This window comes from Zeugodacus cucurbitae, chromosome 6 (assembly GCF_028554725.1).
Source record: "Zeugodacus cucurbitae isolate PBARC_wt_2022May chromosome 6, idZeuCucr1.2, whole genome shotgun sequence".
Taxonomy (NCBI): domain Eukaryota; kingdom Metazoa; phylum Arthropoda; class Insecta; order Diptera; family Tephritidae; genus Zeugodacus; species Zeugodacus cucurbitae.
This window is the reverse complement of record NC_071671.1, coordinates 1,458,443-1,890,000: the sequence shown is the minus strand read 5'-3', so window position 1 is coordinate 1,890,000 and position 431,558 is coordinate 1,458,443. Positions and strand designations below refer to the sequence as shown.

General features: G+C 38.3%; 33 protein-coding genes and 1 pseudogene across 43 annotated transcripts in view; 15 read left to right on the top strand and 19 right to left on the bottom strand.

The window, feature by feature from the left end:
- Nucleotides 1-5,442, top strand: part of LOC105215610 (alkyldihydroxyacetonephosphate synthase) — a 6,048-nt gene extending 606 nt beyond the window's left edge. For 2 of the 5 annotated variants that reach the window (XM_054233559.1, XM_054233561.1), the window contains exons 2-6: nucleotides 2,114-2,548; nucleotides 2,623-2,709; nucleotides 3,069-4,257; nucleotides 4,324-4,428; nucleotides 4,598-5,442. In XM_054233559.1, the coding sequence (XP_054089534.1) occupies nucleotides 2,343-2,548; nucleotides 2,623-2,709; nucleotides 3,069-4,257; nucleotides 4,324-4,428; nucleotides 4,598-5,005 (1,995 nt within the window). In that variant the 5' untranslated portion in view covers nucleotides 2,114-2,342 and the 3' untranslated portion in view covers nucleotides 5,006-5,442. Of the gene's footprint in view, nucleotides 1-1,391; nucleotides 2,049-2,110; nucleotides 2,549-2,622; nucleotides 2,710-3,068; nucleotides 4,258-4,323; nucleotides 4,429-4,597 lie in introns of those variants that run through there. The other 3 variants (XM_054233558.1, XM_054233560.1, XM_054233562.1) reach the window with 2 other exon arrangements.
- Nucleotides 5,443-11,819: 6,377 nt separating this feature from the next.
- Nucleotides 11,820-65,750, top strand: LOC105219708 (uncharacterized). 4 transcript variants are annotated; one of them, XM_054233553.1, is made up of 12 exons: nucleotides 11,820-12,074; nucleotides 17,614-19,232; nucleotides 43,802-43,848; nucleotides 53,148-53,422; nucleotides 54,848-55,490; nucleotides 59,500-59,972; nucleotides 60,033-61,561; nucleotides 62,581-63,243; nucleotides 63,313-63,559; nucleotides 63,626-63,838; nucleotides 64,014-64,214; nucleotides 64,285-65,750. In XM_054233553.1, coding segments are annotated over exons 2-12 (4,452 nt in total). In that variant the 5' UTR covers nucleotides 11,820-12,074; nucleotides 17,614-19,230; the 3' UTR covers nucleotides 64,444-65,750. The 4 variants fall into 4 exon arrangements, with proteins under 4 accessions (XP_054089528.1, XP_054089529.1, XP_011194305.2 ...); XM_054233554.1 differs by lacking the exon at nucleotides 11,820-12,074 and adding an exon at nucleotides 12,452-12,589; XM_011196003.3 differs by lacking the exons at nucleotides 11,820-12,074; nucleotides 17,614-19,232 and adding an exon at nucleotides 40,035-41,462.
- Nucleotides 25,378-26,857, bottom strand: LOC128919769 (uncharacterized). Its single transcript, XM_054233555.1, has 4 exons — nucleotides 26,135-26,857; nucleotides 25,914-26,065; nucleotides 25,675-25,858; nucleotides 25,378-25,615 (listed from the first exon to the last, which is right to left on the bottom strand). The coding sequence occupies exons 1-4, from the start codon at nucleotides 26,195-26,197 to the stop codon at nucleotides 25,403-25,405; spliced, it is 612 nt and encodes a 203-aa protein (XP_054089530.1). The 5' UTR covers nucleotides 26,198-26,857; the 3' UTR covers nucleotides 25,378-25,402.
- Nucleotides 26,573-27,869, bottom strand: LOC114804386 (uncharacterized; annotated as a pseudogene).
- On the bottom strand, nucleotides 65,676-70,201 carry LOC105219722 (probable cytochrome P450 6a13). Its single transcript, XM_029045271.2, has 2 exons — nucleotides 67,714-70,201; nucleotides 65,676-66,761 (listed from the first exon to the last, which is right to left on the bottom strand). The coding sequence occupies exons 1-2, from the start codon at nucleotides 68,774-68,776 to the stop codon at nucleotides 66,229-66,231; spliced, it is 1,596 nt and encodes a 531-aa protein (XP_028901104.2). The 5' UTR covers nucleotides 68,777-70,201; the 3' UTR covers nucleotides 65,676-66,228.
- Nucleotides 70,202-74,431: 4,230 nt separating this feature from the next.
- Nucleotides 74,432-78,429, bottom strand: LOC114804986 (probable cytochrome P450 317a1). The gene is made up of 2 exons (XM_029045270.2): nucleotides 75,302-78,429; nucleotides 74,432-75,245 (listed from the first exon to the last, which is right to left on the bottom strand). Exons 1-2 carry the CDS (start codon nucleotides 76,452-76,454, stop codon nucleotides 74,818-74,820), a joined length of 1,581 nt encoding a protein of 526 aa, XP_028901103.2. The 5' UTR covers nucleotides 76,455-78,429; the 3' UTR covers nucleotides 74,432-74,817.
- Nucleotides 78,430-79,055: 626 nt separating this feature from the next.
- Nucleotides 79,056-84,584, top strand: LOC105219710 (cytochrome P450 6a9). The gene is made up of 2 exons (XM_011196007.3): nucleotides 79,056-81,575; nucleotides 81,641-84,584. The coding sequence occupies exons 1-2, from the start codon at nucleotides 80,477-80,479 to the stop codon at nucleotides 82,054-82,056; spliced, it is 1,515 nt and encodes a 504-aa protein (XP_011194309.2). The 5' UTR covers nucleotides 79,056-80,476; the 3' UTR covers nucleotides 82,057-84,584.
- Nucleotides 84,453-86,558, top strand: LOC105219711 (cytochrome P450 6a2). The gene is made up of 2 exons (XM_011196008.3): nucleotides 84,453-85,626; nucleotides 85,685-86,558. The coding sequence occupies exons 1-2, from the start codon at nucleotides 84,453-84,455 to the stop codon at nucleotides 86,098-86,100; spliced, it is 1,590 nt and encodes a 529-aa protein (XP_011194310.3). The 3' UTR covers nucleotides 86,101-86,558.
- Nucleotides 86,559-88,024: 1,466 nt separating this feature from the next.
- On the top strand, nucleotides 88,025-90,100 carry LOC105219712 (probable cytochrome P450 6a21). The gene is made up of 2 exons (XM_011196010.3): nucleotides 88,025-89,369; nucleotides 89,437-90,100. Exons 1-2 carry the CDS (start codon nucleotides 88,274-88,276, stop codon nucleotides 89,853-89,855), a joined length of 1,515 nt encoding a protein of 504 aa, XP_011194312.2. The 5' UTR covers nucleotides 88,025-88,273; the 3' UTR covers nucleotides 89,856-90,100.
- Nucleotides 90,101-90,249: 149 nt separating this feature from the next.
- LOC105219715 (uncharacterized) lies at nucleotides 90,250-95,131 on the top strand. The gene is made up of 4 exons (XM_011196013.3): nucleotides 90,250-91,421; nucleotides 91,489-91,910; nucleotides 93,405-94,539; nucleotides 94,601-95,131. Exons 1-4 carry the CDS (start codon nucleotides 90,323-90,325, stop codon nucleotides 95,017-95,019), a joined length of 3,075 nt encoding a protein of 1,024 aa, XP_011194315.2. The 5' UTR covers nucleotides 90,250-90,322; the 3' UTR covers nucleotides 95,020-95,131.
- Nucleotides 95,132-95,696: 565 nt separating this feature from the next.
- Nucleotides 95,697-97,541, top strand: LOC105219714 (cytochrome P450 6a9). Its single transcript, XM_011196012.3, has 2 exons — nucleotides 95,697-96,912; nucleotides 96,979-97,541. The coding sequence occupies exons 1-2, from the start codon at nucleotides 95,817-95,819 to the stop codon at nucleotides 97,395-97,397; spliced, it is 1,515 nt and encodes a 504-aa protein (XP_011194314.2). The 5' UTR covers nucleotides 95,697-95,816; the 3' UTR covers nucleotides 97,398-97,541.
- A 6,593-nt stretch (nucleotides 97,542-104,134) lies between these two features.
- On the top strand, nucleotides 104,135-106,123 carry LOC105219716 (cytochrome P450 6a9-like). Its single transcript, XM_011196014.3, has 2 exons — nucleotides 104,135-105,407; nucleotides 105,469-106,123. Exons 1-2 carry the CDS (start codon nucleotides 104,312-104,314, stop codon nucleotides 105,897-105,899), a joined length of 1,527 nt encoding a protein of 508 aa, XP_011194316.2. The 5' UTR covers nucleotides 104,135-104,311; the 3' UTR covers nucleotides 105,900-106,123.
- LOC105219723 (uncharacterized) lies at nucleotides 105,903-109,916 on the bottom strand. Its single transcript, XM_054235103.1, has 5 exons — nucleotides 108,800-109,916; nucleotides 108,299-108,733; nucleotides 106,679-107,902; nucleotides 106,154-106,617; nucleotides 105,903-106,082 (listed from the first exon to the last, which is right to left on the bottom strand). The coding sequence occupies exons 1-4, from the start codon at nucleotides 109,887-109,889 to the stop codon at nucleotides 106,199-106,201; spliced, it is 3,168 nt and encodes a 1,055-aa protein (XP_054091078.1). The 5' UTR covers nucleotides 109,890-109,916; the 3' UTR covers nucleotides 105,903-106,082; nucleotides 106,154-106,198.
- A 957-nt stretch (nucleotides 109,917-110,873) lies between these two features.
- Nucleotides 110,874-112,675, bottom strand: LOC105219717 (probable cytochrome P450 6a23). The gene is made up of 2 exons (XM_011196015.3): nucleotides 111,492-112,675; nucleotides 110,874-111,432 (listed from the first exon to the last, which is right to left on the bottom strand). Exons 1-2 carry the CDS (start codon nucleotides 112,564-112,566, stop codon nucleotides 111,011-111,013), a joined length of 1,497 nt encoding a protein of 498 aa, XP_011194317.2. The 5' UTR covers nucleotides 112,567-112,675; the 3' UTR covers nucleotides 110,874-111,010.
- Nucleotides 112,676-113,963: 1,288 nt separating this feature from the next.
- On the bottom strand, nucleotides 113,964-120,867 carry LOC105219869 (uncharacterized). The gene is made up of 6 exons (XM_029045380.2): nucleotides 119,695-120,867; nucleotides 119,226-119,638; nucleotides 116,866-117,976; nucleotides 116,389-116,807; nucleotides 114,685-115,897; nucleotides 113,964-114,621 (listed from the first exon to the last, which is right to left on the bottom strand). Exons 1-6 carry the CDS (start codon nucleotides 120,767-120,769, stop codon nucleotides 114,194-114,196), a joined length of 4,659 nt encoding a protein of 1,552 aa, XP_028901213.2. The 5' UTR covers nucleotides 120,770-120,867; the 3' UTR covers nucleotides 113,964-114,193.
- Nucleotides 116,307-118,143, bottom strand: LOC105219719 (probable cytochrome P450 6a14). Its single transcript, XM_011196018.2, has 2 exons — nucleotides 116,866-118,143; nucleotides 116,307-116,807 (listed from the first exon to the last, which is right to left on the bottom strand). Exons 1-2 carry the CDS (start codon nucleotides 117,974-117,976, stop codon nucleotides 116,377-116,379), a joined length of 1,542 nt encoding a protein of 513 aa, XP_011194320.2. The 5' UTR covers nucleotides 117,977-118,143; the 3' UTR covers nucleotides 116,307-116,376.
- Nucleotides 120,868-127,324: 6,457 nt separating the features above from the next.
- Nucleotides 127,325-129,218, bottom strand: LOC105219867 (probable cytochrome P450 6a13). The gene is made up of 2 exons (XM_011196215.3): nucleotides 127,929-129,218; nucleotides 127,325-127,870 (listed from the first exon to the last, which is right to left on the bottom strand). Exons 1-2 carry the CDS (start codon nucleotides 128,992-128,994, stop codon nucleotides 127,467-127,469), a joined length of 1,470 nt encoding a protein of 489 aa, XP_011194517.2. The 5' UTR covers nucleotides 128,995-129,218; the 3' UTR covers nucleotides 127,325-127,466.
- Nucleotides 129,219-154,353: 25,135 nt separating this feature from the next.
- On the top strand, nucleotides 154,354-346,854 carry LOC105213483 (metabotropic glutamate receptor 2). Of its 2 annotated transcripts, XM_054233137.1 has the most exons (19): nucleotides 154,354-154,453; nucleotides 191,964-191,998; nucleotides 237,012-241,865; nucleotides 321,704-321,846; nucleotides 326,070-326,240; nucleotides 327,062-327,206; nucleotides 334,573-334,715; nucleotides 337,047-337,155; nucleotides 337,272-337,440; nucleotides 337,570-337,676; nucleotides 339,219-339,368; nucleotides 340,260-340,393; nucleotides 341,475-341,665; nucleotides 342,335-342,469; nucleotides 342,652-342,814; nucleotides 343,247-343,460; nucleotides 343,871-344,022; nucleotides 345,708-345,891; nucleotides 346,026-346,854. In XM_054233137.1, the coding sequence occupies exons 3-19, from the start codon at nucleotides 237,299-237,301 to the stop codon at nucleotides 346,532-346,534; spliced, it is 7,386 nt and encodes a 2,461-aa protein (XP_054089112.1). In that variant the 5' UTR covers nucleotides 154,354-154,453; nucleotides 191,964-191,998; nucleotides 237,012-237,298; the 3' UTR covers nucleotides 346,535-346,854. The 2 variants fall into 2 exon arrangements, with proteins under 2 accessions (XP_054089112.1, XP_054089113.1); XM_054233138.1 differs by lacking the exons at nucleotides 154,354-154,453; nucleotides 191,964-191,998; nucleotides 237,012-241,865 and adding exons at nucleotides 249,338-249,452; nucleotides 314,034-316,398.
- On the bottom strand, nucleotides 307,208-309,531 carry LOC105219793 (maltase A2-like). The gene is made up of 6 exons (XM_011196946.3): nucleotides 309,000-309,531; nucleotides 308,554-308,930; nucleotides 308,179-308,485; nucleotides 307,804-308,120; nucleotides 307,616-307,744; nucleotides 307,208-307,550 (listed from the first exon to the last, which is right to left on the bottom strand). The coding sequence occupies exons 1-6, from the start codon at nucleotides 309,498-309,500 to the stop codon at nucleotides 307,478-307,480; spliced, it is 1,704 nt and encodes a 567-aa protein (XP_011195248.2). The 5' UTR covers nucleotides 309,501-309,531; the 3' UTR covers nucleotides 307,208-307,477.
- Nucleotides 346,855-349,244: 2,390 nt separating the features above from the next.
- LOC105213339 (maltase A1) lies at nucleotides 349,245-351,604 on the bottom strand. Its single transcript, XM_011186072.3, has 7 exons — nucleotides 351,027-351,604; nucleotides 350,384-350,962; nucleotides 350,214-350,321; nucleotides 350,010-350,157; nucleotides 349,744-349,942; nucleotides 349,534-349,680; nucleotides 349,245-349,436 (listed from the first exon to the last, which is right to left on the bottom strand). The coding sequence occupies exons 1-7, from the start codon at nucleotides 351,591-351,593 to the stop codon at nucleotides 349,364-349,366; spliced, it is 1,821 nt and encodes a 606-aa protein (XP_011184374.2). The 5' UTR covers nucleotides 351,594-351,604; the 3' UTR covers nucleotides 349,245-349,363.
- Nucleotides 351,605-356,951: 5,347 nt separating this feature from the next.
- LOC105213338 (maltase A3) lies at nucleotides 356,952-359,460 on the bottom strand. Its single transcript, XM_011186071.3, has 6 exons — nucleotides 358,722-359,460; nucleotides 358,063-358,656; nucleotides 357,896-358,003; nucleotides 357,425-357,774; nucleotides 357,225-357,365; nucleotides 356,952-357,167 (listed from the first exon to the last, which is right to left on the bottom strand). Exons 1-6 carry the CDS (start codon nucleotides 359,310-359,312, stop codon nucleotides 357,101-357,103), a joined length of 1,851 nt encoding a protein of 616 aa, XP_011184373.2. The 5' UTR covers nucleotides 359,313-359,460; the 3' UTR covers nucleotides 356,952-357,100.
- Nucleotides 359,461-359,625: 165 nt separating this feature from the next.
- LOC105213337 (maltase A3) lies at nucleotides 359,626-362,093 on the bottom strand. The gene is made up of 6 exons (XM_011186070.3): nucleotides 361,855-362,093; nucleotides 361,307-361,767; nucleotides 360,791-361,243; nucleotides 360,279-360,730; nucleotides 360,058-360,201; nucleotides 359,626-359,985 (listed from the first exon to the last, which is right to left on the bottom strand). Exons 1-6 carry the CDS (start codon nucleotides 362,081-362,083, stop codon nucleotides 359,859-359,861), a joined length of 1,866 nt encoding a protein of 621 aa, XP_011184372.2. The 5' UTR covers nucleotides 362,084-362,093; the 3' UTR covers nucleotides 359,626-359,858.
- Nucleotides 362,048-364,991, bottom strand: LOC105213336 (maltase A2). The gene is made up of 5 exons (XM_011186069.3): nucleotides 364,463-364,991; nucleotides 364,025-364,401; nucleotides 363,660-363,966; nucleotides 363,146-363,591; nucleotides 362,048-363,083 (listed from the first exon to the last, which is right to left on the bottom strand). The coding sequence occupies exons 1-5, from the start codon at nucleotides 364,979-364,981 to the stop codon at nucleotides 363,011-363,013; spliced, it is 1,722 nt and encodes a 573-aa protein (XP_011184371.2). The 5' UTR covers nucleotides 364,982-364,991; the 3' UTR covers nucleotides 362,048-363,010.
- Nucleotides 364,992-366,652: 1,661 nt separating this feature from the next.
- On the top strand, nucleotides 366,653-368,842 carry LOC105213335 (maltase A3). Its single transcript, XM_011186067.3, has 6 exons — nucleotides 366,653-366,856; nucleotides 366,914-367,368; nucleotides 367,432-367,884; nucleotides 367,952-368,403; nucleotides 368,474-368,617; nucleotides 368,676-368,842. The coding sequence occupies exons 1-6, from the start codon at nucleotides 366,700-366,702 to the stop codon at nucleotides 368,740-368,742; spliced, it is 1,728 nt and encodes a 575-aa protein (XP_011184369.2). The 5' UTR covers nucleotides 366,653-366,699; the 3' UTR covers nucleotides 368,743-368,842.
- A 445-nt stretch (nucleotides 368,843-369,287) lies between these two features.
- LOC105213334 (maltase A2) lies at nucleotides 369,288-371,462 on the bottom strand. Its single transcript, XM_011186066.3, has 5 exons — nucleotides 370,554-371,462; nucleotides 370,190-370,496; nucleotides 369,812-370,128; nucleotides 369,621-369,749; nucleotides 369,288-369,556 (listed from the first exon to the last, which is right to left on the bottom strand). The coding sequence occupies exons 1-5, from the start codon at nucleotides 371,429-371,431 to the stop codon at nucleotides 369,475-369,477; spliced, it is 1,713 nt and encodes a 570-aa protein (XP_011184368.2). The 5' UTR covers nucleotides 371,432-371,462; the 3' UTR covers nucleotides 369,288-369,474.
- A 656-nt stretch (nucleotides 371,463-372,118) lies between these two features.
- Nucleotides 372,119-374,538, bottom strand: LOC105213340 (maltase A1). The gene is made up of 5 exons (XM_011186073.3): nucleotides 374,341-374,538; nucleotides 373,240-374,279; nucleotides 372,836-373,179; nucleotides 372,634-372,777; nucleotides 372,119-372,564 (listed from the first exon to the last, which is right to left on the bottom strand). Exons 1-5 carry the CDS (start codon nucleotides 374,489-374,491, stop codon nucleotides 372,489-372,491), a joined length of 1,755 nt encoding a protein of 584 aa, XP_011184375.2. The 5' UTR covers nucleotides 374,492-374,538; the 3' UTR covers nucleotides 372,119-372,488.
- Nucleotides 374,539-375,744: 1,206 nt separating this feature from the next.
- Nucleotides 375,745-378,164, top strand: LOC105213345 (maltase A1). The gene is made up of 6 exons (XM_011186079.3): nucleotides 375,745-376,008; nucleotides 376,077-377,113; nucleotides 377,176-377,323; nucleotides 377,467-377,662; nucleotides 377,728-377,868; nucleotides 377,937-378,164. The coding sequence occupies exons 1-6, from the start codon at nucleotides 375,849-375,851 to the stop codon at nucleotides 378,001-378,003; spliced, it is 1,749 nt and encodes a 582-aa protein (XP_011184381.2). The 5' UTR covers nucleotides 375,745-375,848; the 3' UTR covers nucleotides 378,004-378,164.
- Nucleotides 376,778-405,631, bottom strand: LOC105213484 (uncharacterized). Its single transcript, XM_054235098.1, has 19 exons — nucleotides 405,258-405,631; nucleotides 394,652-394,761; nucleotides 394,304-394,583; nucleotides 394,169-394,238; nucleotides 393,967-394,093; nucleotides 393,725-393,901; nucleotides 393,432-393,672; nucleotides 393,160-393,333; nucleotides 392,890-393,104; nucleotides 385,110-385,278; nucleotides 380,026-380,135; nucleotides 379,688-379,967; nucleotides 379,559-379,628; nucleotides 379,369-379,495; nucleotides 379,130-379,309; nucleotides 379,001-379,069; nucleotides 378,771-378,942; nucleotides 378,531-378,707; nucleotides 376,778-378,477 (listed from the first exon to the last, which is right to left on the bottom strand). Exons 1-19 carry the CDS (start codon nucleotides 405,415-405,417, stop codon nucleotides 378,233-378,235), a joined length of 3,153 nt encoding a protein of 1,050 aa, XP_054091073.1. The 5' UTR covers nucleotides 405,418-405,631; the 3' UTR covers nucleotides 376,778-378,232.
- On the top strand, nucleotides 386,321-392,824 carry LOC105213344 (probable cytochrome P450 4ad1). The gene is made up of 9 exons (XM_011186078.3): nucleotides 386,321-386,636; nucleotides 388,987-389,096; nucleotides 389,419-389,713; nucleotides 389,794-389,863; nucleotides 390,103-390,229; nucleotides 391,241-391,417; nucleotides 391,668-391,926; nucleotides 392,061-392,249; nucleotides 392,482-392,824. The coding sequence occupies exons 1-9, from the start codon at nucleotides 386,471-386,473 to the stop codon at nucleotides 392,706-392,708; spliced, it is 1,620 nt and encodes a 539-aa protein (XP_011184380.2). The 5' UTR covers nucleotides 386,321-386,470; the 3' UTR covers nucleotides 392,709-392,824.
- LOC105213343 (larval cuticle protein 2) lies at nucleotides 395,181-396,110 on the bottom strand. Its single transcript, XM_011186077.3, has 2 exons — nucleotides 395,950-396,110; nucleotides 395,181-395,882 (listed from the first exon to the last, which is right to left on the bottom strand). Exons 1-2 carry the CDS (start codon nucleotides 395,959-395,961, stop codon nucleotides 395,319-395,321), a joined length of 576 nt encoding a protein of 191 aa, XP_011184379.2. The 5' UTR covers nucleotides 395,962-396,110; the 3' UTR covers nucleotides 395,181-395,318.
- Nucleotides 397,994-398,845, top strand: LOC105213342 (larval cuticle protein 2-like). The gene is made up of 2 exons (XM_011186076.2): nucleotides 397,994-398,149; nucleotides 398,243-398,845. The coding sequence occupies exons 1-2, from the start codon at nucleotides 398,138-398,140 to the stop codon at nucleotides 398,600-398,602; spliced, it is 372 nt and encodes a 123-aa protein (XP_011184378.2). The 5' UTR covers nucleotides 397,994-398,137; the 3' UTR covers nucleotides 398,603-398,845.
- Nucleotides 401,117-401,980, top strand: LOC105213341 (larval cuticle protein 2-like). The gene is made up of 2 exons (XM_011186074.2): nucleotides 401,117-401,275; nucleotides 401,369-401,980. Exons 1-2 carry the CDS (start codon nucleotides 401,264-401,266, stop codon nucleotides 401,726-401,728), a joined length of 372 nt encoding a protein of 123 aa, XP_011184376.2. The 5' UTR covers nucleotides 401,117-401,263; the 3' UTR covers nucleotides 401,729-401,980.
- A 4,936-nt stretch (nucleotides 405,632-410,567) lies between the features above and the next one.
- LOC105213346 (uncharacterized) lies at nucleotides 410,568-411,586 on the top strand. Its single transcript, XM_011186080.3, has 3 exons — nucleotides 410,568-410,787; nucleotides 410,864-411,191; nucleotides 411,362-411,586. Exons 1-3 carry the CDS (start codon nucleotides 410,602-410,604, stop codon nucleotides 411,457-411,459), a joined length of 612 nt encoding a protein of 203 aa, XP_011184382.2. The 5' UTR covers nucleotides 410,568-410,601; the 3' UTR covers nucleotides 411,460-411,586.
- A 97-nt stretch (nucleotides 411,587-411,683) lies between these two features.
- Nucleotides 411,684-430,261, bottom strand: LOC105213347 (COP9 signalosome complex subunit 7). Of its 3 annotated transcripts, none has more exons than XM_011186082.3 (5): nucleotides 429,945-430,259; nucleotides 429,624-429,876; nucleotides 413,174-413,394; nucleotides 412,834-412,975; nucleotides 411,684-411,965 (listed from the first exon to the last, which is right to left on the bottom strand). In XM_011186082.3, the coding sequence occupies exons 1-5, from the start codon at nucleotides 430,137-430,139 to the stop codon at nucleotides 411,877-411,879; spliced, it is 900 nt and encodes a 299-aa protein (XP_011184384.1). In that variant the 5' UTR covers nucleotides 430,140-430,259; the 3' UTR covers nucleotides 411,684-411,876. The 3 variants fall into 3 exon arrangements, with proteins under 3 accessions (XP_011184384.1, XP_011184385.1, XP_011184383.1); XM_011186083.3 differs by having other exon boundaries at nucleotides 411,684-411,962; XM_011186081.3 differs by lacking the exon at nucleotides 411,684-411,965 and having other exon boundaries at nucleotides 412,154-412,975; nucleotides 429,945-430,261.
- Nucleotides 430,262-431,558: the final 1,297 nt, after the last annotated feature.

The following is a 431,558-nucleotide window of genomic DNA, read 5'->3' as shown; positions in this document are numbered from 1 at the left end:
AAGTGTTCTCTAATCGTATTTAATAAATCAAAAAATCATTTACTTCTGCAATAATCTTAATTAATAGTTTAAATACCTTGGTAAAATATCATATTTATAAGGTCGTCACATTGAAATTCTCTGTTCTAACGAGAGTACTGTTCAACAGTCATATCTCCCAAAGAAATACCAAAAAAATTATATTATCTTCAATCACTTTGAACAGCTGTAAGCTTAACCATGCTTTCTCGCCTCAAAATCAGGTCAAAGCACAAGAAAATTTTACTTATTAACGAGTTCAAAAACAACTCTAATTACTGCCTTAACACCTGCACAATTTGTATGGATTCCCACAACGGCGCGCCTTGTCTTATCTAAACCGTATCATGCGATATCAGTACTTTATGAGCTCCAATTTTATTTTAAGTAAATGACTTGTTTTCTTATCTGCTCTCTTGAGTGATTTTTCGAAGAGCACAGAGTACCCTTTTTTGTGCCAATTTTCCATTATTATATCATGCATGGCTATTTAGCCGGTAACCACCAGCTTTTATACGCATATTTTCCACCCCCGCGTGGAAATAGTGAAACGCTTTGGCGCGTCTTCTCTGCGAGAGCGTAAAAATTTGCGCCACTTGCCAAGCCAAGCGCCAACTGGCCATGTGGTTGTTTATTATCAGCAGCGCGCACATGGTGTTGTCATTGCTGGATTTCTGTGGGGGTAAAGTAATACACAGTTTTAATACATAAAATGTGAGTGCTTAAGAGTGGATATGAGTCATATCTAATCGCCAATGTGCTCACGCAACTAGTGCATATAAGAAATAGTATATAGCGCGTTTTGTGTGGGGTATTCTCACAACTAGCACTTAAATTTTAATTTTTATGTTTAAAATTTTATGACTTTTCTCTTTTCAACTATTACGGCGTTCTTCAAGTTTCCTGTGACTTGAAAGCGCATAAAGCCGGTATGTGTTATCACTAATCTCTGCATTATAAGGAGTGTTCAGTTTCATGATTTCATGCTCGTGACGCATTCCAGCGCATATTGCTCATTTCTAACTGTAATCAAGTCTCACATATATGGAAATTATATGCTATTTTTTTGTTGAATTTATTATATCGTAAATTGTCATAATAATCTAATCGAACGATTGCATATCAATTGATTGCTTTTTTATATTAAACAATGATATGCATTTAAAAAAAAGCTGATGGACTTTGAGCACTGCGGAACTTTGTACAATGTATGTTTAATAATTTATTATGAATAAAATAACTAAAAATGTATTATTATGAGTGACCATAATTAAATAATCAAGGCATAAATAATTTGAAAATAATTATTTTAATATTATTAATTGTTAAACTATCAACAATTAAGTAAAATAGTTTCAGTCTTTTTGACTCAAGCTTCTAAAAAAGTGCTTTTAAGTTTAAGCTTTAAGCTTTTAAATAAATACAAGTTAAATAAATTTTCAAAATATTTAAATTAATTCAGTATAACTTAAAAATACTAAAAGGCAATATCTCGCCGCAAACCGAGGGCTTGGCTTTTGAACTCAAATATATAAACATTTCAAATGTCTATATTTACATACACACACATACCCAGCAGCGACTGCGTGATATACTGAAGTGCGAAATTGGGGCACACAGCTGTGCAAAAAATTAAAAAAAAAATAACAAGAGTATAATTTCAATTTGCATTAGCCAGCATTTAGTCATAAAGCGTGCGCTCTCACGCATTTCACAGCGCTGACGCTCCAATTGAGCGCTTTTATGCTTAGCGACTGAGTGCCACCGTGCACCGGCTATGCTTAGAATCACTCAAAGCGTTCATATTGTACGGCAGGGAGGCTCATTGCCTCCCTTGTATGCTTTGCCCACGAAAGCGCCGCTGCACACCCCTGAAAGGCCACTCACTAGAGCGCAACTAGAGTTTTTAGTTAGTTGAACGGCAGGCGACAACGTGTGTGCTCAACGGCATAACTGAATGGCAAGGCAAACTGAAGGCAGACGATTTTTGAAAACAAAGTGCAGAAGTTGAATGAAAATTTGTGCAAAACGTGAAATTACTAAATAAAATATTAAGCAAATTGTTTATTACTATTCATATATTCATTGAAAGCAGGAGGAAACGCGTGAAATTCGCGGACAGCAAGACTATTTGGCGACAAGTTGAAAAAAATCGATTTTTTGAGTGTGAGCTTGTTGTGGACGGCGGCGGCGCTCATTAAAAATACATATACACAAACAAGTAGAAGTGGCTGAACAGTAGAAACGCCCGCGTAGACAAGTCTATTGCATTTCATTAGCGATTTTTTTGGAAAGTATAACAGAACCTGATTTATTATTGCCAAATGATGAGTACCAAAGATGTGCGCTTCAACCCGTTGCCTCAAGCTGCAGCCACCAGCTGCGAGCGTCACAGCGCCGTTGAGTGCCGAAACAACAACTGCAGCGGCAAAGCTAGCGACGCCAACCGCCAGCCGGGCGCTGCGCCCGCCAGCGTGCTGCTGGATGAGCGCTTCTCGCAGCAGGTGCAGGGTGTGTACCCTCAAAGGCGGTGAGTACGCAGGAATCTTGTGCTTTGGTGAATTCTTGAATTAAAAATAAATTTCTTTATGGTTTCCGGTGCAGTCAGGACGTGCTGAAGTGGTACGGCTGGGGCTACAAAGATTCACAGTTCTATGTGGACAATGGCATCATCGGCTTCAAGGGTGACAAGTATGTAATGAATCTCTTGGCACATGTGCTAACACATTTGTTTGTGCTTTTACTTAGTGCACATAATGACTTTATTGTTTGTTGGTATGTATGTATGTATGTTTGTATGAAAGTGAGTTGTTTATGCTGAAACTAGTATTAGTCAGCGTTTAGTGGCTTCGATTGTAAGCGTTGTGTCAATTTGGCGGCAATATTGCTTATTTCCTGTGACGTTTCGCTAATTTAGCGTAACGAATGAATCACTGAGCGTTCATGGAAGTAGACAACAAGCTAAAAACATACATATGTACATACAACAAGAACAACTATAAAACTTACAAATCGCGTAAAAAGTTTCTAACTCTTCTCCTTTCCAACAGATACCCACTTGAAGGCTGCCTGCTGCCCTACTTCACCGATTGGGTTTACGGTAAATTCGATTTGCGCATCAGTGACAAAATACCGTATCCGAAAATGCCTACCGAATTTCCGGCACCCACCACGAATGCGCCATTCTTGCGTGAACTCGAAGGGACAAAGCTGACGAGCTCGCAGTCTGGCGAGGATCGGCTTATACGTTGTCATGGCCAGACGCTGCACGACATCTACTATCTGTGGCGCAATGAATTCAAACGCATACCCGATATCGTCGTGTGGCCACAGAGTCACGCGGATGTGGTGCAGCTTGTGACGCTCGCAAATCGCCACAATGTCGTGGTGATACCGTATGGCGGTGGCACCTCGGTGTCTGGTTCAATTACGTGTCCGCAAGCGGAGGAACGCATGATCTGCGTGTTGGATACGTCACAGATGAATCGCCTGCTGTGGCTGAATAAAGCCAATTTGACGGTGTGCTTCGAGGCGGGCATTGTGGGACAGGATTTGGAGCGCGAATTGCGGAAGCTCGGCTTGACGGTGGGTCACGAACCGGATAGTTATGAGTTCTCAACACTCGGCGGTTGGGTGGCGACACGCGCCTCCGGCATGAAGAAGAACGTCTATGGCAATATTGAGGATTTGGTGGTGCGTGTGCGCATGGTGACCGCGTCTGGCGAGGTGTTGGAACGTGAGTGTATGGCGCCGCGTGTGTCATGCGGTCCCGATTTCAACCATGTTATAATGGGCTCCGAGGGCACACTTGGCGTTGTCACTGAGGTGGTATTGAAAGTGCGTCCACTGCCCGCCGTGAAACGTTATGGCTCGCTGGTGTTCCCCGATTTCGAGCGTGGTGTGCAGTTTATGCGCGAAGTGGCGCGGCGTCGTTGCCAACCAGCATCAGTGCGGCTAATGGATAACGAACAATTCGTGATGGGACAAACGCTGAAGCCGGTAAGAGGCTGGTTGGCTAGCTTGGTTGATGCATTGAAGAAAACCTACATTACGACTTGGAAGGGACTCGATTTAACGAAGATGTGTGCGGCCACATTGTTATTCGAGGGTAACGAGGAGGATGTGCGCAGAGAGGAGGCGCTCATTTATGAGATTGCCAAACAGTTTAAAGGATTTCCGGCAGGTGGTGAGAACGGCGAACGTGGCTACATACTGACATTTGTCATTGCCTACATAAGGGTGAGTGCGAGAAAAAAAGGAAATTCAATCTCATTTATGATTATGTTTATTTCTACTCCGCTGCAGGATTTCGCATTGAACCAAGAAATCGTCGCAGAGTCTTTTGAGACGTCAGTGCCATGGGATCGCTGCAGTGCGTTGTGTCGGAATGTGAAGCGACGCGTGGAAGCGGTGAGTTGCATGCCACTTGTGTAATAGTTTTTTGTTTAATAATGGGGAGAGTATTGAAATTTATTGTTTTCACACGATACTCAGCGTGAAACTTCCTGTTTTGTCTTAGCTCTCTAAATGTTTACTAAGTGATCGACAAGCCCTAACTCTCTCTCTCTCTCTCTTACAGGAATGTCACAAGCGCGGCATTAAAAACTTCATTATCTCCAGTCGCGTAACGCAGACCTATGACGCCGGCGCTTGCGTTTATTTCTACCTCGGCTTCAGGCACACCGGCATTGCCGATCCTGTCGACACCTTCGAACAAATTGAGACGAGCGCGCGCGACGAGATACTCGCTTCGGGCGGTTCGCTGTCGCATCATCACGGTGTTGGTAAAATCCGCAGCAAATGGTATGAGAAAACCGTTTCGAAATCCGGCAGTGCGCTGTATCTGGCGGCGAAAAGACAACTCGACCCGAATAATATCTTCGCCGCAGGCAATTTACTCACCGAGGAGCAGTGGCGGGAGGAGAGCAAAAAGCAGGCGCATCAAACCACCGTTGAGTCCAGTTCCATAGTTAAGGCGAAACTATAAAGTTCGAAGAAAAAAACCAAATAAAACCACTGATAAGAGACACTAGTTTTATGTTGTAGAGAAGTGTAGTGGAATTAATTAAAAAAATTTTTGCCATTTTTTTTACTTTTATAAGTATTAACGCTAGTTTAATTCGATTATTGTTGTACAAGAAACTTAATTTGCTTACTTAATTATTTAATGTTTTGCTTAAGGACTATGCTGTTACAAAGGGGTAATTTTCTAATTCAAAATGTATGGTTCATATTTATTACACTAGTTTACACAAACTATTTTTTACTACTTCTATTTGCTTGCATATGGTACCTCGGTGTATGCAGGGTTTAAAAAGGTGTTTGAAGTTTTGTAGTACAGAAAAAATAAAAAATGTCATGATATAAACAATAAATCGCATGATAGAAATCATGAAAATGTCATGCTATAAAAATTAAAATTAATTATTATTTTTAATAATAAAAAAAAAAAAAAAATTACATAAATATATATAGCTACAACAACACATTGGCAACCACATACCATTGCCAAGCACGTCACGCCAAAAGTCAATCGAAAATGCGAGTAAAGCGCTGCATGACTGCGTTCTATAGCAGAGGGGAGTTCTCAAAACAAATATGCAACCGCAAAACGAATTGCGAATATGCTCTACCCCAAATGCCAGACCGCCAACGCCACCGCAACAAGCGAATGCCACATCAATCAGCGTTGTTCGAGCTGAAAGAATTTATTGCTAAGTACTTTTTATCGCTGAAATAGACACGCGTGTATACTTCTTGACACATCGGTCCCTGAGTCTGCTCTGATTTCTGATTTCTGCAGTTAGTGAACCAGTTATTCACGAATTCACGACTGTAGAGTGCCAACTGCAGCTGCAACATGTTGTGTCTTGTTGTTGTTGCTGGTGTTTGCGGTTGCGCAGCCGGTTGAAGGTGGCGCAGTGACGCGCTCAAATGAAACATCGCCAAGCAATTCCATGCTTCGCGTTCATATGTCAAAATGTCAACTTCGTTAGCGCATAACAACGCATTAACGCTTCGTGCTATGGCGCATAATCTGAAATGTCAATGCAGGAACTGTGCGCCGCTAATGGCAACGAAGCGCTGGAGCATGCGCTGCCAATAGATATCAACACGTACACCCATACATATATGTATATAGGCGCATAGTGGCAGCTATGAACTGGTGACAGCCATTTGACTGCAATGTGCGTGATAGCAGCTTGCAACGCCAAGCTCCGAGCTGGAAGTGGTGTTGCTGGAGACGTTGCACGCGAGTGTCACTGTGTTGCACATGCAACCAAGCGCTGCATGCGCGTTAGATTGGCTTGTGGATAGGCTAATGAATGAATGTTGTCTTCAATTTAGATGTTGTTGTTGTAGTTGTAAATGATGATTTATTTAATAAAACGTTGCAAATGTGTTGATGTATTGACAGTTATGTGTATGAAGTGATAATTAAGAACGCTTCCCAGGAGGCTTAGGATTTATTATTAGGTTGGACAGGAAAAGGTGGTAATCACTTGGCGCTATGTCCGGCCTATATGGTGGATGCGATAAAACCTCCCATCCGAAATCCCTTTGCTTCTGACGAGTCATCAATGAAGTGTGTGGTCTGATGTTGTCCTGGTGGTACATTACGCCCTTCCTGTTGGCCAATTCTGGACACTTCTGGTCGATAGTCTGCTTCAAGCAGTTCAGTTGTTCGCAGTAGATGGTAGAATTAAGTGTTTGGTCATATGGGAGCAGCTCATAGTGGATGATTCCCTTCCAAAACTCACAGCAAAACCTTCCTGGCCGTCAATCCCGGCTTGGCCACCGCTTGGGACAATTCACCGGCCTTCAACCACGACCGTTTTCGCTTGATATTGTCGTATAACTGTTTTTGTAGGTTATGTCAAGACCTTTCAAAGATGTACATACTATACTAATCTTAAAAAATATCCAAAATCAACAAATGTATAGAATTCCTCCAACACCTTCTTTCTTTAAATAAAAAATAAAAGAATTTTTACCGAAACAACCCGAAGAGAGATTCTACGAGTATCGCTGGGTTCCATTCTGCCCCTGTTTTCTGAAAATAATACTCCATTGTCAATCTGGCGTATCCGTAAAGCTTAAATACTTAAGCACTTACACACAAACACACGCGGTACGAACACTTACGAGTATGCCGTTCTTTCACCACTCTCTTGCGTGCAACATGTTGCGTTGTGTCACCCATTTCACCAGATTAATGTCTGCGCAATTGCTCTTTCACCTGAACACAAGCAAGCAGCGAAGCTAAAGGAGAAGGAAGTGCAATGAAGTGCGAGAAATGCAACAGAATCTGCCGAAAATCGCTGGTGCAAAGCGCATCCGCAGCAACAGTAACAATCAATTGCGTTGGCAACAACACAAGTCGAAAGCAATGTCTTGTTAACTCAGCTAACGACTTGGGCAAACAACAATCACAACAACAACAACAAGCCATCGCTTCCACTAAAGACTCTACTCAGCGAATGTCTGCTGCCACATTTCGTTTGTAAGACGCCTCTATGCTACTGCATGGCAATTATAAACGCCGCCAAAAAAGTCGAAAAAAATCGCCGAAATATAAAAATATGCGCGAAAATAATGGTTAGTTACTGCTGATAGTGATAATAAAGAAAACGATTCGCGTGTCGCGGCCGCACGCTTCCACTTCATTGTGCCTCACGCGAGTGTATGTTGTGTGCGCTTGTGTATTTACAGTTTGACTGTCGAACGTCGAGCGTCGTATATCGAGTGGCGGCAACTTGACCTACACTCACGCGGCGGGTTAATTGCCGCTACATTCGTAAACTATCACTGCCACAACGCGCTGGCTGCGGCAAAATGTGCGAAATTCTTGCGGCTTCCTGTTTCTGCAAAATAACAACAACAACATAGCGCTTCATTCGCATTGTTCGCGTTGGTGGTTAAATGAAATTGCGCTTGCCGATCTGCGTTCAAACGCGCGCTTCTTTATATCTCATATATGATATGTGTATGTTTGCCCGTATGAGTGTGTGTGCCTTAAGTTTTGTTGCTGCGCTTTTTCAACATTTTCTGCAATAAAATTTTAACAAATTGCCAATTCGTGTCTTTGTTATAAACTCGCATATGCCAGTGTTGCTGCAGAAGCCAGCCGCCAGCAGCGACGACAGCGCCGCGCCACACAAATTGTTGTGGGCGTAACGGCATGGCTGGCGTTCGAATACTTGTTCGAACAAAGCGATGCGCGCATCTCGTATGTTTTTGGTTATCGTTTGGCTGGCTTTGCCTTTGTTAGAGTCGAGCTTATGCTCTTATTTGGCCGCCAGACGCGCTTAGAACGTGTAGTTCTGAGAAAATTTGTACAGAGACATAGTCGAAGATTCTTTAATGACTACCAAAGACTCTGTCTGACTACCAAAGATATAGATGCATATGTTAAGAAATATGCTACTCATGCATTTTTATGATTTTAAAAATCGTGAACTCTTAATTTGTTTCAGTTGAATTAGAACTTAGAGGGGTATAGAGTATAGAGAGTGACTCAAGTGATTTGTATGAAGCTAAGAGCAATCGTTTTCGAGAGGAAAATGTTGGGCAAGATTTATGGTCCTCAGAACATTGGCAACGGCGAATACCATAGATGATGGAACGATGAGCTATACGAGTTATACGACGACATTGACATAGTTCAGCGAATAAAAAGACAAAGGCTCCGCTGGCTAGGTCATGTTGTCTGAATGGACGAAAACACTCCAGCTGCAGTATCCGTCGTATGAAGCCGAAGGCCTCTACTCCGTTGAAGGGACCAGATGGAAAGCGTCCTGGTTACGCTTGAGATCTCCAACTGGCGCCGAACTGCGAGGGAAAGAGAGGAGTGGCGCGCTATCATCAATTCGGCTATAACCGGCTAAACGGTTTCCACGCCAATCACATACATACCAGAGCAATCATTAGCTTCGATATGACTATTATTTTAGAAGCATACTAGAACAGATTATGGAAATTATCAAAATACTGTTTTTTTATTGGAAAGAGAGCTAAGAGTGTTTTCCAACAGAAATCAGAATTCACGACCAGAGCTTGTTACAATTTTTTTTAATTGCCGGCATTTTCTTCGGATTAATATGGCTAATTTTTATTTATTCACAAATTCATAGGGTCTGGGGTTAGCTCATCTTCTTAATAATGTCATGAAACTTGTGATCTTAGTTAGGATTCTTAATCCTAAACCTAAGTATCCAAATCGAACGTGATCTTCGTCGATCTTACATGTAATTTCTTGGAAGAATTTTTTTAAACTCCTCGAACTCGTGTAAATATTTACCCAAACAATTTACACCTAATCTTAATTTTCTTGGATTTTCTTAATTTCCAACAACTTAATCCTTTTTTTACTTGCACTGAGGCGCATGTCTCAGTAAATATTGTTTCCCTCACCCGTTGCATTAATCTACAATGGTTATTTACAAAACGTGGACCACCAAAAGCGCAGAAATGGAGCAACTGTTTGAGCACTCTGCGACTGACAACACGACTGATTTATGAACTTAAGTAGTTTGCTTGACTGGACTTGGCGCGCACCTACACGTCACCTACGGGCGAACTGAACATGAACAAAAACAAATAAAAAAAAAAAAAAACAAAAACAACAACACATAAATATACGCGCACAAAACAAACAAAGCAATCAAGAAACCAGCACAAAATGCTGATGTATCCTTATCATCGCGCATTTGTATGCGCTGCATCCTTTCACTTTGCGCTAAGCAAACAGAAATGTGAAACACGGTAAAATAAATACACAACCACAACAACAACAACAACACACACTCTTCTCATATAAGAGTGGTAGAGCAAAAGTTTGGCAGCGATTTCGAAGAACAAAATGTTGGCGTCAGCAACAACAGCAACAAGAAGAAGTGAGTAGTTTATGTGGTTGTAAATTTAAATTGCCCCCAAGTAGTGCTGCGCATGCGTCTGGCAGCAAAGCGCTGGTCAGCATTACGAGAACGTTGCCGAGTTGAAGGCACAAAAAATAATAATAACAAACAAGCAATGAAATTACAGTTTATATCCATATATATATACCTATAAAGAAAAAATTAAAAACAAAACGCCTGCATGCCTTTAATTGAACCCTTTGCTTGAACTCTTTGCTGGTGCCCCGCATGCGCCCCTGCCATGGACAGAGTATTGCATTACGCTGCATATCTCTGCACACAGCTGCCACAAATGCCGCATATGGCATGAAAAATTGAGAAGAAGAAGAAGGGAAAAAAAAACTACGCATGAAGGCGTTCAGCTAAATGGGCACGTACTGCACCTTATGCCCCGCTACGGGTCAGAATTCCGCCAGACACCACTTTCAGATTTGTAGTCACCTTTTAACTGCCTCGTAGTTTGTGATATCTTTTCTGAATGGCTTCGGCGGTTAGACTGCTGATGGACGACGTCTGCGTGCACAGCCACTGATGACCTTCTCACCGCGGGCGTACATCGCCCTGTGGCGTAATTGGAAGGGAAACCACGTAGCGCGTACCTGTGTCTGCAGCTACTATGCTGGCAGCATCAATGCTGGCGAGGAAAATGAAGATTTTCCCAATTTCTTTAATTAGTTGCGCTCGGGGGCTCTTTAGGTGCAATGCGTTTACTTCTAAAGGAATTACGTGCAATTAAAAAAGACACGTATTTAGCGTAGAAAATGCGTTTTAAAATACATTTATTTATCACTGTCGTCGATTTCCCTGCCTTACACAACTAAAAAGCAACTTTGTATATACAAATGTTGCTAGCAACATTGTATCCCGCAACATTTGCCAATTGGCTAAAAGAGAGCGCGGGAGCGTGTTTTTTGTGAGACGCCGTTGGTTGTGTAGGTGCATAAAAGTAGATTTTAGTAGTAGAACAACAACAACAACAAAAACGTCAAAAAAAGTCAAGAACAAATATGCACGTACTTGCCGTGTTAACCTGCTAAGAGCTGTTGTGTATTTAAATACCTGGAAATAAAATTGAAATAATTGTTATTCTCTTGATATTATATATTTACAGTAAGTTCTATCTTTTTTATTTAAATTAAATGTATTCGTAATAGTTTTTAAATATTCTAGGTGTGTTCAAAAAATAACGGGAATTTTATTATTTCCAATTTCCAAAATATTTTATTTTTTTATTATGTTGATAACTGTCTGTTATAGCCGCTAATGTTAAACGTGTTTTTATGAGCTTTTGGAGATTTTCGTTTGTTGAAACCTCACACTTCGTTGCTTATTCGTGAATTGGGTCAATAACAATACTGTTACGTTACCCCAGTCTCCATATTTGCTAGACATGACTCAGTGTGACTTTTTCATATTTCCACAAATAGGTTCTCTTTATTTTAAAAATTTAAATTTTTTATAAAGGGTGTCAGTTTACAAGAAAAAAAAGAAGGTTACAACCTTCAAATAAATATTTTTTTTATTAAAAAAAAAAGAAAATTCCCGTTAGTTTTTGAACGTACGTTTTATAGATCATCTCTATATCGAGACGTCTATATAATCATATTTCTCAAATATTAATAAATTTAAAAATAAAATATTGACAGTCAACAGAGGGTTAATAAGTCACCTTCACCACCACTACCGCCACTTTAGGCCAAAAGCAACAAGCGTCTTAGCTATTAGGCGCCTAAACACCGACTTGCATACATACATGCATACATTCGTTTGGGCATGTACGCGTACATTCATTCATGTGTGCCGGAGCAAGTGTGCAAAAATACAAGCTGTGAGTCGGTGAGACTTTTGTTTACCTTAGCGAGGGGGCACGTTCGTTGCTTCAGTCATTGATGAGCCGTCGACGAATGTTGCACGTCTCGCGCAGTGAACATTCAGCAGCGTCGGAGTTAAACGAATAAGTGATTGACTATAACCGTACAACATACATACATACATACTAACTGTATAAATGTATGCGTAAAGTGTTTATAGACAGTGCTAAGTAGTGAAGTGAAGTGTATAGAATTGTGTTTGTTGTTGTTCTGCTGCAATGCTGTGCGGTGGGTGCATTTGAACTTGGCGTCAAGAGTAGTGACAAAGGTGAAATTGATTTTTTTGAATTTTTTTTAATTTTTGTTGTTGTTGGCGCTAGTAGTATAAACAAAAGTTTGACAAAAAAGAGAAGATTTATTAGTTCTTCCAAATTTTCGCATGTTTCCAATTCTAATTCTAATTATGCATCGCTTCGTTTGATCTCTTTTGTTATTCTCTACTGTTGTTGTTATTGTCATTTATCGCCGCTCTCCGACTGTGACAGCTGCTTTGGCAAGCGTGCTGCTTCTGTTATTGTATATCTTGGCATTGCATCTCAGCTGCCGCTGCCATTTACAATAACAACGACAACAATAACAGCAACTGGTTGGAGTTGAAGGTGGCAGCTGTTGCATGCACCGGTGTTTTGTGCCGCCACAAACAGTCTGACTGCAGTCGTTGCGCTTGCAACAGCGTTAGTGAGCGTTGTGAACGGAAAATGTAACGGAAAATTGTGGAGTGTCTAATTTAATGAAAATTTGTGTGTAATAATTGCGTGTGTTTAAATTATTGATTTATGAAAGGTGAATGAAATTTGTGAATTTTTTTAGTTGATGCGAGTTTCAAAATATATTTAATAAAAAAAAAATATTTTGAAAATAAATTTTTTTGAAAATTTGAGAATTTAGTAAATGATTTTTCGTGCTCTGTGAATTAAAAAATAATATTTTAATATTGATAAAAAAGCCAATTTTCAACAAAAAACATTAATTTGCTAAAATTAACTATGAAACTAATACAAAAAAAAATTATAAAAAAAAATTGAAAATATTTTTTAAACTTAAATTTTTAAGTTTTAATTAAAATGTTTTATTTTTAATACAAATAAATTTATTACAATACAAATTTGAGAATTTAGTAATCATTTATTTAATAAAAATTAATTTATTACAAAATTTTTAATAATTCTAAATTCCGATTTTGTTGCCTATAACACTTATAAAAATTTTAATGAATATTAAAAAATGCTAAGCAATTTTTAAAAATATAATTGCATGAATAAATATTTATTAATATTTTTTAATGTATCTTGGCCTTGCGATTTTTAATTGAATAAAATTGTCGCAGAATTATGATTTTGTGGAATTCTTAAAATCAAAAACCCGCATACGAAGCTGTGAAAAATATCGTAATAAAATGAATTTTTAATGTGCATTTTTTGTTGTTGCACGCAACGCACGCCTTTTAGGCTGTGGGAAAAATATTTTTTCGAGACATTTCGGCGCAGTTTCTGTTTATTTTAACTTTTTTTCTCGACAAACCCATTTAGAGGCAGGTGCTTTAACTAATGAGCTCGGTGCCCGCAAATGAACAGTTGTCATTACATTTTTTTTATACAAACATACAAACATACATATGTGTGCGAGTGCAGTTTGTGGGGTTGAGAGTTTTTCATGCCATAGATTTTCCAGTCAACTACTTGTACTAACTAGTGTTGCTGTTGTTGTTGTGACACTTAAAATGCATTTTAAACGCAGTCAGCTTAGACTAATGAACATGTTTAAGTGAAATAAAACCGAAAAAAATCAAATGTTGCTAACATAAAAAATCAGAATTGTTGTTGTTTTTGTAGTAGTTTAGTTCTATATATTTATACCCTGAACAGGGTATATTAAGTTTGTCACGAAGTTTGTAACACCTAGAAGGAAGCGTCGGAGGCCCTATAAACTATGTATGTACATATATGTATAAATGATCAGTATGTTGAACTGAGTCGATTTAGCTATGTCCGTCTGTCTGTCTGTCTGTCTGCATATATACGAACTAGTCCTTCAGTTTTTAAGATATCGTTTTGAAATTTTGCAGATGTTATTTTCTCTTCAAGAAGCTGCTCATTTGTCGGAACTGCCGATATCGGAACACTATATCATATAGCTGCCATACAAACTGAACGATCGGAATAAAGGGCTTGTATGGAAAACTTCCGCATTTTACTACATATCTTTACGAAATTTGGTGTGAGTTATTGTTCATAGAAATAATTTAATCTCCGAAAGAATTGTTCAGATCGGTTCACTATAGCATATAGCTGCCATACAAACTGAACGATCGGAATCAATGGCTTGTATGGAAAATTTTCGCATTTGACGTGGTATCTTCACGAAATTTGACATGGATTACTGTTTAAGGTATTAATATAATCTCCGAAGAAATTGTTCAGATCGGTTAACTATATAACCTTAATGTTTCTAGCAAACAACCAGGCTAAAAAGAATTAGTAAAATTTTTTTTTTTTTTACTTACTTTTTCTTACGTCTTTAGATTTGCTTAAACACAAAGTTACTAACAGAAATGCACCTGTGAAGGATATATGTATATTCGGTACAGCCGAAGTTAACGTTTTTTCTTGTTTTGTTTTGTATTTGATATTTTTTTTATATTAACATAAATTTAGTGTAAATAAATAAGAATTCAAAAACTTTATTATTATGTTTTGAATCAAAATTTGATTTAAAAATTTTGCAATTTTCTACTTAGGCAGTTTTTGCGCTCAGTGTTAGCTACTTGCTTACTTTTCGGTTAATACTGTAATATTTCACATTTTAGACGTTTATTGACTTTACATTTATAATTTTTGCGGTTTTTTTTTCATTTTTTTTGTTCTTGCTTTTGTTGCTTGTTTTCTTTTAATTCTTATTGATTCAATTGAATCAGTTTACTTTGGATTACAAACATTTTCGCTAATTAGTTTCTGTGGTTTCAGCTGCTAATCTTGTTTCTCTGTGTATACAACAATGCTACAGTTTGTTATTGTTGCTTTTAATTAGATAAAAATAGGCAAACTATGTTAGGTAAATATGTATCTACACATATATACCTCTGATTGTGTCATTGTACAGTTAACCGCTTCGCCGTTATAGATTAAAAGCCACTTGACTCGCCTAACTACGAAACCTTGGCAACACATATGCAAAAAGACTGAAGACTGTGCGACAAAGAACTTCAAGGTCATTTGGGAAAAAAACTGATTTTTTATTATTTTAACGTTTATAATTATGAATGTCTATATGTTTAACTGTTAATCTTTGAATATGACATGTTCATATTTACGCGCTTAACTGTGCGTAACGGTAGTTGTATTTTGAAAGCTATAGTGCTAGTTGAAATATGTGATTGATGAACCTTTCTGAGTTTAGTTTTATATACTAGAGCAAGCTTTCTGATTTTCATATTATCCGATATTGTTTTTAATCTTATATATTTCAAATGTTTTTCAAAAGCATGCGCAAATCGGTGCATCAAGAAATTCTCACATCTCTGTTATATTTCACTATGTTTGCTGAAATCAAAGCGTGAGCTCGCTTAGTAATTAACACTAATATGCAAGTAAAATATAAATAAATATAATAAAATAAAAACAGTTTCTGTGATTATATGGATACTCTTGCTAAATATAAACATTCAAAAAATAAATAATAATAAAATAAATTTTCATTATATTGAGGTGGACTATGCCATAAGATATTTAGTTAGTAACAATACCGTATACGTACTGCGCATATTAACATTAATATATTTATGCATAAATTAATTTTTTAATTTTTAATGCAAAAAACATCGCTTCTTCTCAATAAGGAAATTTCCATTTGATTTTGGGCATTATCAAGTACCAAATAGGAGTAAGTTTCTAATTTATTGCTGCAATTTTGTTTATTTTTGAATGAGAAGGCTTCAGTTGCAAACAAATTAGGATATTCTTTCAGAAAAATAACTGTATAACTGAACTGTCCAAAAAAAGAAAAAACGTTAACTTCGACTGTACCGAAGCTAATATAGCCTTCACAGTTGCATTTCTTTTAGTAACTTTGTGTTTAAGCAAATCTAAAGACGTAAGAAAAAGTAAGTAAAAAAATAAAACATTTTAATAATTCTTTTTAGCCGGGTTGTTTGCTAGAAACATTAAGGTTATATTGTTAACCGATCTGAACAATTTCTTCGGAGATTAAACAGCAATCCATGTCAAATTTCGTGAAGATACCACGTCAAATGCGAAAATTTTCCATACAAGCCATTGATTTCGATCGTTCGGTTTGTATGGCAGCTATATGCTATAGTGAACCGATCTGAACAATTTTTTCGGAGATTAAATTATTTCTATGAACAATAACTGACACCAAATATCGTGAAGATATGTAGTAGAATGAGGAAGTTTTCCATACAAGCCCTAGATTCCGATCGTTCAGTTTGTATGGCAGCTATATGATATAGTGGTCCGATATCGGCAGTTCCGACAAATGAGCAGCTTCTTGAAGTGAAAATGACATCTGCAAAATTTCAAAACGATATCTTAAAAACTGAAGGACTAGTTCGTATATATACAGACAGACGGACAGACAGACGGACGGACATGGCTAAATCGACTCAGTACAACATACTGATAATTTATATATATACTTTATAGGGCCTGCGACGCTTCCTTCTGGGTGTTACAAACTTCGTGACAAACTTAATATACCCTGTTCAGGGTATAAAAATCAGTATAGACTGAGAGGAACAAATACGTAAATTCGGTCATTTAATAGAAAAAGAGAAGTCAGAGAGACAATTATTCCAAAAAAAGTATAGCGATTCATAAGACCTGTCAAAAACCAAGGCAAAGTGCGAGTTCCTTGAATCACTGTTGACTACTCTCCTCAATCTCATTCGCCAACTATTATAGAAACAGCTTAACAATTTTTGAAAATAAGATTCCAACGGGAGTGCCGTTAATCATGTCGCCTCTGTTGATGATATCAGCATTAAGTCATGCCATAGACAGAGATAATATCTTCTCTATATAATAATATCTTCTCTATATTAAATAAAGACGTGAGGTGAATGAGTCTTGGAGCTAACGTGAGAAAGACGAACTGTTATCTGTTAGAAGGCCGATCATAACTCTTCTCCTGTAATAAATCGGCATTTGGGATGTACGAAAAGGAAAGTGAATCTCTTTTCTGTGATTCGAGGATCAACGACTGGTTCATCTAGATGGACTCGGATATGGACTTCACTAAGAAAACAAGAACCCATGATCTCATTAACATTTCGTAACACGAAAGTAATAATCTCACAATAAAAATTCATTGATTTTTATGACCTTCGTTTCTGAACTGTTAGGGCTTGTATTTCCCTTGGCCTTACGCTTAGGTTTATCGAGTATGAAAATGTATGACATTCAAAAAGAGTTCTACTTCTAGATCAACTTGAATTAGTACTTCCTAATATTTTTTTCATTTTTTGCCAATCTGCTGAGCTTAAGTTACTAAGTTCCCACATGGAATGAACAATTGTTAATCGAAACAAATCTCTAATCACTTTCATTTGAAAGCTCAATTATTATGCCGGGCAGGCGTTGTTGCTAGCAACATGCATAAATTAACGTGCCACAGCGATCATGTAAACAATTGAACACTTTGCTACAACATAGCTAGCTACAACAAAAACAAACAACCAACCAACAGCAACTAACAAAACACTGCAATTGAATTGCAAAATCTTAAAGGCGACCTTTATGTCGAGTTGAGTAAACAAAAACAAACAAAAAACACTTTATTTCTATTTACAGCACAACAACAAAACGAACAACATTAGCAAGCGACAGCAACAAACAGTGAGACAACACGCCAACACAAACAAAGCAATGCAAGGCAACAACAACAACAACAACAACATAGTGTTGCCAACAGCCAACTAATTAACATGCAACGAGTGTGAGCAACGTGCGCGAATACAACAACAACAACAAAAACAAAAAAGAGGCGAAGAGAAGACAACAACAACAAACGGCAGGCATACATTTTGCAGATCGTTAACAGCCGTTGGCGGAAAAAGTTGCAGTGAGTCAATGTGCGCGAAATAAATACAAGCATTGCAAGCAACAAACAACAACAACAACATTGTTTCATAGGAAAGACAGCATTTTTTGATACGAACCAAAGCGATGTTTGTACGCAGCCAAGCAGCAGAATGCGCCACGATAAAACGTCAATGCACAATGAACTGTGAGCTGTGAGCGCGGAACGTGCAACGTGCAACATGCGGCAAGCGATCAAGGATTGGCAAACACAGAAACTATCTGCAACAAGGAATCAACAACAACAACAATCTATACAACGAATTTCATTAGCGGCCTGCGCCGAGTGACAACATTAACACCAACGTTTGCAACAACAACGACAAATACAAACAACAAAGAGGAAAGCAATTTTGTATTGGATATTGCCACTGTGACTGCACCCTTTCACAGAGTGAGTCTCCGGCCGAATTGACAGCCGTTGATAGACGTCGTTTTGCCGCCGGGCGTACATAAGCACAACGCCAACAACAACAAGAACAACAGTGCAACACAGTTGGTATACCAATCCAATCCTCTGAGTGGCGCATTTATCCCAGCATTTTTTTGGAATCCCAACTGTGGCAAACGCGAAAATTTGCGCTGTGTTGGCACTAAATATATACAATTTATTTATATTTATTGTGTATTGTTGCCTCGTTGCTGTTGCAATTTGCAGTGCAGTGCTTGCCTGCAACGTTCCATCCCAACCATCGCTCCGTTGGTGCTAATTAAGCTGCGGCGAATTTTTGTTTATGTCGCTGGTGATATTTTTTGCAGATGTTGCTGATTGCTGGCAATTAAAGCGGCGGAAAATTGAAATAACAAGCTAATTGAAAAATATATACGCGCAAGTGGAAAGAAATAAGTAGATATCAGCAACAAAGTCAAGTGGCTGGGAGAATATTGAATTTTACTGTGAAAAGTGTGCGACAGTGGTGGCGAAAGTGTTATAAAGTAAAGAATATAAAAAAAAAATAATTACCGTTATTTTTAAAAATAAAATAGTTAATTAAGTAGTTATTGACAACGCCGTGGCTGGCAGTTAAACGAATAAATAAAAAAATAAAACAAAGAGCACGCGGTCCGACGGCACAAAAGAGCAGCTGTGAACGCAGTTAATAATTGTACAACAAAAACAACAAATATTAAGTGAACTGCACGTCTGCCGCTCGTCTACTACAACAACGGCAGCAACAAAAAGCAGCAAACGCACACAGCAACAGCAATAGCAACACGGCAACAGTGTTAGCAACATCAGCAGCAGTTTCAGCAACATTGTTTCCATTGAAACAATAGTGAAACGTTAACTTTGCGGCAACAACAAACAGCATAAACGTTACAACAGACATGTGAGTACAACAAAAACAAGCAAAACTAACACTTGCAATTAACAAATATTGATTTGAACGCAGAAATATTTATGTATCCATTCATTATTACCACAAACATACAACATTTTCCAAGCAACATAAAATCTCACAAGCAACATTGCTGTTTCCTAAATTGTTTATATTGTTGTATCTACAGCATATGTTAACTGTTAGTGTCTACAATAGACGCGCTTATTCCTAGCAAACGCTTCGTTTAGTTATCGGCAACATTTCTTGGCGCTTTCTCAACAACTTGCCAATTTCGTACATTGTCCGTAGAAATGCGGACCGGCATTGTTGGTGCGCGTACATACGGTAGTTGTTGTTCGGTTATTACAACCCGCACAACTATCCAATGCATCCATCTAACGCCACAAATGTGAAATGTCGTCTTTTGGTCATCTGCGCTCGCTTAGTGGTCGTCCTTCTTGCTTTCTCACTTCCACACACAGCGGCCTTTCATTTCATTTACCACTCTGGCAACGCAGCCAGTCAGGCAGTCCAATGCAGTATGGACCATGTTTGCAGCCTTGCCTGGCCTGGTATTTAGGTCATTCGTGCAATGTGACAATGCCCGTCCAGTGTGGAGTGTGGAGTGTGCAGTGATCCAGTGCGGTGTGAACTCCAGCGCTGTTTGAGAAGAGTTCAGCCATTGTCTAGCGTTAGATAATACTCATTTGCTGTGATTTTGCACTTAAATAGTTAGATAATATTGAGTTTGTAGAAGACATTCTATAATTAATAAAGAATGCTAAAAATATGTAGAAAAAGTTGACTTCCGGTAAAAATTCTCCACTTCATTATTATTTTAATTGCATTTTGTTTTGAATTTTTTTTTGAATATCATTATCCCACTATCACTTCACAACCTGGTTGTAAATTATATGAGATTATTGGAAAATCACTACTCTGTATTGCGAAGACCGCCCACATACCGCGAGCATTTATGACAAGGCGTGCCGGCGAAGGGGGGGTATTTGGGGTTTTATGCACATTTTCTATAAAATATTCGGAATTTATTGGCTGGTAGCTGGAAGCAAATGTTCAGTATATAAGTCCGAGAATCAAAATATATAATTTATTAACCATTTTGTGTCACTTTCTATAACAACTTGCCTTTTCTCATAACTTCGTCGACTAAAAACTGCTTCAAGAAGATATCATGAGATCGCTCGAATGGGTTAGCACTTCCTTATCTCTTTAGTGATTATGATGGAAACAGTTTTAGATAAACTTGTTGAGAACCACAACTTGCTGTTCTAAAAAATATAAAATTATACTTTTTCGAAAGGGTTCGGAAATATATACCTACCATCTGCTTTCTTAATGTAAATATGCGCTTAATTCTACCATCTACTGCGAACAATTGGACCGCTTGAAGCAGGCGATCGGCCAGTAGCGTCCAGAATTGGCCAACAGGAAGGGTGTAGTGTTCCACCAGGACAACGCCAGATCACACACTTCATTGATGACTCGTCAGAAGTTACGGGAGCTCGGATGGGAGGTTTTATCGCATCCACCACATAGCCCGGACATAGCGCCAAGTGATTACCAGCTGTTCCTGTCCATGGCGAACGCCCTTGGTGGTGTAGAGTTGAACTCAAAAGAGGCTTGTGAAAAGTGGCTGTCCGAGTTCTTCGCAAATAAGGAGGGGTGCTTCTAACGGGTGATTTTTTTTGAGGTTAGGATTTTCATGCATTAGTATTTGACAGATCACGTGGGATTTCAGACATGGTGTCAAAGAGAAAGATGCTCAGTATGCTTTGACATTTCATCATGAATAGACTTACTAACGAGCAACGCTTGCAAATCATTGAATTTTATTACCAAAATCAGTGTTCGGTTCGAAATGTGTTTCGCGCTTTACGTCCGATTTATGGTCTACATAATCGACCAAGTGAGCAAACAATTAATGCGATTGTGACCAAGTTTCGCACTCAGTTTACTTTATTGGACATTAAACCAACCACACGAATGCGTACAGTGCGTACAGAAGAGAATATTGCGTCTGTTTCTGAGAGTGTGGCTGAAGACCGTGAAATGTCGATTCGTCGCCGTTCGCAGCAATTGGGTTTGTGTTATTCGACCACATGGAAGATTTTACGCAAAGATCTTGGTGTAAAACCGTATAAAATACAGCTCGTGCAAGAACTGAAGCCGAACGATCTGCCACAACGTCGAATTTTCAGTGAATGGGCCCTAGAAAAGTTGGCAGAAAATCCGCTTTTTTATCGACAAATTTTGTTCAGCGATGAGGCTCATTTCTGGTTGAATGGCTACGTAAATAAGCAAAATTGCCGCATTTGGGGTGAAGAGCAACCAGAAGCCGTTCAAGAACTGCCCATGCATCCCGAAAAATGCACTGTTTGGTGTGGTTTGTACGCTGGTGGAATCATTGGACCGTATTTTTTCAAAGATGCTGTTGGACGCAACGTTACGGTGAATGGCGATCGCTATCGTTCGATGCTAACAAACTTTTTGTTGCCAAAAATGGAAGAACTGAACTTGGTTGACATGTGGTTTCAACAAGATGGCGCTACATGCCACACAGCTCGCGATTCTATGGCCATTTTGAGGGAAAACTTCGGAGAACAATTCATCTCAAGAAATGGACCCGTAAGTTGGCCACCAAGATCATGCGATTTAACGCCTTTAGACTATTTTTTGTGGGGCTACGTCAAGTCTAAAGTCTACAGAAATAAGCCAGCAACTATTCCAGCTTTGGAAGACAACATTTCCGAAGAAATTCGGGCTATTCCGGCCGAAATGCTCGAAAAAGTTGCCCAAAATTGGACTTTCCGAATGGACCACCTAAGACGCAGCCGCGGTCAACATTTAAATGAAATTATCTTCAAAAAGTAAATGTCATGAACCAATCTAACGTTTCAAATAAAGAACCGATGAGATTTTGCAAATTTTTAAAGTTATCAAGCTCTTAAAAAATCACCCTTTACGAGGGGGGCATTATGAAGTTGCCGTCTAGATGGAAACAGATTATCGCATGAAACGCCGTATATTTGAACTAAATCCGATCACTGTAAGACTTTTTATAAACCATTGAATAAAGAACAAAAATTCAAATTAAAATTTTCAAGCCGTACCCCCGAAAAGAATTTGCCGGCTACGCACCTGCTGTATTTACTTAACCGACTCGGGTGATTAAACTAAATATTATGCGCGGCATGTGCCAAATAAACGCCTCTTGAGGCTGAGTTCAACCGTACTAGCTTTTAGATTTAATTAAAGGTTGTCAGCGAGCAAAAGAGAAACAGTGTGGGGCTATAGTAGGCGAGAATATGTATATATTGGCTGTGAAGGAGTTGATAAACTAAATTATAATCTATAGTTTAGATTCGTGTATATGAATAATATCGCTTGTACATAAATATAAATTGCTTGTATAGGCGTGCTTTAGAGCATTGCCACCAACAACAAAATTCAGCCACAAATAATTATAGCTCAAGCTCTTTACTAATTATAGCTTTTATAAAAATCGATAAGTCTGTCCAGGTATGTATTTATGCATGTACTTCTGTATGACCAACGGCAATATTTTGCATGTTTGGGTCAAATTATTCGGCCGCTTTGATGTGCAGGCCGTTGATTTGGACGCACGCAATGCAATTGCAGAGAGGAAGTGAAATGCGCCAGCATGCAAACCTACCGCAGCCTACTGCAAGGCTCTTCCAACACTCTCTGCAATAATGATGCACACGATCTACCGATCGTTGGCTGCGCTCGTCACTGGTCGATCGCCTCACACTTCGCCGACCGCCCATTTGTGTGGCAGCCGCCAGCTGTTGGGTTCCCGTCAGCGCCTCGTTACTACTGTTGTTGTTTTTGTTTTTATTGTTTTTTTTGTCAGTTACTGCTTTTGGTTAGTTGTTGGCAATTTTTGTTGCTGTTGCTGTTGTTGTCGTTTAACATCACAGCCGGCAATTACGCGTATTAGCTGGAATTTCAATTTTGCCTTGTTTCGGCGACGGCTGTGGCATTTATCGTTGCCGTTTGCTGTCTCTAATGACGCTTGATTATGCGCTTGTCGACTCTGTTGTGTGCAATTTGTCGACGCTGTTGTTGTTGTGTTTGTTGGTAGCATATAGTTTGAGCAATGTGAAATCTAAAGACAAAACTTTGCAACCCACATAACCGACTTTTTGGCAGTCGCAGTCGAACGATTTTGATCAAAATAAGCGCTGAAGAATATGACAGATTTTTCAAACTAAAATATAAATAAAATAATAATAATAAAATACCCGCTAAGCTTGCTTGATTTAAATATTAGTTTTTAATAGATTTCCGATAAGAGTAAAGAAATAAAAAAAAAATCATCAATGCAGTGACTTTTGAAACCAATCGACTTTCGTGCGATTTTCCCATTTCTCCAGCTCTTTAAAGCCAAACCACACAAATAACTGAAAAATCATGGCGTTCGAGGTGTAAAAGACAAATTTAATGAGATAATCACCAGTGGGAAGTGGCAGCAACAAGTTGTTATGCGACGGCCTGAAACGCTCGACTATGAACTCGCCCTGAAAGAATAGTGAAAAAATTTAATATATAAGTGGGGCTTAAGTCCACAGTAGCTAGATGTTACAACCTACATCATAAGGACATGTGTGATTGGCGTTGGTGAACTTCTCGATCAGTTTGAATAATATATCGAAGTACACAGCGTTCTTACGCGTTTTCAGAAATTCACAAACATCAAAAGTCTTATTGATAAAGAACAGCTGATAGCTGTTGTACTTGCGCAGCAGTTCAGCATGTAACTGTAAATAGTGATACTACATATTTTGGAGATATAATGACAAATTAATGCTCATATTGAGTTACATTGCAATTGTCAACTTGTCCGTGTATCTGCACGCGCACCGTCGCCTCGGTGACGTCCCGCTTCACCGCCTTCAGGCGACACACATTCAGACGTAGCAACTTTTTATCGATAACATTACACTCCATTTTGGTCATTTTGAAGAAAACCGCATGCTTTATGTGTTGTTGTTGTTGGGAGAGTATAAAGGAAAATAATGATAAAATTTTAAATTTTATTCTATATTCCTTCCCACAAAAATATTTTCACTTACATTTTCGCAGAAAAATGCTTGCAAAACTAAAATTACGAAAATATTGCGACTTCTAAACGACATGTTGTTCGTGGTTTCAAGCGAAAATCGTGTTTGATATGCTCACATTGCTCAGAAACATAATCGAATCGAATTAATGAGCTTTTAATAGTAAAACATTTTTAGTTTACAAACTAATTTTCATTATTCATATAAATAAATGCTTATTGATTCAAATCAGAATATAATTGGTTGGTCTAAAAATGGTATAGTAATGCCTATAGTCAATTGATCAACCGTAAATGCGGAGATATGACGAGCGAGTACAGTACTCCCCGCTTAATTGCACCACAAAAAATTGTGTTTAGCTTTAGAAGGCTTTACAGTCTTCAGACTGGCTTGGAATAGGTCATAGTATTTCCGAAAGTATCTTTAATTTTTTTTGGAAATACATACGGAGTTTCAAAATGTTTGCGCGAGACAATTTACTCAAGCAAAGTACTGTTACATAACTTTTTTGGGATATATGTGTCCGGCCTAAATGTTTGCTTGACCACGGATCTTGAAATGGTACACTTGGTTAACTCCACGAAAAAAGTCGAAATGGAAGTTCAAACGGGAGATCTTCATATTTCCGTTCGTTTTCCAATAGATGTCTCTGGGGTCAAGCAATGGTCGATTAAAACGATTTTTTTTTATATCGATCTTGGACATTTGTGTCAACATTAACCCAACAAAATATTTGTAGAGATCTGTTTGCGTCCCAAACTTATTCTCAACTGAAAATGTCACTTTTTGAGTCGAATTCTCGACGTTTGCCATTCCAAGAAAAGTGCGGCTGAGGCTCATCGACATTTGTAACCGTTTTTATACAAAAAAGCCTTAAATTTACAAAAAAACGGCGGAAGCAAAGTTGTAGACCTTCATGACACCTTAAGAAACATGTCATAGATCTCGATTAGTATCTTTATTTCCCAAATAAGGAAATTTAATACAATCAGTCTGTGTACAATTTATGCTTCAGCCAAAAGAAGAACAATTTATTATGAACGATATAATATATATTTTTATTTCTCAAAGCATTTAAGCATTAACATTGTGTTTTGGATTTTTGGGGGACCCAGCTTCGCTGCCAACTTCCCATGTTTCCAGTTCTTTGAAGCCAAACCATACATATAAATGTACCATCAAAGTATTCATGTTATGAAAGCCAAACTTAATCAGGTAGTCACCGGTGGGAATCGGTAGAATTAAATTATTATGCAACGGCCTAAAACGATCGATGATTAATGCGTCCTGAAAAAAGAAGAGGCACTGAAAAGTGCAAGACACGTTGAAGCCACATCGAAACTCACCTCATACGGACATGTGTGATTCGCATTCGTATACTTCTGTATCAATTTGAAGAGTATGTCCAAGTAGACGGCATTTTTACGGGTTTTCAGAAACTCGCAGGCGTCAAAGGTGCGATTGATGAAGAATGGTTGGTAGGTGTTGTATTTACGCAACAGCTCAACGTGCAGCTTGAAATATGAAAAACTTGAAAAATATATGCATTTAAAGTATATTTAAAGCCCAGCGATTGCATATTTACATTGCAAGTATACACGGTTTTTTCAATTGAAAATGTATGGTGGCCTCGGTAATATCGCGTTTGACCGCCTTCAAACGACAAGCACTCACGCGCACCAAGTCCTCATTCACATCGCGACATTCCAGTTTGGACATTTTGAAGAAAGCACCATGCTAGTTAATAAACGAAGGCGTAGTTATTAACTCAAGACAAAGTTCCGATTTATATACATATTCACTTACACTATTCTTCAAAATCACTGGTATTATTAGAAGCCATAAATATGTTCGATTAATCTTAACCATGATTTCGGTGTCTGATTGGAAGTCTACTGAATGAATTTAAAATTCGGGAAGTGAAAAAGGCGTGTATTTATAGGTAGAGCTGAGCTCAAATCAGACGAAACGGAAAATTTCAATTTCGATTATTACAATTATACGAAGGATGTAAATGAGCATGAAAACAGTTAATGAATTTATAATTGATTTTATCTTACTTATTAATTTTCATAATAATTACAGTTAAATTCAGAATTAATTACAGTGGAACTTCCATAACTCGAACCTCTATAACTCGAAGATCTCCATAACTCGAACTTTTGTATTGGCAAGAAAAGGCAACTTTCATACAAATTTCCTTTGAATTTAGCCAACAAAAGTTGAATTGCAATATATTTCCATTTATTCAACTTTAAACATGTAGGTGAACATTGAAGAAATCAGTATAAAAACTATAACTGCATCACTTTTCCTTTTTCGAAAAATTTTTCGTTTTTAAAATGTCGTTTTCACGTTAACTAAACCACACCTTCAAATAGCCCATTAAACTTTTGGGCACCTAGAACCCAAACAAGATCAAGTAGTCAGCAGATGATATGGGGAGAATTAAATTATCATGCTCGGGCTTAAAGCGATTTATGAAGATCTCATTCTAAAGCAAAAGAAAACTTAAATAAAAATATAAGAAAATCAGTGTCTCGATGTGCTCACCTCATAGGGACACGAGTGATTGGTATTCGAATATTTCTCTATTAATTTGTACAAGATTCTCAGTGGCGATTTCTGCGGGTTACTAAAGAAATCACATGCATCGGCCGTGCCGTTTAAGATAAACGGTTTATAAGTGTTGTACTTTCGTAGCAAATTCAAATTTGTGCAGAAATATTACAGAGGAATTATTGAAATACAGTTTCACATTCGATAAGTGCTTGTATCTGATTCAAGCGCTGCAGTAAACGGAATTTGATAGTCGCCTAGACAACATCACGGCCCACAGCTTTCAAGCGACAAATCTCGGCCTTAGCAATGCTGTCATTCATATCCGTGCAGGCGATGTTCGTCATTTTGAAGAAAGCCTGTGTCTTTATGTGAAAAAAAGAGTACTCAAAAGAAACTAGTATGTAGACTTCTTAAAAGAGATGAGTTCTTAAAAGAGATCGTACCTCTATGTTGAATAAAAGCACAGCGAATATGAAAAGTTCCTGGCGGTTGCAACGTATTTCCGAATCTATTTTTGCGCGTATTTGCACCAGGCGCTACTCGATTATGGACTCCAAAGTCAAAATGTTAGTTATTTATTAAATTTTCATTATTTAAATGCAATCGTTTTGGTACTCGGAATGACGAGTTAAGTATTTCTCAAAATAATTGTTTTTAATTATCCATACGAGTGAAATTTGATCAGTTAGTCGAGTCGTGGCTTGAATACAAAGATGGTAGATGAGATGAGGTCGAGTTAGAAAATCTAGTAGAAAGTGGGAAGGAGTAAGTAAAGAGATTGCGTTTAGAAGAAATGCCCAGAAAATTTACTCAGTTTATTTGTACAATATTTGATAGTTTAATTAGTTCAACAATTTCGCATAGAAAACAGAATTTGTATCCAATTAGAAGGTAAAAAATAGTTCTTTTAAGCCTTACTGATTTTTAGCTGTTTCCAACGTGTTTATCGAGTCAACTTTTGAGAATAGAATAGAATTGAACTTTAATATATAAAATGCATTATTTAACGAAAAAAATATCCAAAAAATATTTGTGGAAAATTTCCGAAAATTAAAAATTAATAATGCTCTATTTCGGGAGTGCAAATGTCGATTTGATTTGATTATGGTGAGCTCATACACTTGCAATTACAAATAATTTGCTTTTGCATATTTTTGGGTTCTATTTTTTAATAATTTTTAACCTCAATGTCCATGGTCCACCTGCGCAAGAGCGCTGGACATGCAGACTACGCATGAGCTCGTCAAACGCTGGTCAACTACCAGTACTTGTGCAGTGGCGAGGTCCTTTTGGCCCTCTGTGGAGCGTAAGCGGTCCTTTCAACTGCTTTCTCTGGGCAAGGTCCATCTCAGCGCAATCATGGGTGTACTTACAGGACATTGTCCAATGGGTACCCATGTGGTGAGACTTGAGATCGTGGCAGATGCAAGTTGCCAAAGCTGTATGGAGGAAGGCGAGGTGGAATCATCTAAGCATTTCCTTCTTCATTGTCCAGCTTTTGCCAGACTAAGGTCGAAACACCTCGGAAGGCCCTTTTCCGGCGATCCTAGCGAATTGGCTAGAATCGATATTAGCCATCTTAAGAAATTTGTAACGGATTCCAAGCGTTTTGCTGAATCTTAAAGGTCTTTGATCCACATGGAGTTTTATAGGTACCACAAAGGACAGCGCCAGGCTGTCTAAGTGAGATCTTCTGTTTCTGAAGAGATCTGCCTACAAACCTAACCTAACCTCAAAAAAGTAAAAAAAAAAAAATTTTTCAAGTTTTGGCTTTGTTACTCAACTTTTTTTCACATACACATATTTAAATAATGATTTCTTACATGCCTCTGTTCAACAAGGCATCGGTTAATCCGCGGCTTACAAGCTTCACCTGAACTGTTGCTGTACCGCTGCAGTGGCTGACAGCCAAGACGATAAATCAGCAGCTTTAATTCGACGTTGAAACTATTTGTGCACGGTTGCATGTGTGTTTTACACCTGACCACTGTCCGGCTGTGACTTTGTGGCACTGTGGCTGGGCCTTAAGGCAGGTATGATTTATTAATTCGACTTTGTACGCACTTCTCCGCTTTTTTCACGCTTTTTTGTATGCGCGTTTTTGACCCGAATATTTTTCGAGATGATTTTAATAGCTTTTGACAGGTTCAACTGCTTTTTCGGTAGTGATGTGGGCTTCAAAATGCACTTCCGTTAGTACACAGTTAACGTTTTCACGGGCGTAGGTAGTTGGGAAGTTGTTGAAGTGTATTTAAGCATTCATGCTGGAGAAAGTTGTTTACTAGTTTGTATTATAAATAAAACCTTACTTAAATATAGCATTTATGAGGGTTAAACAAGTTCAAAGAATTTCATTTGTTACTACAATAGATTGCTTACTACAGATTGACTACATTCCGACATCATTACTGTCGTCATTAAAATAGCAAATTTTACTATTTAGTGAATTCTTAAAATATATTCGACATCTATTCTATATACATATACTTGAGCGCAGTAAACTTTTTGCGCCTTATTCAAATCGCTATGAATCTGGTTGTCAACACTAGAAAAAGCGCAAAATTTAAACGCGTAAAAAATAGTAAAAATTCTAGCCACTCGATTATGCAAATGCGCACATAAAAAATCATAAATATTGATATTGGCGAATGGCGATATTCCAAAGTCATTGAATTTGAAATCGCGCTAAAAATGGCGTACGCCACACCAAAAGTGACCCAACCAGCCGACGCGGCAGACCGTACGAGCTTTGAGCGCTGACAAGTCGCGTTGTGGGATGATGTAACAGTTTTGGAATGTTTTTTATAATTTTTTTTGTTGTATCCAACGAGCAAGCGCGCTGGACAGGTGTTCTGAAAAAACGCGCAGGCGTTGCAATAAATTAAGCAAATTAAAAGTGCTGTTTTCGCAAACTCGTTGTTTCTTCAAGCAAAATTGAAAGTTTTATTGCGCGAACTTGCTGCCATAAAAATTTGATTGTCAAGAATTTAAATGAAAAATTTTGAGTTTTGTTTTTTTTTTTGAAAATTTGCTGAGATTACTTCGCATTGCGATTTCCTATTGTTTGTATTACAACAAAGCGCTTGTAACAAGAGACGAATGCCTTAAACCGGCTCTCAAACGCGCCGAACTATTTTGATGAATGTCCGTTGCACAAGTGTGAAGTTGTCAAGGCTTAAGTAAACTACATGAAAAGCGATTTAAACAATTTCATTGTAAGACGCGGCGAAAAAATTACAAATCTGTAAATAAAACAACAACAGCAACAATGCGTCAATGTCGCATTGGTCAACTGTCAAAGGCATGCGGTCAAGCGGCACTAAACGCAAAAAACAACTGGTTGGAGGGATTATGCGCCGGCGCTTTATGCTTTAACGACATTGTACTTTGTAAGCGTTGAAACCCAATGAAAATTTGTGGAACAAAAATTAATATTTGACATAAATTTAAATGTTTCATTTATCATACATAAATTAAGCAACCACTGGAATATGTGGTTTCTAAGACTTAATAATTACTAAAGGGTGATTTTTTAAGAGCTTGATAACTTTTAAAAAAAAAAAAACGCATAAAATTTGCAAAATCTCATCGGTTCTTTATTTGAAACGTTAGATTGGTTCATGACATTTACTTTTTGAAGATAATTTCATTTAAATGTTGACCGCGGCTGCGTCTTAGGTGGTCCATTCGGAAAGTCCAATTTTGGGCAACTTTTTCGAGCATTTCGGCCGGAATAGCCCGAATTTCTTCGGAAATGTTGTCTTCCAAAGCTGGAATAGTTGCTGGCTTATTTCTGTAGACTTTAGACTTGACGTAGCCCCACAAAAAATAGTCTAAAGGCGTTAAATCGCATGATCTTGGTGGCCAACTTACGGGTCCATTTCTTGAGATGAATTGTTCTCCGAAGTTTTCCCTCAAAATGGCCATAGAATCGCAAGCTGTGTGGCATGTAGCGCCATCTTGTTGAAACCACATGTCAACCAAGTTCAGTTCTTCCATTTTTGGCAACAAAAAGTTTGTTAGCATCGAACGATAGCGATCGCCATTCACCGTAACGTTGCGTCCAACAGCATCTTTGAAAAAATACGGTCCAATGATTCCACCAGCGTACAAACCACACCAAACAGTGCATTTTTCGGGATGCATGGGCAGTTCTTGAACGGCTTCTGGTTGCTCTTCACCCCAAATGCGGCAATTTTGCTTATTTACGTAGCCATTCAACCAGAAATGAGCCTCATCGCTGAACAAAATTTGTCGATAAAAAAGCGGAACACCGAACACTGATTTTGGTAATAAAATTCAATGATTTGCAAGCGTTGCTCGTTAGTAAGTCTATTCATGATGAAATGTCAAAGCATACTGAGCATCTTTCTCTTTGACACCATGTCTGAAATCCCACGTGATCTGTCAAATACTAATGCATGAAAATCCTAACCTCAAAAAAATCACCCGTTATAATCGCATTGACAAGCCGTTATTAACAGAAAATAAAATAAAAATAAGTAAGATAAGTAAGCTAAGCTCAAACTATTCTACAACATATGAAGAATATAATTTTCCTCCAAATCAATTATCTGACAGCTTGGCTTTTTCTGACAATCAATTAGTTGCGCGCAATCAATTAAGCACTCGAAGACTCTGCAAAAAAGTTTATGGAAGGTGGAACTTAATTGTTTTTTTCTTTTCCAATACAAAAGTAAATGACCGCCAGTCATTACGGTGGACGCAAGTTGTGCTCGCGTCCAAGCATGGCTTGTGGCTTAAACCTTTTTTGTTTGAAAATTTATTTTCTTTTGTTTGAAAAGTCATTAATCTAATGAGAATTAATATGCGGAGATCATTTCGCGAAAGCAAAAAACAACCAGGCGAGTAAGCAACTTATGAGGAAGAAATTTAGACCATTAAGAATCTAAAGACTAAATATACTACTATTTCCAGTTTATATATGAATACCTTACAAAAAGCGAAAAAGAGTGCTGAGAAGCAACTCGTATTCACTCATTGTTAAAAAAAAAAACACAAAACAGCGAGTAAAAGAATGTTGTCGAATAAACGGAAACAGTTTTTTATTTTTTATTTTGCAATGGTTGTTCGTCAAAGCTTAGCTCATTTTTGTATTTGGCCAAACATCAGCACAAATACTTGAACTTTTACGCCTAACCTATTTTGAATTTGTTAAAATTCATTAACACCACAGTGTTTGTGTTGTTTGTATGTACTTAAGCTCAGCTTAGCCCCAGTTGGCAGTATGTATTGTAATTGCAATGCAAAGCATAACTATTTAGTTTTGCGTACGTGTCTAAAATGTTTAGCATTTGAATGAGTTTTGTAGAATAACAATACAAAACTTGAGCGCATGCGTTCAGTCCTAGGTTATAAATATATCGCATGCTATAATTTCAAACGTTTTTACAAACTTATGTTCTCTTTCTGGTATTCATGCTTTATCAGCAATTGAAATTACATTAAAAAAGGCCAGATGATGGAAAAAATTTTAGATTTCGTGCGAGACATCAGTCATTCAGCGCCAATTCAGCTAAGTCACTTCATCGAAATATTTCGCATCTCAACTTTTCACTGCTCTGTTGTCAGTTCCGTCAAAAAACCATAAAATTTACATTAGAAGAACTCCAACTCCATGGCATGCTCTCGCTAATTTATTCAGTTTGCGAGTTCCTCAATTTTATTTTCGAAAAAAAAATGCAAGTAATGCCCATTACCACACCACTTGAGTACTCATTAAAAAGCTCTTATGTTATTTTTACGGTTAGCGCGATAGGCGTTTGAAGACGTGGTGCGTCATGTACCGTTTTGTAGACAAGAGCGCAACGAAAAGCGTTTAAATTCACGCAATTGTGCGTTACATTAATCGTATTGCGTTTACGAGCGCAGCGAGATAGCATGAGTGCCACGGCCGCGAAGATGCTATAACGGATGCCATTAAGCGAAATATAGTTATAGCGGAAAAACTTAATAAGACACGATAGCCGCATAAGCCGTTGGCAATAAAAAGTGTGTTGGAGCAGTAAAATCAGAGATGTCCTACAATTTGGCTGATTGAAAAGCTCGTTAGCCGTTAGTCGGTTCAAGATAGTGTCTAGTTAATGGCATGGTAATCAGCAAATTGCATTACACCAATATGTAGGGTTGCATTTGCACTGACATTGAAATGTGCTGAAAAGCTGTAATTCTGGCGATCGAGGTGAATTGCAATAAAAAGTATGTTAATGGAATTATAATCTTAACTTTTTTACAAGAGAGCTGTGTGCAAAAATGCGATGTTTTCGCTGAATAATAATTTATGCACATTCTCAGCATTCTCAATATAAACATTGCATTGTTCATTGAATTAGAGGTATCTAATGCTAAGACAAACCGCCTGTCGATCGCTCAGCTGCTGAATTGTTGGTTGCAGTTTGCATGTCAAACTGTGAATGCTCTTGTCCACTTATCCCACAATCAGCAATTGTCTAACTACTTAGCTGACTCGTCTGTCAGTCTGTAGATACCCCTGTATTGCTGCAAGAGTTGCACTTGCACCGATCATTCTCATTAACGTGAATTCAATGCTTCAATGATGCTCGATGACAGGCGTTCGCTATAGAGTTACGTAGCTCGCGTTATTTCAGCTTGCTTGACAAAATTTTCTGCAAGTATAGAAGATTTTTGCATAATTTGAATAATAAACATTGTGCTTACAATATATTTTACTTCTTGAGCGCAAAATGTTGTAAGGTAATTTAATTAAATGCTAATAAAACACTTAAAAATTAATGCGCTGACAAAATTTTTAAACAATATTAATTATAATTTATATTATTCTATTTTATATGAAAAGCTCAAGTAATATTCATGTGATTAGAAATATGTGGTATTTAGTACTTAAAAATTCTTTTAAAATTAGTGCTAAAGTGTTTACTGAGAACAATGAATACAATATAAACTTTCGTAAGCCATTCAACAGCTATTCAGCGCTTTTGTCGAACGCTAATAAATCGGCTACGCTGCAGCGAATACATCAAATAACTAAAGTCATCAGCTGAACACGTTTTTTGCGGTGAACTTCTTTCGCGGAATCGAGCGCTGATGACGCCACTTCTGCTGCTGAATACACTCATAAAACAATGAAAACCAATTTAATAACAAAGCGACGGAAACTGCGCATGCGCATCGCCAATTGTAGCACGATTAGCGCGGCGACCGTGTAACGCCGCAAGGGATCAATGGGAATCATTTGTATATATAAAGGTAATTGCAGCAAGAGTGTGAGCGGCAGATCGGTAGATAATAGTCAGCGCTGAGATGAATTGCCGTTTGGGTAAAATGCTGAATCAAGCAATTTACGTTCGATGTCGGAGGAAAGCGTTCAGTACAGTAGTCACTCGTATAGTGATCCGCAAATATAAAATTCCATAGCTGTAACCGAAAATGGTACGGTTATCAATTGCTCGAGATCACACCGTTCAGCGCCTTGTTCGTCACATTTTTCACACCAATTACTCGCATTGGCATTTCATTATTTTTGCACTTTAACGACGTCAGCGGGCATCAAATATCCCGCTGTGTGTGCCACATAAATTCCTTAAGCCAATTGGACAATAAATTTCAAATAATTTACAACAATTTTGCCAAGAAAACAACAAAAAAAATACAAATTTAGCAAACATAAAAACCGTCTTAGCCTTGGTCGCATGTGCACACCCAAACATTAACATATCTGCGTTTTTACAGTTTTTTTACTACAAGCAACATGCAACCCATCGCATGACTACGCCGGTGTGACAGCCAGCGGCAACATTTGCCTCATTTGTCTTATGATCAATTTGTAGACGTTGTTTTATGCGAAATGTGCGGCAATCATATTTAACCATTTAAGCCACAAATATATTGGGTAGAAAATTTATCGCATGCTATAAAATATATAATCGCATGCGATATTTGTAATTTGCATGCTATATTATTTTTTACGCCGTTAAATTGTGGTGGCAGGCGAAAATTTGACATTATTTATGTGGCGTAAGCAGTTATGTGGCATGAGTTGACATTAGCGTTGGCGTTGATCTATGGGCGAAAGTAATCGCAACGAGTAGAAGATGTCTTGTTGCATTGTTGGCATTTCGTGCTGCGATTCGCTTAAGGCAAGGCGTAAAAAATGTTTAAAGTTGAAAATGTGTACGTTTTTATAGTCAAGGACATTAATTTGAGAGTTAAGAAAAAGTAAAAATAATCTTTAGGTGTTAATGGTACGAAAAATTAGTGGCTGAATAGCGCTGGATTATATTTTTCTCTTATAATTGCGCTGAATTGTATTTTTATCTTACTATAAACAGCCGCAGCTGCAAAATATAGGCGCTGAATTGAGCTGAATGCGTTGTTTTTAAATTAAAGCTCGAAGTTCTTTTTGTTTTTTATAAGAAAAAGGTTGCTGAATGGTGTTTAAGTGCGCTGAATAATTAAAATCAACTTTTGATTAAAAATCTATTACATTAACTTGTAAATCCATTTGTTAATGTCATACTTTCAATTGCGCTTTCAACTATTTCTTCAACAAGTTGGCGCCAAGTCGGTTGGTTGTAAAAGTAGCTATATTTTATTAGCTTACATGCAATTATCTGGGAACCAGCATTAACAACACCAACAATGTCAGCCTTGAAATCCAACGCAGAATCACTCTTGCCAACAGGTGCTACTTTGGACTGAGTAGGCAATTGAAAAGTAAAGTCCTCTCTCGACGAACCAAAATCAAACTCTATAAGTCGCTCATTATTCCCGTCCTGATGTATGGCGCTGAAGCGTGGACGATGACAACATCCGATGAGACGACTCTTGGGGTTTTCGAGAGAAAGGTTTTGCGCAAGATTTTTGGTCCTCTAAACATTGGCAACGGCGAATACCGCAGGCGATGGAACGATGAGCTGTACGATTTATACGACGACATTGACATAGTTCAGCGAATAAAAAGACAGCGGCTACGCTGGCTAGGTCATGTTGTACGGATGGAAGAAAACACTCCAGCTCTGAAAGTATTCGATGCAGTACCCGCTGGAGGAAGCCGCGGAAGAGGACGACCTCCACTCCGGTGGAAAGACCAAGTGCAAAGTGACCTGGCTTCACTTGGTGTTTCCAATTGGCGCCAAAAAGCAAAAAGGAGGAATGAGTGGCGCGCTCTGGTGGATTCGGCTATAATCGCTTAAAGCGGTTCCTACGCCAAATATATATATATATATATACATGCAATTCCACTTAACAAATCATGCATTGCAACAACAAGTGTGATGCAATTGCTTTTGTTTTTGTAGCCCTTACACGCATGCTAATCATTAATAAAATAGACACAAACGTCAATTGATTGATTTGTGAACTTAATATGCTAAGTGCGTAGGCATGATGTATTCACTCTCATTATTGCTAACAAATTGTAAAGAGAGAAGCAAAACAAAAGTGCTGAGAAAACTTGAAAATTATAAACCATTACAAATTGTTTGGCTAAAATACACTGTGAGAAATTGCTGAAACTTTACGGAAAACTTTAATCTATAAAATCTAGTTAGTAAAGCTGGAGACAACGAGAGTTGCACTCTCTCTCTCTCTTCTATTTTCGCTTACACTGCAAGCAGCAGCTGTTTGCTCATGATTTTGAGATTTGCTTAAAACTCATCAGCTGTTTCTCCGCGCTGTGTATTTTTTGCAATCGTGTACTTAAATCTCTAAGCATGATCAGCAAAGATTTCGTCACTCCCCTCATAAGTTACCGACATGTTTTTCGTGTTTTAAGCTGGGGTGAAGGCGAGGCAGTCACTAGCATTTGAAACTGTTACAAGCTCGACAGTTGCTGTCATAAATGTCAACAAGTGTAAGCTGTAATGTGTAAATAGAGGGTTAAAGCAACTATTCGAGGGCGCTTTACAATAAATTGTCAACCAGCACGAGTGCTTTGCATATTAATGTAATGACATAACTTCATCGAATCACCAGCTAATGAGCTTGGCGTCCGGTTATCTTCGTTTTAAGCTGTTAAAGCCGCTTAAAGTTCTAAAAATAACACATTACTTTGCAGTTATGTTTTGGTAAATAACACATTGGGTTTTTTTGTTTTTTTTTTCTGGGAACTCATTGATCTTTTGTGAAGCCGCAAAATTAAAATTCAAGCGCAATGCTCGTAAATTAACGTTTTAAATAAATTAAGCTAAGCTAGTTTGTATGGTTGATGTTTAAGATCCATCTGCTTTAGTTTCTTCAGTATTTGTTGAACCAAAAACTTGCTGATTTGTGAGTATCTCTATATGTGGTTTCGGTTTTGTTATCAAATTGTTGTATTTATAATATTAACAGAAACTGGCTTTGTCAAACATTCTTTGAATAATAACGAGTTTTATATGAGAAAATCGGAGTCAGAAAGTGTGCATGTACAATTGGAAGACTTTCTAAAGAATTATTTTAATGATAAGGACGCAAGCCTGATTTATAGACATTTTGAACAGTGTTTCTTAAGAGTAAATGGATTTTCTTTATGAGTTTCAAAATTGTTCTATAACGAGATTGCCTTTTTAATTTTTTCCTTAAATCGACAACTGAAGTCAAGTAATGATAATCGACGATTCAATAAATTGATCTAACTCTAAGCTACTCTTAAATACCATGAGATCATTAAATATTGAACGTGGCATCACACCATGCTCTTTTAACCTTTAACCTTTCACTTATCTCTATTTATTTCTAATGACACTTTTACGGCGCTCAAATGTTTTTATTCTTTCACTGTATAAGCTGCAGTAAAATCAAATCGAACAAATATTTCAATGACAGGTCTTGTCACACTTTAATTAGACCAACGCTGATAACTTTGTGCTGATAATACTTGAATGAGAGCAAACATTATTTTAAATGTTGTAATAAGTAATATAATTGATGAGCTCACGTAGATTAAATATCAAGTGCGAAAAATAGTTTAAAAATATCTAAGAGTACTTCTAAACAAATATAAACAACTCCACCCTTTCCTCCATTTGCTTCCGGTCCAAAAAAAGTTCTCATGTTTGCTCCGAAAACCGCTGACATCTGTCAAATTATCAACCTGTCAAGTGAGAAGTGTCAATACGCGCCGCGTAGCGCTAAACCATCTCCAGGCATAGAACACCTCAGCGCTGATTGACATCTCCGACACTTTGTGAGTTGTAAATTTGAGCTTTTCCGGCTGCACTTCACACCTTTCGTGCCGCGCTCTTTTTTATTATTATTTTCGCTCGTTTTTTATTTATTTCCGTCGCGTTGTAAGCGTCGTGTGCTGCAATCTTATCGCAGTGACACCTATTTCCTTCACCTACACTAAAGAATTATTTCACTTTAATTTCATTCTTGAGTATTCTCAGTTTTTATGACATTTTTAATGACCTGACACCACTGTGCATGGCACAGCTTCAAATGTGACGGTGTCATGTTTGCGTTTGAAAATCAAAATCGGCGGGTGGAGGGGAAGTAAATATGTTTTTAATATGTATTTATAGATACTTGAGGTTTATGTCTTGCTATTATTATTATTGTTTTTGCTTTTGTTTTTGTTTTGTAAGTTTAACAAGCTGAATGAAATCAAAAATTATTCTCGGAGGTGTTTTCAAATTCCTTACGTGTCTCGTGTTGTTGTTGTTGTGTGTTTGTGTTGCCTCATTTTGATTTTCGTTTTGGTTTTGTTGTGTTTCGTTGATGTTCTTCAAATTGTTGACATAAAAGACAATAAATGATGAGTGCTTGTTTGGGGTTAGAAGTCATTGACGATGCTGTTGATGATGATGACATGCTTGATAATAGCTCTCGATGTTGTTGTGGTTGAAAAGTTTTGAAGTAATTGCTTCATAATGGATTGCGTGACTCAAGAAATCCAAATCATCTCAAGGAAAAGAGTGTGTGTTTGAGGTGTATGAAAGCTTCGACAGAGATTTGCATGTTTATGCACCCCCTTAGACGTGTATATGTGCATGTATTAGTGTAAACTTGACACCTTAAGAGCTGATCTCATGATAGAACTTACCGTTATCTTTGATGCAAGAAGAAGTTGAGTTGGCAATTCTGAAAACGTGTGTTTTTTTTGGTTGAACAGTGAGCTCTTAGCAGGCTTAATTCATTTGAAATATGAAAAAAAAATCTGATATACACCTACGAGATATTAGACCCAAATCTGAGGGAAAAATCTAAAAAATCAGCAATAAAACGCGAGCAAGTCAAAGTAAATGCAGCTGGCACAACAACAAATGAACTGTATAAAAATAGTATAAAAACCATTTACAAAAACAAAAACAAAACTTAATGCTTGTAGTTACATCGGGGCACATAGGCGCTTACAAGACGAAGCCAAACGCGTGTATGTATGTATACCTTGGTATATATGTTCTTATTGACTTTAGGCACAAAGCTTATCGGTTAAATGGCGGGTTGAAAATTATAACAATACACACAACGCAACAACTAAACTAACAACAAATACGAGCACTTTGAACGTTTTATAAACACATAAAAGTCTACATTTGTATGCATGTGTGTGTGTTTATGTGAAGAAATATACTCAGTTTAGTAGACGCTTGGGAGTTGAGGTTGCCGCTGCGGTTGACTTTTGCGACTATTTCTGCTGTTTATATTTTGTTTTTGTTTTTGCCGAGCGCTTTAATAGGCATTAAGTGTAGTGTTTATAAAATTTTCGTAAACTGAGCTGGAGCTGGAGCTGCAGCGCAAGCGCTTGTCGCCATTGTGAAACTGGTTTTGTGTTTGTATGAAATGCCTGACGAGAGCGCTGGCAGCGTCACTATTGCCTTGGCTGAGCCCAATAATTCTCAGCTCAGCTGTTTCTGCGCAAAGTTTTTGCTTCCTACTTGTTTTGTCTTGCCTGCCTGCCTGCCTGCCAGTAAATCAGAAAGCATTATTAATTAACGTATCGTATTTACATTTCTCAACACACCTCGACACACAGAGATATGTACAGTCTTTGCTACATAGCTATCTAAGCGTATTTGTTTACTGCTTGGCTCAGCGCTGAACGCTTTTGTTTTCAACCGTCGCTGCCTGCTTTCTGCTGACTCGACTGTCTGCTGGCTGCTGCCTGCCTGCTGGTGGGCTTGTGAGGCTCCAAAGCGTACGCGCGCCAGTCAGTTTGGTGGCAGCAGTGATTTCTTGCGGTTCAGCGCAAACTCATCAACTCTCAAAGATCAAAGCGCTTCGGTATAAAGCAAATAAAAGCAGGAAATAAAAATAAGCAGAATAGTGGCAAGAAAAATAGCCAGCATGAAGGCTAAGAAATGCAGCGCGAAATGATCTATGTGCGTCGCGTGCAACAGTCAGCAGTCTGTAGCTTCATCAACGCGGTGGCGCCGGTGATCGCGGTGATCTTCTAGGTAGACTAGCGCGCCGTCAGTCGAGATGCGTCACTGAGTTAGTCAGCCGCATAAGTTGAGATCTTTCAGTTTGCTGCGGTGCTTGCGGTTCGGTGTTGTGTGCGGTGTCGAACGCCAGTCAGCGCGGCCAATTCAGTCTGATTTGAACGCATTTGGCGTGCGGTTGGTGTACGAGTATTCGAAGAGGTGATCGATCGTTCGTTGGCGTTCGCTAGGTGAAGGCGCGTGTGTGCAATAGTGGCGCTAGGCGCATACTTATTGGAAAAAGTGTACCCACCTTTCAAGTGTTGAGTGAAGTGACGGGGGTTTGTGGAAAAGTAAATAAATAAAAATGAGTTTACATTTTAAGTGAATAAAGTGCAAATTGTGTGTGATTGTGGAAACGTTTTAGCACGTGAAGCTAATGCAAAGCTCGCTAAAAGCCAGCCAACAAATATGCTAATGAATGTTGCTTTTGTGTGTGAAGACTATTTCATTGCGAAAGTGTTTAGTGTGTATAAAGTGCGAAAGTGATTTAAATTAAATTAAAATCTTGTGGTACAGTGTACAAGAGTGTGCGGAGTTCATACGGAATTATATAGAGAAGTGGTACAAGAGTGAAGAGTAAATGTAAAAGTATGGAATTTCCATTTAAAAGTGCTCCAAAAAGTTGCTTTTAAAATTCATTACGTACAAATAACAACAAAGCAAATACAAATAAAAATATTGCACAATATTTTCACACTCCACTATCAATATTGACCAACTGTTTGTTATCAGCAAATTAATTTCCTTAGCAATCTAAGTGTTGTAAACACTAAATTTATGACTAAAGTAAAGCCAATATGCATTCGAAATAACAACAATAAAAATTTAGAAAAAAATCAGTGATTTCAAGTCGCCAATCACTGGCGCCTAATTAAAGTTTTGTAGCGAAAAATTAATAAAAAAAATTTGTTGTCGAACAAACTGTTCGAAAGCGTTTTTCTGCAATCTTCTGTCTGTTATTCTTATCAATTGGCTGCAATAATGAGCGTCACCAGCGCGAATCAATTAAATGGTGTCAGCCGTGTGTCACCGGTGATTTTATCGCCAGCGTCGTGTGACACTAACGCAGCGTCAGCAGACAACACAGCGCAGTGGGAACAGAATTTCGAGGCGAAAATAAAAGATTTATCACCCAGCGAACAGGAGGCCGTCAGGCGCTTTTGGAGGTATGACAAGTAGCAATTTCCATTAAGTCGTTTAGTAATGCGTGGGTGTTAAAAAGAATGTTTGTGTTAGAGTTCCATAGAAGTGGCTGTTCGCAATAAAATTCAAAAAACAAAAAAAATAAATTATAAATTATAAAAAAAAATTATTATAATTATGTAAGAGTAAGTAAGTGAGTAGTGTAGCTAATGCGCTTAATTCGCTTTTGATGTAAGCAGATTTGCGCTTGTAGCGTCTATCTATAATCACAAAATTATTGCTTTTTTTCAAAGAAACAAAAGTTCAGCCAAAGTTCAGTTCCAGTGGAAACCTATCTCAATGGGATTAAGTTGTTGTAGTAGCATATCCGCAAGCGTTTCTAATTTGAAAACACGACTAGCTGTCACAATAATCAATCCAATTAACCTTATTGCGTTAAGCCGACTTAACTTTAAGATTGTAAAAAAAAAAATAATAAATGAAGTTATCTGGCGCAATTGTGGGGTGGACTAACTCGATTTACGATAACTTGCAAAAAATAATAATTTCTTTTTGCTAATTTGAACTTCGTCAATATTTTAATTTTTTTTATAAGTTTTTTTTTTAAGTTTATTTTTGAAAAATAAGTCATTTTTTATATTTGAAAATCGTTCGATTTCTATTGAAAGTGTAAGTCGAGTTAAGTTGTTCTTTGAAATTTATTATTTTAGAAATTTTGTTCCTCAATTAAACTTATACATCTGTTTAGTATAAATAATCTTTTTCCGAAATCTCTAAGTGTTATTATTTCCATTTCCACACAAACTTTTTCTTTATTAAAATATTCTTTTGTTTTTCCTCTGCTTCGTCCAAAAAATCACATTGAACCATTAAAATTTAATTATGACGCACACGCCTCTTGTCAAAAACAACGGTATTTACATATCAAAGCCTTACTCTTGCTTGGAAAACTATTTTCCAGACAATCCAAATTAATTATGAAGCACTTCCGAAAAGCGGAAAATCCAACATTTGAAAGGGTGTAATGCCACAAATGACTTTTAGAACGAAATGAAAAATGGAAAGTAGCTGTAAAGTGTCGGATGCTCTAATGTAAAAATAAAACAAAATAAGAATGAAGACAACACACCAGGAATTATAATGGAATGAAAGGGCGCAACCTAAGAATAGTGCAGAGGAAAGTGATGAGACTCTATAGTGGAGAAGCATTGTTTTGATTTTGTTATTGGCGAAGAGCTTTTTGAAACTGTGTATAAAAAATTATATCAAAAGATTTTCAAAGAATTAAGAGATTTGTTTTGAGATAAGATTGCTATGAAGAACTAACTGTCCAATCTATATTACAGTGGTTCAAATTTCAAACAAGTCTATGATAAATTTTATTAAGAAGACTTGTTTCCAAATCTCTATATTTTATTTATTTTATTAAACACATAAAATATCAGCCATTCGAGGTGTGTTCAAAAAGTAACGGGAATTTTCGAAATTTCATTTTTGAAAACATGGAAAATTAAATCGTGCTCCAAGTGCATGTACATCAACATAGTAAAATATAAAAAAAAAAAATTTCCCGTTATTTTTTGAACACACCTCGGTCATATACATATATCATATAGTCATGCTATAAGACTTTTTACTGTTTGATAAAAAAAACTTCTCTAATAAAAAGTAGTATTTATATCATAATTCTACGCATCTCTCAGCGACTTCACTTGTTTCGACATCCAATTTATCTCCACCACAATGCAGCCGACTGCCAAGTAGATGGTGGCTGCATATAAATTTTTGAATAAATATTTTCACTTTTCACGCCAACTTCGACAGCCATAAATCAGCACGTCTATAAATTATGTTATTTTCATAATATTTTCCTGCACAAAAGGCCAAAGGAAGCAGGCATAAAGCCAGCGGGCAACAAGCGTGCAGCAGCCGTGGCAGCATTCTGGGCGCCTGTTATGCTTAATTTAATGACAGCGCACATTCAAGATAATGCCAAGCGGCGGGCTGTGTGGTGAGGCAGTCAAAGTCTATATGATTAAAGCGCGCTCCATGGCGACACTTTTGTTGTTTGTGTTTGTGTTTATTTGTCTGTCGCTGGTTGGCATTTCACATTTCTTTGCCACATCCAATGCAATTAATTATGAAAATCTGTTGCATCTGTTGATGATGCATGTTGCGCTGCCGTTGAATGATGCGTGAAATGTTGCGCGCCAATTCCAAGTGGTTTAGTCTCATTTTTCTGGATCATATAGTGCCACTCGTTATGTGAGCATCGCATAATTGTATCATTCACTTGTTTATTAGCATTCGGAAAGTTGTTTATTTTAATAATTGGATTTTTATAAATTTTTTCTCGTTGCAGGTCGGTGGTGATGCGCAATGCACCGCGTCTTTTCGGCGAAGAAAATGGTGAGTGAAATGTTGTGGTGAAAATAATGATTTGGATTTATGGAAATATATATATTATATGTATGCTTATGTCTGATTCTGAAATTCTTCATGGATATGTCCTTTCAATTCATAAATGAGTCAAGAAAATAAGTGAAAAAGTTCTTTCTTTGATATTCTAATAAAAATATTTTCTCAGTCCAATGAAGGGACTTGTTTGTGAATTCTTTGCCAAAGAAAAAACTGTAACGATACCCTAGCCTCCATATTCACTAGACATGGCGCAGTGTGATTCTTTCTTGTATCCAAAAAATTAAGTGGACCTCAAAAGGGTCGGCGTTTTACAAGCATACATGAAGCCAATGAAAGAGTCAAAGGCTATGCCAAAAATCGAGTTTGAGAACTGTTTCGACGATTGGAAGAAGCATTGGTATGAGCGCATAATATCGATTCGGGACTATTTTCGAACAATTTCCCAAAATTCCGGTTATTTTTTGAACATACCTATTTGTGGAAGAAAGAAGTCAATGGAGGAGAAGTGTAGTCAGCCTTTTCACGGATGGATCGAAGCTAAGGGGAAAGGTGGGAGGGGGAGTTTTCTGCAGAAACCTCTCTATCAATACCAGCTTTAGGCTACCTGACCACTGTAGTGTCTTCCAAGCAGAGGTCGCTGCGATCAAAGTAGCAGTGGACGCACTGCTCCGTATGGCGACCTCTTTTAGAGAGGTATGTATTCACTCAGACAGCAGAGCGGCAATACTGGCATTGGAATCGATGACAGTACGCTCTGGGCTAGTTAAGGAGTGTCTTAGATCCTTATCAATAGCTTCCAGCTATTTTGCTATCCAACTAGTGTGGGTACCCGGTCACCGCGGGATCGTTGGTAACTGTATAGCGGACAAGCTTGCAAGGGAGTGTGTCCTAGCTACATTGCTCGTCAAACGCTGGTCAACTACCAGTACTTGTGCACTGGCGAGGTCCTTTTGGCCCTCTGTGGAGCGTAAGTGGTTCTTTCAACTCCTTTCTCTGGGCAAGGTCCATCTCAGCGCGATCATTGGTGTACTTACTGGACATTGTCCAATGGGTACCCATGCGGTGAGACTTGGGATCGTAGCAGATGCAAGTTGCCAAAGCTGTATGGAGGAAGGCGAGATGGAATCATCTAAGCACTTCCTTCTTCATTGTCCAGCTTTTGCCAGACTAAGGTTGAAACACCTCGGAAGGCGCTTTTTCGGCGATCCTAGTGAATTGGCTAGAATCGATATTAGCCGTCTTAAGAAATTTGTAACGGATTCCAAGCGTTTTGCTGAATCTTAAAGGTCTTTGATCCACATGGAGTTTTATTGGTACCACAAAGGACAGCGCCAGGCTGTCTAAGTGAGCTCTTCTGTTTTTGCAGAGATCTGCCCACAAATCTAACCTAACCTATTTGTGTCTTATGCGATATACGGTGGTAAACGTACTCGTACAGCCATGCTTTATTTAACGTATCTACTTTAAATACAAAATTCATACTAGATGTTTGTTGAATATAGAAAATATGCTAGAACATCATTAGTCATCAATAAACAAGCTTTTTGTACAAGCATATGTTTCTTACCAAAGAGTTATCTCATAATTCATTTATTTCTGCTGATTTATGAATAATATTGTTTCTTATTTAAACACGAACACTCGATAGACTTCACAAAGTAATCATTACACAGAACAAGTAAACAACAACAACTATACATGAGGAATGAAACAATGTCTGATCTTGAAGTGATCTTGATTGCATTATACGAGTATACACAAAAAAGCAACGAATGAGCTATTTCAATGATGATGCTTTAATTGCTTTGACGTGCACATTCGATGAGCTCACGGCGTTGATTTTAAGAAGAGTTAGGTAGACAGCGGTAGTCAACATAAAGAGCGGGGTTCTTAACTGCTGAGTAATTTCTGAAGCGGAATTGCTTTCAAAAGCGCGTTTTAAATATATTTTTAATACATTTTAAATATAAATATCTGCTAGAAATTAATAAAAATCAATACACCTGCCCGTGTCATAATTGCCCTTGAAGTATTATATTTCAAAGTAATTGCTACTTTGCAGCTTAAGTGGCCAACAACAAAAGTCATATATATTTATTGGTGGATATTATTTATATGAATCGTTATTTTATCAATGAAGGTCAGACAAATCAAAAGATAGCATATAAGTAGAGTAAAAGGTAAATAATGATAAATTGCTTGTAAATGCGTTGGCGTCGTCGAAATTCGGACTCTATTGGAGACATGAATGAGAAATTGAATTTAACTGCTGTTTGGGTAACAAATTTCATGAATGAAGTCACCAAAAGTTAATACACAAAAAATATTATAATTTTTATTACATATTTATGCTGACTAAATAAACAAATTTGTATTCAGCAAGTAACTGGTTTTCGTTGGAAATTGAAAAAAAAAAACAATTTAAATTTAAATTTTTTTTTTTGAATTATTTTGAATTTTTTGTTGGAATTTTTTTTTTAATTGAAGCAGCGTCATTTGACTAATACACCTACTAGTCATTTTTCAAATTGGCTATTTTTGGTTGCGTTGTATTCGAATGCGTTTGTAGACGAGTGTAGGTGGACTTGCAGTGAATTGCATGCGATTTGTTGCTGCAAACAATTTGGTTGATTGAAATCATAATCTGGTTTTGAATGACACAACATTTCGGTAGAAAAAACTGCCCACAAATTTATGAATTAATATTTTCTACCGCGCCAATTTTCTTAATTTCGACAACTAACTGCAGTGTCTCAGTGTCTCTAAAAAAGCTGAATCTAAACAGATTTTTTTCTCAAACAACAATTTGCGCGCTTGCAATCACTCTAGTGTACGTACTTTATCATTTTGGCTTGAAATCAGCGGATTGCGCAACTATTTCATTCATATTCAGCAACTGCTCATTTTCCGCCATGCCCCACACACATCCGGTCGGTCGCATGTCGCCAGCAACTTGCTTTGCTATTTTTGCTACTACTACTTACAGCAATCACAACAACAGGCAACAACAGTTAATTAAATAGTGCTATTAACCTTTTTCGTGTTGGTGTGGGCGCTAAAGTAATTACGCATACAAAATGATTTATTTATTGCATACCCAAAGTGGCAACGCTGTAACTCATCATCAGCGTTGATTTTGAGATTTTTTCTCACTTGAAAATTAAAATTTTTGTGGAAAAAAATGCTGACTTTTATTGCGCAAGTGCACAACTTTGTTGCTACTAGCGGCAATTAAACGTCTCAATTTACACATTTCGTGCGCGCGTAAAAATGGCAACTCACTCGCGATTTTTTCCAAGCGTTTTTCCTTTGGCGCGCTTGCCACCTCCAGCGCGGCTGCTGCAACGGAAATTGCGGCCATAAATTTTACGTCATCAATTTTTGGTTTGGTTATATGGCTTTTATGCGTTTTGATACATGTTTTTTTTTGGCCATGTGAGCGCAATATGTTTGAGATTTCTGATTTTGTTGTTGTTTTCATTAATATTAGTTTTTTGTCTCTTATTTGCTAAGGTGTTTTCGCCGCAGTCGCTTGCTTTGCCGCTTTTGGTAGCACGGCTGCATTTGCGCTGCGTGGGTTGTTATGCTGTTGCAACATAGTTGGCGCTTGTGAAAAAAATAAAAATAAAAAAAATTTAAGAATTGTTTTTAGCAAAAAAAAAGTATATAATTTTTTAACAACAAAAAATATTTTTTTTTTAACAACAAAAAATATTTTTTTTTTTTAGTTTTTTTTATTTATTTTATTTTTATATTTTTTTATATATTTTTCGGGTGTTTGCGTGGCTCATTGTTTGTTGCAGCTGCTTGTCATTTTGTATATATTTTTTTGCTAACAAAACATTAACATATACTCTGTCTCAGCTTTCCTAACCTATTTTGGTGTTGCGGTGGAGCAATTTGCCAAACGTTTTGCTGCCATTTATGCCGAACACGCAGTTTTGAAACTTGAATGTCATAAATTTCTTGAATTTAATGCCTATATGCCATATTTCGCCAGCAGTGATGCCATATTTTTTTCTAACTGTTTAATTTTTTATTTTTTTTATTGTTCACATTGTTCCATAGAGTGCTTTCATGTGGGTGTTATACGGGGTGTGTTCAAAAAATAACGGGAATTTTCGTTTTTTGAAAAAAAACATTTTTCGTCTACATTATTGTTGTTGACTTAAAAATGGTCTCCAATTGATATGAAAGCACTTCTTTCAATCATCGAAACGGTTCTCAAACTCTATTTTTGGGACAGTATTTTCAGGCTCTTTCAGCGATTTCTCGTAAGCTTTAAAACGAAGGTTCTCTTTGCTTTTGAAAATAGTAAAAAGTCTCACAGCAAATTATTTCTTGCTATTATGTCTATGGCATCGTTACAGTATTGTTTCTGGCCATCAAGTCCCGAACAAGCAACGAAGTCTTTAACAGACAAAGTAAACAGTGGAGATTCTCGCTATTTTTTGAACACACCAAGATCCATATTGTAGCTCGGGTTCACCGAAATGTTGTTGTTGTTTACAGATTTGGAAACCTAACTGGATTAGATTATTACGAATTTGAAGCATTCCTGGCGCTTCTATTAGTTTGAGGTTAGATTTTTTTAGAAAAAACTTCTAGAATCTATGAATAGTTGCTGTAGGGTACTTTAAAGCACTTGAATTTCACAATTCATGATAAATTAAGATCTTTGCTTCTATATTTAGTGAAGCGCCTCTCAGTTTGGTATTTTTGGAAGTTAGCTTCAAAATATATCTCCGTTATTTCACCAACATATTAGCTAATATGTATTAAGTAATAACATAAATGATACTTGCGTCATAAAACCCAATAAAAAACTCGACTCAGAGTGCCGTTAGCCATATACATACATATATATGTGCAGCAAACCCCACGGGTACGCAACGTACAACTTAATTTATACTTTAAAACCAAAAAGCCGGCGATATTGAGATCAAAAAGAAAATAATAACAGCACAATTAAAGCTGAGAGACCAAATAAAAACGAGTGAAATACGAGCGCGTAATTTCAACACAGCAAAAATTAACAACAAAAAGTAAATAACCGCAAACTGCAAACAAAGTGCAACGTGCAAGGCAGCAACGAGCGATCTGCTCACGTACCGCCACTCATACTTGTCCATAAGCACGAATGTAAACAAGCGTCGAAATCAATACAAATTAACAACAACACCTAGAGCAAAGTACGTTGTCCACGTCGAAAACGGTTTGCGGCCAAAAGTGAGTGACGTTCTTGCTGTCCATCGATCATAATTCCATATGGAAGGCTAAGAGTCGCAAAAACCAAGTCAATGTGGCCACTGTTGCATTTTGTAAGCGCATATTTGCGCTGCGCATGCGCGCATGTGTAACTGTGTATGTGTGTTTCAGTGCGCACGTGTGCATATGTGTGTCAAATTTAATGACTAAATTATTTGTGGAGGTGGCGTGGCACAGAAAATCAGGTAACGAAGCAACAAGGCGCAGCGAAAGAAGCGAGAAAACGAGACGCCTGCGCGTTGAGCGGTGCGCTACCAAGCGTGCAACGGACATACAGATATACAAAACGATGAATAAAAGCGCAAGAGTAAATGATAATAATTGGTATAAAAAATGTCAATTGGGCGCATGCGTGACGCTTGGCAAGCATTTAGTCTCAGTCTCAGGGCGCGTCAAACGGAAGAAGAAGCTGAACTGAGCAAGTCACTTACAACGTGACAATGAGGAAAAGCTGCTGCTTGCATTAAAAATGACATAAATAACAGTAACACTAACAACAAAAAATGATGCAGCCGAAATTCCGCCAGAAATGGGCATTGTGGATCGTTGGCAGCAATCAACGGCTGGTGGCGCGTTGCTTGCGCTGCTTGTAGGCGGATTGCGGTGGCCAGTGCATGAGGGCACTCAACAGCAGTACAAACAACACAACAACAACATCAAAAAAGGTATAATAGCTGCTGACGCTTACAAAGCACGTTTTTACTGTAACAACAGCAGCAACCAAGCAACCCTGCGCCGCGCGGCCTTTCGCCAGCAATGTATGAATGCTCGTTGCAGTCGCGGTTGCCCCAACGGCAGCAGTAAAGTAAAAAAAGCGACAAAGCATTTAATGTTAATAAGACCCAGCAGCCGAAAGTGGCTGCGGACGGACAGCCAGCGCTTTCTGCGTGTCTTTAATGAAGTCGAAATTCGCGGATTAAAAATGCGAAGCACGTTGCCACCTTCACTTGCAATTTTCTTTTACAATTTCAGATTTTTTTATTATGTTTTTGTGCTGCAACAACACGCTTTTCGTTTTGCACATTGAACACTGACGGCGCTAACTGACGTGTAGAGGCTATGCGTGTTGCGGCTGTCGTTCACTTTCTCACATTTTCGTGGAGGCGTTGAATCACTTGTATGCATTAATGCCGTTAATTTAAATTTATTTACTTTTTTTTCAATATAAAAATACATTTTTTGTTGTAAATTGAATTATTTTTTATAAAAAATGTCTTCTGGAAAGCTGTAACTTCCAGTAACTGTTTCCATTATTATGACCACAGCTGTATGTTTAGTACTCAGCATGCGATCTCTTACGTTATCGCGCGCTCATTTACACTTAAACTGATAAAAACCTATCAGCCTATTTAGATAAAAGCAAACGCTGCTTATCAGAGTCTTTTACGCTTCGCTTTTACTTATCAGATTCGCTTCATGCTTCCGCGAGTCGCCCGAAAGGGGGCCATCACTCTTGAACTATTAACTCATTCTATAAACAGAGATTACGCGGTAATGAAGGTATGCATTTCTTCAAAAAGTATAAAAACACAGATAAACAATTTGATATTTTGACTGAAATGTGGAGTTCAATTGGCTTTCGGCGCGAGTAATATGTCGGTGGTGCGGCGGTTTAGTGCGCTTTTTCGGGCAATTTAACGATGAAAACTAAAAATTCGTATAAATGAGAGTTTAAACAGTTCAATGTGTGTTCCAAAGTGTTTTGAGTTATAAAATTGGATTGAACCTCGTGGAATTCCTAATTTATTTTTCGAGAGTCGCGCGTCTCTTCAAATCCTATTTTCTGTGCGTAATCCAAGTGTTCGCCATGTTTCTGAGTGCAGTGCTGCTGCTGTGGGTTGGCCTGTGGCATTTTAGCCAACGCGCGACAGTAGATGACAGGACAATAAGCGCAACGCAGCGCGTACAACGCAAGCAATTGAAGAGCTTCAAAGAGCTGGCAAGTAAGAACAACAAACTGTGAAGATCATGCAGCATAAAGAGTTCTTGGCTTTGCAGTAAAAAATATTTTTAATAAATTTTATTGGCTCATAATACCCTAACTTTGACGGCTGCGCCACCAAAAAAGGGCTAGCTAATGGCAGGTGTGGCACAATAAAAACTTTGTGCTGTCGAGGCTTGGTTGTGTATTTTTTCAAGCGCTTTGTGGTGTGCCTTCAAGTCAAGCGCAAGATTTACGACCGTGAATAAGTGGCCAATTCTTTTGGCTCGTTTGCTTAGTTATGCCTGATTGCGCGATTCGACAACCAGATATTTTATTATTTGTTTGCTCGTTGCTTTGTTGCTTTGTTCTACGATCTGCGCTTGAATGTATCTCTTGCACTAAATCACCTTCAAATTATTCCAAGAATCGCTTACAGTTCATTTTAGTCGTCATGTTGCGGCTGAACTTGTGTACGCAGCGCTGAGCGCCGTGTCTCGAATTTCAAACTTGACCTTGAAAATGACATATACAAATGAGCGATATAATAATAACTCTTTATTGTATCTCTACTTCATGTTTTTATTGTCTGTTGATCTTGCATTTTTGCACACATCTTCGTCTAACGATCGCCATTAAGCGGCGTGTGCAGTCGTTCGCTGTGCTTCATGTGTGGTTGGTCGGGCACTGCGGGCGGCGAGTTGTCTTGTCTAATTTGTGTTACTCTATCTCGCATGCTCTCAGTTTCATAGTGGTTTTCTTTTCTATTTCATTGCTAAACTTTCTGCTAATTCTAGACTCCATAATATTCTGATCGCTGCAAATCATAGCTAAGTCTGGTTTCAAGAGACATGCAAGTTAGCAATGTACTAAAAAAATTTACGGATGGATTGGAAAAGCATAATGCCTTCGGTGTGATTCTCAAAAGTTTCTATTGTTCTCATCAAATCTTGCTACTTCCTGATAGTCCGGTTCCGCTTCCAAGGCCTATTTAACAGTTTATATAGTATATAGCATTTGTCATATAATTGGTATATGTAGCAATTATATGACAAATGCTATATACTATATAAACTGTTAAATAGGCCTTGGAAGCGGAACCTTCTACATATACCAATTATATGACAAATGCTATATACTATATAAACTGTTAAATAGGCCTTGGAAGCGGAATCTTCTGTCTTCTTCGTCGTTTTAGAATTGGAGAGCATATTAGTGGCAAGAAAAGAAGTTGAATAACGATTTATTAACTCAGACGATCTTATCGATATGGCTTTAGGACCACTGTCATCGTACGAGTATCTACCATAATTAAGAAGATGAAAGAGTTGCGACTACCAACATAGATCCTCTTCAATACGAATAGCTGCGGCGTATAAATATTTTTAAGGACCACCCAGTAGAGAAATCCAAGAAATCACAAAATTACGAAAGTCATGTGGTTTTATGAGAATTAGGTTGAACTGTTTCCGTTCCGTACAATTTTTTAATTGGTTTTTTACTATTTACCGCTTGAAATAGCTTTTTTGTTTGGACCATGAGTGTCTTGAGTAATGAACACCCTGTGTGGTTGCAAAAATTGCCACTTAGGCGTGCGCACGCTCAGTTCAAGATGCCGCGTCAAGCAGCTATTAATACAGCCAAATTCCCCTATATCCGCTAGCGCATGCCAACACCAGCGCGTCCCCTTCAACAAAATATTTACCTATTGTGAACGTGCTTTGTGGGAGTTTGCCTGCGAGGTAATATCTTTGAATGAATACGAGTACACTGGAGCCGCTCGAGCTTGCCTAGCGTGTGTTTTTTGAGATTATTGAGTATCATAAAAAATGTAAAATCTGCAGTTTTGCCCGCCTAGTCGTCATTTATGCCGCCTTTTGCATCCAAGCGTCTTTCTTATATTTATTAGTAAAGTGTTCGCGCTCGCTTGGCAGCAGTTTTTGTTATTATAACTTACTATCTATCGCCAACACGACTACCCATAAACCATTTACGTATTTATTTTTATGAGCACATTTCCATTTGATTGCTTATTTTTTTCATTTGCTTTTTCTTTAACTAAACGATACCTTCTTTTGCTTATCTCTCTTTGCTGTAGGTCGTCTGCCGGCACAATTGTATGCCGGCAATCCGGCTGTGGCGTCTGCTGCTGCCGCGGCGAATGTGCGCAACTGCAATTGCTGTCCGTACGGTTACCACATCGATTTGGATTTTGTGCGCTACTGTGAATCGCTAGCCAATGCCAGGCCATCGGAGGAGGAGTTGCAGCGGCGCAGTCGGCGGCGCTCGCGCAAATCGATGGAATTCATGCTGGGCCTGGACGCAATGTTCGAGCAATGGGATGCCGCCGCACGGGTGCAGGCAGTGCCAGAGGTGAGTGAGTGGCAACAGTGAGATGTGTTTGTGTGCCGTTGTTTATGGTTGCATGTCATAAACGATAAGCGCTGTGGCGCGCAAACGAATTGAATGGCGGCGTTTCCAAAGTCAAATTGCAAAGTCGAGGCATTTAATTGACTTTTGCGCGCCTGTTGGCGCAAACGGCAGTCTTGCAATCTAATGCCTTTGTTGGTTTTGTGTATATATTTATTTGGCTGCATGCAAAGCTTTAAGAATGTACAGTGGATACGCGTTCGTCGGAGACTGCCTGCTATGATTAATAGTTTATGTTGGGTTAAAGGCTGACTTTGAAAATTTATTTCAATGCCGGGTTAGAGGGCAAAGCAGCGATTTTTCAATAAATATACCAGCTTTAATGGCGCTATTATGGATATTGGCAGATTGAGTTGCTGACTCAGTGGGATACCTGAAAGAAAACGGCTTGCATTCGCAAGATTTTGAGTTAAAAGTTTATAGATTTGAACGAACGCTAGTAATGTAAAGATGGGGACCTTTTCATTTCACAAATGAATGAATCTCTTTTATTATACATATTTTAGAAGTGACTAAAACATTTTTAAATAATTTTATTAACTGACTGAGAATTATAGATAAGAGCACGAAACGAAAGAAATTGTAAACAATTACGGTGATACCTATACGTTGGTTAAATATCACCCCCTCTCTCGCTATCTCTTTCAATTGAGATCTCTTTGTGGCATTGGATAGTGGTCCAAATTATTGGTGTAATGGAAATCTAGACCTTGTAAATAAGAAAAAAATATATTATGAGTCCCTACGCTGTCATCATATAAAATAATGGCTTCCTGTCTTTAATTGAGTTCTTTCCAGATGATTTCTGTAAAAATTATTCCATTATACCAAAGATAATTGCACCACAAGTGCCACTTAAAAACATAAACAAACAATAACAATTTCAGCTGCATGTTGAAGAAGGGGCGTCAGTTATGAGCTCAAGGAGCGAATGACAATTTTACTCCTCTTTGAGTCATAAATACAAACTTTGATGTTCGAAACAAAATAAAATCCATTACAGCAACGCGAAGCTATTTAAAAATTCATAAAGAAGGGCGAAAAGCAAAGCGAATTGCAAGTGTCACGTTCGTGAAGGGGGGCATAATAATGACGTTGAATTTCTCGAGTGCTCTGACACGTGGCCGACATCAAAGAGCGTCGCGCAAATTATTCGCAGCGCAACAAAAAAAGTAAAAGTAGCAAAGAGCGTATGAAATTGAAAGTGAAATTGAAAAGGCGCTACAAAGCGAAAAGTTAATTGAAAATAGGCGAAACGGGCAAACATTCATCGTTGCTAAACATAAAAATTACATGATAAAATACTGAACATATATTTTATCATATCGCATAATCCATAAAACTTATCTACAACCATTTATTTTGCAGGCGCCGCACGAAAGTGACTCACCTGATTCGCCACGCCTGCTGCCGCCACCCATACCACCAGCGCCCACGTCCGCGTCACACGCCACATTCTGCACATCTACACCGCGTCCGCGCTCCTCCTCGGTACCGCGCTACACATACGACAGCAGCAGCAGCGCGCCGCGCGCGGAATCACCCTATGGCACAGCCTCATCGACGTGTTCTTCGGTGCGCGGTGCAGAGAGTGACGCGCCCTACAGCATACTACGTCAGCGACACAAGGAGCATCAATCAAGACGTGATGCGCCCGAAACGCGCGCCTTCCTGCGCGATGCGCTCGACGAGGTGTGCAGCGACTTTGAGCGCACGCTGGAGCGCACGTCGTTGCGCCGCAAGAAAGCGGTAAGCTGTAACGAGCGCGATGGCAGTTTTAGTGGCGGTGGCGGAGGCAATGCGGGTGCGTTGAATGGTCAATTATACGGTTATGGCGTAGCGAGCGATCGCAATAACAATCACCAGCCGACATATGCAATGAAGACGGATTTGCCACCGGCGAAATTGGGCAACGCGAGTTGGCTACGCGACAATTTCACGCGCAATGGCTACAGCTGTAATGGCAAGCGTTTGTGCTATGGCTGGGAGCGGCCCGCCGAACTGCAAGTTGGTGAGTATGATTTGTACGGTTTTTGCTTAGAACGCGACACTTAATACCGAAAACAATATATGCAGGTCTAGGTATTTCGACGCGTCATTTTTCTGACACATGCGTCTACTTTCGCAAATATTTGAATGCGTTTAAGTGCCATTTATCGTCAAATAGCCTAGCAAATCATTGGTGACAGACACACCTCGATCGTTTCAGTTGCATGTCTCGCGCTTGTCGGCACCAATGGATCGTGTCTACATTGAATTATTTGCCCTAGGCCATAAAATGCCGAATTTTTGCAAATTTATTCTATGATGTCCGTCCGAGTTTGTCTTATGCAAATTCTCGCTTTTTGTGAATGCAAAATGTCTGCCAAAATGTAGGTCGCCTGAGGTTGGACACGAGCGCGTATTGTATTTAAATCAAATAAAGTTATTTTTAATTTTTTTTGTTTAGTTTCTGAGTGACTTTGTCGCTGACTCATATCGTTAGTTGAATGTAGACGCGTGAGAATTTAAATTTAATAGAAGTCGAAATATATATTTATAATATATTTTAGTAGACCTTATGGGCGAATTCAGCTGAGAGCGGCGTTGATTTCCTTCAAGTCCAAAGTTTTCCGAACCAAAAATAGTAATGGTAATGATTCTTTATAGTTTTGCTTATGGAAAGGTGGCAACCAACGTCTTAATCACAGAATAAGAGGTTAAAAAGAGAAGTAATACAAATGCCTAGTCAATTTACAGCGCATCTACCTTGGCGTCAGATGTATGCCGTCACGCAAAGCGTTACGTCTATGACGTATCTTTATAGGCATCTTCACAGATTTTGTGTGTGATTCATCAGCGCAAGTGTCGAGATCACACGCGCAAGCATTAGACTACATACTTACAAATTTAGTGGGCCGGTAAATACACAAGTGCTTGTGGCTTGCCGAGAAAACGACAACTAAGTGGTTGAGACAAAATAAAAAAAGCTTTGAGACAGATTAGAATGTTTACAATGTATGAGTGGTCTTTGAGCACCAGAAATCAGAAAAAAATATAAATCAGTAAATTAGAAAGCGGCTTAATCGTCTACAATGTTAGGTCTATAACCAAGTAAGCTTCCCAACTCGCTAAAAACACTCATCGCTCTCGTTTACTCACAATGTGTACTAATTTATATAGATTGTAACGGTAAACAGCTGCTCAGAATGTATGTAAACAATGTACGGTTAAAGCATATGATTTATGAGCTTTCGGTACGCGGTAGTATTATATATTATATCTCGCTTATCAGCGTTATAAGAGATAATGGCAGACGAGCACTCTCGGCTAAAGTACAACACCTGCAATAAAGTTTATCTCGAACATTATCTTTCAGACAAAAATCAATAATATTATTTATAACATTTTATAGCGCCTATTATATATTTGTAGTCAGCCGATTACTCTATACTTCATAGTAATCTTCCACGCTTAAAGCGCTGCAGTTGCGAGGAACTCACTCGCTATTTTGCACTTCATTTACAATCTTCTTTACTCAGATCTCTTTGCGGCCTCAATGAGTAGTCTACCGAAAATTTACAAGCCGCTCGTCATTTCGCGCATCTTCCGCCGATGCTGAAGCTTTTGAAAGACGCCGCATAATCAGCAGCGAAGAAAGCCAGCGCAATTAGCCGTCCAACAGTCTCTGGTGGGCGCTCGGGCGGTCGAAAACGCAAGCGTGTAGCGAGGAGTGTACAAGAAAGTAGTGAATTCAACAGTTTTTTTTCTAGAAAAAAACTGCATAAAATAGTATTTTGTGTCAGAGTTCAACAGGCAATTAAAATCACTAATCAAGGCTAATGGCAATTGTACAAAGTAATTGAAATAATTGCGGCGCTTTACAGTGATTTTTTTTCTACTTTTTCTGCTTTTATATGCAAAATATCGCGCCGATAAAAGCAATTAAGTCAACAACAAAAGCAATCGATAATAGAGGAATCGCATGGGAGTTGCGAAAGCGAGCGGATCATGTGGAAAATTGTGCAAAAAAATAAAAAAAAAAACAAAAAATAAATAAATTAAAGTGGCTTTAGTAGCAAAATCGGTTGCGTGAATGTGTGTGTTTAAGCTCAGTTAGTAAAAGCCGGTAATTAAATTTTCAAATGAAAGCCGCTAAATTGCGGCAGACAGCCAATGCAGATAATAGAAAGCGAGAACGGAGCGTGGTTTGGGCGTGGGTGTGGGTGGAGAATGAAAAAAGTAGCAAACAGAAAGTGAATTTAGTAAAAATTGCAAAAAAAAGTATAAAACTTCAAAAAAAAATATGTCCAAAAAAATTTTAAATAAAATTCCAAAAAAAAAAATTTTAAAAATAAATATAAAAATTTAAAATAATTTTTTCTTACAAATGAGTTCATTAAAATCGCTAGTTTGACTTTTTACTAAAAAATAATAATAATTTCTCTATGCCCACTAGGAGAAATCCTCAAAAGAGTTATATAAAACACTACTCCGTTAACAGTTACACCCCATATGATATTGCTCTACGCCTTACCGTTTCGTTCTCTCACCTTTCAAAAAGCTAGTAATTGCAGTCACTATTATTTTTTACTGTGTAATTGTTTCAGTTACACTTTTCACAGTCATAAATAATAACAACGAATTATCTGCTCTGTAATTATGGCAAATTATCAGTGATCGCTTGACGTCAGTCGCATGTTGTTATTTTTGTGATTTGAACTACGAACTCTGAATTGTCAGCGCTTTGTTAATGCCTTTTCTTAAGTTCTATGCAATGTGCAGTGAAAACGTTATATTTCAAAAATGTTCGCCAATGCCAGTAAAGTGAATCGTCGTAAGGATAGTAAATCGCCGCTTAACAGTAACGAAAACACTGTTGCCAAGTCGAAATCGAGATTTAAAGGCATGAAAAGCTGGTGGAATGATTGTATGTTATTTGAAGTATTTTTCCTTTTTTTTATTAATAACTATATCAATACCTTTCTATATAAATTTGAACATCCCTAATGTTAATATACACATTTTTTATATTTGAAAAGAATCTGATTTTAACAGTGTTAGTTTTCATGCAAAGAACTAATTTAACATTTCGCTCCTACTGACTACACTAAACCTGTAATTCTCAACCACATTGTTTTGTGGGATAGTTCTATGTTCCTGTAAATATGATTGCTCTCCAAACAATTAAGGAACTTACAAGTTTTGGACGGCTTTCGAGAAGCTAACTTCTGTGAATATAAATTTCTTTTAAGATCGCCGCTTACTTAATCTTGTTCTTAATAGTAAACTAAGAGGTTCTATATTTAACAACACTTCCAAACCTTTCGTTTCGCACTGCAATTTGATAGAAATACAATAAATTAACATTTCAAATCAGGTACGAGCAAATCCGTAATAACAATTTGTGAGTAATGACATTTGTCAAATACCATCCACTGCACCACTCCTCAGCCCCCCAGCTACAACGCGAGCTCAGCGGTAACGCGCGACATTTGCGATAACAGCAAATAAATCGAAAAACCAATGACAATGAAAAAAAGTTGACAACCTGAACAAGCCAAACTGGCTTTAGGTCTTTGTTAGCGTTAAAGTTAACGTTGCCGCTGACGACCTGCTGCTGACTTTGTTTTATTTATAAATTATTGCATAAGTTCGAGATTTAGCTAAACCCAAACCAAACAAAAAGCGATACCAATAATGAAGGCAATAACAGTTTAGTTGTCGGAAGAGAAATAACAGCGAGCGGCAAGGTAGTAAATAACTGCAATTTGCCAAAAATATATAACGCTTAAAGCGTCAAGACAAAACCCCCACTTAACTGGGCTTTCAACGGCGCTGAATGGCAGCGCGCTCATCAGTTGTTTACGGAGCGCGCTAATGGAACGTTTGCGCATCAAAATTATTTTAGTCAAACCGAATGATAAGCGAAAATGTTAGTTGTTAGCCTTGAGTTGAAGCTATAGGAATTCGCGCTAATAGCGCTAAGCCTTTAACATGTTTTTTTATTTAACAAAATTGAACCTTTTAAACTATTACAGATTCCTGTGTAGCTGGCAATAAGTCGCCACGTACGCAGCGCTACCTGGCCAAGGCCGCTGCCGCGTTGCCCGTGCATCAGAAGCTCTCACCCGCCGAGCAGCAATATGAGTCATATGTGCAGGCGACAGTAGCGGCGAATGCCAAATCGCCGGTGGAACAGTTGGTGCCGCCACCACCGCCGCCGCGCCGACATGTGCCACAGCCACGTCAGCTGTTGAGTCCCAACAATGGCGAAGCGGAACTTACAGACACAGATGAGATCGACCAAAAGCCGTTGCAATCAGATAACGCAGCACCGGTGAGTGAACTCACAGCTCCAGTGTCTGTTGTCTTGCCCACATCCACGAATGGCGCGGAAACCAGCGCTGCGGCTGACGCGCAAACGCTGTTTATCATACGTGAGCAGATGGCTTTGAGTTTGAAACGTATGAAAGATCTGGAGGAGCAAGTCAAATCGATACCGGAACTTCAAGTGAGTCTATAGTTCTTTGATTTTTCATTGGCTTTTTATAATATTTTTTGTTGCTTACAGAATGAACTGACGCAACTGCGCGATGAAAAACAGCGTCTGCAACAGTCACTGCAGCGTAAGGAAGATGAGCTGCAGCGCGCACGCGAACCGCCGCGCCCCTCGTCTTCACCGAGCCCAGTCACAAGCACGAAAAATGGTTCACCTGTACAGTTTACGCCACAACGCATTAGCCCGGTTTCACTGGAAAGCTTGGGTTCCCGATTGCGCGCCAACTCCAGCAGCTCAGAGCGCCAACTGCGCACACCGACCTCATTTAAGCGCGATGTGGGTACCATGTGCGGACTGCATACTAAGAGAGACATCGGCGTCGGCAGTCCAGTGCACATGGTTCGCAGCGTTGGTACGAGCCCGGTACAGCAGTTAAACAGCATCACCGAAACACTTTACTCGCAGTGGGAACTGGAAGAGCATACTCAATTGGCAATAACGCGTTACGAGGAAGAACGCGCGCTGCAGCAACTGAAGAAGATGACGCACGCCGGCACACAAGTGCAAGCGTCACGTAGTGTTGAAAGGGGTGCACAAACAACAGCAGAGCCAAAAGTGCTAAAGAGTTCAGTGAGCGTGATGGTGAGCCCGGCAACGCGAGATGCTTACGTGAATTGTGGTCCTGAAATGCGTACCACAGCTTGCTCTGAGGATAACATACTGGATCCGTTGTGTGACAAATGTAATATTGTGAAGCGAAGCATTGCCTGTAGCACCGAAGACCCGGGCTTCATTAAAGTAAAGTCAGTATCATTGAAGCTACTCGATTCACCTGAATTTCTGCGTAGCAAGACATTCTCATTGGGCGAACATGATCGACTCGGGCGTATACGAAAGACCACAGGCACGCAATACACGCCAGTCTCGGTGAATAGTGCCGGCTGCCAAACCGCAACCACATACGTACACGCAGTCGGTGTACAGTGCATGCCCGAACAACGACACGCCGGCGTGCAAAGTGAGGTGGTGTGCGACACCCGACATACAGACACACGCGATTTAATACAGCTCTGTACCACACAAACCAGCACCGAAGAGTATATACCGCCGCCACCTATTGTCGTCGAGGCGCCACCCAAAAAGGAAGAAAAACCCGCGCCACCAAAACCAATAACGCGTTCAACTGCCAGCAATACCGACGCGCCACGCACTGTGGATTACGGTATAAATACCTTACCTCCTGCGCCCATACGTCATACCGCAGCTAACACAGATGCAGTGCGAAAACGTGACATCGGTTGCGGCGATGTTGTCAAACCACACATTTCGATTGCCTGCGCAGATAATTACTGTGATTCCTGCAAGGATGCGATTAAAAATTTGGCAAAAGACTTCTCGAAAGTGCTGGCGCCACAATCGCCACCATCACCAAAGCTACGCCCAGCGGCACCAATACGCAGTGCTTCTATGGACTCACGTATTCCACTACGTAAAAACGTGCCACCCAGTCCCAGTCCAGTGCGACGCACTTTTCAACGGCAGAACACATATACCATAACAACAACGCCGGAAAAATTGGCGACAACAAAGCCAACACAGAGGTGAGTAGATGCAGTGTGGTATATTTAGGGGTTTGCTACTTCACTAATACTTACTCAACACCACTTAGCAAATACACACACTTTTGGATGCGTTGCTGTGGTGGATTTGTGGTGAATAAATAAATTTATTTTGTTATATTACCACTTCATTACCCTGACCTGCTCCACTAACCTTTTGCTCCACTATAATTCAAGTGTCGCTATTTGTATATGGTGGCATTACAGCAGCCAAATATTTATTTTGTTATCTGACCGACGCATGCGCCTTGCGAAGTACGCTCTTAATGTATAAAAAAATGAAGCTTGCACTGTAGTGCGTTCTTTAGATTTACTGCTCGAATATGTTTTCGGAAAATAAAATAGGTGTTAATACTATACTTCTTCTACTACTCTTTAAGCGAGTTTCTGTAATAAAAAAGTGATAAGAACTGGGGTTGTTCTGAAAATGCCTAAACGTTCCTTAAAAGCATAAGCAATCCTCAGATTCCTCCATTTTGTACCACTGTGCGGTGTTTACGCTCGCTTACGCTGCAATGACCTTCAGTGCAATTTTCTCTCCCGAAATTTTTCCCAGCGATTTCAGTCAAATTCAAGTGATGGACCCGCAGTTCGCGGTTGCTACGCTTTAATAGCACCACACTCACGCATTCGCGGACGCGGTCTCGCGTGCTTAGCTTCTTTGGATTATTTTGCTTCTTCAGCAGCATTCTCAGTTATTGTATTTGGTGTGTGTAAATCTTTTATTGCGGTGTTTTTCGCACGAGTTGAAACTCTTTGCTTTGGTTTCCATTGGTTTCGCTTGTCAATTATTGTTAGTGTATAAAGATTTAAAGTGTTTAACTAAATTCCGAGAAGCAGGACGCGGAGGCCCATAAATGTTTTCTGGCCTCAGCAGCTTCACTTGCTATCCGCTGATAGTGAGTGGCTGTTCGGCGCTGCTACTGACGTACGTGAACTTCAGAGCGGTATTGCTTACCTAAGAATATTAAGTAATAAGCTGTTTCCATCTGTCTTTTTAGTTCGTTGCACGAGAAACCGCCATCAGTTGCCCACTTTCTGCCACCGGAGTCAGCCAGTGAAACGCAGAGTTTCATTACAGAGCCCAAAACTACCGCGCCTAACGTCGGTGCCAAGGTTACGCCGCCTAAAGCGAACCCCTCTTTAACCGCTCCTTCCTCAGCCGCAAATTCACGCCGAACATCTGATGCCAGTCAAAAGAATGCTGAAACGCTTGACGATAGCAAAGACGATGAGACTGCACCACTGCAACCCAGTCTCGACGGTCTAATTGTGCGTGAAGAGAAACGTGTGAGTGTCAGCTGGTCTCGCGATGCATCACCAGCGCCGCTTAAAGATGGCGCTTCACCTTATCGCTCCTTGGAGAGCTCCTTCAATGAGAAGCTCAGAGATGCCACATTGGAAACTGCAGCGACAGTGTTGGCTGAGGAGTGTGAGGAAAAGGAGGACGCTGGAACGGAAGTTGATATGTCAAAGGGCGCACGTCGCAAGACGACAACCACAACGAAATCTAGTCATATCTCAAGAAGACAACTGGGTAGCGTCGACAAGACAGTAACAACGAAGAATGAGCCGCAGACAGAACAGACCGAAGTGCAGGAACGTCCACCATCGAAGGCGTTGCTGCAAAAGTTGGCAATGGTTGAGGCGGAGCCACGACAAAAGTGTGTTTTTCAAACTAAATTGTATTTGATAAAATAAGCCTCTTATTAAACTGCTTGCTACGGTTACAGATTTGTTCCGCCTGATGAGATGCTGAACGCTTTGAAGACCATCAACAATTCGCTGTTAAAGAAAATCGACGCAAAGTCGCTGTCGGCGGCTAGCTTGAAGTCATCCAAATTGGTGATCCAACAGGAATGGTTCCGGATCTCGAGCACCGAGAAAGCGAATCCACACGAAGTAGAAGACTACTTGGATTGCTTCGAGGAGATGTCGGTGTCGCTGTTGGAGTACTGTGTTAATATGGTGGATGCTAATGTAAGTCTACTTCATTATGAGCTGATCTCGAAATTCATTGAATCATATGTGCCTTTTGCTTTCCAGGGCAACACAGCAATGCATTATGCGGTCTCGCATGGCAATTTTGACGTCGTATCCATATTACTCGATTCAAAGGTTTGCAATGTAAATCAAATGAATAACGCTGGATACACTTGTGTGATGCTCGTCTCATTGGCAAAGCTGAAAAACGCTGCGCATCGCACAGTCGTACAACGACTGTTCCAGATGGCCGATGTCAATATACGAGCCAAAAAGGTAGGTAATGGCCCAGTCAATATCACACACATGGGACCAAAAGAAGAACTCATATTTGATTTTTGATTTTATATGATGCATGCTTTCTCATTTTAACCCTTCGAAATTCGGCTAAAAAAATAATAATTAATATTTCCCTCGAAAACACTTTCCTACCTTCCTTCCACATCCACAGCACTGCCAGACCGCATTGATACTGGCTGTTTCCCATGGTAACAAAGAGATGGCGGAGCTGCTGCTGGCCGCCGGCGCGGACATCAACATACAGGACGAGGACGGTAGCACAGCGCTGATGTGTGCCGCCGACAATGGACGCACGGACCTGGTGAAGCATTTGTTGTCACAGCCTGACTGCGATTCGCTTTTAACGGATGTGGTGCGTGTGTTTTGTCTTTCATATGTTGACTTTGATTTAATAATACTTTTATACGCTCGTTCCACGGCAGGATGGCGCTACGGCTTTCAAAATCGCCTGGCAGGCTGGACATCGCGACCTCGGCTTGCTGCTGTACGTGCACGAGCAAATGCTGCGCAGCAAGCAGCCAAATCGCGGCGAGGCCACACGTGTCTCGCTGGAGTTACCGCGCGGCCCGAAGCCTACTTAATGAGCGAATGAGTTTTTGAAGCGGGGTGTGATTTAATTGACGCAAAAGTTTTAACTTTTAAACAAAATTATTGCAAAACATTGAAAACGATGCCAGCCACAAAAAAAAAATTAACGAACAAATTAGAATGTTTTTTCTTAAAATTAGTAGATTTTGCTATTAGATGGCACTGTATTTGAAATATATATCACTTAGTCTGGCACTTAGTCAGCGTGCTGGCGACAAATGAAATTACTTAGTTATACTAATTAAGTTAAGTTAAAAATTCTCGAAGAATTGTGCGACGTTTTATGAGAGATTTTATAAAAGCTTTTGAAAAGACACAGCAACATATCAATTGTTAAAGCCAATTTTTGACGCGCACTCACTAACATTCCACACAAATTTTTGTAGAGAAATGTGCAAGAGAAGAAAATATTTGAATCTTCAAAGAAACGAAAACGAAATTGATGACATGCTAATATTGGAAACAAAGAAATAATGTTGGTACTAAAGCTAACAAACAAGAGAAATCACAAATCAATTAATATTCAAAGAATTCTAAAAATACATTTCTACAAAAGAAAGCACTAATCTTAAAATTAAATAAACTAATGAAATGATAATGCAGCAGATTAATTATTTATAATAAATATTATAATTTATGCAATAAGTTGAAAATAAATAAGTTTAATTTTTATCTCTGATTTATTAACCTTTAAGTGACCAGTGTTAATTTTTCGAAAATCAAAATTTTGAAAAAAAAATATTTTTTTTTGCACATTTATTACTTAAAACTCTCACTCACTCGTTAAAAAAAAAATTACTCAAAATAATATTAACGGTATTTCACCTAGAGTTAGCAGAAAACATAATATTTATATTGCACAGTGAGTCCAAACTGTTAAAAATAGCCATATCAACTAAGTGACAATGAACAACCAATTTGTATAGCAAACTTTGAAAACGCAAAACACTTTTTAACAAAGCACATAACAATCGTATTCGCTAATTATAACAGCACAAGAGTCAATTTTCAAAAGTAAATAAGGGTTAAACAAATCTAAAAACTAAAAAACAAAAAAGTAGCAGCTTTTTCTTTGAAACTAAGCACGCGTTTGAATATATACAACTACAAATACATATTTATACATACATATATATACCACTTTAAAAATTAAGTAATATTATATAATATATACTTACTTGCAGTTTTTAAAATCAAAAATTATATAGATAAACATGCGCAAATGTTAATTTGTGTATGAGAAACGATGTTTTTAAAATAAAAAATCAAAAAAATTTATTTGAAAAATACAAATATAAAATTACGGTTTTTTTCTGAATAAAATATTTATAAAAACAATAAAATATGCGTAAGTATATTGATATAACGGTAAAAAATATATGCATATGCAGTGTCAATATATATGGTAATGCAAAAAAAACTTGTATTTGGTAAGCGGTTCGGAAGCACCGTTAAACTATTTGGTCGCACTAAAGCAGGAGACTAACTAAGCGAGTGCACAGGACTCGTAACTATACTACTAAGTTTAGGTACATTATGTGCTTGGACAGTTATTTCCAACTACGATTTCGTCTTCCGACTTGGTAAAATATCTAACTTGTATAATAATTTCGCTTACAATTTTCACAACCTACACATAACCGGTCTGAAACAATTCTCATCATCACAATCTCTTTATGAAGCAGTCTCTTACGACGCAAACTCAAACTGTGACTGTCATCAGCACCACATTTTAAAATTAACCAATTCACAACCGAAATATTACACTTCCAATAGTACTATTTATTTCTCTCGCCATCTGCGTATTCATACTCACGGCGCACTCTAATGCTTGAGGCAAAGTTTTCCAACTCTACATCAACACCCTTTCCCACATGATCTACGTATTTCTGCTCAACCAAGCGCTCACACTTGAGCTCTACTTTTCCCTTCGGCGCACGTAGCAGTATCGTTTTATCGTACACGATCGGTATGGGCGTAGTCTGTGCCACACTAAAATGATATTTACGTAACAGCATTACCAAACCGATGAGCACTTGCATGCGCCCGAAGCGTAGACCAATGCAATTGCGTGGCCCATCGCCGAAGGGCAGGAATGTCATCGGGTGTCGTTCCTCCATGGCTTCGGGTGTGAAACGCAACGGATCGAATTTCTCTGGTTCTGGATAGTAGCGTGGATCGTGTTGTATCGCTTCGGATGGTATGAGTACCGTGGTGTTGGCTTTGATGACATAGTTAGTTCCCGGTACTTTGTAGTCTTCATAAGCGACGCGCTTCAATGCGGGCGCAATTGGATGTTTGCGTAGGGTTTCTGCGATTGAATGGAAAATTTGGTATGATTATTTGGTGATCAAAATAATTTGATACTATACTGGTTGAAGCATTATAAGTATTCTAATAGTGTTCTCTTTGGTCTCTGGGTTTCCAGAGAATATGAGAGGTCAAAGTATCTTAGCATAGACTGTGATGAATCGTTTACGAGATGTTTTTTTGTTTTTTCGGGATATATAATGTAAAGTCTAAGACTTTCCTTCGATAATAATATATTCGAAGGGATGAAGGATCTACCAAATGCCTCAAAAGGGAGAAGAAACAAGTAAAACAAAATCTGGGAAGTAGAACAGCTTTTGCTACTCAGTCAATGTGTGAAATATTCTCAGCGATCTTGAGTCAGTGACTTAATAACTTAGTTTGTATTTTAATTACAAAAGCAATTTTGCAAGTTTCTAGTTTATTTATTTGCACTTCATTTAACGAGTAAATATTTAATTTGACGAGTATTGTTAACAAATATATTTAATTTGTCCATGAGTACACTTGCAATTTGTGGCAAAATTTTCAGCATGACTGAACACTTAGCTAAATTACACTCAAGGTCTCAGCAAAAGCGAAAACTGGGCTTCTAATTGCCTTTGTTCATGCGCATACGAGTCTAACAGCCTGTTAAGAGGCTCTAATTTGCGATTCATAACAACAAATATTGCTTGTTAGTACAGGTTTTGCAAAACACGACTTGATATTTTTCTTGAGAATGATGCAATGTGCTATAAAAATGCTCTAAATCATTAATTGTAGCCATAAAAACATTAATGTCTTTCGACTGGTCACTTTATGGCTTAAAAGGCATTAATTGCCATATTTTCAACAATTTTACGAACTTCGAGATTTCACTTTATCTTAGTACACATTCCTTAATTTAGCATATTTTTCTTTCCACACTTTATTCTCCTCTTTTCATTAAACTAATTCCTCTTCGCACTTACCTTTGAGCGCCTGATCCAAGTAGGTCATCTGCTTGAGGCACTCATAGGTGAGCACATCATCATGGTCCTGCATCACCTGTACGATTTCTTCGCGCACTAACTCCTGTATGTCCTCGTTCACCGCCAGTTCCCACAGACAATTTGTCATTGTCGTCGAGGTGGTCTCATAGCCCGCAATGATGAAGACAAACACCTGCGCTGCAATCTCTTCCATCGTGAGCGATTCTGTCTTAATCAGATCGATCATAATTTGCAAGAAGTCTTGCCGCACGATGCCATGCTCCTCACGGTAGGCTATATTGTCGCGCACAACTTTGATGTAGAAATCTGTGACCACTTTCGGTGTGTTGGTCCAGTGCAAAAATTTGGCAAGCTGTGGCAGACGTTGGCTAATCAAATCGCGCGTTACACTGTACTCCTCGAAGAACTTAACGGTGATCAGACGGAAGTCCTCAAGCGGATTGTGCAGACTATCACACTCAATGCCCAGTGTGGAGCTCGCTATCACATCGGTGGTATAACAGGCGGACAGATCTTTCACATCGATTACGCCTTCGGCGGATATGCGCCGATCCACAACCCCCGACAACTGCTCGGCCACTTTTATGAGCGTGGGATACATGAACTTCATTTTACCCGTTGTGAAGGATGGCGTGAGCTTGGCGCGCAGACGCTTCCAGTAAGGGCCATCGATTGCAGCTAGATTACCCATCAGCGGATCGTCGCGCAGATTGTGGTAAAGGCCGCGATAACTGAAGTTGGCAAAGTCCTTAATCAACACATGCTTGATGAGCTCCAAATCGAGTAATATGATTAGGGGATCGCTGAGCATGAACATGCCCGCTAAGGGCGCGCCCGATTCGCGAAAACGCTGATAGACTTCATTAGGTATATCGATGGCATGGCAGTCGGTGCCAATGCGACCACGGCCGTAAAAAAAGTACAGAAACGGTTTGAGCAGCGGTATGCCCTGTGCCTCCCAGTATTGTTGTTTGCGATGCAAATGTACGCACAAAAGCGCCAGGATGATGGACGAAAGCAACAAAATTGTGAGCGGATCCATGTTGAAGTGACGTGCGGCGGTAGCTTTGCAAAATATCGACTACTACGTATATTCGGCAGTGGAAGCAGCGGTATTGGACCGCTTCGCTGTGAACTGCTCGACTGACTGACTTTGCACTGACTGCAGCCGTTTGACCAACCTGGTTAGCTGGCTATCGCATTTGCGGTTTGGCTGGCAGCTTGACTGACGCGTTGTTGCTTAAGCGTTTTTGTCATGTTCGTCGTAGCTGGCAGCTGAGCTTGATTTGGTGCGGCGGGAAACCGCAGTTGCCGGTGTGGCTTTGTTATTAACCGAATATTAGAGGAAGAAGAAGAATAGCCGCTGTGACGACGGCGGCAATTAACGCGCTGATCTGAAGGAATGCAGAAAAAACGGAAAACACACAAAAAATGAATACAAATAAATACGGAAAAATATAGAAGTTGCACGAATTACACACACGCTCTTCTGCGTCTTCTGCGATGACGGCACAAACGCGACGACCGCTGAGGGCCGCTAAAATATTGTGGCTATTACGACGCACCCGGCTATTGGCGTTGACGAGCGTCCCCTGAAAGTGAAAGTGATGTTGGTGTGGTCGCTAATTATTTCATTGTTGTTATTGCAGTTGTTGTCCAACGCATCGTTATCGCATCTGAAGCATATTAACACGGACGCACCATTGTACATATTTGGCTTTTTATTGTCTTACCTTTTTTATACCTTAATACACTCTTCATTGTTGTTGTTGCCGCTGCGGCATTGTATAAGTCTATTTAGTGTCTTGGAATGTCTACATTTGCAAGTTAAATTACCCTGCGCACGACAACTAATCTAAATAGTTCCACATCTGCTGGTCCGCGGTTTGCTCTGCTCACTTGTGTGCGGCTGGGCGCTTTGAATGCGTGCAGATGCTGGAAAAACGGGTCCGCCGGTGCTGGGGACCCACGCGCAAACAACTTCGCGGTGTTTTGAAATTCAATTAACAGCTCTAGAAAATGACAGACGTTGTACCCATGGACGAATGAAAACGATAGTGCTGCGCGCCAACCGCGGCGTTGTTGACGACGCGCGCGAAAAGCGCAAAATAAAATTTGTAAAAACAGAGTTATGAAGTTATCGTTGAAATTAATAAAAAGGAGAGAAGCATAAAGGTTGGGTTGTATAGCTGGGCTATAAATAAACAATATTGAATAAGTTCGGCAAATTAACTGTTTAAATAAAAGACTACAATGCATTTAAATTAAAATCGAAGCAAATATGTGGTGTCTTTTGTGGCTGGCTTTTGGAGCAAAGTCGGCAAGTATTCAAATTGAAAATTGTAAACAAAACTGGCTGGGTAAAATAGGTGACCCAATTCATATGAGAAAAAGCGCTGAAGCGCCAGCTGACTATATGCGGCCTTCGTGACCATAACGCGCTTTGTGTACGAAACGCGCAGCTCAGATTGATTGGAATTATAAACGAGTTCTTAAAGCGATCTCAAGTCAAGTTTCTCAAATTGAGACTGCAGTGAAATAAATGCAGTGATTTAGTATTCATTTCGAACTCTTCGAGACCACCCTTATCTATTTCCCAACATCAACTTACTCACGAGACAATATTCGAACAGTTTGTCTTCTACCCACTTATGCAAAATGAACTGCAAATCATTGCGATTTGATTATATAATTCACTGTATATATATTCACACAACAACAACAGACATTGCTGTAAGCTTTTTCGCAGTTGATTTTCAGCAGCACTCTGTTACGGCGCTGTTGATCCACTTAATTTGCATATTGACGTTAAATTGGCAACTCATAACAAAATTTGCTGTGAAACATTCAGCAAGAAAGAGACCTCGCCCTACGCCTAACGGAACACACTGTGGAACACTCGAATGCCTCTTTACAAAATTAGTATTATAATTTATTTATATTGTTCATTTATTTGATATTCACTTCGCCGCCTCGCACTTTCATTGTTTGCTTTTCATCTCACTATTTAATTGCTCGCGGACATCAAAGGGCGCATCGACGCAATCTGTCAACCGCATCTACGCACAACGGCCACCGACTGAACTTTCACCGAGTTCCGCCCTTCACACTGTTATGCGGTGAGTTGAAGAAGACGTGCGAAAAAAGTTTTGGTGTGCGTGTACTCGGTGTGTACGCTGGGTCGTGGCGAACGTTAGTGTATAGCGAAAGATTTGGGAACTTGAAGTCAGCATCGTTAACGGTTCGTATGATATTAGACCGTTTTCAAACGGATCTCGTCCAATATGCTATGTGATTCTTCAACTCAAAAAAATATAACTTTTATGTACAATTACCACTTATTTATCTCAATTATCAGTTCACAATTCCTGGCCACAGACACAATCTTCGAAAGTCTCTAAACTAACTCTGAAAAGAGGTCTAGGTATCCGGAACGAATTAATATTCATATACGCTATTGGATTTCACAATCTTTAAAAATTCGTATACTGCCTTTGATTTTTCGATCAATCATACCCAAAAATTTAACGCGTTTTGGAAGGTCTATTTATCTGTTACGACAAAATTCATATCCGGTCAAGGGCTCTAACCACAACCGCATGTCTTCCTAGAAATTTAAATTTAAATTTGAAAGTTTTTGAAGGATTTGTGTTTACTTTATTTTGACTTTAGTTGGTTAGTTAGTTGAGGACCGGTGGTTACGAACACTATGAGAATCAAAATAAGACTGATTACCATTGTAATGCAGCTGTTGCAAAAATGTATTTCTTTGCCGGCGCTTTAGATCTTGTTTTATGTTGGCGCACAGTGTGTTGAGCCCGAAAAAGCTGTGGAATAAATTGTAGTCCAAAATAATACTCACTTTTGTCAGTTGATTGAGGTCAAATTAAATTCTCTTCTAGCTTCGCTGGCCATCTTTAACCTGATATATGCTATATGAGGCGTCATTTGAAGTGTCAATTGAGGAACCTATAAATTCCCAAAACATATCTTTATATATTTTTTATTAACAAGTAATTTAAGGCTTCGTCTCGAATGAATATATATTGAGTTCTCTCTAAATTCGAAAAATTTCTGTAAGCTCTTTGTGTGTAATAATCTATGTCGGAATCGGAATATAAGTTGGATCTAGCCCCGTGGGGTAGTGGTAAGCTCAAAGTACTAGGACTAATCAAGGTCTGAATCCATGCGAGAGTTTGGCTTCGGCGAAATATGTTTCGGACTCATATCGAGCGCGGTTCAAGTTGAAACGAGTTCTCAAAGAAACCTCTAAACAACTTTTTGTTTGAAAGTCTCCCAAATTTTGCTTCAACTTCAGCAGTTTTTGAAGTGATTTCAATGAAATAAGTTCAATTGGAAGACTCAAATACCACTTTTATTTTTTTAAGTCTTTTCATATCTCACGAAGTAGTTTTCGAACATTTTGTTCTCTGTTCGAAAAAACGAAACTTAGAATCAGAATAGATAGTCTCAACGTACCAGCGCTACTCAAGGTCTCTGCCAAAAAGTTTTCGGCTACGACCCACTGTATTTCGGCACTGCTTCGGGAAACGTTTCACTGCGTTCATTGGCAGAGTTGCTTGGCTTGTTATGTTACGCTTCGCTGCGGCCGCAGATATCGCTTACCAAGGCTGCATGGGTAGAATTAGTTTGCGGAATGAAAGCCGCGCACTTCGGCGGTGGCTGCAACGCTTGAATGAAGTCACTAAAAGGTGCAATTTGCCGATAAAAAAATTATTTATTACGTGCGCTCGTATTGTTATTGTAATGCGGTTTATTACGTGTGCGCTGGTTGTTGTACTACATTGTAGATGAAATAAGAAAACAATGTTTGACATATGTACATACATATGTTTGCACTGAGTGTGAGTGTACATCCGAGTATAGAGCAATTAAATTTGGTCATAAACCATTTGTGTTTGGTGTATTTATAAAGCTTTGCTGACATTAATTTATACAACAGACAATAAAATAAAGTCAATAAAGAGTAAAACTAATAAGCCACTAGACTGCAATTGCTGTTGTTGTTGCTGCTGCTGGTGAAGACGGTGGCCGTTGGCTATTTGACTTTTAGCTCGAATGCATCAACAGATTAATTGCTGTCGGTTATTGCCGGCATCCGAACGTTATGACTTTCTTTCGAGCAGCAAACATAGACACTCGCTTCGTTGACCCGCTCGCTTAGCGCTGCTTGTTAAGTTAGAGCTCACGCTCAAGTTGTCTAGCTGTCAGCTGTCTAATCCATCAGCTGAGCGAATGAAAGTTGTTGTTATGCGGTTTCTTGCGTGTTGCTGTTGTTGTACATATTTATGCGTGCATCGCAAATATTTTACACCGTTATATTCATACAAATGCTATTGTTGTTAGTGCGTTGTCGTGGAGGCGTGCACTGCTTTGTATATGCCGCACCGCCGCGTGCTCGCTTTGTAGTTTGTACCTGCAAATGAGTGGAGTCACCTTGACCACTTGTGAACCCCATCATCATCACTTAATTAAAACGAGCGCAATTAGTAATTTATTCGTAATTTAATTGCAATGTTTGCGTTTTGAAAGTGAAATGTTAGACTCTGGTTATTCAATGGCAAGTTAAATATTTCCTAAGCGATCTCTGAAATTTTGCGTGGATAGCAGTTTATATTTGTTCCCACAATTATCAACTGAACTAAATGAATTGTTGGCAGCTATATGAGCTGTGTTCAAAAAATAACGGGAATTTTCATTTTTTTTGAAAAAAGTATTTATTCATTCGTCTACATTAATAATGACGGCCTCCTAGATAGTCTCCAAACGATATTATGCATTTATGTCAGCGTTTCGTTCAATCGTCGACACACTCGATTTTTGGGATATGATGACCCTTGACCCTTTAAAGTTCTTTTTATTTTTGGAAATATGAACAAGTCACATGGATCGGATATTTGGCAAATATGGAACCTGGGCTGTGTTACGGTATTGTTTTTGACCAAGAATTCACGAACATTCAACGAAGTGTGAGCTTTTAACAAACGAAAAGCTGAAAGCTCATAAAAACAACTAGAACCTTACCGGTTGTTACAGACAAATTAAGTAATAAATACAGCTGAAATTGTTATCATATTCATAAGGGGCAAAAAAAATGTCTACAAATGGAAATTTCAAAATTCCCGTTATTTTTTGAACATACCTCGTTTTTTGCGCAATTTTTTGTCTTTGTTATTATTTGTGGGGTTGATGCTGACAAATTGGTGCCGTCCATCAACTGGTAAAAATTATGCAACAAAACAAAAAAAACTTCTCTATTATGATTTAAGCTCCATAGAAGTTATTATATTGTGATATATACAGGGTGTTGCATATTCAAGAAAAATATTTTACAAAATTAACTGTAAATTTAAATAAAATAGGGTTGCTTTATTTGAAGAGTTCAGTATTACTTGCGCAAATCTTTGCACGATCACTTCAGAATCTGAAGCTGATAAGCTCTATCTTAGCGAACATTCGGCTATGGATTAGCTTTTATGGTCCGATAACAGTATGTTTGTGGAATGAAAGCTTTTGCCCTCCGTTTAGCTATCTAAGTGTGGATTATAACTATAACCTCTAAAAAGCATGTTCTGACCAGATCAAGAATTAGGTTTTGCAAAACGATAATTATTTTCCCAAACTATTGAGGCAATTTCTTAATGATAAAGATATGAATAAGTAATCTGAAGACCGATTTCACAATATTATTTTTTAATTTCTTCATTTATTAACATTTCTCACTAACATTGTTAACGCTATGTCTTCGTTGTTATTGTAACTGATATACAAACTGTTTCTACACTTATAGCTAGGTCAATACTGCACGGCAGTGAAGAGGTCACTGCGCTTAACTAGACTCCTAGATTTTGTTGTTTCACAATAACAAATGTTTACTTTTCTAAAAAAGCATTTCAAATAAAAATAAGTTAATAATATATTACACTGCTGGGCCCATTTAAGCGTAGAGTCGTGTGGTGTTTTTTACATTTCAAGATTTTCACATAACAAAAATATACATAAATAAATATTTACAATAGTCACCCTGTAAAAACCTAAAATACCCATATACCCGAAATACAGCTAGATAACCACTTCCGCCTCCCTGCCCTCGGGTTGTTCATTGAGCGGGTCCACACGCAATCTAATCACATTCTGTGGCTTGACCATCAAACGCGTACGATCCACACTGAAACTGTAACGCGTGATCAACTGTGCCAGCAGTAGACGCATCATAAGCTGCGCAAAGTGCAGACCAATGCAGCTGCGTGGACCCTCGCCGAAGCCCAGCCACATGCAGAGGTCGCGTCGTTTATTGTCTGTGCGACCAAAGCGTTCCGGTTTGAATATAAACGGATCGGGATAATATTCAGCGTCGCTGTGTATGGCATGTGTCGGCACGATGATGAACATATTTTTGGGGAGCACATATTTGTTGTTGTTCGGTACCGGGAAATCGGTGAGTGTGCGTCGTATCAGATAAGGTACAACCGGATGCAGGCGTATGGTCTCTGTAAAACAGAGAAGAAATGAGTTTCATGTTCGATTTACTTAGCAGGTAACTCACCTGATATAACTTGACCCAGAAACTTCAGTTCACGTATGCAATCGTAGGAAAGCTCATTGTTGTGCCGTTGCAAGGCTTCTTCCACCTCGTCACGCAACTGCTGCTGTATGGGTTCGTTTAGAGCCAACTCATACAGAACATATGTGATGGTGTGTGTGGTTGGGCGTAAGCCCGCCTTCAGAAAGGAGATCGCATGCGCCGCCAACTCATCCATTAAGTGCTCCTTGAGCTCCTTCATTGTTTGATCTTGCACTTCGTGCGTACTCAACTCCTGCTGCATTAAGTTAACCAGCAGCTGCAGATAGTCTTTCTTAACGGCACCGCTCTGTTCGCGTTCCGTGACCACCTCAGTGATGAGCCCCGTGAAATAGTCTTCCACCTCTTTGGAAGTGGTGCGCAGCTTGAGTTTCTTACCCAAACGCGGGTAGCGACGTAGAAACGCATTCGCAAATTCGCTGTGACGTGATGTCGTATTCTCCAGATGAGTCATGTCGTCGAATACATTGAGCGGATATTTCTGTTGGCGTTGCGCGTTTAAATCGAATACACAAGCAGCCAAAGTGGCCAACACATAGCGCCGTATTTGTGTACGTATCTCAATGTAGCCGCTGTGTGCGCGCTCAGCTAGCACCAGCTGATCGAAGCCATTCAGCCACTCTGCGCACGACTCGCGCAAACCGTCGTATAGGTGGCGCATTTCATCTTTGGCGAAGATCGGCTCCAGTCGCAAACGCATCTCTTTCCACTCCGCACCGCGACGACTATACAGATCGGCTGAGAGCGGATCGTGCTTGCTGTTGTGGTAGATGCCGCGATCGTTGAAATTCGAGAAGTTCTTGATCAGTATCTGCATAATCAAGTCGCGGTCGAGTATAAGGGCGCGCGGCTGCATGAGATGGTAGTAACCGCAAAATGGGCTTTGGCCCTTAAAATTCCGATACAGTGCATCGTAGTGCTCCAGCTCCTCCCATTCGAGTGTGGGGCGCAGACCGAACAAGCGCTGCAGTATCTCGAATTCCGGTGCGGGCGGTTCGTAGGGCACCTGATGCCAACGCCAGTAGTTGCGCTTGTAGCAGATGTAGAGGAGTGGCGTAATCACGAAAATGACGAGCACAGCCAGTACAACACCAACAATTAACCAAACCCACCACATTTTTTGTTATTTTTTGTGTTATTTTTCCGGTTTTTTTGTTTTTATTTTGTGAACACCGTGGAATTTCAGCTGATTTTTTGCCCTTTTCAAGGCCACATTGGCAATGTAGACACTGGGGAAGTAACCGAACGACCGAATAACGCGCTAATTTAGTTAAGATACATACGTTTTTCGCTATCTGGTTACACACAGGCACAACAACACACGCCCCACCACCGCCGGCACCTGCGTTTCTCGCTATTATTAATCAAGTACAAAACACTTGACGGTCGGTAAGTATTTTTCGCTGCCGCTCAACGCGCGTTTCAATCGCTTACTAAGCGTTTCGATTACTTCAGTACTTTAGTGACTCGTACTCCGCCGCGCGGCGCGGCACGGCTCTCACGTTACGCTACGCTTTTCCAGCGGCGTCAATTGTGGAGCTTTTTCCGTGCGCCCAGTGCTCGCCGCATTCGCTTTATAACATTTTTATTATCGTCATTATCGGTGAGCGATTTTTTAATAGCTTTCTTTACACGCGCTGCGGTCGCGGTGCGGTCGGTGTCTCGAAAGGTGTTCTGTTGTGAGTGCGCGTCGACAGAGCGTACTACGATTATTTGAAATTTTCATTGCGTCACACAATACGTTGTTACTCCGTATAGGAGCGCTTAGAATTGAAATCTCCGCCGCGTCGCTAATTCACAATAAATTAAGAGCGCTCAATACTGGGCAAGTTTCCACTTTTGGTTTTAACGAAAATGCAGTAAACCGTAAACGCGAAGCAGTGACACTGTGCTGTGCTCTCGGTCAACAACGGAACAACGTTAGCACTTCCTTTAATGCATATAAGTAGATTGTCGCATTGCAATAAATTCTCATATCGCGCAGCATCCGCTCCAATGTCGGTTGGCCGTCGCGCTGCATTGTGCGCACTAAACTAGTCAATAACCATCACGCTGGCGTACACCTTGAACGCGCTTTGTTTCGATTGATATTTGCAAACAAATGCAATTTATTTCTATATATATTTCGATTGCGCGCATTTGTTGTTGTTTAGGCCATCATTCAAACGACGCGCCGATAATTTAATTTATTGTCAGCGCTTTGACTCGAGTCAGAGGAGCGTGTGACTAAGCGTGCGTGGGCGTTGATAGACAGGTACGAGTATATGGTATGGCAGTGAGCGCAGATTATATAAAGTTGTCTGTACTTGTTTGGAATTGTGTCACGAAAATCTCTGTGCGCTGTGTGTGTTTGTTTGTGTAGCTCATTTGTGGCGTTAACTTACTTATGTATACATATATTTATTGGTTAAATAAATATTATTTTTTGATTTTTTGTCAGATAATGCTTATAAATACTTAATTGGTGTGGTTAGGGCGCAGATAATAAGTAATCAGTATGCAATAAAAAAACAACTATAAAGGTGATAATTCGGTTAGCTAACAAATTTATACCCCATGCTTGTATATATGTACATATATATTTGTATATACATATATAAACATCATGATAAGTTCAATGTGTGCCTACATATGTTAGTTCGCGCTTAAATAACTCACATGCGCTATCTTATCAAAGGTTGAAGCGATAAAAATGAAAGTAAATCAGCCCTCTCAACTTCGAGATAAAAACTACACAGATTTTGTTTTTGTTACTAAAGTACTTGTGTCAAGTTTTAAATGAGCTTTACGGATACTTAGTTATCTAATAAAAGCGCTTGGGTGCTTCAGGCACTCTTGTTTTGTTACGACAAGCATATAAAGCTTCCTAACAGTTCACACTTCTAACCAATCAAGGGAACTAGAGTTTTATCGAAACATGCGATCTAAGTAAAGGAGTTTCCAGAAAATTTAATTTTAAGTCTCCAATGGTGCTCACTAAGCCTTCAGTTTGGCACCGAATAAAATCTAACAAAACCTCAAAGACCCTTTTATTTTTAGGTCTTTCCTAGCTAAAACCTCATTAATGCTTTCAACAGTTCCTTCCGATGTCCTTTTTTATCAAAAAATTATATAAATATTGGGAATATTAAGTCAGAGAACATTTGTAGCTGGAGCTGCTGGTGTTCCGTTATCTCTTTCTATTATTATATGTATACCAAACCAAATTTTTGTTCTAAGTTGGGAGAACTATCTACAGACTGTTTAACTAGAAAAAACTCCTAAAAACTTCCTCTTTTCCTTTATCAAAATCCCGAAATGTTCTGTATACTTTCGGGATTGTGTTTCTAGCTTGAAAGAAGTGCACTTGGAATTAGTTTGTAGTCACTGTTTATCAATTCGCATGCGATACAAATCGCTTCTAATTGAGAGTGGAGGTGCATACCTTGTTCGAGTATCTTGAATTGTTTTGATTTGTAGTTAATTTTGAAGTGAGTTGAATGACAAATGCATTTTTAATAAAAATAAAATTAATAAAATTTTTAATAATAACAATAACAAGAAATTTAATAATAAATAAATGTTTTAGATGTCTTTAATAGGTCTCAAAAAAAATTGAAATAAAAAAAAAAAAATAATAAAAAAACATTTGTTTTACTTTAAATTCGATTTAACTTGAATTTTAGCATTTCACTTGAAATTTCGCATTTCAAATTATTGTGTTTTCTCTGAAAACATGCATAAATGTCCAATGTCGCGTAGAACATAAATTAAATGATTGCCCAGTAAACATAAATATGCTAGATTACTGGCAAGAGTTTCGAAAGTACTTATTACTTTGTTAAATGAATTTTAAATTTCATCTTAATAAAGTTACTTGAGCGAAGGTAAAGAATTGGAGAATATTTGTAATTGCTATATTATTTCAGCACACTCTTGTTGTTCAGCAGAGTCATGCGTGTATTGTATCTGTAGAAATACTATATATCTAACGGCGGCGCTTGATTACTTATGATCGATTGTAATTGATCGGTTACAGCGAACGCATAAAAATAATATTATTTAATGTTGCCTAGAAAATAAACCAAATTGTGGGGTTTTTTTTTAGAAATTCATTGCCAATCATGCCACATACCTAACTACATATGGTTATGAGTTCTTTGTACACTTGTCTGTTAAGAGATAACGTATAAGTTCCCAGCGAGTAAAAAGTCCATCTGATTTATATTACACACAACTTTATATACTAACTTACGCTGAGTTTTTTATATTTTAAACCGAGCCGCTTGCTGATTCCCGCTCATAAAATACCAGAGTACTGTTTAAACTGTGAAACATGTGAGTATTTATTTTGTGAATAAGAGCAATTAATGGAAAAAGGTTATATATTATATTTGCAAGCAAATAAAGTCAGTGCAAACATAAAACATTCTGAAGAATAATATGAAGGAGCACGGAACCCAGACGACACATTTAACTGACTTGAAAAATAAGGTTATTCAAGTGAAGTTAAGAAGGGATGTTTAATTCAATATTCCATAGAGAGTAAAAGTCTCTCTCGTAAATGAGAGAGCAACAAAAGTCACATATAACTCGTAAGAAAGCATAGTATAAGTAAGATTTGCGCTTGGGAGTCGTACAAGACTATCTTATCGCCACTCTCTTGTTTAAATGCTGGACTTAAGTTTCTAAAGAGAAAAGTCACCGCTTTCTACATGTTTACAAATGTCAGCTGTGAGCGCAAAGTACCGCATGAACCACGCTCATCCCATTTGGTGGCCGACGCAATATGTTTGCTGGGTTGTCGTGAATTCTTTGTAAATATTTTGACTTGTCCATTACTCAACGGCCTTATCTACAGTACGATATAAATTTCTGTATGCCCACAGCCTATTTATGTTTATAAATAACTTAACCGATTTTTCATAGTCAGTCGTAAGTCAGTTGAGTGTAAACACTTCAGCTCCGCAATCGACGTACTCATTTCGCATTTCGCACTTTGCATTGGTTTGCAAATTCCCAGAATTTCCCATTCTGTCGTTACGCTTGCACACACTCGTATATACGGGGCTCTCTTAGTTATTGTTATTACTAAATACATTTTCACTCGTAAAACGCTTTGCTATTGATCAGTTGTTCGATAGCCGGTGAAGTAAAAGAATGTCTGTGTTTGCAATTTTAGTGGGCGCGCTGTTGGCGTTGCTCTCTTTTATTTACTATTTGCTGCAGCGGCGCATGAATTATTGGCGCTACCGCGGCATACCGCACGATCCGCCACACTTTTTCGCCGGCAACCTGAAGGGTCTGTTGAAAACGCGAGGTTTCGCGGAAATTCTAAGCGAAATATACACGCATCACCGCGGTTCGGGTCCCTTCTGTGGCTACTATTTATTTCAACGCCCCGCTGTTTTGGTGTTGGACCGAGCGCTCATCAAGAGCATACTCATCAAGGACTTCAGTAATTTTGCCGATCGCGGCATTTTCTATAATGAAAAAGATGATCCGCTCACCGGTCATCTCTTTCGCTTGGATGGCCAGCAGTGGCGTGGGTTGCGTAATAAGCTGACGCCCACTTTCACTTCGGGGAAAATGAAATTCATGTTCCCCACCATATTGAAGGTGGCCGATCAGCTGATGGTCGCTGTGGAGAAGCGCATCGCCTGCGATGAGCATGTGTGGGATTGGAAGGAGATGATGGCCTGTTTCACCACCGATGTGATCGGCAATTGCGCGTTTGGTATTGAATGCAATAGTCTCCAAGATCCCAACGCCGAGTTTCGTGTTATGGGGCGCAAGATAATCGGATCACGTCGTCATGGGCCGATCGTGAATGCCTTCATTAATAGTTTTCCGAATGTGGCGCGACGTCTGCGTATGGCTATCATGCCGCAGGAGATTACCGACTTCTTTTTGCGCATTGTGCGTGAGAACGTCGAATATCGTGAGCGTAATGATGTGCACAGCAATGACTTTATGAGCATACTGATGGACCTCAATAAGGGTAAGCACTTGAAGAGTGCAGATGATCAATTGCGTGCGTTGAGTGTGAGCCAGATGACAGCACAGGCGTTTGTGTTTTTCGTCGCCGGCTTCGAGACCTCGGCCACAACTTTGGCATTTGCGCTGTACGAATTGGCACTGCAAACCGATTTACAAGAACGTTTGCGCACAGAAATCGAGGAGACCATTCAGAAATATAATAATGAGTTCACGTACGAGTGCATGGAGGACATGCCGTATATGAAACAGGTGCTCTCCGGTGAGTAAACTATGCGTATTTATGCAAGAAATGTGAATTGACTTTGTATCTTTCCTTTATTGCAGAGACTCAGCGAAAATATCCGATTGCGCCGAATTTGATGCGTCAAGCGGCTGCTGATTACGTAGTGCCGGGTCATCCCAAATATGTGATCAAGAAGGGCATGATGGTCACCATACCCACAATCGGCATACATTACGACCCAGAGATTTATCCGGAACCCGATAAATTTAATCCAGAACGTTTCAGCGTAGAAGCGGTGAAGTTGCGTGACTCCGTCGATTGGCTGCCCTTCGGCGATGGTCCGCGCAATTGCATCGGCATGCGTTTTGGCCAAATGCAGATGCGCGTCGGCTTGTCGTACTTACTGCGTCGGTATAAGTTCACGCCTTGCGAAAAGACGCAAATTCCGATGGTTTTCCAGAAATCTTTCGCGCTATTCCCGCAAGGTGGTATACACCTGAAGATTGAGCGCGTATAAATGCGCTGTCATGCATGGATATGCTGTTATATATAAGCTCACATAAGTACTTATGTTATTCCATAAACATATATACATACTTACATTTAGACTTACATCCGTACATGTATGTTGTACGTGCGCTTTACTGTTGTAACGGTAATTAATTTCAATTCCGTTAATTAAATTCTCATTTCAGCTAGTCAAAACGCCATCTGTTCTACAAGCTTTTAATAAATAGTTGTTTAAAATAATTCTTTTACTATCACCTCTATTTTGTCTAACTCCCAAGGTGAAAGAAAACTTATCGCGGGTTTGTTGACTTGGCGCTCAGGGTAACCCGCCTATTGTTTTTTGAACTACTACATGCCATACTAATTGTATGCTAATTTAATTTTTTGCAAAATAGTGTTTTGTTTGTGTGTTATAAACAATGAAATTGCGTTCTCTGCCTTTTAAGTTGTCGCTCAAACGGACCGAGTTCATCCGACTTGTGTGTAATTTGAAAGTCTAATTGGCGTACGCTTATACAGGGTGAGGAGGAGATTTACGGAAACTGTTTTTTTTTGTTTTTGGTTCACTTATGACTTTAAATTTAATAGAATTGCAAATGAGCATTGGTACTGTCATCCAAGTCATTAACCGCATATAACTCTCTGAATTCAAGTTAGTGAGACATGTCATATGAATGGCGTGTGTCTCGGTCAGTGCAAAAGTATTCAGAAATTCCCGAAACATCAAGAGATGGTTCTTAAGATGTGGTCAAAGTGCTCGCGTTACCCGTAGGTTAATAAGGTCAACGAGGTCCAAAATGTTACAGAAGACAATTTCGGAACAAGCGTTAAAAAATCATGGAATGAAATGGTTCTCTAGCTAAATGATGCTTTGACAATCATCTCCACCCTAGCCTTGTATTCATTAGTTCAAAAATTAGACAACACGTTCCAACACACTTAGAACGCATTTCAATATCTATTCATATCTTCATCCAAGAGCAAGTGCGGCTGCACCCAAACACCCGCTGTGCTATGCAAACCAATATTTTAGTTTTGCGCCCGCAAAATAAAAATAGCCACACGAAAGCCATACTTACGACCACTTCTATAGATGAATTATCGCCTGTTTATGCATAGCATACTACATATACTTATTTGGAAAACAAACAGAGTAGCACAGATCTTTGTTTGAATGCGAGACGCGTACAAGTGAGCCGCCACTGGCGCTCCCGTGCTGATAATAAAGCCGCTTTATTAAACAAGTTTTGTGTCGGCAGTAATTTCACCACAGCGCACTGATTAGCCGTCATTTCGCAGAATAATAACAACGTCGCGTTAAATAGTTTATTCAATATCAGAAATGTAGTCGCATTATTTTCCGAATCTATAACTGGAATTTTACAAATCGGACAAAGAGCATATTTACATAGAATCGTTTATAAACAACCAGCAATCAGTTGTAAGCGCGAAGATTAGTGGGCCGAACCGCCTTAGGAGGCGGTGATTGTAAAAATACAGAAGGACGTCAATTATTAGTGTGCTCTGGAAGAAGGCGGAGTGGAGACATACCGATTTTAGATCATATCTTCGGTGAAACCGGCCTTGTCAATGGATTTTTGATAGGTACATTGGTCAATAGACTTCTGATCTATAGCTGGAAGTTTTCGACATCACGAGGAACTGATATTTCAATTCTTCTAGTAGAGTCCCACTGATCTCCAACGTGGGATCAGCTTCGATGTCTATCTTAACCTAATCTATGTACAACTAACTGACAACATTTTTACTTACTTGTTCTATAAGAATTACCAAAAATAAAAACTAATACATAGAAATTTCTTTAGGTTGGTGTTAGGAGTTTTTATTCTTTTATTTTTCAGGTTTACTAATATATCACTCCTTATCGGTCGGTAATAATTTATTTATTATTTATTTATTACTAATAAACTACGTCGTTTTGCCTGTTCGTCTACTCAAATGGACCTCCCACTGCGCTACTAATTGTAATAGTATTAGTAAAAAAAATTATTTATATGGAATCAACAGATGTTAGGCCAAGTTTCTCCTATAATTACGGACCCCTATGATACCTTTAATGAACCGGCCGCTAATACGATCGCTGCACATTGGCTTCCACTATCTGTTTGTTAGTACTTAATGGAAGAAATAAATGCGCTCTATTCCTCTTGATGCGCTCAGGTTGCGAACTCACATACAGCTGGGTGCTAGTCACACACGAACCCACTCGTCTGCCGCGACTGTTGACCGCCATTTACGTATCTAATAAAAATGCTAGACAGCTGTCGGACATCAGCCACGAGCGGACGCGTGTTTGTTTACGTCGGAGCGTGCCTTCTAGTCGACGCTATATAAGCGCGCTACGCCACTCGAGGCGCTATTAGTGCTCGGTTTCAGTTTGTAATGTATACAACTACTTTAAGTTACACGCTCACTTGGAAGATGGCCGTATTTACATTCTACGTTTTAAATTTCACATTTACGCTGACATTTGTGCTTTTTTCAAGCGTCGTCGCTCTACTATCGGCCATCACATATATATTCTGGCGGCGCATGAACTACTGGCAGGAGCGCGGCATACCACACGACAAGCCCAGCTACTTGTATGGCAGTTTTCGTGGTATGACCAAGCTGTACGGCTTCTCGGAGATCTTACGTTCAATGTACCAGCGTTACAAGGGCACAGGTCCCTTTTGTGGCTATTATTTTTTCCAACGTCCCGCTGTGATGGTTTTGGATACAGAGCTTGTGAGAAACGTGCTGATTAAGGACTTCTCAAACTTCAGTGATCGTGGTCTATTCCACAATGAGAAGGACGATCCATTAACGGGTCATTTGTTTTTCGTCGATGGTCAAAAATGGCATTTGTTGCATGGTAAACTCTCATCAACGTTTACCGAGTGCAAAGTGCGAGGCATGTTTCCGTCTGTGCGCGATAAGGCAGAGCAAATGGTCAGCACACTCGATCAGCTGATGCAGCGCAATGCCAATGTAGAAGTCAAGGAACTGATGGGGCGCTACACAACCGATGTGATTGGTAAATGCGCGTTGGGTATAGAATGCAACAGTCTGACGAATCCTAACGCTGAGTGTCGCGCAATTGGGCGTCGCATATTCACCGATCGTCGTCACGGGCTTCTGGTATCTGGTCTCATTCAAGGGTTCCCGCAATTGGCGCAAAAACTACATATGGGTACCATACATCCGGACATAGAGAAGTTCTTCATGCGGTTGGTGCGCGAGAATGTGGAGTATCGTGAGAAGTACAACGTGCATGGCAATGACTTGATGGAACTGCTGATGGAGTTGAATAAGAACGGAAAATTCAGGTATGATAAAAATGATGAATTTAAGGGTCTGACTGTGGAGGAGATGACAGCGCAAGCGTTTTTCTTCTTTGCTGCAGGTTCCGAAAAGTCATCATCGACGCTCTCCTTTGCGCTATATGAGCTGGCTATGCAACCCGAGCTACAGGAACGGCTACGCTGTGAAATCAACGAGACGTTGTGTCAACACGACAACGAAATCACATTTGAGTCGCTGAACGAGATGGCATATATGAAGCAGGTGATAGCAGGTACGTATTTGCTATTATTGTATTATTAGCCATATATGTGACTGTGTGCCTTTAACAGAAACGTTACGTAAGTACCCGATATTACCGCATCTGGCGCGTCAAGCTTTGCACGATTACGTCGTACCGGGGCATCTAAACTACGTTATACCGGCTGGCACGTTAGTCACGATACCCGTGGTTGGCATACATTATGACCCCGAAATCTATCCAGATCCCGAAACTTTCGATCCGGAACGCTTCACGCCGGAGATGATAAAGGCACGTGACAAGATCGAGTGGCTGCCCTTCGGCGATGGGCCGCGCAAGTGTATTGGCTTTCGTTTCGGTCATATGGAAATGCGCGTGGCGCTGACATACTTACTGCGCAATTTTCGCTTTTCTCTGAGCGCACAAACCGAGGTGCCAGTGCGGATCAGCAAATCGTTTTCGACCATACCAAGAAACGGTATCTTTTTGAAAGTGGAACGCATTTAATGCGTAATGTTAGTTTTAAGCATTTTCATAGTTATTAGTATCTAAGTTAACCGGAAAACGTCTTTGGAAAAGTAGTTTTATATTTTTCTTGAAAACGTTTTTTAACCAAAATAAGTTTATTTACCATGAACTTAATGACAATTTCCTAATACCTGTGCGAGGTAATTATGCTTGTGTATTATATACACTTTTACAAATTTAGAGTCTGTGTACTGTAACAGTACAAAATGTTAACTGTAAATGTGATATTATGGCTTCCCAAAGTATTGGGGAAAGTATTCTTTTTTGCTTTTATTAAATCCGCGACTGCCAGTGTGTTTGTGCATTCTCAAGATTTTGAGGTTTCTTTCGGTTATTGAACCCTCAATCTCTTAGACACAAATTCGTATTTGGATTTGGATTTTAATGAAGTTTTTTGTTAAATATAAACTTTTTGGTTGATCAACAAAGTATTTAAATTCTTAAAAGTTTTAATATTTTATTATTATAATGTTTGAAAAGAGATAATAAAGTTACATTATTTTACTAAACATTTCTGAAGCCTTTATTTTTTATTAGAAAATATTTTAAATATTTGTTTGGGTTCTAGCAAAGGCTTGTCTTGGCTCCTACGTTACTGTTGACAGTAATAACTTCGAAGTCGTAGATAATTTCATATACCTTTCATCAACAACACGAACAATGTCACTTGACTTGAACTTGAACTCTACAATTCGCTTATCATTCCCGTGCTGCTTTATGGTGCAGAAGAAGAAGAATAATAAAAAGACAGCGGTTACGCTGGCTAGGTCATGTTATCTGAATGGACGAAAACACTCCAGCTCTGAAAATTCTGGATGCAGTACCCGCCGGAGGAAGCCGAGGAAGGGGAAGGCCTCCACTCCGTTGGAGGGACTAAGTGGGGAACGACTTGCTTACACTTGGGATCTCCATCTGGCGCCGAACTGCGAAGGAAAGAGAGAAGTGGCGCACTATCATCGATTCTGCTATAACCGGCTAAACGGTTGCAACGCCAATCACATACATACAAAGGCTTGTGTGCTTTGTGAGAGAGAGAGCGAGAAAATCGTTTGAATAAGAATCTCTCACGAATTTTAATGTGTACATATGGCAGCTTAAGCTTAAAGCTTCCACTGTTATCCAGCTATGAATTCTTTAGTACGACATTATTGCTCTTAACTGAGGAATCTCTCCCATCTTCTATAGCTTATCGAACCAGTTTTAAATCGTCTATAACTAGAGGGTCGAAGTTCGAATTAATAACATGAAGTTTTGACTCAGTTTCGCAGAAATATCTGCCCTAATAGCATATCCATATTATACGGTTCTTTTTGTACAAGCTGGTCGATCCTTTCCGCCTCTATTATATCAAAGCTTTGAGTACTTATTGGACAAAGTATACGTCAAGTTTTAAGTTCTATGAATATAAATGATTTATTGGTGGTCACGAAACCTTTTTGGGACCCTCTTTCTTCATAGATTAGAAGTATCCTGATATTTATTGCTGTAGCTAGAGTAGAAATGCATTGGTTTTGTTCTACGGCAACCAAGGGGTTCGAGGGTATTCTATCTTGTTATGGTGAGTGGATTAAGTCTAAAAGTAGTTTAAATGTGACTTCTCCTGTTGGGCATCGTTTCCAACTCCGTCTAAGGGTCTTTCAGTATTTCCATCAGCTGTTTTCATGATGGTCTTCTTAATTTTTCTTTCAAAACGTTCTTCTTAAGTGTGGTCCATACCAGAAAAACATAATTTTTATTACAGTGAAAAGAGACAGTGAATGGCAAAAATACCGCAAGCTGCAATGTTGCAGCGTGGGAATTCGCTGCCTTCAACTTGACTCAGAAATTTTATTACTTAATGCAAAAGCAAATTACATTAGAATATTATTTGTACAAACAAGTGAAATAATCTTATCACGCACATTTGCACATAGTTCGTAGGCACACTTGAGTGTAAAACTGCTATGTCATTTGAGTGGATACACTTTATACCTCCATGCAGATAATTATTGCTGTTGGTGGTCTGTATTAGTCATCTTGTTTACTACTGAAAAGTTACTATAAATGTTGCAGTTACGGAGTAATTATCAACAGTTCGAGTTCTAAGTTGCGCTCGCATAGACAATTGTGTATTTAAAACGGTAGATAGTCTACAACTCGAGAGATCGGAGTTATGGCGGTAACAGAAATTCTATTGAGCATTATTTTGGCGGCAGTTGCTGCGCTCATTTATATAACACAACGGAACCTAACTTATTGGCAGCGCAGAGGCATACCTTGTGATACACCCCACTGGATTCATGGTAATCTACAGGGTGTCACAAAGACACAAAGTATTGCCGAAGCCTTTACGAAAGTCTACAAACGTTACGTCGGGTCGGGCCCCTTTTGTGGACTTTATTTTCTGCAAAAGCCTTCGGTTCTGGTGCTCACACCGGAGTTGACCAAACAGGTGTTAATTAAAGACTTTGGCAAATTCACCGATCGTGGCCTCTATATCAATGAGAAGGATGATCCGCTCAGTGGACATTTGTTTCTATTACAAAGTCATAAATGGCGCGTAATGCGCAACAAACTCACGCCCACCTTCACCTCTGGCCAAATGAAGTTCATGTTCCCCACTGTGGTTTCGGTGGCTGAACAATTCGTCGATACCATAAATACCGAACTGGCAAAGAGTAACGAAATAGAGATCAAGGATTTTATGGCACGTTTCACCACCGATGTGATTGGGTCGTGTGCTTTTGGCATTGAGTGCAATAGTCTCAAGAACCCGGATGCTATTTTCCGTGAAATGGGACGTCGTATTTTTACCGATCGTCGGCATTCAAGTTTCGTGAATGCAATGATAACTGCGGCGCCGTCTGTGGCACGCAAATTGCATGTGCGCATGATACCGGACGATATAACGGATTTCTTTCTGAATATTGTACGTGAAGCTGTTGATTATAGGAAGAAGAAAGATGTGCAGCGTAATGACTTCTTGAACATACTGATGGAGCTAAATAAAGGTAAATTAAAGTTCGATGATAGCGCCGATGAGAAGGGGCTTACGCTGGAGGAGATGGCCGCGCAAGCGTTCGTGTTCTTTGTTGGTGGTTTTGAGACCTCATCCACTACTCTCTCATTTTTACTATATGAGTTGGCTGTCAATCCAGACATACAACAGCGTTTGCGTGAAGAAATATTTGAGGCGGTTGAGAGTCATGGTGGCAAGGTCACTTATGAATGTGTGAACTCGATGACTTATCTGAAACAGGTTATATCAGGTGAGTAATGCCAAATTGAGGAATTCATATATGCCATTGCAATATAAGTTTTCTTCGTTTGTTTTAGAAACTCTCCGCAAATATCCAGTACTACCACATTTGCAGCGCAAGGCTATAGCCGATTATGTTGTGCCTGGACATCCCCAGTATGTGATCGAAAAAGGTACCATCGTATATATACCAGTTATGGGAATACAACATGATCCCGAGATTTACCCGGAACCAGAAAAATTTCTACCGGAACGTTTTGCAGCGGAGGAAATGCAGGCGCGTGACTCCATCACTTGGCTGCCCTTCGGTGATGGTCCGCGCAATTGCATCGGCCTGCGTTTTGGTCAAATGCAGATACGCGTCGCACTGACTTATTTGTTGCGAAATTTTGAATTTGGTACTTGTTCACAGACAGATATTCCGTTGGTACTAGATCGCAAGCAATTCATAACCACTGCCAAAGGTGGCATCCATCTCAAAGTACAAGCGATTTGAGTAATATATTTTAGCTTAATGTGTATATTTTTAAATGAGACTGCATTAAATCCATAATTGTTATTTAGAAACATAAATTTCAATAAAAAATTGTCTCAAAGAATCTGCGCACAATCGGTATTTTGCATTTGAAACCGACTGATATGCTTCGAAACTTGTATTTAAAAGCTTCATAGCTTTGAAGAAGGGACTTGATTAGATATTAATCTATGTCTACAAATTGCCGGCAGCATCAAACTAGTAATCAGCTCGCTGTCTGCCTAATAACCCTCTCTCAATCTCTCTTTTTATGGAGGCGAACTCCGAGCGTCTGTAATTATATGTGAGAAAATAAGTAAGTACTTAGCATACGCTACAAAGCTTTTTGATAATTTACACCTTGACTGGCTGAAACTACAAGTTTATCGTGTCAGTTCACCATTTGAGTTAGACAGTGGAGCACGCGTACGATTAGTACACTCGCAGAAATGGCAGTAACGCAATTTCTTTTACTCACAGTCTTGGGACTTGTGAGTTACTTTGTCTACTGGTTTCGAAAGCGCATGAATTATTGGCAGGATCTTGGCATAGCATGCGATAAGCCCGACTATCTGCTTGGCAATTTGTTGGGTATGCGCACGCCGCGCTCATTTGCGGATATAGCACGTGCCACATACAGCAAATTCAAAGGCACTGGATCTTTTTGTGGCTTCTATTGGTTTCAACGTCCAGCTGTCTTTGTACTGGAGAAGAGTCTTGCTAAAGCTATACTCATCAAGGAGTTCAATAAGTTCACTGATCGCGGCTTCTATACGAATCCAGATGATGATCCACTGTCCGGACATCTCTTTTCATTGGACGGCCATAAGTGGCGTGCCATGCGCACTAAACTCTCGCCGACGTTCACTTCCGGTAAAATGAAGCAAATGTTTCCGACTGTTACCAGAGTGGCTGCCGAGCTCGTGCATGTGTATAACGAAGCAGTGAACGGTGGTTCGACAATGGAAGTGCGCGATTCTCTTGGACGCTACACCACCGACGTGATCGGCTCGTGCGCTTTTGGCATCGACTGCAACAGCTTGAAGAATCCCAACGATCCTTTCCGTCAGATGGGCAGACGTGTGTTCACAGACCAGCGTCATGGATCTCTAGGGTTGGCTTTAATTATACTTTTTCCGAAATTGTCGCGTCGTCTACATATCAAAATGACACCCGATCACATTACCGACTTCTATATGCGTATTGTACGTGAAAATATTGCCTACCGCGAGGCGAATAACATCAAACGTCATGACTTTTTCGATATGTTGTTGGACCTGAAAAATAATAAAATGATGAAATCAGAGGACGGTCAAGCGATGACGAATATAACTGTTGAAGAGCTGGCGGCGCAGGCATTTGTATTCATGGTCGCTGGATTTGAGACCTCATCGACCACGATGGGCTTTGCGCTCTACGAGTTGGCACAGCGTGAAGACTTACAAGAACGTGCGCGACAGGAAGTCAATGAAGTGCTAGCGCGACATAACGGTGAATTCACTTATGAGTGTATGAACGAAATGGTCTACTTGAATCAAGTGATATCAGGTGAGTGCGCACTAATTCAGTTTAATGCAATTGGTTTAACTAAACAAGCACAATTTTATCTTAATAGAAACTTTAAGGAAGCACACCATAGTGCCCATGCTTACACGCGAATGCCTAGAGGACTATCAAGTGCCAGATCAACCAAAATACAAAATCAAAAAGGGCACTTTTGTGATAATCCCAGCTGTGGGCATACACTACGACGAGGATTACTATCCCAATCCGGAAGAGTTCAATCCCGATCACTTCACACCGGAGAAAGTGGCGCAGCGCGATTCCATTGAGTGGCTGCCGTTCGGCGATGGTCCACGCAATTGCGTCGGTCTACGTTTTGGTCTCATGCAGACACGCGTTGGTCTCGCTTACTTGTTGAAGAGCTTCAAGTTCAGTGTAAGCGAAAAGACACAGATACCCATCAAATACAGCAAAGAATCTTTTGTATCGATGGCTGAGGGCGATATTTTCTTGAACGTTGAAAAGGTGGCTGCTTGAGCCGGTAGAAATTCTTATGTTGTAAATATATTAAGCTTAGTGAAATACTAATTATATTTGTGTGCTTTAGACCTTGTAAATAACGTTAATTTGTAATAAACAGATGCAGTGGCAATTGTCTCGTGAAAATGCGACGCTTGTTGTTGATATTTAATTTATAAGCTTTGAGAAAACTAGTTTATTGTTCGCATTGCCGCCCACTGCAGCTACTAAAACCTGAAAGCAATATTTTGCAAGCTTTGAGAACGGTGTTTGTTGCTGGTAGAAATGTTGCTTAGCTGAGAGATTCTAGCAACATTGCGCTCTCCTCATGTACTATAAATAAAATACTTGAAATTATGATAGATTAAGGCGCCATCAGTTGTTTGCCGGTAAATCGTACAGTTCATGTAAACTTATAAAACACCCACAAACTTTATCATCGAATTTCACAGGTTTTGCACTTATTTCACACCTGTTGAAATCGCTTGCAGTGTTTCATGCGTGATTTCGAATTATAAAAGGAAATTTGATTAGCAGCGTTTGCTAGAGGACGATAAGATAATGATATCTGCATAATTCTAACATACTAAAGTACAATTTCAAAAGCTTTTATTACTATGCGAACCCGTTGAGAAATCTAGTAAGCACAGCTAAGCTCAAGTTCATTGCTATGTTAGACTAGATTATTTGAAAGAGAAATTGGATAAAGATCACGAAAACAAGATCTAACCTTAACGACCTAATCTTGTCCAAAGTAGTTATTTGCTGCTACAGAACTTGTACAAGAGATTAAGATCATTGTAGAGTACTAGAGGTTATCTCGGAATTGATCTATATCAAGAGTGTGTGGAAAGTTTCATTAATGAAATGCGAGCTTTTACTAATTCAATCGTATAATTTCAAGGTTATTGTATTCTATCATTATTGCTCTAAAGATAATACCCTGAGTAACTGCAATAATATTTCTTATAAGAATATTAAGACTTCGCTGCAATTAGTTAGAGTCTAATATCGAAGCAACCGCTTAGATATTTCATTAGCTTTGCTGTAGCTTTCATTAAACTTTTTGCTGAGTAATGCTGACGGTTCCACTTGGGAGCCTAGGATAATTTGATAAGAATCATTATACTTATAAATACCAAAATAGAAATAAAGTAAAGTAGTAAAGTGATCAATAACTTAAACCTTTGTGAGCGTAAATAGATAACTGTTAAAGAGACCGTTGCCTATTGCTGTTGTTATTGTCATTTGTGTTCTCACTAATAAATATTCTCAAATGGCTTGTGTTTACTGATGTCTACAACGTTAGAGAACAGGTGGACCCAGAGAATAGTATTCAAAGCAATTTAATTTAATAGAAAAAATGTACAATTACTCACGCACACTATTCACTTAAAGCTCGTGCTAGTCACTCTTTTCAAGCAGCGTCAAGAATTTTGATATTCTAGTTTAGTATTCGGAACGCTGTGATATCAAACGCTCGAACTGCTTGTCGCTGATTGCTGAAAATTAGTTCTTTACTTTGTCGCACAGCTTAATTTAGTGATAATGTCCGTCACGCAATTCCTGCTGGCCACGCTGCTTGGACTGCTGGGCTATGCGTTCTACTGGCTGCGTCAGCGCTTCATGTATTGGGAGGTGCGCGGCATTGCCTATGAGAAGCCCAATTATTTACTCGGCAATTTGAATGGCGTGCGCACGACGCGTTCGTTTGTGGAGATATGGCTGAGCACGTACAATAAATTCAAGGGGACTGGTCCGTTTTGTGGTTTCTTCTGGTTCCAACGCCCATCGGCCTTCATCTTGGACACGAAATTGGCAAAAGCTATACTGATTAAGGATTTTAATAATTTCGTTGATCGCGGTTTCTATTCAAATCCGGAGGATGATCCGCTGACTGGACAACTCTTCCTCCTGGACGGCCACAGATGGCGTGCGATGCGTAATAAGCTATCGCCCACCTTCACATCCGGTAAGATGAAGTATATGTTCCCAACTGTGTGTCGCGTGGGTGAGGAGTTTGTGCAGGTTGTGTCGGAAGCTATTAAGCAGGAGCCCGTTTTGGAGATACGTGATTATCTAGCGCGTTTCACCACTGACGTCATCGGCACTTGCGCGTTTGGCATTGAAGTGAATAGTTTGAAGAACCCCAGCGATGAATTCCGGCAGATGGGCAAGCGCGTCTTCACTGATTTGCGCTATGGACAAATCGGTTTGGCGTTGCTGAATAGCTTCCCGCAATTCTGTCGAAAGATGCATTTAAAAAGCACACCCGATCACATCACCGACTTCTATTTGCGCATTGTGCGCGAGAATATCGCCTACCGTGAGAAGAACAACATCAGACGCAATGATTTCTTTGACATGTTGTTGGATTTGAAGAACAACAAGCTGTTAAAGTCGGAGGATGGTCAAGACTTGAGCATCACCGTAGAGGAATTAGCTGCCCAAGCGTTTGTTTTTCTGATTGCCGGCTTCGAGACCTCGTCGACCACCATGGGTTTCGCATTGTACGAACTGGCGCAGCACGAAGATATACAACAGCGTGTGCGTGACGAGGTCGTGGAAACGCTGGAGAAACACAACAGCGACTTCACGTATGAGTGCATGAAGGAAATGGTCTACCTGGACCAAGTGATATCCGGTAAGTTCATTTCCAAAAAACTCTAAAATAAATATTTAACAGTTTTTATTTATTTGCAAAGAGACGTTGCGCCTCTACACCGTGCTACCCGTGTTGAATCGTGAGTGCATGGAGGAGTACCCAGTGCCGGGTTATCCGAAATTTGTCATCGCTAAGGGTATGCAAGTTGTTATACCGGCTGCTGCCTATCACCGTGATGCTGACATTTATCCCAATCCCGACGCTTTCAACCCGGATAACTTTTCACCCGAGAAGGTTGCGCAGCGTGATGGTGTTGAGTGGCTGCCCTTCGGCGAGGGCCCACGTAATTGCATTGGCATGCGGTTCGGTCAAATGCAAGCCCGTATTGGCTTGGCTCTGCTCTTAAAGAACTTCAAGTTTTCGGTGTGTGCGAAGACACCAATTCCGATGACTTATGACAAGATCAACTTTCTAGTGCAGTCCGAGCATGGCATTTGTCTGCAGGTAGAAAAAGTTTGAGTGGGATGCTACAATCTTAAAAGAAATTTATAAAAAGTATTGAAAATTTATATTTTTGTTGGATATTGTTAAAAACACTTTGTTGGATAATAAAGGGATTAAGTATTCGCAATTTTTTAGTTCCTAATTTCTTTAGTCTAACAGGTAGGACTGATATGCTGATGTATGTTACACAATAGCTAGTGGAACGTACTGGACGATTTCTGGACCAAAATACTTTTTTGTGAGCAACGAAAAAATTTCGTAATTTCTACGTTTGGACCTACCTTCAATTTATATGAGAGGTGACATACTTAAATCTTCTAGTCATCCCAACCATTTTGGTATGCGATATCTATCTAGCCATCTCTATCTATCTTTCTCTAAAACTATCCCATTTCCACATGCTCTCAAAAGAGGTTTTCAGTGCCATCTAACGGAAAAGCTCTAGCTGGTTCAATCAATTTCATGTTGATCTTTTAGACGTTTAGTTTGTATACTTTTAGGAATGGCAAAATAGATCGTTCAAATTGTGCCGTTATCTATTGCGTTATCGGTATAAGCATATCAGAATTTCTGTACTTTACCTCTTCTAAAACTAACTAAAATTTTTTTATGACTGAAGAGGCAAAATGCTTACTCACACCACATATGTGCTCAGACACCGTGAAGTCTCAGCAACTCGTTTAAATAGCCGCATACCGCTGGCATTATTCAGTAGTTAGTTTAAATTTGTCAGCGGCACATTGTTCGGACGTGGTCTAGTATAAAATCGAAATAGTATAACTTCGTGTTTGGAATCACAAAGCATAACCGAAATGATTACGCTATCAATACTGTTAGCCCTAGTGTTGGGCCTGATAGGCTACATAGCCTATTCCATGCGCCAAAGTTTAAGCTATTGGCAGCAATTAGGAATACCATGCGAAGAACCAGATTCCAAAAGTGGCAATATAACCGGTTTGGGCAGTACCCGCAGCTTTGCTGACATTTGGTTACACACATATAAGAAATTCAAAGGCACCGGACCTTTTTGTGGATTCTATTGGGGACGTGGTGCCAATGTCTTTGTCCTAACACCAGAGTTGGCCAAGTTGGTGTTAATAAAAGATTTTAATAAATTCACAGATCGTGGATTCTACACCAATGTTAAGCACGATCCGCTGTCTGGACAACTCTTCTTGCTGGATGGTCATAAATGGCGCAGCATGCGCTCAAAGCTTTCGCCAACATTCACCTCCGGCAAAATGAAGTTGATGTATCCGGTGATTGTGCGCGTCGGTGAGGAACTGGCAAATATGTTTGCGAAAATGCAAAAGGAGGATCCAGTGATTGAGGTGAAAGAGCTGTTGGCACGCTTCACTACCGATGTGATTGGTACGTGTGCTTTCGGCATTGAGTGCAACAGCTTGAAGGATCCCAATTCGGAGTTCCGTGTAATGGGTCGCAAGGCCCTAACCGATGTGCGCTTTGGACCGTATGCGCGCTTTTTCGTCAACACATTCCCCAACTTGGCAAGATTTCTGCGCGTAAAGATGGTTCCCGATCACATTACTGATTTCTATATGCGCATTGTGCGCGAGAATATCGAATATCGTGAAAAGAATAACATCCGACGTAATGACTTCTTCGATATGTTGTTGGATTTGAAGAATAACAAGTTGATGAAATCCGAAGATGGTCAGAGTATGAGCATCACTGTAGAGGAATTGGCAGCGCAGGCGTACGTGTTCCTGATTGCCGGTTTTGAAACTTCATCGACCACACTGTCCTTTGCGCTCTACGAATTGGCGCAACATCAGGATGTGCAAGACCGCGCACGCCAGGAAATCAACGAAGTGCTCGAGCGCTATGACGGACAGTTCACCTACGAGTGTATGAGCGAAATGGTATACTTGAACCAAATCATATCGGGTAAGTTCAAACACCTCTATACTAGTGTTTTGAAGAAATGCTGAATATTTTGCTCTCTAATTGCAGAGACCTTACGTTTGTATACGGTGCTGCCAGTGTTGAATCGCAAGAGCTTGGTAGACTACCCGGTGCCCGGGCATCCGAAGTATATGATTAAGAAGAATATGAAGGTACTGATACCTGTGGGCGCTATGCATCGCGATCCAGATCTATATCCCAACCCAGATGACTTCAACCCCGATAATTTCGCACCGGAGAAGGTGGCCAAACGCGACTGCATTGAGTTCTTAGCCTTCGGCGAGGGTCCACGCAACTGCATTGGCATGCGCTTCGGACAGATGCAAGTGCGTGTCGGTTTGGCGTATTTGCTGAAGAACTTCAAGTTTAGCGTGTGCGACAAAACACCCATACCGATGCAATACAATTTAGCTAGCTACCTCGTCAGTTCCAAATCTGGCATTTACCTGCGTGTGGACAAAGTTTGATTGTTTTAGATTTAGATTTAAGTATTGCCTTGGCTACCTCAATTGACTCACCTTTTGAGAAAATATATTTTTATTATATAAATGTCTATGTATTTATAACAGTGATTGGAAATAATAAACCGTGTGGAATTAGCGGAGAAGAAAGCACCGTCTTTGGTTTAAGAATCGCCTATATTTACAATCGCAACTAGCTCTGGAGTAGATCTAGAAATGTATCGATGAATCAAATTACTGTTGTGGGATTTTTTTTAACTCAAGTGAGACCCGAGGGGGTTGTGATTTAATAGTCTTCCTACTTTCCGGAAGACACAAGACGGTGTTTTAATTTGAGTTCTGAGTCACCTTATTGGACGGTTTGTTTTGGAACGCTTATGGAACAAGTTATCCAGGGGGAAACCAAACAAAAAGAGTTGTCATGCTTTTGGGAGTACGTGATCTCACTCGCAGGACTAAAAGATATTGAATATGAGTATCTATAGTGTTGTGTAAGGTCAAGTATCTCTTGTGAGAGCATATAGGCAGAAAGTGCAAGTAATTTCTTCAGCGTTAATCTCACATTACAATATCTCACCCAAATAATAAACAATATGTCACAACTGCGATACTAAAGATATCAACGAATAAATGGTCACCATTGCTTTGACAAAAATTACGCTAAAAGAGATTAAAGCGCATAAAAATGGCTCGCTTACTCAAAAATAAATAATAATAATAAATAAAAATGAAATTACCTAAAATATTTCGTATCATTTCCGCAAATCACCTGGTAGAAATTACAAATCATCAACTCACGAAAAGCACCGTTATTGTTGAAGTAATTATTTGTCATTTTTGATTAAATAGTCCAGCCACTTAGAACGCTGATAAGCCGATAAGCGCGCGCGGCGTATACTCGTAACGGCACATAGTACAACAACATACAACACTCAGAGCAAACAGGTGTGAAATTAAAAAAAAGTACTTTGGTGTTTTATAAAAATTTGAAAATCATGTAGGCTTAACCCTTGTGAACGTTCACCTTTAGAAATGATTCAGCTGAAGACCCCACCATATGCGTGATATGGCATCTTTTTTATAAGAAGATTTTTAGGTAATCAATAATTTTTAGAACAATTTCTATATGATTTAACGATGGGTTCCGTTATCTTTGAGAGTACTACATAAAGCGTATAAATTTTAGCAGAAGCAGTCGGCATATCCGAATTATGAGATGTTGGAACACGTTAATGTATGTGATTGGCGTTGCAACCGTTTAGCCGGTTATAGCCGAATCGACGATAGTGCGCCACCTGTCTCTCTCCTTTGCAGTTCGGCGCCAGTTGGAGATCCCAAGTGTAACCAGGTCGCTCTCCACCTGGTCCCTCCAACGGAGTGGAGGCCTTCCCCTTCCTCGGCTTCCTCCGGCGGGTACTGCATCGAACACTTTCAGGGCTGGAGTGTTTTCGTCCATTCGGACAACATGACCTAGCCAGCGTAGCCGCTGTCTTTTTATTCGCTGAACTATGTCAATGTCGTCGTATAACTCGTACAGCTCATCGTTCCATCGTCTGCGGTATTCGCCGTTGCCAATGTTCTGAGGACCATAAATCTTGCGCAAAATTTTCCTCTCGAAAACTCCTAGTGTCGTCTCATCTGATGTTGACATCGTCCAAGCTTCTGCACCGTAAAGCAGGACGGGAATGATAAGTGACTTGTAGAGCTTGATTTTGGTTCGTCGAGAGAGGACTTTACTGTTCAATTGCCTACTCAGTCCAAAGTAGCACCTGTTGGCAAGAGTTATTCTGCGCTGGATTTCGAGGCTGACATTGTTCGTGTTGTTGATGCTGGTTCCCAGGTATACGAAATTATCTACGACCTCGAAGTTATGACTGTCAACAGTGACGTGGGAGCCAAGACGCGAATGCGCCGACTGTTTGTTTGATGACAGGAGATATTTCGTCTTGTCCTCATTCACCTCCAGACCCATTCGCTTCGCCTCCTTATCCATGCGGGAAAAAGCAGAACAAACGGCGCGGTTGTTGCTTCCGATGATATCAATATCATCGGCGTACGCCAAAAGCTGTACACTCTTGTAGAAGATTGTACCTTCTCGGTTTAGCTTTGCAGCTCTTATAATTTTTTCCAGCATCAGGTTAAAGAAGTCGCACGATAGTGAGTCACCTTGTCTGAAACCTCGTTTGGTATCGAACGGCTCGGAGAGGTCCTTCCCAATCATGACGGAGCTTTTGGTGTTGCTCAACGTCAATTTACACAGCCGTATTAGTTTTGCGGGGATACCAAATTCAGACATCGCGGCGTAAAGGCAACTCCTTTTCGTGCTGTCGAAAGCAGCTTTAAAATCGACAAAAAGGTGGTGTGTGTCGATCCTCTTTTCTCGGGTCTTTTCCAAGATTTGGCGCATGGTGAATATCTGGTCAGTTGTCGATTTTCCAGGTCTAAAGCCACACTGATAAGGTCCAATCAGTTTGTTGACGGTGGGCTTTAGTCTTTCACACAATACGCTCGATAGAACCTTGTATGCGATATTTAGGAGGCTGATCCCACGGTAATTGGCGCAGTTTGTGGGATCTCCCTTTTTATGGATTGGGCAGAGCACACTGAGATTCCAATCGTCAGGCATGCTTTCTTCCGACCATATTCTGCAAAGAAGCTGATGCATGCACCTTATCAGTTCTTCGCCGCCGTATTTGAATAGTTCTGCCGGTAATCTATCGGCCCCCGCTGCTTTGTTGTTCTTCAAGCGGGTAATTGCTATTCGAATTTCTTCATGGTCGGGTAATGGAACATCTGTTCCATCGTCATCGATTGGGGGATCGGGTTCGCCATCTCCTGGTGTTGTACTCTCACTGCCATTCAGCAGGTCGGAGAAGTGTTCCCTCCATAATCCCAGTATGCCCTGGACATCGGTTACCAGATTACCACCTTGGTCTCTACATGAGGATGCTCCGGTCTTGAAACCTTCGTTAAGTCGCTTCATTTTTTCATAAAATTTTCGAGCATTCCCTCTGTCTGCCAGCTTCTCAAGCTCTTCGTACTCACGCATTTCGGCCTCTTTCTTTTTTGTCTGCAAATGCGTCTCGCTTCCCTCTTCAGCTCTCGGTATCTATCCCATCCCGCACGTGTTGTGGTCGTTTGCAATGTTGCGAGGTAGGCAGTCTGTTTTCTCTCCGCTGCCAGACGGCACTCCTCATCGTACCAGCTTGTTTTTTGTCGTTGCCGAAAACCAATTGTTTCGGCTGCAGCGGTACGCAGTGAGTTTGAGATGCCGTTCCACAGTTCCCTTATACCGAGATGCTGATGAGTGCTCTCAGAGAGCAGGAGTGCAAGTCGAGTAGAGTATTTCGTGGCTGTCTGTTGCGATTGCAGCTTTTCGACGTCGAACCTTCCTTGTGTTTGTTGACGGGCATTCTTTGCTGCACAGAGGCGGGTGCGTATCTTCGCTGCGACCAGATAATGGTCCGAGTCTATATTTGGTCCTCGGAGCGTACGCACGTCTAAAACACAGGAGACATGTCTTCCGTCTATCACAACGTGATCGATTTGGTTCCGCGTGTTTCGATCAGGAGACAGCCAAGTAGCTTGATGTATTTTCTTATGCTGGAATCTGGTACTACAGACGACCATATTTCGGGCCCCAGCGAAGTCGATCAGCCTCAGGCCGTTTGGCGATGTTTCGTCATGGAGGCTGAATTTTCCGACTGTTGTGCCAAAGACACCTTCTTTACCCACCCTGGCGTTAAAATCACCAAGCACGACTTTTACATCGTGGCGGGGGCAGCGCTCATAGGTGCGTTCTAGGCGCTCATAGAAAGCATCTTTGGTCACATCGTCCTTCTCTTCCGTTGGGGCGTGGGCGCAAATCAGCGATATGTTGAAGAACCTCGCTTTGATGCGGATTGTGGCTAGACGTTCATCCACCGGGGTGAATGCCAGGACTCTGCGACGGAGTCTCTCTCCCACCACAAATCCAACACCAAATTTGCGCTCCTTTATATGGCCGCTGTAGTAGATGTCACAAGGACCCACCTTCTTCCGTCCTTGTCCCGTCCATCGCACTTCTTGGATGGCGGTGATGTCAGCCTTAAGTCGTATGAGGACATCAACCAGCTGGGCAGAGGCACCTTCCCAATTAAGGGTCCGGACATTCCAGGTGCATGCCCTTATATCATTATCCTTAAAACGTTTGCAGGGGTCGTCATCAAAAGGGGGGTGTCTCATCCGAGGCTTTCGTAGATTTTTCATTGGGGGGTGTTTTTATGTGGTGGGTCCCAAACCCTACGCACAACCGCATAAGCGGGCTTCGCCTTCTCACTTTAGCTCGCCTTCAAACGGATGTCTGTTGGCTACCCAGAGGATACTTGGTCTAAAACCGGAAGTCGTGAGCTGCTTGAACCATGTGGAGAAGAATCGTTTCTGGCCACTCCCAAGTGAGTGACAATCAAAAACTTTCCTCACTTGCGTGAACTTCTACACATGATCCATCCTCTAACACGTTAATGCCTACTCAAAATCTATAAGATCGGCTGAGTGTGCTCTAGATTAGTCTGTATTTAGGTCGAACAATTATATATAAAAGGTTTTTCAAAAAATACGCTACAAAAGTAGATCGATAGACGACGCCATATTTTTTCCGCACTTTTGACATTTCTCTTCAGTAAGGTTGACATTTAATCATTGAAAGATTTACGATTTTTCAAACTATAAGTTTCTTCGGTCTCGAATCAATTCACATACTCAACGAGTTCCATTGCTTTATTATAAAGGTACGATGTTAAGGGTTAAGTGAATATGAGTTGAGAATTTTACCGCTTTTATCAGCATATTTATCAGGTTTTACTAAACTTATGACGGAATATATATGACTATGTGTATGTGGAGGACAAATCTTCAGAGTTAAATATATCAAATATAATATACATGGTACTTAATATGAAAACAACGCCAATGACTGTGAAAATCATGTCGGATAGGAATTTTGCAACTCATGTCACATATTACAATAATAGTAGTGCTCTTCCGGTGATTCCCTCACGTTCTGATGGTTTCGATTGGTGTTAATAGTGACTGTCTGAGAGATATTATATATAAAAATCCATTCGTACCTGGAACAAAAAAGATAAACTTAGAGTTCGGCTTTTGTTAATTTTTGAATTGAATTAAGTTTAACTCGGTGGACTGTTTGATTTATGTTTTAGGGTTTTGTCTAGTACAAAGGAGTGTGTTTGAAGACTTCAAATAATTAGTCAGTCTACTCTCTGCGTTCCTAGGGCAGTTTTGTTCCATTGTGACTAGGGAATATTGTTTGAGATATAATTGAGGATTTGTTATGTTCCCCACAAACTACAGTTTGTTGACCATTTGGCTTAATTTAAGGGTTGTAAGTGGGTATTGTCTTAAACTCGTTGGTAAGTGTTTTAAAATACTTCTCTACTTCGGTTATGATTTCTCATACGTTACTTTGTTACACTCAGTTTTGTTAGCTCTTCGAATAGCGTGTTTAATTAATATCGGCTCAAACGAAATATAGCTCAAATCTAACTAAGGAATGTCACATCCTGTACGCGCTCTCGTGTAGGTTGTGACTCAATAGGCCCTTGCTGAGATTATATTTCAATGAAGGCTGTTGATAATAAAAGATCTTGCGAGATTAAAGTGATCTATATTACGTATAATAAGTGTGGATGAATACTTATTCATTTATCTACCGCAGTGTATTTGGTATTCTGCTAAGAAAATAACCGCGAGCATAGTTTTTTGATTCAGAATAAACAAAGTTTTGCTTAACGAGAGAACGAAAGCGTTAAGTTTTCTACATAAGACTACTTTTAACTTTTTATTATTTTAAGATTTTTTTAATCCGTTTCCATGTACAACAACAGTGTAATTAAAAAAAGATAAACAATTATATAGTAATAAAGATTACGCATTATGCAAGAGCGAGAGTCGCACATAAATTAAAAATTCTTCTCTAGAGATAACCAGTTTTACTCTTTTTAGCTGGTCCGTTGGATTATTATGGTTGCCGGTAATGTGTAAGAAGAGTACTTTCAGCAACACAAGATATCTCTATGGCATTTTTTCTCTGGGTTCTATATATGTGTGTATGTGTATTCGAATGGAGGAGCTTAAAAGTATTTTTGGCACACAAATTTTGGTAAATTGCGCATTGATTTAAATTTTTGCACAAAGTTTGAGAGTGTAAACAAACATACATATGTGTAGATATTGATACGCCAACGGGAGCGTATTCAACGCATGACGGTTAATATTAAATTTCTTAAGGGGCGCTTGATGCAAAATTAAAAACTATCCAGATTAATGAAATATGCTTTGTTTTCACTGTTAAGTTAACGGTTTATTAAATTTTAAGCAATATATTAATTACTTTCGAACAAGTTCGAAGGAAAGTAGTTTTGAACCAGCAACAATTAGCTTAAAATAATGGAATGCGGTGAAATAATCATTAACCCATGGTAACCCAACTGGAAAGGCAAGTAATAAACTAATTAATGAAATTTGAGGTTATATAAGTAATGAAAAGTTAGGTTCTGGTATGAACCATTTAACTTGTGGTTATGTTTGAGGTATTGAATAATATCTAAGAAAAATTATATGCTCTTCCCAAATTTTCGTAACGGGTACAAATGCACAAAAATACGAAATTCATTCAGTCCACTTATATTTAAAAAATCATGTAATTATGATTACAGCGTCGGCTACTGAAGAAAGTTTATAAAAGCGATTGCAAGTGCATGCAGCGCCCAGTTACAAAGAAGAAGTGCAGATTGCCTGCACAGGATGCACTGACCACTCGCGTAAAGAGCGAAAAACGCCGAAAAATTCCGGCAAAATAAAACACGCGCAGTGACGCATTTCAAACACAACAACAGAAGTCTTTATTTACTCCATTCACGATGTCAATGACCGCCGTATTGCTGACGCTCATCCTCACGCTGTTTGTCGCGCTGTGTGCTTTTATGCAGCGCCGCTTGAGCTACTGGCGCAGACACGGCATAGCACATGACAAGCCCAACTGGCTGCTAGGCAATTTGGCGGGCATACAGCGTACCGTGAGCTTCGCCGATATCAGTCGCAATATCTACTTGAAGTACAAGGGCACGGGCCCATTCTGCGGCTTCTATTTCTTTCTGCGCCCAGCGGTGGTGCTCTTGGATGTGGATTTGATCAAAAATGTGCTGATAAAAGACTTTGTGAACTTCGCCGATCGCGGCATGTTCAACAATGAGCGCGACGATCCGCTGACCGGTCACCTCTTCCTTTTGGATGGGCACAAGTGGCGCAGCTTGCGTGGTAAACTCTCGTCGACTTTTTCGTCGGGCAAAATGAAATTCATGTTCCCCACCATCGTAGAGGTGACACACAATTTGGTCGATGTGTTGGGCGAACAGCTGCGTGTGGACAATGTCGTCGAGTTGAAGGAGATCTTGGCGCGTTTCACCACCGATGTTATTGGTAAAGTGGCTTTCGGCATTGCCTGTAATTCGTTGCGTGATCCAGAGGCGGAATTTCGCATTATGGGACGACGTTCATTTAGCGAAGAGCGCCACGGCCCAGTGGTGAGTGGTTTCCTTCACAGCTTTCCGAATTTGGCGCGCCGCTTGCGCATGCGTTCGATAAATGATGACATTAGCGATTTCTTTATGCGCATTGTGCGCGAAACTGTGGAGTACCGCGAGCAGAACAACATCAAATGCAATGATTTCATGAGCATTCTAATTGATTTGCGAAACGATAAGAAACTGCGCGGTGAGCACGGCGAGGAGAAATGCCTCACAATGGCGGAGATGGCCGCGCAGACATTTGTCTTTTTCATAGCCGGTTTCGAGACCTCCTCAACCACAATGTCTTTCGCATTGTACGAAATGGCCCTACAGCCACAGTTACAGGAACGTTTACGGCGCGAGGTGCTGCACACATTTGCGAAGCACAATAATGAGTTCACCTACGAGTGTCTGCAAGAAATGCAGTACATGGATCAGGTGGTAGCTGGTATGTTTACAAATTTACTTAGCCTTGCTTTTTCTTTCTAATTTAACAAATCCTTTTAAAGAAACCCTGCGGAAATACACCGTTGTACCACAGTTAAACCGACAAGCTTTGAGCGATTACCCGGTGCCGGGCCATCCGAATTATGTTATTAAGAAGGGCATGACGGTGCTCATACCCTCGGTGGGTGTACACTACGACCCCGATATCTATCCAAACCCAGATCATTGGGATCCAGATCGTTTTACGCCGGAAAAGCGTCAGCTGCGTGAGACTGTTGAGTGGCTGCCCTTTGGTGAGGGTCCGCGGAATTGTATTGGCCAGCGCTTCGGACGCATGCAGATTCGAATCGGCTTGGCGCATTTGTTGCGCAAATATCGGTTCAAGGTATGCCACAAAACGGAGACACCTTTAAAGATGAATGTCAAGTCATTTCTGGTCAATACACTTAACGGTATATACTTGAGAGTAGAAGAATTGGAGACAAAAAATTGATATGAATTAAACAAGTTATTATTATGAGTAACAATACTAAGCACGTATTTCATTTTTTAGAGAAACAAATATCATGAACATATTATGTCTTGCACAAATTCTCAGCAATAAATCGAATTTCAGATACTTTATAGGACTTCGGCGTACTTTGTAAAATATGGTTCTAAATACTTTAAAGCTTATCTGAAATAAAGATTGAGAAATTGAGTCCTTTTTCCATACTATATTACGAGTATTTTACAAACTTTACCCACCTTCGGTTAAAGTTGGGCTTTTATCTTAATTCTCATGCTTTCATCTTAGCTTAAACGCTCCGCATGTAAATACAATCCACTTTGTGGTTTGAGTAGCAAACTCGCTTCATCATATACCATCGGAGTGGGAGTGCGAGAGCAGGCTGAAAATTTATATTTGCTCAGCAGTGATATGAGACCAATTCGGATTAACACCTGACCAAAACGCATGCCTATGCAGTTGCGTGGGCCTTCACCGAAGGGTAACCAAGCCATCGAATGGCGACGGGCTATCTTTTCAGTTTCAAAACGTTCTGGCTTGAATTTCTCCGGCTCTGGGAAGATCTCCGGATCATGCTGTATGGCTTCAATGGGTATGAGTACCTTAGTGCCAGCATATATAACAGAACCCGCTACTGCGGTCTCGTAATCCTCATTCGAAACGCGTTCGATATAGGGGTTAATCGGATATTTGCGTAAGGTTTCTGTGAAGGAAAAAACTTGCTAGAAATCTCGATGTATGTTTGGTATATAACTCTACTTTACCTGCAATCACCATATCCAGATACTGCATTTCGTTAAGTGACTCCGCAGTGAGTTTGCCTTCTTGCTTTTCGAGAGTCTCCGTAATTTCTTGCCGCAATTTGGTTTGTACCTTCTGATTGAGCGCCAATTCGTAAAGCGCGAAAGTCAAAGTTGCGGATGAGGTTTCATAGCCGGCGCTGAAGAACAAAGCGGAGTTAGCTATAATCTCGTCAAGAGTTAATCTCTGTCCGTCTTCCTGAGTGTTCTTCAGCTCGATCAGTGCGCTCATCAGATCATCACGTTTACTCTTATTCTCCTCGCGTTGTACTATCGAACCGCCCACTAAGCGGTAATAGAAATCACGTACTTCTTGTAGTGTCTGACGTAAGTGACAGCGTTGTGCCAGCTTTGGCAGGCATTGCATCAAAGCAATTGCCACAGCGCTGCGTTGGCTTGAAGCGATACGCTGTGTGACCGTGCGGAATTCGGTATCTGGAGATGCGAGACTATTGCACTCCAAACCTAGTATACCGTTGGCTATAACATCTGTGGTGTAGCGTTCCAACAGGTCATGCACATCCAGTTCATCATCAGCACTTTGTAGTTTCGCAAATGTTTGCGTTAATTGATCCCCTACTTTGGAGACGATCGGTATGAGGGAGTGTGTTTTACCTGTCGTGAAGAGAGGCGTTAGTTTTCTGCGCAAGGCGCGCCACGCATCCCCTTCCAAACTAAAGAGATTCTCCGAAAATGCATCATCACGTTTATTATGGTACAAACCACGACCATCGAATTTCTGAAAATCTCGTATGAGTATACTGCGTGCCAAATCCAAATCCGTCACTAGAGCCACTGGATTGATGAGCAAATAGAAACCACAAAACGGACCGTCGCTATGCTTATACTTATCGTAAGTTTCACGTAACGTCACGGCGAGTTGGCGCGTGATGGCAAGACTTTGTAGATTTCCAAGTATAAAAGCCGGCTGATCGTGTGCTACACCGCGACGGCTCCAATAGACCATACGCGAGCGTAGCATACCAACAATCATTGTGAAGAGGCCCAAGAGCGCATAGAGCGCAATTACGATACCGTAGGCCAACATAGCGGTGGAGTGCGGCTGAGTTGAGCGACGCGGCAATATACAACAGCTAGCCGGCGGCGGACGAAGAGTTACGGCGTGGTGCGAACGTACGAAAGGCCGCGATAGAACTGAAGGCGGGAGCAGTTCGATATGAGTGGAATTTCATATCAATACCCCAGTAGTGAGAGACAGCAGCGCTCCGGTGATGGAATATCCATTTGAGAGAACGGTAAATGAGAGAGTGTTATCAGATAGGTTGTGTGGAGAGTCAGACCTACTTTTTTGTAAACTTAAATACACATGTACCGGCCTTCATACGCATGTTAAATGTGATTTGATTAGATTAGCACTTTCGACTACTAAAGAAAAGCGGAATCTACAGTAGGTTAACGAAATATTGAGCATTGAGTTAGAATACAAAAACTATTAGATAGATATATTCATATTGGCTTACTAATACAGTATATTTGAAAGCAAAAATAGTATATATTACATATCTAATATATCACTTAAGTAATCACTCTTTCACCTAAAGTTTAACTAATTTGCTCATTCACGTCTAATCGGTTGGGCGCCCTCTACTCTGTCCACTCTGAGTTGAATGCCGTTCGCTGGTGAGACCAAACACGACACTTTTGCCAACGGACAGGGTATTTCGGTTTCGGCGGCGACACTAAATCGAAAATGACGCAGCAAATAAATGAGACCAATGCTGGTCTGCATTCTGCCGAAGCGCATGCCGATACAGTTGCGTGGACCCTCGCCGAAAGGCAGCCAAGTGCAAGCGGGTCGGCGTTGAATTTCTTCAGCAGTGAAACGGGCTGGCTCGAAGCGCTCGGGATCCGGATAATACTGCGGGTCATAATGTATGGCTATGGTGGGTATAATGACCAGAGTGCCTTTTTCAATATAATATTTGGGGTCGCCAGTGTCGTAGTGTGCCTGTGCCTTGCGCATCAGATTCGGCACGATCGGGTACATGCGTAGCGTTTCTACAAGTGCATAGATACACAGCTGAGCTCAATTTAGAGAATATATATTTAAGTGTGGGAACTTACCACATATTACTTGATGCAGATACCTCATCTGCTTAACACACTCGTATGTGAGCTGTTCATTGTTGGCAGCCAGCACCTCGTTGATATCGCGTCTCAGTTGCTCCTGTATATCGGGATGCTGCGCCAGCAGGTAGAGTGCAAAACTCATTGTTGTGGCTGAGGTCTCGAATCCCGCCAAAAATATCAAAAAAGTCTGTGCGGCTATTTCGTTTACACTCAGTCCCTCAATACGTTTGCCGTCCGCATCCTCGCGTTCCCGCATATCGATTAGTAAGTCCAGAAAATCATTACGACGCAGCTTCGAGTTTTTACGGTACTCAAGCGTGTCTTCCACGAGCTTGATGTAAAAGTCGTGCACATGCTGTGATATGATGCGCATACCCAGAAAGCGTGCAATGCGCGGAAAGCTAAAGATCAACCCCTCGACGAGTTTGTTGTGACGCCGCCGATGCACAAAACTATTCGTGACCAATACGAAGTCAGGTGTCTCCGCATTCAGGCTGTTGCACTCGATCCCGAAAGCACAAGTGCCGATCGTATCGGTGGTGTAACGCCCGGTAAGATCGGATATAGGCAGCACTTTGCCGTGACCCATCGCATCACCATCACCTATGCGGGTGTAAAATGTTTCGGCGAAACGCTCACCCACCGCATTGACCATATGAAACATGTTCTTCATTTTGCCCGAGGTGAAGGTCGGTGTGAGTTTGGCGCGCAAACGTTTCCAACCATCGACTTCGGCAAAGAACATATTACCCGAAAGCGGATCATCGTGCGCATTATTGTAGAGTCCACGATCCGAGAAGTAGTTGAAGTCCTTCACGAGTATCTTTTTCACCAACTCCAAGTCCACTATAAGCGCCGAATTGGCGGCGAGCAAAAAGAAACCCGCAAACGGGCCAGTGCCCTTGAACTGCTGGTAGGACTCACGCAGAATCTGCACCACATGCTTGGTGGTCATAGACATGAGTACAATGGGCTTGCTGTGCGGTATGCCGCGTCGCCGCCAATAGCTCTGCTGACGCAGAAACCAAATCGTAATTAGCAATGCGATGCCAATGAGCAGACCGAGCAGCACTGACACGTCCATCGTTGGTTCTTGTAATGAGCACAGTGAAAACAGTTTTGAAAGTGCATTGTGTCTTAAATACCACCAATGTGGTGAGGCTGCAGACGCCAAAAGAAGCCAAAATATTGAAGTTGGACGGTTAAAAGCGAATAATTACAAAATTATAAATATCACATATTTGTGCGTTAAACGTGCCGGCCAAAAAAGTCCTACACACACAGCACTTTGGTTATTCGAAAAAATAGAAGAAGCAAAGCGTACGGTTACAAGGTAATGCTTTTAAGTGCAGCTGTACGCAAATGTTGGCCAGATTTTGTGGAGAAATAAATGCGCTCTTCATACTTCACACTCAGTTGTGTGCGCGCTTTGCTGCGAGAGGAGAGTTAAAAAATGTGTTAGCAGTTTTAAAATTCGCATGCGAGATTTTGTCACAAATAAAAGTCGCATGCGATATTTTTTTATGGAGGTAGCTTTGGTGACATTTGCGCCGTTTGCTTTGACTTTAATTAAAAAGAAAAAAAAATTATTTCAAAAACAAGTTTTTGTTGTGCCGAAAATGAAAAAAATAGCAAAGTCATCGCAGTAACTTTAATTTTTATGAACCGGTTTATAATTTTATGGCACCAATTATATATTACTCATTCACAAACAGGCAAATTTACATATAAACACCGGCTAGCAAACAATTTGGTGGCGAGTTGGCGCTACACAGAATATTAATTTCCACACAAATTAGATTTGGTCTCATGAAATACTATTTGTTTTCGACGCAATTGCAGATGTTTGAAATGGAAGAGCATACGACACGCCCTCTTTTTTTTAGAGAAAATAAATAAAAAAATTAATGCGAAACATATTATTATAGAAGTAGCTACAAGTGACTCATGCCTAATTAGTAGCTGGTTTAGTTCGCTTTAGTTAATTAGCAGTTATTCAAATATAATTAACAGTTGTTTTACTGATTTTGCTCCAGAAATTGTTTTCAAAAAAATTTTGAACACGCAATTATCAGAAAAATTAAGAATTTATTAAGAAATCTTATTGTAAAAATATATACATATACATATATTAAAGACAACTCTGCCGATGCGCGACGATTACTCAGCAGTTTTTGTATAATGACTCAGCACTTTTGCTTCCAATTACTCTTCGATCTGCTCTACCTTCAAGTGTATGCCATGCTCTGCGGATAAGAGCACATTCTCTTTGTTGTAAGTCAGTACAGCTGGTGTCTGCGGTGCGAAGGAGAATCTGAAATGCTTGATCAGCAATGCCAGACCGATTAAAGCCTGCATTTTGCCGAAGCGCAAGCCGATGCAATTGCGCGGTCCATCGCCGAATGGTATCCAAGTGCAGGCGGGTCGTTTCTTGATTTCCTCCTCCGTAAAACGCTCGGGATCGAATTTCTCTGGATCCGGATAGTATTCGGGGTCGTGATGTATGCCATAGCTGAGTATGAGCACACGCGAGTTCTTCTCGATGAGATAGTGTGGATCGCCGGTGTCATAGTCTGCTTTGGCGACGCGTTCAACCCACGGTAAAACGGGGTACTTTCGTAGAGTTTCTAAGGCACAAATTAAAATATTAATGTATTAAGAGAGTTTCTTATTAAAAAGAACTTACCCGATAAAACTTGTTCCAGATATTTCATCTGCTGTATGGCCTCGTAAGTGCACTCGTTGTTGTGCTGTGCTAACGTCGTGTTGATCTCCTGCCGCAATCTATTCTGTACATCCTGATTTCTGGCCAATTCATAGAGCGCGAAGCCCATAGTGGTTGATGAGGTCTCGAAGCCCGCTAGGAAGAATATATAAGCTTGCGCTGCAATCTCCTCCACCGACAAGCCATCCTTTTCGCCCTCTTTGTTTTTCATTTCCAACAGAATATTCATGAAATCATTGCGTTTCACCTGATTCTGTTCTCTATATTCGACTGTTTTCCGCACTATGCCCGTATAAAAGTCCTGCACTTCTTTGGTTAGGGAGACCAGATTCAGTTTACGCGCCAAACGCGGATAACTCTCCATGAATGTGTCGACTAGAATGCTATGTCTGCGCTCAATTAGCGCCTTGCGACCCATACGCACGAACTCAGCATCGGGATTGCGCAAACTGTTGCATTCCAGACCAAAAGCGCACGAGCCGATAACATCGGCTGTGTAGCGCGCTTGCAGTTCGGTGATCTCCAGTATATGATTAGCCGCATTTTTAGACTTCTCACCCATAACTTGTATTAGCTCCTGCGCCACTTTGACGACTGCGGGAAACATGAGCTTCATTTTGCCAGAGGTGAATGTGGGCGAGAGTTTTTTACGCAACACATTCCACTTGGGACCATCCAATTGGAAGAGATTACCCGTGAGTGGATCCTCGATTTCATTGTGAAAAACGCCGCGATCTTGAAAATTCTGAAAATCCTTAATTAGTACCTTCTTCACCAACTCCAGATCCAGCACGAAAACAGCCGGTTCTAAGAGAAAGTAGATGCCACAAAACGGTCCCGTGCCCTTAAATTTTGTATAGATGGGCGCCATTATTTCTGAAAACGACTTCGTACGACGCCACTCCTTGAGTGCGCCCAAAGGAAAGCTGGGCGGATCATGCGGCACGCCACGCCTTTGCCAATACGATTGCTGATAGCGCAACAAGTAAATGATCAGCGTGATCACGATCGCCAACAAAGCGATAATTGTGCTCATTTTGGTGAAGTCTTAATAACAAATCTTTGTAGACAACGGCTTTTGCTTGTTTCTTCTTCTCTTGTGTGTTCACGCTTTGAATGCTGTTGGTTTACTAAATTTTGAATTTTGAAATTCATCTAAGGCAAGCTACTGTGTATTATTTAGTGCGTGTACTTCTTTGCAAAGCTTTGAGCTTTTGAGCACGATTTCGCGTGCTACATTTGTTTCTTTTCCGGCAAAGCTGTTCAAGTTGAAGGTTGTTGCCAATGTCAGTGGCCTATTTAAAACGGGAGAAGATAAAATTTCGATGATAACCACTTTTATTTTCGTACTAGAGAAATTGTTGTACTACTATTTAAAAAAAGCTTAAGGAGCTATACCAGTGTAACCCATTAAAAAATAGGCGATTTTCGTGAATTTTTTTTTAAGAAATTACTCGATTGAATGTTTCGAAGTTTTTTGAACATAATAAGGTATATTTTCAGGTAAGTTTTAAGATTTTTTTTTTTACAAAAATATTGAAAAACAACGGAGTTATGTGCTGTTTTCGGAGGTGCCAAAAAAAGTACCCCAACTGCTGACATGATTCCGGCCGAATGAGTGGCTGAAACAAAGAAATTCGAAAAGGGTATTAATGTTGAAGATTTTTCCTATACAATGACCTACGATATTTGAAAATATCAAAAATTAACAAAATGGCGTAGTAATTTATTGAAAATACTCCAAAAAGCTTTTGCGCTTGCAAAAGCTCATCACATATTATGATATCATTTTTAATGAAAGGAGTAGATGAGTAAAGTAAGCAGTAAATACTAGTTTGATCTTCTAACTTCCCACAAGTGGCGTACCGAGGGCATGCTACAAAGCTTTTTCGAATAGAGAATAGTAAACAGCAACAAACAACCTACTCTATGCATCTATATTAAATATAATTTTGAGTATTTTTTGTTGTGTGTTGTGAAATAATATGAATATGAAGCAAATATTTATGTTGATGAACTGAAAGTGCTAAGCTTTTAATTTAAATTTGTGTTCGTAGCTCTCTTTCAATAAATATAAACAACACAACCGGCGAACCGGAGCATTATTTTAGACAAATGTAGTTTATTTATAGAGCGCTTTGTAGAAATCAGTAAACAAATTTAATTGTTTGTGGAGAGAGCACATATATCGAGATAAGAATGTTTGAAAGCGAGCGAGTGCAACATACATCGGAATAGATACTCGTACATTTATGGTATTTGCTTATATGTATTCCTAAAGTTCCATATTTGTCTCTGCGTTCAAAGCGAATTCACTTGTGTATTAATAATGAAAGCCATTAATTACAAGTGTTGTAATTTTTCATTGTCAATAAAAGACTATAATTTACTCTTTGAATATAAAATATAATACACACACATACACGGAAGCGAAACAATTAATGACAAAACGTTTTTATTGTAAATTTATGGAGTACAGATAATTATAGGGTTTCAAGTGTAACAGGGTGGTGCGAATATTAGTAGGAGAGGGGAAAAGATTAAAAAACATATTTACATATAGAGAGACATTAAACACGCAAATGAATAAATTATTTATGTAAGGCAATTAAAGCAATAACAAAGCAATAGCCTTGATTATGTTGTTGTACATAAGAGCACTCCTACATCGTTTTCTCCAAATTCTCCACGGTCAAGTGTATGCCACCGTCAGCGGCGATGAGGAAATTCTTCTTTAAATACACCATCGGGTTGAGTGTGCGTGCCGAAGGCTTGAAGCGAAAGTGGCGCAGCAATTGTACAACGCCAATGGCGGTCTGCAATTCGCCGAAGCGCATGCCGATGCAATTACGCGGACCATCGCCGAAAGGCAAGTAGGCGAACGGGTGGCGCTGTGCAATGGCTTCGGGTGCAAAGCGTTCAGGATCGAATTTTTCGGGATCCGGATAGATTGCGGGGTCGTGGTGTATGGCGTCGACGGGTATGAAGATGCGCATGCCGCGCTCTAGCAGCCAGTCGGTGTTGGGTACGCTGTAGTCAGCGACGGCTAAGCGCGTTAGATGCGGTATGACGGGGTGTTTGCGCAGGGTTTCTGTGGTGAGAAATTAAAGAAATGTAAAAAAATAATATTAAAAATACTAAACACTTCACTCACCTGATATCACTTTCTTCAAGTAAGTCATTTCCTTTATGGTCTCATATGTTACTTGGCCATCCGCTTTCTGCAGCACGCTGCATATTTCTTCACGCAATTTCTCTTGTACTTCTTGATTCAAAGCTAATTCATATAAGCAGAAAGACATCACCGTGGATGAGGTTTCGAAGCCAGCCAAATAGAATACCAGCGCTTGCGCTGCGACCTGTTCGATGTTCAAACCATTCGTTAGATCGTCTTCTTTGATGTCTGTTTCCTTGAGGCGATCGCGTTGCGCTTTCATTTCCAGCATCATGTCCATGAAGTCGTTACGACTTACGCCATTCTTTTCTCTGTACGCCACGGTCTCACGTACTACACCCATAAAGAACTCGGTGACGTCATCGGGAAAGTTCTTCAAGCGCAATTGTCGCGCGCGCTGTGGATCGGTGAACATGAAGGCCTGTACAAGTAGCGAGTGACGTGGCTTTTCGACAATATCCCTACCCATGCGCCGGAACATCGCTTGCGGATCCTTCAAGCTATTGCACTCAATGCCGAAAGCAACCTCACCAATTACATCGGTTGTGTAACGTGCACAGAGCTCTTTCATTTCCACAGTGCCGCCGATGTTCATAATGCGCTGACATGCGCCCACAATGCGTTCACCCACCGACACCATGGTGGGGAACATGAAACGTATCTTGCCGGTGGTGAAGGCGGGCGATAGCTTATGACGCAGTACGCGCCACTGCTCGCCATCCAAGAACAGCAAATTGCCAGTGAGCGGATCATCGCGTACATTGTGAAAGAGTCCGCGATCGGTGAAGTAGTTGAAGTCTTTGACCAAAATTTGTTTAATCAGATCGAGGTCTATGATGTAGGCGACGCGCTTGAAGAATGTGTAGGCGCCAAATAGGGGCGTTTGACCCATGAAACGATTGTAGAAACGTATGTTGATATCTTTCCAGTGATACTTGGTGCCGATGCCGCTCATATTGCCGAGAAAGTATTGCGGTGTCTCATGTGGTACTCCGCGTCGCTCCCAGTAGCTGTAGTGGTGTCGTAGTTTCAAATAAAGCGTGCCCACAACAACGGCGAGCAGTGCGCAGAGCACGGCAATGGCCATTTTGATGTCTATTACTTTCACAAATTTATTATTTATGTTCTCTATATATGTGCTGCGATTATCCAAGCGTTTGGTTTCACTGCCAACAAATGACACGTCAAAGTTCTAGTTTCAACTGCACTCAGCGACCGACCGCTTGCAACTGACTTTGCAAATGCGTTTTTGTGCAATAAATAAAATTGAATTCTCTTGAAAACACTTTGAGAGCGGATTTCTTACAGCTAACGCTCAAGGAATGTGCGAAATTTCAAAAGCTTTCCCCGCCACAACAATTTGCGGTTTTGCTTATCAAAGAGCTTATTGACAGCTGTAAATATTATTTATTTTCATATTTGAAGAAATGTAAACTAAAATGCCAAGTTTGTATTTTTATAGTGCTTAAAATATAAAATATAATTGATTATTCTCTTTCTAGTTTGTGCTTGCGGTATTTCGTTCGTTCAAACGCTGCTTACAATTCTCAAACAGCTTATAAAAATTTCGATGACTCCTACCCAAGATGAAGTAAAAAAAATTGATGTTTCAGTACTCATTTATTAAAAAAAACGCAAATGCAACACTTGTGTTAAATTAAAATATTATCCTCAATGGCTCACGGCGTCCACAGGCTCCACTCGCAAGTGTATGCCACTGGCTGGAGTGATTTGAAAAATGCGCTCGATGAATTGCAGTGGGGTCTGGGTGCTAGGGGTTTTACTAAATTTAAAGTGTCTTAGTAAATTGATGAGTCCTATTTTGGCTTGCATTTTGCCAAAGCGCAGACCAATACAGGCGCGTGGGCCGATGCCGAAAGGCATATAGGCTGCTGCATGGCGTGCACGACTCAACGCTGGCTCGAAGCGGTCCGGATTGAATTTATCTGGCTCCGGATAAAGTTCGGCGTCATGTTGAATAGCGTGTGCGGGTAATACCACAAGGCAGCCTTTTTCAATGACTTCATTAGTATTGGGCACTAAGTAGTCCTCTTTGGCTTTGCGCACGAGATATGGCACGACAGGGTACTTGCGTAGTGTTTCTAAATTATCAAAAAGAAGTTTAATAAAGTATAGTGCCCAACTGACAACACTACTCACCATCCACTGCTTGATCGAGATATTGCATTTCGTTCAGCGCCTCGTAAGTGAGTTCATTATTGTGCGCGTTTAGCACGCGCTCGATTTCAGCACGCACTTTCTCTTGTATTGGCACGTTCAAGGCGAGTTCATAAAGACATAACGACATGGTTGTTGATGAGGTATCGAAACCCGCCACAAAGAAGACGAAAGCCTGTGATACCATTTGGTTGAGTGTCAAACCTTGCGAGAGATCAATACCATCGCTGTTCAAGGCCAAACGCTCATCCTCGGCCTTTAAGCCGATCAACAAGTCCATGAAATCGTTGCGTTTGATATGCTCACGCTGTCGTAGTTCGACAGTCTGACGCACCACATCTATATAGAACTGTATGATGTGATCGGGAAAGAACTTCAGACGCATACGACGCGCCCAATCCGGATTCATCAACATGAAAGTCTGCACCAGTTGCGAGTGACGCGGCTCGGTAAACACGGCATGACCGCGACGCCTAAATTCAGCTTGTGGATCCAGCAGACTGTTGCACTCAATACCGAAGGCACAAGTGCCAATGACATCAGTAGTGTAGCGCGCGCAAAGCTCCTTCAATTCGACCTCTTGCTGTTGTGGGCTCTCCGCGATCGCTTTGTGGCAAGCGGCCACCAATTCATGACCCACTTTCACCACAGTGGGGAACATGAATTTCATATTGCCCGAAGAGAAGACGGGTGTGAGTATATTACGCATGGCACGCCACTGTGCTCCCTCGAGACGAAAAAGATGACCAGTCAGTGGATCATCACGCGGATTCGAGAAAACGCCACGATCTTGAAAATTCGAAAACTTGCTTATACAAATATCCTTAATCACATCCAAATCGAGAATGAGCGCAGCGCGCGTGAAGAAGATGTACATGCCGACAAAGGCGCGTTGCTTCTTGAACGCTTCATAAAGACTCTGGTTAAAGTGTCGTAGCTGCACTTGACCGCCGGCAGCGCGCTCTATATTACCCACCACATAACGTGGCGTCACTTGTGGCACGCCACGCCGTTGCCAGTATGTGTAGTGGCGTTGCAGTGCGATCACAATGAGCGCGAGTGCTGCGATGAGGAGCGCCAGAAGCACGAACATCTTGGATTTATTTATTGAATTATTTAATATGAATTAGATTTTCAATGCGCACTGAACTTCGCTTAAAACGTTCAAGAAAGCAATGTTGTCTACGGAGAAATCAATGTTCACACTATTGCCGCAGACTAATCTCACTGACTAGACAACCTGAAATGCAGTGCATTAAATATTTTTTTTTGCCGGCAACTGAAACGTATCTAACATAAGCAAATAGTAGTTTATAAATAAGAAAGAAGCAGAATAACAAAAGCTCGCAAATGCGCCAGGCACCATCGATCTTATCTATTCAATAATACTATGCTCTCTCTGTACACAAAAACCCAATAACTAATCTTACTTGTTTTTAACATGCGAAGAAGTATGTGACGTCCTCTCCTCTGTAACTTATTCTCTCTTGTTATGTTTTTGTGTAAAATTAAAACTCGGTATTGGATTATTAATTATTAAGTGTTTTCTTAAATAAATTCTCTACCAAATCGTTTCATTTATAAAACCTTAACATTTGAACTTATCACCTTTTATATGTAAATTGGCATATGTTCTATTTTAGAATTAGGCAGCGCTGTTTGAGTGCGCAAGTTGTTTGGTTGAGCTTTCGTCAAATGGTGAAATAAAGTTATCTCTTCAGTATCTGCTCTCTGTTGCTGATGATACAGAGAGTATAGGGTGATGCACTTGGTGCTCAATAACTGAGAGGTATCCATTATGCTTGATATTTTATGTTATATCTTTGAGTCTATATAAAGAGTGAATCAAATTTAAATAGCTGGAGAGAGAGAGCGAGAGAGAGAGTACAGAGTAGCATTTCACAACACTTAATAGTTCTTTAATAACTTCTTCTTTTTCTAACTAATATTGTGAGCTACTTAACTTATTATTGGATTCGATATAAAAAAAGAAAAAAAAAAACACACTGAGTGATTTTGACTAGCAATCATATCAGTTTAAGTGTCGATATACTCTATGAAAACGAGGCTGCCTTGCTCTCAGATAACCAGTGATCGCTATCTGTACCTCTAATAGCAATTAGATGAGACTGGAAAGTTTTGAGTATTTTAGAACTTCAATATTTTTTTATTTATAATGTCTAACTATGCTTTGCCATAAGAACGGAATGAGTCAGCAAAATCGAAAAATATATTCATACATATGTTTATCAACATTTTATTTTGAGAATTCATTATTATAAAATATAGTATGAAGAACAATAAAATATGTGATAGCCTAGTGTGGCCCCCGTCCACTTTCATATGCGCTCCACGCGCAATTTTATGCCATTGACAGGTTGTAGTATGATTTTATCCACATGGAAGCGCAAGTGCTCTTCGGTTTCCTCACAAGCTGAGAACTTGAAGTGGCGCAGCAAATATGTGAGTCCAACGAACACCTGCATTTTGCCGAAACGTAGACCGATGCAATTGCGTGGACCATCGCCAAAAGGCAGCCAAGTGCAAGCTGGACGTTTCTTTATTTCTGCTTCCGTAAACCGTTCTGGATCGAACTCTTCTGGATTTGGATAGTATTCGGGATCATTTTGTAGCTCATAAATGGGTATAATAACCATTGTGTCCTTTTCGATGGTGTAGCGCGTATCTGCGATTTTATAATTTGTATCGGCTTCACGTATCAAATGGCCGACAATTGGAAATTTGCGTAAGGTTTCTAAAAATCGATACATAAATTTAAGTTCAGTGTTATATATGGACAGAGTCACTCACCTGAGAATACTTGTTCCAGATAGCGCATATCTTGCATGGACTCATAGCTGTATTCGTTGTTGTGTCGCTCTAGCACCGTATTGATCTCGTCACGCAGGCGATTCTGTATATCCTGGCGTTTGGCCAGTTCATAAAGCACATAACCCATTGTGGTTGAGGAGGTCTCAAATCCAGCTATGAGGAAAACGAATACTTGCGCAGCAATTTCATTAACAGTGAGTCCGCCATCGTTGCCGCCCTTGCTCTTTAATTCCAGCAATACATCCATTAGGTCGTTGCGCTTCACATCATTCTTCTCACGATAATCGATTGTCTCACGCACGATTCCCATATAGAAGTCGTGCACTTCCTGTGTCGTTTGTCGCATACGCAGCGTACGCGCCAACTTCGGCGCTGCTTCTATGAAGGTGTCTAGGAGAATGCCATGTCGCCGTTCGGTATTCGCCTTCTTTCCCATCACGACGAAGTCCGCTTGCGGATTGCGTAAACTATTGCACTCGATGCCAAAGGCGCAAACGCCGATGATGTCGGCTGTGAAGCGCGATAGCAAATCAGTGATCTCAATAACGCCACCAGCAGCAGTCGCACGCTTTTCTTCTAAAACCTTCTTTAATTCCTCAGCCACTTTGACCATTGCTGGATGCATTAATTTCATTTTACTGGAGCTGAAGGCCGCAGAGAGTTTCTGGCGCAATTCACGCCACTTGGTTCCCTCCAGCGCGAAGAGATGTCCCGTGAGTGGATCATCTTTGACATTGCAAAACACACCGCGATCACGGAAATGATTAAAATCTTTGATGAGTACTTTCTTCACCAGATCGGGTTCGATTATCAATGCGACTGGACTAAAAGCCATGAACATGCCGGCGAAGGGCGCGGTGCCCTTGAATTTCTTGTAGATCGGTGTTAGTATTTCAAAGAAACCTTTTGTGTGCCGCCATTCCTTAAAATCACCCAAAGGAAAGCTCGGCGCTTCATGTGGTACACCACGCCGCTTCCAGTAGCTGTGCTTGTACTTGAGAAAGACTATCAGCAGTACAGCGCTAAGCACCAGCAAACTCAGGAACATGCTCATTTTTCACAATAAAACTTTGAAGTACACGTAAACGCTATCTGAACCAGAACTGAAAATATTTTGAGGTACACGCGCCTTATTTATACGCTGTGTCTGAGTTTGCATTCTAATTGTTGCCTAAATAGAATCAACAAGTCTTCTTATCACTTACAGAGATAATTTTGAATTGCAATAATATATTATTCAATTTGCTTTCTGTTGTAATCACTTAAGTGACTGATACAAATTTACTATTTTATTATTATTGAAAAGTAGCCAAGCGAATTCATTAATTAGTAGAGTCGAATTGCATATAATTCATTAGATCGCTGATATGCGTAATTGTTATCGCTGACCCTTTAATCGCAATTTCATAACAGCTCTCTCTCTCTCTTTGTACCTCTAAGGGTAGGCACACAGCGGGGATCAGTGTACATCTTTTTTTATTGCTTATCTTATTAATTTATCTCTCATCAAATATTAGCTAATTTACTCTACATTATGGGGAATTATTCACATACCGGATTCCCTTATCTTTACTTTCGTTGACTTTTGTAAAAAACTCCATAGTTATAGTTTGACCTCGTGTAATCCTAACTAGACTTAAACTCTCACAATATATACAACCAGATCGCCGTGGACCAATAGATTGACCTCACAAAATTACCCGTTTCAATTTTAAACAACTTTAAGGTGGCTTACATCTTTAGATATAGAAAAATTTAACCTCAATTGACCCATAAAAATTTATATAAACCTTACCTCACAGAACTCGTCATGATATAAAACACGTGACCCGCCAAAACGTAAACAAACCAAAATGGATGTCACGTGACTGTCCAAAATGTAAATAAACATTATGTCACCCATCCCCACAAAATGTAAACAAACCCGGCCTAAGGTCATTGACCTGTTTGTTTACATTATGGTCGAGGTCAATGATCTTTGGCAGGGTTTGTTTACATTTTGGGCTTAGGTCAATGACTTTTGGTCGGGTTTTGTTGACATTTTGGTCGAGGTCAATGACCTTTGGTCGAGTTTGTTTACCTTTTGGGCTGAGGTCAATGACATTTGGTCGGGTTTGTTTACATTTTGGTCGAGGTCAATGACCTTTGACAGGGGTCTGTTTGTATGGATGCCAGGTTTGTTCATAATTTGCGAAGTTACGTGAAATACAATTGCTTCTGACGATTTTTTTTTGGCGGATTGGTGACCTTTGTATTGGAGTTGTGCCGTTTTAAAAGCAAGCAAGTAATCGTTTACTACATTTGTTATATTTATTTCCAAAGCCACAGCAATTTTCTTGGCAGCACACCAAGATTAAGCAGATTATAGGAATTCTTATATATTCTTAGTATACTGCTGTGTGTGCCAACATGATACTGCGTAATAATAACAATAACGCCAGAGGTATGTGTGTGGCTTTGGCGCGTCAATGTGTTAAATTACGTTAGAAAGTAAAATGGTTTCGATTTCATTTGGCATGAGAATATGCTTTTATTTGAGGGAAGCTTATGGAAAGTAGAATGTATAAGGATTTTCGAATTAATAATGATGTAATGTCAGTAAAATCCGGGTTGAAAAAAAATGTCGGATATTATAGAATGCGTCTCTCAAATTTAAGTAACCGAACTGATAAGTACTGCAAGTACTGTAAGTACTCTCAGCAATATTTTCTTTTGAAACTTTCCAAATAGCTTTTCTTTAGTTTACTGGCTGTTCTAGTACGATGGTAGCATAGAAATTGAGTGCTGGGGAAAGGTGTACTTCAATTGTATTTAATTTTTTTTTGCCGCAGTGCCGATGTATGAATCTCTGGACAAAGTAATTATTGAAGAGCAGATTGCCGCACGCACTGGCAACAACTGGTGCAAATAGTGACAAAAAGCTCGAACAAAGCGAACAAAAAATTATTAATCAAATGTTGATATTTCAGTCCATAGTGAAACAATTAAATTGTATAGACACAAGTGGAGTCCATATGGGTGGTTGGAGAAGGCTCAAGTGATTGAAAAAGAAATTGATTAATGTAAACATGATACAGCAATTATAGCTGTGGAGAAGTACGTGACATTCTAACTTGAAATCCATATTTTTTTATTAATGAAGATGACCGAAGAAAGGAGTACACAGAGACGTTCAAAAGTAAAACGTAAAAACGAAAATCGGCTTACAGTTTCAATGTTTTTTGATTACAAAAATCACTATTTGGTACCCAATGTAGAGGAACTTGTAAAACTAATTAATTTAAAGTAAAAATGCTTGCTTCCCTCACTTACCACGACTCAAATGTCAGTGCAACATTTCCTACCAAAACTGAAAACTTTCTGTGTTTGCTTTTTGACTTACGCCGAAAAATAATTACATTTGCCATCACTTTCACTTGCATGTAACTCATACGCCCCGTTGCTCACTAATGAGTTCCACATTTATATGGGCCACAGCCAGCACACAGCTAGCGTGTGTGCGCGCGTTTAAATCTGCAACGGTAAACAACGCACGCACAAAATTAAATACAAACACAAATAAATAATGGCGAGAGCGAACGGCGACCAAAGCAAAAGGCAAAATTTAATTTACACACGTACCGCACAGTGTGTTTATGTGGTCTGTGTCAGTTGAGAATAAAATCTTTTTTTGCTTTTTTCCACAGCTGTTCAGCTGAACTTTGTGGCAGCTCCGGGTGCTTATACCGAACGCCAACTGGCGGCGAAGTGACCTCGCAACACAAAAAATAAAAATAAGAGACAGAAAAAATTCCGAGAAATTAACATAGCCGCCGCAGACACATACGCAAAGTGCTCGGTGGAAAGATGCTCTTCACCAGCAATAACAACAACAACACCAACAGCGTGGTGAAATTATATTGGTGCATAAAATAAGTGCGCTTTCGCTGGAGTGGTCAGCAAATCACCACATACATCTGGCTAGGTGTGTGTGTGTTTGGGTTGTGTGAGGATGAAAGGATGGAGTGCAGCTGAATGCCGGTGACCTGAAGGGAGTGTAACGAACGTGCCAAGTGGACAGCAGGATATATAGTGTGCAAGCTGCGATGTGCTGCTGTCTCTGTGGTTTTCAGTGACGCGTTTTTAGCTATAAGTGTTGGTTTAAAATGAAATTTTACATTTTCATTGCAAATTCTGCGAAATTGGTGGTTATATGAAATTATGTAGCGTGGTACTTGGCTGGGTTTTCCTCATATTTTTACTATGAAATAACAAATGACCGACAAATGTGGTTATCATGCATTTAAATAGAACCTTTGCTTTGTTAATGAGTTTTACGAATAGTCTTTTTAATGGTAGAAATGCGCTTGCAGCCTGTCGAAATGCGAATACTATTCGAACAACTTTGTTACAGAAATTGAATTCTGATCCTGAATATATTAGGTTGGCAAATATCCCTTCCGCTTTTTTGCTCTGTATTCTATGCTTCCAGCGTTACAGTGATCGGATTTAGTTCAAATATGCGCCGTTTCGTTCGATAATATGTTTCCATCTAGACGGCAACTTCATAATACCCCCTCGTAGAAGCCCCCTAACTTATTTGAGAAGAACTCGGACAGCCACTTTTCACAAGTCTCTTTTGAGTTCAACTCTACATCCCAAAGGCGTTCGCGATAAAATCTCCCATGCGAGCTCCTGTAGCTTCTGACGAGTCATCAACGAAGTGTGTGGTCTGGCGTTGTCCTGGTAGAACACTACACCCTTCTTGTTGGCCAATTCTGAACGCTTCTGGTCGATCGTCTGCTTCAAGCGGTCCAGTTGTTCGCAGTAGATGGTAGCATTAAGCGTGTGGCCATGTGGGAGCAGCTCATAGTGTATGATTCCCTTCCAATCCCACCAAACACACAACAAACTTCTTGGCCGTCAATTCCGGCTTGGCCACTGTTTGGAACAATTCACCGGCCTTTGACCACAACCGTTTTCGCTTGATATTGTCGTATGTGATCAATTTTTCGTCGCCAGTCACCATCTGCTTCAAAAATGGGTCAAGTTCGTCCCGTTTCAGCAGCATATCGCAGGCGTTGATTCGGTCTTAAAGATTTTTTTGCGTCAAATCATGCGGCACCCAATCATCGATCTTTTCTGTGTATCCAGCCTTCTGCAGATGGTTTAAAATGGTTTGGTGACTAACTTCCACTCTTGGGCGATGTCACGAGATGCCACATGCCGGTCTAACTCGATGTTTTCTCAGATTTGATGGGTATTCGTCATCACAGGTCTTCCGTCGGCTGGCTTATCCATAGTGTCGTTTTCACACGCTCTGAATCGTTGAAATCATTCCTCCGCAGTTCGAAGTTATAGAGTACCATCCCCCAAAGCACCATCAATCTCACGGAACATTTCTCTAGCGGATTTGCCTTTAACGAAGGAAAACTCTAAAATAGCGCGAATTTCGGCGTGAGTGAACTCCATGTTTACACGTCTATAACTGTTGAACGCAATATCCAAACTAATCATGCATAACGTCGTTTTGTGGGTTATGTCAAGACCTTTCAAAGATGTATAGTATTGCTAGATACGAGCTCTGTAGCGCTTTATACATAGCCGCGAAATTCAAAAGATCAATAATATGCAGTTGACATCTAACACCACTTCACGGCGGTCGCCCTATTATTTTTGCAATATTTATTTTCCCCCACAGCGTACTGCACCCTCCAACGTTCTCTCGTTATTTGATGCCCTCGCTTATTTATGTATTTTAATTTTGTTCTATCGCTATTACAGCTTCATTTAATATCTAAACAATGTATTTGCAAAATAATTCAATATTCTGTATTTTATTTTATTTGATCTATATTGATTGAGTGCGCAAAATGCATAATCAGTTTCCATGTGGCTACACAAAATCAAATAAATATGAGTTTGTAAATGATTTGTCGGAGCTCGCATGTCTATTGGCTGCAATTTATATATATCTAACTGAATTTTATTAAAATATTTAGTGCGTGTGAGGGATTAAAAGTCATGCATATAATTTACTATAATTTCCATAAATATTTGTCCACAGTGTGTGGCATTTGTAAAATTAATCTATTTCAAACTGGTATTTGCACTTGTTATAAATAATAATATAAATGACCATTTGTTACTCGACTAAAATTGGAAAATTAATAAGTGAATGTATGAAAAGCACTGGATTTTCCCAAATGAGTACAAATATGATAAATATGAACTTCAAATTATATTAAATTGACAAAACAGGAATCATTTATGCTTTATCCAAAAATGTTGATTTCATTGAACTGAATTTCACTTTCATATTTCACCTCCAACTCCTACCACTTAATCAACTTAGTAGTACATGCTTAGTTACCCACACTTGACAAACTCGCTTTCCAATTTTCTGATTTTCAATTACAATTGTTTTCTCCCTCACTCCATTTTGTTGAACATTTTGTAGTTGCGAGCCGCCATTTCCTGCGCGCGACAATCGCAGCTCGTCTGTCAACGATATTGTTTATTGAATGCAAAGCTTACCTGTGGCGTCGCGGTGTCGCTTTAAAGTCATCGTCATCATTAATCAATGCGAATCTGTACCGAAGCAAGCGCCATTTGTCAGCGCACACACTCACGCACGCGGCTGTTGCTTTTGTTGGCGCGACTCACTCGTTGGGGGAGCGGCGGTGCGACCTCGGTTGTTGCTGCGAATTGCAAATTGACAAGTATCGCTTGTTTCGGTTGGTATGTGACGTTATGTGGCAAGTGGCATGTAGCAAGTGGCAAGTAGTATGTGTGGCACGTAAATCCAATCCGCCTTACACATCAGTTGTTTGCCGCAATTGCGTGAGTGTGAATAAATTCCGTTATGTGGCGCATACTTTTCACCGTTAAATTATGGATTGCTGGACGGGTTGTGGTTGCAAGCATTTTTTTCGATATTTTGTGGCATTAAATTTGCGCGAAATCTGAATGGAAATTTCATGTTAAATAAATTGGAAAAGTTCGTGAAACCTTAAAGCGCAATTTTTAATGAAAACACCTTACATTGCTGAGCATGGCGTGTTACTAGATGCTTGTGCCATACCAAATTGCTTTAGGCTTATTTATAGGCTCACATAAATGAAGACACGTGGGTGCGATTGCATTCAAAATTTTGTAAGCAACTCAAAATTATTTATAGCTCACTTAGTTGGCAAATACAAAGATATCTAAATTTAACTGAAAGCCTTCAGCTGCCGCTAAGTGTTAAAAAATGTTCAAGTTTCTTCTGAAATAATCTCAAAATCAACAAACAGAACAAAAATGAAACAGAATGCTAGTAGCGTTGTGATAAACTTTATGCTGAACTTTAAAGCTGAGCTTTTAAGCTCACGTGAGCTTCTTTTTCAAATTTGAAGTAAACTTGGTTTCACAAAGAATTTTAAAATTAACTATAAAGAAAACTTTCAAGCAAAAGTTAGAAGAAGAGTTGAAGAGGGTTCAAGAAGAGAGCAGTAAGTGCGCTCAAAGAGAGTCTTGAGTTTAGAATATATTTATTCTGTTTTTACGCTAACTTTTCACTCTTTCAAATGAATATATAAAAATCTAAACAGAATTATGTCATTTCTCCAAAAATATAAGTTTGTCCATATATTACAAAAACAAGAAAATAATGTACTCCGAAAGCATAGCGCTATCTCATACTATTCTCCAAATATTTAAAGCTTTATTAGTAAACATTGCTTAAATTAAATTAATAAATATATATACACATATGTATCTTAAACAGCTGTCTAGATTCTTTGCAGCTTCACTAGAGTGCCGCTAATACTCTCATCAACTCGAACTTCAATCGGATTCTCCTTCTCCTCGCTGGGCGCTATTTTGTGACAGCGCAACAGCGTTACAAGCGCCACTTTAATGAGCATCTTGCTCAAGCGCTTGCCCAAACAGTTGCGCGGTCCGTCGTCGAATGACAAATATGCGCATGCGTGACGTGCCATCACTGCGTCGGCATCGAAGCGCGATGGATCGAACTGCTCGGGGTCGGGATAAATGTTTTGATCGTGATGTATGGCATACACCGGCACCAATACACAAGTACCGCGCTCGATTATATACGCGCTGTTCGGTACCCGGTACGCTCTAAGAGTACGACGCATGAGCAACTCGGTCGCAGGGTGTTTACGCAAAGTTTCTGAAATGAAAGTAATCTATAATTTCTTTACTGGTATTATAAGTATAATTAGACGCACCCGCCACCACTTGATCCAAATAGTGCATGTGTCCCATTGCTTCATAGCTAAACTGTTGCTCATAAGACTGCATCACACCCACAATTTCCTGCCTTAACTCGCGCTGCACTTCTTCATTAGCCGCTAGTTCGCGTAGAGAGTGCATTAATGTCAGCGCGGCATTCGCAAATCCAGTTAGGAGTGTGCCAACTGAACGTGTGACCAAATGCATTGCTTGCAACTCATAACCGATTTGGTTGAGTTCACTGCGTTCATCTTCGTCATCCGCCAGCATATCGGCTATTAATTGCAAAATATTATTGCTGCTTACTTTATCCGCCCTTCGTCCCATCCTTGCTTTACGTACGAGCTCTTCCAGTTGTGAATATTTCTGTGGCGCAGCTTGCGCATGTGTACATTTCATACAGTCCACCGCCGCCAGCGTCCTCTTAGCGCTGTCAGTGATCCGTCTCTCGCACTCACGTTCCAACAGCTCATTGATGCGCAAGCGTAATGCCGCCGCCGGCTCAGTTGCGTCATCCTGCTCAATGCCAAAAACACAATATATCAAAGCGTTTGCGGCGAAGCGTGTACAGAGCGTTTTCAAGTCTATCGTGACGCATTCGCTTTGTGATTTGCCTTCCAAACACTCAGCAGCCTTAATGACGCTTGGAAAGATTTGAGCCATCTTCGCTGACCAGAAGCAGGGCGTCAACTTCTTGCGCATCGCCTGCCATTTGGTGTTATCAGGCGAGTGGAGCAGATCATTTTCGTGCAAATCTCCACCCAAACGATCGCTGAAGCTTGTAAAGTCATCGATCAGCACACGCTTGACTAGATCCAAGTCCAGTATGACTATTGCGGGCGTGCTTCGCAAAAATATACCGACAATCGGCGTACTTGCCTTGTAGCTTTCGTAGGCGCTTTGGATTAGGTGTCTTGTTTGCTGCTTGCAGTTCATCAAAGTAGATTTTATATGCGGTATACCGCGTCTCTCGAAGTAAGTGACTTTATAGCGGTAGTATGTGTACAGCAGCGAGATTGGTATGATAATACCGGAAATTGCAAATGCGTAATGCCAAGCCATGTTTCTATTATGAATATTAAATTACACTCTGCTTTATTATTTCCTTAAATTTTTGTATCACTTCACCCACCAATGCCAGATTTTAACTAAGCAACAACCAATATTTGACTTGTATTTGACTGGATTGTTATTATTATTTCGATTGTTTTCAACTTTCGTTGTCTTATGAGCTAATAGATGGCTAATTTATGAGCTCAGTTAGAAACATTTGATAGAACAAGTGTTGTTATGAGTGCGAAGCTTTACTTATAAAGAAAGAGTAATCTTAAGAGAAAGGGAGAGAGAAATATTAATATTACTTAGACGTTCGCGTTTTATGTGTGACAAAAAGTTATCGATTATTTATAGCTTAAATGTGTTTAGCGATTAACGATAAATTGTGGAATTTTATATACAAAAGAGAAGGAAGTTTTAAAGGCAATCGACTGCCCGGAGTTAGGTATAATGCAACCATTCAAACTACCGGTCCACTGCAGTATATTTCAAGCGGAGGTGTTTGCAATTGGAAAAGCCGCTGAGCTATCCTTAAGCGCACCAACAGGATACTTTAAAGTAAACATATACGTAGACAGTCAGGCGACATTCAAGGCAATATCATCCTTCAGCATATCGGCCAAAAGTGTCTTAAGTGGTAGGACAGCAATGGATGATGTCGCCAGAAATAGGCGACTTCAATTCTTCTAGGTGCCAGGCCACAAGAGCATAGAAGATAACGAGATAGTAGACGAGATTGCCAAACGAGGCGTAAAACTGTCATCCGAAAATATGATGAACGTTGATAGACCTATACATTGTCTATATGATGATCTAGACAGAAACTTGGTAAAAAAGTTCAAAGCGTGCTGGAAGAATATACCGGGATGCAAAACCGCAAAAGTTATGTGCAAGGCGGTAGATAAGAAGTATACGAAATTTCTATTGGCGCTCGATAGAAGCAAATGTAGGAATATGATCGGCATACTCACTAGTCACGGTCTTGTGGCGGCGTACGCCTACAAGATGGGGCTGATAGATCGTGAAGACTGCAGGAAATGTCAAGAGCAAGGCACCAGAGAAACAATAGAGCACCTCTTCTGTGAATGTCCTGCATTATCAAGACAACGGCTTCAGCATTTGGGGGCTGCACATTACGTTAATCTGGAAGAGATTTCGTTGGTAAAGCCACAAAGCCTTTTGAAATTCGCAACAAGCGCTGGCATCGTAAAGGACGATTACTCTTCATTAACCAAGTGTCGGCACTCCATCTGGTTTCACAAAGGACCAAAACTGGTTTATGTGTGGCGTTGTAGCCTGCCAGAGTAACCTAACCTAACCTAAAGACAATATTTCAGATCTTTAGAACATAAAGTTCTTGAATAAAAATAATTTTAAGTGCTTTACTATATCTACAATCTAAAATCGGTTACTTGGAATAAGTTCCTTAAGAATTTGTCAGCGGAATTCGAAATAGAAATTTAGGAAGACAGCTGGTTGTGCTATTTGGTACATGTCTTTCCTCGCACAATATTTTAAATTTCCACTACGAAGGACACGCTCATAAGCTATCTACTTACTTGAAATGAAGTCATATATGATGCAACTTTTTGCTGCTATTAATTCGCTTTTATTTTCACCTGTTATGCGCTACACAAGCCACATTCCTCATAAGATTTAAATTTATGGTGGCATTACTCACGTTGCACTTGAGGAACTTAATAAACCAAAAGTGCAGCAAAACTTACGAAATGATGAATTACAAAGTTGCCAAATGAAATACCAATGCTCTTCAGCGGCTGCATTGCAGCAGTCGTGCGGAACTAGTGAGTCGAAATGATGGACTTATGAAAAGCGCAACTTTAAATGGTTAAATATATTAGCGACATCAAAAGGAGATAGACTACGCCGTTACAGAGCGCGACTATTTATAATTGCATAATAATTATTTTACTGCAATCAGCTTTGACGGGTAGTGGGCCGCGCTTCTGCAAGCTGTAAAGCTATACAAGCAGATATCATGCGATAAATGAAGCAGTTTATGGCTGGAGATAACTTATGAGCTTTCTATATGCTTTTTAGGGTTTCTTATAACAAAGAAGGATAATTGTATACAATTTAATTATAGACCTGTGTTTCGAACCAAACTTTGCACGTTAAACAACAGCGAACCAAGAGTGTCTGATGCGCTCCTGTGGATTTCTGCGCGTCGCAGGAAATTTAAGCTCTTCAGTAAGTGATAATTTGCGCTCATAAAGGCTTCACTTCATTGAAGGAAGCACTACAGCTCAACAGCTCTACATCTCATCAACAACACATATACAGTTAAAGCCCACACACATGCAGCTGCCGGCGTGTTCTTATGCATACGCACTTACCTCAGTGTACTTTACGTTCGCCACAAAGTGTCATTTTGCCAGCATATCATCACCATCTCGCGTGCGTGGAGAACTTTTCGGCAATTAGTTAAGCTCAATGCGCGCAGCCATTTGACGTTCAACGCAAATTACGCAGTTATGCATATATGATTATGTGCGCATATAGGAGTATATATTCACGTATGTGGGTGAGCTATAAAAGTGTGTCTATTATGTGATATGGGTGCTCGGTGCTTCAGCAGCGCTTCAACACTTACTTGAAGCACTTTTATGGCGGCGAAAGAGACAAAGACACCATAACAATAACAAATATGCGCACATGCATATATCCAAATTACAAAAGCGTAATTGTGCAGACATCAGCAATTAGACAGTTTATAAAGCACAATAAGCGCCAGGCAAAGCACACAGCTCTACAGAATGACTCTACATGTGTGCTAGTGTGTTGTTGAGTGCTTGTGTGTGTGTTGGTGTGCGTGTGTATTCTGTGAAAAATGCTCTGCTAGCTTAGACTTGTAGATTTATATATTTTGTTTGTATGTACTGTATATGAGTTCACTTCCGCTTAATCAAGTGCCCGTTCATTTTACTTATTCAGTTGCTCATTCTGTTGCTGCAAATTCATTGAAGAACAAAAGCTCAGCTCTGGCATGTGTATTCATGAATATGTGTGTGTGTATCCTAATGTAGTGTCTAGTGTATTTACGTTTTTGTTAGACAGATTTTCATTTCAGTTTGTTTGCCTTTGACTATGGATTTCATGCGAAAGTATGGAGACAAATGATTATTACTTTCTTTATAGTTGTTTTGTTGTATTGCAGTATACGAAAAAGAAGTAAGTCGTTGAGTAGTTGATTTCAGGAAATTTTTAAACCGAGGCTAGTATTACGAAATTACTTGGTGGAAGCAGTCTCTTAACGAAAAGACTATTGATTAGAGATTTAGCATTTGTACAAGTCCAAACATTAATATTTTGAGGTTAGAAATTAGTTCATAAAAGTCAATGAATAGGTCACAGTTGGATTTGAAATATTAATATTTATATTTGTCGACTGTATTTTAACATAATTCCGAAAGTGAAAATCATATAACGATCAAAGCTTTACTCGTGAATGCTCTACATCTTTATTTATCTAGCAATCGATTACGTTAACTATTTAAATCATTAAATTCAAATATTTCTAACCAAAAACTGCTACAGACCTAACCTTGCTTTTCGCGTCATTTCTATTTTCTATTTTCCTTCCACCAAAGTCATTACCACCACTGTCTTGAGAAAATTAGAGATATTAAGTGAACCGTTATAAACAAACATGTTAATTATCTACTTCCTTTGTGGTTTGCGTCTTTCATCATCTTCATTTGAACGCTGTTTCTGTGCCACAGTGTCTACTACGATGACAGGCAACATGTAAGCATTCACCGAGGGAACGTCTGCGGTGCGTTGGAAGCCTTCAAGCAAGTGTGAGTACTTTGTGTGTGTAAATATAGCCAGTAGAGAATATTTTTTAAAGAGAAAAAAATTTAAAACTAAAGAAAGAAGTTTTCGGTACAATTTGGTTCGTCAAAACTAGTTCGGAACTATTCCAGTACTGGTCCTACTAAACTCCTGTATATATATATATATATATATATATATATATATATATATATATATATTATATATATATATATATATATATATATATATATATATTTGGTGCAGGAACCGCTCACCCGATTATAGCTGAATCCACCAGAGCGCGCCATTCATTTTTTCTTCTTGATTTCTGGCGTCAATTGGAGTGTTTTCTTCCACTCGGACAACATGATCTAGCCAGCGAAGCCGCTGTCTTTTTATTCGCTGAACTATGTCAATGTCGTCGTATAAATCGTACAGCTCATCATTCCATCGTCTGCGGTATTCGCCGTTGCCATTGTTCTGAGGATCATAAATCTTCCGCAAAACCTTTCTCGCGAAAACCCCAAGAGTCGTCTCAACGGATGTTGTCATTGTCCACGCTTCTGCACCATAAAGCAGGACGGGAATGATGAGTGACTTTTAGAGTTTGATTTTGGTTCGTCGAGAGAGGACTTTACTTTCCAATTGCCTACTCAGTGCAAAGTAGCGCTTGTTGGCAAGAATGATTCTGCGTTGGATTTCGAGGCTGACATTGTTGGTGTTGTTAAGGCTGGTTCCCAAGTAGACGAAATTCTCTACGACTTCAAAGTTATGACTGTCAATAGTGACGTGGGAGCCAAGACTGTTTGTATGATGACAGGATATATTTCGTCTTGTCCTTATTTACCACCAGACCCATACGCTTCGCTCCTTATCCAGTTGGTTGTTGCTTCCGATGATATCAATATCATCGGCATACGCCATATACTGCTGTAATAGAAAGATAATATAATATTAATGAAATAATCTCTTCAGGGTCATATATACGGAGCAAAATTCATTTCAGCTTTTTTTCTGCCATCGCACTACAAAAATAAATCGTCTATATAAGCATATACTTACTTTTACTTCCCCTCGGACATGGACATGCTTTAACACACGTAAAAAAGTGTGTGTGTGTGTGTGTGTCCTTTTTTTTATTATTTTTGCCTTTCATTTAGCCACACTCATGGCTATCAGTTGTTTTGTTTGTTTATACATAAGATTGATTGTTTATTTGTTTATCTATGAACTTAGCTTTGCAAATGAAAACAACGAAAACAATGGTTGTTATTGTTGTTTTTGTGGGAATACATTTCACAGCAAATAGAAAAGCATAAAATTAGGGATGAAAAATAGTAAAAAAAAATATTACTTTTTTTGCGTTTTTTTTTTGTTGCAGCAAAGCAGCCCGTCTCACATTCCGTATGGTTGCGCAACAGCTTGCAAATTTACCGTTATTTGACATTTTTAGCACTTTAAATTGCTCTCGTTTCATTGTGCTGCATAATCTCTGTGTGTGTGTACCATTTTATGCTTTTCCTAATTTTTTTGTCATTTCTGCCCACGGGTGTCAAATTGGATGTGTCGTGTAGGGCAGCAATTGTATTGGTTTAGGCTGTGACAAGCGCAAGCCTGTTGAATGGATTAGCGTTGAAATATTTTGACACAATAACGACATTTTTGCTTTGCTTTGCCTTTTTGTTGGCTAACTGTTGTGTGGGCGTTGCATGATTTAAATGCGTTACAAGAAATTTCGGGGATTTAACTGATGTACGAGTAAGCTTATGAAATAAGTACGTGATATGATATGAAATGCGTTGAATTGTTGTGGCATTAATGCTGAGTTAAAATATGTTTCTATGAATTTGAGCTGCGCAATATCTATTTTAAAATGAAGTGAGGGAGATGTGGCGGTTATAGCAATCTCAGTTGATCTTTATATATATTGGTTGGCAAATATATCCTTTCCGCCTTTTTGCCTTTTGAATTTTGCGGCTATGCAAAAGGCGCTACAGAGCTCGTATCTAGCAATACTATACATCTTTGAAAGGTCTTGACATAACCTACGAAACGACGCTTTGCTTGATTAGTTTGGATATTGCGTTCAACTGTTATAGACGTGTAAACATGGAGTTCACTAACAACGAAATTCGCGCTATTTTAAAGTTTTCCTTCGTTAAGGGAAAATCCACTAGAGGAACATTCCGTGAGATTAATGGTGTTTTGGGAGATTGTACTCTATAACTTCGAACCGCGGAGGAATCGTTTCGACGATTCAAAGCGGGTGAAAACGACACCATGGATAAGCCAGTCGGCGGAAGACCTGTGACGTTAAAATCATGGAAAACAGCGAGTTAGACCGGAATGTGGCATCTCGTGAGGAGCCCAGGAGGTGGGAGTTAGTCACCTAACCATTTTAAACCATCTGCAGAAGGCTGGATATACAAAAAATATTGATGATTGGGTGTCGCATGATTTGACGCAAAAAATCCTCTAGACCGAATCAACGCCTGCGAAACGGAACGAACTCGACCCATTTTTGAAGCGGATGGTAACTGGCGACGAAAAATGGATCACATACAACAATATCAAGCGAAAACGGTCGTGTTCGAAGGCCGGTGAATCGTCCCAAACTGTGGCCAAGCCGGGATTGACTGCCAGGTAGGTTTTGCTGTGTGTTTGGTGGGATTGGAAGGGTATCATCCATTATGAGCTGCTCTCATATGGCCAGACGCTTAATGCTATCATCTACTGCGAACAACTGGACCGCGTGAAGCAGGCGACCGACCAGAAACGTCCAGATTTGGCCAACAGGAAGAGTGTGGTTTTCCACCAGGACAACACCAGACCACAAACTTTGTTGATGGCTCGTCAGAAGCTGCATGAGCTCGCATGGGAGGTTTTATCACATCCATTATATAGCCCGAACATAGCGCCAAGGGATTACCACCTGTTCCTGTCCATGGCGAACGCCATTGGTGGTGTAAAATTGAACTCAAAATAGGCTTGTGAAAAGTGTATGTCCGAGTTCTTCGCAAATAAGGAGGGGGGATTCTACGAGAGTGGTATTTTGAAGTTGCCGTCTAGATGGAAACAGATTATCGAACGAAACGGCGCATATTTGAACTAAATCCGATCACTGCAACACTGTTTAAAAAGCATTGAATAAAGAGAAAAAAAAACGGAAGGGAGATATTTGCCAACCATTAAAAAAATTTAGAGTGACCTTTGAATGTAGGAATAATATTGTAACTCGGTGTATGTATCTTTTTAAGTGACATACTTTCAAAATTTTCCACATACCGATACAAAGAAACCTCCATTAAATTATTGTGCTCTTCCAGACAGCAGTCCTTTTCAATATTTTCCAACATAATTAAATGTTAATTGGCTTAATTTGATATAAAATTATTTTAAAAACACCACTGTATGCATATTCACACATTTTCGCCACATTTCAACGCTGAAATTTTCGCTGCAGGTATGCACGTGTGTGTATGCGGCGAAGCGGAAAGCGTGTCGCCGCTTCACATATTGCGGTTACCGCTCTTCTTGTTATTACAACCTTTTAAGTGGTTGCCAACTGTCACAGTCTGTCATTTGACGCATTAATTAAATTCGCGTATTGTCTGATCATGGCATTATCATGCGATTGCTAACTGTTTTCAGCGCATACTGGCGCTGTCACTAAATAAACGAGTGAACCGAAATGAGTGGTGAATGGAAAACAGAAAATTGGCAGTCAGAGCATGAGGTGAAGAGAGAAGTTTAATAGGTTGCAAAATGCTGCTATTATAATTTAAAGGTGAGCCATATTTTGTGAGAGAAAAAATTTGGAAAGTATTTAATTGTTTAATTGCGTGAATTTTTTAAATTTTTCAAAAACTATAAATACATATTTTCCACTTAAATTGCCTCAATAATCGCGGGAAATATTCTGCGCATATTAAACCTCTATATATATTTATACTATTTACTCTCATTGCTATTATTACTCGCATATATTTCTTTATTTGATATCGCGACTTGTTAGCGCGAAGCCTGAATTTCATCTTTAAGCGCCGTAAAGCTTAGCGTAGAATTGCGCATTCGCTGTCACGTACTTATTTTCGCTTTCAATGCATTGTATTTGCAAACGTATGGTATACAACTGCTTTGTATATATAAAGAGTATATTCATCTATTTGTTTGTGTCTTCATTTCAGTGGAACAAAATTATAAATGCACTCATATGCATACTTGTTTGTTGGAGCGCAAAATGCGTCGCGTAAATGTTGACTATGCGCTTCCATTTTCACTCTCAAACGTTTGTCACGTTCCAATGTTTTTTGCATAACTGTAAATTTGCTGTTGTTGTTGTTTCATTGTTAATATGCATTGCGTTTTAATGCCTGACTTTTGCATTTGCTGCTCCAACGGCAGCGGCGGCACCCTTAGGCCACGTCGGTGTGCTCATTGTCTATGCAAGCGCTGTGTGGCTCATCAACACTAGATTTCTGCGAAAGTGCTGCATACTTATGGGCGCAGGCACATAAGACTACTGTGTGTGTGTGCAAATAATTCTGTCTAAGTTATATGTCTGCTTGCGTGAAGGCATAAATACGCACGATCATTGTTCATTAGTGTGGCTTTCGTTTTGTATGCGCCGCACAAAGCGCTGATATCTACTTGTACTTTGTCTGGCTGAAGTAATACCAAAGTCGAATACAGACTTTTGTTAGTTCGTATACGCCTAAATGTATGTTGTACGTATTTTATACATTAATTTATGCATGCCTTGGTACCCATAGTTGCTTCTTACTGCGTTAGATAATTATATTTCTACATTTGACTCTTGAAATTGTGCGCACTTATGAATATTGGTAATATTATATTTTTCCTTTCCCTGCTGTTGAGAATTTGTACTATTATATTTTAAGTAAAATTATTTTGTTCGGATTTTTGTTGTAATTATTCGTTTACATTATGAACGTTCCTATCGAATAGTAATCAATTAGAAACTTTTGCCGTTCAATTTCAAATATTGCAAATTGATGCCACTTCTAAATGTATGCTTTCACTTAACAACTATGTATGCAAATTATCACACATACGCCATGTGGCCACCCATACAATTAATTTAAAGGTAGAAAATAGGTATGTGTATATGTATTGAGAATAATTATGCTCCAATTGAAGAGTAATTATTGAAATTTTTAGTGTTTTATACTCTTTCAAACGAATTTCTAGCTCAGTTGGGTTAGTGGCTTCAAGAGATTTCGGAAGGAGGTTAGAGGAATGGAAATTTGCTGCTTGTCTTATTTTGTATTCAAATTGATAAAGCAGGAATATGTTCTCTAAGCATTTTGTAATATATACTTCTCGCAACAAAAAGTTGCTAAGAGAGTATTATAGTTTTGGTCACATAACGGTTGTTTGTAAGTCATAAAAATAAACGAGTTAGATATAGGGTTATATATACCAAAGTGATCAGGGTGAAGAGTGGAGTTTAAATCCGAATGTCTGTCTGTCCGTCCGTCCGTCTGTGCAAGCTGTAACTTGAGTAAAAATTAAGATAGCTTGATGAAACTTGGCACACTTATTTCTTGGCACCATAGGAAGGTTGCCTTCGAGCAAAATCGGACCACTGCCACGCCCACAAAATGGCGAAAACCGAAAACACATAAAGTGCCATAACTAAGCCATAAATAAAGCTATGGAAATAAAATTTAGTATGAAGGATCGCACTATGAGGGGGCATATGTGGATGTAATTTTTTTGGGGAAGTGGGCGTGGCCCCGCCCCTAAATCGGGTTTTTGCATATATCTCGCAAACCAATAAAGCTATATAAACCAAACTTTCTGCAGTCGTTTTTTTTTAACCATTTCCTTATACATTCCAAAAATGACAGAAATCGGATAATAACCACGCCCACCTCCCATATAAATGTTAAATTGAAAATTACTAAAAGTGGGTTAACTCACTAACGAAAAACGTCAGAAACACTAAATTTCACATAAGGAATGGCAGATGGAAGCTGCACTCAGATTTTTTTACAAAATGGAAAATGGGCGTGGCGTCGCCCACTTATGGGTCAAAAACCATATCTCAGGAACTACTCGACCGATTTCAATGAAACTTGGTTTGTAATAGTTTCCTTAGATTCTAATGATATGTTGTGAAAATGGGCCAAATCGCTTCACAACCACGCCTACTTTCTATATACCAGAACTTTGAAGACAATCTGAATCGTTTACTTTTCAATATATAAAGTAAGCACTAGTAAAGATATCGATGCAGAACTTTGCACAAATACTACCTTTATAGTGTGGCAGTCCCATTCTAAAAATCGCCGAAATCGGACCATAGGTTTTCAAGGCCCCATTAATCGAACATGAGGACCTCGGTGCTTCTAACCTAATATTATAGTTTCCAACTTTCAATGGACTTTATACAATATATATGACGAATATGTGGGTCAAATTGTATTTTATATAATATAAATAAATTGCGAGAGTATAAAATGTTCGGTTACACTCGAACTTAGCCCTTCCTTACTTGTTTTATACTATTTTGTTCTAGATATCTGTGCTTTTTACATCTCCAAATCGACAAACGCCTAAATGTATGCTTTATTATTGAAGCATTGAAAATTTCTATTGCCACACTATCCTATAAAATAAGAGGCAGGGAAGATTATACATACTCATAATTACTGTTTAAACTCACCTCACTGTAAAAAATATTATAAAGCAAATCATAGTTCTAGCTTATAATCTAGTATCCATTGTACAAAATTAGCCTTAAAAACAGGAAAAGGCTAAACTAAGCATGAAAATAATATAACACACAACAATATTAACGGTAATGCGATGCTAATTAAGGCTTTTACTCCTCAACTCGCCTGGGAAGTAAAAATCTCCAATCAGGTGAAAGCAATGCGCTGCTAATGAACGCTGATTATCACCGAAAATAAACTAAATTTCGAGCAAAAAAGCCGAAAACCGGCCGTACACATGCGAACGGCGCATTATTGCCAATAAGGATGTAATAACATTATTGAGAGCGCCACTCAAGTGTCCCGTAATTAACTGGTATAAATGCGCAAATTCTTCTTCTTATTATAATAATAATATTACATTCACGCTTGATGGCGTAATTAGTGACAATACGAGTATAAAACGAATTCATATTTGTGGAAAAAGTAATGGTAAAGGCACACGCGCGCAAAAAAGCAAATAAAGAAAAATAAATATGTGTGGCAAGGCTTTCGGCACGTAACGCTCACCGTTAGAATAACAACTCTTTGGCAGTGCTGCGCTGCAGCGGGTGCTGGGCGGCGTGCCAAAAACGACAATCGACAATTTGGCAACGAGTAACCTTTTTCCTTTGACAGCTGAAAGCTGACAGCTTCCGGCAAGTCACAGCCGTGCAGCGTTGCTCGCTCAGCCCGCAAATTCCCTGTCAATTAACGCTAATCTATGTGTGTGTGCGTGGGTGTGTGTAACTACGTGCTAATATGCAGCGTCGCATGCGTATTGTCATGGTTTTGTTGTTGTTGTAGTGTTGCTGCTTCAACGCCCGTGCGCTCTGTCAGGCGAGTAAGTCATTAGCTCCAGTGCCAACATGTGGCATGTGCGTGTCAGCCCGTTGAATGCCGTTGGCAAATACCAAACTGTTATGCATCAGCAAATTGTTATGTTACTAAATTTCAGTTCGGTACGTATCCGTCACTAGTCACGTCAGCGCACAGGAAAAAGTGTCGAAATCATTGCGTTTGTGTTGTGTTGTGTTGCGTTTCAATCAATGTGCTGCGTTGATAGTTGTTGACATGACATGATTGCTAACACATTTTTGACTAGTCACATAACGGTATTGTCGCAAATACACTGTTCGGCTGTCAATTCTTTCACACCTTCCAGCTCAACGCTACGCCTCTCTATCTCTCGATGTGTGTGCGTGGAGAAAGGTAAATCATCGAAGCATGACGCGACAGGAATTTGACTCCGTTGCTGCGTCAGCAATCGGCGCACGATGAAAAATAGTTTGATGTACTCGTTTAAATAAATTGAATATCATTGCTTGGAGATGAGTGCTCACACACACATACACACTAAGACCCTTATGAGCGCTGAACGACACGCGCTTCGTGCTTTTTGCATTATTAGTAGTTGTTGTTGTTGTTGACATGGCATTGCCAGAAGGGAGTTGAGGGCTTAAAAGTATTGCAAAAACAAAAATAAAACAGAAGTTGGAATTAGAGATTGATTCGAACGCAATATTTGCACAAAAAATAGTTTAGCTGAAGCATACTTGTTTGTATAGAGTTAAGCATGATAGTTTCTTCAAACCAAGATTTGTATAAGCTTTCTTCATTCGAGTGACTGTCAAATCCAGCCACAAATGAAACAGAATTATAAACTCCTAGCCGGCTTCGCACGGGTTTAAACAGACATTTCAAATGTTATAAATTTTTACACACGCCCCAATGAGCTAAATTTTGATTACGATTTTTGGAGTCCGATGAAGATAGAGGAATAAAACTTTACACCAATATCGATAACGATTACAGGAAACGGAAGTCTCATAAACGGTAATAAATTTTTTTTCGGTTTCTCCATATCCGGGTCCGGCACATCATTCCCATAACAGGTTCCAGTTGGCTCATTCTGTTTCCGGATACCCCACTTCCAGTTCCAGTGAACAATATTCAGCCACCCCATTTCCGGTTCCGGCAAATATCGTTATCAGTTTTCGGATGCCCCATTTCCGGTTCCGGAAACCCATGTGCGGTTACCCAATTTCCTGTTCCATCGTACATATCCGGTTACCCTATATCAGGTGCCAGCAACATATTTATCCATGTGCGGTTTCGGATGCCTCATTTCCGGTTCCGGTAACATCATCTCCGGTTGCCCCATGGAGTCAATGACCCCACCTTGATCACGTGACGACATTTCCAGATCACGTGATGTTTTTGTTTACAGTTCAATCCACCTTGATCACGTAATGTCAATTCGAGGTCACGTGATATTTTTGTTTACATTTTTGAATGAGGTCAATGACCCCACTTTGATCACGTGATGTCAATTCAAAGTCACGTGATATTTTTGTTTACAGGTCATTGACCCCGCCCAGATCACGTGATGTCACTTCAAGGTCACGTGATATATTTGTTTACATTTTTGAGTGAGGTCTTTGGTTTCTGATGTCTTTCCCTCGGATTATGAAGTGAGCTGGTATTTTTCTAATATTTTGACGATTTTCAGTTTCAGATTAAGATTCTTCGGAGTCTTTTTGTTACCCTCACCTGGGAACTATTTGAATAAAGTTTAGATTCTAGCAATAAATATAGGCTATGTTACTCGAGGTGAACGTAGCTTTCGATGGTGAACGAATTTTTGAAATCGGCACAGTAGTTTTTGAGTTACAGTCAGTCAATCAGTCATTACAAACATACATACAAATCTTTACTCCCTATATTAGTAGTATAGATTTTACGTTACAAACTGATTTATTAGCCGTTTGACTTATCTCCATCATCCTGTGCTGATTGAACCCACACAACGCGTGATGAAAAATGCAAACTATCACTTTGGTAATGGTACGAGTTATGGCCGATGATTTTTTACAGCATTCCGCTGGCGACCGCAGCCACCAAATTGCAACATTTTTGCGGCGATTTTCAATTTTCCACACATTAATCAGTAATCAGGGGGCGTGTGTGGGTGTAAGTATGAAACTCCTTTTTAAACCGTTACACACACACACACACACATGTTGCGGCTGACTCGCCGAAACGCATTATTGACTACGTTCAGCATGAAGGCCTCAACCATCGATGTGGAGAACACACCCATAAACACCCTTCAATGGAATGATTGATTGGCGCGCTTAATACTGGAAGGTACAAGTAGCATATAGACATACTCACAACAACTATGCGTTGTTGTCGAGCTCAAATTGCGGTTTCTGGACAATGCATTGATTAAGTGGTGGGCGGGGTCAAAGTGGAGCAGTGAGTGAGTTATAATGTACGCTTATTATCGGCACCAAAAAGCCGCTGCTGCGGTTTTCAGCCATTGCTCTGTTGGGGACAACGCTGCGTTGCAACGCTTTGTCTTCATGCGAGACAGCGGCAATTGCACATGAATGCCAAATGTGCGAACTATGCTCATGGTTAATTATGTTGCATGCGAGCTGGCGCATACATGGCAGCCAAAATAAATCCACTGCTTTCACTGTTCAATTACGCGCAATAAACTGCACTCAAAGTCAGGCGTGTTCATTAGTTAATGTAGTTGAGGGTTTAATGCGGCGTTGCGTATACGACATGGTGTCCCACAATCGGTTGTGTTTGAGGGGAGTTTAAGGCAAATAATTTGTGATGCAATTCGTTGTTTCAATTAAGGCTGAATTATGTGTGCAAACATATTAAATATTACAAAATATCTTGGGAACTCTTTAACATTGAATAATCTACACAAATACTTGCGATTTATTTGGATGGAAATATCAAAGATCTTAATAATGAAGTAATACAAAATGTTGAAGTATAATACAATTGGTGTAAAATATTAAAATTCCTTGCTTCTCGCATTACTATTTAACGCTTTAATTGGAACTCGAACGCTTACAAAGGCAACCCAATTAAAATAGCTGCGGGCGACAATACAATTTCCCAACCTTCGAAGGGTATATGTAGTGCTGCACACTCGGGTATACACTCGTTTCAGCAGCCGTTTGTGACTCAAAGCGATTTGCATTCTTTTGAGCTTTGTTGTCCAAATGCAAAATTCATTTGGTATAATGAAACTGTACTAAATAATGCGATTGTGGCTTACACTTTGTGGTTTTGGCTTTAAGCATTTGTATAATGCAAATAACTGTTGGTTGCCTCAATGATCTGGCAGAGAATCGCATTAATAGCAGTTACTGTATATAATCAAGTTAACTTTATAGTTGTGGAAATATTTTTTGTATATGTATATAGTTTTTTTTCTTAATAAAGCAGTGATAATAATTAAAATTGCATCAAATGAAGGGTAAAGCTTTGCCTAACTTTAAACTAATATTCAAATTCAGGTAAGTTGAGTGCAGCTAGAAAATGGGGAAAGTGGCGGCTTTATGGCGCAAAGGAATCTATCTCATTTTGGTAGCATCTCTTTATGAAACCAATGCTTGTTTTTATACTATCGCAACAAATTTGCTAAGAGAGTATAATAGTTTTGTTTACATAACGCTTGTTTGTAACACATAAAACTAAAAGAGTTAGATATATAGTCATACCAAAGTGATCAAGGTGACGAGTAGATTTGAAATCCGGATGTGTGTCCGTCCGTACGTCTGTCCGTCTGTGCAAGCTGTAACTTGAGTAAATTAAATTAAGATATATTGACGAAACTTGGTTAGGTAAGTATTCGTTGGGACCGTGACAGAGCGAAATCGGTCCACTTCCACGCCCACAAAATGGCGAAAACCGAAAACACATAAAGTGTCATAACTAAGCCATAAATAAAGTTATAAAAGTAAAATTTGGTACAAAGGATCGCACTAGGAGGGGGCATATTTGGATGTCATTTTTTTGGGAAGGGTGCGGGGCCATACCCACAAATAGGTTTTTTTGTATATATATTGCAAACCAGTAAAGCTATATAAACCAAACTTTCTGCAGTCGTTTTTCTTACGTAACTCATCATACACCACGAAAATAGTGGAACTCGGATAATAACCACGCCCACCTCCCATGCAAAGTTTATGTTGAAAATTACTAAAAGTGCGCTAAATCAGTGCACAACCATGACTACTTTCCTTATAGTGTAATAAAACTTTACACAACTACTGAATGTGATCAGTATCAAATCATAGCTTGTGAAACAAAATTTGAAATCAGACTATAACTTTTCGATGCTCGGATATCGCATATGTAGAATTCAGTGTCTTAGGGTAATTTTTCTCCGAAAATATCGGTAAATTTCTCAGATATCTTAATTTAATTTAGAGGGAATCTTTTTCTTCTAATAGTCTCTGTACCAAAAATGGTTAAAATGGGTTCTTAACTTCCCCTAACGCCCATATACCTAATTATAGGTTTTTCAAAAATACGATGGACTTAATAGTGAAATCGGTTCGGGAATTACCTCAGCCCTTATATACTATATATGATGATTTTCGTTACTCTATTGGAGTTTATGCCGAATAAATGGGTGTTATACTAATAAAATGAAATAAATAAATTGCGAGAGTATAAAATGTTCGGTTGCAACCGAGCTTACCCCTTCCTTACTTGTTTTCAGATTAATTTATTCATAGAGCATCAAGAAATTCGACATGCCAGTTGAGAAACCGTTAAAGTAGATACAAGTGACCTTTTCAAATGGAAAAGCCGTTTATATCTTCGCATAAATGCAAAATTCAAATTATACTTAATTGTTCTGCCAAATATAAATATAACTGCATACATATACATATATACATTCATATGTGCCGCTTTCATACGCATTCAAAGATTTTCCATATTAGTGACTATGTTGATTACATTGGTTAGACAAATTAATTACAAGCGATTAGTACAAAGTGTATTTGCAAAACATTTCCCTTGGCAATTTGAAAAGGAATGCTAAAGTGTCTATAAATGTTGCTGCAAATGAAGGCATATGAAATGAGAAAAGTTTATGCGAATAAACAGGCATTAAAGCAAGTGGAATTGTGGAATTTGAATGACATACAGACTTGTGTATTACTTGAACATGGTTTATAAAGTATCAAGTGATGATTTGTTGCAAATATAAGAATTTTGTTTACGGAAAAATTTTATTAAAAATATTTAGATATCTTATAACAAGTGGCTTTCATCTCGTTTTAGATGCTTAATTTATTTAATAAAAATTTATTTTTATTGAAATTTTTAAAAATATGATGATATATACATATATTAAGCGTAAAAGATTGATAAGATAGCTTTCAAGAATACGCCAGTCCAAGAGTTTGACAATTTCTATATCACCAATATTTCAAATATTTCTATTATTAAAAGTTTTTAATATTTTTTTTGAAAATAAAAGACGGATGGAAAGCGAATGTGATAATAAAGGCACATTAAAGCGGAAACAAATTCAATATATAATATGTATCCTCCAAGTAAGCCCATTTCTCACTTTGCCTATATATTCAAGTCAATAAGACAATATTGATCATTTCAACTTAAGATAGAACTCTGAAGCTGCCTCTGCTAAACTGAAAAAAAAACTAACACAAAAGTGCCTACGTCTTGAAAAATTAAAGTACTCTCCCCACAGATTTGCTGAAGAAGCGCCACACTGTAAACGCTACATGAGATTGCTGTGCTGTGTATTATTTATGTTGTTGTCGGCGCCGCTTAGTGACCCATCAAAATAGCTAATAAACTTAGGATATACACAGAGTAAGAGAGAGAGTGTGAGACAGCGAGCGCTGTCTACGCCGGAAGTGTTTAGGACAAGCAGAAGCAGTAGAAGAAGCAGTAAAAGTAGTAGTAGAGGAAGTGCTTGCTGTCAATGGCCTTACCAATTGATAAAGCAGGCACTTTAAATTTTATAGCGCATTATTTACAATCAGCGTTGATTTGTTGCCACTAAACTGTGCGCGATTTTGGCGAGCATGTGATTTATTTCTGGGGCTAGTGACAAAATGCTGGAAATTGCACTCAAGTGGATTAGGCGTTAAGTAGCTGAGAGTATTAGTCGAGAATTGTGTGCTGCGGTTGTAAATCTTTGGGCGAAAGTTTTGATTTGTTTGCGGCATTAAATAAAATGCGGAATATTTTATTGGTATTTTTAGGCGGACGAATCGCTTTGTTGCAAGTTGGTCTTGAATGAAAATATTCCATATATTTTAAATTTTTATTAAAGTAATCAATAATTTGATGTCTCATTAATGCACTTTTAATATAGATATACATCTAATTTTATATGTAAAAGTATTGCTGCCTTAGCTATTTTCTGTAAAATGAGTTTTGAAAGCTTCTTGGCAATAATAGTACCCAGCATATAAGCACTCACTCTGGCTTGTGCAAAAATTTATCAGAGCAATGCATTCAAAAGCTTACTTCACTTGTAATCCGTATGTAATGGAAATGTATGAAATGGTTTTCATTCGTTGTAAGTCGTATACTATATATATATGCTGCTTGTGACCTACCCCTCTACTCTACAGTCTCAGTAACAACGAAGCTCTCATGTGTGCCCTCATGTATGTATTTGACTTAGTGCTGTTGCAACACTGATTTTTAAATGCCATTCTACGTGTGTGAAAGTGGAATTTCATTTGCACATAACTTTTTTAATATTTTCACCAAAGCATAGCGGTTACTCACTATCAGTGTGCTACCAGCGTCTAAACTATGTGCTTTCACTCCAAACTTTATTGTCAAAGCTGAGTTTTTCTTAGTGGAAATCTCAATGTCAAATGAAGCAAATGAAATGTAAATGTCTGCGGTAAATTTATGATGGTCGACGTTCAACGTTCAATGTTCGCTTCGTTACCACCGAGAATATTTTACCACACATAGTTATGAAGGAAAAGAAGTGGCAAGTAAAGGTTACAAAAATTAGTGAAAATTGCATAGAAACTGCAACAGCAAGCAAGCATGAGGACGTGTTCAAACGTTATTTATTGTCTTGTGTGCCATCAAGCATGAACATGAGGTAGAAAGTGAAGCTTTTTTTGCTAAATTAATTGCCAGTAAAAGTTTTCATTTATCGTGTGTGTGTGTGTGCGTGTGTTTGGTACTAACGGCTGAAATATCAATTAAGTTGGAGCGCTAGTGTTCATACATAATCATATTTTAAACATATTTCAATTAAAAAGCATTTTACTATAAAATAATGAAAAATGTGCTTTGTTGGTAAACATTGGTTGTATGGCTTGAAGGTTGAATTAATTGAAAAAGTTACGGCGTTCAAAAGGAGCTACAGGTTGTTAGATTCATACAATTTACGAGAATTGAAACGAGCAAAAGGATATCAAGAAATAAAACACTAAAGTTTGAGCGACAATTTAAGCAAATTAAAGGCGACCCCTTTTGGTGGACTTCTCCAATATTGGCTAGCAGAGCATTACGATTTCATAAAATTACGCTGTATATGAAAAAATTACATAATGACCACTTTCAATTCAGATGCCTACATTCAGGAGCATTGTAAAATTATATTAAATCAGCTGTTAGTAAAACGACAGCGTCTCATTTACACCACTTAAACAATAAAATATAATAGAAATCATATTTCGCTCATCGTAACTCTTCTGTAAACGTTGCCTACATTTTGGCGCAATACAAAAATATGAAATATTTTTTTATATTTCATAAAAAACTAAGCGGTAAATAGCTGTTATGCAACCAAATTGCATTCAAAAATATTTGTACAAATTAAATTTATAATTTTCTACAAATTTTTCCGACTTAAGCTCGACGAAACTGTCACAAAATTTACGATTGCCAATTACACTACATTTTGGCGCTGATGAACGTTAATGAGCTACAATTACGCATTAATTGCTTTCACATATAAAATTTTCAGCCATAAACACGCCATCTGCACAGAATCCATCTTTAAATTTTATTGCTCCACACTTAATCAAGCGGCATATTGATTTCCGCCAATATGTTGCTGTTGGTCTGACATGTGTCCGATCAGTCTATGGTTTTATGTCGGATTAAAAAGTCCATTAACAGTTGAGCGCTGTTGAAAACAACTGACAGACAACAATAAAAACAAACAGTCCAGTTGAACTATGAAAACAATGTTGAAAAAAAACTTCGCAGTTGTGGCATTTTTTCAGCCACCTTCGACCACACCGCGCTGGCAAATTCGGCGCGCACTCCATTTACTCTCACATTCACGTTGTCAATTGGGTGCAAAAACAATAACCTTAGGTGGATATCAACTGATGGCATGGCAAACTGAACTTGACACGCGCTTAGTTATGGCAAATGCCAAAATACAACACAACAACAAAAACAGACGTACACTAAGTGCTACGGCAATGAAAGCTTCGCTTTAGTATTTGTATATGTATGCGTGTGTGCAGTTGACGCAAAGCAGCTGTATATTGCCGCCGCCGTCGCGTGTACAGAGTGTTGCGCCGCGAGTGAAAGCTGAACAGGGTACGCTGTTGGTCACGTAGGCGTCGCAACAAAAGCGTAACAGCGCTTTTCGCATTGTTGTTGTTGCTATTATTGCCCACGGTGTGCTGTGCGCTGTGCGAATGTCTGCGTTTTATTATTGTTGTGCGCGCTTGTAATCCCCTAACAAATGCGCTTTGTAACGCGACACGACAGATTCCTGTAGAAAACGTTAGCTCCACCAGCCACAACAAACCCAGCAAAGAGCGCGCCGCGGTGCGAAGGAAGCGCTGAATAGAAGCGCGACTACGCGTCTATGAAGTGCTGTGTATAATCAATGGATGCAGTGAGGGCGCGCTGTGCGTTAAAACCTCCGCTATGATTGAACGCGTTGCATGCGTTGAAAAGGTCAAAGGGCGAACGCGCGCGCGCTGAATGTTGAACACCAAAAATACAACTGTGATTTGGTGCAGAGTAAATGTTGACTGATTAATGGGATTATTGGCAGGGTTTCGTCAAAAGGGATAACAAACCAAAAAATGTGATTTGATTAAACTTTAACGAGACAAACGCGCCGACCAAACAGCGGCTGGTGGGCAGCGCTTACGCTGAGCCCGCCGATTGATGCATTATCGCGCTGAATTGCTCGGCGACTGGAAAGGAAGCATCAATCGTCGAAGTATTTAATGGGATTTCAATGCTTGTACGTATTTCTGTGGGTTAGTGTTGTTGTTGCGCGCCCGCAGCTGTTGTTATATCAAATTGAAATAAACAAACATAGCAAGCAAGTGAGCAAACAAACAACTTCGGCAAAACAGTTAACACTGACTGGCTGACGGAAATGGAAGTAGCAACGCAAGGCAGGCGCGTGGAGACACTCACAGCCGCACGCGGCCATTAAGTGAAGTGGAAAATTGTGCGTTGCCACCAACAACAACAGCAAATACGCGCGCCGCCTAATGCCTTGTTAGCGCAGTTATTACTGCTGTTATTTGATGTTATCACCAGTAAGCAAGCAAGCGAGTCGGGACATTGTTGGCATTTGTAAGCAAACAAAGTACTGGAGATTTAGGATATTGGACAGAGTGCGTAGGAAGCAGCTGGTTTGACGGAATGTGCTGGCGAGGCGGAATGCGCGCACTTAAGTGATTGCCGTAAATTTTTAATATGCTTTCGCGAAAGTGTTGCGGATATGAGTAGGGCATGAAGGGGTGTTGACAAGCGTCTGCTGGAGTTAGAGAATGTGCAGATAAGAAATTGTAGGGAATATCGCAAAAAAGTGAAGCTTAAAGTGAGTTGGTAATGCATATGTTTTTTGTAAGCGTTTACTTATATATAAAGTTGGCAAATATCTCTCTTTCGCCTTTTTGTTTTTTGAATTTCGCGGCTATGTGTAAATCACTACAGAGCTCGTATCTGGCAATACTATACATCTTTGAAAGGACTTGACATAACCTACAAAACGATACTATGCATGACTAGTTTGGATATGCGTTCAACAGTTATAGACGTGTAAACATGGAGTACACTAACGCCGAAATTCGTGCTATTTTAAAGTTTTCTTTAGTTAACCCAGAGAAGCGTTCTGTGAGATTAATGGTGCTTTGGGGGATGGTACTCTATAACTTCGAACTGCGGAGGAATGTTTTCGACGACTCAGAGCCCAGGAGATGGGAGTAAGTTACCAAACCATTTTTAATCATCTGCAGAAGGCTGGATACACAAAAAAGATTGATGGTTGGGTTGGACCAAATCAACGCCTGCGATTTGCTGCTGAAGCGGAACGAACTCGACCCATTTTTGAAGCGGATGGTGACTGTCGACGAAAAATGGATCACTTACGACAATATCCAGCGTAAACGGACATGTTCGAATGCCGGTGCATCGTCCCAAAGAATGGCCAAGCCGGGTTTGACGACCAGGAAGGTTTCCCAGAAGGGTGTAGTGTTCCACCAGGACCTCGCCAGACTACACACTTCGTTGATGACTCGTCAGAAGATACGGGAGCTCGGATGGTAGGTTTTAGCCCGGACATAACGTCAAGTGATTACTACCTTTTCCTGTCCATGGCGAACGCCCTTGGTGGTGTAAAGTTGAACTAAAATGGGGCTTGTGAAAAGTGGCTGTCCGAGTTCTTCTCAAATAAGGAGGGGGGCTTCCACGAGAGGAGAATTATGAAGTTGCCGTCTGGATGGAAACAGATTATCGAACGAAACGGCGCATATTTGAACTAAATCCGATCGCTGTAACACTTTTTATAAAGCATTCAATAAACGATCTTAAAGCTTAACTACTTTTTGAGCGGAAAGGCACTTCTTAATGCCTTTAAAGTCATCCTTGCATAATTCCATACACATTCATAATAAATTTTCTTCGTGCATTTAAATTACCGCACCTTACGCGTATTATTATTAATAATTCATCAAAGACAGAAAAAAAGAAACCTTCTCAGCGCATTCAGTTGAATGTCCTTCGTCAGCAGGACGGTCTCCACTTTCCGCACTGCTGCTCGCCAGTACCGTTGCAATTAATTATTTCTCTCACACACAACACGTTGCGCTGCTGCAATCACTTACTTGCCGTTAAGTAAAAACCAATGCGGTGCATAAAGGAAAAATATGACTTTTTAATTGGCGCCGGCATGCAGGCATTCGCTCGCAATCACGCTGCCGCCGGGCGCTGCGTTGGCATGCACAGTGCATAAACAAGCGCGCGCGCATTCTCGTATATATAATTATAAATTTATATGCTTGCACTTGAGCGCATTACATTTATGGGCTTGACCTCATGCGGTGTCTGCGGCTTGGCTTACAAACGCAACTGAAGCAACGCTTTCTTTGCCAGTCCACCGGTCGGCTGGGGGCATAATTCTCAAGTTGAATATTTTCATGCAATAAATTATGCAGCTTGCCGTTGCTTGCCGAATGTTGTAAATGAATTTCAGTTTTTTAAACGCATTATATGTGACCATAAATAAATTATTGCGACAAGGTGGCTTGTATGCGCTTTGATGGGTGGAGAGTGTGGGCCTTGTGGCTTTTAGTGTCACTTTTACTTTGCCTTTATGTGTTGCTGATTCTTTTAATTATAACTAGGAAGAGCGAATCACTTGCTTTTGAGAAAGGGCACTTGACATTCATCAAAGGCTGTGAACATATTTTTAATTTTTAAAAAATTTTGAAAATAATTTATATAAATCTTATTTACAATATTTAGTCTTGAAATCTGCACAATTACACCTTAAATTTTCTCAAATGTCGCCTATTTACAGGCGTTCTCACACTTTATTGCCAACATTACGTTAAAATTTCAATCTCCAATAATTTACAATTAAATAAAGCTCAACATTTGCCAGCACTTCAACGACACAAATTCCATTTAAGCAATTGTATAAATACCAACGACACGACTAAGGCGCACGAGTTAAGGAAATGCCCGCGCATAACAGTGCATAAGGAACGTAATGCGATTGTAATGATTTTACGTGAAGCTCATTGCGGCGCATGCACCACAGCAGCTGGCGAATTGCACCGACGACCTTCGTCTTCGTCTCTGCGCTGTCCATAATTTCCGCAATAATTCCACCGCAGAAAATGTATGCGAATTGCAGTAAGAGTTGTGCTGCGGTTGCAATCCTCATCTTCCTTCTTATGCAGAGTAATTCAGAAACTGTTGTGGCGGTGAATTCTCCAAAGGATTTTGGCAAGCAACGCATTGCTGATTCAAATGCATTGTGTTTAGCTAATATTTTATGGAATTGTTGTTGTTGTTTGTAATACGTATATAATGGAAAGAACATATTTCTAAAAATTCACAATAATTTTATGGTAAAATATTCAAAATTATATTTTTTTTAAATTCGCTTGCAGAGTAGTTGTTTTGTTGTTTCATCTGCCTATGAAGATTTTTTAACACTCACCTTTCACTTTCATTTAACATTTACATACATAGTATTATAAGTGAAAGTCTTCAATATTCTGTTAAATTAACAGCGCACGTGCTTCATGCTGTTAAAATTTCCCTTGCGCTGCTGACACAACATGCCATTCGTGCAACATAACCCAACATTTACTCTCCACAACGCTCACTTACTTTCACTAAGAGCACACTCACGCTCTCCACACTGTTACAGCTAACAGTAGTAGCCTCTGTTAACTGCTTTCGCTGGCAAGACACAGCCTCCAACGCCATGTAAACAGCTTGTAGCAGCCTTGCTACAGACGCGTTGGCTGCAGTGTGCGCGCTTACAGCATCCTGTCGTCGCTTACACCTCAACACAATCAGTGCTTATCGGTCTTCCGGCGCAATCGGACGCGTGAAGCGGGAAAAAACCGAATCATAACCGAGTGTTTATAAAGTACTCATTAACTCACTCAGTGTGTGTGTGTGTGAAAAGTTGGCTTGATGGTGCTATTTCAACCGTTTACGTGTGTGTGTTTGTATTTATCAAATGTACGTGTGTTTCACCTGTTGTTGTGAGCCCGTTGCAGACGATTTCATTATAAACGCCGCAGCATTTGATCGCCTGAATTATTGTTTGATGCTCGCGTTGGTTGCTCATACGACGTGGCGTCGTCGCTGTTGGCAATAAATTTTTGGCGATATTTCCGCTAAACGCGTCGCGTACGCCGCGCGCGTTGTTTACGTCGCCGTTATACGTTGGATAAGCATATGGATTTATATAGTGTGTTCGATCGTTTGTAAAAAGTTGTTAAAGTTGGTTGACTTTCGCGTTGGCGTTGCGTCGGCGTCGGCGTCGGTTGGTTGACACATTGTAATTTAGTGACTTTCACTTTGTGCATAAATACTACACACCTTTCGGCGATTGTCGTACTATTATGGAGCCATAAAACCATTGCGTTGGCAGCTTAAAGGATTACTGCAATAGATGACTTCCGATTAATAATTTACTCCTACCAGCAGCAATTACAAGTCTAAAGCATAATGATTCATTAAATAAAAAATACTGAGATTTAAAATTAATTTTAGTGAAGTTTTCAAAGTGTAAAAATAATATAAATTAAAGAGATAAGTTAATAAAATACAAATAAATAATACGTTAGAATTAAAATTAAGTAAAGTAAGCCAAATAAAAATAAATTCACAATTAGTCATATAAAAAAAAAAAATTATTAAAGAAATCTAACAAGGTTTCTCAAGGTAAAATCAAAGAATTAAAATTCTTACATAGTTAAATGATAGTTAATAAATAGTAAAAAATCCATTTGTTTAAACGAAGCTATATTAAATATAATCCGACTAAACTAGCGTATAATGACTTACGCCTTTTTATGAACACTTTAGCTGATATCTGTAGTAAAAATTATTCAAAAAATGTGCTCTAAAACAAGTTTGTTGTTAAATAAAATGTTCAACCGTTAATTACAAATATTTTTAAGAATAATCTACCACTAATATTCTGCGCAAATGTTAAGTGATTTCATAAAAAAAAATGTTCATTAATATAAAAAATTAAAAAGTTAAAAATTTAAAAATTTAATAATTAAAAAGTTGAATGAAGTGATTAAGTGAAATTAGTTAAAATCCTAGTGAAAAATAGTATAATTATTATCAATACTACGAAGGATTTGGAAAAATATTCGGTGAGTATCATCATTTATGTGATTGAGAAATAGAGTTATAAAATTAAAGATCAATATATGTAATTACTCGCCAATTGTGAAATATATGAAAAATGTTGCCTACATTTTGGCGCAATGTTAAAATACTATTCTATTAAAAAACTCAGCTCAGAAATCTCAGGCAAAATGTTTGCTTAACTTTATTAAGCCTGAAAATGCTTGTCGAACTGTCAAACTGTTGAGCTTGCTGGATTCTGCGTTCTCAAGTATAAATAGTTAGTCATGATCTCCGTAAACATGCCCATGGTAGCTCTATTAATATGGAGGAGTATATATTTAATCTTTTTTCTCAGGCAATCGACCTACTTTTCTATTCTTTCTCTACTGAATTTCGAAATAATTTACTTACTTAAGACCACAAGTTTTAGCTAAAACCTCACATATCTATCAGAATTTACAAAACACATTTGTATTTCCCTGTGTATGCCCCTTTAGAATAACTGCATTAACCTTTGCTGTGTTTGCTTTCCAAGTAAAATAGCTTGCTCTTCCTAAATATTCCAACTAATGTCTAATTCTGTGGATTACAAGTAATCTATTTACAACTGCATTAGTTAACTGTAACACAATGCTAATTAATTTGTATACACAACAATAACAACAACAACTGAAAATTGTAATTAATTAAATTCCGAGTAAACCAGTATAAAGCAACCGAACAAGTGCTCGTGTTGTGGAAATGCACTCGCTGCCAGCTGAAATAGAAACAGCAATTAATTATTGAGCCATAGCAAATCGCTGGCCTTTTGCTTCAATTCGTAGAGTGCAGTGCATTTGTAGATGAGAGCATTTTCCAACATTTACTCCTACAGTATTTGCACAAAACAATTTCGGCAACGTATAGAGGCCGGAGGCAGGCGCTGCAGAGGAGCGGCCATTAAATAAAAATGCAAGGGCAATGACTAGGCAGTCCGAGCACAATTCGAGTAAATAATTAAAATTAGTTAGTTGTCGGGAGTAGAAATGTTGCAGCAACATAAACATTTCAATTAAGACTCATCACGAGCTGCAAACAACGGCAAACGCAAAGCGCAACTGGGCGAATGAGAGGGGGAAGAGAAAAACAGACAAAATGTAAAAATAAAATGTTGTTTGAGTAGATTAAAAACCGTTCAATGTTTAGGCAAGCGTTCATAATGGCATGCCATTTAGAATGTTGAGCGAGACGTTAACGAGTTCATTTAGTCATCTGAAATGGCTAACTGAGATGAAATTGATTTTTCGCTGCCTCTTGTGGCCTTGGTTGGCCTTTTTTTTGGCCTTTGCGAGGTATATAAACAAACAAAAGTGGTTTATTTAGTAATGGAAACATTTTAAGTAATCAGAGGACGGTCACTTTGTGGGTTGTTCGGTGAGCGCTTGATATATGCTAATGGCTTCAATGTTTACATTAGCTCAAGGGTAACTTTTATATATTTATTAGAGCAATCCAATTTATACTAGTTTAAACCAATTTCGTTATAAATCGGCGTAAAGTTTTTATATATTTAGTAGTGCTGAAAATATGAGGAATACTTTTTATACGAGTGTATACCAATTTTGGTATAAATCCGTGTAATGTTTTCATATATTTATTAGAGTTGAAGACACTAGAAATGTTTTTTCGACGAGTTTAGACCAATTTTGGTATAAATCAGGGTAAAGTTTTCATATATTTATTGGAGTTCAAGAGACTAGCAAATTTTTTTAGACGGGTTTAGACCAATTTTAGTATAGATCTAATTTAATAAATGATATCATTAAGTGCCGATATATGCGAAGTAATTTCTCTAAAAACGTGAGCAGTAAGCCTTTACCTCTAACTCTCCTTCAAATCCAAACAATTGCAAACACTGCTGAAAAGCGCGCCACCGCTCACCGCTAAGAGCGTACAGTCTATCAGTCAATGTCGCTGAATTTGTGCTCAACAAAACTATCTCACAGTCTGAAGGCTGACAAGTTTACTTGTTTGCACAGCGCATTTGCCACGAGTGAAAAATTAATGACAGCAGCGCCTGCGGAGGAAAGAGTGAAAAATGAGTGAAATCGCCGGCAATCATTTTGGCCACTTTAATGGGTCAAAAACGGGCGGGCTTGTGGGCGATTAAGCTCCACATTATTGCAGAGAAGTGTGAGTAAATCTCCTTACTCCTCCCTGGGGAATAGCCGCGCCACTTCTTTTATGCCTTTAAATTGCTCGCTCACCGACGCTCAAAGTGTTGAAGCTACCGTGCAGTTTGTATTATGTAATGCCACGAGCGTGTAATTAACGTGGGAATACGAGCAGCTAGAGTTGTAAGCTGCGCGGGTTGTTGCTGCAAATGAGAAGTGTGAAATATTAATTTATGTTTGTACCTTTGAATGCTTGAAATCTTGAAATTTTCCGCTTTCAGAAATTGTTTGCGCAAAGTTGAAGCGCCGCAGTGATGTTGGCAAAATGTTGCACGACATAATATTGAAACAAAGGCGCTTATTGTGCTTACAGTTAAAGCGCTTACTCGCCACTGCTATTATTAAAAAATGCCCAGTTAATTTAGAAATAATAATATTTTTATTAAATTTAATGTGAAAATTTATTGAAAGTATTTATTATTATAAGCACTTATATTATAATTATAATTTTTTTATATGAAAATTAATGTTAATATTTGCTAGCTTTACCTCATTTATTACTATTTGATATTTCGACATTTTTCGACTTCATTGAAACTTCTAGCTTTCGAAACTGCCAGTTGCCATGCTTCCAGCATATGCTAACTAATTTTTGATCGATTAAAATTGCTGTTGATTTACTGTTGTTGCACTTTTCACACGCTTAGTGGCTGTTTGGTGAAGTTTGCTTTTAGTTTTGTTTTGAGTTCGAAGCTTTTTCAATTAAAATTGCGTGCAACAACATGTGTTTCGGATAACTTTTACTAATGTTGTGGTGACGATAGTAATTAGTTTCGGAGTATGTGTGTGTTGAAGTATATGGAAAAATCAACAGTTGAGTTAATTAAAAACAAGTAAGCGGTGTGATGGGTTTAGTTTGCAAATTTTAATCGAAACTCTGACAGCTTTTAAAGCTCTCTGGTTGAAATTAAAATAAAAATATTTTTTAGAATGTTGATAGATGGTGTTAAGTTTAGAAAAATCGGCTTGGAAAAAGGCAAACACTTCTTTTGATCTCACGAAAAATGCTGCCAAACACCAGTTCGAATGATTTTCCTTAAACAAAACTCCAAGCTCGAAGCTTTAGAGGAGAGCTTTGAGCTTTAATGTTTATTTAAGCAGAATAATCGAAGAAATTAAAGTGAAAGAGACATTTTGACGCCTTTAATGTTGTTGTTGCTGCACATTCTCGACTTTAACTGTAATATTTTACCGTTATTGCTTTAAATGTTTGCACTCAAGTACGATTTTTTCGTATAAATCACCACCTTTGACCTTCCCGCACAGCGCATTGCAACAAATACGGCTAGCGGTATTTAGTCAAGGTGCGACATTACACATTTCAAAGACTGTTTGAATTATTCTGCATAATTTTTCACGCATATCTTGATGTCTATTTGCGTAAAAACACACAAAGGTATTTGGCGGTTAACGAGAGTAGCTATTGCTCAAAGCGTAAGCGCAACAGCATATAAAGGAATAAAAGCATAATACACACACAAGTAAGAACAAGTAACAAGTGTAACAAAAGCAAACGGAAATGCCACCAGCGTCGAGTTGGCAAACAATGCCCGCAACAAGTGTACTGGTGTGGCGGTGGACGGAGGGAGCTATAAAATGAAAAACTGTGGCATTCTAATTTAAATTTACAATGCCAACAGGTACGCACAATTCACGCGGGAACAAAACAATAAATTGTGGAAATATGCCGATAAAGACACGCACACAAATACTCACAGGCAGAGAGAAGCAGAGGAAGAGGCAGTCGTAGAGGCGGCGGCTGTGACTCACGCACTTTTGTAATCTAAAATATATGGCAGTGTAGTAGTATGCCCACATAAATTGCTCCGGCATCAAGATGTCTGTGCCTGAATGCGTAGCGGGTTTAACTGTGAATTGTTGTTATAGCGATTGCTGGGCTGGAGAGAAAAAAATTCTTAGAGCTTCAGTGGAAATGTGGGCTTTTGGGCGGTCAACACCTGTGGCGAAATGTGGCGCTAGTTCTGGGAGTGAGAGCAAGGTGTTTTGTTATTATTATTAACTAGTTGAATGCGGTATAAAAATATGGTTAGACTCAAAGATTTTTTTGTTTTTTTTTTTTGCTGTTACTTTAGCGCTTTAGAAATATGCGCATGTGTCTGATTGTTTCAACGCAGCTCAACCATTAACCTCACTTAGCCTAGGCTACGCTGTACTGTGGCGCTGTTTATTGTTACATAAATTTTTTCAGCGCGGTTTGCCATAAGGCTTTGCGCTATTTTCTAGCTATCTTTATAGCCTTGCGTTCATTCTCGATCACATTTCACCAACACCAGCGACTGGTATGACTCACTTTTAGCTTTGGTCCATTGTGGTTTTGCTCTGTGTTGGCACGTGTTACTGTTGTTGTTTTTTGGTGTGTTGTGGCATATCGCACTAGCAACCAACAGTCTCTGACATTTATCACATTTAAGGTGCTCTTAATTAGCAATTTAACATCTGCACTTAGTTAGGCGCCACAATACACAAGTCGTTGCTGTCTGCACTGCAGCCATGTAGCCAACCGCAAAGCGGCGTCGGTGGTCAGCGTTACACTCTCACACTCTCTATGTCTCTCGCGTATGTGTGGGCGCTCATAGTTAATAGCCTAAAATGTGTATGCAGGGAATTTTGCACATTAAATACTTTAAGTGCGGAACAGACATAAATTGCGGCGAACGTAAAGCAGACATGCAAAGCGAACCGCTGGACATTAGTGGTTTTGTATGCCACTGTTGGTGTGTGCCAGCGGGTTTAGCGATGAGTAAGCGTATCTGAGAGAATGGAAATGCTGATAATAATTAAAATTACTATATTACAAAAATATATTTATATATATATAAGTTCTTGCTACTCCTATAGGGAGCATAGGCCCCTAATATATATTTAACCGTACGTCATTAGCTGGTCAATAATATTTTATTTTTCAATATTTATTGGTGCAATTTGGCATAAAAAATATTTTTAATAATATTAAATAAAAAAATATTAAACTCCGAATCTATGTATTTGCTGCTAAACAAACCTTCTCTTATGAAATATAACACAAATAATCGAAAATATAAAGCAAGAAAGTACTCTAGTTCACATTTTTGATATTAGCTCAGATTTTTCCTACTGGGTGTGTCAAATAACGGAAATGTTGTGCGTGTTTACGAGCAAATAGCTGCTATGACAGTTATATTCTAGCGAAAAGTGGCGACAATATCGAGACTGGCATGAAAAGTCATAATTGTGCAGCTAATATGCAAATATATATATATGGTTATATGGTTACGTATACGCAGTGGCACACATAAAAAACTGCCCAAAATGAATACAAATAAACAAGTATGTGTGCCTGTCGCTGTATACTATTGCATAACACAGTATTTTGCAAATTTATTTTGTAGAAAATAACCGCCTACGCATGTGTATGAAACCAGCTAAGCCGCTGGCTTTTAGTAAATCTAATGTAACAAAGTAAGTACAAATTTGATTACGTTACTTCAAATGTATTTGCACTAGTCTCTTTGAGTACATGTATCTGTATCCATTTAAAATATTGCAAAAATATTGTTGTTGTTTTTATCCAAGCATTCTGTAACAAATAGTGTTATCATGTCCAGATAGTTTTTGCTTGTCACATGCACACTTGCTTAGTCCTTGGTTGCCTTTGTGTGCATTTGACATTTGTAAGGTAATCAAATTCATTAATAATATACACACGCATAAAACTATAGAAAACACTAACAGCAGCCAGCAGCTTGCTTGTGAGTAGTAGGTGGAAAAGGAAAACGAACAACAGAAACAGAAATGTGAAACTTACACGCACAGAGCATGGCTTTCTAAGTAAACGAATGTGGTTGGCAAAGTGAGTGCGGCAGCGGAGGGAGGCTGGTTGTAAGTGACCATATTCCACATATGGGAATTATGAAGTGCATTATGTTGGCAATCTGTCAATGGCTGACCTATATATGTTACTCTTTTATAGAGGAGCAAGGCTCTTTTGCCTTCTGCTCTTTGTATGTACGGCGGCAATGATGTTAAATCAATTTGCTAGCGAACGTAAATGCTGTGATACGCAGCCTTCATAAGGAAATGTTGCATTTTGCAGAAACTTTTATGTGAATATGACTAGAAAAATACTGAAAAAATAAAATAAAGAAATTCCACTTTGGACATAACTTAAATTAAATAAAGTTTATTTAGCAAATTGTAGCGATTTATCAACAGAAAAGGGTTAAAATTAACGTACGAGGTGCTATATTCAAAAAATTACGGGAATTTTCGTTTTCAAACTAGTCCTCATTTTTTGTCAGTGCTTCTTCCAATCATCGAAACACTTCTTAAACACGACTATTAAGCTTCACAGACAAAAAAAAACTCCTTACTTTAAGTAAAAGAGAACTAAGCTGTGTCACAGGGGTCAGCAAGGGGCACTTACCTCTAAGAGGCCACCTGCAGAGACTTGGCATAGTAGAACCGGTTGAATGCAGGGCGTGCGCGGAAGATGACGAGACACTAGAGCATTATCTCTGCGAATGCCCGGCCTTCTGTCGGTTAAGAAGAGATACCTTCCAAGGCTCCCATTACTCTAATCTGAGAGAAATTGGGCAGCAGGAATGGCATAAACTCAGAACCTTCGTTAAATCGACCGTGTTGTTAAATTGGTCAGGCTCTCTTCACCTCCCTTTTCAACCAACCAAGCAACCATTAAGCTTCACAGGTGAATCATATGGAAATGACTGAAAAAATGGTAATTCAACTTCTGTAAAACTATTCAACCTATTCTAGACTATAATTACATACAGAATGTGCTCTTTTATTTAAAATCTTCCTAAGTGATGCCTGCATACAAACACACTCCTATGCTGCCTGAAAATACACCAAAATGCAGCCTTTCATTATTGCTTTTACGCATCACTTCCACACGGCCATCAGGTGCTGAGCGCCCGAATCACCGACCATGAATGCCCTCAATGCACAAGGAAATTGGTTTGAAATGAAATTGATTCATGCAAAACAGTTACGTGTTACAGTGCGTGAGTGGCTTTTGTCAAACACACCAACACAAATTCACACCAGTTTGCAGGTCGCAACCGTTGAATGGGTTGAAATTGAGTTTTTTGCTCAACAGAGACATTCGAGTAGGCCTGTGAGCACCATTCTTCCATTTTGTTGTTGTTTACACCGTTAGCTGTGCGCTCGAGCAGTTAAGAATGTGCAGGCAGCATAGTGATTGCTTGGCATTCCATTGACAAAGACCATTGGCGCTGAGTTCATTGCTGGGCGACAATTAAAATTCGGCAAAGTTTTCTACGCCGCCTGGGGACGATATGGCACACAAACACATTCAAAGCAATTGCGTAGGCAGCCACTGGCATTAATGCAAGCGCACATGTGCCTACTAAATATGTCGAGTAATTTTTCCGATAATTATACTTTATTAAAGGTGACACGTAAAAGCTTGCGCCGACAAAAACGAACGCCAATGACCTGAGTGCCGCATGCAGGAATTTGGGGATTATGTTTCAACTTAATTAGTGACAAATGCCGAGCGCCGTCCCAGCTCAGGTTTATCATACTAATTACACGTGCTCGGCTTAAATGGCTGTGCTGCGCACTAGTAGTTGTTGATGTGTGTGTCTGTTGGAGATTTGCAAATGCTTGCAAATCCCGTCAAAAGCTCTTGCTAATGCTTGAATAGCAGATATTTCCGTGCTGGTATATTTCTAAATGAGTTTAGCTGCACAAGTAGTAAACATAAGACCGCTGAGGGATCGCTGTATTTAGGGCTTTAAAGTCTCATATTTCACGTTAGAATTTTAACGATTTTGTATAATATGTGCAATCCCGAAAAGTTGTTGTCGCCATTAGAAAATATACACAAACAGCTGCAGGGACTATGTGTTACATTTAACTATTGCGTTAAAGCGACCTACATGTGGTATGAGTAATGCGTCTGCTTTGTGGGAAAAAGGTGTCAAATGGGAATAATCATAATATAAATGTATGTGTATACTTGTGTGTATTTCTATATCTGTAGCAGTTGGTATTTGCATTTGGTTGTGTTCATGCGATAAGCAACCGATGCAAATTAGTTGACCCTAAGTTTGTTAGTTTGTTGGGCACATGTTGATAGGAGCTGGGGCTCAAACATCTTTGCAAAGTGTCGCTAAGGGACTAACTTTCATTTAAGTATTAGTGCCAGACTGTGTGTGGGCTTTGAAATTTGTAAATGTGTACGCTATGCACGAAAATTTACGGCAATAATGTCAATAGAAGAGCAGCTAGCGACGATACGTTACTTGTGTAAAATATAAATTATTATTAAATATGCGCTAGGGAGATGAGCAGCTTTCAAAAGATATTTAAAAATTTCAAAAAAACAAGAAAAAACGTTCGGCTGTACCGAAGCTAATATACCCTTCACAGGTGCATTTCTTTTAGTAACTATGTGTTTAAGCAAATTTAGCCGGGTTGTTTGCTAGAAACATTAAGGTTATATTGTTAACCGATCTGAACAATTTCTTCGGAGATTATATTATTACCTTAAGCCGTAATCCATGTCAAATTTCGTGAAGATACCACGTCAAATGCGAAAATTTTCCATACAAGCCATTGATTCCGATCGTTCGGTTTGTATGGCAGCTATATGCTATAGTGAACCGATCTGAACAATTTTTTCGGAGATTAAATTATTTCTATGAGCAATAACTTACACCAAATTTCGTGAAGATATGTAGTAAAATGCGGAAGTTTTCCATACAAACCATTGATTCCGATCGTTCAGTTTGTATGGCAGCTATGTGATATAGTGGTCCAGTTCCACTTTTAAAGCAAACATTGATTGCTCAGATGCTTAAATCTATAATATAAAAATAAATAATAATTTTTGGGAATTTAAAATTTATTATAAGCCACTACTTGTTATAGTTGAGTGATATTATTGAAATATAATTGCTTTCATGCTCAGATATTCTATGAATGCTAAACATTATTTTCATAATGTATTTAAATACCCGCAAGCCAAAGCTATTTACTACGGCTTAAAATTGCTCATGCGTGTCAGCGGGCGGTCAGAATTGAGTGCCGTTTCCAAATAACCTTTAATTACAATATATAGTATTTGTAATAATTCTGGCAAAATTAAATAATAAAGCCCTCTCTATACATGTGCGTAATTGAAAAAAATAATCACACATATGCATTTATCAATGAAAATCATAACAAAATTGTATTTTTTTCTAATTTTGTTATCAATTAAATGCACTAACAAAATATTATTGCATGGAAAGCAAGGTTCAGCTTGCCTGTTGGCTAAAAATGCATTACAAAATAAATGTGCATGTGTGTGTGTGCATATGTGCCGGCAAAGCAAAATAAAAGCGTTTAATTAAATAAATAATAATTTGTTTTATATTGCTTTCAACAAAATTTCTATGTATTATGCGCCCGTTGGGCTACGTGGCGTATGCGCAACATTTTCAATGTCACTGCACTCGAATTTCACATTTATTTGCATATGCAATGTATGTCAACAGCATTACAAATTACTGGAGTATAGTATATATATAGCTACTTATTTTAGCATAAATTATGATTTGCGTTCAAATAAATCACATTCAGCTTCCTAATAATGCAAAAACAATGTCAAATTTTTCATTTTGTTTTCTAGCTAAACTTATTAAGAGAAAAAATTAGTCGTAAATATAATATGATATTGATTTATTTTATATAAAATGTAACTAAATAAATGAACAATCTATTTTTATACTCTCGCAACAAAAGTTGCTAAGAGAGTATTATAGTTTTGTTCACATAACGGTTGTTTGTAACACCCAAAACTAAACGAATTAGATATAGGGTTATATATACCAAAATGATCAGGATGATGAGTAAAGTTCAAATCTGGATGTCTGTCTGTCTGTAAAAATTGAGATATCTTCATGAAACTTGGAAGACGTATTTCTTGGCACCATATAAAAATTAAGTTCGAAGATGAGCGTAATGGGACCACTGCCACGCCCACCAAATGGCAATAAACGAAAACATATAAAGAGCTATAACTAAGCCATAAATTAAGCTATTGAAATAAAATTTGGTATGAAAGATCGCACTAAGAATGGGCATATGCGGATGTTATTTTTTTGGGAAAGTGTGCGTGGCCCCTCCCCTGCTAAGTTTGTACATATCTCATAAACTACTTCTGCTATATCATGGATACTTTATAGAGTCGTTTCTTTTAGGTACTACCTTATACAGTCCAAAAATGGAGGAGATCGGGTTATAACCATGCCCACCTCCCATAAAAAGGATATGTTGAAAACTACTAAAAATGCTTTCATTCAGTAAGGAAAACCAACAGAAACCTTAAATTTCATTATAAAGATGGTACAAGTTAAGAGTTAACCCCATAAGGGTTAATCCCGACCTATTATTGCACTCTCTATAGTGTCAGCTGAGTGCATTCTTGCACTGAAGTTCATGTGAAATTACTCAATATGCGTACGTGCGTAGCGTTAGCCGACTGGCCAGGATAGCAACACACAACAACACCTGCATAGTTCGGTTTTCCCGCCAAAACCTGCAGCTTGGAATTTTGTTGCTAACCTTTTCTTCGTGGAGCAAGCAGTAACTATAAGCTTATTAAGTTAAGTCGTTTAACTAAGGTATTCATTCAGAAGGAATCAATAAAGCGATTAACATCGCTGTGAAAGTAAAAAAAGGCATTTTTACTAACTTACACAAGTGCTGCAGTCAAAGTGGTATATAGAATTTTAAATGGGCATGTTTCCGCACACTTATGGGTCAAAAACCATATCTCCCAAACTACTCGACAAATTTCAATGATATTCGGTTCATAATATCTTACTAGCTTTCCAATGATATGTTGTGAAAATAGTCCAAATCGGTTAACAATCACGCCTACTTCCCATATACCAGCACTTTGAAGTCGATCTGAATCGTTTACTTTACAATATATAAAGTAAGCACTAGTGAAGATATTGGAACAGAGTTTTGCATAAATACTGTAATTATAGTGTGGCATCGCCCTTCTAAAAATCGTCGAAATCGGTCCATAAGTTTTCAAGACCCTATATATCGAATATGAGGACTTCAGTGCTTCTAACAATTTTTTTTTTATCGATAATATAGATAAGTCTTTCAGATATTTTGAAGAAATTCAGGGGGAATATGTTTTTTTTTAATAATATGTCTCCGTGCCAAAAATGTGTGAAATCGGGTTATAACTTCCCCTATCTTCCATATACTTAATATTAGGGTTTTCAAACTTTCAATGGACTTTAGACCATATATCTATATGCCGAATAAGAATAAATTGTTTGTTATATTAATAAAATTAAATAAATAAATTGCGAGAGTATAAAATGTTCAGTGACACCCGAACTTAGCCCTTCCTTACTGGTTTTTTAGTTCAGTTTGGCTTTTTTTATAGTTTATGTATTCTGTATGACATATATAAATATGGTTTAATCTATGAATTAAACAATTAGCCTTAGCATATCTCAAATGAAATTAGCATACTAAATACATCACAAACACGAAGCAAAAAAATAATATCCGAATATTTTATTTTTACCATTTTATTTTACTTTTTTAGCAAATTTAATTAGTCATAAAATTTCTATGCGCCTTCATAAAATATGCACCAACTGCTTCCACTTAGGGCAATTGCCATTAATTTTATATATTTTTATTAATACTTGGATTTTCGCATTTATTATTTAATTTTTTGAAGAATTTTTTTATTTTAATTGTGTTAATATGGCATTAGTCATTAATTTATTATTGAAAAGCAATAAAACCAGCTGTTAAAATAATTAATGTTTGCTTTGCATACAAAATAAATGCACACTTAAGTGTTAGTTGCCTGCTAATTAAATGATTATTGCGTAATCCGATACATTAAATATTTAAAATAAATGCCATCGATAAGCTATTCACTTTAATTTATATTCACAAATAATACGAGTAAACAATACTCGCAATAATCGATTGTTCGTAGAAATTCGTATTTTATTGCTTTAACAGGAAATGGCATGTGTGAGAAGTGTATGCTGCGCTATGCCATTCCAGGAATAATAGCTCTCTTACCACAAAAGCTCTGCAGAGCTTTCATGTAGTCGGTGAAAGCACATGAAATACATGAAAGCTCTTGTGAAAGCTCCTCTCAAGACTTCGCTTATAATTAGTACTTAGTGCATTAAAATCATGCGGCGCTTGTTCTAATTAATGAATACAACGCAGGTGAGAGCATATTGAATGCAATGTTAAAACTAAGAAATTGCTTTAGTTTACTCAAAAGGATTTTTTTCCTTACAAAAATGTTTAATTAAAAAATGCAAATGCGGGAATGCAATAATACGAGTATGAATACTTAAAATATACAATGGCTGGTCCATTTAATTTCCATGTTGGTGGATATTTCTTTGCTGTGCAGACGCGCAAGAGCTTTCGCAAGCAGAAAATGAGAGATTTGCATGCGGCTTAATGCAAAGTTTAACCTTTAGTTCTCTGCTGCTTTGAGGTCTCATTTTCCTCTTAATATATTCACTTGTTAGTCATGCAATTTTGAACTCTTTAAATCTATTTCACGTATTTAAATTGAGTTGCAGTGGACTCAGTGCTGCAATTTTAAGATTTAATCTCTAGCTCTCTTTGCGCTTCTGCATAATTTCTTCGTTTTTAGGTTCATTTAAAATAAAATATTTAAAGCATCTCTCTTACCGCTTTAAATACAGCTACCACTTTGACTTTAGTAAAATAAAAAAAAATTATATACTGCTACTATTATTAAATTAAGTAAAATACGCCAAAAACTGTTCGTAGCAATCCAAAAATATATCTACTCCTTAGCATTTTCCATACACTCAACCACTTGCCTCACCATTTAAGTAAGTAAAGCGCCCGCAAAAAGTTTAAAGCCAAGCCAGCATACTAGAGACTCTCACGCCTCGTTGCAAGCACGTCTCTGGCGAGGTGGTGCGAGAGGCAAACATGTTATTTATAGTCAACACACACATTATACTTGCCGGTGACACTTTAGTGATCTCGGAAGAACAGCCGTTACGTACGAGTATACGCTGCTGTTTTGCATGTTACACATTCTATTTTCATGTTGCAGCATTCACAAAGTGGCAACATGCTTTAGTAAGTTGTAGTTGCTAGTTGTGGCACAGAGATTTTAATAATCTGCTGTCAGTGGCAGCGTCTCTCATGTAGCGCATGTGGCATGGCGAAATTGATATAGTCAGTGTGTCGAAAAAGTGCTAAGCAAGTTCATCAAATGGGGCTAACCTAAAGCGAGTGCATAGCCGGAAGGAGCTAGAAGGCTGGAGAGATAAATTTGACTGACATAATAGGCGTTAGCAGGCACATGCACACATAATCGCATAACTTTGATGTTGCAAGAGTAGTTGCGGAGTGTTGGAAGATTTGCATGCGCTACGACAAGTGTGGAAGACTTTGGTCAGCTTGATTTTTGATCTAAAAATGTCAGCAAGTGTTATAGTTTTATGTCAAATTTATCATACTTGGATTGCTGTCATTGTCATTCCTTTCGAATTAGACATAATTCTTCAACATAAGGCAACCAAGCTTGGAATCTGAAGAGATACAAATCGGTTACTTTAATCCCAGCGCGGCAAGGAATGTGACTTTTGTGGAACAGTCGCCGAATTTAGTCTTGAACCGAATTGCTACCGACAGAACTTAAACGTTGGCGCCTCCACTTTAATGTCGTACCACACCGGATCATCCCTGCCACTTACTAAAGTGGTATTTTCTTATAAATGCATGTTTTGCCAAGGTTTTTTGTATTTTTTTTTGAAAGTAGTCTCGTGTCGTGTAGCGCTATGAGCATGCCAAGAGCTTGCCGTGCCGCAAACACACAAATAATATAGTCTACTTTGCGGCTGACGGCGTAATTTGCTATGCAGCGCATGGCTGTCGCGCGCAACAGAAATGCAAATGTGCAAACTGCAGGCAAAGTGAAGTGGCAAGCATTTTTCCCAGCCAAGGCGACTAAATGAAACGGAAACAGTGAAGGAGTAAAGTAAACGTGATTGTGACAGCTGTCAATTTGGCTGACTGCCTGACAGTCAGACGCTGCTTGCGTGACAATGACGCGAGCGACGATGCTATCTTGAGCGTTTTCTTGCTGAAAGTAAGTTGCTGTAATAATATTGCAACTGACAACTGTATTACAATTAAAGCTTTAATTAAGGCGTAAAAGTGCAACAAAATTTCGGCGAAGAAAAGTTCGCTGCTCTTGTTCGTAAACTTTTGCGCTTGTCGCTTAATAAATTCAGTTAAAATTAAAACTGCGAGCTGTCTGGCTGTCTTGTTGGCTTACTTGTGCGCTGTGCGTTATCATGATTACATTATTTGGAAAGTATGCCATAACTTTGCTATTTTTTTGTGCTCGCCCATGCGGCAGGCGGCCGACAGTCACAGCTGTAATAATATTTGTGTGTGTGTGTGCATTTGTTTGGGTACAAGTTGAGCGGCAAACTTTTGCGTTACACAGTAATTTTCTGCCAACAAATGGTGACATCAAGCATTGAAATTATTTTTTATTTTATTTTATGAAATTTTAAATGCCACATTGGCAAATTTAATAACTTTTATCTTAATTTTTTTGTTCGTGAATTAAAAATGTCACCATTACTGCTTACGTGTGATTTTTTTGTTATTTAACTAAATAATAAAATAGAGTAGATCAATCGATTTGCAGCCTTTGAAGTCCTAAATACATAAATATGGTGTGTGTTCAAAAAATAACGGGAATTTTTAAAAACAAAAAAATTTTATTTGTATAAAATAATGTTGCCGTCTTCTAAATAGTCCCCATGCTATATTAAACACTTATGCCTAGGCTACTTCCAATCGTCGATACACTACTCAAACTTGATTTATGGGCTATCCTTTGACTCTTTCAGCGATTTCTCGTACGCTTTTCACACGACGACAATTTTTATGCACAATTTGAGTCTCCAATGCAACGAAATTTTAAATTTTTAAATTCCCGTTATTTTTTGAACACTCCTTATACGTACACATATGTCTTAAGCAACAAGTCTACCATATAAATAAAGCGAAATTGACTTTCCATTTCCATTTCAATGCAAACCCATGTTCCATTAGTTAGCGGAGCTCAAACGCCAGCATATATTTCATGAAAAAAGCGCGTTTGTAACGCATTTTATTCCGCTTTGTGTTTGTGTTGCTTCGCTGCTGGCACAAAAGTTCAAAAGTGTGTACAAAAAGCCATAAAATTGCACTGGTTCATTTCAGCGCAGCGCCTGTGCATTAATTATTTATACTGTTATTTTATTTATGTGTAGCGTTACCCGCCGGGCTACATTGTCATTGGAGCAGATCCCCTGTGGCAAACGAGTGAGCAGCGGTGGTTGTGAGTATGGTGTGTGTCTACGTGATTGTATGCGTATCTCTTTCTCACTGTGGCTGTACGTGTGCGTGCGTGAGTATGCGTGTGCGTTGCGGTCTTTTAAATGTAAAATTATTTATTATCCAAAATCGCAATTAAGTGCAGTTTCAACATTTGGCTTTTGCAGTAAGTTCAAGGTTTTCGGGTGTAAAAGTTACGACGAGAGTCAGTTTAAAATTAAAACATGAAATATTCGGTCTGTAAAGTTGATAATGAAACCGAGTTCAGGAAAAGTTCAAAAAAGTCATTCATTTATATGTGAGCCAAGGAACTGAAATTTTCTGAAATTTTTATATAATTTTCTGAAAAATAAAATAAAAAAATATTACAAAACCTATAAGTTTAATATTAATTTTTTATTACAAAAATATATTACATATATATCCATGATATAAAAACTGAACTGTAAATTAATTTTAAAAATCTTTTCATTCACCATATTCGCCGCTTATCCGTTCTCTGTCACTTCTCTATTGTGCGCTTTCCATTCATCAACATTTCACTGTATACAAGTTAGCGCGCCGCAGTCCTAGGAAATCATTTCAAATGCAAATCATTTGTTGCACACAACACCAACAACAACAACACCAGCGAATAGTAATTACTGTCACTCACGCCTTCTCATTAAATACGCAGACAGTCGCGCATAGAGCCTTAATCCATTGGAACAGTAAAATAATAGAACAATAGTTAACCGCTAAGCGCGTTTCTTTGAAAGGAACAGTGTGGTTCGAAAGCAGTGGAGAATTGCAAATAAATACGAAATGAGGAAATAATTGAGCTAAAGTGGAATAAGTAGAAGAGAATGAGTGGAATTAAGCAGAGTTATTTAAGCAGAACAAAGTGCATAGACAAAGGAAAAAAAGATAATTTATTTGCATAAGACGATGTGCTGTAAATACTGTATATAAGTATTATAGAATGGAACAATATCTACTTTGGATGAAGAGTTAAATTATAGCTTCACGAAATCTTTAGCCGCATAGATGTAAAATGGAAAATATGTTTTTCATTATTTCTCCCCCTTAAACGCCTAATATAATACTTTAAATTGAGCAAAAAGCGAGTTATAGTAATAGCCTTTTCACACAGCCAAATTAATTGATCAATTAAAATTTTAAGAAACCAGTTTTTGCGCTTCACACTGCCGGCTACTCGATAACAGATCAGCTGCTTGTTTTAGCAGCACAGATCGTATATATTATATAACTAGCAGACCCAGCCACACGTTTTTGTGGCTAAGATATACATTACATTAGTATTTTTTTCAATATAGCTATATATATTTGAAATTAATCATAATAATTTGTTAAAGTTTGAATTTTTTTGTCGTATATTGAAGTATTTAACAAATTAGCAAATTTGCAAGTTGGCGAAGCCAAGATTGCTTCGATGACGATATTGATTACCGTATTCATAGCCAGTTTTGTTCTATTGCAAAGTCGAGGTTGATTTATGTTACGCAGCATGATGACAATTTACACTAATTTTAATTGCAAAGTGAGAGGTGATAGTCAAGTCAATTTTAAATATTCTGTGAGATAATTGACTACGTCATCCTGGTTTGTAGCTGTGTCAACTGTCCTGGAACAGAATCCTAAATTGTCGCATTAAGATCAAAGAGATCCTTGTTTTTTGCCACCAATATAGGTCATTCAATAAGCCATTTATGTTTCTTATATTAAGGTTTCATGTCAGGAAAAACACGATGAATAAGCTCCTCTTTCGAGGCCATGAAGTGACTGAAACCCGTTAAAAATGTTATTAATCCATCGAAGTGTCAACTGCGTCGCTACCATTTCCAACTATTTCTACAATCGCTGTATTATACTATTGGAAAAACACTCGTATGTTATTTGTTAATTGGCGATTCTTTATGTGTCGTCACAAATTAGATGATGTTAGGAAAGTGATTAGTTCGTCAGCAACAGTTTCACCAAAAATATTTTCGTTGTCGCGTAAATCTTTTAAAGTCCTGTGCAGTACCTCCAGCGACTTGAATATCTGGAAAATTTTCTTTATAGCTCTTTTTTGGCGATTTTGCAGACTGGTGTTTCGTTGATTTGCAATTTAGGAGTAATTTCAAGGCCGAATTGCCGTTTGTCTGCCTACTAACGGGTGTCAAGTTGCCCCTATTCCCATTATAACTGGGTGTTGAAAATAAGTGAAATCGGTCCAGGGATTACCTCAACCCTCATGTACTATATATGCTGATTTTCGTTATTCTCTTGGACTTTATTTCAAATTGTGTGTAATAAAATTACATCAATAAATTGCGTGAGAATAAAATGTTCGGTTGCCTTTCCCTACTTGTTACAAATTGTTTTGGGCTATCGACACAGCCTTATACAATTGAACAATGATAAAAATTTTTTAACAAAGCAACAATGACAACTTTCAAAATATTATTATTTTTTGTTTCTTTTTCTTTTTATAATTTTGTTGTCAATTCAAATAAAATCATCTTCTTGTTATGTTCCTCACAATTTTTCCATATATACTTACTTTCTAATCCTTCCCTGGCCTTCCATAAATATTTCAAAACTAAAATTAGCCAGATCGGTTTGGCCCTTCTCGACTTTTTTCGAGACTAACGACACAAATTGTTTGTATGGGTGATTAGAAAATTGTGGATTTAAGACTTTTTCAGGCAATTTTTCTAATTTTTCTCTCCGTAAGAACCATCTCGGTACCTCTAGAAACATTCTAATAAAAGAATTTGCGAAATTGGTTCAGCGGTTCTCGAGTTATGCGCTTAGCAACACATTTTGCGATTCATTTTTATATTATAGATTACAAATACGATCTTTGTCGCCGAGTTCCATATCATTTTCAAGTCGATTAAAATTCAATAAAAAATTAATGAAGATTTTTATTTTGTATTTTAAATCGATCTTAATCAGCGTTTTAATCGAGCAGATATCGGTTAATTGATCAATTAGCTCCTGTGTGAAAGGGCTATAAGTGCACTACTTTAAAAGTTTCTAAATGATACGACACGTGTCTCCACTTAATTGACATTGTCAGACGCAGCAAAGTTCCAAATCGATATTCACTATATTTACAACCTCAATGCTCAACAATTTATTTTTATAAATATCATAAATGTAATGTAAAATTAAAGTTTGATTTTAGACTTTTGTTCTTTATAATCTCCGAAAAATTAGAAGATATGAAAGCAAATACTCGCATTAACATTTAAGCTCGTTTATGTAGAGGTGTCTGTATATTTGGGTACTGCTTAATTAATGCCATATTGGAAGTTGGTTTAAAATTTCTAATAGCCGCAGCTGGTAGCTGTCGATTAGTGCGCATATATGTATGTATGAGTATATGAGCGTGGAATTAGCAGTGAGTGCATTTTTAAAGTAGTCACCAAAAGTAATCTTGATTTAAGTGACAATATTAAGGAAATTTTATATCTTAGTACAGCATTAAAGCTAGAAGGAAGGAAGGAAGTTTAAAAGAACTTTGATAAGATGCTATCAAAGCTCCCTTATGAAAGTATAATATGCTGGTTGGCTTTTGTAGAGGATGTAGAGTAATAGCATATTAATATAGCCACCCTTTAGTGACCATCTGTCTAAAATATATTCATTAAAATTTGTAAAGTCGCATATATATCCAAAGTGGTAGAATCTAACTTATATATGTATATGCCACTTTCTCTAATCCGAAAAGAGTAATATTCAACATTCACGCACAATTTCGACAGTCACTGTCTCAGCGCCAGCAATGCTGTGGGATCCGCGTTATAATGAGCATATGATGGCGCGCCAACTGCTGCCAGTTAAGCTATTCTAAAGCTTCTGGAAATAATGCGACTGAATGCATTAGCCGCCGATCAGCGCCGTACAGAGCTGCAGTAGCGCGATTTCGCAGCGTAATTGGGTAACGGGATTATGCTTGTAAATGAAACAATTTGATTGTGGTCGCTCTAAATGATAATGCATATGAGGCTAAGCGCACTGCAGTTAATTGAATTTTAAGCGCTGCTTTCAGGGCAAACGAAAGCGGTTTAGGCGAAGGAAGTAATGGAAATTTTTAAACAGATTAAACTGCTGTTACTATTGTTTTCTATTTAAAGTAAATTTTTGTGCTTTATTATTTTCACTCAAACAATCTGCTTGCAACTAATTAGTATTTCACTTGTGTACGTAGACTTTTTTGATTACCTTGTCACAATATTTGATCCCACAGCTATTTGTTGTTGCTAGCTGAATACACTCGTTTTGCTAAATCATTTCGTACTAAAGCCGTCCACACATTATACGTGTAGAGAAGACAAATTTTGCTTGAAATACCAGCAGCTACACGCCGAAAGCTGGAGAATTTCGTCGGAGGTTAAACAGAATGTAACGCAACAAAATTAGTTGCCATAAAAACGGGCATGCCAACAGCGTGCAATAACAAGTGACACTCCCAAACGCAAGCCTGGACACTCACACAAATATACATACTCGTACATACATATATATGTATATACTATGATGCGAGTGTATTGCCGTCAAACTCGTGCACTTTATGCGAATTTCCTCTTAAATGGCAATGACTGAGCGAAACATGCCAAAACTGGACTCCACATGCCAACATAGCATATATAGTACAACAACAACAACTATAAGTGGAGAAAATGTGCAATTTATGTCCATAAAATGAGTAATGTTGTGATTTCGTGCATTTGCGCCCCTGAAAGTGTGCTAATAAAAATGATGCGCTCGAAATGCATTTGCAACACGTTAACAAATCTCTAGCAACATTGTTACGGCTGTCCTAGAAATGGCGTAAATCATGCTATATGACTACTAACTGTATGTATTTACAGTTACAACTTCAAATTTCAAGCAGTAAATGTATGCTCCGTCCTTATTATACCCTGAACATGGCATATTAAGTTTGTCACGAAGTTTGTAACATCCAGAAGGAAGCGTCGGAGGGGATATAAAGTATATATATAAATGATCAGTATGTTGAACTGAGTCGACTTAGCCATGTCCGTCTGTCTGTCCGTCCGTCCGTCCGTCTGTCTGTATATATACGAACTAGTCCTTCAGTTTTTAAGATATCGTTTTGAAATTTTGCAGATGTTTTTTTCTCTTAAAGAAGCTGCCCATTTGTCCGATATCGGACCATTATATCATATAGCTGCCATACAAACTGAACGATCGGAATCAAGGGCTTGTATGGAAAACTTCCGCATTTTACTACATATCTTCACGAAATTTGGTGTGGGTTATTGTTCATAGCAATAATTTAATCTCCAAAAAAATTGTTCAGATCGGTTTACTATAGCATATAGCTGCCATACAAACCGAACGATCGGAATCAAGGGCTTGTATGGAAAACTTCCGCATTTTACTACATATCTTCACGAAATTTGGGTTGAGTTATTGTTCATAGTAAATATTTAATCTCCGAAAAAATTGTTCAGATCGGTTTACTATATCATATAGCTGCCATACAAACTGAACGATCGGAATCAAGGTCTTGTATGGAAAACTTCCGCATTTTACTACATATCTTCACGAAATTTGGGGTGAGTTATTGTTCATAGTAACTATTTAATCTCCAAAAAAATTGTTCAGATCGGTTTACTATATCATATAGCTGCCATACAAACTGAACGATCGGAAGCAAGGGCTTATATGGAAAACTTCCGCATTTTACTACATATCTTCACGAAATTTGGTGTGAGTTATTGCTCATAGAAATAATTTAATCTCCGAAAAAATTGTTCAGATCGGTTCACTATAGCATATAGCTGCCATACAAACTGAACGATCGGAATCAATGGTTTGTATGGAAAATTTTCTCATTTGACGTGGTATCTTCACGAAATTTGACATGGATTACTGCTTAATGTAATAATATAATCTCCGAAGAAATTGTTTAGATCGGTTAACTATAATCTTAATGTTTCTAGCAAACAACCCGGCTAAAAAGAATAAGTAAAATGTTTTCTTTTTTCTATTACTTACTTTTTCTTACGTCTTTAGATTTGCTTAAACACATAGTTACTAACAGAAATGCACCTATGAAGGGTATATTAGCTTCGGTACAGCCGAAGTTAACGTTTTTCTCTTGTTTTCAACAGAGTTTAGAAAGCTTAACAGTTAGTGGTGTTAATAGTTCTCAAGTTCTAAAGTGCCTCACTACGAGTTTGTATTAAATATTTTTTTTTTTTTTTTTGAAAATAAAAATATGAAATTTAAATACTTTTACTCAACACGGCTTTTAAGTATAAATTATTATTTTTTTAGAATCACTTTCTTAACTTCCTTTCTTCGCATTTCGCATAGCTGCACTAAAAAAAATCTTGGCTGGTATCTTTTCTTCATTGTTCTCAAGACATGATTTAGTGGTTCTAAAACGATTTCGAATACAATTCTCAGAAGCGCAGGCGCCAAACGCTTGCTACACGTAGCTGAGGCACTGAGCGCGTATTGCACCTATGCGCTTTTGGCACTGTGCGCATGCATCCAATTACAGGCCACACGTTGGCTGCGACGTGGCTATTATTCTTAAGCAAATGATACATAAAATAGTATACTCTAAAAGATTACAAATGCATGTGGCGAAAATTTATGGACTATGGCTTACACTGTTCTTTCTGCGGAGATAAATACCTGGCGTTTAAGGCAGCATACGTGCGTCGGCTGCCTTTTATGTGCAGTTTTCACTTGCTAAGATGCGTTCGAATGCTTTTGGCATTAAAATAAAACGTAAGATTGCACACACGTTGCATAACAATAAATTATAAGAAGTGGTTAGATTTTAAAATTTTACTACATATCAATGAAAAATGGCCCACTTGGCAAGTGGAGTACGCAATTTTTCTTTATGACGAACAATTTAAAGAATTTTCATATAAAAGTTTTCTGAAAAATATACTATAATCATTGTTCATCTTTAGCTAACCGTGGCTAAAGTCACCTTTAGTGAGCTTTTATGCAGACTCTCTCTCTCTCTATTTTATCATACATACAATTCTGCTACTACGGAAGTATTTGAGTACTCTCTAGCGCCATTGTCCCACTCGCAATCATAAATGAAATGTCAGTTAGTCCACCTAAATCATTTCCACAGCAAAAAAATAAAAGAAAATATCATGAAGGCTAATGTTACGTATACGCCATGCCATACCAATTTACCAGCGCACAACAACTAAAGTTTCCAGCAAACGGGTGTTATAAATCCTGACAGGAATTAATATCTACACATTTTACAAAGAAAATGAAGCTGCATACACGGAAAAGTGTTGGCTATCAGTTACAATGTCAGGCCACAGTAGCCAGTGGCCGTGCTATCTGCATGCCGTGCTACTAATACACAGCCCTCAGCCGTCTGTTGTGCATACCGAGAAATGGTAGCGTTGGCCAAATATGCCAACGCATGTACGTGATGTAAAGTTAGACGTTAATTCCGACAGATTGTGGAAGTATAAACTGTCATGTTATGGTTTCGTTGGGAATATTTGTGTTTATGGTGCCATCAACGTAGTTACGCATACAACGAAAGTGGCACGTCGGAGATATGTTGGCATTGCGCTTTGTAGGTGTGTGTGTGCTTATGTGTGTGGCTGTCAGCTGAAAGAATGACTAAGTCAGTGTCAATCAGCGTGTCAGTTTATGTGTGCTGGCATTGTTTTCTGTACGTGGGTATGCTTTTGGAATTCTTTTTTGTTGCCTTGACGGAGGTTGAATGCTATGTTGTATTAAGAAAATAAAAAAATGAAAAAAAATTTACTCAAATTCAGTAAAAAAATTAAAATAAAAAAATTGCAGAATTACCAAAAAATAAAATAAAAAAATTACAACAAGAAAGAATTAAAAAAAATAAAATAAATAAATTGCAAAATTAGAACAAAAAAAAAAAAAATAAAAAAAATAAAATAATTTAAGTAAATATAACCTCAATAAATATTTTCGCAAATACTAAAAAAAAATAAAAAAATTACAACAAGAATAAATTAAAAAAAATAAAATAAAAAAATTGCAAAATTACAACAAAAAAAAATAAAAAAAAATAAAATAATTTAAGTAAATATAACCTCAATAAATATTTTCGCAATTTTTTCCAGAAATTAAATATTTTTTGTACAAAAAAAAAAAAAAATAAATTTTTGAAATATTTTGAATAATTTTCCTTATCAAAATTTAATCTCTCAAAATCTTCAGCAAGTTTCTGAAAAGCCAATAGAACTACTAGTAGCAATGCATAGCAATATTTTGAATTCCCTGCACGCATTGCTGAATTTAATCTATTTTGATTACGAAGACATTCAGGTGAAATAGTGTACACATATATACCCATATTGCAGCTACGCACTGCACTTGAGCTTGAGCAGAATGCAATACCGAGAAATGTAGACACGAGCGCTTGCAGCAGCAACAATTGCAGCCATATGACGCACACAACCTATTTATTATCCAAAGATATTGTTGTATGCCAGTCGCACACCTCTTCAGCAATTTATATAAATAATCCACTTTGAGTTGGCAGCAGATACATAGCTGGTATTACATGCTGCCGCTGCTGCAGCGGAATTGTAACATTCGAGCTTCAATAAATCTGAGCTTAAGTCGTGTAATTGAAGTGTGTGGTTTTGTCGGGAAGTCAGTGCAGTGCATCATTGCAATTCACATTGCTGGCTTTGAGTCGAAGAATGCCGTTACGGCATGTCACGTGCGTGCAACGGTAAGTGATTTGCTTTTAATTTTCGCTTTAATATTCCTAATGTAATGTGGGCAGGCAGGCTCAGCAATACTGAGTAAAAGATATGTATTGATTTACAAATAAAATGCAATTAAAAGGTGAAAATGCAATTTTGCTCGCTTCCGTGCACAGATTATTGCAATGAAAATTGTAAGGAGTGAATGGTGAGGAGTAGGTGGAGCGTGCACACGTATATGTGTGCCATGCATGATTTAACTTGTAGTGTGGAAATATAATTAACAACTTTCGTAGTATTCGAGATCAGAGGAATTGTGATCTATGTACATATACTGTGTGTTCAAAAAATAACGGGAATTTTTATCCAAAAGTGAAATTGTCAAATTTTGTTTTTATTATATTGTTAGCCCTGCCCCTGTAGTATGAATAAAAAATTTTTTCACAAAAAAAAAAAAAAAAATAAAATTCCCGTTATTTTTTGAACATACCTCTTATACAAATATGTTGAAAACTATACTACAGTAATAAAGAAAATCATAATATTTTACAAAATCTCTGGAAAATAATTGCTTAGGCATAGTTTTTGTGCTTTTCGTTGTCGGAATTTGCACAACCTCAAAGCAATGTGAGCCACCTCAGCTCTTTATTCTCCTCTATAAAAGCTATGTTCGCGATATTTCACTGCTTTCGCTGCTGCATGCACCTGCGTAATTTTTTGCAATTTTCTACTTTTACGGAAGTGTATTTTGGTTTTCTCATCTCACATGCTTGTCTTTTCCGACAACTTCAAGGTTAGCACTGACATTGCGAACAAACAAGCGGGCGAAAATTGCATATCTTAATCCGTGAATGCCAGTGAAAGACAGATGCACAGACGAACAAAGGGCGGCACTGTATTGTACAGATCAATCAGTTTGTGGAAACAAGAAATGCGCTTTGCCTACTACAACAAGTACATGTGTCTGTCTTACACAGCATCAATATGAGTTGTGTGTGAACAACATTTCAATTAAACGGAGCGCGCGCTTGTTTTCTTAATGAATTTGCTGCGAATTTTCATTTTTTTTACTCTCCACTGCGTTGCTTGTTTTCCTTGTACGATTAGTATGTACCTTTGAGAGACTCCACACATGGGTTTCTTTATGATTTTTAGCGCTGTTCTACAAATCTTGGCAGCCGTAGGAGTGTATTCAAAAGGTTGAGAGATTGATATACAGTTCAATCAGAATATTAACGTTTATGGCTCTAGCCTTATACTCTCTAAGGGTGATCAAAGATGTGGAGATTGCTTCTACTTGCGTTCCAGCGATATTTTGTCTCAAATAATTGTTCTAAAAATCCATTTCATCCTTTATATTGGCAAAGGGAATAACCTGAAATCTGATTATCTACCATTCCTTACAGTGGAACCAGTTTCACGAAACTAGCCTTAACCTCGAGATCATCTAGTTGTCCATAGAGATCTGAGGACTACATTAATTCGGTTGTACCAATTTAAAGATACTCAGAATCTCAGAAATCTCCTCGGTACACCTCCTCAATTTACAGTTGCAATATTCCTCGAACTTCTTGAGCCTCTCTCAAGCAGTTGTTTTCTCATCTTCAAACACAATAGTTGACATATCACTCAGCTGGTACTGCGTGATGTCTCAAGTCTCAAGCACTTTGCTTCTGAACTTCATTTGTATGTGTATTTATCCAACGTGGGTGTACACAAGTGCTTTGCTTTCATTTATGTGCTTCTTGGAATTTATGGCATCTCCAATTACGCAGATGTCAGTGTTGTTGCAAATATTTGATGATAGCATGTCGTGCTGAAGGCCGTTGAGTCTACCTCACTGTGAATTTTCATATTTACTCATACGGTACAGTACAGCGCAGAGAGATCGAAGCTTTGAAAGCATTATGCAATTTATTTTAGGTCATACAAAACTAATTTTATTTACAAATTAAAAAAACAACAAAAAAACAGTTACATGTTGTTGCAACGTGTGCCATTAGGTGGTCCAGTGTTATGCGGAGCCTGCATTTAATGCTTTTTTCAACAACTCAGACAAGGTTTGTAGGCTGCTATGTGTTCTTTTTTGTGTGTCGAGTGTTTCAGTTGACGAGGGTGCATGCTGTCAGTGCCGGGCTCAGGCTGGTTTTCCCAAATGTGTTGTCTGTCATATGAAAATAAATATTATGTTTTGGCCATCAATTTCAATGGTGCTTCAACAATATTTTGCAAATTTTATTAAGATACAAAAGCCGAATGTGCTAATGTATTTATTCGGCTAGCGGCATACAGATTATGGCAAAAATATTTTTCACATTTAAAAAAAAAATCTATTCGTTGGTTATTGCTGCGCGCTTTTTTTGTGTTTTTTTTATTGTGTAGAGTGCCAATTTCGCATTGAATTCACGATTGGTTTGCTGGCGTTTTTTTGCGTTTCATTCATTTCATGCCACACGCTGTTGCTCTTTATGGCTATTGCCGCCTGCGCTGCCGCAAGCGGTCGCCTTCACCCTGCAATCAAACTTTTTAATGGGATAATTGAAAAATTGCTTTTCGTTGCGTGCAAAAGGTAAACTTTTTCTCACTTGCGCTTTCGCTTTCGCCCTTTTGTCCTGCTTTGCGCTTTTCATTTGAAGCATTTCGGTGCTCAGCCCAGTTGGGGCGCTTTCGTGTAGTCGTGGGTAGGCAAATTTTTGGATAAAAATAAAAAAATCTGTGTGCCATGCCAGAAATTGAAAGGTTTTGTTAAATCAACCTGCGCTGAAGTGTGTTTTGATGCCTTGAAGAGTAAGTTAGAATAATTTTGAATGAAAATTTTCTTCGCTGCCTCAACTCCCGTTCATGAAAATTTCAAAATTTTTTTAATTCAGTTTAGCTGTTTCCATGTCCAAAAAGTTTTCCTACTGGGTCCTTTTGAATTAACATCGACAAGTACTTTTCAATAGCTTCCTTTGTATTTGTATTTGCGTGTACCCGTGCCGGTTTTGTTTTTATTGGCTTTTGAAAATTTACAAACTCATTTCAGTCGTAATTGTGCGGTAATAAAATGCTTTATTGCCTGGCCTTTTCCAAATGTAAGTTGTTTATTCAAGTTATTAAATTATTTGCAAACCTGTGACGGAAATAAATGGCAATGGAATTATAATTTGTAAATTACAGAACAAAATTTTGAGGTTAAGTCGAGGGGTCTCTTAATTTATATATATATATGACCTTCATAATTCAATAACTTTAATCTACATTTAATTTAGGAGAAAATAGAGAGGCTTGAAGAGTTGATAAAAGAAAAATTCGTTAAATTATGGGGTTAGGAGTAGTCAGGATTTTCAAAAAATAAAATTTTTTTCCATTTTCGTTAAGTGTAATATCTTAAAAATATTCTCTGAAAATTTGTAGTTGATCCGATAATAACTTTTCGAGTTATTCGACAAACAACAAAGATCGCTCGGGCTATCCAACACACTAGTGTGACACTTGAAATGCTTTTTTCTCAAAGCTATGTTTTTTGAACTGGTGACAACTGTAACTCGATAACCGCTCAGTAGATTTTAATGGAATTCATACAGCTTTTAGAATACATAATGAACTCAGGCTTGATCGAAGAATTTTTGTTTTTCAAAATTTTCGATTTTTTAAGACCAATTAACTGTTGATTTTTTCCCGAAAATCTAGAAAAAAATTTACTGAGGCCGCCATTTTGTTAATTTTTGAACAAAAGAAAGCTTCAATTAGGCCCAGGATTGTCTATTTAAAAAACTAATTTTTTTATCCGATTGATTTTAGATGAATTTCCAAGGACTTATGATTGTCACCGCAAGTACCTTTTTTTGAAACTGGGTACACTTTGGAAATTACACTTTTTTTCAAATTTCCGTGACTTTAAGTCAAAACATTGTATAATTATGCCATATTATTAGTTTTGTAAGATAACATGATTTAATAGCAAAAAAAATTACTGAAAATTCTAATTTTTTCGTGTCTTTGACTACCCCTAACCCCTTAAACATGCCTTCAAAGTTTTCAAATTGCCACACTATACACTACATATGCAACATTCACTCTCAACTTTGTCTTCTCTCCAATTTCGTTAACGCGAAAATTCGGCGGAAACTGCAAATTGAAATTACTGTTATAGATTTCGCGCGCCAAGCTTTAACCGCATTCATACGCAGAAGAAATTTAAGCTGCAAAGTTATGAAATTAACGCAGCCAAGCGTGGCAAATGCCATAGTTGCTTTAATTCTCAGCGAATGCCTTCGTTAAATACACACACACTCACACACAGAATAGGAATACGCACCGAGTTCATGGAATCGTCATAGCAACCGCCATTTGTTGAGAATGTTGTCAAGAAAATCGCTTTCGCCGCGCTAACAAATACGCCAAAGCTACAAATGCGTGCCGCAACAACAATAAAGCCAAAACGTGCTGATAACTTGCTGAGCGCGTTCGTTGGAATGCTTGCGGCAAGTAGCGAAGAGAATGCGCAATCTTTACAGCAATGGCTACAACATATTCTTCGCCTTCTTGGCTTGGCTTTGACCAGGCGAGAGCTGGCGCTATTAATGCGTAGTTAGTATGCCATTCAGGTAGTTTTCTCGTCTGCAAAATACTATTCTTCGTCTCATTCGCAGCATGCCACACAAAAGTCACACAGTTTTTTATTGCAATAAATGCATATTTCAGCAACAGATTAGTATTTAAACCGAGCAAAGCAGCAGCATACTCCATTTTCCTTTGAGATAACACAAAAATAACAGCAAAAAAAAATGTTTGGAATTTTTGCTCGAGGGCGCTATGAAAACGTCTGCCAGCACTGCGCTTGAAGGCTGACAGCGCTAAAATACTTGCGCATGAAAGCAGCGCCGCCGCAGCAAAACAATTACATACACCGCTAAAGTGTTGGAAAATATTTTCACTAAAAAGATGCACAAACAAAAAAGGAAGATAGTATAAAAAAATGAAAAAAAAATATATAAAGAGAAGGAAAGAAAATATTATGCGGCCGCCGCAGCGAAACACTTTATTACGGCGCAACTAAGTAGTGGCTCTGGCTTTGTTGTTGGCGGCTGAGAAAGGTTGCGAAAAGCGTAGCAGCGCGAAAGTTGAAATTTATTTATTTTTATTGAAAAAACTGTTAGTTGGTGAAAGCGTGTCGGCGCTGGGTACACTTTACTTTCGCACTCACTTTTGTTGATTTTATGAGCGTCCACTAACTACGTGGTGACACTCTTCACTACTCGGAGTGCTAAATATAGTTGTGGAATCTTAGACTTGTTTTTAAAAGAATTTGCTTCTTGCTTTAGTTTTTCCTTAGTCTTTTCAAGGTAAGCGCTCGGAAATTTGCATTGAAAATAAAAGCGCAAGGGTCCAGCGAAAATACTGAAAGCTTTCTGTGAATTTACGGACTCAACTCTATCAATCAATCTACAACTTTGCTTTTGTCGTTTTTTTTTTTTTTTTTTGTAAATTTAAGGCTTGTATAAAAACGGTTACAAAAATGTTATTCAAAATATTGGCCGTCGCTAGCTACTACTTTTGACCATCTTTCTGGCAGCATGCGTATTCCGTGAAGAAAGAACTCCTCATCTTTCGAGTCGATCCAAGTATCAATCCAATTTTTGACTTCTTCATAAGAACTGAAGTGCTCGTTAGCTAAACCGTGTGCCATCGATCGGAATAAGTGGTAGTCAGATAGAGCAACGTCTGGAGAATACGGCGAGTGGGGTAAGATCTCCCATTTCAGCGTTTCCAAATATTTTTTGACCACCTTTGCGAAGTGAGGCCGAGCATTGTCATGCCGGAGAATGACTTTATCGTGTATTTCCTCGTACTGTGGCCGTTTTTTTTTAGTGCTCGGCTCAAACGCATCAATTGCGTTCGGTATCGATCTCCTGTGATGGTTTCACTTGGCTTTAGCAGCTCATAATATATCACCCCCAGCTGGTCCCACCTTGGCGCCATGAATGTTCGGTTTTGCCGTCGACGTAGAGGCATGTCCAGGCTTTCTCCATGACTTTCTTCACATAGGATTATCGTAGTGGACCCATTTTCCGTCGCCAGTTACAATCCGATGTAAAAATCCCTTTCGGTTGTGCCTTTGAAGCAGCTGTTCACATGCAAAGAAGCGCCATTCGACATCTCTTTTTTTCAAGTCGTAAGGAACCCAGATTCCTTGTTTCTGAATCATCCCCATGGCTTTTAGGCGCTTTGATACGGCTTGCTGTGTCAATTGATTCGGCCAATTCCTCTTGGGTTTGAAACGCATCTTGGTCGAGTATTTTCCAATTCAGCATCTTCGAAAATCTTTTCCCTTCCACCACCATGCCGGTCTTCGACTTCAAAATCACCATTCTTAAAACGTTGAAACCATTCGCGAAATGTTCTTTCACTTGGGACAGCCTCACAGTACGTATCCGAAAGCATTCAATGAGCCTAAGCCGCACTTTTCTTGGAGTTAAAAAAGAAAAGCAAAATTTCCCGCAAATGTCGAGAATTCGGTTCAAAAAGTGATATTTTCAGTTGAGAATAAGTTTGGGATGCAAACAGATCTCTACAAATATTTTGTTGTGTTAATGTTGACACAAATGTTCAGGATCGATATAAAACGATTTAATCGACTAGTGCTTGACCCTAGAGACATCTATTGGAAAACGGGGGAAGCAAAGTTGTAGACCTAATATTATTTTGAAAATATATATTTTTTTAATAAATGAAAGTGTTGAATGTTCAACTTAAAATATAAGGCATGCTTTGAGGCGCATTTCCTAGCAGGAGTAAATTTGTCAGCACTAGTCTCCATTCTTCGAAAAGAGAAGACACGATGTGTAGAAATGATTTTCCACCAACAACTATAAATTGCTTTTTAATAAAAAAAAATATCTTTTTTCCACCATCTTCATCAAAATTCCCGCTGGCTAGAGAGCGAGCGAGTGAGCTAGCGCAAAGTAATAACCATTTAACTTACAGTTTATTGGGTACTCATAAACTAACAGCCACTTAACAAGCAACTTAAATAAAGAGTACAAAGTAAAGAGCAATGCACACACACACCCACGCACAGTGATACTCACACATGCTTGAGGGCGATTATACGCTACGTGTTGTTATATAATTGCCGTTATGTGTTTCACATCAGCGCGCTGTTTGCTCAAGCATGCCTTAACTTTGTAACCACTAAGTAAACAATAAAGTTCAGCACTGCTCACAGCATTGATGCTGCTGCTGCTTATTGCATGGCATGGCATGGCGTGGCATGATATACGCATACGCATAAGTTAGTCATAATGCATTATACATATACGCATCAGGTGCGCGTTTTTATTTCACCAACTCATATGGAAAGAGTAAATATATGCTTAAAGCAGAGAAATGATAAGAGTAACTAACACATGTGCGACTACTGTCTTTGAGAGTCTTTCTTGGTTGGTATCAATGTATGTGCGAGGTGTGTTCAAAAAGTAACGGGAATTTGGCCAAAAACCAATGTTAATTTTTGTACTCTCGCAACAAAAGTTGCTAAGAGAGTATTATAGTTTTGTCCACATAACGGTTGTTTGTAAGTCCCAAAACTAAACGAGTTAGATATAGGGTTATATATACCAAACTGATCAGGGTGAACAGTGGAGTTCAAATCTGGATGTCTGTCTGTCCGTCCGTGCAAGCTGTGACTTGAGTAAAAATTGAGATATCTTAATGAAACTTGGAACACGTGTTCCATGGCGCCATGAGAAGGTTAAGTTCGAAGATGGGCGGAATCGAACCACTGCCACGCCCACAAAATGGCGATAACCGAAAACACATAAAGAACAATAACTAAGCCATAAATTAAGTTATCATATTTGGATGTAATTTTTTTGGGAAAGTGGGCGTGGCCCCACCCCATACTAAGTTTTTTGTTCATATCTCGTAAACTACTAAAGCTATATCAACGAAGCTTCCAGGAGTCGTTTTTTTTTTAGAGAAAATCGGATTACAACCACGCCCAACTCCCATACAAAGTTTATGTTGAAAACTACTAAAAATTCTTTAATTCAGTAAGGAAAACCAACAGAAGCCTTATATTTCATTATAAAGAAGACACAGAAGAGCTGCATTCAAAATTGTAAAAAAAAATTTTAAATGGGCGTGGTTCCGTCCTCTTATGGGTCAAAAACCATATCTCTGAAACTACTCGACCAATTTCAATGAAATTCGGTTTGTTATATTTCCCTTGCATCCCAATTATATGTTGTGAAAATAGGCTAAATCGGTTTACAACCACGATCTCCCATCGTCCATATACTTAATATTAGGATTTTCAAACTTTCAATGGACTTAATACATTGTCTTTATTTGTTCGTGAATTCTTGGCCAAAAACAATACTGTACCGAAGCCTACTTTTCCTAATGCCTATACATAAAGCGAAACGTACAGGTTCACCGTTTTACAAGCATAATAGTAGATTACATCGATGAAAGAGCTTAGGAATCGAGTTTGAGAAGTATTTCGACAGTTGAAGGAAGCGTTGAAGTAAGTTCATAACATCGAAAGGGGACCATGAAGGTGAAAACATTAATGTAGACGAATGAAAACAAAATTTTTTTTCAAAAAACTCAAATTCCCGTTATTTTCTGAACACATCTTTAATATATGTGTGCGGAAAAATTGTATTGTAGCTGCTATGTTTGCGCTGTCTGCTTTACGTTTATACCTTCCACTGCTTCCTTTGTTTTAGCATTTTAGGTTAAAGCTAAATCTTCGCTGTCACTATATTTATGACCGTCTGTGTATACGACCATCGGATGCGTACAGCCAAATAATTTTGGTATGCATCCTTTTTAATCTAACGCGTGATCTGAAGCACATTTTTGGTGTATTTCATGGAAGAAGTTAAAAATTTTTGTCCTGCACTAGCATATTGAATCATGTGTACTTTTGGACCACCCTGTGTTCATACATATCGGTTTATATGCATATATGATACTGCTAGTAAACTCTTTTCCTGCATAAATAACTTGTGCAACCAAAATGCTATGTGCATAAACTACAAATATGCATACATTCTCATATCCACATGCGAATAAAATAATTCAAGTTCACTCGACTGCGCAACAGCGACGCTGTCAGCTTGTGTGTATGCATGCATGTTTGTTTACCGTTAGTGTGTTTGCATTAGTCAAACACGGATTATGTTTGCTCACTTACGCAGCAGTCACATATTTATGTATGCATGTGTGCTAAGGGAAAGCCAAAAGAGAGTCAATGTGCTGTTCGTACATATATCCTGGCGACTTTTTTTGTGCGCCGTTCAACAGGAAAAGTGAAAATAAACTGTGCAGTGAGCTTCAAAGCAAGTGAGTTTGTTAGTATTGCTGCGATTCTAGTTGGTAAGCATGCATATCTAACAGTGTGTATGTATTTGTTGGAATTTAGATGTAAGTGAAATTTTTGTTGCATACACTTAGGCGCTGGCGCTATCAAAAAAACGAAAAACAATATTTATTAGCTTAATATAAGACACAGTTGGCTTTCACAAACACACACACTGAAAGAAGTCTGAATATAAAAGCAGCTGGCAATATACGCTCGCCTTCATAAACAATGGCGCTTAGCTACAAAAGATTGCTTATAAATATTTTATTACCTACACACTCTTGCACACATAATTTCGATTATTTGCTCATACTGTTGTGTATATGTGTGTGCGGTGATTACTCGCAGAGTCTTTGGCAAAAATTTTCGTTCGCTCTCATACTTTATGCATGCGCGCTTATCAACACCCCACATATGCTAATTAAAAATTTATATGCACGTCAGAGCGCCGATAATCGCTAAAGCTAATATTGTTGCTGCGCTAAGCTGCGTAAATACATATGTAAAGGACAGCATACATACATATACATATATTGTACATATTAAGCCATTATGCTTATTACTTTTTGTTGTTGTTCTTGTTTGATAAACAATATGGTAAATAATAGCTGAAGTTTGTCAGCTGCAAATGGCTGTGAATGCGAAAAGTTCCACAACAGGCAGACAAAAGGCAAATGTGATTTTGCGTCGGCTGAATGTAAGGCAGCGCAGCTGTGCATATTTTGGCTTTCGCAAAGATTTGAAATTTTAATAAAATTCGGCTAATGGATTACTCGTGTCATTGTACTTTTTGTGTGGGTCTTAATGGAAATAGCAAAAAACTAATAAATACGGTTGTGGTGTGTATGTAGTTAATCAAGGTAGGTTAGTGAACCTAATCCACGATATTAAGCAAAAAGTGAACCTCAGTATATGAGTTTAAGCGGCTATACCAGTCTAATCCATGAAAATTGTGGCGATTTTCGTGAATTTTTCTTAAGAAAGTACTCGATCGAATGTTTCGAAGTTTTTTGGACATAATAAGGTATATGTTCAGCTATGTTTTAAGATGTTTTTTACAAAAATATTGAAAAACAAGTAAGGAAGGGCTAAGTTCGGGTGTAACCGAACATTTTATACTCTCGCAATTTATTTATTTAACTTTATTTATATTATATAATACACAATTTGACCCACATATTCGTCATAGATATTGTATAAAGTCCATTGAAAGTTGGAAACCATAATATTAGGTTAGAAGCACCGAGGTTCTCGTGTTCGATATATGGGGCCTTAAAAACCTATGGTCCGATTTCGGCGATTTTTAGAATGGGGCTGCCACATTATTAACATAGTCTAAAAAAAACGACTACAGAAAGTTTGGTTTATATAGCTCTATTGGTTTGCGAGATATGTACAAAAAACTTAGTAGGGGGCGGGGCCACGCCCACTTATCCAAAAAAATTACATCCAAATATGCCCCTTTATAGTGCGATCCTTCATACCAAATTTTATATCCATAGCTTTATTTATGGCTTAGTTATGGCACTTTATGTGTTTTCGGTTTTCGCCATTTTGTGGGCGTGGCAGTTATCCGATTTTGCTCATTTTTGAAAGCAACCTTCCTATGGTGCCAAGAAATAAGTGTTCCAAGTTTCATCAAGATATCTTAATTTTTACTCAAGTTACAGCTTGCACAGACGGACGGACGGACAGACAGACATTCGGATTTAAACTCCACTCTTCACCCTGATCACTTTGGTATATATAACCCTATATCTAACTCGTTTACTTTTGGGTGTTACAAACAACCGTTATGTGAACAAAACTATAATACTATCCTTAGCAACATTTGTTGCGAGAGTATAATAACAGAGTTATGGGAGGTGCCAAGACAAAAAAATCCCCAACTGCTGACATGATTCCGGCCGAATGAGTAGCTGAAACAAAAAAAGTTCAAAAAGGTTATTAAAGTTGAAAATATTCCCTATAAAATGACCTACGATTATTTAATAATATCAAAACTTAACCAAATGGCGTAGTTCCAAAAAAAAAATCGGTTTTTAAGTTAAAAAATGGTAGTTTTTTAAATGTCAATTTGACTATTTGCAACAAATCAAAAAGATCGTTCATTATACAGTGAATATATTCAAGAATACTCAGTTTAAATTGAAGTCGATCGGTCTATTTCTCGTTGAGTTATGATGTCAGAAATTTTGAGAAAAGTCGTTTCGAGACAAACGCATTTAAAGTTTCGACTATTGCGGTTTATACCTGCGAGCGGTCACTCTTTAGAACGTTGTCATTGAAGAACTAACCAAGATACGAGCTGTGCGTTTTAACAGAATATTTTTGACAGTATACACTATCGAATAAGCAAAAAATAAAAAAATAAATCGATTTTTTGAAAATGTCACACTGGTATAGCCCCTTAACCCATTCAAGCCCACGGCGAACCGGATGGGTTGGGAGCGCGAAATTTAAGAAAGTTTTTCATTTTTTTTTTGAAAAGAGAACTGACTTGATTTTCAAAACGAATTGCTTGCAGTGCTGTATTCTAATAAATGGTAGACTTAAATTCTGATTCATAGAAGTATGCTGCTCTCAGCCAGCGCTTAAAGTTTGAATGCGGTGCGTTACATATATGTAACAGTGCGCTTGAATGGGTTAAAGGATTGGAAGCATGAAAAAGACTAAAACAAAAGTTTTTTGTTATACTCTAGCCACATGTTGCTCAATATGTTTGTTTATCGAAAATATATGCAAATCTCTCATTCGGGTCAATACTTCCCCTAGTCCCCATATACCTCATATACGGATCCGGTGGACCATATAATGGCAAATATCGCCTAATATTTGACATATCACAGCATTAAGTGAGCATATAGCCTTGGTTTGGTCCAAAAACAAACATATGTACATACATAGTCTTGGCTTGATGGCGAAAATAAGGGAAATCGGTTAGGCAATTACCCCAGCCCCCATAAACTGTATATAACGATTTTCTTTTTTCTAGTTGACTTAATGCCATCTTAATGAAATCGAATAAAAAAATTACGAGGAGTATAAAATATTCGATTACACCCGGAATAAGCCCTTCCTTACTTGTTCGTAATTATTTGTTATTATATTAGGTCTACAACTTTGCTTCCGCCGTTTTTTTTTTGTAAATTTAAAGCTTTTTTTTGTATAAAACCGGTTACACTTTTCTTGGAATTAAAAAAGAAAAGCAAAATTTCCCGCAAATGTCGAGAATTCGGCTCAAAACGTGACATTTTCAGTTGAGAATAAGTTTGGGATGCAAACAGATCTCTACAAATATTTTGTTGGGTTAATGTTGACACAAAAGTCCAAGATCGATATAAAACGATTTAATCGACCAGTGCTTGACTCTAGAGACATTCCCGCAAATGTCGAGAATTCGACTCAAAAAGTGACATTTTCAGTTGAGAATAAGTTTGGGATGCAAACAGATCTCTACAAATATTTTGTTGGGTTAATGTTGACACAAATGTCCAAGATCGATATAAAACGATTTAATCGATTTAATCGGCCAGTGCTTGACTCTAGAGACATCTATTGGAAAACGGCGGAACAATGTTGCAGACCTAGTATTATTGTTGCTATATTTTCTAAAAAAATTTTTTGAGCTTCTTTTATAGCACTTCGACAACCACTTCAATTTATATGCACTTTAATTTTATTTGGCATTGAAATTTCGCCACTTTAAAATCTCCGATTAATCACTTACGCAAGTATTTAACTGTAACTAGTGTACTTAAGCAACTTTTCCATTTGTAAAATAATTAAAAGTACATAAAAGACTTACAATTTTTCCTTCGCTTTTGTTTTGTACTTACAGCACGGCCACTCAGCGCTTACGAGCGGTGCTTAACGGTAAGTGATTAAAGATAAGAAAAAAGTTAAAAGTTATACCTTGAAAACTCAACTTGAATGATTGAAAAGTCGCTGCTCATGCATTAATGAGTTAAACGAACATAAAAAACATAAGAATAACGAAACATAAGGAAAGTGCAAAATAATTGAGATGGCTGTACACCTTTTATGTTCGCTACAAATTATTAAAGTCTAAAGGAGCAGTAAAAGCAAGTGTTGAAGCTCCTTCGAAGGAAGAAAAATTCTTTCCTCTTGAATAGCAAAATAAACTGCAGTTTATGCTGAAAAAATAACTAAACTATGCAAAAAGTGGCGCTAAATCGTGGCTAAAAGTTCTAAGCGCAAGAAAAGAACTTTTGTCTTGTTTGTTGTAAAAAGCATTTAAAGTTCGATATTTATCGTTTTCAACTGCAGGTTAATATATCCGATAACCATAAATACAATGGTAAAAAAGCAAAATTGTAAAACAAAGTTTTTGTTGCAAGCAGCAACGGAAACTTTGCAGCCACCAATGTGGCGGGCCACCCATACCTGTTGCGCACACACGCTTACAAACACAAACACTTGCGCTCGCTTTCGCTGCCATTTGCGTTTCTTGCGTCACTTGTTTATGACCGACAAGTGGTTGCAGTCGACACGGGGTCTTTATGACACATCTACTTCCCTACACACAGTCTACTTGCCACACAATCTGCCTGCCACACCTTCTTCAGTGCCACTTATGTATGTGCGTATGTGGCTGCAGCGCGGTGTGGGCTAATTTAAAATATGCTAAAACTGAGTCTCGAAGCAATTTCCAGTTATTGACATATTTTCAACTTTCTTCGCAACATGAACTTGCCACTATGCTGTTGGAGAGGTGAGCAAATGTAATTTCCCGTGCCATTCGTCGGCGAACTGTTTATTTAACAGAACTCTGTGTTTCACATAAAAGAAACAGTGCAACTGCATGCGCTGCGTGTGACCCACAAACTGTAGCCTGAGGCGCAACAAACTTTTGTATCCACCGCCGAGTTTTATCTGATCAACAATAAGGTTGTTAGCATTTCTTTGCCGCTCCCCACAATATTCAAATGTGTACTCGCCACAAACAAAATGAAACAGCAACAGTAACAGTTTACTTGGAAAACTAAAAATCTTTGCTGGATTATCTTATCCGTCTTGTGACGGTTTATAGCAGTTGGTCGAAGTTTCAATGCCTGCAGCAAAATGATGTCCGTCTTATGATGGGTTATGCGATCCATTGCTTTGTATTTTGTATTGTTTGTAGCGTTGTCAGTGTCAGTAATAAAGACAAAGAAGGGATTACGGTTGAAATACAAAAATTATTAAGTTTAATCCAACTTAAATGTATACTAAGTTACAAACAATTTTTATTGCACTTTGCGCCTAGTTGTAGGCAACATTTTAATATCTAAGGCAATTTCTCATCCTTTTTTCACAATTTCACATGAATTTGTTTATTTTTTTCTTTCTCTCTCTATTGAACATTTTATATGCCCAAATAACTGCCAGAAAATTGCTTTTAGTTTCGACAATATGCTGTCATTTATTAGCAACTAAGCACTTGCTGAAGTGTCTGTGAAAATATTATATTACAAACTTTGTATGGGCAATAAATTATAAATATTTTGGGCTGCCACAGTTATATGTGCTTTGTTGGCAATATTTATCTAAATATCTTATATTTGCGCTGTGAAATATTAAAATTTTATTGCCACTAAAATGCTTGAAATCTACACTCTCTTTGTAATTTATGAATTTGTGCACACATTTTGCCCTTTGAAATGGTTTCATTTGTTGGACTGTTGGAAATGTGTTTAGGGTGCATAAATCCAATAAAAATTTATAATAAATATATAGCAAAGAAAATAGCAATAAAATATACTTTGCTACAACTTTAGTTATAAAATTGCTAAAATTTCTATGATTTGAAGGAACGGGTGATATTTAATATTAATACCGAATTCTTAAAATTGAATATGTATATGCGAAATCTATCTACTAAGGAATGTTAACATTTTCATTTATTAGGTCTACTACTTTGCTTCCACCGTTTTCCAATAGATGTCTCTAGGGTCAAGCACTGGTCGATTAAATCGATTAAATCGTTTTATATCGATCTTGGACATTTGTGACAACATTAACCCAATAAAATATTTTTAGAGACCTGTTTGCATTCCAAACTTATTCTCAACTGAAAATGTCACTTTTTGAGCCGAATTTTCGACATTTGCGAGAAATTTTGCTTTTCTTTTTTAATTCCAAGAAAAGTGCGGCTGAGGCTCATCGAATAATTTGGGATACGTACGGTGAGGCTGTCCTAAGCGCAAATTGGCCTTAAATTTACAAAAAAAAAAACGTCGAAAGCAAACTGAACTATAACTGAAACCTAAATCTACGCAACACCAATAAATATGAGTAATCCATTTCAGTATAAGCTATACCAAATCCGAAAGCTTTAAGAGCGGGTGCTAAACATGCAGAAGGAAACATATCTGGAGCACAGTTACATACCAACAACATGCCACAAGTTAGTGCCGCTGTCACACAGAGTTCAAGCAGCAATATACGAGCGCCAATAAATGAAATGAGCTGCACAAACGTTATAAGCGTTTATTGTTGTTGTTGTGGGCCATGTTGCAAATGACTTGACGACAAGTGACCAAATGAAAGATGCTTGCAGTTGAGTAAGCTGGCACTATCATATAGACACACAGCAACAACGGAGGGAAAGTTGAAAGGGAGAGCTTACCTATATAAATAAAAAGGAATGTGGGTGTGTGTCTTTGTGAATGACGAAATAACAGTTATAACTCAGTGAACTGGAAATGTGCACGCCAATATGGCTCAACGACGTAACGGCTCAGCGGCTCAATGGCAAAGAAAGAATTGAACGAGCATTTTACTTGAAAGTGTATAAATGAAAAGGCAAACAGCTCAGAAGTGTTTACACTTAAATGATGTTGAACTGGTGGGCGTGGCGCGCTTTGCGCTTCATTGACTCTACGAGTATACGCTTTTCAATTTCAGACAACAGTTTCGTTTCGGTTTCACTCAGCAAGCAATCTCGGCGATTTCCGCAAATTGTAAAGCTAAACTGTGGCGAATGTTAAGTGAATTGCATAGCTGAGTGCGTGTGTGTGTGCGTCGCTACTCGAGACTTGCGCGTCAACAGGCAATGAAATTATCAACGCCAAATATAAAACTGAGTAAATAAATCTCAACAACAACGAAGTAGTGCGCATTCAAGCAGCAAGCAGCAGCTATATTTGTATATAGAAAGTGTGTTGTTGTTATTTGCGTACATTTCAAATTCTCAATAAACTCACAAGCAACCGCCTTCTTTCAACTGCTCTTCTACTCTGCATTCATGCAAACACATATCAGTTGTTATTTACTATGCTCGCACACATCCTTTGTTGACTTGCTGCCTTTGCTGTTTTGTAATCGGAAATTGTCACCGAGTTTATATTCTGATTTAAAGCGCAGCGGCATGTTTCTGAGCTGTAGTCCGCATTTGTTGCCATTTGTTTACTCATGTGCGCTGTGTATTTGACAGTTTGCAGCTGCCATTCGGACATTTGCTGACACTTAAGTGGCACTCGAGTATGAAACGTTGATATCGAAATAAACTTGCGTCTTAAAGTAGTTCGAATGGTTGGCTGAGTGGAACGAGCTGGAAAAATGGGTTGGCATGAAAATGTTATTATCTGGAGTTGCAAAACACATTTGAAATGTTTTTATTTTTCGCTTTTATTCGCCTAGAATAACAGTGATTTCATATCATTTGAAAGGTTCAAGATGTGTTTGTCCGTCTTGCATGCTGACCGCGCCGAAATTTTTCGTTTATTGTTATGAAAATCTATACTATTTCTAATATTGTTAGTGTTTTTTGTGAGTCTCCTTAATATTTAAAAGTCAATTTGATACGCCGCAGAATGTGATGGGAGTGAAATGAAATAGGATACACCGTTTTTACTCATGGAACATTAGTTTATTGTATTTTTATACGCTCGTAACAAAGTTGCTAAGAGAGCTATAGAGTTGAATATATCAAAATAATCAGGATGACGAGACTAGATGCCGCTCCATCCGCCAAGTTCGTCTTTGCGTGCAAGCGATAACTTGAGTAAAACTTGTGATATCTTAAGGGTTTATATACAATTAGGAGGTCGAAAAAAGGCATTTTTCAAGAATTTTGTTCTAAGCAAACTATTTGGTTTATTGATTTGAAACTTGGCAGGTATATTATGACAACCTTAAACTATATTCACATTTTTTTTTGCCAAAAATAAATATCGGGAGCGTTGATATTGCCAATTTTGCAGAGGTCCGCAAAAAAAAGGCCTCTTGCGATGAGCACGATGTCACTGGACTGAATCATCTAAAATGCAAAAACCAAATAAATTTCATTAATATAATAATAAATCTAGTGATTGATTGACGGAATTAGCAAAAAAACTTGTTTGACAAAATGACGGCTACTCAAAGCAAAACGTTCGATTTTCGACCAAAACTCGTGTTTTTAATTGTTTATAAAATTAAGAAATTTTCATTGGATGGGGAAATCCTACGATTAATTACTAAAAAATATAGTTAAGAAGTTTGTGTAAAAATTTAAGACCGATTGGTTCAGCCGCTTCTGAGAAAGCTTGCTCAACGACTTTGAAAACACCATTTCGAGAAAAACGAGTTTAAAGTTTTGAAAGCACTTTATATGCCTTCACTAATGTATCTATAACTTCGTAAATATTCATTGGATCGACTTGAAATTTTGTGTGTGTATACTCAGATATATGCATATATATATTAAGAAAACGCAAAAAAATAGATTTTTTGAAAATCCTAACTGTATATAACCCCTTAATGAGACTTGGTACACATATTCCTTGGAACCGTGACCCCTCACTTTGTGATCAACAACTATATATTCGGCAGCAGTCGACCGATTTCAATGAAATTTGATGGGTAATATTTAAAATTTATTTTTATTATCTTGACACCCTAGTGAAACCAATGGAAAGTGGGCGAAATCGGTTTACAATCACACCTACTTCCCATGTAACACAATTTTAAAGTACAACTGATGATTATTTGTCGAAATCGGACTATAAATCTCTCAGATTATTTTCAGAAATTCAGAGCTTATCTACATATGTCATCTAATAATGTGTCTTTGTGCGAAAAATGGTGAAAATCGAGTCATAAAAATACGGTGGGCTTTATTCTGCATATATCAATTAATATAATATGTGAGATATCTTATTTAAATTAGGTGGAACACTATACCTTGGTGGTGAAAATGAGTTAAATTGTTTCAAAAACTATTCCAGCTTCCATATCTATACTAATATTATAAAGCTGAAGAGTTTGTTTGTTTGTTTGAACGCGCTAACCTCCGAAACTACTGGTTCGATTTGAATAATTCTCTTTGTGTTGGATAGTCCATTTATCGAGGAAGGCTATAGGCTATATAGCATCAGGAGCCAAGAAACAGTGGTAAATGTGTAAAAAACGGGGGAAATTATTTATCTTTGAGGGCTTCCGTTTCTTGCGCTGCGAAAGCGGTTCAAGATTAGATATGCTAAGGATCGAGAACGGTTGGACCATTCTTGATGAAATGTTCACAGGTTGTTCGTTGTGGATCTTGGAAGGTTTAGTCGGAAAATTGTAAAATTCCAAAAAGTGACTTTTTCCATACATTTTTTTTTTCAATCTATCTATAAAAAAAAAAAACAATTCGGAAAAGTCGGAAATTGGCAAGTGGCAACAGAGAATTCGGAATTGCAAATGAACGGTGACATCTACAATGAAGCATTGAAATTCATATGCCATCACCAAATCAAAGTCAAGTCAAGTCAAATTAGAGATGTACTGAATCGTGCATTCGACAGAATAACTTTTGAACAAAAAGTATAAAAAAATGTTCCATTATTTAATGAGCAGCAAAGACAACCTATGATGAATTGATTAACATATTCTGTTATTTCGAAATCAACAACGGCGGAGGAATTGAACGCATGTCTCAAGTCATCGGACTTGTGGCGGCACGCGAAAACCATATGATTGACCATGAATATGCGTGTGTTCCTGCAACAGGAAAGCACCGCAGAAGATTTGCAAAGAACTGGGCAAATTCTGGTTAATACTTCTAATGGTTTGAAATCAATCCGAACATTAGCCAAATTTATCGTAACTACGATTCGTTGAGAGCACGCAGAATTTTAAATGCCAAAAATACCGATGTCGATGATTTAATCTATACGACTTAAAGTCAACTTCCGGGAGATTTGTGTTCATACACATCGATCGATCATGTTGAAAATGAAGACGAAGCTGTGAATTATAAAGTGAAATTTCTAAATTCTTTGTCATTATAATGCTTTGTCATTTATTATGCTTCGCAACCTTCAAGCAGCTATCGAATAATGTAATAGTTGCAAGAATTTTTTAAAGGGACATACAAGGGGGCAGAGTGCTTGATTCCACGAATTTCTTTGAGTTCCAACGATTTGCCATTTCAGTTCAAACGTATTCAGTTTCCAATGAGACTTGCATTTGGGATGACAATCAACAGGTCTCAAAGACAGTCGCTGGAGGTGTGTGGCATAAATTTCATTCACGAGTTGAAAAACCATCTTCTGTTTACATTTACTCACCGGAACAGAAAACAAAAAATGTTGTTTATTAAGCTGAGTTACATTGAAAAAAAAAATTAGAAAAATCGCAAATAAATGTTTTCCAACACCATACAAATTCAACTTTGTTTTCAAAACAAATAATTTCACTCAGTGCTACGACTGCGGGGCAGCTAGTACTGTATAAAATTGTTTTCGTTATGCCAAATATACTGTACGAATTGTGTGTTATCTTAATAAAATTACATAAATAAATTTTCGAGAGTATAAAATATTCAGTTACAATTAAGCCCAACTCTACTCTTCTTGTTTGAACTACAATCTTACCTGAAAAATATTTTAATTTTCTAATTTAAATTATCTCATCAGTTCCAAACGAAATATAATTATTTGGAAAATGCCTTTTGTATTAATTAAATTCATATTTTTTGCATTCTCATATTAGCTTTTATACTTTTATCAAAGTGAATGCATGAATACAAAATTTCCACTTATTCTCAAATTTAATAAGAGCTGAATTCACTTAGAGTTCATGCTGATTAAGATATTTGACATGCTTGCCTTTGATTGGCGGTCTGCTAAACTATATGGAGACAAGTGTACCGACACGGCGTATACGTAACATTTCATTTTGCGTGCGAATGTGGAGACACACACACACACTTATGCAAATTCTTGGAATAAATCTAGAGAGAATTGGCAGACACAAAGGCACACAACTATTTTGAATAAATATGCGCAAAAGTGTAGCGGGTGGAATTGCGTGCGAAGCGATAATGGAAATGAAAGCATTCAGCAGCGAATGCAGATGCTTATCGGTATCAGTGTCGAAACTTACATACATATACATATATGTATATGCTGATGTGGGTGCGAAAACTAGTTTCTTTATAAAACATACAATTTTGCTTATTTAAATATGTTAAATGACTTTATTTATCTGTGTTTGTGTGTAACAATCAGAAAGATAAATACTTATATGCTTTCCAGCTGATGCTTGCGTGTATCTTTTAATAAAGAAAGGTGTCAAAATTCATAAAAGCGTGTGTTGAATAGAACACACATATCTAATATCTAAATAGAAAAGTAGTTTCTGATGTTTATACATTTTTGATTTATAATATTTGCTGTTATTTGTCGCCATATGCTGTTCGCTTAATATGGCTTTGGTTTGCACAACTTATACTATAATACCTAAAAGCCAAATAGTCTATAAGCTAGTCTTACAAAATGCAGAATAATTTGCTCTCATTTTACATTGCTTTTGAACAAAATTTAATTGAAAATAAATATTTTAAGGAATTTCATATTTGTTACAGAATTTCTGCTACTGGGAAATCAAATTTTGTTTGCATAAAATATTTCAAAAAATAATCATGTTTACACAAATATATCTAGCTTACAAACTCGCAATATTTATTTTCATAGAAAAGCACAAAACTTGCCGAAAACACATTCGCATTCAACAAAAATACGAAACTTTCGCAGCATTTGTAAGCGAAATGAGAGCGATACAATGCAATGCATGCATGAATTATTCTATTTTGCTCAAGTACACGCTATCTCATAACTTTAATTATATTCATGAATATAATAAGCATAAAGAGGCAGCCACACTGCAAACAGTAGCATGTTGTGAGTCTTCAGCCCAGTACACACACACACATGCTTGCAAGTATGTATGTGTTTCCTTTTTACTTTACATTTACTGATGCTACTACTGCCAGTTAAGGCAATGCGACACAGGCAGCAGGGGCGAGCGCCCTTGCAGTAAAATGCAATGAAAGCATGCATTAAATATACGAGAGCAAGGTTGCAAGTGAAACGGGAGACAGTAACGGAAGATGTTAAAGTAGCGAGAAAAATATATGCACGGCATTCAAGGAAACACACAAAACACAGCAATAATGGAAGTAAACAGCAGCAAGCAGCGCACAAATGTAATACAACGCATTAAGCTTGTGCAATAAATGTTGGATTGTGGCAAGAATACTGTAATCGTATTGGTACATAACAGCATGTGTATATACGCCTTTAAGTGTATTAAAATCGCTGGTTGATATGCACACATTTACTCAGCTGGAAATGATATTGTAGCGTTACAAATGCATATCAGTTCAATGTGTCTGTGCTACAGTTGAGTGCGGACTGCAATCGATTTAATAAGAAAATATGCGATTTTTCTGCTACTGTAGCATTTTGTAATTGATTTTTCTACAGAAATTCGGTTGAATTCATTGAATATTTGCTGAAAGGTGCAGTCTGTTCATGCATTACAGTTGTTACTGCGAAAAATAGCAGCCAATTTGAAATGTGTTCGTATATATAAGGATACATCATGTGTGCTATAATCGCCTTAGCTTCATGCTTCGTGATTTATATGTGAAAAACTCTCGGAAATTGCAATTGAGTAGCTCACTTATACAATTAACAAAACTGCATATTTTTTAATTAACGAATGGATGGATCTCTACGCGCAGTGCAATTCTGAGAAGATATCCAGTGATATAATACACATATAAGCTTCTTTTCTTCTAAATAAATGCACTCCGATAACATACTTTATGTCAATCACTCCTCTTTCTCACTCATTCTCACTCTCTTTTCCTTTCTTTCTCTGTATCTCGCACATGATATTACTCTTTCATCTTCCATAGAAGGAAAGAAGGAAGTCATAAGAAGTATTCCATTAAAATTAAACTCTCATTTTATTGCACATAAATAGTTAATATTAAACCAATTTCATCATGCCGTGATTTAAGTGTGCATATATCATCCCAGCACTAATAAAGCCTGCGTTATGACGTATTAAAGTGAACAAAAATAATTTGACACATTAAAGGCCAAATTTAATGATTCGTTATAAATATTATGGGTGATGAATAAGGCTACAAAAAATATACCACGCTTTATTAAAAACAAACACACCCGAAATATATATAAATAGCCGTTTATATACAAGTACATATATATTAATATATGTGTGTGAATACAATGCGTTGGCATCATCGATTAGGCGAGTAAGAGAGAGAGTATAAAAACATTGTGTATATATATACCTATATAAATATATAATCAAAAACACAAAATATCTGAGTGTGTGTAGCAGTTTATTGGATTAGATTTTTAATTAGAGATTATAATAGCCTTTTCACACAGGAGCCAATTGATCAATTAACCGGACTTTGCTTGATTAAAGCGCTGATTTAGACCGATTTACCATACAACATACAAATCTAATTTTTCTACATTAATTATACCCTGAACAGGCTACATTAAGTTTGTCACGAAGTAACACTGTAACACCCAGAAGGAGGCCCTATAAAGTATATATGTATATAAATGATCAGTATGTTGAACTGAGTCGATTTAGCCATGTCCGTCTGTCTGTCTGTATATATACGAACTAGTCCTTCAGTTTTTAAGATATCGTTTTGAAATTTTGCAGATGTTATTTTCTCTTCAAGAAGCTGCTCATTTGTCGGAACTACCAATATCGGACCACTATATCATATAGCTGCCATACAAACTGAACGATCGGATCAAGGGCTTGTAGGGAAAACTTCCGCATTTTACTAAATATCTTCACGAAATTTGGTGTGAGTTATTGTTCATCGAAATAATTTAATCTCCGAAAAAATTGTTCAGATCGGTTCACTATAGCATATAGCTGCCATACAAACCGAACGATTGGAATCAAGGGCTTGTATGGAAAAGTTTCGCATTTGACGTGGTATCTTCACAAAATTGGACATGGATTACTGTTTAAGGTAATAATATAATCTCCGAAGAAATTGTTCAGATCGGTTAACTATATAACCTTAATGTTTCTAGCAAACAACCCGGCTAAAAAGAATTAGTAAAATGTTTTCTTTTTTTTACCCACTTTTTCTTACGTCTTTAGATTTGTTTAAACACATATGTAGTTACGAAAAGAAATGCACCTGTGAAGGGTATATTAGTTTCGGTACAGCCGATGTTAACGTTTTTTCTTGTTTTAATTGAATTTTAATCGACTTGATTATTAATGCGCTGCACAGTGAGACAACGCCGGCATTAAATACAAGGAGTCATTGTAGAGCTCTGAAATTTTGCACAGGTTATTTTTGAGACAATTCCAGTTTAAAAAAAATTAAGAAAATTCGCCCACTTTTACGCCCACCTGCCATACAGTCGAAATTTGTAAAATGCCGTATTGTCCGTAATACTTTAGGTATAACTTTCAATTTTGGTATACTTGAATGTTATATAGTTAAAAACATTATCTATACTATAAAAATGAATCGCAAAATGTGTTGCTAAGCGCATAACTCGAGAACCGTTGAACCGATTTCGTAAATTCTTTGTTTAGAATGTTTTTAGAGGTACCGGGATGGTTCTTACGGAGAGAAAAATTAGAAAAATTGCCTGAAAAAGTCTTAAATTCACAATTTTCTAATCACCCATACAAACAATTTGTGTCGATAGTCTCGAAAAAAGTCGGGAAGGGCCAAACCGATCTGGCTAATTTTAGTTTTGAAATATTTATGGAAGGCCAGGGAAGGATAAGAAAGTAAGTATATATCGAGAAATTGTGAGGAAGATAACAAGAAGATGATTTAATTTGAATTGACAACAAAATTATAAAAAAAAACAATACAAAAAATAATAATATTTTGAAAGTTGTCATTGTTGCTTTGTTAAAATATTTTTGTCATTATTCAATTGTATAAGGCTGTGTCGATAGGCCAAAACAATTTGTAACAAGTAGGGAAAGGCAATCGAACATTTTATACTCTCGCAATTTATTGATGTAATTTTATTACACACAATTTGAAATATAGTCCAATAGAATAACGAAAATCAGCATACATAGTACATGAGGGTTGAGGTAATTCCTGAACCGATTTGACTCATTTTCAACGCCCAGTTATATTGGGAATAGGGGCAACTTGGCACCTGTTAGTAGGCAGACAAACGGCAATTCGGTCTAGAAATTACTCCTAAATTGCAAATCAACGAAACACCAGTCTGCAAAATCGCCAAAAAAGGAGCTATAAAGAAGATTTTCAAGATATTCAAGTCGCTGGAGGTACTGTACAGGACTTTAAAAGATTTACGCGATAACGAAAATATTTTTGGTGAAACCATGATTCTGTTGGGAGGTGCTTTTCGCCAGACTATTCCTGGATCAACTGTTGCTGACGAATTAATCACATTCCTAAAATCATCTAAATTGTGGCGACACATAAAGAATCGCCAATTAACAAATAACATACAAGTGTTTTTCCAACAATATCATACTTCGATTGTAGAAATAGTTGAAAATGGTAGCGACGCAGTTGACACCTCGATGGATTAATAACATTTTTAACGGGTTTCTGTCACTTCATGGACTCGAAAGAGGAGCTTATTCATCGTGTTTTTCCTGACATGCAACCATAATATAATAAATATAAATGGCTGATTGAATGGCCTATATTGGTGGTAAAAAACAAGGATTAAATTGCTGGACTATCACCACTCACTTTGCAATTAAAAGTTGTGTGAGTTAACATCATGCTGCGTAACATAAATTAACCTCGAGTAATCAATATCGTCGCCGAAGCCAAGATTGGTCCAACTTAATTTAATGTATACCTTAGCCACAAAAACGTGTGGCCGGGTCTGCTAGTTTGAAATAAAAATTGAACTTTGACCCACTTTTAACCCCATCACCCATACTACCTCAACATAAAAAGTGCCATATTTTCTAAAATATATTAAATAAAACCTTCAAATTCTATATTACTGTAATTTATATCATTTAAAATGTTTCATGCAAAAATTAGAAAAACACGCCCACTAATACGCCCACCTCCCAATGAAATGAAATAAAAAAAAAAACAATATTTTTTTTTCATTCAATGAATAATTTTTTAACATCATCATGGTATTCTAATTTTTTCAATTTGTTTCTCATTCTAAATGAATTAATATAAGGATCTGATGATATTTGCAAATAGTGCATCACATCTTCATTCGTAGAAATACGTGAATTTTTACGAGAATGGAATAGCCAACAGTTTCTATACTCCTTATTCATTGCTCCTTGCGCTTCTTTGGATAACATTAGTGTAGCAAAAAAAAGTTAATATAAATTGAAAATAAATTATATAAATTGTGTTTTTTTTTTAATTTATTTTTTCATTTACTCATTCTACAATAACTAAATTAATTAAAAAAATACTTTAAAGTTACATTTATTATGTATTGTTATTTTAATAAGCTTTTGATTATTACATATTGAACTAACATATTTCAAGCGCGTTGGCATACCTCAATTTTGACTTGCTCTAGACCAAAAAGTAATGAAGTTATGAGGCTGAAATGAGGCAGGGAATTGTTACTCATATATCTGTTAATATACTGTGAAAATTTCTTCCAAATTGGACGACACGTCAAAAACCATTTTTTGCCGCGGTTACTATTGGGCTGTCTCACTGTGCGCTGCCGCCTTAAAATAATAAAAATAACAATACCTTCTTCTTCTTCTTACCAAGATTTCATGAAAAGCAAAAACAAAAATGTGTAACAGCTGATCGATTATCGAGTAGCCGGCAGTGTGAAGGGCAAAAACTGATTTCTCAATCAAAATTTAATTGTTCAATTAATTTGGCTGGGCGAAAAGGCTATAAGAAATATCAAATATAATATGTAAATCACTGAAACTTGTACGACGTTTCTTAGCGAAATAGTGGTAGTTTTTAAATAATATATAATGTAAAGGAATACAATCAATTACAATTAAAACAATAATTTAAACTGTTCTTTTAATTATAACCATGAGCAAAAAGTATTCATGGGTTTCCTTTATATTTAATTATGAGAAAAAAATTTAAAATATTGTCTTTATCGCAAGTAATTCGAACACTTTCACATACAATCAGCACGCAAATTGGTCACAAAAGCGCTGAAACCAATTAATTACAACATGTGGATATATGCTGTACGAATATTATTTATTGTTTCAACTCATTTTGTCATACGTGTCCTTGTGAAAAATTTAATTATTACTCCCACGACACGCATTTGTTGTCAGTAATGGATGACTTTTCAACATGCGAACAAATTACTCTCTGTATACATATGCTTGCATTTACAGTTATGCACGTGCTGTGTGATTATATAAATTTGTAACTGCGTATATATATATATTTGTAAAGATATAACGTTGTTGTTTTACAAGAATGCGCTGCCGGTGGCCGTTTCACTTGCTGCTGGCTTTAATTATAATGGCGCAAACCTGCCACGCATGTGGTCAAGCGATCAGCAAGTCAATCAAGCGTTGGATATAAAATGTGCAGAAGTGTTTTCGGCTTGCAGCGCACATATAAACACTTATACAAGTTTATATATATTCTACGTAAACAAATTTGCACAGTGACTACACTGCGTATACGTAACTTCATGCTTGCATCAAGCCTGACTGGCGCTCATGCACTTGTTGAGGTTTTACATTGCTAGAGCGCTCTAAAAATGTACTTGTTTGTTCACTGCTGTAAATAAATGTATTATTTTCAAAATAAATATGTTTTTTCATGAATACTACGCGTGCGTCGATGCAACAATTCAACTAAAATGGACAAGCTCAATTTCCGCATATTTTGTTGTACTGCAGGTAGCTGGGGAGAGATGAATTATTTTGTGAATTTTGTTGTGTTATGTTTTGCAAATAGAGCATGTTCAGCCGGTTAATTGAAATATTTTCGAATTGATGACTTTTAAAATTTTTTTTGATCGAATTTTTATGAAGGATTTTCCAATAGTTGTATTATATTTTCAAGTTTTTGGCATGCCTATTTCGATTTTCTGAGAAAATTAATTTCAAAATTTCACCTTCTTGCACAAAGACCACTCACGTTGGACCATATTGCATTTTATTCTAAAAACAATAAGCAAAAAGTCCAAGCTGCAGGCTATGCAATTTCTCTATACGCTTAAGTCATTAGAAATACTATCTATATATAGCAGCGGTATATTGATATGCTAATCAATGACCGCATCGCCGAGAACCTTGGCTGAAGGCTTTGATTACTTGCAGTTGCAACTCATGTTGCACACTTCACTATTTACTTTCCTTTCCTTGCAACCCATTTCCAGCTACCTACCTCTTCAAAATGCAAAGAGCATGCATAGAAGCAAGCACAAACTCAATCATGAAGACAAAGCTCAAGGCGGCCTCCGACTTATAATAAAACTTTCAACTACTAATAAATGAAAATTCTCACACAGAAGTTCTCACTGTGCGCTGAGGCATGACAAAGCAGCAGCAACCAGCAGTTTGCCACTACAAACTACAAACGCAACAAATGCAACAAAGTGCACAGTGCAAATGTGCGAAGCATATGCGAAAAGCGCTTGCATTAGTTTAATATTATGCGCCGGCAAAGAAGAAACAAATTGCCGGGGCGTAGCGCTGAGGGAAATTATAAAACCCACCTCCATTGCTTTGAGGCGTGGCAAACGTGCTGGCGCTGAAATGCGAACAGGAAAATGATGCGGCAGCACGCTGATGTGTGGTCCAACCGCATTCGGTCACAGGGGCAACGTGCAAAGTAATGGCAACACTTGCTCACGCTCATACATACATAAATAAACACGAGGAGAGTGGCAACACCATCAACACATTTGCTTCTGCTTTTTGCTGGTGCCACAGTGCAAATATGGCGCTTACTGCTGGCATGCAACCACCACTTGCCACAAGCGCTGGAAGGCTGTTTGCCAGCAATATTTGTGTGAAATACTGAAATGCAGGAAGCGGAATATTGCAGCAAAAGAGGAAGAGGAAAATTGTGCTACGTGATAAACTACCTTTGGACTGTACGTATCTGAGTATATGTATATATGTGTAAAGATATATGACAGGTTAACACATATTTATGCCTGCTGGTGCTGCCTGCAGCTACAATATATGTTTTGCTTGTAACAGAGATAGCACTCAATACATTTACTTGCAGGAAAATCAGTTAAAGGAAAGCAGACAATTTGACCTGAGTATATAGATCGTTTTCTACATTCTCATGCATACTGAGGTATGTTCAAAAAATAACGGGAATTTTCGAAATTATGCGATCAATAAATTCTCATTTTTGTTGTATTATTTTTTTTTTTTCAAATATAAAAAAACCTTAAAGGGTCGTTGTTGTACAAGCATACGAGAAATCGTTGAATTCCAAAAAATCGAGTTTCAGAAATGTTTCGACTATGTTAAGAAGCCCCGGCAAACGTACATGAAATCGATTGAGTACCATTTTAAAGGCAACAACACATTAATGTAGACTTACATATAAATATTTTTTCAGGAAACGAAAATTCCCGTTATTTTTTGAACACACTGCAAACGTGTACCGTCAATTACTTATGTGCGTAGCTCTTCAAATGCGCTCAGCAATATTTGTACACTCACTTACTCGAGCACGTAGGTCTTTTTGTACTTTTCAGACCACCACACTTGTGTTTGTTAGTCAGACAGCCAACATTTGTTGATTATGTAATATTCAAATATGCTAGAAGACGTTTGTTGGTTTGAAATTATTGGCACGTTTCGCTTTTGTGGGGCGCGCAGCTGTTAAATTTATGAGCGCGACAAGTTCCCAAAATGTGTGACTTCATAACTTTGTTGTAATATAAATAATAAAATTGTTTATAGCTTAAAAAAGTTTTAGCATTTCACGAGTAGCTTTCTCATGGCGCCATTGATATTTGCTTTTTAACTACATTTTTCGTTGGAAAAATATATTTTAGTGTTTTTTGAGAAAATACAATTTATGAGACATAAATGCTATGTTTTTGGTATGCAGATAAGTCAGTAAAGTAAATAACGGTACTTTTTTTGGACTTTGCATTAAATTTTCCAGCAAAAATATATAAATTAATAATTTTTTTAAATGCTGAAAAATAAGCTCAATTAGTACTTCCATTGACGATTCAACATTTTTCGTTTCATTCTTTTAACTTTTAATTAGTTTTTGCCTTGCATTTCGGTCTTGTTATGCCGTCAAATTGAAACTGTTGCTACAACAAATAGAATTCATCAAGCTTTGTTGGCGAAGTTTCATGAAAAACAAGTAAGGAAAGGCTAAGTTCGGGTGTAACCGAACATTTTATACTCTCGCAATTTATTGAAGAAATTTCCCATAAAATCGGCATAAAGTTTAATAGAATAACGAAAATCGTCGTATATAGATATGAGGGCTGAGGTAATTCCTGAACCGATTTCATTCATTTTTACCAGCAAAATACACTATATCCAAGACTATACGCGCACTTAATTTTGCTAAGATATCTCACATATTAACCAATACATACATATATGCGGAATAAAGCCCAACGATTTTTTTAAAAACCTATAATTAGGTATATGGGAGCTAGGGATATGTTATGACCCGATTTTAATAATTTTTGGAACAGAGACACAATATTAGAAGAAAACAATTTCCTCTGAATTACATTATATTATCTGAGAGATTTACCCATATTTTCGGTTAAAATTTACCCTTAGGCGCTGAGGTCAACATGTTCGATATCTGGGAACTTGCAAAGTTATAGTCCGTTTACGAAAATTTTTTCCACAAGTGAAGCCAGAGATGATATACACTATTTATATAAAGTTTTATTCCGCTATCTGCATTGGTTCCTTATGTATACTTTATAAAGTGAAAGAATCGGATGGAATTCAAAATTGAGTTATAAGGAAAGTCATCGTGGTTGTGAATCGATTTCGCCCATTTTTTATCCGTGTTATCGGGTGTCGAGGAAATATTAAATACCGAATTTCATTAAAATCTGTCGAGTAGTTCCCGAGATATAGTTTTTGATCAATAAGTGGGCGATGCCACGCTCATTTTTCATTTTGTCAAAAAATCTGAGCGCAGCTTCCTTCTGCTATTTCTTCTCTAAAATTTAGTGTTTTTGATTTTTTTCGTTAGTGAGTTAACCCACTTTTAGTTATTTTCAACCTAACCTTTGTATGGGAGGTAGACGTGGTTATTATCCGATTTCAACTATTCGTGGTGTGTAGTGGGGTACGTAAGGGAACCGACTGCAGAAAGTTTGGTTTATATAGCTTCAATGATTTGCGAGATATATACAAATAACCGATTTGGGGGGGGCACGCCCACTTCCCAAAAAAAAAAATTACATCCAAATATGCCCCTTCCTAGTACGATCCTTTGTTCTAAATTGTCCAAAGTTTTTGGTTTTCGCCATTTTGTGGGAGTGGCAGTGGTCCGATTTTGCCCATTTTCGAAAGCAACCTTTTCACGGTCCCAAGGAACATGTCTTCCAAGTTTCGTCAAGTTGTCTCAATTTTTACTCAAGTTATCCGTTGCACGGACAGACAGACATCCGGACAGATTTCCGGATGACGAGACATGATCAGGCATTTTGATATATATAACCCTATATCTAGCTCGTTTAGTATTATGACTTCAAACAACCGTTATGTGAACATATACAAATAACCGTAATACTCTCTTAGCAACTTTTGTTGCGAGAGTATAAAAATCTGAAGGATTGCAGCTGGCCAATAGACACTTTGTCAAACAGTCTCAAAAACACAAACACACACAATCTAGTAATCAATAAACAAAGAGACGCTGCAAATAAAATACTTTTGGCTTAATTCTAAGCACAGCCATTTCATTTTTATTTCATTCTTATTTATTTTTTATTTCCTCAAACAAATAGCAGCGGACGGAAAGTACCCTCTTACTACGCGCTTTGTGCTCTGCTATGAGTAATAAGCCTGCTATTAATATTCAAAGTATGCGGGTCCCGTTATAATTTCATTTATTAAGTACAAAAAGGTCACTCGCACATAATTTTCAAAGCGAAGCGCAAAAATTCGAAAGAAAAAATTTCAGCGAAAAAAAATGAAAATCACGAACACTTGTTAGCAAACAATGCATTCAATGGACAAGTCAGCGAGGCGAAAACAATTTAATTGCGCTCATTAAGCAGCTACCAATTTAAATTAGCATAATGAGGCATTTTTATTAACATTATTTCGCTTTGGCGCAACACTTTCTACGCAGCCGGTCATTCAATCATATATACCATCAAGATATAAATAACATTTTTTTGCAGCTGCGCAGCCTTTTGTTGTTTTTGTTGTATTTTGTTTGTGTGCGCTAACTAATTACAAGTGCGCTGTGAGGCTGAATAAAAAGTTATCAATCCACGGTTTTTGACGCCCACAGAAGTTTAAATTTTTTTGCGATTTGAGGGTTCAATCAACTGCATAGCATAAATTCGCATTCACGCTGCATTCTAGCGTGAAATTTTGTGCGTTTACTCGTTGAATGCGTTTTATGAAATCGCGCGCCAAATTGATTGCATGCAATTACAGGCGTATGAATGATACAAAACAAATAACAAACATTTACAGAAAAAAAATAAATAAAATTAAAACAAAAATATAAAAATTGTAAAAGTATTAAAAAAGAACTAAAACAATATTAAATCAAAATTACATACGTTAATATTCATTTTGTTTAATTATTTAAGCACCTTTTGTAGTTATTGTAGCATTTCAGCTATTTACTTTAATACCTCAGTCAAATAATTATATGTATATGAACTTTTTGCAAAAAAAAAATGAAAGATTACAAAATTGCAAAATATTTCTGAGCGTGCAGGTTTGTTGTTATTAATGTATACGATATAAAAAAAATAAAAAATTAACAAATTTCAAAATATTTTTTTAAACTATAAAACATAATTGAAGTTTAGGCTAATAGTAAATATTTATATGTGCATTTTACTATTTTTATCAGTAAAGCCTATACATTTGAGTTTAACTAAAAGAAAGAATTTATTTTAATAGTCAGTAGAATTGTCCTTAAATTTTAAAACTAAATTAAGCCGCTTAATCAGAGCATTAACTACTGACTGTAGAATAGTTATGTAAATATTGGCAAATTCTTGCTTTATGGCTAATTTAGGGTGACGTACTGTCTCAAACTGTTTTCCGTTTTGGAAAACAGGAGCAGAGAGGTTCCCCCAGAGATCCTCAATAGGATTTAGGTTCGAACTCAATGCTGCACATTGTAATACCGGAATTTTCCGGTCGTTTAAGATGTTCTTCGTGTGGATTGAAGCGTTATCCTTTCGATATGTCCAGTTATATACCATAAATATTGCTTGCAAATTTTATTAACTCGCTGTCCAAAAGATCTACATTGATATTAGCATTCATTTGAGTGAATATAAAACATGTAGATAGCTTCCCACAACAGCAAAATGCAGCCCATGGAATCAAGGTACCGCTTCCAAAACATCGCTTGTAGTAGGACCGTCGTCCCTGGTGTGAATCTCTCCAATATTTTTTGCAATGACCTGGGCCGACCAAATTTAATTTTTTTTCGTCACTAAAGACTGTATTCTATCACTCATCGGCACAGAGTTGGTATTTATTTGCAAACCTCAAATGTGCTTTATTGTGTCTTTCTTTAGCGTTGGTTTAGGTGCCATGGAGGTGTGTTCCAGAAACTGATTTTTATGCATAATTGGAAAAATTATATTTATTGTGATTTTCTGTCTTAACTAGGTCCATATTTGATCGCTGCTTATCAAGTCCGCAACTACTAGCCGTCGAATCGCACTATACCATAATTAGTGGGGTTTTTAAGAAATTTTGAGATACAGTTCTGATGTCGCTTTGGTCTAGAGCCATTTTGGAACCGTTTTCATGCATTCCTATGATTATTACTTGTTCCTCGGCTGATAAACTAGTACCGGCTAGTACTAGTACAATAATTTTGAAAACAAATTTTAGCAAAAAAAGTTTTTGCTGCGACACTATCAGTAAGAAAGATCCGCTAAACTGATTTTGCACATATAAATATTTACTATGCAATACCCAATTCACAAGCACATTCTTAATGTAATTGTACAACGAACGAGAAAAGTATGAAACAATTTTCATTGCATAGTAACGGTAACATATCAACCTTTTATTCCACTTTTTCCGAAATCCAAAAAATAACAGTGAATAAGAAATATAAACACAAGCAGAAATGCACATATAATTATTTGACTGGGGTACATTTCCATGCCAGTGCACCATATTGATTGGTTGCGTATACGCCAAGGTGTACATTTTGCCTGCCTGCTGCACTCAAATTGCCTCGGCCTCGTTGATATCAATGCGGACATTCATATAAATTGCGCATACAGTTATGAATGTTCAAGTTTACATATCATTTATGCAGCTGAAAATATGAAAAGGTATTGCAATCGAAATGTAATTTTGCGCTGTTTGCCTCTGGCATGCAAATGCAAATGGTCGCGCGTTGCAATTTATGATATCTTCATTTATGAATGCGCAAAATTGCGCATGTGAAACGTGAGAGAAGTTTGAACGCCTTTGCAACGTGCCACTGCAGACGATAAAAAATAATGTAGTGTGCTTCTCGTAGGTTGGACATGAGCAAGAGTGTGGTATGTTGGTCAATATAAAATGACTGCTTCAAAGTGGAATAATATTTATTTGTTGAGGAACTAAGAAGTTATTTACTTTCTTGTGTTTACTTTCTCAATATAAACAATATAAATTGGAGGAAGATCTGATATATACTACATATTTGTTCTTTATTAGAGAGGGGCACCTGCAATGGATGCTCAAAAACTTGTTGGCTTGATTTAAACACGAATAATACTTTCTTTATTCATTATCATTTATATTTCATAATTTTACAGAAATAATTCTGATTCAGTTAACTACACATATGTATGTATGTATCTATGTGATTGGCGTTGCAACCGTTTAGCCGGTTATAGCCGAAGCGACGATAGTGCGCCACCTCTCTCTCTCCTTCGCAGTTCGGCGCCAGTTGGAGATCCCAAGTGTAACCAGGTCGCTCTCCACCTGGTCCCTCCAACGGAGTGGAGGCCTTTCCCTTCCTCGGCTTCCTCCGGCGGGTACTGCATCGAACACTTTCAGGGCTGGAGTGTTTTCGTCCATTCGGACAACATGACCTAGCCAGCGTAGCCGCTGTCTTTTTATTCGCTGAACTATGTCAATGTCGTCATATAACTCGTATAGCTCATCGTTCCATCGTCTGCGGTATTCGCCGTTGCCAATGTTTAGAGGACCATAAATCTTGCGCAAAATTTTCCTCTCGAAAACTCCTAGTGTCGTCTCATCTGATGTTGACATCGTCCAGGCTTCTGCACCATAAAGCAGGACGGGAATGATAAGCGACTTGTAGAGCTTGATTTTGGTTCGCCGAGAGAGGACTTTACTGTTCAATTGCCTACTCAGTCCAAAGTAGCACCTGTTGGCAAGAGTGATTCTGCGTTGGATTTCAAGGCTGACATTATTATCGGTGTTAATGTTGGTTCCTAGGTATACGAAATTATCTACGACCTCGAAGTTATGACTGTCAACAGTGACGTGGGAGCCAAGACGCGAATGCGCTGACTGTTTGTTTGACGACAGGAGATATTTCGTCTTGTCCTCGTTCACCACCAGATCCATACGTTTCGCTTCCTTATCCAGTCTGGAGAAAGCAGAACAAACGGCGCGGTTGTTGCTTCCGATGATATCAATATCATCGGCGTACGCCAGTAGCTGTACACTCTTATAGAAGATTGTACCTTCTCTGTTTAGCTCTGCAGCTCGTATTATTTTCTCCAGCATCAGGTTAAAGAAATCACACGAGAGTGAGTCACCTTGTCTGAAACCTCGTCTGGTATCGAACGGCTAGGAGAGGTCCTTCCCGATCCTGACGGAGCTTTTGGTGTTGCTCAACGTCAATTTACACAGCCGTATTAGTTTTGCAGGGATACCAAATTCAGACATCGCGGCGTAAAGGCAGCTCCTTTTCGTGCTGTCGAAAGCAGCTTTAAAATCGACAAAAAGGTGGTGTGTTTCGATCCTCTTTTCACGGGTCTTCTCCAAGATTGGGCGCATGGTGAATATCTGGTTCATGGTGGACTTTCCAGGTCTTTAGCCACACTGATAAGGTCCAATCAGTTTGTTGACGGTGGGCTTAAGTCTTTCACACAGTACGCTCGATGGAACCTTATAGGCGATATTTAGGAGGCTTATCCCACGGTAATTGGCACAGTTTGTAGGATCGCGCTTTTTATGGATTGGGCAGAGCAAACACAGGGGCATAAGTACATAATATCCAATTGGGACCATTTTGAAGTCAACAACAAACATCAAAGTACACGCATAAATAAATATATTTTCCGAAAACGAAAATTCCCGTTATTTTTTGAACACACCTTGCACAGTAATTATATTTCTAACACATACAATGCCAAAACAAATTTGTGCACAGCAATAACGGTACACATAAATATATCCAATGCAGTCGTGTGCACAATTTGTAGCAATTGCCCTGCTCTAATGGCGACCAACTAATACACACTCGAAGTCATTGGGTCTCACCATATCTTGGTGTGTGTGCGTGGGTGGCGAGTAGTGAGGCGGTTGTGTGATTATATTGAAACTTTGCCAATTTGTGCGTTGCACGTACGTGACACTAATTGCTGCATTCTCACGCTTATAAATCAAGTTATAAATCTTGATTTTCTTAACGAACGGCGGACATTTAAGTTTAATGCCGAGCAAAATGGTCACATGGCAGCAGCAAAACTAACAAAGTTCCTCGAAATATTCAATGAGCACATGCACGCGGTGTGGTGTGGCGAAGCAGCCTAAGCCAAGCTGTAATTAATGGCCTCCAATGTGCGGTTAATTACAGTTCATTTGGGTTTAAGAATTGCGCTTTGCGGCATTCAAAGCAATTGATAGTCGTTAAGCAAGTCATGCAAATTCTGCAGTTAAAGCGACTCTGGTCTTCGGTTAATATATGCTTTCGCTTTAATATTTACTCTCGTATAGAATTTCTTACACTCACTCGCCTTGCTTATTGCGCGCTTCCTTCCTGCCTACCGCTGCATGTACAGAGTTATTTAATATTCGATAAGCTAAGATTTATTAGGCTGCTCTTTTGCTGTTTTTTGTTGTTTTTTTTATTTTCCTATTTTGGTATACTCCAGCGAAATCATGGCTTCAATGTTTACATGCACGTTCTATCAAGTATCTCTACGTGCTCATAATATGCGCATGCTACTCCATTAGCATTTAAGTGCGTGTATCTCGCAAATGTATGTGTGTGTATATGTGTGTAGTAGCAGCGAAGGCACATGATAATATGCCGAAACCATCAATAATGCGGCCCATGCAAATAAAAACCCATTTTATACAGTTGACGTGGCAGATAGAACGAGAGCAACGCACCTACGAACGGATAATCCAACTTTGTATGCAAGTGTGTGTATGAGGAGACTTGGTTGGAAAGCTTATCACTTTTTATTTTGCACGCAGTTTCTGTGTATCGTTGGCAAGCTATAAAGCGCTTTGCTGGAATCGTTCGCTTGTTTATGATCGAATTGTATGTTAGATGAGGTTTGATTTTGTTTTAAAGCGCTCAATTGTTATAAGTACCGCCCATAAATGCGTCTACGTGGTGAAGATATGTCTTTAATATAAATAGAGAAACACATTTTATTTGATTTTGTTTGATTTTGTTTCAGAATTTTATAAAATTGGCATGAAATTAAATTTTTGTAGTAACTAGAGAGGATCCTACATGCGAATAATTCTTGCTTCATGATCTGTTTGGCTCCTATATATATATATTTGGCGTAGGAACCGCTTTAAGCGATGATAGCCGAATCATGGCTCCTATAAGATGTCGAATTTTATGCTTCACTATTTGGTAGCCAAATAGAAACGTATCAAAGAGAAACGTTCCGTGAGATTAATGGCGGAAGACCTGTGACGACGAATTCCTATCAAATCATGGAACACATCGAGTTAGACCGGCATGTGGCATCTCGTGACATCGCCCAAGAGATGTCAGTTAGTCACCAAACCATTTGAAACCATCTGCAGAAGGCTGGATACACAAAAAAACTTGATGTGTGGGTTGGACCGAATCAACGCCTGCGATATGCTGCTGAAACGGAACGAACTCGACCCATTTTTGAAGCGGATGGTGACTGGCGAAGAAAAATGGATCACATACGACAATATCAAGCGAAAACGGTCGTGGTCGAAGGCCGGTGAATCGTCCCCAACAGTGACCAAGCCGGGATTGATGGCCAGGAAGGTTTTGCTGCGTGTTTGGTGGGACTGGAAGGGAATCATCCACTATGCGCTGCTCCCATATGGCCAGACGCTTAATTCTACCATCTACTGCGAACAACTGGACCGCTTGAAGCAGGAGATCGACCAGAAGCGTCCAGAATTGGCCAACAGAAAGAGTGTAGTGTTCCACTAGGACAACGTCAGACCACAAACTTCGTTGATGAGTCGGCAGAAACTACGGGAGTTCGGATGGGAGGTTTTATCGCATCCACTATATAGCCCAGACATAGCGCCAAGTGATTACCACCTGTTCCTGTCCATGGCGAACGCCCTTGGTGGTGTAGAGTTGAACTCAAAAGAGGCTTGTGAAAAGTGGCTGTCCGAGTTCTTCGCAAATAAGGAGGGGCGCTTCTACGAGGAGGGTATTATGGAGTTGCCGTCTAGATGGAAACAAGATATCGAACGAAACGGCGCATATTTCAACTAAATCCGATCACTGTAACACTTGAAGCATTGAATAAAGAGAAAAAACGGAAGGGAGATATTTGCCAACCTAATATTAACTTTCGTTCAAGAAGACACTCTGCTAACTTCCTTCAGCTCAAATTGATTCAGATCAAATAATGATTTGAATACAATTTTCAAGCAGAAAAAATAGATATTTCTCCAACGCGCTGCAATTACAATAATCTAAATCTCATTTGTAATAATGTCTCCTCGTTTTATTGCATATTAAATGCCATTTAGAGCCACCGTAAGGTTTGAGGTGTTTATCCAAATGACATTTTCGTATGTTGTGACCCTTTCGCTTGTAATTTTTGCGCTCTTCCTTTAGTAACGCAACACGTGCAGACCTAAAAACAAAACAAAAAAAAGAGACGGTTTCAACTGTAAAGTACCGACGCTGCACCTTTGCTTTGCGGCCAAGCAGCTGACACCGAATTCAAATTTCAAATAAATACAGCAAAGCTGGCAGACACACATGTGTTGAGCACCGCTTAGCGCTTATCAAAGGGTTTGCTTACGTCGGAAAGAAGGCGCTGCTGCAAGTTTACGCCGCCACATTGTGTGGGCTGTGGTTTGGTTTTTGTGTGTATTTTTTCTGCTTGTTTATTCAATTTCAGCGTTTTCGTACACTTTTTTCGGCTCTTTTCGATCTTCTTTCGTACTCAGAAAGCCTACTCTGCAATTCAAGTGCGTGCGTGGCATATGCAAATTGAACTCGAGTAGAGGTTGCTTGTGTTGCCAAAGCGACACATGTTTGCCGCTGGCGCTACACTTTCTATTGCAACATGTAGTAGATTTTATTTTCACTACCCGTTACAAGCGATGTGTGTGTGCCAGACACAACAACGCAAATGCTGCCAGTTGAGCAAAAAAAAAAGTAAAAATTTAATAAAAATGTGCTGTGCAATGATCTCTCGATGGCACCATTTGCGACTTGATATGCTTTATTACATTTGCTGTTGTTTTTGTTTGCTTGGCGCTCTACACTTCGACGCTAATGGCGTCTGAGTGTAAATTTTGGGTATTTTCTTTCTTTTTTTGAATTACATTATATGCCATAATCGTTAAATTTTATTATGCATGATTCGGTTGTTATATAAACAACTTCATTGCCGCAGAGCGGATCAAAAGTGAAATCAAGTGTGCGTGTGTGTCTGTGCAAGGAACTTAAATGGCTTTTAGCAACAAACCTCAGCGCAATATTGGGTATTGGGAGCAACAAAGGCGAGACGCTGACAAATAGCGGCACCACTTCGAAATTAGTGCTTTTTGCTTTCTTGATTTTTATTTCAATTTCCTTAAATACTAAAAAAATTAAACAATTTCACTTAATTTTATCATTTATCTGCTCCTGTTTGTTCTGAGTTTCACCTGCTACTAATTTCAGCAACCACACATATTAGAACAACAACAACAACAAACATTTTAAGCAAATATGCGCTTTTGCCCACCGCGCCAACACACTTTGCATTATTTATTTACTTAAAGTTCTCACATTTACTTGCCATTTATCAAGCAATTTACCATTACACGGCATGCTGCTCATGTTACGCATACGACATGGTGTTCCTTTGGCATTAGAGTTTGTCAAAAGTTTTCCACTTAAGCGCTTAACTTTTGCCAACCGAAATTTGAATTTAAATTGTCTGCATGTGTGGAAAATTAGCATGACGCTCACACACACACACACACACCCGCTTTTAATATGTAAATAATGACAAGCAAACAAAAGTTTCCTTCTAACAATACTGGAAGCGCATATTTAACACCTTTTTGTTACAATTGCGCTGCGCGTGTGCATATATATATCTATGTCGAAGTAGAGTAAACACAGTGAAATGATACACGCAAATGTGTTGTGTGGCGAAAAAAGTTTTCATTTCATGCTGCCAATGCCATAGGTAAGCGTTGTGGTTGCCTACTTTCAGGCGCTTAAAGTGTTTTTTCGAATTAAGTGTTTACCTCAACTTTTGTGAGCTGAGTTGTGGCATGGCAGTTAATTTATTTATTTATTTTCGCATACACCTGAATGCACTTGTAAGAAATTTTAAGAAATTTCGAAACTCAAATGTGAAAAGTAAGTGCGGAATGTGTAAGTGAAGGTACTTGAATTACCTGCCGGGAAAAACCTTACCAATTAATCAGTTTATTTGCATACTCAAGGAACTTAAATAAATAAAAGCACTAAAATAATAAGAATTCATCTTCAAAAGAAAAAGAGAGAAAGAAAAATAAATTTACTCAAGACAAACTCACTGAGAAGTTGAAAAGTATAGTTACTGAAAAGTTTGCTTTACGTATTATAGTATATATACTTGACTAATTTCCTATTGCATAGTGCTTAAAATTTGCGCAAGTTGTCTACTAAGTAAACAAATAACAGTTGTGCTAAAAACTACTTGGCAATATTGAATAGCATAGCGCCGAGCCATTTGTAGCAAACTTTCAGTAATTGTTGAAAGTCACACATGAAAAAGTATGAGAGCCAAACAAGCCAAACAAGCAACAGCAACTTTTATACGCAGCTGTGGTTGTAGTGTGTACTGGCTGAGCATGACAGTTACTGCCTTACAAATTTCGTATAGAGGTGTAGGCGTGTCTTGCCATTGAAAGCCTTTACGTCGGCTCACATATGTTACTGTGTGTGTATGTGTGCATGTGTGTGTGTAATAGCACAGTTCATGCGCAATTTGTTTACATTTGTTTGGTGTGCAGCTTTCTTTAAAGCGTTGTGAACAGAAACGAACTAAATCGGTTATTGTTTAACTTTCGCTCAGTGCAACTGCGCTCCGACCACATTTTGGTGAAAGTAGTTTTGTGTTACAGAAGTCTTACTGTTTGAAGAGATTTATTGGGACTCAGTTATACTAAAAGTACTTTCTATTTTCTTGAGGTTTTAAAATGAAGTTTGTTGTATAAAGAATTAGCAGATAATGTCAACATCTCTTACCTTTCCCGAACAATTTAAGGGGTTATATACAGTAAGGAGGTCGAAAAAAGGCATTTTTCAAGAATTTTTTTCTAAGCAAACTATTTGGTTTATTGATTTGAAACTTGGCAGGTATATTGTGACAACCTTAAACTATATTCATATATTTTTTAATGCCAAAAATAATTATCGGGAACGTTGATATTGCCAATTTTGCAGAGGTCCTCAAAAACAGGCCTCTTGGGGTGAGCACGATATTGCTTTGGACTGGATCATCTAAAATGCAGAAACCAAATAAATTTCATTAATATAATAATAAATCTAGTGATTGATTGAAGGAATTAGCAAATAAAATTGTATGACAAAATGGCGGCTACTCAAAGCAAAAGGTTCGATTTTCGACCAAAACTCGGGTCTTTAATTGTTTATAAAAATAAGAAATTTTCATCCTTCGATTAATTACTAAAAAATATAGTTAAGAAGCTTGTGTAAAAATTTCAGACCGATCGGTTCAGCCATTTCTGAGAAATCTTGCTCACCGGCTTTAAAAACACCGTTTCGAGAAAAACGAGTATAAAGTTTTGAAAGCACTTTGCATGTAGTCGGCGCGCCTTCACTAAAAAAAACGCAAAAAATCGATTTTTTGAAAATCCTAACTGTATATAACCCCTTAAGCTGCCTGAGTAAAACCCTTCTAGTGCTCCATACACAAATTCACTTTAAGCATAAAAAGCTTTCTCCTTTTCTACTTTTCCCCTTCCACTGTTTGTCGACTACTCGTGTTAATATGAAAATATGGAAATGAGCTCAATCAAATTTGCAGAAAATCCATGCATATATTTGCAATAAGTTACATTTTAATGGTAATACACAATTTGCGAATTGAATTTTCACTTATTCGCCAGATAGTAGAACGAATATTTGACTGCTGTGTAAAAGGGGAAATGAGATTATGCAAATAACGAGTCAGAGGTGAGGCCACATACCTGTTTCCAACAAAGGGGTATATTTATATTTCTAGATATACATATATCACTTATAGCAGATTTGCATATTTTGGCTTTGTATTTGTAACGGGTGATTTTTTTGAGGTTAGGATTTTCATGCATTAGTATTTGACAGATCACGTGGGATTTCAGACATGGTGTCAAAGAGAAAGATGCTCAGTATGCTTTGACATTTCATCATGAATAGACTTACTAACGAGCAACGCTTGCAAATCATTGAATTTTATTACCAAAATCAGTGTTCGGTTCGAAATGTGTTTCGCGCTTTACGTCCGATTTATGGTCTACATAATCGACCAAGTGAGCAAACAATTAATGCGATTGTGACCAAGTTTCGCACTCAGTTTACTTTATTGGACATTAAACCAACCACACGAATGCGTACAGTGCGTACAGAAGAGAATATTGCGTCTGTTTCTGAGAGTGTGGCTGAAGACCGTGAAATGTCGATTCGTCGCCGTTCGCAGCAATTGGGTTTGTGTTATTCGACCACATGGAAGATTTTACGCAAAGATCTTGGTGTAAAACCGTATAAAATACAGCTCGTGCAAGAACTGAAGCCGAACGATCTGCCACAACGTCGAATTTTCAGTGAATGGGCCCTAGAAAAGTTGGCAGAAAATCCGCTTTTTTATCGACAAATTTTGTTCAGCGATGAGGCTCATTTCTGGTTGAATGGCTACGTAAATAAGCAAAATTGCCGCATTTGGGGTGAAGAGCAACCAGAAGCCGTTCAAGAACTGCCCATGCATCCCGAAAAATGCACTGTTTGGTGTGGTTTGTACGCTGGTGGAATCATTGGACCGTATTTTTTCAAAGATGCTGTTGGACGCAACGTTACGGTGAATGGCGATCGCTATCGTTCGATGCTAACAAACTTTTTGTTGCCAAAAATGGAAGAACTGAACTTGGTTGACATGTGGTTTCAACAAGATGGCGCTACATGCCACACAGCTCGCGATTCTATGGCCATTTTGAGGGAAAACTTCGGAGAACAATTCATCTCAAGAAATGGACCCGTAAGTTGGCCACCAAGATCATGCGATTTAACGCCTTTAGACTATTTTTTGTGGGGCTACGTCAAGTCTAAAGTCTACAGAAATAAGCCAGCAACTATTCCAGCTTTGGAAGACAACATTTCCGAAGAAATTCGGGCTATTCCGGCCGAAATGCTCGAAAAAGTTGCCCAAAATTGGACTTTCCGAATGGACCACCTAAGACGCAGCCGCGGTCAACATTTAAATGAAATTATCTTCAAAAAGTAAATGTCATGAACCAATCTAACGTTTCAAATAAAGAACCGATGAGATTTTGCAAATTTTATGCGTTTTTTTTTTTTAAAAAGTTATCAAGCTCTTAAAAAATCACCCTTTAAAATTTTGCAATTTTGCTGCAAGTATTCGCCCTTCAATTGACATAAGCATTTGATTTTGAAAAAAAAAGAAAATATATATATGTATATACATATGTAAAATGCTCAAACGTCATGTCTTCAGCAGCGCTTTTTGTTCGGTTGAGCATTTCTTAAGCGATTATAAACTTTAAGCGATTTGAAACTGACGCCTTAAGTGCTATTATATAGCGAAGGTTGCTTCCTTCCATTTTGCTTTGCAAATTTTCTGCCATTCCTTCATACTTCATATTATTTCTTCTACCGATTTTCTTCACACCCTTTTTGGTGTGTCTTTGTATGTGTGTGTTAAACGTAATTTATCATCTTTCATTTTTCAATTTGTCACACGCCCTTGATGTGCTCTGCAAACGATTTTTCATTTTGTCATATTCCTTTAGTCCCTTTTAATATTATTTTTTTTCTTGGCTTTGTGTTGGCCATTAGCAAATTTTAACTTGTCAGTACTCTATCTGGCAGACAACATGTCATATCATATTTGTGCAAACTTGTGATCAACGCTGGTGTTATTGTGCTGTGCTGTGCTTTTTACTGCGGCATTTCACAGTATGGCAGACAAATGTTTTTTATATTTGTTGACACGAATGTTCAATATCGATATAAAACGATTTATCGATTTAATCGACCAGTGCTTGAGACATCTATTGGAAAACGGCGGAAGAAAGTTGTAGACCAATACAATTTAATTTTTTTTTTTTATATTTTATATTTGAAAAAAAAATATATATTCTGATGAACAAAGATACTAAAAGTTCCAATTTGACATGGTACTTTACTTTTAAAAAACTGTTTTCCACTTTTTTATTTTTTCATTTACATTTTTAATTCTTTTTTATTGCAAAAACATATATATCACTATAATAATCTATCATTTAATCCCCTCTTAGTGCTCTTTTAAAATCCTCCTTTGAACTCAAATGCGCAATATAAGCAATGAAAGCTTTATCAATTCGAAATAATTAACTCATTTGTTGTTGTGTTTGCCATCTGCATAATAAAAATAATCAATTTTCTAGTCTAACATAGACAATGGAAACTCAATTCGACATATTTGCAGCAACCCTCTTGTATTGTATTCCGATTGTTATAATCGTTATAATGAACGCTCAATTATGTGCTCACACACAAATAGAGGCAACAACAATTGCACATGTGATGGTTAATACGAAAGGATTTCGCAACCATATAAATATATAGGCAAAGAGACATGCAATTAATTGCTGCCGATTATAATAAGCTGGTGAGGATATCAATATGATAGCACAGTATATTGAAATGATTTATCGATTTGGATTAAATACAAACACTTTCGAAATATTTAAAAATTCTTTGAAGTTTATAAAATCGATCTAAACTCAACGCAAGAGACGATTTATGATTTTTGTATGACTTGTTTACTGTTTTTTATACCCTGAACAGGGTATATTAAGTTTGTCACGAAGTTTGTAACACCCAGAAGGAAGCGTCGAAGGCCCTATAAAGTATATATATAAATGATCAGTATGTTGAACTGAGTCGATTTAGCCATGTCCGTCTTTCTGTCTGTCTGTCTGTATATATACGAACTAGTCCTTCAGTTTTTAAGATATCGTTTTGAAATTTTGCAGATGTTATTTTCTCTTAAAGAAGCTGCTCATTTGTCGGAATTGCCGATATCGGACCACTACATCAAATAGCTGCCATACAAACTGAACGATCGGAATCAAGTGCTTGTATGGAAAATTTTCGCATTTGACGTGGTATCTTCACGAAATTTGACATGGATTAGTGCTTAAGGTAATAATATAATCTCCGAAGAAATTGTTCAGATCGGTTAACTATATAACCTTAATGTTTCTAGCAAACAACCCGGCTAAAAAGAATTAGTAAAATGTTTTCTTTTTTTTTACTTACTTTTTCTTACGTCTTTGGATTTGCTTAAACACATAGTTACTAAATCAAATGCACCTGTGAAGGGTATATTAGCTTCGGTACAGCCGAAGTTAACGTTTTTTCTTGTTTTTTATGATGTCTCTACGAACTCATTTGCCATCAAAAATGGTGCTAAAGGCATTCATTCAACATCGTCTTCGAAAACCTCGTTTGTCTTAAGATCTGCATCCAGCAATATAGTTTTTTTTGCGGTCTGATGACTTGGCGTTCCCTTCATAAAACAAAATATTGCCAGTCTATGGCTCCTCTACCACTAAGCTCTACTCAAATTCGGTTGAATCAGCAAATAAACCAGCGTTTGCTTTGCTTGCCTCAAATTTAATTTCCGATATTGTTAAGTAAATAGTGTAAGACATGCTTGGCGTTTCCGCACCGAACAAAGCAAGTATGTAAAACTGTAAATTCATATTCAACGGTTTGCGGAAAAAATGGCAAAGCAAGCACCAAAATGTTGGAGCCCAGCAACATTTTTCGTCGCATCTCTAAACCTCATTTTGCGCTTTGTTTTGCTTTTATGGCATTTTTCTCTATCGTCAATCGCCGCTTGGTGCCCGAGCGCGCGAGTTACTTTGCTTGAAGCACGCCGCCGAGCAGTATAAGCAACGCGCATCCTCGCTGATGGAATTTTTTCATATCGCAAGCGATATGTTTACAATTTGCGCTTTCGCTTGCCTCCACATATATGCCATGCTCTGCATTGCGCTTTATTCTACGCTTACTCTATGTTTGCGCTTATTTATTTATTCCAGTTTGCTTTTCCACGCTTCTTTTTTTTTTTGAATTCTGCGGCGCTCCGTAAATGTCCTCAAATTGAATTTGTGTGTAAAGCAATTTACATATCTTTACTCCACTGAGCGGAAGTCGGGCGTTTCGAGCGTTTGTTGTGCGTTGCTTGTGTAGGTTTGTTGTTGTTGTTGGCGAAGTGCGTCTGACATTAAGATGACAACGAAAACATTTTTATTAATAAAACGCCGTGGTATGGGCAGCCAAGGGAGGCAAGGGAGCAATTGATTACTACTAGGCGGTTGGAGTAGACAAATAACGGTTGTGAAATAGATAGCGAATGCTGCAATTTAAAATAGAAAAATTGTTCTGTTTATCAATACTTGTGCTAACATTCGTGGAGACGCTCTAAAGCGTTCAGCATTTATTTCATTCTTTTTTGTATAATTCCTCAATTCTTTTGGTCCTCATTTGTATTTCAGCTCATAATCGCTCTGTTTATTACACAGTTACCGGAAATGTCATAAATCACTGTGAAATAATTATCTCAAGTTTAGTGCCATATGCCAAGATTCAAGTTTCAATCGCTGACAGCTTTACAAATTTCATTTTTATTTTTATTAAATTCACTGTGGATTAAGCGCAAGTATTTTCGGCAGTCTGCGCGCTTACACGCTGAACTGTTGTGTCTGCTTTCTTTTTCGTACTCAACAATATTAGATTTCTTCGTATTTGCTTTGACTTCTTGCTTCGCTTTCTGCGAATTCTATTTTTACAATTTTCACAACTTCAGCGGAAATACACAAATTTGGCGTGGAAGCACAGACACATACATACATTTATACATATGTATTTGTATACAAGTCTATTGGCTTCTCAAGTGTCCATGGCAGCCACTGTAGCAATAGCACAGCACTCGAGTTTATTAAGTGCCTTCATGTTGTATAACTCGAAATACACCACAGTCTATTTCGTAAGACAGTGTTGATGCGGGTGTGTGAGTAGACATGCCAGTTTCATTACATAATATGTTGGTTAATTAATTTTTGAGCTCAAAGCGGCGAAATTATAGGTAAAGCCAACAAAGCGTTTTGGAAATTAAATTTTACAAAAATGCTTACGTTTAAGTAGTCACTTAAGGATTTTAAAGCATTAGCCGGTGTATGCTTTACGCTCACGCAATTTTGAGTTTATTCTTATTTATTTATTCAGCTTATTTAAGTCAAGTGGCAACATGCGTCTTTCGGTTGAGGCGATCAAAAGCAAAATTTCTATTAAAATGTTATAAAAATAGCTGCCCGCCTTTGCATGATAATTAAAATTGCGGTTTCCTTGGTAATGAAGTGTCTTTAATTTACAAGCGCCTGCAAGTAAAGCAGTTGGGGCTGATGAAATGTTTGAGGTTATGTGCTTGAGAATATTAAATTTTGATTTAAAAATTAGTTTATTAAGCTAAATTCCTTTGTTTTCACCTCTTTCTTTACAATCGAAATAGATAGGTGTGAAGTGCATTGAATATATTCAAAGTCAATCAACTAACAATAGTCCATTGCGCTATTAAGCTTTCAATTTATTGTAAAAATAATTTTTATAACAAAAATGTCTGCATTTCTTCCAAATAATATTTAATACCTCGTATATTTAAAAATACATATGTACATACATCTATGAAATATGAAAAATAAATACTTCACAAAAAATTACATGGAGCTTACACGCCTTCAATGGTAGTTTAAAAAATGTCACACTTTTTCTGAGTTTGAGTTTATATTTCTACATGTTGAATGTCACTTCCATGTCAGTTTGGCATCTGCGAATTGATTGACAACGGTTTATGTGGAGCTTAAAATTTCTGTTTCTGTTTCTGTTGCAGATTTTATCTTATTGCATTTTTCCCATGAGAGGTTAATTAAATGTGAATTGGATGGTGTCAATGTTTTCGAAAGTGAAAGCTGTATAGAAAATAAATAACTGTATATTTAAGCTGGTGACAGAGAGCTTTTCATTTTACTTATTTTCTTATAGTTTTTTTTAGAGCTACAGTAGGCGAAATTAGGAAATTTATATTGTGATGGTTGCTTTCACACGTCACAGAAGTTGGAGAATATTGTGAGCATTTGAGCTTTTGAATTTTCGCCAGAATAAGGTAATAATCACAAAATTCAAAAACCACATAGTAGTGAGTGTGGTGATTTTTATGAGGGCATGAGAATAGGGCTGTTAATTTTCAAAAAAATGTGTTAAATTAAAAATTGAAATACTCTAGAAGCGAATATTCGAAATGAAATTATTTCTCAAAAAGAAAAAGCTTCCAGATTTCGCCTGCAGTAACACTCTATATTAAGTTTAGGTACTTAAATATTAGCGAACTCTTAGCTCCAACTCTTCAGTGAGCCGCCATTGAAATGCGATTAATTAACAGACAAAATGCTGACAAAATCCTATAATTAATAGCAAATAAACACAACATATATGTATACACTAGTGCTTGAGAACGTCAATTTTTGTATGCGAAGCAAAATATAAACAAGAATTCCAATTAAGTCTTGGCAGCAGATCCCAATGAATAGCCACAAAATTGTTTTCGCAAAAAATCACAAAAATCAACGCTTCAATCGGGCATGCACAACAACTTGAAGGTCATTTATTGACGCGATTCGTATGTGGAATGAAATATGTTAAGTTTGTGCAGAGTTTTCGCAGCCGGCGCACGTGAGGCGCTACAGTTTTGCTGCGGCGGGCGAAAACTCTTAAGCTAATTACTTAATTTCAGCGCGAATTGGCGCGCAAATTGATGCCACAAAGAGAAATTCTGCAATAGGTTTGTGTTTGCTTTTCGGAGGCTATCGAAAATTGCGCGATAAATAAGTTAATAGCCGACACGCTGAGCAAATAGTGTGATGATGACCGTCAGTTTTGGATATTTTCAACAAATATGTAGCTGTGTGAAACTATACAAAATATAAAGCCAGATGGAATTTTCGATTATATAAAATATAAGTGAGGATTATTCCAGCGCTTTACTTCTGTCCTCTCTCTGTACATATATGTATACTCCCTTCATGCTGACTCCTATCATGCCACAGTCGCGTGACAACTGCCTTAAGTAGCTTTAGCTCATACTTAAATTCACCAAAACAAAGCAATAATTTATAGCGCACACATTCATATACACATTCCCGTCTTCACATTTCTTTGTGCGAAAGCACAAACTGCCGCGCGTACACTTCCGCTTAAACGCATGCACAACAACGACGACAAATATACTTTAACGCTTCAACGCTTGGCGTGGTGAGTGCTTTGAACTCTCGCAAAGTTCAATAATTGTGAGTATATTTGTATAACGGTTTGTCTAGCTAACTATGAAATGTTGGTAAGAAAGCAAAGTCAGCATTGGCATTGATAGCAAGCATCTAAACTAATTCAATTTTATTATTATTTTTTTTTTGCATGAGAGTGTGTGCTTTTTATTGCCTATCAGCGGCGCCAGCGAGCTGAGCTATTGAGCTGGAGCTACTTAAAGAATTATTACGATAGTTTTCATATATTACTGAAATTTATAGATCTTTAAAGATAAGGGCTCTCTACTACACTCATACAATTCTGAAGAGGTATTGTTCTTACTCGCCTAGTAGTAATTTTGTGTGAAATATTACACTAGAATTTAACAAAAACTGGAGTTAAAGGGTGCCATTGGTGGAATATCACTATGAATCTTTTAAATTACAACAAAATATGGATTTTTGGATGGAAATGAAGTTGGGAAATTTTTATTGCGAGGATTGATTGACGCTCTCTATGGCTTTTAGAGCGCAATATGCCAACAGCTTTACTAATTTATTCTTCACACAAAATATGTTCAATTCAAAATATGCCCAACAACACTACTTCAAGAGCGCTAGTAAATAATTTGTTGGAAAGTGACAGCGAACAACCACGAAAAGACAAGCGAAACACTGAATCATCAAAATTTGCCGACAGATGTGCGCGCTGTTGGGCCTATAATTTGCGGCACCGGAAAGAGGACGGAAGTGGCGCTTGCCTGACATATGTATAACACTACATTATATAATATATATGTACTTCTAATGAACATATGCACAGAAGTATGTGTGTCTGCCATTACTGCGGCGATTGTTTGCGAAAATTGGTGGCACGCGCTCACCAAAAAAGCCGCTCAATAAATATGTGTTGCTCCCTCCTCAATGAAAAAAAGAATATGCTTTTATGCGCTCATACAAATTTATGGTCCCAGCAACTTTTTCCTGCGCATAAATTCTCAAAAAAACTCGCCGCGAAAGTGCTTTGTTGCTTGGCTAAGTGAGAAAAGAAATTTCGTGCCGCTGCCGCCTTCCTTGTTGCTACACTCGAATTTATTATATTTATGTGTATGTAAATTTATTTTTAGTGTATACTCTTAATGCATATACCGTTATTTCGGTTAGCCACAAAGTAAATCTTATGCAGTGTAAGCCCGCTTTAACTATACCAAATTACTATTTAGTGCAATTGCTGCGCCTATTTGTCGAGTCGCAAATAAGTTGTGCCTCTTTATGCGCTCGTAAAAGCATAGGCCAGTAGGAAATAAAATGAATTCGCCGTAAAAAAATAAACGATAGTAAAAAGTAACATTTTTAGCGCTAGTAAATCAAATATTTTATGGCTTAATATGGCATATAGTTTTATGAGTGCTTTGACTGAAATACATAAACTCCATTTGATATGCGTGGCGCTCTTCGGAGAGTGTGTAGAATTTGCGAGGCACATGCGGGGTGACTCATATTTCATGGTTGTGTATCATAATACAAATTATTTTGTGATTTTGAGGATGAATGAGAAGTGGGATTATTATTTGCTTGATTTGAAATGAGCGACTTAGCAGAAGGTTAGCTGTATGGGAACCTAGATCTGACATTTTAAGTGTTTTGCGCCTTTCCTTTCTATGATGATGATAATGAGGACTACTTAGACCCTTTAGGAGTTTCCAGGGATAAGAAGTAAACAAATTCCACAACTTGTTTGTACAAATTTTTGGCTTATAATGAATATATAAGAAAGGAATCGCCCACACACCCCCATTTTAGATTTATCAACACCATTAAACTCACTATAATATAAGAGTCAAGTACTTCAGCCAAGGGCTTGATGCAAGTTCTTAACGCTATACTATTAGGTCTACTACTTTGCTTCCGCCGTTTTCCAATCGATGTCTCAAGGGTCAAGCACTGGTCGATTAAATCGATAAAATCGTTTTATATCGATCTTGGACATTTGACTCAACAAAATATTTGTAGAGATCTGTTTTCATCCCAAACTTATTTTCAACTGAAAATGTCACTTTTTGAGCCGAATTCTCGACATTTGCGGGAAATTTTGCTTTTATTTTTTAATTCCAAGAAAAGGCTCATGGACATTTGTAACCGTTTTTATACAAAAAAAACTTAAATTTACAAAAAAAAAACGGCGGAAGCAAAGTTGTAGTCCTAATATATTAACTGATTATATTGTTAGTTCCTTTCGCATGAGGACGACTATAACTTTTGTACTGCTTATCACAATTTTGTCCAACAAACTATTTATATCATCAAGATATCCTTTAACAGGCAACTTTTTAAATTATTTTTTCCATATTTATTATGCTGAGGATGTTTATCAGTTCTTCCACCACCCCCACACGCATACCAGTTAAACCCTAAGCCTTACAAACAACCTGACGAAGCCTTTCAAATAACCTAACACAATAGCTACGTTTATGTTTTCGCTCTGTTAGCATAACATTATACATTCTTACAACCAAATTGCTGCCGGCTACCGGCTGCTGCCATTTTCAGTTTTTTTGTTCGTGGAAAAACATCATAAGCCGATTACGCAGAATCTATAAATGCATTGCCGATGATATGGTAAGTCGACAAGATCTATTGAAAATAACCACAAAATACGGAGCAAATGTATGGAGGCCAAGTGTAAGCTTGAATGAGCCTGAATGGAAACGCACATAACCGGGAAGGTTGAATGCCACAAATGCCGCAATGCCACAAATGTGTGTAATTTTTTACGGTAAAAAGGGACTTTTTGCATGTGTAACGGTAATTTCGCTGATAGTAACAGTACAATTTAGGGCTTTCAAATGCAGTGGCAAATAGAAAAGGAAATTGAGAAAAAAGTAACGGTTGGCGCTGGTAAACAAACCGTTGCGAAAAGGTCAATTGATGAAAAGGCAGGGTTTACTTTGCTGAGCTAAGCTGTTATGATTCGGTTTTTTCAATATATTTTTTTGGGGTTTTTTGTGGCGCACATAATGGCTGGTTAAGCAATATGGTCGATATGGGTGAAAGCAGCAACTTTTTTCGGAAGCATTAACGTTCAATGTTGCAAATCACACCACATATTTGCTCTCTAATGGAGAGAAATTTATTGCTGGTCGACAGATTTCCACAATTAACCTCATTAATTTGTTTTTCTGTACGCAATCCAAGGTTTCTTGAAATGTTTGTTGTTTTAGGTTCAAATCTAGGGAACTCGCACTTAAAATGTTCTGAAAACAGATAGATTAATAGAAAAATATATAAAAATTATTTAGCAGAGTAGAGACTAGTACCATTGTGACTCGTTTGTAACTAGTTTGTGATATAAAAAAATATTTAGAATCGCAAAACAAATTATGTTTTGCTAAAAATACTAGAATAGCAACTTTTTAAACTGCGACAGTTAGAGTAAACGCAAATCTTTGCATTATGTGCACTCACCAGTTACTATTGTATGAATCCTTTGAAAATATGTGCCAACTTCCCTGTCCAAACATTATTCTTATCAATTGTCAACAAAGCAATTCCCTCAAAACAAAAATCGTTTCGTTTGTCGCTGTCCGGTCATTCTCTTTTCTGATTTTAAAGCCATTACATAAATCTTCTCGGCCTCATTCTCTGTCCCACTCCCCCAAAAAGTACTAAGCTTGCTGATAATTTATCGCTTGCGATTTGTTTCTATTGTAATAAATTCAATAGACCCGTCGTTGTCGATTGAAAAATTACTATCTCAAATAAAGTGTCATTGGCGGGCAATGAAATTGTGAAGCGATTTGTGTCGGCGTCTTTTGTCATTGTGCGAATAAAGGGGGAAAGAAAGGGGGCCCTTGTCTGTGACGAAATTGGATGAAAAATATTGTTGGAATTTTTGTGCTGCTCTTGGTAACAGGGAGAGAGATATTCTCTCTTTTATTAATATTAAATAAAAAAATATATTAATAAAAAAAATATTTTTAATAAAAACTTGAGGCGTTGGCTATATATTTGTAAAATCAAAAAATATTTTTTTTTTTATTTTATTGTATTACTAGTATATTTATGCCTCTCTTGACAACAATATCATTGTTACTCGCTTGATTTCCCGCATATTTCTCAGTCCTTCTTATCCTCCTCTCTCTTAAAGTTGCTTGCTGTTTCCCTGTCATCAGTTAGGGGGAACCTCTCGAGCATCTTCTTTGTAAACTAGCAAATAAACAGTAAATTATCTAGTTTATTAGTGGTGTGCGGTGTGTGTTCCGACACTGCGCTAAATCGCATTAAACACCACACGACCGGAAATAAAATTCAACACCACAAACGCAGGGGCTAAGCGCAAAGTTGAGTGAGTTCAGGACGCGGTGACAGGAAATGAAATGAAACTGTTTAAGGAAGACAGAAAACTTTACGACCGCTGTGATGGAGCACCGGACGTCAATGTCGTTAAACAAAATGTCTAGGCCGCAAGCAAAGAAACGGAAAGACCGCAGAATAAAATATGAAATAAAAGTAAAATAAAGTGAGAAAAGAAGAAAAGAGGAAGTGAAGAAAGCGCAAAGTTAAAGCTGAGATGTGAAATATTAATGCGAGTGTCGCAAAGTTTCGCTGAGTGTTTATGTGTGAGTGCAATGTGGCACCGACACACCTTCCTTTGTGACATAATGTCACTGCTTCGACACATATTTCAACAGTTCAAAAAGTAAAATAAAGAAAAGTGTGGCTTTGATGCAAGAGAGAGAGGGAGAGAGAGAGAGAGAGAGAGCAAGTGTGTTTGCAAACATCTCCGCAAGGACAACTTAGCCAAGCATTTATTGTGCGTTAACGGCACTTGGCTGCTGCTTGGCACTCGCTTTATTGCCCGAAGCCCATTTAATTATTTCTACTTTGTCACACAACTCGTATAGCGCTCATTTCCCCGGCTTTTATTTCACTTTTGTTATTCGCCGGCTTTATGTCACTTTTATGTCCGCTTTGGTCTAATTCGACGCTGCGAAGGTCACTTCTTGCAGCATCGCAAATGTCAAAGGTGCAGGCATGGTTGCTTTGTATTTGCCTGCCAAGCGGCGAGGTTCGCGGCTTTTTTGTTCTTCATTGAGTCGTTTCACTTTTCACAGATCATTGACAGTTTGTTTTTGTGTCATATTTTCTCTTTTATTTTCAATTACAAACATTTTTTGCAAGATTTTTGTTTTTTGTTTTCAGCTCATTTTCATTAAAAATAATTTTTCCTTTTCTGCCACATTCTGCCGCCCGCCGGCGCTTTGTGTCACAAACAATGTGCGACAGCTATTTGTGCTTATCTGCAGACAATTTAAAAATATTTGGAATTCTCTGCTAATGACAAAATATTTGTGGTTTTAGATGCGGTTGTTGCTGTAAACAAATATTCTCTTCGCCCTTTTTTGGTATAAAATTTTCACTTTTTCATGGTGTTATAATATATTTTACAGCTAAGGGTGTCGAGAAAACTTTTTCAATTTATTTTTTATGTAATTAAGTAATTGATATATTCGGTTTAACTTCAGGAGAAGTCAGTTCTCTCTTTCAATCAATTTGTATGAAATATTAAATTTCGCCGATTCGCTTTAATATTCACTAACTTCAAAAAATTTATTTTTAATACTCTCTAACTTAAAAAAAATAGAAAATTTCTCTCCTTAACCCACCAAAACACAACTCATTTAAACTTTTTCTTTATACCGCCTACGCGCTGCCTAAAAATATATTAAAGTCTGTTTCAAGATAGAATTTCATGAAGTTCACTGGAATTCCAGCTCAGTGCGCAAGTGCTGCAATCCTAATTAAATCGTTAAATTTAGAGAATTATAAAAATTTAATGAACTTATTAAGCGACGGCACCACTTCCTGCAGCAGCGATTGTTGGCCGGAAGCTACAGCGTGAAATATCGAACCCAATACACGGCGTGGCATTGCCATCAAACACACCACAGCTGACTTAACGGCGGCCGGCCTGCAGCCGACGGCAATGGCGTCATTAGAAAATACAAAATCCACTCAACACCACTCACTACGCAAGAGTGTGCGCGAGAGTAAATCAATCGCTTTGCAGCTTCGCGACGGTGGCAGCACTTATACGCCCCGGCGGCCCTACAATTTGCGCTGTGAACTTTAATTGACCTGCTGCTATGTGCTGGCGGCTCGTTAAAGAATTTCACTTGAAAACAGCAAAATAAAAATTGTTGTTGTTGATGCTTGTAGTATTTAGTTATATTTACACCGTGCTGCGTTGCTTGTTTTTCCAGTCACAGCGTCTGCCGCCGGCTATTTATTGCCAACGACTGCTAACGAAGTGCTGAACAAGGCTTTGCATTGATGAAATTCTTAATTAAAGAGTCGTGCGCGCAACCACGCCTTCGCTATTAGTGGCGGCGTCTTTGTTGTTTTTCTGCAATTTGTGTGGTGAGTGGCGAAGGCGGGCGTTTGTGTGCGCCCAACAGCTTCTTTTACTGTTCGTGGCGGTTAGGCGACGCGCTTTAATTAAGACTTTAAAACTTGAGGCATACAATTTGTATTTGTTGTTGTAACGAGTTGCTTTTTAGTACTTATCTCTTCACAGATCAACTTGATCCGCGTAAATTCAAGTTTAATCTGTGGCTGACTGAGATATTTAGTGGCAATTTTTTAAAGTTTGAAGAATTTAATATTACTTTAAAGTCAAATTTTTATGAAATTATTTTTTTTTAGTTTCGCAGCGGTTTCAATATTTTATATTTTATATTTTTTTTATTTTTTATGTATAATATCCAAAACTTTTATTTCCTGCCTAAAATCCTTAATAAATGCGAAAAAAATATTAACCCTTCGGCACCTCCAGGCACTTGCTGGCACTCATAATTATATGAAAATGTAAAAAACAGAAACGCAACAAATTGCGAAATAACAGACCATTCATTTATTCACGTTACACATGAAATGTCTGACACCCTTTTTGTGTGTGCCAGCTGCATTTTGGGGCGTTAAGAGTTACGAGCCGGAAAAGAGTGTCACCTTTACTTAACGCTTTCACGCTCCAACACCCAGCGTTTCACATCGCATCCTCCACTTATACTTGCCATTTCACCTTTGCGTTTCAAAACTAACTAACTAACAACAACAACAACCATGCTTCCGCATAAAAGCGCTGCTCATATCCGCCAGCGTCGCACGCGTCATTACCCAAACTCAACGCGCGAGCGCGCGCACTCCGCGGCAGTCGTTTGCTCCCTTGACGTTGATACGTGGCATTTGAAAGGATTTCGCTGACTGCTGCTTTTACCTTGAATTTAGAATGTTTTTTTATGCACTCTACACTTTCACTTAGACACGCGCGCTTACTCACACTTGTGTGGTAGTCAACATCGCTTTGCGTTCGTCCAGGCATTTGGTCATTGGCGTTGAGACCCAGTAGGAAATGTGAGTGAGTGAGACTTATGAATATTTTTACTAAAAGAGAAATAAAAGGGATAAGCTAGATTATGCTGAAGGATCGTACTTAATTGACTCTGAAGAGGTCATTAGTTCGCGGGAGGTCATCAATTTTATTATAAAATAAATTCGTCAAAGCTTTGAATGTAGGTGGTTCTCACAGGGACATCTAAATAGAGTGTGAGAGAGAAAGAGAGATAGAGAGAGAGTGTAAAGATATGGCGCTTGAAAATTTCTAGAAATAAAGTCTGCCAGGAGTTCTAAAATATAATTACGCTTAACTTTTCCAGCAGGGTGCCTCACTCGCTCTTCCTCACCAACCAACCATTAATTCGCAAGTTCAAAAGTTACAATTAAATAGCAAGTGTGTAGTGTTGCCACTTGGTTGTGTTGTTATTGTTTCGTTTACGAGTATAGTGCCATACACAAGCGTAATTTAAAAACACACCTACGCAAAGCTTTGCTTTTATGCTTCCGCTTGCGGTTATCGGCGTCGTGTTTGTACGTATTTAAATAACGGTTAATTCCAGCTGCTAAATTGTGCGCATCCGTCATCGGTAATCGGATTATCTGCACTTATAATTATTATTACGATTATTACATCCGCCATTATTTGGTCATACAGCAATTACGGGTGGCGTGCAATTACGTGAAACTGGCTGAGAATTTAAGTATTATCTGCTGATTATTTTTCAGCAGGTGAATGTGGTGAGGAGATAAGAGCATGGAGAGATAACTGTTAGAGAGAGAGAGTGGTTCCAAAGGGTCGAATGGATCTAAAGGTGCGAGTTGTTGCACGATATAGAGAGGGTTCAAAAAGGTTTAAAAATGTTTGTTTCAAAATTGATTTTCATCACAAAAGCGGCGAGAAATTATCTTCTCTGCAAAGCTGATCCATTCTTCGAAGAAATTATACTTCAAAAATGAGTTTAAGCCTTGACTTTCAATATATTCCATTAAAATTTTTTTAACAATAAAGCTAACCATAACGACTAATAAAAATATATTTTCGCTTCCCTTTTTGTAGATGCTGAAGTTCCAGAGATAACTGAGAATTCCTAACAAATGACAGAATGCTTAAAAACTAAATAGAATAACACAATGGTTGTGATTTTGTGAGAAGCCTAACAACAATTGTGATACAAATTAACGGACATAAACTTTCCTAAGCAATAACCTACCTAGTCGCATCACAAGCGAGTCTAACAAGCTGCCAGCGACTCACAAGAATTATCGCTTGAGAACACGTTCCCAATACTTGAGCCACAACAACGACAAGCACAACGACGTCTGCACGCAATAGAGGCTGCTTACATGTCGCGCCGACGCTGCGCACTGCGGTGCCACACAATGCGCACACGCAAGCGAGTTAGTGGCGCAAGCAGCAATTTCTCAAATGCAATGCGACCACAGCGCCTCGCTACAATGATCACTTTAACGACAATGTTGTTATTACTACTTCCGATGTCAATAACAACAACAGCAACTGCAAGTCAAACAAGCGGCGCTAATCCAAAGCGCGAAGACGCGTACGCTGAAGCTGGCAGTTTCACCGCCGACTCATTGCAGTCGCATTCAAATGTGTTTCATAAATCAAACGTAATTAGTCGAGAAAATGAGTTGTCAGCCAGAGAAGAGAGTGCAACGCAGCTGTCAACAGCAACAGCGCTGAACTATAGTGCTGACGCTGGCGGAGATGTGTTGGAGCACGAAGGTGGTATTGCTGGGGAGGCGAGCGCGCAAAGTGCATCAACGACGAGCGCAACTGCGATAAATTACCGAATTGAGCAATTAGCGCTTAATGCAAGCGAAATGCGACCGCAAAAGCAAAAGTTGCAAAAATTTTCAACCGCGACAGCAGTGCGAAACTTTACGGCAGCGCAGCAGCGCCGAATTCCCAGCAAAGTGCTGGTAATGGCAACGTCATCAACAACTAACAATAATAAACTTGTAACAACGAATTATATGGTGTCGAACAACAGCGACACTAATGGCACAAGCAACAACAACAATAACAATGGTGGCGCAACTAAGTGGCGGCAAGCAATTGACGAGCGACCTCCGGAGGAGGAGACGGATAAAGTGGTAGCGGAAGTGGAAGAGCGCACGGCGATTGCTCGGCAACCACAACAACCAGCACAAACACAACAACAACACCAACAACAGGAGAAACCAGTAATTACCAGTATAAAGCGCATAAGTGGCGGCATTGAAGTGCAGGTGGAAGCGAGGGCATTGCGCGTGAGCGGTTCAGGAATTTCTCAAAGTAACACCGAAATGGAATTCCTTGCCGCACAAACAACAACAGCAGCAACTACTACAGCAGAACAGGTGAGCTCGCTTGGCGCACAGATTGCCATTGCTGCGTCAGCTGATGTGGACTCCGAAGTCAAACTTTCTGCTGATGATGAGGTCGGTGGCGATGATTACGGTGTTGGCGTTGACACAGTAATTACCCCGGTGGCCAAGGTAACCAATAACAGTGCCACACAAATGTTGCAATTTGTTTCACCAACAACTACAACTAGTATGCCAACAACAACAAAAATGCGTGGAGTCAAGCAAAGTACAGAAATAGTTCCTGCTGGCACTAAGCATGCGAAGGGCATTCCACTTGAAAGGAAAATAAATAATATAAATTCCAGAAGGAAATTGACGTCAACGCAATTTCAAACCAGCGACCAGCGCTCCGCAAGCCATACAACACACATTCCACAAACAACTGCGGATTATCCAGCTAAAAGCGACTTTAGAACTCAGAGTATGCTAACTCAGTTCGCGCCGCAACAGCCATCACCGCGTGCTGAGCGCCCGAATGCCATTCAAACTCGAAGCTTGGCAGGCAAACAATTGCCAAAAGGGCCTGGAGTGGATGCGGAATATGTGGAAGATGGTGCAACGCGCCGCGACAGTGGAGATATTAAAAACATTGAAAGCCGCTTAACGCCGCTGGCGGATTTAAATGTAAAGCTGAATTTTATCAATAAAAATGCAAAGTCAGTGAAATGCGATAAGCAGATAAAGAATGCTTCGACAGCCACGACAATCGCAACGATGACAGGACATGAGCAAGCAAAACACGAGCGCGCCGAGCAAAGTGACTTCAGCCAAGTGGCTGTGGAAGCAACACAGCAAATCTTGAAGACTGCCCAGGAGGATTGTAAAATAACAAAGTGCTCGAAGCGATTAGGCGCTATTGTGCAAGGTGAGCAGCGACAGCAAAAAGGCGATCGCCGACAACCGCAAAAGTCACGCAGTGAAAGCCAACTGACTCAGCAGCAAAGGTACTTAGGGCAAGCCATGTACTTAGTACGCCCACAAGAGCAATCGCAAGGCTTAAACTTACACACCGAGCAGCTGCAACAACATGACAAGCACTTAGGACTTGAAAGCGACTTTCCGGCACAGTTGGCAGGCCAACAAATACCGAAGGAGATGGGAAAGCGCCAAGCTGCAATTGAAAACAAAAGCTTTGGCAAGGCGATGCCATTATTGAATACGGAAGTCCTGCAACTGGAAGGACACAAATTAGCGGAGAAGCCCAATAAAGTAACTCTGATACAACAAGAAAAATCAGAGCTGATCGGGGCGAAAGTGCAATCAAAAGTAATGAAAGAAACTGCTAAAAATAGAAGCTCTGAAAACGCCAAAATATTAATAACTTCAACTGGAAGTACAATGTCACCGATAATTGCACAGCTTCAAGCGAACAAGTTACCAGCTGAAGCCACAGAAACAACGGACACGATAGCCAACAGCGTGAACAAACAAGCGGCAAATACAAGCGAAAATGTAACGAAGTACAACGAGCCGAGTGAAGGACAATTGCCTGAGGAGTGGCAGCGCGCCTTGAAGTATGCAAACAATCGAGACAACAGTGAGACAGCGGCTGCCGTGAATAGATGGCCGGCGGACGAGCGGCTCGGTGGACCAGATGGCAGAAAAACAGGACAGCAGCCAGTTGATATGCAACAACGCGCAGCTGACGTCAACGTTGACTTTAATGGGCTACGCCAAGCAAATAAATTCACAGCGCTGTCTGGTTTACGACTCGCACATGTGGCAAAGACAATGTCAAACGAAAAAATGGACGCGCAAGTTGATGAAAACCTGAAAATGGATGAAGTGAGAGAAAGATTGATGTCAAATGAAGATGGTGTTGACACCAAAGAAAGGACAGATTTGGAAATATCAACAAACAATAGTTTGAGTTATAGCAAAATTGATGCAACACGCCATGCCGTCTCAGGGCAAAACGATGAAAATGTGGCAGGAGAAGAGGAAGTAGTAATTAAAAACGCCGAGCCAGAAATGGGTAATCTCACAAAAGCCCTGCGAAGCATGTCAACGTCAGCAACAGCGAAAAGGGAACATATGGAATTGGGGCAAGAGCCAACAATAGCAGCAGCTAAGCCAGATAATTGCAAACACCCAGAGAATAATGGAAATGGAGCGCCATTTGATGAGATGGCAACACACAGAGCACACGAAGACGCACGGCACAAGGCCGCCTCTAAAGGGATTGACAACGAGCATTTAGCACGCTTCAATGGAACTCAGACTACGCCTGAACAACCACAGCGGAGCAAATCAATACTACCATTGCCATATACAGGCGATGGTGAGCGCGCTGAAGGTGAGACGATAGCGGCGTGGCAGCAGCAAAACAATCTCTTAACGGCTTACATACGCCGTCCAGACATGCGAACGGGTGAAGCGCTGAAACTAAATGACACGCTATTGACGGCGGACGGAAAGGAGATTGCGAAGGCAGACGAGAAACCGACAATACAGGAACCGAACAAAAGCAGCACGTTAGCCACACTGACAACGGAAACGATGAGCTCGCCCCCAGTCAGCACCGCTGAAATCACAACGAAAAACAATTTGGATACCGTTGAGCGGCAGGAAAATGCACATGCCGGAGTCAGTCAAAATGAAAAGGCCAACGCTGAAATCTCGCAAACACAAAGCGCTGAGCTACCAGGAGGACGCGGCTATAAGGCCTCGGTGAAACAGGAGTATGATGTCACTGCGGAAACATTTCGCAATCGCAGCGATAGCAAAGCGACAAATAATTCCGATAACTCAGCGGTTCACACTTTGAGTGGTAGTGCCACATCGGCCCCAAACGGCGCATATGATGGTGTCAACAGTGAGAAAAGTACCACACCAACGTGGGCCAGATCTACAGAGGAACAATGGCTTACGACAGAGTTAACAACCGAAAGTAATCCAAATTACAACAGCAATACATTAAACTCCCCGGAGACAGCTGCCGGTCAAGCGAGCGGCACAATCACAGATGCCGCCATGCAGGCTGTCACGCCACCGCTAATACTATCGAATGCAATATCAACAACAGGAGCATCATCAAGTGATGCCACAGCAACGACAATGCATATAATGAACCCCAATGTGCAAGTGCTCTCACCGCAGCAAGCGACGCCAACACATGACACTCAGACAACTGAGTCGGACACGTCGTTCTTTGTGCTGCCCAATTTCGCCGCACTCACATCCACCACCACCATTGCAACGGAGTATGCATTGTTGACCACAGCGACGGCAGCATTGACGACGCCAGCAATCGGTGCTACAGCCACACCTGGCGGCGCCGCGTGGCCCGTCAAGCACGCTTCGGTCATGGAGGGAGATGTCATACTCGGCGGCCTGATGATGGTCCACTCACGTGAGGACAGCATCACTTGTGGTCCCATCATGCCGCAGGGTGGCATTCAAGCGCTCGAGGCCATGCTCTACACGCTGGATCAGGTGAACAAGCATCAATTGCTGCCGAACATCACCCTGGGCGCACACATACTGGACGACTGTGATAAGGACACGTACGGGCTGGAGATGGCAGTTGATTTTATTAAAGGTAAGTGCACGAAAATCAACAGGATTTAAAATCAAAAACATAAGTAAAGTGAGTGTGGGAGTGAGTTCAAAGATATCACTTTATGCACTTCTAAGTTGGAGGAATTTGCTGCTGCGGTAGAAAAGCTTTTAAAGTATTTTTTCACCAATAAGATTCTCTGCTGAAGTGTGCGAGTCTGTTAAGATATTTGCACACTTTAAGACACACAGAACTGGTGAATGTTGAACAGTTGCTTGATCTCCGCCACACTACATATGTTGCGTCTGTATACTACACAGAGACTGACACACACCCCTAATCACATGCGTCTGTTCGAATTTATGAAATAAATCTTAGTATCCGTAACAAGAAACAGCCTGGTCCGCCAACTCCAACAGCCAGAGCTTGTCTGGCCACTTATCTGTGTGCTACTTTGCTGATGCTGAGCACTCCAGTTGGTAGAAGAGCGTACGAGGGTAAGCATCGTAAATCACGAAAATGTCCTTGATTACGGTAGACTGAGCGGAAACGCATTTTGCTTGCAGGTTAGCCGCGTTTAATGTTAAGAACACACATGTTCCTGGAAGCATATAACATATGTGTATGTGTGTATTATTGTAAGTATGTTTCGCCCAAATATATATTACCGATGCAGCCATGCGTGTGAAATCCACCATAAAAGCTTATCCATGTACTTAGACGTTGTACCGACAAATACAGAGGAGTAATAAATAATTATTTGCGGACATTCGCTACTTATCGATGCGGTTGCCAAACCGGTACAAAAAAGATGTCTATTTCATAGTTAGGTTGATGGAAAAAATATCAAACGTTTTGCAGAGAACTCAAAGGTTGTAAGCAGTTCTTTAGCTTAGTGAATTTGTTTTTGACTAGCTTTGGAGATTAGAGTCTTTCTCTGTAATACTCGTATGGCAGCAAATACCTTATCCTCCATTGTATGGCATCCAGCCAATTTACTACCGGGTAATGCTGTCGCTTTGTTTTCTTTTTTCATTTATCGCAACAATTGGTCAGTGAAAGCCTATTATGAGGGATTTTATTTTCTCGTGAAATGTAATTTTCCGGTAGCGTTGCGTATCCACAAATATTTAATGTCACATTGCCGCCGTGAGTTCATTGCATTCGCTTTTGCTACAGTCTCGCTGCAGATATGTGTGTGCTTTGGTCTGCTCACTCGGTTGTGTGCTTGTAATAATTTATAACTGTTCGTAAAAATAGAAGAAATACAAACGAACAGGACTTCAAGTGTCTAAGAATATATGTGCCAGTGAGTCATTAGGACGGGTCACCGCGTGGGTAGTAACAAGGGATTATGATAAGCTATCTTATAGCACAAAATTGTAAAAATCTAGAATTTTCACGTAAAATCAATAAACTTAAAGCGGATATTAAATTGCTGACTGAAAATAATTTCAATATAAAGTGAGGTTATGTGTTTGACAAATATTATTTTTTATTTTAATAGAGTCCTACCAACTCTAGGTCGCCTAATATGAACCTCTCTCACTTAATGTTAGGAATATTCACTAGACCGCAAAGAAAATATGAGCAAACTTATTTCAGTTATTGGTTAGTGTGCCACACATACTCGTACATACATACCCTCTATACCCTACAAATACAAACACTCTGAAACAAGTTGTTACAATCACACGCAAGGCTTATAAGCAACTTGTTATCTTTATCGAATATCACAAGGCACTCACTCGACTTGCCACGGAGCCCACAAGGCGAAAACTACTGCCACTACTCTTGAGCATGGGAAAAGCGGCAGCTGTGAAGTTGACTTCTTCTCCGGCGCTGTTTTACCCTTGATTGTTTTCTTTAATTGCTTCTTAAGTTTGCAGTGTAATTTCGGGTTAACTTTAACGGGTCTACTTTGCTGCCATTGGGCATTGTGATGACGGTCAACTTTGTGCAAGTTGTTCGTATGTTGCGGCGCTTAATCGTTAATTGTAATGGAGTTAAATTGCCAAACTTGTATGCTGTGTATGCTTGTTTTATGACAAAAATTAAAAAAAAAACTGTTATAATAACTATGGACGAAGTTCAGTTACGACTGTTTACGGGAAGTTCCAAATGGCAATAATGTTAATGACTTTTGCCGACTAAAACAAATTTATCTAGATGAAACAATGGGTTCTAGCGCTGTGTGGAAGTTTGAGGGTTTTTAAAGTTTTGAGAATCGTTTTGGAGCAATGAAAATGAGCCTTGCACATACATATATATATAAATATATGTAGTCATACTGTAGAGCCCACACCATACTTTATGGAACTGAGCTGAACAAAAAATTAAAATGAAATCAAGCATAAACTCGTAAAATATTACTTGAGTGCCCACTACATTAATCAATTTCTGAAACTACACAAAAATACAAAAAAAAACTGAAAGAACTGCAAAGTAAAATGTTGCAAGTAGAATTCATAAATTTACAAGTTTCTCCAGCAACAGCAACTTTATTCTGCAAACTCAGTTGTTTTCCGCGAATAAATATTTATATTAAAGCACCGTTACTCGTGTAACTTTTCTTGTTAGCTTTTACCCACGCTAACACCTTCATCCAATTGCGCAAATTCACTGTTAACCTAAGAAACTGACATTGCATTCGCTACAACTACTACAACAACTACAGCAACTGTTGTGTTGATTAAAGAAGTGCGAATTTTCGGCGCACAGAAAGTTCGAAAATAAATTCTATTTGGAATTATAACGAATTTAGTGACTTTACTTGCGTTGTTAGCTGCAAATTTTCATGCTTTCAGCAACTTAAAACTCGCGCGCTGTGACTTTTAGTAAAAGAAAGTGTATTTTTATGTAAAATAATATAGTTTATGTAAATTTTGTTTAAGCTTTAAGAAAAGGTTCTGTTATAGCCGAAAAATAGCAAAAGACAAAACCAGCTGAGAAGTCACCGTTAGTAATCGATATTTTTCCATTCTTGTATTAGGTCTACAACTTTGTTTCCGAAATGTCGATGAACCTCAGCCGCACTTTTCTTGGAATTAAAAAAGATAAGCAAAATTTCCCGCAAATGTCGAGAATTCGGCTCAAAAAGTGACATTTTGTCAGTTGAGAATAAGTTTGGGATACAAACAGATCTCTACAAATATTTTGTTGGGTTAATGTTGACACAAATGTCCAAGATCGATATAAAACGATTTAATCGATTTAATCGACCAGTGCTTGACCCTAGAGACATCTATTGGAAAACGGCGGTAGCAAAGTTGTAGACCTAATATAGTTCGATTTCTCACGGTTAAATTTGATTTGCTCTCCCACTCAAAACTCTCTCTGACTGCTTGATATAAAATGTATATTTTTAATCGATTGTAATAGTGATAAAAAATACCGTTATGTATATGTAAAGCGTTTTTGGTGTGAAAAATAAAGTAATAGTGGCATTAAGAGCACAATAAACGCACCATAAAAGCCATGTTGTTATGCGCAATTGAAGTCTTGATCGGAAAAGCCATAAATGCATTCTGTATATTCCTTAATACATATATGTGTGTTTGCTATTGCTATACTATTTGCTATATGTATATGCAGTCTACAATTGCAGCAGAGCAGATCTGCATGCATGGCAACATTTAAAGCGCTCATATTTGGTGGCTGCCTTTCACACGCGCACGCACATCAAACTCACTTACAGATACACACACCCATGCTTTGGCGCTGCTTTGCTGTCGTGGGTGGCGTCTGCATTTTTATAGCGCCTGACAGTTTGATTGCTTTTCAATGTTAAGTGTCTGCATCGAAAAGTGGCTGTCGGATTTTCTGATTTTAAACAGCTTTGGCATATGGACGCGCTTGTGTAGCTTTTTTTAATTTCGACAGCCATTTTTACATACGCAACATGCGTGTTTGTTTTGTTTTTATTTATTTTTTTTTTTTTTGTATTTGTTATTATGCGCGCGCGCACACACTTCCGCCTCCATTATGCCCGGCTTTTTTGTCTTGTTGACTCCAATATGTTCGCCGCTAATTTGATTTCATGCTCTCGCGGCACTTTGTTGCAATTGTGTTTTCGCTTTCAATTAGTTCTGGCAACAATTGCAGCATTTGTTTGCTTTGCTTTCAGTCGTGCAAATGAATGTGGCAAATGTAAATGAAATCTGTTTTTCGGCGAGTGTCGGAAAAAAAATTGACTGCGTTCATTCAATGGTTATATTGAAAATGAAAGTTTTTTATTTGATGAAATAAGGCAGGGAATGTAATTAAGAATGTAAAATTGACAATTGGATTCTCCAAACCAGAAATATATTAAAATTATCGTTTTTCTTTTATCAACAACTCGTATAATGAATATATGACTTTTTTTGAGAAATTTATTTATTTATTAAATTTCAGTAATGTTAGCTTTCTTATAATTATTCGGGACTAAGCTCTATGGAAATGAGTTTTAAAGTACGTGAAAGTTTCAAAGTATTGGTTTCTACCATTAAAATGGTGCTAACATACTGTTATGTATTTTGTGCTACTGCTAAGTCTAAATGTTAGATTTTCTCTCATTTATTTTGTTTACATTCAAAATCCAATAAATTTTAAAGTCAGCTAAACACAGCGTTTTTCTAACAGAGCCCATAACGAAATACAAGACATTTACTAAGGATATTTAACATCCACAGCACTGTTAACATCCATATCTCTGCTATTACACAGTACTAATTTTAACAAGTGGAATCTGTTAGTGAAAGCTTTACTGTTAAATTATAAAGCTCTAAGGCATTTAGAATTTTTTTATTTATATTGAATTTCACACGGAAAGCTGTCTGTATAGCAATGTGTTCATAATAAAAGCTTTCGAGGCTTTCCCACCAAAGCTTATGAAAGCTTTTAGGACAAAAGTATGGTTCTATGCATTATAGCGAGTTTAGCGTTAAATAAGGTAAATTTTTAAACTAAGATAAATATATCAGAGTGCCTTGAAAGCTTTTGTACTAAGTTCTAATATTCTAAGTGCTATAATAATCTGCTAGAAATACATATGTATGTATGTGATTGGCGTTGAACCGTTTAGACGGTTAGAGCCGAATCGATGAGAGCGCGCCACTCCTCTCTTTCCTTCGCCAGTTGGAGATCCCAAGTGTAACCAGGTCGCTCTCCACCTGGTCCCTCCAACGTAGTGGAGGCCTTCCCCTTCCGCAGCTTCCTCCGGCGGGTACTGCATCGAACACTTTCAGAGCTGGAGTGTTTTCGTCCATTCGGACAACATGACCTAGCCAGCGTAGCCGCTGTCTTGTTATTCGCTGAACTATATCTATGTCGTGGAATAACACATACAGCTCATCGTTCCATCGTCTGCGGTATTCGCCTTTGTCAATATTTAAGTGACCATAAATCTTTCGCAAAACCTTTCTCTCGAAAACTCCTAGTGCTGTCTCATCGGATGTTGACATCGTCTACGCTTCTGCACCATAAAGCAGGACGGGAATGATGAGTGACTTTTAGAGTTTGATTTTGGTTCGTCGAGAGAGGACTTTACTGTTCAATTCCTTACGGAAAAATATTACAAAAGAATATCTTACAGCTATTTATTGTAAACTGAGTCGTAGCATTTCACACTTTCACGGAATTTAATAATTTAATAATTATTATTATATTTATTATGTGTGTTGTTGATTTTAACACTGATAACTAATTCATAAATATTATTATTATTTTTTTACAGGTAAGGTCTAGCAACACTAATAACATATGTATTCGCTTACTCTATATATCACCTACAACAACTACAAGTAAGTATTTATGCGCAATAATCCTTTCATTAAATAGTGAGTTGATAATTTTCTAATAAATTTCCGATTTAAAAACCGCAAAAATCTGTGGTTGTGCCAGAATCAGGCTTACAAGTAAGCTGCATTAAGTGCATGACATATGTGCTCTTTATGCATGTGTGTTTGCACGCTTATTGCAATTAACAGCGGAAACCATAAATATATATAATTTTTTTCACAACTAATGACTTGCGCTACATCAATTCCCCTTTGCGGTTGCATAAATAAAAAGCTATATGGAATAGTTTGTGGTTTTGGAATTATACAAAACGTTAAGTGACTTTGATTTACTGCTGCTGTGGAGCATTTAGTGAGTACAAGCGCTCATTTAAAATGCATAATATTTAATTGTGTGTGAAAATCATGAAACCAAACAAACGGAAATGGCAAGTTTTTGCATAAACTCCCATCCACTCATCCACTCATTCGCATATTTATATTTATGCATTTGAGCACACCCTGTAGCTGGCGCACAGCATATGCTAATAACAAAAAGTAATGCAGTGCTTACACAATTCATATTAGCTGTCGACATAAAAACGCAAAAAATCAGCGAAAAAGTGACGGAAATAAAAATTAAATTGCGCGCACCAAACACCCGGGCGTATGAGTGATATGAGTGGCGGCGAGTGAGAGTGAAAGTTAGTATGAAAGTGAGTGTGGAAGTGAGACTGAGCGTGAATGTGCGTGTTTGGGGCAATACAAAATTCCTCAGGAAGTGGGCACTTAAATTTCCGGAAATGTTTACGACCGTCTCGTTACTACGGTTTTTTGTTGTAAATGGCCGCTGGTGTGACTTTTATTGCCTGACCGAGGTGCCATTTTATTGTGTTTGACTTTTTTTCTCTTGTATTTCTCAACCTTGTAGGAGTTCATCTTGTTCGAGCTCATTTTGAAGCGCGCATTATTACAATTGGCCGTAATTCTCACTGTCATCGAAGTTGCTGTGAATAAGTGCAGGTGGGTTGAAGGGGGATGTTTCTTTTATTGCCCTGGGTTACAGTTATTGAGTGTGTTTTTTATTTGCGAATATTTTCGCTCGTGGCAAATGTGATTTTACGGTGCTTATTTGCAAGTGTAAATAAGTTGACTGTTGTAAAGTGTTTTATTTAGCGCAAGGACATGAGATGGCAATTTTTGAAGAAGTGTGTAAATTTTGTAGGCTATTGATATAAGAATTGATGGACAAAATATAAAAAAAATATTATTATCGACCATTGAAGTGGTTTCTTTTTGATTGATTTGTTTACCACAGAAAAGCATTTTTTGCATTTAATAATCTCACTCTAAAATACTACACTGCTGAAAGACCAATTTTGTTTTTGTAAATAGCATATATTTGTATCTCTCCTTTTTAGCACAAACTGTTATACACTTTCCCCTCAAAGTACGCCAAACCGTGTTTGCCACGTGTGCTGGCATGCAAACAAGTGTTTTCCATTCATAAAAGTTTCACTTTCAACACTAACACTAACACAGTTATATGCCACAGCTATAGCAGAGTTGAGCACAGCAGCAGTTGGTGTATAACAGTTTACGTGCTGCTGCTAGCAATCTGTTCTGCTGCTGGTTGTGTACTAAATTTACAGGACGACTGCGAGTGCTCCTTTTTCGACCAGTTCGTAACGTTTTACAAATTTTACTTTCACACACTGTTTCGTGTAATGCGCTTTGTAGCAAATTTGTCTAGTCGCGAGTCTTCAGTTACACGCCGGTCTCGTGCGACAACAGTCGCTTCCCAATTTAAGCGGTGCGACGAAAGTTGTTACTTTGCGGCTAACAAACTGAGCAGAAGCATAAATAATTGGTATAATTTGAAGAAGAAGTGTTTATAGAGAGTGTGCTTTAATTGAGTGGCGAGTTAATTAATATTGGGAATAAGGCTGACTGGTGTTCAACAATGTGTAGCTGGTGACAAAATAATAACAAAATGTGAAGAAAATACTTAAGCGGTTGGAAAAAAAATAAAAAAAATTTTTAAATTTAATGAAAAAAATAAAAAAAATAATAATAAAATTTAAAATTAAAATTAAAATTAAAAAAAGTTAAAATTAAAAAAAAACTTAATAAATAAAAAAATATTATAAATTTATTGTAATTAAAATAAGCTTTTATACTATATATGCCTACAAAATTATCTTTCTATTAATTTTCATAACAGTTCACTGCATTAAAAAAAAAATGAAAATACATACATAAGTGCGCAGCTTAAGATCAAAGTGCAGTGTTTAAAAGTTGTAAAATAAAAAAAAAAAATATTTATTAATAATGCTGAAAAAATTGTTAGTGAAAAAAATTAATTTTGAGAAAAATATTAACGTTCCCTCGAGAGTCTACGTATCTGGAACGGACCTGACTTTTTTTCCAGCCAAAGACTTCAAATCGACAACATTACTCCAAATTATTTGCGACAAAACAAAAAAATACTAAAAATAATATTTGAAAATTTTAAAGGCGTTTATCGTCTATTAAAAACATATTAATAAAAAAATCTTTAATGAACTGGGTTACCTTAAATGTAAATTTTTTTTTAGGAATTCTAACTAAATTCCTTCATGCCATCTATTGTGAAACTTGATTTTAAATATTTGGAAAATGCCGAAATTGATATTAAACCATTCAAATTGAAATTTCTGCTTTCATTTAAAAGCATTCCACTCACACAACTTTTCGACCAAAAAATTCCACTTAATATTTCGTAGCCTTGGTGACTGAATAACCACTACAGACAACAGCCGTTGTGCCACTTGACATTGGCATTGCAAAGTGGAAACTTCTGTCATTAAAAATCGCCCAAACTTTCGGTTAAATTCATGAATGCACGAAGACGGACTTTACAAGCCAACCATCCGAATGCACTGCAACCACAGCAAAGCAACGAAAACTCGAGACGAAATGATTTGTGCGGACTTAACTGAGCGAAGCAGTGAACAGTTGAATTGCGCGATTTCACTTGAAAATAGTTGGCACTAAGCTCACTTTTTTTACACTTATTTCAAGAGCATAAGGCTTTTTCGCAGGCAGTGAAGCATTTATGATAAAGCAAAAAACACTCTTCAATAGCTTTATTGTTGTTATAGAATTGTTGAGTGGTGTAAACTGTGTCACTGTATATCATATAAGTGCTTAATTCCACTTAAAGTCGCGGTTGCTTCACTCAAGCACTGCTAAGCCATTAAGCCACAACGGCAAGCCTTTAATTGTACTGCCACAACCAACGTCTGAGTTGTAATTTTTGCGCATCACTGCCGCACTCGCTCCAATCGCATACAAAATATGTGTGTATTTGAAAGCGAAAGTATTACATTTGACTTTCTTTTTATAATGTTTGCTCGTCCTTTTAATCCGATTTAAATACACGCCTGTGTGCACGCTACAACATTTCGAGCCCAGCAATTAGTGCGAACATATACGCACACCCATACACACATGGGCATTCATGCATGTGTGTGCCTTCGGAAAATTTGTAGTCTTGTAACACAGCGCCATTTAGAAGATTTAAATGTCCGCTTTCCAGTTGTGCGCCTAAAATTATGCTTCGCTGAGCACATTACTGGCGCTTTTGCCCGTGTGTTTGTTGTTGTTGTGTCACACAAGCATTTGTTACCCAGCAAGCGTTGTGGTTTTCTCCACGCTCAGTTGTTCATGTGTCGCTGTCAGCAATTTAGATAAAAAACCGTTGTAAAGATACCGACAAACATTAAAGCGAACCGCAAGCGGCGCAATAGCGCTTCAGCAAGCCGCAGGTAATTGCAACAGCGACAGCCAAATCCTTGTCGCCTGCAATCTTGTGACAAGCCAGAATGTTGTCGGCAATGCGATTACAGCACATCAATTACCAGCGTGTACCTGCCTGCCTGTCGGGAAGCGCTGAGTCAGCGAGTCAATGTTGACAAGCGACACTGCAGCTTTTGTGTCATTAAGCCACTCGCTTATGTGTTTATAATATATTAAATGCGTGCGCACAACCACACACACACACACATATATATAAATTCAAAGAACATTAGAAGGCTTGCAAGTGTCTGCGGCACTGCCTTCTTCTCGCTGTTGCCACCTCATATGGCACATAAGTAAAACAATTTACAAATTTGCATAAATTAAGGCGCAAATGAGCAGGACCGAGCGCATACTCTGCATTACCACAAAATTGCTACGAGCGCACACACGCATCCACTGAAAGCGGCAGTTATGTGTAACACGCGCCCGCTTGTAGGGCCCCATCACACACTCCTCCAAGCAGTTAGCAATGATGAGGCTTAAGAAATTTTCTAATTACCCAACGCAGGCCATGAGATGATTTGGCGTGCCATTAAGCCCATCATGAACACACATGCACCACATGCGAATCATTTGCTATGAAATTAGCAAGCTTGTTTGCGCGACTCGGTGTGTGGTTTTAATTGTGTTTGTGTTTTGGTTGTGTGGATATCAAAGACATGAATAAATTTGCATTGTGCCTGTGCTTGTGCAAATAATTAAAAAATTCACATGAATTCTACATTGAAATTACAATCTGCATTGTGTATGTAGACACGCTCATATAAGCAAAATGTGCTGTTGCGACTGGAGTCAAGTGAAAACATTATTCCTAAGAATATTTGCTGTAAACAGAAAATATGCCAAAAAGATATATGTAACCACTTTGTACTCATTGCCTTTAATTTTATTATTTTAACGTCTTAGGTAATGTGATAAAATTGATGCGTGTGAGAATAATTAAGAATGTTGCCGACAACAGCGCACATTTTATACATATATCTGGATGGTAAACCTAGCAAAAACAGAAACGTAACAGAAACAGAAACCATTTAGTGTGAAAGTGATGCTGCTGATTCACCTGACTGTCTACTTATTAAAAGATTTCCTAATTTAAGTGTTTAAAAATGCATAAAAATACAAAAAAAAATTAATATTGCTATAAATAGTATGCAAACAAGTGCTGGCGGAAGCTGTTCAAAGAATAAAAGTGTTTATAAAATAAATAATTCCCTACGGCAAATTATAATTAAACAAAATAACAATTTCAATACATGGAATATAATTTTAAAATAAGTAAAGTAATAAGTAAATAAAATCAGCATCGCAGTTGAATGCCATATAATTACACTATCCTACAAAATATATTTTTTTCTGAGTATTGGAACAAACATTTTTTTTTTTGTCAAATTGAGACTTAAGTAAAAAAATTGCATCATCCGATTTTTAGAATGCAAAATTGTAATATTTGGTTTCGAAGTTCGAAAAAAGATTTTTCAAAAACAATAATTATTAATTATAGTAAAAATGTTAAAAATCTAATATTTTTCATAATTCAATGGTGTATAAAACTCTTCATCCCAAGCTTATGTGACAATTTCCCGGAAAAAACAATTTTGTCCAATTCTCAGCCTACTGTTGTACAGTGTTATGTATCTTACATATATCTTAAATATGAAAATAAATTTTATTGAAAATCTTAAATAAATTCTGCTTATTATAATAATGACAAATAATTTAACTCCAAATATTTTATCTAAAATATATTTAATGATGCAAATATAAAAAAAACTTACTTCATAGTCTTGGTTTGCTTTGAACAATTTAAGTATTATCTCTCTATAACCAAATCCTACTACCTGAATCCAATATAAAATCTATTATAACAAGTCAGGAAGGGTTAAGTTCGGTTGTGACCGAACATTTTATACTCTCGCAATTTATTTATTTAATTTTATTTATATTATATAATACACAATTTTTAAAGTAAATTGAAAGTAGGAAACCCTAATATTAGGTTAGAATCACCGAGGTGCTCAAGTACGATATATAGGGGCCTTGCCACACTTAAAATTGTGTATACCAATTTTGGTGGAGTTTCTGTATCTTCTTTATAATGCAATTTAAGGTTTCTGGTGTTTGCCCTTACTGAATTAAAGCAATTTTAGTAGTTTTCAACATAACCTTTGAATGGGAGGTGGGCGTGGTTATAATCTGATTTCTTCCATTTTTGGACTGTATATGGTACCCGTCCTACTTTACGGTGCAGAAGCGTGGACGATGTCAACATCCGATGAGACGGCACTAGGAGTTTTCGAGAGAAAGGTTTTGCGAAAGATTTATGGTCCCTTAAGAATTGGCAACGGCGAATACCGCAGACGATGGAACGATGAGCTGTATGTGTTATTCGACGACATAGACATAGTCCAGCGAATAAAAAAACAGCGGCTACGCTGGCTAGGACATGTTGTTCGAATGGATGAAGGTGCCCCAGCTCTGATAGTATTCGATGCAGTACCCGCTGGTGGAAGCAGAGGAAGAGGGAGACCTCCACTCTGATGGCAGGACCAGGTGGAGAGGGACCTGGCTTCGCTTGGAATAACCAATTGGCGCCAAACTGCCAGAAGGAGAGATGCGTGGCGCGCTGTTTTGGACTCGGCTATAACCGCGTAAGCGGTGTCTACGCCAGTCAAGAAGAAGAAGAAGATATGGTAGTAAAATAAGCGATTTTAGAAAGTTTGGTTGATATAGCTCAAGTAGTTTACGAGATATGTAAAAAACTTAGTTCTCCAAAAAAAAAAAATAGTGCGATTCCTTTGTACCAACTTTTTTATTCCATAGCTTTAGTTATGGCACTTTATGTGTTTTAGGTTTGCGCCATTTGGTGGGCGTGACAGTGGTCCGATTTTGCCCATCGTAATAACCTTCCTATGGTGCCACGAAATAAGTGGGCCAAGTTTCATCAAGATATATTAATTTTTACTCAAGTTACAGCTTGACTGACGGACGGACAGACAGAAATCCGGATTTGAAATCCACTCTTCACCCTGATCACTTTGGTATATATAACCCTATATCTAACTCGTTTAATTTTGGGTGTTACAAACAACCGTTATGTGAACAAAACTATAATACTCTCTTAGCAACTTTGTTGCGGGAGTATAAAATAGGTAAGCAATTAGTGTGAAATTAATAATGAAGTAAAATTTAATCAAAAATATTTTTTACATCAATCACACTTAAAGACTGCATATTTTATAATATCTATAACTTTAAAGGCGCCGAATAACTCAACTGGCGCCGAACTGCGAAGGAGAGAGAGAGGTGGCGCACTATCGTCGATTCGGCTATAACCGGCTAAACGGTTGTAACGCCAATCACATACATAACTTTAAAGGCTTAAACTCTTTATGATATTTCATTAGGAACTTTATTAAAATAATGTGAATAAGATGATAATGACTTCAAATAATTGATTTTTCGCTGACCATAACCAAAAACTGGCTTAAAGCTTAAAGTGAGCAATGAATTTTTACACACAGTTGCATTTTATGAAATATATTAAATAATTCATCAGCGTTTAAATATCTATGAAATTTAATTAAAAGTTTAGCTATTGATTTATCAAATAACTCGACAATAAATTATTTGTGTTTATGCAGATGATTAAAAAATATATCATGTCTGAAATAAGGTTTACGCTTTAATAAACTGAAAAAAATCAGGAGTGAAATTTCAACAAACGCATTAAAGCAAACAGAAATTAAGTGAACAGAAACAAAAAATGTTTTGTTTTCTTCCTTAGATAATATATATATATTTTTACTAACATGGTCGCTACAGAATAATATGTCAAACAATAATATCAAGTATCATACATTAATCATTGATCATATATCGATGGCTTAATATAGAAATAGGCGTATTACAGAATATAGTATTCTAGGGCTCTGCGGGGGAGCAAATCTGGGATGGAAAAGCAAATAAATAGCCTCTGTCATCCGATTATCAATCAACCTCATTGACGAGCGGCATTCCCTCTTTGGTTACCTCTCTAACAAGACTCTGACGACCAAGTAAAGCCGGTATAACCTTAACAGCTATATAGGGTAAAAGGGGTTTTAAATCAAAACAAATACTTTGCATCAGGTCTGGGAGGCTTTAGTTGATATCTCGACATCAGAATCGGATAGATAGGCTGATAACCGGTCAATCGTAAACCAAACTTATCAACGAATCCACTCATCCAAATAAGGACCTTTTGCATGAAAAATAGCGCCAGATTTGGAGCATGGAAAATTTGCGCACTCTCAGAAACTTCACGTCTACACCAAGAGCAAAGAATTTATTGTGAAATTGAAGTTAAATTATTAACTATTTTGCAACAAATATTGGAATGCGTGTGAAAACGTTACGTTATTGAATAATTCAAATAAATTTTTCAATTCAATGCAATATAATTGGACAGAAATCAGCTGTTTCTGTTTACATTATTTTGTTTCCCACACATGTGGGGAAAAAGAAGGCAAAGCTTTTCCCTTTTTATTTGTTGAAAATTGTCACATAAATAAATACTTCCACACACACAAATATATTTCGACAAAATTTATAATTAATATTATTTACAGCAAAATAATGCTTGTCACTTTCTGCCTTATGACAGTACATATCATATTTTGACACAAACATTTGCATTTTGTCTTCATGTTGCTGGAAATTTCACATTTCTGTGAAAGCGAAATTCATCTTGCGTGGATACTAAATATACTTTCATCCGAGCATAGTTCCACGCTGTACGAGTATGCGTGTATGTGTGTGAGTGTGGCGAAATTGTGTAGCGTGACAAAACAATTAACTCTAGGACGCGCTCGAGCAAACAAAAACATGCAAGCGCAAGCGAGCTGCTTTTGTGCCATGAGTCCATTTGATGGAGTGTGTATGTGTTTGTGCGGCACTTGTTGCATGTTGTTGCCTCGCTGTGTACATCATTTGTATATATAATGTACTAGATGCATGTAGTTCTGTAAATACCTATTAAGCGCGAGGAGTGCTATGTTTCGGTAAACAGACGTTCTGTAGTGGCATATTATGTAAGTGACACTACAACACTGTCTGTGTGTGGGCGTGTGTGTGTGTGTAAGTAATTGCGCTCAGCCATTCACGTTGTCGTTGTTTATTTTTAGCCATTAGCCTTATGAAAATTAATTATTAAAGTAGTAACTACCGTTTTGTCCCAGTTATGTAAAGGTCTGGTCTGCCACTCGCACTGGGTCACGCTGCCGGCTGTTTGCCGCATTATGCGCCCGATATCGTTTTCTTATCGCCCAACACTGTTGCTGCTGTCGCTGCTGCTGTTGCGTTGGTGGTTCATTAAGATTAAATAAGATTAATTGCACTCGTTGTACGCCTTTAGTTGTTCCAAGAAAACCATTGACTTATGAACACTGTGGTAATTGCAGTAATTTACTTTGAGTGTGCGGCATTAAGCTCTTTATTATTGCATTGAGTGCGTGATATTTATGTGGTGCCGTGTGTTGTTTTTGCTTTAAAATGCAGTAGTTCATTTGTTTTATAAAATATAAGATTTATTTTAATATGATTGGCTTCTTGTAAGCAGTTTATTTTATAAACAATTACAATAAACAATAAATTAATATGCTTAAAAGAATAACAAATTAATAATTAAAAGTTCACAACTATGCTTGAATAACATTTTTTTTTCTAATACGAAATTACTATTATTTCACCTTTGCGAATAACAATTCACTTTTGCGTGTGTCTGAAAGCCGTAATTATAACACGATTCATTTGTGACAAGTTAATCAGTTTATGCATTAATTAAATGTATTTACTTTTTTATCAGATTGTTGTTGTTATTTTTTTTTTTTTTTTCATTGTAAAAATATTTGCAGCTCTTCATTTGTATTACAGAGAGAATAGCATTGAAATGCCCGCCTTTATCGATAAATCAAATGTAATGGCCAAATTACCATTAACATAAAATTGGAAATCATTGTGAACTTGATAATAGCGTACATTTGCTGAAAGCTTTCGCTCGTAAATCATACAAGCTTGTTATGCATACGAAAGCGTAATATACTGAGCTTACACTTTTGAAGGCGGGTGACTGTGCCTTTTGAACACTGCAACTACTGTGATAAATGAAGTCAAACATTGTTGTTAAGTGTATGCGCAATTAAGTGATTTTACATTAAAAATATGTGATTTGCATTCATACATTAGGTCTACAACTTTGCTTCCGTCGTTTAATTTTTTATTCGACTCAAAAATTGACATTTTGACAGTTGAGAATAAGTTTGGGATGCAAAAAGAGCTCTACAAATATTTTGTTGGGTTAATGTTGACACAAATGTCCAAGATCGATATAAAACGATTTTATCGATTTAATCGACCAGTGCTTGACGCTAGAGACATCTATTGGAAAACGGCGGAAGCAAAGTTGTAGACCTAATAGACTTCAATAGGTAGTGATTTCAACACATTTTTATACTCTCGCAACAAAGTTGCTAAGAGAGTATTATAGTTTTGTCCACATAACGGTTGGTTGTAAGTCCTAAAACTAATATATATCTATATATATCAAAATGATCCGGATGTCTGTCCGTCCGTCCGTGCAAGCTGTAACTTGAGTAAAAATTGAGACATCTTGATGAAACTTGGAACACGTACTTCTTGGCACCATAAGAAGGTTAAGTTCGAAAATGGGCGTAATCGGACCACTGCCACGCCCACAAAATGTCGACAACCGAAAACACTTAAAGTGCCATAACTAAGCTATAAATAAAGCTATGGAAGTTCAATGTGGTATGAAGGATCGCACTATGAAGGGGCATATGTGGATGTAATTTTTTTTGGGGAAGTGGGCGTGGCACCGCCCCCTACTAAGTTTTTTGTACATATCTCGCAAACTACTAAAGCTATATAAAGGAAACTTTCTAGAGTCGTTTATTTTAGGTACTACCTTATACAGTCTAAAAATGAAAGAAATCGGATAATAACCACGCCCACCTCCAATACAAGGTTAGGTTGAATATTACTAAAAGTGGCTTAACTCACTAACGAAAAACGTTAGAAACACTAAATTTCACATAAGAAATGGCTGATGGAAGCTGCACTCAGATTTTTTTACAAAAGGGAAAATGGGTGTGGCATCGCCCACTTATGGGTCAAAAACCATATCTCAGGAACTACTCGATCGATTTCAATAAAACTTGGTTTGTAATAGTTTCCTTGCATCCCAATGATATGTTGTGGAAATAGGCCAAATCGCTTCACAATCACGCCTACTTCCTATATACCAGAACTTTGAAGACGATCTGAATCGTTTACTTTACAATATATAAAGTAAGCACTAGTGAAAATATCGGTGCAGAACTTTGCGCAAATACTATGTTTATAGTGTGGCAGCCTAATTCTAAAAATCGTCGAAATCGGACCATAGGTTTTTAAGGCCCCATATATCAAACACGAGGGTCTCGGTGATTCTAACCTAATATTATGGTTTCCAACTTTCAATGGACTTTATACCGTATATATGACGAATATGTGGGCCAAATTGTGTATTTTATAATATTAATAAAGTTAAATAAATAAAATGAGAGTATAAAATGTTCGGTTACACCCGAACTTAGACTTTCCTTACTTGTTTTCATTATACTGATTTTTAGATATTTTAGCGGTCGTCCAATAAAATGAGCGTTTAATAAGATTATTATTTCTCATATTAATAACTGTTAAACTAAACTAAACTTCAACTCGAAATTATTGAAGTAGTTAAGTAAAGCTAATTTAATTTCATAGTTCGTCGCAGCTTTTCGGCATTCCTTGTCTCACTTTTTTGCATATAAATCTCACATTTGCCTATTGAAAGTTTCGCAGCAGTTCTCTTACACTCCTTCGAGCTTATATTTCGGCATATATTTTATTTTCTAAGCATGTAAGCACAGTCAATACAACCTTAAGTCTTATATATCCACCACACATACATATGTATATATGTTCGCTTGCATGTCGGCATAAACTTCCCTAATCACTAAAGTTGTAGATGTTGGCTGAGATTTCTCTGTCGAAACATGCGAACGCATTAACATTTGCCAACTTTGACAAAAAACAACAAAAACAACAAAATCAACAACAACAATTGCTACTTTCCTACATACAGTTGCCACAATCTCACGACTTTTACTACAACTTTTCTACGACTTTGCCGCTAGTTTACTGTTATCTCGTTTATGCGTGTGCTTGTTGTTGTTGCGCACAGCCTTTTGTGTCGTTGCATTGTTCGAAAGTAGTGTTGGCAAGTTGTCCGTGCGCATACTTACCTGTACGAGTATATATATGTATATTACACTCGCCAACTTTGTTGCAACTCTTAACTCATTTGGGGTTTTGTGCTGGCATTATGTACAGTTATACGTTTAAATCTCTGCATATTACTGCGTTACTTTGTTGTATTGTTTTATTGTGTTTTGATTTCTCACAGATATACACAATCATTACATATATGTATGTGTTCGCTCATAACTTGGCTACAATTCGAAGTCATTAGTTGCTCATACGCCCCAGCGTACGCCTACTGGCGTGGCAAACTTATAATTCAAAGCGCCGTTTACCGCCCTAACAGTTAGCTGCGAGTTATTTAAATTAGTTGCTGCCTCGCCACTCACACCACCGCCAGCTAATTAGTTTAACGCAGGCATTAAATGGAGCAAAGTTTGTGTCGACAGGTTAAATGCGCCGCGTGAATTTCGGAAATTTCTAATTACTACTATATCCAGATATATTTGGAACGCCGCGATTGCATTATTCATGCATGCTAATCTGTTGTGTTTGGCCCTCATCAAGGTTGAAATGTAATTTCAATTACCCTTGCCACGGCGGCTTTAACAGAAATTTTAAATTCACCTGCCTTTAGCGCGCAGGTGATTCGTCTGCGTTTGACAGCTGCGCCGCCGCCGTCTTATTGATAGCTGTGACAAGCGCTGCATTGTTGAGTTTGTCAAACGAAGTAGCTGGTTGCTGATATATACAAATCAGTTATCTTTTAGCCGCTTTGTAATTATGCAAATGCTAAGGTATGGAGGCAAAGTTTGCGTAAATTAATTGATTTGTTGTTGGTTTTAATGATACGTTTGAGATTTCGGCACGCCAATTGAGCTTTAATGTGAAATTTAAGACTTTCCTGAAGACAGATGCCAGGCCTGGATGAAGGGACGGACGCGTAAATTATATAAAATTTCAAAGGTACTTAAGACTGAGTAGTTTTCTACAATTAATGCTAAAAAATATTTTGATAATGTTTAATTAATAGGACTTGAACTTATGGAAGTCCTACTCACGCATAAAAGCGCTGTTGATGTTAGAGATAAAAGCGCTTGAGAGATTTCAGCGACACAAAATAGTAATTGATTCTCGTCCGAGGACACTATCATTCTAGTTTGCAACTTTATAGGCAATCAAATGTGTGAATACATTTCTATGAAAAAAACTCAAAGGCTTTTAACGACTTCACAGAACTGTCAGCTTCACTTATTGGCCATCTAACCTCACCAAACCTTATTTTTTTCTCAAAGCAAAATTTTGTAAAATTTCCGCTTGATTAAACTGTAACTAACAAACTAACTTTGTCCACTACCACGAAGTGAACTCGCACAAACGAAGGGAGTCCTGGCTCAGCAAGAAATACCAGAAAATGCGCCGTGTTCCCAATCACGCAACAAAACAGCTGTGAAAATGAAAAAAGTGCAAAAAGGCAACTCATAAACTTTTACGAGTTCCCAGTTCGAAATCAATCAGCTGCAAGCATAAAGATAAAAACTGCTTGCTCCCACAGAAATACATTTGTCAGTGAGGAATAATGAATAGGCAGCAGTAGCAACAACGAATGCCAAACGGAAGTAAAACAGTAGTAAACAAACACAACAACAACAATAGAGCGAACAACTGACTGACTTGTTTATGAGAAGCTTAAATTTTCCAGTTTTTTTTCAACACATTTTCAACGAAAGACCGAGTGGTGTTAGAAGAGTAAGTGGCGTGGGTTAGCAACCGCGCTCCACTATTTAGTGCTAAATGCAGGAAAATAATCCGAAATTTTTAATGAAAAATGTACATCCACAAGCTCTTTCAGCCACGAAATTTTCTGCGAATATTGCAGCTGAGTTGCAAAGCGCTGGGCAAAGCAAATTCGTAAAAATTGCTGTAACCAAAGTGGCTTAATTTTTTGCAGTGAAACCTTAGATTAGTCCACTCGCAACAATATAACTGTTTTTAGAGCGGAATTTTTTGCAATTAATACGAAAAACGAGATTAGCGCACAAAGGCAGCACTTTTTCATCCTATACGGTTTCAGCTTTCAATTATTTAAAGAATTGCTAAACTAATCTCTTTTTTAAATTTTGTTGTTAATTAAAAATTGCAAATTCTCAAAAATTACTTTTTACACATGTGACATGTTTGTGGTTTAGGTAAAAAGACAATGTTACATTATTTTATTCACAAATTTTAGTCTAATCTTCTTTTATTTTGGGTCATAACATTTAAAATCTCTTCCTCCGTCACGTCTATATCTCTATGGATATTCAAGAGAGCCATTCCGTTCAGGCGTGCTTCTCCAGTTTTATTTCTTAAATATGTTTTAAGCCTGCGAAGTGAGGAAAACGAGCGTTCACTTGAAGCGACAGATGTAGGGATTGTTGCTCCAATCTTTAAAAAACGATGCACTGTTTTGAAAATGTTTGTATTGCAACAATTCAACGCGTCCAAAAGAGTTTTGGATCTCTTTGTTTGATTTAACCAGTTCTTGACAATATATTCAAAATTTTAGTTAGAAAATATAATATGAAGAAAAGATTTTTAACCTTTTCCACATTCTAAATTCAGCAACGAAATCATCGGGATCTTCTACATCAGCGGACCACTGCTTTTCTAAAACACGAACAGTCTCCTGCATCTCAATAACGTCAAGATTTATGCATTTATTTGGCAAAATGTTTTCAATTTTGGAAAGCAGCTCTCGATGTTTTAAGTCCATTTTCGACTCACAATTCCCCTTAAATCTAAAAAAATCCAGTTCAGCAGCCATAGAGTTATAAGGCAAACTCATTACTTTGAAGCAAATTAAAAAAATGTCTCTGTCCAGTTTATATTTTTCTGGGTTTTTTAATTGGCCTACATTCCCACAACTTTTTAATACTATCCAGATACAATAGGTTTGTTTTTAGTTTAACATTTTCATAATTTCAAAAAATTAAATTCTATCAGCAGAAAAGTATCAAAATAGGCCGTTTGTGAACAAAAAAGTATCAAATCACAAAATTTAGAAAAAATTATCAAAAAAGATACAATTGTATCAAAACGGCAATGCTGTTAGTGACTCATGTATTCATTTATTTTACATATTCATATTTAACACCCCAAAACACCCCCTGCGTTCGCCCCTGGCAACAGCAAAATGCGCAGCCTCGCCTGTTTCGACGATTTGTAGCCGCTAGTTGCTTTAAATTTTTTGTTGTACCAGCGTAATATGATTAAAAAAAAAATGAAAAGTTGCGCCACAATTTCCCGTTTGCCAAACCACTTTCCATGCCCCACTTGCAACATTGTGGCAGGCAACGCGGGCGCATACTTGCCGCATTACTTTGCAATTTGCTTAATTTAAACTATGTTCCCGGCTTATTTGGAGGGTTGCGCTCGCATATACAAGCGCTGTTATATAAGCTAAATGCGCTTGAGTGCTTTCCATTAATAGAAAACAGAAAAACTGTTAATTCAACGAAGTACAAGAATATTAAATTTCCTGCTATTTTTAATAACCAAATATAGCGCTAGAGTTCATTTAAATTATATATATATATATTTTAGACACACCGAAAGCCGCCTTGTACATATACCATGGCGTATGAATTACCTGCCGCTTGTGTTGATTGTGTGTGGCATACAAATTACAAGTCACGTGCCACATTAACGACAATACAATAATGGCATATGAGGCAATAGATAGCCTGTTACCTTTAATAAAAAGCAATTTCATTATAATTGGCGGTTTCATTTCGCTTTCAGTGCTCATTTGTTTCTCCAAGCGCACAATGGAAGCAAATCAATAAAAGCGGGACAAGAGGAAGAGCTTTACTACAGGAAGTAGCTGCATAGACAAAACCAACAAAGCGCAATGTAACCATAAATTATATATGGACTAATGGAAAAATATTGGAAGTGTATGGGTGCGAGGTGCGTTCAAAAAATAACGGGAATTTTTGGTTTTTGAAAAAAAAAATTTTGCCAGCGTTTCTTCAACATAATAATAAAAAATAACTAAAAAATTTTTATTTCTGAATTTTTAAAAATTCCCGTTATTTTTTGAACACACCTCGTCTGTATGAAAAAAAAATAAACATAAACTAGAGAACTCCGTTACTCTATCTAAATGAAAAGTTATCTAAATGTATGACCTTTTTGCTGTTGTTGTAGTTCAATACTCAGCTCTTCTGTCAATTTTAAGTGGCAATTGGTGGACGATATAAAAATTATAACTTATCAAGGGTGTTTAAAAATTTGAACTTTGCACTTTGGCAACCCACAAACAAGAATCTTGAGCACTTAAGTACACGCTTGAGTAGCCAGCACTCATCATTCGCAGTCTTATTTTATTTTACTTTTTTTTCACTCAAAGTGCCACAAGCTGCTTAGAACAAGACCATGCTACTAAAATCTAAAGGAATCTCCACCGCCAAATACTTGAGTAAATTCGTGTAGCAAGTGGCGTGCTTAACATCAAAACACAGCACAGTAGACCGCCGAGTGTCACACGTCATTGTAGTATTTATTTTCACTTTTTCACTTTACAGCTGAGCGCCACACACACACGCACCGGCGTCCGCATTGCTAACCGAGCGCTAATCCACAAAACAAGCCAATGGAATACGCTTTGGCATCCCCATCCACTAAATTATGCGTGTTTTTATGTTGCTGTTGTACTCATAATTCTTCTTCTGCTTTTTCACCTACTTTGACACACACAAATATCGAGAGACTTGAGCATGTGTGAGATGCGTGAGTGCGTGCGTTTTTATGGCTCGCATATTTAGCGCCAAGCGTAAATTGAATTTGAGCCGTCACACTTGTGTGCTTATGTATACAACATTACAACAACAACAAGAAGAAGAAATATGTGTGTTCAAGCCAAGGTTTGATAAATTTTGACAGCGTTGATTGCTGAGCATATTTTTTTGCTTGTGTTTGCTACCGAAAGCAACATCATATAAGTAAATATCGGCGACGGTATGGACGGAAAAAAGGTCGCCAACGGCAACCGTAGAGGACACAAATTGCATGTTCAAGGGTCAATGGCAATAAATTAAATGTTGCTGATAGCAAAACCATTTTCACATGCCTAAACAGTTTACGAGCAATCCATCGCGCTCGTCTCGCTTCCTTTGCTTGATGTGGTGCTGCTCAATTTTACTGCTATTCAATGGCAATAAAGCATTTATGCGACAGGGGACGAGCTTTTAAGGAGTTTAATAACAGAAACGGCGCTTAAATAGGTCCTAAGCGCTGGGTGTGCCCCTGCCGCGGTAGTAATTTAGTTGCCGCCATAAAATATGCAAATTGAGTTCGAAAATTATTTCCGCACATACGTGCACTTTATATGCAAGCTTGTCCTTTCGGCATTATAAATAAACACGTAATTTATGTGCTCCATTAAAATTACAACAAATTATATGTGGTTTTCAAGCACTTTGCTTATCAGCACGAAATGGAAACTTCCGTGTGCAAGTTAATTGCTTATATGAGCCTTGAAAGCGCACGCAGGCGTTGAAGGGTGGAAATTTAAATTTAAATTAAGTGAGCTCAGATTATTTCTATTGCAATTTTGATATTCAAATTTTGATTATTGTTGTAGCTTTAGAAGCCGAAAAAAAGCGTTTTTTTTTTGCAATTTTTTGAAAGGGAAGGAAATGATAGCGGTTAACGAAATTTTAAGACGATAGTGTACTATATTTAAGGCTTAAAAACAATATTTATTACTAAAAAATATTGAAATTTTTTCAAAGTTGTAAGTATTTTTCTGGAGCGCCTGGAGTCTGCACTTGTAAGTCGGTGCCGGTAATGGAGGTCGTGCGATGCATCTGAACCAAATTTTTTTTTAATTTTTATAAGTTTATTTTCTTTATGAACTAAAAAAATACCGAAAAAGTTATAAAATTCCAAATTTTTTCGAAGTTTAAAAAAAAATTCACTTTTTTATGAAAAAAAAATTGACTTTAAGTTGCAAAACAAGTAGTTTAAATAATACTTTTGTTCAACTTTTTTAGTTCAAATAGAAGATAATTTAATACTGAAGCTAGATCACTTTGGTTTTTTTCGATCGGACATATATTCTTTTTGCTATCGCCGGCACCGTTTTCTAACACTTGTGAAAATGAAAACTCGAGAAAACGCGCTTTAAAGCTCTGCCCGAGCATTCGCACCTGCTCGACGCTCGGCCACTAAACCTGCTCTAGCTTCGAAAATATTTCGAATTGGCCTCTGGAATTTTAAAGACATATTCTTGGATAGTTTTGGAAGAGATTTAAAACAAAACAAAAAAATCGATTTTTTGAAGCCTGTAAAGAAGACTACTGCCTTAAATCATACACTTTCCTTTCTAACTGCTTAAATGTGGTCAAAAAGTGGTCTAGCACTAAATTTTTGTATGGAACCTAATTTGACTTTGACCGATTGGTACGGTAGAAAATTAGTTACTTAAGATATGTTCAGAAAATAACGGGAACAGTTGAATTTTAATTTCATAAGTTCGGAGATTTCAATTGTAAGTGCATAATATCGAATGGGAACTATGCGGAAGGCGCCAATAGTAATGTAGACGAACTAATAAATATTAAAAAAAAAAAAAAAAAATATTAAAATTCCCGTTATTTTTTGAATGCACCTAATGTAATTCCCAAATAAATTCACCCATCAAAAACGGGCGCTAAAACTTGAAAGAAATTCCCGTTACTTTTTGAACACACCTCATATAAAACATAAACAAAATCACCCATCTAAAACACTTCCCGCAAGCGCGAGCTAAAACCTTAAAGACGCCTTCACTCGTTTTTAAGAAAGTTCCGACGAAAACGCATGTGGTTAGAAGCATACACATTTAACAGCGCCATAAAGTGGCTTGTCTCAAGCAACAAAAGTGCCGGCGCAGCCAAATTTTGATTAACAAAAGAGCGCCCGTGGTTTAGAAGCAAGATTTTAAGCACCAAAGCAGCAGAGACAGTTTTCACGATCCAAATACAATGTGCAAGAATGTAAGGAAATAGTGTGTATTTTAGAGCGAAAAATGGCACTTTTAATAGCCTTGCGTTGAAATGGGCGAAAGACAACAGCGAAAGAGGAGTGAAAACAATATAAACATTGTCGCAAGAGCATAGCTAGAACTCGCCGCTTGATACCGCTTGGTCAGTAACTTAAACAGGATTTTTTGTTTTTTTCTTCTTTTTTGCCGTTGTCATTTTGCACGTCAAGCGGTTTTATTTCAGAGTTTAGAGTGCTGCTGCGACACACGCGCTCCTGTTATTTATAGCGATTTTTTTTTGCGTTTGTCAGCGCGTGCGTTCACATGACACGGGTGTGAATTACGAGACTTTAAACAAAAGAATAAATGAGTTAAAACAAAAAGCAAAAAACGCAAAAAAAAACAAAAGAAATGTGGCTCATAAATCTACGCCAGCGCACAGCAATTGCAGTTTGTTACAAACGCCAGCAAGTTACAAACTTCTAGCTGCTGGCCGTTGGTGAATGGTGTTGTAATTCAACGATAATTGCAGTCACCGAATTGCATATAATAAGTTGAGTTGTAAGCGCATTACAACTAACACTAAATCACTACGGTCGTGTGCGCAATCGAGTGCGAGTAATAAACATGCCACAATGTTAGGCGCGCGCACAGCACACAGTTATCGCATTAAGTGAGTTAGTGAGTTATATTGCGTTATGTAGTGTGCGACATGGCGTATGAGCAATCTCGCACAGACTAGGTGTATGTGTGTGTGTTGGTGTTGTTGGTAGTTGATTTCTCAACTGAAACTCAATTATTTGAAAGTAATTGCTTTTCCATGTACATAAATGCGAATGCAGCCGGTGCACGAATCTAATATATAGGGTGGTCCGAAAGAGTTTCTCAGCGACTGTTTTTTGAAAGGTTGGTATTTGTGTTTAATATATATAAAAACAAAAAAAATTATTAAAAAAAAACTTAAATAATGCTTTAAACAGGATAGTTTACAGCAGTATCATTTTTTAGTATAAGCGCTGTTAATATGGTTCAGTTTGCAGTACAAAATGGCGCAATTCCATAAATGAAGAAAGTCATTTAATGAAATACAGTATTACATTTCAATTTTATTAAAATTTTAATTATTTTAAAATTCACCATCTTTTTTAATCGCCTCCGATCCTTTCAATGCGCGCTATTAATTGCAACACACGAGCAGTTATTTCAATATCCACACTTTTTGGAATACTTATGCTTGCATCATTTTACAATAATAAATCGAATTCAATTGCAAGGGGAATAATTTATTTATTTATCGCAAATATATGAGCGTGTGCTCATTGCCATTAATGTAATACTATTTTAAGATATCCGCCATATTTTTTTTCACTTTGTTTTTGTGAAGCAGCGATTTAACCACAAATTAAACTGAGCTTAACTCTTGCGAAAGCGCCTGCGGCTGCAGCCAGCTGTGTGTGTTGAAACCACATTTAACTGTAATTAAATTGAGCAGCGTCGAATTAAATAACCACATACGCGTACATACATGCGCAGCAACCGAATGCAAATACTATAAAAGAGATTTATTAAGTTGTTTTTACATACATTCGAAGTATATGTGCAGGCGTAGTGTATGTATATCCCAAGTGTTGCCGACAAGCTTATGTAATGCTTATTGAACACTTTAAAGTGCGAACTTGCTTTAATTAAAGCAAGCTGCTCTGTTATTATTACAATTTAAGCACAGCATATTTCAATTTTCCTGTTAAATTCTCTTCACTACTCACCCTAAAGGTATGCTTCATTACTTATTACCTTGAACTAGTATAAAAATAGTATACACGCAGCATTGCATTTCATATTCACATATTCCGCTCTACTCATTACTGTAATTGCCACATTATCTTACAATGTTAATCAAAACTTTTCATTTTCCATACAGTTTCATTACCTCCCCGTCACTCTAAATTCAATTGCGCACAGCTAATTATTATGTGCTGTGAGTGAAGCGTGTTTAAACTGAAATTCTATTATAAACAAGCTGTGCACCTGATGCGTGCTTCAATGAAGTTGAATAGCTCACATTTTCGTAGTGCGCAAATTTTGCTGTTTGCCATCAAATACATGCATTAAATTTCACCCCCTCGCTTTCGAGCTGCTTTCACACACATCTACAATTAGGTGAATTTGTGTGTGATAAGTATGAAGAGTGCGCTGGTGCTGAAGGCAACCAATTTGGTATTTGTGGAGCTCACATATCAATTCCGAAAATTCAATAGACACTTCAAGTATATGCAAATACACTGATATAGAACTACTTTAATGCAAACTTTTGAATGGCAAATATTTATTTTATATTATGAACTAGTAATTGTGAAGCAGAGCGCTTTGTTACTGACTGCAGAGACTCCTCATGCGTGAATTGTGCTGTGGTTCAAGTGTGTGTGGATAAGAGGCAAAGATGTGAAGCAGCACGTTTTATATTTCTTAATTACATATTTTACTTAGAGCGTTAATTTAATAACGTTATCGTAGGTAGCACGTATGGTGGCAGGCAACACAGGCAACACGTGCTACACTAGCTCACATTTCACACACAAACACCCTCGAATGGCACTACAACTCAACTCAACTCAAATGTCTGTCTTGTGTGCTTGTCTCATCGCACCCCTTTTAACACAGCTCACACTACAAATCACACATCAGCAGCCAGTGCTTGTATGCTTGAGCTGCCTGCCATATCACTTGTCGGCTTGCGGCTGCAGCGTTGAGTGTCTGAAGGTGTTTCGAGTAATGGTTAGTTATTTAATGTGTGTGGCGACATTACAGTTGATGGCACTTGCCACTTAGCGCAGCTAGCCTGGCAGTTACAGAAAGTTGTTGTTGTGCTTTTAAGCTCACCACGCCCACATATTATTAGCGCCGCGCTGGTGTGTAGGATGATAGCGTTGTTTGGTTGCTTAATTACATTGTAAGTGCCACAGCTGTGTTGCACATGAAGAAGGTCTGTGGTTTTTTCAAATAAATTTATTATCTAACAGAGACTTGAAAGCGCTATGAATAAGAAATTGTACTGTAGCACAAATTTAACTATGAAAGTGAAATTGCAACCTAAGCAACTTTGTGAGCCAGTCTACAACAATGAGGCTGCTGAAGAAGAAAATCCAATTTTACATTTTTACTTTAATTCCAATGCTTTGCGAGCTTTTAAAAGCTGCTATTAGTAAAACCAAAATGTATTTTCTTTGCCCACTTGTGTTACGCATACAAATATTATGCGCATTTGTGAGCGGTCCACTGTGACTAAGCAATATTATACCAAACCAAAACCCACACTAAATTTATCCCTCAAGTCGTTTGTGTCTTGCATTCAGTCCCCTCTTCAACAGCGGCGGCTAAGCGCTCAACCATTTATGCGCATAAGTAAACTTCACAAGTATTTCAACATTTTGACCTTTAAATATTTCATAAGAAACGAATTGAAAGCTGAGCATATGCTAAGTGCTCTACACAGCATGAGTGCTTGGTTGAAGATGTGAAAAAGAGAACAAAAAATTGCAAAAAGCAATGGACAAAAAATAAAAAAAAATGCTGAAAAGGCAGCAATTTTTGGAAAGTGATAACGCAATTTGCATATTATAACAGTTGCTTTAAAGGTTGGTTATACATACGAGGTTTGGCGAGCATAATGCACTAATGTTGCTTATTAGATGTCATAAATAAGGTAATAAAATGAACTGAAAGAGAACTCCAGTCAAATACTGCTAATTTCACAGGAAAAAAATTAATAAAAAGTCTTCAAAAGATTTCAAAAAAGCTCAAAAGAACACTCTTCGTAAGGAATATTCAAAAGAGTTACACCGACTTTCATTTCTACAAGCGTTCATGCGTCAGCAGTCAAAGCATCACCTTACCACAGTAGAATCGATGACAACGCGAAATGTCGCGTATTGACTGCTCAATTGAGAGCGTAGGCCACACACAATGTGCGCCGAGAATAATTGCTAGCTTTTAGGCGCTCAAGCAGCTACATTTTTCGCTTGTTTGCATGTCGCACTTATTTGCACTCCACAATTGTTGCGCACATTTAGGCGCGCCAGCGCTGTGGCTGATACGCGCAGTCAACAGCCTGAAAATATGCAAACGAGAAATTATTAATGATGCGACGGCAATACCATTTTTTATGCATTTGTTGTTTTTTAGCAATGAAAGGAAATTCGTTGCGTGTGTGTCTGGCACGAGCGCCTAAAATGCACACACATACCTTGGACGGGCGGGCCGACAGACTCGCCTTTTTCCTGCTGCGCTATGTCAACATGCCGTTTGATTTGCGTGCCGGCGTCAGTCAACAAAAACTAACGGTAGTGACGTGTGTGTTTTGTTTGTTATTTTTAATGTCATTGTACCCGCTTGTTTAAGCATACATTTAGGGGCAAACACAATTTATTATTATTGTACCCGCTTGTTTAAGCATACATTTAGGGGCAAACACAATTTGTTATTATTGTTGCGTCACGCTCATGTTTACATTGGTCGTTGTTTAGAAAATATTTTTTTAAAATTTTTCATAAAATTTATTTCGATATAATTTACGCTGTGTTGGGTTTATTTACAACAACGAAAATTTCTCTATCATTTTTTAAGTTTTCAAAAACATTTTTTCGCACTCATCAGAATTTATTTGTGCAATCCATTTTGCTTTAATTTTCCTCATTTTTCCTTATCAATTGTTCTTTGAAATCTAAAGATTTTTGTGATTTTTTTTTATATTTTTTTCTCCCTTTTTATACCCACGCCCACCACCAGCTGTCAAAGCAAGTAATGTAAGCAGTATGATACGTTTGTCTGCTATTGTTACCAGCCTTCTCCTACTCAGTCTCACATTCCAAATTCAACTTGTTTCTTATTGGCTTGACTTTTGTTTTTCTTATGCCTTACTGCATTCTTCTGTGAATTGGTCGTGTACAACAATAAGCCTTTTCATCATGCTGAGCTTTTTCTAATATTTTTTTCACTTTGACACATTTCCATTTACACTTTTTTCTTTTACATTTTCACCAATGCCTTTGAGCGAAAAAAGGTTTAATTACCAACCGCAGAAACGCCTAAAGTTAGACTTCTAATGAAAAGCACAAACACCGAGCGCCATTGCACGGAAATTTAAAACAAAAGGGGGCATAAAAAACTCAATGTTTGGGAAATGTTTATTTACACTGGGTGGAAGTGACGAATGATTAATGAAAATCCGCAAGCGAGTGAAGGAATTGTGATTTGCTTTGTGTGGGGATATGGGCGAATACTTTGGCGACGGTAGTGATTGACCGCTTTTTTTAACTATTTTAGGAGGAATTGATTTTAGAATTAAGGCTTTAGGATACACTAAACTCTTTGAAAACCTTTAACAAATTTATTGACCTGTTAAAGGGTCACTTTCGAATTTAATGCTTTAGTTAAAAGCGCTATAAACTGCTTCAAATTATCTTATATGTTCATGCTTCTAAATTCAATTTGAACTTAAATATCCGAATCTCACAAATGAAAATTATAACCACATTTTAACAGTAAAAGCAGTAATCCAATAAACAAAGAGATATAACTCGCCATAAGCCAAAGAGCGCCAAACAATATTCCATGAGCGAAAAATTCAAATCGAATGCAAATGCTTAGAGACCCTGTGGGAAAATGTTGATTAAACAAGTAATAGTTCCAAATCAGATGTTGGAACTGCCTATATGTTAGAAAATTGAGTTCGAAAACCATTTCGAATTGCCATCTTTAGACTATATACTCAACGGTTTGATAGAAAAATTTACTTTAATACAAAAATAAGTGCTTCGAGTATAAAATTGTATCTATAATCTTTGCAAAGGAGTTCAAATTTTTGATATTTGACCAAAGAAATATTTTCCCCAATTTCCTTGTATTTTTTAATATTTATAATTTTTTTATTATTAGTTTTGATTAGGTTTTCCTACAAGGCATGCACGAGCACACGAACAATTTACGATTTCCGTAATGGCATTGCAATTGCATTTCCGAGCCTGCAACTGGTGCAGGGCACAAAAGCAAAAGCCGAGGCAACAAATGCTCGGACTATTAACACAAACAATTTATGTTACCTCTGCGGCCTCGTGCGCTTCACTATACAGTTATACATTCTATTAAGGCATTTAGAGCGCTTGCGTATGCAGGTCGCGTACTCGACGCATATTTTGTATGATATATAACGAGCGGAAATATACATAAACTGCCCACAAAGGCAATAATAAATTAAATGAGTATACAGAGACCAACCGGCATTGGCTTAGACGTCGGTGCTTAGACTTTGCTTAGTGGGAGTCATATATTTAAATGTAGATGGGTATGCGTGTGTGTGTTTTTAACGGTAGACAATAGCAATATTGTGGGTATGATAAACTGTAGCATACAACTAGCGGTAAATAACTGTGTAACGGTAATATTTATTATGCCTCATGTCTTAATGGAAATTTAACTGAACGCTTGCTAAATTTGTTGAGACTTTAAATATTTACATTTGAATATTCAATTTTAGTGTTCACGGAATTGTAGACTAAATATGATTGCTCTGTGTAGCAAATATTACCTAAATTGTCAAATGTTGTTAAAATGAGAATTTCGATGAAATATAAAAATTTAAAGAACTCTCTCTTTCGGTCGAAATTGGAATTGTTTCCTCAAAGCTACTTAAACTATCATGGCTGTTGAGTAATACCAGGCTTATATTAAGGTAATATGAGGACCCATTAAAGCTACACATTGACTGATAGCAACCTGACAAATACCGTACAACTGGGCTTAAAGGATAGAAAATAGGAAAAACTAATAATAATAAAACCCGACCCCAACTACCGTTAAGGTTGCTCGTGACTAAGCACATGACCACATACAAAAACACAAATAAGCAACGAAGCTCAGTGGAAAGGACAAGCGCCCAAAGATAACCGCGCTTTGCAAATAAACTCGTGTACTTATTACAAACTATTTGTTTGCGTCATTCTTCGACGGAGCGCCGCAAAACAATCGTAGCCGACACGTGGTGTCCCGGTGACCTGCTGTGCGCCGACTTATAAGCAAGTTGCTCGGCCGCTTTTGTGGATGGGTGGAGCGCATGTTGCACGGGTTGGACGTGCCATATTTTATTAAGCCAACCCTTTTCGTCTAATGAGCTTATGAACGACAAGCGGTCCACCCGCACCCAAAGCACGGCCAGAGACACAAAATTAAAGACCGTCTCTAAAACAATGGGTGTGAGTAAGCCTGGTGCACGGGCGCTAGGATAAACGGCGATGCTGAAAATGGGCGAAATCGTAGACCTAGCTGACCTTTTTGCGCAAACACTCGGACGCACATTTACGAGCTCGTAATGGCATGCTGAGAGAGGCGGAGTGTTGGCTGGCTGCCAGTGGAGGTCAGCGCGCAATCCCCGTTGCAGGCAGCAGGCATATTATATGGTCTGAGAAATGCCAACAGACGCATTTGATTACACTTTACATATAAACAAAAGCAATAACACTCGCCGAAATAGCAGCATAAACATATTCTATTGCCTGTTTTATACTCCGGTTTTAGAGCCTGCTTAATTTCGCTGCGAGCATTCGTCTTTGTTTTTTTTTTTTTTGTGGCATACAATTGTTGTTTGAGAAAAGACCGAGTCTTTTCCGGTCCGGTGTGTCTGGTAATCAAAAGCTTCCGCCATTGTACAGCCATTTTATGGCGCCTTCCCTTGTATTTATTTGTTTTCGTGCGCATTTCAAAACATTTTCATGATTTTTATTGCGAATTTGTGAATTCGATGAAAGCTCACACCTGCTTACCAAGCATCGAAAAAAAATTAAACAAAATAAAAAGCAATATATAATAAAATATTACTGTGGCTGCTGTAATATATTGCACTCCTTGCTTTCTTTTATTTTTTATTTTTATTTTTCTTCTCATTTTTGTATTTTTTTATATATTTTTTTCCACTTCGACCTTTCTGTGTGCGCTATAAAATTTGACCCAATTCTTTGCAGTAATTCTGCTGCATTAAAATGCCTGCGCTTTCAGCACCACTCAAGCGTAACTCCAACAAGATAGCACACTTTGATTAGCCTCTGCTCTGTGCGAGTGGCTGTAACTGTGTTAAGCGCGCCGTGAAAATATGCCAATATTCACAGTAAAAGTTTCAAACGAAACGGATGCGACATTAAGAGAAAGCACTTAAGCAAAGCAGAGCGGCAGTCTCGAACGCGCAGGCCGGCAGCTGCAGCTGCTTCCTTTTGGCTCTTAAAACGATAATGCAGATAAAAATGGCAACACCTTTGAGGCAAGCCATAAAATAGGCTAACACAAACAGCTAACAGCTGGGCTAACAGTAAAATTTAAAAACAAAGAAAGTAAATTGCCTAGCGGCTAAATATTCTATATACAGATATGTACAAGAGTATGCTGCGTGTAAGCGTGAACGGAAGAGCTGCCAGAGCAAAAGTGGCGGAAATCATTAGCGAGTCACCGCAGACACTAACAACAACTGGGGAATGTAATACAATATACATATATATGTGTTTGTGCGTGGTAGGCCTTTGCACGGCCTCTAAAGCTTTTAGTCCGAAAGTGTAAGTACCAATTGTTTCTGAAAGCAATGTACTGTGTATCTTCCCCTCAAACCTTCGCAACGGATGCCAGCACTAGCGGAAAGGCAGCGAAGGCATGGCGACGAATTAAAAATTAAAACAAATTAAATATCATAACTTCTGTGTGCCACTTGCAACAAGGCATGCAAAGTGGCGCAAGTGTCATGCAGTGCTAGCACACAATTATTTACTGTTACTATTTGTCTTTTACACAATTCTCCAAAAGTTCCTCCAGCGCCAGAGCGCGCTACTCATTGTATTCTTCATAAATAAATATTTTCGAAATTCCGTGAGATTTAAGAACTTACAACTTGCCAAGCCAACTTCCTCTTCACACTTTTTGATTTTGCTAATAAGTAGCGTAGCAGGAAGTGCAAACAAATGTAAATATATTAAGTTTCACTACTTAAGCGCCTTGATGTAGGCTTTGATAAAGTGAATTAATTAAAAAGTTCGCCTATGCAAATTAGCGCAGAAAGCATAATGTTTATGGAAAAAGCAAACGCATAAAATGGTTTTTATTCGGTGGAAAAATGTGTTAGTGTCAGTGGTGTTACATAATTGAACAACTCAGGAAAATATGGAACATTTTTATTTATTAATAAATAATCATTTTCTAAGATTTTTGTATGAAATTTTCAGAAAGGCAACAGCACTTGTTTCAATTCATAAGCATATTAATAAAAGTTTCAAAAATACAATTAAAAGTGTTCGAAAAATGCTTGTACTTAATTTCAATATTCGCCTAAAGGTAGGCAACAATTTTTTTTTTTTTATTCTTTTCATACAATTGCAACACAACCTTCCTGAAATAATAAATTTAAAATAAACCAACCAGAATTTTGCATTCGATATGACTCCCACACATTTCCTACTTTCAAACAACAGCAGTTTCACCATAATTTGTCCACCTAAATTAAACTTCAGTTGCACCCATTGACATGCGGATAAATTACAATTTCTCTTTTTCGCCTAAGCTGGCAACCAATTCGCCACCGCTGCCGCACACACAAATGTCACAGCTCAAGCTATCATCAACGCCAGTGCTGTTGATATTTCTCATTAGGAAATTCAGTGAATTGTTTGAAATATACCATGGTTTACAAATTCGACGCAGAATGCCAACGAATCGCCCAAATTCGCCACAAATCCCTACGCTCGCTTGTGCCGTAGCTGTTGTTGGGTTTCCGGTAATAACAAAATTGCAATTCGATCGCATTTTAATGGGCGTTGAACAAGCGCTAATGTGCGTAAGCGGCATTGCGCTAACATTTTGAGCTTGTAATTCGAATTTAATGATTAATTCCATGCGTTGTCACCGGCAGCTGGGCATTGTTTTTGTTTGTGCTTATGGATGGGTTGAGGTTAGGGTGGATTCCGGCAATTCATTTGCTTGCGGTTGCGAGTTACGGTTCACAGAATTGGTATTCCAACGGCATTGTGGTTTTAGAGACAACAAGTAACGACTGTCTAAAACTCATGCATTTACCATTGTCTCATTTAGTTAGTTTAGTTAGAGAGAAGCATGACAGCTTTTCTGAGGAAAGAGTGCAATTAAGCTTTAAACAATTATGTGGATCGCATTTTAAGGTTATCAGTTGACAGTGTATTTTGGAAATATAATATTAAAAAGTAATAACTTTTTGGAACTGTTGCAAAATGCTGCATCAGAAACTCACGAAGAGTTATGATTTCAAGCTTCCCAACAGCTCTGGTTAAAAAGCACTTCGGTGCTTATAATTTCCATACACACAATGGAAAGTCAAAAATTTTAATTTTTTTGCGTCGCAAAATATTTTAAATTTACTCGGCGGTCATAAAGTATTTTACGGCACACCGAAAGATTTATCGCTCAATTGAAGGTAGCAAATGGAATGAAATTCTTTGAATACCGAGCGGCGCTTAAAATTATGCAAAACTTTTTACAACAAAGATAAATTCAGAGGTGCACTAAGCGCTGACTGCGGTTGAAAAGCCGCGTCCCCAACCATGCATAATTAATTAAGCATGAAAACAATTTATGAGCCATATAAATGAATGAGTGCTTGTGTTCACATGTTTATATTTATGATTGTAACGACTCGTTTGGGCCCATGGCGACAGCGTTGCATATGAAAGTGGGAGTGAATTTTAAAATATTTTTTGTTTTAAACTTTTCATTATCTCTCAACTGCGCAGTAGCGAATATTTATGTTTTTTTTTTGTGTATTATTTGATTAACATATTTGAATTCATATTGCTTTCGGTGAATTAAAAACATAAATTTGAACAGGTTTATTGAAATTGAGATTTAATTAACATATTGACTTTACTTTAATGAATGGAATTATAAATTTTAATTAACTTCTATGATTCAGTCTAGTAATACTACTTGCTCTCATATTTATTTTTGTCTTTTAAGCATCTAGAATTAATCTAGATTTTATCAAAAAGAAATTCACCAATACTCTTCCTTCATTTGAGGATTTTAAATTACCCACTTGTCTCAAATTCTCTCATAAATTCTTAAATATGCAATTTTTAATTGACATATGTGCTTTCATATCTTGCCTTTTCGTATATGTTGACCTCTCCGACCTTGCAAAGGTCAGCGAATTGCATGCTTGCTGCAGTAAAAAATCCGCGACGACGGCCGACAGAACTTATAGACATGCGAGGGCAGTCGATGCTCGGCAATGTTCGGTCGCCCGCATGCAGCAGTACGAACGACTTTCATGAAGGTTCAAGAAGGACGTCACATGCTCGAATAAGTGTGGTGCAACAGACTTAACACCTTGACACTGGCGATGGCCAATGGTTATTTGAGCACATGAAAAGTGGCAGCTGTCACAACATACACCATTAATACCAATTAGTTGTCATAATGCGCGTGTTGATGATTTAAGCGCGTTGGTGCCGAAGTGATGACTCAATAATGAGAAATCAACGAATTTTTAAATTTGCAGATTTTAAGGAGATTACTTAGTAGAGAAAAGCAGGCTGTTATTAAATGGTAGACCGTATATTTAGCGATTCTCGCACTCTGATTTGTGCTTTGAACTTTGCTACTTTCACCAACAGAGCACATTTAGTTACGTCAGTCTCGTCTTGCTCCGTCAACTCAGAATTTGCATATGCACGAGCTGACACACGCCAACGAACACATTAATCACACACACATACACTCATTTCCTTGTGTGTGCTCAGTCAGTTTGCTGACGCTGTTATTGACCAAAGTGCGCGGAAGTGGGATGTGTCGAGTTTCAATGCCAAGGCGACTATGACAGCTGTGCCAATGACGTTGCTGGACACCAATGCCAACTGTATGCATGCTTGTTGTACATTTCAATTAACTACAATTTGTACTTAGTCCCAAATGTAGGTGGATATCAAGTTCACAGTAGTCAATTAAGCACACTTTACCAATTGGTGCCTGATTATTCTATGCTGTTGTAGTTGCAGTGGTGCTGACGGACAGAGAGTAGAGCGATAATCGAATGAATTTAAACTTGCAGTTTCAACTTGCTATTGATTCAAAGATAGCAAACCGTGCAATTATAACAACTTTAAGTTATTTTTAGCTCATAATTGAAAGTATGACGATTATATAAGGTATTCGAAGAAACTTTAAATAATTAAAGTTAATATGAACCAAAGAGTTCTTAACGAAACAATCCAACTGTTACAAAAAAATAAAATCTTCTCAATCTTCCCTGCTCGCTGTTCTGTCTTATTATGTGTGAGTTGAGCAGCATGTCTTCCACGTGTCGCCTCTTAATGAGCACTTTCACAAACAGAAGTCAAGGTCTGGCTTTACTCTAGCGAAAGCCAAGTAACTTTGTGTTGGCTCGTAAGAAGATCATTCTACCGTGTGCTCTTGCTCTGCTGCTACAATGCTACATCAATGAAAACATAACCGACTTCAATATTATTCCAGGAACACTTTAATGTTTACATTTTTGCTTGAAAATAACAGAAATTGGAAAGCTATATTTTGCGACAACATTTTGTGGCAACTCTCGAATATTTAAGTAGTCAAGCTGCAACTACTGCTGGACACATTTACAACATTGTCACTTAGGACTGTAATTTTTCAATTAGGCAACTCTAGACACATTATTGTATCGTGTTGAAAGCCTAATGCAAGAGTGAGCCCTTAATGAGTGTACTGATTCATAAACTGTAGCACGTCGGTTACAGATAGAAGAGTTCAAGTCTTGTTTAAACTCTTTCAAATCTTAGCATCAAATGGACAATAAACAAAACTGTTTCGCATTAAATTATGATTATTTAATAATATTGTTAATTCTAATATATATATCCTCTTTCTTTCCAAAAGTTTTTTCCTGTTTTATATAAAAATATATTAATTGAAGTATACTTTTAGGCTCAATATAAAAATATATAAAACGAAGTATACCTTTAGGCACAAAATACAAAGTTTTCTTAATGTTACAAGCTTTTTTGAAAAAATGTCTATTCAAAAACTAATCATAGTTAGATAAAGCTACAGCTAAGCCTAACAGTTTGGTATGTAAGCTACCAATAATTGCTCAAACTTATTGCTATCCACTTCATTAACACAAATATATTGACGATTAAAAGTGAAAGTTTAACACTTATTTCACTAGAACACCACTCACGCCGCAACAACTTTATCTAATACACTTGCTAAGTCACAAAAATTGATTTCACAATAAAAAGTAAGTGCCCAGCGACAGGTGCCAACTTTTTAGCATACATGAAAAGAGAGAGCAATAAATAAAACTGCACCGCCCCTCGGTCCACGAGTGTTCGTTAAAAAGTTGCGCTATTGTGGCGTAGTAATTTAAGGTACCCCCCCCCCCCCCCCCCCCTCTCAGTGCATGGCAGGCTGTAGTAAGTTAGCGCGCCGAAGTTATACGAGTATTAATAAACAAGCGGGCGCATTATGCGAGTGAAAGTGCCAAAAGTGCGCATAGAATTTTATGTCAAAGTATATCGTAAATTTTCACTTGCACTTTCACTTGAGCGCAGCTGCTAGAAATTAGTTTCAAAGTTCTCACAGGTTGAATGCAAAGTAAAGTTTGTGCAAAGTGCACAAACATATATGTTTATATGTATTATAACGGCGCATGCGAGCGGCACACTAAGTGCTTTATTGTTATATATGAGGTCTAGACTCGAGTTGAAGTTAAAGTTGAAATCCAACTCCAACCAACAACGCTCATAAATTATGAAATTAGTGCAAACACATCCATATATTTAATGTACGAAAAAAATAAAACCAAATTTATCTTTTAATAACGGTAAGCGCGCGCAATTTAATAAAAGTAATAAAAGTTTGCTTGTTTTCAAATGAGAAAACAAGCAAATATCTGTGCGCCTGTGTGTCTACATGTGTTGAACAGCAAAATCTCATTAAAAATAACGGAAATGCGTTATGAATACGCGAACGCTTTGAAGATGAAATTCATATTGTTTTTGCCACTGTTATTGTTGTTGCTTTTGTGTTTGATAATATCAATAAGCGCAATAGATATTCAACTGACGGTAGTTGCCTCCAGCTGGCAGTATCTTAGCTGCTTACCTAACATTGTCTCACCTGTCATTGAATTATATTTCCGAGCGCTCCCTCCCCTCTCTCTGTGTGATGCTACAGACACACACACATTCTCAAGACCCTCAACATGCGCGCACGGCATGAAAGAGAAACTTCTTGCTTTCCTCAAGTTGTTGTGTTGCTGCTTATGTTTTCTGCTGTGCTGTGCGTGGCGGCACTCATTCCACGCGCCTTTCCTCTCCTCGCATCTCGCAGCCAATATCACTCGATTACATATATCTCATACCCCACTGAGTTTCTTATCAACGTCATTTATTGTTTCATTTTCTTTCTTTCTGTTGTTTTTGTTGCTGCTGCTGTGCCGTTGCTCCATTGTTACACGCGCACAGCTTCATCAGTGGAAATCATGTTTTACCATTTTATTGGCACTTCCTTGTTTACGTCGTGTCCTTGGTGTCAGTGTCGCTGTTGTTATGATTGCCAAAGACTTTTATTGCTCTTCGCTCAAAGCGGCATTATCAACAATCTGCCGCTGTAGGTAGATATAGTCTTCATTGTGTTGCTTGTTTGTTTATATTTGTTGTTGTTGTTGCGCAATTCTTCGGCCTTCTGGCATTGCCAATGAAAGCGGCTTTCCTTATGAGATTTCGTTTTTTATTGTTACATAATTTCAGACTTCTCATTTACTTCAAATAATCACAAAATTCCGCGTAAATTTGTTTTTCGTAAACGAGGAGCATATTTAAAATAAATTAAAGTGTGTCTGTGTGTGTTGAACGGTACATTTAGGAGCAGGGCAATTAATTAGATTATTTTCAAAGCGTGTTATATGAAGAAGTCAAGGTTTTAATGAAGCAGTACTAAGAAATAACGGGACCTTTCGTCGGTCTCGTTCTGGTTCCGCAACGTGAAATAATTTTCGTCCAAGACAAACACTTCGGTATCGGAAGTAATCTAACGCTGGAGAACGGTGATTATAAAACATAAACATAACCTTTGAGAACTAACCTTACTTTAGGTAACTTTAGGATGATGAATCAGAAACATTCTCGACTTTTCCTTGCCATTTTAGACATTTAAAAAAATGGTTCTTTCAGAGTTCTTTAAAGATGATCAAAATCTTACCGCAGTACACCAAAAAATATAAAAAACTTCTAATTTCTGAAGGCATCCGGAATTATTTTCAAAAAGTCCACCAGTTTTGCTAATTCTAACACCACCCAAACAAGAACATAAGCCAAGAACATGGCAAATCAATCAAATCCATTGAAACGATAACGGTATATCAACAACAACTGGTATGACACACCAACGCTTTAAACTAAATCCTATTTACCTGCTCGCTGTTGCTTCCACGAAAAGCCGTTGCTTATATATATAATCCTGTACACTCCCTCACACTCAGATCCACGCCTCATTGCGAAAACAGTTAAACAAATATTGGTGCGCCAAGAAAAACAAGCACAAAAATTAAACGAAAACTGCCACGAAGAAAGTCGGGGGAAGCTGATGATGAGTGCGCGTGAAGGCGAAAGTTCAAACAAAAATTTAATGTTAACAAAATAAAAATTTACATTTATTTGGGCAGCCAAAGCAAACAGTGGCAGCGATTGGTGTACTCGATGAAGAGCAGTCAACGTTCGACTTTCTTAGCACACACAACCAACCAGGAATAAAACGAAAAAGCCACAACACCCCAAACGATAGCTGACTATTTGATTTATTTGCGCGACCGTCGAATTTGCAAGCCCGCGCTCTCCCGCCGCCGCAAGCGTCTTGGCGTATTAAATCAAAGCAATCGAACGTCGGCTGTTTGGTTTTATTGCCAACGCCGCCAAGGCGATGATTGTTGCCTACGGTGGGCGCAGCAATATATTCTATAGACCTCGCGCTAGGTGCGCGAAACCTCACTGATTGTCAGCCTTCCTGAGCAGCACTGCCACTTACGCATTCACCTCGCAGAAGTTTGTCATTTGCTGGCGCGTCTCACAAAAAATTCATCACAACTATGCCGCGAGGTATTGGCATAATAAAGTGTTTCATATAATTTAAACTGGCAAGCCAGCCGCAACAATAGCAACAACAATATACATAAATGTATTGGTGTTACACAATCGATTCAATACTTCCGCGTCTCGGAAGGCGTTCGGTGAGCGGTAAGGAGTGCTCATGATCGCTGTAACACCTTTTCTTAAAGCGCTTTGTATTCATTGTTGACATTTCGTTGGCTGTCGGTAATCACAAAAGGCAAGGATCAACTCTGCGGCGCCTATAAACATACGCACATACATATTTATATATAAACAAATAAATAAGATATATATTTACGATTGCGGTGAAGCGGAAAACCAATGGATTTAAAGAAACTCGGCAGAAAATTTTCAGGGAGAGTGTTTAAAAAGTTTCTTGTAAGGAGAATTGCCTTCAATGATTTATGATAAATTCAGAAAGTAAAGATTTCTTTCAAAATTATGAGTTTTGGAAAATATTTTTCTACAGCATTGGGAATATTGACATGAATCTCAAGAAGCTTTTGAGATTCCACTTTTTTCAATCTCTCATATATTGTGCTTTACATTTGTTCAACTTTCTAACAACCTTATTTCGTATATGAAAATTTACCCTCTGACCACCCATTTCAATACACGAAAATGCCTCTTCTCACTTGCCACTCTCCACTCACATACAATCAGCGAATTTCTTGTGCGTTTCAGATTCTTTATTGTTTTCTTATAGCGCGATTGGCTCTTGGAGTCTTTGCGAACTTTGCCACTTTTTAATTTCTTTTCGCTCAACCTTCCGTTATTTGGTGTCTTTATCTCCGGTGGCAAGAGCAATCAATAATTCAAATCTTGTTGATATAATTTTGCGCGATTTTTTCTCATTTCTTTGCGCGTACTTTGCGTATGCAAAGGAGCAGCCAAGCTCTTGGGGGTTTTACATTGCTACTGCATGAACACGCACACACACCATACAAATAAACAGAAGAGTCTGAGGGGAAAAACTACTTGAATGGCATTGATGGCGGTGTGTGGAGCATACTATTGGAAATCGCACATGTAAGTAACGGTATTGTGTTGCGCTTTTATTGCTGTCTTATCTTAACCGCAACAGACAGACGAGTGGATAGGAGTGGAGTGAAGTGTGAGCAGCAAAGCGTGAGCAGCGAAGCGTGTTTTATGGCAAATAAATGTATTCACCTCAGTCGAGTGGCGTTGAAGAGGCGCTTAATTTCGTTGATGAATTTTTGATGTTTCATATTTACGTTCCATAATTCGTTTCAAATTGGCAATCAGCCAAAAAACAGCAAGCAATCACACTTTCGAGTGTGCAGACTAATCTAATTAAGTGAAATTTATATTGTTTTTCACAAGTCGAGACAGAAGATTTTTGCGCCCATTATGCAAGGCGATCGAAGTGGCTATAAAAGTTTTTTTTTAATAAAAATCAATCAATGTTGATGGCTATACTTAACGGGACGAATGATTACCAATAATATTTTTCAATATTTTCTAATTACAAAATATATATTTTTCTATGCAAATAATGGACTTTAAGTCAGAGTAAGAGGTTAGATCTGCATCTTTTTTTGTTAATACAGAACAGAAAATTTCCAAAGAACTTAGCAGATTGCTTTACTTGCCTTATAAATGAAGATTCTCCGACATTTCAGTGAAACTATAATATCATACTGTGAACTTCATGTTAGGAGAATTTGCCAAAAATTTCTATTTAAAAAAGAATTTGAAGAAATTTGTATGCGATTGCAAGGTTGAGGAGTATAGAATCAAAACAGTATTTTTACGCTTTCCACTTGATCAGCTAAAATTAAATGTAGAGTATTAGAGCAACCCATAAAACGTTGTAATCCCAACCCTCAAGCAATTTCACATTTAATTCGATTGCCTTTGAACAAGAGACATGCGTGCACTTGCCACAGTCATAGTACAGCCAACTAACATGCTTTGTGATAACTAAAACCGAATTCACTGTCATAACAATAAAAATGCCAATTTATTTTATGGCTTTCTGTAAGAAAAGCAGCGCCGCAAACAACCGCTAAGCGCATGTCTGCTAGCTGACAGCGACAAAGCTTTGGCTTTTGCAACATGCAAGCCAGCACCATGGCAGCGTTACTGGCAGCGATTGTATGCGTGACTCGGAGGTATCACAATTCCTTGGCAACTATTAAATCCATGTAAGTGACACACGCACACACACACACACACACACATATATTCATATATGTAACCACAGAGACAACGCTTTTAACGAACTGGTGACCTTGAACCAAACGCGTTTGCTCGCATGACTGTCGCTGGCAGCGTGAGAGGGTCTTTTGGCATGACAATCTGGCAGCGCGCTACCCAATTTGGCGGATTAAAAATGCATAGAAAACGCGCGCAAATTGTCAAAGTTATGCTGCAACTGAACGCATTTCACTCTCTGGCTTACATAGATTACGTGGAACTGTTAAATCGCTAGAAACATGTTTGGACTTATGAGTTGGGGAAGTTATACCCTTGCGCTTGTTACTGACATGCGCTAACTTGTCGCAGTTACTGAAAAAAGAAAGCGTGCTATAAGAGACTAGCGATATTGCGGGTTTCAGCTTGCAACTTCTGCGAATCAAACGTAATATTCATTTGTGTAACAGCAGTTATGCTGGTGTGTAAAGCGTCATAAAGCGCGTTACGTATACGCCACGTGCAACACAGCGCTCACAGCACTATACAGCATATGTGCGAGCATAAACTCAGGGATTTCATTAAAAAGGTGCAAATTCAGCAGAAACTTCATATGCACGCTGACAGCGCAAAATCCTCTGCATATTATTTTATTATTTAAATGACGCTGCAACTAAAATCTCATATAAGCATAGGGGGGCAATGCGTACAAGTTCATGCGTGTTCTATTATTAATTTATGTCACTTTTTTGAAAGAAAGCACAGCAGCACTTTGGCAGTAAGACAACAGTCTTTGAACTGTCTTCGCATAGAACTTTTAAATAAGCTAGCAATATATTGCTTGTATTACATTAAAACAGCTAAAATATATTTTTCGAAGTGTTGAACAGTGAACGCGCTTCTCCTTTCTTTTCTTTTTTCCAAGTTTCTCGTTGACAACTGTCAAAATAGCGAAGACACGCTTGCAGACACGTGCCACAATAGAAATTATAAATTCCAATCGCACCTTTGTTGTTGCGTTTTAGCTGGGAATCTCAATATTTGCGCTTTGCCCTCTTGCATACGCGGGCACTTTTGCACAGCTTTGCATATGCCAGTTGCCATGCGTTGCAACATTGTACATTGCAGTCATGTGAAATTGCACTTTTTGTATTTTTTTCGAATTTTTTTTATATTTATTTTCATATTCTTTTAACAGTATACACTTTTACCCTCATTTATATATATATATTCCTAAATATGCATGCATACGAGCGCATGCTTGGGCGTACGTGCCCGCTCTACTTTTGGGAATTTGAATTTAATTTTATTTTGCTCGCAGAGATTGGTGTACAACATATTGGTGCATAGCAAAAACAAATATTAGCGTGTCACTATTTGCGAAAGTGACAGTGCAAAGAAAAAGAAAGAGGAGAAAAGTTTTATTCAAATATTTGCTAATGTCACTTGGATTACAACTTCAAGCCATGTAGTGTAAAATTATATTAATTGGCAGATTATTATTATATAAAATTGGCAGAAAATTTAGTTCTTTTAGCATTGAGAAGCCTGAACAATTAATGAAAAAATCTAGCACCTCTAGTTTTCAAATACAATTTTATAATTTTTGTTGTATGACCTTTTGACTTTTGAGTTCATCGATGTGAATTTTATATATATAAGAGTGTTGCGTAGGTAAGAAATGTTTCAAAAGACCAGTCAACACTTAGCGACACATTTTCTTTTTACGAAAACTGCTTGGCAACGGCGCAAATAAGCTAGGTCATGTATACGCCATGGTGTCCAAATTAATACTTCACATCTGCCTTTGAATTTCTCATTAATACGAGTCGGCTTACACTATGTTTCCTATGCTACAAAAACTAAAAGAGTACACATTTTTTCATTATACGGAAGTGCTAGTGCAGTTTTTGTCATGCTTTGCGCTATTTACTCGCTCGGCCGACGACTCAACTCTTCTAAACTTTCTGCTTTGTCTTTCGTTCATCTGCTAGTTGCTTTCAGCGTACATGCGTATAAAAGATTTTTTTAACCAAATTGTGTGCCTTTGCAAAGCTGTCTTGTCTCGCTTGCATATTCTCTCTTAATATAACCTTAGGCTGGCACTCACTTCGGCAACCCAGTCACGCAGCACACGATGAAATGAGTGAATGTAAATTTCGAAAAACTGCACTGTCTGTGAGTGAGTGTGCGCTTAGGTACATTTTAAAGCTGCACGAAGCTGGAAAAAAGTTCAAATCATCATTAAGCGCAGAGATTTTGATGTTTTAATGGCCTGGAAGCACTCGCTCACATTCACAACACACGCAGCTGCGCCTCTGGCTCTGTTTCTGTCTCTGTGTGTTGTGTGTGTGTCTCTAAGGTTAAAACTTGATTTGCCTTTGCTTTTGCTTTTCCCTTACGTGTGCTCATGCCTTTCATTAGTGCGGCTTACACATTTTAATTTCCCGCCGCACGTTCTTCGGTCTATTTCAATTCACGTGATTGTTGCCAAAGGCGCTTTCTGCTCTTGAGTGAGGCTCAACTTCAGCATACTCTTGGCGCAAGGCCAACTTTGCAACTTCAAATGGCAACAAAACGAACTTGTCTTGTGTTCTTGTATTCTCTTAGTAAGTATTTACAATTTTGCAGTAGAGCTTTATGTATTATTGGCTAGCTTTGCAATTAGCGACAGTCAAGCGTCTGCTGAGTATGTTGAGCGGATTAAAATGTTGCCTTTTTTTAATTCTGGTGGTATGTAATAAGAGTTACCTATTTGGTTTTCAATGGCACCCTTAGCGAAGTGTCTGCATACTTTTTGACTGATGTGGGTCCTGCAAGGTGTCCAATAACTGAGAAGAGTGTTTAAAAAGCATTATTAGTGTATGTTTTTGAATCAAAAAAGGAATCAATTTTTTCACAGATTTTTACTTAACGCATTTTTTCGAACTTTTTCTTGAACTCAGTATAAAGTTTCCTGGCGCCGTCGTATGCAATGCAGCGATGAATGGCGAAAGCTTATTGATGCGCCCAAAATCGACAACTGGTTGTAGTGTCAACTTGATGATGATGATTTTTCAGATTTCACCAGCTAGAGTGCTGTGTATTACACACAAAAATTCCCTTTAAATACCTAATTTAATTAGCTAAAATATTGTCGGAATGCATTTGCCACTGGTATTTGAAAATCAAAGCACCAGCTCAGATAACACATTTCCAACTAATTTCAATACACCAAAATTAGTTCCATATAAGCTCACCAGCACGTTTGCAATTCCCCTGCAATAAGTGGACACATATACCATACACACTCTGATCTTCCGCACTCCATGGCATAGCATACATTCCGGTTGCAAGCCAGCCATCTGCGTGCATCTTTGCTTTCCAATCTCAATTCAAACGAATTAAGTAAATGGTGTAATTACAATGTGTGTCCATTGCCACATTTTTGTTGTTGCTGGCAACTTAAGTAATTACACACTTGCCTCAGCACACATGCACCGAGCTACATATATGTGCGTGCTCCCTCTCTAAAGTAATGTCCAATTCAATTTTATATGCAACTATTAGCTCAGAAGCACACGTCGGTGCATGCGTCTCACTGCCATGTTGTTGTTGTTGTTGCTGTATTTGTTGACGTGTTTTTTTGGTCAACGAGCATGTATTTGCTTGGCAAAGTAATATTTTCCAGTTCGTTTATTTTTGTGCACACTTGCTGCTGTTGTTGGGGGAATGGCAAGCACGGCAGGCGGATTAGAGAAAGCAAAAACAAGGAATGACACAAACAGACACACATACCTATGAGCTCTTGCATATATGAATGTATTCAAATATATGTGTCACTATAGCCACACCGAGTGTATATACTTATATGCGTGCTCCTCACACTCGTTGCAACAAACTAGCTGTATAACGGTAAAATTTTAATACCCAACTTATTTGATTGCTAATGCAACTGACATTCCATTTGTTGCTGGCTGCTGGCTGCTGGCTGCTCGCTCTTGAACCCCACATGGCCAACTAATGAATATTTATTAATAATTAAGTAATGCACTTGGGACTGTGTGAGGGGAAGGAAACAAGCTCGCACGGTTGCATATATGCATGAGCCACGAGGGTGCTGAGCTGTCAATTCGCTTGCAAAAGCGACAATTTCTCACAAAATTTTTTGCATTTTCATGCATATTTAGATTAGTGCTTGGGCTCATGCAAGTTTTTCTGCGTATTTTGGTATGACCTTTGTATGGAATTTTTTACTCTATCCCCAGCTGCATAAATAAAATTTTGTTTTTCTGCTTAGCAGTGATTTAATGTGGCTCAGCATGCATTTTTAAAGCGGAATTTTAGAGCGCACAACAGTGAAATGTGAATTTTGTTGGTATTTTATGAGCTTCCTCATATTTTAGTTGCTGATAAAATTAAAACTTTTTGTATTCTGTACAACTTTCCTAGTGTTTCATATGCATCAAAATGCCATTAATATATTTAGTTGCAGTCAAAACCTTTCTATTTAATAGCAGTTTTAAACTTTAACCAAACAAACAAACATCAAAATATCGCATTTTCACCAATAATTGCAACATTCGATATGAATGCCATTTATTGTTTGCGCTCAGCACGCAAGTTTGTTTCATAAATAATAATAATTTTACTAGTGAACTAAATAACAAAATATATTTCTCTACATTGTTGCAATATAATTCTCTCAATTCCCTGTTAATGCACTGCTCATAAATACGCATATATAAATAATTTCCAATTGAGTCGCATTCTTTACAAGCGCGCAGTAAAATGTGCTTAATGACACACTTTGTATGTGTGTATGCATGACACACATAATATTTATTTACAGCTCTAATGGCCGAAATGGCGCAAATTTGCGTAATAAACATTAAGCTCATCTTTGAAATGGCGCATAATGCCAACATTTTCATTAACAACATCATTTTCAGCAGCAGCCATGACAATAGCGTTAATCACAGCAACAACAACAAGAAGTGAGAAGCATAACTGTATACTCATATATACTCAGATACTCTAATAAATATGTAAAAAATATTTAATGCAATGTCGGCCATTAAATGCGCTTATTACGCGCCACTTTTATGTGCGTTCCGTTAAAATAGCACGTCGCTGGCTTATATATTTTATAGCAATAACAAAAATAAGTGTCATGCGATTTTATGCAATGAGCCGAAAGTGAGTTACGAGCGCCGAAAAAGCACCAGACACTTGATTAGCGACTTTTAGGTTTGTTTCTTAAGTATAACGGTTTAATGCCAAGCGTTCGATAACTGCTTTCAGAAGAATTTTATCGCCATTTTTGCTGCTAGTAGTCTTTTAGATAAAATTTACAAATTTAATATTTTTTCCTGTTTTTTACTTTATACGCTTAAAGCAGTGTATGGTGTGCCAGTGCGTATGAGCAACATGAGCGCAAAGCATATATCAAGCTGATGATTTATATAATGCAAGACTTTGTGTCATTCGTGGAAATTAATGATAAATTCAATTTTGCAAGAGTAGCAAGGCATTTTCAATAAATCAGCACATAAACGTCACAACTGAGTTGCCATAAGCGGGTTTAATATAAATTCCATATAAATGAAGTATTAATAGATTGATTCTTGTTGCAAATATTAACTGGTCTACCACTTTGCTTCCGCCGTTTTCCAATAGATGTATCCAGGGTCAAACACTGGTCGATTAAATCGATTTTTTTATATCGTTTTTGGACATTTGTGTCAACATTAATTCAACAAAATATTTGTAGAGATTTGTTGCATTCCAAACTTATTCTCAACTGAAAATGTCACTTTTTGAGCTGAATTTTCGACATTTGCGGGAAATTTTGCTTTTCTTTTTCAATTCCATGAAGAGTGCGGCTGAGGCTCATCGACATTTGTAAACGTTTTTATACAAAAAAAAACTTAAATTTACAAAAAAATGGCGGAAGCAAAGTTGTAGACCTAATAATAAAAAAATAAATTTATTGTATATTTTAAATGGGTCACAGGGCCTTCATTTTAGATTTTTCGAGTGGAAAAAGCATAAAAGAGGCACCTTCAAGTATTCTCTTTGAGACTTTGAGTATTCAACACATACTCATCACAGAGAAGAATGTGAATTGTGTGAATATCTCAACTATGCACTATTTTCTAATTCACACCCCACTCTAAGGGCATTCACCTTGTGCTCATTGCTAAGTACCTGACAGTAAGTCTTACCTTTTACGTTCGAACTTCCGCTTGAAGAGTGAAATATGACCACACACATGCCTGAGTCTTACTACGAACCGACGAACACACCCACTCACTGCCCATTTATTCCACCACTTCAAGTAGTATAATTACATATGCATACCACGATCGTGTCTACACACCGGCTGAATGCTAAAATGAAATTAATTTTACGGCCGTAAATTCGCACCCAATTCCTGTGTTTCCTACAGCACCCTAACTACAACATAAATTCATATTGAGGCACATATTCGAGAATCTACATATATGTAAGTTAACACCTGCTGGCGTACAAACAGTTGTATTTACGCTGTTGTGGAGTTGTAGCATATGCTAACGGTGTGGTAACAGTGCCGTAACTTGTGGCTTTCGACCGGCCAATAAGCAAATTGTAGAGGATGTGGCAATTAGTGTTGCCACACACCCTTCGTTGCGCATACATTTGTTGTCTTGGGTAAGCGTATCCCTTGGATTTACCCACACCCTTATGTTGCTTAATAACACTTTGCTGTTATTACATATATACTAGATTCTTCAAGACTCGTACTTCGTATTCTATTTTCTATATTCGAGCTAATTTCACATTTCTACACAACAACTACAACAACACCTTCCAACGCTTATTGATACAAATATGCAGTTGCCCATAAACAAACGCACGAGCCTGCTGATAATCAACAGTCAGCTCTTCCACTCATTCGTGTGTGTGTGTGTGTGTGCCGAATGGTAGTTAAATTTACGATCGCAGCGCTTTGCCCAGTCAGCCGCATCCGCTATTGTTTCCGGCACCCTAAAGCCTACCAAAGCGGCGAGCTTTTGCCAAGCACAAGCAAAACGAGTTAAATTGGTCAATAAAATTTGATAATTAATGTGTGGCAAGCATGCTAGCGCGCAAAGTGTGTTAGCGGCGTGAGGCGGCGGCGTGCAACCTGTTGGTGAAAGGAAACAGGCTCAAAATTAGTAGGTGAAATGAGGTTTGCTTGAACACTCTGAGAATTCTGAATGAATTAAGTGGTTATATACATATTTATATAACATATTGATATACATATATACACGTATAAAAATATATATTTTTTATAAACCAACCGTTCGTTAGTTAGTTAGTTACTAACGAGCTAAAATAATTTTTTTTTTTAATTTTTATCGTAACTTAAACAAGCAGCTAAAAAAATTGCCAGCCACTTTTTTGCTCAAATGCTGAGCGCTTAGTATTTTTCCACTCAATAAATTTCACAGACTGCGCGCATATATATAGCCGAATACCGCCCGCAGTTGCAGTTGCATGTGGGGATGCAGAAAATATGGCAAAATAAATTTTATTTACTCAAATTCAAAAATATATAACCGAATAGAAACACTTTATTTTAGTGTAAATTGCTCAATTGCGCGAATAAATTTTGCAGCGCTGGACAATTAATAAAAAATGTGTAAATTTTTGTAGTTACAACAACAAATCTAGATATATTCAAAGCGCCACTAGCAATTACGAAAACCTTTTACAAAGGCTTATGCCATCATTCATTCGTTGCCTGCAGTTGTATTTCTGTAAATGCTTGCAACACTATGCAGTGTTGCATTTCAATTAAATCGCTCCATGCATTTTCCATTCCCAGTTGACACTCGGCTCCAAAAAAGTTGCTCATGACACTCAAGCAGTCAGGCATTTCAGTTGCTGTTTTTGTTTTCAGTTTCACATTCTTTTGAAATGTTGCTGTGACGTCACTTGTATGGAATTAAGTCCTTTGCTTAAACTACGAAGGTTTTTATAGTTTTGTATTCTATATACATATATAGCAAATGTTTAAAAATTCATCTTGATATGGTAAGTTTGAGGTGGCCGTGAGGCCTGAAGTACCATATATTCATTTATGTGGAGACTTGGGCATCAACAGTATACTTTTTTCAATAGATCTGTTTTTTTAGCTTCTAAATACTTCTGTAGACGTTCATTAGTCCCATAGCCCAATCCGAGAATAATTTTAATAATTTTACTATTAGGTCTACAACCTCGCTTCCGCCGTTTTCCAATAGATGTCTCTAGGGTCAAGCACTGGTCGATTAAATCGATTAAATCGTTTTATATCGATCTTGGACATTTGTGTCAACATTAACCGAACAAAATATTTGTAGAAATCTGTTTGCATCCCACACTTATTCTCAACTGAAAATGTCACTTTTTGAGCCGAATTCTCGACATTTGCGGGAAATTTTGCTGTTCTTTTTTAATTCCAAGAAAAGTGCGGCTGAGGCTCAACGACATTTGTAACCGTTTTTATACAAAAAAAAAACTTAAAATTTACAAAATAGATAAATTGTATAATTTCACTTAGAATTAAAATTGTAATATATCAAATTTCTGTACATGTAAAAGTGTATATCGCTTGTATATCGTATCCTTACTTAAGATACTACCTAAATGAATACATTTAGTAGCATGTTCTTGTCAACTTCGTCAACCAATTGCTCTCTTGTCATTTCCCTTTCATTGTAAACCTTTGAGCGGAAATTGCGATGAATTGAGTAGCAGCAACAGTACTTGACTTAAAGCCGTTTGACATCTAAAGAGAGCAACTTTTATTTAATGAAAATGCCTTAGTAGCTATTTAGCTTTTATATAATGCAGGAAAAAGGTTGCTTAGTAGTGGTGTTTATTGAGGAAAGAGATGTTCATTTCATTACTAGCATACATACATGCTTTAACAGTGGTCTAATAGGAATTTTAAACTGGCTAATTCAAATAGTTCGAAGGACTGAAAAAAGTTGTAAATTCATGTGGCAGAAAATAGCAATATTAGAAGGAATAATAGACTCGTATATATAGTATATATTTTAACCAATAATGTATGCCCAGCAAGTCAAATAAATTTAATACTCATTGTATGTCTTTTAAGACATCCTTTCAACAGCAATATGTATGATGACACTGGCAAATGTGTGTCAAATAATTTGAAAATTTCAAATATCATTATTACTTGCGAAACATGAATTTCAGCGTACTTGACTTGCGCACTTACAATTCCATTTTATGTGTGTCAACTGACAAAATGCGGTCTTCTTTTATGTGGCAACACACACTCCACCACCATTTTGTCGTCGTCACTTAACATCTGTGCGCGTTGAACATTTGACATGTGTCAATGGCAGCTCATATCTGAATAGGAATCATCAATGTCACTGCGATGTTGTCAACGCACGTATTGATTGAATTTCACTCTTTTATTTGCTCGGCTTTCCAGCACCATACATATGCGCTAACGGCACACCCAAGTGCGAATTTCGAAATTCCGAAATGGCTGAATTGGCAAAAATGGTTTATGTAATACCATTTAATTTGCTTAAGTTCAAATTGATGACATTATGAATAATCGATCGGCATTTAATAAAATATTTAAAAAATAATCAAATAATAAATTGAATCAGTCGTCTCGCCTGAAACGATACCTCATTTATTTAAAATAAATGTAAGCGCAGCCCAAAATTATGCTAATATACGGTTCAACGCTTAAACAATATAAAATAAGTGTTCAAAATAAATTGACACCCAAGTTAGTCTTATGGATATTAGATTAGATTTGTTATTGCAAGACAAATGTGTTGCCACACTGATTGCATTCTTACATTATGTTTTTAGAAAAATATTTTACTACCATGCCTCAACTACGGTCTACTTACTTGCATACATATGACGCTAAGTAAAACCAACCCAACTTCAACCCTAGCAAACAACTAACCCAAATTTCATTGTGTGCCTCCAAATTCCGGCCATGACAATACACATGTATGTATATGAACTTAGATACCGTACTAAAAACCAAACAGACAAACCCTGACAGCATTCTTTGCGGCGCGCCTAAAAATATACATGAAATATTTGTTATCCTGTGGCTAGACTAGTGTCAACCCCACCGCCCGAGCATAATGTCAGTCGTTGTGTTGTGCTATAATGACACCAAAAAAAAAAACACCGACGCAATGCCAACTACCAACAATAACAAAAACACAATGACTTTTGTCAACATAATTCATATTTAAGCTGTCCCACTGCGATGGCGGCGAAAGTGCGGCTCAACGAAATAATTTATATCGCCTGTGACAGGCATACTTTTTGGCTGGGAAGTGCGCATTTAGTTACTATGTTTGCATACTTTCAGGGTGTGTGCGTTTTAGCTGAAAATCCAGAAAGGAGTGAAATTGTAGCGCAGGCTACAATGGAAATGGAATTCCGCTTTTAGTGCATGTAAATAATTTGTGTTTAAGCATTTAGTTATACGGCTTTTTGAGTTAATTATCAAAATAACTGTAGAAACATGAAATAAGGAATGCATAATTAAATACTATAACAAGTACTAAACTTTAAATATTCACAATATTTATTAAATCAAGAAATGTAATGTTTTTGAAGATTTCCACAGGGCATTAAGTTAGTTATATAGAAATATGTCTGTGATGAAACATATTTGCGCCTTTGTTGTTTGCGTGAGTACACCATAACTATTTCGAATACGCTTGATAGGCTCTAGGCAAACTACTGGAATGTTTGCTCAAAGGAACTGCTTGTTTGAATTTCATATTTGTTTGTGCTGTACAAACCACAAGAACTAGATGCTCATGCATGGCTTCATGGAGCTTGAATTGACGTTTGAAGAGTACAAGACATTTCAGTAGCAATGCAGTTGATATATTATTTTAGATAACAGCAGCAAATAAAAATAATAAATAATTAAAATTTTAAATTCAAAGTCTTCACTAAAATCCAGCACAGCGCATGTTTTATTGTAATATTTGAGCAAAATGTACTTGTTATACAATTGACATGCGTTAGCTACACAGATTTTTGCTTATGAAATAATAAATTATTAAGAATCTAACAAAATTCATATTGCAAAATCAAATATAATTACTTTTCTTGTGTATTCTACATACACAAATTATTTTTTCCTGAAAGTTTTCTGTCTTCAAATTCCAATGAATAACAGATATAATAAACAAATTTGCTGGAAAAATACAATTGAATAATTATACTCTCGCAACAAAAGTTGCTAAGAGAGTCTATTATAGTTTTATAGTTTTGTCCACATAACGGTTGTTTGTAAGTCCTAAAACTAAACGAGTTAGATATAAGGTTATATATACCAAAGTGATCAGGGTGACGAGTAAAGTCCAAATCCGGATGCCTGTCTGTCCGCCCGTGCAAGCTGTAACTTGAGTAAAAATTGAGATATCTTTATGAAACTTGGAACACGGTGTCCTTGGCGCCATAAGAAGGTTAAGTTCGAAGATGGGCGGAATCGGACCACTGCCACGCCCACAAAACGGCGATAACCAAAAACACATAAAAAACTATAATTAAGCCATAAATAAAGTTATGAAAATAAAATTTGGAACACAGGATCGCATTAGGGAGGGGCACATTTGAATGTAATTTTTTAGGAAAAGTGGGCGTGACCCCGCTCCCAAATAGGTTTTTTGTATATATCTTGCAAACCAATAAAGCTATATAAACCAAACTTTCTGCAGTCGTTTCTTTTAGTCGTTTCCTTATACAGTCCAAAAATGAAATAAATCGGATAATAACCACGCCCACCTCCCATACAAAGGTTAGATTGAAAATGACTAAAAGTGCGTTAACTCACTTACGAGAAACGTCAGAAACACCAAATTTTACATAAGAAATGGCAGAAGGAAGCTGCACTGAGATTTTTTTTACAAAATGGAAAGTGGGCGTGGCGTCGCCCATTTATGGGTCAAAAACCATATCTCAAGAACTACTCGACCCATTTCAATGAAATTCAGTATATAATATTTTCTTGACACCCTGATGACACTGGTGGAATATGGGCGAAATCGGTTCACTACTACGCCTACTTCCCATATAACTCAATTTTGAATCCTTCTGATTCGTTCACTTTATAATGTATACATAAGGAACCGATAAAGATAGCGACACTTTACACAAATACTGTATTTGACCTGTGACATCACTTGTGGAAAAATTGTCAAAATCGAACCATGACTTTTCAAGGCCCCTGATATCAAATAAATTGCGAGAGTATAAAATGTTCGGTCACAACCGAACTTAGCCCTTCCTTACTTGTTTTATATTGAATTGTTGTATTCAATAGTATGTGACTGAGTAAAATGTATGGCACATGTTTAAAAACAACTTTTCTGAGAGAATTACCAGAATAGACTCACATATGAGCTTTGACCCCTTCGATGACTAACATGCCATATATTTATGAATTTAGCAGGTGAAATAGAAGCATCAAAACAAAAAACAAGATTCACAAATTAGAAATCCCAAACAATAGCTTTCTTTGATAAAAAATATTAAAACAAAAGTCAATTTGGTTGAAAACACGTTCGTGTGAGTGAAAGTCCCTTTCATGAACAGAAGTATTACCAAGAAATCAATTTTCAAATATCTTCGTATCATATGTACATAGATGTTATATCAAATTAGTTTGAATTTTTCCTCATTCTATTCAGCTATTCTTCGAAATTTAACAAACTACTCTCGTAATTCATATTAAATATGCACAAGCTCTACAATTGTGGTTTTTGTGCATTCACGGAGCACAATCTTTCACTTACAGACAAGAGGAAAGTTAAAATTCGAGATTGCTGCTGCCTTCAAACGTGTCCATAAACTCATGTGTTAACCTTTAGCAACCGCAAACCAAAGGTTACTTGTACGATTGTGGATAGCAACTGGATTGTTAAAAGTTCGCACACAACTTTTTTCTGCCTTTAATAGATATGAATAAACTACATTCCATACCAGAACCCCCCTGTTCGTTAACCAGAAAAAGTGCGTTGCAGTGTCGCGTCGATAAAATATTTAAAATATTTGTGAAGCAGCGAGAGCGAACTTTCATGTTTGACATTATAACTGTAAATAAATTGTTGTTTTTACTCGTTGCATTCCGGATAATAAAAACTTGTTGAGTTTTTTCAACGCCTCGCCCATGTAGTTGTTTGTGTAATGTATTAAGGATATGCTCGTGGCATGTTTTACAAGCCAAAAGTTAACAAAATTTATTTATATTGTGTATAATATATTGCTCTTAAAAACGGTTGAAATACTAAAGCACTGGCTTGCAGTTGCATTAAATTGTGTTGAAAATGTTTCACATATATACCTATATATTTGGCGTAGAAACCGCTTTAAGCGATTATAGCCGAATCCACCAGAGCGCGCCACTCGTTCGTATTATTTTTTCCAGCAATAGATTGAAGAAGTCGCACGATAGTGAGTCACCCTGTCTGAAGCCTCGTTTGGTATCGAACGGCTCGGAGAGGTCCTTCCCGATCCTGACGGAGCTTTTGGTGTTGCTCAACGTCAGTTTACATAGCCGTATTAGTTTTGCAGGGATACCAAATTCAGACATCGCGGCATAAAGGCAGCTCCTTTTCGTGCTGTCGAAGGCAGCTTTTAAATCGATAAAAAGATGGTGAGTATCGATTGTTCTCGCTCGGGTCTTTTCCAAGATTTGGCGCATGGTGAATATCTGGTCCATTGTCGATTTTCCAGGTCTAAAGCCACACTGATAAGGTCTAATCAGTTCGTTGACGGTGGGCTTTAGTCTTTCACACAATACGCTTCTCATATATATTTATCAAATACATTACTTTGTAGACCCACTAAAAGCTATACAAATTATTCAAGATATTTTGTAGTTGGAATATTTTTCAAAATTCCACAAATGATTTTCATATCACTATTAAAATATATAATCTAAATAATTGAGATTCTCAATCTGGTGGTAAGTTGCCTTTATCCTGTATCCCAAGCAAATTGATAATATAAATGTCCTTGGTTTATGATAATTGATACACATAATTACTTAAACAACAAGCTGGCACGGATCACTACATAATTTCAAATGAAATTCTGTATTATATCTAACATTTTCCTGATGCAGCTAACGCATAAATCATGAAAACCGAAATTGACAAGGTATTGAATTTCCGAACGAACTCATCAGTGTGTAAATTCAGTGAAATTGCAGACGCCATCGAATAGTTAAGTACATACGACTTGGCAGGTAAATTTCGGTGTGTAAACTACTTTAAGGTAGTCAGTTTGCTTACTCAGTAAACTAATTCGAATTGGAAGCCCAACATGAAATAACAACTACAAATGTGTTGTTGTCAAAGCAGCGTGTTGTAGTTCGAGCCGTATCTGCATACATTAGCATACGCAAAAGCAATCAATCTCATTAATTTAACTGTGTCAATGGATAGATATACATAGTTGACCAAGTAAAAGCCATTAAATATAGCGGTTCAATATAAGAATTAATGCTTTACAAATTGTCGTTCACTACTTCGAATTTGTAGCTTGAAAAATTTACCTATACTTTGAGAGCAAATAACATATTTAGAAAGTTTTCACGAAAGAAGTGATAAAAAATCCACAATTCACGGCTTTTTGTCCACTGATTAACTGAGCAAATACTAAAATCTTCATATTTTCTCCTCTACCATATAAACCATTATAAAGCGCATCGAGTCTTTAAATTCACCAATAACAAACGTAAAATTGCACTTGCATAAGCGACAAGTGGGTGGGGGGGAAATGAGTAATTGCAAGCAATTGTGGCCGCACAAGCAATTAATATAAGAACCTGCAACCTGGCATTGGACAGCGCCGAGATTGAATATCGAACGGATATTACAACAAAGTAGCATTGTTATTGACAAGCGATTAATCTCGCCGCGCTCAACTTCAGCTGCACAGCAGCATTCATCTTTCAACCGCAGTTATTACTTTTTCGCCGGCTTCACCTCTCTCGCGTTCAACGCGTATTCACTTATTAATTGCAATATCACTGATTGAATGCGCTCATGTTGTCTCTGGGACTGCGTTTTATTGCGTAACAGGAGTGGAGTGAAGAAGAGAGTGAGCGAGACCGTGGCTTTTCGACAGAAGTGTTGAATGTTGAAATTATGGTTTTAAGGTTACTTGATCTAGCGAGAATTTAATTTATAGTAGTGTTGAAAATCAAGGTCTCACTGAGTCTGCATTGAGGAAGGGGTTGCCTCTACTTTTGAATAAAATATAATTTTTGTATAAAAACTGTTACAAAAATGTTATTCAAAATATTGGCCGTCGCTAGCTACTACTTTTGACCATCTTTCTGGCAGCATGCGTATTTCGTGCAAATTTCGAGAATTCGGCTCAAAAATTGACATTTTCAGTTGAGAATAAGTTTGGGATGCAAACAAATCTCTACAGATATTTTGTTGGGTTAATGTTGACACAAATTTCCTAGATCGATATAAAACGATTTAATCGATTTAATCAACCAGTACTTGATCCTAGCGACATCTATTGGAAAACGGCGGAATAATAATTAATTTATTATTTCAAAATATTTTCGGAGAGCTGAGGGAGTATAAAACTACGCAGTGAGTGTCTACCTTTCATAGAACATTTCTTGTCGAAATTACATTTCTTGCAATTTCGTTGTACAATTTGCCGTAATTATTTTCTCTCTACTCCTGTTCTTCTAAGAACATCTAAGGTAATTGATATTACTTACGCAGTCAGCACTCTGGGCAGTCGCAAATTTGTGGTCGAAACATAAAATCAGTCGGACAAAAATATATTTGCTTTTATGAGTGCTTGTAATGAATACTTTTTGATGCAGTAGAAGACGTGAATGGCTAAAGTAATGTAATTTCATTACTGTTTTTGTTTTCAACATGCATCATACGTAATGGTTAAGTGTAATTAACGGGTGATTTTTTTGAGGTTAGGATTTTCATGCATTAGTATTTGACAGATCACGTGGGATTTCAGACATGGTGTCAAAGAGAAAGATGCTCAGTATGCTTTGACATTTCATCATGAATAGACTTACTAACGAGCAACGCTTGCAAATCATTGAATTTTATTACCAAAATCAGTGTTCGGTTCGAAATGTGTTTATCGACAAATTTTGTTCAGCGATGAGGCTCATTTCTGGTTGAATGGCTACGTAAATAAGCAAAATTGCCGCATTTGGGGTGAAGAGCAACCAGAAGCCGTTCAAGAACTGCCCATGCATCCCGAAAAATGCACTGTTTGGTGTGGTTTGTACGCTGGTGGAATCATTGGACCGTATTTTTTCAAAGATGCTGTTGGACGCAACGTTACGGTGAATGGCGATCGCTATCGTTCGATGCTAACAAACTTTTTGTTGCCAAAAATGGAAGAACTGAACTTGGTTGACATGTGGTTTCAACAAGATGGCGCTACATGCCACACAGCTCGCGATTCTATGGCCATTTTGAGGGAAAACTTCGGAGAACAATTCATCTCAAGAAATGGACCCGTAAGTTGGCCACCAAGATCATGCGATTTAACGCCTTTAGACTATTTTTTGTGGGGCTACGTCAAGTCTAAAGTCTACAGAAATAAGCCAGCAACTATTCCAGCTTTGGAAGACAACATTTCCGAAGAAATTCGGGCTATTCCGGCCGAAATGCTCGAAAAAGTTGCCCAAAATTGGACTTTCCGAATGGACCACCTAAGACGCAGCCGCGGTCAACATTTAAATGAAATTATCTTCAAAAAGTAAATGTCATGAACCAATCTAACGTTTCAAATAAAGAACCGATGAGATTTTGCAAATTTTATGCGTTTTTTTTTTTTAAAAAGTTATCAAGCTCTTAAAAAATCACCCTTTACAACGAGCCAATCAAGCTGATTTCATTTTATTAGACTTTTACTTCTCTTGCAATTAATTATACTGCGGCGCTTAATTTTTATTTGAACTCATATGAAGGTGATTTTTTTTTAGAAAAAGAGGGGTCTTAAAGCTAATTTGCGGTGAATTTTTTTAGGTAGTGACACAGCGCCTAGATTCGGTGACAATGATGAGACAAGTAGGAATCGGCCACATTAGGAACTCAATCAAATGATAGTGTGGAAGCCTCTATTTTCTTTATTGGATATTTAAAATAAATGAGAAGCCAGGAGTAGTATTTCAAATGCATTCTCTGCTAGATCTTAAGTCAAATTAGCTCTATTGAAGACAATTACACTAACTTTCCATAAAGCAAAAGACAATGTTAAATTCTACCCATATCAGCCTAACAACGAGCGAGCGAGCGCCGCCGAGTGCTCCAAAAATAAAATTGGCACGTGCGCTGAAACACCCACACATGCAGACTCGCGAAAGCAAAAGGCCTATAAATACATAGAACAATAGCAACAAAAGCGAAGACAGCAAATTTCAAGGAAGCAAAGCAAGCTAAAGCGTAGCTAGGCTACAGCAGGCGATAAAACAAACAGCCACAGAAAGAACACAAAGCGCCGTGGAATGCGGAGGAATTGGAGCACGACCGACGCATGTAAACAATGATAGAACCAAAACAAAAACAACACACAAAGCAGCGGAAACAAATGGAAAGACAGCAGTTATTGTGGAATTAAGGTGCGGCTGTGTACGGCTGCAGCGCAAGTGAAAGTGAAAGTGAAAGGTATTTCCAAGTAACTGCTATTTGTTGCGCACGTGTGGCAGGTGCAAAATGAAGTAGAAAGGGGGAAGCGGGCGCATGAGTGTGTCAAAGTGCTGTGTAGTGGGGGGCATAAGAGCAAAGGAAAAACTGTAACTGACAAAAATTAACTTATGTTAAATCGCATACGTAAATTTCCGGTTGCCCACCACACATGCCACACTGCGTACTCACTACATTTTATTTGATGAGCACTTCTTGTTGTTGTTATTATTTTTTTTTTTGTTTTGCTGTTTACCAACGACCAAGTGGGTAAATATTCAATTAGTGTGTGGCATGTTTTTAGGTGTAGGCGAACACTTGTTTTCACAAGAGCACACAGAGTACGTGCCAACACACGCAAACACACACTCTAACGCACATGTATTTGCATTAGCACATGTGTGTATATAAGTATGTGTGTGCGTGTGTGTTTGGCTAAAACATATTACGTGCTCTACCGGCCACAAACCTTTCACCACTCAGTCGGCGCCTCAAAAGCTACTTGTGGTTTCATTGTATGTATTTCGACAATATTTGCACATTTGCTTACGCTACAACAACAACAACAAGCGCAACAACAAAGGAAATGCAAACACAATTGTATAAGCACTTTTCGAGGGGTTAACTTGAAGAATATAAATGGTGTTGCTTTTTTTCTTGTTCACACACAGCAACAACAGCAAAGTGCAAAGGAAAACTTAAAGTGGCCACTTCAATGCCACAATGCTTCACTTGACTTTTGCGAGTGCCTGCAATGTTGCTTTATACCACCTCATTATTATTGTTGTTGTTATTGTTGTTGTTGAGTGTATGCTGCGCTGCGCGTTGTGCCACTTGTACGCTAACTCTCCCATAAACCGCAAGTTGCTTATTTACTCAAGTCCTTGTGTCGATTTGTGGCATTTCAGTTGCTTACCGGCATTTAGCGGCAATTAAATTGTCGCAAAGACAAATAAATTTGATAAAACGCAATTGTAATTGTTGCATTCCGTTTGCTATATTTGCCGATAAATACGATAATGCGGTATTCAGTAAGTTTGAACTTTATTGTAGTCAGTCACGCAGCCAGTCGATAGCGATTACCATTAAATGGTGTATCGAACGCGGTTAGGGTCGGTTGTTGCTCGCTGCGTTGGAGTGTGTGAGTTTTGTGGTTTTCTCCTTAATGAAATGAAGTGTAGTTATTGTTCATATGTTGCTGGAAATATTTAATATAATGGTATTTATTCAGTATTTTTTTTTTAATTCGTACTGAAAACTGTTCTTTTCCCTATCAAAAATAATTGTCTAAAATGTAAACATAACAATATAGTACTCAGAAGTGCAAAAATGCTAAACTTTAATTTAATTTTTTTTTTTTTTGAGAAAATATGAAATTTGTAATTTCCACTGAAATGAAATGCAATTCTTCACAGAATTCGGAATTCCAGCCCTGTAAACAATGCACTGTGGGATATTTACAAGCAATTAAGTCAATATTTTGCATAAAAATGTTTTGATGAACTCGCTTTTATTATCTAAACGGTTTGCTTTCGCAGTATTTCAAATATTCGGCAGTTATTTAAACTCATTTTTTATTTATTTTTTTTTAATAGGCTTGAAAAAAAATAATTTTCAAAATTTGCTTATTTTACAAAGGAATTTATGAACTTTTTTTTTTTTTAATAAAACCAAACGATTACCTTCCTCCCAACCGACGCGTGGGGCGCAATCCGCATACGAGCGGAATTTGCGATTTGGAATTTTGAGTCTACAAAGGCGAGAGATTTTTAAGCGTCCAGTTCTCAAACTGCTCAGCTACAGAAAGAAACATTTCAACAGCTGAGATTTAAAAATTTATAAAAACAAAAGGTTACAAATTTCTGAATATTACTTATTAAGAGAAGAAAAAATAGTTTTTTGATGCTAAATATTGAGTCAGATGGATGAAATTTGCTGGATTGAGAATTAAAATCATGACATATTTGGCGGAATGGTTCGTTTAACTCAAACTTTGTTCTAGAAGATTTAAACTGCCTAGATGAACGCAATGGGACATTAAACTTAATATCAGACAAAAGGAATGAACTACAAACTAAACCATTCAGAAGTTTTACTAGGAATATTATACCTAGCATTTCTCTGCGACTGGTGAGTGTGGGAAGGTTTATAAGTTTTTAACGACTAGTATACGGGGGAAGATTCAATCTGGAATCCCAATGTAAGTGGCCTAAAGCAAAAAGTAAAAATTGTTTTTGAACGGACTCAAGCTTATCAGAATGGGATTGATAGCTAGGATTCCATATCACAGAACCATACTCCAATATAGGCCTTACCAATGTTGTAAAAAGAATTTTAGTAATATACGGATCACTAAATTCTTTAGACCAACGTTTAACAAAGCTAAGAGCACCTTTAGCTTTTAAGACAATTGAATTTACATGAGAATTACAATTTAGTTTAGGGTCCATAGTAACTCCTAAATCAACAAAGCCAAAAACTTGCTCTAAACTGAAGTTATTTATTACATAGGGAGAAGGATCAACAGTTCTACGGGAAAAGCATCGTTTTACATTTTTTAAGATTCAGTGGCATATCATTTTGGTGACACCAGGTAACTAAATTATTTAAATCCGATTGCAACTCAGTCCTTTCGTTATGAGAAGTATATGATTTAAAAAGTTTTACATCATCCGCATATAATAAAATTTCTGAAAACTTAATTACGGAAGGTATATCATTGATGAACAACAATAACAGAATCGGGCCGAGATGACTACCCTGTGTAACCGCTGAGGTGACACTAATTGAATCGGATAATGTATTATTAAATAAAACTTGTTGCCTTCTATTAGTAAGATTTGAGGATACCCAATTAAGAAGTCTTGGTTGAAAACCAAGAAGATCCAGTTTTTGAAAAAGAATTGAGTGGTTTACTCTATCGAATGCTTTACTAAAGTCTGTATATATAACATCAGTATTCTTATTATCCCTAAAACCCATTGACACTTGGTTTACGAATTCAAGCCAGTTTGTTACTGTAGATTTCCCTTTACAAAATCCATACTGAGAAAATGAAATTAAAGGAGAGATTAAGAAAGTTATTTGGTCAGTGACAATAGCTTCAAAAAGTTTGGCTATAGCTGACATTTTAGCTATCCCCCTATAGTCCTCAAGAGATGATCTAACTCCACATTTATGCAAAGGTATTATAAAAGAGTTTTTCCACATTGACCGAAAAATACCTTGTTTAAGAGATAGGTAGAAAAGCTTAGTTAAGGGCAGATAGCACTTAAAGCATATTATATAGCCAATTTATGTTGAAGTTGAATTAATTCGTAATATTCAAACCTATTCTAAAGCTATGTGCTTAATTCTGTTGCGCCTTAATAGCGTAAGGGCCACTCACTAACGCGCTAATTGCAGCAATGCGCCCGCACTCGCATGTTACTCATACGCCATGTGGCACGCTGGCTTATTACTTACTTGCGCTTTGCGTTGATAAGCAAAAATGGGGTCGCACACATTAGCTCTTGTATTGAGTGGAAAAATGTGTTACACAAGCAATGCCATTATTTTTCACTTGCAAACGCGATTGCCAGCTATGGTTGTTGCTGGCAATTGCTCATGTGAAACACATTTGAAAAGGATCAAATTATAAATATACTGCGCCAACAATATTTATGCCTCTACAAACGTATGTAATCAAATATATTTATGTGTGTGCTGTTGTAAATATTTTTTGTTCGCTTGCCTGCTTTAGGGCACACACCTTTTGCCGCTTGCCTTTAAAGCGCCTAACTGTTATGCAACGGGTACTTAAATTGCCATCAGCAGGCGCATATTTACAGCGTTGTTCATCACTTTTCCTCAATTTTATTGTCACAGCTGCGCTGCGCGGAGTTTTCATTTTCCGTTTGCCGTGTTTTTTCGTCGACATGTCGTCATATTAATATTCTACACCTTTCACAAAAATGTGAATCAGCCAATTTTATTACATTTTTTGCCTTGGCAACAACAACAAAACAACACAGTTCGTCATGTCATGTTAGGCGACGTTGTTAAAGCAATGTCCCCTCCCTTTTCATGCATATGTCAAAGTCAAGCATTTACGCACTTGTCTACAACTTGCTAACAGCACATCTGTGAGGGAAGTGTGTACGCGTGCACTTGTTGTGTGTGTGTGTGACAGCAGCCGGAGTGCCGGTGGGCGGGGGTTCAACTTGAATTGGCTAATTTGTAATTTTTATGTGCGCAAATTTTTGCATTTCCCTCAAATTGTGTGCTGTATTCTACTGAAAGTTGTTCAGTAGAAAGCGGTTACACACAAATCCTTGCATATATATTGTATAAGCCAGTTAATGGATCGACTTTGCTTATGTGGGTGCAGAAAAAAATTAGAAATAGAATTATATTGACATGGAATGAAATGCGCGTTGATGTGCTCAAATAAAAATGGAATCTCTTTTACTTATTTTTTTTTTATTTTTACTTTTTTTGCTTAACATCTGCATATCAATAAATAAATTTGCGGCAGCGCAATCAATCACAACGCCTTAGAGTGGCTGAATAATGCGTTGCATAAATAGAGAATATCTACGGAAGCTAGATATCGACAGATTTTTGATTCGTAGAGTTGTCTTCCATCAACTTTTCCAATGTGGGATGGGACATAAAATGGAGTTTTTGTTTAGAAAATAACTTATGAAACCTATGAGACTTGCTGAGTTAACGCCAGTGATTACTTAAAGATACTTCAGGCAGCCCAGCGCAGCACCACAGTTTCGTAAGGCATTAAGTAAATGCGTTTGCTCAGATCGACTTTGGCGCTGAAATTGCAAAGAAAATGATATTAATCAAATGCGCTTCTCAGTAAAACAGCGTTCAAACTTACCCAACTCTGTGCGGCGAGTGTGAAGTAACTATGACATACTCCATCGTTTTGTTCGTCAAGTCATCCAAACGCTCGACCTGGCCGCCAAAGTTGGCCAACACACGATACTCCTCGAGATTTGGCGCAGTTCTAGAGAATAATAATCCATTTATGACACACTACAACAACAGTAAAGGCTTCCAACCCACCTGACAATTTGAAAGACTTGCTCTGTCAAAGCACCATACGAGAAACCGCCCTCCTCCTTGAACGCCCTGAAGGCAGGCGTTTTCTTGAGCGCTGACATGCTCTTGAATATCTGCAGAGTGCTACGTGCCACGCCTCGCTGTCGCTGTACATTGAGCAGCTTGTAATTTGGATTGACGGGCAGCCATGTTGAGTTGCCCGCGCTGAAGCCGGCGTTTTTCGTGGAATCCCACTGCATTGGCGTACGCTCGGGATCACGGAAGTCACAATTGGTGGGCGTGCATTCAGTCGCTAAATCGGGCATGCCAATTTCATCGCCCTGTGATTGAGTGTTCAAAGACTTACTTAAGATTTCCATGGAAAACTTCAACACTTACATAATATGTGACGGATGTGCCAGGCAACGCGTGCGTTACAATTGTCATCATATCAGCGCGTTTTTCACCGATGCGTGTCGCGGGCCGACTGTTGTCGTGATTGCCGATAACCCAATTGGCTGTCTTGTGCCGGGTCCACATCACATCCATCCAGTGATTGGCAAGCCGTTCAACGTCTTTTGCCGTTGCGGTGTCTCGCAGCTGTATAAAGTTGAAATTCATCGGCAATTGACTGCCGACATGTGTGCCATTGTTGATGTAGTCGCTTAAGACTTCGATGGGGGCATAGGCCTCAGCCACCATAGCGCTGCAGGGGAGAGAGACATATCCGTTTAGTGACAATATTTATACTTGCCACATACCAAGTGGACTCACAGTGTGTCGCCGCCATGTTGGCGCTGGAATTCGTCCAAAAACTCACGCCATTCGTAGAGTAATTCGATATTCTCTGGTTGGTCCTTGGTGTAGATGTGTGTGTAGTAGTCGTGTTTTGTTGTGTCATTGGTGAGCCCACTAACGGGCTCATCCGGGTATGTGCCATTCGCTAAACGCAGTTCGTAAAAATGCGGCACTGCGTCAATGCGAAAAGCGTCAACGCCGCGTTCCAGCCAAAATGTCAAGACCTCGATTAGATGGCGGCGCACCATGGGACTGGTGAAATTGAAATCCGGTTGCTTGGATAAGAACTGGTGGAAATAGTATTGTTGACGCTGCTCGTTCCAGGTCCACGCCGGTCCACCGAAAACCGAGTTCTGCACGAATATAACACATGGGAGATCGTGTAAAAGCATGATTTAGTAATATTTGTAGATGGCACTCACCCAATTGCTTGGCGGTACACGTTTACCCGTTTCTGCGTCGATCTTACCATCGTCCCATATATAGAAATCGTCGTAACCATCCTCACGCTTTATCGACTTCTGGAACCACTCACACTCATCGCTCGAGTGGTTGGGCACAAAATCCAAAATGATCTTCAACCCCAATTCATGCGCCTTCGCCACCATGGCATCAAAATCCTCCATCGTGCCGAACACTGGGTAAATTTTCGTGAAATTTGAAATATCATAACCCATGTCAGCCATCGGTGAGTCGTAGATGGGCGATAGCCAAGTGGCCGTCACGCCTATTTCCTTGAGGAACGCCAGCCGCGAGGTAATGCCATTCAAATCGCCCACACCATCGCCATCGCTATCCATAAACGAACGCGGATAGATCTGGTAGAGCGTGGCGGCCTCCCACCAATCGACCTCACTGGCCGCGAAAGCGCTGCAAGCGCAAAGCAAAAGAATTGGTAATACAAGAAGTGACACGGAAGACATCACGTCGGCAACTGAGTGACCATCGAAGCACCCACTTCTGGTTTTATACCCGCCCAGACTAGACTGCTATCAGCCATCAGCTGGCAATGAGTGGGTCATCCTTAAATTGTTAGACGATTGTTGTTGAAGATATAACTATCTTAAGCGTTATCGGTCATAAGCAACATTAGCCATACATACGATTGTTTACAAATATGTGAAGAACTAATGAGAGGAAAACTACTTCAAGCGCCAGCTGAAAAAAATTAAATTTTTATAAATCATTGAAGTTATTCAAGCAATATCTTATCAATATTTATGGCAGCTAACCACTGTGTAATATTTGGGTGAAGATTTTAAAAATTATGAATTAACATATGTGTAATTGGGCCACTCATATTCGTAGGGTGTCTAACAGCTGTAGGTATAATGTTATCTCGCGTCAATTAACTCGCTATCAACTTTCCACAGTTATTGAAGAACAGAACATTTTCATTATTTGAAATACAGTGGCAGTAAGTTTCCAAGACGCTAAGGGTTCCATGAACTATTCATATTATTATCTCCGTTATCCATTAATTAGAATTCTCCTCAAATATTCTACAACCATCACCAACATAATGGGTTTTCAAGAATCAGCACTTAAATTAATGAGTTTTCCGAAATTTTCATTTGAATTCTCCAGAAATGCTTTACTAAAAGTGTTGCTCGTATAAAACAAAGCACACCCTAACAATGAACTTTCTTCCTTAATATAAATTTATTTCTTAGTCTACAATCCAGCTTTAACTTGCATCTCTACTAGCTAAACTTTGCTAGAAACACGTATTTTCTTCTTCTACTGTCTTTGGTGCTTTGTTCTCGGCAACACGAAAACATCATCAAAGCAAGACGCTGAAGTTTCTGACATCTTTCATGCATTTAAGTAAATTAAATTTCTTTATAATGCAGCATGCAGCATGCATTGTTTTTGCCACTGCCACTCGTCTCTCGAAATTTTTTCGATTTTTATGTTTGGCTTACACTTGAACGTCAATTTGTTGCCGAAGAGATTGGAGATTGGAGATTTTGCGCTCGGCAACTTGTGACTAGTTCGGCGAGCAAGCTGTCACGAGAGTTGTATATATATGTGCACACATACAAACCTACAAATGTATATTTGTGGGTACAGTTGTGCGTAGAAAATTTGCATATGCACATTAAGCGCACTTATGTATTTACATAAATTTATATGGTTATATGTTTTGAGTTTCTACTTTGTATTTACATTTCCTTTATCGATCCAATGGGGATTGCGTAGAAATGCGGCAGCAACAGTGTATGTGTGTGTGTATGAAAATATATTTATGAAAATCTCGTACGTACATTTTGCTTTTGTTTTTACTTTTACTCAGCCCATTTTATTGTTATTTGTGTTGAACAGCTGCAACACTTTCAGAACTAGCTCAAAATTACTTGCAACACAATGTTGCACTCTGCAGTGCTTGTGCTTGACATTGCCTGTTAAGAGTGCGAACTATTTATTGACACAAAGACATTCATATCCAGGGAGACTTGTTCACTTAAGTTAAGAATTCTACGAGAGAGTAAGATAGCAAATTATGCAGAGCATAACAGAGATAACAGTATTGCTCTCTGCAATCTCAGTGTTGCTATACGTCATACATTGCTTACTCTCAACTACTCACGTGTATCAGCAAGCATGCCTAAAACATCAAGGTCAGATACTGTTTACCGTTACTAAGTTTACAAATTACAACCGGTCTTACAATCAGTTCACTTGACACTGATCGGTAAGCAATCTAATCTGCACTACTTCAGCCTACATTTCTACCACAAATATGATTTACGATCGGTAGATCCCACTAAGTTCAATCGAATGTAAACAAATTGCTTTTAAATGTTACTAGTAACCATAACGAACTCATACAGTGTTGGCAATAAATATGGGACCAAATTTAATCGATTTAATCGACCAGTGCTTGACCCTAGAGACATCTATTGGAAAACGGCAGAAGCAAAGTTGTAGACCTAATAATTTATTACTACAAAATATTTTAACCAAGAGACTCGCACTCTACACTGGGATAGCGAGTGACTAAAACTCATCTCCAATTGTGAAGTTTTGACAACTTTTCGTCCACTTCAAGGCGCGAAAGCAATCAGCTTCACTAATTTTGTGGTTTCGCAAGCGTTTTCTTTTCTTTCCGGCAAGCGCAAACTAATCTCGCCAAACTTTTTGCTACACCAGCGATTCACTATCAACTTGTTTTGTGATATTTAACTAAAGCTAAAGTTAAATTAGACGCCGTTGGCGTGAATGTTGAAGTTCAAGTCGCTGCTTCTTCCCAACTTCGTCAAAATTCTATTTCGTTTTCGTCTTCTTTGTCGTCTTCTTTTTATTTCATTTGCATCGCGATAGCGAAACTAATCAACGCCACATTAACGGTACATTAATTCACGCAGCAGCAGGCAAGCAGACAAGCTACTAGCAGAAAGAACTTCTTAACGCACTTCGCCGCTACACCCTTTCGGCCGCCACTTTGGCCATTCGCAATTACGCAGATTACTTGCGTTTATCTCTTTAACTCAATCGCATGATGGGTCATTAAATAAATAACTGTACAAGCGAACTCATCAACGCACGTCGGCGCGCTACTTCAACAAGCTTTGCGCCTTTTTTCTTCTTTTTTTTTTTGCTTTTTTGAGTTATTATACTCACTGACACTCACACCACTTTCGCTTTCACGCCGCTGCCGCTGCCGCTGCTGCTGTGTGGGTGAAATAATAATCGCCTCGCGTTATTATTAGGTTATATGCCTGTTTGCGCGCGCGCGTGCTTCCGAACTTTATGGCATAACATCCATCATTTACTTGATCTCAGCACATTATCTGCTTCAAAGGCGCTTCAAGCAGGCTTACATTACCATGCTTGCTGATTGTGTCCGCGCTCGCAAAACTTGTTTATTATCGTAGGCGTTTTGCGCTGGATTAATGCCAGAAATTTCACGTATCGTTAAGTATTGGATTTTTGTATAGGGAATCATTGGTCGTAAGCCATGCTGAGGTATATATATAGTGTGCATGAGTGAAATATGAAAAAGCTTTGGAAGTGGCTTTAATTAGTAATAAAATGGCTGCATATTTATATATTTATAGAAATACTGAACACCTTTAAGCTCTCACTTATATGATACATGTTTAGAACCTCCCGGAGTTAACCAAACCTTATGAAATAAAATATAATATATTAAAATGGAGTGTGTTAGTATGAAGTTCTTATGAAGTGTCATTAAGAACCTACTCTTATACTATATTATTTCCTAAACTAATGCGGTATTCAGTGTTCTCCATAAAGCAATACCTTCTATGATCTTACTCTCTACCATCATATTCATTTGAACTCTCATTGCTAGCACCATTTTCATACATTGAAAATTATATTTCACTGTTTTACTTTTACTCACGTGCTCTTAGACATGTTTTTGTCTGTGTATTTGCATAGTTTTTTGCATGCACTAAGCAGATACTCATTTGCGGCGCTGACAAATTGCTTCATTTCGCATTACGCTCCGGCAAATTGCGCTCATATTAACACAAAAATGTGCGTCCTATGTTATTATTGTCATCGCTATTACTCATTTAAGCTTATTATCTACTTTTTCTGAGGGGAAGATGATTTTTTACAGGATAAAATAATTTCAGATGACAAATTGTTTGTAGACATATAAATTGTGGATTATTTATTTGTACATAACCCAAGAAACCAAGTTTGGGTCACATACTTGTCTATATGCGCTTGGTGAGCTATCAACGCAATTTGTGTGATAATCTTATTATTCTAACCAAAATTCAGGAATGTTTTTGTGTGTACGTTGTTTAGAAGATAAAAGCAAAATGGAATATAACAGGCAATGATATTAGAGAGTATAAGGCTTAGGGAATATTATTATTAAATTTGAAAGTTTCTTGTGTGTTTTCTAGAAAAAGAATTGATGGAATTTTATTTTTTTTTAATTAAAAATCCTCACATATATTGCAATAACTACAATTTGAGATCTCTGAAACAAAAAAACAAATATTTCATAGAATACTCTGCTATTTGGTTATTTGAATGATATACATATATATTGGTCTACAAAATTTGCTACCGCCGTTTTCCAATAGATGTCTCTAGGGTCAAGCACTGGTCGATTAAATCGATTAAATCGTTTTATATCGATCTTGGACATTTGTGTCAACATTAACCCAACAAAATATTTGTAGAGATCTGTTTGCATCCCAAACTTATTCTCAACTGAAAATATCACTTTTGGAGCCGAATTCTCGACATATTTGCGGGAAATTTTGCTTTTCTTTTTTAATTCCAAGAAACGTGCGGGCTGATATTTGTAAACCTTTTTATACAAAAAAACTTAAATTTACAAGAAAAAAAGGCGAAAGTTGTAGACCTAATATAAAAAATTAAAATGTTGAAAAATGAACTTGTCATTAATTACAAAAAGTGACCAATTTAAGGTTCGAATTAATAAATGAAAAAAATAAATTTTCCAGAAAAAAATAAACACCTCTAAAATTAAAAAAAAATATTAAATCAAATTATTCAAAAACATGCCTAAAAAGAAAAAAAGATGTTATCACAAAAAATCTACAAAAAGTTGAACAGTGTAATAAGTGACAAATGAACTGAATTGTACATTGCAAATGTATAAATTTCGCACATGAAAAGCATATGGGCTTCCGTGCAGCTGCAAAGCCAGCTAGTGAAAATTACAACAAAAAATATTAAAATCTGAAACGAACTAATCAACTTACATAGACCTGTTTGAAGTCCCAGTAAATGCCAACTGAACGTGCGCGCTCATTTAAACAAAGGAAACGTAAATACACCGCCCTCAATACCCAAACATATCCATTGACACGAACACAATGCAAACACAGCAACAACAGCTGCAAATCGAATACAAGATAATTACGTGCAACGAAACTCAAAACGGTGACGCATACACACAACACCACAACAAACTGAGTTGAAAACAACATACCGTTAGCATATTTCAATTAACTTTGGTTTACGTGCCGAGCACAGCCTGAAAGTAGGCAAACCAATTTAGCAACAAATCAAAGACAAACAGCCGCACTAAGCAAGCGCTGCCAATGAAAATGACACCAAAATGCGAAGCAACGGTGTGCCGAGTTTTACGAGTTTACCTCTTTGTTGTTGTCTTTGTCATGTTGCCCACCGGTCGATGTCACGCCCCGCTGGCTGCCGCAACAACAGCGGTAACGCCACTGAGCGCTGGCCATGAGCTGGACACTGACGCGGCAGCAGCAGCAGCTGCAGCAGATAATCTTAGCAAGTTAATGAGCTATGCAAGTGAAAATGATGAAAACACGGCCAGTGCGCAAGTCGTAGGCGATATCAATGAGCAGTGGGGCACAGCGCCGGAGATGGCCACAGAGGCCGAATTCGAATTGCGTTGGCAGCAAATGAAAGCTAGGCAAGTGGAGAGCTTCATCGGCATGGATGCGAAGCAGCCGTCGGCAGTTATATATAGCCAACAAGAGCAAATTAAGCAAGCAAATGTGAATGGACACAGTGCGAGTGATGATTTGGAGCAGCCATATAGGCCGTTGATAATTGGAAAAGGTGCGCAGAGCTCAGCGACGCTGCAGTTGGCCACCGCACATCAGCATAAACAGCAACGAGTTGGGCACCATTTGCGGCGGCCGTCCAGCCGCTGGCAGCACAAGTCAACAGCAGCTGACGTGCAGTCCCGGCAGCGTCCGCACAAGCACAAGCGACACGGCAACAATGCACGCCATCTGAGGCAGCAGCATCAACAACGCAAGCACAAACACAAAGCGAATCACCACAAGCGCAGGCAATATGCGAGGTCCGATAGCCGACACAGGCAGCACAAACACCAGCGCCATGAGGGGCAATCGAAACGTAAGCACGGCGTTGGGACAGATGTGCGTAAATACCTGGATGCTGATGGGCAAGCAAACAACAGAGCGAGTGCTGAGTTTGAATTTCCTGCTTCCATTGAGTTTGCTGAGACACACGATTGGCACTATCAGAACGACGACACCAATAATGACGGCAATGCATTGTGGTACAACGCTGCACCAGCAGACAGCGAAGAACATGCAAGACTAGCGAATTCGTGGGAATTCATGAGTGAAGAAGGTATGAATGCGCCGGATGTGATGCCGGGAAGTATGTTGCACGGAAATTACACCTATCTAACGGAGACAAAGCCAGCTACAGGCCAACACGACTTGCATGTAAAACCAACACAACAATACCTGCCTGCCGAGGCTGCAACTAAACAACCAAAACATAGCGTTGTGGCAATCGACAGCCCACCGTTGCGGGACATCGAAGCCACACACAGACATGAGTCCGTCTTCGGCGAACACACCAACAAATGGCAAACCTATGCGGCCGAAGCCGAACTGCATGCAATGCCGCGTTCGGGACGTCATCGCGGTCGACACACCGCACTACCGACGCTCACACAGCTACCCTACACAGCAGCCGCATTCGGTCGCATTGGCGGCGGTGGCAAGGTATTTCGTTCGCTGCCCGATTCGGAGGATTTCAATTATGAACAACATGTGCAGCGTATGCTCGCCATACAACCGCAACGGCATTGGCCCGTCAAGCGCGAGGCCATCGTCGAGGGAGACGTCATACTCGGCGGCCTAATGATGGTGCATTCACGTGAGGACACCATCATGTGTGGACCAATAATGCCGCAAGGAGGCATACAGGCGCTCGAGGCCATGCTCTACACCATCGATCGCATCAACGAGGCGGGACTGCTGCCGAACATCACGCTGGGTGCACACATTTTGGACGATTGCGATAAGGACTCGTACGGACTGGAGATGGCGGTTGACTTTATCAAGGGTAAGTTGTGGCGATTCTAAGAAGGTGTCTGTAATGAAGACAAAAATTTCTTTCGAAATTATCTTTTCCTTAGTTCCGAACTATAGCGAAAGAGATCTTCGTATACCATCGAAAACCTTCCTACAAGCATTTTTATTTGCATAGAAGAAGTAAGCTTCATAAAATAGACTGTCAGCATGTGGCAAGCTAGAAGCTTATACACCTCATGAGCACATTTCCCTATTCAATTTAGAAACTCTTAATTATTGCACAATAATTTCGTTAAATGCTACTTTTCACTCTTCTATATTGCCATGAGTCTCAACAAAAGCACCACAGCGCGTTGTCCATGAAGCGAGTTCCCATGAAAAAGCAATAACAGAAATCTGCTCTGCATGCTACAGAGAGCACAGCAGCTCACACAGCAGCTCACACAGACAATTTCTCATAAAATGCTGCATCATATTTCGCTCTTCTTGCGAGCAGCCATAACTTTGCACAAGCAGTGATATTATGGAGATTAGAAAGACATGAGACATGAGACATGAGAAACGACGCTGAAACATTCATGCATGTAATGCGATAACAACAAACTAATAAGTATGGCGAGCACAACAACAACAACAACAACAATATGAGCATAGATTTTGTTGTCACCAAAACGACAGCGTCGAACCTGCTACGCTGTGGGCCACAGTAAAGCTGGCGAATTTTGTTCGGCTGCGGTTGGCTTGCAGATTCGATTTCCCCACGCGTTTATGCTGCCATTGTATGTGTAATAGAATATTTGTTAGTGTTTGTTTTTGGCTTGAATATTTGTGTAAATAATAATATGTGTTTACATGCTCATGCTGATGCCAATACGTATGCATAGATGGCTCATATTCATTTGGCGAACAACACTCAGGACTTTCTTTCGGCAATTCACACATAGAAAATAAGAACAACAAAAGCAAATTGTTGTAGTGATGTGTTAGTGAATTTATGCAAGCGTTGGCATTTGTTGTGATTTGGCTAATTTCATTATTGGCCCAATTGATACTAATGCGCGACGACAAGCCAGCAGCTCAGTCAGTGAACTCAAGCTAACTCAACTCATCTCTTCACATCTCAACTTCGAGATTGGCTTTCTTCAGTATCTGCTACAAGGTGTCGATGTGTGTTTTTTTGTTTTTTTTTTTTGCCTTGGATATAGCCGTCGCCAAAGCAGCTGTGGTGTGAAAAATTGCCATTATTGGCACTTTGCTAACATGAAATTGGCACATCGGCCACTTTGCGCATGGTTTATGTCACAGTCATACGATATACTCGTATGTGAGTGGGCGTTTGTTATTAAAAGCTTTTTTTTTTCTACGCTTACTTTCACAGATATGCACACAGCGGCAGTCGGCAAGTGCTTGTGTATTTGACATAAATTTCATTTTCGATATTTACACGAGCATGAGCGTACACTCGGGTATTCATGTAATAAGCATTCAATGGGGGTTTCTTGTAATCATAGTCGATCGCTGCGGCAGCCGCGCACACGCTAGGAAATCGCTTTCATATCAGTTTTTATTAGCCTTAATTCAATACTTTGTCGCGCCAAAATTTCCTGCCGGCCACTAAATTTGCGAATTTATGGGTATCAAGCAACTGCCGACTCGGTTTTGCAGTCTTGCGTCAAACAAAGCCGCTACTGGCCGTCGCCGCCTGGCTGTGCGTAGATAAAACGGCAAACACATTATTCATGGCTGCATCTTTCCGCTGGTTTGCCTCTATCCGCCTAGTGTTTTCCCCAGCGACGTGCCCTGCTTTTAGCCGCACGTCCAACAATTTACTCGGAAGTGCGTGTGTGCGAGTTGGTGTGCGTTGGTCTAACGAGCTTTTGCGATTACAATTGGGCTGCGGCTAAGCTCGCCACACATTGCACATGTTCCTGCAACGCGTGGCGGGTCTGTGTATAGTTAATTTCCTTTTTATTGGCAACTGGGAATACGCTCAACATCGCTGGCTGGCTGGCTGGCTGGCTGGCTGGCTTAACGCGCTCTCTTCTTTTTTTTTTGTTGTTTCTACTTCGCCTCAACTAATTTCAGTTAATATGACCTGTGGCATGTGGCAGGTTAGTGGCTGCGGTCACAGCGTAAACTTTGTTCAATAAGTGCGTTGTTGTTTTTCTATTTAATTCTTGTTTTATTTTTTTTTTGTTTTCAATTGACTTGGCAAGTTTTCCCATTACCATTTGACTTTGCCACTACTTGTTTGAGATTTCCTTTTTAGATTTTTTTTTAATTTTTTTACTTTCTTTCTCTCGTATAACCGAGCACAGCAAATTTTCTCTTTATTTATTTATTTCGTGCACATTTTTGTTTTATTGTTGTCTCTTTATGTTGCCTACTTCGTCGTTCGCATTTCTCTGCTGTTCTGCCTCGCCATTACCGTTTTAATGTGAAATTAAGTTCGCCTAATGACTTGTGCGAAATCACTGCTGTGTAATGTTAGACAAATAAAAAGCGGCAAATCAAATCAAGATAACATGAAAGAGGCAATCTAGATAAAAACAGTATGAATTAGACTGACGTAAAAAGTAGCGAAAATAAATATAAAGTGGACGACTGAACTTGTGGAACACATGTATTCTCTAGAGGCGACAACGCAGTTTTGATTTTCTGCTGCTAACATTTCTGTTGTATGCCTTTTGATTTGACTTTTTTGAGTCAAAATTTGATGAATTTCGAATTGCTGTATTTGCATATCTACAAATGCAATGTTATTTTAATTAATTTATGCAATCATTCAATCACTGCAGCATGCAATTAGCACGACTTGCCATTTGTGTGCCCAAGTCTCGTAGCTTAGACTGTCTTGCGTTTGTCTTAATGCTCAGATTTCACTTGAATGTTGCTGAGAAACTGAATGAGATTATATTGCAGCAGCTAACGCTTCACTTGTGTCAATAAATCGAATGTGTGTCTGTGTATGAGTCTTGAATGCAGCTCAGTATTCCAGCATTTAGCAGCTTCAATTGCATACAAATGGTAATCAGATCTGCAAAGTGTTATTGAATGTGATTGAAAATAATTAAATACAATACTCACAGAAATTCCTTGGGCATATATTATTTTAATATTAATTAATTCAAATTGAATCATTTCATTCACACATGAAATAATTATTGAATCAAATTCTGTTTTCAAGATTTGAACATTTATTGCATTCGACTTCAAATATTGTATGTATAGGGTGCATTTTAAGAGGCACAGAACTGATGATTGAAGGAAACTGTTTAAAACTTTTGGGAAAGACAGGAAAATCCGGAAAACTCCTAACGGATCACCAAGACGCTTATGTTGCAACAAAGCGCTTGGACTCTGTAATAAAGTTCTTAGGTTGGCTAACATCGATTCCAGTCACTTTGCTGGGTTCGCCGAAGAAATGCCTACCGAGGTGCTTTAACCTAAGTCTGGCGAATGCTGCACATTGAAGAAAGAAGTGCTTGAACGATTTCTCTTCGCCTTCCTCCAAACAGCTTTGGCAACTAGCGTCTGACTTGATACCTAGCCTCGTCGCGTGTGTGCCTATTGGACAATGACCAGTAAACACTCCGATGATCGCGGAGAGCTGAGCCTTACTGAGCGATAGTAGCTGCAAAGACCGTTTTCGATCCACTGTGGGCCAAAAAGACCACGCTACTGCGCAGGTGCTGGTTGTTCTCCAGCGCTTGGCGAGCTCACTTACAGACAGTGTGTCCAAATGGACCACGGACTGCCCACACGTTTCCGTCAATGGCGTCAATGTTGCTAGGTCCTCCTCTCTGGTAAGCTGATCTGCTTTTGCAGTTTCCAACGATTCCGCGGTGACCGGGTACCCATACAAGTCGGATTTTAGAGTAGTTCGAAGCTACTGATAACCATGTTGGTTACTCCCTTACTAGCTCAGAGCGTACTCTCATCGATTCCAAGGATCAATCGGCGTAAATACACACCTCTCTGAAGGATGCCGCACTTCGAAGCAGTATATATACTGCTACTTTGATGGCAGCTACCTCAGCCTGAAAGACGCTGCAATGGTCTGGCAGCCGAAAACTGAAGTTAATTAACAACTTCCGACAGAAAAATATTTATGTTTTATACTATTTATAGATATTAAATAAACAAATCAGGTTTTATACAATAATATAAATCCTTATATCAACTGTATTAAGCTAAGGTGATGGAGAGCAGCGTCAAATGACCAGCGGCGAGTATGCACTATATTAACAGACGTCTAATGAATTTCAACAATGACCTGCAGGCCTGCTGCGCCTGAAGTATGAGCAAGAGCAAGCTGCAAGTAATGAAAACAACCAAGTGATTTACATACAAACACTGCCGTTGGTGTATGAAATACTCGAGAAATTCTTAGTTAGAAGAAAGCTAACAATGCAGCACATTTATTTTTATTATTTTAGCACGACAATATTGAAGCCTACACTTGCGTGTACAAACATAAGTGAAATGCCACTGCAGCTGAAATGCCTGGGCATATTTTTACAGGCATTTCGATAAAATCTACAATGTTTTTACTTGAAAATAAACAGAATTTTTGCAAAATATTTTACGGCGCAATGCAAGGCATTCGCTTTGGAATTACTTTGAAGGTCGCTTTCTAATGGAATTTAATGGCATGCATGAAAACTAAACAATTTTTGAAGCCGCATAGGAGAGTAGGAGTTTGTGGCAGACACGGCGTATGAGTAACAAGTCGGCAAGAGTCAAATGGTTGGCGAGGCGAATAAAATGTCACTTAGTTTGCACTAACTACAAGCAATGGAAATGTTTTTACGTGCACACACATATAACGGCATATACTAACACTAACGGCGTTGTGTGCGGTCTTGCTTGCGGCATGCCAAATTGAATTTCAAGCGTCTGGGAGCAGCTTTAATTACATTTGTGGTTACACACAAGCAATTTTCGTGCGTTACATATAAATAAACACTTCATATAATACTGGAGCAGGCACTTAAGCTTATATGCAGCCATAAACAATGTGATCACAAAGCAAGGAAAGGGAAAAAACGAATAACCAAAGTTTATGGAAACAAGTCTGCACGCGTCGAAGATAGTTCAACACTTTTGCTTATGCACATAAATACAGACAAATTTCGGTTATTTGCTTCCACAGCCAGCTTAGTACTGGGTAAATTTTTAGCTTACAAATACACAGTGAAATATTTTGGTATATTTTAGAATATTTTCCAATTAAAATGTTTTCAGCATAACTCCAATAATTCCTAAATATTAAATATCATCTTTTACCTTTAGAATACCCACAATTTATTTTCATTTTGCTTTGCTTTTTGCAGGTTCCATTAGCAATATTGATGATGCCGAATACCACTGCAACAAGACGCAGGTGCGTAAGGTCATTTCCGGTGTAGTTGGCGCTGCCTCCTCCGTAACATCGATACAAGTGGCAAATTTGCTGCGCCTCTTTCGAATACCACAGGTGAGTTGTAAATAAAGAATGTTGTTTGAAAGAGGAAAATGAAAAAAAAAATAAAATATTGCAAGCCTAATTTAGTAGTAACGTCTTATTTGGCTTAGCTATATACAGCTTTTTGTGTGACTTATGTTAATATTATCAGTTAATATTCGAATAAATTAAGATATGGAGCATTAGATAGACGCTGAAGTATACGAACAAGTAATTCCTGCTTTAACTCGAAAATTAAAGAACTATAAATCACTCATACTTCAACCATGTCCTTTAAATTTCAACTCAATTTATGGCAGTCACACTAAAAGTCTCTGCTTTAAAGCTGTTAAATTATCCAATAAGCTCGTTTACCGCGAAATTTCATGCCAATTTCATTGCTTTCGGCATCACATTTCACACCAATCATTGGCACCCAGTTCAGTGCTTTTATTGGCAGTAAATGCGAACAAGTATATTAAAGGTCACTCATACGCCGTGTCACCACGACGTGAAATAAGCGTTTCATTGCGTTCGCATATCTTCAATCGCGCATACTGTGCACCATACACCATCGTCAACGTCAGCATAAATGGAAAATAATAAAATTTGCGAGCTTATCGTGCGCTTGCTGCGCTCTGCAATAAGAAATAATAAAGAACGCTCTCGGTGGAGTTAAAAGAGCAAATATAACGATTTACAACACACATATGAACTTGCAGTTAACTAGTTTGCTGTTGCTTACACCAAAAGTTAACTACGGTTAACCTTGCATTCTTCGCTGCCCTTTAGCGACTGCAAGTCAACAGTAATTCGCTTGGACGGAGGGTCCAACTCATTTTTGTAAGCAAAGCAATTTGCTGTTTTCATTGCACGTATTGACACAGAAAGCACACTTTCAAGTGCTGCGGAAATTCCACAGAAATGCTGCAACATTTTATTGGTTGCTGAACAATGATTTAAGTATTGTTTGTAAATATGCTGAAAGCATTGTTTTGCTTTATACTCGCGGTCTTCCTACTTTCTCTGGCATCGCTAACTCTCACTCAATTCGCAGCAATTCAATTATTATCGCAGACTTTAAGGTTTATTTGCGTAGAAACCGTTTAATATACGGTAGTTTGTGCGAGTTCAGTGCTAAATGGCTTGCTTAGAACTACTCAATCCATTTCTAAGTTCGGTCGTACAGTGCGTATACGTAATATATATGGTTTAGAGGGTCACACTCACTATCAATGCTCATGCAAGAGGGAAATAAATGCTTTCATTAGCTTAAACTAATATCAAACATAAGTCAATTCTCAAATGACATTACGAACAATATTTGGAGTATTCCAATTTTCTATCAGCTCATAATTAAATTGATGTAGTAACTCAGTCAAATAATTATATGTGCATGAACTTTTTGCAAAAAAAAAATTAAAGATTACAAAATTTCAAAATATTTCTGAGTATGCAGGTTGGTTATTATTAATATATACTATATAAAAAAAATCAAAAAATTAACAAATTCCAAAATATTTTTAAACTATAAAACAGAATTGAAGTTTAGGCAATAGTAAATATTTATTTATTTGTGCATTTTACTAATTTTTCCAGTAAAGCCCATGCATTTGAGTTTAACTCTTTTTTTTTTAAACTTAATTAAGCCGCTTAATCAGAGCATTAACTACTGACTGTAGAATAGTTATGTAAATATTGGCAAATTCTTGCTTTATGGCTAATTTAAGGCGACGTACTGTCTCAAACTGCTTGCCGTTTTGGAAAACAGGAGCAGAGAGGTTCCCCCAGAGATCCTCAATAGGATTTAGATTCGAACTCAATGCTGCACATTGTAATACCGGAATTTTTCGGTCATTAAAGATGTTCTTCGTGAGGATTGAAGCGTTATCCTTTCGATATGTCCAGTTATATACCATAAATATTGCTTGCAAATTTTATTAACTCGCTGTCCAAAAGATCTACATTGATATTAGCATTCATTTGAGTGAATATAAAACATGTAGATAGCTTCCCACAACAGCAAAATGCAGCCCATGGAATCAAGGTACCGCTTCCAAAACATCGCTTGTAGTAGGACCGTCGTCCCTGGTGTGAATCTCTCCAATATTTCTTGCAATGACCTGGGCCGACCAAATTTAATTTTTTTTCGTCACTAAAGACTGTATTCTATCACTCATCGGCACCGAATTGGTATTTGCAAATTTATTTGCTTTATTGTGCCTTTATTTAGCGTTGGTTTAGGTGCCATGGAGGTGTGTTTCAGAAACTGATTTTTATGTATAATTGGAAAAATTATATTTATTGTGATTTTCTGTCTTAACTAGGTCCATATTTGATCGCTGCTTATCAAGTCCGCAACTACTAGCCGTCGAATCGCACTATACCATAATTAGTGGGGCTTTTAAGAAATTTTGAGATACAGTTCCGATGTCGCTTTAGTCTAGAGCCATTTTGGAACCGTTTTCATGCATTCCTATGATTATTACTTGTTCCTCGGCTGATAAACTAGTATCACGAGGCATTTTAGCCTTAAAGTTAAATAAATGTAAACAATTTTTTAATAATTGATTAAGTTAATGCACCTACAATAATTTTGAAAACAAATTTTAGCAAAAAAAGTTTTTGCTGCGACACTATCAGTAAGAAAGATCCGCTAAACTGATTTTGCACATAAAAATATTCACTATGCAATACCCAATTCACAAGCACATTCTTAATGTAATTGTACAACGAACGAGAAAAGTATGAAACAATTTTCATTGCATAGTAACGGTAACATATCAACCTTTTATTCCACTTTTTCCGAAATCCAAAAAATAACAGTGAATAAGAAATATAAACAAAAGCTGAAATGCACATATAATTATTTGACTGGGGTATGTTATCTTGATAACAACTTTTGAGTCACCATATATGCTAATTGTCTTTTCTAATAGCCGTTGGTCAAATACGTTGACATTAAATACCTCACAGTTTACTTACTTTAGCGTCATGCTTCCTTACTTAGCGGCTAATATGTGCCACTAATACAACGCTGCCTGCCTTTTGTCACATTTTATTAACTAAAAGGCGTTTACTCGTTCTACGCACTCGGTGCAATGCTTGCTGCGAACGCGATAAAATTTACAGTTTATTTAGCAACAGTAAAATATGTACAGTTACTGACATGTACTTTTATATGCACGGCATGAGCTTCAGTTCAACCGCATATTTGCCACATAACTGTCACATTCATTTTAACTACGTAAAGTTAAGTTCCTGAAAACGGAAGTGCATATTATGTAACGTACAATTTGCCACAAACCGCATTAAGAGTCGTCAATATAAAATGCAGTTCAATAGATTAACTGTTTTACGCGCCTTTGACAGAGAATATTAATTACCATAAGCGGTCAATTATAAGTTAGCTATCAATTTCCCACACAGACACACATATTAACAACAACAACAATTCATTAACCAATGACAGCGAGCTATTTTAGCTATTAAATGTGCGCTCACTTCATTAAAGGTCATTCACAAAAGCTTCCGGTTCATTTTAATGTTGTTGTTATATAGCCTTATTGCTATATCTGTGTGCCGGCAGTAAATGTCTTCAATATATACGTATATACCGGCTAAATGCCTTGCATTCAAACAATAAACTTTAATTATGACTTAATTGAAAGGCTTTCGGCGCGCGCGCGCAAATGACAGTGTAATTGAAAAAGGCAAAAGTTTTGACATAAAATCAATGAGCGAACGAGCGGCGCACACAAACACACACACAAACAAACAAAAGGCGCAGTTATGTATAATTGAAACTAGGCTAAAAATAGCAGCGTTATTTACTTGGAAGAATTCCATGATTTACAAAGACAGTGCCACAATTATCGAAGCTCGAAATGATGAGGTAGTAGTTATTGAAGAGGGTGAGCAAATATGGATGATATTTCAAAAATCAATTATTTTTCGAGATAAACATTTCAAGCTCTTCGTTGAAAAAAGGTATCCACTCTTCATATGAATGAAAAATCACGGATCGCCTAAAACTATGCTAAACCAAATTTAAAAATCTAGCGTAGGTCTTCGATATTTATGCATCGAGTTACTATATAGACTTCTAGCCTAAAATGTGATAAGAAAATCGGAAATTATTATAAATTTTGTATGCTGCCGAAGTAGTAACACTTTTTGTTAAATTTTCTTCCTTCTTTACTACTCACCTGAGTGTATAAATATTTTTATTAATCCAAAATTCTCACTTTTTTCAGGTTTCCTTCTTCTCAACGAGTCCCGAGCTGAGCAACAAACAGCGCTTCGAGTACTTCTCGCGCACGATACCCTCCGATCACTACCAGGTCAAGGCGATGGTGGAAATCGTCAAGCGCATGAGTTGGAGTTATGTCTCAATCATCTACGAAGAGAGCAACTATGGCATCAAAGTAAGTAAGAAACTAGCGTTATTCACAAATATATGAAATGCAGTTTGCAAAGTCAAAAGTTTTAATTAAGCCTTGCTACTTCCCGAATGACAGGTCACAAAGTGCTTGCGATTGCTGCTAATTTCCGTGTAGAAATCGCGAATGCGCGCTAGAACTTAGAACTTCATTGAAATGCATTTGCAGTGTTTTCTACGCAACGGTGCGCTCTAGCTCGCTTAAGAAGCGGCTGTTGAGTGATCAAAGATTTAATTATGTCACCTTCTGCCGCCGCATTTGCCATTTCGAGAATTTGAATGACTGTGAAAAGTCTTAAAATATTCCAAATGACACTGTATTAATTAATTTCATGACATTTCCGTCCGCAAGCTCTCCTGCACACTATTATGCAAGCGGTGCTCGCATAGTCAATAGCATATAATGACTTTCCAGCTGAGTGTGTTGACGTAACGGCAATTGCTCTTTACACTCTCATTCGCCACTCCACTCCTCTGCTCCATTATGTAATCAAATAATTTAAATGGTGCTCAAACAGCCAGCGACAAATTATAATGGATGTCTTGCCCCACTTCGAATGTCTCCCGCTGTAGTTTGCATAAGAGTAGGGGCAGGTCGTGAAGTTGACTAAAAGTGGCGAAATGATTAATTGTTGAATGCAAGCAGATGACTTGCAGCGCGCAGGAGAGTACATTTTTAGGGATACCTCTACAACTGCACTTGATTGCTTGATTGTTCGCGCATTGCGTTCGCATTTTTTTTTCAAGTTTTAATATTTCCTTTTCATTTAACAACTCCTCTCATATTTCTTTTACTTCACAATGCAGGCCTTTGAGGAGCTGGAAGAGCTGCTGGCACGTCACAACATCTGCATCGCTGTCAAGGAGAAGCTCGTCAAGGACTCTGGCGTTGCCGAGGAAATCGCCTATGATAATATCGTGCAAAAGTTGCTGACAAAGCCACGTGCGCGAGGTAAGTAAAGCGCCAGCCACAAGCGCAAGCGTCAAACATATTTGTTAACTTTACAGTTTCGAAGTTAAGCGCAACTTAGTAGACGTGCCCCACGAAAATTGCGTGTGCAATTCATTCTTCGAATGAATAAAAGTGCAGTACGTGATAATCGTTATGCTGGCTATAGCACTCTAGCACTCTAGCACTTTGTAATATTAGATTTTTTAATGCAACTTATGTAAGCTCTTCTTAGTTTCTAAGCGGAAGTAAGATAACAGGGTCGGAAGTCACGTTTACTGTGATGCTGTAAGTAATGTTTAAGTAAAGGAAAACTGCAAAGTAAAAAGTGTATTTTAACGTATATGCAGCTTTAAAACTATGCTCTCAACCACTGGAAAATAATAAAAAAGCTTCATGCAAATTCGAAAATGCATTAAGCAGCTTACATAACTTTCACTTACAACGTATGAGGGAAAATATTTTGCTTCACGCAACTGTAATGAACGGAAATTTAATAAAATTGGAGAGAACTATGGAAATGTTCAAATTAAAATAAGTTTTCGAAGCAACGCTGTAAAATCACTACAGTGAGAGATATGTACGAGTATAGTTGTGCTGCTTTAACATATTTAGTATATATTTTCACTAAATATCATTTAGGTTACACTTAAAAAACTTACGAAAATGTATTAAATAGCTACTGAAATTAAATATATTCATTTTAACCTCAAATATGTATAATAAAAACCTCAAATCCTCACTCCCACACATAATATTAATGACCCTAAAAGTGTATGCGCGTTAATTGCTCACTCACCCGCTAACAAAAAGTAGCAAAATAGCAGCACCTCACCTGCAAGGAAGGGTAATAAATTTTGAAAAATTTTAACTTTTCGCTGCGGCGAATTAACCCGTGAACACCTCAGGCATGCAGCACAATCAAAGTGGCCTGCAACACTCACTCGCCATTCGCTCACTCGAAATTAAATGATTCCGTAAATTCCTTCCACTAAATTAACTTATAAACTTCGGCGGAACGTAAATGCCAAGCGCGCGCAGCACAAGCAAGTGAGCGTAAGAAGGAGTGAGAGTGATTTAAATAAATTCATCTGAGGTTTGTGGGGTCCGGCTCACGAAAGCTGCTCTCCTCATACGGCACATGCCTATTGCCTATTTCCCATAAACTCATCCACTCATTTAGTTGTTCGGTTATGCAGTCAACCGTTCATTTATTTGATTTACGCGCCGATTCCGAGCGCAGCTTGTTAAAGTTAGCGAAATCTGTTGTTAACCGCCAGCTGTCGGCTAACAGGATAAAAGATTCATTTAAGTTTTATGAAAACTAGCAGCTGCTGGCTGGACAAACTAGAACAAAGCATGAAGAATAGAAGTGAGTAACGCGTTGTGACAAGCGGTCGCTCTATTTTGGAGGGAGAATCAAGTGGTCGTGGGCGGGTGAAGCTCAACAGACTTGTGTCTTTTTATGCTCAATTGCAATAGACGTAAATATACAGTTGAACTTCCATAACTCAAACTGCTCTAATTCGAAGTTCTCCACAATTCGAATTATTGAATTGGCAAGAGAAGTCAAAATTCATAGAAATTACCTTCTGTAACTCGGAAGTCTCTCTAACTCGAAGTTTTTTGTGAATTATGGTGATTCGAGTAAGAGAAGTTCCACTGTAATTTATGGAAATGGTGGAAAACTAAATGGAAATTGAGAGAGTTTCAAAGAACTTGCTCTACTTGGCTCTTTTGTGGTGTTTATTCGCAGTTACAGCGGTCTCTTGACGGCACTATCTAACAGAGCTCCTTTCACCTTGAATCACATTAAATTTTCTCCTCTTTATATTATTACTATGGCTAAAGAATTTCGTGTCTCCTTAAGAGAGTCGGACATATCATTTTGGTATTCGAATACTCAAATTTAATCTTCTGGCATAAACATATCTCAGTTGGGTGGTTTAGAGAACCATTTCCGAATGTTTAGTAGCAAAAAATCAATCAAATAAAATTTAAAAAAAATTTGAATTTTGCGGGTATTTGTCATTTTAAAAGACATTCGCCAAATGGAAAATCGCACAATAATCGGCTTTACACTTTGAAATAAAACCATAAATATTTATCAATTTTTAGATAAATAAAGCCATTCAAGTCAGTCAGTGACATGCCCGCAGAGACTTTGATAAATCAAAAATGCACAAATGCCATTAGAGCAATTCATTGCACATTTAGCCACTTAAGGCCAATACTATAATATAGTATGAATGGTAATGCTAACTTAAATTTATATAATATAAATGTCAGCTGAGCAATCACGAACACGAAATGCACTGAAAAGTCACAATTTAAAACTGAAATACCACAAAGCGCAGAAAAATCTGATAAATAGACATACTTACATCCATAAACATATATATATATATATATATATATATATATATATATATATATATATATACTCACTTAAGTTTAGTTACATATAGCGCATGTCTGCGTGTGATTTATGACATTATGACATTAAATATTAAGATAGAGGAATACAGAGAGTATAAAACTTGTTGTCGCTGGGGATTTTCGCCAGCAAATTATACACGAGTATCAAAATAAATAAATTTCTGTCTAAAAATTCATTATTTTCACTTTAAGCTGTAATACGTGCACATGTCTGTGTGAAGAAGAAATAGAAGAGAATTAAAAAATGTAAAATAAAATATATGCTTTTCTTATTTACCACAGAAAAGTTTTATATTAAATTGAAGTTCTTTTCACACTTGATCTTTGAATCATAAATCAACAGCCTTTTATTACTTGACTTATGCAGGACTACTGGAGGTCAAACGCACAAAATGATTAATGTTGCAGTGCAACAAATTGGCAAACAATTTTCGTAATTTTGTAACATGTGGTGCTTTCACGATTTCTAAATCCTTTTTTATGCTTTTCTTCTACAAAAAAAAGTAAAATCCAATCCCAGCAATAATAGTTTAACACAATTGCGCGCATTTGTTGTCTTATGAGCAATCGAAATTGCCCCCAACTACCTAAACACCGCCACTCATTTGCAATTCCACAACGTACCGTAATCGTGCATAACATTATTCAAATTGCCTACCGTTCTTCGAGCACACTTTCTCAACACACACAGTACAATATTGTATGATTCAGAATTTGCAATTCATTCACTCATTCTCCCACTTATTTCAATCACCACCCAGTCGCTTTCATTCCAAAGTGTGAAATGCAAAGCAGTAGCGAAATCCATAGAAATGCCAGAATTGGCGAAAAGTGTCGTTTATTACCTTTATTGTCGCCAACATATCTGACAGCCATTGAGTATGTCAAATTGCATGTTCAGAGGACAATAGTGGCAAGTTGCTTTGAAAAATCGCTGAATAAATGGCAAATACTTTAGAGAAATTGTAAAATAGTAGCAAATTCGAAATGCATTGAGGCAATAGAAAACGGTTTGGCACAATGTGAAAGTGAGAGAGTTTGCAGAGAAGCTGCGGGTGTATGCTGAAAGAAATCTCAGTAACATTTGGACAATGCTTTGATTGCTTTTCCTTTGATTTTTATACTAAAATTTTTTCAAATAAAAATACGAATAACACTTTTAAAGCATTTGAAGGTCATGATGTTTACTCTTTAAAACAGATCTCTTGTGAAATATGTATTTTTGGTATCCTTAGATTTAAATCGAGGTTAACTCATTTCCTCAGATTTTTTTTTAAATAAAAAGCATTTAGAAAATCAATAAGAGAACAGAACATGTATTCCTATTGACCATGCCACCAGTTTCAACCGCTCGTGACAGCTTCCATCAAGTCACTCCATAGTAGCATCTGGATTTATTGCTTCCTATTTCTGCCTTAATTTTTAGTTCAGCTCTGTATTTAATTTAAAATATTTACAGTTGAAACATGCTTATACCTACATAGGCTTCCGCCGTTTTTAGTAAATTTAAGGATTTTTTTCACTTAGGACAGCCTCACCGTACATATCCGAAAGCATTCGATGAGCCCCTGCCGCACTTTTATTGGAATTAAAAAAGAAAAGCAAAATTTCCCGCAAATGACGAGAATTCGGCTCAAAAAGTGACATTTTCAGTTTTGAGAATTAGTTTGGGATGCAAACAGATCTCTACAAATATTTTGTTGGGTTAATGTTGACACAAATGTCCAAGATCGATATAAAACGATTTAATCGATTTAATCGACCAGTGCTTGATCCTAGAGACATCTAGGAAGCAAAGTTGTAGACCAATAGTTATAAACTTCTCCATAACTAGTATGAAACTCAAACTCAAATAAGAAAAAAGGAAAATCGAAAACTCAATCTTAGAAATTTAGTATAAATAAAATTAGTTTTTGTTTGGTTTTTTCATTTATATAGAAGGTCGTATATAGGTAGATTAAATAAATCACAAATAAATCATTTTTCAATTAGACCAATTTAGATACTTTTAGGACTAGTTTCATTAGTTTTTAGTTCATTATTTTGCAGCATTTTTTTTTACCGAAATAGAATAATTCTTCCGAACCGGGTCATTTATAACTAATCACACACACACCTGTATATATAATAGTGATTATATTATGCTTCATTTTACTGAAATTTTTCTCCAAATTTTTCAATGCTTCCTACACGCTGCCACTCCAACATGTAACTGTATTGTTTGGCTGTTAGCCGTGTGAAGTAGATTTATGTTCAAAATTAACCTTTTCACTTGTGCCTTTAACCCTTTTTTGTTGCTGAAGTTTGTTTTAGTGTACCCATTTGCAATTTTCCGTTAGCTAAGTTGTTCTTGGAAGAGCACAGCCAACATTTTGACTGCAAAGAAAGGTAAAAGCTCAATTAAGGCTCACTGGAGCGGAGCATTGATAATAATTACAATATTATTCAAAATGTCTGTCCGTGTGTGGGTCTGTGGGGGCAGGTGGAGGGAAAATGTAGGAAAAAGTATCAGCTGCACATAATGTAGCGTTGGCGTGAATAGCGAATACTTTTCCCTCCAACAAACGAAAGGTGAAAATAAAATGTGTTCAATAAACTCAAAAGAAAAAAGCATGAATATGCATATTTTCTAAGGTTAACTCCAACGCCAAGCTAAAGTTCGTTCGATTGTAAGAAAAATGCTGATAAATGTGGCTTTTAGTTGCTTTTAATGCAAATTTGTTTGACTCGCTGACTTTGCCGCGGCATTTCAACAATTCGCCTCGACGTGCCTGCCACGCTATTTAAGCAGGCCTTTGGCTCGAAAGGTGTTCACTCACCTCACCTTTTTTTTCTCTGTGGCTGCCTTTTAGATTTACTAACTTGTGTTGACTTCGCGCTGCCTTTCGTCGACTCAAAGTGCCAGAAAGTAGGTCACATTATGCAGCAAGAGCCGTTGATAGCCATCAAGCGCATATGTCACACATTTTCTTGAGCCATCAGCACCTTTTCCCGAAGCGCAAACAAACACCAGCGAGCGCACGCTCAAGCCAAGCGTAACTTTACACACGTCTAACCTACTTTCCTATCAACACAGTTGCAAACATAAGAAGACGAGAAGCCGCTTGTAAGGTACCACATTCAACCGCGACGTGGGTGCTGCGCGTATTTCTTGGCATTCTATAAATTTCGCCCCCAAAATAACTTTGCAATTTCCCGCACTTCGCATTTCGTAGGCCAAATGTAATGTAGCGCAGCACCACGTTCTTGCCATTTTAACGCATGGAAATGCAGCCAGGCGATGAAAGGCGTCGAAATATGCACATTTTTAACTTAATTTTTTCGCCATTTTTCCCAACATTTCAGCGCTGCGTGAGTGGCATGGCGCTGCATATATTTGCAACAACGCTGCAACAAGCTGTCGGCGAAAGTTTCGCGCTGGCCAGCTAAGCCATGTGTTCGCAATTATTGCCCACACTAGCTTCGGTTACATTCGCCACATAACCCGCTCACAGGCAGCACTCTTTCAAGAATTCCGCAAAAAAGTTAGTTCCCTACAAAAAGTCGAAAATTTTTTTTATACACTCGCAATTGGGCGTGGAGTTTTTTGAACGAGTCAAACAAGCGGTTTAAAGTTGGAAAAACAATTCTACTCTCATTTTTTGTACTCTTTCCTATTTTAAGCAGGAAAAAATTTCATATTTTTTTCGTAATTTTTTAATCCTTAACTTTTTGCAACCTCAAATATCTGTGGCTGCATTGTAGTTGTTCTTTTGTGAAACCGATATCTCTGCTTTGGGCATGACATGTTTGCATTTGAACTACATACGATACAGTAGGCGTCTGAGCGCAGCACTATGCACTTTGCATATTTGTTGAAACACTTTTTCAACGAAGACCAATAATACGAAATAGCAACTAAAGGAGGTTGAGAAGAGACAGAATCTCAACCTCCTTTTGTTGCATTTGATAATCAAATTTTCAAGGGTTACCTTCGTCTGCCTTTGAACCAGCTTTAGCAATGGTCGGGTTATGTTAGGTTCTATCGCTGTTCCACATCAGAGAAAACACACAGACTATCAGGGACAGTCCTTTCTGATGTCAAAAATGTACGCTCTCACTTAGATTTAAAAATCTACAAAGACTACAAGCTAATATAAATTTGTGGAGTTTTTTATTACTAAATGAGATCCAAGAAATGTCTGCACAGATCTCTTAAAAGCGAGATGTTCGCAAAGGAAATGTTGGGTTTATTCATCTCGTTCTCGTCCGAGCAAATTCTGCAGCAAGCATCCGTTTAGTTTGATCGCGTGGATCCCGATGGGGCAACGGCCAGTTAGAATTCCAATGACTAACGTGAGATTGACTTTAGTGAGGGCATAGAGCTCTCGAGACCTTCTGCGATGCTGCGACTGTTAGCCTTAAAATCTCGGCTAGAACAAAAGTATCCAATCTTCTTTAGTACGGCCTAACTCAAAGAAACGCAAAAGTCTCCTTCGCTTTGTCTGCTTTTCGATGGGGTCTTCAAAACAATGAAGAATTTTTGAGAGTTTACGTGAATGTAACCTCTAGAATTCATTCGTAGAAAACAACCCGTTTCATAGATGCCTAATATGTACTCAAGAGAGCGTGACTCTAGTATCTTTTTAATTTCCACCATCGAAGTTGACGTCACAGAGTAGTTACTCTAACACAGATTATTATGACATTACGAACTGATTGAAAGTCAAGGTCAACACAATGAATAACAATGAACGCTGGCTCTATTCGTTAGCTACCACCTTCAACTTCATCACAAAGGCGCTTCATTAGTCAGAGAACTGAAGCTGTCGTAGGAAGAGTTAATCAAGCAACATTATCGCTCTCATAACAAAGCGTCGCAGCAACAGCAATTTTATCAGCAAAACTAGTCATTCCATTTCATTTAATGATTGTTCACTTCTATTTCCAGGTGCCATTATATTCGGCTCGGATCAGGAAGTGCGCGAGGTGATGCGTGCTGTGCGACGCAACAATGCGACTGGGGCCTTCTCGTGGATCGGCTCGGACGGTTGGAGTGCACGCAACCTGGTATCGGACGGCAACGAGCCGGAGGTGAGTAATTGCATGGTTAATGAACAGCAAGCGCCAAGCTTTTATATTATGTTAAGCACATGTATGAGAGCACAGCCTGCCTTATTGCCGGGCAGGATATGACCACTTATAATGGCTAGCAGCCGAAGGCGCACTTCATCAGCAGGCAGCAGGCATCAGCAAACAAGCATAAATGCAAATAATAGTTATCGTGTAGCGGAGAGAGTGGGAGAGAAAGAGGCAAAGAGAGGTGGGAGGAAACGAATATAAAAGTTGCTACACTCGCAAATGAATAGTGTATGTACACGCACACCTTCCACACCTCGCTTGTATGCGAACGGAAATTGTGTTAAAAGTTAGCTCAGGTCTTCCGTGCGCACGCATGCGTGTGTGTGTGTGTTTGTGAGGCTAAAGCGCCGGAATGAGGAACAAATTGATTAATGAATTGCTGTCGGAATCACTTAGACCAGCTCGACCGGCTGTGGTAATCTCATTTTAGTTGAATAAACTCATGGGCTCATGAAAGCAGAGACACGCGTGGTTGTTGTTGTTGTGAATGTGGGAGTGCTGCAGACAGACAGCTTAATGTTACCTTTTAAGCATACTAACTGTATATGCACACACCCCGCACGCACACAGCGGTCAGCGGCGGTCATTCACCAAGCCTTTGCGGCCATAAACTGCAAGACTATAAGTTCGTCGAGAAGAGAGGGAGAGAGAGATAAAGTAATTATAGTTTGCTTAAGCATTATGCGTCTTCGTTAGTCATTTATTATGAATTTCAACTCATAAAGTATATATGTATACAGTTATATAACTTTATTTTGTTACTCATTAATAATTTCATTTAATTGTCACCATTAAATCGGAATTTAAGAAATATAGTCAAAATTTGTATTTGAGCGAAGAGAGCACATTAATACTGACAGCCATATTCATATTTATGTGAACACAAATACAATCACATTCACTGCAAGTGGGCGTGGAAGGAAACGCTTGGGTGTAGGCTTCACATTTGTGGTTTATTTACATGCAGCAGTTGTCTGATTGATGACAGCATAATTGATATTAATTGTTTCGGGCAAAATTATTACGAAAATCAAACTGACACCAGCAGCAATGCAGACAATCGATTTATTGTTAAACAGCTGAATTAAATGTCATTATTTGCCTTAAATTAACACAACTTAATGTACAAATTGATGGAACATGATTTTTATTTCAATATTTTTGTTATTGTCTGACTGACAAAGGGCGTGACTGAAGCTATATATTGTGTTATTGGATTTACAAATGACTTTAATTGGAAAAATTTTTTTAAATATTTATAAAACTATGCTTTTAAAGTGATTTTAGACTGCATTCAATGAATTAATGGCGTATGAGGTGTTACTCTTTTGAGATATATATATATATATATTTAGCGTAGGAACGGCTTAAAGCATTTATAGCCGAATCCACCAGAGCGCGCCAATCGTTCCTCCTTTTTGCTTTTTGGGGGTCCAACTGGAAACACCAAGTGAAGCCAGTTCACTTTCCACTTGGTCCTTCCATCGGAGTGGAGGTCGTCGTCTTCAGCGGCGTCCTCGGGTACTGCAGCGAACACTTTCAGAGCTGGAGTGTTTTCATCCATCCGTACAACATGGCCTAGCCAGCGTAGCCGCTATCTTTTTATTCGCTGGACTTTGTCAATGTCGTCGTATAAGTCGTACAACTCATCGTTCCATCGTCGTCAATAAATCTTGCGCAAAACCTTTCTCTCGAAAACCCAAAGAGTCGTCTCATTGGATGTTGTCATCGTCCACGCTTCGGCGCCATACATCAGGACGGGAATAATGATCGACTTGTAGAGTTTGGTTTTTGTTCGTCGAGAGAGGACTTAACTTTTCAATTGCCTACTCAGTCCAAAGTAGCACCTGTTGGCAAGAGTGATTCTTCGCTGGATTTCGCGGCTGATATTGTTGGTGTTGTTAACGCTGGTGCCCAAGTAGACGGAAGTATTTATGACTTCAAATTTATGACTGTCTACAGTGACGATGACGCGATGACTGTTTGTTTGATGACAGGTGATAAGTTCATATAAGTTCAGTAACTTTAAGCACCTACTCGAACAGATATTTAAATGAGAATCTCACGAGTGAGCCAACTCAGCTGAAACAAACGAGGTCGTTAATGAATTTAATTGAAATTCCTACCTAACACTGAACTGCATGCTTGCCAGCTTGGCCGGCTTCCAAATTAAATTACGAAAATTGACAATTAAACCATAAATTCTAGTTTCTTGTAACTTGAGAAATTTATAACAGCAAACGCGCTTCACTAAGCACTAAATATTAATATTGGAAATTACAGGTTGAGGGCACATTATCGGTGCAGCCACAAGCGAATCCCGTGAAAGGTTTCGAGGAATACTTTCTCAATTTAACGGTGGAGAACAATCAACGAAATCCATGGTTTGTAGGTGAGTTAAGGTTACATTTCAAACTTTTGGAGGACCACAATCTCTATTTAAGCTCTCAAATGAAATTCATTGATTTCATACTGATAAAATTTACTTTGCCTTAATTGTATTCACAGAATTCTGGGAGGATCACTTCCAATGCCGCTATCCAGGCAGTCTCAGCACACCATACAACAGTTACAATCGCACTTGCACCACCAAAGAGCGTCTCTCCAAAGACACAGACTTCGAGGATCAGTTGCAGTTCGTGAGCGATGCTGTGATGGCCTTTGCATATGCGTTACGGTGAGTTGGTTGCCATTATTGGAACTTTGATTTATATGTGTCTAGCTAAATTGCTTAGCTGCTAGTATAAATTAGTCGCTCGCTGTAGTAATTTTAAACTTTTCACGTATTTTCTTTGTTTCCTAACAGCGACATGCATCGTGACCTCTGCGGCGGTCGACCCTCGCTCTGCGATGCCATGCGACCCACCAAAGGCGCCGATTTGCTCAAATACTTGCGGAAAGTGCAATTTCAGGGTGAGTAGCATGCAGTGTGTGGGTTAATTTAATAATCTGGCAATAATGTAAAATAGTTGAGTTATGATTAGAGGCAATGAAAGTGAGTGTGTGTATCTACAGCCACTTAAGTAAACACTTGTCAGCATAAATTTGCTTATAAGAGCTGTAAATATGCCGCTGGTGCAGCAAAACAGATATAATGTACTCGGCATAAGCAACGCTTACATGGAAAATGGCGTTTGTTCTTGCTGGCACGTATCCTAATGACACTTTGTAAGGTTTCGCTGTAGCAACAACACATTGGCTTGTGTGTGGTGTGAAAGTGTTTTGCGCTCCAGGCGACACAAGCAGCGACCACCGCTGCCACAATTGTTGTTATTGTTGTTGTTGCTCCAACTAATACGGCTGCTGATGTGCACCCATTGTCATTGTCACATGGCAGCATTCAAGTGGAAAATTGGCTTTGTTGCCGCACCGCCGCTCACCGCTGGCACACAGGCGACTTCCGGCGCCACCAAGCCAGCGACCACTGCTGCTGCTGCTCCGCATTGAATTGAAAATGAAACTCAATAAATTATTTTATAATCATAAGAGCATAAAATGGAAAAAACTGAGCAGAGAAAATGTAACAGTAAAAGGAAAAATTGCTCGTCCGCTTGGAAAGGGTCCATGCTGTATGCGGAGCCGAGATAAAATGGCGTTGGCGTTAGCGCTAAAAAGTTACAAAAGCAACAAATAAACAAATGAAAAATGAGCAACGCACAACAACAATAACGCGCAAGTGGCACTGAGTATGTGTATTGTTGTTGTATTTATATACCGTTATGTGTGTGCGAGGTGATTAGATTTGCGTTGACTTAACATTTTTCTTTACGCTTTTTGAGTGGCTTGTTGCTTATGCTTGATGGCTTTTAGCTGATTGCCGCTTGCCGGCTGACGGTTGCGCATGGCACTCCAGCAGATAAGCAAAATTGGCAGCGTTGAAAATGAATGAAAATAAATCGGCGCATTAGAATTTATAATGCGAGCGTGAAAGGGCGTAACGAGCAGCGGCGTTGAATGAAAAATTGTCATCAAAACTTTTGACAGCTTAAACCAACAGAACAACAAAAACAAACAACATATTGTTTAACCCTTTTTTGATGCTGCGGCATTCATATTCAAAAATTATTATCTTATCTTGGCATCTTAAAGGATGACTAATCCTCATGGATTACGCGACGGCCCTCCAGCTGATATCGCTAAGGATCATAATGGATCTATGTGTGGTATATTGACCTACCAGCCTAACCTAACCTAATCTAACCTAATCTAACCTTACCTAACCTAACCCTACCATCCTAACCAAACCTATTCTAACCTTACTTAACCTAACCAAACCTAATCTAACCTTACTTAACTTAACCTAACTTAACCTAATTTAACCATACCTAACCTAATCTAACCTAACCGAACCTAACCTAATCTAATCTAACTTAACCTATATTATAGATTGATGTTAATCATTACTCGATTTGTCTTTGCCTTTGAACTATATTTTCTCCCTTTCTCTCCTTCCAGGCCTTAGTGGTGACCATTTCCGTTTCGATGTCAATGGCGATGGTCCAGCGCGTTACAACATCATCCATTTCAAGCAGTCAGCGGAGGGTCTCTATCACTGGGTCAAAGTGGGTGAATATTACGAGGGCGAGCTGCGCCTGAATATGACTGGTAAGTGCAACAGGATTCAAAAAAATTAAACACAGTATTTTGGCTTACATTTACCATATCAATTACACTATCCGGGAAAATTTTCCTTTTTATAGAACCAAACTAATTATTTCTAGGAGATTGCGTAAGTTCTCCGTTTTTCGAAGTTAGCCTTAAAAATCGAAATATTTATTTTCGAATTTCGAAATTTAGCTCATTATTTATTGTATTTAAGGTATCGAAAAAGCTTATATGACAGATGATAAGGCTTTCTCAGAGCTTTCACTATTTGTTTGGCATCTTTTAGGTGCAATTGATTATTTTGTCATCACAAATCTTAAATTATTTAAAGAATACGGTAAAAGGAAAAAGTGCAGAAGAAGGAGAAATAGAAAGAGAAGGATTATATCAGTTAAGCAGATATATGGTCAAAGCTCATTCTCAAAACTTTTCAGTACATGCACAGTCATTAGTATATGCCAGCATTTATCAGTAAATTTAACAAACTCACTCGAAAGTTAAGCCTCTTTCAGCTCAGTGCATTTATTTTCCAGCCTCAATTTCTACACTTTATCGCCTGTTTAGCCTTCAACAAGCAACAAATCGTTGAGCGCCAAGTCCAAACGTGAATCACAAGCGCATTTAGGCGCACTTGCAGTAAATTTGCTCCTCCTTATTGTAGTCGCATTTGTCTCAAGTTATCTGTTACAGATGTACTCCTTCACCGCACTGCGCCTTCACTGCAGTCTTGCACACTTTTCGCCAACACTCACTCACACACACACACACTTATTTATACGAACTCGTTACTTTTTATTTTATTTACTCGAGGGCATTTGCTTTGTTTCTGTTTCTGTGTGCCACATTTTTTTCACGCTTTTATTGTTGTTTTTCTGCTTTTTTCCATTGCAGAAGTCCAATTTAAACTGTTGCATCCGAAGCCACCTGAGTCCGTCTGCAGCTTGCCCTGTGAGCGCGGCCAGGCCAAGAAGTATGTGGAGGGCGAAAGTTGCTGCTGGCATTGCTTCAATTGTTCAACCTATCAAGTAAGTTCAAGCAAATTTACAGTTGTCACTTAGCACAAGCAATGGACGACACGGCAAACACACATACATACTCATATGCCCCTGAAAGTGCGACAGCTGGATCAGCCGCAAAACCATATTGAGAACGGCCGTGGCGCTGTGTGAAGAGAGGGGAGAAGGGTGTGCTGTGTGTGCGAAAACACCGAGTTGTGCAGATAAATTGAAAAGCTTTGTAGAGTAATTGATTTGCTTGTTTTATATTGGTAATGCTTTTACTGCAGCGCATTTGATATACCGTTATACAAGTACAACACTCTCTCACTCTGTGAGTGTGTTTGTGCTTATTTGCGCCAACTGCAACTGGAAAATTGGATTTTGATTTAGAAATTATGCTGTAGCAAATTGGATTCAATTCACTCATTGAACCCAGTTGAGAGCAAAAACAAAAAACGAATATCTCGCAGCTCGTTTTTTTAAACGAAGGTTGACTGCTACGCGCGTACGTTTGGCTGAGTGCAACCTTTTTTGGTGGGGAGAAACAGTGTGTAGCGACTGCATAAATTTCTGCGCGCAGCTGTTTTGCTAGGAAATGCAAATAATGTCGCAGAAGTAGTAGTAGAAGTAGAAGAAGTTAAACATAGGGTTTTGAGCAATTTTGAGCGGTTTTGAGCAAATATATCAATTTAGATATGTAAAAAATATTTGTTGGAACATTTTTTTTACTGCGAAACATAGAATTTCCTAGAAATTGGTAGCTCAACCGCATCGAAGAATGCCAAATTTCTAAATTTACAATCAAAATGATAAATCTTCAATCTAAAAGGTAAATCTTCAATAAAAAATACAAATATCCAAGCATAATTCTGACAAATTTATACTCATATTTCTCAAAAAATAACTGTATTTTATCGCAAAGCATTAAACATGAATGCAATATGCAAAGCAGTGGCAATAATTAAATTTTTAAAAGCAATAAATATCGAAACACTGTTTCCCTAACCAACGCTTGCCTCACTTGTTGCCTTTTAAATAGTTTCGTTTAAAAGCATACTTCCTTTCGCCATTCGTCTTTTTATTAACTACATATTCACACTTCAACCAGATACGCCATCCCATCGATGAGACGCAGTGCTTAACTTGCCAATTGGGCACTTTGCCCGATGCCACCAAGCAGTACTGCCAGACAATACCGGAAGTCTACTTGCGGCCCGAATCGGCTTGGGCGATTGGCGCGATGGCGTTCAGTGCCACTGGCATTTTGGTAACGCTCTTTGTTGTTGGCGTTTTTGTGCGGTAAGTGTGCGACAGCAGCAAAGCAACTATATATGTATATATGAAAATATTCGTATAACTGTATATATAGTATAAGTATTTATTTGTTTGTGTGTGTGCAACCTTTAATTTACGGTGTCAATTGCCAACTGTCGTATGTCAACAATTGATTGCCCTTTGTTGTTTTCTTTGCACTGTTTCTTTGCACTTTCCTTCTTGCTTTCTGCCAAGTCAAATAGCTATTTAGGCTTTTTTTTATTTATTTTCCGTTTTTTTAGCGCAGACAACTTGTGTTGTTTCATCAGCGCCGGAAATATTTTTGTTTCATTTTCTTTGTTTATTTATTTGCTTTTGCGATTTAGTTACTTTTTTGTGCAATTTTTTGCTTTCTTCTTCACCTTGTCTAGTCTGGCCTTCACTGTTTGCTTTGTAGCTTGTTTGCCGTAGCTTGTTTACAGTTATTTTAGTTATGAATTCCTTCATTTTGTATTTTTTTTTTGCGATAAGCTTTAAAAAAATATTTATTTAAACGCTTGCTGAAGAGATTTGCGAATTATTTGTTGTGAAAATATTTAATCTAATAAGTTTTTGGTTTATTTTGTATCCCTTCTTCGGTTAAACAATACTTTTCCCTCAAAAATTATTGCACTTTCCACATATTAATTGTTCTCATCCACGTTCTTCCTCCAGCCATAACGACACACCCATTGTGCGCGCCTCGGGAAGGGAGCTCAGCTATATACTGCTCGCCGGCATATTAATGTGTTATGCCGTTACATTTGCTTTGGTGCTGAAACCGACGAATATTGTGTGCGCCATACAACGGTAAGTTGCTTTGGAGCTTTGCACAGAATATTAACAAAAAAAGCTTTTACTAATATTCATTCAGAAAAATCAGGAAAAACAATAAAATTTCTTTTATATTTTGTGTATTATACAAAAACCACAAAAACAAAACCAAAAACTAAAATAATGTTCTTGCATTATTCCTGTTATCTCTTCCACAGCTTCAGCGTTGGCTTCTGCTTCACCGTCGTCTACGCGGCGCTGCTCACCAAAACCAACCGCATAGCGCGCATCTTCAAAGCGGGCAAACAATCGGCGAAACGACCTTCCTTCATAAGTCCCAAGTCACAATTGGTTATCTGCTTCTTTCTAATTTTCATACAAGTAAGTGCCAATGCAACGACAACAATAGCACAGAAAGTGAGCACAATAAATGCGCAAGAATGCGGCAAAAGATTGCGGAACGCTGCGGCTGCCGCGCCACATACCGACATAGCGCAAATTGCATGCTGCATGCAACCGCCACAATACACGAACATACATACCTTCCACACATTTTCACACATTTTTGCTTTGAACGCGCACAAAAGCTCTCAGCGGCAGTCATTATCCTGCAGTTTTCGCAAGCACTCTTTTTGCGCCGCCGCCGCCGCCATTCATCAACACAATAGCGCTTCATTTTGCCATTAAAATAATTTTTGCACATTTTCGCATACGAAAAAAAGCACAGTTACACTTGTTTTTTCCGTTTACTAATGACCGTCGTTCTTTATGTGATTTTCCTCACCTTTTGTGTGTTTGCTGCCATCATTGCAGATTCTCATTAATGGCGTTTGGATGGTGATTGCACCGTCACATGCCATGTACCATCATCCGACACGCGAAGATAATATGCTGGTCTGCGATTCGTACATTGATGCTTCGTACATGATTGCATTCTTCTATCCGATCCTACTGATTGTTGTCTGTACGGTGTACGCGGTGTTGACACGCAAAATACCGGAAGCATTCAACGAATCCAAACATATCGGTAAGTACTTGTACACTCGAGGATCTTTATCGAGCTTTTGGTGAGCTTTTGGTAAGCTTTTATGGAGCTTTCGACTCGAAATCACATTTGATTTAAAATCTTTAAAGCTCTCCGAAAGCTCAACTTATTGGAAGCTTTATGAATATTCACTTACTTTAAACAAAAATATATTTTATCAATTGCCTACTCAATATTTGTCTAATTAAAATTTTTACTTATTAAATTTTATCATATTCTCTTTTGCGCTCGCTTCACTGGACGCTGCCGTTTGTTGACGAACAAATTCCAACTAAACAAAACAATAACTGTCTATCACCTGTGGCAATATTATACTTCTATATATACCTTTAAAATTTCCCTCACCCTCTCTTCCACTAATTCGCTTACATCCCTCTCCTTCATCCTCCCAGGATTCACGATGTACACAACTTGCGTCATTTGGCTGGCGTTTGTGCCGCTCTACTTCGGCACCGCCAATCACGTGCCGCTGCGGATAACATCCATGTCGGTGACGATAAGTTTGTCGGCGAGCGTCACTGTGGCGTGTTTGTTCTCGCCAAAGGTAATTGAGAGAAATCTACACATTAAAGATTACTAAAGTCATGTAGCGGAGAAATAATATATTTCTATTTAATATACCTTCCTCATATATTCTCACGTAAAGGCTTGTTAAATGCTAATAAATTTCAAAATTTTGAGAATATTCATTCCTCAGCATGAATTTACTTAATTATTTTCCGTGTCATGACAACTATTGTGAAATTTGTATTTTTTTGCTTTTCCAAAGAAATTTTTTCATTAAATTTCATTACAATTTAGGTCTAAATAAATTCTTCATTCATTTTTTATAAAAAAGCTCTTTACATCCAATATGCACACACTCAGCTATTTATTTTTATCTCAGCAGCGCGCTCTACACAAATATTTTCTGCAAAATAAAATAAATAAAATATAAAATAAAATCAAGTATTTCCTCAAGTAATTTATGCAAATGAAATTCATATTTTTTGTCACAAATAATGCAAATTCCCAAACAAGTTTTGTCAGCAAACAATATATAAATGTTGAATAAATTCTATTGATTTATGTATTTGCTCATTACCTACGACTTCACATGCTCGCACGCGCCATTAGCCATGATTTAATTAGGGAATTAAAGGCAAACTTTTTTTGTTGCCACACATTCACTCATATGTATATACAAATTTTATTGTAAATGTTGTAAAAGTTTATTGAAATGAGTTTATGCTCCTGCCAGTAAAAAGAGCTTTCAAATACGATTAAAGTTAAAAATTTTCAGGGAATAAATTGAGCAGAGCTGGCCTACGCTTGGTTTTTGACTATTTTGATAGTCCTCTACTTGAAATGAGGAAGCTTTCACCTAAAAGCTCACATGAGTGAATTGATACATTAATATACATTGCTCTCAGAACAAGGTTTACTGAAATTTTCAAGTATAGAGACTCAAAATTCAGACCAAAGCTTAAAATGCTCCACTGCAAAGCTTTTTAATGAAAGTTTTCACTTTTTTTTTGTTATACCTAAACAAGCACTCTTAGATTAATTTAGAAGAGTAAATAAACTAATAAAATAATAAGTTTTCAGAATTATCTATTCATGTGCTAATTTTCTTCACTGAAATGTGAAATTTCAAAGCTCTTTTGTTTCACACCTGTCAAAAAGCTCATCAGCTCAACAGCAAAATTTCAACTAAATTTGGTGACATGCTATCAAATGTCAGCCATCAAATAAATATGCAAGTTAACAATTGAAAAAACGAAAACAAAAGCAAAAACCAATGCAAATTCACTCCAAATAACGGTCACTAACTGCAAATGTGTGTGTGTAATCAAAAGCTCGGCGTGTGAAATTCATTTGAAAACACACAAAAACCGCCTGCATAACAGTTTTTGTTGCACGTGACAGCTAACGGTACATGAGTGACCGCAAACAAGTACATAATATGACATAATGCGTAAATCCCAGTGAAATCCAGCATAAATATTTTGTGTCACTAAATGCAAATATTGCAAATGTCAGTGCAACTCAACTGATACACCAACAGATTTGACATCAATTAAACGTGAAATGTGTGATGTTGATGCGGTTGACAGCAAACAAGGCCTTACACATGAACTGTGAACCGGCAAATGCCCTCAAAAAAATAACTTTTAATTTTTGACTTTTTGCATATTTTGCTGCACATGCAATTATTTGAATTTATTTAACCATTCACATTTCTTACAGCTGTACATAATACTCATACGGCCCGAGCGCAATGTGCGACAGAGTATGATGCCGCCGCGCTATGGCAATATGCATCGCACGGCGGGCACAGGCCCCTCTTCCATGATGGCGGCCGCTGTGGTGACAGCAGCAACATGCGCGCAGGAGGAGAAAATACAAAAGCATATCACACCAACAAATACAGGTGAGTAAACACAACACAAACACACCTCATTGAACTTTATCGGCTACAAAGCCTTCATATAATAATGAAGAATTGTGAACTCTCCTTTGTTATTACTAAATATTATCTTCTTTCCCTTCTCTCTTCCTCTACAGAACACAGCACCAAGTCGAAGAAGCTCTGCGAGATGGCAACACAGACCATCACAATAACGAATATCTTCACCAATTTAGACAACATCGCCTACAGTCAGATCCCCTATGCGGATCAGTATGTGCCAAATAACAATCATCATCATCATCACCAGCAACAACTTGAACAACAAAGCCAACAATCATTAGCCCACCCACTGGCTGCCGCCGCCGCCAACAGCACCACCACCAGTGAAGCTGAGGTGGTCGCGAATAATAATAAAATCAATCAACTGCAGCATGGCAACCCTAACGCCACAAATACCGCAACCGCAGTTGCAACAACTGCTTGCACGGCGGTCTCGACTGCCACGGCTGTGGCGGCCATTAGTACAGTCGTATCGCCACCAACACTGCATGCGCTTAGCAACCATGTAATGTTGCAGCAACATGTTGCGCTGCACAATTGCAGCGATAGCGCCACATTGTGTGGTGATAGCGGTAAACCACAAGTGGAGACCACGAATTTATAGCCCAAAGCGCCACTAACCGACTGCGTCGCAACCGCCGCAAAAGCCAACGAACAGTCGAATGTTGCGGACACATTGAGAGCAACACATGGCATGAGTTATGTGTTGCAGAAAGAAATCGGCTGTAATAGCTGTGCTGCTATATCGGGTGAAGTAAACAAGCACAACAACAACAACGATGGTAATCACGCTGCCACCCAATACACGCTCACCAACAACAACGGCAGCGGCAACGGCAACGGTGCCACTGACACCACCACTGCCACCAGCAGCAGTTTGACAGGCAACAATTACAGCAGCAGCGGCAGCAGTAGCAGCTCCGACAGCAACAACAGCAGCAGCAATGGCAGCAACGGCGGCACGGCGCCTAGCAGTAAAAAGCGCTGTGCCATACCGGTATGAGAGTGCGCGCATTCGCCCAAGGCGTGCGGCACTGGCAGCTCATTAAATTGCTGAGCCACATTTATGTCTGTAAGTAGTACTCAAAAATAGGCTAAGTCAAATTTATTTATTTTCAAAAGAGAAATCTATAAATGACTGCTTATGATTTAAGCTTAAGGTATGTGTAGGTAGCAGAGCTGAATCCTTGTAAATGTAAGAAGTTGAGCCTTTGGCTTGAGAACTTATATAGCTTTGAAAGTTATACATATATTTTTAGCAGTTCTAATGAAATTACAATGAATTTAGCTAGTTAAGTTGTGCTATTAGACTATTAAGTTAGACAAAATATGAAAGAAAATGTGGCAGTTAGTATGCTAAGTTAACCAATATAGGCATGTAAGTAAATTGTAAGAGTATGAAAGTGTTTTATACGTAAAGGTATGGTACAAATATGTTTTGTTGTAAAAATATACATAGGTTAATTTTGAGAAGTGCGTGTAAGTCTACTAATCTTCAGTACAGAAATAACAAAAATCAGAACAGTGAAATAGCAGTAATTTACTCAAGCTCCGGAATTTGTTACAAAATGTTCAATTTAATTAAGCTGCTGTGAATTGCAGCATCAAACAGCTGTTCGAATGAAATATGGACAGTTTGCAAGACGCCTAAAAGTATGCTTTCGAAATCAATACAAATACGCCTTCCATAAGCATCAACTTGTTATATTCCTACCCCTGCTTTCATTTACAACTATTCTTTGTATCTGCAATATCATTTTATTAAATCGGTTTCACATTTTCACCTTCTGTATTTCATAGCTACAATTTCCTTTGTGCTGATTTTCTCTATAACTTCTTAAACAATACCAATGATAGTTAAGATTGCGCTAACATGTGATATTATTTAGAACAAAATGTTAAGTGTTGAGGCCAAATGTAACAATGAGTAGTACTAAGAAACATAGATTTAAGCATTTATTACTACACTTAATTTAAATAAATTGGCGTAAACATAACTTAGAGCGTATATTAAATGCTGTTAGCACGCGATTTTGTTACAAAAGGGATAGCAATTAGTTTAAGTCAACAACAAACAATTAGATTTTATAAATCGTATACATTACAATAATAAGATTATCCCTTCTGCAACCTAATCAAACACTCTATTGCTTAGCCAAGAATCGAAAACTTGTAGAAAAGTCATATAATGTAAGTTCTTAAGTGATACAAAAGCGCAATAGAGCGCAACTAAATTTATTACGTTGTTTGAGCCCAGCAACATAATGAATTTATTTGCAAAATTAACGCAACGAAACTTCAGCAAAAGCAGTTTCACTCGGTTGCCAAGCAATTTTCGTGTATAACAGGAGAGCTTTCAATGAAAACTTTTTGCTTATCATACGTGTGCTTTCACCTATGAAAGCTTTTTTGTTTATCATGACAGAGCTTTCGTCTATGAAAGCTTTTTGTGCATCATAGCAGAGCTTTCGACTATGAAAGCTCCACACAACGCCTAGAGCTTTCAGTTCGTTTCATTTCACTATGATGTGACATGAACTTAAAGCACAATTTCAAGTATTTTTAGTTAATTACGTTATGTAGCTGAATCTAAAAGAAAATTTGCCTTTCCAACTAAAAAAATTAAATAATATTCAATATTGTTGTAGTTACGTAAGAGTTGTAAATAAAAAAACTTTAAATTTGTAACTGTAAATATGTAGCTTTAATGAAAGCTCTATCGCAGAGTGCTATATATTTTTCCTAGTGGGTTAGTTTAAATATTTAATTATTAATTTAATGTAACTAATCACCCATAGAGTTGTTAGTTAAGGCAAAGTATGCGCGTACATTTAAATAGTTATTATAAATGAATAATGAAATAATTAATGTCAGCCCAAATTCATGAGCAAAAATAATCAAGTAATCATGCAAATTAATTACAACAAAGTAAACACTGAAAATTCTATTAAATATCAAAAGAAAAAAAAAACACCCGTTACACACAGTTGAATGTTGCTACGTAAATCTGTTATGAGATCCATGTAAATAAATAACGCTTTGCATATGCGCTGTACATATCTATGTATGTATATGTATACTCGTACATAACCTTGTATTTGTACGAAAGTAAGTACCTAAAATTTATGCATTAAACTATGTAAATGTAAATTGTTTGAAGTTACTCAAATGCATGAGCATGCAAATAACGGTTAGCAAATAAATTTCACACACATTCTAGTAAATACGAGTATGTAGCATATTATGAAATATTGAGAGTAAAATAAATGAATTAATATTCTGAAAATAAAATTATTCAAAACAACACATACAAATTTGGTTTCACTAATGCGTACTCTAGAGTACTCATTTGATAAATTTTTTTTTATAAAATTACATGTTTGCATTTTGGAACAACAACAACAAGTGTACAGTGCTATTGAAAACTCTAAACTCAATTAGTGCGACCACTCAAAATCAACGCCTCACCAGCTGCCAACGACAAGCTCTTTGTGTTTACGTCGGAGCTGAAAAAGAAAAGAGAGGGAAAGAGATTAGAGAATTCCAATAATATTAAAAATAGATAAAAATATTTCCAACAGTGGCTGTAAGGACCACACTCACCCGCTCGTTTTCGTCGAGTCCAAACTGTTTATCTTCAAAGTCATTGCAGCAGGCAGCGAGGCATCAAAGTCCTGCTGCAGATCCACGGAGTTTGTGTTATTACCGAAATTAGCGATATATACCACAGTATCCTCGCCAGTTAAGAAGCTGTAATAGTTAAAGAAAGCAAATAGTGACCAAATAAATATAAAAATAAATACATGTAAGTACCGTTTCAAGACGAAAAAGTCGTTTGCCAAAGCCTTATATTTGTAGGAGCCATCCTGTAGGGTTTTCGAGCTTTTACGCAGCTCAATTAGTGACTTGTAGATCTTCAGATGCGAGTTGGCGCTCGAATTTTCCACTTCAACATTCAAGGTTTGATAGTCTGGTGCTATGGGTAGCCAGGTCTTGGAGGCATTGGAGAAACCTTTAGTTGTATTGAAACTTTACTTAGTTAAGAGCACACAAAATTAGCTCAATGCAATGTCGCTTACCAGCATTAGTGCCTGCGGTCCATTGGAAGGGCGTACGTGACGGATCGCGCGTGAAATTTTCATATATGTCTTTGTTTGAGTTGCAAGCCGCTGGATCGACGGTATCTTCCCATGAGATCACACCATCTATCATGCCCAATTCTTCACCCTTAAACGAAATTTTATTATAATCGCTGGTATTACAACCAACTGAGTGAAACTCACCTGATAGGTGACACTTGCGCCGGGCAAAATCATGACCAGCATATTCATGGCGTCCGTTCGTTGCACACCGTAGCGACTAGCCGCGCGACGCTGATCGTGATTACCAATCTGTTGATAATATACAAATCATATGACGATCTCGTACACACTCCAACGTTCTCCATACTTACCACCCAATTCGCCGTACGTTTCGCCGGCATATTCTTTAGCCACTCATCGACCGCCTGCTGCACGTATGTCGCACTCACGCCCTGCTTCAGCACGGTGATCAAATTGAAGTTGAATGGCAAATGCGCGCCCTCCACCGTACGGTTGCCATACATTTGCATTGTGTATGCGGGCGGTGCGTAGGTCTCGATAAGCAGCACACGCGTGTCGCCGCCATGTATGCGCTGATAGTCATCCATCACTTGACGCCACTGGTAAACCATGTCGATGGTCTCCGGCCGATTTTCTATCAGGTCGCTTTTTAGGTAAGCGCGATCGTCCTTATCATCGGTGGTGCCACTCACCTCTTCATCAGGATATTGGCCATTCGCGTCGGGTTCCACCTCGAAAAGCACTGGCACTGCGTCGACACGAAAACCAGCCACGCCTTGATCAAGCCAGTAGCGTATTATGCGTTTCATTTGCTCCACCACGGCTGGGTTGCGGTAGTTCAGATCCACCTGCTTCACGGCGAATTGATGCAGATAATATTGCTGGCGTTCCTCGCGCCATTCCCATGCGGAACCGCGGAATGCTTGCAGCTACAAATATAAAAGGTAAGTTTGTTCTTAAGTAAGAAAAAATGCACACAGCTTCAGCACTCACCCAGTTGCTCGGCGGTATGCGCTTTCCCTCCGCGTCCAACTTGCCGTCGTGCCACACATAGTAGTCCTCGTAACCGCGTTCACGCCGTAGTGATTTCTGGAACCACTCACACTCATCACTCGAGTGATTCGGTACGAAATCCAAAATGATCTTAAGACCCAAAGCGTTCGCCTTTGAAATCAACTCGCGAAAATCATCCATTGTACCATATTCGGGCTGAATTTCATAGAAATCCGCAATGTCATAACCAAAGTCCACCATCGGCGATTTGAAAATTGGCGACAGCCACGCCGCGGTTACGCCAATATCCTTGAGGTACTGCAAACGCGACGTTATGCCCTTCAAGTCGCCGATGCCATCGCCGTCGGAGTCCTGGAAGGAGCGCGGATAAATCTGGTAGAACTGCGCAGTTTGCCACCAGTCCTTCTGCTCCGCTTGTCCCACAGCGCTTTTCGATAGCGTGCAAGTCAGACAACTTTGCGCGGAAAGCACCGCAAAAATGACGAATGCCACGAAATATCTTGCGAACTTTGTGCCCTTCATGTTTGAATATACATTGCACTGCATCAACTGGTACTCGGCCTGTGGCTTTTATAGCTTCCGCGTATTATTTATCAAAGATCGGGTACTTTAACTGCATTTGTAAAATAAACAAATATTGTTTTCGATAAGGCTGAAGTATGTGCATTAAATGTTACTGTGACGTACTATATGTTTACGAGTATAGGAAATATTTGGTTGTAAAGTGCCGGCGGTTGTTAAGCTCAAGCGCGTAGCGAGCCCTCCAGGGAACATGTAATTGAGTTAAATCATTGAACAGTGATAGTTCAATGTTTGAAAAGCACTTAAAGACTCGAAGGTTGGCACAACAATTAGAAAATCGCATTACAAATGGATGCAAACTTTCCAGCGCTGAATACAGAACACAAGTGGACTCCTCGAATTAAAAGGTCCATCCGTAGAATAACTTAACTGCATTGCTATGATAGTCTATAAGCGAAAGAGGAGTACAGAAGAAGTTAAAATTGAATTTTTTAGAGTTCCATATGAGAACTATGTTAGTCTGAGATTACCAGCGGCATCGCTTAACGCGAATATCTGAGTATTCATTTCCATTTCAGCAATTTGAAAGCGTGCTGCAGTTGAAATCAACTTAAAGTGAACAAAAAACGAAAGAAAGCAAGTATGAAATGAAATACTGAAGCAAATGAAAATGGAAGGATTAAGCCGTAAAAAATGAAGAGATAATAGGAAAATCCAGACGAAAAAAACCGCAAAATTAATATCTAAGGGAAGCACACATACACATAAATAAATGATGCTGGAAGAGTAGACATAAAAAACAGACAAAAGAAGGTCTGACTCACGTATGTATATGTGAGCAACACTTGTTTAAAGCGAGCCATTTATTCCAACAATTAGATTCTCTCTGAGAAGGTCGCATACGCATGACTATTGAAATCCAAATGAATTAAAGAATTAAAGGAACCTATCAACTTTCAGTACTTCAGGAGGTCATAATTGAATGGTACTGACTTCGTTGACTTCTGGTTTCAGTATTATGAGATTGTTAGACAGACACCGTTCCACTTTAAAGGTATATCTCTCTCTACGTGCTACTTGAGGAAGATTTTTTATATAACTTAGCTTCGGTCTGATATTATATATACTCGTTTTGAAAAGTGGCTGAGAAAAGGAGATTCTACTACAAAGTTGCTAGTATATATTTGTCCCCTCTCATTTTTTATGTGCCTCGACTTTACAGTTTACCTGAGTAACCATAGCTACTACTATACTAAATAACACACATAAAGATATAGTGTAAATAACAACAAGCACACGCCCTCACACAAACAACCACGTAAAAGCTCTTAAACACAATAATCATTATGATATGAGACAAAGAGAAACCTAAGAAAGCAAATATGTAGCCAAGCGTTGACAAATAACGTAGGGCAACACGCAATACCTCCTCATGCTCCCCTATGCTCCTCACTCTACAAAAGCGCGCCGTGCATGATTTGCATACTTATTGAGTTGTCGCTCAGCTGCAGCCACCGGCTCACATCCGCCAATCTCCAGTCGCCAGCTGGGAGTCGCTAGTCGCACACTAAAGGCTAAACCGAAGGACACACAACAAAGTCACACACACACTCGCGTGTGCTCGCAATTCATTGTGGTTGCCACTTGGTTAGCTTCCACTTTGTAGCGGCTGCTTTCAATTCATACTTTAGTGCTTCCCTTTTGCTGCCATTCTTTGACATTTTATATTCTTTGCAATTCTGTATTTTTTCATCTCCACATTTGTTTTGCTTTGTTTCGTCTACTTTATGCTTTCATTTCCTCATTTCGATTGTGTAATTTTTTGTTGGCGTAGCTGGCGCTGTTTTGAATACCAAAATGGTTTGAAGCAAGGCGAATATAAAAATCGGACCAAATTAAAATGGCACAACACCTCACACTTATCCACTTTGTGCAACAAAAAGTCCCTATCATATATGCCAGCTGTCTTCTTATCCCATTTCTGACTTTTCGATGCGTAATTTGTGCTATTTGAAATTCGCAGAATACGATTACTCGAGTGGATTTGCAGAGAGAGTCGAAGAAGTGAAGGCTGAGTGAAATATTTTTAAAGGTTCCTCATATTTATCGAGGTTTTCTAGGGTTTCTAGGTACTTAAAACTGGTTGGGTCTGCGAAGTGTTCCTGGAAGTATAGAAATCCAAAATACCCTCACCTAAGAACTTAATATACTCTAGAAATCACGGACTGTAAGTTATAAAAGCGCTGTTGCAGCCTTTGAAGAAATGATTTTTAACACCCGAACCTATTCTTCGTCAACGAAGACCTGTCTTTCAGTCTTAAAAAATAATAACTACAGATCATACCTAAAAAACCTGAATTAATTTGATTCACTATCTGCTTAATGAAACCCCAAGATCTTTATCATCCCTTTCTCATACAATCTAATCAACAAGTCCAACCAGTCTTCAAGTTTAGATGTTTAAACTTTTTGTGCGAAATCATTTCGTTAATTGGACAGTTGTCACTCAAAGGAGACAACAAATCGTCTTCAAGAAGCTATTAAATAATTAAAATACAAAGAGGACTGACAACTGAGAGTCAACTTGCGAAAATCATTGCTACAATTTGAGTGAATAATGAAAAAGCAAACAAAAATATTTACACCAAAAACATTATTATTCCACAGAGTCAACTGGTCAAGTGACAGAACAAAGCAAGACGCTAAAGACTGGTACGACTACTACAGTCTTACTAGCTACGTGCGGTACACAAGAAGGTACACGCGTTGCACTTGGCCAAGCACCGCCACTCAATTTTCATTAGCGCCAAACTTTGGTTACGCAAATTTGTATGCGCGTCACGTCGAGATGGATGTCATGCGCTAGACAAACGACTGGCTTACGGCAGGAGCACAGCACACGGCTGAGACACACAAACTGCCAAAAAACAGAACAAAAACAAACGTCAAGCAAATGCTACAGCGACTGCCACGAAAGTGAAGTGATTAGAGCGCTTACGAGCGACGCTTGACTTGACAGCGACAGCAGCAGAGCAAAAGGCGAAAACACACTCACAAACACTCACACTTCCGCACACCTGCCGCATCTCGGCGCAACTTAAGCGACTTAAAAAATTAACACAACTTGAAACCATCTAATCAGTTTACGGCGAGTGTTAAAAGGATAACACGCTGCTAAGCGCTCATGATTTCATGATTGCCGAGGCGGTGATGTGTGAACGCTTACTAATCGGCAGCGCTTCGCTAGAACACTCTCTGCTGGCGTTGCTTTAAATGCGTAGCAAATTTGATGACTTCGCCGCAACGCGCTTGTGTTTGGCATAAGAGATTCTTCGTTTGGATTTCCAAAAATCAATGCAATCGGTTACCTATATATATGTATCTATATACTGAGGTGTATATGCAAATTTCTTTTATTTTCTTTTTATGCGCTGCCCCAGACATGACATCAAAGCTTAAGAAATTAATTACTTACTCGCACCGCAACCGTCGCCTGGTGGAATTTGAAAATTTCAGCGCTTAAGCGCGACGCCTTTAAATGGTTTCCCCCCCGCTTTCACACTGCTACGTCGCATTATCTCGCATTAAAAACAGAAAAGGGTTAAATTTTCATTTTTCTTTGTAGCTGCGCATTTTTGCTGTTTGCTGTGTGTTCTATTCGCCAACACAGACTTTTTAATTACTTTCACTTTGCGTTAACCTCAGAAGCGCTGTGTTCAACAGCGCTTATCGTCGCTGGCGTTCTCTGTGTGCAAAATTGTTTTCGCTTTCCGATTTTTTTCAATCGATGTTTTTGTTCATCACAAGAGCGCACATAATCTTTTTTTGAAGTCGCTTAAAGTCGCTTAGAAAAGCTCAGAAAAATTGAGAAAATTCTGCACATGTCATTTTAATTTTCCAATCACATGGAAAACACTTCACTCCGCTTTTGATGTACAGGTATTGAGCGCATTAAATTAGAGAAGCTGACAAGTTAAATAACATCTATTAAATAAAGGGTGTTTTTTTAGTTATGTGATTTTCAAGAAGAAATAAAACGCATATGATTTAATGGTTAAGAATTAAGCATTATTATAAAGGTAAGGAGTGGGCATTACTTTTTAAAAATGATTTTAGGCATGTGAGCTAGCTCAAATAAATTTCAGCCGAGAGACGGAATTCTCGACCACGTTTTATAACAATTGGGGCTGTATACCTTAGTGGATGAGCTTCGGTTGTACCATCAAGAACATGTAAGTATGCCCTGTCTTGTTCTTTCAGAGCTCAACCAAAACTTAAAGTATATATGTATGAGTCCCTCTGAAATCTCTCAAATTTCACAGCAAAAGTCTCGGACTCTTTAATGCTTAAAGTATAGTAAAGTAAACGATTTGCTCACTCAATCCAATTTGTTTTTTTTCGGATTATTTATATAATTTTTGGTAGTTGAAAAAATTGCAAAGTCCATTGCCGTTCATCACGTTCGATATTGCTCGTTACGTGCCTTCATGCATTACAAAAACAAAGCTTTTACAAAAAAGACATATTTTTTCTCTACGCTATATTGTGAGCAGAAGTAAAATACTTTTTTTTTCAACAGCTTATATAAAGCAGATATGAACACAGTTAAACACCGAAAGCAGATTAAAATATTGTCAAATTCACGCGCCAGCTGTCGACATTTTCACAGAAATACTTTCAACTAATATTTGCTGCACAGCCAGCCAGCCACTTCTGGGTGAGTGCTTGGCATGCCAGCGATCTGTCCCCTCGTACATTTGCCGAAAATATGCATGTCAATAGCGCGATAATGATTATGGTCGCTGCTGAAGAAGATGATCACAATATTTATGTAGCGGATGACGCGAAAGCTGATAAAAATAAAAAAGTAAGAAAAAACGAATAAAAACAAGTTAGCGCTCGTGTTATTTGCATTTGTAGCGTTGCTTCTACGGTAGACAAATTTTTCACTTTCGGCTCGAAGCGCACGGCCAGGCCACACGGCGGTGTGTTACTCATACGCCGCGGCGGTCGCTGGTTGGTGAGGGTGTGTGTATGTAAGCACATTTATAGACTCTCCAATGGCACACGCACACACAAATATGTAAATATACAATGTTGCCAAGTGTTTTCGTACTCATAAATACAAATTTTGCATAATGAGTCTGTGAAAGAATTCTGTGCTTGTGCGGCAAACGCGTGATTTGTTTTGCAAGTTATCAATCATGCTTTATGTGCTCGCAAAGCAGCAGTGCAGGCTTTCAGTTACCTGTGTATTTATATTTACGTACAACTACATATATTTGCATATTGAAATTGATGTAGTTGTACGTCTTGCAACAAAACTTTTCACTTTCGGCGTATAAGAACCGAATATTCGAAGATTTTCGTTGATTTAAAAACTTTTAATTTTTTGGGTTTTTATTATTAAACTCAAATATTCACAATCATACAGTGTGAAATAGAATTTTAATTCGGGTTTTGAGTACTCAATTCAACTATTATTTCTTCATAAAATTTACTACAATTTCTTACATTTATTGTACGCGCCTTCACTGCGACTCCACAATAATTGCCTCAAAAGGCCCTAACATTGTGCCGGTTGCGCTTACAGTATCGCTGCAAGAAACACGAATTTTAAAAACAAGAAAGATTAAGAATTTATTATGCTTTTACCCTTGCGTCCTTGTCGATTCCATATTGGATATGATAGTACTGAAGTCGCCGCTGACACGTAAAGCTGCGCTCACGTCCACTGTAGCATCGCTGTCCATTACATTGGCGAGCAAGAGGTATGTCTTTTCGCCTTTCAAGGAACTGCAAGCGATTATAAAAATAAAATGAAATTCAAACTTTCCTGGCTTCCATTAACTCACCGCTTGATTGCCAAAACATTATCATTATCGCCAATGGCTGCATAGCTGGCATCGCCCTCTTGCAGCGTTTTCGATTTGCGCAGCTCCACCAGCTGCTTATAAATTGTCAAGTGACTCTTTGGCGCATCTGCCTCGGTCTGCACATTCACAGTCACATAGTTGGGATTGATGGGCAACCATGTGGTACTGTTGGTGGAGAAACCCGCGTTGGAATTATTGCTCCACTGGAAGGGTGTACGCGCCGGATCGCGTGTAAATTGTTCGTAAATATTCGCATTTGAATTGCAAGCGGCGGGATCGCGACTATCTTCCCAAGAGATATCCAAATCCGTCATGCCGATCTCTTCGCCCTTAAATGTGTAAAGAAGAGAATTGTAATGTTGCGCTCTTCATACCTCTTCATATTTTCGCTCTTCGAGCAAACTCTTAATTTTTGTTCTCTCTCACATTTCTCGCCATAGCCTTACTCACCATGTATGTTATACTAACTCCCGGTAGGAACATCTGCAGCATATTCATGGTGTCTATACGTCCCTCACCGTAACGGCTGCCCACACGTCGCTGATCGTGGTTGCCCATCTGCATAATGGCAATTGTTTTCAATGTTCATTCGCAATGCATATGCTGCGAATACTCACCACCCAATTGGCTACGTGTCCGCTTGGCATTTTGTCCAACCAACTGCTGATGATCTTCACGAAACCAGACGCTGGCAAGTCCGTGTTGTTCTTATCTGAATTGCCGCCAACAATGAATTGGAAATTGAATGGCATTTGTGCACCCTCTGTCGTGCGGTTTCCATAGAATTCCATTACGTAATCCAGCGGTGACCAAGCCTCAGTCAGCAGCACACGTCTATCGCCGCCATGTATGCGCTGATAGTCATCCAGTAACTGACGCCATTGGTACACCATATCCACGGTTTCCGGTAGATCTTGCGTGTATATATGCAACAGGTAACTGGAATCATCAGGGTCGTCTGTATAGCCACTCTTCGGCTCATCTGGATAGCGGCCAGTCGAGTCGGGCAATACCTCGAAGCACCATGGTACGGCATCAACACGGAAACCAGCAACACCACGATCCAACCAATAGGTAAGGACGCGCTTCATTTGCGCCACCACGGCGGGGTTTCGATAGTTCAAGTCGGGTTGTTTTACCGCGAATTGATGGAGATAATATTGTTGGCGCTGCTCGTTCCATTCCCAGGCGGAACCACGGAAAGCTTGTAGCTAGACAATAGGAACACTAAATGTAGTAATCCAATATATATTTGATGGCGGCGATGACAACTTACCCAATTGTTCGGCGGCACGCGTGTGCCATTCTCATTTTTATAACCATCGTGCCACATGTAATAGTCCTCGTAACCACGCTCACGGCGAACAGATTTCTTAAACCACTCGTTCTCGTCACTCGAGTGATTTGGCACGAAGTCCAAAATCACTTTCAATCCAAGCTTATTGGCCTCCTGCACAAGGTTGTCAAAGTCATTCAAAGTGCCATACTCAGGTTGTATGTCGAAAAAGTCGGCAATGTCGTATCCAAAATCCGCCATTGGTGAGGTGTAGATGGGCGAGAGCCAAACGGCAGTAACACCCAAATCCTTCAAATAGTTCAAACGCGACGTGATCCCGGCCAGGTCGCCAATACCATCACCATTGGAGTCCATAAAAGAGCGCGGATAAATCTGGTAAAACTGTGCGGACTGCCACCACTCACTTGGAGCCGCAGCTGACTGCCCGACCTTGCCATCGCAGGCAAAAGCAAGTGCCAGCAGCAAAACTAGCGAAATTATTTTTCGCATTTTCGAAGAGAAATACCACTTTTGAAACAACACGGCAGACGACTGCAAAAATACTGTTTGTGATTGCCGTAGAGATCGCATATTTAAAGCAGTCGACTGGAGAGCGCAACATCCGTTAGTGGGCGGTTGACCGTATCATTCACAAGTGCTCTCTGATTCTTATCTCATCGTCATTAGTTGTTGGAAATTTTTCAAATATTCTCAAGTAATTGATAAACAGTAGTTGTTTATTGTAAATTCATCAAATCAAATCAAGTGACTCGAGTGCAGTTTTGTCTTTTTTGTCAGCTATTGTCATACATATATTCACCGCAACAATTCACAAGTGGCCCCTGGCAGTAGCTCGAGTGGAGTCTAGTACTCAGCTGTCCATTTTCAAAACAAATACTCGAGATAACTTTAAAAGAGATAACTGTCCACGTAAGGAAGAGACTCTATCAGCAAATGAGGCGGCTACTTTTATTCACTTGCAATGTTGCGAAATAATATTTATAAAGAAAATAGTTGCTTAGTCAGCACTAATAACAATCTTAGCACTGTTCTACAATACAAAAATCTAAAGCTTTTCAGTACAAATCATTAATATATATAGATGTTATTCAGACTTTTAGAAACAGATGCGCCTCTCTAGTGTTTCTCATTTTTGGGCATGTAGTAAGCATAATAACCTACTGTAGTGGTCAATTTGGTGGACGAACGTAAAACAACGGCTTCCTTTGGTAATATTTGAATGCCCGTCGCTTTCAGAGTGTCACTGGAAAAATTACAAAGATTCGGTTATTAATATAAGGATTTATTAAAAATTGTTACTCTTTAATATATTTACCCCCTCTTTGCTTTACTTTTCTTCGTTACAATAACATATTCAAACTCATCTGGTATATTATCAAAGGCGCGCTTTAAGTCCACTTCCTCCGATCCGTCGTATAGATTCATTAGCAAAATGTATGTGTAATCATTGAGCAGCATGCTAAAGAAGAGAATGAAAACATAAGCATTCAAAAAACATGCATATTTATTCCTTTATATTCCACCGCTTCAACTCACCGTTTCACGGCCAGCACATTTTGTGTTACAGCCTTCACTTCCACGCTTCCATGACGTAACGTGGATTCATTACGCAACGCGTGTAGTTGTTTGTAGATATTCAAATGGCTCAGCGGGTCATCGCGCTCCCGCCGTACGTTCACCGTCTTGTAGTCATCTGAGACAGGCAGCCAAGTCTTCTTAGCAGTGCTGAAACCGGCATTAACGGCATCACTCCACTGGAACGGAGTACGCTCGGGATCACGCGAGAACTTTTGATATATATCCGGATTCGTATGACAAGCTGAGGGGTCCACAGTATCATTCCACGAGATCCATACATCAGTCATGCCGATCTCCTCGCCATAATATGAGACACTCACACCGGGCAGCATATTCGTAAGCATGTTCAACATGTCGATACGATCGGCGCCCAGACGAGAGCCAACGCGATTTTGATCATGATTTCCAATCTATAAACGAGCGCCAATTAATAACGGTATTTTTAGTGTATCTGGGTGTAATTAGCTTACCACCCAATTTGCTGTGCGTCCGACTGGCATGCTCTTCAACCATGTATTCACAGTCTCCGCAAAGTGATATGCATCTGAGTCATTCGACAGCCAGTTGATCATGAGAAAATTAAAAGGTATCTGCGCGCCCTCTGCCGTATCATTGCCATAATACTTCATAACGACGTCGATAGGTGAATATGCTTCGGTTAGCATGACACGTTCGTCGCCACCATTTTCTTTCTGAAATTCATCCAGCACACGTCGCCATTCATACACCAAGTCCAAAGTCTCTGGTTGGTCCACGGTGTAGATGTGCTTAACAAAATTATAGTCATCCGGATCGATAACCCAGTCATTACGTGGTTCATCGGGCCAGTTGCCACTAGCATCGGGCGCTATCTCGAATGCAAACGGTACTGCGTCAATGCGAAAACCGGCGACGCCCCGTCGTAACCAAAACCGCAGCACCTCCTATTAGCAACCGCAAAACAAAGCTTTAGTATTTTGTTATAACAAAGAAATCTGCATACTCACACTCATGGCAGCGCGCACTTTCGGATTGCGATAATTCAAGTCAGGCTGCTTACTCAGAAACTGATGTAAATAATACTCTTTTCGCGTATCATGCCACTGCCACGCCGAGCCACGGAAAACACTCATCCAATTCGTTGGCGGCTGACGCGTGCCATTCACCAGACGACCCGGGTGCCAAACGTAATAGTCTTTGAAGTCCTTGTCGCCTGCGGCCGACTTTTTGAACCATTCATGCTCATCGCTCGAATGATTCGGCACAAAGTCCAATATTATTTTCACGCCAACTTCACGTGATTTAGCGATCAGCGCGTCGAAATCAGCGAGTGTACCGAAAATTGGATCAATATCGGTGAAATTGGCGACATCGTAACCAAAGTCCGCCATAGGCGAGGTGAAGATGGGCGAAAGCCATGTTGCCGCAATACCGATTTCTTTTAGATAAGGCAGCTGCTCAGCGATGCCTGCAATTTAGTTTCAATTAATTTCATAACGATTTCTAAATTTTTGCGCATTTGCTTATAATTCGTTAGCTTACTGCACGCACTCACCCTTCAGGTCGCCCACCCCGTCGCCGTTGCTATCTTTAAATGACCTTGGATAGATTTGATAGAACGCCGCCGATTGCCACCACTTCTGCGCCGCATTCGCAGTGCTATGCTTATCCCACCCGATAAAATCAAAATGCGCATGATAATTTGGAAAGCCGCCAGCGCTCACAATGGCGACGCCACCACAAATTGACACTAATAAAAACAATAATAGACGCCGCAGCGACATTTTGACTAAACTTTCTGTCGCTACTTTAGTGTTAATAGATTGTCTTCCAGTTTAAAAATGAACTTCACTTATTTTAATGTGAACCAGCTTCTCTATACTCTTGTGAACCGCGCTCTCCAAAATGATACACGATCGAGTACTCCAAGCGAACTGATGCAACGGCAAAATTCAATGTTCAGGTGGGCTGGTTAAAGTAGAAGAAGCAAGCGATGAGCGATTAACGCTTCAGTGCGCTCATATCACACTCTGTTATAAAGGGGCTGAGAGCGCTTTATTTATAGTTTCTCTCTCTTCATTTTATTTTTATTTATAGCTGAATCATTTTCATTTACTTAACTTATGGACTCTCCGCTGATCGCTTATTGGCAAATAAACAAATAATATGCGATCTGACTTTGTTCTTACAAGCTTATCTGCGTTTGTTGTTTCGGCATGTTGATTGCTTTGTTATTCTCAAGTGAATACATTGATAACGCAAGCGATCACTACTTGTAGGGCTTCATGGGTTGTTTCCTGTACGCTCCATCAGCCGTAGCAGTCTCCGCAAAAGTTCAGCAGATTATCAGCTTCTGGCAGTGCCCTCGTTCAAACCATATGCAAATGCCGGTACCATTGTGGAAGACTTTATTATTAAATATGCGAAATGAGTCAGAATTTGGTAGTGTCAAGAGAACTCAGAGTTTAAGAGAAGTCGATAAAAGAGATGAGTGACGAAGAAGAAGAGAGTAATTGGAGTTGCCAACTACAATTGTCGGGTTTGAGATTTCGAACTAAAATGTAGATGGCTTATGCGGTTTTTTGGCTGAAGGTCATTTGAGTGGCATTTTCTTAAACAATACAAATCACTTTTGTTAATACGACTTAGTATTTATTTATTTACAGTTACTCTTATACAAATTCCTATTTCTTATTTCACAAGCGAAGCTTTCATCCCGACCAGCGTAGAACAACCGCCTCGTACGGCATCAAATATATTCTTCCACTCAAATCAATCTTGTCGCTGCAAAAAAAAAATAAACAGTCTTAAATAAGAAGCATTCACGACTACCAAAAAGAACTTACCCATATCTGTGTGGTGAATGAGAATTAAGCAAGACATACTCCATAGTTTTGTAAGTCAAACCATCAAAGTGCTCGATCTGTTTGCCTAAATTAGCCAGCACACGATATTCTTCATGATCGACCGCGGTTCTCACAACCTGGAAAACTTGCGCTGACAAAGCGCCATAAGAGAAACCGTCCTCCTCCTTGAATGCCTTGAAAGCAGCCGTTTTCTTAATCGCTGTCATGCCCTTGAATATCTGCAAGCTGCTACGCGCGATACCCCGTTGAGTTTGTACATTCAAGTATTTGTAGTTGGAATTGACGGGCAGCCAAGTTGAATTGCCCGCGCTGAAGCCGGCATTTTTCAATGTGTTCCACTGCATCGGTGTACGTTCGGGATCACGGAAGTCGCATGAGATTTCGGTGCATTCGGGCTCTCCATCAGGCATGCCAATCTCTTCGCCCTTAACACATTTGATAGTCAACGCAATATTATAGCGGAACTTACTGTTATATTGCAGTGATCACTTACGTAATAGGTAACCGATGTGCCGGGCAATGCATGTAATATCATTGTCATTATATCCACTTTATTTCGGCCCATACGTGATGCTAAGCGACTGTTGTCATGATTGCTCGCCACCCAATTGGCAATATTGTGTTGAGTCCATATAACATCCATCCAAGCATTGGCAAATGTTTCAATCTCCAAAGCCGTGGAGTTTTCGTTAAGGTTAACGAAATTGAAATTCATTGGCATCTGACCACCGACATGGGTGCCATTCGAGATATAACCACTCAAAACATCGACAGGGGAATATGCCTCGATAATCATGGCTCTGAAAAGTGGAAAATTGCATTGTTTAAGTTGTATATTATAAACAATTCAGGTCCTACCTCGTATCACCGCCATTAAGTCTCTGATATTCTTCCAGATATTCGCGCCATTCGTATATGATTTCGTTATTCTCATATTGATCCTTTGTGTAAATGTGGCTGTAATAATCATAGCTGGTTGAGTCATTAGTTATGCCGCTGAGTGGCTCATCTGGATATGTGCCATTTTCGAAGCGTTTTTCAATTAAAAAGGGCGTGGCGTCTATGCGAAAGCCGTCGACGCCACGGTCGAGCCAAAATCCCATCATTTCCTTCATACGCTTACGCACCAAGGGGTTAGTGTAGTTCAAATCCGGTTGCTTGGCGAGAAACTGGTGCAAATAGTACTGTTGACGCTCTTCAACCCAGGTCCATGCAGGGCCATCAAAAACCGAGTTCTATAAAATGTTATAGAGAATAATAAGTTTAAGTTATTTACAACTTATACTGCGTACTAACCCAATTGTTTGGTAGTAAATGCTCGCCGGTCTCTGGATCGATTTTTCCATCATTCCACACATAGAAATCATCGTAGCCATCTTCGCGACGTATCGACTTCTGAAACCACTCACACTCATCGCTCGAATGATTGGGCACAAAGTCTAAAATTATTTTCAATCCCAATTCATGCGCCTTAACCAACATGTTGTCAAAATCCTCCATCGTGCCGAAAACCGGATAAATCTTCGTAAAGTTCGCGACGTCATAACCATTATCAGCCATTGGTGAATCAAAAATGGGCGAAATCCATGTCGCTGTCACGCCGATTTCCTTAAGATACGCCAGCCGTGAGGTGATGCCATTCAAATCGCCGATACCATCTCCATTACTGTCCATAAAAGAGCGCGGATATATCTGATAGAGCGTAGCGGACTCCCACCAATCGACTGTGTTGGCAGCAGCAGAGCCCAAAGCGCAAAGAATCACAGCTGTTAATAACGGTAGTAAACTAGACGACATTTCGATAAACACTAACATGCCAACTAATGTGCTAACTACTATTTATACCGGTAGATAATTACAGAAAACTCAGGTGTTTGAATATTGAAAACCCAGATTAGACGTCAGAGCTTATCAAATGGTCGAATTCGGCATTGTCCGTCTTACGTAGGCTGTATGGCCGATACTAGATATATCTGTTCACGTATGAGATAATTTGAAATTAATTGTGGTTTAGTATATGTGGGGTTTTTAGCATTGCTATCTGATACCAAGAACTCTATATTTAGAAATATAAATAAATTACAAATATAATACGCTATTATCAAGTCTAAATAGTATTGTGCTGGTATACTGGTATGATTTCAAAATAAGATCTATACCACTTCAAATAAATATACTCTCTCTCGTCCGAAAGTGTAGACTTATCGACTGATATAGAATTGTACACTCTCAATTTTTTCAGAACGATCGTACAATATAAGAGATCGTCGCTGCCTAACCATACCAAAATACTGAGTTATCTTGTTCCACAAAAGCAACTACCATTCTTATAGGAATCAAAAAACTTATTAGGCCTCTCTATCTCTCTCTATCTATCTCTATGAAATCCAAAACATTTTCTTTTGAAAAATTATGCCACAATGGATAAATATTTTATTTATTTCACGTATTATCTTCTTCCGTTTCGATTTTCTTCAGAGTCGTTCAGAGATCAGATATGGAAGGACTACTGTGAACTTACGTCTGCTTACGTTGTAACTCAATGCAAGAGGACTTATCGATCGTCTCTCATATTACAAACAAACAAAAAATCATAACTTCGCATAGAACATTGGGGATGATTCATAAGCAGAACAGAAGTCGCGGAATACTTTTCCTTTTCTGTTTCATACAGGATAAGGGGATAATATTAGCTATTGGATTATTTCTTATTAGTAAACACAATTCATCATATTTCTTTGACATTATTAAGTCTTCATATTGATAGCAGAAAACACGTGAAAATGCAATGATCCCGGCAAATCGACTTTATCAAGATCGCTACTGGCGCCATAAAACAGAGCTCGTTATTGCACTGTTATTGCACTGTTATTGCGCTTCCTATCTGCTTTTCACGATGCATGCACATGATATAAACTGAAAATCTAGAAGTTAACCTCATAAAGTGTGACCAAATATAATAATAATTACCCAAGTCAATTCAAATTTAACGTTGTCAACACTGTTGACACTGAATTGAGCACTTAAACTTTGAGCATAGCTATATAGGTAAAACGGTAATAACACCCACACAAGTAGAAGAAAAACAACATTCTTCACATGGCCGAAATTTATTGGCACTTCAGTTATTTAAAGAAAACAAACAAAACACTAATCATTTCCACAATCTGACCACTTGTGCGCTTTATCACATTTGGTACATATTTTCGAGACAACATGAAGAGAGCTTCATGCATATCGGCTTTCGACTTATCTCGACCACTTCAAATACGTAAATTATGCTGGCGATAACAGTTTTCGGCGAAAATATGCACCTCCCATAGAGCCAAAAGACCGGGACCACCACAACACGCACTACAGGGCCCATCGTAAACTTTATATACTTTTGACTGGCAATAAATTATGTCAAATTTTTTTGCGGTTTTATATGACCCTTATCGAACGGCGATAATAGTATTTGGATCAGTGGTATAAAAGCACAAACGTATCGTCTCGGGCCAAGAGTTGGTTCGCGAAAGTAATTGAACGAAATCATGTGGACTTTTCTAAGATTTTTAGCTGTCCTGGCGGTAATAATCGCCGTGACAGACGCAGCAGATAGTAAGGCCTGGTGGAAGACCGCCTCGTTCTACCAAATATATCCGCGTTCATTCAAGGACAGCGATGGTGATGGCATTGGTGATATAAAGGGTGAGTAACTGTGCCAAACGGAAATGAGATCAAGAGAAAATAATTTTTTAAATATAGGTATTATGCAACAACTGCCCTATCTAAAGGAGATCGGTATCGATGCCACCTGGCTTTCGCCAGTATTCACTTCGCCGATGGCAGATTTCGGTTACGATGTCGCCAACTTCACGGAAATCGATCCGATGTTCGGCACACTGGAGGATTTCGAAGCGCTCTTGGCAAAAGCGAAAGAGATTGGAGTGAAAATCATATTGGACTTTGTGCCAAATCACACGAGTGATGAATGTGAGTGGTTTATTAAGTCAGTGCAGAACGATCCGGAGTATCGGGACTTCTATATTTGGCATCCGGGTAAAAATAATTCGCGTGTGCCACCAACGAACTGGATTAGTGTTTTCCGCGGCTCCATGTGGACGTGGAATGAAGAGCGGCAGGCATATTATCTGCATCAATTTCACGCCAAACAACCCGATCTTAATTACAACAATCCAAAAGTGCGCGAAGCCATGAAGGTACGTACAATTAGAAACAAACATTTGTTTATAGCCAATGAATAAATTCCACAATTGATGTAGGACGTGCTGCGTTATTGGGTGCGCAAAGGTGTTGCCGGTTTTCGTATTGACGCCGTGCCACATATCTACGAAGTGGCCGCCGACGCTGAGGGCAATTGGCCTGATGAACCACGTAACCCCAATGTGAACGATCCTGAAGACTACGAGTACCTAAAACACATCTACACCACCAACCAGCCTGGCACGCTCGATGTTGTCTACGAACTGCGTCAGGTGCTGAAAGAACTGGACGAGGAACTAGGTGGTGATGAACACGTACTCCTCTCGGAGGCTTATTCGCCGCTCGACACACTCATGCTGTATTATGGTAATGGCACCGCAGAGGGTGCACAAATACCCTTCAATTTTGAGCTTATCAGCAATGTGAACAAAAATTCGAATGCCTACGATTACTCGAAGTTAATACACAACTGGTTGGACAAGATGCCTGCTGGACGCGTAGCAAATTGGGTGGTAAGTAAACAAAATTGAATCTCTGCCCCAAGCAGCTACACATTTTTCAACACTTTACTTTCAACAGCTTGGCAACCATGATCAGTCACGCATTGGCACACGTTTAGGCAAAGATCGCATGGACTTGATTAATGTGTTACTGAAGACCCTACCTGGCATTAGTGTCACCTATCAGGGTGAGGAGATTGGTATGACGGACGTCTGGATTTCCTGGGAGGAAACTGTTGATCCACAAGGTTGCCAATCGAACCCCGATGAGTACGAACGTCTCACTCGCGACCCCGTGCGCACACCTTTCCAGTGGAATGACGGACACAAGGCCGGTTTCACCGACGGCGATAAGACCTGGTTGCCCGTGGCAGATGATTTCAAGCTGGTGAATGTTAAACGTGAACGCGGCATTGCAAACAGTCACCTGAATATCTACAAACAATTGCAACTTTTGCGTGCAACGAGGACAATGCGCGAAGGCGAAGCCGAAGTAAAACCGATCAGTCAAAATGTTCTAGGCATTAAACGGTAAGTGAGAACGTCAAAAGAAGCTTATGTGGTAATTATTAATTGAACGCTTTATGATTTTCGTTTTCAGCTTTTTAACTGGCCAGCGCACCTACGTGGTTCTCCTAAATCTGCAGGACGATGTAGAGACGATCAACTTGAATGCCGCTTTCAGTGATCTCACGCCGGAATTGGAGTACGTGTTGGTGACTGGCAAGAGCATCAGACGCAAGGGGTGAGTAGCAACTTGTACAGATTTGAGACATTTTTTAACGCGTATATTTACTCTCTAGGGATAAGGTCCATGCAGACACCGTTGTATTGATGCCTAAGGAAGCAATTGTACTCATCACAGTCTGATACTTTCTACATAGCTATAATTAGTTTAAGCTTTTATCTATTATTTTTTATTAAACATTTATATACGACTGATAAATAAATACATTTTTTGTAACCAGAATTCTTCCAATTATTCTCATTTATTTAAAAGTTACACTGTAGGAAATATGCTGCTTGGGTAGCGGTCCACCAACGCCATGACTTGTCATACTAAATACTTTTGCAGTACAACTCAAGTGTTTAGGAGATAAGTGCTGAAACAATCGAGATTACAGTTCCGTATTTAGTAATCTGGACGCAAGTCTCTTGAAGAGGATATACGTCAAGTGTACGTAAATTTTTCTTATCAAATTTTCTTATCGAATCTAGCCATTCGTTGAGTTCATTGTTTACATGAATAAGTTTTTTAATACCCATTAAAAATTAAAACTTTTTTTTTAGGGTATATAATCTTATAACGGCAAAGGAAGCCCGTGTTTCTTTTAATTAAAAGAAGTTCAAGGCCGTCAAATCTCTGAAATTATCTGAAATCTCATCCTGGTATAAAAAAAGACAAATCGAAGAAATAAAGTTAAGAATTTTATTATTTTCTAATCTTTGACAATAAATTATAAGCACCAAATATACTTTTAAAATATAAAAAGGGTTCCCTTCTCGAAGTCGAAAATATCTTATCGAAGGTTCTCAAATAATACAACAATACTTCCTTAAAAATAGTCCACGAACTCCAGGTATCTCTTTGGCAGTATTGGTTCAATCCCTTCCGGCTGAACCGCGCAGAACAACGGCCTCATATGGCATCAAATATATACGCTTGCTCAAATCCACCTTTTCGCTATTAAGGCAAAACCAGAAAATGCTTAGAAAGCTGGAGACTGTAAACTCATGAGCACACTTACCCAAAACTGTGTGGTGAATGTGGACTGAGTAGCACATATTCCATCGTCTTCTTCGCCAAATCGTGCACATATTCGATTTTGTTGCCCATATTTATGAGTATGCGATATTCCTCGCCCGCCAAAGCGGTACTGCAAATAAATATTTGTAAAGCTATACGACTTCATAAATCCTCATAAATCTCAGTAATTACCGCACAACTTGAAAGACTTGCTCCGAAACTGCGCCGTAGGAGAAACCACCTTCGTTTTTGAAAGCCTTGAAAGCGGGTGTTTGCTTCAGCTGCGTCATTCCTTTAAAGATTTGCAGAGTGCTTCGTGCCACGCCGCGTTCGGTGGCCACATTGTAGCGTTTGTAGCTGGGAGACACAGGCAGCCAAGTAGTAGGACCCGTGCTAAAACCAGCATGAACCGAAGTGTCCCATTGCATTGGCGTACGCTCGGGATCGCGGTCTTCACAGGAGATCGGAGTGCATTCAGTAGCCACGTTGGACATGCCAATTTCTTCACCCTGCCAGTGAATTTAAACAATTTAATTAAGAAAGATTTAAGAAACTATAAGCGGCGCTTACGTAATATGTGACCGAAGTGCCGGGCAGCGCATGCACCAGCATAGTCATTACATCCACCTTATGCTGACCCATGCGTGTTGCTAGTCGGTCGTTGTCATGATTGCCCACCACCCAATTGGCTGATTGATGCTTTTTCCATATATTATCCATCCAACCTTTTACAGAGTCTTCAATGTTTTTCGCGGTTGAATAACCATTGATCGACATCAAATTGAAGTTCATGGGCATTTGGGTGCCCATGTGGGTGCCATTATTGATATAGTCGCTCAACACTTCGACGGATGAGTAGGCTTCGGCAATGAGAACGCTGAAAAAGAGTAATGTTTGTTTGTTAAAGATAATAAAAGCTTTAAAGAATACTCACATGGTATCGCGCCCATGTTGACGCTTGTATTCATCCAAGAACTCGCGCCATTCGTACACAACCTCAAGCGTTAGCGGTTGATCTTTCGTGTAGATATGATCGTGGTAATTGTAACTATTCGGATCATCACTCCAGCCGCTCAACGGTTCGTCGGGATAGCTGCCATTTGCGAAACGTTTTTCACCAATATGTGGCACCGCGTCTATGCGAAAGCCGTCCGCACCACGATCGACCCAAAATTTCAACACCTCCTGCATATGCTCACGCACCATTGGATTGCTGAAGTTGAGATCTGGTTGTTTTGGCAAAAATTGATGCAGATAATACTGCTGACGTTGCTCGTTCCAAGTCCACATCGGTCCGCTAAACACACTCACCCAATTGCTGGGCGGCACGCGCTCACCAGTCTCCGGATCGAGCTTGCCATCCTCCCAAATATAAAAGTCATCGTAGCCACCTTCACGACGTATCGACTTCTGAAACCACTCACACTCATCGCTCGAATGGTTGGGCACAAAGTCCAAAATAATCTTCACACCCAACTTATGCGCCTTCGCTATCAACGCATCGAAATCGGCCAACGTACCGAAACTCGGATCGATTTTTGTGAAATTCGAAATGTCGTAACCAAAATCAGCCATTGGTGACTCGAATATGGGTGACAACCAAGTGGCTGTTACGCCGATTTCTTTGAGATATTCCAGTCGCGAGGTAATGCCATTCAAGTCGCCCACACCATCGCCATCGCTGTCCATAAAAGAGCGCGGATAAATCTGGTAGAGCGTGGCGGCCTCCCACCAATCAACACTGCTGGCAGCCAGGCAGTTGCCGCAAACAAGCAACAGCGACGCGCAAAACGGTAACAGCCGCGACAACATCTCGAAGCTAACTGCTTGGGGCCACGACAATAAGCTAAGATTTTAAGCGCTGCAGATAGTGGCTGATAAGGGAGCGTTATCGCATTTATGACCGTTAATCGAAAATATTATTATGCAAAGCGCATTGTGTGGGGCGACACAGTTCTCATATACAGACTTGTGGAATTTATTGATTGATTGTGCTGTCATTAATTACCTAATATAGAGATTAATACTCGAGCATTGTACAACTTATAACTCACATAGTCTTTACGACTGAAGTGCCTTACGATTGGATACGATAATGCAATCTTACTAGATATGAGCAAAAATACATATCTACGGTATGTAAAGTCCAAAAATCTTACTAATCTTGATACTTTATAGAAATGATCAGCGAAATCCTTGCTAGTGTCGACAAGTTTCAATAAGTATTGGCCTAATTATTAGAGACCGGTATAGTTGAAGATGCTTAAAATGCTGATATGTAAAGTGTGATTACTAGAGAATTTCACGCATATGCGCCTAAATTTAGGCAACACAAATCTTCAGATTCTATTGCGAGTATGATCCATAAGAAGAATATTCTTCCCGAATTTCCCTTTACCATTGGAGTGTAATTACACTTGTCATTGCTGTTTACACTGTGATTGGCATTCAAAATATAATATTAATTATCGTACATGCAGAAAATAAATAAACAACCAATAGAAACTATATTTTGTGTTTATTTTGCACTTGAACTCGCTATGAATGAAGTAGTTACTCACAAAGTTCCACGATATGAGGTTTCCATGAGTAGTTGCTTCTTCAAATATAAGTAAACTGATTTTCTTCTGGGCGAAAACATTCCAGAATTGAATGTATTATGTTTTAAAATCATCTAATAACGAACTGTTTTACGAAAAAGATAGCTTTAGTAGGCTAGAGCTGGTAATTCGGACCTCAGAACAAAAAAGTGAAATTATAAACTTCGATTTTGTAATGCATTATTTTTATAATATTATTCTATATATTTTTATTCTTTATGGTTACAAATCAGCGCACTTAACAAAGCCAGATTTAAGACCTAAGTCTTCTAAGCCTCATTGATCGAACGAAGCACATAGCCGTTATATGGTTTCGCCTCAAACGAATCGGCGTCCACTTGTTGGCTGCGAAAAGACAAATATAACGTTAACGTTATAAACAGCTGACAACAGTAAGTGTAGAGACTCTCTCACCCATTCTCTAAGCCAGACTGCAGTGAACTGACAACAACTTCCAGCTTGCTGCCAACATCGTTATACAATTCATTGTAGTTTATAGTCACGTTACTATCTCCAATATTTAGAATTATGTAATATGCATCGCCAGTAGAAGCACTCCTAAATATAATAGTAAAATTAAAGTTTTACTACTAATAAACTACCCACCGTTACTCACCTTCTGTAGCTGAGCCAATTGTCTCCGAAAACCGATTCGTAATCACCGTCGTTGAAAGCCGGTTCGGATTTCCTTAGTGCCGTTAGTTTTTTGAAAATCTTTAGATGACTATTCTCAGCTGCCTGCTGTGCCTCCACATTGTTTGACTCGTATGGCTGGCCCACAGGTAACCAGGTGTGATCTGCAGTACTGAAACCGGCATTTTTCGAGTTGTCCCACAGGAAGGGCGTGCGCTCGGGGTCGCGTGAATATTTCTGGTATGTGGTGGGGTCAGCATTGCAAGCCTGCGGATCGACGCTATCCTCCCAGGACACATAACCGTCTTCCAAGCCATATTCCTCTCCCTAAAAAGACACACATATCACCTAGTGTTCAATATTATATGACTAAATTTAAGCACTTACGTTGTAGGTGACCGCAATGCCCGGCAGAGTTTGCAAAAAGATGTTCATTAGATCAGCGCGTTGTGCACCGAAACGCGAGGCCAACCGCGGATTGTCGTGGTTGCCCAGCACCCAGTTGGCATAGACGCCTTCAGGCATGTTATCCAACCAATGACGTGCATAGTAATCATAGTCGGCAGCCGTACTCTTGTTGTTCAGCTCGGCCATCATCTCGAAATTGAAGGGTATATGTGAGCCGTTATGCACGCCATCGCCATACATGAGCATTAGATTCTCAAAACTGGTATAGGCCTCAGTGAGTAGCACTTTAGTGTCGGTATCATAGTCACGCTTCCACTGATCGACGACCTCACGCCACTGATAGACTATATCGAAAATCTCTGGCAGCGAGTTGGTGTAAATGTGATTCAAGTAGCAATAATCATCTGGGTCGGAGCAAGAGCTGGTATCGGCGATAACAGGCTCATCGGGGTAGGTGCCAGTTGCAGGATCAATATCCGCCTCGAACAGGAATGGCACAGCGTCGATGCGGAAGCCATCAATGCCACGCTCCAGCCAAAATCTAAGCACATTCTTCATCTCTTCTACAACATTTGGATTGCGATAGTTCAAGTCCGGCTGTTTAACGCCAAATTGATGCAGATAATACTGTTGACGCTGCTCATTCCACTCCCAAGCGGAGTAGCGGAATTGCGAAATCCAATTGCTTGGTGGCTGACGTTCACCCGTCGTAGCATTGAGCACACCATCGTGCCAAATATAGAAATCTCGATAGTACACATCATTGGCGATAGAGCGTTGGAACCACTCATGCTCGTCACTAGTGTGATTCGGCACAAAGTCCAAAATGAGATGCAAGCCTAGACTGTGCGCTTTTTCGATTAAAGCCAGCAAATCTTCCGTTGTACCATACTCCGGTTGTACTTTTGTGTAATCCGAAATATCATAACCGAAATCAGCCATTGGTGATTGGAAGATCGGCGAGAGCCAAACACCATTCATGCCAATATCCTGTAGGTACTCCAATTTTTCGAGTATGCCTGTATAGCGGGGGAAAAATGAGCAAGGTAATGTATTCAGGGCGATAAGTACTTGGCTTACCGTTCAAATCGCCGATACCGTCACCATTGCTGTCCTTGAAGGAACGCGGATAAACCTGATAAAAATTACCATTCTCCCACCAGTCGGGCTCGCTGTGACCGAGGTGGCACAGCGCGAAAGCTATTAGAAAGATTCCGATGAGTTTACCCATAATTACGTTAACAGGAAGTACTGAGCTACTACTGACAAGAACCGTCGTTCGAGCGCAATTTATAGGCCCCAGTGGACCACATGTTGACTGTTTTTACGATGGGATAATAGATTCAGGTAGTAGGCGAGATGAGGCGAAGCTATTGTGAGTGTTACTTTGTCAAGCTAAATGGGCTTTATTAACGTTTTTTTCTAGAAGTTACAGCATGTTTTTGAAAAATATTGATTTTCTTTTGTTTTTCGAACAGCTGCATAAACGTTTCGATATTGTTTGTTTACTTTTCATAACACTACGATGTTGATGAGTAGGGTCTAAAGTTTTATAATTTCAATATTCTTTCAGTCCAACATAGTCGTAGTTTATTGCTTGTTGATTGATTACTTTAGTGCTCATTTTCATCGATTTCTACAAATATTTACTGGAAAGACTAAACAAAACACAAAGCCTCAATAGCTTTCACTGTAAACAAAAATTATGACTATCGAGCTGCTGTCTAAAATTTTTTTACATTCTTGACATTGGACACATAGTGTGACTTTAGAAACAAAAAATATGAAATTCTTCAAAAGTATTATTAATTCTATGATCCAAATTGAAAAAAAAACTGAGATTTAGATAATGATTAAAAGACTGCGTGGGAGGTTGAAAGGTAAGAATCGGTAGCCTATCTTCACAAACATAATACTATAGTTATTTAATACCACTCTAAGTGTTTGCTGTCATAATATTCGATAAGATTCCTTATCATTTTAGTTTGCAATTTCCCTTCTGTCCAGAACTATGTTATCATACGAGGATTCTTTTGAGTGTATTCTAAAGACTCATGTGAGTGCTGAAAAATTCCGCAAACAATTGCTGCTTCTTTCTACTAAACGCAAAGCAAATTAAAAGCAAACTTGAGAGTCGACCAACTCGAAGTCAAGTGCTGTTTTGACAATGTAGAATCGGCAACTGTTCATTAAATCAGAGAGAGCGACGTCAGCGTAATTCAAAATATTGCAAAATAAAAGCTTCCAGCCACTTAAAGTCAATCTCATGTGAACCAAATGATCAGCACTTTCTTTGCAGGTGACATTACGCGCTGCTCGAAAGTGTTTCACATACGGTGTTTACAAAGCAATTGTTTGATAAAAATCACCAAAGCATGCACTCAATAATTATCAATAAATTTTGTTTTTGCTTCTCATTCAATTTGTGGGGTGCTTCAGAAAAAAATCACTGCACGATTTCTATATAAAAAGCCCCAAACAGCAAAAACACAATTAGTATCAGTTTTGTAGCAAGACCCCAACGAAGTGAACTAACGGTTTTTTATCGCAGAACATTCGAGTTGTTGTGAAATAGCCAAATAGGAACAATGCAGAAGGCTACCACGGTGTTGTTGGCCGCGCTCTCGGTGCTGACATTATTTGCCACCAGCGCACAAGGCAAGGATTGGTGGGAGAACGGTAATTTCTATCAAATCTATCCGCGTTCGTTTCGCGACAGTGATGGCGACGGTATTGGTGATCTGAATGGTGAGTTTTGGTAGAAATATTTGAAATAAAAAAGCATCTAACACAGTTACACTTTCGCCAACCAACAGGTGTCGCTGAGAAATTGCAGTATTTGAAGGATGTTGGTTTCACGGCGGCTTGGCTGTCGCCTATCTTCAAATCACCAATGGCTGATTTCGGTTATGATATCTCCGATTTCTACCAAATTCATCCGGAATATGGTACTATGGAAGATTTCGAGAATATGATCAAGAAAGCCAAAGAGGTGGGCATCAAAATCATTCTTGACTTCGTGCCAAATCACTCCAGCGATGAGAATGAATGGTTCATCAAGTCGGTGGATGGCGATCCAGCATATGCTGACTACTATATTTGGCATAACGGTATTGTAAATGAAACCACCGGCGAACGTCAGCCGCCCAGCAACTGGGTGAGCGTTTTTCGTTACTCGGCTTGGGAATGGAATGAAGTGCGTCAACAATACTACTTGCATCAATTCGTTACAAAACAGCCTGATCTCAACTACCGCAATCCAGCTGTTGTGAATGAAATGAAAAATGTTATGCGCTTCTGGTTGGGTAAAGGTATTGCCGGTTTCCGCATTGACGCCGTACCTTATCTATTCGAAAAAGATTTGGACCGTTATAATAACTACCCAGACGAACCTCTCATCGATGATGTCAGCACTTGTCCCGATCCAGACGACAGTTGCCACTTGAAGCACATCTACACACAAGATCAACCCGAAACCCTCGATATGGTCTACCAATGGCGTGCGCTGGCCGATGAGTTCAAGAAAGAGCACGGCGGTGACACACGCATATTGATGACGGAAGCCTACACCAGCTTCGACAACATGATTCTTTACTATGGCAATGGTGTACGAAATGGCTCGCAAATTCCTTTCAATTTCGATTTCTTAACCAATCTCCAGAACGACACCAAGGCACCGGCTGTGGTGGAGCATATCAACAAGTGGCTGAATGCAATGCCTGAGGGTGTGCTTGCCAACTGGGTGTTGGGCAACCACGACAACAAGCGTTTGGCCTCACGTTACGGCATACAGCGTGCAGATCTCTTCAACATCCTGCTCCAAACATTGCCCGGCAACGCGGTGACCTACAATGTGAGTAGCCGCTATTTTATGCAGTCCGAATGGTAGATCAAATCCACATTTCTTCCTTATAGGGCGAAGAAATTGCTATGACTGATGTCTATATTAGTTGGGAGGATTCCGTCGATCCACAGGCCTGCAATTCCGATCCTGTTCGTTACTATGACTTATCTCGCGATCCTGCACGTACACCCTATCAGTGGGATGCATCACCTAATGCCGGTAAGTGGTGCATACTAAATTCACAAATACACTCACATTATCTGACATCTAACAGTTTCAAGAGTAAACATTTTTCCATTCACACATATTTGTATTCGTTATCTATGTATACACTCAAAAGTTCAATTATTAAATCGCAATAGGTTTCACCGCTGGTGACCACACTTGGCTTCCGGTGTCCGACGATTACAAGCAAAACAACGCTTTGGCTCAATTACGCGCCCCACAGTCACATTTGCAGATCTTCAAGAAGCTGATACGCCTACGCAAGGAACCCTCATTCGTGGATGGCGATCTAAACATTAAGGCGCTCGATGACGACATCATTATCTACTCACGGTAAGAGGACTCAAACTGCTTGCTATTTTATGTGAATATTTTCTCACGTCCTATTACTTCTATAGTCAAAAGACTGGCAGCGATCTCTATGTGATCGTGCTGAACTTGGGCAGTTCTAATAAGACTTTGAACCTCAACTCTAACTACTCGTTGGGTACCAAAGCCGAGGTGATTACCACCTCCTTACATTCACAATACGTCGATGGGTGAGTTCAATTATATGACGCATAACCTCAAATTTGTTATAAAAATGTTTTTACTTAACTTTTTACAGACAAATTATTGATCCCACACAATTCAATGCAGAGCCCTACGTGGGCACTGTTCTAGTGGCAGCTTAATGAATTACTCAGTCATAATACCATATTTTATAGGTTAAGCAACGAAAAACCACTCAGTATGCACGAACATCAAACAAACTAATTTAAGATCTATCGTATATTCATATTTATATTTACTTAGCAATATTTTGAAATAAACAAATGCAACCAACGTAAAAACATTTCTAATTTATGCTAAATAACCATACTTCTTTATACCATTTACATTTGCCAAATTGCATCTCTGGATCTATGGTCGCTCTCGTAGTCTTATGAAAATACCATTCTCCGATTTAAGTGTCAGCACAGCCGACAATATGGGGTCGTACTTGCTAGGATTCGGTAAACGCTTCCGTTGTTCCTCCGGCGACAAGCCAACGAAGTGTCTCGAATAGCCATCTTTGGAGACTAGTTCGTCCAGTGGCGCCAGTATTTCGAAAGTGCGCACGATTTTCGAAATTACAGTTTTAATTTCGAGCAACGCGAATTTTTGACCTATGAAAAGAGTGTGGTCATTGCTTGTTCTTTTAATATATCTAATAACCCACCTATGCAATTTCTGGGCCCAGCGCTGAAAGGCAAGTATTCAAACGCATTTTGGGAGTGCTTCGTCTCACACCAACGTTCTGGATCCACGCGATAGGGATCGGGGAAATATTTTTCATTGTAGCCGAGTGCCATTAGAAAGAGGTTAAGCGTAGTATCTACAGGCACCGTGAAGCCATCTGTGGACAGAATAATTAAACTTTTGAAATACTACTTGGCTAGTGGATAGTTTTTAGACGCACTTATGTCGTAATCCTTTTCAGTGCGTCTGGCAACAATTGGTACGCTCGGATATAGACGCAATGACTCCTTTATAACCATGTCCAAATACTGCATGTCGGCAATCTGCTGGAAAGTGGCTTCATCCTTGAAATTTTCTCCCATTAACTGTTGCTGCTCGGCGTAAACTTTTCGCTGTGCAAAGGAAGAAGTCATTAAGAACTCTTTGTTATCTCGTATGAAAGACACTTACTTGGATCTCGGGATGCATGGCGAGCAAATACACTGTAAATGCTATACCAGATGTAGTTGTATCGTGTCCCTAGTATATTGGTATTATAAAAATTTCTGATTACATTTCAACTCAGCAATACGGACTTACCTCAAACATGAAGGTCGAAACCTCTTCATAGATCTCTTGTTGTGTCAACGACTTGCCGTCGATTGTAGAAGAGAGTAAAGTGTCCAGAAAAGCTTGTTTTTTGCGTGAGAACTCATCCTCCTGACCATCCTTTGTGAGCGTTGTTTCGCGTTTGAGTGTTTCTCTGCGCTTCGTTATGACCTAGAAGAAAATGTCAACATGAATTTCGTGTTCCATTTCAGCTATTTACCGATTTTTACCTCATTTGTGAAGTCTTGCAGTGTTTTCAGTGTCTTACAGTACTTGGGATAGTCCGGCGCAAATCTGTACAAAATATTCGATCTTTTCAGCGGCTGGAATGCGCGCATATTAATATTGTAACACATGCTGTAAGAGAAAGCAGTACGAATGAATAAGAAGTGGCTTCTAATAGAGAATAAAGCGACTCACTCTTTGAAGGCCTGCACCAACTTGTGGTCATGATTGTCCATTGCATTGATATGTACGCCCATTGCAGTATCTATTTGGGGCACAAAATATATTATACAGTAGAAATTATATTAAGCTTTTGCCACCTACCGCAAATCACATCCATCGTGAAGTAGTGCGTCATATCTTGGAAATCGAATATCGCCTCATTTGTCGAAACTTTGCGCAATATCTCAATGAACTTGTTCGAATTCTTGTTCATGACATCGTGGAAATTTTGCAGTATCTTAAAATGAAAAGACGGCGTGATAATCTTGCGATGTGTGTGCCACTTCCGACCCGTGCTGGTGAGTAGTCCTGTACCAAGCCATGGATGCAGCATATCATAAATATCGGACTTTTCGATCAGCGTTTTACTTGTCAAAATGAACTGCGGAAAAGTGAAATATTTATTTTCGGTTTGAGTATGCATTTAGTGCCGTAGTTACCTCTAAATCTTTGGCATCTGTGACAAGCATATTCCGATAGGGACCAAGAAGCACACGGAAGTTTTGATAATCTGATTCGACCCACCATTGGAAGAGCTGACTCAATACCGCTGTGAAAGAAAAGTGACATTTATATAGAGTGGAAGATATAAAGAATTGAAAATGATTTAACGAAAATCTTGAACTGCTATAAACATATAGTGTAGTGTATGTGGTATTCCCAGTTGTCTAGTTCACCTAGGCGTTGTAGTAAGTTTAATCGCGTATGCTGTCAGCTGTCAGCGCCTAAGTGTTAACTGTTAGCATTTCACGATTTGCTTATAATATGAAATAAACGTGATTTCAATACTTTTCGCAATCAATTGCTCTCCAGCTGTGCATATTAATTTTTAAAATTGTGAGAATCCGATTCTATATCGTTTATTTTTCAAAAGTAGTATCACAACACAAAAGTCTTCATATTCGTTAGCAACATATGTATCTAAACATTCTCTCTAGCAACATGTAGCAATTAAACACAGTTGAGAAACTATTTTAATATTTATTATTGGTCTCTCACTTTGGCTCGTTGAATCAGTGTGCCGCTCTCTCCCACACACAACCTACGCTGCTCTACGCTCTTCGCTCACTACAACGATCAGCTGATAAACAAAACGCCACTAACCGATCAGCTGTTGACAGCAGCTTTTACTACTTCATTGTTATTGTTTTTTTTTAGATTCGTTATCGCTCTGTTTATAAAACCTGAACGTTAACGATTAGCGGTATTGTAGCCAGAGATTTGCGAACAAAATATAGACTTGTAAGTATGTGAGTGCTTGTATTGGAATTATTGTAGTAATTAATTTGGCTTTTTTATTTTTATTTAATTGCGGTTTATAAGATCAGGTTATATTTCATGTTCAAGAACGACGCTTGTTCGTTTATAATAACGATAAATGTTGCAGTCAGTCTGTAAAAGCAAGCACGCAATTACACAGTCTAGAATGTTGGCCCAGTAGAGAAAAAACTCAACGGCGCTTGAAATAAACCTTAAGATGTTTTATTCATGTCTAGTAATCGGTATTAGCATAAATTATTCACAATGCTGATTTTTATTGTCACTCAGTATAGTAGTCTGTAATCACATATAATTGCAATAGCGGATTATTAAGAGATAATTGTCAGTTGTAAGTTGTAAAGGGTGTTTTGTGACAGTTCTTACTTGATTTGTAATGAGTTTGGTTTGCCATTTCATAATGAGCAGGACTTGCTCCCTACTTATTGTTGACATACGGCCCCAACTTCCGCAAAATGTGGTCAAAATTTTGCAAAAAAATGCAATCTTTCAATCCAGCCGTTTGGGTTACTAGTCCTAAATGTTTTTTAGAACATAATGACAACCACTCATCTTCATAAGTAACCGAAATTCTTGGTTATAATATTAAATTATCGGCATTTTATTTTTGCTTCAGAACCACATGTCTAAAAAAACACCCTTTATTTTCGTAAGGAACTTGTATGTATCGTTGTGTGAATGTATACGGAAAACAATTAGTTTTACTTTCAAACAAACATTTAGCTGTACAATTTATTTTGCATTCCATCATAGATTCTATAGATCATTCAATTGCAAGTTTATTTAATTAGTTTGTGTTTATGATCATTTACGGCTTCTATCTCCAAAACAATCATTAATTTTGTATATACCCACTTGATTCACCTTTGAATTATTTATTTATCGCAGTTTCCTGCAATTCAATTGAAGCAGCAATGTCAATTGTCTTTATATATAATTCAACCGGAAAGAAGTACAGTTTGTAGTTTCATTTCAACAGCGACTACTGTATAGCAATGCTCCGTCCTTATTATACCCTGAACAGGGTATATTAAGTTTGTCACGAAGTTTGTAATACCCAGAAGGAAGCGTCGGTGGCCCTACAAAGTATATATATAAATGATCAGTATGTTGAACCGAGTCGATTTAGCCATGTCCGTCTGTCTGTCTGTATATATACGAACTAGTCCTTCAGTTTTTAAGATATCGTTTTGAAATTTTGCAGATGTTATTTTCTCTTCAAGAAGCTGCTCATTTGTCGGAACTGCCGATATCGGACCACTACATCATATAGCTGTCATACAAACTGAACAATCGGAATCAAGGGCTTGTATGGAAAACTTCCATCATCTTCACGAAATTTGGTGTGAATTATTGTTCATAGAAATAATTTAATCTCCGAAAAAATTGTTCAGATCGGTTCACTATAGAATATAGCTGTCATACAAATTGAACGATCGGAATCAAGGGCTTGTATGGAAAACTGCCGCATTTTACTACATATCTTCACGAAATTTGTTGTGAGTTATTGCTCATAGAAATAATTTAATCACCGAAAAAATTGTTCAGATCGGTTCACTATAGCATATAGCTGCCATACAAACTGAACGATCGAAATCAAGGGCTTGTACGGAAAACTGCCGCATTTTACTACATATCTTTACGAAATTTGTTGTGAGTTATTGCTCATAGAAATAATTTAATCACCGAAAAAATTGTTCAGATCGGTTCACTATAGCATATAGCTGCCATACAAACTGAACGGTCGGAATCAAGGGCTTGTATGGAAAATTTTCGCATTATACTACATATCTTCACGAAATTTGGTGTGAGTTATTGCTCATAGAAATAATTTAATCACCGAAAAAATTGTTCAGATCGGTTCACTATAGCATATAGCTGCCATACAAACTGAACGATCGGAATCAAGGGCTTGTATGGAAAACTTCCCCATTTTACTACATATCTTTACGAAATTTGGTGTGAGTTATTGCTCATAGAAATAATTTAATCTCCGAAAAAATTGTTCAGATCGGTTCACTATAGCATATAGCTGCCATACAAACTGAACGATCGGAATCAAGGGCTTGTATGAAAAACTTCCCCATTTTACTACATATCTTTACGAAATTTGGTGTGAGTTATTGCTCATAGAAATAATTTAATCTCCGAAAATTTAAAAACCGAAATAATTGTTCATTTATTACTAGAAAAAATGCACCTGTGAAGGGTATATTAGCTTCGGTAGAGATTTTATGGACATTCTACCTGCAAGTAAGATAGGGTAGATGCAATTGTAGTCCCATTGCTTAGAATATTATGCATTGAAAATTTCATAGACTGCAAATAATTTGGAGTCACTAAGTCACTAATGTTGGTCATATAAGATTTAACACGTACACTGGTTTCCACCTACACATCAAGCACACAATATATTTAAGATATCAGCTTCGGTTATATCTCCACTCAGTTGCAGTGCTAATGCAGTGACGCATCACTTATGTAAATATGTTGTTGTAATCTAATAGCAGTTTCACGCACGATTGAATTTCGGCGATAACTGTAATCACACGAGCATTAGATAAGTGAGAAGAATCGTCAAGCGAGACTGGTTTTTCGGCAGTAAACCATAACGAGTTTGGAATTAGTAAATTTGTATGTCGATTTCAACAAAATGTAAATTTGTAAATTTTAACTCAAAATGCATATTAGCGATGCATTAGCAGGGGCAGTGTGTCAGTGGTATATATTGATAAGTATGTATGTTTGTATGTATGCACTGCATTTCGGCATATCATTAATGGAAAATTAACATACTTAAAACATATTGCAGTCACATGTGGGCATTGTGTAGTGTAAATTGATATATGAAATTATGTTCCCTTTATCTTACAAGTATGAGAGATGTGTGAAAGTTTTCGTTGCAACTGTACAGGCAAGCATACATACATATGTACAGATATACAGTGGAACTTCTCTAACTCGAATCACCATAATCCACAAAAAAACTTTGAGTTCGAGAGACTTCAAGTTATAGAAATTTTCATTAAAACATATAAATTTTCAAAAAGATGTAAAATATAGATTCGCCCACAGTTTTATTTATTTACTTCGCATAGAGTTTTATTTAAATACATTAGAACATGTATTTTGTAATTTTGCTGGTTACAGTTGGAATTGTTTGGCTCTTGACGTCTGTATCCTATGCCTTTAGTCACAAAGATTTATGCAATTCATAAGTATAATATCAGATTTTATGTTCGACTCCATACGTTATAGAGGGACTCTTTTAAAATTCTGCCTCGACAGTAAAATTTTTAAATTTGTATTATGTCCTGGTCGAAAAGTTCGATTTATGGAAGAAATGAAATGTATGGAATTTGACTTATATTGCCAATTCAAGAGTTATGGAGAACTTCGAGTTACAGAAGTTCGAGTTATGGAAGGAAATTTGTATGAAATTTGATTTCTAAACGCTATTGACAATTAAAAAGTTCAAGTTATGGCGATCTTCGACTTATAGCAGTTCGAGTTATGGAAGTTCCACTGTATATTAGTAAGTTATATTTTTTTATCAAACGCATTTTCATATAAAATGTGTGGGAAATTCTTAAATTGCGCCAATTTTGTGGAAACAGCTTTCATTTGCCGGCAACGTTGTTGTGAATGCAAGGTTGAAGATATTAAAATAATAATTATTTATTTTTAATCAAGTACAAAGGTTAAGTAAATATACTAATAACAGTATAATGACGCTATCATTAAGTCAATAATGCAATATAATTGCACATACATATGTATATAAAGAAATTGCAGCAATAATTAATATTTTATCAGCTTCATTTGGCTTAGTAGTCCGCCAACATATACTCTGTGGAAAGAGACAAGCTAAACTGTTTGAATAATTATTAATTTTATTACAGTCTAAATCTTTTTAAAGCGTTCCTAAATCACTGATTAAAATCTATGTTTTATTAGGCGCTGGCAGACACACGTGCCACTAGATTAGATTGACAACATGATGACGTGCAAAAAATTAAACTAAACCAATTAATAATACATTCAAATACGGTTTAGACTGATAAAAGTAAGCACTTGAAAAAAACAACAACAAAAAATGTTCCATATGGATACGACTTTAAAGCGACTTTTTAGAAACAATTAAGCCATACATACGATCAGCACGCTTATACCACAACAACAACAAATAAACAAAAATATGGCTACATAATTAACACTCAATTACATTGCAGACAGCAGCTCTTACCACTTGGCGTTTTGCCCATTTGATGTGCATTTCCCACAACCGGCAAAGCCGGCGGTCCTGGCAGCCGATTCAACTGCTTGACTTTGCTATAATTTTTCACCTCCAAGAAGAGTAGGGCCAGCAGCGGTGCCAGCAAAATGCCAGACAACAGAAACAGAAACATATTGTTTTAATACACACTTTCCGTATAAAAAATAATAATAATAATGCACCTTTTGTCAACACGTCTACTAAACAAACTCGTTTAAACTGTTGCAGACGAACGCCGATCGTCAACTGAGTGCAGTTCACCCTGCGCTGCTGCATTTTAATATTCGAAAACGTACAGTATTCAGCTAACTGATAAGGGCAAGCGAGCGTTTGTGGTTGGTCGGCGCCTAAAGGTAGGCAACACATACATTGCAATGGCTACAGTGAGCGCTGTGCTGTTAAGTACGCGATCGGCGATCGTTTAGGTATATTCAACACACCAATAGCAGTAGAATAAAACATACAAACTACCGCTATAGCTAATTTGAAAGAATTATTATATAAAATTCAGTGGTTTCAGTTGAGTTCTAATTTTCATTTTTAATTCAGCACTTAATTTCAATTCTTATGCTACTCATTCAGCCACGCGTAATACGTTTATTTTGTTCCATATGTATGTTGAATATGTACATATGTATCCACAGCGCAGGTAGTTGACATTGGCAGTCCATTAAAAGCAGTTGATTGCTAATAAATTTTGCAGTACGTGCGCGAGTGCACTTTACATGCGGCAAAAGTGCCCAAAAAAGTAAGCGACAACTATTTTATTTTTAGTATACGACGAAATCGACGAACCTCCGCCGCTTAAAGCAAACGACTGAAAAGAGCATGGTGAAAAAGAAAGAGTAAAAGCGAATAAAGCAAATTTAGAGTAATTATCCTGAAATCAGCATGAAATCACTTTGAGTGCACACGCACTTTTATTGTTTAAATATTGAGGTACTGGTGAGAGATGAACGCAATCCTGGGCACGTAATAGCCGTCGGGTCATATAGATACATATGTACATATATGCTGATTCATGTTGAGCTATACTATATTTAAAGAATAAGATTATATTCGTTAAAAAAAACTTCAAACAAAACGCTCGCACTGCCTGGATATATGAGAGATAAGCGTTCTTATCGGTAAACGAATATGGAATCGATTTTTAGACTTTATCTACCTTTGAAACACACAAATTTCTTCGATCGTTCAACAGTTGGCCGTCAACTAACGGCAAGTTAAAGTGATCTGCTACTGATTCTCGGCAAATCACGATCAACAAACATAAATTGAAGCTTGAAACTAAGTTAATTTGCATATTTTTGTGAAAAAGTGTTCATACCAAAATGTATCTACTACTCTTCACCATATTTCTGTTCACACTAATCGCGTGGAAGGGTCTAAAGTTTCTAAACTATATTGATAATGTCATGGGTATAATGGAAATGATTCCTGGACCGACGCCATATCCTTTCGTGGGCAATCTCTTTCAGTTCGGACTCAAACCGGACGGTGAGTACGAGTTGTCGTAAGCGATATTTTTATTATGAAATAATAATTGTTAATAACAAAGTAAAGTGACAAGGTCCAAAGTCTCGCATGACACATACTCAGCAAAAAGCTTGAAACAACATGACTTTTAAGGTGCATTCAACATATGAACTGCAAGTAATATTTTGTTTTATTTTGTTGCTTACATATTTATACAAATTATTTATTAAGAAAAAATTAAAATAACAAGAGCAACTACAACAAATTTTCATATTATATCAGTTATTTATTGTATGTCGTTCAGCGCATATTGTCCATGGCTAATTGGCATTTAATAGCCGCACAGCACTTCTGGTGGCTTGTAGTACTCAAAGGTTGTTCTTTACAGTTATTGAGTCAATTAAAGTGATAAGAAGGCGTTTTTGTTAATCATTTACTGACGATAAGCCAGCCAAACAAAACAAATTCAAAATAAAAACAATTGTAGGTGAGAGTGTCTTTTACAATTCGTAAGATATGGAGTTCATGGTTTAACCGTTATTGTTGGAAAGTATTAAGAGCAAATATTTTATCATATACCAGAGTAAACTTGAACTGTAGATGTCTTACGATTGTTTTTAAACAAATTGCGTAATTTAATTCAAATGTTTATCTCCGATATAAATCCCAAATGAAGCAGAAATATTTCAATAAAAGCACTTAAATTTACAAAAAGACTACTAAAACCAAGTTTTGCAAACAAATCCACTATTATAATAGTAATTGAGCTGTATTGTGCCAAATATGAAAAAACATAAAAATAGAAAATACGAGATGTGTTCAAAAAATAACGGGAATTTTCGTTTTTGAAAAAAAAAAATATTTATAAGTACATATACATTAAGGCAGTAGTCTGCTTTACAGGCTTCAAAAAATCGATTTTTTTGTTTTGTTTTAAATCTCTTCCAAAACTATCCAAGAATATGTCTTTAAAATTCCAGAGGCCAATTCGACATATTTTCGAAGCTAGAGCAGTTTTAGTGGCCGAACGTCGAGCAAGTGCGAATGCTCAGGCAGATCTTTAAAGCGCGTTTTCTCGAGTTTTCATTTTCACAAGTGTTAGAAAACGGTGCCGGCGTTAGCAAAAAGAATATATGTCCGATCGAAAAAAACCAAAGTGATATGGCTTCAGTATTAAATTATCTTCTATTTGAACTAAAAAAATTGAACAAAAGTATTATTTAAACTACTTGTTTTGCAACGTAAAGTCAATTTTTTTTTCATAAAAAAGTGAATTTTTTTTTAAACTTCGAAAAAAATTTGGAATTTTATAACTTTTTCGGTATTTTTTTAGTCCATAAAGAAAAGAAACTTATAAAAATTAAAAAAAAAATGTGGTTCGACTGTTTCAGATGCATCGCACGACCTCCATTACCGGCACCGACTTACAAGTGCAGACTCCAGGCGCTCCAGAAAAATACTTACCACTTTGAAAAAATTTCAATATTTTTTAATAATAAATATTGTTTTTTAAGCCTTAAATATAGTACACTATCGTCTTAAAATTCCGTTTACCGCAATCATTTCCTTCCCTTTCAAAAAAATTGCTAAAAAACGCTTTTTCCGGCTTCTAAAGCAGACTACTGCCTTGATTTTGTCTCCTTTAAAATAGGCCCCTTTCGATTTTATGCGCTGCCCACACTCAATTTTTGGGATAACCTTTGGCCTTAGTCCAACCTTAGCGGCTGCTACAAACAAAGTAAGCAATGAATACAGCTCGATTTTATCAACATTTTTTCGTACTTCTATTTTTAAAAAATATTTAAAATATTAAAAAAAATTGACAACTGGACTTTTGAAAAATTTACAATTTTTAAATTCCCGTTATTTTTTTAACACATCTCGTATTTTAGGGTAGTGAAACATAATCTTATATTTTATTTTTTTTGCACACACTGTATAACATAAGGAAATGCCGTAATTTCTTTGGAATATTAACTACAACAACAACTAATGAGCATTATTGTACGGAAATGCGCTTTATCCTTAAGCAAACCTTTCTTTAAGAATGCGGAAAATCCAATTTCAGCAAACAGTACACCGTAGCTTATTGTTAGCGCTATCTCTGAAATTTACCGGGTTTACAAATAAATTACAAAATCACATATGCAAACACGCACAGACACATATGCCTATCCACACAACTACTGGTTTTCGTTGATAAATATTCCTATTTTCATTATTAGGCCAGAAATATATATAGCAGCCCTCGTATAGAGTTTATACGTAGCAGACACTTATGTATTTAAATATGTTCACACAAATGCTTGAGAATTCACCAACGGCCAACGCACACATTTCAAATAATTTGTTTTGCCTTTTTCCTTTGCAGAATATCCAAAGAAAATTTTACAGTATTGCCGGAAATATGACTTCCAGGGTTTCCGTTCGATGGTGTTCTTTCAATATCATGTCATGTTGAGTGATCCGGCGGAAATTCAAGTAATTTCATTGAAATGTTTCACACATTCATACAATCATATACACATACAATCAATAAAAGCGACGACACTTCCAACTTTTCGCCAGCCACAACAGCTACATTAAGCCACGCACAACAACACACGTTTTAATTTTTCGACGAAGTGCGGCAGCTTTCCCCTTCCACTTTACGAAGCAGCTCACCTGCATTTTGTTCATTAATTCACCACTTAAACACCGACAAACACACACACACACACACTTGAAACTCTTGAAAATTCATTACAATTTACAACTACTTTGATTTACTGTTATTGTTATTGTTTTTCCGCTTGCCACACAGAACATACTCTCGAGCTCTTCGCTGCTGTACAAGGAGCATCTCTACTCCTTCCTGCGTCCTTGGCTGGGCGATGGCCTTGTAACCGCAGCGGGTGCGCGCTGGCTGAAGCATCGCCAAATCTACGCGCCGGCATTCGAGCAGCAAGCAATCGACGCTTATTTGCAGGTGGTGCAGCAGGCTGGCAAGCGTTTGGTGGAGAAGCTCGCACAGCGCGCCACCACGACGGCAGAAGACGCACCGCGCGTCTTGGACGTGCAACCTCTTTTGGGCAAATGCACGTTGGATATTGCCGTTGGTGAGTGTGGCTTATGCGACTCATATGATATTTAGCTGAAAGCGTAACTGTTTTCGCATTTCGCTCTCTTCTCTTTCTAGAAAATGCCACAGGCATACCGAGCTTCGAGCTGAATGACGGCAGAACCGAGTTGCATGCCGCAATTATCGAGTAAGTCCAACGGTAGCGCACACATTCACCTGCTACATTTCATAATTGCCATTCTTTGTGTACTCTTTCACTACACACTTGCTCGCATTTTCATTGAATATTTTTAATTTATCACCACACTGTCACGCGAACATCTGTCTGCCAGTCGCGAATGCTTTCCACCAATTATTTGTAAAGTAAATATATGTATGTACATATGACCAGACTTCAATCGAATATATGTATGTATTTTTCCGTAGCCTCTGCGATGTGATAAAGGAGCGCACATTCAGCATTGTGAAGCGCTTCGACACGCTTTTCCAATTAACGCCACATTATTGGAAACAACGCACCGCGCTGAGCACTCTTGAGCGCGTAATTAACAAGGTAAACAAGCGTATATTTTCGCCGAACATGAATATATGTGTAGCCGACATGCGTGGGCTGTGAATTTGTATTTATTTGTTTATTGTGAATTTATTGCTTTGTGTTGTTGTAAATTCAATAAATTGGCTTTTCCTTTAAGCAATGACTGTCGAATAATAATAATTTGGCTTTCAAAAGTTCCAAGAAATGTCTTTTGGCTCGCACAAATGCACACATGTGCGATATTATTTGGAATTTCTTTGTGAAATGATCAAAGATGTGGCATCACTGCGCTTACATTTGGAGTAAAATCGAGGACTTCTTTTAGTTTACCTTTAAGAGCTTTTGAATTACCTTTAAGGGCTTCTACATTACCTTTAAGAGCTTTTGCATTACCTTTAAGAGCTTTTACATCACTTCTACAGAGAGTTTGCATTACTTTTAAGAGCTTTTGCATTACTTCTACAGAGAGTTTGCATTACTTCTAAAAGCTTTTACTTTACCTTTAAGAGCTTGTGAATTACTTTTTCGATCTTTTACTTTACCTTTAAGAGCTTTTGCATTACTTCTAAAAAATCTTTGCATTACTTTTAAAGATCTTTGCGATCTTTTACTTTACGAGCTTTTTAAGAGCTTTCGCTTTACTTTTACAAAGCTTTTGCATTACCTTTACAAGCTTTCACATTATCTAAGAGCTTTGCTTGGAAGTCACCTGTTTGTGATTACACCGTATGTCCACATTTACACGAAAATGTTTAAAAAATATTAAATAAAATACTTTTGTTAAGCGCTTTGCGCCTGTCTTCAACAAAATATCCGTTAAATGTGCTGCAAGCTTCCGTTCGTTATGAGTTTTCAACTTGAAAATGCAATATGCAAAAATTGTTAATTGAGTGCATTTTGCCAGCCATCAATGCCGCCTTTTTCTGCAACAGCGCAACCTGCACGTTGCCAGATTTTATATTCTGCAACTTTAATAAATTTTTATTCTACATAAATATGTATTTTTATTGCACGCACTTTAATTAAAAGATTGTCGATCAACGACGAGAGAGCCTGCAAACTCAACCACAACAACAACAGCAGCAGCAACTGACAATCCGAACAATGGAGCGTCCGTTCCTCGATGTGCTCTTGAATGCGCAGCTGGACAGACGTGCGTTGACCAATAAGGAAATATTCGAAGAGCTCTCCACATTTATATTTACCGTAAGTATGGGTATATATACCGTATTGTTGTAATGTTGAAAGCAGTTTGAGATAAGGCGATGTTGTCTGCTTGTGAGCTGAAGCTGTGAGTGAGTTGAAGTCGCCTTTGGTAGGGATTAAGGAAATTTAAAAAAAAATAATAATATTCAGTATTGAAAGCATGGCAGTGTAATTTTTTAAATTTTACGCAGTTAATTAGTGGGTTATCTTCCACACATTAATCTCCCACCTTTCATTTTCTCACGCTCAGGAACACAACTGTACCGCATCGGCGCTATCCTTCACACTGTACACCCTTTCCCGTCACGCCGCCATTCAAGCGAAAGTCTACGCCGAGCAGCAACACATTTTCGGCACTGCAACCGCCGAGGAGTTGGCGAATGTGTCTAGCATCGGATGCGCACATTTAGAACAGATGCGCTACTTGGAGTTCGTAATACGCGAGACGCTGCGCCTGTACCCGTCGGTGCCATTAATTGCACGCACCAATCGCAAGGCAATCGATATCAGTAAGTGAAGCGCCGTTAAATGGCGAAAGTGTTGCGCCGGTTTCGCCTTCGAAAGGCAACAATCGGGCGTATCTGGTTTATTGGTTTTACTTTGTCATATTCTTATTATGCTCTGCTCTGCTCTGCTTTGATAGATGGCACGAAAATCGCCAAGCGCACAACCGTTATTATGTGCCTGATAGCCATGGGCTATAATGAAAAGTGCTTTGACGAGCCGACCGCATTTCGTCCCGAACGCTGGGCGCATATCAATACCGATGAGGCGGCCGGTCTGCAGGCCTTCAATAGCGTGCCATTTAGTGCCGGACCAAGGAGATGTATTGGTGAGTCGTGTCGATTGTCTGTGTCACATATTGTGTGCTATGGTGGGGGTGCGGGCAGTGCAAATAACTTATTGTGTATCACGAAAATAAATGAAATGAAAGTGTATCTATGAAGGTTTTTGTAATTTACGGCTACTACTTAAGCACAAAAGAAAAAAATTACGATTTCAACTTATTACGTCTGCCATTTATACGATCGTATCGTAATCTCTGTTCCCACTCTCCTTTGCAGCCGAAAAATATGCTATGTACGAACTGAAGTCGCTGCTCGCGATGATTGTGCGTAACCTGGAGATTTTACCGGCCGCCGATGGCCTACCGTCAGGCATCAACGATCACTCGCGCTTGGATTGCGTGCCGCAGAGTGAATACGATCCCATACTGAACATTCGTGTAACGCTCAAGTCCGAGAACGGCATACAGTTGCGACTGAAACGAAGAGCGAACGCCAACAAATGAATAACTGTAGTAGAAAGCCGTACCCAGAAACAATGAAACCCTTTCTTAAAAATTTATTGACTATATTTTAATGATAAATAAAACAATATTGAAATGTAGGTATTCTTCAAATATAATATATAGTCATATATTTCGAACAAAACCGTTAATTGTTTAAAAGCATTAAAACATAAAAGACTCAATACGATCGGCGACGCAGTCGTATATTTATGCCATTTACAGATTTTAAGGTAAGGAAAACGCCCAAACGCGCATCATAAGGATTGTTTATCTTATCGCTGGGATCTGTGGGATCATGTATGCCCGTGGATAGTCCGTCCACAGCTGGTAAGATATTGAAGTGTCGGATAATCTTCGAAAGTGTTACTTTCAGTTCCATGTTGGCGAACTTTTGACCTATCAAAATAAAGTAAGTTATTGTGCTCAACTTTATGTTTTGGTGGCTAAAAACCTATGCAATTTCTCGGACCCGCGCTGAACGGCACATATTCGTAGGGATTGCTACTGTTGCGATTTTCAAAGCGTTCTGGCTTAAACTGGTACGGTTCCGGAAAGTAATGCGGATTTGTGCCCATTATTATAATACAAAGGCCGAGCGAAGTTCCTGCGGGAATTTGAGCACCGCCTAAAATTTGTGGGTGTTTCAACAAATAGTATATCAGTACATGTTATGTTGCGAATCATATTCATAATGGATTCAAAAAAAAGTTACGGTAAACCCACCGATTTCAGTTTGCTCCAACAACGTACGTAAAATTATGGGAACACTGGGAAACACACGCAGCGTCTCTTTGATTATCAACTCCAGATACTTCATTTCACCCAATTCCTGGTACGTAGGATTACGTTCAACATCATTGCCGAAAATGGCGAATTGCTCTTGAAAAACGCGATTCTGTATTTCTGGATGTCGTGACAGACAGTAGACAGCGAAACCTATGGCGCTGGCGGTGGTATCGTGACCCTATAAGGGAGGTATTACTTTAAAACTTAATGCTTAATCAAGCAAATGTTACCTCAAAAACAAATGTGGATACTTCTTCGAAGATGTCTTGAAATGATAATGGCTGTCCATCTATTTCCGCTGTTAGTAAGTTATCAAGAAACGCCATTTTCGGACGTTTGCCATCTACATCCGATTTCAGCTTATTTGGATCGAGTGTGTTCAGCATGTTACGTCTTTTCTCAATAATCTAAACAATGAACATTAATATAGATATATACAACTCTTCTCAGTGAATTGAGTGGCAGTACACACCTCGGAAAGCTCTTTGCGCAAAATCGACAAGGCCCTCTCCTGCTTCTTATAAGCTCTAGTCCAAACGAAAAAGAAATCGAAACGATTTAACGCGCTAAAGATTCGTTGGCTCATCACATCGCAGATTCTGCAAAGCATGACAGTATTATAATATATATACATGTGTATATAAGAATAGTAAGATCCTTAAGCAACTACGTACTCAATAATGGCAGGCACTATTGGAGAGGTGGGACCCTGAATGGCGTTTACTGGTGTGCCCATGGCGGCTTCTAAAACATTCAAACAAAAAACAAATATGGTTTTAAAAAGGTTTATGATAGTAGCTACTACCCACCGCATATCACATCGATGGTGGAGCGCGTGACGACTTCTTGAAAATCGAACATTTCCGCTTTCGAGGCATAATCCGCCAGCAGTTCCATGAAACGATCGGTCGTTTCGTTCATAATTTTAAGAAAATCTTGCAGAATAGCGAAATGGAATGAGGGCGTAATCATTTTACGATGATTGAGCCAGTGTTTTCCATTCGCGGTGAGCAGTCCCTGACCCAGCCAGGGATAAAAGAATCTATAGGGGTCATATTTGTAGGTAAGCACTGTACTGGAGAGCACTTGCTGTAAGAAATTAATGATATTTTAGTAAACAGTTGATCACTGCTTTGCTTTAAGTTGTATGTACTTACTTCAACATTTTTGGGATTCGTTACCATCAAGTAGGGTTGGGAGCCGCCATACCACCGCGCCAAGCCGTAGTTGTAATCATGTGCCCACCGACGTATCTGTGTCAGATGGTCTTTAGAGAGAGAACGGAAATACGGAACTATTAAATTTGTGATTTTATGATGAGTATACTAAGATACTTCTATGAATGTAGCTAGGATGTCAACTTCCCTTTCGCTATTAGAAGCTATTAGAAGGAATATTCGAATTATAAGCGAATTTAATAATGTAACCAGCTTAGAGTATCCGATAAGGAATATAAGCCGAGACACTGCCGTCAATTGTCAAAGAGAGACCAAGTTGATGTATAAGCGTAGACAGCACCGCTCTCAACAGTTGAGTTTATCAGTATACTGCTGCGTATATTTTTTTATAAATAGACCGTTATCAGAAGAAGCGATGAAAACTTGACCTACTAATCAATGCATTTCAAGATTTCCACTTCTAAAAATCATTTCATTCCTAATCGTTTGTAATATATAGACATAAATCTTGTGTAGCTTGATATAAAACAATTATTTATTTTCTTACAAAAATAAAAACATTTTCATCTCACACAAACGCGAGCACAATTCAAATACGTTCACCGCATCCAAACTGAGCGCATTCTGTTATTTTTTCAACTCTCACTTAATATTTGCGACGAGGTGTAGGCTTCTTGGGCGTTGAGGCCGAGGAGGATGGAGCTGAAACGCGACGCTCCGATTCCTCTTTTGGTGGATGAGTGCGAATGTACTCGAGCGCTCTGATAATGTACTCTGGGATTGGTGGCGGAGTTGGCAGAAGATCACTCTTTGGCTGGTAGCCATTCTCATCGGCAATGTAGGAGAATTGCACATGTTCACCTTCGGGTGAGACCCATTGGAAATCGCCTTGTATATTGCCATTTGCATCCCCGGACTGTGCAGATTGAATGCCATTGCTGGTCTCCAGTGCGTACTCGAAACCGTCTGGACGCACATCGGAGTGCATGGCTTTGATTTCTGCATGCGCTTCATCGCCGCTTGCATGGGAGCTGCTGCTGCCGCTGCTACCGCTAACATGACCAACGCTTGCATGGGAGCTACCGCCGCTGCTGATGCTACCACCAACGCGACCACCGCTAACACTACCACGACCACCGCTGGTAAGGCCATAGAAAGGACGACGCGGAATGGCGGCTACGCTGAGCCCGATGGCGACAAAGAAGATAAGCTAAAAGAGTACAAAAAGATTAGAGTTGAAACGAAGTTAGGTGAACACAATTGCGCTCGACACTTACATATTTGAACATTTTTGTAAACTCTGCCAGGTAATCGCCTGTTGGAAACAAACAACTGAATGCTCGACGGTCACACACGCAACGGTATTTATACCGTGAAATATTTTCGGTTTTTTGTAAAAAAAAATATTCGAAAATTTATGCGTACCAGCTCTGCGTTTGGTAACAGCCAACAGATTTATTGGCATCCCAACGGTAAGTCTTGTCATCGCCAAAAATTTAACAAAATTTCTAAAACAAACAAATCCGCTCGGCGCTTCAGCGCATCCGTGCTCAGCCGGCTATGTAGGTCTGTAGCGCAGTAGTTAAGCTGTGTGACAAGTTTTGCTCTATTTTGCCAATAAATCTGACGCACAGGCATTCAGGCGCGCCCACAAGCCAAAACAGCGTTTGAATATTATTTATATTGTTGCCTCTTTTTGGTGCGGTTATATATATGAGTACAAAGAGTAATGGAAGAAGATCAGGCAAACGGTTTTACAAATAGAATTTCAAGATTTGTCCAAAAACATGCGATTATTCATAAATAGAAATTAAAAGTGTGAAATATAGAATAATAAACAAATAAATGCCGTTGCTTTTACACACAACTGCATTCAGAAACAAAACCAGTTTTGCGATTTTTTTCTCCGAAATTAAGTCGAAGACATGTGACGTTTATGTTTTATTTGCCAGAAGAAATGCTTGACTGAAATTAATATGCAAATCGCTGTCACAACATTAATTGGTCGGTTTCGTGGATCAACTCAATTCGCATGTGCTAATTACGCTCAGCCATGAACGAAGCAGTTAATCAAGTCACTTCGTAGTTGGCGAAGATGTTGAAATGTATGCAAGCGGCGCTTAAGTGATCTATGTCTGCCTAGTAGTATGTTATGTCACTTTCGATGTTTCATTGAGCTTTTGTCACATGTCAAGCAAGTTTCGATTTTGCACACTGTTCTCTGCAAAACTGTGCTCGACAAAGCATTAAATCATACCAATCCATATGTTTTGAGATGCAAACTATTCGAATAGTTTCTTAAACCAGCTCATGGGCTATATGCCCTATATTACAAAGATCAGGATGAGCGACAAAATAAAAGTTCTTTTCTCCAGAACTGTATCTTCAATTTATATTTGTGTTAGAAGTAGTGCGTGATGGTTGTTTTGGTTTCTTGACAGTCACCGAGACCATCTACAAAAGTGGAATTGGCAGAAGTTTAGGATTTATTAAACTAAAGAAGATAGTCCTTCATTAGGTGTTGAGTTGGATATCAGATGCTTTGATGTCATACTATAGAGTCAGAGTTTTTTGATGTCTTGTGGACTCTCCACTTCATACGACTCTCCTTCCAACATGTTTGAAAATTTCTTGCATACAAGCACCCGCTAATTCTTAAACTGAGTTTAAGGGCTCGTAAAATCATTTAACTTTACGGCAATTTAATTGTCTCTGTATTTTTATAAACAACAGGTCAAGTATTTCCTTCGAGAAAAGTAGAAGAAATATATCTCAATAAATATTTATATTTTTTAATATTAATTGTTCTAATTATAGTGTTAAACAGACGCACCTTCGTTCGTTCTTAATTATTTTTTGTACTATTTTATAACAGTATTTAGTTGTCACCAAGTCATAAAAGAAGCATAAATTTTGCTGTGATTTGCGTAAGATTGGACGGCAAAGTGGTAACTGGCCAAAATAGAACAACTGGAAAGTGGTCAGCACCAAAGAGAGAATGAAGAAAACACTAAAATGAATATGCAAATTGTGCAACGTTCGCCAAAATTGGCTTATTGCAGTATAAACAACAAATAACCGTAATAAGCGAAATAAATGAAATAAAAAACGAAATGTAAAAATCTTGTCAATTAATCGAATTCAACCAGTTATGTCTATATTTCGGTGACAAAACAATTCATAACAGTGACGCTCTTACAATTAGAACAAGGTTTGCTGGATTTTAACTGTCGCGGCATTAGCATTAGTTGAAGTTCAGCAAAAGCAACGGGATTAAAACGCAATTGCAATCGTACACACATACACACACATGCATGAGCGGCTCGTAGCAGATTCCCGATTTTATGGCAATGAAACTGGCTCTTAAAATCGTACTGAATCTGGTCTTATAAAAGCGCTACCAAATTTGGCAAACAGCATCAGAAACAATCGAGTGTTCTAGTCTAATCCACACATATTTGCAAAATGTTCAAATACGTAAGTACACATTTCATGAAAATGTGCTTGTGACGCCAACAGGATGTACTCATATGGGAGCAGGAATTAATTCGAGCTTTCTATTGCTTTTAGGTATTACTTTTCGCTTTCGTCGCCTACGCCTCGGCTGCCGCTATCAGCAGCAGTTCCGATGATGCTCACGCCCAAGTCAGCGTTCAGACCAATAAAGTCCGTGTCGATGGTTTCGACTCCGAACTGGAGACCAGCAACAGCATCCATGTTGTGGAACATGGTGACGCCGAAGGTAACATCAACGGCGAATACGGTTGGGATTCACCCGAAGGCGACCACGTCCTCATTACCTTTGTGGCCGATGCCAGCGGTTATCACCCAAAGAGCGAGCTCTTGCCCACACCACCACCAACACCAGAGGCCATTGTCAAGGCTCTCGAATATATTGCATCTCACCCCTCAAAGGAAGCTAAGAACTAAACGATTTCCATTACTATGATATGATATTGCTTCGCACTGATTATGAAAAAATGTGGCTGACTTCTCCTAGAGCATGAATTTTGACGATGCTATTGATTTAGTCGGCGATGTGAGATTATGATTGACTGTATTATAGTTCCTTATGTTTGCCGACTATTTCAGTTTTACATTTAATGTTTTTGTAAATACGTATATACTATGTATAGAATGCAAATAAAATACTCCACTTGATTGGTAAACTCATTCTTTTGATTACTATTTTTGGCTGGTATTGATAAAAGCCTCTCAAATAAAAAGAAAAGTTCTTTTTCACTATACGAATACATAGACCTAAGCTAAATCCAATAATAATATAAGCTTCAGTAGTGGAGATTAAGTCAAAACTCAGGCTGAAACTGTTCCACTTGCAAAAGCTTATAAATATTGGGTACTTCATCGGTTATGGATTGAATAAGTTGAAATCAGTTTGAACTATCTTAAATGCTAACATTTATGTGTCGGAATTATAATGTGTTATGATTTTCTAAGGCCTAGTCGGTCGAGATAATGAATATTGTAGTCTTCATCTCGTTCATCCAGATTCACATCGCTTCTTTATCCAAAACATAGAAACCAATTCTGTTGAAAATGTGTTCGCAGTTCGCTATTACGCCTCGTTCGGTATGAAAGACCCTAACAGATGCTGCTTGAACGGGTGTTATTGCTCAATTAATATAAATTCATAATATTTCTATGGTACGGTACTCCTTCTTTTATATGTTGTCCTATATATTGTCACTAACTGAAACTAAATTCTCTGACAGAGATTTTAAAAGCTTTTTTCTTGCGTACAATAATATGTTCAAATTTGCAACGGTAAAGTGTGAAGTTGGCTGCGAAAAAAATCAATAAGATCTGCTGTTCTCGTGAAACGAAATTGCTTAGTGAACGAACCAATCTCCCGCCCAATCGACCCGAGTTGCGTCGTCATGAGTCATGAAAGGCGTGAGAGTTTTTTAAGCGCCGCGATCTAGTACTATTCAGCTGCAAAAAAATTCAACAGCGAAGGTTTAGATGTACTAAATGGTCTCCACTGTTTAAAATATCAGCCATGAGAAATCAACCACAAACTGATCCAATCAGAAGTTTTACTAGGAATATATAGAATATAGGATGACGATCTGTAGATGAATACAGATTTATGCTGGAATCCCAATGCAAATTCCCTAACGTAAAATTAAAAGTTGTTTTCGAAGTCACTCTAACTTATCAAAGTGAATCCCGCAAATCAGGCCTCCACGTCGACTATAATCACTTCTATCCGGCTAATAATCTTTTTCAGTTTGTAAGCAAAAATAAGCCTAAATTTAAAGAATAGCCGATTGGTGCGCAGACCGTTCGCCCGATTGCAGCAATTTGGCCGCCACGTCGACGGAGGAGTGAGTTACAGCGTTTTCATGATGGAGAGGCACCATTTTCTTTGATAATAATAGAGCTCTTTGAACGTTTTGCTGTTCTCCAAGTAGTCGATGTAGTTCACACCTTGTGAATTCCAGACTGCGGTGAACATGCCCTTACCTTCCAGTAGAGCAGTCTTCGCCTTTCTAGTAGAACCTACGCCCAGTAAAGTCTGTTGGTTCTTGATCTCTGATTCTGGATGTATCTGGTGAATTGACGTAGGCTTGGCTTGTGCTTAAACAACTTTAAATACTGTTATGAAGTGATTGCGCTTGTCGCCGATGTACGCAAACTCTGTCTCATTATTCAATTCAATTCAATATTTCAAGCAAGATATAGCCTAGATATGTTTTCTGATGGTTACTGTCTCAGCTATATCGTGTAGCTTCTGGCGGCGGTCTGCCCATGAGAGATCATGTAATTTGTCGCTTTAGCCTGAAGCATATTGAAGCTGAAGCCCTTCAATAAGAAATGTAGCCAATGTTAGGAGTGAACATGAAATATGTACTCCATATTTTCAGCACATCGACTGAACCGTTACAAAACTGTATCATAAGTTTTCGAGATCCCCAACTTCAAGCTCTAGTTTAATGCAGTCCATAAAAGGTGCGCAAAATTATATTGCAAATGTGTGGGTGAAGAGAGTTTCGAAAATAGCTCTACAAATTAACTGAAGGACATTCCGGGTAATGAACTATACCTTATTGTTTCTCCCCACCCCTTCGTCTTGTGTTGAATAACGCAACTTGATTTTGAAAAAAAATATATATATTATTGCTCTATTGCTTAAGCGCAATTTAATTGTGAGCTGTGATTCTTGTCTGGAATAGGCAAGTAAATGTAGAAAGTCTATTGAATTTCACGATCGAGTATAGCTTAAACAATTCGTAACTCAGTTATTTCTACAATTATAACAAGTTTAGCTGGATTTTGGAGTCCGCTAAATTTGCATGCGTCAAAGATATAAAGAAATAATTTGGCAGAATCAACGGGAATTAGAAACAGTTGCAATCTTCTATAAAAACACACATTCACACACATATATAAACGCGCACATGCATAGCTAGTGAACTCGTTCAAATAATCCCGGTTTTATGATAATCAAGATGATTTTGAAACCAGCAGCAATTTTGATTATAAAAGCGCTACCAAATTAAGCAATCAGTATCAGAAGCAATCTAGTATTCCAGTAAAATAGATATCACTGCCAACAAATCAACAAAAATGTTCAAATACGTAAGTTGGCCAAGCTGCAGGACTGCAGTCTGCAATCACTGCACTGTACATCCCAGTTATGCAAATTTACTAAGCAGCTTCCATTTATTTTAGGTACTCCTCGTCGCTTTCGTCGCCTACGCCTCAGCTGCCGCTGTCAGCAGCAGATCCGACGATGCTAACGCCCAGGTCAGTGTACAGACCAATAAAGTCCGTGTCGATGGTTTCGACTCCGAACTGGAGACCAGCAACAGCATCCATGTTGTGGAACATGGTGACGCCGAAGGTAACATCAACGGCGAATACGGTTGGGATTCACCCGAAGGCGACCACGTCCTCATTACCTTTGTGGCCGATGCCAGCGGTTATCACCCAAAGAGCGAGCTCTTGCCCACACCACCACCAACACCAGAGGGCATCCTCAAGGCTCTCGCATACATTGAAGCTCACCCCTCAAAGGAATCCAAGAACTAAGCGCAGCACTTTGAATTCGAATGGATGATTTTGGAATGACGATTTTGATTACGAACTAGAACTTGAACATGATTTTCATGGCAATATGATAAAGCGCTAAACATTACTTTGGCTCCACTCATTGAGCTTAATGAAACTTTTACGCCTTTTTCATATTGCCGACGTTTTCAGTTTTAAATTTTTTAATTTTTTATTTTGTAAATATGTGTGTGTTAAATGCAAATAAAATACTCCAGCATACTGGTAAACTAACGATTTGCTCTCGCTTTTTCTCTCTCTCTCTGTACAATTAATCCTAACTTTGATTCCTTAATAAAACATTAGAGTGTTTTCAGGCAACAACAACTTCGTTGATAACAACTTCCAATCTTTATCTATATTATAAATCTCAAAATAAATATATACCATCATCGAAGTATGTGCTTGACCGGATCTAGTAAAGTAATTGCCTGCCGTTTTTTGTAGTTTGCATTGTTTACCTATTCGTTTAACTACGCGCCAATTAAGTAATCAGTTTATTAATTAGCTCTAATTAAAGTGTAGAACTAGTCTGTTTCATTAACATAACACTGACATCGGACGTTATCAGGTGTCGGTAATCTCCTGTGTCATTTAGCTTGAAAATAGCAGGCTTTCAAGACCTCAGTAGCAAGCTCCATTCTGCCACTAATTATGCAACATATGTATGTGCACTAAGCACCCTATAATTATGATATTTCTAGCTTCATGTAATTTTTCTGGTTTTCTGTTTCATGACAGCTTGCTTTAGTTAACTCTCTGCTCTTGTGTGAAAATTCATTAAATATAGCTTTCAGTCACTTTATCGTGGTCTTACTGTGCTAAGTTAACATTTAGCTGGTTTATCGCACCGTTATAATTACCGTAGACTAATCATAACCATCGCGTACTGCCCCAACAATATGAGCATAGCTGATAGGCGCTTCTCTAAAATACGAAAACTGAAAAACTGAGAAATATCAGCAAACACGTTTCGAGCGATTGATTCATAGCGTGTTGCGCCTCGCTGAGCAGCAATGAAGTGCATTTGCTTTGGCTTTTTTTTCATTTTAGTTCAGCGAAATTAAGAATATGCTATCAACTTTGCAATCATTTTGATAATAGTCGAGCATACATATGTATTTATTCCAATCGGCGCTGCGAAAAACCGCAAACGTTATACTTTGCATGGCTTTGTGTGTACACATGTGCGCAGGTAGCGGTTTATATTTCCATATAAATACCGTTTTTTTATTGTCGCTTTGCTTAATTCCCTTTCGGTCGTGAAAATCATGTTCGTTGTTGTTGTTTATAATTTACTTATATGATAATGATCTTGAAACAGATCTCACAAATTAATTAACGACAATCAGTCAGGCTGGTTAGCCGCGATAATATATGACACAGCTTTGAACTTTGTTGTTGTTTATTGGTGAAATATTTGTTTTATTGCTGTTGTGATTTCGAGCATTAATGACTGTCACTTTAATTGGACGGCAGTATGCGAATTTTATTAATTTTATTTAGTCGTTTTTTACAGTTAATTTTTTAGCAATTAGTGGGTATCCTCGATGCAACAACTTACGCTAATTTCATATGTACCATAAGTGCTGCCAACATAATTAGCACGAATTTGGAAGTGTGGTTTTCATATTAAACAAGCCAATTTAAATATAAAAATATTATTATGTAGTTCTATATGAATATGAATTGCCATTAGCTAATTAGCAGCCGAAAATTCACTGCTTAGCAACAGTGCTTTTGCCACACACACAAACACTGTTAGAAAGTGCATAGAATAACAATTTTCCTGACGAAATGACTGACGAAATTGCTTTTAAATAAATTTTATTTTAATCCGCTGCAGCTAAATTTTAATGAGTTACCTCAGCGCGCCCACCCAGAGATTTTTGATTTTTTTGTATACAAATAATAATGGCGCGAATGCAGACGAAATGCAGGCTTGATTTCTGCGAACTTACTAGCAATGTGTATATATACAGTAGATCACCAGATAAATAGATACACTAGTGCTTATTATAGACAACTAAGGAATACAACGAAATATTGAAAACAAAAAGGTGTTCGGAAAAGGTAAATGGAAAATCACTGTCAAAAAAGGATTACTCATCTTCCTAGTGGTTTTCAGTTGAAGCACACTACCATGTCCTCTCTGTGCCACACTGTAGCCTTGATAAAGTTATAGCCTTTTCGCACAGCAGTTAATTGAGCAATTAACCGGCCTTTGCTCGATTAAAGCGCTGATTTAGATCGATTTACCATACAAAATAAAATTATATTTTTTCTATATTAATTTTTGAACGTATACAAATCGAGTTGAAAACGCAATGCAACTCTGTTTAGTCCACACTGTAAATTTGGCGGTGTTTATTGATAGCATAACAATCAGCTGATGATACCTACCAACTTCTTATGAACAGTAAAAACAAAAAAATTATAACAGCTGATCATTTATTGAGTAGCCGCCAGTGCGAAAAGTATAAACAGGTTTCTCTATTAAAATTGCAATTAATCAATTAATTTGGCAGTGCGAAAAGGCTATTACTCCGAAAAATTAAATTTTTTATTTTACTAACATCATTACTAGCCAGAAAAAATGTTAGAATTTTTGTGTTAGAATCAACAAATAATATCATAAAAAATAACAGGGTCAACATCAGCTATTAAGTCATTCTTAACTACATACTTTTAAAAATAACTCGCTTTATTTGAGAACGTTTTCCATAAATAAATGTAAGAACGAACCCATTTCTATGTCCGTAAGCTGTATGCGCTCGCAGACAATTTATGCAGCTTGCTGCTTAAAATAGAAACAAATGTAGATTTCTTGTTTCTATTTTTTTGCTAAACTTTTGTCAACATTCGTGCTAACAGCAGTTTGTCACAAGCTTAGTTATTTTGTTGTAGTTTTCATAATTTGCTTTCTTCTTGTTCGACCGTTATACAGCTTTATTATGTATACAAGTTAATTGTTATTTTTGCTGACATCTAAAATTTATGTCCAAAATCAGTTGACGCTTGCTGCTTCATCTAACGGATTATAATTAAAACTTTAGAATTAAAAAAAAAATGAATTTAAATTTAAATTGGTTAAAATTGGTTATTTCTCGTAAGGCGTCACAGTTTTTTTCTAAAACCAAAAATATTTGGACAACAAAAAGGGGTGCCACAGTCAGCACTTGAATGAAGAGTTAGAACACCGGAAGATTGTACAAATTATTGACTTGCTTTCGCGCTAGACTATCATAAATATCCTGGAACTTTGAGTAAACGCACAACACAAACTGCTTACTTGATATACATTTGAACTTCCATAACTTAAACTTCTATAACACGAAGTTCGCCATAACTCGAACTCTTGAATTGGCAATATACATATGTAAGTTAAATATCATAAAATTATTTTCCATAACTCGATCTATAACTCGAAGATTTTTTGTGGATTATGGTGATCTGAGTTAGAGAAGTTCAACTTTATATGGACCTTTAGCCTATGAAAGCACCTACATACCTTCAGAGCGTAGTCCGATTTGCGGCACATTGCCGAATATCCAAAATATGAAGGGTCCTGGCAGTTTCTTCAACAAATGCCAGCCCGTTTTGTACTGCACGTAAGACCAGTAAAGGTAGCTAGCAACAATAATCAAAGGAAAGAGTAGCAACGCCCACATATTCAAGCCGCTTTGTTGCACTCGCCTATTCAAGAACTGTGTTTTATTGTTTTTGTTGTTGTTTTTTATGCAAAATAAATCACAAATTCGGAATGTTGTTGCTGCGCGATTATCCTAAATGCGGCGTTCAGCTTTTAAGCACCGTTTTTTGCCGTTACAAATCGTCTCAGTACCGTCTTAAGTTGCGTTCACCGCAAAACTGAACTGTCAGCCGATTTTGAAGTGCATAAAAATATCAAATGATTTTCATTGAATGAAGTTTTCCTGCGCAAATGTTGTTTGCTATTTAATAACACTCTCACTTATTTACGAGTGCGAGTGCAAGCAGAGATCAGTTAGATCAGTTCTGTCAGAAATGCATGCGCTTGTAAATATGTAAATAATTATGGTTTTGAGTGCTTAAATACTTGTGCTATATAGAGTATATATATTTATATAGTACAGCACCCGCAATGCTGTAAATTACGCTCTATTAAATTGACTCTATTAAAGGTTTTAGCGGTGATTAGAAGCTGTGTACTATTGAACATAGGCGCTCACACGCACACAGAAGTGATTAGTGATTGCAAATAAATACGCGAAACGGCATTTTATGTAGTAATAAACAATAATAACGGTTAATTAATATTAAAAATGATTAAGACAGCTATCGCAGCAAGCATAAATGCTATGAAATTGTTAAATTTTTAACAAAAAAGTTTTTTTTTTAATCTTTATATGCCTTTCAATATCAAATATAATCGAATGTATTCGAATGAATAGTAAATTTTTTTACTTAATTATACATGTTTATAAAAATATGGATATATTAAGCAATTAATGCTAAAATTCCATTTTATACGCACTCTCATACATATACATACATACATATATACTCACAAATCCTTGCAAATGCTGGCAATTTTCACATATTTCTGCGCCGATAAATTGATGATCGATGATCGAACATTTAATTGGTTAAATTGTTTATTGTTGCATATATTCACACATATTTGCATCAAAATGTTATTAATTTCAACAAAATTCGAATATTATCAGTTTGATTAAATATTCAGAGGCATCCTTATATGGCCATCAATAATTTGGATGAATAATTTGAAGCGCATGCGATGATAAGCATTTATGCTGGTTATGCTGGGTATGCTGGTTAGAAACACACACACATATAGCTGCGCACAAACGATGCCTTCTATGTTCAACAGACCGCAGTTCAATTGTTCCACACATACATACATACTGCTAATAACAGATTCTCATAAATAAATAGCTGCATGAGGTAATTTGCAGCGGAAGTGCATGTAAAATATTGGAGAATAAAACATTTTTACATCTGCTGTTTGCTAAATAATTGAATGCATGCAATTAAACGTGTTAAATGTGATTATTTCACAGTGTATGTATATGTGTGTGTGTTGCTAACTGTTTTTATGAGTTGCATTGGTGGTGTAAAATGCATTTTCATTTCAACAAAACATACTTTTAGGCTGTGCTGTGCATCTGTAAAACCCGCTTGATTGTATGCGTGTGCTCTGGAGAGAGCACGTGCTTTCATTATTAATGGCTGTAAGCCACTGCAATTTGAGTTGTTAATGCGCTGGCGTACACACACATGGATGCACATGAGCGTGTGGCGGTCAAGTAATTGAGCACATTAACTTTTTAAATATTTATTATTTTCGTAATTTAATTCCAATTTCATTATTCTTCGCTCATACATAGCGGAATGAAAAATGTTTGGGCATACTTTGAGCAAATCTGTGTGAGGAATCGGAAAAATATATATAGTGGAACTTCTCTAACTCGAATCACCATAATCCACAAAAACACTTCGAGTTATAGAAATGTTCATTAAAAAAATAAATTTTTCAAAAAGCTGTAAAATATAGAATTACCCACAGTTTTTGTTATTTGCTTCGCAACAATTTGTATCTAAATACATTAAAACATGTGTTTTGTAATTTTGTTTGTTGCATTTTGCATTTTGCTATTGTTTGGCTCTTGACGTCTATATCTCATGCCTTTGTTACATTTGATTTAGGAAATCTATAAGTATAAAATCATAAATCATTTGTTTGCCTCCATACGATATAGAAGACTCATTTAAAATTGTTCCCTGATAGTAAAATTTTAAATTTTGTGTAATGTCCTAATCGAAATGTTCGATTTATGGAAGGAAATTTGTATGAAATTTGACTTCTATTGCCAATTCAAGAGTTCGAGTTATGGAGAATTTCGAGTTATAGAAGTTTGAGTTATTTCTATGAAATTTGATTTCTAAATTCTATTGCCAATTCAAGTGTTAGAGTTATGGAGATCTTCGACTTATAGAAGTTCGAGTTATGGAAGTTCCACTGTATGTTTATTAATTAGGTTAGAAGTTCGTTATAGCGTTTTCGCACAGCAGTTAATTGAGCAATTAACCGGCCCTTGCTCGATTAAAGCACTGATTTAGATCGATTTAACATACACAATAAAAATCTAATTTTTCTATATTAATTTTTAAACGTATACAAATCGAGTTGAAAATACAATGCAACTCTGTATGTTGTTGGCCACGCTATAAATTTGATAAAATAGTAATCAGCTGATGCAACTTACCAACTTCTTATGAAAAGGAAAAACAAAAATGTATAGCAGCTGATTGTTAATCGAGTAACCGACAGTGCGAAAAGCAAAAACTGGTTTCTCAATTATAATATTAATGTAATAAATTAATTTGGCTGTGCGAAAGGGTTATTAAAAGCTGGCTGGCAAGAAACCTACCAACGCCATCACACGGTCTAAGGACTGATAAATTCGTATATGTTACACTCGTACTGCTTCTGGTTCCATGCTTTTGTGCGATGTGCTAACTGGGATATCCGAATGGACACTGTAGTATACTACAAAGATTTAAACAGTTAGCTTTTATCCTCCTTCTCTTTGCTCTTTAACAGGTACTTGATGTCTGAACTTAACAAGCCTTTGATTTGGTAGGGCCGACCCTTAATGATTTATTACTATTTAGTAGTTTTCCACCGGCCCTCTCAATATAGGGTAGCGATATAATATCTGGAATAGCTAGTTGTAAGACCCTGCCTAAGTTAGATAGATGGTATTTCCCTCTCAGCTATTAAGACGCTCAGAGAACCGACTGAATATCTCACTTATCTGCTCTCCACAAATGCCTCAATGAGATACACTCTTCAAAGAAATGTAAAATCTATTGAAAATTTTCTTTAGAAAGAAGCATTTGTTGAATAAAAATTATCAAAATTTTGTTAATTACTGAAATGCTATGGAAATTATGCCCATTCACACGAAATTATTAAAATATAAATCGAAAGGGTAAACATTAAGCTGCAATTAATATTATTGATTATCACAAATTGAATTCAGCTTGTAAATTCATTTTTAAACTGAAAATAAATAACAAATCACATTTTTTCCACGGCATCTGCCACAGAAAAACCCGTTTTGTACAAATTTATGACTGAGGCAGCTGAGATATTCGGGTTTTGCGCCACTTTGAAGAAACCATGAATTATTTTACACAACTTGTTTGTTGCTACAGTTTCGGTCTTCTCTGAGTTGCGAGCAGCCGCTTTTGTTTGTGTGAATGCCGAATGTGTCCTTGGTCCCGCTCGAGGTTCAAGCAACTCCCAATCTGAATGCATAGATAATTTCTGACTCAATTAGAATGCAGGCTGAACGCTTTCTAAGCGCGTTCACATGTTGAAACGAAATCAATCTCGTATATTTGAAAAAAAAAATTAATAAATAAACAAAAAAGTGTTGAAACAGTTAAGTGTTAAGAACAAAAAAGGAGCGTATTTATTTAGCGTATATGATAATTGATTTTTAATGACAAGTTTACATTAAATTGATTGTAAAAGCGATTAATTTTCCATAACAGTCACGCTTGCGTTTTGAAAATCGCGCGTGCTTATTAAAACGCCAAGCACTCTCACTTTCACAGGCCTACCGTTTTGAGACGAAAAACAATGAAATTTGCAGTGAAATTCAAAAGGAAAAAATCACTACTTTGCATGACAATGCGCGCAATTGACGGCTCACACAGCGGCTTACACAATGTCAATGGAATCTAGATGCTAATAAATGGCTATTTTTAGCAGAAAAAAGTATTCAAAAAATATTAAAAAATAAAAAAAATCTTGAAAAGTAAAAAAATCGAAATTTGTTTTCGAATTATTAACTCATTTTTAATACAACAATTGACGCAGTTCGCATGCGACTTGTTTTCAAAATTAATGCAAATTTCTGTAGAAGATTGTCAGCGCAGATTCTTGCTTGCTAGCCAGCTTATGCGCGCAAAGTGATAGTCAAGCGCAGCTTCACACAGGCATAAAAAATTACAAGATTCCCTAACGGCAAATGAATTGAAATTAATTATACGCAAAAAGAATAAGCGAAACGAGAAATTGGGGTGTCACTGCATTTCGTCGACAATTGAGTTTTGCCACAAAATTAGCACTTGAATGACAGCTTCGGCCGCAGAGCTTAACCCTTATGAGTGCCAAAAAAACATGTAATATTATAAGACTAACTCTAAAACCCGAAGAACCTCGACATATCATATGTAGAAGGTATGTTGGGGAAAATTTTTAGAATTAACGTCTGCTTAAATACCTCTTAAACTAAGTCATATACTAACCCTTCAAACCAACTCTATAACAATCCCAACTCGGAGGCCTTAGACATACATTTGTTGAAGAAAAAGCGAAAAATTCTTAGCATAGAAGTCTATTTAAAAATCTCCTAAATTTGTTTAGGCTTTTCGAACTTCATATAGTTAGTGTTAACCCACCAAATCAAGACTTCAAAGGTTAAGGTCCAATCGACCATTCTGGCTCTCCCAAGTGTGAATTACCACATTTAAACAGCATTATCTGCTATCAATGAAACGAGTTGACACTTTTTGTTTACAAAAAAATTTACTCCGTAATACTAGTAGGACCGTACGAGTACGAGCTATAATTTGCGCACTCAAATGCGCTCTTAAGAACCTCGTAAAGCAATCATTTCTAGATTTAACTCATTTTATACTTATTTTCCGCATTAGCTACCTCAAACACCTACTGCTTTCACATCAAACTTGCAGTTTTAATAATAACAACAAAAACTGGTTAGTTTTGTAACTTTTTTGCAGCGCTAGACGGAAAAATCTACTGTCTTGTAGACAGCATGCAGTCAGCTGCGCACACACTTACACTTGCAGTCGCGCTGTCGTCGTCTTTTAGTCTTGCTATAAAAGCGAAAGCATCGCTTCGTGAAGGCTTTAGTAGACACATCAAACAAACGCCAAACATCTCAGAAAGCCAACGACTCAGAAAGAAAGACGACCACACAATGCAGGGATACAGGAGAACGGTGATTATTACAGAGCGAATTTTAATTTAATGGATAACAGTTAGACAGCGCCGTTACACAATTTACCCTTTTATAGTTTACTTTTGTGCTGCCGCTATTGCTGCTGACAGCTGAAGTCATGTGTGCCGGAGTTAGATCCACACAGCCGAAGGCGAATGTCGCCAGCGCCAGTGATAGCGAGAATGACGGTTCCTATGTGCCGGATTCAAGCGGCAATTATGTGGCCGACAGCGCGGGACTGTATGTGGAGGACAACGCAGGTGCTTATCACGCCACCGGCGAGGAGGGCAGGTGGTTGGCCGACGACTTGGGTGTGTACCACGACGACCTAACATGGCGCTATGTGGCGGATAATAGCGGTGCTTGGGCGCCAGACAACAGCGGCAGCTATGATCCGGCGCTAGGTGAGTAAATAGCAAACTGCGTAAGTTTCACTTGAAAGTGGCGCTAAAGTGTCGCGGTTCGTGGGCTGTGTATGCCTCATGTGCGCAGTGAATTTGTATTTACCGATAGTAGAAGTGGAAGTGGCATGTGTTGTGGCTTTATGCTGTGCTTTCTATTTAATATATTTTAGAGATTGAAGGTGTCTATCATCCGGACCAATCCGGCGTTTACAAGGCAGATAATACTGGCGCGTATTCGAAGGAATACGAGCAGCTCGCGGGCCATTAAGAACTCGTCGGAGTAGTCTTTAAACAGCAACCAATAATGATGTTCCACAACTGCCGTTAGAAAATATTGAAATGTGAATGTAAACACTAATATGTATTATTAAAATTTTATATATCACCAACACGAATCAAGGCTTCCTTATTTATAGCTTATCATAACTATAGCGTCCTTTCTTACACACATTTACCGTAGAGTCAATAGAGACTACAAAAACAAATAAAAACACAATTTTTGAAATTCGACAATTTTTATTATGATTTCATATTGATTACAGATTAATATTGAATGAGCATAAGCAAATGTGCACCAATGAGCATATAGACGAGTAGCAGGGGTCCTCATTCCATGCTCTCGCTTCACCAATGAATTAGATTAGTAAGATAGTGTTTGTTTAGGTTTGGTTAACGGTAAATGGCCTCAATTCAAGTAGTTCATGCTACCGGATGGTGCCTCGGGTTTTTTCGCCTGATTTGCGCGATGCGGGGCGCCATACTGCAACGTGTCTGCTTTGTGTGGGTGTGTTGGTGAGACGTGAAGGATGTGCGAAACCGAAAAATAAACGAAAGCAAAAGTTAAATTAGATTTAAATACATTACACAGAGTAAGCAGTAAGTAAGCAGATAAATGGCAACACAATTTGCATCAGTGCAACTAGCTTTAGTAGTTCAACGCTAAAGAAACTCTCTCTCAATCTCGTTCTTTCTTTTATTCTTAAACCACAAAGTTTAGCATTTAAATAAAGTGCGGCTAAACACTGAAGTGTTCACGCAGAAAAAATAGTATTTCTACAAAATCTTGAGCCGCTACACAAGACTGCTAAGCATACGAATAAGAATAAGAAGCATGGCGAAGGAAATGAGAATGAATGTAATCACCGCACGACTAGGTAAACAATTAAAAACTTTCTACCATCAGCATAACAAAATTAAAATGAAGCCGCTTAATTAAATGAAACTGTGTGACGTGCTGCTGTCAAGTCAACCCCGAAGTACGCTGCAAACACCACACGCGCTTCAACTAGTCGTCTAGTCGTCTCGAAGGCTCCGCCCAAGCCATTAATGAATCTGGTGCACACACAATTGACGAACGCTTGACCGACAGGCGGAGAACAAATTATTACTATGGCAAAAAGTTGAATTTGTTGGTGGTAGCTAACTTATTGTGCTCCCTTCCAATCCACCAGCACAACCTACTCCTTGTCAAAACTTTGTGTGAATGCCTTCAGCCACGTGCTGGTGATGGAGCTGCTGTTTGCAGGCGCCATAGTAACTGTACCACGTCTTGACGTCTCGCCATCACCATCACTATCTGCGCTGCCGGTTACCATGTTGCCACCTGCATCTGCGGCGGTTGCGGCCTTGCCGGTTAACTTACCCATGGGCGCGTGATGTAAACGTGAACCTTTCGTCTTGAAGGGCTTCCTGCGCAGATCCAAGCTGGACGATTCGCGATCGATTTGCATAGAGTCATCGTTGTCGCTGATTTGAGTCTTCAAAACTTTTTTCAAATTAATTATCTGCAAATAAAATAACAACAAACGGCGGTTATGATGAGCGACGGCAGTGAGATAAATTCGAGTGTTTCGTTTTGTATTTGCATAAATGAATGCATAATTTACATAAACTCCAAGTAAATAAAAAATATTTGTTAATAATTTCCGGAAATTATAAAAATAAGAAAATAAAAAAAAGAAAAAAATGAAAAACCCGCTTACCTCCTGTTCAATGTGGTCCTTGTTCTTCAGGCTTCGGGCCTTCTCCAAGTTGGCGCGTGTTATCTGCATGTCAATGCAATTGGAGATGGCATCGCACGACTCCACCCACTGCGACAATGTTTGCGCAATCTTGGAGGTATAGCCCGGTGGGATATCACGGCCTTGGGCATAATCGATTTCAAGAAAACGATTGTTTTGGAAAAGTTTGCCATGGATAATATCTGTGATGTCATAGAAAAGCGGACATGAAATGCATAATTAGAAAGTTATCAGAAAGCAGGGATTTATTACTTAATAAAGAATTTAAGAAATAAGAACTTAAATTAAGGTCTTCTGGGTCTCAAATCGATTAGTCGATTGGCTTGCTTAGTGAAGCGCCTAACTCTCGCTGTACAGAAACGCCTTAGCGTCTTCTCTGCTATGACTAATCACGCACATTCCAGTATACTTCGCAGGGCAAATTGCCAGCAGTAAACCAGTTGTTCTCATTAATTCAAACACCGAAAATTGAAGCGAAGCTTCAGCGAATTAGAGGCTTCATAAGCTACTACAGGTGCGATGAGTGAAAACAAATAACTGAAGGCTTCGAGTACCCGCCTCGCCAGCGCTGTGGTGAATATGCATGGCTCGATGCGGAAATCGGATTACCTCAATAGAACGAGCGCACACTTTCATTGTTCGCTGCTTTTCGCCGAGAGATTTATTGGCAAATGCATCGTTATCTGTGTAATTTCGATTACCTCGGTGCGTCAGTGGTGTAGTTGTGTTGAAAGCAGCTCTAAGAAGCTTATAGGCATTGTGGTGAAGAGAGGAGAAGTAGAGGATTTTGCAGTAGGCTCTAGGAATTTAACACATTTCATTCTTTGAGCAAACTATTACCTACATTTCGGCGCATTTATAAATGATTCAACCACAAAAATTTGAAGGTCGGTTTTCTTTAGAGCTTAACTATATAGTATTTTTGGATGACCTCCTGCTTCTTTCTGCAGAAATATGAATACAGCTGCTTTCCGTGAATTTTAAATTTCCTTCAAATTATAATAGGGTGGCCAGTGCTGATTTTGTATTGTATTTCTAGTTGGTAAAGTCAATTGTTGCTACTACTAAACGGAACAAGTTATTTTACAAACAGAAGAATGGGTATTTCAGGCTTATTTAGAGCGTGAATTTCGTGGAGGTGAATTCATGCTCTAAATAAGCCAGAAATGCCTTTTCTCTCCCATTTTATATTGATTTCTTGGCAATGTGTGTTAATTTCAGTTTCTGAAGTCATGGGAAATGTTAAAATGCAAGAAAACCTTTCAACTTTTAGACTACTTTAATGCTTCAACTTTAGGACTAACCAACTCCGGCGAAATAAAGTTTTGGAAAACAGAAAATGTTGCAAGCAGCTTAAGTTGGAATATAGCGCTTAATATCGTCTTCGTAAGCAAATTAATTCAGCGACAAAAACAATGTCAGCGACATGGATTTAAGTCATAAAACGAACAGTGCCACAGAACTTCGAGATAAATTAACAAAAAAACTTGCAACGAAGCGACTCTATTTCTTCTTTACAACAGCTGAAGCTGATGAAAGACTCAAACCGTAAAAAAAATAAATAAAATATATACACTGCCAGCTGTTGCTTCTGGCACACTGTGCAGCCTGGACTCCGTGCAACAACACGCGACAAGTGGCACCCCCAACAGCCTTGATGCTGGACTCCGCGCTGTGTGCTCACGAGAACAAGTCAAGCGGCTTTAAGTATTACCGTATTAGCAGCGTTGGCTTAGAAAATTGCGCGCGTCAAACGATTCTGCCGCTCCTTAGCGCCGGCCAGCAAAGTGACTTATTTGCTAAATTTGTTTACGAAGTTATGCAGGAATGAGCGGCATAACGGCATTATGTGAAACAATTGCCGGTTTTTGCGATTTCGCATTGCTTATTAAAGTTTTTTGGCCATTTTGGCCCTACTTCATGTATTTACATAAAAGGCAAATAATTCAGAAGTGAAATATGTAGCAGCCGAGGCCTTGAAAAATTAAATACATTTTGGTTAATTCCTCGCTGCCATGGACCCAGGAAGGGAAATTTTATTCATTTTCATTTTTGACAGAATTTGCGTGAAATCGTTGAGCTGTACTTGCACTTCCGACGCTTGTAAAATTTATGGCTGCAAAGTTAATTATCAACACAGACAAACATAGTTACATTTGTATGGCATATGAATAGGCAAATGGCAATCGAATTGGAAATGCTATAAAATAGCAGAAATTCAAAAATCAAATGCCATAAATCTTTGCAACAATGAAGACTTTAACAAATGAAAAATGCCTCTGAGCTTTTCGTAAGCTTTGCAAGCTTTATGCAATTTATTGCATTTATTTATGATTTCAATATTAATAATACGAGTATTAAAGGTAATAAAATCTATGAATAGAAAATAATATGAATATTAAAAGAAAAAAATCAAAGAATATTCAGTACTCGAAAGACGAGCTTTTTTATCGCACAAATGTGTTTAATATTATATTTAAAGCATTAATATTTAAACACAAAAATTGCAAATCGGAAATTGCCATTGTAAAACTTGTTGTTGTTGCAAGCTGATTGTTCTCGAAAACATATGCTTTCAATTGCGCACAAATTTGACAATCAGCTGTCACTCAATTCACTTCTTGTATAACTGTACAATGACACGCGCTAAACGAAGCCAAAATGACTGTGTGTCTCGAACACACACGACCACATAGTTCTAGTTATATTATTTGCCAAGGAAATCATCTCATCGTGCGAAAGCAGTAAGAAATTTCAATTTTCTAAATTACTTGCAGATTTCAGTAAACTACACTACCTAACGGTTAAAGTATTAGGTGGGAGGAGCGCGCAAAAGCGAGGCGATTGAAAAGTAATTGCGAAAAACTGTAATCGAGAGCAATATTTAGTACATGCACGCGCGGAGAGCGGGGCGGAGAGTAGAAGTGAGAAAAAATTTGTTGAAAAGTGTTATTTGCGCTTAATACACAAACTTTTTGCGTGCACTGTGTAGCAAAGAAGTTTTAAGTGTCCCAACAAAGCGAAAAACAACAAGTGCAAAAGCATGAAGAAACGCAGGCGAAGGCACGAAAGCACGAAGAAAAAACGTAGAAAAACTACTTAATGCTTAAGAGCGAGCGTGAATGGCTCATTGAGCAAAGCGCTAAAAGAAATTCGTGTAAAATGTGCAAATTTCTGTAAAACTGCGCATTTAAAAATCGCCAAAAAGGATGCAATCGCAATGGAAAGGCGATTTTCTTTCACTTTTTCCCTTTTGATTTTTTTCTCTGTTCCAATATCGCACTTTTCCGGCGTTGTCAACATGATTGAATGATTTTTAATTAAAAGTGCAGCGCGGAAAAATATGCAAATGTTGCAAACCTCGCTGCGCTGAATGCGGCAACTTAACGCTCAATTAACTATTAATTTGTAAGGACAAAACTATTTCACAGCTGTCCATCCGTTTTGTTGTTGTCACTTTCATTTGTTCTGGGCGCTGTACTGGAAATAAGCGCTACTAAAGTGGAATAAGCGCAAATATTTATTTTATTTCAGTCAGCGCATTCGCATCTTGGCTCCCACGTCACTGTTGACAGTCATAACTTCGAAGTCGTAGATAAGTTCGTATACCTGGGAACCAGCATCAACAACACGAACAATGTTAGCCTCGAAATCGAGCGCAGAATCACTCTTGCCAACAGGTGCTACTTGGGACTGAGTAGGCAATTGAACAGTAAAGTCCTCTCTCGACGAACCAAAATCAAACTCTACAAGTCGCTTATCATTCCCGTCCTGCTTTATGGTGCAGAAGCTTGGACGATATCAACATCAGATGAGACGGCACTAGGATTTTCGAGAGGAAAATTTTGCTCAAGAATTATGGTCCTCAGAACATTGGCAACGGCGAATACCGCAGACGATGGAACGATGAGCTGTACGAGTTATACGACGACATTGACATAGTTCAGCGAATAAAAAGACAGCGGCTACGCTGGCTAGGACATGTTGTCCGAATGGACGAAAACACTCCAGCTCTGAAAGTGTTCGATGCAGTACCCGCCGGAGGAAGCCGAGGAAGAGGAAGGCCTCCACACCGTTGGAGGGACCGGGTGGAGAGCGAACTTAGTTACACTTGGGATCTCCAACTGGCGCCGAACTACGAGGGAAAGAGAGGAGGGGCGCACTATCATCGATTCGGCTATAACCGGCTAAACGGTTAAATCACATACAATACAAGTGTGTTGCATACATGAGGTTTGTGATAAAATTCTAATGAAATTAGGATGAAAGAGATGTAACCTAGAGAACTAATGTAAACCACAGCTGACATAAAATTAGAATTTCAGCTTGCTGCACAGCATCTATTTTCACTTTATGAGGCTTCTTTGGAGTTATTAAGGTCAAAATCGAACTCGAAAACGGATTATATTTAAAATTTCCCCACAAACGAAGAGCTCTACATACCTTTAATGAAGATGTCATTAAAGGACTGTGCTCGAAGCTTCCACTGATTGCCGACAGTTGATGTATGTGTGCCTGAGGCAATATGAGCTTTTATGTGAATAAAACAATATGAAGATAGCGCGAACTTTTCGCGCGAAAACTGAAAGTGACAGCTTTGCACTGAGGTAATTTGCCGCAAAGTTGTAAAAAAAAAATGCATTTACATGGATTTATTGCATGCATATGTGAGTGTGAGTAGGAATAATCTATACAAATGAGCACGAAATGTCCAGTAGGAAAAATCTCCACAGAACCGTACCTGCTAAGGTATACAAATGTGGTTGCCAGACGAAGCATATTAAATATATTCACAATTTTATTTCGCTGCTTGATTTATTAGCTTTAGTTCGGTCTTCAGTAAGTGTGAGTCTTCAAAATCAAATATATTTCAATTATAGTGTCTTGTAAACATTGAAGAGCTCTTAAACAGGCAAGAATGCAGTTTATTTTTTTCAAATCCAATACAAATATTCCGTTAAACACTGTTAAAAAATTTCTACAGTCACTCAAGCTCAATGCCAGTGGGGCGCTGTGAAGTATGCGTAGGCTTGTATGTATCTATGTTAGCAGCTGTGAATGCATATGACTTATAATCAATCAAACTTGACGTACTTTCATGTAAAACCGCACAACAACAACTTAAAAAAAAACACAATATTTTGTGCTTCCTCACACAAGCAAACACATACATACATACATACACATATTTATAAATGTATTTTATGAAATAACGAGGGAATTCTGGAGACTCTTTGCATATCTTTAGGGGCAGAAGACAACTCATGTATAGCCTGTCAACAGAACACAAATAGCATGACGACGAAGTAATCAACACCAGCAAATATGTAGGCATTATCTCTAACACACACACACATGTGAGTCTTAAGCAGTGCTACCGCGTCAGTGTGCTTCCGCACTTATGGCTGGCTGCCTAATGTGCACGTGTGAAAATCATATGCTCGTGCATATAACTATGCAAATACAACAACACGAGCAGGCAGGCATATCAATGACGCTACAGTTAGTTGGTTGCAGGCGAATCGAGCTGCGAGCATTCAATGGCATCGCTCAATGCCACAGACGACAAATACTTGTTGATATTATGTTTAACCAAAGAGCGTTGAGAGTGTATTAGTTGGTGGCTTGTACTAATAGACAACTAACTGTTATGTGACAAGTGACATTACTCGTGAGATCTGCTTTTGAGCACATTAATATGCAATCGGTTGCAAGGCGGCCTTGTGTCATTGGCAACAATGCAATGTACTGCATACACTAACAATGACTTGGTCTATGCATCACAAATTGTGAAAGCTTTCACGATTTAGCCTTAAGCTCACTTAGTAGCAATGGACCATTGTGTAAGTAATTGTGGCCGTTAAACTAATACAACTAAGTATGAATCGCTCAGCAGTAAATCAATCCAAATCGTTTGAAAGCTTTATATGAAGCTTTCACGACTTACGGACGCTATAAGTATTCTTGCCAGTGAGGCATTTGACAGAAATACAACTCGAGAGACAGTTTTCAAAATAAATTGAGAAGATGAGCTTTTTAGAGCTTTCATTATACATGAAAGCTTTCTTTTCGTTTTTGTGAAAAGTGATATATGGTGCGAAGAGATATACAACTCGAGTGAGTGCACTAAAAATAAATTTAGAATATGAGCTTTTTGGAGCTTCCATTAATAGCGAAAGCTTTTTTTAGGTCTTTCGATTATGTGACGAGAGATATATGGTTTGAAGAGAAATGCCACTTGTGGTAGGGAAATCAAAATTAATTGAGAAGAAGAACCTGTTTGGAGATTTCATTAGTCCTGCATGTTTTATTTAATGTTTTCAATTCAATGAAAAGGGATAAATAATGTAGTCTTAATCATAATAATAAACCGTCTTCAGAATATTTCATTGATTTTCTTTTCTGTATAATACTTTTTAACTGCTCACTAAGGTGTATAAAATTTCTTCAGGTACACTAAAGAAATGACTCTAAATATTACGAAGAAATGTTGAAAAGAGCAACAAACTCCGAATGCGAGTAAAGTCTTTGTTAGTTTTGCACACAAACAAGAGATTGCAAACACAAACATACCTTTATACAGAAACACTTATGTAAATGGCAACATTTGCAGTCGCTCTGGAAAGTGGTCATTGTGGTGCAACAAATCCACTAAAGTTTTGAAATGCCGCACGGAAAACGGATATGAAAGGAAGCGCAAGCTACTGGCACGGGATGACAATCGGTCTGAAATGCGATTTCACTGCGCTGAACTGCAAGTAAGGAAACCGCAATGCGGTGAGCAGCAGAGCTTAAGCGCAGCGCCGACGTTTCAAGTAAGTATTGGATCCATGAAAAGACGCATTTAAACATTTTACTATTAGCATTATGAAATGCTTTTGTTATTTGCATTTCCCTGCACTTTAGTTTTATTACCATTGTCGGTGGAAACTTGCGAAAATCTGGGAAGTTCAGCGCCAACAACCAAGGTGGCAAGGCGGCAATAGGAAGCTTTGCTGAAATCACAGCGCACACTTGGTATGCAAATATCGAAAATTATAAAAATAAACTGTCACCATAAAGTAACAACAACCACAACAATAAGAGTGTCTTAAATATTGTCTCAACACACAAGTTGACTTTCATTTGAGAGAAAAATTCGAGAATATCCAACAAATGAACAGTTACGCATGAGAATTTTGCCACTGCTCCATCGATTTTCGGTTTTAATTTCCCACAAGAGTGACAGTATTTTATATTGCTGAGCATTACTTTGGCGCTTTGTTGTTGCTGCCGCTGCTTTGATGCATGCCACAGCACTCTGTCTCATTATTTTACTGTTTAGCACCGTTATATACACATGCAATATGTATTATTGAGTATTTTTAAAGAAACCGCATCTTGTTGCAGCGCCGCGCCGCTGCTCTTGTGGCTGGTGCGAACGTGAGAAATCACTTTTACGTGTGTGTCGGGTTATTTTTGCGTTGCACACGCCACGTTGCACTCATCCGAAACCGAAGAAAACGTGCGAATATTTTTCACGCGAACAAAAAACAACAAACATTGCAATTGCAACAACAACCGAGTCATGTAATGTAGAATATGTTGCCGAATGATGCAGGAAGCATGTAAAAAGGCACGACAGCATTGCTGCAAGTGCAGCAAAATACAATGGGGTTCGTGGTTTTGGCGTCAACAACATGTGGCAATGTCTGTGTGTGGCTGGAGGGAATGCAATTCTGCGCTCACGTACATGAGCATATTTTTACTTCATCAAATATTAGTGGCGTGAAAATAAATTTAAATTTAATGATGCAAATGTGCGCAAGTAAAATATTTCATTTCCCGTTATAACGGTTGTTTTCGTTTTTACTCATAAAGGATATTCGGATCTCTAAAAGTTCTCTAGAAGTTTCTTCGTTCCATACTCAAGTAGATGCTGCTAAGTGAAAATACTGATCCATTGTGCTTTTGTAAAAACTTGTGAAACTTAGATAAATCACTCTTAAGCAAACCAAGCCAAGTAGTTCGAAAGCTTTGTATGCAGCTTTCACAATTTTCTGTCGCTGAAAGCATTCCTGTCAGTGTGACATATGAGAGATTTCGAAGCAGAGAAAACTCAAAATAAATTGAGAAGATGAGGTTTTTGAAGCTTTCATTATTCATGAAAGCTTTTTTTATTTTTTTCGATTTGTTGAAGAGATATATGTTGTGAGAGAAATACAACTCGTGAGAGAGAAAACTCTAAATAAATTGAGAAGCAGAGCTTTTTAGAGCTTTCATTAGTAATTTTTCATGCTTTCAATTATGTGAAGAGTGATGTGTGGAGGGAAATACAACTCGAATGACAGAAAACTCTAAATAAAATAAGAAAATTACTTTTTTTGGAGCTTTCATAGTTACGCGTTCTATTCATAAAAGCTTTTCTCTTTTTTTTCAATTTTGCGAAATAAAGATTGTGAAAAATAAAACTTGAAGTAGAGAACTCAAAATAAATTGAGAAAATTTGCTTTATGGAGCTTTTATTAGTTGCAGATAAGCGATTGAAAACTCATATAATGAACCAATTCTGCTCACTCCGGCGAAAGCAAACTACACAAAGTGCTCTATTAGAGTTAAAGAGTTGAACTATTGAGCTTTTACTAGTAATAGCTGCTAGCAAAACAAAAATGCACTATCTGGTTGTATTTTATGTTGTTTCATGGACGAACTCATTCCAACTGCTTCAATTAAAATCATATTTCGAGTAGAATTTCGCCAGCCAACTCATAAATCACAGATATTTACGGTAAATTTGAGGCAATGTATCGCAGGAGGTCTTATGGCTACATACAAGCCATAGAAGTGCTCAGTGAAGAGCAGCCACTACTCCAAAATGCTTGTGTACATAGGTACATATGTGTATGTGTGTTTGTATTTAAAATTTATTTGACATTTTATTTCGAACAGCTGAAGTAATAAATTTATTTTGGTTAGAGTACGCCAGCTTGGTGAAACTTACAGAGAAGCCTTCAAATTGGCTTCGGTAGACTACTGCTAGTTCAGTTGCCGAAAACAAAATATTTTTAAATAACAAGTAAGGAAGGGCTAAGTTCGGGTGTAACCGAACATTTTATACTCTCGCAATTTATTTATTTAACTTTATTTATATTATATAATACACAATTTGACTCACATATTCGTCATATATATTGTATAAAGTCCATTGAAAGTTGGAAACCATAATATTAGGTTAGAAGCACTGAGGTCCTCGTGTTCGATATATGGGGCCTTAAAAACCTATGGTCCGATTTCGGCGATTTTTAGAATGGGGCTGCCACACTATTAACATAGTATTTGTGCAAAGTTCTGCACCGATATCTTCACTAGTGCTTACTTTATATATTGTAATGTAAACGATTCAGATCGTCTTCAAAGTTCTGGTATATAGGAAGTAGGCGTGGTTGTGAAGCGATTTGGCCCATTTTCACAACATATCATTGGGATGTAAGGAAACTATTACAAACCAAGTTTCATTGAAATCGAGTCGAGTCTGTCGGTCGAGTATTTCCTGAGATATGGTTTTTGACCCATAAGTGGGCGACGCCACGCCCATTTTCCATTTTGTAAAAAAATCTGAGTGCAGCATTCATCTGCCATTTCTTATGTGAAATTTAGTGTTTCTGACGTTTTTCCTTAGAGAGTTAACCCACTTTTAGTAATTTTCAACCTAACCTTTGTATGGGAGGTGGGCGAGGTTATGATCCGATTTCTTTCATTTTTGGACTGTATTAGGAAGTGGCTAAAAAAACGACTGCAGAAAGTTTGGTTTATATAGCTCTATTGGTTTGCGAGATATATACAATAAACCTATTTGGGGGTGGGGCCAAGCCCACTTCCCCAAAAAAATTACATCCAAATATGCTCCTTCAAAGTGCGATCCTTCATACCAAATTTTATTTCCATAGCTTTGTTTATGGCTTAGTTATGGCACTTTATGTGTTTTCGGTTTTCGCCATTTTGCTCATTCGATTTTGCTCATTTTCGAAAGCAACCTTCCTTTGGTGCCAAGAAATAAGTGTGCCAAGTTTCATCAAGATATCTTAATTTTTACTCAAATTACAGCTTGCACAGACGGACGGACGGACGGACAGACAGAAATCCGGATTTGAAATCCACTCTTCACCCTGATCACTTTGGTATATATAACCCTATATCTAACTCGTTTAGTTTTGGGTGTTACAAACAACCGTTATGTGAACAAAACTATAATACTCTCTTTAGCAACATTTGTTGCGAGAGTATAAAAAATGTTAAGCGCTTGGTCAACCGAATAACATTTCAGTTCATTTTGTGGTTTTCTCAGTTTATTTTAGTTTGGGAAATTCGTTTATTGTAAGCATATTTTAACTAAAACTTTCCTTAAGGAGCTCAGTTACACACACAAATGTCTGTATGCATGAGCATCCGCTGTGCAACGAAGTGTTTGAATACTCCACTGAACACCAACACACCAACTCAATAAGTCTTTGAGTATGTGTCAACAGTATTACCTGCCACTTCAAGCAGCGTTCCCTCACTTGCTTACTATGTTTTCTGCAAAATTTAAGCGCTCTCCTAAAGTATGCTTTGCAGGTGTGTGTGTGTTTATGTGAAATCTCAATGATTTGTTTAAAATCATATTAGAAAACTTTGCAAACTCTCGAATGCCAAAGCGTTGCAAAAGATTCAAGGGTGCTGTTGCCACATTGCTACAAGTTTATTACAAAAGTGACAGTGCTACAACGCACGTGTGCCATGTCATAACATAAAGAGATTGCAAACATTCACTGCACTGAAAGACATGCGAAGACACACACACACACAAAGATTTGAAATAAAGCTTTCACCAGTTGTAGCTAGCTTTCCGTGCGCTCCACAACTATTTACATAGAAAATAGCATAAAATTGTTGCTCATACGCACCGGCATGTCATGTCATGCAGAGTGGCTACGCAGAAACCCCAAACGTTTTATGAATAGCGTTGTTGTTGTTGTTGCATATGACTGCAGTTTCACTAAAAGCAAAAGTTTCTATGCTTCAGGAAACATTCAAGACGAATGCTGACACATAAATGCAATATAGAAATATTAGAAGAAATCTGCAGAAGGTTGCTACAAGCTTTCTTAGCAAAACCTGCAATTAATTGGTGCGTTTATTAAAATTACAGTGCGAGCAATGAAAACCAATTAAATTCACAGCTACATCAGCTGCAGCAATCAATGAAGTCCTCAAAGGCGTTTTCTTCATCTTTGCGGTAGTGTTGTTGTTGTTGGTATAGTATCTCGGAATATGTTATTTTTATACTAACTATGCTTTGGCGACTATTTCATGGTATAATAAATTCACTATTCGATGCATTGTAGCATCTGTTTCCAACTTTCCACAGCATTCCCGAGTGAGGCTTTGCAGAACCCTTCAGAAAACTTTGTCGAAAAGTCTTCAGAAGCTTAGGAAAGGCTACAGTCCAATTCCAGGTCCTTCCGTTCCGGGTATTGACTAATAGTTTCACTGGTGTCAGATAAACCAAGCAATTCATGCTTACAAAACTGTATGACAGCCTCGTGGTCTACTGTGTCCACCGTTTTACTCGCGAGCGCTCAATCCAGTATTCCGAGCGCAGTAGACCGTTAGTTCATAATTAGTCTATAATTATTGTTCTTGCGTTTCTCACTTTACCATAAACCAAAAAATCAAAGTCATTTATTACAATCGGCATATTTTCGCAAATCGCCTGTCTACAATGCGGAGAAGAGGCCTGGCGTCCTCATGCAGTTGGTGGGCTCATTGAGTTGTTGTCGAAAATTAATGAACAAATTCGCTCCACATCAAACGGAAATATTTATTAAAACAACAAATCTTCACAACGGCGCATTCTAGCATTTGAGTAATCCCCGAAATGCAGAAACAAAAACAACAAAAGGGGGGTGAGATTCCAAGTGAATTAAAAACAAATAAGTGCGCGTCAAGCTCGAGATCCGCAACCGAAAATTTATGTAGACGGCACAGGGAGACCAATGAAATGTAATTATCTTTTTAATTGTTTGACAGGAGAGCCCAAAGCAAGCAAAGCTTCCAAGGCGCGAGGAATATAAGTGCTACTTATGTAAATGCGATGAATTAGAATACTGTTTTGAAGCGCTTGGGAGACCAAAAGTCCTTAATTTATTGTAATAAAGACAAATACGTAGCGTAGAAAGCAGTGGATGAACGGATAGATAGATAGATGGATGAATGAAGTTTGTTATGGTTAACGGCGAAGCGTTGAAGTACAAATGCCACCTTTTTGAGGCGAAGCACTCCGCCACACACACACTTCCGCAGAGGCAACCGACGGTATTGATGATTATAAGCTGGCTATATAATTAGCCGGAAGCTCACTGGCAACTCATCAAACGGACAACAAAGGATCAAATGCGACGCAGAGACGAATAGGTAAAACCGTGACGAGAAGATTGGCTACGAAATGGAGTGGCTGGAGTATGAGGACTCGCTGCTGGATAATAAAATATTTGCGGGTAGCGGTGGGAGCAGTGGCAGCAGTGAAAGGAATAACTGGGAGGCAAAGAATAAGAGAGGAGAGCAGCTTCGTAAATAGCATAAAGGAGGCGGAAAGTAAACAAGGCTGAACGCGAAAGGGAACTGAATGAGCGCCCAGGCGACAATCGCAGCGGCGGCTGCAAGTGAGAGTTCAGCTAATTTCTGCGTCAACGACAGACCTCCTCGACGCGTAATCTTCCTTCGTACGCAATCACGGCGCAATGCGCGGCATACCTTAAAGCACAATCGAGATCTCGCTGAGGTGTCAAGGGGAGGGAAATATTTGCGCGATTTGGTGGAGTGATGAAGTGATGGGGGTTTCGCTGGCTGCAGCCGCAGTAAGCAAATAAATCAAATGGAAAATATTTGCGGAGTAGGGCAAACGAGCAAATAAAAGTGAAATTAAGAATACACCTGAAGGCGCAAAAAAAAAACAACCAAATTAGGTTCAAGGTAGACGCACAAAAGTATGCTTCGCATGGAATGCTAAAGCGGGTGCGAGTGCGAGATTTGGTTGCCAATTGAGGGTGCGCTGCGAGGTGTCTGCATAATCGTCGGCTGTTGGCAGTCGACAGGTCGTGTTGCTGTTGACAGTAAATAAAAGATGAGCTTTGCCTGACTCGCAGCCGAACAAATGTAAATGTAATAGAAGGCATCAAGACAGACGGCGGCGGCTGCGAAGAACATGAAGAACGGTGCAGATCTGCGAGCGCATTAAGCGTTCAACTGTCAGTTTGCTAATGAAATGCGTATTAAATTTAATTGCAAAGTTTATTTATTTGTGTTTTTTGACGCAGATTTGTTTGGTTGTTAATTTATTGAAAACTCATACTTATTAAGGTCGCTGAGGGTTGAGTGAACGAAAGCAGATAAATGTGTAATGGAGATTAGAAGGCGAATGCAGTACAGTTGAGAGTCGTGATGAAGATTGATTTGGAGCTGTTAGGCAGTCAATATGCGCACACACACACACATTGAATGTGGAATAAACGTGGATTTTTCGTTGACAGTTGATTAATTATATTAAGTCGAGCGAAAGCGAAAAAGTACTAAATGGCTGTAATTGTAGTCAATGACACGTTTGAAGGTGTTTACAGACGATTTGAGTAATTAATGTAATGTAATGGAAATTCTTCATATTAAAATTTATATTTTGGTAGTGCAGGCAGAGTGGTGAATGATTTAAGTAATTGCTTATAAAGCATTAAGAATTTATAGCAGAATTATGTATTTACATAAAGCAATCATAATCTCATTCAATCACTTTATACTTTATAGGCAGCCACAAATTGAAACAAGTCAACCGCCAAAGTCAACAAGCAGCTCTTCAATTATTTTCTACGCGCAAAGCAAATAAACAAAACAAAAACACAAATTAAGTAAAGCACTATGCAAGTAACTGTTTGTGTTGCCACAATAAATAAATAACGGCAAACACACACACAAACACACAAATTGCAACATCAAAGCAAATGTAGCGTAAATATATATATAAACACACACACACAGTTTTATTTTAGTTGCAAAAACCTTGCAATAAGCCAAGTAGCTAAGACGGCAGCTTAAATGATTATTTGGCTTTAGGAATTTCGCTGTTTGTATAGCGGCATGTAGCATCATAGATATATGGCATATATGCATGTTTATATGCTTACATGAACTTAACTGTATATGTAAACAATATGAAATTCATTTATCACACACACACACACACAAAGAAGAGCCAAATGCGCATGAAGCTAATAAACCAAATGAAAATATACAAATTCTACGAAGCAAAACGCCAGCGCTTCCGCGAAGAGTTAAACAACAAACCACACAAATTGAGTGATTTAACGCTTGGCTATACAAGTGCGGTATGAAATCAAGCAACAAAATTAAATAACTACATTTAAAACAAGTAGAAAGGTGGTAAAGTATTAAAAATGAATTCAAGCGTATGCTAATCCTTCATAATTCAATATGAGAAGTCAATGATATTACACTTTTCGTTGATTATAAAGAACCAAAGAACCGAATCTTATGAAAAGGGTTCAAGTCTTGTTGTTGTAGCGCAACTTTAATGGAAAAGTATGATTTATCTGTTATATAGCTTAACAAACAGCTTGTTATTGATAAAAAACGGAATTAATCAAGTTCATATTTCATGTGAAAGCACAACTGCGAGCATACAAAACTACAAACAAACATATAAAGTACATTGTAAATTTATAGATACAGCTCCCTCCTCTTTACTGCTCTCCACAAGTCATGAAGTAACGGTTTTTATAGCAACACGCACTTTGTCGCTGGCATTTGTGCTCGTTTTGCTGGCGATGGTTTTAAAACACAATCAAATTGGCGCATAGAGTTTCAGATGCAAAGCAATAGCAGAAGCTTTGGATAGTGAACTGTAGCAATAAGCTGCGTGTAGTCAGCAGCTGCAAGGATATGCATTTCACACACACACACACACACTGTGGCATACTGGCATTTCGGAAGCGCTGTGCGATGAGTTATTGTCGACAATACGAGCAAGCAACAAAAGCTATTTTTGTTTAGTGCAAACGAGTGCCACAATGCAGTTGCAACTTTCACAATAAACTCGGATTACAAAACTTATGCTGCACAAAGTGTAACAACTGCAATAATGCGCGCTGGTCAAAATTAAAAATGTACGTGCATTGCATGCCATATAAGCGCAACGCTTTGGTGTTGTATTAATCGAGTAAGGAGTGAGAGCGCATAATTCCAAGGAATTTTGGATTTTTTGGCGCAGCTAAAGTGTAAATTTGTAATGAGAAAATTTCGTTTAGCATTCTAAATGATGTACGAAGCGCTTTAACATGAAGAAAAGAACAAGCTTTTATTGAAATTGCACAATTATTTTCACTATCTCACTGCAGCACATGTGGCTGACAATAACAGTGTTTAAGATTTATTACACGTTCGGAATGCACAAGAGTAAAATTTTTTTCAATTCTAGCAAACTAAACAAGCATGCACACACTCTGATCAAGAACAACTCTGTGAAATGTCAGCACATGTCGTCTGAAATTCGAATTCCCTGTAAAGTGTCTGACAGCAACCGGCACCAATACATATGGCACCATCATGTTGCAGCAATAAATTTGCTCAAAACTGCAAAACTTGGTGCGAAACTTTAACATCCGAATTTCCTATTCCTCCTCCTCCACCCTCACACAGCATCACTACTATGTAAATTTGCAGAAAGCCACATCAAACAAGACAGTTGTAAAAGTTTATGCCGAAGCATTAGCAGGGTGTGGCATGCAGAGCGAACAAAAGCAATAAATTTGAGAAAGGAAATGGTTTGAAGTATATTGCGCCAGGTCGTGCGCACTTAAGTACCTAAAAAGGCTGAAGATAGACAGAGCAAGTCACTCTAGTTTAGCAGACAATATTGAAATTTCTTCAACAGTATAGAAAGAAACATCAAACCGCGCGATAAGCTGAATACCAACTTTGTACGAGTATATATTATATATATATGTATAAACAGACATAAGTAAATATATCCACATATGTCTCCAAATGGTACATGATGTAGCAATAACCACAGTAGAGTTCACACATATTTTTCATATATCAAATATCTATCGGTGATATTGATTTTTTTATTTTAAATGATCTTATTGCAAGCTCTTAATATCACAATTTTATTTGTTCTATGAGACGTAAGTATTAATGTTGTAATAAAATAATTGTTTTATTCACGACTACACTTCAGCGCCACTAAAGTTCACGACAATTTTTCGTAGTTTAATCATAGGAACTAGCCAAACACACTTTTACTAAAATATTAGCTCTGATCTTTTTAAGAATTTTTAAAGCCTCGGACTCCTTTGTAAGCACACAATTGCATTTTACTCACCTGCATAAATTGCCTCAATTATAACATCCTCCAAGTGGCGCACATTATTGATTTCTAACTCTTCCAACAACACTTCGTATGGGATGCATTTATTTTTGATAGCCAGAGAGACGATAGTCAAATGCTGTAATTTCTTCAGCATTGTAGCGGTTAAATCTAAGTATTCGCCAGGCTGTTGGCGGTATTGTTTATAAGTACCGTAAGCAAAGAGATTCAACGTATTCAAGTACTTTGAATTAGGTCCAACTTTAAGCTGTAAGAGTTAAGTATTTTATGTATTAGTAAAGCACATATATTTCATAGAAATTGATCGGTAACTACCTCCTGCACATTGGGCAATGCGAGCAATTCGCCAAACACATAAATAGAAGGAGCTTCCAACACTTGACGCACCACATCCAAAAGTTGTAGGCCTGTTGAGGATTTTGCGGTGGCACAATACTGCTTCAGTTGATTGCGCGATGCATCATTTGTGGCGGTGGGTTCATCATTTTTCATTAGTATGTCTTGTGTCATTTTGACGTTTTTTTGCTTATTTCACAATTAACAATTTATAAAAATCTTCACAAATTTACTCCGGTAAATAAGGAAAACTGACAAAGCGTCCAGAACAGCTGATTTCGGGTTTTCAATGACAAATGTCAAATGTATTATTGTACAGTACGAATGGAAAATTGACAGCACACAGAGCTGTTACTTTCTCAAAGAGAACTAAAATATGGCTCTTTTTATGGGAATTTAATATCATGTAAGTTCATTCAAATTTGATTGATGATTTTATTTAAATTTATATTTCATAGTATATACATAGTTTAAACTTTTTCAAGTTTTTTTGGGCTACATGAAAAAAACCAAAAAAATGCATTTTCATAAATTAGTTTATTCACTTGATTTTTTCAACATTCAGCTAAATGTTGGTTTGCAACTCAGAATTGTTTTAGCAAATACACAAATCTTTGAAACTAACCAATAGAGGGCGCTCCGAATTTCTGCTTGAGCGGATACGAAATAGGTATTTGCATTGTTTTAAAATTTTGAAAAAGTCAATAATTTGAGGATCTTTCTCGGGAGTAGTTCGAAACTATATCGTATTATTGAGAAGTGTTTTGGCTTCTATTATTAAGTAATTGCAGCGAAATGGCGTGTATATCGGGAAGTTCAGTATAGTATTATCCATATGTGAATATCACATCTACATATATATTTGTGCTAAAATCATGAAAATGAAAAATAATGACTAAATTTTGCAAATGAAGTTGACCTCTGGCGACCACTGAAATAACGCTTTGAAAGCTATGAAAAGTTCACATGCGTGCTCACTATTAGAAGTACGTCGACTAATACCTAGGTGTGTTTGTGTTTGTGAGCACAGCAGTGCATTTATTGGTCCAGAGCAGCAGCACTAAATGATCCAGGCTTGCACTTTGCGTGACCAAACAAGACGTGACAAATGGCACTCGACAATGTGAGACCAAAACAAATCAGATTGCTTTCGGGGATGCAACTGTGGCAGACGGACACTTTTAAACAAACACGCAACTCGACATTTGCTTGCAGCATAAAAGCGCAGCAGTCGCGGGCAACAGCATCATTGAGTTTGAGCAGCACACAGAGATGGAGTGGGTGTGGCTGTGGCTGTGGCTCCAACAGGTGATTTTTCGCTATCGAGCAGTAGTTGGAGCCGCGTAAATGGGTTTAGTAATAATGCAAAATATGGCCGTTCATTCGTCCGCAAATTGCTTATTATCTTATCCCATTAATGTCAACTAGACTCATCTCACTTTTGACGGCGTCTACCCATGTTGGCTGCTGTCATTGTCACATGAATGCCAATCGAGTTGGACACAAATGCAACCGAAAATAATCCAGACAGGACAATGTACAAAGTTATTTATTTGTCATTTGAAGGCATTAGTAGGCCGCTCACATGCACAT

Excerpts from the sequence above, each read along its gene's own strand:
- LOC105213340 (XM_011186073.3), bottom strand. The coding sequence starts at position 374,491 with ATGGGTAAACTCATCGGAATCTTTCTAATAGCTTTCGCGCTGTGCCAC. Across the intron at positions 373,180-373,239 it reads GCATTGCGGTCACCTACAAC|GGAGAGGAATATGGCTTGGA; the intron begins GTAAGTGCTTAA and ends GTGTCTTTTTAG. Across the intron at positions 372,565-372,633 it reads CAGTCTGGCTTAGAGAATGG|CCAACAAGTGGACGCCGATT; the intron begins GTGAGAGAGTCT and ends GTCTTTTCGCAG.
- LOC105219869 (XM_029045380.2), bottom strand. The coding sequence starts at position 120,769 with ATGAGCATGTTCCTGAGTTTGCTGGTGCTTAGCGCTGTACTGCTGATA. Across the intron at positions 115,898-116,388 it reads GAGTGGAGCCTGTGGACGCC|AACTTTGACGTGTCATTTGT; the intron begins GTGAGCCATTGA and ends AGTTGAAACTAG. Across the intron at positions 114,622-114,684 it reads CTTGAAGAAAGTGATATCAG|AAACCCTGCGCAAACACCCC; the intron begins GTGAGTGAAGTG and ends TTCTCACCACAG.
- LOC105213345 (XM_011186079.3), top strand. The coding sequence starts at position 375,849 with ATGCAGAAGGCTACCACGGTGTTGTTGGCCGCGCTCTCGGTGCTGACA. Across the intron at positions 377,324-377,466 it reads GGATGCATCACCTAATGCCG|GTTTCACCGCTGGTGACCAC; the intron begins GTAAGTGGTGCA and ends AAATCGCAATAG. Across the intron at positions 377,869-377,936 it reads CATTCACAATACGTCGATGG|ACAAATTATTGATCCCACAC; the intron begins GTGAGTTCAATT and ends AACTTTTTACAG.
- LOC105213339 (XM_011186072.3), bottom strand. The coding sequence starts at position 351,593 with ATGCAGTGCAATGTATATTCAAACATGAAGGGCACAAAGTTCGCAAGA. Across the intron at positions 350,963-351,026 it reads GCATACCGCCGAGCAACTGG|CTGCAAGCATTCCGCGGTTC; the intron begins GTGAGTGCTGAA and ends TTATATTTGTAG. Across the intron at positions 349,437-349,533 it reads GACTCGACGAAAACGAGCGG|CTCCGACGTAAACACAAAGA; the intron begins GTGAGTGTGGTC and ends TTTCTTTTTCAG.
- LOC105219793 (XM_011196946.3), bottom strand. The coding sequence starts at position 309,500 with ATGTCTTCCGTGTCACTTCTTGTATTACCAATTCTTTTGCTTTGCGCT. Across the intron at positions 307,745-307,803 it reads CAAGTCTTTCAAATTGTCAG|AACTGCGCCAAATCTCGAGG; the intron begins GTGGGTTGGAAG and ends ATTATTCTCTAG. Across the intron at positions 307,551-307,615 it reads CACTCGCCGCACAGAGTTGG|CGCCAAAGTCGATCTGAGCA; the intron begins GTAAGTTTGAAC and ends TTGCAATTTCAG.
- LOC105219712 (XM_011196010.3), top strand. The coding sequence starts at position 88,274 with ATGGCGGTAACAGAAATTCTATTGAGCATTATTTTGGCGGCAGTTGCT. Across the intron at positions 89,370-89,436 it reads TCTGAAACAGGTTATATCAG|AAACTCTCCGCAAATATCCA; the intron begins GTGAGTAATGCC and ends CGTTTGTTTTAG.
- LOC105219723 (XM_054235103.1), bottom strand. The coding sequence starts at position 109,889 with ATGGACGTGTCAGTGCTGCTCGGTCTGCTCATTGGCATCGCATTGCTA. Across the intron at positions 107,903-108,298 it reads GGGCGCCCAACCGATTAGAC|ATTCCACTCATATCGAACTG; the intron begins GTGAATGAGCAA and ends TATTGATATGAA. Across the intron at positions 106,618-106,678 it reads TCTGGATATGGTGATTGCAG|AAACCTTACGCAAATATCCG; the intron begins GTAAAGTAGAGT and ends TTTCCTTCACAG.
- LOC105219714 (XM_011196012.3), top strand. The coding sequence starts at position 95,817 with ATGATTACGCTATCAATACTGTTAGCCCTAGTGTTGGGCCTGATAGGC. Across the intron at positions 96,913-96,978 it reads CTTGAACCAAATCATATCGG|AGACCTTACGTTTGTATACG; the intron begins GTAAGTTCAAAC and ends CTCTAATTGCAG.
- LOC128919769 (XM_054233555.1), bottom strand. The coding sequence starts at position 26,197 with ATGGTTAAGATTAATCGAACATATTTATGGCTTCTAATAATACCAGTG. Across the intron at positions 26,066-26,134 it reads CAGTGATTTTGAAGAATAGT|CATGGTGCTTTCTTCAAAAT; the intron begins GTAAGTGAATAT and ends TTTATTAACTAG. Across the intron at positions 25,616-25,674 it reads ATCACACATGTCCGTATGAG|GACGCATTAATCATCGATCG; the intron begins GTGAGTTTCGAT and ends TTCTTTTTTCAG.
- LOC105213344 (XM_011186078.3), top strand. The coding sequence starts at position 386,471 with ATGTATCTACTACTCTTCACCATATTTCTGTTCACACTAATCGCGTGG. Across the intron at positions 386,637-388,986 it reads GTTCGGACTCAAACCGGACG|AATATCCAAAGAAAATTTTA; the intron begins GTGAGTACGAGT and ends TTTCCTTTGCAG. Across the intron at positions 392,250-392,481 it reads CGGACCAAGGAGATGTATTG|CCGAAAAATATGCTATGTAC; the intron begins GTGAGTCGTGTC and ends TCTCCTTTGCAG.
- LOC105219722 (XM_029045271.2), bottom strand. The coding sequence starts at position 68,776 with ATGGATCCGCTCACAATTTTGTTGCTTTCGTCCATCATCCTGGCGCTT. Across the intron at positions 66,762-67,713 it reads CTTGGATCAGGCGCTCAAAG|AAACCCTACGCAAACATCCA; the intron begins GTAAGTGCGAAG and ends ATTCAATCGCAG.
- LOC105213335 (XM_011186067.3), top strand. The coding sequence starts at position 366,700 with ATGTGGACTTTTCTAAGATTTTTAGCTGTCCTGGCGGTAATAATCGCC. Across the intron at positions 366,857-366,913 it reads TGGCATTGGTGATATAAAGG|GTATTATGCAACAACTGCCC; the intron begins GTGAGTAACTGT and ends TTTTAAATATAG. Across the intron at positions 367,885-367,951 it reads GACGCGTAGCAAATTGGGTG|CTTGGCAACCATGATCAGTC; the intron begins GTAAGTAAACAA and ends TACTTTCAACAG.
- LOC105213346 (XM_011186080.3), top strand. The coding sequence starts at position 410,602 with ATGCAGTCAGCTGCGCACACACTTACACTTGCAGTCGCGCTGTCGTCG. Across the intron at positions 410,788-410,863 it reads TGCAGGGATACAGGAGAACG|TTTACTTTTGTGCTGCCGCT; the intron begins GTGATTATTACA and ends ACCCTTTTATAG. Across the intron at positions 411,192-411,361 it reads CAGCTATGATCCGGCGCTAG|AGATTGAAGGTGTCTATCAT; the intron begins GTGAGTAAATAG and ends AATATATTTTAG.
- LOC105219711 (XM_011196008.3), top strand. The coding sequence starts at position 84,453 with ATGTATACAACTACTTTAAGTTACACGCTCACTTGGAAGATGGCCGTA. Across the intron at positions 85,627-85,684 it reads TATGAAGCAGGTGATAGCAG|AAACGTTACGTAAGTACCCG; the intron begins GTACGTATTTGC and ends TGCCTTTAACAG.
- LOC105213334 (XM_011186066.3), bottom strand. The coding sequence starts at position 371,431 with ATGTTGTCGCGGCTGTTACCGTTTTGCGCGTCGCTGTTGCTTGTTTGC. Across the intron at positions 370,129-370,189 it reads GCACTTCGGTCACATATTAC|GGTGAAGAAATTGGCATGTC; the intron begins GTAAGCGCCGCT and ends ATTCACTGGCAG. Across the intron at positions 369,557-369,620 it reads CATTCACCACACAGTTTTGG|CGAAAAGGTGGATTTGAGCA; the intron begins GTAAGTGTGCTC and ends TTGCCTTAATAG.
- LOC105213337 (XM_011186070.3), bottom strand. The coding sequence starts at position 362,083 with ATGTCGCTGCGGCGTCTATTATTGTTTTTATTAGTGTCAATTTGTGGT. Across the intron at positions 361,244-361,306 it reads AAGTGCGCGCTGCCATGAGT|GAGGTGCTGCGGTTTTGGTT; the intron begins GTGAGTATGCAG and ends GGTTGCTAATAG. Across the intron at positions 359,986-360,057 it reads AAAAGTAAAGCAAAGAGGGG|TGACACTCTGAAAGCGACGG; the intron begins GTAAATATATTA and ends TAATTTTTCCAG.
- LOC105213484 (XM_054235098.1), bottom strand. The coding sequence starts at position 405,417 with ATGTGGGCGTTGCTACTCTTTCCTTTGATTATTGTTGCTAGCTACCTT. Across the intron at positions 394,762-405,257 it reads AATCGGACTACGCTCTGAAG|ACCATCTGACACAGATACGT; the intron begins GTATGTAGGTGC and ends CTCTCTCTAAAG. Across the intron at positions 393,673-393,724 it reads TATCCACATTTGTTTTTGAG|GGTCACGATACCACCGCCAG; the intron begins GTAACATTTGCT and ends CCTCCCTTATAG.
- LOC105219719 (XM_011196018.2), bottom strand. The coding sequence starts at position 117,976 with ATGTTCGTGCTTCTGGCGCTCCTCATCGCAGCACTCGCGCTCATTGTG. Across the intron at positions 116,808-116,865 it reads TCTCGATCAAGCAGTGGATG|AAACACTACGCAAGTACCCT; the intron begins GTGAGTAGTGTT and ends TTGATAATTTAG.
- LOC105219715 (XM_011196013.3), top strand. The coding sequence starts at position 90,323 with ATGGCAGTAACGCAATTTCTTTTACTCACAGTCTTGGGACTTGTGAGT. Across the intron at positions 91,422-91,488 it reads CTTGAATCAAGTGATATCAG|AAACTTTAAGGAAGCACACC; the intron begins GTGAGTGCGCAC and ends TTATCTTAATAG. Across the intron at positions 94,540-94,600 it reads CCTGGACCAAGTGATATCCG|AGACGTTGCGCCTCTACACC; the intron begins GTAAGTTCATTT and ends TTATTTGCAAAG.
- LOC105213338 (XM_011186071.3), bottom strand. The coding sequence starts at position 359,312 with ATGCGATCTCTACGGCAATCACAAACAGTATTTTTGCAGTCGTCTGCC. Across the intron at positions 358,657-358,721 it reads GCGTGCCGCCGAACAATTGG|CTACAAGCTTTCCGTGGTTC; the intron begins GTAAGTTGTCAT and ends CCTATTGTCTAG. Across the intron at positions 357,168-357,224 it reads GAATCGACAAGGACGCAAGG|CGATACTGTAAGCGCAACCG; the intron begins GTAAAAGCATAA and ends TGTTTCTTGCAG.
- LOC105219708 (XM_011196003.3), top strand. The coding sequence starts at position 41,278 with ATGAGCGTCACCAGCGCGAATCAATTAAATGGTGTCAGCCGTGTGTCA. Across the intron at positions 59,973-60,032 it reads AATCGATACCGGAACTTCAA|AATGAACTGACGCAACTGCG; the intron begins GTGAGTCTATAG and ends TGTTGCTTACAG. Across the intron at positions 63,244-63,312 it reads GAGGCGGAGCCACGACAAAA|ATTTGTTCCGCCTGATGAGA; the intron begins GTGTGTTTTTCA and ends CTACGGTTACAG.
- LOC114804986 (XM_029045270.2), bottom strand. The coding sequence starts at position 76,454 with ATGTGGTGGGTTTGGTTAATTGTTGGTGTTGTACTGGCTGTGCTCGTC. Across the intron at positions 75,246-75,301 it reads TCTGGGTCAAGTTATATCAG|AGACCATACGCCTGCATCCG; the intron begins GTGAGTTACCTG and ends TCTGTTTTACAG.
- LOC105219716 (XM_011196014.3), top strand. The coding sequence starts at position 104,312 with ATGTCAATGACCGCCGTATTGCTGACGCTCATCCTCACGCTGTTTGTC. Across the intron at positions 105,408-105,468 it reads CATGGATCAGGTGGTAGCTG|AAACCCTGCGGAAATACACC; the intron begins GTATGTTTACAA and ends ATCCTTTTAAAG.
- LOC105213336 (XM_011186069.3), bottom strand. The coding sequence starts at position 364,981 with ATGTTAGTGTTTATCGAAATGTCGTCTAGTTTACTACCGTTATTAACA. Across the intron at positions 363,967-364,024 it reads CTTAATGGCGGTGATACGAG|AGCCATGATTATCGAGGCAT; the intron begins GTAGGACCTGAA and ends TCCACTTTTCAG. Across the intron at positions 363,084-363,145 it reads CATTCACCACACAGATATGG|CGACAAGATTGATTTGAGTG; the intron begins GTAAGTTCTTTT and ends TTTTTTTTGCAG.
- LOC105219717 (XM_011196015.3), bottom strand. The coding sequence starts at position 112,566 with ATGAGCACAATTATCGCTTTGTTGGCGATCGTGATCACGCTGATCATT. Across the intron at positions 111,433-111,491 it reads TCTGGAACAAGTTTTATCGG|AAACTCTACGAAAGTACCCC; the intron begins GTAAGTTCTTTT and ends TTTGTGCCTTAG.
- LOC105213347 (XM_011186081.3), bottom strand. The coding sequence starts at position 430,139 with ATGACACAAGACATACTAATGAAAAATGATGAACCCACCGCCACAAAT. Across the intron at positions 413,395-429,623 it reads AATTGAGGCAATTTATGCAG|ATATTATCCATGGCAAACTT; the intron begins GTGAGTAAAATG and ends ATGACATCACAG. Across the intron at positions 412,976-413,173 it reads AGGACCACATTGAACAGGAG|ATAATTAATTTGAAAAAAGT; the intron begins GTAAGCGGGTTT and ends TTTTATTTGCAG.
- LOC105219867 (XM_011196215.3), bottom strand. The coding sequence starts at position 128,994 with ATGGCTTGGCATTACGCATTTGCAATTTCCGGTATTATCATACCAATC. Across the intron at positions 127,871-127,928 it reads TTTGGATCAAGTGGTGGCGG|AAACTTTGCGTAAACACCCT; the intron begins GTGCGTCTAATT and ends CTTTCATTTCAG.
- LOC105213483 (XM_054233137.1), top strand. The coding sequence starts at position 237,299 with ATGTCGCGCCGACGCTGCGCACTGCGGTGCCACACAATGCGCACACGC. Across the intron at positions 337,156-337,271 it reads ACGAAATCCATGGTTTGTAG|AATTCTGGGAGGATCACTTC; the intron begins GTGAGTTAAGGT and ends TTGTATTCACAG. Across the intron at positions 344,023-345,707 it reads CGTGTTTGTTCTCGCCAAAG|CTGTACATAATACTCATACG; the intron begins GTAATTGAGAGA and ends CATTTCTTACAG.
- LOC105219710 (XM_011196007.3), top strand. The coding sequence starts at position 80,477 with ATGTCTGTGTTTGCAATTTTAGTGGGCGCGCTGTTGGCGTTGCTCTCT. Across the intron at positions 81,576-81,640 it reads TATGAAACAGGTGCTCTCCG|AGACTCAGCGAAAATATCCG; the intron begins GTGAGTAAACTA and ends CCTTTATTGCAG.